Genomic DNA, 520,536 nt, shown 5'->3' on the forward strand with positions numbered 1-520,536 from the left:
TACAACCAAGCATTCTGCTAGCATTTCCTGCTGCTCTATTACATTGTCTGCCTACCTTTAAGTCATCAGAAAAAATCACCCCTAAATCCCTTTCCTCAGATGTTGAGGTTAGGACTCTATCAAATATTCTGTACTCTGCCCTTGAGCTTTATGAATATGTTTGAAGCTCTTATGCTGAGACTGGTGTCTATCCAGACATGCCCTACTGCGCATGCTCCTCCCCCTTGCACTGCATAACCATACCCACTACATAGCAGATCAGTTGGCAGTGACCACATGGACATGTTGCCATTAAAAAAAAAAAAAAAAAAAAAGCTGGACAATTGATAAACAACGAGTGTATGAAACCAATTCTATGGTTCTTTGCCCCTAGGCAATTTAGTTTACCTGGAAGAATTAAATAACTAAAGAAACAGAAGGGAGAGCCTAGATATAAATATGAGGCACGAATATAGGTGGACAAAAATGGGGGGTAACCCCTAAATGGTGGATTTATATGAATACAGAAAAGAAAAGAAAAAAACTACCATAAAGTGTCTCAACATTTTGGTAAATATAGTCACAATTGAATGAGCATAAAACATAACTTTTAATGGATATAGTAAAATGTAAAAATAGAAAAGATAAAAACAAAATAAAAAGCACAAAGCTACAAAATAATATGTCCTATAAACTAGTTGGGGTCAGTGGCGTACATACCAGGGTCGCAGGGGTCGCGGCTGCGACCGGGCCCGGCCCACCAGGGGGCCCGGGCGCCCCTGCGACCCGGTATGTAGCCACTGTGGCCAGCCTCGTCTCCTGGGGGGCCCGAGAGCCGGCCACCTCAGGCCCCCCGAGGCTGGCCCTGCTGTCACCCGGCTGGCTGGTCCTGCGGGCGCGCGAGGGAGCACTGTCCCCTGAGTGCTCCCTCTTCAGCTCCCTCGCGCACCGCACTGATACCGGAGCCGGAAGATGACGTCATCTTCCAGCTCCAGTATCAGTACGCGGCGCGCGAGGGAGCTGAAGAGGGAGCATGCAGGGGAGAGTGCTCCCTCGCGCGCCCGCAGGACCAGCCAGCCGGGTGACACCACTGGACCCCAGGGAATCCCCTCAGCTCTCCCACAGGTAAGGAGGCTAGGGGGATTAAATAATAAAAAAAAATACATGTGTGTGTGTGTGTGTGAGTGTATGTTAGTGAGTGTGTGTTAGTGTGTGTGTGTGTAAGTGTATGTTAGTGAGTGTGTGTTAGTGTGAGTGTATGTTAGTGTGTATGTTAGTGAGTGTGTGTTAGTGTGAGTGTATCTTAGTGTGAGTGTATGTTAGTGAGTGTAAGTGAGTGTTAGTGTGTGTGTGAGTGTGTTAGTGTATGTTAGTGAGTGTGTGTGTGTGTGTGTGAATGAGTGTATGTTAGTGAGTGTGTGTGTGTGCTAGTGTGTGTTAGTGTTAGAGTGTATGTGTGTGTGTTAGTGTTAGAGTGTGTGTGTTAGTGTTAGTGTGTGTGTTAGAGTGTGCATGTTAGTGTTAGAGTGTGTCTGTGTGCGTCTGTTAGTGAGTGTGTATGTATGTTTGTCACTGAGTGTGTATGTATGTCTGTCAGTTAATGTGTGCGTGTGTGTCTTAAGCACTTACCTTTCTCCAGCGCCGGACTCCCTTGGCGCTGGGGATCTCTCCGCCCCGATCCGCCTCTCAGCTCCGAATGCGCATGCGTGGCAAGAGCCACGCGCGCATTCAAACCGCCCATAGGAAAGCATTACTCAATGCTTTCCTATGGACGTTCAGCGTCTTCTCACTGTGATTTTCACAGTGAGAATCGCAGAAAATCCTCTAGCGGCTGTCAATGAGACAGCCACTAGAGGCTGGATTAACCCTCAGTGAAACATAGCAGTTTCTTTGAAACTGCTATGTTTTCAGCTGCAGGGTTAAAACTAGAGAGACCTGGCTGATGTGATCTGGGTGTCTGTAGTGGTCCTTTAAGTGTATGTGTTTATGCATGCACTGGTGTACATACCGTGGTCGCAGGGGTCGCAGCCCTGCGACCAGGTGCCCGCCGCCATGTGTTGCGGCCCCAGCCCGCGCAGATTAAGCGCGAGCGCGCGCGGGGGGTGCCCACGGATCAGTTTTCGCACCGGGGCCCCATGGGTTGTGTGTACGCCACTGGTTGGGGTATTAAACCTCAAATAGAACTAGTTTATAGGACATATTATTTTATAGCCTTGTGCTTTGTTTTGTTTTTATCTTTTCTATTTTTACATTTTAATATATCCATTAAAAGTTATTTTTTATGCTCATTCAATTGTGACTATATTTACCAAAATGTTGAGACACTTTATGGTAGTTTTTTTCTTTTCTTTTCTTTTCTTTTCTTTTCTTTTCTTTTCTGTATTCATATAAAACCTGGAAGAATTAATTTTGTAATTTCTCACTCTAGTAAATGCCAAGAGCATGCATTCACAGTAGTGATGTGATCTGATTATTTCTCCCATGAAAAAATAAAGAAATTAATGGAAGCAGGTGCCAGTAGGTCTCATACATCTGAGTGGCCGTACTGTGTCTATGCAAATATTTTACTCATTACAGATTGTAAGCATGTTGGAACAGGTCACTCAACTTTTTAGAGGAACACACTAACCACCGTAATAACAATAGCAGTTGCAGTGGTTATGGTGCCAGGATATCCTTGACACTGTTCAATGTTAAGATAGCAAATGACTTTAGCATGGCTTGACAACTTACCTGGGTCTCGCAAAGTGGAGGTGCCGCATCCACTGCAACAGGGGTCAAGTCCTGGGGAAAAAAGTGTGGGAACTCCTCCCCCCCCCCCAAAAAACCCCCCCCCCACTCCTATGCATATATAAACGCGTGCACACACATACACTCAAAGACACACACATGCACTCAGACACTCACAGACGTACACACATACTCAGACACTCACACAGTGGTGTATTTTAATTTTGAGCTGCCCTAGGCATGACTATACCTGAGCACCCCCTAATCTAAATGTACCACCCCTTCCTGTCAAGGGTGCACCGCTTCCTGATTAAGAACCCACCCCTTCCTCTTTAGACTCCACCTTTTCCTGCTCCTTTTAAAGAAATACTATAGTGCCAGGAAAACAAAGCTGTTTTCCTGGCACTATAATTCCCTATAGTGACCCCCTCCTCATGTCCTCCCCTCCCCCACTCGACACTGATGGGGGTTAAAATCCTATGGGTATTTAGCAGATGCTGGATGGTCCTTATGCACAGGGTGAGGACGTCCAGCATCAGTTAGGCGACTTTTGGTCACCTAACCACCCGAAAGTCCCTCTAGTGGCTGTCTGGTAGACAGCCACTAGAGGTGGAGTTACCTCTCAAGGTGATTATTGCAGTTTCTGAGAAACAGCAATAATTACACTTGCAGGTTTAAGGGGACTGGGACACTGCACCCAGACTACTTCAATGAGCTGAAGTTGTCTGGGTGCCTATAGTGTCCCTTTAAGCACACTCTCTGACAGACACCCACACTGGCAGATACACACTGACAGTAACACACACACACTCAGTGACAAACACACAGACGTCACTGATTTGACACACACACAATCACTAAAGAAGAAAGGACTACAGGCACTCCAAATTGAAACCGTATGCAGATTTATTAGGAAAAAATGCAACGCCAAGCAACGTTTCGACCAACAAAGGTCTTTTTCAAGCTTTGTTGGTCGAAACGTTGCTTGGCGTTGCATTTTTTCCTAATAAATCTGCATACGGTTTCAATTTGGAGTGCCTGTGGTCCTTTCTTCTTTCGTGTATAATTCTGGGATTGCTGGTCCTGATCCGGAGCACCCTTGGCCGCTGGGATTGAGTGCGGTTCCCACCATCTACTTTACACACACAATCACTGACAAACACTCTTTCATTGACAGAGAGACACACACAAACACACTGACAGAAACACACACTAAATGACAAAGACTCTCACTGATTTGACAGACACTTACAAACATACACTTACAGAAACACATACACACAAACATGCACTAACAGAAGCACATACACACACACACGTGCATACACTAACAGAAGCACATACACTCATACGCACACACACGTGCATACACTAACAGAAGCACATACACGCAAACATACACATGCATACACTAACAGAAGCACATACACTTCTACACACACACACTGACACAAACACACACATACACTAACAGACAAACTAACAGACATACACATACATAGACTAACAGACCTACACACACATACATACATAGACTAACAGACATACACACACACACATACATAGACTAACAGGACATACACACACACATACATACATACACTAACAGACATACACACATACACTAATGGACATAAACTAACAGACATACACATACATAGACTAACAGACATACACATACATAGACTAACAGACATACATACACATACATACACTAACAGACATAAACTAACAGACATACACACACATAGACTAACAGACATACACACACACACACATACTAACAGACATACACACACATACATAGACTAACAGACATACACATACATAGACTAACAGACATACACACAAATACATAGACTAACAGACATACACATACATAGACTAACAGACATACACATACATAGACTAACAGACATACACATACATAGACTAACAGACATACACATACATAGACTAACAGACATACACACACACATACATACACTAACAAACATACACTAGCAGACATACACATTATTATTATTATTAAAATAAACATTGCCCACCCAGCCTCCCTACCTTTTAGGAAAGCTGGCATGGATGGGTCCCTGGGGTCCAGTGGGGCTGCAGTGAGGCGGGCGGCTCTCTCTCCCTGTCACACCCGGCGAGGGAGCTGTGTCCTCTCTGCTCCCTCTCGCCGCGTGGGTTGTCTGCTGATGCAGGGAGCCGGAATAGGACGTCATATTCCGGCTCCCTGCATCAGAAAACGGCGCGCGGCGAGAGGGAGCAGAGAGGACACAGCTCCCTCGCCGCGTGTGACAGGGAGAGAGAGACGCCCGCCATAGCAGAGGGAACACAGGGCATTTGGGGGCGGCATTTTTTGCCGCCCCCTGAGTGCCTGCAGGGGGAACGGCGTTCCTCCTGTGACAAAAGTGCAGGAACGCCGTTCCCACGCATTCCTGCAGGACTCGAGCCCTGCACTGCAACCAGTCTTACTAAGCAGGAGAAGTGGGATGTCACTGCTGCCTTAGAGCAGAGCAGGACTGCAATCATTGGCTGAGGACGTCAGCTGAGCTCTCTCAGCCACAGAATAAGAACCTATGGCACTACTTTGTTCTACAGAGTATTGAGGCTTCTCCTATTGGGAAAAGAAAGGATGCAGTGTTACAGTGGTTATGGTGCTAGAACATTTCAATGACAAAGTGCTGTGCTAAAAGGTTTATGGGAGAAATAAACAGCTGTACTTTTCCTAGAGAACTCTTAGTGAAGTTGGTGAGAAAAGTTAGGGATGTGAGGGCCTCATACTTATAAAATTTATTCTTTCATCATTGGTACCGGATGTGGACCTTTAAAGAACCTCATTATAAAAACAGTATTATATTATTATTATTATTATAATTGTAGACATTTGTTCTCCAACAACAGCTTTATGCACATCGTGCGCATTCAAACTTTTTTTTATAGAAAAAATGTTTACGCAACTTATATATTTTTTACAAAACAAAATGTTGTATGAAATGTAGAGGATTATTTGCTAAAGATCCCAGTAGAATGGGTATCTAGAACATTGCAGAAGAGACTTATAAGGGATTTACAAACTTCATGAAAAGACTTAAATTCAACTTGCAGCTTTATAGCTTACTAGTAAGCAGATCAATGGCATCTCTGCCAAGTACACTGGGACGTCTGTTAAGCTGTAAGCTCATTAGGTAGAACGCCATATTACTGAAAAAAAAAAAATGGAAACAAAATATTGCCAGTTGAAATCCAAATGCGAATTGAGTACCACTAACTAAAGCGTGTTTAAGGATCTGATTCTGAAATAAGAAAATATCACATTTGTCTAGTATACGAGATGTCGCATGGGATGGGACCAGTAGGATGTTAGAAGGATCAAGGGATGTTAAAGGCAATTATAGGACAGGATGGTGCATTGCATCAACTTAACACATTATACCGAAACTATCTTCTTCCTTTACTATAAATCTTGCTTTGAGATATATTGAATTTTAGTTTGGGAACAATTGATTTGTTCTGAATCTAAGATATACAGCATCAAACTCATGGGAGGAAACTCATTCTCACGCTTGCATCTATAATTATATTATGGGTCATCCATCATGACATCATTCAAATATGGCTTCCTTTCCCCAAGCATCTCAGTGCTGCCATTTGTCACTAGACATAAAAAAAGACTAATTTGTCATAATCTGCTATTTACGCAACTCACTAAACCAGGGCTGCCCAAAAGATAGATCCCCAGAACTACAACCCCCATGATGCTTTGCATGCTTTAAGGTAAGCCTTTCAAATGGCAAAGCATCTTTTGGGCATCCCTGCTCTAACCTAATGTGTAAGCTAAATACTGCCTAGGTGTGTATATAGCCCTGTATGGCAGTCCTGGATTTTTGTTTTACTAGGTACTTATTGGTCATAGAGTTAAGGAAGAGAAAGGCTGCACTCAGGGCCGCCACCAGAAATTTTGGGGCCCCTGACAAAGCACAAGGTCTGGGCCCCCCGCCCCATCCCCCCGGCCCGCCCCACCCCCCCGGCCCACCCACGAGTCCGCCCACAGGACTCTTACCTAGTCCGCAGACAATGATGCAGGACTGAATGTGGTGTGTATAGTGGAATTAGAATGTGTGTAATGGATGTAGTGTTTGTGTGTATTAGATACTGTTTGTGCAGTGAATGCAGAGTGTGTGTTTGTGTAGCGGATGCAGTGTGTGTAGTGGATGTAGTGTGTTTGTCTAGTGGATGTAGTTTGTGTGTGTACTAGATGCAATGTGTTTAGTGGATGTAGTGTGTGTTTTAGACGCAGTGTCTCTGAATAGTGAATGCAGAATGTTTAAATGTGTGGTGGATGTAGTGTGTGTACTGTGAATACAGGATGTTTGTGTAGTGGATGCTGTGTGTATAGTTAATGCAGAGTGTGTGTCAGTGTAGTGAATGCAGAGTGTGTTTCAGTGTAGTGAATGCAGAGTGTGTGTTAGTGTAATAAATGCAGAGTGTGTGTGTCAGTGTAGTGAATGCAGAGTGTGTGTGTTAGTGTAGTGAATGCAGAGTGTGTGTGTTAGTGTAGTGGATGCAGAGTGTGTGTGTTAGTGTAGTGGATGCAGAGTGTGTGTGTTAGTGTAGTGGATGCAGAGTGTGTGTGTAAGTGTAGTGGATGCAGTGTGTGTGTGTTAGTGTAGTGGATGCAGTGTGTGTGTTAGTGTAATTAATGCAGTGGGTGTGTCGGTGTAGTGAATGCAGAGTGTGTGTCGGTGTAGTGAATGCAGAGTGTGTGTCAGTGTAGTGAATGCAGAGTGTGTCAGTGTAGTGAATGCAGTGTGTCAGTGTAGTGAATACAGTGTGTGTGTGTTAGTGTAGTGGATGCAGAGTGTGTGTTAGTGAAGTGAATGCAGTGTGTGTGTGTTAGTGTAGTGGATGCAGTGTGTGTAAGTGTAGTGAATACAGTGTGTTAGTGTAGTGGATGCCGTGTGTGTTAGTGAAGTGAATGGAATGTGTGTGTTAATGTAGTGGATGCAGTGTGTGTGTTAGTGTAGTGAATACAGTGTGTGTGTTAGTGTAGTGGATGCATAGTGTGTGTCAGTGTAGTGGATGCAGAGTGTGTGTCAGTGTAGTGGATGCAGAGTGTGTGTCAGTGTAGTGGATGCAGAGTGTGTGTTAGTGTAATGAATGCAGTGTGTGTGTTAGTGTAATGAATGCAGTGTGTGTGTTAGTGTAGTGAATGCAGTGTGTGTTAGTGTAGTGAATGCAGTGTGTGTTAGTGTAGTGAATGCAGTGTGTGTGTGTGTCAGTGCAATGAATGCAGAGTGTGTGTTAGTGTTGTGAATACAGTGTGTGTTAGTGTAATGAATGCAGTGTGTGTGTTAGTGTAATAAATGCAGTGTGTGTTAGTGTAATAAATGCAGTGTGTGTGTTAGTGTAATAAATGCAGTGTGTGTGTGTTAGTGTAATAAATGCAGTGTGTGTGTGTTAGTGTAATAAATGCAGTGTGTGTGTTAGTGTAATGAATGCAGTGTGTGTGTTAGTGTAATGAATGCAGTGTGTGTGTTAGTGTTGTGGATGCAGTGTGTGTGTGTTAGTGTAATGAATGCAGTGTGTGTGTTAGTGTTGTGGATGCAGTGTGTGTGTGTTAGTGTTGTGGATGCAGTGTGTGTGTGTTAGTGTAATTAATGCAGTGGGTGTGTTAGTGTAATGAATGCAGTGTGTGTGTTAGTGTAATGAATGCAGTGTGTGTGTTGTGTAGTGAATGCAGTGTGTGTGTTAGTGTAGTGGATGCAGAGTGTGTGTGTTAGTGTTGTGGATGCAGTGTGTGTGTTAGTGTAATTAATGCAGTGGGTGTGTTAGTGTAATGAATGCAGTGTGTGTGTTAGTGTAATGAATGCAGTGTGTGTGTTAGTGTAGTGAATGCAGTGTGTGTTAGTGTAGTGGATGCATAGTGTGTGTCAGTGTAGTGGATGCAGAGTGTGTGTTAGTGTAATGGATGCAGTGTGTGTGTTAGTGTAGTGAATGCAGTGTGTGTGTGTTAGTGTAGTGAATGCAGTGTGTGTGTTAGTGTAGTGAATGCAGTGTGTGTTAGTGTAGTGAATGCAGTGTGTGTTAGTGTAGTGAATGCAGTGTGTGTGTGTCAGTGCAATGAATGCAGAGTGTGTGTTAGTGTTGTGAATACAGTGTGTGTTAGTGTAATTAATGCAGTGTGTGTTAGTGTAATTAATGCAGTGTGTGTGTTAGTGTAATGAATACAGTGTGTGTGTTAGTGTAGTGAATACAGTGTGTGTGTTAGTGTAATGAATGCAGTGTGTGTTAGTGTAATGAATGCAGTGTGTGTGTTAGTGTAATGAATGCAGTGTGTGTGTTAGTGTAATGAATGCAGTGTGTGTGTTAGTGTAATTAATGCAGTGTGTGTGTTAGTGTAATTAATGCAGTGTGTGTTAGTGTAATTAATGCAGTGTGTGTGTTAGTGTAATTAATGCAGTGTGTGTGTTAGTGTAATTAATGTAGTGTGTGTGTTAGTGTAATTAATGCAGTGTGTGTTAGTGTAATGAATAGTGTGTGTGTTAGTGTAATTAATGCAGTGTGTGTGTTTGTGTAATAAATGCAGTGTGTGTTAGTGTAATTAATGCAGTGTGTGTTAGTGTAATGAATACAGTGTGTGTGTTAGTGTAATGAATACAGTGTGTGTGTTAGTGTAATGAATACAGTGTGTGTGTTAGTGTAATGAATACAGTGTGTGTGTGTGTTAGTGTGTTTATTAGTGTATGTATGTAATGTAATGAAAGGTATTCCCCCCCTCCCTGTTTCTTACCTTGTTCAGGGAGGGGGGAAGATCCTTTGATCCCTGGTGGTCCGGTCCGGTGGCATTCTGGGCCCCCCGGCTCCCTGTATTTGCAGAGGGGGCCCAGCGGACTGCAGGAGCACTTTCCAGCATTTCCCTGCGTCTAACTCCCGCGAGACGTGGTTTGCGCGTCGCGCGGAGCGTTGCCATGGTAACCCATGGCAACGCTCTACCGACAGCACATCTCGCGGGAGTTAGACGCAGGGAAATGCTGGAAAGTGCTCCTGCAGTCCGCTGGGCCCCCTCTGCAAATACAGGGAGCCGGGGGGCCCGCGGCTGCACATATATATAGCGATGATCGCTATATATATGTGCAGAGTGTAATTGTGGGGCCCTGGACTGCCAAAGCAGTCCGGGCCCCCCAGGACCGCCGGGCCCGTGACAACCGTCACGGTTGTCACCCCCTGATGGCGGCCCTGGCTGCACTCCAACTGGACAGATAGAGAGTTATGCCAGATAAATCCAGTGAAAGTTTGGTTAGCTCCCTTACGACAAGTATAAAAAGACTGCAGGTAATAGAGAACAGAAGTGGAGTTTCGGTAAATTGTTTTTTTTTTAATTGTTCCTGGCAGCTAATTAGGAAAAATGCAACACTCTGGATTGTTTATAAGTAAGTAGTTGTTTCCCTGTCTCGCCTCCCTCCCTTCAAGGATGGAAAAAGAGGGATATAAGAGGCAGAGGCCAGGGAAGTCTGGTCAGGTGGTGGTGCCAGCTCCACCAAGGGCTTGAACCCACTAACAATTTTATAGAAAGAACAAAAGAGGTCTCCCCTAAGGGAGATCTGCTGCTGGCAGATCTGGATTGTTGCTGCCCCAGAACAAAACTATTATCGTTTTGTATAATTCTGAAAAGATGATTAACAGCTACTTAGGGCTTTTTCCTGCAATAGTTTAATGGCGGCACCTGGCAGCTGTCTACATCTGTTTTGTAATATGGTATTGTTACCTGTGCCTATATTACATGTATAGATCACTTTTTCTCAAAGTGTATAATACATGGGACATATGGAGAGCAAAAAACGGGGCGCAAGAGTATACTGTATGGGTGGGACCAGTCTGATATGCTTCAGAGATGTTCTCTCTGTAATGGCACAAGATGAGCTAAAACCAGCTTGAGATCTGAGCGGGGACGCACCGAAGGGCAGGCTATTTCAGCTGCTGCCCGTTCTCAGTATACTTTTGCGCCCCGTTTTTTGCTCTCCATATATAGGACATATGCTTTCTTTCAAATCTTTGTGACACTTGTTTTTTCCCCAAAACAAAGACATTTAACAGACAATACGATTACACATGATAAAAGCGTGCATCACACACATTGTCCAGCAGGAGGCAGTTAAGCACTTAAAAAGGATTGTAGTAAAATAAGATTTGGGAGAAGACCTAATTCCCTATTGGAAATCAGTGTGTCCTTGATCAGAAAAAGATTGGTGGAAAATCAGTGCTACAGAACAGAACTTACAATCAGTGTATTTCATGATGAACACTGAGGTATTTACATTAGTCTTTGCTTTATGCTTTAGCAGCTGGGACTTTGGACACACTCTCCCTAGAGTTAGATTTAGATTTTATACAGAATATAACCATCTATTTAAATAACAGCATCTGTCAAATATTTTAAGGCTTAACAGTAATAGTGCATTATTATTTTTCCAAACATTTCTATTAGCGGAATCAGACCCATGAATAATACAGTATCACAGATTCCATTTTTCTTATTTACATAAAATAAACAAAATAGGAAAATGAAATAAAAACCATTAGGTCGGCTCGCAGGCCTATGATAGGTTATGCCAAAGGAAGCAATATACAAACAATGACGTTTGTGCAAAGATTCAAGGATTACGACAGTCCAATCATTCCAAAATTGGGAGCCCATGGGTGGGTGGAGGGCCGGCCGGCCGGCCAATATTATAAAACCAGTATGTAGAAGCATAGTATTCGAAACTGGAGTTGATATAGATCAAAGGGGAGAGGAAAGGGAAGAGTTTCAGTGCACAGCCTAGTTTTCACAGGAGGGGAGTTTATCCGAATAAAAATTGTTGTACAAACGATGGATTCAGTTCTAAAAAATGCAATATGCTGTTGGAGAGAGTGGTCCAGTGTTAGAATATAAAGGTTAGAAAATCACTGACCATAGAGGACCCTCTGTGTGTGATGGGGGTTAACGCTGTTAACAGTGGCGTACACACGATCCATGGGGCCCTGGTGCGAAAATGCATCCGTGGGGCCCCCACGCGCTTACTCTGCGCGGGCTGGGGCCGCAACACATGGCGGCGTGCACCTGGTCACAGGGCTGCGACTGCGGTATGTATGCCAGTGCATGCAGATACACATACACTTAAAGGACCACTATAGGCATTCCGATCACTTCAGCTCAATGAAGTGGTCTGGGTGCCAGGTTCCTCTAGTTTTAACCCTGCAGCTGAAAACAGCAGTTTCAGAGAAACTGCTATGTTTCACTGAGGGTTAATTCAGTCTCACTGACAGACACTAAAGGCGCTTCCGCGATTCTCACTGTGAGAATACGCTCTACGTCCATTGGAAAGCATTGATTAATGCTTTCCTATGGGTGGTTTGAATGCGCATGCGGCTCTTGCCGCGCATGTGCATTCAGAGCTAAAGGGCGGATCGGGGCAGAGAGATCCCCAGCACCAAGGGAGTCCGGTGCTGGAGAAAGGTAAGTGCTATAGGAGTTTTAACCACACATACACACACACTCTCACCAACAGACGCATACACACTAGCTAACAGACATACATTTACTGACAGACACACACTCCGTGACAGACACACATATACACTCATTTACAAAACATACTCTCACTGACAAACACACACACAAACACACACCTAACACACTCACTAACAGACACACACACACACTAACATTTTTTTTTTTTTTTTTATTTAATCCCCCAGCCTCCCTACCTTTGGGAGTGCTGAGGGGATTCCAGATTTCCCTGGGATTCAGTGGGATTTCTCCAATCTTGGCAAATTACACAGAAACAACGATACTGCAACAGGAAAAACAGATTGTGCAGTAAATGCTAATGGTGGATGATAAGACTAATATGTGCATTTGCTCAGCAAATTGTTTGTTAGGCTATTTTGTTTTGCAACTTAGCTAAAGTGCTCACTGTTGAGGACAAATCTAGAGGGCTAACTCTGAAGGTACACTTACCCATCAATATTTATACCTGGTTCATAACCACATGTCGGGAAAGTGTCACTACCTAATCAGCATGTTCATGCCAGCTATCGCTACCTATAATCTGCTTTCCACTATTAAGACTCTACTCCTATCCCACACTACAATATACAAATGGCAGCACCACAATGGCTTTCTGCAATATATTGGGATGGGGTGAGTGGGCCTACCAAATGACCTGTGTCATTTTTTAGGCTCAATAGGATCAAGTTTGCCAGAAAGGTGGAGATGGGCCTGGAGTAAAGGGGAATGACAGCCTTTTGTGAATGCACAACAGGCTGACAGACTTACTGGCTGTCCCCACTCAGGGCTGAGCATACACAGAGCACCTTTTTTAGAGCTCTGCACAAGGACTGAATACTCTGACAGCAAGTTGTACAGTGTTATGTTTATTGATGCATTCTTGCTACTGATGGGAGACCTACCCCTAGTGTACCCAGATGCAGGACACCAGGGAACTAACCCAGGATGGTAGGGCAGGACCTCAAAACCAAAATGGTCCAGCTGACCTCGGGACAGTTGGGAGTAGTTGCACTGGTGAAGTTCAAAGATGATGAGTGCTAGACTCTACCCCTGACGTTTACTCAACTACTAAACCAATGAGGTGTCATACCCTGTTCTATACCACTGACAAACATATTTGGAAAACGACAACCATTTTATATTAAACTGACTCCACCCCCTAGTGAGTTTACCCAATGACAACCCTATAAGACAGGGTGATAAGCGGGCCTGTTTCTTTAGGGGGCACTAGATCTGTTTGCCCAGTGTAAACTCAATAGATGCCAGAAATCCTATTTGAGGACACAAAGCATGTTTGAGGGTACTATATCCAGACTATGGAGAATTATTTCCCCCCAAAATACTCCACAATCTTGACGTATCTATTTGCTCAACTTTTCAGCGGCATCTCCAGCCACCAATAATGGAAGTGGAGTAAACTGCAGTACTAATCACGGCAGACATAGCATGCTTTAGTTCGCAAGTCCTTACTGTGTAAATAGCTATTTTTAAATAGGTAAATGTACCTGTAAAAATTTGTTAAATGTACATGGATTTAGCAGTGACCTGGTTCAATATCCATATGGTATTCCTCGAAAGACATGTTCTCACGTTCCATTTCTTCCTTGCTATTTCTTTTCTATTTGCGGCATCCTTTTGTACACACCAATTTTTCTGTTATTTTATATATATTGCAAAACCAATGAAAAAAGACTTGACTGGAAGACAAAGTACTGATTAAATACAATACAAAAGTGTAAACAGATCATAAATTTCACTAGCAGGTGCTGCAAAACAGAGACCCAACTGGCTCCAAATTCTTTAACAATCAATATCCTGGATTGCAGCACTCTGAATAAATACTTGCACTGTTCATTTCAGACTGAAATAGTAAAATCTCATGTTATTTAAATGGAAACTATAGTGGCAGGAAAACAAACTTGTTTTACTGGCACTATAGATTTCACCTCTGTCGCGGCGCTGAAGGGATTAATAAGCTCTTCCGTCACTAACCTGGCTCAGCTCCACCCATGCTCCTCCCCTGCCGGCTATGGGGAATATCTGACACTGGAGGTCCTCTTGCAGAGTGTGAGGACATCCAGTGTCAGATAACGGACCAAAGGTCCATTTCAATTCTGGAAGTCCCTCTAGTGGCTGTCTAGACAGCCACCAGAGGAAGAGTTAACCCTCAGAGGTAATTATTGCAGTTTATAAAAACTGCAATAATTACCACTGCAGGGTTAAGGGTGATGGAAGGGTGGTGGAAGTTTGCACCCAGACCACTTCAATGAGCTGAAGTGATCTGGGTGCCTACAGTGTCCCTTTAAAGGAACACTATAGTCACCTGAACAGCGACAGCTTAATCCCTGCAAGCATTTTCATGTATACAAAGCCTTTTCAGAGAAAAGGCAGTGTTTACAATGCTACCTAGGGACAACTCAAGTGGCAGTCATTCAGACGGCCACTAGAGGTGCTTCCTGTGTCAGAGCGTCTATGGGAAAGCATTGGATTTGCCGAGATCGTCAATTCTGATTAAATCAGTCAAGAGGGCGGAGCCAGCAACGGAGGACCAGCACAGCGCTGGAAATTTAGGTTTTATCCCTATGTAAAGGGGCAATACATGTTTGTGTTCCTGACCCTATAGTGATCCTTTATATTTGCAGAGAGATTTGGAATAGTGTGCAAGTTTCTTGGTTTTGTTCTATGTATTAGGGCTAATAAATACTATAACCATGTTTGATGCCCAAGAGTAGTGTGAATTAATTTTGTATGTATATAGCGTCATGTGACCGTGTTTTGTTCAGTCAGTGCAGCGGAAGCACCTCTAGTGGCGGTCATACTGAAAACTCTGGGTTAAGAGGACAGGGACACCCCACCCAGACCATTTCATTGAGATGAAGTGATCTGGGTGACTATAGTATTCCTTTAAGATAATTAAAGATAATTAGTATTGTACATATGTTACATTTGTAAAATTCTAAAATTAACTCTGACACCATTATCTGCAAGAAACCATAATTTATGTTCCCTTACTTAGCACGCACAATTCTATATTCTGAGAGCATTTACTGGATTTGTTTTACATATTTGAACAATTTTGTTCATGAATAATTAGGTTAATTAAAACAGCATTCATTACTTTTTACACTACAAAGTCATAAATATTGCAATATACTTTATTGTATTATTGATTCTTCATGTCAATGTACACAAAACTAGATTATTTAAAATAGATTGGACTTGACAGCTAGTTTTTGAACTCGATTTTATGGTCAACGATAGGCCTATAATTTATATCCTACTCCATTTTAATTTTAATCAGGCAGAATATAAAAATGTATCATATGGAACAGGGAAGATAGGTTATCACATCTGCAGCCAAAGTTAAAGGGACAGTGAAACGGTATTACACACACTCAAACACAACACTGCCTTTTCTTTTTCTTTTTTACATATTAGCATCAACTAAATACACCTGTTGGGCTAGAAACATCTGGAGTGCCGAAGGTTGCCTATGCCTGGGCTAGGAGATTCAGAAGGCATTAACTAAGATCAGACATTATGCAGAGTATTCATTTTATCTTGCATTCTAAGTCAAAGCATTCTTAAGTTGAAATAAGATGTAGAAATAAACAAAGGATTCAACAAAGAAAAACAAACAAACAAACAAGCCAAGAACCTTTATTTGTTATTTACAATTGCAAAACTTCAATTCATGCCCCAAACCATGCACCCGTTTACACAGATTATACATTTCAATACGCTTTTATAGAACCTTCTAAAATATTGATCTATTTTGTGCCATGTAAACTGGTAATGTTATTTAAAACGGTTTATAGAAACCAGAAAAAAAAAAGGTAAATGAATTTGGAATCTAAAGGATTTCATTTCTGAACATCAGTTTAAATTGAAGATGTATGCATGTTGTTTTAGTTAATATTGCTGACTTGCGTGTCTTGCTGCAGCATTAGTACCACTAGACATATTTGCCTCTTCAAAGTACATATTTAGAATAGAATTAAAATAACCAGAGAACTGGAAACATCTAGGGCCATGTGACAATAGCAAAGGTTTCTTTATATGCATTGTGCCAATATACAGTGTGCAGATTACACAATCTGGGCCCAAAAGAGCTTTATAAAAACTGCAGCTACCTTTAACGCAGGCTATGGCCATGAAACTAGGCTTACTAACAAAGGAATAGTGGCCACAAGAAATGAATGCTTTCTATAGCCCCCATCAATATAATATTAATCAAATGATTTACTCAGGGTAGAATCCCCACTAGTTAGAAGTTCTAACCCCCATTCCAAGAGGATTATAATTTCCCAGAAGCCTCTATAATGCAATATTGATGTTATCACTATAGCCGATCACACTTGAAATATTTAAAACACTCACTTGCCGTGAACAAAAACAGTTTAATTTAACCTTGAACAAACAATGAGGAGTTTTTTTTTATAGCTTGGAGTTGTACACACATTTTAAATTAATATGATATTCTGTAGTATTAAATACTATTCAGTTACAAGAAAACACAATGTTTTATTATTCATTGAAAACAGTCTCTGAAATAGTTATACAATTACGATTGCTATTTACTGCATATAGAGGACTGTGTGCTTGCAAACTGAAGTCAAAAAGCAAGACGGAATAAGACTATGTGCATTGAAGCGTTGGAAGTGGTTATTGCTACAGAGACTATTCAAGCATGCTAGCAGGCCAGTTTATATAGAAAAATACAATGCAACACTAGCCAGTGTTTAATTTTTGCAGATTATTCTCTTGGTATTACTACACCGATCATACTAGCCACAGATGTGTAATGACTAAACAGAGTACGTGGCCAACGGTGAGACTCAATAGCAGGGATGGAAATAAACCTTGAGTGGAGATTAACTGGAGATTTTATTTCTTATTTATTTTTTAACACAATCACTTAGTGATTAGTAACGGATTATGCAAATAAGGCAAACACTTATAATATGGGAAAAAAGACTGGACATGTCTCTGTTGTCACTGGGTGATTCTTAGCAATAGTACATATCAAGGTTTGAAGGTCATCAGACTATCAATGACAGGACTAATATATCAGCACACCAGTGATTGGGGTTTCCTGGTGTGAGTGCGTGAAGAGTACCATTAATCAATAAACTCTTATTTTAAACTCACTGTAACCATAACAGTATTTAAGTACAACATTCATATAAGCAGGCTTGATTTTAATGATGAGCACCAGGCCATAGGAAACCCTTGTTATGAAGTCTGCCTCTATACATTTATAGTGTGATACTGGTGTTGACTATTAACGACAATCTAACTACAACAGTATTGCCCCCGCTCTTTATATAGTGCGTGGGTTATTAAGGCTCCTGTCTCAGCCTTTTACACCGTCAACCTTAGAAAATCATTATAAACATTAACTGGCAACAAGCCAAAAAGCAGAGTAGCAAATAGATGGTTAGCTTCATTCCCGGTGCTATGTTTTTGTTTTTTTAATGGGCCCTAGATAATGAATTTGGAGATTGATATAGTGGTATGGCATTTTTATTTAATAGTCTGCATGTGGCCTCCTCGTTGCAGATTCGTTAATTGTCTAGTTTATGCTCATTGATGTGTGCGCATCATGATTGTTTTGGCATTGCAAAATCCCAGGCTGTCTCCTGAGCACATTTCCACATGGCTCTCATCAGCCGAGTGAATCCCATGTCTTTTGGCTTTTCCAGTCCTCTCATCAGGCGCTGCTTCATGATGGCAATGAACTCCTTATTGCTCAGCTCTCCGTTTCCTGTCAAAGAATAGCAGACAGATCATTTCAGGATGAGGAACAACAAGTCGGCTCATGCCAGTCAATGGCCAATACTTTATTACAAATTTGGGCAGACTGCTTCCTGATTTATGGTCAGTGAAAAGGAAAGCTTACTAGTACATGGGATGTTCTGTATATTTTTCTGCAGTTTCCACAAAGTGTGGAAATTAACCCACATGCTTGTATAAATCCATACCTCCCAAGTGTCCCTACTTATTTATTTATAAAAAATTTTACCTGGAAAGATACATTGAGATTTCTCTCGTTTTCAAGTATGTCCTGGGTCCACAAAACATTGCATTGTTACATTATGGTACAATAAAATACAAATTCAAAACAAATACAAAATACAAAAACAATATTAATACACAATATATACAAAATTTACCATAGAACAGGAAGGAAATATATAATCAACCATGACATGTGCATTCTGTTTTGAGGTATGTAGAGAGGGATCTCTTAAAGGACTCTAGGCTTGGGGAACATTTGAAAGTGTGCGGGAGGTCGTTCCATAATTGCAGCACTCTGTAGGAAAAGGAGGATCGGGCTGCTTTCTTTTTGTATTGAGGTAGACTAAATAAAGTGCTGGTACTGGATCGGAGGTTACAGGAGGTGGGAGCAGCCGGGGAGAGCATTCTGCTCAGGTAGGGTGTGAGCTTCCCAGAAAAGCTCTTAAACACAAGGCTGGAAAGATGAAGGGTGCGTCTGGATTCCAGCGACAACCAGTTTAGTTATTTTAGCATGTCACAATGGTGGGTCCTGTAATTACATTGTAGCACAAATCGGCAGAACAAGTTATACAATGTATTGAGTTTATTAAGGTGGGTTTGTGGTAAAGGTGCATATACTACATCCGCATAATCAATGATTGGCAACAGCATTTGGTTTACAATGTTTTCCTTTACTGTAGGGCTTAGGCAGGATTTGTTTCTGTACAGGGCACCTAGCTTTGGATCAAGTTTAGATGCAAGTTTTTTTACGTGGAGGCCAAAAGATAGATTGGGGTCTAACATCATACCCAAGTATTTGAAAGAGTGGACTGCGGTCGGTGTGCCTTAGGAAATACAATCCCTGCTTTGCACCCAAATCCCTCATTGCTCTTTTCAAAGAGCTCCACAATGTTGGCATAAATGAGTAATATATACACACACACACATATGTAAGTCCAAAAAGAACATGGATAGATATTCGCTGTATATAGTCTAACTAACGTTAGTTACCTTAAATAAGGATTATCAATTGTTGATATAAATTTCTGAGCTTATAAAAATGTGTATTTTTATCGCCATACACATCACTTCATCTTCTTCATGATACGCAGAATAAGGTCACGTGTACAGGAAAAACAGTAGATAGCAGAACGTATTACTGTACATAGCGTGCAGAGAACCAGAGATAGAAATATCAAATAACAGGCCAAGGTCAAGGGCAAAGGAGATACTCTAAATCGATAAGTCGAGGCAAGCCAAGATCAATAACCAGGAAGTACAGCACAGGAAAATTGCACTCTTGGATAACCAAACTGAAAACCATGACAAGGAACTGAACGATTTAAAGCTCAAGTATTTTTTAGACCTGGGGCGTTTCCTTGATAGCCACGTCCCTAAAATGTGATGTCATTAAGCAGGTGCAGCTTAATCATGTCATAAAAGGCTGCATTATCTGGTGTCCGAAACATATCTGAGCATGTGAAACATACATTGTGTGCATCTTTACAATCTCCTGACCTGTATTCCTAATGCTATAGTTTTCCTGTCCCTAGTTAGTTTTAGTGCACCCATTGTGCAAGTAAAATCTAAAATAAATAATTTTACTTACAGGGCACTGTTAGCATGGCTTGACATATTTACTTGAAAACGTATTTCCACTTTTTTTTTTTTAACTTTCCGTAGACCAGAGTTATATAATTCTTAAATGGAAGCTTGATACAAGAAGTGACGGGTATACTAGGTTCAAGATAGATCTCTCACAGTATGATGATAAAATCGTCTTAATTAGTTTAATTAGTTAATTGCATGCAGTAAATAAAAGCATGGATCAAATATGATTAGTGTCATTAAGCTGTCATTTAACCATTTTCTCCTGATAATCACAATCTCTGGAATGTTATTAAATTTAATTGATCAGTATAAAAATATAACAATTAGATTACCCTTGTAGCCGAGTAGGAAGTCTATGATAAAATAGCACAGCATAGGCCCCCTGGTTATCAGATTGAACAGGGAAATAGTCTCAGAAATCTGATCCCTGCATACCTGCCCATCTCTATAGCATATCATAACTAGTACTATTGTCTAGCTCTTGCCAGCACTCAACTTATTCTCAATCACAAAACAAAGGATATTTAAAATAGATTTTAAATAATTAACTTCCTTCAGATTACAGAAGCAGACTCTCTTAATACCTTCAGGATTTTGACAATGCATTGCTAATTTGAAATGCTCAGAAGTCATTAAGGATTATTAAAAACAAAACAAAAAAAGGTCAAAGAAAGGGAGCGGGCCTAAGTAGCATGGCGGCTGGATGCTTTCATATGATCTCAAAGCCAGCAAAACTATTATTACCTGCTCCTTGTACTAGAAGGGACTCTGAGGTCATGAAGTGGCCTAGTGTGACCAACGGAGGGGTGAGGCAGCCGATCGACCGTTCCGTGTAGCATTGAGCCCTAATGGTGTATTCTGTGGTCCTTCCCTCCCTGGACCTGTGGAGGTTATTCTGGTCCCCACTGGCTTGTTGAGCACACTGGTGTGGTCCTCTACTGCGGTACCTAAGCAAGCTCGGACTACAACTTAGTTAATCAATGTAGTGACGACGACCATTTCTCAGGGCCAACATCACATACAGCCCAGCAAGGAACATCCTGATTATTTTGAGCTGTCCCAGCAGCAACTGGACGAATTATTACTTTTGGGCGTCTCTGGAGGCATGTCAAGCAGCTCTATTAAATGAGACTTAGAAGGGAGACTATAGAGGAGGGCATTGGTTGGAAAGTGGGCTCCTTTGGGGCACCCATTCTAATCAAACACGTTTCCCCTGCTACAATCCCACCTGAGCTGAGGGTCAATAGGGGTGAGACCCCATCTCATCATCCACCGACAGGAGACTGACCAATGTCAGCGGCCACGCAACACCTGGACCTTCTGTTACTCTTCTTCAGGGAAGGACTTAGACTCTGAGTCCATGGCGCACAGATGTTTGCCTGCATATCGTCCCAGAGCTGGAGGGATGCACCACTTTGTACCCATCAGACTGCAACCTCTCACGCTCTCTGTATATATAACAGGTACTTTCCAAACTTTGGTATAGACTGAATACATATTGACAACTTGGATTGCATTGCAGCTATATTATGGGTCTCTATCATGGCCAACTGATGCCACTGTGTCTTAACTAAGCCCATCGGGTTCTTACAAGCTTGGAGTTTTTCGCATTACGGTGTACCACCCTCAAAGTGAGTTGGAACCTAGTGGCCATTAACAGTTTTCTTTGTTCAATTTTCAGTGACCAAACATGCTTTCCTTAAAAAGGTGCAACTCTACACACTCTTTCACAACAAGAGGGCATAGTCTTAAATTAGAGGGGCAAAGGTTTAAAAATAATATCTGGAAGTATTACTTTACTGAGAGGGTAGTGGATGCATGGAATAGCCTCCCAGCTGAAGTGGTAGAGGTTAACACAGTGAAGGAGTTTAAGCATACGTGGGATAGGCATAAGGCTATCCTAGATAAGATAAGGTCGGGAATAATGAAAGTATTTAGAAAATTGGGCAGACTAGATGGGGCGATTGGTTCTTATCTGCCGTCACATTCTATGTTTCTAAGCTGACTGCTTCTATCATAACCTGATTAAACTGACATACACTGATCTATGTTCCCCATAATGATATGCAGCTGGTAGCCAACATATTCCTAATGGTACCCAGGTGACTTTATGGGTCTATACTGATGTGTATGTTTACAATTCATATGTTATGTTCTATACTGTGCGTTAAAACAACATGGAGGTTGCACTTAAAATGTGTCTGAACATGCTTTTCTGAAAGATTGTACGCATATGCAAAGCTACAATAAAACATGTAAATAAAAAAATTTAAGAAAAAAGGTTAAAGAATACTGCAGTTGGGATTTGTACTATTATGTGGCCAGAGTCCCAGCATTATACTGAGCAAAGAAGAACAAATAATGTATTTAAACTGCATAATGATGCAGAACACCATAAGAGCTCATAACTAGCCCCGGACCACACAAACTATTTAAATTCATTTTGTTTTAAAATAAAACCAAATACAGTTTTGTTTTCTTTTTAAAACAAAAAAAATTGGCAGAACAAAGTTACAAATAAATCAGACAACGTCTAGACAGCTGGTAAAGCGTTACATGATGGTACATAGTGCCTTGAGGAATAACCTGCAGTGTTCTGTTAAGAACAAGCGCTATGAAAACCTCTTTAAGTATAATATCTGTAAGGCATTGATTAATTTCCCACATATGATCAGATGAATAGTCAGAAGGGTACTTCCAGAAAATGGCTGGCATGCCTAAGTAAATTACGGTTTTATTCTTATTAATGTGGAATCCCTTGGACATCTAGTTGTATCTAGAGGAGCAGTGCCAGGTCTGCAGGGTGCTGTCAGCCTCCGAATGTTAATCCAACTGCTGGGCATTAGATAATATCCTTCCATTCGCTTTGCTAACTTTGCATATATATATATATATATATATATATATGGCAAATGTACACATATAAACAAGGCTAGTTCTGTTTTGGAGGCCAATAGCTTCACACATAATATGAAGTGCCTTTTACTGGCCAGTGAACAGAGCTGATATCTTGTGAATATAGACAGAATTATATATAAATGCACCAAGCGTTGCCGATAAAGAGCATTATAGTTTAATGGTAAGTGCTGATTTCATGCAGAATGTAATGCTGATTTATGTTTATTCGAAAATGTTGTAGCTAAATAACACAATTGCCTTATATAACATGAAGTGGATGTACTTAACTCAACACTGACCAATGAGACTTATTGTTCTGAAAGTCAATCAGATATTACTAGAACACAGCATGGAACCAATAAGTTATTAGTACGGGTCAGCTCCCATGTCCCTGTATCAGAGCGAATAATAGGACTCATTCATTTGTTTGAGTGTCATTACATTGGCTATTGTTTTTTTTGTTATTTACCGATTTGTTCATCATGGACCTTTCTATTACTTGATAACGTCGTAAGCTGGGTTACTTAGTAAGATGACAAAAACAGAGTTAAAAAAAATTGACTGTTTGCCTAGAAAGCGATGTAAAATAATAACTGTGTTAAGAAGGCTAGACTTGTGAATACATCTAACCAAAAGATTGACTCAGTTAATTGAAAATCAAATTAGTAAGTCAGTAAAAGGTGCACAATAGCATTTAGTGATAGAAAAAACAAAAAAAAAAACACAACAACTGTGCTTAGGTGACTGAAGAATATCACTTGAGTCTATTTATAATTAATTGGTTGGGGGGGCAGAGCCTGACCAATGAGCAGTGCAGATGCAGGCAGCACGAGCTTCTGTCTAACTCGAGGATTTTGGGGTAATATCAGCGGCTCACTAGCCAAAATACTTACCGGGGTGCACTAACCACGTCAGGGGTGCACCACTGAATCGACTGACGCCTCACTCGAATCCGTTGAGGCCGGGATACTGGAACGCTGTGCTGTGGCCTACTAAAGTTAGAGATGGGGAGAGACGGCCGCTCTTCCCGACACTATACTCAACAAGCGCCTCCGTTGGACTCTTACACCCCCCTCCCCCCCCCATCTGGAAATGTTTCTTTAGCTCAGCTGTTTTGGTCTGAATTTTGTGAGATGAATGCCAACTCACAACAACTTCATTTTCGATTAATGTATTGCTAGGATTACATCTTGGGCTCCATCCTTGACAACATAGCCAGAGCTCATCATCTGTTGCTGTTCTGTGTAGCATGACAAATCTCTGCACAGGGACAAAAGTTTTTTGCATAATTTCACAATTAATTTTAGAACTGGCCGCATCAATATTTCACCCTATGGTTATTTTCTTTTAAGCAAGTTTGCCAGGCACTACGGCTTAACGATAAATACGCTGTCTCACAGAAAATTAGCACTATTGACCTTTAATTAGTCACCTTGTGTAGAAGATGCAGAAAGCTGTAGCGTAGAGAAATTTTTTTTTGCCGTCCTTTCATGTGTCTTACCTTTCTCTAATTTGCCAGTCTCTCTCTCTCTTCTCACACTATTTCTCACTGTCTCCCCTCTCCATAAACTTTTAGACTTCTGTCCACAAGCCTCTTTTTCCTTATCACATCCCAAAGTCTCTCTTTTTTTTTTTTTTATAAAAGTCATCTTCTGGACCAATTATTGCTATAAATATACCACTTCTGGTGCCTAATTCTTCAAAGACACGGAGTGCCCTTTAGTAGAGGGTACAGTTCCAGATACCATTCAGATATCCAAGAGCACCCAGGTGTAGCCAGTGCCATTATTTAATTCTGGGGTGGACAGTAACGTATGCAACACTAGTGATAATCACAGGGAGTATAAACCAGTTATATTAAAAACTACTAATCTTAAGGGACACTATAGTCACCTGAACAACTTTAGCTTAATGAAGCAGTTTTGGTGTATTGAACATGCCCCTGCAGCCTCACTGCTCAATCCTCTGCCATTTAGGAGTTAAATCCCTTTGTTTATGAACCCTAGTCACACCTCCCTGCATGTGACTTGCACAGCCTTCCATAAACACTTCCTGTAAAGAGAGCCCTATTTAGGCTTTCTTTATTGCAAGTTCTGTTTAATTAAGATTTTCTTATCCCCTGCTATGTTAATAGCTTGCTAGACCCTGCAAGAGCCTCCTGTATGTGATTAAAGTTCAATTTAGAGATTGAGATACAATTATTTAAGGTAAATTACATCTGTTGGAAAGTGAAACCAGTTTTTTTTTTCCATGCAGGCTCTGTCAATCATAGCCAGGGGAGGTGTGGCTAGGGCTGCATAAACAGAAACAAAGTGATTTAACTCCTAAATGACAGTGAATTGAGCAGTGAAATTGCAGGGGAATTATGTATACACTAAAACTGCTTTATTTAGCTAAATTAATTTAGGTGACTATAGTGTTCCTTTAAGTTTTTACCTGTATGCATTTTTCCAGGGGCTTCCCAAGAGTGATAATTGGGGAATGAGAAAATGGTAATGTGGCAGAGGATAAAATAAAATATAAAAGTTAAAGGGACATGCATCACTTGACAACTTTTTTTAAACCAAGAAAAACTTATCGTGACAGCCACCCCGTGAGAGCAAGGGTTTCCGCCGCTAGAGATGTTCTTTCCCCCTAGTGTGAATAGTGCTGAAGTATTCCCAAGCATAAATGCCAGCGGCACAGAAGCAGGTATAGCTGTTATAGCGGGTCCATACAAACACGAGACGAGGCTCTGTGTTGTGGGTAAAGCTGCACTGATTTTAAATTGGGACCACATGCAAGAGGTGCGGTTGGTCTCTTTCGGGAGTACAAAATCCAATAAAATAAATGAATAAACTGTTCGTGCGCACGTTCACCCAGTGTCTCTTGTTCGGGAGTTTGTTCCCACTGAACGCCGATTTCCTCAGACGAATAGAGCTGAACATAGGGGTGAGTGGAAGTCTCAGCGGTGTTTGTGCCATCGAGTGTCCGATAATAGTTCCATGCACTCGACGACCAAACACCGCTGGATGTGTTCGACATAACAAGATGGCCGCCGCCCCGTGTTCATCCATACAAAAGGCGGCCACCCAGTCGACCACTTAGAACGTTTAAGTGTTTGCGGTTTAGGAAGGTGTTATGGAGCTCAAGTGGGTCAACTAGCGGCACACGACAGTTCTGGGTGGTCTAGGTGTTCGATACTTAGTTCGGTATACGAACCAGATGAGGCAATCCGTTCGGTTAGGATCAGTCGAAAGAAAACGTAGTATTAAGGAACAGGGGGATCTGTTACACTTATAAAAACAAATATACAAGACAAAATAAAGGGAAAAAAAAAACTGGAAAAGTATATAATACACGTTTACAAACTTACAATAAACTTGGTCAATTTGTATTCTTGTCACACCTCTCAGCTAGGGGAGTTTATTTAGCCTCCACCCCAGTGGCGTACATACCAGGGTCGCAGGGGTCGCGGCTGCGACCGGGCCCGGCCTACCAGGGGGCCCGGCCGCCCCTGCGACCCTGTATGTACCCACTGGGCCAGCCTCTTCTCCTGGGGGGCCCTGAAGCCGGCCACCTCTGGGCCCCCCGAGGCTGGCCCTGCTTACACCCGGCGGGCAGTCAGGCTGGCCGGTACGCGAGGGAGCACTCTCCCCTAAGTGCTTCCTCTTCAGCTCCCTCGCGCACCGCACTGATACCGGAGCCGGAAGATGACGTCATCTTCCGGCGCCGGCATCCCTACGCAGCGCGCGAGGGAGCTGAAGAGGAAGCACTCAGGGGAGAGTGCTCCCTCGCGCACCGGCCAGCCTGACTGCCCGCCTAGGAGCCCAGCAGCACCACTGGACCCCAGGGAATCCCCTCAGCACTCAAAAAGGTAGGGAGGCTGGGGGGATTAAATTAAAAAAACAAAAAAACATGTGTAAGTGTGTGTGAGAGTTAGTGTGTGAGTGTTAGTGTGTGTGTGAGTGTTAGTGTGTGTGTGAGTGTTAGTGTGTGTGAGTGTTAGTGTGTGTGTGTGATAGTGTGTGTGTGTGATAGTGTGTGTGTGTGATAGTGTGTGTGTGTGAGTGTGTGTGTGTGTGTGTGTGAGTGTGTGTGTGAGTGTGTGTGTGAGACTGTGTTAGCATGTGTGAGTGTTAGTGTGAGTGTTAGTGTGTTTGAGTGAGTGTGTGTGTGTGAGTGTGTGTGAGAGTGTTGGTGTGTGTGAGTGTTAGTGTGTGTGTGAGTGTTAGTGTGTGTGTGAGTGTTAGTGTGTGTGTGAGTGTTAGTGTGTGTGTGAGTGTTAGTGTGTGTGTGAGTGTTAGTGTGTGAGTGTTAGTGTGTGAGTGTTAGTGTGTGAGTGTTAGTGTGTGTGTGTTAGTGTGTGTGTGTGTGTGTGTGAGTGTCAGTGTGTGTGTGAGTGTCAGTGTGTGTGTGAGTGACAGTGTGTGTGTGAGTGTCAGTGTGTGTGTGAGTGATAGTGTGAGTGATAGTGTGTGTGTGTGTGTGTGTCAGTGTGTGTGTGAGTGATAGTGTGTGTGAGTGTTAGTGTGTGTATGTTAGTGTGTGTGTGTGAGTGTGTGTGTGAGTGTGTGTGTGTGTGTGTGTGTGTGAGTGTGTGTGAGTGTGAGTGTGTGTGTGTGTGTTGGTGTGTGTGTTAGAGTGTGTGTGTCTGCTAGTGAGTGTCAGTGAGTGTGTTACTGTGTGTGGTTACTGAGTGTGTTTGTGTGTGTGTGTTAGTGAGTCTGTTTGATGTCTGTTAGTGAGTGTGTGTTTGTCAGTGAGAGTGTATGTTTTGTAAGTGAGTGTGTATGTATGTCTGCCGCTGAGTGTGTCTCTGTCAGTAAATGTGTGTGTCTGTATGCATTTGTTCGTGAGAGTGTGTGTGTGGGTCTTCAGCACTTACCTTTCTCCAGCGCCGGACTCCCATGGCGCTGGGGATCCCTCCGCCTCTCAGCTCCGAATGCGCATGCACGGTAAGAGCCGTGCACGCATTCAAACCGCCCATAGGAAAGCATTACTCAATGCTTTCCTATGGACGTTCAGTGTCTTATAATGGCGGAAGCGCCTCTAGCGGCTGTCAGTGAGACAGCCACTAGAGGCTGGATTAACCCTCAGTGAAACATAACAGTTTCTCTGAAACTGCTATGCTTTCAGCTGCAGGGTTAAAACTAGAGGGACTGGCATACATACCGCGGTCGCAGCCCTGCAACCCCTGCGACCAGGTGCCCGCCGCCATGTGTTGCTGCCCCGGCCCGCGCAGAGTAAGCGTGAGGGGGGGGGGGCCAACCGATCAATTTTCGCACCGGGGCCCCATGGGTCATGTGTACGCCACTGCTCCACCCTCTTATTTATCCAATAATCTAGTCCAGACTAATTCACTAATTCCTGTCAGAAACATGGCATCATTGTGTAGCAGCAACAAGCTCCTCATGCTCCCTGCACTGACTAAAATAGCAGGGAGTGCTGACACTGGAGCCTGCTTTGCATTAATATTACTGATTAGATTTACTCTCTACTTCAACTGTCAGGATGTTGCAAGGTTAAGTGATCTTCCAAATATACATGTGTGACTCCCCACTAACTGTACTAAATATATTTACATATATATTTACTAACATCACTAATATTTTGTTTTATACATGTACATATATTTGTCATTTTATTTTTATTCTAATTTACCTATTTTACTATTATTTCTGTTTTTATTTTCATTTGAATTATTTTTGTTAATTTTAATTTCATTTATTTTATTACTATGTTACTCCTTTTTTCTTACTATTTTACTCCTTTTTTCTTCCTTTTCATTATTTCTTTCAATTGTATATATTTAATATTGATATGATTTTATTTCATAACTGTTGTCATGTATGATATCAATCGCTAGATCTGAGATTTCCATGAGATCCAAGTTTTTTTCTTTGTTTCGTATTTGCTTTCTGAGATTAAATATAATAATGGTAAGATGGATAACTTGTCCTATATTTTGTTTTATTTTTGATCAATCCTATGGACTTTGGGACTATGTATAATGATGTTCTCCACTATGAGCCTGTGGAAAGCAAAGATTGCTGGAGATGACGTTGCGCAACTTCGATGAAACGCGCGATGCGCCGGAAAACAAGAAGAAATGTCATATGGACGCGACTATTTTCAGGAATCAGTCTAAAATCGAGGCTTGGATTAAAGAAAAGAGGAGATAGGTGATGCAGCCAAACCCCTCCCGCATAGTTGGCTGATGGCAGTCCCGCGGGCGGTAAGAACCGGGATATTTAATCTAAGACATGTCAGAAGGTACCAAGCACATATTGGAGCACACTGAGTTTGACATTTTGTCCCCGAGGAAGTCCAAATCATGGATGAAACACGTAGGGAGGACTTTTATTATTATTTATTCTGCGTTATTAATTGTTACTTTGTATGCTAGTGTTTTTTTTTTGTTTGTTTTTTTATCATCTTCACGATTTTCCTATTAATTGGGATCTTTAGTTGAGAGGATGACAAGCTATCATTGGTTTTAAATCTTGTAACTGCAATTAAAAGAAATGGAGTGATTTCATGTTTAAGATCTACTCTATGTGTCCCATTTTCATCCTCTGCATGTGATGCTGCTATTTGAGTTCAGAGGAAGAGAGAAGATTCAAAGAGATATAATTACATGCCTTCTATCAATAGATGTTTTGTGTGTGCAATACTTACCATATTCCCATTTTTATCTTGTGTCCACAGTGTTACACTATATCAGCTTTTATATTTGTAGATATTGTTTTACATGTGTGACTCAGTCAGGCATGCTCAATGCACTTTTCCAGCATTCCTAGGGATAAGACACTGATTGGCTAGATCCATGTCCATCCTGGAGTGGATGTGGAATGCATAAGAAAGAAGAAGCAGGTAAATATGAAAGAAAAATCCCATTTACCCGTTTTTTTTTTTTCAGCTAAAGCTTTTGAATGAGTCACCTGTCTCAAATTTTTGTCCCTTTAAATCCAATGACATAAGAACAGAGTGCTGGGGGCGTGGCTTGGCTGCTGATGGAGTAGAACGCAGACGGCAGGAGCTCCTAGGCCCCAACCCGCCAAAAACCCTATACACGCAGCAAAAATCACAGATTTCATGGGGAAAACTAAACGGGTGGCTACCCCCAGACCACCGCATACACCCGCAAACCAGCTACCGGGACCGATGGACGACTACTTGTCCACCCCGCACACCCTAGGGGGACCGTGAGACCAAGATGGCGCCCTCATCCCTGGGTTCAAGCAGCTGGACGGGCTCCACGCGGGGTTCCGCGAGAGGAGATGCACTCACACAAATGTCTGCGGACCTTGCAGCGATCTCCGCTAACATGCTTACCCGAGGTGACAAAACGGAACTAATAGCCGAGCTCAGATCCGTTATCCGTGAAGAGATAACGGCGGTGCGGAGGGACCTCGCGGTCTTGGAGCAACGGGTCGACGTCCTAGAGGAACACTGCCTGCAAACTACTCACCACATGCAGGCTGCAGATCTGGCAGCATCAAGACAGGGCAACATACTCCTCGACCTCCGGCGCCAGGTGGAAGACCTCGATAATAGAGGCCGCCGAAACAACATCCGGATAAGGGGCCTACCAGAATCCGAAGGGGAGTCACCCCGGGAACTCCTAACAGGCCTGTTCACCCATATACTGGGAGAAGCACCACCAATGGATTTCGGTCTGGAGAGAGCACATAGGGCGTTCAGGGCCCCACGGAGGGATGGCCTACCCAGGGATATTATATGTTGCCTACAGTGGTTTTAGCTCAAGGAAACCATTATGAGGGCGGCCAGGACACAACGCACCATCAGATACGAGTACGCCTAAATATCTTTATACCAAGATTTATAAACGCTTATCCTCGATGCCCGGAGAGCCCTGAAACCACTCACAAGCCTCATGCAAGAGAAGCGGATACCCTACAAATGGGGGTTCCCGTTCAGTTTGCAGGCCAAGGTGGACAACCAATGGCATGTGCTGAGATGGCCAAACAACATCCTCCGCTTCCTGCGGGCAGTAGGCCTCCCGACCATAACGATCCCGAATTGGATCCTGGACTGCCCACCAGCCCGACCCAACGGCCCCACCATTCCCGCCGAGAACCTCTCCGATGACACACCGGGTCCGCGCCAGAGGCGGGGTGGACCAGCCGGCCCCGAAGAATAAATCGAAGTCCAGTACGCACCGACCTCTGGCTGCGGGGCCCCAGACCCTGGATCCCTACGACGGCTGAAGTGAGGTTGTCGGCACGCAGCCCTCCCCCCGTAACGAAGGCCCTGGAGCTCCCCAGTGACACGAACTGTCCACGCTGGTATGTACTGCGCATCTGCCCCACACCTGATGCCCACAATTACACTCGGGAAATATACCCACTTGGGAGTTGAATGGACTTGCATGGGATCAATGCCAACATGGCGTAGGAACACTGGCTATCCCCCCCCCGTCTCTAACGTCACATGGGGCACAGCCAAAGCTTGGGTGGACGGGTCCACACTGGGGGTGGTAGAGACTCCCAGGTGACACAGGTCATCGCCATGACAGGGGGGCCACACACACAACAGTGAGGTATAGTACAGGCCGTGTGGGCCCAGAACCATCATGGGGAATGTTAGATATTTGGCAATTTTAAAGGAACCAGACAGAGGTAGCACATAGCCCAAGACCACACCTCACCCGAAGGCCCCAAAGCAGTAAGCAACAGGAGGCAGTACACTGGGGGGACCTGGAAAGGGGCAGTTAACGCTCGGGAAAAGCCCCACAGAAAAACATACTGATGCTGAACCGCCTACAATGCACGGACAAAGCACGCTAGAATGGCCGAGAACTGTGAAGTTACACCATATTAGGCCCGAGAGTCCCCTAAAGCCCACACCCAGTTTACACGTCTCCACCGTGAATAGGATGCCCCAAGCAGTTGGGTTACGAGGTGGGGGGAGGGAGGGGGAGCAAAGGGAATGGCTGCGCACCCGCTACACCCCTGGAGCCTTAAAGGTCCCCCGCCGCTGACCAGGTTGTTGGCGAGCGCGGAGACCATGTATGGGGTCCGGCGGCCGCGCACTAAGGGCAGCCAGAGAAATGGACAATCCACGGTGTATGGACATATGCGTTTTCACGAATGTTTATATTATGTTTCATGTTTTATGTTTAGAGTTGACCCCATGAGGGTGCTGCCCGACCAGACGGACCTGGCCCACAGACAAACCCAGGTGGTTAGAGGGGACTGGACAGCTTGTCCGGCACGCCTGCGACCTAGCAATAGCGACGAATAACCGAGACAACTGACGTACCACCAGGGAACCAAAGGACAGTGAACCTGGAACCAACCTGACGGAGGGTTCCCCCAGTCACAACTCCAGACAATCCCAACTAGGTAGCTCACCGATCACCCAGGACAAGAGTCCACCCACCCGGTTACGGTACTTCCCCACATCTAGGACTATATGCACTGGAAGCAACCACCAGCGGGTTGGGTGACCTGGGAGACAGTCACTGACAGACTATACAACCAGGCGACTGACACCAGCAGTGGCCTTCCTCGCACCTCACGCAACAGACCTAACTTGTATATACCGGTCGGAGTTCGGACGGTCTGCTGGCTAGCGACTGCCGAACACCACTCCCGACCGAGGTTCATAGTTGCATTCACCCTCCCCACTCCTACGCCCTCCCCCCCTCTCCGAACCCCTCAGCCCCCCCAACCCCTGACTGACCTTTCCCTCTCATACATCCACGTGGACCACGTGGACCCGGCGCAGCTATGGTCGAACAATGTCCGGGGCTTAAACCTCCCGGAGAAACGCGCCCAGCTGATTCGCCAACTTTGGGCGGAGAGGGTGTCAGTAGCGTTCTTGCAGGAGATGCATTTCGTGAGCCGAGCCCAGCCAGAACTCGAGAACAACCTTTTCCCTCAAGGGTACTACGCAAGTCACCCAGATGCCAAGAAAACGGGTGTCACGATCCTCTTCGCTCACTCAGTACCATACCAACACAAGGAAACGCTCGCAGACCCGGGCGGGAGATACATATTCCTTAAGGATACTATTGCGGACCACGCATACACATTCGCATATATAGCCCAAACCGAAAGCAACACACGTTCCTAGCCAAAACACTGTCCAAACTAGAACGGTTTAGGGATGGCCTCCTGATACTGGCAGGGGACCTGAACATACCACTAGACCCCCGCCTAGACTCCTCGAGGGGCACCAGTGCCATTCCGACACACTGCCTACACATGGCTAGTACGCATGGCTAGTACGCACCCCAAGGACCGGCTGACTCGAGAGGGCCGAACCGCTGCAGACAGCGGTGCGGCCACGGACCGCAGATCTGAGAGGCAATGGCATGGCCGCGGGGGGCTCACCAGTTAAGTTTAACCTGTGTAAATATGCTAGACTATTGTGCAACTGCGACAGCTTCTCGTTACTCTACTCTAAGCAGTTACCCTGTTATGCAGCGAGCTGTAAAAGCCAGGATTATAAGCACTAAACCAGAACCTGAGATGTTTAATATACGGTATGCTTAGTCTGTTACATGGTACACGTGAACATTACCGTTGGAGCATTCCCCAATTGCTGATGTGGTTCTTAATTACTATAAAATGAGGCTGCCTCTAACAGGAGATGTTGCATTGTGTTTTATGTTCCCAACCTGTATGGAAAATGTACATCCCCTCATCTTTATTCTGTATCCCATTTAAAAAATGCCTCAATAAAAGAAAGATTGTCCAAAAACAAAAAACAAAAAAAAGAACAGAGTGCTTTTTTGGGTGGCTTAGTAAAACGTGAGCCCTGATATAGATAAAAGGATTTTAGTAAGTTATAGTTAAGTGCATTTTTTTGCTAAAAACAAACAAACCACATATCTGTTAGTACTGACATTTAAACTAATATTTCATTTCAAATCCATCCATATTCATGTAAATGTATATTAAGAAATGGAAGCAGGGGTTTCAGCTCCTGCAATAAATGTAAAGCGTGTATGACACAAAGATTATTAAGAACAAAAATGTTTACAAGCTCAGTCACAGGGAGGGAGTTTAACATAAAATCAAATATGAATTGCAAAACGAAAAATGTGGTATATCTGTTACAATGCCCCTGTGGGAAGCAGTACGTGGGCCGAAGTTGTAGAAAATTAAAAGAACGTATTTTAGAACATAAAAAGAATTTAAAAAAAGAATTTTAAAAAACCTATATCCATTGCAATACATGGGCCAAATTTAGTTGGAAAGATTTTTATTTTATAGGTTTGAAAAAAATAGAGATGTATTGGAGAGGTGGGAATATAATGAAAAAGTTAGCACAGTGTGAGACATATTGGATAAACATGCTAAAAAGCCTCCAACCAACCAAAGGATAATTTATTTAACAAAAATAAATAAAAAAGTGACACTTCTGAAGAAACCTTTTGACAGGTGAAACGCGTCAAGTGGATTTTAAAAGACTTTATACATAGTACTTTTATCTTTTTTTTTAATTTATTTTTGTTCAATAAAATATCCTTATCCATATATAACATTTGGATTTGATTTCCTATTTTCTGGTTACCATCCTGCTCCTTGGTGGGGACTATACCACCTATGCTATACAAACTAGAGCAAGTTCTGCTCTAGTAAATGTGAGTACGGAATTTTACTATTTAATTTATTTATTTTATCAGTATATACTGCACTATCTGGATTTCTCTGTCTCTTCACATATTATCTACCTGAGGCGGCCAAGATATCTACTGATTCATACATATCCTTAGACTGGGATTGTTCCGTCCACGCGTACTAACGGCTGAGCTCTTAGTTAGCTCTGGGAAATGTGAGTGCGAATTATTTCAAGTATCCATTCACGTACCCACTGTATTTGATTTACTGCACTATTATTTTTTTATGTTCTATCTTTTGAGGTCAATTGTATAGAGACCACCACTACTACCATTGTGTACATATATTATTTATATACCTCTTCATATTTAGGGCGCGGTTTCCTTCTCTTTTCTCTATCCACGCTATTTCATTACAAGGTTGGGGTTCCTTGTATTGGTTACTGCTTCCTAACTATTATTAATTATATAGTGAGCGACTAATTATCTATTTTTACATTTAAAGATTTTTGAAGGCTCATTTTCTGATTTCAAAGTGTGAGTGACCCATTGGCACTACAATACTTACCTTATTGGGTTCCACAGTGTTGCACTATGTTCTAATATTTTTGGCTCTCCTAGCTGGATTCACCCTACATATTGTATTTGCATTGATTGAATATTTGAGGAGATATTCAGGTTACTCCATTGCTAGAAGGTAAGTTTAGTGTTTTTCTATGCACTTTAGCTCACTTAAGCCCTTTATTATCTCGAATTAGTGCAATTCTACTTATAAGCTCTTGAGAAAGACGACCTGTTTCGCCGAAACGCTCGTTGAGCGTTTACTCCTTGTGGATGATTTTAATCTAGGATTTCTGTGGCGTTTTTACCATATAGAGGACTAGAGATCAGCCTATTACTAATACTATGCAAGGGACTTCTTCCCCCAAATCTCCTATAGCACTATAGGTTTATTAGGTGCATCTGTACTACTAGCGCATCTCCTGGTTTACTGCATAGTTTACATGCTTTTTTCTCTAGTTTCTCTGTATTTTGGGTACTTGTCCTTTCACTTATAGATCGTGTATCTAAGGACTGTTTAGTTCCCAATTATTATTGTATCTAATTTGTTTGATCATTGGCACTGTAACAATATTTAGCAACTTTGCATTTATTCTTTAAGTTACTGCAGTGATTTACTATTTTAGATCTGTTAGAACCATTGATTCAATCCTTTTTTTATCTATGTTTGTCTTGAGTTTCTCCCTCATGAGGGATCATTAAAGAGTTTTTTGTTTTTTAGCTCTCTGCGTTCTACTTCTATATTAGACACTCGCAGAGGAGCTTGTTTCAGCTAGATACTAGGCCTTTTTGGGAGGCAGGTTGTTTCCACATCTGCCACCTATTAGTCCATTTTTTCTCTACTTATATGCACGTTATCTGATTTAAGCACTTTAAACTGTGTGATATTGTGAAATACATTTTTTTTGTATTTCAAATGTATATTACTAACAGAATATACTAATAATATTACTAATTGCAACATATATATTACATAGTTGAATTTAAATTTATTTTCTTTGAAAGGTAGAAAAAAGTACATTATTGTTTAGTAACATCTCTATGATGTTATCTAGACACCAGAGTGGTTAAAATGAATTCCCCTGAGTAGGAGAACCATGGCAATGAAATGCAATGAATAAACAGAAACTATTGTCATCAACACTTACCATCACAGTCGAACAGTGCAAAGACTACATCACAGACGTGATCCGAGAGTTCAACTTTCGCCACCGTCCTGGCAACTTGCTGCATTGTAACTAGGGACAAAACAACAAGGGACACAAGTCATAAATGAAATCCATTAAAAGGGAATTCCCACTGGCATATAGTGCCCATTAACGGCTCACAGAGTGAAATTGCCCTTGCGGCTATGACTCAGCTAACATCATTCTCTTTTCATTTCCTTTTATGTGAGTGCAATTTATTCAAGATGAAATTTGTATTTAAATTGGAATCATGTCCTCAGTTTGTTACCTGTTAAAAGTGACAATATCTTGGGCTATAATGTATAATGCCATCTATGAATGGAAACAGGATATATATTGAAATTCATGGTTTGTAAGCAGCTACATAATGCTGTAGGAAACACGCACAAAATATACAATAATGTGCCCTTTATTTTAAGAGGAAGATCATACTCTTAAATGCACTGGACACAGTGTGTGACATTATCTGTGCAATATTGTCCATAATAATGAACACTGTTCAGTACTGGGTCCACGATCTGGGGTAGTGCTAGTCCGTACATGTCCCAAAAGTACAAGATTAGTGGGAGTTACAATATTAGTTTGTACACAGAGTGGCGTTATCATTGTATGAGTAAAATATAATTAACGTAACTAATAGAAGAAACAGTAATACGCAGTACTATGGAGTAAGATGCATATATATATGACGGGAGCAGGCTACCGTACACGGGAGTCCCCCATATGTAGGTTATAACAGGAGCTACAGTGGGTGCTGACTTGACTCCTCAGTTCCTCGTATCTAAGTTGGTTTTGACCACAATCCTCACTGACTGCATGGCTGGCAGCCTCAATTTCTGCAGGAATGTCCCCCGGAGGAGGACAAGGTCAGTGCCGTGTCACTATGGCTACTACTAGAGATTCCTCTACTACCCAGCAGTATAGGACTGTGCGATCCTGGCAACCCTGGTCAGGACTGCAAATGGGGGGTCACTAAAGATTGTCACTGAGAAGCCATCAAAGTCTTTGTTTCCCAGGGCTCTTGAGCAGGCCATATTTGCAGTTCTCACTGCCACATCCACCATGATGTCCCTAGGAGCCTCAGCAGGAGGCGTTGCAACTTTGTTCACCCTATCGGTGAGGGTGCATCTCCCTCTTTTAGCCCTAGCGAGAGCATCAGCCTCTGGACAAATGGTAGGAGGGTTTCCCGGCCTACTGTCTATGGTATTCCTTGCAGGCAATTGTTCTTGTGTCTGTGGCAGGATTCCAGTATAGTCAATGTCCGTGTTAGCTGTTGGACTTGCTGTGCTAGTGCCTCCTCTTGGCCGGGGTGGTCTCTGTCACGCTCTCAATTCCACCGCAGTTATTTTCTGCTGTAGGACACCTATCTCTGTCTGTGTCTCTTGTAGGTCTGCCTATTCAGACCTTCCTCAGATTTGGTAACAGACTCTTTATGTCAACCTTTACGGACAGAGAGGAGTCTTTGTTTGATTCTGTCAGCTGGCAGACTCCACGGTGATATGTGAGCCCTAATCTTCGCCGGATCCCTCCGAGGAATCAGGCTCACTAAGTGCCTCAGGCACCATCGTTGAAGGCACATGTGATAGGGGCATCTTGAAACAGAGCCCAATATCAGACAGATATAAGCCTTCCTAGCTGTTTATATCAAGCAAACAGTTTTTCATCAAAGTTTATACTGTTATGAGGTAAGTGCCTCCACTGCATTATTCTGATTTGTCTCATAGCTTGAGGGAATAAAGAACTCACAATTACAGAAAGCAGAGTTTCAAAATTGAATGTAATTATACAAACATCGAATAAAGTAATAAAGATGGAAGCTCCTACTGACGTGGAGATAAAGTGGTTTTCTAATACATATATTTTTAGTTATTCTGCTGTGTAAATAAGCAGAAGGATATAAACTGTGTCTAACCATAAACTGCAGGGTTTGTATTTAATTTAATGATGGAAATTAAATTTTTCTTAGAAGAACTAAAATAAATTATAAAGTTACCTTTAATGAGGGCTTGCAAATATTGCATTTCATACAGGAAAAAAAAATAAGTGCATGCATTCATTGGGGGGCCTAACTACTAAATTGTGATTCTAAAAAAAATGATTTTAATTGTGGAGTGGTCCTTCAACTGATACTATTTAATTATACTGCAAATTACACAAACTATCAGTTTGTTTCTTTATATGAAACTGAGTTTTGTCATCATCGTAACTCAATATTTCTAGAGCAACAAGTTTTCACGATGTTAATTAATGATGATATTACGAACAGAAATCAACTTTCTGTTGACTTCTCTTTACTTCCGCAGCAGCTACAATGAATATGAAATACAATTATGGAGCTGGACAAGTATTTTTTTTTTTTTTTTTACAGAAATTGCAGTCTTATATTTTATATTTTGTTGGCAAGATAGCAGCTGTCAATGTGTAATCACAATTACACCATATCCGTTCTGTTCAATGTCACTTTTAATTTTATCAGAACACTCAAGTTTTGGCAATCACAGCCTGCAAAGAGGAATTATCAGAAACACTAAACTTAGGAATACATATAATTGGGTTATTGCACCCTCTCACCCCCCCCCCCCCCCCATATCTATTATTTAAAGTGGCTTACTCACCTTATTTCTCCCAGCACACCAGTCTCACCATGGCAGTCACTCTCCTCTGGCTGAGATAATTACTTCTGATGATCTAAGGTAATCCAACGCTACACCACAGAGTAGCTTTAGGGGGAGGGAGGAAAATTGGTTCACATGCACAGCAATTGCTCCAATCAGCATCTCCTCAAAGAGATGCGCTAACACTCAGCATGGAGATACCAAACATTGGTCCTGCAATCGCTTAGTCCTGCAATCTTTGCAGGACTGAAACCAGGAAGCCACTATAGATGGCATTAGGCAGCAAATTAAACACTATCTTTTCTCAGAAAAGGCAGTATCTACATTACTAAAACTGCAGGGACAGTCTTTGCCCCACAACCACTACATTAACCCCTTAAGGACCAAACTTCTGGAATAAAAGGGAATCATGACATGTCACACATGTCATGTGTCCTTAAGGGGCTGTTGTGGTCCCTTTATATCAGGGTTCTCCAAACTATGTATTTGTTCGTTTTTAAATTACCGAACTAGACCGACTGCAAGCCCTGATTCTCTGGATCTGTTTTGGGCATGGGACCATGCATGCGGTCGGTCAAATTACGACTTTAAGGAATTTCCTGAACCCCTAAACTGACTGGGGTGATTGGTCACCCATATCGGGGCTATACGGGGATGTAACTTTTGTGGAGTTTTACGTAGTTTTAAGGTGTTTGGGAAATGTGTGTTTTTTTGAGCTTGGAGATAATTGAGTTTAATACAGTGCTTGACCCAATTATCTCCCAGGCACAGGGGAGGGATTATCTTGATTTGTATGGGAGTGTCCTGGACCTAAGAGCCAATGTAATCGTGTATATTTTTACTGTTGTTAACTCTCAGGTCCAGGGGGGAATTCCCCTTGCATGGGGACCTGTATATAAGGCCAGTTGTGGCTGCCATTAAACATATTCCAGCTTGTACTCCCAGAACTATGTGTCATATAGTTACTGGGAGGGAAAAGTGCTATTCTTTAATCACTGTTCCAGTGTGGAGGATTCAATTGAGAAAGTCCTTGTAAGGATTAGAGCTCCCAGGACTGAGTGTCGTCCAGTGCCTGGGGTCCCTAGAGCGAATTCCCCATTCGGCTCCAGAAAGGAGCGGTTCCAGGACCCCAGGCAAGCCACGGCGACTGAGGGCTAGAGTGCTGAGGTTTGTACCCTGTTCTAGCTAGGAAGCGGTCCTTGGAAGAGGTACCCAGCCAGGGGTACAGGGAGCTCTGTTACAACACAGTCACCCTGTCACAGACACTAACAGTCAACCCCCACACCGAGCCACCATGCCAGTCACCCCCTAACCCCCTCAACACCCAGTCCCCGTCATCCTTCATACACACACAAACCTCCCAAGTGGAGGGGATAGCTCATTTTGGGGGGCCCAAATACCTCTCTCCCTCTTTTCTAGGAGCTCCATAATGTTGCTGTGCCTGAGTGAATAACAGCTCCACCGCAATAATACTCACAGCGATGTGTCGTTAAAGTACAATAAATTTGTTTAAACTTTTTAATTGCACAAACTGTTATTCAAATGTCCTTCCTTTTCCTCTTGGAATGTTTAAAGGATCACTATAGGGTCAGGAACACAAACATGCGTTCCCCTCATGCCTCCATAAATATAGTAAAAATCTTACTGTATTCAAGCCTGAAGCTGTAACTCTGCATGCTGTTAGACTCAGAAAAACAAGCTGCCTGCTGACATCATCAGAAGTGGTAGCCTGATCCAATCACAATGCTTCTCCATAGGATTGGCTGAGACTGACAAGGAGGCAGATCGGGGCAGAGCCAGCATGATTCAAATACAGCCCCGGCCAATCAGCATCTCCTCATAGAGATGAATTAAATCAATAAATCAATTAAGGAATGAGGAAAGTTCAGTGTCTGCATGCAGAGGGAGGAGATACTGAATGTTTGGATGCATTTTAGGCAGCCATGACCCAGGAATTATCTCTAACAGCCATCTGAGGAGTGGCCAGTGAAGTTATCACTAGGCTGTAATGTAAACACTGCATTTTCTCTGAAAAGACAGTGTTTACAGCAAAAAGCCTGAAGGTAATGATTCTACTCACCAGAACAAATTCAATAAGCTGTAGTTGTTCTGGTGACTATAGTGTCCCTTTAAAGGTATGCCCACAGTCACCCTCAGACCCAGGCACCACCAGACACTATCACACTCTCAATACAGCCTTGCTATCAACACAACGCATATATCAAGACCACAAGCAGTCCCCCATACAAACAACAAGTTACTCCCCCACACATATGCACACACAAATATAGATACACATGCTCACAAACACAGAGATACACAGACACAGGTATGCATTTCAGACACAGTCATGGATATGCATACACACGGATAAAAACTCACATGGTTACACACTGCTAGGCAAACACAAGACAGAAACACTGTCTGTTTCTGTCGTGTGTCTCTGTACATTAGTGTGTGTATCAGAATGTGTATATATGTGCGTGTATCAGTGTGTCAACATGGCTGCAGTGTGATGGTGATATGGGAAATGTCAATGTGGCAACATATACAATATACACGGGGATATAGGAGCACAACGAAGCACGGCTAATGTATAAATGAGAGGATGTTACATGTTTTTCATTTAAAAAAAAAATTCTTATATGTAACATTATTTGGTACAGAATTTTTGCATACTGAAATTAAAAATACATTTAAACACCCAAAATACTAATTTTCAAGGGTTCTGTTCTGTTGAAAACCACTTGGTAGTAATGGTTGATAGTAAAAAGCACTAAAAAACTATTTTCAAAGAGTGTTTTTCATCTAAATCATTGTTTGCTTGTGTATGCATGGCATGCCCTTTCCAACATGACAGTAAAAACTGACCATCACTCTGTTCCACTGATGGCTTCTCATATCATCTGAGACAAACTGAAACCCTCAAAGTTGAATACAACTGGGATATATGTTCCGTGTGACTGATGGTTCCAGAACAAAAGGTCTACTTTAATTAACAGGAAAGATCAATCCCCCCCCCCCCCCCCCCCCCAACACCTTTCTGACATGTTATACCAACTAGACATTAAAGCAAATAGAATTTGTAAAAGCCTGGCTACTGGGGTCAGCACAGCTGTAATAAATAAACATGATGTATCTTGAGGACTTTCCGGGGATTTGTAATCAAGTCGAAAAATTGGGCAAGGAAAAAAAGCAATACTTAGGTTACAACAGGGACTCAAAGCCAGTAATGCAATTATACCTCCGACATATGTCACCACTACTCTGCTAAACTAGAAACAGAATTCTTTGAGATCTATGTGGTTATTAGCAGAGAAGAAGAAGGCACACTAAGACCTTTGCTATGTTTTTGCAATTTTAACCTAAAGATAGCAGTTTTTACTTTGATAAAAAAAAAAATGTGAGAATTGGCTTCAAAATGCAGAGACTTGGTCATTTAGACTTTCCTTTAGGAGATCCTGAATTTTCAAGACACATGAAACCTCATATATTAAAGATCCACTACATGCAAACATATAGCAATTGTTTTCACCTTAAACAGTAGGATGTCTTATTAAAATATTATCAAATATTATCATGCCTCTGGCTCATAGCCAAAAATCTGCTCCTAGTAAGATTCTGAAAATGTGAAGGACCACAATTGATTTTCTGTCTTCATACTTCAAGAAGGGGCACTTCTAAGGACATATCACACTACACAGTGCTGCACCTAATACAAAAGAATGGATACTGAGAACCATAACTACAACAGACGTTAGTATGGTGTAAGGAGAGTCTGGATGCAGTCCTTTCATTTTCTTCTCCATAGCTAGTATTTGTTAACAGCACTGCTGCAGACTCAAACAGGGAAAAGGCTTTGGTGGCCAAGTAAGGCCAAATCTTGCGGCAGTTCCATTAAAAGCAGAAGAGTCCCCTCTCCCTCCCTGCAGCTTTGGCACCAAATAAATAAGGTTGAGATTTGTGAAATGAGAGAGCTAGGCATTGTACACCTCTAAGAGAGATCGTCAACTGTCTATTTTAGAAGCATTTTAGTTCTACTCCACTCTACATCAATAAATGATGGTGTCCAACATTTCTTCCTATTTATGTAGATGCCTGGGTGAGAAGAGAGTTCTTATTCATTAACAATTCATAAATGTGGGAATTCAGGGGGCAGGGCCTGACCGCAGAGCTGAGTAGACGCTAGCCTCAGCAGCTCCTGCTGAACGAGGCAGATAACGCAGAATATCGCTACTAAATTACTCGACACATAAGGGTCGCCAAGTGAGAGGGGACATCGAGGTGAACAAGATGACACCACCAAAGTCTGGAAATTGAACTCTGGTTAAACAGAATCTTCAACTCCTTTTGAGAGAAATTGGAGGCTCGCATGCAACCTACAGTACCAGAGACGCAGCCCGAAGACCTGCCACAGAGTTCACCACGCGTGGTCAAGCAGAGGGACGCAGAAACCCCCCCCAACTGAACACCCAAGAAAAGGCCAGCACCAGTGAGTGGCCATCTCGGAGCCATACGCACAGAGCCTCACAGAGGGCAGCGGCAGCCTAAAATCAGTCTCCAGGGCCCCGGGAGCGCCTCAGAAACAGAGCCAAAGACCACCTCACCTGTGGGCTGAGACCCAGCATGAGTCCTGGAGGGGCATGGCTCACCCGAACCGACTGGTGAGCCTGCAGGGAGTGAGGCACAATAAGGCGACAGCATCGGGTAGACCCTCCCGGAGCCGCAGCAACCCACAATCAGGCTATGAGGCACGTCAAGAATTGGGAACCGCAAGGAGGACTCTGTATACCCCACCAAGCTTAAATCCTCATGACACAGGGGACTCTATGTCCCCATACTCATGGGCTCACAAGCTTGATACAACGATCTGTACAATGCGAATACGCTCCGCCCCTGCAGGGCAAGGCTGATCCGAGAACCAGGCTTGGGACTCTACACCAGGCAAAGTGCCAACTGCTTCTTACCCTTATGTACTTAAGTTGAACACTCATAAGAGTTTATTATTTACTCCAGCGAATGTATTGTTATAACAGGGTTTAACTCACGCACCACTAGCCACTAGGCCTTGGAAGCAAGGCAACCTTCCTTGACTACTCAGGGAATCACCGGGGGGGCAAAACTCCACGTTCATTGATTAAATGCCAATCGTACCTATTCATATCTTACCTCACACTCACTCATCGCATGTCTACTCACACACTTCACTGCTCTGAGTCTTACCTTACAAGCATTTGCTCACATTCATACCCTACTCTCATACTGAACATGCACCTTTCTCCCAAACATGTGTTAGCACGAAAATAGTTTGTTTTTCTTAACATTATGATATATCTTGAGATACTAAATATCATTAAAATTTGCAAATTTTTCACATGCCATAGTTATGTTCTACTAGGACTGCGCTTGTTAATGCTGTTGTGGCTATACAGGCATCGTTGTACTTATCTGCACAACAAAAATTAAACATTTTAAAAATAAATAAATGTGGGAATCCACACAATTTCAGTGCTCAAATGTCCTGATTCTCTTCGAGCAGGGTTGCTTTAAAAAGATCAAATAAACGAAGACTAAAGTCAATATTTTATAATTCAATAACTCTGCAATTTAAAGCAAGCTGGGCGGCACCCGGCAATCTAATAAATTTAAGCTTGTGTGCAGGGACAAATAACTGTTTTTATAATATTATATATATATACACACACACACACACACACACACACACAGATGACACACACTGCCTGGCCAAAAAAAAAGTTGCCACCTGGATTTAACTAAGCAACATAGGTAAGAGCCTACTATTGGATAGTTGCTGCATGGGCGATTATCTTTCAGCTGGCAACAAGTTAGTTTACCCCAACTGATGTAATGGAGTAGCTTCTCATTTCTTAAACATCCCGTGAACATGGATGATATACAGATGTCCTCATGCACAAGGTAGCTTTGTAGCTCACAATATTCCTGTGTTCTAGAACGTTTATGACAACAGACAGAAGAAAAAGCCACCTGAACCCATCAGCAGCTACAGGTGCTGCACTGTTAACTGTCTGGCAGCAATACAACACAAACCAGGTGGAACTATTTAAACTATGTAACAGAGGCCCCTGCAACTGATTGTGTCCAGTTGAATGCAAAACAAAAATTGTAATCCAGGCACTCAATGATCTGTTCAGCATGTTTATTGGAACAAAGCACTTTGTTCTAACAAACCTGCTGAACTGATCCTTGAGTGCCTGGACTACAATTTTTGTTCAACCATCACAGGGGGGGGGGAGGGGAGAAATAGTTAACCCCAGGTCTGGTTGCAGAATTTTAATGTGTGCGGTATTGCTTTATTTTTTGTTTATAGAGTTGAATGCTAAAACATGCACAGGACCCTTTAACTTTAAGGGACCAAGCACTTCACAGGTCTCTTAAAGGAAAACTCCAGTGCCAGGAAAAAAATAAATCAGTTTTCCTGGCACTGCAGGTTCCCTCTCCCTCCCACCCCCCAATCCCCAGTTGCTGAAGGGGTGAAAACCCCTTCAGTCACTTACCTAAGGCAGCGACGATGTCCCTCGTCGCTGCCTCCTCCTTCGCGCCGCTCCTCCCTTCTGACTCCGTCGGCCGGTGGGCGAGACTGCATGCGCATTAGGTCTCCCCATGCGCATTAGGTCTCCCCATAGAAAAGCATTGAAAAAGATTTTAAATGCTTTCCTATGGGGAATTGAGCGACGCTGGAGGTTCTCACACAGCGTGAGGACGTCCAGCGACGCTCTAGCACAGATAATCTGTGCTATAATCCAGGAAGTTCCCTCTAGTGCAGGGGTTCTCAACCTTGTCCTCAAGGACCCCCTACCAGTCCAGGGTTTAGGGATTACCTGGGTGTGTCTAAGGTGTTTAGAAAAAGAAAAAAAAAACACCTTAGAGTCTAAGGTGTTTTTTCCCCCCTTTTCTAAACACCTTAGACACACCAGAGTAATCCCCAAATCCTGGACTGGTAGGGGGTCCTGAGGACTGGGTTGAGAACCCCTGCTCTAGTGGCTGTCTAGTAGACAGCCACTAGAGGTGGAGTTAACCCTGCAAGGTAATTATTGCAGTTTATAAAAAACTGCAATAATTACACTTGCAGGGTTAAGAGTAGTGGGAGTTGGCACCCAGACCACTCCAATGGGCAGAAGTGGTCTGGGTGCCTGGAGTGTCCCTTTAACGAAGTACGATGTCCTTTGATGTCCTGATATGTTCTTTAACCCCTTAAGCACCAAACATCTGGAATAAAAGGGAATCATGACATGTCACACATGTCATGTGTCCCTAAGGGGTTAAACAGGGCTGTTGAAGCAGTTTAAAACACTAGTATTAATTAAAATGCAGATTTATACCGCAATACTGCAATGTTGAAGTCAGATTTCATTATATAGCGCTAAACACATCCCAAATCGACAGTTAGACAATGCCACTTATTTTCAAATCTAATCTATTCGATCATGCTATACACAGTGACAATGTGCACCAAGATCCAGAATAGTATACATATTTAAATGATTTTTTTTTAACTATTGGGGATAACTGTTACAAATGGAGACAGATTTAGTGGCTTTGATAGTGAGGACGTTGCACTTGTTTAATGTTTATTCACGATGGAGACCAAATCAATGCTACCAAAAGCATTTTTCATTAATAAATGATGTACCCTACAAGTACAGATGGTAATATTTCAAAAGTTCTGATACACTCTGGGAATTGTCTAGAAGGTATATTAAGAATTAATATGAGTTTTGTGTGTAAACCTTTAAATGCTGATTTAAGCTTTCTTTTAGGGGATGTTCTGCTCCACTATGTAAACTTAAATGGTACGTTGGCTTTAGATGATGTATTTATGTTATTAATGTTTAATTTATTTAATTGTAAAAGCAGCCATATCTCTGCACAGAAAGGTAATAGCTGGGGACTAATAGCACTCAATATTTCTACAGAGATGTCAGCTCCAATAACTCACTGCTGTTTGTGCTACAAAGCAGAGAAACATTGAAAAATGACTGTATTAAATAAGCAATTGGCCCATTTAAGCTTTTCGAATTATGCCCAAACTTGTTCCATTAATATTCGACACTTGACAAACCACGATATTCATAGCATTTAATCAGAATCTCCTTTTGATGTATACAAATTAAGCATTTAAAGCATTAATATTTTCTATTAGCCATTTTATGATTCTGACTGAATGAAACCAACACTGATAGTAATCTGACTGTATTGATAGGGTGCTGGATTACAACTTAAATGGACACTATCGGCACACAGACCACTTTAGCTCATTGAAGTGGTCTGGGTGCAATGTCCCTGCCCCCCTTAGTCCTGAAGTAGAGGAGGGGGAGGCCAGATATAAATTTAGTGCTGGGAAAATAACTATGTATTCCTAGTACTACAGTATCCCGTTAACTTCTAGGTAATCCAAAATGCTAATGGCCACAAGCAAACCATGTAAGTTTAAACTCTAGAAATGGCAAGAACAATACTGGACAAAATAGCTCTAATAAAAAACTGTTAGAGCAGGTGCAACCTATTAGTTTCCTAGACGTACAGCAAGAAAATTTTAAGTCCGAATTCTAGGGCAGTGGTTTTTAACCAATTTTGGATGAAGTCATATTTAAATTAAAACTTCAACCCCCAAAAGTTTTTCAGTTACCAGGGCCATTTTAAATGAACACTATAGGGTCAAGAACCCAAACATGTATTCCTGACCCTATAGTGTTAAAACCACCATCTAGCCCCGCTGGGCTCCTCATGCCTCCATAAATATAGTAAAAATCTTACTGTATTCAAGCCTGAAGATGTAACTCTGCTTGCTGTTAGACTCAGAAAAACAAGCTGTCTGCTGACATCATCAGAAGTGGTAGCATGATCCAATCACAATGCTTCCCCATAGCATTGGCTGAGATGGACAAAGGGGCAGATCAGGGGCAGAGCCAGCACAATTCAAACACAGCCCTGGCCAATCAGCATCTCCTCATAGAGATGAATTGAATCAGTTTATCTCTATGAGGAAAGTTCAGTGTCTGCATGCAGAGGGAGGAGATACTGAATGTTTGGATGCATTTTAGGCCGCCATGACCCAGAAATTATCTCTAACAGCCATCTAAGGAGTGGCCAGTGAAGTTATCACTAGGCTGTAATGTAAACACTGCATTTTCTCTGTAAATACAGTGTTTACAGCAAAAAGCCTGACGGTAATGATTCTACTCACCAGAACAAATTCAATAAGCTGTAGTTGTTCTGGTGACTATAGTGTCCCTTTAAGGTGCTTTCGGGGAAGGATTGTCTATGTACCATCTTACCTTCAGAGGTTGTAACATTTTGCAACGGTTTAACCCCAAAGTTGGGCTCCCCAGCTTTCTTCCTCTCTTTGCTGCAATATCAAGGAAGGCTTAGCTGGGCAGCAGAGAACAGGCGGAGAGTACTCATTGATAAAAACAGTATGTACTATCTTGCTCCCATAATATCTTAAAGGGGCTTACATTGTTATGGGGTTGGGAATGTTCCTCTAACCCCTTCATGGTCATGTATACATGATTCCCAGGACATGTACCCATGTTTTATTCAAACAAATTTCGTCTGCAAATTCTACCTTTAATTGTCAGAGAGCTCACAGTGCAGCAGGCCCAAGGAGCCAAGACGCTGTGCGGCACGGAATGCTGAACTTCACCCTTATAGAACATCAACGGTGCTGGTGCATTGAGGAATTCAGTGCGGCAATTCTGTTATGTTGTGGCTTCTATTTTGGCCCACTCTCTTCCTCTATGCTCCGTAAAAGAAGTCAAGAGGGTTAGCCCTGCAGCATCCTGGACCGATGCTGAACTGTACAGGAAAAATGAAATCTCCCAGCGCTGCCACAAATGACTTGCACTCGCTGAAATTGAACACTAGCAGATATCTGAAGAAGTCCTACTGGGATCAGGCCAGCTCCGTGCAAAGGCATGTGCACCATAGGTTGCTGGCCCCTTCATTACTACTTGCTAAACCGACTTATTAGTTTTAATTAATTTCCCAAAGAAAATATCGGTCCAAAAAAAAAAAAAAAAATGGATTTGATCTATTAAAGCAAAATGCAATTTTCTGTGAAAATTATTGGATTAATCACATTGAAATATACAAACTCTTAATAAACCAGTTTTTATTTTTATTTCACATAGAAAAGGAGAAATATTTGTGTGCACCCAGGTAAACACTCATTCTCTCTTATTGAGCAGGTGAACCATTAGGAAGCTTCATAAATACCACCACAAGACCCTGCTCACCCTTGCAGAAGGGCAGCTCGGTTAGAGTTCATAATCCTCATTTGATGCGGCTTGAGGCTCATTGGTTGCAAATAACTGTTCTAAGGGGCAAGATTTCTAAAAAGATTTATAAAATGGGATTTGTATTTAGGATATAAAAAATACAGCTGTATAAATCTGAATGACATCTAGTTAAGGTTTTAGAAGCAAAGGCTTATGTTATTGAACCCTAATAACACTTTGTGCCATCTTGCTACCTTGTCTAACTTTGCACAGCTTTTTTCATGGAAAAGTGGTTCAGCCAAATCTTCACTTCCAAGATACTTTTTTGCAAATGTGTGAAATAGACTAAAGATCCTTTCTGGCTGATGGCTGTAGCCTAACGTGAATGTGCCAAATAGGATCATGTGCCACAAGCAGAGGCTCACGCTGTCTCTAATTATTTTACTTCCTCTTTTTTTACTGCACTGTGAAACATAAACCTGACAAGCAAAACCTAAAATACATAGCGTCTGCTCATTAGCATGGAGAAAGAGTGAGGGAACCTGTAAATAATTGCATAGAAGATTAGCAAGCAAAGAGATGTGCTAATATACATGTGTTGATAGTGAAACAGATTTATATTTTACAAATGTCAATCCTTAATATTAAAACAAATATCAAAATAAAAATATGCAAGTGCAGGTCTTAATGGGAAATTATCATAATTAATAACCAATAGCAGTTAATAGGTAACATGGTAAAAGATTAATATATCAATATTATTAGGGTAGCAAGATGCAAATATGGGATATATTGTCGCAGAGCCGTCTTTAACCCCTTAAGGACCAAACTTCTGGAATAAAAGGGAATCATGACATGTCACACATGTCATGTGTCCTTAAGGGGTTAAAGAAGGGCAAATGGGGCAACTGCCCCAGGCCCAGTTACTCCTGGGGGCCCAAAGCAGATGCACCATGGGCCCGCTGCCTGTAACAATAAGATTGCCGAGAGCGTGACTGCATGCCAGTGAGTGGGCGGCAGGGTTATTGAGGCCCAAGCAAATGCTTGCCCAGGGCCCAATTATTATCAAAGATAGCCCTGTATTGGGGAACAATCTGGGTATGTCTTGGAAACTTTGAATATGACAATGGATTGCTGTGTTTTTGGTTCAAGCTTAGTTTGAGATGGCCATTAAGGCACATGATCATGTGATCACTGCTCACGTGTGGGCCTGGGCATCCAGTTATTGAGACAGAGCAAACCGTTTTTTCTTTAATCTATGTTCCTTTTATGTGTGATCATACCCCCATCTTGGCCAAGACAAACACCTGCAATTTTTTGGTGGAATTCTATGGGAAACTGGGAAAATAACGTTAAAGATAATTTTTTTTTATTTTAAAGGGATAAGTGCCAGGAATAAAAAGCTGTATTCCTGGCACTATAGCTCCCTCTGCCTCCCCCCTCTCTCGCACCACTCCCTCCACCATCCCGCGACGCAAATGCCATGCATGCATTAGACCTCCACAGAGTAAAAAAAAAAAGCATTGAATCAATGCTTTCCTATGGGGTAAAATCTGATGCTGGATGTCCTTAATGCAGAGCGTGAGGACGTCCAGGGTCAGATAACAGACCAAAGATCCGTTAGGATCCAGGAAGCGCCTCCAGTGGCTGTCTGATAGACGGCCACTGGAAGCAGACTTAGTGCTGCAGTGTAAACATTGTAGTTTCTCTGGAACTGCAATATTTAACGTTGCAACACTAAGTGCAATAGGGACACTGTACTCAGACCACTTCAATGAGCTGACATAGTCTGGGTGCCTATAGTGTCACTTTAAGTAAAAAGGCAATTAACACTGTCCTGTATCAGCAGGGAGACTTTTCCCGAGAAAATTAAACCAAATATTTATGAAAGCACAATGAAAAATATATAACATACAGAAATGCATACAAACACACAGGAACTATTACCACTATTTCCAAGAATCTTTCTGACCCTGCTTTAAATTATCTCATGTTTGAATTTGCTTGGCTTCTTTCACCTCTGCTGAATCCAAGTCAACAATCCATATTGTGTTGTTTTATATTTTTAATAACAATATTTCAATACATTTACTGTTACTTCATCGATATATATATCTTTCCATGACCTGTACATCCATGGTCCAATCTATTGCTTTATTTTGATTGACATGACAGGTATTTTGGATTACTTTTCCCACGATGCCTTTCAGCTGGTTGGTCATCATGTAAAATTTATTTTACACATATACGCAGTTATTGCCCGTTAAAGGCTAGCAATAATGGTTCTGGAATCTAGATCACTAAAAGAGAACATGCCGGAAAACGTGAATGTTGGCATTTGGGCAATAAAAAAAAGAATTCTGTGCTCCCTAGATGTCGAGATTGCAGGAAAGCTTGCTAAAAGCAACTCTGCTTATTCTCCAGGGGGCACTGCTGTAATACGGATGGCACAGGGATGTTAAATTATATCAGGTTGGTGTCTGTATTAAACAGCACATGCTGAGAAGCATCAGCAAGGTGAGAACTGTGCTGTGTGTGTCACTGCTGCTGTGCATCAGCCCTATAAAACCACAAATGAAGGCTCAGCACAACTGATCCCCCCCCTCGTAATCCAGCCTGATCTGCCATTAGCTGTTGTGAACTTTCCTTTACTAGTTTAAGATTGTTTTAGCAGGGCCCTTTCTGTCACTTGTTCATATAAGTCAAATTTATCTTGCTGAATTTACATCCACTGTACAACGTGGTAGAATATGGCAGCACTATATTATAACTCTCAATAATAATCGTTCTGATGAACTCTTGAAAAATGGGTGTATTAATACCAAAAATATGGTTTTATTTCTAAACCTGCTCCCGAATAAGTGGGGAATTAATAATTAAACAGTGAAATGTGATGGACAATAGAACAGTAGAACAGGCCTTAGCAAGCTCAGTTGTTAGAGCTAAACAGTTTTAGATCAACCCCCACCTCCCCCATTGTTCCCTTTATTTTGCAGTCAATTCACAGTTTATAAGAAATCCTAGATCAGATCTACTTATTACTGCAAACAGTGAGCCATTTCAGCAGGTTTTCCAATTTGTTACATACTTTGAAGATTGAAGGTATTTTTCAAAACTAGAGAGGAGAAACCTTGTAGATAGAAAAATACGAATTCAGCACTTAAACAAAAAAAAAAAAACAATTGCAAAATTGAGATATGGAAGTAATTTAACTTTCTAAATTGTGGACGCTACCTTTTGTTTGACATGCATTTCCCGGCTACATATATTTCAGTTTTCGATGAGACACAATCAAGATTAAAGAGGAGTCACTCTATGATAAATATCTGCAGTCATTTGCAGATGCGGCCGCTATAAATATTAATAGATTTTTTTTCTTCAAAAGGATTTACCACGTACGTTGTCATCAATTGAGGTTTTGTTTGATCCTGGACGATAAAAGGGTTAATAGAACTGGATCCCTGCAGATTTTTATAGGCTGCAATTCTAATCATGCTTGTAGGACAGTCTGCAAGTCTGAGTGTATGGGATGTGACACATGCATACTAACAAACTATGCTAAGGTTATTTTAATTTGTGAGCTTGTTTAGTAGTGACTTGTGATGCGCAATCTGTATTAGGTGACCAAAAGTTTGGCATTCTAGCTAAAGACTAGAACATAATCCTTTCCCAGCCTTAAAGTGGCCCTATCACCCTATCATACACATGATCCGGTGCACTTGTTATAGAATTATTAAAGCCTTTATTAAATTTCTTTAATTAAATTTCTCATTAACTCCATTGTCTTCATAATATGACAGATTTTCCTAACAGCATTTAGAATATTAGAATGAGAATGTATTTTCTAGAAGGATATGACTAACACCGGAATTATCAAGTTCCTGTAATATGAAACAAAGTATACCATAGCTAGCTCATGAGAAACTGCTCTAATGAAATGTCCATTCACTAAAAAGCCTTGAACCTGACCTCGAATATAACATCACTAACCACTCAAAATGGCGCCTAAAGCCCCCCTCCCATCGAGTAAAGCCTCGTGCTAAGCAAGATGGCGCCTGAACCATCGTGTCCACACCCGTGTCCAAGATGACGCCACCTCTCGGTGGGAGGACACTTAGCCAGCCACTTAGTACTTGAGCCAATTAATGATATTGATGGGTGGATATTGACATAGCCACTTAACACTTAACCCAATTAATGATGTTTATTTGTTGTTATCTTGATATTCAATGATGATGTAATATTGCTCTTATAAGGGTCTGCGAGCCCGCTTTTTGATCAGATGCCATTAAATTTTCTCGAAGTTCTTTTAACCTGAACTCCGTGTGTCAGTGTGAATTTACTTCTGCGTATACGCAATTTAATCATCTCAGATTTGGACAGGAACAGATAGACATTCAAACATATTTGTTTGCTTAAAACAATCTACATCACACTCACTCATCCACTAATCCGCAACTTCAAAGCTCACAGATTATTTTTTTTAAACACCTAATCTAAGCAAAAATAATGGGGGATTAGTTACATTATATGATCATACATTACATAAACTGGCCACAACGTCAATGTATCCCATTTTTGGCAGGTCCTCATTTTTCCCCTGGTGGGTTAATCTCATAACAGCAGACATTAGGATGTTGGACTAGGACCTGACAAAGATTGGGTACATTGACGTTGTGGCAGGCTTATGCAATGTATGATCATATACTGTAACTAAACCCTCATTATTTTTGCCTAGATTAGGTGTTTAAAAAAATAAATGAAAAAACTGTGATCTTTGAAGTTGCTGTTTAGTGGATGAGTAAGCACGCTGGATCTTGTGTATTGTATGAATTGGCCCCAGTAGCACCCCATTTATGCATATTCAGATGAGTGGAGCCCCTATCATCCTATCATGTCCTGAAATGAAATATACTTACCCGGTGCTCTTCCCCACAAGCACTGCCATCTATCTTCAGCTCTGGGTACTTCATTTGCCAAGAGCCACGTCTGTGCTGTACTCTCAAATATTAACGAGAGTATGACCAGGGGCAGATCCAGAACCTGATCACTGGCGGGGCACTGGTAGATTATTTTAAGGAACACTCCAGGCATAATAACCACTACAACCCTCTGTAGTGGTTGTGGTCCAAGCAGTGATATGGTGCTCCTTCCAGAGAAAGTGGTCAAACCATTTAAGAACAGTTTGACAACTTACCTGGTGTGAGGATAAGGGCTGTTCTGGGGAGTGAGGAGCTATAATCGTGGTGTTAGGAGCCATAATGAGAGGTTAAAAGTATTATAGCACAACACAGCTTTGTCAGTCACCAAGATTGCATAGAGTATTAAGAAATCTTTATTTAAAACGTAAAATGTCCCATGGCGGCTTTGAACACCTGGCAAGCAATTTAGGGATTTTCTCTTTTGTTCCAAATCAAGCCTGCTTTGCCAGATCTGTGATAGTTGGGAGGTATTATTTAGAGCAAGCATGGGCACATCATCACTGTAGGTCGCTGCGGGTAATTCACAAATAAACCAGTTAAATCCTTGATTACATATCTCTGGAATGATTTTGACACCCATCTCAGGGATACCATAACAGCTACATGTACATCCTAAGCTCCTAAGGACATTCAGAATATGCGGAATAACACTATACCAGCCAAGCTTATAAAGCGCCGATAAGGCTCATATCTTGAACACTGATCACACAAAGGATCTCACACTCTCCCGCCCACTTACATTACAATCTGTCTGCAACAGCGTTATTTTTATTTGGCGAGCATCTATTTACATTTCGTTGCTGGGATTTTTATGGCTTTTCTGTTGTCCTCAAGCTGGCATTATTGTATCATATCTTATTAATACACTTGTGCTTTCCTCATAACTAATTGATTCATGCTTTTTCCTGATCCTCCCTCCCCATCCCTACACGTTGGCTGCTTACATATTACACAAGCGTTGCATAATTCAACATGCATTTTGTTTCTGTAGGCTTTTCCCCCCACAAGCTTTATGATGAAGAGAAATTCAAGGTGATGCGTTATATTTCACTAGCCGCAATAATCTAAAAAGACTTTGAATTTAAACCTATATTCATATAACAATATCAGAAGCACAAGCCAGTACAAGCTGAATATCTATAACAAAATTATTGCTTAAATCTATTATGTAAAAAAAATAAAAAATGACTCTGCTCTCATTTATATTATACACCTATCAAATATAAAAAATTAGATTCTGAATATACAATTCTCGCTGCAACAAAAAACATTTGTTTTGGTGATCCCTATCTAATTTTATTAAAAGCTAAGTGGGAGTCATCTTCAAAGTTTTATTTATTCCCACCTTAAAAACAAACCCTTCAAAATAGATCCAATATTCATACTGTCCTGGTTTATCTGCAACATGCATCATGGTTCGGGAACAGGACAACATTACAAAAATACAAAAAAAAAAAAAACGTTATTATTTGTTTTTTAATTTATAAGGTGCCACATTTTCCCTAAAATATATAGGACACAAATAAATTTAGAAAAGAAAAGACAAATTAAATACCCTCTGCAGAACAGACTTTTCTGCAATCATCTAATCCTTACAATGCCTAAAGGATTGTGTGTTACGCGCTATATGAAAACACAGGAGTGGTGACTTTTAAGTATGTTTGACTATAAATGTGCTTTACAGGCACATTTTCTTTCTCTCTAATGGAGTCGTTTTACTGCAGTATTTTCAGCCCTAAATTAAAAAGGTCTACTGTCAGCCAAGATGAGAGTTCCCTCGTTTCCCAGGAGTGTCCTGGGTAAGGATGCGTGGCAGAGATTCAACATGCATTGCAGTGACTTCATAATTTATGCTTTTAGCCGTACAGAGAGGAAGAAAAAAGTCCTATTTGTCTAGATATAGTTCAGGGCTTGGCAGTCAGCTGTGGGGGCAATTAAAGAGTCATTTCATAGATTCTCTCTGGCCAACGCAACACGTAACTTAGGTTCAATGGATATTTAACACCATTATATAGGCAAACTGCAGTAGTCAAGGTTCGCAGGTCAAAAGGGACTCCAGGGATACTACATAAAAAAATTGTAAAAAATATTTCACGCATATAAGATTTAAACATATTATGGCGCTGTTTATGTCATGCAGACATCTAAGTCTACTTTCATTTTGGGAAAACGTTAAGAGATTGTGCATATAAAAACATATATATATATATATAAGCACTTAGGCCATTAATGAAATGTTCTTTGGAAAAAAATACTACCTAGCTTTCATATTGTAATGCCACATGTTCATCGTATATCTGTAGAAAAAGTGTCCTCAATAAACCCACGCTAAGCTAGTTATAAAGAAAACAAGTACTGATTAGCTTTTCATCCTTCTAGGTATAGGGACACAATGATCAGAGACATATATGTCTATTCCACATACATGAAGCCACGTCATGCTCTGGTTTAATCCCTTAAGGACACATGACATGTCATGATTTCCTTTTATTCCAGAAGTTTGGTCCTTAACGGGTTAAGCTAAAGCCACTTCCTCTAGCAATGGGCAGATCGATAAAAACACAAGAGCATTTTAAGATGGTGCCAAGATGCCACTTCTAATGCTTGTAACATTATCGAGTACTCAGTGGAAGAAGCGGTCACTGTGTAATCACATGCGTGCACCCTCTATTATTTATTCCTTTGTGAGAACCAAATACTCTCGTTCTAATAAGTGATTAAGCACCTTATATTTTGAGAAGCAATGGCTGGGTAACGACATGGCAGAGCTTTAACACGCCCCATGCAATCAAAATTACATTTGAGTCTACTTGATCTGTACCCTGGGATACGTAATACTCTCTTAGCGAGTTACATGTCAAAGGGCGATCTCATTAAATGCCACAAATTAGGCTTACAGTGTTACAGCCACAAAATGAGTCTGCACTCATACGACTTTGAATTAGATCATCTCCATTTATCTTAACTGGGTTAAGTTTAAGATGATTATTTTCCTTTTATTCCCCCACCTCCCACAAATGTATTGCTACATTACATTACTGTATTAGACTCGAGTCTTAAGATATCCATGAATAGAAAAGAGTATTAAGACTTTCAGTATTCCAAATAAGTAGTATTTTCCTCAGCTCTCCCCGAGGTCTTCGATATTTATTTTATATAAGAGTTTGCAGTATAATTCTCTCCCTCATCCCACGGATTTATGAATCATTCTTGTTTGTGTACCGATAGAATCTGTGCTGGGTGACGCTGGTCTTTACATTACACGTTCGGATTTCCCAGGAGTCTCCCTCTGTCTTTGAAGCATGATTTTTTTTATCCTTGTGTATTTTAAACTATGAAAACAGTTTGTTGCTTGCACTGTACAATAACCTCTACAGACTCTTGCCTCTGTTTATACAGAATAGCAAAAAGGCTGTATAGAAAATATCAACAACAGAAATGCAAGGCTGCCCCAAAATGTATCAATCAGGACTACAAATAGTAAAAAGACAAGTAATAAAAAGACATATAAATAAAACTTATAAAGGTTGAACCCTCTACGCAATCAAAGGTCACCAGTTTTAAATCAAATAGAACCAATAAAAGTTACACCATAAGAGATTTTATCAGATGCAATACAACAAATGTAATTGTGGCGAAACCGACCTCGCCACGTGTCTTTGGAGGGGGCTGATTGCCCGCCTCTTGCCTTTGGACTATGGACCAGACTTTATGGGAATGTGATACCCCAGATAGCTATACCATGGAGCCTATTCATATAATGAAAGACTATGGGAAAGACTTTAGCTCCATGGCAATTGTACTGTGTGAATAGGATCTGCGCGCTATTCGGTAGTTTTGTGCGCTCAGATCCCAGCTCTCTGGGGATATGTGAAATGCCTGTGTGTTATGGATAAAAAGTAACTTTCTGTATTTTAAAGTGTTTTATGTCTTTCTGTAACCATGTGGTTAATGGAGTCTGCTTCTAGCCCTGGATAATTGGATTACTTTCCTCTTTGTCTCCAGGATAGAGGCCTATGTAAAACCTTTCTAAACTGGTTTGCCATGCGGCTAGTAAGGGACAAAAGATACTTTTAGTAACTTTTGAACCCCTGGTCGGATTCATGCCATTTTTTAATATGTTGTTCCCCTATGAATGAATGGATTGACTGTGGATATGTATTTGTATGTGAATGTGATGTATGGTTTTAAAGTTATGAAAGTTGTGTAAAAGTATATTTTACACTGTATGCATAATGGGATTATGTGTCACACTAAGGGGAGGGGATGTGTGGGAGGTAACATCTATGTCATTGGTTATTTTATGCCTCCCCCTGGGTGTGGCCTGTATGTGTGAGATGAAAATAAAAGCCGGGCTGGATGAGCCAGTCCAGAGTTCCTGTTTAACCCTCAAAGCGATGTGTCGTCTCGTTCTTTGGGGGAATTGGATTGTATGCTGACTGCCAGGAGTGTAAGCGGATGGTATGCTTTTCCTGTTCAGCTGATTCCAGAGTTCGTGTGGTTCCAGTCGGGAGAGTGGTGTTTGCAGTAGCTGCCTGTGCATCTGGAAAGGGGGATATCGCCTAAACTGGGTTTTATCCTCTTGTAAGTGAAACGGTCCGTTACAGTAATCTACCTATTGGAGTGCCCATGTGGCCTCCAATACGTAGGTATGACTACAAGGTGCCTAAAGACAAGATTAGGAGAACACTGCAGGAATATTAAAAACGGATCCCAAAACCATTCCGTATCTGAGCACTTTATTAAACATAACCAAGACCACAAAACTCCTTAAATGCATTGGAATCAAAAAATGTAAGGTTCCTTGGAGAGGTGGAAACATAAAAAATATTTTAGGCAGATCTGAAATGGAGTGGGTCTTTAACCTGCAGACCCCAGCTCCCCAAGGTCTAAATGCAGATTTCGATCTGTATAATTTCTTATAACCAATTGTCACAAGTGTTTTTATGTGTTTTTATGTGTTCATAAGCCTAATTTAAATAGTTATTTTAGCTTGTATATCTAAACAAGTCCTTCTAATGCCTTACTCCCCTCCTAGCTGCTATATGTTTTTTGGTCACATAATTTTAACTATTTATAATATGTCTCATGTATTTATTATATGCCTTTGCATTAACTGTATATACTGCTTTTGCTGTCATCTTGGGGCTATCCTATTCATAGTTGTTACCTATGGCATTATAGTCTAGGATACCCCCAATATGACCTCATTTTGCCAACCTTTGTAATGTTTTAATTTAAAACTAATTGTTACCTATATCTTTACAACCTATCTACAAGTATATACTTTAGAGGAATGGGTTAACTTCCTACCACATACTTTGATCTATCAAAAGACTGATACTTTCCCTTTAAATATTGTCCCTAACTCTACTTTTAACTATTTTCTTTATTTTTATTTTTACATATCATCACCATAGTTAATATGGCCACTACCATCTCTCTGCCCATTATTTTTAACATCCTCATTCAAGCTATTATATATGCTGCCTTTTTAACACAGAGCCCTGCCCCTTTATATATATACCGCCTATATGCTGATCTATTCAGCACTACCTGTCATATAAGCCAAAGTGCCAATCATAGGCACTAAGTCCGCCCCATCACGTGCGTACCGCCCACCAGAACGGCGACCGCACTTGCTGACTTAGTCAGCACTACATATCCCAAGCGGCAAAGTGCCGCGACCACTTCCGGTCCCCACAATGCCGCGAGCTATATCGCTCGCTTCACACTGCCACTAATGAAAGCGCCAGTCACGTGACTCGCACACTACATTTCCCAACATGCAATGCATGTTTCACGCGAGTCACGTGACGCGCTTAAATCCAATATTTCTAAGTCTATAGACCTCGTTTTTTTAACGATTTTAATGGCAAAAGACCTTGTATAATGCTACTTTTAATGTAAACCTTTTTATTTTCACTTACAATATATGTGATATATTACTCTGATTCTATTGGCCATTGACTAATGATGTTTTTTGGTGCCAATTTTTAACTGATTATGTACTTATATATACTCCTATCTGCCAGGTTTTTAATGTTATCCCATTTTGAAAAAGCCCTAGTGGCGAAACGCGTAAATGGTTTTATAAATTGTGTATTTTATATAATTAAAGATTTTTTTTGTCTAATATCTGTGCCAACTATCTTTTTACACACTATTTTATTTACTTTTACCTGGCATTTAATTGATTTTACCACGTGCTTACAAGCTTATCCTGAGGTGGGGATCATACAGTGGCCTGCACTACACTTGTAAGTACATTTTTATTTATTTAAACAACTTTTATACTGTGTTAAACAGAGCTCACTTTTAGTTGTTTTTATATATCCCTTTTCCTGAGAGTTGGACATCATTCCCTCCGGAGGACAATCATCCATATATCCCATAAGCAGGGATTGTTCCGCTGTACGCCTGTTATACCTGAGCTGGCTATAGCTCATAAAAATGTGAGTGGACTAGTTATATCTTTTTCTCACATATTGACCCATACACTCTATACGATTTGTCTTTTATCTTGTGTTTTCCATATCACGAGACCAACAGGACTACTTTAAACAGAGAAGAGACCCCTTCATCTAAAGCACCTTAAAAGACATTTATTGCCACAGTGCAACTTCTAAAAACTTTTTGGACTATTTTGTAACCTTTATACGTTTTATTTATATGTCTTTTTACTATTTGTAGTCCTCATTGATACATTTTGGCGCAGCCTTGCAGTTCTGTTGTTGTTTTCCATTCTTACCATAGAGGGTTAGAGGGTTACCCTCTGCCAGGCCGCTGCCTATCCACCTTTTTATTATTAGCGCTAACCTCCTTTCCTGTTTTTAAATTGTATAGAAAATATACAGGCAATGAGCTTTGTCTCCAGTATGTGAAATATTCCTCATACTCTATATATGATGGAAAGCAATCAATCATGTCCAGATTTATACATTAAAATGACTAGAAAAAAGGTAAACATAGTAAAGCATTTTTAGAAATAAAATCAAACAAAATTCTACCTGCAATAAAAAATGTAAGCATATGTCATTCTTAAAAGGTCAGTCTAAGCACCATTACTGCAAGGTGGAAATGTATTGGTAAATAAAGGGGAAAATAAAAGAGGGAACCCTAATAAAGATTAATTTGAGTTTGGGTTACGCCCTTTAATTGGAGGGAGTCCTGTATTACCATCTTTCACCATCTATTGTAGGTAGTGGTAGTTGACTCTATTACTGCAAAGTGCATTGTGTTTAGAGCACCCCAGGTGCACGCTCATTTTGGAGAGTGGCTTATAGTGGAAGGGCTGAATCGAATTGTATATAAATTCATTATAGCTGCTGTACAGCTACCATTATCCTATGATAGATCTTTGGGGATATTAGGGCAGAGATGGCCGAATGGTAGAACTTTAGATGGTGCATAACTGCAACTTCTATGATGCTTTGCCATTCTAAAGACCAACAAAGCATCACAGGAGTTGTAGTTAAAAACTCAGGATTTACATTTTTCCCACCTTTTGTTAAATGGTATAAGAATAGTCTCCGCAGACCAGACTGAGAACCTCTTGATCCAACACACAGGGGAAATCCTTCTTTATTCCAAAATGTCAATCCGATATATCCTTGGATCAACTCACAGTTACTACATATTTTAATGGGTTACACCAGTGCTACTCAACCCTCTCCTCGAGGCACACCTAACAGTCCAGGATTTAGGGATTCGCTGGGTGTGTCTACTCTAAGGTGTTTACAAAAAAACAACACCACAAAAAACACCTTACAGGTTCGTTTGTTTTTGAAGCACCTTTAAAAACACCTGGGTAATCCCTAAATCCTGGCCTGTTAGGTGTGCCTTGATTAAAACACACTTTGTGGGGTGGGCGAGGGGGGAGGGGTGGGAGCAACCTTCCTGGACTGGCACCCCCTTTTTAACCCCTTAAGGACAGAGCTTCAGAAGCTTGACTTACGCTTAATGACACAAGCAATTTTTGCATTTTCTTGCTGTTTGCGTTCAACTGCAATTTGCATCTCTCTCATTTATTGCACCGACACATATTATATACTGTTTTTTAAAGGACAGAAAGGGCTTTAATTTGATATAACATATAAATATATAAATGCTTACTTATTATAAAAAAAATACAGAAAAATGCCAAAAAAATGAAAAATATTGGTTTTTTTTTTACAGTTTTTGCAATCATAATGTGTGCATAATTAGTGCAGGTTAAGGAAAGTAATTACAAATAAATTCATTTATTTGTTCTGATTTACAGAATATATAATGTGTCTGGGATTTTAAGTTTTTTTTGGTAGTTACAGGTCACAAAGCACAAGGAGTAAAATAAAATTTTAATATGGAGCGATTTTAGAATTTGGTATGTTTGTCTTGTAAGCCTAATAGCCATAAAATAAAACAAAATTGCCACACAAAAGTATATATTTATATAAAGTAGACATCACAGGCTATTTACCTAAGGTTGTTTTGACACTTTCTACGTAGCCATTTTACCGCCAACCTCTGCTAAATATTGGAGTAAAATTGTGTTTTTGGGGGTGTGACGAAACCAACCTCGCCACTGGGCATTGGAGAAGCCTGTTTGCCCGCCTCCTACCTGCTGACTATGGCCCCTTGAAAATTGGTACGTTTAGAGAACTATATTTGGGCATATTGTATTTTATTGTGCGACTACTGGCCATTTAAAATCATCTATGAACAGATTGGGACTTTTGGGACTACTGTCCCTTTAAGACTATGAAGCATATTTCAGTGTACTGCCTGTAATATTGTATATGTATTTATGTGTTAAGTTTAACCTGGGTGATTTGTATGCAGTATTCATCTGATTGTTCGGTAGAATCACTCCATTCATTATATTGAGTGAAACTACCGAACAACCAGACCACCCAGGAATAAGTGTGCCTCCAATTACAGTTTGCAACAATGTTGCAAACGGGTAATTGGCAATCCAGGTAATGTATTCTTTGTCCTCTGGGTGGCCGCCATTCGGGAAACAAACACGTGGCGGCGGCCATCTTAAACTACCGAACAGCGGTGTTTTGCCGTCGAGTGTCTGGAACTAAAATCGGACACTTGACTAGGCAAACACCGCTGAGACCTCCATACTTCCAGAAATTCGGATAGAAACTACCGAATGACCCGCCGTTCGGTAGAAAGAACCCCACAAACAAGGGAATTCATTCAAACCCTCTCCAGGCTCTATAACACAGGAAATTCGCCTGTTTTCATTCCCTTGTTTGTGACCGACCGCAGGGCCAAAATGCATGGAACTGTTTTCGGATACTTTACCCATGCGGTCGGTCAAATCTTTTGAACCCCATATCTCACGAACCGTTCATCCGAATAACTTGAATTTTGAATATGTTGTCCCCCTGAATAAGGGCTATCCAGCGATGCTGGATTTAAAGGTGTACCCCCTGGTTTTGGGGTACATCCAGAACTTGGTTAAAAATGTGTACTATATAATTGGGTTTACTGTTATCTGAGGGGAGGGGATGTGTGGGCTGAACCATGTATGTGATTGGTTGTTTTATGCCTCCCCCTGGGTGTGGCCTGTAAGTGTACAACTGTAATAAAAACCAGACTGGGTGTGCTAGCACCTCAGATCATCTTGTACCTTCATGAAGTTTCGGCTCATGTTTGGGGGGATTGGAGAACTACACTCTGGGGATTGCTATAATCACTATACTCCCCAGGGTATTATCGCTGAGCTCTGCTAAGAGCTTGTTCCTGTTCCTGCTCTCTGGAATTCGGAGAGGTCCATCTACTGGAAGCTAGACCCTGGTCTTGGGTCCAGAGTGGGTAGCGTGGCGAGACCCCAACCAAGCTGCGGCCGTTCGTGGGAGTCTACAGTGGTTATGGTGTCTGGTGGAGTGCTTGGAGACCTCGGAAAGCACTAGGAGCATCCGTCAGCGGAGGGTACCCGGTCGGGGTGCCAGCGGTTCCGTTACAGTGGTGGCAGCGGTGGGATGGCGTCCTAGTGCGAGGTAAAGCAGCTCAGAGACACAGTTCGTTTGGAGTTACAATTGAGGGCAACGTTCGTATTTGTACAGCGGCCCTGTTCACAACAGAATGGAGAGAGTTAGCACCTGGGCAGCGCTCACCTACGAGCAGGCGTTCCTTCGGGAAATGCGATGGCGACTGGCGTATTTTAGCAAGGATGTCCCGGACAGCGTTGTCCGGATACTTGAGGCTCACGTGGCCGAGGATCTGCAATACCAAGCAGAACGAGCGGGATGGGGGACACCCAAGCCACAGCGGCAGTGTGAGTCCCAGAGAGCAGAAGGTGTCGTCCTTCCTCTCCAGCGGCAGTGTGTACCCCAGGGAGCAGAAGGTGCCGTCCTTCCTCCCCAGCGGCAGTGTGTAACCCAGGGAGCAGAAGGTGCCGTCCTTCCTCCCCAGCGGCAGTGTGAGTCCCAGAGAGCAGAAGGTGTCGTCCTTCCTCTCCAGCGGCAGTGTGTACCCCAGGGAGCAGAAGGTGCCGTCCTTCCTCCCCAGCGGCAGTGTGTATCCCAGGGAGCAGAAGGTGTCGTCCTTCCTCCCCAGCGGCAGTGTGTATCCCAGGGAGCAGAAGGTGTCGTCCTTCCTCCCCAGCGGCAGTGTGTATCCCAGGGAGCAGAAGGTGTCGTCCTTTCTCCCCAGCGGCAGTGTGTGTCCCAGGGAGCTGAAGGTGCCCTCCTTCCTCCCCAGCGGCAGTGGGTACCCCAGGGAGCAGAAGGTGCCGTCCTTCCTCCCCAGCGGCAGATCATTAATGTGCAGGGAATTGGGAGCCCAGTCTCCATTCCCCAGCGGCAGAGTGTTCTACCGGGAGAGGAGCCTGTTACCCCCTCTCCCCAGCGACAGCTTAGTGTACCAGGGGGAGACTGTAAGCCCCACAACTGTGCAGATGGGACCGTGGTCTCTGCACCTACAGCACAGCGTGTTCTAATGGGAGAGGAGCTGGTTACCACCTCTCCCCAGCGGCAGCTTAATGTACCAGGGGGAGACTGTAAGCCCTACAACTGTGCAGATGGGACTACGGTCTCTGCACCTACAGCACAGGGTGTAAGGACAGTCAGTCCTGTCCTCCAGCAACAAGGCTGCTTAGCCAAAGGGGAGACAGTCGGTCTCCCCCTCCAACAGCGGAACTATGTATCCAAAGGGGAGACAATCGGTCTCCAACAGCAGAGCTGCGCAGCTAAAGGTGAGACAGTCGGTCTCCAGCAACCAGGCTCCAACCAGACTACTCCCGTGGTAGTGCTGGCACCAGGGCAGAGTACCGCTGACCTCTGCCCACTCAGCAACCCACCAAAACAGCCTACCAGTCCCCCACACAGCCGTGGTGAGGCATCTAGACCTGGACAAGTTTTTTCCTTACTCAGGTGTAATCACCATTTATTGTGGGTGGGCTGTACTGCTGTTCCTGTTTTGTGGGTGGGCTGCTGGACTAACAAGGGCACTGACCGGCAAGAGGTCAGGTACCCTGTTAGTCTGTTTGGAAAAGGGGAGAAATGTGACGAAACCAACCTCGCCACTGGGCATTGGAGAAGCCTGTTTGCCCGCCTCCTACCTGCTGACTATGGCCCCTTGAAAATTGGTACGTTTAGAGAACTATATTTGGGCATATTGTATTTTATTGTGCGACTACTGGCCATTTAAAATCATCTATGAACAGATTGGGACTTTTGGGACTACTGTCCCTTTAAGACTATGAAGCATATTTCAGTGTACTGCCTGTAATATTGTATATGTATTTATGTGTTAAGTTTAACCTGGGTGATTTGTATGCAGTATTCATCTGATTGTTCGGTAGAATCACTCCATTCATTATATTGAGTGAAACTACCGAACAACCAGACCACCCAGGAATAAGTGTGCCTCCAATTACAGTTTGCAACAATGTTGCAAACGGGTAATTGGCAATCCAGGTAATGTATTCTTTGTCCTCTGGGTGGCCGCCATTCGGGAAACAAACACGTGGCGGCGGCCATCTTAAACTACCGAACAGCGGTGTTTTGCCGTCGAGTGTCTGGAACTAAAATCGGACACTTGACTAGGCAAACACCGCTGAGACCTCCATACTTCCAGAAATTCGGATAGAAACTACCGAATGACCCGCCGTTCGGTAGAAAGAACCCCACAAACAAGGGAATTCATTCAAACCCTCTCCAGGCTCTATAACACAGGAAATTCGCCTGTTTTCATTCCCTTGTTTGTGACCGACCGCAGGGCCAAAATGCATGGAACTGTTTTCGGATACTTTACCCATGCGGTCGGTCAAATCTTTTGAACCCCATATCTCACGAACCGTTCATCCGAATAACTTGAATTTTGAATATGTTGTCCCCCTGAATAAGGGCTATCCAGCGATGCTGGATTTAAAGGTGTACCCCCTGGTTTTGGGGTACATCCAGAACTTGGTTAAAAATGTGTACTATATAATTGGGTTTACTGTTATCTGAGGGGAGGGGATGTGTGGGCTGAACCATGTATGTGATTGGTTGTTTTATGCCTCCCCCTGGGTGTGGCCTGTAAGTGTACAACTGTAATAAAAACCAGACTGGGTGTGCTAGCACCTCAGATCATCTTGTACCTTCATGAAGTTTCGGCTCATGTTTGGGGGGGATTGGAGAACTACACTCTGGGGATTGCTATAATCACTATACTCCCCAGGGTATTATCGCTGAGCTCTGCTAAGAGCTTGTTCCTGTTCCTGCTCTCTGGAATTCGGAGAGGTCCATCTACTGGAAGCTAGACCCTGGTCTTGGGTCCAGAGTGGGTAGCGTGGCGAGACCCCAACCAAGCTGCGGCCGTTCGTGGGAGTCTACAGTGGTTATGGTGTCTGATGGAGTGCTTGGAGACCTCGGAAAGCACTAGGAGCATCCGTCAGCGGAGGGTACCCGGTCGGGGTGCCAGCGGTTCCGTTACAGGGGGGTTTTCGCACACAAACGTATAACAAAGAACTTCTCATGTGTATTTTGTAAAGTTGTTGTGTGCTATTCCTGTACAAAGTTTTATTATGTGTTCAGTTACTTCTGCTGAGTACAACGGTACCCCCATTGTATGTCTTTGGCACTATTTTGTGAAGCTACAGTGCCATATAGGAGACCTGTCCTTTTCAGTATTCACAGTAGAATTTTGAGAGACGGATATAATGAGCCTATGTTTCCATTTGGGGTATTATAACAGTTTGACTGTTCAAAAACCCCCACAAAGGCCTACCATTTGTAAAAGTAGACACTCCAGGGTATCTCATAAGGTGCATATTGTGCCTTAACATGCCCCCATTTTTTTACCATTACATGCCAAAGTATGTGGTAAAAAATAATTGTGTGCATTTTTTACATACGGATTGCATTTTTGCTGGGCATTTTGTATATTTCATATGTGCCACTAAGTTCAAACCCCCCAAATTATGCTCAGCTAAGTCTTCTGAGTAAAAGGACACCCCCATTGTATGTCTATGGCACTATTTCGTGAAGCTACAGTGCCATACAGGAGACCTGTCCTTTTCAGTATTCACAGTTGAATTTTGAGAGACGGATTTAATGAGCCTATGCTTCCATTTGGGGTATTATAACAGTTTGACTGTTCAAAAAAAAAAAACCACAAAGGCCTACCATTTGTAAAAGTAGACACTCCAGGGTATATCATAAGGTGCATATTGTGCCTTAGCATGCCCCCATTTATTCACCAATATATGCCAAAGTATGTGGTAAAAAATAATTTTGTGCATTTTTTGACATACGGATTGCATTTTTGCTGGGCATTTTGTATATTTCATATGTGCCACTAAGTTCAAAACCTTCAAATTATGCTCAGCTAAGTCTTCTGAGTAAAAAGACATCCCCAATGAATGTCTTTGGCACTATTTTGTGAAGCTACAGTGGCATATTGGAGACCAAGCCATATCAGTTTTTACAGAACTTTGAATTTTGACGCTGGACCTATGTGCAATTTCCAAGCATCTTCGTAAGTTTTAAATTCAAACTACCCCACAAAGGCCTACCATTTCTTAAAGTAGACACCCCAGGGTATTTCAAAAGGCATATTTTGAACCTTAGCGTGGGATCATTTTCCGCTAGCTTGTACCAGGTGTAGTGGTAATAAGTGTTTTTTCTGCCTTTTTGACACACAAAGTGAGTTTGCACAGTATATTTTGCAAACCTTATGTGTACCACCACTCTATAATACTTTATATGTTGCTCAGCTATGTCGGCTGAGTACAAAAATACCCCCGTATGTACCTTTGCCAGGTATATGTGGACATCGGAGGGGCACATTTGGGACACAGCCATTCCATTTTTTTTCAAACTTTACATTTTTACGCTGTGCCCATGTCCCATTTTAGAGTATTTTACCAGGCTATATAATCCAAATACCCCATAAAGCCATACCATTTCTTAAAGAAGACATCCCAGGGTATTTCAAAAGGCATATTTTGAAAATTAGTGTGGGATAATTTTTCCGCTAGCTTGTACCAGGTGTAGTGCTAATAAGTGTTTTTTCTGCCTTTTTGACACACAAAGTGAGTTTGCACAGTATATTTTGCAAACATTTTGTGTACCACCACTCTATAATACTTTATATGTTGCTCAGCTATGTCGGCTGAGTACAAAAATACCCCCGTATGTACCTTTGCCAGGTATATGTGGACATCGGAGGGGCACATTTGGGACACAGCCATTCCATTTTTTTCAAACTTTAAATTTTTACGCTGTGCCCATGTCCCATTTTAGAGTATTTTACCAGGCTATATAATCCAAATACCCCATAAAGCCATACCATTTCTTAAAGAAGACATCCCAGGGTATTTCAAAAGGCATATTTTGAACCTTAGCGTGGGATCATTTTTCCGCTAGCTTGTACCAGGTGTAGTGGTAATGAGCGTTATTAAATGTATTTTTTTACTTTTTAAAACTTTTTTTACTTTTTAAAACTATTTTTTAAACTTTTGTTTTGCTTATTCATTTTTTTAAAGTTTCCTAAACTTTCGTAAAACTTTTTTTTACAGATTTAACATTTTTCTAAGCTTTTTCTTTTACCGTTAACCCCTAACTAGCAGTAAGCAGCACTAACAGTAAATTCCCCATTTTCCCATAACTCCCACCCACCCCAGCTAGCAAAATATTTAATTATACAATATTTAAATTAGTTAATTAAATTAATTTAACCCCTGAGGGTTAAAAAATAAATAAAAGTTAATCGTCAGGGGTTAAAAAAAAATTAGATCACAGTATAATACTGTGATCTGTATTTTGATCACTGTAGGCAGTGATAGATTGGCAGGCAAGGGGTTAATTTTTATTTGGACTGGGTAAAGGGTTTATTTTTTTTTTATTTTTTACTTAAACGTTATTAAAACTTTTTTTTAACTTAATTTTTTAACTTTTTAAAGCTTATTTTAAAACTTTTTTTAACGTTAACCCCTAGTTAGCCTAACACTAAATCCCCCAATTCCCCACTAACTTCCACCCTCCCCAGCTAGCTAAATTTATAATTTTAAAATATTTAAATTAATTAATAAAATAAATTTAACCCCTGAGGGTTAAAAAAAAAAAGAATTAACCCTCAGGGGTTAAAAAAAAAATCAGATCATATTAAAATGTAATCCCTGCCAATTGATCACTGTAGTCAGTGATCAATTGGCAGGGAAGGGGTTAATTTTTTATTAATATGGGTAAAGGGGGGGTGGGATTTTAATTTAACTTTTTTTTTTAACACCAGGGGGCAGGATCACTGCAGATCCGTCTCCCTGCACTTCACACTGAACCCGGAAGTGCAGGGAGGCGGAGGTGAGTATAGAGAGCACATGTGCCCGCTCTGGCATGCTGTCAGAGCGGGCACATGTACTCTGACAGCCCGATCCGGTGCTCCCGGTCTGCCTCTAATGCAGAGGCAGACCGGAGCACCATTAACCCCACGATCGCCGCGATTGCGGCGATCTGGGGTTAATTTTACCGCGTGACGGACGAGGTCCGTCACCCGTCGTTAAGGGCATCCCCAGGATGACGGACCTCGTCCGTCACCCGTCGTGAAGGGGTTAAAAAGGAAGAAAACTATATGAGAAAATTCACCTCAGATCCTGCACTGAGGCCAAGTTCTCCTGCATCTGGATCTTCTGCTATGACATCACTCCCTCTCACTCTAAGGGGAAAGACAACAGGAAGGATGGGCCAAGGGCGGCAGCATGTGGGGGAGGGGGGTCGTCCTGCAATTGATTGTGCGTCAGCAGCCTGCTAGTAAAGCTGATGACAGAGATTTTTGATGCACAGCTATACCAACATCCAGCCAGGAACTTTTGCACACATTATGCATGTCCAATTCCTTTGTCTGATAAACACAACCCTGCTGAAACCCAAACGTAAACTGGAGAGAAAGAAAGGAAATCTGGAGTTGTGTCTATCCCAGCATGTCCTGCATGGTTACTACACAAGTTTGTTAAGGACAAACTGTACATTGTGCACAGCCAGCCTAAAGGTCACTTTCAGCATACAACATCTCTTAATCCCTCTCCTGGATTGGAGAGAAGACTAGAAAGGGGTTCTGACAAATTGTACCCATTTGTAATCATTGTGTAATATAGAATTGTATAATGAAAAATTAAATATTTTCAGCTGTTCATCTGAAGAGACAAGTAAACTAAGCCTGACATTGTCTATTGTGACAAACGCCTGTTGTAAATTTAATTACCTTTATCGAGTGAAGCTCCTGCCATGTGGTAAAAGCTCAGAGCGGTGTCCACATCATTTATATTCTTTAGGAAAGTAAAGAAGTTTTCAACTTCTTCAAATGTCAGCCCCTGAAACACAAGTACAAAAATAAATGTCTTACTATGCGCAGTTAAGAAAGCGATATAACTTTAAAAATGACAAAGTCCTTTAAAAGATGACAACACTAAAAGGGATAGCATGAAACAAAGTGTAGAAAGCTTTTAACTTCAAGGGACACTATGTGCTTCAACTCGTTGAAGTTGTTATAGTGACCAGTGTCCCCAGGCACTGTCCTTTTGTTCTGTATTAAATGAGAGGCCCTAACCGCAGACCCTCTAAGAAAGTCAGTCAGCACCAAGGAGACTCCATGCACAATAACCAATTCAAGGAGATAAATGTTTATAGTGCCTATAATGTCCCTTTATGTAAGCCATTAGCTGAACTATAAAACCCTTGCTGTACTTCCTGGTGAAATAAACCACCATGTTATAGGAAAAACACTGCAGATTAGAAGACAGGTAGAGAAGGGGGGCTGTGGCGTCACATGCCAATGTGGTGTAATAATCAGGAATTTAGTATTTTGATATGGGGAATGTAGCACAGAAAATACATGATTAAAATGTAGAATGGAGTAAAACTTTTTTATTTTATTTAAAAAGTAAACAAAACAGAGTATGCAAAAATAGTTAGTTAGGTCGAACATTTCAAAATGCATTACATAGGTATTTGTGCGTGGAACGCACTTAAATGCATAAAACCAAAATGTAAGCTATTGAATATAATGACAGTAATGTACAACAGAGACTTGGCAATGAACATTAGAAAGCCATGTGCTCCAGACCTACTAAACCATCCATATTGCACAGAGTGCTTTATAGGCTATTTAATTTTTAATCATGAGTCCGGGTCACTTATCAGAACAATGCTTAACATCCGGGCCATGGTCAATGTATTTGGTAAGCCAATTTCCTCTTCTACGTTTTTAATGAGATTGCAGGAGATAGGAAAACAGGTCCAAAATCTATCATGTGAAGAAAACAGTGACTACATCCAGTAGGTATTATTTTGTGGAATGACTGTCTAAAATCCAACCTATTACTCATTCTGCCTATGAAGAAAAGTTTAGCATTAATCTATATTAGTGTTTATGTATACATAAGACATTTGAAGAAAGCATTGTTTATTTAAAAGACAAGTAAATATTACTGGAGAGTATGGTCTAAAAGGAAATCTTCACGCACTAGCTGCATTTGTTTTCCAGCAGACTTCATTGAACATAAAAGAACAAACGTCACTAAACAAACTTGCTTTTAATTTTCATAAAATAGTCTTTAGCAGAAGTCAGTGCTGATGTTCGTTTTTCTTTTCAATTTATTTTAAAGCTTTAGTAAATTATATCATAATCCAGTTCAGGCAAGGCAAACTTTGCAAATGATTAGAATTTTCTCTATACTGACTGACAGGTGAGAAGAACAAAGCTTATAACAGTCTATCACAATTGCCATTGCTGGTATGAATTGGTACGGCTAGAAGTGTTATCTCTTCCTTAGCCATATCTCCAGTATGGTCTGCACCGTGGGCGGCCTGGCTCCCTCATTCAGTATTATACTGCTTGAAAATGAATGGTTCAAAACTGAATGGAAAGACTATGCCAGGTGACTAGGCATTAGAAACAATTCAATGAGTAGAAATGGTTATAGTTCCTAGACTCTAGGAACCCATTAAGAGGGACCCTTTAAGTGTGCAAAAACTTTTTATGCAACAACTTATGTGCGCCACAGAACTTGCATCTGCTGCTAAGGTATTGAGGGTAACAAACCACACAGAGCTTGAACCTCTGCTATCCTAATATTTAAAAATGGATATATTATCAGCATATTATCGGTCCCTAGAATGGCTCGGCATAATGCAGAGCCTATAGTAGCCGAAAATTATGGAGTCAAAAGCAAGCCAAGGTCAAGGGAACCAGACGTACATAAGGAGGAGTCTAGGAGTACACAGATCAGAACAGTCAAAAAAGCCGGTCGGTATACCAGAGAAACACACTGGAAAAAGAACATTGAGGCAGTTTATATACATATCTATTAATTTTACATAATTAAGCGATTTTACTAATTACAATCTGAGGGACCTGCATGACAACCAAAGCAGAAAGTCCAGATAATTTAACTTGCAAGCCCTATTTTTAACACTTTTACGTTCCAAACAACATAAAATCTGGCGGAGCCTAGCATCCATCCTGAACGGTCGCATCTCCCCTGAGCTCCGACAAACTCGGCCTGAAATAAGCAATAAATCCGGCAGAAATCTGCGAAAGCAACCCTACGGGACCCCCGATCACACACGACATCATGGGGCGCAAAACTAAGAAGCAAAAAGCAGAAAAACCTAACTTAGGCATGAACATTGGGGATTTATGGCGGCAGGCACATGGAGCAGCACAAGCCAAGATGGCGTCTTACCCCGACGACAGCTCCGACTTCTCGGAAGATCACACCCTGGAGTCCGGAGACTACCTCCTACAAGATCCTCCACGACCAACAGTGACCCCAGCGCCACCCCCGATTAAAAACGACTCATCGCCGGTAACCAAGGCCGACATGCAAGAGCTGCTGGCGGGCCTACGGCGAGACATACATGCGGACGTGGCCGCACTCCGGGCCGACCTTCAAGGCTTGACAGGCCGCATGGGAGTCCTGGAAACAGACTCCCACAACGTCAAACAACAGACAACTCACTTACAATCTGAGTTAAGGTCCTTGCGGGATCAACATACCGCCCTGGAACGGAAAGTCATGTCCATGGAGAACGCAAAGAGATCCATGAACCTCAAGATCAGAGGAGTGGTGGAGACAGTGCCGGACGCGGAATTACCGCATTTCGTGAGACTCCTCCTGTGCTCACTATTACCCCCGAAACAGGCAAAACTATTAACACTAGAGAGCATGTTCCAAATACCCAAATCCCAGAAAGCTCCTAACGAAGCTCCCAGGGATCTGATAGTCTGCTTCCAGACCAAACAGGACAAAGCGGCGGTAATGGCTGCCTTACGGGGACACTCTCCTTACACATTTGAATCCTCTTCCCTCACTTTTTATGCAGACTTAACCGGGGAAACGCTAAAGTGGCATAGGTCGTTGCAACCCCTTACAACGCTACTTCGCTCACGCACCATCACCTACCGGTGGGGAGCAGCTCAAGCTTTGATTATCACCCACGAGGGGGCCTCATACCCGGTCCATAAACTGGAGGACGCGGCTGCACTTCTAGGGAACCTGGGCCTCCCACCCGACTCTATCCTCAAAGCCGTGCACCAAACGACGAACACACAGCACAACTGGGACCCAGGGAATGTCACAGCCTTCGTACCCCGGAGAAACCAGGAGATCGCCTACGCCACGGTCACAACATAAGGACGGAGAGACACCAGCTACCTGCTGCTCAACACAGAACGCAACCCATTTTTCATAAGGACACGCTCAGGGCAGTCACTGCACAACCTGAGAGGTACTGATTGAACCATACTTACCAGATGATATCCTCAAAAGTGGCGGCGCTCCGTCTAAACCTCACCGCACCTATTGCCAATTGACACGGACACTACATACCCCACGTTATGGTTATACTTTATTGTACTTTGAAACACTTAACTCATTAATTGTTGGGACATAATGTTGTGTGCAATGCAGGCCCTACTGACAGGCAACCTGATGCTGGACTATCGGACCATACCATCCATGCTCCAACGCCATCCTGCCTAACGTTCAGACACGAAGTAACCTCTGTCTCTCTAGTGGTACTACATTGCTTTTTATGTTAACTGTAACATTGCTTTTTATGTTAACTGTACTTTTATTCTTTACCTTATTTTGTTTTATTTTTACATTATTCGGATGACAGCCAACTGTATGCATGCAAGCGACTTTACAAGCCCCTTCTGCCGGCTCCTCTAAGAGATCACAGCCCCTCTATAGCATCACTCGAGATCACATATCCAGTAGCTAAACATATCCATGTACAACCTAGTTTAAACCCGTGCATACTACACGGATCCCTCATCATATACGGTGCCCCTACTTGAATCCCTAGAGCCAAGCATACCACAAAGCGTAGCTTAATAGGCATAATATATAAATTTTTGTATTCTACACACGTTGTTTTTCTGAACAGATCGCTACTCGCATACTTACTGCATGTAACCTACTATGATACAATAGATCGTTTTCGAGCTTGCGCAAGCTATCAGCTCTCCATATGTGTTTCCCATCATAGGACAAGCTTGGTCTTAACCTGTATTATATTTAAAAATTGTGTACTGTTATCTATATGCCATGTTACTAATTGTTGTTGACTGGTCTCCTGCAGCTGCTGTGGCGTAGTAGACCTGAATGTACTTTTCTCATACACGAACAAAAATAAAGAATTAAAAAAAAAAAAAAAAAAAACCTGGACATGGGATTACTGTTGCACTCACAAGACATTGCTGAACACAAACATAAGTGTTTTAGAGCAGTAAAATGTATAATGCTGAAAAATGCAAAAAACTAATATGAACGCTAAACTGGCCAGGGTTTGTGACTAAGTGGCTATTAAAAAAGACTGACCATACCCTGGATTGTCTACATTTACAAATGGCATGCCATGATGGGGTTAAATTTAATTCCTGGGCTGCCATATGCTCTCAAAGGCAGCATAGGTCAAGCAAACCATTCTGGCAAATTACAATGTGCAAAAATAGAAAGCCCTATATTGACCCTGTAAGTTTTCAAAAAACCCCATAAAACCTGTAAATGGGCACCATGCTTTAATATGGACGTTTCATGGACAACACGCTTTCACGATCATCAAAGGTGCCACGGCATTTTGTCTCCTCATGTGCATGGTTCGCTACACATGTATTGACTCATGAATCTGTCCACGTTGTTATACATATGTCACTGTATTTTATGTCATTGGTGTTTAACCTTGTTATAAATAAAGAATTAAAAAAAAAAAAAAACCTGTACATGGGGGGTACTGTTGTACTTGGAGACATTGCTAAATACAAATATGTTTATTCTATTGCAGTAAAAGTTAACTGTATTATGACATTCAGAGTTAAAATGTCATGCAGAACTAAGTAACAACATTTCTTAATTTCTCACACTTTTTTAGATTTTATTCATATTAAATTATGTTTCATATATAAATATTTGATGTGAAATGAAAGCCCTGTTTCACCTCAACAAAATGATTTACAATAAGTGTGGGTGCACTTAATACGCAAGAGGTAAATTATGGTTGAACAGACTTATAGCACAAATTCCACGTTTTGTTTTGATTAGAACTTGTAAAATTGCCTCTGTCCATAAGGGGTTAAGATGTAATTTGCTGAATCTTTATGTAAATTTAAAAGAAAACAAAACATCTCATGAAAAATGACTGACATAAGTTACAGGTGATTGTTTAATGTTTTATTCAATAATGTAAAGTGGCAATTCCCCTTCAATAATTATCTAAATTCCCAAGGTGACTAGCTAAATATTTATGAGGAAGGTACAAAAATTATAACCATTCTTAGCTTTATGGGCTAGAAGTGCAATATTTATTTGCGCAAGATCTACCTAGAGCAGAATATGTGACTGGCATCATTTACTAAACATGTATCTGTATCTCTCTGTACTGCCATCAGTCAGTGTGGCAGATCCACACTCCGTTTATTAGAAGTTATTTAGGTTCAATCTTTGAACCCTCTCTCCAAGCTGAAATGGATTTTAATTCTATCCACATCTGCCGTTTCTCTATCCTTGTAAAAAAAAAAAAAAAAGGATTTCAGTTCAATCGATAAAAGCAACAAACAGAAAATGTTCTGTGTCCCAGCTACAACATGTATGTGACACCTAAACAATTAATCACACTTCCCATTTACTACACTAATATCCGTGTTTGTGTTATATTTAGGAGCCTTCATCTTTAAGCATGTTTCAGTGCAGGTATTAATCATTTTCCATTCACATTTTAAACTGGGAATACAATTTACAGAGCCAAGGCAAAAATTAGACAAATAAGCAAGAACAATAAATAGTAAGGTGTATTGATTTACTTACCCACAATAGTTACATCAAGAGACTATATATCAACCTGAACCTTGACCTATATCTACTTGACATAGCCTTGTATCACTTGATATGGTGGTTCACAAACTTTTTTTCACTTTTGTACCCCTTGGCAGCCCATTTCCATACTAGGTCAGGATTATAAAAACCAAAAACACTTTTGCTACCTGCAGCACCCCTCCCCCCCGTGTGTCTGTGTGTGTGTATTCAGCAGTCTGTGTGTGTGTATCGGCGGGCTGTGTGTGTGTATTCAGCAGACTGTGTGTATGTATTCAGCGGTCTGTGTGTATTCAGGTTTAACTGCCGTGTTGGCACTTTGAGGAAAACAAAGTTGGTATGTATAATGTATCGCGGTTTGGGCACTCGGGCTCAATAAGGTTTCGTCATCAATCCCCTATAGTGTTCATTTAATAAATGTTACTGCACCATATAAACCCGGTTTCCTTTGTGTTTTTTAGGTGTTACCTACTTCACTCTATCCCTTAACTAAATACTCGTAATTAAATTATGGCAAGCCACATCATACAATAAGCTATTTATTTATATCTACCGTATTTGTTTCAGGAAAAATATATTTATATCTATCTATATAATAAATAGACATTACATGAAAGCTTCACAGTATTTCAAATGTAATAAAGCAATAGTCCATAACAATTATTTAAAAATATATAATAAATACAAATCCAACATAATAAACCAGTCCGCAACAGTGACTGTCATATTTCTTTCTTGATGGGTAAAAAAAAACAATAAAATGGACGGTGACACATTAATGCATGCACAAGGAAAAATAATGGTCTACCCTTTGTGCAAATTGTAATTGGGCTCCCACAGTACTGGCAATCAATGCTAAAATAAGATTTACACCCACATGTAGCATGATTCATTAACACTACAATAATGTACGTATTTTTTCATACATCTTTCATTCAGTTTTATTTCAGATAGAAAACATTTAGTGCAATTGTAAGCAGTCACTTTTTCAGCCCAGAGCTCTCTGAAACTCAAAAAGCAACTTTCACCTTTTGAAGAAATTAACTAACTGTGCAGGACAGGAATAGCTGTAAAGTATGCAGAAAAAAAATCCCACTGAAAAACGCCAGAATATGAGCTAATGCAACAGAGAAACTGCCTTGTTAAATAACAGTGAAGGCTTGTGTCCCTGGATGAGTGACATATAATTTCTGAGGAACAGAAAGATCACATCGTGAAGGAACATTAAATGGCTTGACATGAGTGCACGGTAATAAAGGAAGATCCTTAGCATAAAGCCATGGTGCCAGGAATGTGTTTTGGTAGTCAGTACTATGGAAAAAGAAAATGATGTGCCCAAAAGGTTTCGCATTTTATTTCATACTCTTTAGACTTAAAAGTCACAGCAGAGGTTTCAGCTCAGGTGGGCCAGGCTGTCTAAGGCAAAAATATGAAAGAAAATCAAAGTGAAATATGTGGGACACCATGATCAGGACGTGCCTACACTATTTTTTTAATTTTTTTTTATCATAAAGGAAATGGTGTCAAAAGCTATTTTTGCACAATGTTTCTATTTGAACGTTATACGTTCTATTTTTCCAGTAATACAAATCTACTCTGTTTAAAGCGGCACTGTCATCACTCCCCCTGCGAATTGAGTATTTTATAAACATAAAATCTTTACGAAATACGCATGTTGACTGTGTTGCCATTTTATTTAAATTCAAACTCAGTCAAAGGATATACTGAGATTAAGTAGGGACTTTCTTTCACTTCTTAAAACTGGGTGGAGCTACTGCTCCCCCAGCCGACAGGAAATGGGATCTGTTTATGGACGATACGGAGGTCTCACAGGATCTTCCATAGACTTCAATGCTGCACTCTTGCTACAGCTGTGATATCAGCTCCTGACGCTAGCTGATGACCAGTCGAAAGATGATGGCAGCAGTCGCGAGGGACAAGTTCAGATAAGTTAAACCCACCTTTTCCTGGACTCATGATCACCGGACCCCCAGTGGCGATGTTACTGTTGGGGATCTTTGCAAATTCTGCAGAATCCCCAGACGGTGACAATTCCACTTTGGGGATAAAATATCTACTTCCTGTACATTTTGAGATTATGCGTTAGAACTTCTAAAATATGTTCGGTAACGTGAAGGGGGTACAAAAAAACGGTTTTAAAATATAGATTTTTTTTTCTCATTGCATACATGGTAGTCACTTATTTTGTAAGCCCGTTCTTTCTGAAAATCGTTTGAAAGGATTACTATATATTTTCTTACAATGTAAAAATGTTACTGTAATATACATATAGACTGTCGACACTATGGCATGCTTTTGTAATAACCTGTACGCATCCACAGGTAGGTTTTCTTACAGAATTTGTTTCTAGACTTTTCACTAGTAGCTATTTCCATTGATTAATTCTGCTTGGAGGGTCAAGCTTGAGATTTATAAAAGCCTTCTCTGCATAATTCATCTAATCAAATCACCAAAGCTGCCGTTTTTCCAGTCTTTTATTCGATAAAGCAAATAGGTGGTTACTAACACCTAGTTACAGGGAAATTACAAATGGAAATTGGAAAGACGCATTCGTGGAAATCTGAGGTTTGGGCACTGGAATGGCAAGTGATGAATGGAAAGTTGGATTGTGTTCCGATGCAATACAAGGTATTAAGATCACAAGCTCATATATTGTCTCAAAGGATTCCTAGGAGCAATACAAGGTATTTATATCACAAGCTCTAATACAACAAAATAGGTGGAGCAGTGTATAGAAAATGTTATGAATACTTCCCTCTCTTCAATATTACAGCCAAAACAATGAAACTGAAACAGAAACAGAGGGAGATACAATAGTGTAAATCTGATAAAATGGAGGTAGGTCACTGTATCTTTAAATAGCACACTCACAAAAGTAGAGCCATAAGATAACCTGGCTCTGGTCTGGATGGCGATAGGATACTTAAGGGAGATCCAAATCCCACTCCAGCGGATGAGAAGGATAATACAGGAACAATTAATGCTTCTAAAAAAGATAATTTATTCCAGAAATAAAAGAACAGCATAAAACAAAGTCCATATAGTCACCAAAGTCACCAATATCACAAGCTCACCTATTTCAAAAGATTCCTAGGAGGTGAAAAGCAAACCAGGCCATCTTTCCTTGACCTATACATTTATCTGCAGTCCCCCCCCGTATGAATATGGGCCTTGTTCATCAAGGTAACCACCAGCCTGAATGGTAATTTGATTCACAGCCTGTTGGGAATACTGCATTTCCCAAGTTATAGTGAAACATGGAGAAAGGATTCACCAGGTGGCTCTTAGCAACAGAACCTTTAGTTCCTATTTCATATGCGCATTAACACAGGACGTGACAATCCTAGCTGTAATGAATCCAGCAAACTATGGTAAAAGTAAAACATTGTAAAATGAGTTACTATAGCTTACTCTCAACTGAACTGGGAATACAGAACCAGCTCACAGCTTTAAAGAAACACGCCAAGCACCATAACCACTACAAGGGAAATTCTGTCACCATATCCAATAGACAGATGTCTGTGGTGCTTGGATTGTTTCTTTAAAGAAACAACCTCATTACCAAAGTACTACTTTATTTTGATGTGGCAAAAAAGAAAAGAAAATCAATTAATTTTTTTTTTCAATTTTCAATAACAATGAACGAAACAAATGTGAGTTTCTGCTTTCATAGATCAGCTAGGGTCTACTACTTCCAGTTTGAGGTTGTGAAAACTCACATTTGGTGTAATAACCATACAAGTTGCTATGTATAACACAAAAAAAGGTTATTGAAGGATTTGCTTAATTTTATTGCTCATTACTGGTTTAATAGTATTCGGACCAGCTACATACCTCACACCTTGAAAAATGTAAACCCATATTCCCCAACAGCAGTGCAAAGTGCAAAGAAAATCTGAAAATCATTTGATTCTGCAGGAAAATGAGAGATACCGTAATTCAAGGAGGATCAGAATGATAATTCCCCCCCCCCCCAATTTAAACTTTATCATCGCCAAAACAGGAAGTATGTTACACGGGACAATAAAACAAAAGGCATGTAAAATCGCATGTAAGAAGCATTTAAAGAAAGAACGGTAGTAACCATAGTAACAACGGTGTTGTCTATATCTGGAGTGTAAATACCAGTAGAAGAAAGAAGGTCCAAGCACTCCAATGCTCTATAAGCACATTTATTGGAACAGGGTGAACTCCGCAATGTTTCGACTCACAAATGGGTCTTTGTCAAGCTGTGGGTCGAAATGTTGCAGTTTTCACCTTATTCCAATAAATGTGCCTTTAAAGCATTGGAGTGCCGGGACCTTTTTTCTTCAACTGGTATTTTTTTTTGCTGGGCTGATGCTGGCCCATGGTCTAGCACCCATATTTAGCTCATGTGAATTGAGTCTATATCTGGAGTGTAGCGCTTCCCTCTGCTGCACCCCAACTTAATATAAAAGTAAGGAAGATGCAAAACATATCATTTTAAAAAAGGATACATTTTATAGGTATGTATTTTTTGTGGGTAAGACTGCCACTCAAGTTAGCCAAGGTTAAGGGTGAATATGCTACTAAAATGTAGATCCTCTAGAAGAGGTCAGAGTTTTTCCATTTTTTTTGTTTTTTTTTGTTACACACGGTAGATTGCAAAGATCTCATTATATGTGCAGGAAATGTTGCCTACAACAGAAAGAAAACGCCACTAGAGCACTGCAACTCTAATTTCAATTTTATTTATGTATTATCAGTAGCTTCAGGATTTGAAGTACATTTTCACATTAAGCAGATTATATGTACATAAACAGTATGAGAACTTACTTGTCTGACCCCAGGGTGCAGTACTGCAAGACACTATTTTTCGCTGTAAATTCTACATTAGAAATAGGTAGTCAGATTGGCTGAAGCTGCTACATATTTTACTGAAAGATTTCCATAAAATAGCACTTCGCTTTTTTAAATATTTCTTAATTTAAAGGGTTAATCTAACCACCATGACCACTTCTGCTTTTTTTTTTTTTTATTCTTTAAATTTGTTGTGCGTAAGCTTATAACAATCGCCTGAGAGGTACCCCAAAGGCAATCCTCCAGCGCATTAAAACAGTCAAACATAGAGGTACATAATAAAACAAGCACATTTTTAAAGTTATAAACAATCTGGAATTACGTTGCTTAGGTATTGTTAGGATATGACAGAACTTTGTTAGAAGGTTGACCATCAGATTTACCAACTTGTTAATGTTTGTACATGCTTAGACATTTCTATAGTAAGTTAAAAGTTAAACTGGCTTAAACTTGTGTTGTTGTAGGTTCGCTATAATAAGCAATATAATAAGTGCTTCAGTTGTTCTCGCTAACATCGCAGAAGGTTATATCACAGTAGGACAAACAGAGAGCGCGTTTACTCTACGCTGTTCTTTATAAGCACTATGCTTGGTTACACATAAACACATAGTAGTATTTTAGGCATTCTCGCTAACATTGCAGCAGGTTGTATCTCAGTGGAACAGATAAAAATCCCTTTTACTCTGAGCTGTACTTTATGAACACTGCGCTTGGTTATATATAAATCGCTTGCTTAGCGCCGACAGGTGAGAGGCTTGCATTGCACTACCCAGGAAATGCATATTTAAATAACAACCAAACAAAACAGCAGGAGGAGAGAGTGCGCAATAAAAGGCTGCCAAAAAATATATATGACTAAGTGGGGAGACCAGAAAATAATAGTGAAAAAAGTAAAATAATGTTCCGAGGTACACATTACTGGCATATATACAGCATGGGGTAGTCTGGTGTAATGGCTACGAGTTTGGGAGCTCAGATCAACCTATGCCAGTCACCATCACAGCTGAGTCTCGCAATGGGAGGTATAGTGGCGGGCCAGCAAGTGTGGCGGTAGCCATATAACGTGTGGGGGTTTCCCCCGGTACCATCAGCCCTTTGAGAGTTCCAGTGCTAGACTCCTTCGGTGCCTTCTTCTTGTATAGCTTGTGCTGGGTGCTGTAGGCAGTGATCGCAGGTAGATTTCCGCGGGTTTTCAGAGTTTCGCGGCGTTTAGCAGAAGTCCTGCAGTGCAAAGGTGTGCTTCGCTGGGTAGGAGACTCTGATGCCTTTGAGTAATATGCAGGTCTGTCATGCTTGCTGGTCCCACTCTGGTGTTCGTGGGAACAAGGGCCTGCGCCCGAGGAACATAATGCGGCTTCCCGCCTTGCTGCGCTATGGCGTTTTTGTCGTCGGGTGGCCGCTTTGGAGGTTTGAGGCGGGTATCCACACAGGTGGCGGCGGGTTGCAGGGCGAATCCATGCTGCCACTTCCCTGATTGCTAGCTTGAAGGACCGTCCCAGAGTACAGCGCAGTGTCCAGAGGCTTGCGCAGATATTTTCAAAGAACTCTGAGGTATGCTTGGGTGGCTGGATGTGTGTGTTCGTCGTTGGCCATGTCGCCATCTTGGGTGGGCCACGACAGTTAAGTTTGGCTGGATGCTTCGTCGCTTGTCCAGTGGAGCCTCTAGGCAGTATCCTGGGGGGAGATTGGTGCCCCGAGCCGACCGACTGAGTCCACTTCGAGGCCGGGGATCGGCCTTCTCCCCTACCTCGTGTGTTGCTGCGGGGGTCGCGCAGGTCCGGTGCCGGTTGGGATCGTGAGTTGCAGGCTTGTTTCGCTCCGGGGGGCAGTGAGGGTGTCCCCCAGGCTGAGATGCAGGGTTTGGCTTCGTTTGGGGTCTTGTTTGGCCCATTTGCGGAATTATTAGTATTCCCTCTGGAGGAGCTCTGGCTCTACACGGCCATCTTGGTCGGCTGTCAGGCCCCGCCCACGAGCACTTCTGCTTTTAAAGTGGTCATGATAGTAGAAATCTCTATGTGCAGCATTTCAGCCTGAAACGCCACCAATACAGAGAAATGTAGAAATGTTGTCCCTGACACGTTACTTTAATTAAATAAATAATTCTAGCAAACCAGGATAAAAAGAAGAAGCCTAAATTAACCAGCACTATTATAAAGGTAGCCAACATCTGTACCATCTCAAGTATTCTTACACTGCCATCGTCTGCTTTTTCTGATCTTTCCCAGTTTTGTTACTATGTTTCTGCTTGGATACTTTTTTTACACTTCTTTTAAATCTTTGTAATCAAATGCATTCAACTGTTACAATGTACCATATAGAAATCTGGCTGGTCTGACTTCTCGAAGGAACACTCCAGGAGCCTAAACCAGGGGTGTCCAAACTTTTTTTCAAAGAGCGCCAGATTTGATGAAGTGAACATGCGTGAGGGCCAACCATTTTGCCTGACATTCTTTGAACCATTAAAATTGAATGCAAATTAACTAGTTTATGCAAAGTTTACTGCAAACGGCATACTTTTCATTTAATATTTTTATTCTGCCTCAGATCTCTTTATTCAGTCTCTCCTCTCCTCTCTTTATTCAGTCTCTCCTCTCCTCTCTTTATTCAGTCTCTCCTCTCCTCTCTTTATTCAGTCTCTCCTCTCCTCTCTTTATTCAGTCTCTCCTCTCCTCTCTTTATTCAGTCTCTCCTCTCCTCTCTTTATTCAGTCTCTCCTCTCCTCTCTTTATTCAGTCTCTCCTCTCCTCTCTTTATTCAGTCTCTCCTCTCCTCTCTTTATTCAATCTCTCCTCTCTTTATTCAGTCTCTCCTCTCCTCTCTTTATTCAATCTCTCCTCTCCTCTCTTTATTCAGTCTCTCCTCTCCTCTCTTTATTCAGTCCCTTTCCTCTTTATTCAGTCCCTTCCCTCTTTATTCAGTCCCTTCCCTCTTTATTCAGTCCATTCTCTTTTTCTGCCCCAGCAGGGAGACGACCCAAATCTCGCGAATCCTGTGACGTCCTAGAGATTGCGACAATGCAGACCAAGGTCACTGCACGTCCCTCTGCATTTATCGCAGGACCGCAGCGTTCAAAGATCCAGAGATCCCAGGGGTCCTGAGCGGTTCTCGGGGATTCACTGGGGGCCACAACAGATAGATTTACCAAATTAACTGTGGGGCCGTATTAAACCGAAATTTGAGGCCTGTGGGCCGGACTTTGGACATGACTGGCCTAAACTATACAGGTGATACTAGAAAAATTAGAATATCATGCAAAAGTTAATTTATTTTAGTAATGCAACATAAAAGGGGAAAATAATATATGAGATAGACACATTACATGCAAAGCAAGATAGTTCAAGCCGTGATTTGTCATAAGTGCGATGATTATGGCTTACAGCTCATGAAAACCCCAAATCCACAATCTCAGTAAATTAGAATATTGCATGCAATCAATAAAACAATATTGGACCTCTGAAAAGTATAAGCATGCATATGGATTCAGTACTTGGTTTGGGCCCCTTTTGCAGCAATTACTGCCTCAATGCGGCGTGGCATGAAAGCTATCAGCCTGTGGCACTGCTGAGGCGTTATGGAAGACCAGGATGCTTCAATAGCGGCCTTCAGCTCTTCTGCATTGTTCGGTCTCATGTCTCATCTTTTTCTTGGCAATGCCCCATAGATTCTCTATGGGGTTCAGGTCAGGCGAGTTTGCTGGCCAATCAAGCACACTGGTCATTGAACCAGGCCTTGGTGCTTTTGGCAGTATGGGCAGGTGCCAAGTCCTGCTGGAAAATGAAGTCAGCATCCCCATAAAGCTAGTCTGCGGAAGGAAGCATGAAGTGCTCCAAAATCTCCTGGTAGACGGCTGCGTTGACCCTGGACTTAATGAAGCACAGTGGACCAACACCAGCAGATGACATGGCTCCTCAAATCAACACAGACTGTGGAAACTTCACACTGGACTTCAAGCATCTTGCAGTATGTGCCTCTCCATTCTTCCTCCAGATTCTGGGTCCTTGGTTTCCAAATGAGATGCAAAAGTCGCTCTCATCAGAAAAGAGGACTTTGGACCACTGAGCAACAGACCAGGTCTGTTTTTGTTTAGCCCAGGTAAGACGCTTCTGACGTTGTTTGTTGTTCAGGAGTGGCTTGACAAGAGGAATACGACATCTGAAGCCCATGTCCAGGATCCGTCTGTGTGTGTGGTGGCTCTTGATGCACTGACTCCAGCCTCAGTCCACTCCTTGTGAAAATCCCCAACACTTTTGAATGGCCTTTTCCTGACAATCCTCTCAAGGCTGCGGTCATCCCTGCTGCTTGCGCACCTTTTTCTTCCTCACTTTTCCCTTCCACATAACTTTCTATTAATGTGCTTTGATACAGCACTTTGGGAAACTTCCTTCGCAATTACCTTTTGAGGATCTCCCTCCTTATGGAGGGTGTCAATGATGGTTTTCTGCACAACTGTCAGGTCAGCAGTCTTCCCCATGATTGTGATTCCTACTGAACCAGACTGAGAGACCATTTAAAGGCTCAGAAACCCTTTGGCTTACTTAGCTGATTAGAGTTGGACACTTTGAGTGCACCTTTTCACAATATTCTAATTTACTGAGATGGTGGATTTGGGGTTTTCATGAGCTGTAAACCATAATCATCGCACTTATGACAAATCACGGCTTGAACTATCTTGCTTTGCATGTAATGTGTCTATCTCATTGAACTTTTGCACAATATTCTAATTTTTTGAGAATCACCTGTATGTGGAATAAAAGAAATAGAAAAGGAGGCTGGGTATGTCCATATAACAATCCTGATTTGAAGCCACATATTAAAAAATAAAGAATTTCATAATTTAAAGGGGTACTGGTGGTGGTGATGGGGAAGAAGAACTGCTCTCTCAAATTAATAGGGATGTACCATCTGGGTAATTTGTTAATTATTAGAGATTTTAATCAGATTTTAGTACAGTTAAAGTTAAGGGAATCTATAGTCCCAAGAATAACAATTGTCATGTCGGGACTGTAAGTCCCTTCTATCCACCTCACCCTTTTGGTATCAAATAAAATAAAAACATTATTCAACCTCCAATCTGACTCAGGTGATGTCAGCTTACAAGCTGTCATAACCCCGAATATCCTCCAATACATTGCTATCAGCTGCCTTTGATTCTCAGACCAAGTTTTACTTGGTCTGGAGGAGTAAGGGTCTAAGGCAATCCTTACAACAAATTGACCTAAAGGAACTATTCAATGGCAAAAGCACATAGAATAAATGGAAGTTTTGTTAAAACAAATTATACAAAGTATATTTCTCAATACATACCTTTGGGAAACATATAAAAGTAGTAAGGGGTCAGTCAAGTAATAAACAATAATAAAAGGGCATTCAAAACATTTAAATTTGATGGGCATAACAAAAGGACTTGCAAAAGGACAAATAGATGGGCTAAACCCAAAAATGAAAAGCTATAAGCCAAACAGAGCAAAACCAAACCTAATTCGGTTTTAAGTACATTAATGCCAAAAGGTTAAGAGTTAAAATGTTGAACCATTAGATTCTGAAATTGGTGTGTTAATCAAGGAGGATCGAAACAAGGCAGAAATTCTAAAAATATATTTTTCTTCGGTATATAGCAAAGAAGAATCTATGGATGTAGATTTGCAAATCCCTGTTGCAAAAGCATTACAGCAAATGGTTGTTTGGTTAACACAGAATAAAGTGCTACAGCAATTAAATAAGATTAATGCAATTAAAGTCCCAGGTCCAGATGATATTCATCCACGAGTACTTAGGGGGTTTATAGCCGAAATAACCATTCAACTGTTTGTAATCATTCAGATTTCTTTTCTTAGGAATCGTATCAGAGGACTGGAGAAAAGAAGATGTGAGGCCTTTATTTAAAAAGGATTGAAAAGCTCAATTTGTGAACTACAGACCTGTAAGCATAACAGCTTTGGTTGGGATATGATTTGAAGGGCAATAAAGGGATAATATTCAAGAATTAATTTTGAACAACAATTTCATGAGTAGAAAAGTTTTAAAGACAGACCATGCCAAGGTAACTGACTCCCACAGCCTGCATTAAAAAAATGGATTTCTATTTCATTAGATGTTAACTTTTATATTTCCTGCTCTGTAAATTAAACTTTAATCTCACACACTCACTCTAAAAACCAATGTTCTATCCAAAAACAATGTTCTATCCAAAAACAAGATTTTTCAGCTTAAGTTTAGTTGAAAAATCTTCTTTTTGGATAGAACATTGGCTTATAGATAGAGTGAAGAGGGAAGTTGTAAATGTAAAATGTTAAAAATTGGACAAAAGTGGTAAGTGGAGGGTGACTGGGTGCTGGTGATAGGTTGAGAGCGTCAGCTGCAGGTTGCACTTTTCTCATGCAGTTTCAACAAGGGAAGCTAGTGATAGCAAGTGAATCTATCCTGTAGAGAGAACCCACTGCATGTGTATCTAATCTACGCTGTTTCAAAGCCTTACTTTTACTGAGGCCTGGACTGGCCATTGGGCAAATGCCCAGTCGGCTACAATTGCAAAGGGCTGAGACTGGCAGGGAAGATCAAAATATCTCCCCTGCCGGCCAATGCAGGGCTGGCACTATCAAAGCACTGGCCTGCTGTGTGCCATGATTGGCCCGGTTGGGAGGTTAAAGATCTCCCTTAGAGGCCCAAGGCATTTTGCTGTGGCCGCCAGTGAGGGAGGAAGAGGAGGACCAAAATAACTTACACAAAATAACTTACAGCTCTACTGGGTCCATCCTCATGTGAGGTGCACCCCTCACACACATTAGATCTAGTGTGTGCATGTGGATTCTCTATACATGCACACACTTGAACCCTTATACACACTCTGGGTTCTCCACACACACAAGATCACCTACACTCAATAGGCACACACTGCAGCACCTAAACACACATTACATTTCAGACATACACAATCTGAATACCCTACGCACACACTAGATCCCCTGTATGCAAACACACTACATTCCTTAAATACCACTCTTTACAACCCCTACAAACGCACATATAGTATAGCTATAGAATGCACACACTCGCTACATCCCCTGTACACACTATGCCCCCTATACACAATCTCACTCTCTACAGCACCTACCCACACACAATACAACACAACCGAAAGCAGATCTATTTACACAAAACACCACACTACAGATATTTCACTCTACATATGCAATCTTCTGATATCCCACTTACGGACACCAGGCACAACTCACAAGCAAACACAGTGCAATCATGTTAATAAATTTGCTTGTGCTGTGCAAAACAAATACACTGCCTTTTTCTCATGCGAGAGCTCTTCAGCAGAGCTCTGCACATTGAACAAACATGTTCACTTTGAGAGGTGGCGTGTTTGTCATCAATGGTGAAAAAACACCCTCTCTCTGGCCCCGCACCCTTGCTCAGTGGGCCATTGTGATGCAAAAATGCCTGGGCTGAATTTTTCTCCCAGGCTGGCCCTGCTGTAAGTGATGCTGTCCATAATTACATCCAGGATGAACTCCATATGTTATTTTGTGTTGACTTCCTTTAACAGAATCTACATAAAATATGAATACATAAAGAACATGTTGCCATCTGTTCGAATTTTTGAGTCCCTTAGTTTACATGTATCGTTGGACAAGAAAATAAATTGTATCCACTATTTAACAAGATGTCAGCAAAATTCAAACAAGGTACGCTATAAAGGACTTTTTCTTTAACCCTTCTCTTTACTGTCATGTACATAATAGAAAAAAATAGAATTATAATTATTTATATAGCCCCAACATACTCTGCAACACTGAACAAAATATAAACAAAACAAACACAAAATTCTAACAAAACATGATTGACCTACTGTAACAGTAGGTGAAGAGGGCCCTGCCCAAACTACCGGTAGCTTACAATCTAAAATGAACGGAAATTACAGGAATATCTAAAATATTCAACATTACTGTCATTGATAAATCAACGTAGGGGCTACAACTCCCCCCTTCTGCCACCCCTTTCACCGCTGGCCTCTACACGCTCTCCGCCTTGAATAGGTAATTGCCCCCCGAACCCACCACAGGAAAGATGGATATACAGGGTGCAACTGACTCCCCCCCCCCACCCTCCCCACCTTCGGACGTAGTGACGGGTTAGGACGGCGGACCAGTCGAAGACTGACCCACTGACCGATGCACTGGCCACACTTTTCTCTAGCGAGATATCGCAAATAGGTGTACGCGTACAAATACAGTCGCCAGAGACGGACTGACAGGTTGTCCACATAGGACGTACCCTACATCACACTCCATGACATAGCCAAAGGGTTGACTACGAGACCATCCGCAAAACCATACCCCCCCAGATAAACTTGAGGGCTCACACCAAACTTGATGGTACGGAGTGCAGGGTTTATGACCGACACAAGTAGCTGTTAGGGGCTGACTCGGGACTCACTTAAGTCCCCCCCCTCCCGGCGCACTCCCTATAATTGCATCCACAGGGATTACAAATAGTACCACGGGTCATGCTGGCCCAGCCGATGTGTACTCGATAGTCGCCCGATACCAGACCTCGACTGGTTCAGTCCCGGAATATAGGTCCGACAGGCTACCTTACCTCGTGAGGTATCCGTTGTGTAAGGGTGGAAGTCAAATCCATCACTATAGCCCCCCTCCCCCCTCCCCCTCCCCTCATCATGCAAAAGGGGCCAATGGGAGTGCTGTTTCAGCACATTGGGTAGACGATCTGACATGAGCGGCCAACACGTTTACTTAGTTGCACTGCTAGACCTTCAAAGGTCTTAAAACCCAGTTGCTGTGCATTAAAGGTTTCCTGACTACTCTCGGTCAATGGATTTTAATTGAGACCATAGTAGTTCCCTTGCCAAAACACGGCGGGTAAGATAATAGCCACCCATGGGAAGGGCAGAGTATGACTGCGGGTCACTAGACAGCCAACATGATACCAGGCAGCCCTGTCGGTAATTCAGTGGGTCTCCACGCGAAGACTAGCCACACTTCTGCACCACCCAATTTCAAAATGTATGATCTCCCACACATAGAAGCGGATAATTTATTCGAACGCACACTCATAGTGCCTACTTGTATTTTCCCAGGGTTAGACTGTGAACATCCATGTACTGCTCTTAGGGGAGGAGAGGTGGGAGGGGGGGGGGGGGGGGGGGAGGTAGGGCTGCATGTGCAGAAACAAAAGTGATTTAATTCATAAATACCAGAGAATTTAGCAGTGAGACTTCAGAGGTATGATCGATACATATAAATTGCTTCAGTAAGCTGTTATGGTGACTATAGTGTCTCTATAGCGTGCCATAGCCCCATTGAACAAAATAGACTATTTTATACCCTAGGCCACTGCACATAGGCTCTCTGAACCCAGAAACCCCTGGGACAGATTCCTTGTGCCGCAATGTGCAGTAGTTTGGACAGTAACTTCTTAATCTCCCATTGGATTTCTCTGTGCCCCAGTCTGCTTGTGAAGATTACATTTTTATTATTGAAGTCTCCACTTTATAAACACGTATGGGATGGTTCTATATAAAGCTGTAGAGTCTATGTGCAAACAGATGTCAGAAACATGCCCTTGTAAGCGCGAGCGACCCGGAACACAAAATAAAATGCCATAATTAGCCCTGTTGTAATTATTAGATCCAGGTTATGAAGTCTAATGCAGAACTGAATATACCGTAGTTAAAAGATATCAAGTATCTCCATTAATCTGCCAGTTATTCCCAAAATGTACCTCACCAGAGAGAATGATTATCACAACATTTAGCACATGCTTTCTTCCCTGCAGTTCATCCTCTAAAATATCAAGTCATTCTAACAAATTTCACTAGGTGGCAAATCCTGTTTACGTTTTGTCAGTTTTGCCAAGAAAGCAATGTTTTTTTTTATTGAAAAGGCATCTCTAATGCACAACACAAAGTTCTCCTCTATGTAACCTTGGCTTTTATACTGTGTATTATAGCTTCCTATCATTGCAAATGGCATTTTACTTAATCTTTCATTTAAAGTCAGTAGAAAGAACATTTTACAGTATGTGTATATACACAATATCTTCTTTGGGAGGGGGGATAAGTGCATCATTTAAGTTATGATTCATGCTATAAATTATTTAATTTTATTTACTTGCGAAAACATATGGTAGAATTTGAACTATTAACCTGTCAAGCAACCTTCAGATCAGATCATACTTTTACCAACATTTTGTGTTCTTGTAAAATGCATAACCTCCCCCCTTGCCCCCCCATTAAACAACAAAACATTTCTAGTGATGCCTATAGCTGCATTGACATGTCAAAACTGTGTGTGTGACAATATGAACACCTCTTATGTACCTCTTATGAACTCTCAATGCATCTTTCCTGGTAAAATATTTTTGGAAGTGGCTTTATAGTCTAAAGAACTACCGGTATATCGTTTTGAATTTTTTTTAACATATAATCTTTATTTGATTAATGTTTATAGCATTGTGTTTCCAGAAAAAATTATCCTAAGGGACTTGTGACCTCCTGATAGGTTAACATTGTTAAATAAAAATAAGCCAATGAAAAGCAGCAGCATGGATTAAACCACGGGGAACATAAGAACATGATTCTACAGACAGCTCACTATGAGACTAACATGGTACTCGTCAGGTTTTACTCATAATGCTCACCTCTCCGTCCTTAAAGCGTTTCTTCAGCTGCTTTAACATTAAAGTGAGTTTCTTGGATTGCACGCCACTGTAAGCCAATAGCATGCTTCCAAACTGCCGCTCCGTAATCCGTCCGTCCACGGGATCATGGCGCTCAAACTGTGAAGGAATATACTCAGTGTTAAAACGGAATCATCTAATATAAAAAGTACATACAAACAGAGTTGTGGTGGGGGGAAAAGGGTGGATGAAAACCCCTTCCACCTGGAGTAAGATGATAGTGAATACATTGCTAAACACAAATACACACACCAGTTAAGCCATAAGATTTGCTTGTCCCAAATAAATCTCACTTGAGCAGTGCTCTTACTACTGCAAGGGATTCTGGGTAGGTGTATGCAAATGAGCTCAACAAAGAACCACATTTTTGCCTCATAATTCCACTTTATACATGGATTCCTTTGAGTATGTGTCTGCTTTATACAACAGCTTTGCAACACAACTCAGGAAGAGGAGCAAAGCCAGTGCAATGTATACTAAACAACCACTAGAGGGGGTTATAAAAACATACTGTTGTAAATAAATACAGTAATTATCATAATGTTTGTAAGGTTAATAATCAATATTATAATCCCAATTATTTTCTTTACTGTTTAACACAAGGATGTATACACTTTAAGAAATAATGCTGACTGTTTGCTTACAGTAGGTTTGGGTTATAAACATTGCTAAAAAATAAATAAAAAAAAATAAAAAAAAACATGAGGCAAAATATGTTTTAGGTCAGTGAGCAAACTCAACTCTAAATGTGGTAATGCGGTGTACCAGTACCAATAGGTAATTTCCCCCCAAATTAAACAGTCTTAGTGCAATAAGAAAAGGATCTTTAAGGACTTTGTTAATATAGAAGAAAATTAATATCTTTTAATAGGACAATATACATTATATTATCCATTAAGACAAAGTGATGGGAAGACTTGCAATTTTTTTGCAACATTATTAAGATGTATTAAAAAAACAAAAAAAAAACATATCCCAAAAACATTATACATGGTGAGTCAAAGACATGTAGTATGATGAAGGGTTACTTCAAGAAGCATGATCAGTTCAGTGATGTGGAGTGATCATGGTTCCTGAAGAATGTACATCATGAAACGCTGCACATATAGAGATGGACCCCTTATTCTGCTTGTAGTGTAACTCCTGCTACGTGGGCATCATTAACAAGTCCATAACAAAATTAAGGTCTGGCTAATATCAATTCAGCAAAGCACAAACACACGCCGCATGTATATGTGTGTGTGTGTGTATATATATATATATATATATATATATATATACACATATACACACACACACACATATACATATACATGCGGCGTGTTTGTGCTTTAGGGTGCACACCCTAATGCAATAGGCTGCGCACGCCTATATATATATATATATATATATATATATATATCACACATCACACTAACAGCACCCTCACACACAGCACCCTTACGCGCACACACACACACAGCAGTGCGTGTGTGTGTATATATGTATATGTGTGTGTATATATATATATACACACACATATACATATATACACACACACGCACTGCTGTGTGTGTGTGTGTGCGCGTAAGGGTGCTGTGTGTGAGGGTGCTGTTAGTGTGATGTGTGTGGTGCCTGGGTTAGAGTCTCAGTCCCTTTGGGGTCAGCCGATGCCTTGACGGGGCTGGGTGAGTACCCCCTGCGGTAGGTGGTGCAGCTGGTGCGATCTCCTCGGCGTGTGGGTGCTGAGATCCCCTGGGCTGTTCTGAATTGCTGTGGGTGCTGGGTGTAGCTTCACCTGCCTTGTTTGGGGTGGTCTTGTGCTTGTCTTCGGCGGTTCCCTCCGCTTCCCTGCCTTGCCTGGGTGATGCCGGTGTTTGACCCCCCGCCGCCTTCCAGCATCTGCTTTTTTGAGTTGTGCATCCTGCCTCTGTCGGTACGGGTTAGTGTCACCCTTTTGCTGCGTCTGCCGTTGGGGTTGCGCTGCTGTTTTTCCCCGTCTGACGTCTTGTGGGGTACCCTGTGGCGAAGTCTGGGGGATCTTTTCAGGCTCTGGGCCCCTCATGTGGGCTTCTAGGGTCTCCCAGAAAGCAGTGAATATACTGTTTAGTCGCATCTCAGTTTCCCGCCATGTGTTAGACGTGTCGTCTGTGCGGGAGGCTTCCGCCATCTTGGAGATCGCAGGGACGGTAGATTTTGGGCTCCACGGAGCCGGTATTGGCCCATTGCTTTGCCCGGGAGTCAGTTGGCGGTGGACCGGGATGACCCCCACCGGTCCAGGGGGGGGACGGGGACGAGGGCTTGCAGTCAGCTTTTCGGCATGGCCTTGCTGCTGGAGAGCGGCCGCCTCCCCTGCGCCTGCCACGCTTGTAGGCCTCATTGTGTGCTGTGCTCGGTTTATCGCTTGAGAGGTACCGATCTCTGTACCTTGGTGTCCTCTCTCGAGTGGTAGCTTTGGGGTTCACTTTTAAGTGCCTGTATGGCAGTTAATTTTAGCGTTAAGTGCACGGTTTAGTAGGAGCTGCTGAGATGAGTGTCTGCACAGCTCTGCGGTTAGGCCCCGCCCCCGTAACCCTTTATTTTTGGATAACATGTCTAACCGAAAAGTATTCAACTTATTTTGTTGGTGATTTTATTTTTAATGTTTCCTGAGTGTTGACTCTGTAGCAGCTCCGTATCAGCTTGAGTATCTCTGTTAGTCTACCTCGTATAACTTCCAGAATGATCATAGTCCATTTAGCGGTTTCCCTAAATATCAGCTTGATGATAAGTAAAGGAAGAACTCTTTATTGCACAGAAACAAATCATTTACACAGACTCCATGTATATTCAACCTGCAGAGAGTAATTATGGTAACAAAAGAGAAACCCTTCTTGGTGCCATCATCAGGTCTGGAGTTAACATTATCAGGTCTGGTGCGAATACAATGTCCCATCTGCTGAGGTCTTTCCAGACAGGGTGCTTAACAAACGGAGCCCCAAAACCCCTCTTTCCCAACACAGACCCCCCACAAGCAACAAATCCCCAAACAGCTTATCGGTGTCAAAAAACTGCCTCAATTTCACATATGGTGTCCTATCACCACCCTGCTAAAGTTTTGACCAGCAGCGACTAACTTCTTAATTGGTGTACAGTTCCATGTAGCCAGCTAAGACCTCTGCATCGCACCCTGGGCGCTATTGTAGGCTGCATCTGCTGGGTATGGGAGGTGCGAAGAGGGAGAGGGCAGACTTCAGCAATGGTGAGTATAGTCTTTTTAGTGTTTTTCAGGGTGTTCTGTCACTGGGTCCATTGTCTGTAATCCCATTAACAAGAAGCTTCCGTTACAGACGCAATCTCTGTATTTCAAAGAAATGCTTATGTTCTATTGCAAGAAGTCCTGAATTTAAATTAATCTGCTCTGGCATCACTGAACCTGTAATAATGCAGTATTTTGGCATATGTGTTTTACAGGAAACACTCAATAGTATCAAGCTTAAAAATCATGCAGCTTTACTTCTATATCATATTATACAGGTTGCTTTCCCATCTGCAGATTTTCACATATAAATGATAAATACCTGTCCAAAACAGACTTGAATATCACTGATAACACAGTGCTGTTTTATATCATAATTAAATCCCATGGGCTATGCATACAAAGCAAACCAACTCAAAACCAGTTTCATAGATTAATGCAGACTGTAGAAGTAAGCCTACAGAGTAAATGGCTTTAAAAATAAATAAATTAAATTTTTTTTTTTTTGCAAAATAATTTGTATTAATGGTTTTAATGAGTAGCAAGATTCTGTCTAATATCTAGATAACTGACCTGATAAAATAACTGCATGGATAGACCCCTATTATAAAACACAGAAAAAAAAACCTATCAATTTCAATAAATATAAGAAGACTTGGTTTTCCAGAACAATGCTCTGTGTAGTTAACTCAATAAACTGAGGTTCCGTTACCAATCACAGCAAGTTTACGCAAATTCTATGGTCACATGAAATAAGGGGCGATGGGTATCTCTTGCTGAGATATCTCAACGCCGTATATCACTTATTCTTATAGAGTGCTCTGCAGAAAGGAGCTATTAATCAAACTCTTGTTGTCAGCTCAATACTCGTTGCATCGGCACGCTGAACCCTGGCTAATGCTGAATTTTCATTTAGTTTCAAAGTGAAGTCTTAGCTAAGGTTTGCTCTTGCCTCACAATCACAGATAAAATGTCACATACAATTTTACTTGGTTTATCTGCATGTTACTCAAAATGTCAGGGGATGTGTGCCTTGAGATTTTATTCTATAACGTGGACACGAGCCCCGTAATGAAACACTTTATTTAATTCTGCGAAAATCCCTTATAATTATTTTTCCATTCGCTCCTTTAGGCTTTTGCTCTCTACCATACTCTGGTTGTACAAGATCCAGTGTGACTGCACGCCAAATCAAGATAATGCAATATTCTGGTTTGTTCAAAACCATACAACAGAAAAAAAAAAAAAAAAGATAACTAAAAGATATGGATGATATTACACTCAAGATGTGATATTAATACATCACAGTCAGAGGATCCTTGTGTTCATCAATCATTAACACCCTATGTTAAAAGATGCAAGAGACCACAGCAAATACCTTTGTGCAAAACAACCGTGTTAACATTTAATAACACACCATTTTGTAAACGGTGTATATAAACTAGAAAAAAAAAAATCTAGAAAATGCATCCAATATCAAGAACTTATAAATGTAATAAAAGGGTTTTTAAATTGTGAAACTACAATTTTAATTGGTTCAGATGACAAGCAATTTGCATCCCTGACTGTATCATTAGATTACAAAGCACACTGGCTGCAATTTGAAGAATAGCGTGGGATAGGCATAAGGTTTACGAGAATGAAAGTACCGTATTTAGAAAACTGGGCAGACTAGATGGGCTGAATGGCTCTTATCTGCTGACACATTACATCTTTCTATGGTAATAGTAAGTTTTCTTTTCCTGCATACCTTTGCTTGTCCAACTGAAGTTATTTAGCAATCATGGGGTGCAGTTCTTACAATGAAAGCTAATGGAAGGTTTCTTTTGAGATTGTTCCACTTTCATAACTTTGCCCCAGAATTGGTCTCTTACGTAACCTCTAAAGAACAGTTTTAGTTTTTTCTAAACATATCCGCCTCAAACACTATGGAAAAAAAAACAGGCTAGTGATAGATTATTTGCAATCGAGCATTGGTAAAAAAAAAAAAAAAAAAAAAAAAAAAAATTAAGTAAAATGACCTTTTCAGAAAAAGTGGCACAAAAAAATAATTATGAAATGATCAGGAATTAATAAAGGTAATTTCACATTTTTGAAACTGGAAAGAATCTACAACTCTTATTTGTTTAGCTCATGTGTCATTGATAATACCTGGCACTTACTAATCATGGGAGTCCCTGACAAAACCATTGACTGCAACCCTCACAAAAACACAGAAGCAAAGTCCTAAACATGTCCACCCACTCAGAAAGATTAAAGGACCACTATAATGCCAGGAAAACAAATTTGTTTTTCTGGATAGGGTCTTTAGGTCCCCCCACCCTCAGGGTCCCACTCCCGCCGGGCTCTAGGGGGAGGAAGGGGTTAAACACTTACCTTTCTCCAGCGCCATGCTTCCTCGGCGCTGGGGACTCTCCTCCCTCTTCCGACGTCATCCGCCGAATGCGCATTCTCAATGCTTTCCTATGGACGGCAGTGTCTTCTCACTGTGAAAATCCCAGTGAGAAGTGCGGAAGCACCTCTAGCGGCTGTCAATGAGACAGCCACTAGAGGGTGGGTAAAACCCTAATGTAAACATAGCAGTTTCTCGGAAACTGCTATGTTTACAGCAAAAAGGGTTAAACCTAGCTTGACCTGGCACCGAGACCACTTCATTAAGCTGAAGTGGTCTGGGTGCCTAAAGTGGTCCTTTAATACTCCCAGACACACACACAGATAGGCAAATAAGCACTTCAGACGCACACAGACAGACACACAGATCCACACTTCAGACGCATAATTTAACCACCTACCTTTTGTACACAGAAAGGTAGCTTCCCTGATATTTACCATCTTTCCCCGAAAACAAGACCGGGTCTTATATTCATTTTTCGGGGGATGTCTTATGTCTTATTTCAGGGGAAAAGGTAGCAGGCAGGTGCTAGAAAGCAGGTCTATGTTCGCAAGAATTCCCCCGAACATAGACCAGTTTACTAGGGCATGGAATCCCGCAAATCTATGTAGGAGAAACTTCCCTGAAGATCAATTGGCTTACTAGCGTATGGAATCCCACAAATTTATGTTCGGGAATAATCCCCCAAACATAGATTAGCGAACTAGCGACTAGGGCTATTTTCGGGGTAGGGCTTATATAACAAGCATCCCCTGAAAATAATCTTGGGCTTAGTTTCGAGGGATGTCTTCTTTTCGGGGAAACAGGATAGTGGAGAATGGACTGTAACAGTGAGGGCTCTCTTTGTACTTAGTTGAATAATACTTAAGCTGTTAATTTGATTTGACACTACATACTCCCAATACTGCTACATACAAATGCAAAGGGAACTCTCCAAGCTCCTACAGTCAGCTCCTCTAAAGCTATTCAATGCAATATGGTTAGGGACACTCTTCTCCATCTCCAACTGGATCACATAATGTTATACCGTGTCCCCCCCTGCTTAATCACTGATCACCACTGCTGATAACACTGTCCCTGATACAGGGGAAGAGTTATGAAATTCTAAAAAAATATTGTATTTCAGTTATAGTTTTATGAATAAAATATGGTTGTTTAATAAAAATCATTTAATCATTATTTTAGGAAGAAAAAAATAACTCAAGAGATGGCTGATGTTTAGTGCTTGGAACAAACAAGAAAATCTACTAACAGGATTACTAAGGATGTACTCATTGCTAGAACTCGTGCTGTCTAATCTTTATCAGCGGATGGACTGACAACAAATGCATCTTTTACTTGATCCTATTAATCTAATTTTTCGGTATAAATTGTGCCATAAAAAAATAAAATGCAATATCTGTATTTCACAAGCATACACTCACTTCTAATGCTATCTTTTTATAGTATGTAATCATCCCTCAGACTTATTCCTATTACCCAGGAGCACCGAGCTCTCTTGGCTCATGTTACTCAATTCACACAATAAAAAGGAAAAAAAAATGCCAATTGTAAAAAAATGTTAAAATGGCACCCAGGGGGATTTAGAAACCCAGCCTGGGCACAGTAACATCATAAAGTATCAAGCAGTTTTTGCAGACACAACCTTAGAGACTCAGATTCCGCTTCTAGATAAAGGATGGTCTACCAGGGATTCAAACATTTATCTATTAGTGTTCCAAGGGCTTACTGAAAAATACACACAACAAAACACAAAGGAACTGGTTGTTTTATTTTCTGTAATATTTATTTATTTTTTTTACATTAAGAAAAAAGCCCAAAACAACTAAATGTACAAATATATTAGATAGCTGTGGGTAATCCATAAAAAAGGCTGAAAATGGGCCTGTTTTTCAAGAATATGGTTTATTTTTGTGCTTTTACATGCAAATAGTATACATACACGCATGCAGGGCCGGCGCGTCCATAAGGCGGCACAGGCGGCCGCCTTAGGGCGCACCGGCTCTGGGGGCGCAAGATTTCGGTGACCGGCAGGAGGGGAGCGCTCCCTCCTGCCAGGTCACCTTCTGGACCCCCGGCGGGCGGCAGCAGTTCTAATGAGAGGCGGCGAGGGAGCTCTAACCTGTCTGCTCTGCTCCCTCGCGCGCTGTGTGCTGATTCTGTGGGAGCCGGAATATGACGTCATATTCCGGCTCCAGGCGTCAGCAGACAGCCCGCGGGGGAGCAGAGCAGACAGGTTAGAGCTCCCTCGCCGCCTCTCATTAGAACTGCTGCCGCTCGCTGCATTGAAGCCCCACTGGACCCCAGGGACACATCCACACCAGCTCTCTCCAGGTAGGGAGGCTGGGTGGATATTTATTATTAATTTGTGTGTGTCTGAAAGTGTATGTGTGAGTGTGTGTGTGTGTGTCTGAAAGTGTATGTGTGAGTGTGTGTTTGTCTGAGTGTGTGTGTATGTGTGAGTGTGTGTTTGTCTGAGTGTGTGTGTATGTGTTTGTGTGTGTGTGTGATCCTATTAATCTAATTATTAATCTAATTTTTCGGTATAAATTGTGCCATAAAAAAATAAAATGCAATATCTGTATTTCACAAGCATACACTCACTTCTAATGCTATCTTTTTATAGTATGTAATCATCCCTCAGACTTATTCCTATTACCCAGGAGCACCGAGCTCTCTTGGCTCATGTTACTCAATTCACACAATAAAAAGGAAAAAAAAAAATGCCAATTGTAAAAAAATGTTAAAATGGCACCCAGGGGGATTTAGAAACCCAGCCTGGGCACAGTAACATCATAAAGTATCAAGCAGTTTTTGCAGACACAACCTTAGAGACTCAGATTCCGCTTCTAGATAAAGGATGGTCTACCAGGGATTCAAACATTTATCTATTAGTGTTCCAAGGGCTTACTGAAAAATACACACAACAAAACACAAAGGAACTGGTTGTTTTATTTTCTGTAATATTTATTTATTTTTTTTACATTAAGAAAAAAGCCCAAAACAACTAAATGTACAAATATATTAGATAGCTGTGGGTAATCCATAAAAAAGGCTGAAAATGGGCCTGTTTTTCAAGAATATGGTTTATTTTTGTGCTTTTACATGCAAATAGTATACATACACGCATGCAGGGCCGGCGCGTCCATAAGGCGGCACAGGCGGCCGCCTTAGGGCGCACCGGCTCTGGGGGCGCAAGATTTCGGTGACCGGCAGGAGGGGAGCGCTCCCTCCTGCCAGGTCACCTTCTGGACCCCCGGCGGGCGGCAGCAGTTCTAATGAGAGGCGGCGAGGGAGCTCTAACCTGTCTGCTCTGCTCCCTCGCGCGCTGTGTGCTGATTCTGTGGGAGCCGGAATATGACGTCATATTCCGGCTCCAGGCGTCAGCAGACAGCCCGCGGGGGAGCAGAGCAGACAGGTTAGAGCTCCCTCGCCGCCTCTCATTAGAACTGCTGCCGCTCGCTGCACTGAAGCCCCACTGGACCCCAGGGACACATCCACACCAGCTCTCTCCAGGTAGGGAGGCTGGGTGGATATTTATTATTAATTTGTGTGTGTCTGAAAGTGTATGTGTGAGTGTGTGTGTGTGTGTCTGAAAGTGTATGTGTGAGTGTGTGTGTGTGTGTCTGAAAGTGTATGTGTGAGTGTGTGTTTGTCTGAGTGTGTGTGTATGTGTGAGTGTGTGTTTGTCTGAGTGTGTGTGTATGTGTTTGTGTGTGTGTGTGATCCTATTAATCTAATTATTAATCTAATTTTTCGGTATAAATTGTGCCATAAAAAAATAAAATGCAATATCTGTATTTCACAAGCATACACTCACTTCTAATGCTATCTTTTTATAGTATGTAATCATCCCTCAGACTTATTCCTATTACCCAGGAGCACCGAGCTCTCTTGGCTCATGTTACTCAATTCACACAATAAAAAGGAAAAAAAAAATGCCAATTGTAAAAAAATGTTAAAATGGCACCCAGGGGGATTTAGAAACCCAGCCTGGGCACAGTAACATCATAAAGTATCAAGCAGTTTTTGCAGACACAACCTTAGAGACTCAGATTCCGCTTCTAGATAAAGGATGGTCTACCAGGGATTCAAACATTTATCTATTAGTGTTCCAAGGGCTTACTGAAAAATACACACAACAAAACACAAAGGAACTGGTTGTTTTATTTTCTGTAATATTTATTTATTTTTTTTACATTAAGAAAAAAGCCCAAAACAACTAAATGTACAAATATATTAGATAGCTGTGGGTAATCCATAAAAAAGGCTGAAAATGGGCCTGTTTTTCAAGAATATGGTTTATTTTTGTGCTTTTACATGCAAATAGTATACATACACGCATCCGCATGCACACATATAGCACATGAATCCATATGTAGCAGTTATGGAACATTGCCTTAAATTGTCATTCTAAGTACCATGAAAATTTGGCATGATTGTGAAGGTAATGGTGCATAAAGCAGCCTGCTCCGACTTTCAGTTCTGAGGCCTGCCTTGGAATTACTGGGATTTGTAAAAACTGCCCTTCAGAACTGTCAGAATTCTCAGTTTCACCTTGGCTCTGTATTTTTTCCAGCTTTTCCATGCACACACCACACATGTTCGTATGCACGGTCGTGACTCTGGGGATCACTGCACGTAGCGTGAACCAAGTTATATGCAAATTGATGGCAGGCGACACTTTTGTGAAAACACATTACTGCAAAGTGCAATATGTACAATAAAGCAAAAAGGAATTTATTGCGCATATACATAATTTTATTGTATACATGACCAGCATAGAATATATTTTACGTTTATTACTAATGCATGAAGAAATCATTGCCATGCATGTAAAAATATTGCCAACTATAAATATACTTTTATTGTTAACAGAAGACAATTAAATAGCAAGACATAAATTTTAAGCAATGGATAAATGAGTTTATCAAACTCTCCCAGGTTGCCTAATATGTCAATGCTGATTGCTTTACAAATCGTGCCTGCATGTAATCCATAAGTATGTAGATAGTGAAAGGAGTTTTGTTGCAACAGCATATTCAATATGAACTAAAAATATGACATCTTTTCAATGCTAGCATAACCCTAAAATGCAGAGCCAGGTAGAGCCAGGACAGAACTGTGTACTAGTCCTTAGAATGGCCAGGGTGGCACAGAGTACAGATAGGCAAAATGTCAAAGTGCCTTAAAATAATTGGTACAAGAATGATGAGTGGTATGCGTGTAGGTACAGGAGTGTTTCTGCACGTCAATATTTATGTATTATGTGTGGCATTAAAATGGTCACTGGAAAGGAGCAAGAAGCTTACGTGCCCAAGTAACCCCGGGATGATCAAGATATCGTGACACATCTAAGGAATGAACCACAGAACATTAGCGTTAATATGACACATGGATGAGGAGTTCTTAACGCCTGTCTCCCGGGAAGTGTAGTTTCAGGTGCTAGGCAGGCATTTTATTTGGTCTTTTATCCCTGCCATGTGCAAGCAGTAGGGCTGCCCTTGGGGAGAACAGGGTCCAAGCTGGAAACGTGTGGTCTACACCTCCGGCGGATGCAGACCTCGGTAATCACTCCCTTGTGGTCTAGTGCTCACGGATGAGTCAAAGTTCTGCCGCCAGGATTCTAAGCATGCTCTCTAACACACTGAGTGACAGACCACAAGAGTTCGATTACTCACGCTCGTAGACCCCACGCTTCCACACCGAATCACCAGGGATTTAAACTGCCAATGGATCACCAGGGACAATTAACACCTTCCCTTCAGCACACACATTACACACAACCAGCAACCATCACATACACACATCAACCACAGCCAGCAAAAATCGCACACACATTATACAGTCAGCAAACAACAGACCACACCTATATTACACACAGTATCACATACACTATGGAAGGAATAAGTGGGAGAGGATATGGGGGAGCAGAGAGTGAGACAATCAGGGTTGTTCACTAAACTGAGTTTTTACAAATTAAATGGAAAAACAGACGCCAAAAGTTATGAATAATGCGGAGTTGGAGACTTGCTCCAAGTCAGCTTTTTTGTCTCAGTTTTTCCATTTGAATTTTATGTGTGAAAACGATGTGTTTAGTGATGTCCAGAGCTCTAGGCAGGTGCCCCAACCTGAAACTATTTTATGTGACAGGATAAGTGAATTGTCATGATGGACAAGCAGATTGTGCTACTGCTTTAGTCCTTTGGACAAGTATATTTAAAATAAATAAATACATAATTTAATATATATATATATATATATATATATATATATATCCATCCCAACATCCAAGATGAGGGGAATTTATTTCTCTAAAAAAGGGGTAGTCAACCTTTTATATCTTTGTTGATGGTAAAATTTCCTTACCGCCCACTAGTGCCACAATAACTAATTTTATAGCGCAAGTGCAATTTAATTATTATTATTTTTTTTTGAGAGGAGGGTTTTTAAAAAATAAAAATAAAATGTACTTAAATGTATCTATTTTTTCATTTTTTTTATGTGTGTCTGTGAGGTGCTGTGTGTGTGTGTGTGTGACGGGTGCAGTGTGTGTGTGAGAAGAGTGCTGTATGTGTGTAAGGGGTGCTGTGTGTGAAGGGTGTAGTGTGTGTGAGGTGGCATTGTGTGTGGGGTACAGTGTGTGTGTGTGTGTGTTTATGTGTGAGGGGTACAGGGTGTGTGAAGGCTGTGGTGTGTGTGAGGAGGGCAGTGTGTGTGGAGTGTAGTGTGTGTGTGTGAAGGCAGTCTGTGTGTGTGTGTGTGTGTGATGGGTGTAGTGTGTGTGTGAAAGGGCAGTCTATGTGGGGGCAGTATAAGTTTGTGTGTGAAGGGTGCATAGGGTCTATGCTGTGTGTAGGTGGGTGAGATGTGAAAATCTATTTTAATGTCTTCACCTCCCTTACTTTTTTCCAGGGAGGGGTGACATAATGCTGCAAGCCCTGGTGGTCTAGTGGTGGCATATTCACTTTAGCGTGCAGCTCCTCTGTCTGCAGGCTGACTCTCCTGTCCCCCTGTGAGCAGAGCACTGTACCGGAGCGTTGCCATGAACACAGAACACAGAGCCTGCCAGGTCCTTCCCTCCCTCTGCTTAGATTTCCTCACCAGCCCGACAGGGCTTACAGTAAGGCTGGCTCTGCATGGGCAGGCCGGCCTTGGTCCACGGTCATCGAGGCCCACTGGGCGTTTTCTGCAGAGCCCACCACCGCCCACCTGAAATCCCAAACCGCCCAGTAGGGACCAGGTTGACTACCCATGCAGTCTAAACCATGATCGTCATTGTAATTTCAGACTTTTTTTTTTTTACTTTGAACCCCATTTTATGGAATATAGGGAAATTTGGAAGCTGAACTACTTGTGGCCGGCATGTGCCATTGCAGTACTAGTTCATAAACACATGATTTATTAAAAATAGCTCTAAATTTGATTCTAGATATGGCATTTCTGTGTGAAGTCTGTTGATATGGCATCTGATTTTTGGTACCCTGAACTCTTGAGCTTGTTGACTGTAGAATATTGCATATCCTATGCACACATTCACATTAGATATGGGTGTCTGTATTGAGTATAGTTAAGAGAAGGTATCAATAAGTCACATAGCTTTATTTGTCTGAGAATTCTGAAACGTGGTTCTGAACCACTAGAAACCATATGAATGTTCTTATTTGATTTAACTACAGAAAGACAGGCTTTGTCACATATATCCTTTATTTAACTGGAGTCTTGGAGGTAGGTTTTACCGTCTCTGATTTTTTTGACAAAATACTATCTCTCCCTTCGTGAGTCCAGCAAATTAACTGGGTGCAGTGTCTCTATTGCCCTTAGTCCTGCAAGGTAAAACATTTTAGTTTTAGAGAAACTGCAATGTTTACATTGCAGCACTAACTCAGACTCTAGTGGCTGTCTACCAGTCAGCCACTAGAGGCAATTCCTGCTTGCTAGGCGACTAACCGATTTTGGAAGCCTTCACTCACTCTGCATGAGGACATCCAGCGTCACAGAAATACTAATAGGAAATAAATTATTTGAATTCCTACGAGGCGGGCCTAATGCACTCGCAGCGCATGCACATTAGGGTCCTCGTCGGTTGACGTTGGAGGGCCGATCCAGCACCGAGGGACATCGGCGCCTGGATCGGGTAAGTAAATAAAGGGTTTTTAGCCCTCTATTGGCAGGAGGCACGAGGGAGCTATAGTGTTAGGAATACAGGTTTGTATTCCTAACACTATCACCCCTTTAATTATTAACTACAGCACATTCCTATCCTTTTTTCCACAAGTCTCACTCTGAGGGTCTCTGGAGGTCTCAGACTCTGACCAAGAATAGTCTTGTTTTCTCTTCTGTAGGCCTTTGACCTATTTCTAGTAAGGATTAATATAAAGTATAGCAGTATAACATGGAAAGATGTAACACTTGCTTATGCTTTGTTTCACTGGACACAATGAAATCAATCAAGATTAACCCAACTGAACGTTTTGTCACACAGCATTATTTGTATCTAACAAGACACACTATGGTAAATCCTTTGTTTTTGTGTGTACCTTTTCAAGGTTAAGAAGCTTGTTTTCACATTCTGCTGCAAGCACAAGCTACAAGCCTATAAATACAGTTTGCTTACACGTAATAAACTGAAGTTGTGATTCAGGAGCACACTGAACAATGTCTGAGTTACTGTTTCCTAAAGAACTCGAGGGTATGACAATCGAGTCTGAATGAGGAATATATTCAGCAGCAAATGGTTAAGTCTCCGCGGGTCAATAATAAAAGGCCCAACATTTGCCATAATCCAGAGCTAAGTCTAGGGTAAGCAGTTCTGGAGATTTCCATGACCTGGCATATTGGATCTACAGGCTGCAGTACTAAAACATCGGAGATGAATTGTTAATGTGTTATCCAATAAATAGGGCAACAGATTAAAAAGGAGAGCCATCAATGGTGTGGACTTGAGAAAGGAAGCCTATCTTGGACCATAGATGAATTATCTTTGTGCAGGTCCACCAGGTATTAAGCTTAGTACCTGCTATGGCAGAATCCCTTTTCTCAGTAATCTACAAAAATGTAATATGTCTTTCTGTCCTTTTGTTTTCTACCAGCACTCTAGGAATCCCCTGCTTTAGCAGTTCAGGCAAAAGCAATTTGGTTTTATATATTTGCAGCTAGTTTTTTTCCAGTAAAAAAAAAAAGTCATTAAGACTGGAATATTCTGCTTGATTTACTCAAAAGCAAAATGTGAGCAAACAAGATGCAAGTTTTTACCTCAGGTGGAAGAATGAACTTGTACAAGGTGTGCAAATGTCATTAAGAGATGATAACACACAAGATGGATTCTCAGCAGTTATGAATCCAAATGTCCTATTTGCATTCTTGAAGGAATTATTAGTCTTGCAACACAAGCAGAATACATATAATATTCATTCTAACACTATGCCAAGTCCCACTTTTTCTCAAATGTAAAAAATAAACACAATAACCAATATACAAACATAAAGAATATAATAAGATGACCTTTTTGAGCAACACAGACAAGAAGCACCTCTAGTGGCTGTCTGCTACATTAAAAAGTCTGCAGGGACAAGCTATAGACACCAGTTCAACTACATTAAGCTGTAGTTGTTCTGGTGACTATAGTGTCCCTTTAATGTTATCCCTAACTTCTTGTTTCAAAATGCATGACTGCATTCATTTGTACTGAATCTTATCTGCCACTTGCCTGTCCAGTCCTCTATTGAGAAGTTGGTGACAAATATATTACTAAAGTATTGGTCCGTACGAGCGGCAGCAGACTGCAGCACAACGATGATAGAAAGGAAACAATTCTAGCCTCTAACAGTTTTCTTCTTAATGAGCAATTAGAGAGGTTATGTATAATGAGGATTTGAAAGTGCATGTAAGGGCAACAAACTGTTCTACAGCTATTTTATAATCCAAACCAAAGAAACACATCGTTATAAATGCAGAATTTCTTTTAGCTTATATTGACCATAAAAGAGTAAACAAAAGAAACATTTAATTCCTAAAATGAGGAGAATTAACAAACACAAGGTTTTTCACTAAAGTGAAAGTTGAACAACTTTTTTTTTTTTTTTTTAAATCAGCAATTTTGGCCCTAACGGAACACTACAGTAAATGGCATTTGTGCATTCCTAATGCTAAAGTCTTGGTGACCGGCCAGGATGGTTAAAATGTAACTAGATCAAGTTAAAGGATCACTATAGTGTCAGGAAAACAAACTTGCTTTCCTGACACTATATAACCCTTAGGTTCCCCCCCACCCTCAGGGCCCCCCTCTCGCTGGACTGAAGGGGTTAAAACCCCTTCAGCTACTTACTTTAATACAGCGCCGGGCTCCCTCTGCGCTGGTGACCTCTCCTCCCACTCCGACGTCAGCTCCGGAGTGGAGCGGAATGCGCATGCCCGGCCAGAGCCGCGCACGCATTTAAAACGCCCATAGGAAAGCATTTCTCAATGCTTTCCTATGGATGTTCTGCACGCTGAATGCGTTTTTTCGCATTCAGCGTCGCAGAAGCGCCTCTGGCAGCTGTCAGGAAGACAGCCACTAGAGGCTGGATTAACCCTTCAATGTTTCTCTGAAACTTTCTCTGTTTACATTTGAAGGGTTAAAACCTGGGGGACCTGGCACCCAGACCACTTCATTGAGCTGAAGAGGTCTGGGTGACTATAGTGGTCCTTTAATTTACTTTGAATCCCACACCACACTGCTCTGCTTGCGGTTGATCCTGCCGCCTTGGAGGATATCGAGATTGACAATCTCAGCGAATCCAATTCTTTCCTATAGGAAAGCATTGGGAAGCTAGCGCGCAAGCATGACAAAACACCACGCAGCGCCAATCAGATGGTCTCTCTGTACACCAAATACATTTTCTGAAGACTATGGTTCTGGGGTTCACTAGGGGCACACTAATTAACATCACAAATAAACCACAAGTTGAAACAATTATTGCTACTGATAGTTTTGGTTGGATGTAGAGGTACCAGGCTCTCAAATAACTTTAAAATACCAAGTAAAATGGCCACCAATTCCAGACTATGGGCCTGCAGCTCTTTCCTTTACTGTCTTTGGGTTGGAAGAGAACATGTAAACATGGTGTGTTAAAGACAAGTCCCTTAGAACATATATTAAGAGCTAGGGTATGCCCAGTATACATAATACCATTACATAAAATATCATGACCTCTCAAAGATTCCTCTGGAGGCATGGATTTGCTCTATTTTTGGGAAAAGCGGTTTCTAATGATGATGTTCTCTATTTTTAAGGGATGCAGACATTTTTTTTTATTTAAAGGAACACTATAGTCACCTAAATTACTTTAGCTAAATAAAGCAGTTTTAGTGTATAGATCATTCCCCTGCAATTTCACTGCTCAATTCACTGTCATTTAGGAGTTAAATCACTTTGTTTCTGTTCATGCAGCCCTAGCCACACCTCCACTGGCTATGATTGACAGAGCCTGCATGAAAAAAAAAAACTGGTTTCACTTTCAAACAGATGTAATTTACCTTAAATAATTGTATCTCAATCTCTAAATTTAACTTTAACCCCTTAAGGACACATGACATGTGTGACATGTCATGATTCCCTTTTATTCCAGAAGTTTGGTCCTTAAGGGGTTAAGCACATACAGGAGGCTTTTGCAGGGTCTAGCAAACTTTACATAGCAGGGGATAAGAAAATCTTAATTAAACAAGAACTTGCAATAACGAAAGCCTAAATAGGGCTCTCTTTACAGGAAGTGTTTATGGAGGGCTGTGCAAGTCACATGCAGGGAGGTGTGACTAGGGTTCATAAACAAAGGGATTTAACTCCTAAATGGCAGAGGATTGAGCAGTGAGGCTGCAGGGGCATGTTCTATACACCAAAACTGCTTCATTAAGCTGAAGTTGTTCAGGTGACTATAGTGTCCCTTTAAGGGACACTATAGTCACCTGAACAACTTCAGCTTAATGAGGTTGTTCAGGTGAGAATTATAGCTCCCTGCAGCCTTTCTCATGTAAACACTGTATTTTCTGAGAAAATATGGTGTTTACATTGAAAGCTAGGAACTTGCAGTCACTCAGAGTGAACCAGAGGGACTTTGGAGTTGATAGAGGCATAATATGCCTCCATCCACTCAGATCTGCTGTGCACAGCATCCTGTGATTCAGTATCTCCTCCCTCTGCATGCAGACACTGAACTTTCCTCATAGAGATTCATTGATTCAATTCATCTCTATGATGAGATGCTGATTGGCCAGGGCTGTGTTTGAATCATGCTGGCTCTGCCCCTGATCTGCCTCTTTGTCAGTCTCAGCCAATCCTATGGGGAAGCACTGTGATTGGATCAGGCTACCACTTATGATGAGGTCAGCAGACTTCTTGGTTTCTTCTAGGCAAACAGCGTGCTGTATTCAAGCTTCTGGCTTGAATACAGTAAGATTTTTACTATATTTATGGAGGCATGAGGGTCCCAGGGGGGCTAGATGGCCGTGTATACAGATATATATATATACACAGATATGTTTATATATATATATATATGATGCATCCCAGATTCCCAAATCAAACAACCGATTCTGTTACTTCCTGCTTGTTTAAATCAGTAGAGCTAAACTAAAAGAGGCTGCACTGGGAAGTCTGTAATAGGACAGCAACAGAAAGTCTGCTCTGGGTTAGAGAAGGCGACTTGCAAAAGCATCAGACAAGAGATCTGCAGCTTTTGTAACCATAATGTAACCAAATTTAAGATATACACCCAAATAAAATAAAAAATGCATAATTAAAAGCAAGCATGTTTTAATTAGAGGTATAGCTACAAAACAAAGATCTGTATTTGTTTTGTACTGAAATGGTACAATGTTATGCTATATACTCTGTAATTACAGATAGAAGCAGTGCTCAGTAATTCTTATTAGGACGTTACAGTTTCTATCACATCCTGAAAGCAGGTAAATCTCCTTTCTCACTAAGCGAACCCCAAAACCTAGGTCAACCCTAGTCCTAGTCCTAACCCGTAATCTCTCTGCACACTTCTAGTCAATGCTAATATAAACTTTTTGTAATCGGTAATGTGCTTTACTGCAGTGCCAGTTCAGATTCTAAACATTTAAACCTCTCCTCTTTGATGCCAACATTTAATTGTGTTTTTCCAGATTACACTTCTTTGTATGCACCGTAACAAAGCGTATCATTGGATGCAGCAATTCAAAAACTGTGTCCTTTGGGAAGAGATATTAACACCATAACATCTTTATTTCCAGGTGTCCTTGCGGGGTATAACTAGAAGACTTTTTCCATGAGTGTAAAACCTGCATTATAAAGGAGTTATGTTTTGCAAACATGCGTGTCTGGCTTGCTGTCCCGTCACCGAGCAAATGAGGTGGGTATGAGTTGTGCAAATAGAAATATTAAACTAGCATTGGGTAAAGGGGAAGCAATGGATGCGGCTACTGAAATATCCAATTACTGATATTAGGTAATCAGAGTTTCATTCTGGAGATAGGAAGAATAAAATAGGCAGGTGTGGGAGAGATGTTATAGAACGTTAATGTCAATTCCAAATATTTGTGTCCTCTATGAATTCAGATTCTCCAAAGATTTAGGTATTCATGTATGACATTCATACATATTCAAAAGGTATGTCTCAATAACTCATTAGCTCTGCCTGTAATACTGTTAAGGAAAAAATGCCACATGGGACAATAAAATCAATTTGCTTTTAACAGCAATAAAAAAACAATGTGACACGGCCGTGGAACAGAACAATCCCAGGTCTTGTGCATCTTCATCACTGTAAAGTTATTTAATGATTATTAATAAAAGCAAACTAATCTCAGTCCTTGGATTGATTTTTTACACAGTGCATATTAAAAGCTGCCGTGTTTACACTGACCGTTTTGTTGAAAGTTAGGGGGACACATTGGTGGCAAGGTTCCAAGTTGCCCTGTTTGTGTGGGACACCAGGCAGAGTTTGTACAGGTTGACCAGCAATAAATGGAATTCATAAATCGATTAATCACTGCAATTATCTGCTGTATGGTCCCCATAAAGATTCATTGACTCAATGCATCTCTATGGGAAGATACTAATTGCAACAGCTCAGCGATTGCTACCTATTTGCACTACCCCTTAATGCATCCTCATGGGGAAGCACTGGATTTACTGAGATCATCAGTAACCATCTCAGCCAAGGGAGGAAGGGCAGCAGTCTCAGCAAGACCGACACAATGGAGGACTAAAGAGAAGTTATAAAGCTTTCATTTTTAGTTCTGAAGCAATCTTCCCTTTGGCAGAAGGTTTTGAGTGTACTCTGAGCACAGGTTTTGAGGTGCAGGACTTCTAATGACGACCTTGTGTCGTGTTCCATGGGAATTATTTCCAGGTGTCCCCAGATGTGGGAACCAGAAAGCAAAACTGACGGCGAGACAGGACCTAAAATTCAGGACTAATGGAATATATATTTCTTGAGGTTTTAACCAAGGTTTGGAAACTCGCCACTACCATGACTGCATCATAACAGCAGTGAATGCATGGGGAACAGAATTTGTACATTCACGTCAATGAAATGTTTCCAATATTATAATAGGTTAGTTATTACACAGTTAGATAGCACATGCAGCAGTTTTGCCAGGTAGAATAAAAACAGAATATCTCCATAAGATATGGACGACACTGTATAATGAACAATTTACTATCTATTCCTCAGAGACATGTAGCCTCGATCAATAACCAATCAATTCTTTATATAATGGGAATGAAGTACGGTAAGCAATTTACACTTCAATTTAACATTGTTGAATAAGCTTTTCGAATGATTTCATATTTTTGGATAAATATTTAAAATCATTTAGGACTATGAAAAATATTTAAATGTTATATGTTGATATATATATATATATATATATATATATATATATATATATATATATATATATATATATATATATATATATATATATATATATATATATATATATATATATATATATATATATATATATATATATATATATATACAGGGGCGGGCTGGGAAGGGGGGCAGGGAGGCAATTGCCCCCCAGGCCGCTCTAAACCCAGGGCCGTCTGCATCCAGCAAAAATTTGAAAAATCTGAATCCCCTGCCTCTGGCTGAGGACTCAAATTTTTCAACTTATCTCTCTCCCTGCAGTCAGTGAGGTCGGCTGGCCTCTCCTGATGATGTCCGGAGTAGGGGGCATGACTTTCACTGCTCTTCTCCCAGGACCACTGGGGAGTCTGGGAGAAGAGCAAAGGAAGTCACACCCCCTCCTCCTGGGGAGTCTGGGAGAAGAGCAAAGGAAGTCACGCCCCATCATCAGGAGAGGCCGGCCGACTCCACTGACTGCTGGCTGCTGTATGCTGGTTGCTGCTCCTGCTCCTGCCCACCCCTCCCTGGCCTATGGTAAGACTCAGGGAGCGGGGAAATACACGTTAGCCTGTTTTTTATTCCCCTCCTCAGCCCCTGTCCCCCCTCATCAGCCCTGTCCCCTCAGTCATTCCCTGTCATCCTTCCTCAGCCCTGTCCCCTTAGTCAGGCTCTGTCCCCTCCTCAGCTCCTGTCCCCTACCTCAGCCCCTGTCACCCTTCCTCAGTCCTGTCCCCTTAGTAAGCCCCTGCCCCCCTCCTCAGCCCTGTCCCCTTAGTCAGCCCCTGTCCCTTTAGTCAGCCCCTGTCCCCTACCTTAGCCCATGTCCCCTTAGTCAGCCCCTGTCCCCTTAGTCAGCACCTGTCCTCCCTCCTGTCCCCTGTCCCCTCCTCAGCCTCTGTCCCATTACCTTTCTTCAGCCCTGTCCCCTTCCTCAGCCCCCGCCCCCTTCCTCAACCCCTGCCCCCTTCCTCAGCAACTGTCCTCTTTTGCCCCTCCCCTGTCCCTTTCCTCAGCCCCTATACCCTTATTTAGCCCCTATCCCCTTCTTCAGCCACTATGCCCCTTCCGCAGCCCCTGCCCCCCTCTCAGCCCCTAGCCCACCCTTTCCCTGCTCCTTTCCCCCTCTCAGCTCCTGTCCCCTTCCTCAGCCCCATGCCCCCCACTACAGCCCCATAACTACAGCTCCTCTCCCCCAATTGCAACCCATATCACCCACACCACAGCCCCTTTCCCAAATTGTAGCCTTCAACCTACTTCAGCCTCTATCCCCCCCCCCAACATTTCCTAAACCCCCAATTACAGTGTATACCCTCCACTACAGCCCCTGTCCCCTCACTACAGCCCTGTCTCTTTACTCAGCCCCTGTCTACTAGTTTTAAAAGTGTAAAGTTTGGGTGTATGTGTGTGTATGAGTATGTCTGTGTGTGTCAGTATGTCTGTGTGTGTGCGCGCCAGTATGTCTGTGTGTGTGTGCCCCAGTATGTCTGTCTTAGTCAGTATGCCTGTAACAGTGTGTCTTTCTGTGTGTGGTCTGTGTGCCTGTCAGTGAGTGTGTGTTTTTAGTGTGTGCCAAATCAGCAAGTGTGTGTGTGCCTGTCATTGAGTGTCTGTTTAGGTGACTGGTGTTTTTACTCTCCTCTTGGTGCAATGGGCCACTTGACTGGATTTGCCCCCCAGGCCTAACGCTGCCAGCCCTCCCCTGTATATATATATATATATATATATATATATATATATATATATATATATATATATATATTTTTTTTTTTTAATTCTTTATTTTTCGTGTGCTTAAAGTAACAAACAGGCATGCAATGCCACGACAGCAGTTGCAAGCGGTAACAAAACAGTACATAGCGTGGCATGTAAAACAGCACATTTTTATATTATAGTGTGAAAACTTGCTTTAAATCAATAGTATTTAGTTAGAGGGTAACTATGCTAAGAGTAAGGTAAGTATGCTAGCAATCTTAATCACTTATGATAATGAGCTTTCAACATTATTAGTAAATTTCTATGAAACACAGGTTAAGAACCTTTTGGCATGAAAGTATCAGTAGTGCTAGCAGGTTTGCTGATCTGGCAGTTGGCGATTTGGCATGAGTAGAAATAGTATGCTACAGCGCTGTAGGGGAAGACCTAAGGTGGAATGAGAGTATCTATGTTCTCAGGTGCCAGCGCAGCTCTTGGGGTGCCACAGCTAGGCTTGTTACAGCAGGCAGTTGGTGGGCATAGCTAAGGGGTAAGGAATTTACCGCTAAGAGGGAGGGCCCCCATCTTGGAGTCTTCAGGAAGGTGTACCCTTATCATTAGCTAGGAGAGGTGGTCAAAACAGATTAAAGTTAAGCATAACTCAGGAGCATAGGGGTATAAAAGCATCACTAGATGTCATTAGAAACATTAAATTTGCCATAACTACAGTCAGAGTCGATATGAGGCAAGGGGTGGGTGACTCTTCTATGGCTTCCAGGGTGCCAGTCAGCCCACGCCTGCGGGAGGCATACCACAGTCCCGTTCCGGTGCCTTTGTGGCGGCGGGATTCCCCTGCGTCATCTGGTAAGTTTGCAGCAGGTTCTGGGCTTCGAGCCTTTGAGGATATTCCGCTTACGGTGTCCCAGTTCTGGGTTGTCGTAGATTTCCGTTGCTGACTAGGAGCAATGTGGGTGGCTGTATACCTCGGCTCCTCTTGGTTGTCAGGCTGGTGGTGGTGCTGGGATCCGAGGCTTTCGGTAGGTTCCTGGTTTGTTGTCGGTGCCTGTTTGCTTGCGGCTCTTACTGGTTGATGGGGGTTTAAGTGGTCCGTTCGAGGGGGGGCTGTAGTGTTGTTGCTTGGGCTCCACAAGTCAGAGTTGGGTGTTTGATGCCCCTTTGTCTGTTCTGTTTAGCTGCCCGGCCCTCTGGACGGTCAGATATCTGGGTAGCCGGCGCTGCTTCCCGCTCGTACTTGTGCAGGTGAGTGTGTGGCTTGGTTCCAAGCTCAGCCTCTGGGTCTGTCGGGAACAGAAGGCCCTCTAGCTTCTCCCAGAAAATCTGGTAGGTCCTGTTCAGCCGATGCTCGACCTCTGGAAGCTCGCTTTGAGAGCTAGGGAAGCATGCCCCCTCCGCCATTTTGAGTGCCTTGTCATCGCTTGTGGCAGTCCCCTGTGTCACCGCGACATTCTTGCCGGGCTGTCTCAGGGTCTCCCAAGGGTGGACCGGGATAACCCCCACCGGTCCATAAGGGAGGGAACGGGGGTCTGGTCTCCGCCTGTCGGCCGCCAGTGCCAGCAGGGGAGCGGCCGTCTCCCTCACGCCGGCCACATGTGTAGGCCTCACAGGAAGGGCCGGAGTAGTAAGCCGGGGTCGTCGCTTAAGTGGCATCGTTGTGTGCCCCTGGGCTTCACCTGTCTTCTGGGGTCCTTTTTAAACCGATCAGATCCCGTCTTGGCTTTCTAAATCGGTTTATTTAGTGCCGCAGAGCAGGAGCCATACGAGTTTGCATCCTCTGCTCTCAGCGGTCAGGCCCCGCCCCCGATATATATTTTTTAAAGATATCTTTTGATATTTTATTATCAAACAATGTTGAACAATTTATACAGCAATATCAAATCATTTGGAAACCTTATCTAACAATATTAAAGGATCACTATAGGGTCAGTAACACAAACATGTATTCCTGACCCTATAGTGTTAAAAGCACCATCTAGCCCCCACCCTCGCCCCTGGGCCCCTCATGCCTTCATAAATATAGCAAAATCTTACTGTATTCAAGCCTGAAGCTGTAACTCTGCATGCTGTTTGCCGCAGAAAAACAATATGTCTGCTGACATCATCAGAAGTGGTAGCATGATCCAATCACAATGCTTCCCCATAGCATTGGCTGAGATGGACAACGATACAGATCGGGGCAGAACCAGCACAATTCCAACACAGCCCTGGCCAATCAGCATCTCCTCATAGAGATGAATTGAATCAATGAATCTCTATGAGAAAAGTTCAGTGTCTGCATGCAGAGGGAGGAGATACTGAATGTTTGCATGCATTTTAGGCAGCCATGACCCAGGAAGGATCTCTAACAGCTATCTGAGGAGTGGCCAGTGCAGTTATCACTAGGCTGTAATGTAAACACTGCAGAAAAGCAAAAAGCCTGAAGGTAATGATTCTACTCACCAGAACAAATTCAACAAGCTGTAGTTGTTCTGGTGACTATAGTGTCCCTTTAACACACTTGTCAATGTGGTGCCCTATACCAGGGGTAGGCAACCTTTTAGCAGCACTGTGCCGATATAGGAGTGTGATGTCCCGTAGCGTGCCGGTCCTATTTTTTTAAATTGAAGTGTGTATGCTGCCGTATTCTGCTTGTGTTACTTTTACTGTGATTGCTTTGTATTGTTGTATTTGTGCGTATAGGAGCTATTATATTGTATATGTTCATTAGTACTTTATGGTATCGTTTATGATACCTATGAATGTGGGCTGTGTATGAGGGCTGCTTGTGAAATTGGTTGTGAATGGATATGTCACATTGTGTGTTTGGTAGTGTATTGTATGTGAGAGGCTGCATGTGGGGTTGTGTACATGTATGTGGATTGTTAGTGGGTTACGTTTGTGCAGATTGTGTGTATGTTTGTGGGCTGTTCGTATTATTTGTATGAGGGGAGGGTTATTGTGCATTTCTGTGTATATCTAGCAGTGTGGGTGGCTTCCCTGGGTTCCAGTGGGGACCAGGCTGGCTAGGTACAGGTCAATGACAGGAGCTACAAACAACACAAAAACTTCGGGATACGGCTGAGAATGATTCTAAAAGGAACATAGAAAAATATACAAAATAGTGAAGTACAATTAACACATCTTATGCGCTATATATGAATGCACTCACAGAATTATGTAGAATATATCGCTCATAGGGTGCCTCCCCCGATAGATATGGGGGGCTGGTGGACAGGAGCTGCAACAGCAGCTGCAGGCTGCTCTACTACAGATCCGAGATCACTTCCTCTACGTGTTGCAATACATAAATTGAGGATTGTCCTTCACCACCTTTTCGTATTAGCAGATATCTGAAGTTTTACTGGGACTCCTAAAAGGCCAGAGCCTGTTTGGCTCTAGCAGCTTTGAGTGCCGTGCAGAGACACATTGAGTGCCGTGCATGGCACTAGTGCCGTAGGTTGCCTACCCCTGCCCTATACTGTGTATGTTTCTTGATTATACAGAACTTGCTTTGTGGGCTATTCCCATTCTGCCAAACCTTTATAGTTGGCCTACAAAGTCATGCAGGTAGCATTATACGGTCACCTGCCATGGACTGTGCCATGTTGAAAGACTGGGCTCTACAGTAATGAATATTAAACTGTCATTGCAACTCACAGGCCTCACCTCACACATTTCCAGAACCAACAATACCCCAGCTCTGCATTTAACATCCTGCAGCAAATCCCAAACCTCACAGGCCTCACCTCACACATTTCCAGAACCAACAATACCCCAGCTCTGCATTTAACATCCTGCAGCAAATCCCACAACTCACAGGCACTGGCGGAAGCTTGGAAGATACTTCACCTCATTTATTCTTGCATTGCTACCATATTATCATGTGTTACTATAGAATTGTTACCATTTTTACCTGTAGTTTACCACTGTAATTTTCTGTGCATGCAGGTTTTGTTACTAATATTTTAGGTGATAGAATTTGGTTGCTAAACTTTTCATTTGTATACAACACATGGCTACTCTCCCCTTCTCCCCCTCTTTCCTATGCTCCTCTTGGATGTAAATACCTTCATATAACTATTCCATCTCCATCTCTGTTCTTCAGGCCTCACCTCACACATTTCCAGATCCAACAATACTCTAGCTCTGCATTTTTCCTCAGCACTACCCACTCACCCCGGTTCCCCCTAAATATATAGAATGCTCCTCCAGCTGTTTGAGATTCTCACTCAATTACCTCTTCATTTTCTTTACAATTTACTAATAGCGGCAACTCTCTGTGAACTACTTCTAGCCATCCCTTTCACATTTCCCCTGCTACCTCTTGTCTCAATCCCCACTGTCCTTTACATTGTAAGCTCATGGGCAATCTAACTAAGCACTTTGTATAAAAGAGCTTCAATGGCTAGATATCAGCTTACGGGCAGGGCCCTCTCTACCTTTTGTATTTGTCTGTGTATATTGTACGTCCTCCACTAATTGTACAGCGCTGCAGATTTTGTTGGCGCTTTATAAAGCCAGAAGTAAATAAACAAATTGCTTGTCTTGGGAAATTCCATGGTTATGCCCTTGACTTAAAACAGCGGTCAGCCATGAATGTGGCTTAAAAGGCAAAAGAGAATACTGCCATAAAAATGAAGGCTGCATGGAGGTTCTAGGTACAATGACCAAGAAGGCATTTAGGGTTTGACATTTGTGAGATGTTTGTGTGTGCCTCTGCTAACTGAAGAGGCACACTTACCCTGTCAATGCTCGGAACAAGCTATTTAGCTAAGAGTGACACATGGTAAAATATGACATGTAACTTACAAAGCACAACTGGAAGTTTACCGTTCAGACTCCACTGAGAAAATACATTTTGCTTGTCTTGAGCAAAGGTTATTTTTAACTTTTGGTGACACTTTGAACATCTCGGCGACAAGCAGTGAGCAATTCATTGCAGTGCATATAAAATACATTCAAAAGGCTACAAAAATACAAACCAAACAAAACAATTCCCAAAACTTGTAATCACAGTTTTCTTGCAATAAAGTGGTTTAAAAACAAAACAAAACACAAGTACAATGGATTACTGAGGAGCACGTTGTGAGAAATTAAATACATAATAAAAAGAAACAAATACACACACGTGGAGATGATTTTTATGAAAAGGAAAATGTAATAGTTTTATGAAAATTAGAGAGTACATTTATAAGGCAATAAACATACTGAACAGACGAATTTATGAATTTTTTTTTTTTTTTATTAAAAACCAAGTAACTCTTTTCATATGTGCCATTTACTTTACAAGCAGTTGGAACTACAGTAAGACCCTGCAGCTCGGATGTAACTGTTCATTACTGTGTTCTTTATCTTTGATAATCGGTGGGCATCATTGATGCCTCTGCCTCATCCTATGCATAGTGACCATTTACTTTACAGAGTGAAATGTTAACACTAGAAGTGACAAGTATGACACAAAACACTTGTATCAATGGCTTTCCAGATATGGTCTCTTTGTGCCAGGCTCGAGATAAATCGTATCCTTTGATACACATTCGTTCAACTGGCTGCAAAAGGCATACACCGAGGAGCCATCTGCTCATATTAGAACAAAAACGCCTTACAGTAATCATATCCAAAAGATTAGCAGTCCTACATTGTCCAAACTGAAAAAGGAAACAGATGTCTGAATGTCCACCTGGCTTTTATAAGAAGTATAGTCTTAAATTAGAGGGGCAAAGGCTTCAAAATAATATCAGGAAGTATTACTTTACTGAGATGCTAGTGGATGCATGAAATAGCAGCTGAAGTGGTAGAGGTTAACACAGTGAGGGAGTTTAAGCATGCGTGGGATAGGCATAAGGCTATCCTAGATATAAGATAAGGCCAGGAACTAATAAAAGTATTTAGAAAATTAGGCAGACTAAATGGGCCGAATGGTTTTTATCTGCCGTCACATTCTATGTTTCTATAAAAAAATACATCGTACAACACATATAAAAGTCCAAAGTCTGTTAGAAGTCTCAAACATCTTTCTACCGATGGTATTTAGGTAAACACAGTTACCCTGACATGTCGGATGTCTGCTGGAGATGCCAAGCAGCCCGAGGAACCATGATACATATCTGGTGGCACTGCCCGAAGCTCACTCGATACTGGCTGCGAGTGTCTGATCTGGCAACCCAATGCACAAACATACGACTACCCCAACTACCGGAAACGTTCCTACTGCTTTTACTCCCGAATATCCCACAAAAAAGCCATAGGTACCTACTGTACCACATCATTATTGCAGCCCTCGCAGTCATCAGCAGGCAGTGTAAACAGACATTTAGCCCCCATATCGAACAATGTAGATTGAAACTACTAAACACTATGAGACTATGGCGCGTAAATCAAGACCGACGGCCACCTACTGGCCCACAGCATGGGAATGCTGGGACAACATGAACCTGAACAGAAACAAACATAACACACGGAAACCAAAACCTCCTTGACTGGAGACATAACTGTACATGAAATGAGGACACCTTTACAACACCTCCCAACATACACTGCACCCGCACCCCCCACCTCTTGGCTGCCCCCCCCCCTTCCATCACCACCTTCCTTGACCTAACCGCCCACACCCCGCAATAAACCGAACAGCAGGAGCAGTACACTGTCTCAATGTCACTTCGAGACACACACCCCTACACCCGACATTCAGAAAAATAGAAAGAATGCGGGCACCGGGTAGTGCATGATCGTAGGTCACGCTTTTAAACAACCGTTAATGTATGTAAAATGTGAATTACCAACAAATTGTATGCATCGAAATGTTACTGACCTGAAACTTGTACGTATTGATCTTCAATGCTACCTCCCCTTCCCCCCCTTTTTTCTTCTGTACCCCCCCACCCCCACGACTGAAGTTGAAGAAAAAAAAAAAAATTTGTCAAATTCAAAAAAAAAAAAAAGTCTCAAACATCTTTGCGTGTTTTACATGTTAGCAAAAAAAAATTATCTACTGAATGTGCTTCAAAATTACTTCTACTATATAATCCAAACAGGATTGAAATTCCATGCGGAGTCAGGTGATGTTCTAGTAATGAAACTCCAACTCCAAAGAATCTTGTTACTATGCTTTCACCGTCTGGCTCCAGCGTGTCTGAAATGGCAATACAATGCACTGTTCTGCACCTAGCCTCTTGTCTTGACCACAGCTAAGTCATGGCTTCTTAAAATATACTCTACGTCTATGCCAAAGAATTATTACAGTTTTATTCTGCTTTTGTAAGTGCTCAAAGTATTAAAAAAAACAAAAAAAAACTCTAACACAGATGATAACCAGTGGAGATTTGTTAGTTTATTTTTTTTTTTTAAAGTCACACTTACCCATGTTCCACAAAAACAACTGTGCAGTATTCATCAAACTATGTAGTTACACATTCAACGAATGCGCTGCAGCAAGACCTCTGCACAGTCCCCCAAAAATCCATGTAAAAAAATGGCATAATGTTCCACCATAATAATCAATGATGATGAGATTTTTATCTTAATATGAAAACATTTTAGTTTATCAAGACTTGCCTTACTTTTCATGTAAACGCTCATTTTATAAAACAAGACTGGTGGTGTACGCCATTTTTTGAAATCCATAAAATGCAGAGGCTTGAGCACAACAGGGTAACTGCATTAAGAATAATAACATTTCAGTGGAAACGGACTGACCTCTAGCTTTAGAACATCATGCTGAAGCTTTCTCTGAAACTCTAGAAAGTTCTTGATCGTTAGTTTCCCCTTCAGATCAGCACCAAAGAAATAGGTGGTGAGAGCAGAACTGAAGCCAGTCTTTAGAGTATTTCCAGTGGTGGAACGATCTCTGTGACGCATTCCCATACTAGTTTGAGACCGGATGATGCTCTGAACCTAAAAAATACAAATGCAGATATACATATCAAATGAGAGACAGCATAATTGACTATGTACGCCGTTTGTTTTGCTTGCTATATATACTTTCAAACTCGCTCTCTGATGCTGCACGTTTTGGTGCAAGTGCATTAGGTTTTCGTACTATTTGGACATATTCATCAAACAAAACTTAACCTGAATGCACGGCTGTTAAATTTATTACGATGAGTAATTTCTTTGTGGGTGATTTAATTCATATGAAAATATCCATTACTCCTTACTATGAACATCACAATGTAATTCAAGTCTTGTTTAAAACACAACAACTGAATGTACAGGATCAAGATTTCAAGTGACGTCTGTGTGAATGAATAATGATATCCATGCCTTTGATGTGGTTTCAGAGTTGATGTTGCCTTCATGCAAGAAGATATGCAATATTTAATATTGGATTCAGTCACTTTTGCTTTTGTTATTAACATTTTTATCAAAGAACTCTCTCTATTGGGAAACGGGCACCTACCTACAATAGCATACTAAACTAGCTATGATCAAAAAAAATGTATGTATTCCAAGGAGAGTCGCACTCAAGGTATTAGAATCCAAGAAAATAAGAGCAAGCAAGTACTCCCAATATATTGGTTTCTACACAAACTAGTGTAGGACCAGAGAGAGTGCCTTTTTTTTTTACCCAGGTCTAGGACTGGTGAGGGAGCCAATTCCGAGAAATATACATTCACAAGGTATTAACCTGAGAAATAGAAAAACCATATGGGTCAGAAGGGGCATACGTACAAGGCAAAAGGGCAAACCACCACGAATGGGGACATAATACAATTTCAGCTTATCTGATGCATGTCTTTTTCAGCTATGTACAGGGCCGTCTTTAAGGAGGGGCAAAAGGGGCAGCTGCCCCGGGCCCAGTTACTCCTGGGGGCCCTAAGGCAGCTGCCCCATGGGCCCCCTGCAGCACCTGAGGTAATCAGGGGCCACAGCCCTTTAATACTGCTCTGGACCTGGCCCCTGTAATATGGGGGTGGCTGACTACATACTCACAGCCATAGACATTCTATGTGTATGCTCACAGCTAGCCCCCTCACACACTGCCCTGTGATCCCTTTTCTTCTCCGTGGCATGCTGGGAGGAAGGTCAGATCACTTCCTCCTCAGTGCCGCTGGGGAGGAGGCACACACCACATGGAGGAGAGTGCAAGCATTGTGAGGGAGAGGGACTGAGAAAGCTGATGGCAGACTCCCATCAGCCTGGGCCAGCAAGCTCTCACTGGACCCCAGGGAAGCCACCTTTCTGTACCCAAAAGGTAAGGAGACAGGAGGGTGGCTAAATATTGTTTGTTTTTTTGTTTTGCTTATTTCTGATATCAGTTGAAGTGTTGGTGTTTGTAATGTAACACACTGGGTATAACTGCATGTTAAAAATCCTAGAAGAACCTGACAGTTCCCTATTAAATATAAATTTAAAAAGTATTTATTTTAACATATTATTGCATCAAGTGTTATCAAAGGCTGTACACCATTTCCAAATGTCACTTTTGACAAATTCTGGACCAGGGTATGAAAGAACAGAGTTGAGACATTATATTGGCCAAGGTTGCTGGGAGTTGCTGTCCAAGAGCTGCTAGAAGGCAGAGATTAAAATATGTAAATGTACACATATATGTGTGTGTGTATCTGGCTGTGTTTATGTCCTTGTGTGTATCTGGCTGTGTTTGTCTGTGTGTCAGTGTTTCTGTGTGTATGTATACCTGTGTATGTGTACTTGTGTGTCAGTGTGTATGTGTACCTGTGTGTGTTTGTGTGTGTGTGTCTGTATGTGTCGGTGTGTGTAAGTGTGCATCTGAGTGTGTGGTAATGCATACATCCCAGCATTTTAATGCCAATACAAATACACTCCTATATTCCATCTCTAGCACTGTACACATATACACCCCTGCATTTATACCTTTATGTATGAGTGTATCTGAGTGTGTGTGTACATACCTGTGTCCGTGTGTGTGTGTGTGTGTGTGTGTGTGTGTGTATATCTCTGTGTGTGGATGTGCCAGTGTGTGTGTGTGTGTATCAAAGTGCTTGTATCTGTTTGTCAAAGTGTTTGTATCTGTTTGTATCTGAGTGTGTGTGTATGAATGTGCCAGTATGTGTCAAGGTGTGAGCATGTGTCAGTGTGCTTATGTGTGTATCTGCGTGTTAATGTGTATGTGTATATGTGTTATAGAAATCACACAACATGCAAACAGACACCTGCAAACACAAACATTACATACAAACACACCAGTTTGCTGAAACACCAATACTACACACGAATGTACATATGCATTTAAAACACAACTCTACATCCAAACACCCCCTTGCATGCAAATACAAACATTACATACAAACACATTCCTGTAATAAAACGCTAAAATTATATACAAACACCAACTCTACACACAAAAGTACACCTGCATTTAAAAGCCAACACTACAGACAATCACACATCCCTGCATTCAAATGCAAACACTACACACAAGTACACCACTGCATTCCAATGGTAACAGTACATACAAATACACCCCTACATGAACACATACACTCTATACAATAACATGCTGACATTCAATTGCACAAACACTGCTCAAAAATACAACCCTGCAAGGATAGTATATCACCAGCTGGCATAGCATCGCAGGAGTTGTATGACAGATGGGGATCTATCTTTTCTTTACTCTTGTGCTACAGGGCAGGCCTGAATTTTTGTTTGCACCAAGGCACTCTCTACATTAGTTTCGCCTCTAGGTTGGGGTGGAGGGAGTGATTGCATGCCCAGGGGGCCCAAGCAGATGCTTGCCCAGGGTCCAATCAATATTAAAGACGGCCGTGGCTATGTAACTATGTGACCATAGAGATATCTTTGTCAGAAGCTTAAGGAAGCATGACCTCTAATGGCCATTGGAGCAACTAAATAACCTCCATTTGTTTAAATATACATAGGGATTTGAGAAAAGAGTGCAGGTAACTTTTTTTTCTCTGTTTTTTACTGTATGTATTGGGGCGGATGTGTACTAAGGTCGTTGCTGCCGTTCAAGAGTAGTGGGAGTTTGAGCGCAGGACTTTTTTTGTATTCACTTTTGTATCACACAGCTATGTTACAATGCTGCCGCCCATCCCATGTGTTCCCTATTAAGGGTTAATAAGCATGTAGGGGTGTATATAAAAAATACCCCTCTCTGTCTTATTGTCTTTGCCAGAAGCTCAGGGGAGCAAGGTAAATGGTTAGTGTAAGACCCACCTAAGAAATTTTCCTTGACATGGTAGGTGGGAATTTCCCTCTAATGGCAATTGGAGTAACTTAACCTTCATTTGTTTAAATATACGTAGGGATTTGGGAAAGAGTGCGGGTAACTTTTTTCCCTTTGGTTTTTACTGTATGTATTGGGGCTGAGGTGTACTATGGTCGTTGCTGCCGCCCAAGAGTAGTGGGAGTTTGAGCACAGGACCCTAGAAGCCTAATTAAGTGTTCTTGCATAGCAAGACCACTTCATGTTATCTCACATATATATTATTATTATTATAGCCAAATTTGCCACCCTAACTCCTCCCACAGTTTTTACACTACATAGACAAAAATATACCAAAACGTGCAGATTGTTCCCGATTGGTGTGCTATTACTTTGTGGAACCTTTCGCCGAATGGTTCACGGAATATCGTCGTTCTTGTGGCGAAATTGGTTCCATAGGAATGAATGGCAAAATGTTCAAAACTAGAGAGGGAGCTGGCAAAAGCTGAAAAATCAGGACATGATTTCTAAACTGCCACCACTCCCTCATTTTCAAGCCCACCTACACAAATCTTATATCAAAATGTTCAGCTATCCCTGCTGCCACTAAAAATGTCCACGACTAAGCCATAGTACTGATAGTTTTCACAATATGACCATTTGTTTGCAACTCACGCCGTCCATTGACATTCATTGAAACTTCACTCTAGCCAGCTCAAATTTGAAGGGCAATTTCTAAACTGTGACTGTGCCTTCATTTTTAGTACTTCAGAGACATACTATGCATCAGAATGTAGGACTAGGTCTTGTGATTCTCGCAATATAAAGCTCTTCTCTGTAGGATTTATAGTTTTTAAAATACGACAGTTTGAAGATGGCACACGCAAAAATACTCTGACCTGTGCCAGGTGGAGCAGCACGTGATGTCATAGACAGGGCCTTTTGTACACCTGCTAATGTTTTTATAAATGTATGTTTTAAAAGTAACTGTGAAGCACTTTGGGCAACAACGTTGCAATTAAATGTGCTATATAAATAAATAATAAGTTACTCTGCCCACTCCAGTTCTAGACTACTCGTGGAGGCAAGAACACTTCACACAATTTCCCCAGAAATTGTAGCTTTTCTAGTTTATACTATTCCCCAAATCCACAAGAGTGAGACACCACCACCACCAGAATGCGTACTCGTTCGCGCTTATTTTCTTGGATTAGAATACCCCTAGTGCGATTCTCTGTGGAATATATACATCATATTTTTTTAGTAAATATTATTTTTAACACCAATTTTTCATTATGGCTAGTTTAGTTTGCTATTCTAGATATTTTTCCAGTTTGAAAAGAATGGTTGTGGCATACATTTGGTGTCTATTAAAACTATATTGTTCCTTACATATTTAGTATATCTTTAAGAGCCCAGGAAGATTATTGGGCGACATAGGTAGTATTTATAATTATACTGCACTATAATTTATAATCAAGGGAAGGCTCTTCAATTAGTGATTTTTCCATTCTACATATGGATCACATATGCTATTTAGATATACTGTATTTTTGGATATTTTGTAGGTTACCAAGTGGTAATATAGTTCTAGATTTACAAGTGGTTCTATGCACTATAGATTTTGTGCCATGATGAGTCCGTGATCCCACTTCTAAAACCATGTAGATTTGCACAAGCAATAAATGGAGTGATCAGATAAACTTTGTGATGAACGGATTTATTTTTTTGTAAATCGTTCATGAACTGATTTATTGTCATGACTTGCAGTGAGCCAAACTGTCTGATTTCTCCTTTCCTAACTCCTGTCTCTGCTCCCATGTCCCCATGCATCTATGTATATGTGCAACACGCACATTCTACAAATAGGGCTCAAAACCTATTTTGTTTGTGATAATGTTGTGTATTATGAAATAGAGAATTACGTCACAGGGAAAGAGAACAGCCTGGGATTCATCAATATGGGACTGAACCACCGAAAGAACGGTTGTATATGCACAGCCCTTCTTGCACCATTTGAAGACCAAAGTCACCGCACAGTAACCTAACAATCATCTGCCACAATCAGGACCCTTGAGAGATGCACAGAGAATTGCACTTATACATGCATAACTGCATTCAGAATGCTGACGGGTTGAATTTTCTCCAAAGCTAGTTTACAAAGATACATAGAACATTATAAAGGATAATACATCCAATCTTCTGAGAGTAATGATTCTGATAATTCGAGAGAGACCGACTCTAGGCATACACAAGGGCTTTCATACATTCCATCCTAGGTCTGCATTCAGAGGGTCAAACCTACACCCACTTCATCACTCCCTCTGGCAATTCCTCCACACCATTGTTCTTTGTGCACATTAATAATAAAGAGTATAATTATGGATCAGAAAAACAACATGAGTATTTACATAGTAATTAGAGACCTTTCAGTGCGCTAATGGATTTCTCTGGCATGCTGCGGGGTTTTTTTCTCTGTTCTCTTGTTGTTTTATTTACTAAACTAATTACCTTCACTTTCTACAAATCACACTCACCTTTTTGTTAATGAAGTCTATGGAGGTTACCAATTTTTAACAATTAGGGAAAAAAGCTGCACAGAAATTCGGTTTTACCCCCACGCTTTATACAGTATTGGAAAAAAGCTTGCAGGTGTTTGGACCGTTCTCAAAAAAAAAAAAAAGTGAAAAACATATTTTACCCACAAGACCTAGTAAAATCAATTTTCCAGCCATTTTTGACAGCATTTCTTCTCTCTTGATACGTGCAAAAATGGTTTTAAGCAATTAATAAATAAAATTCCTGGTAATTGTCGAACAAATTGATTCCAAATATTACATTTGCTCACAAACGAACCAATTTTTTTTTATTGATATGTTAAACAGTTATCATGAATTTTATTCAGATGATTGCTTAAAACTAATTTCGGCACGCATTTAGACTATCCTCTACTTCTCTCTGCACTACTTTAATTGTAATCACTTTCATATTCAGGCCCAAGCACAAAATAAAGGAAAATTTTGCGAATGAAAAGTTAAATCTCCATTACTTATACAGAAATCCTAGTTTTTCATACTCCTTTAAGGGAACTTGCTGTGTTTGTCCTTCAGCTCTGACATCTCATTAATCGGCATGCAAAACAACTCATTTCTGTTTTTAGGAGGGTGTCAGCCACTTATTATCTCTCTAACTCCAAACGCAGCACTAAACCATCCATTTGTTGTGCTCCTACCACCAGTCAATTAGGGCAACCATAACCACTTTTGAGTCATTATAACAGTACCAAATTTGCCCAACTAGAGCCATATGAAAGATGGTTTGGAATACAGCCATCACATGAATGGAATTGCTGTGAAGTGCTGAATTTCATGTCACGTGAAATATAGCTCTCACTGACTATAATATGAGGATGCTGATTACTGAATACCCTACTGTTAAAAAAGAAATCTAGTTTACGGACTATAGGCTTTGATTACTGTCTTTGTCTGTTCTGTCCCATTGGATCTTTTGAGACTTTAAACCTTTGTGCCAGCTCTGACCTAAGGGACTTGCTAACTTCTGTCACAGCATCTATGCTAGTCCTCACTGTCTAGAAGTGGGTCTTGTACCAATTCCAAATCATTGTCATAGTATTATCCTGCCTTCTTGCAAAGTGTTTGTACAGGTGAGTATATATTGGGTCTGAGATTGCCAAGCAGATCTTCCACATATATAATAAAGTTATTAGAAAACAATATTGCTCTCACAAGTCTATAAATATGGTGGGACAAATTGAGCAAAAAAACATAGTTGGAACATTAAATGAATATAAATTGATGGCATAGATTATGCACAAATAATCACAAACTTTCTACAATATTTAATTTTAGCGTAGTCCCTATCAAGCAAGCAATCTATCCATGCTGATTATGTAGGAAAAATAATATGCAGAACCCGTATCTATAGATAACGGTGAGGATGCCTTGTGGCCATAAAATAAGTCAGTGATGAAAGAAATAATAGATTGGGAATTAAATGAAGAGATCGGAAGCAGGATAGAGTTATAATTACAATGAAACAGGTTTTGTTTCTAAGGCTCAGTAATTGGGAAAGTGACATTTTGCAGGTTAACAGCAATCTTGTGAAACCCTGCTTCAAAGTGTAATATGCTCAGATATAGCTGAATATATTCAAAACCCTACCTGAAGGGTAGCAAAAGTTCATTATTGTTATAAGGGAAACATACGTTATGAAACACAAAAATTAAAGATTAACGATTAGACATAGCACATCCAACTATAAATAGTATACTAAAATATAAATATATCAATATTTTATAACTTTATTTAATAATCAATCAATCCAACTATGGGCATGATGAGATAGAGGGAAAAAAATGAGTAAAAAAATAAAAGGAGGATTTAAAATTTTCCAAGCTGCTAAAAAAACCAAAACCTACATGATTGATAAAAATGGAGGAATCATTAAAAAACAAAAATTATAAACCACCCAAGGTGTAGAATATTTACAATAAAAAAATGAAAAGGTAATTATCCTTCCCAGTTAGGGATAACAAAGGATTCCTCTTAATCCTCAAATAAAAACATACTAAGATATACCTAAAAATACAAAAATGGAGAAAAGAACTCATAGGGTAATAAAGTTAAACACATTTAAAATCTCCAAAGTTTAATGGTTACACTCACAAGATTTCAAATAATTAGAGCTCATCAATGTATTAAAGATTCCAGGGAACTACGCATTTGTCAAAGACCCATGTACCGTATATACTCGAGTATAAGCCGAGTTTTTTAGCACATTTTTTGTGCTAAAAAACCCCACTTCGGCTTATACTCGAGTCAATAGTCTGTATTATGGCAATTTGCATTGCCATAATACAGACTGGGGAAGAGGGGGGCTGGCAGAGCTGTAACTTACCTTTCCTGCAGCTCCTGTCAGCTCTCTCCTCCTCCGCGCCGTCCGTTCAGCACCTCGGTCAGCTCCCAGTGTAAATGGCTCTCGCGAGACTTACAATGGGAGCTGACAGAGGGAGCTGCACGGATGGCGCGGAGGAGGAGAGAGCTGACAGGAGCTGCAGGAAAGGTAAGTTACAGCTCTGCCAGCCCCCCTCTTCCCCCCCTGAACTACCAATGCCACTGGACCACCAGGGAAGGAGAGCCCCCCTCCCTGCTATGTATCAAGCAGGGAGGGGGGCCGAAAATTTGTTTTTATAATAATAAAAAAAAAAATTAAATAATAAATAATAATACTAAAATAATAATAATTAAATTAAATAAAAAAATAATAAATAATAAAAAAAAAATTAAATAATAAAAAAAATTAAAAAAACATTGCCCACCCCCCACCAAGGCTCTGCAACACACACACACACGCTGCACTCATACACACACGCTGCACTCATACACACACGCTGCACTCATTATTAACACACTGTAAATAAATATTCAATTAATATATTTTTTTTAGGATCTAATTTTATTTAGAAATTTACCAGTAGCTGCTGCATTTCTCACCCTAGTCTTATACTCGAGTCAATAAGTTTTCCCAGTTTTTTGGGGTAAAATTAGGGGCCTCGGCTTATATTCGGGTCGGCTTATACTCGAGTATATACGGTAAAAAGAAAATTTAAAAGAATATAGTGCAACACTGATATAAAATATCAAACACCCTTTAAATGGTTACACATCCAGAAAAAATGTAGATTAAAAACCCATCAATAAAATCCTGTGGTCCCCAGTTAGAAGTCTAAGTTACTAGACAAAACGCGTAGGGCTAGTGTTTGATTATGATTTTTTTTACTTTCATGTATGTTGTTTTACATTGTCCACGGCACCTGTGAGGACTCCAGCACCTTCTATTACAAGGACCAGGACTGGGGACCACAGGATTTTACCGATGGGCTTTTAATCTATTTTTTTTTCCTTTAAGTGTAACCATTAAAGCGTGTTTGATATTTTATATCAGTGTTGCACTATATTCTTTTCAGTTTTCTTTTTGCATGGGTCTTCCAAACATTTGACAGATGCCGAGTTCCACGGAATCTTCAATACATTGATGAGCTCTAAATATTCGAAATCCTGTGAGTGTAACCTTGAACTTTGGAGATTTAAAAAAAAAAAATGTTTTTAACTTTATTACCCTATGAGTTCTTTTCCCAGTTTTTGTATTTTTTAGGTATATCTTAGTATTGTTGTAAATATGGAGGAATCAGCAATGCCATATGATTGTATTCCAAGTAAAAAATCCCATGCAATCACTGTGATATGTTTAAGCAGCTTTATTGGATACCGCAATGTGTCGACCTGGGTACAGGTCGAAACGTTGCGGTATCCATTAAAGCTGCTTAAACGTATCACATAAGTGCCTGGGATGTTTTACTTGACACGTTCTATGGGGTATGCTGACCCATACTCCGCTAGCATCCTTTATTAATGATTGAGTGCAACCCTCTTTTCTCTTTTGGTATATGACTGTATTCCATTATTCTAGCTGAGAGCGTTACTTTCCACTGCACCTTTATGACAGGTGTGCCCAATTCTAACAGGGTTATTCACTAAACTGAGAGTTCAATGTGCATTTCAAATTTAAGGTAAAAAACTGTACTGCCGAACTGTAAAAAAAAAAAAAAAAAAGTCAGCTATGCGTCTTTCAGTTTGGCTACTCTGGCCTAATATTTTAAATTCACTTCAAATTCTCACTTTAGTAAATAACCCTGTAAATTTTCATTGACTCTAATCCCCCCCTCCCTAAATATAAACACTTGCTAATCCTAAATCCAAATAAACATCCAGTAGGGGTTACAGTAGGGGTTTTAGTTTAATGAGAATACAGTCATAGGATAGTCACCTATTAATAGGTAAATTTATTATAGGGTTACTCTAACCATTTTGAGTTGGGCAGCCTTTCTTGTGTAATATGCCCTATTGGGCACTATGGAGAAGCCGCTCCCCTCCTCCCCCCCTTGATTAGCAGTATAACCTGCAAAATAAAGATTTTACCCACCTGGAATCCAGTGCCGGATTCCAGGAGCCATTACTGGTGAAGCCTGTGATTGGACCATTTTGCCGGCTCAGAGAACATGCACGTGTTCCTAGCCAGCGTGGGGAGAGAGTGGAGAGGAGGGAGGGTTTTAAAAGAAAAAAAACTCTCAAAAACAAAAAAATTTACAAACAATGTGCAATCGAGGGAGGCGGAAGGGAATGCAATGTGGGAAGGTGGATTTAAGTGGAGAGCAATCTTCCCCTTGTAGGCGCTCTGGCTGATTTTTACATCTGTCCGCAGCATGTGTGAGCGCCGACGACAGACATGTTTTATACACATAATTGTATTGGGCTGCCAATGTCGTGTATTGATGATGCAACTAGCCTCCAGCACACAATTATAAATATCTCAGTATGTGCAGTCTTTCAAGTTGAAACACTGGACATACTGACACCTACCACCATAACTACTTCAAAACACTAAAGTGGTCATAGTGGTTGGAGTAACCTATTAACTCTACTTTTCAAACTAAAAGTTTTTTTTTGCTTTTCATTAGTGAATCATTTTCACTTTACCAACAGCTTACAGATACTGATGTGCTAAAATGTATAGCTATTACAAAGGTTTGCAACCAGGAAACGGTACAGCACAACTTGTAGTATAACAAGAAAAACGTACCTGCTCAAACTCTTCCATGTCGACTTCACCATCTCCGTTCAGGTCAAACATTTTGAAAGCAATCTCAAAATTCCTTTGAGGAGCTACAGAACAAAAATAGAAATACAGATTATAATTGGCATTTTATTTACTTTGCTGACATTGATGATAACATCCCAAACAACCTGTTTAATGATCCTTAGAGCTGCATGAAAACAACCCTTTTGTTTAGCGCTTTCCAGTGTTTTTAATCCACATCTCTCTCAGTCAATGGTTCCCAACTTGCAGCCCTGAAGGGGAACAGGATGCATCTCAAGAAGCTCTAGAAACATTGCTAAAAATTATTTTGACTTGAGTATCAAACTATTCATTTTCAATATTCGCTGTCTGAATAATTCAACAGGGCCCTTTAGAATGCACACCAAACCCACTCATTCACAATGCAGAACATGCTGCAATAGCTGTGCAGATGTCCCCACAGGCCATGACTGCCCTGCATGGCTCCAGCGAACGTAGGATGGATGGGTGGATCATGACTATAACAAGGTTGGGGACAGCAGGAAGAGGAGCCACTGAGGGACTAATTTAAATAAACTGTACTGGTTGGAAAAAAAAGGCAAAGTGGTTTTTAGCCCTGTTCCAACCTTGTGTGTAATATTTCATTAAAGTGGCTCTGTCACATCAAACTTACATTTATCATATTGCTTCCTAATCTCTTCCTCTTTTTTTCTGTAGTTTGTTTGTATGTATAGGTGTTGTACTGTTTCTGTACAGGGGGTATAAAGTGTGTATAAGGGTGAAGCAGTGATGGAATAAAAAAAAAAGAAATAAAAATAAAAGTTTTGTATGTTGGGGTTTGCGGTGTGTGTATGTATGTGTGTGCTGTGTGTGTGTGGGAATGCAATGTAAATGGAGGGGTGCACTGTGTGTTTAGAGAGTAGGATAGGGGCTTTAATATTTTTATTTTTATTTGAATAATTATTGAAAAACAGTATTTTTCCCATGTAGGTCATTCATAGCCCTGGTGGGGCTGTCTATTCACCGGGTGTAATAAGGGGTGCCAGGAAGTCTATGCCTGCCCATAACCTTTATATCTCTCTTTGAGACCAAGCACTTACTTACTGTCAGAGCGTTGCCACGGATTACAATGACACTAAGTGCTGGAGTCATTGCAGGGCAGGCATAGATCTCCCCGCTACTCTCCCTCCAGGCATTATGGCCAACCCACCCCTGAAATGAAACTTTGCTGGGCTTGTAATGGAGATCTTTGATCTTTCCACTGGCCCATTAAGGGATGTTTTCCCCCAGAGGGAATGGCGCATCTGCTGGGGAAAAGAAGCAGGAACTCCCTTCTCAAGCGTCCCTGCAGGACTTGAGTCCTGATCCTCTAGCAGGATTCAAATGCAGTCATTCTGACAGTACAAACAGGAGAGTAAAACTCCATTTCTATCAGATAGACTCATAGAGATCATCTGATGGATGTAGTGAGGCACGTTGCTGTGCATGCACACTAAGCCACACAATGCTTTCTCAAGGGAAAACATGGAGGCGGGTTAGTCATGAAGAGCGCTCCTCAGAGATGGAGAAATCGTAAGTGAAATACTATGTGGAGGGGTGGAGTTACCTAAATGGATAAAGGACACTACAGCATTAGAAGTACACCTTTGTATTACTAACACTATGGTGTTCCTTTAACTATGTAATGACAACCAAGAAAAAAATAAAATGGAAAAAATGATTGTGAATATTAATTGCAATTTTAACAACCAGGCCACACAAAAATTACAACAACCTAAATGGCCATTCACAATATGAAAAACACAGGTATCTGTGCCTAAACAGGCTGTTTTATAAAGGCTATAAAAAAAAAATGAAAAATATATGTATAAATCCCATTTACGTTAATAATGCTTTTTTCCCTGAGATTGTATAACTTCTAAAAACATGTATTACAATGTTATACTATCTTGTGCTAGCCAAACTGCTAGCAAATAGCAAGAGGTAGAGACTGCATACATTAAACAGACAGGCATACACAACATACCCAGGAATGTCTAGCATACACCTATATTGTTGGATGCAGCACAGGGCACGTGGGGACCAGGTGGCTATGCATATTGCAGTTTATTTTCAGGACACATAGTAGGAGGAGAATGACAGTGTCAGGAATATTCTTGGCTTGGCTAGCAGCGTGGGGCTTTATCATATCAAACATCTGTCTTCACTATTGATAAAAAGGACGGTCATAAATATGACATTATTAATTGGCAGTTTATTGTCCTCTTATAGTCATTTTGTACTTAAAGGGATACTATAGTGCCTGGAATACAAAGCTGTATCGCTCCCAATGTCTCCCCCCTTTGGATCAAAAGCAGCAACAAGGTTGTGCGAAAACCTTACCTTGATGGGAAAGTCTATTATCTAAATCTACAATTCTTTGTACAAATATTATATTACACATAGATGTGGCATGGTGCTTGATGCTGATCGGCACTTTCAGAAATGATAGTGTACATACGTTTTTTTTCTTTGTTTTTAATTGCATGATTTTGCTATTACATGACGAAAAGTCATGATTTTATTAAAGACACGGAGGCGAGTATTGCATATCCCTTTCTTTACTGTTGACAAATAGCAGCAAAGGAAACATACAGAATGAAAAAAGAATGAACATGTGATAACGTAGGCCCCTCCCCCTCAGGTCCCAGTATAACAGGCAGCACTTCCCTTCCATTTCCCTCTTTCTGCAGATGCGACCAAAGAACAATGTCCATAACTAGAGTAATGCGAGAATAAAGTCCCAAGGTAATAACAGAAAAAACCGAGGAGGTATAACATCACAAACTGGGAAGTGTGGCCGTAGAATTCATAGGACCGATGGAGGACAGCGGGAGGAGACCAATAAACCGGACCCTTGCTAGACGTCTTGCCAGATTAAGCTGTGGAGACATAAAGGACAGGAGCCAACAGGTTAAAGTCGATACTTGTAACTAGTACAAGGTTACGCCAGTGAGAACAAAGACCCTTGTATATACAATCCCACAAAACAATCAATGTTAACATATCCAGTAATATTGAAAACAACAAGTATAAGGACGGCCCCACTTACCGTCCCAAACTATAACATGTGGTGTATCGTGGTATGAGTAATATGGGTGGGGAGATATATACTTACCAGCGTGAGAGTAACAAAAGGGTGGGGCAATACTCGCCTCCGTGTCTTTAATAAAATCATGACTTTTCGTCATGTAATAGCAAAATCATGCAATTTTATAACAAGACACGGAGGCTCATATTGCAAGTTTAAAGCTGATCCATTATTACAGCGAATGTGTGTGGGGCCGGCCGAAAGTAGAATTCTCGGAAGGTAGATTCCCTAGACCAATCAGCTGTTCTCATAATGTCTTCTAGGCGGGCGCCCGCAGACATCATAGAAGAGGCCGAAGCCCCTCGTACTGAGTGGGCGCCGAACACTGTAGTGTCAATGCCCGCTTGGGCCAGCAGCCATTTCACCCAGCGTGATAAGGTAGTGCTGGAAACTGGGTGAAAAGGGGGGCGGAAAGATAAGAACAACTGACGGGAGGCAGTAGATCGGTGTGGTTCGGTGCGAGATTCGTATTCACGAAGGCAGGTCACTGGGCATAGCGAAGGAGAGGCAGGGAAACTAGGGTAGGATACCGCCTTGATGGAAGTCTTAGTGCGTCTGCTGATGTTAAAAGTTACCCCGTCCGGGGTGTATGACTTGGCATCGACATCCAGTGCACTGACATCCGAGACTCTCTTGCATGAGATGAGACAGAGCAGGCACACCAATTTGGCCGACAGCTGTTTGAGGGAGAGTCCTGCGTTAGCGGGCCAGGATGAGAGGAAAGTCAATACAACTGAAACATCCCAGGTCGTGGAGTAGCGGGGCCTGGGTGGCCTTGAAAATCTAGAGCCCTTGACGAGTCGGCACACTAGAGGGTGTTGTCCCGCGGGGCGGCCCTCGAAGCCTTGGTGAATCGCCGAGATAGCGGAACGGTAAAGGTTAATGGTCCTGTAAGCCTTACCGGCTTCGAAGAGAGACGTCAGGAACTGCAGGATCGTTGTTACAGGGGCCGAAACGGGATCCTCGTTCCGAGCCATGCACCAGCTAGCCCAAGCTCGCCAAGCTGACCCATATGCCCGTCTAGTGCCGGGAGCCCATGCTGCCGCCAATAAGAGTCTAGTTGCGTCCGAAACTCCTTGGATTTCCCAGGGTCCCCGGAGATTCGCCACGCCAGAAGTGGGAGAGAGCCCTCCAGCCGGAGGGGATGATAGCGACCCGTCGGGTCTTGTAGCAGGTCGTGGCGATCCGGCAGGAGTCGAGGGTAGTCCAACGTCATCTCGAGCATTTGGGGAAACCAAGACTGCGTCTCCCAGAATGGGGTGACCATGACTAGCTCCGCCCGGTGTTTGCGGGTCTGCAGGAGTGAGCGAGGGATCATGGAAAATGGGGGAAAGGCATAGAGGAGGCCTCCCTTCCACTCTTGTAGGAAGGCATCCACTGCCTCCGCCATTGGGTCCGGCCTCCAGCTGAAGAAGCGTGGGAGTTGAGTATTGAGCCGGGAGGCGAAAAGGTCTATGGTAAATGGCCCCCAAAGAGATGATATGTTGGAGAACACCTTCCTGGCTAATCTCCAGTCGCTGGTGTCTGAAAGATAACGTGAACCCCAGTCCGCTTGGACGTTGTGCAGGCCAGGTAAGTACTCTGCGTAGACCATCAGGTTCCGTTCCAGGCAGAATCCCCAAAAATCTTTCGCCAACCTGGCCAGGACCGCCGACTGTGTACCACCCAGGTGGTTGACATATCTCACCGCCGAAACATTGTCCATGCGGAGCCGAATACATGATAGGGCACGGTCCTTGGCGAAGCTGCGGATGGCGAAGGAGCCTGCCAGAAGCTCCAGGGCATTGATATGTAGTCGGGTTTCGGACTCCGACCACCGGCCCCCAGTTGAGATGCCCTCGCAGTGGGCTCCCCAACCGTGTAGACTCGCATCCGAGTCTATCGTGAATTCCGGCGTTAAGCCGAAGATGGCTTTGCCATTCCACGCAGACAGGTTGAGAATCCACCATCGCAACTCGTCTTTCGTCTCGTTGTCCAGGGAGACTAGGTCTGCGTAGGATGCCCCGGCTCTTAGGTGAGCGATTTTTAGGCGCTGTAGCGCTCGGTAGTGGAGTGGGCCTGGGAACACGGCCTGGATTGAAGAGGCCAGTAGGCCTATGAGGCGTGCCAATTGGCGTAAGGTGAGCTGGGGTCGGATAAGGGCCCTGCGCAATTCTTTGCGGATGGAACGAATCTTGGATATCGGGAGACTCAGCGTCGCTGCCCCCGAATCCACTTGGAAACCTAGGAATTCCAAGCGGGTGGCGGGGGTCAGGCATGACTTCTCCCAGTTGATTATGAAACCTAAGCGTGACAGGAGGTTTATGGCTAGTCGTAGGTGTGAGAGGAGGGTGGAGCGCTCCTGAGCCATGAGTAGAATATCGTCTAGGTAGACGATTAGTCGAACACCTCGACTGCGTAGCCAGGCCATAACGGGCCGTAGAAGTTTTGTGAAACACCACGGGGCTGAGGATAGGCCAAAGGGCAGACAGGTGAATCGCCATATTTCGTGTCGCCAGTAAAAGCGTAGGAGGTCCCGAGAGGCCTCCGCTATTGGCACTGTCAGGTACGCGTCTTTTAGGTCTAGTTTCGCTAGCCAGTCTCCGTGGAGGAGGAGATCCCTTAGCAGGTGAATACCCTCCATCTTGAAATGGCGGTACCTGACTACGGCATTGAGGGGGCGCAAATTTATGACTGGCCTCGATTGGCCGCCTTTCTTTTCCACTAGGAAGATATTGCTTATTACGCCCGCAGGGCTGGGGGGTGCTAGTTCGATAGCCCCTTTGAACTGGAGGGATGAAAGTTCTTCGTCGATCCGACCGCGATCCTGGATGGAAAAGCGGATCGGTCGAGGAGGGGGAATGTGTGTAGGGCGGCAGGTGAGTTCTATATGGAAGCCCTGAATAGTGGCCAGTACCCATGGATCTGAAGTGATTTGTGACCAGGCTGGGAAAAAATGTTGGAGTCTGCCCCCTATGTAACCCGGAGAAGAAATGTGTGGTAGAAGGCAACTCACCGTATGGTCGTCTGGAGTTTGGGTTACTCCGAAGGCCTCTGGATCGCCATTGACGTCCACGGGATGGAAAAAACATGGGGCGGGAGGTCTCCTGGTATTGGTGATACTGTTGAAAGGAGCCTCTTCCCGTGCCACGGGATTGGGGATAGTTGCGGCCGGACAGACGGCTCCTGCTTCTGCCGGCCCTGGTAGAGACCCGCCCCTGGAATACTCGCCTCATGGAGGCCTGGGCCTTGTCTAGAGCCGTGAATGCCCCCACAAAACGCCCCAAGTCTTTGATGAAGGAGTCTCCGAAGAGGAGTCCTTGGGCGTCTTTGCCCGCCTCCGTAAGGGCGAGGTTGGTTAGTTTTGGCTCAATTTTGAACAATATGGCTTTACGCCTTTCAATAGACAGGGAGGTATTTACGCTCCCAGCAATACAAATTGCTCTCTGGACCCAACCTCTAAGGTCTTCAGGGTCGACCATGCGGTTCTCCGCTCTGGCGTCTTCCGCCAAGTCAAATAATTTGGCCAAAGGCCCGAATATGTCCAGGTGCTTGTCCTGGCAGGACTTCAAAGCGGACTCTAGTCCTTTACGGGGGTTCCAGCCCAGTTTAGTGAGGAACTGGGTCATTTTTGGATCAACCTCTGGGGTGTCACACACCTTGTTAGGCACCAGAGGCCTAGGACACTCCGCCCTCAATTTGTTGCGGGCCGCCTTGCTTAAGGGTTTTCTGACCCAATTTTCCAGATATGTGGCAACGTGGTCGGCTGGGAGCCACTCCGCCGACCTCGGATGATGCAGGTCATCCGGGTCGAAGAGTGGGACCCCCGAAGGATCCACGAGGGATGGCCCCGCAGCCGCAGGGTTCCTGGTCCCCGTCTCGCCTCCGGGCATCTCTGCCTGAGCAGAGGAAAGGAGGTCGAGAGCGCCATCGGCGGAATCCGCATCAGAGTCGGAATCTGACTCGTTCATAGCCTCCTCATTTGACCCGATTTCTGAGTCGGTGCCGCTCTCAATCTGTGCTCTAGCACATTTCCAAAGCCGCGCCCGTTCTGCCTGGCGCGGAAAGGCTCTTTTGCGTGGATGGGACACGCTTTCTGGGGCGACCGAAGGTACGCCAGTCATGGTGTTTCTGGAGGCAGAGGAGTGTTTAGATTTACGGGCAGCCTTTTTGAAGTCCCCTTTAGATACCTCTCCCTGGGGTGTCGAGGTGCCCGAGAGTTGCTCGTCTGAAGGACGGGGCAAGAGGGCTTGTGAAATGGTGTGGGAGAGGGTGGAGGACATAGACCCCATAGCAGCCATAATGGCGTCTGTCACCGAGCGCTGTAGCGCCAGAAACTGTGGTCCATCGGGTTGGGTAGTCCCATCCGCCATAGAAGGCGAAATATCTGAGGTGACAGGGGCCTCAGTTCTGATTGCTGGGGAATCCGACTCCCCAGAGTGAGCGGACCCAGTAGATAGTCTGGGTTTAGGCATGATCAAGGACGTATGGGTTAGTCACCCAAACAAACTAAGCAAAGGAAAAAACGCTCTCACCAGGGCCCAGACCAGCGACACACTAAGAGGTAGGGACAGAATGACAGAAAATGGCCGCCGGGAATCTCGCGGGATTCGCGGCACCCGCAAGCTACGCGGAGGAATAATGAAACAAGAAGAAGTGCGCAGAGAGGCGCTCGAGCAGAAGAAACAGACAAGGTTACATAAGCAGGGGAGGTCTGGGCCCTGAGGCTAGTGTATAACGACACAATTACTAACCTTCGAAATAAAAGACTAAATAAATACAAATTAAATAAAAATCCATTAAATTATCAATGAATAGTATATAAGAGAAAATATGGTATGTACTTATCTTTGTGTCAGAGCAGCAAAGAAAAAGGGAAATGGAAGGGAAGTGCTGCCTGTTATACTGGGACCTGAGGGGGAGGGGCCTACGTTATCACATGTTCATTCTTTTTTCATTCTGTATGTTTCCTTTGCTGCTATTTGTCAACAGTAAAGAAAGGGATATGCAATATGAGCCTCCGTGTCTTGTTATAAAATTCAGAATCAATAATACAAATTTCAACTAGAGAAACTAAGAGAATACCACAAAGAAATGATGCTTCTTTCTTTCAAGCACAGCTAATTAAAACAGTTGATTACAAACTAAATCATCTCAAGTCATAACTGGGATTTAACTTGGTCATGTCAAGCTGTACAGAGAAAAATCAACATTTTAAGCTTTGCAATGAGAAATCCCAATGTGCTTTACATACCAATTAAAACAGCAATTATTTTTTCCATTTTTCGCAAAGAGATGGGTTAATCAAAGGGCAGAAAAAAAAAACGTCACAATACTGAATTGTTCAAACTAAATCACTAAGCCAATCTCTGACACACTGAGGTAGTGTTTGTTTTATTACAATTGTCATAAAAGATAATATTTTTGTTAAAGCTGAGGGAAAGTAAGACATAAGAGTACAAAGAGCACAGAACACAGATATACAATTCAAGGACCGTTTTGGGGTTCGGACAGTTAATTTTCACGTTTACCTGATTATTTCATTTTCAGGTGACATTTTATTCCATAAACTAAGCAGCATTAATGCTTGTGTCAAGTCTGTCTGAATACTAAAGTCCTGAAGACAGATAAGAGTCCCATGGTTGAACAAGAGATAAAGATAATCCACATATCCTCGACTTGGACCCTCAAATGGAAATTTGGACAATAGGGAAGTTCAGAAAAGTGAGAACTTGCTTATCTGGTGTGTCACATATCCTAAATTCTATACAATCATATACAGCTGTTTATATTGTAACTCTCAAAGCAGAGTTACACATTATATATATATATATATATATATATATATACACACACACACACACACACTATGTGTGTTTTGAATGCATGTTTTTTGTATGCAGTATGTGTTGAATGTTGGTGTTTGAATGCAGGCGTTCCACACACACTGATACACAGACACACATACACAGTTTGTGGTATTGTAAATTATACCTATAAATGTTGGATTTTTATGGAGAATATGTGGATGATAGGGCACATAGTTTGTTTGGTGTTGTGTGTATGTGTGGGTCTGCTTATGTTGTTGTGTGCATGTATGTGGATTTCCAGTGGTGTTGTGTTTGTGGGGACTGTGTGTGTTTGTGGACTGTTTGCATTAATTGTGTGGTGGGTGGGCTTCTTCTGCAGCTCTGTGTATATTAAGCAGTGTTGGAGATTTCTCTGAGGTCTACTATAACCAGAATGGCAAGGTACAGGTCAATAGCAGCTGTGATTGCATCTGTGGGCTGTTCTACTCCAGTGTGGATTCTTGTTCACAAGTGCCGGGAGGAAGTGATCCGAGATCACTTCCTCCAAGTGCTGCAATGAATAAATGTGGACTGTCCTTCACCACCTGCAGTCACCACCCTCCTTGCCTTAGCAGATATGTGAAGTCCCCCTGTTTGGCTCTGGCAGTCTTGAGTGCCATGCAAACCCACCTCAAGTGCCATGCATAGCACACATGCCATAGGTTGCTGATCCCTGCCCTATACAACCAAGCATTCTGCTATCATTTCCTGCTGCTCTATTATATGGTCTGCCTACCTTTAAGTCATCAGAAATAATCACCCCTAAATCCCTTTACTCAGATGTTGAGGTTAGGACTCTATCAAATATTCTGTACTCTTCCCTTGGGTTTTTACACCCAAGATGCATTATCTTGAACTTATCCACATTAAATGTCAGCTGCCACAACTCTGACCATTTTTCTAATTTATTTAAATAATTTGCCATTTGACTTATTTCTCCTGGAACATCAACCCTGTTGCAAATCTTTGTATCATTAGCAAAAATACATACCTTACTATCGGGATCTTCTGCAGTATCAGTAATAAACATATTGAAGATAATGGGTCCAAGTACAGATACCTGAGGTAACCCATTGGTAACAAGACCTTGTTTTGACTATACTCCATTGACTACAACCCTCTGTTGCCTGTCACTCAGCTACTGCCTAACCAATGTGCGACAGTGTCAAAATCCTTACTGAAATCTAGGTAAGCAATGTCTACTGCACCATCTTGATCTATTATTTTAGCTACCCAATCAAAAAAACGCAGAGTAAACCCATGTTATCTCTGATCTTAAAATCCATCTGATTTTAGGTGTTCACTGTGATTGAATCCCATACGGTTGAGGGCCAGCAGCCTCTAGAATGCATTCATGTACGTAAGCAAATATATTGTGTTTGTCCAACTAATTACTCAATAGATTTGTTTTTTAAACATTTACTGTCCAGTGTAAGCATTATAAATGTAAGTAGTCGCAGAGGTCCTCTGGAACCATGGTTACCAGAATCAGCTGGTTACCATCATTTTTCTAAGACAGTCAGTTAGGTAGTCTGCTAAAGTCCATTGTAACATTTGTTGTCAACAGTGACCCAAGATCAAGGCGTATACCTATATATGTCCAGAAGATCTGAGAACAAGTACCTACATTGTACCCTTCCCCATATGAGTAAACCACTAAGTATATTTGAGGATAGACTGTCGCCAGAAAAAGTGTACCAAGCATGTTGTGAAATTTTTATATTGGGATGATGGGGGAAGTCTTGTGATGGAGTAAAAAGACAATTTGCTAGACAATTTATTGACAAATATATGAATCTTCTTCCAACACAGAGTAATCTGGTGCCATTCCCATCATAGATGAAAAAATGGACCAGGTGACCATCTCACATTTGATCTATAACTTGGATTATCCCTTTGCCTTGCTCGCAATGGATCAGTGATGTTCTATGTTGCATATTGTATACCACTGAGTTGGGGTCAGAGCCCTATCTGAAAAATATCTAGTCCGTCTAGCAAAGAAAGAAGGTGTAAGAATTCCTCTTTAGTGCATGGACACTCTTATCTCAACAACAAAGAGTCTGTGTCCACGCGCATTACATCATAAAGGTTGGCTGTGATTGGCAACATCTTAAAGTTATGAACGTTCTAGATTATCTGACTAGGAGTATATGTTGTTGTAGTTGTCTCTTTTTGTGTATTCTGATGTTTTGGTTCACTATGTCTATTTCGCTAACTTTACCCAGATTAAACAACTCACTAAATATACCTCTACACCTCATCATGCGCTGTAGAATTTAGGAATGGTGTCCTGTCCCAATTGTAAATAGACACTTCTTATCTGAGGTCCACCAGGTCCCCTGCTTCCCCTTCACCCCAAAAAAAAGCCAGAAACTCTCTCTGCTGAGCCCGGTGATGGAGGACTTAGAAGATTGATGCTCTCTGCAGGGCCATGCACAGTAGAACCAACAGAAGCTTCTGCTTAGGAGAACCCATCTTTCCTTCTGGAGAGATGGATGCAGGGAGAAAGTACTCCGCAAAGCACAGGCAAGAAGTCAAGCATTCTAAAATAGTTTGACTATTTACAATGCAGGGAAGGGGTCACCAGGGAAATCCTGGCATCAAACCGTTACAGAACTTTGTGGTGGTTATGGTGCTTGGATGTTCCTTTAACCCCTTAAGGACACATGACATGTGTGACATGTCATGATTCCCTTTTATTCCAGAAGTTTGGTCCTTAGGGGGTTAAAGAAACACTGCAACCCCTACAGCATTTGGAGTTAACAAAGTATTCCCTCCTTACTTTGTAAGTATGCTGGAGCACAAAGCGGAAATCAATGCATTATATATTTTATGATCAATAGCTGACACAGATATAAATATCCTAGTATTAGTAAAAGCCAATGTCCATTTATTCAGACATTGCTTAATATGTGATGTAATTTGTCTTTGACACTATCACTCATTGGCATCTTCAGCAAGTTAAAGTGATTAAGGGGTCTGGAGTGTCACTTTATAACACTGGCTACTTTTGCAAGCACTGCATATTAACTGTGCTTTCTATACAGTATCAGTAACAGACTGCTCCAGGTTTATTTGCAGAGACAGTCAATCTTAGTATAGTGTATGTGAAAAGATTTCAAGTGTGCCATGTTTCTGGGCCACTGTGTTAACTTGCCTCCGAGCTTACACTTGCCACCCTGCTCTAGCCATCCGTATTATGTTATTTTATTTGGGTAAAGTGACACAAAAATGATTATCGAAATAAATATTTGGCAGACACTATTTTTTCATGCTTATAAAGATTTGGAGACTGTCCTTCAGCATTTTTCAACTACAAAATACATTAGCTTGATATGTTTAGCATCTGGCCTGATTTCAGACAGCTTGCCACTGAATACTTTCCAAATTCTGCAAGGAATATAGGGCTTTGAAACGAGGAAGTCCAATTAACAGCCAGATAGCGGCAGCCACAGAAGCAGGTTTGGGACAAGACAGGATGAAGCTATAATTTGGACACATTCCCTGTTTCATCTATTGGCAGCTGAATCAAGAAAGTGTTAACGGACACAGCAGGTGCTGTTTTTATTTATTTATTATACAATTATGTTGTCCAAAAAAAAACTCCAAAAAACTATAAAAGCAGCTGTCCTTCAGATTCCTTGGTACTCAAGCATTATAATACAAAACTAAAAAGAAAGCATTTGTATAACCATAATGGCAAGATACAATATACACGTAATGTTGCACACTTCATAAATGGTGTTTCTCGAATTGGAACATTACAATTGAATAACAAAACAAAAATGAAATTTGATGGGCAAATAATTACAATAGATTATTTAAAGGAACACCTTTCTGGCGGAGATCGCCAATCAAAAATCCAAGCCAATCCAATGCTTCCCAGTAGGGAAGCACTGGGAGGCTTCAGTGCATATGCAGCAAATCACTGCACTGTGCCAATCAACATCTACTCATAGAGATGCATTGCATCACTGCATTCCTACAGGGAGCATTCATGGTCTTCAAGCAGAGCGGAGATGCAGACTGTAGGTTCTATAAAGATTGCAGGATGTCGCCCTCATCGTCTGCTTGATAACCACTAGAGGTCAGTTTAGGCAGCAGTGTAAGGACGGTCTTTTTGTCATGTGAGCCACATCCACTATCTGCCGGTGGTACAGCCCATGGAGAGGTTTGTCTTGCCATGGAATCTCCTTTTTTTCTGCATCCTCTATCTGTTGTGTCAGGCATCCCCTTAGCAGTTCATTTTTGGTAGCCATCTTCGTGATGTACTTGTGGATGCTATGTGTTTCATCCAGGACTGTGGCCTTCACACTCATCAGGCTGGATCTCGTGTGGAATCCAACATTCATAGAGAGTAGTTTCCAGGTCTTGACATCCATGGTGACCAGTTCTTCTCTTGGCCACAGTTTTACTCCAGCTGGGTACCTAATGACCGGTAGGGCATATATTTTGATTGCTTGAATCTAGTTCTTGCCATTGAGCTGAAACTTCAGGACTCTTTGGAGGGACTTGGATGTTGCTTTCTTTGGGTGTATGAGTATATAGAGAGGGGAGATAGCTTGCATATACATTATATTCAAAACCCACAGACAGAAATACTCTGTTACAGGTGTACAGTTTCCATCCAAATGCCTTGAAGTGCTCATTACCATATTCACAATATGGTTATTCTATTATATTTATTACATTATTTTCTGAGTACTTTTTCATAGTAACACTGCCAAAATGTTAATTACTTAGTCTTAACTTATCAATTGGACTATTACGGCTTGCCGTGATTTATTTAAAAAAAAATGTCATGCTTTGGTAACTTTGTTTTATTTATGTGTAGATTTTGTGGCAATGTTTATATGTTGCTATGGCAATGGCCCCAGGCCGCGTCATAGTACGCAACGCCACGTGGTTGCGGACCTACGTCGGCGTAACCGCGGCAGTCCTGGTCCGGGCGTTCTAGGAGTCGGTTGCATAACAGATGGGGGTAAGTAAGTGTGTTTTCTAAGCTATATACTTTGGGGGGGTTTGTATGCACATTTGTCCTGATGAAAGCTTGAGGAAATCAAGCTGAAACGTTGACATTATTTTAAAATAAGGTAATAAAAGTTAAGTCTTATATCAAGTCCCTGAAGTGCTATCCTTATATATCTTTTTGTATTTTGGCTGGACAAGCACCTGGCAATACAGTAGTTTTGGTGGAGTGCAGGATTTATATACATATACATATACATATATATATATATATACATATACATACGAAATATGAAGTATGCAAGGATACCTCTTATTGGACGAAAATAATAATTAAATGACAAGCTTTTAAGAGCTTTCCTCTCTTCTTAAGGTCTGAAGCAACACTGATCAATCTGATGGAGTTTAACGCGTAAAACAACAGATGTTAGAAAAGGGGGGGCGGAAGGGTATACACACACACATATATGTTAAAGATCTCATGAAAGGACTGAAAGGTCAAATTGTTTTGCTATATTAAAATTCGATTTTTGGATGACACGCTCATATATAGAATTAAATAGCATAGTATAAAATTGACATCTATATTTTTAAGAAATGAATTGTGCGGACATTCCACATTTTTCCCCCCACCTAAATGTAGCAAACAAGCCAAATAATCTTTTTAATAATGTATACATTCACAATAAACAAGGGTATGTAGATACTTACTAGAAAGTACCGTGGTAAGGAAAATGTAATCCGAGAAAGAAATCAGTCCGCATTCCCCAAGTGTGAAAAAAATACTGCCCTCGTCTGCAAACTTTTCCCTTTCTTGAGAAATTTTCTGTTCATCATAAAATGAAGATAAACAATGTGTTAAACAGAGCAATGTGAAACATTTTCTTTTTTTTAAAAAATATATAATATTTCTCTTAGCTTTTAAACATTGTTGATTAGTAATTTGTAGGATTCTTTTTATTTGAGGAATTTACATGGTAGGGAAACAATGAGGTAAGAGAGCTGTAAAGTCAGTGGCTGACATTTTGTACAAATGTCCGATATATCAAAAGAACAAAAAAACAGCACATTGTGTCTGCTGGCTATGCTCTTAAATTTTATACATGGGGGTTGGAGGGGTCTTTTTCTGGAGTGCAAGCAACAGATAACTGCAATGATCCAGCATATGTCTACTAGGTTTATAAGTGGTTTTATTATCCACTGGAGAGTGTTGATTACATCTGTAACTACAACAGATTAATTTGATTAATAACCATATACAATTCCAATTATCTAAAATGATAAAGTGTACAGAGCAGAGGAAAAATAAATCCAAAATGTTTAAAAGGCTGAAAGAGGTTTTAACTAGAATAGAGAAAAGAATACAGAACAAAAAACAAACAAACAAACAAAAATGCATTCACTGTATAGATAAACCACACTTCATGTACAAGAAGGGAGGCTTATCAGAGAAATAATAATGATATTGCAAACAAATAAAAATATAAATATTTCATGCATTTGCCAGAGCAGAGTACATCACAAGCACTGTCAGTAGTAGAGCACAAGAACATCACCACATCAGGGTCCAGTCATCAGACTGTCCCCACTGGTTACCTCGGTCTAGCGAAGATCCAATCATATACAAGATAAAGGAAAGAAAATTGGTTACACAATGACACAGAGCAGAGAGATAAATACGAATTATTGATATATGAATCCGAGATCTACAACTGCAAGGATGCAGCTGTGCTGGCCAGATGGCTCCCTCTTGTAAGGGACAACCATTTTATTTACAGCTAAATTGAATGATGTTATTCTAACGCAGACAATGAATTAGCAGTTTCACCTGTTGGTACGTTATGTACATCAGGCTTAATGAACCCCCGGGCGTATCATAAGATATATGTTATATACTTAGAGAAGAACTTTATCAATAGTACTATGATAAGAACTATGATAAGAAATAAGAAATTGAACGAACAAATAATATTAGTTCACTAATTGTGGTGCTACTATGAAGGGAAATGGCTTTAGAACAATGGATATGAGTCAAGGGCAGTAGAAATTTGCACAGACACACACAGTGAGTAATAAACCTTATGAGCCCTAAGAGAAGGAAGAACAGTGGAAATGTCACAATGCAAAAAAATAAACACAAAATAGGTGATTTTGGATGGGCGTTTGTTGACCATTTGAGTGTCCATGGATCGACAAAGCCCTGGGCTTCATTGAATATCAACAACAGTTATTTACTTAGTGGAATGAAATGTGAACTGCACTAAAATAGTCAAAACTGTTAAATAGAGAAGTTTAAGAGTTTTTCCAACATCTATTTTGGCCTAAGTTTTGCAAATTCCTTTTTTAATTCACCACATTACTAAGGAAACCCCAATGTTAAACCAATGTTAAATTGATTGCAGGCTGATTTTTTTAAACTACCTCTTCAGGTTTATTTTCCCGGCCCAGAACATAAAACATGCACACTTGTAGTAAATGTACCCAATATGCTGAGCATTCCCACAGAAATTTTAATGCATGTCAAATATTGGCTAATACAGCCTTTTTAAACAAACGAGCAGAAAATAAATCTGTAAATCCTTACATATTTAAAGAAACACTCTAGGCCAGGGGCGGGCAACTCCAGATGTGGAATATATCTTCCATAATGCAATTACAGCCATAATGCTTGCCAAGCATTTAGGGATATGTAGTCCACAATAGCTCAATTAAGTAGTTAGGGTGGCTTTAGTCCCTTAGCAGTGTGTTACTTTATAGCGTTAGACCCTTTTTTGAACAGGGCAAGACTAAAGAAGTGTCCAAAGCAGATATTTGCTGCCTCTGCTCCTGTGCAAGGGTTAACATGGGAGACTATCGCTGGATACCCATGGCAAGTAAAGGTTCAAAATGTATTAATGTGGGCTTGCGACGGGTCGCTAGTGTCAGGCTCAGAGCGTCACTTTGCTACTCGAGCTGATGTTCCACATTAACCTGAGCACAGGCTGAGAGACAGCAATCCAGCACCCAAGGACATGATTTAACAATAAAAGATAAGATGGCTTTAGGGGACTCCAGGTGCCATAACCACTTGCCTGAGATTATGTCCAGATAGTCAAAATTATTGCAATGTCTTAATTAAGACATGCCTTTTATCACATAATACAAAAATTAGGAGAAAATAGTGGATTTAAATAACCATAAAAAAAACTAAATCCAATTGTGACAAAGTCACCTTCATTGTCTTTATACAAACATAAAAGATAAAGACCACAAAATAACTTTTTATTGTGTAAATTACACATCTGAAAGAAATGTGGCTAACCACATGCAGACATTAAACTGTATTCATTCATGTGGTGTCATTTTTTTATATGACACGTACATTTTAATACCTACAGTTTTTATACGGAGCAATGCATTCAGCAAATGTTGTCTATGGAAAAGTGATACTAGCAAAGTTCAAAAATTCTAACAGAAAATTACACAAGAAACATAAGTTGTTACAGCAGCAAATTTGAAGTAGCTGATACTTCTCTGTCCAGACTTACCGGTATCTTAAAAATAATAAATTGCTGCTTTTGGAATGTCATGTTACTGGACATTGAGTTTACCAGAAATGGGTATTCATATACACTAGATTTACTGAAAGATAGTTCAGGAGAGTTTGATATCACTTTACTGGAGATAGGAGCAGGCAGTTGGTATTCGATACACTCACTACAGACACAATTATTTGACAGAAAACAACCGATGAGAGACTGGTGACCCTTATGATAGGGCTTTATGGTAGCAGAACTCACATTGACCATTAACTGCTAATGAACAACAGGAACTTTGTGTTCCGTTTGAAAACTGGAGGTGTGAAGTATGATATAGCATTACAAGAACGCCTCTCAGACAGGTTGCGATCATTAAGGAAAAAGTAAGGTCAGATGACAAAAATCTTGTTCAGGCTATAAATCTAAGATGAAATCTGTCTCCATCCTTCAACTTTCACACAGCAAAAAATTACTCTTATTTCTAACCAATATCTAGCTATGAAGAATTTCTATCTGCTAGAAACAGAACAGACCATTAACGAGGGTTACAGGTTCATTGCTAAAATTTCAAATAACACTACAAAGTAAACATCCTTCCCAACGTGCACAGACTGGTGTCAAAATAAGATAACAATGTAACTGAGAACAGTATAGATAATATAATAAGGGCATCTATGATGTAACTAGTAGTCATGTCTCTAGTAGAGTACCAAGGAGCATGCTACATCTTCACCAGAAGAACAGGTGTGACAGCTAGTCTCCAGGTCCAACTAATATTTCATAGGTGCCAAGATGTAGTGAGAAGAAGAAGGGGTATATTGAGGAAAATAAAGACAGACCTAGGACTTCTATTACTATGGGCTAACCAAATAGAGAGGTGCTTGTTTCAAACTGTACATTGATTCAGGGAGGTAATTTCTCAGTGGGGTGATTTCGTTTAAATGGTAGGCTAAATAAAATAATTACCTGCATGTTTTGTCACTGTGGGCATCATTGTGTTTTCCAGCTCAGACCTCAAGGAACACCAGCGGTTCAATATTTGAAGACACAGAAATCCTGGGCTGTTGGTGTGTATCAAATGCTGAGTTGGGAACTATTTATCTAAGACAGTGGTTCCCAACCCAGTCCTCAAGTACCCCCTACCAGTCCAGGATTTAGTGATTACCCTGTTGTGTCTAACGTGTTCTTTTCTTCTTTCTAAAAACACCTTAGACACAACTGGTTAATCCCTAAATCCTGGAATGTTAGGAGGTACTTGAGGACTGAGTTGGGAACCACTGATATAGGACATAATTATGTCAAAGACATGGGACCTGTTTCCATTCTTGTTGGCAAAAAGCATTGTGAATACCAGAAGCTGGTACATGTTTGCAGCTACTAAATACCATGTTTCATTGGTACACCTGTATTTTTAACATCTACATGCTGCTTGCATTTACTTCCACTGATACCAACCACCACTTAGAGCTTACCATTTAGCAAAATGGATAAAAATGTGTCTTTTCCAATTAATTAGCATAGCAACCGGGACACTTCAAAAGTTTTGCTCCGCACATACACACTTCACATGTGATCATCTAAAAACAGCTTCTGAAAGCTGAAGATATCTTGTCTGCAGCCTTTGCAAGCTCCCCTCTTCTTCGTCAGCCCAGATTTTCTGTTACTGTCCAATCAAAGATTTCCCATTGCAGCTCAATGACAAGTCTTTGCAAGGCACATGCTCTCGGCAATTGCTGCCTCTTACGTTTAGCTCCGCTGAGCTAAAGAACCAGGAAGCACAAGGACCAGTTGTCTGGCAGAAAGGTAATTTTTTTAAATGTGCCAAATTTATTTTGAAATCTCATTATAAAGTGAAAAAAAGAGGACATACTCTTCACACATAAAGCACTTCTGCAAGTTAAGGTAATTTAGGTGTCAACTTGACTTATCAACTGTACACCAATCTGGAATAGCTATAAATTTGAGTGAGTTAGCAACTGCATCTGACCTCTTGGTAACTTTCACTATCTAGCATTGAAACCTGGTATTACTTAACTTTTTCACATTGCCCATACAGAATAATAGAAGATATGAAATGCTAACAGCAGCCGCTAATAACTTGAGTCGTTAACTTTATTGACAGACATCTTAAACATTACTAGACTGTCGGTAAAAGCAATATATGTTTTCTATTCAGTCACTTTTAAAGAAGAGCAAATGGTCTATACTCAATGAGTTCGTGGACATATTCTACCTAAGCCACTGCATTAAAGTGTTCCGAGATTAAAAAAAATCCCTTCATATGCAAGACTGCTGAAAAGGATAAAAAGGATAAAAAATAATAAAATGCATGTATAAAGGGATAGGATACTTCATTATAACAGTCTGCACATGTAATTTTCTTTTCAACGCTGGCTTACTCGTCATTATTGCCAGTGACAGCAGATGCATGCGGGGAACTTTTTTAACATTATAAATCTTAAGTGGCGGTTTCTTCAGACACTCTCATTGCGTAAATCAGTGTATATTTTGTTAAATTATACATTATCTGACATAAAATATCTCATTCACGGGGGCGGAGCCTAGCTGCTAAGCAGAGTGGACGTGCCTAAACTCAGCTCCTGCAATTTCTGCCTGATTTGGGGGAAAATACCCCGTAAACCTGGCACGGACCCACTCTAAAGAAGCATAATTGAACGGGGATTCTCGGGGTGCACCTCTGGACACCCTAATCGACGACCTACCCCCCCGAGACCCCAAGTTGCGGTGACCGAGGCCTACAGAATGGCTGGCAAGGGGGAGACGGCCGCTCTCCTTTCCTCCTACCTGCTCCACGACCACCTCGACGCTCAATCATCCTACCCCCCCCCCCCCCGGTGGGGGTCATCCCGGTCCTCGCCGCGAACCCAGACCGAGCCTCTACACAGCGTGAGGGCATCGGGTCCGGCGACACATGGCCCATCAAACATGGCGGCGGAATATTTGCAGCAACTGCAAACTCAGCCTGCAGCTCCTGAGCAGGGCCCCAACTATGGCACAGACCTTGGGCAGCGTCTGGATGCCCTGTTCCATAACTTCTGGGAGAAGCTCCAGCAACGCGCACAGCGCGCCGAGGCAAAACGCAGGGAGAACTATGGGCAGCCGGGCGAGAGGGGAACTCCCTTGGGCGCAGCACCGGACCAAAAGTTGACACTCACCTACCCCAGCCCACCCGGGCGGAAGGCCAAGAGGGCTACAACCCACAAGTGTCGGCCACATGGGCGAAAACACAAGCGGCAGCCAACATGCGGACCTCCCGCCACCCTCAAGAGGGGGAGACACTCGGGCAAAATATGCCACCGAGTCTCGGGCCAGAAGACGCAGGCCTACTCACCAGCCTGGGGCAGGAGGGACACCCCCACCCCCGCCGGAGCGGCAGCACCTCGGTACTCCCCTGAACGATACCACATTCAGCGACGCCCAGGAATCGGATGACAAGCCTGGATGGGGATGCAGTTGCAGTTTGGTGACGGAGCTTTACTCAGTGGGACTAAACTACTAAACAGATGCATGAGCTTGCTTCTACCTATTGGGACTTTATGTAATGTATTGCCACACTATACACTAGCTCCCATCACCACCACTATACAACATATTAGCATCCTACTGTAATGAATGTGCTCCTATCTAGAAATGCACACATGCTTACTGCTCTTAGAACACTCATTTCTCCTGAGTCATGTTACTATTTTTCTACTACGCTACTCAGAGCTTTATGTTGCTATGCTTTAATACTCGGTAGCTCTATACTCTTACGCCTTACTCCACGGCAATAGACATATACCACCCTGCCATGTTTAACCTTTAACCGTTTAATCTTGTAACCTACCTTCCATATGCAACAGCTTAGAACAACCCCTAGATAAGCAATGGAATTCTATTTAAAACTTTGCAGTTTACACTCACGTCTAACTATTGTCAAGCTCAACCAATCTTATATATGAAAATGTGCCTGTTATTCTAATGTCCCGCATGTTAAGCGGAGTGAATGCTTGGGGACTGCTCTCGGGGCACCTCATGCCTGCCTGTAACCCTTTATGTGCACTACAAAAATAAAGAATTAAAAAAATATATATATCTCATTCAAATCCAGATCAAAGTACAAGATCAGTTTATTTTATAGTTTAGTTTGTTCTTTTACAGCCAGTATTATGTTTATCCCTTTGTAACAGAATCCAGATGTATATGTGATATTGTTTTTACATATATATATATATAGTTAATACAATGCTAAACAAAAATCTGCACACCAGTTAAGCCATAGGACTTGCTTTTCCCACAGAAATCCCAAATCTGCAGTGATGTTACAACCGCACAGGATTCTGGGTGGGCATATGCAAATTAGTTTAACAAAGAATCACATTTTTGCCTCATTCCATTTTAAACATGGATTCCTTTTAATTTGTGTTTGCAGTATACAACTGCTTGGAACACAATTTAGGATAAGATGCAAAACCAGTGAACCACTCATGGACAGCTGTTTTGTTGTTAATGCAACTCATCAGCATGAGGTTGGCTACTGGTTTGCATATATATATATATATATATATATATATATAAAAATGAACTTAAAAGTGGCACTGTCTTTTTGTGACCTTGCAAATAAAAGTGACCTAAACTCCTTGTAAAGTCAATTACTTAAAACTGCAGTGGGACAGCTGTTAAAAAGCAGAGGGAATTAGGATATCACCTGGCCTTACAGGTTTTTCCTGAACTGTTTCTAAATGCCACAGAATTCTAAAGAATAAACAATAAAGCTTCTGGTAGACAGAACACTGTGCAAATCAAGTGCGTCTCTTTTAACAAAAAAAATAAAACAATAAACCATCCATAGATTTATACTGCTCCTAAAATACATATCCAAATAAACCCCAAATAAGCTGGAGTTGCCGGGATAAGAACAGAAGAAAAGAAAAAAACAATTTGCTAATAAAACACATTCTTGTAACTGTAGAATTTACATATTTAGAAGGAAAGGGTTATTATTCTGTAAAGAAATGCTAAATTTTAATGACATTTTATATAAACAAAGTTGGACAAATGAACAGCTACACACAGGGGTTGTGGAAGGTTGTTTATGCCTATGATCATCAGAAACCATCATTCAAGCAGACTGAACTAACAAGGGATTCAGCAAATGCTATAAACAATGGCTACACGTGTAAGGCAATCTGATCCAATCAGTTTCATTATAGCTCATGCCATTTATTGTAAGCCAAGACAAACCCTTATAACAAAGGAACTGATCATCAGAGTTTGAATTAGATTACAGACCCAGATAGACGGCTTTCCCAGTCATTTAAAAAGAGCTCTATCCAAGTACTGAGAAATAAGAAGGAAATAATACATTTCAAAATAACACCATAGGCAGGGGGAAAATCACAATGTTTATATTATTATTAGATTAAGATAATTTCATGTTTCTACATATCTGACTTTCTTTAAGCTTTTCTGGCAATATTTAAGGTTTCTTGCATCAAACACATCCAGGGGGGTTTACAGACATTAGTAATTGCCTATGACTCAGTGAAAAGTGATGGTTTGTGAATTTGCAGCAGCTGCACAAATCAGTTAATCGCAAGTAACTATTGGCATGCTTGATTTGCATTGGCTAGCCAAATAACAGACCCATCTCCTTTTCCCCCCATTTACTATAAGACATGTTTCCACTACTTTTCTGTCACTGTCCTGCTCACCTGACATTGGTCAAGAGGATAATGATTCATTGTCCTGCTCTTCTTTAATTGGCCAAGGACGGTAAAGGGGTCATTATTCTACCTATATTAACCAACAGACCAATGATCAATGCCCTTAATTTGTCTTGCATTAGCTTGAATACAACATTCTAATCAAAATAAACCATATGTAAGGGTGTCAAACTAGTTCCCGATCATTCTGATCAAATACAATTATTTAAAAAGCTATTAAGTCTGCAGTCCACAGAAATGGAGTCTACGTTAGCAATCTTCGCTCTTAAAAAAACTCCTTGCTGTGGACCCAAGATTAAGGAGTACTATGCAAGCTCGCACTGCATCCTGATCTACAGTTTTACTTTGAGATACCTAAAGTGTCTGTTTTTATTATTGTTATTATTTTTAAAGTGGCATTTAGTGCTATCATTTCAGATCATAAGGACAAATTTTTTGTTAGAACTCAGGAGTCTCACAAACGACTATACCTACTGATCTTTTGTTTTGTTCATAATGTGTATACAACAAAACAATACACAATGGTGTAATAATATCACCATGCAATCAACAGACACTTTTGCTCCCAAATCAACTGAGACACCCTGCCCAGTTCCACCCATTTTTGACCCACTTCCATTAACTTGGCAACCTGACTTTCCAGGAAGTAAATGACGTAACATTTTTACATCTCAAAAATAGCCTCACTTTCTAGTCTGTAGGCCAAACCAAGGCCCTTCTCTGGTTCTGTTTCAGCATACCTATAGTGATAGTTTGACAACATTCTTTAAGTTACATGCAGAACTTTACAATGGATAGATTAAATATTGGAGCTTTATAGATACATAATATATTTGAAACAGAACCCAATGTTAATATACCAAATAAAATCATTACCTTTTAAAGACTAACAGGTTGTGCCCATCATTGCACAGAGTTAAATAACTGTAAGCCTTTAAACTCTTAGAGGCACTTGGTATAATTTCGATTCAATGTCTTGATCAACTATAGTGCTTGACATTATCAAATTAGTTTTATGTTTATAATATGCCACAGTGGTTGTCTGATGAAGCCTTATGGTCATTATACACTGGCAAAAATAGGTATGTGAATTGGTCATAAAATGTCATCTCACCTTAATCAAAGTCACAAGTATAGACAGACACAATGTGCCAACGCTAACAACACACAAACTATTATAATCTTTCATGCCTTAATAAACACATCCCATTATACAGTCACAGTGCTGTAGGAAAGTAAGTGAACACTTAGACTTAAAAGCAAGTTGATCTTCCTTTGGCAGCAATAACCTGCACAACGTTCAGGAGGAATTTTGGACCACTCTTTCTTACAGAACTGCCTCAACTCAGCCATATTATTAGGATGCAAGATGTGAGTGACTGTCAAGTTAAGATCTGGACCCTGGCTGGGTTACTTTTGGAAGCCATTCTGTAGTGGATTTACTTCAATGTTTAGAATCATTGTCCTGCTGCATCACACAAATACTACCAAGCTTCAGCTGGTGCACAGCCACCATTATATTAACCTTTAGGATATTTTGATAACCCTAAGGTATTCATTTTTCCTTGAAACAGCCCCAAATTATTATGCTTCCTCTGCTGTACTTAATTGTTGGGATGAGGTTTTCATGTTTTTACACCATATTGTTTCATGTTCTTCTCAGACAACTCAACCTTAGTTTCATCAGTCCACAGTAGCATTATGGAGTGTCAAGGTGGTCTTTGGCAAACTTCAAGCATGCAGCAATATTTATTTATTTTCTCAATGCTGCCCTGCCGAGGACACCATGCCTGTTCAGTGTTATCCTTACAGTAGACTCATGAACAGAGATGTTAACCAGTCTCAATGATGTATTCAAGCCTTTAGCTGTCACTCTAAGGTTCTTTATTACCTTATTGAGAATTGTGCTGTGTGCCCTTTGAGTCAACCATTTCTAGGGAAAGTAGTCACAGTAGTAAATCGTCTCATTTATAAACAAGCTGTCAGAGTGGACAGATGAATATCTAAGCTCTTTGAGGTAACCAACTTACTCTTTCAGGCTTTAAGCGACACAACAATACTTGATGGCAGGTTTTCTGAGAGCTCTTTCTTTTCAAAATAGCTATTTCTAGTGAATAGAAATCTAAAAATGTTTGAGTGCTTTTTATAAATCAAAGTAACTCGAACCAACACCTTAAATCTTGTTTCATTAATGGGACCCAGGGTTGCATACTCTAGTTAGGTTTTTTTTGAACTAATTATCCTAAGGTTCACATACTTTTCCTAACTTATAATGTGAATAATTGCATTATATAGTCAATATGTAAAAGTACAATATAATACTTCTGAATAAGTTAGTAGAAATATTGGTTGGTGTGATCCAGTAAATGTGATAACATGGATTTTGTTTAGGGATTTGATACAGTTCCACACAAATGGTTACTATAAAAAAAATCAAATCAGTTGGCTTCAATGAAAAATCATGTTCTTTGATCCAACTCTGGCTTAAAGATAGAGTGCAGAGAGTAGTTGTACATGGAAAACTTTCAAATTGGAGAAAAGTGGTAAGTGGAGTGTCTCAGGTTTTTTTTTCCTGGGTCCACTTCACTTATATCTATTTATTAATTATCTTTAAGTGTGCAATGAAAGCCATTTGTCGGTATTTGCAGATGACCCAAAATTAAGTAAAATGATACAGTCTGAACATGAGGTAACTTCTCTACAGAGGGGTTTTGATAAATTGGCAGATGAGATTCGATATAGATAAATGCATTGTTTAAGGGATTAATGTACTTTTTTTTGCCCATGAATGTTAGCATCAGAAGTTTAAATCTCAATGATGCTTGTATCCCGAGTTGTTTACCTGCACTTTGCACATAGCATGCTGAAAGATACTATTTCTAGAGAAGAGGTTTATACAAAATATTAATGCAGGTAATGCATAATCGAAAAACTGAAAAAAAAATTAAAGTTCTTTTTGCAGTCAAGCACAGTCAGCACACCTGCATGAAAAATGAGTTAGGAAGTTTTGCATATGATTTGGAAAACGTTTTTTTAGGTTTTAAATGAAATACAATGGCTTAGTGCCCTCATCACCTGTAGTGTATTTATTTATTGTTTGTCAGAGCAAGATCTTTTAATCATTAATCTTCTATCCCTGGACAGAAAATTATAATGTGTGCTTTTGTTCGAATAGTTCCTATCCTAAAAATGTTTTTAATGCCAACGTCTAATACAATATTATATAAGAATGTAGCTAAAAGCATAACATAGTAACATGAAAATAAACAGTGGAATAATAGATTATTAAATCCAAAGAAAGTAACATGGGGAATGGAGAACATCAGTTCTTACATGTGGAAACGAGCATTTACTTTTTACAAATCACAAAGAAATGAAAAAAAAAAATCCAACAGTACATCATTAATCATATGAAATGTTTATGTAATGCATTCAACTAAGATGCAGAGATCTCAGTAACAGGTTACTCGGGTAATGGAAAACAACGCTAGCTGTCATATTGGTATTTAGGGACATATTAATTCATGTGACTATGATTTATGCATGCTTGCATTCAACATGCAACTCAAGGGAATATAATGTTTTTTTTAAAAAAAAAAAAGCTCATCTTAAAGCAGGACTATAAGCTACCAGTCCACAATGTATGTGCATATTTAAAGAGAATATTTATACCAACATTTAATATTATTTAGGAGGTTGTATTTTAATTTAGAGTGATCATACATAATTAGATCATTCTGTCCTTATTCATAGATTTAAGTAATATAAAGCATATTTGAAATACTTTTTTTTTTCTACTATACAAAACTACAATTCAATTTAGTGAATTTAATGCATCAATTTATCTGGGGCAAGTGATGATTCTTAAAGATGAAATCTATAGTAATGAAGTGCAGTACAAAGGGTCAATGAGCCTTTGCTAATGCTAGAATCATAGCAACATAGTATACACACCATATGCAAGTGCACAAAATGAAATAAAAAAAAAAAAAAAACAGCTGTCAGGCAAATCTCTGATAGAGTCCTGTGTGAATTGAGAGGTTGCTACCTTCAATCTTTTTTTTTTTTTAGTTATTAGGATAAAGAGAAACGGTGCTATCAAATACTATCTTGTGGAGCATAAAACAGACATTGGCAAGGCAAGGTACATCTGGTTCTACCCACTGACTGGTAACTTTTATACCCCATTTGGCAGCAGAAAGAAATTAACTGGATGTTCCAAGCCATTATAATTATGTTATTTATTCACATGATGTGCAAAACAAAACTGTTTTTCTTGTACTGGTCTGATAAACCATAAACAACTCAATTTCATATTTTTGGTAAGGCTTTATTTTCAAATAATTAAATGTTTCTGGATAAACTTTTAAAATGATTCAATATTATATATATATATATATATATATATATATATATATATATATATATATATATATATATATTTATTAATACATTAAAAATATAATTGTAAAAATTTATTCAAAAATATAAGTTGAAACGCTTATCCTTAAATATTAAATCTAAGTTTCTAAGCATTCAAGGATCAATTGGGGATGACAAGTAATTGAGAATGATTATTTTTTAACACTTTTTGTTTCCTAATCCTTAGATCACTTTTTTTTTGTAGCTACTTTCAGCAGTATGCAAATGCATAAATTCTGTATGCACCTTTTAAGCATTTAAATTCTATTCTTAATGGCAAGACCATAAAACAGATGTCCAATTCTTTTTGATAACAGTGCATAGAGTAAAAACTCTTAATGTAGGTGATAGTATTACATTCGCAGCATGATGTGCATAACAATCTGATGTCTCAATATTCTAAAAAGAAAATCAAAGTGTATTTTTTCAGGAAAAACAAACAAGCAAATGCTTTTTATCATCATTAGAAATATTACCATAAAAAATACCTACAAATTAAATTCCAAAAACAACCGACATGCTTAAAAAAGTTTTTTACCCTTACTTTATATTGAAAACAAATTAGGGTAGATCAACCTAAACATACAACTCTATATACCATTATCATAAACCTGAAATATTGGTAAGAAACCACTAAACATAGAAATAATAACTGAATTGCACCACCTATTTCTCCAAATTTTCCAGCTGTGCTGTTTTTGCCTGAATTTTGTAATTCCAATTTATTGCAATTCACTGTAAAGTGCGTAATCTTTGATCTTGTGAGTATTTAGCATACAGTATGTGTGAAATCAAATGTCATTTAACAAAGTAATACATAATATCTACAAAGGAGACACATCTATCTGACGTTAAAATACCAGTACATATTTCAAAAGTAGCTTGTTAATTAAAACACTTAGTTAAAAGTCCCGAAGGTGCCCCCATGAAAGTCCAGTTAGAAAAGAAAGACATAGAACTGACACATTTTGTAAAAAAATATTTTATCTTGAGCAGAGAAGCTAATATTTAATTAAATCATTCCAGCATTTCCCATGCAAACATACACAGTTGATTTATCAGGTCAGGCAATGTTGCATCATACAATAAGCTTGAAATAAAGTTTATCTTAAGCAGTTACTGGTAGATTCACAAATCTAAGCAATTGTCCCCAAGATTGTATCTGGAAAATTAAAAAATGTGGTTGTACTATTATAAAAAAACAAATAATATTAATTTTTTTATTGTTTTTGTTTAATTTCAAACTGACAATTTGGAGTCAGCATGATTAGTGCATATTGGTCAATTAACAATACCCAATTTGAAAGTAACTGCTGAAGACTTCATTCATTCCATTTGTTAATATCTCATCCCTTTCCAGTCCTGATAATTTTTTCTAACATTACAAATATTGGGACATAACATTAATTCAGAAACTCCAATAACCCAACATGCAAGTAATCATTTCTTCTATTAAAAAAAATATTATTTTTTTTTAAATTCACAATTATTAACTTATGACCAATTACAAGTAAAATAAAATAAAATAAAAAACTGGAAATTGAGTAGAAATTGTTCTTAAGACCTCTAAGTACAACTGTACTGTTCAAAGATTATTACTCAATCTTCATTCCAAATAATCTCAGCACAAACCTAATATTCTTTTTTTTTTTTCTGGGATGGGTCGGAGAGCAAGCATCATGACAATTAATGACACCTGCATGGGTTATGCTGCAACGAGGTCTTGTTGCGCACACATGTTTCTAGCAGCAGAAAGGTGCATCCACAAAGTATTTAATCCCACCTCAGAGAGATTGTGCTGCAGTCTGAGCCCTTCCAAACTCTTGAAATGAGTGTGTGCAGTTGGCAACTGAGGCAAAAGCTGAGCACAGCCCCATTCACAAAACTCAACAGACTTATAAGTGATGGGGTATGGCTCATACCAATTTATTAAACAGTCCACTTGACAGATTAAACATTACATAACTCACCATTTACGCTCTGTTTGGTAATATGGTAGCTTAATCTTTGCAAGTTAACTTTGAGCCAACCTTTATGTAGTTTGGTTTCTTTTGGACCAGTTTCAAATTTCAGAAATATAAGTATGTATGAGAACTCTGAGATCGGGCAAAAGCTTATAAAAACTCAGTAGCTTGGCCTTCGGCTACTCCCTAATTCAGGTCTCAAAATAGTTTTTGCTCACTTGTGACATAACAGTGAGAGCCAGGTCCAAGGCATATCAGACTAATCCCACCCATAAGGGCGATCCAGAACCGAAATGTTGGCAAGTTCTCTGCAAGGTGTAGCTGATACCCTTCTAGGCACAGTGAGCACAGGATCCACATCTGGATTACCCTTTAAGCTTCTATATAGTCTTAGAGCTCATTTTTGATGATCTGAAACATTCCAATTCTGATACATCTAAATTAGATGTTAATTGTGCTTGACTGCAACTTCCATGATGAATAACAAATCTTAGGTTGCTATTTGTGAGCTATTATTCACATAAAGTCCGTAATCACCTGAAGCCACCTAATGGGGTAATGGTGTTACTAATACAAGCATCCAATGTTTAAAGCATCCTAATGGATTAGCATTACACCAGACACACAAGGACATTGGGGCACATTGCTGAGTAACCTATGAAAAGTAATTCAAGCTAAATCAGGGAGTCTTCTAATGAGGTCAGATGAAACGTTGCATATACCGAGGATGATATGTGGGACCAAAGGTGGAGGGAAGAGTGCTTTACTTATGAGAAAGCAAATATTTCATAGAATGAACCTTCATCAATTTCTAACCATTAAACCAGGTAGTTTCCCCAAAATTATTACATTCTGGTCTAACTCATACTTTTTGGTGGATTATATGGATCCTTGCAGTTATATCTATGTATTCAGGATTCTCTTTTACACCTTTAATCCAGTGAAAGGAAATGGTGAAGTTTTGGTGGCAGCTGCACCTGAGAAGGAAGTTCTTTGTAGTGATTGCTATTAGTACTGCCACGTTTAGTATTGTTACTGCCACTTTTGAGTTGCTTTTATCTCTTTACAAATCTCATCACTGTCAGGCCAATTTAGTCTAGTCTAATTTACATCCTATGCGTGAATAATTTGCTGGCTAGATTAATTTTCAGTTAACCGAAAAGTTATCTTAATGACAACAGTTTTATATTTTTGTGTCTGAGATGATCTATAAATATATTTGTATTTGTGTGTCTTTATATCTATCCACAAACACTGAGCAATGATAGAATGAATGAAATTAAGACACTGTTTTCCAAGAAAGCCGCATGTTCAGTTATACCAATGTTACCCAGACCAGCACTAGCGCCACCAGCTTAATTTCATTGTGGGCCAACTCAATCTCTTCCACTACTTAATGTTAACATCTAAATGTTCCTACATCATTCTCTAGGTGAATTCAATACCCAGTGCAATTTCATTCAGTAATCACCATAGAAATAATTCCTTCTTGCATATTCTTTCAGCATTAGTGGTCCTGTGCCTTCATGCTCACACTCTACTTATGTCAAAAAGGCAGACGAGCAATATATCTACAAAGTTCACCCACACGCCCCTTTACTTATCAATGATCCTGTACAACAAATTCTAAGAGTTCTCCCAAGACTGGAAAGGGAAATTTACATCACAGTCCTTGCAGCAATGTTTGTAGTTATCCATCACCATGAGACTAGTTCGGCTTGTAATTCAAGGCAAGCATTCTATTTCAATTAATATAAAGCAAGCTATCCAAGACCCCAGGCAGAAGGAGATAGGCATGCACAGAATAAATCCTGCTGAAAAACAGAAATATATTAGGTATGTATGGAAGCAGAGACATACATGGTTCAACCTACAGAGTTGCTTTTTCTTGCATTAAAACTTATGTAACCAGATTAACTCCACGCAATGCTATACGAAGATTGCTAAACTTATCTTGCCATTATTTTTTTTTCCCCATTGTGAATATGTTCAAATGGTATACTCTAGTTCTCTTTTGCTATGAATTTTTAAATTGGATAGTTATAGCGAAGATGTGCAATGCACGTATATTCTTCATCTTTATAATTGTTGCAATGATTGACCCAAGAGCAGAAGAAAAATGTAGAGATAAACGATATAGAAATTCTGGGTGACTTTGCAGAAATAAAAAAAAAAAAAAAAAAGCTTATGAATCTCTATAAAAGAGCAATCATGAATCTCTAAACAGATGCAGAATGTGAGGCCAGCCTGAATTTTTTGGGACGATGGTACTTTTTACTTAGCGGAGAAATCTATGCTTTGTAAACAAGGCTGACTTCAAACTAAGGTTCCAGTAAACTATGCTCTGGAGAGATTGCACTTAGTAAAAGAGTATTTGATTTATAGTCCTCGAGGTTGAATAAAAATTCTATATAAAAATATTTAAAATTTTTAAATATGTACATTTACTTTCTATTAATATGTTTATATTAACTTTATATTAGGTTTGTATTAAGATGCTAATGTTTAATATTTACATTATTTTCTTTCCATTATAATTAGACATTATAGCTTATCACATAGTTATTTTTTTAAAACTCATTAACAAACTTTTTCATATTCATTTTAAAAAGTCCTTAAATAAGTACTAAGAGTTCTAATTCTAGTATTTTTTGGTTTGATTTGATAAAGTGGTCTGCAGGAAAATAACTGAACAGAGCAAAAAAAAAAAAAAAAAAAAAAACAGAACTGACAAAGCGATTAAGTGATCGTTTTAAACAATGATATCAGTTGTAGAGTCATTTTAAGGTAGATATACACTGATATCATGCTATAGGTCAATAAAGTAATATACAGTTCCCTTGACAACATCACCCCAGATGCTTGGAAACGCAATTCATTTGAAATTATCCATATTAAATGATTATGTCTGAAACTCATGTATACGTGCTGTTGTGGCAAAATGCTAAACTAGACAGGCAAAGGATCCTGGGGAGGAATATTAAAATTATGACCATCAGAAAAAGTTTCTATCATTTTCTAAATGTCGCTATCCATCTTCTCCTAAACTGTAGGCTTATCTAATGATTATTTCAGCAAGAATCAACTCTGTAGGTGGAGTACATGCAGTCTGCCTCTCTTTAATGATGCACCGTAGAGTGGTTTCAGAAGCAAAATCCATTACGTAGCACATGCTATTTTTGTCAGTACCTGCCAAAAATCCTGAAGAGAAGAGGGTAGGGTGTGGGGAAGAGTTAGAGAGAAGATAGAGAAACCAGGTTCTAGGGTTAAACAGAATGGTAAGAGCAAGGACACAATTTTTAAACATAAAACATAAATATGGAAAAAGTTAAAAAGGAAAGTCAGATAATCATACATTTGTTATACTGAATACAATTGCAACACATCACAAGGCAAACAAAGAAGACTTTAAAAGAATGTCCAACAAGGTTTGCAAATACAGAATAAAATCTCTAATAAGTAATGAATAGTGTAACATTTTTTTGCTACTTACTTACTGTTCATAAGTATACAAGAACAAAATATAATAAAACAATCTGAGTAATTTTTAAATTTGTTTTTTTCTTCACAAATTGAAAACCAGTGTAAATCTTGTTTCAATCAGATTAGCCTTTTGACCTTCCAGCATTCGCTTACATTAAGATTTACTGTAGTCCATGCTTTTATCCTCAAAATATTCCCTTAGGCATCCCAGTCTTCTTATACAATTTCATTATTTACTATTGCAACTGTCTAATCATTCTGTTATTGAAACATTGGTATTTTCGTGACTGTAGATTTCTGACATTTGTGATACACTGACTGCTTTTAATTAAAATTATTTATGTTAAAGTAATTTTTAAACATCAATAGGGATTAAAACTATCTATGGACATTGTATTGTACTGCATGGATGGAGAGGAGAGAAAACCAATTATACTTTTTTATAAATGTTATATAACCCATACCACTCATATCGTTCTCTGTGGTTTTTATAAGACATATTGTCATTTAGTTTGGTTTGATTTGATTTACATTATTTCTACAAATTTAGGTCTAGAAACGGTTTCTATACATACATTTGTAGAAATAATGTAACCTTTTGTCACAATTGTCAAGCGTAGAAAAATAAATAAGACAAAGTAGTTTCTTACTTTAACTTCTGTTTTAAAGAGAAATAGAGTAGAAATTAGGGATAGACCGATTATCGGTTTAACCGATATTATCGGCCGATATTCGGTATTTTCGGCAATATCGGTATCGGCCAAGATAGCTACCGATATTGCCGATAATACCTCCTAGGACCGCCAGGCTCATTACAAGCCTGGCGGTCCTGGGGGGCCGGCAGCAAGCGCTGACTTACATTGCCAGCAGCTCCTGCAGTTCCATGTCTAAATCTCGCGAGACCCGCGGCGGCAGAGCATTTCCATGGCAACGCTCCGCGCGGCACTTACACTGGGGAGCTGGAGAAGCTGCTGGCAAGGTAAGTCAGTGCTTGCTGCCGGCCCCCCCAGGACTTAACAAGCCACCGGCCCCCCAGGGAATACTATATCCCTCCTCCCTGGTAATAAGCAGGGAGGGGGACTAAAAGAAACAAAAAAAACAGTTTCAATATAAAATAAAAAAATAATTAACATAAACCCCCCCCCCCCCATTTTACACAAATTACTACACTACACACACATTACATACATACACACTACACAAACACACACACTGCATTAAATACATACACACACACTACACACACACACACACTACACAAACACACACTGCATTACATACATACACACTACACAAACACACACTACATGACATACATACACACTACACAAACACACACTGCATTACACACACACACACACACTACACACACACACACTGCGTTACATACATACACACTACACAAACACACACAGCATTACATACATACACACTACACAAACACACACAGCATTACATACATACACACTACACAAACACACACTACATGACATACATACACACTACACAAACACACACTGCATTACATACATAAATACACACTACACAAACACACACTGCTTTACATACATCCACACTACACAAACACACACACAAACTGCACTACATACATCCACACTACACAAACACACACACTACATTACATACATACATCCACACTACACAAACACACACACACACTACATTACATACATACATACACACTACACAAACACACACACACACTACATTACATACATACACACTACACAAACACACACACTACATTACATACATACACACTACACAAACACACACACACACACTACATTACATACATACACACTACACAAACACACACTACATTACATACATACATACATACACACTACACAAACACACACTACATTACATACATAAATACACACTACACAAACACACACTACATTACATACATACACACTACACAAACACACACTACATTACATACATACACACTACACAAACACACACACACACACACTACATTACATACACACTACACAACACACACACTGCATTACATACACTACACAAACACACACTGCATTACATACACACACACTGCATTCACTATACACGCACTACACAAACACACACACACTGCATTCACTTTACCCACACTACACACACTACACAAACACACACTCTGCATTCACTATACACACTACACAAACACACACTCTGCATTCACTATACACACTACACAAACACACACTCTGCATTCACTATACACACACACACACTGCATTCACTATACACACACACACTGCATTCACTATACACACACACTGCATTCACTATACACACACACTGCATTCACTATATATAAACACTAAACAAACACACACTGCATTCACTATACACACTACACAAATACACACTGCATTCACTATACACACTACACAAATACACACTGCATCCACTACACACACAGCTCCCCTGTCTAAATACACTTCATCCACTACATGTGGCATGTATATTTTGCTCATTTACCGTTAGAAATAGTTTATTTTTTCAAAATGGTAAATGTACAGAATATCGGCAAGTTATCGGCTATCGGCGTGAAAGTTCACAGATTATCGGTATCGGCTCTAAAAAATCAATATCGGTCGATCCCTAGTAGAAATGAAGAAAATATGAACAGATTGGAAAAGAGGAAGAGAAGAGGAAACAACAGGAGAAAGGTATGTTTGAGGTCACAGAGTCAATTTAAGCAGACAGGAGCATAGCACCTAGACTACTTGATTGAGAAAGTGGTCTGGTTGCCAATAGTGTCTAATTAAATTAAATATTCTATGAGACAACTTTTGTAATAAATAAAGAAGGAAAGATAGAAGGCAGAATACATTTTTTACTTGATAGGACAAATATATAAGGATACATTATACAAGAAAATAACTTAAAATATAAATGCTCTAAGCCCTAAAAGAAGCAGATAGTAAAATAATGAAACATGTTATGTAAGGAAAAAAAAACAACAAAAAGCACAGCTACTTTCAGAGAACAAAAAAATAAATAAAAAAACAACTCCGCTATTGATTTTCATGAATATCACCTGTTACAGTTAAGCACTTACTTCAGTAAGTGAAATGGCAACAAGTAAGTCCAATAGTCATTTGAATGGAATAGATTTTATACCCTTTGCCTCCATCTCAAGTTTTCAAGCAAACCCTGAAAGAGCCAGTGGGCTAGGACGGATTGTAGAGATCCCAATTTGATGTCACCTCCCATTTGTCCAATTTAAAGGTACATTTATAGAAATACCTTCGGGTCCCTATCTCTTGTTGAACACTTGGTACAAATATAACAATTTCAAATGCGGAATTGTTAAAATTATTCATTAACAGAGATTCCTCACAAGACCAATCTGATTTAAAATAACAGACTTCCCAGTTCTCTGTCAAACGGCTTACGGTACACGTTTGGACTTTAAAAAAAAATGTTTTATAGGGGATACCCTCAGCATTCTAAACATATATTATTATTTATAAAGAACCAACAAATTCCGCAGCGCTGAACAATGGGCGGACGAACATACATACAATTGTTACCAGACATAACAGGGACACTATATTCATCAAAACAACTATAACACTATATTCATCAAAACAACTTTAGCTGTGACTGACACAGCCTGCATGAAAACAAAATGGTTTAATTGTCAATCAGATGTAACTTGCTTTATAAGTTTTTATCTCCTGCTCTGCAAATTTAACTTTTATTACATACAGGGGGATCCTGCAGGGTCTAGCAAGCTATTAACAGAGCAGGAGATAAGAAATGTGAAATGAAATAGAATTTGTAATAAATGAAGTGTAAACATCTAGATGTGTGTAGGTATAAGTAGTTTTGTTTTTTTTTAACTCAGTAACATGTTGATATATGGTATGTATTTTTTTTTTTTATAACAGAATTAATGCTTATTCAAAATATTTAATGACCTTTATTACTATTTGTAAAAATAAAAAAATAAAAGCCAGAACTTAAAATTAATGTAAAATACTTGGCATGGAAAAATAAAATAAAAAAAGAGCAAATGCAACTTGGTTCTCTTGTGCTATGCCTGTGCCCTCCAATACATGGGCACATAGCAAAAAAACAAAACAAAACAAGGAATGCAAAGGCACAATGTCAAAGTAGATTTAAGATTGATAATGGTGCACACACAGGATCAATAGCATTTCAGATTCCCTGCAGCTTCAGGAAGATAGATAGCTGGCTGTCAAGAAAGCACAGCAGACCTGGCCAAAGAAGATGGTAGGCACAAACACCTTATTGGAAAAGCAATTAGTACATACAGCATTGATTATAAATATAGCAGGCTTTGCACCACTGCAAGCTACACAACAGAATTAATAATATGTTTTACATCTCTTAGTTTCATACATATATTTAAGGCAATATACCTATATTAGTAATTATACTTTCATCAATGAGCACGATGAGGAACAGAGCATTAGGCTTTGAAGGAATCTTCTTAGGCTGAAATGGTCAACTAGTTGAAGTACAAGTAGATATCAGGGACCAGGAAAAGCGTACGCTGGTGGTGGGCAGTGGAATAAGGAGGAGGATACGATGAGGTGAGAAGTCGAGAAGATAGTGGACAAGGCATAAAACAAAGTAATGAGATTAATAAAGAGTTACTACAACCATCATAACCACTACAACCCGCTGTAGTGACCCTGTTCTCCACCAGGCTCTGATATTCCCTGGTGGACTAGTGATGCTATTTTGACTTCTACAGAGTTGCAGAAGCCATCACTATTCATTGGCCAAGAGTGTCAGTAACGAAGGTTGCACAGAACTGACATCAGCCAGCCCAGAACTCTTATTCCAGGCTGGCAGATGACACCCCTAAGATTCTGCTGGTGGTACAGCTATACCTCCAGAAGCTGAGGGGTTAAACTCTGAATGTGCAACATTTTAAAGCAAAATATTGCACATAGAGACTCCAGGCACCATGACCACTTTGAATCAGTTAAGTGGTCATGGTGCTTGGAATAACCCTTTAAAGAAACACTCCACACATCCGAGAAGTCTCTGGCCATTTCCCAGCACAGACAAAAATCCATGCTGGGATAAATGGGCAAAGGCTACAGACAAGGTAAGTAGGGGTAAGGAAGGATTCTGAACTAGTATAGGTCAAAGAAGACATTTGTGAATGCATAGGTTTTGAGGAGTCTAACGGCAGTTACATTAATGTGAGGATGGCTTTTTGCTCCAGTACTACTATGAAAGAGAAAGAGCAGCACCACACACCAGAAGATGTGAAGATACAGTGAGATATGAAAGGTTGCAGATTTAACGTAATTTATTTTAAATACGGTCTTGGTAGCCTGAGAAGCAGTGCCGTCTTCAAACTAAAAGGAAGATATAAGCAGGTGGCAATATGCTGAAGATAACGACAGCAGTATTAGAAAAGAATGCCATCAATCAAGCTGTATAAAATATGATGAGGTGGCTAAAGAATTTTAAGACGGGAAGGTGATAACACAACAGAACAAGATTTGTATCAAAGAGGAGAGAGGATGGAGATGGTCATGGGATAAAATGACAAATTAGTTAATTTCGCAAGTTATTTTGATTAAGGGACTTCATTTTAGTATGCAAAATGACAACAAAATCCTAATATGCAGTAGTATACTAAAGAAGCTGCTGGTGAATTTATTCTAAGGGGCAGGGTTAAGAGGGCCTCCCACTCTTAGGAGGTGCGAGGAACAGCAACAGCCAACACATCCTCAAACAGCCACAGATTTGGGAACTGAACACGTTTCATGCCACTACTGAATGTTTTCTGAAAATAAACTGGGAGAGAGGGGGAGATGGAGCTTGGGGGGGAGAGAGAGGGAGATGGAGCTTGGGGGGGAGAGAGAGGGAGATGGAGCTTGGGGGGGAGAGAGAGGGAGATGGAGCTTGGGGGGGAGAGAGAGGGAGATGGAGCTTGGGGGGAGAGAGAGGGAGATGGAGCTTGGGGGGGAGAGAGAGGGAGATGGAGCTTGGGGGGGAGAGAGAGGGAGATGGAGCGTGGGGAGGGAGAGGGAGGGAGATGGAGCGTGGGGAGGGAGAGGGAGATGGAGCGGGGAGAGAGGGGAAGATGGAGCGGGGGAGAGAGGGGAAGATGGAGCGGGGGAGAGAGGGGAAGATGGAGCGGGGGAGAGAGGGGAAGATGGAGCGGGGGAGAGAGGGGAAGATGGAGCGGGGGAGAGAGGGGAAGATGGAGCGGGGGAGAGAGGGGAAGATGGAGCGGGGGAGAGAGGGGAAGATGGAGCGGGGGAGAGAGGGGAAGATGGAGCGGGGGAGAGAGGGGAAGATGGAGCGGGGGAGAGAGGGGAAGATGGAGCTGGGGGAGAGAGGGAGATGGAGCTTGGGGGAGAGAGAGGGAGATGGAGCTTGGGGGGGAGAGAGGGATATGGAGCTTGGGGGAGAGAGGGAGATGGAGCTTGGGGGGAGAGAGGGAGATGGAGCTTGGTGGGAGATGGAGCTTGGTGGGAGATGGAGCTTGGTGGGAGATGGAGCTTGGTGGGAGATGGAGCTTGGTGGGAGATGGAGCTTGGTGGGAGATGGAGCTTGGTGGGAGATGGAGCTTGGTGGGAGATGGAGCTTGGTGGGAGATGGAGCTTGGTGGGAGATGGAGCTTGGGGGAGATGGAGCTTGGGGGGAGATGGAGCTTGGGGGGAGATGGAGCTTGGGGGGAGATGGAGCTTGGGGGGAGATGGAGCTTGGGGGGAGAAGGAGCTTGGGGGGAATGAGGGAGATGGAGCTTGGGGGTGAGAGAGGGAAATGGAGCTGGGGGAGAGAGAGGAAGATGGAGCTGGGGGAGAGAGGAAGATGGAGCGGGGGGAGAGAGGAAGATGGAGCGGGGGGAGAGAGGAAGATGGAGCGGGGGGAGAGAGAGGAAGATGGAGCGGGGGAGAGAGAGGAAGATGGAGCGGGGGGAGAGAGAGGAAGATGGAGCGGGGGAGAGAGGAAGATGGAGCGGGGGAGAGAGAGAGGAAGATGGAGCGGGGGAGAGAGAGGAAGATGGAGCGGGGGAGAGAGAGGAAGATGGAGCGGGGGAGAGAGAGGAAGATGGAGCGGGGGAGAGAGAGGAAGATGGAGCGGGGGAGAGAGAGGAAGATGGAGCGGGGGAGAGAGAGGAAGATGGAGCGGGGGAGAGAGAGGAAGATGGAGCGGGGGAGAGAGAGGAAGATGGAGCGGGGGAGAGAGAGCAAGATGGAGCGGGGGAGAGAGAGCAAGATGGAGCGGGGGAGAGAGAGCAAGATGGAGCGGGGGAGAGAGAGCAAGATGGAGCGGGGGAGAGAGAGCAAGATGGAGCGGGGGAGAGAGAGCAAGATGGAGCGGGGAAGAGAGAGGAAGATGGAGCGGGGAAGAGAGAGGAAGATGGAGCGGGGGGGAGAGAGAGGAAGATGGAGCGGGGGGAGAGAGGAAGATGGAGCGGGGGGGAGAGAGAGGAAGATGGAGCGGGGGTGAGAGAGAGGAAGATGGAGGGGGGGAGAGAGAGATGGAGCTGAGAGGGAGATGGACCTTGGGGGGGAATGAGGGAGATGGAGCTTGGGGGTGAGAGAGGGAAATGGAGCTTGGGGGTGAGAGAGGGAGATGGAGCTTGGGGGAGATGGAGCTTGGGGTGGAGAGAGGGAGATGGAGCTTGGGGGGGAGAGAGGGAGATGGAGCTTGGGGGAGAGAGGGAGATGGAGCTTGGGGGGAGAGAGGGAGATGGAGCTTGGGGGGAGAGAGGAGATGGAGCTTGGGGGGAGAGAGGGAGATGGAGCTTGGGGGGAGAGAGGGAGATGGAGCTTGGGGGGCAGAGAGAGAGATGGAGCTGGGGGGGCAGAGAGGGAGATGGAGCTGGGGGGGCAGAGAGGGAGATGGAGCTTGGGGGCAGAGAGGGAGATGGAGCTTGGGGGCAGAGAGGGAGATGGAGCTTGGGGGGGCAGAGAGGGAGATGGAGCTTGGGGGGGCAGAGAGGGAGATGGAGCTTGGGGGGCAGAGAGGGAGATGGAGCTTGGGGGGGCAGAGAGGGAGATGGAGCTTGGGGGGGCAGAGAGGGAGATGGAGCTTGGGGGGGCAGAGAGGGAGATGGAGCTTGGGGGGGCAGAGAGGGAGATGGAGCTTGGGGGGGCAGAGAGGGAGATGGAGCTTGGGGGGGCAGAGAGGGAGATGGAGCTTGGGGGGCAGAGAGGGAGATGGAGCTTGGGGGTCAGAGAGGGAGATGGAGCTTGGGGGGCAGAGAGGGAGATGGAGCTTGGGGGGCAGAGAGGGAGATGGAGCTTGGGGGCAGAGAGGGAGATGGAGCTTGGGGGGCAGAGAGGGAGATGGAGCTTGGGGGGCAGAGAGGGAGATGGAGCTTGGGGGGCAGAGAGGGAGATGGAGCTTGGGGGGCAGAGAGGGAGATGGAGCTTGGGGGGCAGAGAGGGAGATGGAGCTTGGGGGGCAGAGAGGGAGATGGAGTTTAATGGAAAGTTTTCAATAACTTAATTTAATGGATTTCTGAATGTATGCATATAAAACGCATGTATATTAATATACTTGTATTAAAACATAAGTACAATAGTGCATATGAAGTACTAGTTGTACAATATTTACACAAATAATATATTACACACTACAGCCCCTATACCCACACTCACTACATCCCAGCAGCTCTAAGAGATGCTGGTGAAATTTGGGTTCAGGCCATGAACTGTGTAAGGGCCTAAAACTTTCTGACTACAGCCCTGAGTACAGGTGGAAAAGCGTGCATCAGTGTTGAACTCTCACACATGCATGGATATCTCGCGATGAGCAAGATAATGCCTTATTCCCACAGTCGTTGTTAGTGGGGTTAGGGTAAGTGACAAAATTTGCCGGCAGTAGCTCATCTTATTTACTGTCATCTAATTTACCAGTCACTAATTTGTATTATGAGATCTCATGACTGCATTGCAATATTCTCTCTCTCTCACCCAGGCCACCCTTTACAAACCACACAATTTCCCCTAACTTTTTTCACTTTAACCTTTTTCTTTTTATTGCATTAAAGTATTTATTCTTTTTCATTGAAATCAAGATGCTTATGACAGTAATAAAATAAAACCATTAATGAGAACAGTGTATTATTTGTTGTTTGTTTTGTTGCTTCTAACATAACTTGTTTGATTAACAGAAATTAGCAAGAAATCTGCAAGCAAAGGTTTATAGGTGTTGGAATCCACTGGCAAATATAAAGCCACATCCAACTGCACAAGAGTTAAAATTCTTCTGCCATAATTGGCAAGTAGAGCACCTACAACTGTCTAAAAATCTCTGAATTCTATTTGGACTTTACTGGTTTGTGGCAATAAAACTTTTTACACAAAGTTCATGGCAGGAATGAGACATAAATAGCAGCAAGTATCGTTACTGGTGTAGAATACACATTGATGGGGGAAATGCTGCTCACATTACTAATGGGAAACAGGAGGTAGTCCTGCTAACTCAGGGGAGGAGAAGCTTGTACATGCTAATGAGAACTGCAGAAGACTAAGCAAAAGTTCAAGGACAATCTCTGCATGGCACTGCAGTAGGAGATGTGGGTTAGAGATTTAACGCGCAAGTTTGCTTCAAAGTATTTCGAAACAGTGAAAGATCAATGGAATCTAGCATGGAAGCAACACTCAAATTAAAATTAAAGGGATTCTAGATCCAAACTTGATCTCAAAATGTAAAAATTGCATTACAGTTTATGCTTCATTTCATCGCTTCCTTTATCTCAGATTGTTCATGACAATATGATAACAATAACTTAGAATTACGGTATGTTTCCAAGCAAAGAATTGCAGACAATAAAGAAGCCACGGGCACTAAGCACTGTGGCATATATGTATTGTGGCAATGAAGGAGTTGATCTGTTTTGTCTAGAATTTGACTGTGAGGAATGTTAAATCTTGTGGCAGTTGGTCAGTCAGACAGGTATCTGGGCAGAATTGATGACAGCTTTTTATAGGGGCTGGAGCTGGCATGGGATTGGTTGAAAGTTGCAAGCAGAAAAAGAGCGGGAAACTGAAACAGTATAAAAAGAAGCAGCACATGTTTAATCCTGTCAGTGTGGACGGAACCCCACTCTCCTCCCCCTTACTTTTATTTAATTGCAGTGTCGTGGTGTTATGAAGCATCCCCAGGGTCAAGTACTGGGGAAGGATATGGTGGTAAATGGTTTTAAATAAAATGCAGTCAGGTTAGTTATGACTGACTGGCTATTTGGTGGAAATAAAATTAAAAAATGTGAAAGTTGGTGAACCATATGTTTTATGGTTATGGTTACGGTTACCAAGTTATGGTTGTATGCCCCTTGAGCTTTGAATAAACACCACGGCCAAGCCCATTCAAAAGTAATTAAACGTTGCCTGTGGTTATTGCGTGGTCTCGTTTTATTTATATGAATATTGCCTACCATACATATTTAATGTATCCATCTTTTTCAAAGCTTATTCTGCTATACGAATAAAGGTCTACGTGCTTTAAGAGATTGCTGAGCAAATATTTATTAGAAGGTTAGCATATGACAGCTGCTCAGTGTAAACATTTAATGGTATGTTAAATAATGATTATGCATTCAATATAGAGGAAACCTCCACACGCTTGGCATAACAATGAAGCCACATAGGCATAAATACTTCTGAAATAATTTCGTTTAAAACAACACTATATATATATTGCTTATTAGACTTGCTTTTGAGAACCTCAACTATAATATTAAACAAGTTACATAACAGATCACTAGCATATCAATAAAAACGAATTTAATAGTGGGTCATTGTTAAAGAGCACATTTTTAGGGAATAAAATGCTAAAACTGGGATAATCAATTGACTGCAGTCTAACATTTTAATTCTGCTATTTAGAAGTTAAATCTGAACCTTCATGTGACTCCCTACACTCTCTTCATACATATTTCCCGTAAAGAGAGACTATGTTTAAATTTCCCTTTTTGCATAGTCAGTTTAATTTACAATTTCTTATCTCTTGCTGTGTTAAAAGCCTGCTAAATCTTAAAGGAGCCTCCTGTGTGTGATTAAGTTCAATTAACAGAGCAGGAGATAGAAACTTCTAAGTTACACACACTGTGCTGTCACATCTGATTGAACACAAAATCACTTGTCTAGCCACTAGCTGTGATTCACACAGCCAGCATGAGAAATGTGACCAGGGCTGCATAATCAGAAACAAACGCGACTTAACGTGACATTCTACTGACCCAATACAAGATAAATACAAATCCCTGCTTTGTAGATATACCCCCAATGAAAACACGCATGCATTTAATGATGCATTTTTTCATTGGGGGCATATCTAAAAACAGCTTGCAAGAGCTACAGATCTCTTGTCTGCAGCCTTTACAAGCCCTTCCCTTCTAACCTCACCCAAATTTTCTGTGCTGTCCATTCATAAACTTCCCAATGCAGCTCAATAAAAATTCTTTGCAAGGCAGATGCTCTGGACAACTACCAGCCTCTTGAGTTTAGCTCATCTGAGCTAAACAACCAGTAAGTAACAGGAACTGTTGTCTGTTTGAAAGCCAAACCATTTTAATTTATACAAGTGTCAATTTTTATTTGAAATCTGCACTATTTGCAAAATGAGGCACACTCTTTACGCAAAGCTTTTTAGCAAGCTAAATTTGCTTTAGGGGTCTGGAGTGTCCCTTTAACTCTTCAAGGGCAGATAAATGAGCAATGAGACTACAGACACGATCTATAAATCAAAACTACTTCATGAATCTAAAGTTGTTTTGGTGCTTAATTTATCCCTTTATAGGTCACAATCTGTGGCATAGTTGTGCAGAATTTTAGATGGTGCATTCAGACAGATCCTCTCCTAGTTCACATATGTTAACCCCTTAAGGACCAAACGTCTGGAATAAAAGGGGATCATGACGTGTCACACATGTCATGTGTCCTTAAGGGGTTAAAGGGACACTATAGTCACCTGAACAACTTTAGCTTAATGAAGCAGTTTCGGTGTATAGAACATGCCCCTGCAGCCTCACTGCTCAATCCTCTGCCATTTAGGAGTTAAATCCCTTTGTTTATGAACCCTAGTCACACCTCCCTGCATGTGACTTGCACAGCTTTCCATAAACACTTCCTGTAAAGAGAGCCCTATTTAGGCTTTCTTTATTGCAAGTTCTGTTTAATTAAGATTTTCTTATCCCCTGCTATGTTAATAGCTTGCTAGACCCTGCAAGAGCCTCCCGTATGAGATTAAAGTTCAATTTAGAGATTGAGATACAATTATTTAAGGTAAATTACATCTGTTTGAAAGTGAAACCAGTTTTTTTTCATGCAGGCTCTGTCAATCATAGCCAGGGGAGGTGTGGCTAGGGCTGCATAAACAGACAAGGTGATTTAAATCCTAAATAGTGAATTGAGCAGAGGAATTGCAGAGGAATGATCTATACACTAAAACGGCTTCATTTAGCTAAAGTAATTTAGGGGACTATAGTGTTCCTTTAATATGAACCTATTGCACAATCTAACCTCTTAAATATCACATCTAAATAGATGCAGATCAGACCAAATAAATACTAGGGTTAGTCGCAATTAACAGGATTATACAAAAATCAGAGTGCTATCTACACTCAATTCCTCAGTTGTTTTGTGTCTAATACACAGGCTTACCTATTCGTTCTGCTGCCTAGTCACTACTCGAACTTTCCGATTTCTGGTTTCATGACCATCTGATTGTTTCCCCCATTTGTAGAAGTTGATTCTGACCACTGAATTTGATTGGCATAACTTAAATACTCCACTGCATCAAGAAGCAGTCTCTGCTGTGATTTAGTCTGTGAAGTCACTGTTCATTTGTACCTGTCACAGTAGTTTAGCATAACCATGCTTTGATATATCCATATCAAAAGAATAGCTACACATAGGAGTATATCCATTTCAAAAGCATGTCTTTCTTTTGATCTACATAATCATTCCTGCAGATATTTGCAAGAGCCACAAACTAATTTGATTTTAATTAGTACCAGATAAAGATCTAGACCTTGATAGACGGGCATAGTTCATGCCTTGGTGCTCTAGAAAACAGATCCATATGCCTCGTAAGGGACCTGTGTGGGCTCTTTTATAAGTTTACAGTAAAAAAACAAACAAAACGTTTTATTGATTTATTCATATTACGAATTTAGAGGTTGTGCCTGAGACATTGTCCCAGTCACTAGCATTTAAATTAGAATGGCCTCTGGCACTAGTGCAAACACACTTAAAACTACAGAAGAGGGTGCGCAGGTAAGCTGTCAAACTGGACTAAAATAATTTGACTGCTTACCGCGGGACAGCGCCTGGCTCACTTACCCCCCCCCCCCCAGGCAAGATATAGTGGTTAGGGTGCTTTGATTGTGTCAATCCAATCCTGGCTCCCCAACCTCCAAGGCAAGATGTAGTGGTTAGGGTGCCTGGATTGTTTCTTTAAGCTCCCTTTTATATTTTCACTACCAAAAGCCACATTGGTTTTTGCACCTTCCACTCCCCTTTTTCATCTCCAACAGATATTCCATCCAAGTGCACAGTACACATATTTAATAATTTTTCTATGCACCATAGACTGCAGTTTTGTACACGTTTTAGTCTATATGATGTCTGATGTTTTTCCAAATACTCTAGTGCTATTTGACAACTGGATGTATTCTAATATTTCATTCACCTCCTAAAACTGCCACTTCCTTTCCCTTATTCCCTTTCAGGTATAATTTGTGATTTTGATGATCTGCAGAAAAATGTATAAATATAAATGTACATATACCCTTATCATACACCAACATAAAACTATTTAATCAATAGAATCTAGTTTAGATGCCACCAACCTTTAGCACTACAAATTATAATAAGCAGTGGGCATCTCCTAAATGGATAAATCTACTGTAAGCGTTGAGAATAGTACCAAATTTGGAAAATGTTCCTTCTGGATGTATTTTTAAAATATTTTATTCTATTTTAAGAGTCAATACAGACTGTTTCTTTTTTTTTTTTTTGCTGCAGTGGCAAAATAAAGCGAAGCGTTTGTTTTGTTTATTAAGAGACAGGGTACTTTGCTAATGTCTGAAGATGAGAAATTAAGTTACCCCATTCAATGTAGAAGTCACTGTTGGCTTTGAATGTGAGCAAAGTATAAATCAATACAAACCACAAAGTGGGTAAGTTTTTTATTTAATTAGCCATTTAGCAAGCTGTATAGTCTCTTAAGGCAACAGCTTGAGACACAATGGGTTTGCAGTCACTAATGGCATAATAATACATAATATTTATACTACATGAAATTCAAATATGTAAAGGCTAATTGAGTTTACCTCCATAATGAACCCAGTTGCCCAAACAGTATACGGTAGCTATATTTGAATTAGTGCACATGAGAGTGATACTTGTGCTGTAACAATATTGAGTTTATTCTATATCTATACAAGAGTGTAACTCATCAACCTGGATCCTACAAGGATGTTCCCTGTTAAATACTTGTATATCTAAAAGGAAAAATTAATAAATGAATGAATAATAATAATAACAATAATATATATATATAATTCAAGTAACAAGGGCTTGCACTCCTGGTTAAATTCTTAATGCCCGGTGCAGGTCTGGCAAAATCATATAGATATAGTAGAAAAGACCGCACTCCAAGGTCTTTTTGATAGTTTTTAAATAAAATTTAACTTTTATTTAATCCATATAAAAGTCAACGTTTCAGCCTTCACATGGAGCTTTCATCAGGAGAAGATTTTTTTTTCAAAACTATCACAAAGACCTTGGTGTGCGGTCCTTTCTATTATATCTATATATAATTCAAAAGGTGTTGTTTCCAGACATAGAAATCCAGATCTTACCCAAGATTATCGGATGGGTAAACTGGAGCAAGTATGAATCAAATCCTAGATGCCATTTTAAAGAAGGTAGATTTGAATATCTGGTAAGCAGGTTTATAACTTTTAAAGGAACAATATAGTGTTAGGAATACAAAGCTGTATTCCCAACACTATAGTGTCCTTCTGCCTCCCCTGCCACGAAAGGGTTAAATAATCCTTTGAACACTTAACTGATTTTAGTGCTGATGTCCTTCAGCTGGGTCGGGCTTCTTCTCTGTCGACATCAGACGGTGGCAGGGGACATAATGTGTTTGTGTGGTGACTGCTGCGTGCTTAAGGCCTTCCTCATAGGAAAGCACTGATTGAATGCATTCCTACAGGGTTTTTCCAAAACACTCATGCTAAGCATGAGATTGTCCAGCATTGTTTTGCGGAGTCAAACCTTGTGAAACTGCAGGAAACTTCCCTCGTCTAATATACAGCCACTAGAGGCAGTCTTAACACTGCAATCTAAACATTGCAATTTCTCTAATACTGCAAGGTTAAGGGCATAGGGACACTGCACCCAAAACACTTTAATGAGATGAAGTAGTTTGGGTACCTATAGAGTCTCTCTAATCTATACGTTTGCTGACATGTATGTTGATGTTATATGAGAAATATGTAACTTTTTGACTGGTCATAGTTTACACCCACCCTAAAGCAGATATTGGTCTTAAAGGACCACTCTAGGCACCCATACCACTTCAGCTTAATGAAGTGGTCTGGGTGCCAGGTCCTTCTAGGGTTAACCCATTTTTTCATAAACATAGCAGTTTCAGAGAAACTGCTATGTTTGTGAATGGGTTAAGCCTTCCCCTATTTCCTCTAGTGGCTGTCTCATTGACAGCCGCTAGAGGCGCTTGCGTGATTCTCACTGTGATTTTCACAGTGAGAGCACGCAAGCGTCCATAGGAAAGCATTATGAATGCTTTCCTATGTGACCGGCTGAATGCGCGCGCAGCTCGTGCCGCGCGTGCGCATTCAGCCGACGGGGAGGAGAAGAGGCGGATCGGAGGAGGAGAGCTCTCCGCCCACCGCTGGAAAAAGGCAAGTTTTAAACACTTTCCCCTTCCCAGAGCCGGGCAGGAGTGGGTCCCTGAGGGTGGGGGCACCCTCAGGGCACTCTAGTGCCAGGAAAACGAGTATGTTTTCCTGGCACTAGAGTGGTCCTTTAATAACGCAATATGAAATAAAAGTAAAAACATAGAACGAGTGGAGAGGGAGGGAAGGGAGGGAATTAAAAGGTCAGGGTATTTCCAATGGCAGATATTTTGTGTTAAGATAGAAATTAAAAATGTATACTGTACATCATCATTAAAACAGAGGTGACTCCATTTTGTAACAGAATACAAAAAAGACAGACATGTTTTTCTCTTTAACTCTATTCATTCAAGCAAAGTGAGAGTTAAGACTCTCTACAAGAAGGCGGATTGAAAAGAAAAAGAAACAGCCCAGAAACACACGATCAATTTATATCTTTTCATATTTACTTTTTAAATATTAAGGATCTGATCAAGAGATTCATTGTATTATAGAAGGTAAAAGAAAGGGCAGATGTGTCAAAATCTATTTTTTATGGCCCAAAAAGTAGACGGTCTGCTAAAAAGAACTAAGCATAAAGCTGACACACCTAACTTTCTGTATCTCTTCCATCTAACTCTGGGACAGTGAAAAATCTAACACTTGTCTCTCCAGCTTAAAACTTTCCTACTTCCCACAATTCTCTATACTCATACTTGCATTCACCATTTTCTGGAATATCGCCAAGCGAATGAAATTCTACCAAGAAGCTGGTAATTATGTTGATCATATTTAATTTAATTTAATTGATTTTAATAAAAACAGAAATATACCTGGATAAAAGCCGGATCTGGTTTCTAACGTAGAAATCATAATCAGGCAAGAAATATATGGTTATAGAATTCCATTCCTGCAGGTGGAATAAATAAACAATATATTTACTGGTAATGTGCCAAGTTTAGCATTCCAAGTTTTTTTTCCCAGAGATATTGACTATCTGAATTTAGGGATAGTAATCTTTAGTCAGAAAGGTGAATCTGCTGCAAATGTAAAATCTGGTAAAAATTAGTCTTATTGGTCATTGGATGAGAAGAAATGGTTAACTGATCTGGTATGAGAAAGATCATAGTGTCAATTGCAATAAAAAACGTTATTTTGTCTGTGAGAATTGTAGTCAACAATAAGTGAGTTAACTCAGTGTGAGTGAAACTAACAGCGATTTTATTGCTGTAAGCTGTGCTGTGGAAAGTTCTGTGTTACGATTGCATAGCCGATTTCAAAGAGAGTGTCCTGTCGTAAATCTGTTGACATTTTCATCTAGGTGGATATGTTATTGAACTATCTGAAACTGTGTTAAACTGCCATATTGTATACTTATGTTATACCTAAATATTTACTGATTATTGTCACACGTTACAATTTATTTTTAAATTATATTTTTATACTTTGTTTGTGATTAATGTGTGAAATATAGATCCTCTAATAAAACATACTCCAGGGTCTAAAAGAGTTAAAAATTGTGGGTAACTCTTAGCTTTAAATTAATTAAGGGAAACAGTACGATTATATAAAAAAAACAGAACAAAAATTTATAGAACAAAAATTATTAAGTAAATGTTAGTTAATTTTTATAAAAATATTATTTTTAATATTTATCACCCCATATATATCCTCACAAAACACAAGAGAAAACTAAATAAAATAATCATGTAGAACAAGAAATAAAATACTTACTGCTAGTATGGACTGAAGAGATAAACAATGTGATATTATCAAACAAATGGAAACCTTAAAGGGAAACTCCAGTGCCAGGAAAACAATCCATTTTCCTGGCACTGCAGGTTCCCTCTCCTTCCCACCCCCCAATCCCCAGTTGCTGAAAGGGTGAAAACCCCTTCAGTAACTTACCAAAGGCAGCAACGATGTCCCATGTCACTGCTTCTTCCTCCGCCGCCGCTCCTCCTAGTGATTGCGTCGGCCGGTGGGCGAGACTGATCCCCGCCCACCGGCCGGGGAGACCTAATGATTGCCGCGCATGCGCATTAGCGCTCCCCATAGGAAAGCATTGGAAATGCATTTCAATGCTTTCCTATGAGGAAATGAGCAACGCTGGGGGTCCTCACACAGTGTGAGGACGTCCAGCGGCGCTCTAGCACAGGTTTCCTGTGCTATGATCCAGGAAGTGCCCTCTAGTGGCTGTCTAGTAGCCACTAGAGGTGGAGTTAACCCTGCAAGGTAATTATTGCAGTTTATAAAAAAACTGCAATAATTACAGTTGCAGGGTTAAGAGTAGTGGGAGTTGGCACCCAGACCACTCTAATGGGCAGAAGTGGTCTGGGTGTCTGGAGTGTCCCTTTAACATATACAAACTTTGACGTGATGTAACTTCAGTAACACATGAGCTAATGAAGTATAAAATGTCCTTTGCGCACGATAATAATGTAGTGCATAAGGAAATAAGTGTATAAAATGTAGAATGAATATAACAGAATGCAAACTATTTTTCATATACATACGTGTGTGTTTGTGTATGTACCTAAAGCAGATATAAATTATATACACCTGGTTTAAATAGGGTTTATTAGGGGAAAAAAAAACATTACATACCGTATTTATCGGCGTATAACACGCACTTTTTTCCCCTGAAAATAGGGGAAAAATCGTGGGTGCGTGTTATACGCCGATATCCCATAATTACTTACCTGTCCTGAAGCGTGGGCCGGCTTCACAGCGCGCACCGCGGTACAGGAACTTTAATTTAAGGTTCCGGTTTCCGGCGGGACTGAAAGGAAGTGTGCACAATAGTGTGCACACTTCCTTTCAGTCCCGCCGGAAACCGGAACATGAAATTAAAGTTCCTGTTCCGCGGTGCACGCTGTGAAGCCGGCCCACGCTTCAGGACAGGTAAGTAATTATGGGAGGGGAGGAAAGTACACTATGGGAGGGGAGGGGAGGGGGAGGAAAGTACACTATGGGAGGGGAGGGGGAGGAAAGTACACTATGGGAGGGGAGGGGGAGGAAAGTACACTATGGGAGGGGAGGGGGAGGAAAGTACACTATGGGAGGGGAGGGGGAGGAAAGTACACTATGGGAGGGGAGGAGGGGAAGTACACTATGGGAGGGGAGGAGGGGAAGTACACTATGGGAGGGGAGGAGGAGGAAAGTACACTATGGGAGGGGAGGGGGAGGAAAGTACACTATGGGAGGGGAGGGGGGAGAATACTATGGGAGGGGAGAGGGGAGAATACTATGGGAGGGGAAGGGGGGAGAATACTATGGGAGGGGAGGGGAGGGGGGGAGAATACTATGGGAGGGGAGGGAGGAGAATACTATGGGAGGAGGGGGGGAATACTATGGGAGGAGGGGGGGAATACTATGGGAGGAGGGGGGGAATACTATGGGAGGAGGGGGGGAATACTATGGGAGGAGGGGGGAATACTATGGGAGGGGGGAGAATACTATGGAAAGGGGGGAGAATACTATGGAAAGGGGGGACACTATGGGATGAGGGGGGGGAATACTATGGGATGAGGGGGGGGAATACTATGGGATGAGGGGGGAAATTTCCTGGAATTTCTTTCTAAAAATGAGGTGCGTGTTATACGCCTGTGCGTGTTATACGCCGATAAATACGGTACTATCACACATTGTATGCAACATTATAGGACATATGCAAAGGGTAGAAAGCTGTGTAAGATATAAGCAAATGGTGCGTGGAGTTACCAATAGCAGCTAACCTCAGAGTTCATGAGTCTGACATTTGGCGTGTTGCATGAGCAATAATTTCTAGGCCATAAAAAGCTATTTTTATAGCGTTCACATGGATATTTAAGTTTTGCCAATTTAAAAAATGCATCATATTGCTATGTTGTTTTGAGGTCTAACATGATTTCCAAATACAATGCTGCAATAACAGAGCATGTTGCCAGCTCTGTGTTGCATTTTCCTGTACAGCCATCTTGGTATGCTGTGATTCTTGATAGAGACCCACTGGAAGGCAAACAATGCATGTTTTAGTCCATTCTCAGTATTCTCTTGTACTATGCTTTGGTTTGTTTGCAAATACCCAGGGCAAGGGTAGGCAACCTTTGGCACTTCGCCCCTGATGCTTCTCCTTGGCTGACATCAGAATTGATCTCAGCCAATCCAATTCTTTCCCATAAATTGGTTGAGATTGTTAAGGAGGTGGGATGGGGGCAGGGCCAAATGCCAGCCAGGCCAATCAGCATCTCCTCCTAGAGATGCATTGAATCAATGCATCTCAATGAGGACAGTTCACTATGCAGCACTGCCCCAGGAAGCACCTCCAGTGGCCACCTGAGGAGTGGCCACTATAAATGTCCCTATGCTTTAATGTAAACACTGCCTTTTCTCTGAAAAGACCGTGTTTGCATGAAAATGCCTGCAGGGACTATCTATACTCACCAAAACAACTACAATGAGCTGTAGTTGTTCTGGCGAGTACAGTGTCCCTCTATACCTCAATACTTTTCTCTTTTAATATTCAAATAGTGGAGCACAAAGTTCACTTTAATCAGTTGTATGTAAAAATAAAAATGGTGAACATACAAACAACCTTTTTTTTATCACACATTGAAAATGGAAAACCACAACAGAAACTATCAAAAGGAAATGGAGGTGTATAAACTAAAATAATTAATAAATGGGTTTTGTTTAAAAATTCAATTAATTAATACGTATGTTTTTAATAGCTTAATATAAATAAAAGAAAGGCATCAGCACTCTTGGTGATAAAAAGGTAAGATGGATGCTGAGTAAGAATTCTTCAATCAACAGATTTATTTCACAAAGTAGATAAAATCGCTGATCCGAGTATGTGCACCACTTGGATCTGTGATTTTACCTACTTTGTGAAATAAAGTCTGTGGATTGAAAAGAAAATCTTACTCAGCATCTATCTCACCTTCATCACATTACAAGTGCCAGGTGTCTCTCTCCGTTCTTTGCACTTACTCCTTTGCATGTTAAATTAGTGTGCGCTTGTCATGGAATTAAGACATTGTGGCACTTAGCAGGCAATAACAATTTTTGTATGCATGCACGGTAGCAGAAATGCAAATATATACTTAACCTTTTATTTCTAGAAGAACACTTCCAGTTTACATCTCTGTAGATGAGATTATAATGTGGTTGATTGTATATTAAATTGGACAGTGAACAAGTATGTATTACCCCATCAAAATTCAGATGGGGGAGCACACATTGCATCACACATTTTCTTTTCCAAATTGCTTGAAAACAAGTTGACAAAAAAAACAGAGAGCATGTATCCAAGATCTCTTTGTACCACAATCGTTACAATAACACAATAAGTGTTTAAAATGTTCATAGAAGCACTCTGAACAGTAACACTCTGCAAGAAAAACTAGGGATAGGGTAGGGATGTTGTAGCAGGGATCTCTGTTTAAATGTCTATGTTCTCTTTGTGTAAATGTGTACCAGTGTCCTCTGTGGGTAAATGTCTGTGTGTGTCAAAATCATGTGTGTGTCAGTGTCCTCTGTGTGTAACTATTATGTGTATATTATATTTTCATTTTGTGACGTTTATACTTCAGATTAATAGTTCATATACTCCTCTTTACATACACAACATGTCATATTTACTTTTAAAATATTCTCTATTACCTTTAATCAGGCTAGTTTTCCAATATGGAATTAACTTAATTATCGATATCTAGATGTTTCATTTGAAATTTAAATCAACTTTCTCGAGGCAGAGGTACCTGGGAAATGTATTTTTCTAGATCTGTATGGGTACTTTTATGTAAAAGGTAGAGAAACACTGTACTATTATACACATATAACGTAACCAAATGAAAACAGAAAACAATCGGTTAGGGCATGTAGGTTTAGAGTTTGTCAACAGTTTCATATAAAACACAATCCGTTTATACAAACACACCAAAGATAGCAGGTGTTTAGTTATCGGTATTATTTCAACTACAATGGTTTTCCTTGTTGATAGACGGAATTTACACTGTGTTCTACCGTAGAAACAAAATTGCAAATGTTCAGTATTTAATGTATCACCATCAAGTTAATGCAACGGCAGTATGCTAACGATAAGCAGTTTTTAAACGGTTACCCTGAACACCATGGTCACTTGAGTGATTTAAAGTGGACATAGGGCTTGGAATTTGCAAATGCAGCATTTCAGTAAGAAACACCAAACATACAGAGATATATGATTTTGTATGTCGCCTACGGTAGTCTCATAGCAGCAGGCTGTAGGGAGAACATGGCCTCAAAGTGGGATCAATGGTAAGCTTTTGCTTTTCCTTCTATTTTTTTTTGGGGGGGGGGGGGGGGGGAGGGAGGGGGCTTGCCAACAAACTTGCACCAACCAAAAAACAGTGTTTAATTAGAACACATTTTGTTTGGAGTAACTCTTTACTATACTGGATATGGCAATAGTCCTTTTTCCTAAGAGATCTATTCAGACCAAATCAGTAATAAAAAAATAATATTATAATAATAGTATGATGAAAAAAAAAAAGTGAAATTAAATTCTACAAGGTAAAAAAACCTTAACAAAAAAAAACTGTTTAACATAAAAAGTAAGGATAATTCTAATGTTCAACGTTTTGCAGTAAATTAAACACCACAGTGGCAATTCCTTGAAAAATTAGATAAATATGTCTCTCTAGTGGTCTATATTATGTCTGACAAGTAAAGAAAAAATTTAAGTCAACTCACCTTTCCATCATAGCGCTTTATGATAAACTGGTCGAGGCCCAAATCTGCCAAAAAAAGAACATTTGTTAAAAATTGCAAGTGTATTTGCTACATGTTCAAAAAGGGAATAAAACATGAAGCAAAATGCTAACATTTTCAGGCACTGAATCAAACCTCCAAAAGCATTGAGACATGTAACAGATTTGTGACATTTTCTCTCTAAAGCAAAACTGAAGTCGGGATTAAATTCAGAGGTCTGTCATCCATTTGAATCCACAGGTAATAATACACAACTAGAGTATTATACACTGCATGAAATAACAGCTATACAACCACCTCACACAAGGAAAGGTCAACATATTCCTTTAAATGAATTATCTATAATCTTTGCAACACACTTCCCAAGTGTCCACAAATAAGAGTGACAGTCCTTATTTGAGCCCAGATACTTTGGTCCTTTCTGTCTATCCTAATGTCTGTTTTTTCATAAATAGAATTTTGTTGGAGTGTGTGAATGTGTAACAAAGGTCCACAGAAATAAAACTTGCAATAATGGCTTCAAATTAATATTTTTGGATAAGCTATTCAATTTATGTAATAATTTTGAAATAGACATTTAAAATATTAAAATATCAAAAACATTGTATACAAAATCTAAAATAAACCATAAATTAAAATATTTTCAAAATATTAAATCAACTGAATAGTTACACAAAAACATGAAATCAACGCCAATGTGTCTTTAAGCGTATCAATAAAACTGTCACCCGCTTTCCCTCCACGCACCCTGATCCTCTCCTGCAACGGTCATCAAAACAAAACACTAAGACCCCAGTGAAAATTAACCGAACACCCTACTCTTTTCCACCCTACCCTTACCTTTTGTGTCACTATAACTGAGCAGGGCCCTCAATCCATCTGTTCCTGTGTGTCCAGCTTGTCTGGTTACAAATATGTGTCGGTTAGTCCACCTACTATAAAGCGCTGCAGAATTTGTTTGAGCTTTATAAATAAATAATAATAATAATAATAAAAAACAAGATCCATTGTTCTTGTTCTAAACTTTATTTTAGTTACATAAATTAGCATTGGTAAAGCACCTAATATATCTCAGCAGTCTGCCACACTCCCACCTCTAAAATTAAAGTGTCGCTCTTTTTCAGTTTGCAATGCTGGGAGGTATGCCACAATACATTAAATATAACTCGGGCTTCAGTCGCATTCATGTTTAAAACATCTGAAAATTCATATTGGTTTATAAAAATGTCCATCCTTAGAAACATAACTGAGAATCCAACGGGGGCAAGGAAATAATGCAACAAAAAAGAAAACACACCTGGGCACATTTGGCATCTCGCTGAGATGCGTCCTCAATGACTGCGGCGGAAACATCTCTTTGAGACACAAAACATGTTCAGATTTGTTTTTGTCCTTTTTATTGCTGCATTACCCCCTTTTAGATGAGAGAAATTGTTCTAACACGGAATAAAGTACATGTTTTTAACATGAATACCAACTGGGACGCAATTTACATTAGAAGTATTGTGTAGATTATAAAGCATTGTACGTGGAATCACAGTGTGGGGGCAAACCTCTTTAGAATTGCATTAGGCATTTGCAGTGAGTTGGTAAGGGAAATATATTAGATAGATATGGTTGGGAAGTTAATAAACTTCTTTAATTATACATATTTAGTTCTGATAAAAAGCAGAAACTTTCTAAATATTCACTTTTCACCATTACAATAAAAGCAGGGATAACACAATATTTATTCTGGATGAACAACTCTACGCTGGAATCAGGAGTGTGATTTCATCAAAGCATCTGTTGAATCATTACTTTCCCATAATATCAGCTACGTAGTGAAATGGAAAAAAAGGGCCCATCCAAATCCATCTGCCACCGCGACATAAATCATTTAATTGGCATATTTATAGCGGCTGGGTTGTACACTCAACAGCACTGCGATTATCTCATACATGGTTGCCTTACAGCTGTATACCATGGTTTCATTCAGCACAGAGGCTGGAAGCAATTTAGGGCTTTATTTGCCAACATTCCCTGCCGTCAGGAAGATTTTAAGTGACAGCATAAAAATGTTATATAAAGTTTTTGTTTTTACTTATGTACATTACATTTTTGATTGCTTGTTATCCAAACATGACAAATGTCTGCTTTCACTACTGATGAAAAGAAAAGAAAAAAATACTCCGTAGGTAAAAACATCTCTCAATTTAATTCAAATTTATTTAATTCTGCAGTGCTGTAAAACACGCCAGCATGAGATAAACAAAGAGTTTGCGCTCTACATATCATTTAAAGACACCACTATATTATACAGTAAGTAAACAATGTATCTGTGTGATGTAATGACCAGAGCTGAGAGAGGCCAAGATTTTGGATGAAAAGTTATGGTAAGGTCATTTTATCAGTTAAGGGCCCATATATCTGGTTAATCTATAATCAGGGTTTTAAAAAAATGAGAAATATCAAAGAAAACATCAAATTTTATATAATAATTTTTTTCCATGCTATTAAGAACTTCTTAATGGCCATCACGCAGGGTATAGAAGTGCTACACTAATATGATATCTCTCTAGGCACCGTGAGCAAGGGGTCCACGTCTGGATTACCCTTTAAACTTATGGAGAACAAAAAACTGGGCGCAAAAGAATACGGAGAAAAGGCAGCAGCTGAAATAGCCTGCCCTTCGGCACAAGATGAGCTTAAACCAGCTTGAGATCTGAGCGGGGACCCACCGAAGGGCAGACTATTTCAGCTGCTGCCTGTTCTCAGTATTCTCTTGCGCCCTGTTTTTTGCTCTCCACAAGTTTAAGGGGTAATCCAGACGTGGACCCCTTGCTCACGATGCCTAGAGAGATATCAGCTATGCCTCACTGATGATGCCTAACAAGGCTGAAACGATCGTCTGGGTTTGCTGTGTCTCGCGTGCAGAGGGAACTTGCTGGCATTTCGGATCTGGACTGCCCGCAGGCCCGGACTGGCCATCGGGCAAACCGGGCAAATGCCCGGTGGGCCACGATGGCCACGGGCCGAGGCCAGGGAGATCTACCTGGTCTATGCAGGGCCGGCGCTATCCGAGCGCCGGCCCCGCTGTGTTCCATGAAGGGCCGGTGGGGAGATCAAGGATCTCCCTCACCGGCCCACATGCTGTCAAATGCGGCCGCCGGCGGGGAGAGAGGGAGGGAGCCAGCCAGTCTGGAGAAAGGACCCGGCGGAGCTCTAACTTGCAGGACCACCAGGGATGGATGTCAGCAGCCCCCCTTCCAGGCTACGGGTAAGAAGGGAAGGGGGGGTGGGGAGAGGGGGGTATAATCAATTTATTTTTATAATAAAACTTTGAAAAAAAAAGACATCAATATTGGCATTTACCTGCCTCCCCCAACACAGCACCCTAACGCACATCACCCTCATACAGCACCCTAACACACATCACCCTCATACAGCACCCTAACACACATCACCCTCATACAGCACCTTAACACACATCACCCTCATACAGCACCTTAACACACATCACCCTCATACAGCACCCTAACACACATCACCCTCATATAGCACCTTAACACACATCACCCTCATACAGCGCCTTAACACACATCGCCCTCATACAGCACCCTAACACACATCACCCTCATACATCACCCTAACACACATCACCCTCATACATCACCTTAACACACATCACCTCATACATCACCTTAACACACATCATCCTCATTCAGCACCCTAACACACATCACCCTCATACAGCACCCTAACACACATCACCCTAACACACACAGTGCCCTAACACATCACCCTAACACACACAGCGCCCTAACACAGCACGCTAATGCACACACCACCCTAACACACACAGCGCCCTAACACACAGCACCCTCACTCACACACACACACAGAACCTTCACACAGCACCCTAAAACACACACACACACACATCACCCTCACACAGCATCCTAACACACACAGCACACACACACACTGCACACCTCACACACACAAAGCAGCCCCAAACACGCTGCACCAAGCACACACACAAAGCAGCCCCCAAACACGCTGCACCCCGCACACACACACACAATACTACACACCACACATATATGTATATATACTACAGAACCCCTCACACACATACTGCACCCCTAAACACATTAAATTCCAGACAAACACTAGATTCCTACCCAACTCTACAGATATACGCACACTAGATCTCTATATACACTCTGAATCCTCTACACACGCGCACACACTCACTAGATCTCCTATACACGCTCCTGAGTCCTTCAAACACACACTAGATCTCCTACACACAGACGCTGCACCACCTACACACACTACATTTCTGACATACACACTCTGGATCCCCCATGCACAAACTAGATTCTATTTAAGCAAACACATAGTGTCTCCATAAATGGGATACAGTGAGTATCCCAATTATGGAAACCACTGAGACAAGTTTCAAGCAAACACAACGCAAGCATGTTATTAAATTTGCTTGCACTGTGCAGAAAAAATACAGGGCCCTTTTCTCATGCCCTGGAAGAGCATTGAACCAACATGCTCACTGAAATGGGGCATGCTTGTCATTGGGGATGACAAAACACACCCTATCTGGCCCGCCCCCTTTTCAGTGGGCCGCTGTGAACCAAAAATGCCCGGGCTGAATTTTTTTCCCAGTCCGGGCCTGACTGCCCGTATGGGTGGGATCAGTCTGATATGTTTCAGAGATGTTCTCTCTGTAATGGCACAAGATGAGCTAAAACCAGCTTGAGATCTGAGCGGGGACCCACCGAAGGGCAGGCTATTTCAGCTGCTGCCTGTTCTCAGTATTCTCTTGCGCCCTGTTTTTTGCTCTCCACAATTGATATTAAACCATGTAATACATATATAAAATAAAAAACATTTTTTTTTTTCAATGATCAATTAACAAATGCAGTAAGTGTGATCACCCTCTGCCTTCAGAACAGCATCGATTCTTCTAGATATTCTAGAAGCCCAACATTTTTTAAATGAACTTGGCAGATAGATTGATTCAAACATTCTTCTGTGGATTCAGGCAGTATCTGTGTCTTCTGTTTTGGCATGTAATCACAGATATACTCGATGATGTTAAGATCAGGGCTCCGTGAAGGCAATACCATAGATTCAAGTACTCTTTACACTGAGAGAAAGTGCTAATGACTCTGGCTGTGTGTTTGAGTTGCCTCCCTGATAGTACTGTGTGATAGATACGTATCTATGTACTATACTTCTTGGTACTGAGGAAACCATTTATTCTCACCAAGGAATTGATTTAGTATTACTGGATTAACTTTTAAAATAATGTAAAATGTTGAAAAAAATAAATAATATTGTAATTTTAAAATATATTAATATATATTTTTATATTATAAAAAAAATTAAAAAAATTAAAGTTTGGATTGCAAAGGACAGTAAGCATGATGTGTCTTCCATCTGTAGTTGCTATCCACTGCATTTATGGTCCTTTACTTTGCTGGTTTCTTTGTGCTTCTTTGGAAATGCTTGGACAGCACATACAGAAACTCAGGCCTTCCTTGAAATGTCTGCCTGGGAGATACATTGCTCATGTAGCATAACGATCTTGTGTTTTGTTGCTGTGCTCAGTTTTGCCATGGTTTGTGGCTTCTGACATTAAACTGTCTTCAGCAGCCTTCTTGTTAGCAGACTTTGGCTGTTCCGCACTCTATTTTATACTTCCTGCACAGCTATTTCTGTTTCACTTAATAACTGTGTTTCAATCTACATATAAAAAAATTGACTATCATTAGCACCTCTTTGGTACCTGACTGTATGCCTAAAAAATCCTTAACTTTGTGCAAATGTACCTTGCCTAGAAGAATGAATGCGGTTTTAAAAGGCAAAGAATGAGCACGCACAATATTGATTTGAAGTATACTTTTTCAATTGATAAAATGAACTATTAACCTTTTGTATTTGCACAGTAGTGTGTCAGTATGTGTATATTATATATTAAGGTATTAGCTTCTTGTATAATTAAAGTTTGGTTTCACAGAAAGCACCATCTTTGCTTGCCAACTCTGTTCCAGTAATACATCATTTTTATAGTAGTTTTATAAAGGGATTAAAGTGTTACTCCAAGCAACATGATCACTTCACTGATTTAAAGTGGTCATGGTGCCTGGAGTCTGCATCACAATTAAATGCTGCGCATTTATCCCCTCGGCTGCCGGAGGAGCAACTCCACCTCCGGAAGCATCAGTGGGTGGTCATAGGCCGCCCTAAACAAGAGATGTGGGCTGGCTAATATCAATTCTGTGCATATGTCTATTCAGTAAATTGCATTCATTGGCAGAGAGTGGTCATTGGCGGATTGAATAGCAACAGCACCCGGCTTCTGCAGCCATGCCGAAACCACATGTCATTGCAACCAGGGGGGGGGGGGGACGGACGGACTATTTTGCAACTGTTTCCTCCCCTCCTTTGCTGCCCGTACCTCTCTCAAAGAGTAGAGATCTACTCTATATTTTTGTATTGCTTAAGTTTGTCTTTCAGTGTTTTATGGTACATTATTTGGTACTGTGCTACTTAGGAGCAGTATTGGCATTTTTGAAAGGCATTGAGTACTGTAATATAAGATCATTGGTTTTCTGGGTTTTTTTTAAATCACTTTCTCACAAAATCAATATAGTAAAGCAGAATAACTTGTGAAGGTCAATCTTTCAGGTTTCTAGATTTTCTACATTCTTCTTGATACATTTTCAATCAACAAATTCAGAAATTGTATTCAAGTTCAATCTTTTTTTATTCTTAGACCATAGAGGTAATATATGTTCCAAGATCAGACATCTATCTTTAGATTCCCCTTACAATTGATCTTCTATACCAGGCTTAGACAACACATTTTGCATCTTGTATAAATGGTATAAAACGTGCCTCTCAGAACTGATGGATTATTGGAAATCCTATTCCCACACTCTGTGTTATTTAGTGTTTAGTGTTATTTAACAATTTGATGGAGCTAATTCGTGGTACTTTTCTTCTCAAAACAATATTCCTAAAACTTGTTTGTACTAAATCTAGTCAGCAGCGTGTGACATACTAAACAAAAAAAATCCACATACGTAATTTACTCTGCCATACCATGAAATCTCCTTACAGCTGAATTGTTTTAATGTTTTATTCATGGATTTAATATTATCCAGGAAATGAACCTCAACTATTCTATTTATGTGTGATGGAATGATTATACCAAGTCTTTCCCACATTCGATTTGTAATTTGAGATTTTGCTATAATCCAAGATCTCATTTTTAACAAATTGTAAAGAGTTTACCGGGTCTAATGAAGAAATAAAAACATTGTCCACATATAGACAAACGTTAAATTAAAGTTAATGAAGGTCCTACTTTCACTAATTTCCTCTTACACAAAAAAAACTAAAATATGTATTTACTTTTAAGATCGAACATATTTAATAAAAGTAAATACACTGAACAAAATTATAAACGCAACACTTGTTTTTGCCCCCATTTTTCATGAGCTGAACTCAAAGATCTGAGACTTTTTCTATGTACACAGAAGGCCTATTTCTCTCGAATATTGTTCACAAATCTGTCTACATCTGTGTTAGTGAGCACTTCTCCTTTGCCGACATAATCCATCCACCTCACAGGTGTGGCATATCAAGATGCTGATTAGAGAGCATGATTATTGCACAGGTATGCCTTAGGCTGGCCACAATTAAATGCCACTCTAAAATGGGCAGTTTTATCACACAGCACAATGCCACAGATGTTGCAAGTTTTGAGGGAGCGTGCAATTGGCATGCTGACTGCAGGAATGTCCACCACAGCTGTTGCCCGTGAATTGAATGTTCATTTCTATACCGTAAGACGTCTCCAAAGGCGTTTCAGAGAATTTGACAGTACATCCAACCGGCCTCACAACCGCAGACCACGTGCAACCACACCAGCCCAAGACCTCCACATCCAGCATCTTTACCTCCAAGATCGTCTGAGATCAGCCACCCAGACAGCTGTTGCAACAATCGGTTTGCATAACCAAAGAATTTCTGTACAAACTGTCAGACACCATCTCAGGGAAGCTCATCTGCATGCTCGTTGTCCTCATCGGGGTCTCGACATGACTGCAGTTCGTCGTAACCGCCTTGAGTGGGCAAATGCTCACATTCGATGGTATCTGGCACTTTGGAGAGGTGTTCTCCTTACGGATGAATCCCTGTTTCCACTGTATAGGGCAGATGGCATACAGCGTGTATGGCGTCGTGTGGGTGAGCGGTTGTGGATCGAGTGGCCCATGGTAGCAGTAGGGTTATGGTATGGACAGGCTCCTCCCCCCCTGGATCCTCCCAATACAGTAAAACTGCACATTTTAGAGTGGCCTTTTATTGTGGCCATTCTAAGGCACACCTTTGCAATAATCATGCTGTTATAATTAGTATCTTGATATTCCACACCTGTGAGGTGGATGGATTATGTCGGCAAAGGAGTAGTGCTCACTAACACAGATGTAGACAGATTTGTGAACAATATTTGAGATAAATAGGCCTTTTGTGTACATAGAAAACGTCTTAGATCTTTGAGTTCAGCTCATGAAAAATGGAGGCAAAAACAAAAAAGTGTTGCATTTATAATTTTGTTCAGTGTATTTACTTATATTAAATATGTTCGATCTTAAAAGTAAATACATATTTTAGTTGTTTTTGTGTAAGAGGAAATTAGTGAAAGTAGGACCTTCATGAACTTGAATTTAACATTTATCTATATGTGGACAATGTTCTTATTTCTTATTTTATATTTTATTTTTTATTTTATGGGGGCAAAAACAAAAGTGTTACATTTATAATTTTGTTCAGTGTATATCTAATATTCAAAACAAAAACGTGAAAATGGTTTAAGTTCTATCCATATGGCATTGAACTATAAAAGTACAGATCGTCCTGGAATTCCAACCAGGCACCCATCTATGTCCATGAGCTTTATTAACTTAATTTTGAGCATAATCTTTCATTTTAAATATAACTTCAATCGGGGATAGCTGGGTATCTTTAATCTAGCCAAGAGCTTGCAGGTAGCAAGAGAGATCTTATTAAATAGTTTCTTTTGGTGCTTACTAAATTCATCTAATGGATGAAAGCCAATGGGTCTCAGTTAACTTGTCTACAGAACACGTCAGTCAGCACGTTATGCATTTGTGTCCCGAACCGAGCAATTTTAGGGCATTTCCACCACATATGAAGATAGTCCAATCTAAAGGAGTTATGCAAATCCAGTGATGGTTCACTAGCTTGGTGTTCCAGCATAGCAATATTTATACAAATGTTCCTGAACACAGACTGGGAGGGGGACCTCCCAAATGTTCTTCCATATTGAGATTTCTCTCGTTTTCAAATATACTCCTAGGTAATAACCCGTTTTAAGAGGGTTATCATGTACACAGTGATTCAAACACTAGTTGGGTAGATGCCGTTATCCTACTGTATTTATTTATTTAACAGTGTCTCTTACAGCGACACCAAATATGAAAATGTATATAAGCTGATGATGCTAAATTCCAAAGTATATACACAGGGCAAATTAAAATGCTATGCAGACATTTCAAAAAACTAATTGTTTTATTATTTACAAGTCATATTTCATCTGTCACTAAAACTGTCAAGAGTGCTTCACTGGCGTTCAGAAAAGAACACCAGCAACATTTAACAGGCTTGTCATTTATGAAAAGCAACACTTTTGGCTTTCTGTAAACACATAAGTCAGAAACTATAAGTCTTGTCTTAAATAACTCTGATTTTCTAAAATAACATTGACTAGGGGAGTTTAACCAGTGTGCAGTGAGTTGTGAGGAGATAATCAAAAGACATTTTTTTCTAAGAACTTCTCTCACTCTAGTAGTCACCTCAAAAGTTTCCCCACTTCCTCTTTCACAACTTCCAAAAAATGTAAAAGGGCCAAACAGGATTAGGTGTGTGGCCAGAGTGCGTGGCTGCACTGCAGCATTTTACGATCTCTTAAAACTATGTTGAGTAACTGATAATTTAATTTGTAAGATCAAATTTATTTACACAGACAAGCATACTTTATTATTGTTTAAAGGATCACTATAGTGTCAGGAAAACAAACTCGTTTTCCTGACACTATATAACCCTTAGGTCCCCCCCCCACCCTCAAAGTCCCCCTCCCGCTGGGCTGAAGGGGTTAAAACCCCTTCAGCCCCTTACTTTTATCCAGCGTCGGGCTTCCTCGGCGGTGGTGACCTCTCCTCCCCCGCCGTCGTCAGCTTCCGAGTGGAGCGTAACGCGCGGCAAGAGACGCGCACGCTTTTCAAACAGTCCATAGGAAAGCATTCAGCATCCAGCATCACAGAAGCTCCTCTACCGGCTGTCAGGAAGACAGCCACTAGAGGCTGGATTAAGCCTGCAATGTAAACATAGCAGCTTTTTCTGAAACTGCTATGTTTACGTCTGAAGGGTTAAAACCTGGGGGACCTGGCACTCAAACCACGTCATTGAGCTGAAGTGGTCTGGGTGACTATAGTGTCCCTTTAAAGTTTTAATGTGGTAAAATGCTGTTGTACTGAGATACAAAACAAAAAAGAATAACAAAAATGAATCAGGCCAAGAAATGGGACTGTCCATCCTACATATGTTAGATATATGCAGAGGAAGATTTCTGCTCGATACTTATTCAGATGTATTCTTGCAAATCAGGCACATAGAATGTCCATTTAAATAGCGAGAACAAGTCTAATATACCCAGCAAACCACAGTACGTAAGTGCATGCATCTAAAATGATAACTATTTTACAAACTTATTGTCAAAGAAATCAACTGCAGATTACTAAAACATAAAATATATCAATATTGTGCAGAGAACACTAGGTGGCTCCCTTGCAGAGCTGTTTCATTAACAACTTATTGGGTAGTGCCCAAGAAGTAGCAAATGACAGAGTGGGTGGCAAATTGAAGAGGCACAGACCTACATTGCGAAACATGACAATGCTTTGCAAACTGGTCAAACCAAGAACTGGTTACCAATTATTAACTTTCCACCCTTTCAGAAGCATAGCAAGTGCTGGGTGTGAAAACATCTGCTAGTCGGGATGACACATTTATTATTGAACAACAAGTGCTTCGTACAGTTCAACAACATGGCTAAAGAGCAGGGACAAAAAAAACCTACTGATTTATGGTAGCACTTTCTCACCTAACAGAATGCAGTATGTCATATGCAGTATTATCTTTTAAAGGTGATAAACCAAAATGGGAAATGTACACAATAATCCAGAGTGCTCAAAAATACCTTACATACCCCAAGGACCACATACTAAGACTTCACAGAGGACTGAATTGCTTGACTGATGAAAATATCCTTACTGGCACCTAGACAAAACTTTTCTGATTAGAGAGATTTCTGTGCTTCTCATTTCTACATGCCACCTTGAGCCCATTCTCTCGCATCTTACTCAATCACTCTCAACTGCGACAGTCGCATCTTTGACTAAATTTTGAATCTCTCTCTTTCCTCTGGCATTTTTCCATCATCCTTGAACACGTTGTGGCCATACTAAAAAAAAAAAAATTGAAAAAAACCTTCTCTTGACCCTGATGCTTTGAATAGCTATCATCTTATCTCTTTCCTTCCCTTTGTCTCCAAGCTGCTTGAAAGGCTTGTTCATACTCCGCTTTCGCACTCCAAACTCTAGTTTCTTACTCGACCAGCTACAGTCTGGCTTTTGCTCCCAAAATTCCAAATAGACTGCCCTAACAAATGTGACTAATGACTTGGTGACATCCAAAGGCTATTTTTCTCTCATTATTCTTCTTGATCTTTCTCTCACTTTTGAACAGATGAGAACCTGCTTCTCCCTCTCAACCTTGGCAACACTGCTCTTTTTTGGTTCTATTTTTATCTCTCTGACCGCTCCTTTAATGTCTCCACTTCTCTGGTTCCTACTCCCCTCTTGTGCCTCTGTGTTGGTTTCAATTAAGATGCAGTTCTTATGCTTACATCTCCTCTCTCATTAGCAGATATGCTTCAGCCCAGGATCTTCACTTCGCCAATTACCAGTTACTGTCCTGTTCTCACACACATCCCAGACATTCAACAGCAGGACTTCTCCACAGTTGCCCCCATTTTATTGAATGCCCTCCCACAAGACATCAGACATTTCCCGACTCTGCAGCCCCTCAAAAAAAAAAAAAAAAAAAAAAAATAGAAAAAAATGTGCTAACTCTTCAACCCCTATGACCTTCCGATGTTGTCTCCATCCACTGTGCTCTCTCTTTCCAAACATCCCTCCAATCCTCGGGTACATTCTAATCACTTTCACAATATTTTTCAAACATACCAGCCAGCACCAAAAACTAGGTAGAGGCAGAATCCTCCTTTATGTCAGATTAAAGAGACACTATAGGCATCCAGACCACTTCTCAATGGAGTGGTCGGGTGCTATGTCCCTGCAAAAGAAAATACTGCCTTTCTGCAGGAACGCCAACTGTACATTGCAGGGTTAAAATACCGCCGTAATTGTCATAGAGATAATTTGTTTGACACAACACAGCATTTTGCCGTGGATTCACGGAAAAGCATTAGATTGGCTGAGATTATCAACACAGATTATCTCAGTAAAAGAGATGGGGCCAGCCACAGAGAGCACCGTGGCAAGGAAGGAAAGGTAAGTAAATCAACTTTGTTTACACCATAATGGTAAGGAAGAAGGTTGACTATCTAAACAGTGAAGGGGTGGACTGCATAAATAGTATAGTGTTAGGAATATAGGTTTTTATTCCTAATGCCATAGCGTTCCTTTATCCCCTTAAGGACCAAGCTTCTGGAATAAAAGGGAATCATGACATGTCACACATGTCATGTGTCCTTAAGGGGTTAAGAAAGTGCAGCTACGGATCTATTTAGGAAATAATGTGCCAGTACAAAAGGAACACATCCATGTGCTATGTGTGTACTATAAGAAAGCACCTCAGAAGCAGCACAAAATGTAGTTCCTACGAGATGCAGAACATGTTTTCCGCTGCTAGGAGCACAGCCAGAAAGGATGGATTCAGAGTGATTGACAAATGGCTCTCCTGTTTGCTTGTCTTTGCAGCTGATGTTTGGGATAATGGTTATATTTCTGCCCAAGGTAAACTCTATAGGGCTTCACCTGTCACTCTGTACTCCTTTGTCTGAAGAAAGTAGCAGCTGGTATGTTTGATTATACTCTCAAAGGCTTGCACACTATTTAGTATTGAACATACTGAATTGCTCTAGAAATTGCTTTCATCTTCTGCTCCAGGTCTGCTGTTATTCCTCTTTACGGAGTGAATAATAAACTTAAATAAGGCCTCTAACCTTTTTTTTTTTTTTTTTTTACACAAACACTACCCTACAATATATATCGACAGAAGGTTAAATGGCGCAAAAGGAGGAAAATATATATGTATAGCGAGCATACACAATATAAATAGAAACAAATAGCTGCAACTCACTGGGAGTCCTGGTGAGATCTCCTAAGTGCTAAATAGGTAATAAGGAATGGTGAGTGCGCTTACAATAAATAAAATACAGTGTTTATCACACTTAAAAAATCTGAAGGGCATATAACACGTTGGATTAAAATGCAATAATACCAAAGTGCTATAGTGCTTTAAGAGATTTACAAAATATGTGAAGTGCCAAAGTGCATATATGTGCAGACAAGGGATGTCCAATATAAATAAAAAAAAAGGACTGATATACTTGCAGAGCTTCTGGAACAAAAAATACACGGCTCTGTAATACAAATAATACAACACCTAGTGCAATATGTTTGTACAGTGCAGAATTAACAATAAATAAATAAGTACCGTATATACTCGAGTATAAGCCGACCCGAATATAAGCCGAGGCCCCTAATTTTACCCCAAAAAACTGGGAAAACTTATTGACTCGAGTATAAGACTAGGGTGGGAAATGCAGCAGCTACTGGTAAATTTCTAAATAAAATTAGATCCTAAAAAAAATATATCAATTGAATATTTATTTACAGTGTGTGAGTATGAATACAGCGTGTGCGTATGAGTGCAGCGTGTGCGTATGAGTGCAGCGTGTGCGTATGAGTGCAGCGTGTGCGTATGAGTGCAGCGTGTGCGTATGAGTGCAGCGTGTGCGTATGAGTGCAGCGTGTGCGTATGAGTGCAGCGTGTGCGTATGAGTGCAGCGTGTGCGTATGAGTGCAGCGTGTGCGTATGAGTGCAGCGTGTGCGTATGAGTGCAGCGTGTGCGTATGAGTGCAGCGTGTGCGTATGAGTGCAGCGTGTGTATGAGTGCAGCGTGTGTATGAGTGCAGCGTGTGTATGAGTGCAGCGTGTGTATGAGTGCAGCGTGTGTATGAGTGCAGCGTGTGTATGAGTGCAGCGTGTGTATGAGTGCAGTGTGTGTATGAGTGCAGTGTGTGTATGAGTGCAGAGTGTGTATGAGTGCAGAGTGTGTATGAGTGCAGAGTGTGTATGAGTGCAGAGTGTGTATGAGTGCAGAGTGTGTATGAGTGCAGAGTGTGTATGAGTGCAGAGTGTGTATGAGTGCAGAGTGTGTATGAGTGCAGTGTGTGTATGAGTGCAGTGTGTGTATGAGTGCAGTGTGTGTATGAGTGCAGTGTGTGTATGAGTGCAGTGTGTGTATGAGTGCAGTGTGTGTATGAGTGCAGTGTGTGTATGAGTGCAGTGTGTATGAGTGCAGTGTGTATGAGTGCAGTGTGTATGAATGCAGTGTGTGTGTGTGTGTGTGTTGCAGAGCCTTGGTGGGGGGTGGGCAATTTTATTTATTTTTCTAATTATTTTAAATTTTTTTTATATTATTATTTCTAATTATTTTTTTATTTAATTTCATTATTTTTGATATTATTATTATTATAGTTTTTTTTTCGTCCCCCCTCCCTGCTTGATATATGGCAGGGAGGGGGGCTCTCCTTCCCTGGTGGTCCAGCATTGGCAGTTCAGTGGGGGCTGTGGGGGCTGTGAGAGAGCGTTACTTACCTCTCTTGCAGCTCCTGTCAGCTCTCTCCTCCTCCGCGACGTCCGGTCAGCTCTTCTGTCAGCTCACACTGTAAGTCTCGCGAGAGCCGCGGCTCTCGCGAGATTTACACTGGGAGCTGACCGAGGTGCTGAACGGACCGGCGGAGGAGGAGAGAGCTGACAGGAGCTGCAGGAGAGGTAAGTAACGCTCTCTCACAGCCCCCACAGCCCCAGTCTGTATTATGGCAATGCAAATTGCCATAATACAGACTATTGACTCGAGTATAAGCCGAGTTGGGGTTTTTCAGCACAAAAAATGTGCTGAAAAACTCGGCTTATACTCGAGTATATACGGTATCTCACTCACAATGGTGGAGTGGTTGAAGTACCACCCCAAAATATTATTTATTTATTGTTAATTCTGCACTGTACAAACATATTGCACTAGGTGTTGTATTATTTGTATTACAGAGCCGTGTATTTTTTGTTCCAGAAGCTCTGCAAGTATATCAGTCCTTTTTTTTTTTATTTATATTGGATATCCCTTGTCTGCACATATATGCACTTTGGCACTTCACATATTTTGTAAATCTCTTAAAGCACTATAGCACTTTGGTATTATTGCATTTTAATCAAACGTGTTATATGCCCTTCAGATTTTTTAAGTGTGATAAACACTGTATTTTATTTATTGTAAGCGCACTCACCATTCCTTATTAACTACCCTACAATAGTCTATTTAAGCTAGCAATAATTTCTTAATTACCAATTATAATTAAACTTTTATCAGCAGTATATGCTTCTATTTTAATAGTTGCTTAGCATTAATTATTCTTAAAGCTTGGCCTCAGAAATTGGTTAGGATCCCAATTGGCTCAAGAGAATGATAATGTCATTTTTTTCCTTCTTCATCAAGAGTTGACAAATGTTTTTAGAATCATTGTTGTTTTCAAGAATACAGCATCATCCCAAAATTAAACTATACTATAAATGGTAAACATTTTTTTAAAACTATTTTTTAGGAATGGTGGCTCCCCAATTATGAATTCATCATGTTCTGAATGTAAATAAAGGGGAGCTAAAAAGTATCTGAATGCACACTTTATTCTGGTGAGTCAGCCATTATGCAAAAACAGATAAATTGACATTTTTGGAAACTATTAAACAGCAGCAAAAGTGCCAAAGTTTGGCTATAACCAATAGATACACTTACTTTCTGGCTGCTTTTCATTTGGAGTTATGGACCTCACAAAATCCTGGGGTGTCATGAAAACTTCTGATTCTCCAGACTCATGTATCACTTTCAGAGTTGCGAAGTATCTGAAGATTTTGTCAGGAGTAGAATAAGCACGGATTCTGTTCTCATACTCCATCACCTGAAAAAAATAACAAGGAAGATGCTCTGTATGACATTATATTTAAATCCCTTTACTGAGGCCCAGCAAATTATTTCTTGGGAAAAGGCATTTCTTGAACTAGTGCACATTTTTAAAAACCTAAAGGAACACTCCAAGCCCCATAACTACTATAACACGGAAGGCTTAGCTCATAGGCTGAAAGTGATCAGCTGAAGTTATCAGGCAATGAGTTATAACTGCAGTGCAGGGCTTAGGTTAGGGCAGGGCTGGCACCACAGTTAGGCGAACTAGGCCTTCTCCTAGGGCGCCGGCCTGCTGGGGGCACCCACTGGTATTTTTCCTGGTGGGCTCCCCGTGTCCTGGGCCACAGCGCTGGGCGAACGGCTATAGAGCCAATCCCCCCCCCCAGCGCCAGGCCGATCCTCCAGGCACCTGAAAGAGGGGGCACTGAGAGTAACGAGCCCTGTCACAGGGGGCCCAGGAGTGGCCATGTGGCCACATCAGGGCGCCCCCGAAGCGGTGCTTTTAAGGAATGTCAGAGCAGGCACCTGCTTACTATGATGGCAGGTGCCTGCTCTGCTGAGAAATGCCAGAGAAGAGGAGGACAGGAAGCAGGTGGCTGTATGTGTGTATTAGGCCTAACTGAAAACCATATGGCAAAATTTAGGCAAAAATAACTGATCTAGAAGAATCCTACAATTCAGCTACAGTCACAGTTCAGCAGTTTTTGCTTAAACTTTGCAATTTGGTTTTCAACTGCCTGCAATTAAGAGTTTAGTGAATAAACCTCTGTGAGATTGTCTTTGCTTTCATGAGGGCGCGGCAAAATGGATCTTTGCCTAGAGCGGCAGAACTCCTTGCACCGGCAGAAATCCTTGCAATCTCCAGTAGGAGATTCTGGTGGGCAGCGGCACCAGACAGACCCAGGTAAGAAATCAAACCATTGTAAAACAAGCACTCCTGGCACCATAACCATTACAGTGTCAATTGTAGGCATTTCAGAATGCAGAGTATTGTACAGGCAAAAATATTACAGAAAGCACACAGTAACGGTATAGATATATACGTTGCCTGGTGTGCAGATCTGTGTTTAGCAATGTATTGACTATCCACTGACTTCAGGTTGAAGGGGTTTTCAAACACAATTTTTCCCTACCATAACTTTCTTGGTCTATGCTCCGCAAGTAATGCCAAGCCTCAATAGCAAGCCAGCAACCAACCTCATAATGGTGAGTTGAATTGACAACGAAACAGCTGTCCATGAGTGTTCACTGGCTTTGTATCTCTTCCCGAGTTGTGTTTCAAAGCTGTTGTATACAGCAAACAAACTCCAAGTAATCCATGTTTAAAATTGAGTGAGGCAAAAATTCTATTTTTTTTGTTGAACTAATTTGCTTATGTCCACCCAGAATCCCTTGCAGTAGTAATAGCACTGCAAATTTGAGTTTTCTGTGGGAAAATCAAGTCTTATGGCCTGACTGGTGTGCAAATCTGTGTCTAACAACGTATTGACTATAAATCCACGCACACACAGATAGGAATCAAAAACTCCACAACAAAACTCCACATTATCGGAGATAAAATCAGAATGTAAAAACAAAATGTGACAATAGTCGAGTTGGAGAATTTTTTTTCAGATCATCTTTTCTGCCTCAGTTTTTTCCATTCAAATTTAACTCAAATTAGTAGTTTAATGAATAATGCTGTCACTGTCCAGGTCTGCAGGCAGGATCCCCAATCTGAAATTATTGTGTATGTCAGGACAAGCAAGATGTCCTGATGGACTAGTAGACTGGGCTACAGCCCATCCATTGTACAAGTAGATTAAAAAAAAAAAAAAAGAAAGAAAAAAAAATCCCTGCAGGTCACATATTCCATTGTAAAAGGAAACCTTGTACCTGTTTCTCCTCCTTCACTTGCTATGTTCAATGACAGAAATGGGAGAGTTTATTTAAAGGACTAAGTAAGATACCCCTTTCATACTGTTTCATTATAGCCCATTATGGACATTGTTAACTAGGGTTGGTGTTGATCATATTGTTCTTTGATATTCAGATTAATTTCTGTAATCTTATTTTGAGTTCCCTCCTGGTTATATTAAAGGGACACTTAATGAAGTGGTCTAGGTACCATGTTACACTTGTTTTAACCCTGCAACTAAAAACACTGCACAGGGCCGGCCCGTCCATAGACTGCGGTGGAGCCATGGCTCCAGGCGGCACTCTGACAGGGGCGGCATTCTGCATGTCATCATCTAACACAGGATTTCCCAACCTGTAGCGGCGGTGCAGCTGCACCGCACAGGTTGAGAACCTGTGTGAAGGTCCCCTTAGGGCCACCCGATGGATATATGCAATAAGGGGCCCGGTCATGCACTACAGCACTTCTACAGTGCGACCAGGCCCCTTTTATCTCACTTCCTCCCAGCTCACACAGAGCCAGCAACACGGGAGGAGGGAGCCGCAAGGATGGGGTCGGACAAGGAGAGCAGGCCCCCAACTCCCAGCAGCCACAGCAAGCAGAAGGTAAGAAACTGCTGGGTGGCTACATTTTTAAAGTTTGTATGTGTGTAATGTGTGCATAGTGTGTGTATCTTGTATGGGTAGTGTGTATATCTGTATGTGTGTAGTGTGCATCTGTGTGTTTGTATGTGTGTGTATCTGTAGGTGTGTAATGTGTGCATCTGTGTCAGTGTCTAAAAGGTGTATTTGTGTCAGTGTGTATGTCTGTGTATCTGCAGGCGCAACAGTGTGTGCGTACATCTGTATGTATGTCATTATCTGCATGTGTGTCAGTGTTTGATACATATACTGCCACACATGCAGATACATAGACAAACAGATACAATCACTGACACATACAAATACACACAGATAGAAACACTGACACACATGCATTTAACACACACACAGTGTATAGGTAAGTGTATTGGCAGCAGTGCACACACACACACGCTACATCCCCAGCACATACACAGACACACTACATCCCCAGCACACACACACACACACATATTACATCCCCAGCACACACACACACACACATATTACATCCCCAGCACACACACACATACACATACTACTTTTTGGGCACTGAGTGGCAAACTAAATGGCTACTTAACACTATACTAGGAATGCATATTTGTATAGAGTTCCTTTAATATGACCGATTGACTGACTGATGAAGGACTTATAGGGAGCCAATGTGTTGGCCTCACAAACACATATTTAATAAATACGGTGGATAAGTAAACATATTAAAAATAATCTAAAGTGACAGTTTCCCTTTAATTATTTATTGTGTACTACATTTTCTATTAGTGAACAGTAACGGTTTTAATCATTTACATAATCTAATTAAATAAGCCAGAAAAATGTATTAATATAATCAAAACCATTCAAAATAAATCTCGTAGCACAGCAGGGCATTTCACAGAAGCTCATGATTAGAGGCGTGCTGCAAAAGCAATGTATTAACAGACAAATCATACTGAGATACACTCAATTGATTAATTAGTAAAGTCAGAAACTTAAAAAAAAAAAAAAGCAATCTTTAAATGTCTTGGCTTTTATAAAATAGCGCAAAACCTTATAAATGCTAATGAAATCCTTATGCTAAAACCGTTTCAACAGGATTTAAAAAAAACTTTTTAATGGGACTATCCCTAAAAACCTACTTTTCTATCCAGGTACCTAGAATTTCTATGTATGTCTGCATCAGACAACTCCACAGCAATAAACATTGGAGTAATGTAGCTTTAAACTACAGACATCATGCTTTTTTTTTACCAATAAATTAGCTGGTAGAAACATAAAAGAACTTTAAATAATGTTTAAGTTAAAGCATAAGGAAGCATAATGGAGCAACCAAAAAAAAAAAATGAATACAAATGACTAAAGCACTTTAGCTTGCTGAAGTGCTTTATGTGTGAAAAGTGTGTCCTCTTTTTAATTTTACCTAAAGTGCAGATTTAAAAAAAATGTCATTTATAAACCTAATTACATACCCCTGGCGGTTTTGTTACTTCCTGGTTTGTTTAGTTCAGAGGAGCTAAACTCAAGAGGCAGCAAGTGCACAGAGCACCTGCCTTGTAAAGACTTGACTGAGCTGCATTTGGAAGTTTGTTATTAAACAGCCACAGAAAGTATTGGCTGGGAAAAAAAGGACATGATTTGCAGAGACTACAGACTGCAGCATTTGAAAGCTGTTTTTAGAAATATCCAAAAGAAAAATGCAGCAATAAATGCATGGTTTCTTCATCGGAATATCTACAAATCGTTGAAAACAATATTACAAATTTAAAATATTCCATTGATGTGTTAAGTCACAAATTGCTATAGGACATCACTAGACAGGTGTCATTTTTGTACACAAAAAAAACCCCCTAACTATAAATAAAAGTATTTAACACCCCCCTCCCCCCAATTACATGAGAAATGAAGAACAGAACAGGCGGGGTACATGTGAGAAGTGTAAGATCACACAGCATTTCCAGTTTAGGGTCAGTTAAAAGGCATGGTATTTGCAGATTGCAATGTTAAAAGTATATCAACAGATAGAAACATATGTAAAAGAGTTACTCCAAGCATCATAACCACAGGAGTTTCTATGACAAAGGCCAACAGGTCTGAAACTCATTAGGAGTTTAGATTTTTCATCTTTTGTTTTCCACCCACCTGTGCTGTGGCATATGGCATGTTTAATAAACCTTTTACTTTTTTCATGGTGAGTGCTTATTTGGCATCTCTCTGGATATTTTTTCTGCTATGGGAGTCACAGCCAGGGGAGGTGTGGCTAGGACTGCATAAACAGAAACAAAAGTAAAATAAATACTAAATTTCAGAGAATAGAGCAGTGAAATTGCAGGGGCATAATTTATACACCAAAAGTGCTTTTTTAAGCTAAAGTTGGTTTGGTGGTTAGAGTATGCCTTTAAATTTGTATATATTCAGCATCTGTCATCAGCCAACCCCAACAATACTATTTTTCAATTTACACATAGCATGCTCCAGAATTGACTTTATTCGAATAGCTGAACAATATTTAGCACATATGATCTATGCCACTACTGAATGCAATGACTTCCTCGTTACCATTCATGTGCCTTTCTTTCCCCGTTTTTAAACCTCGTGCCCATTAACGAAGATTGAATGAGTCGACTTTATTGGACGCCAAGGATATTGACTTCACCAAAACCCCTGGCCCTGAGTTTCTCTTTAGGATATTAGAAAATATTTGGTGACATCCTCATGCTCAATCTGGCAAAAAGACTCAACTCTCTTTTGCAAGAAGGGGTTTTCCCTGGAGATAGTCTCACTGCCAATATCACACAAAGAGATTAAAGATCCCAGTATGTGTGCTAGCTACAGCCCCATCTCCTTCATAAATACAGTTTACTAAATTCTTGGACCCAAGCATTAGGCAGGTTTTTCCAAATCAAGAGGGCTTTTTACCAGGTAGAGAGGCGAAGGACAACACAATTCTTAAAATTGTGAAATTAAATTAGACAGCCTTTTCTTCTTTTGTCTACCGACGCAGAGAAGGCTTTTGCAGGTGGACTGTCCTACAACTAATTCTGCAGCATATGTTCCCAACATACATAACCGCAATAACATGCTCTACACTCTCCCCAATGCTCAGGTCATGGTGAATTGAGTGCTTTCCAATCCATTCAGAATTTCAAACGGAACATGCCAAGGTTGTATGTTGTCCCTCCTCTCTACAGCCTTTTCCGGTGGCGGTGATATTACATTATGGTATATCAGGCTTCTCATTTTAAGGATCACGATATAAGGTAGGTGCTTAAAAGGATAATCTTATCATCATGGTTAAGAACCTCCAAGAATTACAAAGTATGCATTCATGAATTTGGCCTATGGTCCAATTTTAAATTGAAGCCTGACAAGTCCAAAATCTTTAGCATTACCTTCACTGAGTCCCTATTGCCCCCTGTACTAGGACAGTTTTCCTTCACCTGGTGTAGTTAAATATTTTAGGTATCTGATTACTAGAGAACTTTTGTAAATCAAGAAAACTTTTTGCCCCATATGCATGTCCTACAGCCTACAGTCACACACATTTCTTGCAAACATACTAAATTACGCCCTGCCCTTCCAATTTTCACCTACAGGATTACGCAAGGGCCACTCCATTCCTGCAACAGTCTACCCTCTACCACCCATCATCAGACTCTGCAATGGTCTTCACAAGTTTAAGAAGTCCCTTTACAATCAAAAAAGTCTCTGGGTGATTTCCATTCCTTAAAGCAGTGTGCCCCTATCTCCACAATCCGCACTTTTTGACTCTACTGCCTCCTCTTGATTATAAAGCTCATTTGAACAGGATCCTCTATGACCTTGTTTCCAGTTAATGTTTGTGATAGTATGTCTCTTATTTGCTGTAATATCCCCAGATTAATAGAACAAAACACTGTAGAAGTTGCTGGAGCTATATAAATGCCAAGAGTAATAATAATAATATGGGAGTTTATCCATTATGCACAGAAGATGATTAAGGACAAAGGAGGTTCATAACACAAAACGTATTATCTACTTCCTATACATATATATTTTGCATATGTCCATCAGAAATACAAAGAGGAATGCTGGTAAGTTATTAAATGGCTAAAGAAAGATTCTGGTAACTACAGTGATGCTTAGAACTGCAGAGTGATTTGTGACAGGTACTGGGCTAGTAGCTCTAGACAGCATTTATGTTAATGGATGCTTCCAAAGAATGGCATTATTCAAAATTACATGATTTAAAAAAAAAAATATATATATATTAATAATATTAATAAATGGGGATTTCTGTTTGTTTGCATATTTGAGTTTGAATTTCTTTTGTCTATTAATTATTTTGAAAATAACCCCCCCCCCCCCCTCCCAAAATAAAAAAAATAAATAAAAAAAAAACCAACCCACAGTTCAGGCCATGCCAAAAAGGCCACATAGAAGCCACTATACCTTGCGATCTCTAAAGCCAGTTCGTGGCTTCTTCTTTTTTCCATCTGATTGTTGTTCTTCATCACTTGACTCCACAGCATGATCCTCAAGATCCCCCTCATCTTTCGTCTCCTTCTCCTTCTGACTAGGCTCCTCCCTAAAGTCGTGCTTTACTGAAGACTGCCCGTTTGCATAGGCTCTGTGTACAAAACAAAAAAATAAAAATGAAAAAAATATTTATGATAAACACATATATATTTTATATAACATTCTATCTTAAATAGAACCTTTGACATGAACAAGTTACATGTGTCATGAAAGCATCCCATAACTAGTGTCAGGGGTGACTCAAATTAATCTTTTTTTTTTTTTTAAGCATTTTTGTTATATTGCTTTGGCTTCCTGACACTCCTCTATGCCTGGCATCTTCTTAGAAAAAAATAAATAAATAATAACCTGAATAGTTTAATTAGGGTGATAACACGAGTTTATAAAGCCATATATTATTTTTATGAATAACAAAGCCAACATGTATTACAGAACGGATAATGGGTAAACAAAACTAAATTAAAAAGTTCAAGCAAATAAATTCAAATAATAGGAAACATAAGGGCACTGCTCAAACAAGCTTACCATCTAGAGCACACTCGATCTTAATCTGCTTGGACCTGATTTCATACATGGCATTAACACAGAGACTCATTCATCAATTTTAAAATTACATAAGTGGTCCATTTAATTGTAATGCGATATATAACAAAATTAAATCTCCATAACACTTTTGCCTCTATCCAATGTGAAAGAGTTATTCAAAGGACCACTAGAGTCACCCAGACCACTTCAACTCAATAAAATGGTCTGGGTAAAGCTGTCCTGTTATTTTAACCCTGCAAAGTAAAAATCACTGCCGTTTTGTAGAGCCGGCTATGTTTGCACACACCTCTAGTGGCTATCTTCCTAACAGCCATTAGAGATGCTTTCCCCACAACTGAAGAGAAACATTTGATTGGAGGAGAGTGGCGTTTTGCAGTGCATGCCCATTTCCAAACGCATGCTTCTCTAGGAGAAGCATTGGATTAGGCGATATTGCTAGTGACATCAGCTTGGATGCTGACATCAACGGCGGAGAAGCTGAAGGCTGCGGCTGAGAAGTCTCATCGCTGGAAACGAGGCAAGTAAACTTTAACCTAAATTTCACAGCGCACAAGAAATGGACAGTGTTCACGTCGCTATAAGAGAACAATTGTTATTTTCAGGACTTCGATTTAAAAAGAGGCACTATACAATTTATTGTAGGCAGTTGCCTGGGGTGTGTTGAATAAAATGTGCTTATTCCAACCTCTGGGGGCCCACTGAAATATCAAGGGAACTCTGTTATGGGTCCTGACCCAGGTTTTCACAGGCCACCGATCTAGAAGAAGAAGGGTATCATTTAATTATAAATCATGATTGTCTACAGAAATATAGACAGATATAGAGTAAATGGTTTTAACAGGGTTAAAAAGACTTAGGTAGTACAATATTTACTATATAACAGAGTGTACTGGACTAATGAATGAAGAAGAATTACATAGTAAATGGATATGTTTCCAAATAAATGTGGTTTCTGGAAAATTAATAATTCAAAGTAAGTGAAAATAAACATGTATATACCTATATATAAAAAAAATCCTAATATTCTCTAATGATAAAAATAGCTGAATGTAAATAGAAAAAAAAAATATCAAATATAGGCCTCGATTTAATATTTTTGGGTAAGCTTTTAAAATATATTTTTTTAAAATATAAAAATGAAAAAAAATATATCACATATACATGTGATTATTGCCTATATTTTCAAATGAGTAAAGGAATTAACACCCATTAATGATGTGGTCGTGTTGGCCAGGAAACAATGTAGAGGTTTATTTGTAGATACACAGACACATAGACACACACATCGATACACACGCACTGAGACACATATAGATACACATGGACACATTTTGACATACAAACAGATAGATACAGACGCACATACAGGTACACAGCTACACATACCAACAAATAGAAAGATACACACACACACAGATATATACACAAATAGACACAGTTTTAGCCACCCTCCTGTTTCCTACCTTTGGGTTGCAGGAAGGTGGCTTCCCTGGTGTCCATTTAGCTGACTGAGGCTGTTGGGAGTCAGAGGCTCTCCCAATCCCCTCTGCATTCTTCCCACGAGGTTCTGTGTTCTCTGGAAGGAAGTGACCGACCAGCACTTTCTCCCAGTGCTGACTATATCACAGGGGCCTGAAACCATTTTTGCCATTGGGTGGCCATAAGTGCATGGGCCACCCAATGGGCACCCTGAGCGTGCAGGCCCCGGTGCTCTTACCTCAATGGTTTTTTTTGTCCGATAATGGACGCTGGACATCCTCACTCTACATGAACACATCCAGTATAAGCTATTTCCCCATAGGAAAGCATTGATTCAATAACATCGGAGGAGGTGGAGCCAGACCCAGCTCCGAGGGACAACGGCGCTGGGATCAGGTAAGAATTATAAAGGGTTTTTTATTCACCTGGTAGGGGGAGGCAGATGGAGCTATAGTATCCGTAAATTTAGGCAAGATTGACTTTGCAAAACGTACTAATAGAGTAGGCCTATAAAGCAGAGGTCATCAACCTGGTCTCTAATGCCGACTAGTGGGAGATTCAGGCTTTCAGGTGGGCGGTGGTGGGTTCTACCTAAAATGCCCAGTGGGTCGAGATGTGCAGGCCGGCAGGGGAGATCCTTTCAGATCAGGGAAGATCCCATGCAGAGCCAGCCTTGCTGTGAGCCGTCTCTGGCCGGTGAGGAGATCAAACCTCTACCTCACTGGACAGTTGGCACTTAGTTCCAGCAGAGGGAGGTAAGGGCCTGGTAGGCTCGGTGTTCCTCCCGTGAGCAGGCTAGTCGATACAGTGCTGTGCTTGCGGGAGGACAGGCGAATCAGCATGCAGCCGGAGGAACTGCAAATTTAAAGTGCCACAACTGGACCACCAGGGCTTGACAAAGGTAAGAAGAAGGGAGGGGGAAACATTAAGCTGGATTTGAACATCTCACAAACCTACACACAACATAGACCCTACGCACCCCTCACACACATACACACAAAGCACCCGTCACACACACACACAAAATAGAAAAAAAAATCTATAAATTAAAGTACATTTCTAAAAAAAAAAAAAAAATTGCACTTGCGCTAAACAATCGATTTACTGCGGCACCCGTGGGCGTTAAGGAAATTTTACCATCAACAACATCATCAACAAGATACAAAAGCAGGCGGTAGGTATTAAAAGGTTGACTACCCCTGCTTTAGAGGCTTACATCATGCTTTATGCATTCAGGATGTGGCTGATGCTGGTACGCAATGAAGTGGTCTGGGTGCAATTGCCTTTTTGCAGACAGAACAATGTTTACTAGAATGGTTAAACAAGCCTCTAGTGGTTATCATACTGACAGCCACTAGAGTTGCTTCAGTCGCAAAGACTGAGAAATTGTAGATCACAGGAAAGCATTGGATTCCATGGTTGAAAAGAGGTATGGTTGCGCGTGCTGTTCTCAAAGTGCATACGCATTGGGTCCCCAATGCTCTTCTAAGAGGAATGAGTAGTATTGGATTTCACCAGCCATGGAGCAAGAAACACCTCCTCAATGAGTTTGAATGAGGCAGGGAAGTCAGCAACACTGATGGAGTCTCAGTGCTGAAAAAGGTAAGCATAAACCCTTTTAAAACATTTTTTATGCAAGCAGGGTTGAGGGTGCTGATTATAACTAGGGACACTGACACTATAGTGTTAGGAATACAGGGTTGTATCCCTAACAGTATAGCATTCCTTAACAAATTTGGTTAGCTTTGATGGGTCTGACAATGCTCTATAAATCTTTTTGTAAAGTGTAAACGAACAGAGTACAGTGGAGCAGATAAAATAAGTGTCATTCCCAGATAATTAGGTAAGTATGATAATGGCAGTCTGATTTCTGTATGGCTTGATAGGAAACGGGAAAGGGACAAAACAAAATTGGTCGAATGTCTTAGAACAAAATATACTGTATTCAAAAATGAAAACCATTTTGAAATAGGTTGTAGCACTTTAATAACAAAATCTGTGGAAATCCTTGGATAAAGCATCATGAAGAGAATCACTGCTCAGCGACACCATTTTTCCATCCTTCATTTCCATGTTTAAATCAATGTGAATTTAAATAAAATAGTTTCAGACCCTGCTTCATAGGGAGCTGTTCTGCATTCCTAGGTGGAACCAGTTGCTTTGTATTTAAGGATGAGAACCTATTCAGGACCACTGAAGTGGATCAGGTAAGAAAAAAGGCTTGCTTTATTCTATTACACTTGTTATAGGAAGACCACCAGGCTTCGAATATTGTGCATCCATCATTCTACAAACCATCTGTTGATGAAAAATGTAGGATACAACATAAAAGACATGTAAGATAGCCAACGCACTGCTTTACGGAATATTTGTATACGATCAAAAAATCGCTGTCAATATTTAGAGAATACTATTTTCATCTCACTGAGCTGCAGAAGCTTCTAAGGGTAATAACGATGGTGTTTGCAACTATAAGTAAACATTATAATTTTAAGGACTTGTTTCTTCTGAAGGGCATTTGGGTTTCTTCCCAATACTGGAGAGCAATTACAGTAAAACCTGTAGAATGAAATATGCTGGAAACAATTGCATGAGCAAGGAGGCATGAAAGGTTAAGTGACTTAGAGGAAAGTTGGCAGTAAGCTCTATAAAGTGGCTTTCCATGTCTTGTAGCCAGTGTTATGTTTAACTGTTCAGGTGCTTGACAACTTGGAGAGAATTGCAAATATTGAGAGGGTCTGCAAACATAGATATTAGGAGGACTATAAAGTAGGACAGCATGCATGAGGTGAGAAGTATTTGTTTCAGCTTGGTTGGTAATTCTTTTATATTTGGAATACGGACAATGTGCTGACTCCTTGCCGCATTCTATAAGAGCCAGAAGTGCTCTGCTATGTAAGCCATGAGTTGGTCCTGCATGGCAGGATTTAGCTCGGGAGAGCGAACAGAGCTTACCAATGTAAAAGACACCTAGCACAGCAAGTCATATGTTTTGGAGTATATTAAAGGGACACTAAGCACAAAAACATATTTATGAAGTGGTGCTGGTGTATAGATCACACTCCAGATGTCTCACTGCTCAGTTCTCTGCTGTTTTGGAGTTATATCACTTTGTTCATTAAGTCCTACCCACACCTCCCTTTCCTGTGTCTTAAACACTTGCCACTTCTCAGATGGCTAAAGAAGTGCTTCCTGGAGAAGTGCAGCTCTGATACTCAGGGTCTCCACACTTTGCATGGATACACTGAACTTTCCTCAGAGATACATTGACTTAATACATCTCTATTAAGAGATGCGGTTTGGCCAGGGTGGTGTTTGGCCCCGCCTCCTTGGTGAAGATCATCAGAATTGACAATCTCAGCCAATCCAATGCTTTTCTATAGGAACTTCTGATGATGTCAGCCAAGGAGGCAGATCAGGGGGTAGCCAGCACCAACTGAGTGAAATAAAGGTAACATTTTAATATATTATGGCGGCCCAGGTAAGGTTTTTAACACTATAACATCAGGAACACCAAAACTGCTTAATAAAGTTAAAGTTGTTTAACTGCTCAGGGAACAAGTAAAACTGTGTAGTAAGAGCAGAGTGAAAACTTGAAATTCTTAATTGCAGAGAACCGAGCAAAATGACTGCAGGGCAATGATTTATACTCAAAAACTACTTAATTGAACTAATGTTGCTTTGGAGCTTAGAGAGTGATGAGAAATGTTAGAAACATAAGTCAATCAGTTAAGTTTGTTTTTAGAAACACAAGATATGCAAAGTTATTTTGACAGCTGCAAGTTATTATATCTTTTTAAAAAAAAATTAAGTAAAACTTTCTCAGACCCTCAATGGATATGAAATGGCTGCAAGACAACTGTAGATAAACAACGTTCTTTATAGAAGAAAAAAAAAAAAAGTAATATCTTTTATCGATGGCATTTCTTAACAGCTCTTCAATACATCAAATCAGCAAAAATGTTTAGAGGGGAATCTTTCTTTCAAAGAGGTAGACAAAATAAGAAAACAAAACCTGAACATTGAGTTAGTAGCAAGAAGACTATAAAAGCTGAGCTGGTCTTAAAGCTCCTGACCTTTTAAGCTGACATTTATCTAAGTGGTCCAGGGAACAAGCTTTGACTGTAGAAAATGCCTGCAAGATCACAATAAAAATATCCACTTCTATTACAAAAATATACCATACAGTATTGCAGTGTGTTTATTTTATTTTACAGAAATATTTTATCTTTCAATTAAAACAGATAAATCCTCTAACTTCATATGACTTCGCTTTTGATCTGTTAACGAGCTAAGCCAAGTAAACACCTCTAGTGGAATCAGTGGGCAGGGGTTAAATATACCTGCATTCTAAGGAAAGATCTTGCCTTTTAATTGAGTCTTGCTGTGGATGAGATCTATTGGGCTTTTGTGCGTTTATCTGTAAATAGTATTTTGTTGCTTTAGTTTATGTGCCATTTACTTCTATGTTACCCTGTTTTGTATGCTTTGTTGGTTGTTTAAGTTATACAGACCAAAGTGATTATATTTTGTTTATTAAAGGGACACTACAGTCACAAGAATAACTACAGCTTAATTTAATGGTACTGGAGTCCATAGCATGTCTCTGCAGGCAGTGTTTACATTACTGCCTAGTAACACCTCTACTGGAAGTCACTCAAACAGCCACTAGAGGTGCTTTCTGTGTCAGTGCTACACAGTGTGCAGTAGTTACATTCAGCATCTCCACGATCTACGTGGAGACGCTGAACATTCCTTATAAAGATGTACCGCTGTGAGGAGATGCTAATTGGCATAGTTCAGCATTTTGCCGTGCATGTGCAATAACCTCCCAATGCTTTCCTATGGGAAAGCATAGGATTGGCTGAGATTATCAAGATAGAGCCAGCCATGGCAAAACCGACCCGCGTGGGAGAAAAGGCTCTGACAGTGGGCTGGGAACCTTAATAGTGGGTTTAAAACTATACAGTGTCAGGAATACATGTTTGTGTTCCTGCCATTATAGTGTTCCTTTAGTATTATTTTAATACAATAGCCTCCAGTTATTGACAAATTGATTTCAAGAATTGTGAAAAAATTCAGGTGATTCCTTAGCACTCTAAAGCCACCCGCTCAATTGGATATGCCATATTTATGAAGTTCACATGTCATGAGAGACTGGGAAGGCTGAGGTATAGGGTTTAAACTTTGTTAACGCTTTAAGCCAGGCATACTTGCCAATAGCCCATTAAGTCAATGCTGCAGCGCTAAAAAGGGGTTTAGGAACACCCACAGCCTCCTGGCTTAATAAACACTAGAAAGAGGTGTAGTGATTATAGTGCTAGGAATGTCCAATTACACCAAAGTAAAATGGGTCCACTGAAGCTAATGAAGATTGCTGAACACCTTCTATTTGACACTTCTACTGTTATTGTTGCTCACTGATATCACGGCAGACTAATGATGTCTATGTAAAAGTGCCCAAAGTAATACTGGTTGCCATACACAGTACAGCTTTTTGTAAACACATTACTCTATTTATGGTACAACTAGGGACTGCTCATGGTAAATATTGCTGGTTGTATAGATAACACTGTATAATGCAGGAATGACAGTGGGTAATGCTTAATATTAAAGGAACACCATAGCGTCAGAAATACAAATGTGTACTCCTTACCCAATAGTGTTAAAAACACTATTTACGTGGCTGCCCCACCCACCCTCCCCCTTAAAAAGGTAATACACTTACCTTTATTCCAGCCCTGCGCAGGTCCCAAGCTGCTGGCTCCTCCCCCGATCTGCCTCTATGGCTGAGATAATCAGAATTGCCGTTCTCAGCCAATTCCAATGATGTCAGACAAGGAGGCGATCGGGGGCAGAGCCACCCCAATAAGCATCTTCTCATAAAGTGAAGTAGAGAGAGAAGCTAATAGAGCCAAATCAGATACACTCGAAGGGTGGGGGATAACCCCAAATGTAAAGTAGAAGGACAAAAAAAATAGTGTATCTAGGGAATAATGTAAAATAAATGTACCTATGGATTTATCTAGAAATAAACAAGACAGACTATCCTACAAGGTAGACCTACTAAATAGAATGGAAATTAATATGAAAAATAAAATTTTATTAAATACGTAATATCAATGATAAAAAAAAACAATTTTTTTTTTAAGAATAAACACCAAATGTGAAACTATTAATAGGTCCTACAAGGACCCGTGATCAATCATAAAAATGGTCTAAGTATGAGAACAAAATATCTGCATAAATAGAGATGGTCAATGGATCCCTACATGGAAAATGCATGGTGTTAATTCTTAAAAAAAATTTGTTTTTTTTTATCATTGATATTACGTATTTAATAAAATGTTATTATTTTTCATATTAATTTCCATTCTATTTAGTAGTTCTACCTTGTAGGATAGTCTGTCTTGTTTATTTCTAGATAAATCCATAGGTACATTTATTTTACATTATTCCCTAGATACACTATTTTTTGTCCTTCTATCTTCTCATAAAGATTCATTGATTCAAAGATGCAGAATTTAGCACCTCCATGCAGATCGTGAAGATGCTGACTCAGGAAGCACCTCTAGTGGCCGTTTGAGTGACATAGCCACTGGAGGTGTTCCTAGGGAGTAATGTAAACACTGCATTTTCTCTAAATAGGCAATGTCTACATGAAAATGCCTGCAGGGACAGACTATAGACACCGTAACAACTACATGAGCTATAGCTGTTCTGATGACTATAGTGCCCCTTTAAGATTAATTTAAAACTAGTTACATTTTTCATTTTATGCAAGGTTATGGCTGCTCTGTCGTGATTTTTATTTATTGTTTTCAGGAATGTTTGACCTTTATTAGCATAAAAGGAATGTTTTGGTACATTTTGTGTTTTTATGAGACTCGGGAACAGAGTGAGATAACGTTTATAAAAATATAAAACACAAAGGCAAGGTTTAATAAATCAGCTTGGTAAAACAATTTTTGTCTTGCATTAAACAACTATAAAAAAAAAATTATTTAGTCTACGGTTTTAGAACAACAAGTTAATTCTAATAGAGCAACTCGTGTCAATGTTTTTTATCTTTTAATATTAGACACCAAATATAGTTAACCTATTTACTAAGAATAATATATAAATATGCCATTACTGAATGTAATAAAGAAAAAAAATGAAAAAATATTCAGTGAAGCAAAGAATAGACTAAGGTTATTGTAAGAATAAAAGATCATTCTTTAAGACTTGCACAGACTTTGGGGGCTATAGCAACAGCAGCTATAGCCATTTGCAATCAGTTTGAGAATCTGGCACATATTAGACCATGGGTGACCTCAGAAAGAAATATGTTCATTCAAATCAAAATTCTGCAACGTAATACTTCTGAAATAAAGTTCAGCTGAATGCTACCAGAAATAGACATTTCAGAAACAGCAGATCCAAATAAACCATTAAAAACAAAACTGACACTTTTTGACATGTAATAGTGCCTGTATATATTATTTTGCTCACGTATAAATAAAGTCATAAATAAACAGATTTTATAAAACCACACAGGTAAATAATACTAATATGTAACATGTTAAATCATTGGACATTGAAAGGGAAGGCTCAAATTACGTGTAATCTTGGGTGGGATAAGAAATGGTTCAGACCTCTTAAAGGAACACTAGTGTAGGAATCGGCGTTTAGGTTCCCGACCATCCTATCCATAGAGATTAAAGGTGATTTTACTCAGTTTTTCCCATTCCGTTCACGCTGCAGTTGGCCCCACCTCCGTCACGAAGGTCATCGATCCCAATGGAAAGCACTGGGAGGCTAATGTGCATGCGCGGCAAAAAGCCACACTGTGCCAATCAGCATCTCCTCATGGAGATGCATTTAATCAATGCATCTCTATGGGAAGCATTCAGCGTCAGAACATCAATGCTGCACACATAAATATAACTACTTTTAATGTAAGACTGCTCCTTTAACCAGTTATATAGGTGATATTCCTCTCTGCTCTTGCCGATGGATTCAGTACACGTCAGTGATTACATCAATTTGGAATAAAGAAGATTTTTTTTGTATATTGCAAATTAGGAACAAGTAATTTTGGCATTGAAAACTTATATTTTCTTCCATTTAATTTATTCAATAAAATTAAAAACAGAGTGCATTCCTTGCCAATTCAACATCAAAGTACTGTACTAATGTTAAACAATCATGTTAATGCAGTCCTGACAAAGGGACCATTATAGTTCAGATGAACGAACAAAAATAATTGTAATGTGGAAGAACAAGTGATGAAATGGATCAATATTTTATTTCTGAAGCATTTGACTTCTACTGGCAGCATTCACCCTGGCACACATCCATGAATGAATGGAAGAGAGAGTCTATGGAAAAGCAAAACTAGGACCAGCAACATGCAGAGCATGACAACTGTCGCAATTAAAGACCACTTCTACTGCTTCCTGAAAGGAACTCCAGGTTGGATTGGATTCATTCTTCTATCTTTAAAGGATTAAATTAAATAAAAAATGTAAAATAAAAAAAAATAAAAAAAATGTAAATTACAAAAATGCCAAATCCAAAGAGCAGGAAGGGCTCTTTAATTAGTTAGATTATAATCAGAAAACAAAGCTTGATTATCTTTGTAAATATAATGCGTGGCCATCACTGCAATCCACCAATCAAAACCTTCTCGACAGGAGAAATGATGCGGTATGATTGTACACTTGTGACGTTCAATCCCTATATACAATCATACCGCATAATATAGGATGTCAAGCGACTAAAAATATTTTAACCAAAGAAAAAAGGATCTCAGAGATACAAATAGATTTTATATTAGCATGTATAAATATTATTTTAAAAAACAATTATTTTTGGTTCCTTGATTCCTTTTATCTCCAAAAAAGAGGGAACGCTATGGGTACCAGGTTTGCCCCTAGCTATGCCAACCTATTCATGGCAGACTGGGAGTCTACAGCTATTTATGACGGAGACAATCTAAGGGCAAACCTGGTCTCATATTTTAGATATATCGATGATCTTTTTTTTTAAATTTGGGATGGACCCGAAGATAGTCTTATTTCTTTTATTAATGGTCTTAATAACAATGATAGAGGCATAATTTTAGCTCATGAATTCAGCAAAGTACAAATTATTTTTTTAGATTTAAATATATTTGTTAAAAATGGGCAGATACATACGAAAACCTTTTTTTAAAAAGTCTGTGTGAATACAGCAATTGATAGAAAAAGCTGTCACTATAAACCTTGGCTCGACAGTGCTCCAAAAAGCCAATGTTTATGTCTACGTAGAAACTGTACCGAATTAGACGATTTTAATGAACAAGCAGATATCTTAAAAGATAAATTTATTGAAAAAAATTACTCAGAGAGCAATTTATTAGAAAATATTAATGCGATCAAACATAAAAATAGGGATGAACTTTTAATATATAAAACAAAAACCAATAATGAATCTATATCCCTTCCTATAACTTTTAATCATAATAATAAAAGTAGTGAAATTAAAAAGATCAAAAAACACTGGCATATTTTAAAACATGACGATAAACTTAATAAAATTATCCCCGAAAAGCCAAATAGTTTTTAGAGGAGCTCCTAATTTTAAATCAATTTTAACTACAAATTTTACCAAAACTATTGCACACAAAAATCCAGTATCCTTCTTTCCCCAAACTAAAGGGTTCTATAAATGTAAAACATGCATTGTATGTAAGACTACAGATTCCACATTACCATCCAAGCTGACTCAATTTGCCTCAAATAGGACTAGAACTGTGTACAATATCAAAGAGTTCATAAGTTGTAATACTAAAAATTTAATTTATCTGCTCGAATGCCCATGTGGCTTCCAGTACGTTGGAATGACCACAAGGTGTCTAAAAATTAGGTTTAACGAACATTGCAGAAACATCAAAAATGGATACTTAAATCACACAGTATCCAAACATTTTATTAACCATAATAAAGACCCCAAAATGTTAAAATGTATGGGTATAGGGGGGGTCGGGGCCGGACCGCCAACGGGATCAGACGTGCCCTGTCTGAGCTCCCGCTTTGGAGGACCGAAAATCGGCGCAAACTGGAGGCAAACTCTCTCTAACAACCTGCAACGGAGACTGAACTGAGCCCCAGACCCTGGGGTACGAGGAGATACCCCTCAAGACCCTATCTGGCACCTACAGTAACCCGACGAAGGCCCGAGGCGTGTTGGAGCTTGAGCCAGGTAGAGACGGCCGCTCTCCTGGGTCTCCGGTTGGTGTCCGGCCTCCTCCCCCCCCTCTGGACCGGGGGGGGGGGTCATCCCGGTCTACATCAACATCAGCAACTCCTATCACGCTAAGCTAGGCGGCAAACAATCACCCTGCTGGGGAAAACTCACCGGCAGCACCCTCCCAAGATGGCCGCCGCACGTCAGCCACATGTGCGAAGTACCCACAGACTGGAACTTGAACACAGAGGAAACCATCCAGCGACATCTGAGCACCACAATAACCTGCTCCAGGGATGTGTCAGCTCACTACTCTACGCTAAACTAAGTGAGATTCTCCTGGATCCCATTCATGCAGGGGCTCTGTGGAAGCTCAGACATGCAGTCCTGAAACCCGCGTTCAAGATGGCGGAGACCATGTGCGCAGGGCCTGCAATCCAGAGCACAGGACGATCGGCAGCCACCACCTGAGCTTGCTCACGGGTAATGGACGACAGAACCAGCCTGTACATCAGACCTGCCTATCTCCCAGCGGTTCCTGCGAACCTTGATCAACAAGAAGCACTTGAGACCCCACAGAGCCTCCTGCAACGCAACAAGCCTGCTCACCGACTTGCAGAACAGGACAAAGAGCCCAATCATGGCCCACCGGAGAAAGAACCCCGAAGGGATACCGACCTTGCCACACGGATGACTCCAACACCGAGAGACTCACACACAGCACCAGCAGCTCAGTAGAGCAGGCATCGGGTGAGCACTGATTAATCCAAGCACCGGAGGGGGCTCCTGAGCAGCAGAACAGTGTTGTAATACCCTACTGACTCTCTCTACCTAATCCCTTCTGCAGTTAGTTATTAGTTAACAGATTACAGCTAAAGCAATGTTTTATGCCGTACAAACGTTAACTTTGATTTCACTTTTGTTTTGTACAGTTTACACTGAGCTCTGATGTACTGATATACTAATTTAGCTAGCTTAGCTCCATAAAAGGGCCACTCCTGATAACTTGGCAAACAGTGTACAATTATGCTCATATGTCTCATGTGTACATCCCAACTAGTCAAGCATTGTCTACCTGTACCTACTTACCTCTGAGCGGGGTGAAATCATACTATGTTTAATAATTTAAGCTTGTCGTCCCACTCGTGACTCATCACAATAGAAGTAAGACGCAAACAAGTACTTACTATGTTTCTCAGATTTACAATGTTCCTAGCGTGCTATATTTACCTACAAAAATGTGCAGTTTATCTTTGCCGTGACCATGTATGCCGTTGAAATGCCTGTAACCGATATTGTGGCGCTACAGTCTACTCTGTTTTGTAACCTAATGCACAAGAAAAATAAAGAATTAAAAAAAAAATGTATTGGTATAAAAAAAATGTACTCTACCCTGGAGAGGGGGAGATATCAACAACGTTCTAGGAAGAATTGAAATGGAATGGGTCTACAAGTTACAGACCCTTTCACCCTATGTTCTAAATGCAGACTTTGATCTGTATAATGTTTTATGAAATTGTATATTTTTAATATCACTGGTTACAAAATTTTCTATTTTTATTTTATTCTGCATCTGAATACTCTATTTCACTCATTTTGTATTGCATAAAATTATATGATTCTGCTTTTTATGCATTTTACATTTATTACTAACAGTGTCCAATATATTATACATCTTATAACATAAATGTGTTTGTCTTTTATATATTATTACTCCCTCCTTAGTGTCGCAATAATTAGAGCACATTTTGTCACACTATGCATTAACACCGACGGCAACTTTCGCCGTCAGGTATTTTGGCCACTTTAGTCATCCGTTATTGTGTTCCCTCTATGTGGCAGCAGCTCGCTACTAATACTCAGAGCGAGCCGCTTGCCGGTCGCCGCCCCCTCCCGTGTGCGCACGCTGACCGGCATAACTACAAGCCCCAAGGGGCTCTGCTTTACAATCATGCCGGCAGCGTGTCGTCTCACAGGGAGGGGTTATATTTATCCACCAATCGTGTGCCGCTTCCACCAACTACAATTCCCATAAAACCTAGGTCCAGTCATGTGACATTAAATACATTTATATTATTCAAAATAAGCTTCGTTTTTGGTATAATTTTATATTAATCTGTTTGTATTAGTCTATTCTACAAATATGTAACCCTGTTTTTCTATTTTAACAAGTTTTTAACAATGTTTTAATTTATGTGTTTGATTGGTTGATCCATTTTTTGGCGCCAATTTTAACATTTACATTTTCTTACATATAATGTTTCTTGCCAGGTATATTGCTATACTACCATTTTGAGAAAGCCTTATAGGTGAAACGCGTTAATGGTTTTAAATTGTGTGTTTTAACAATAAAAGTGATTTTGGGTACCTTTTTTATAGGACCAACTCCTACTTTATTGCACTCTACATACACCTTTTATTTACTTATTATTCCTGGCATTTTTATTTTATTTTATTTTATCCTGAGTCAAGAAATCCTAGGTGGGGATTATTCCACCAGCGCTGTATTAATAGAGCAGTATTTCCTGCTCTATACTTGTAAGTATATTTTAATTTATTTATTTTAATATACTTTTCTTATTGAGATCACTATCGCTGTTTTTATATAATTTGGAGTACCAAGGTTGGATTGACGGACGCATTCTTCCAGTATATCCTGTAGCGGGGATCATATCGCTAAACGCCCTTTATTCTAGAGCTGGTTCAAGCTCCTTCAAATGTGAGTGTATTATCCTATTTTCTTTTATTTATTTTACTCTTGGATCCGCAATACTTCACTATTGGCAGTTTGTCGTGTTTCCTATTTTGTCTCCACATATACGGATTATTTTACAACCCGGACGGATCAACTCCTGAGGACTGTACAGATATCCCATCCAGTTATATCAGTGAGACGTTTTATTTATATTTTTTGATTGAATACTTTTACCACTCCAAAGGACTCTTTATTTATTCTACACAGACTTATCCAGAGACTTATTTTGCTGTTACCATTTTATTGTGACCCTTTGGTCTGGTTTGTATTGGTATTCACCACGGTGTTTTAGCTTTTAGCGCAGCCCTTACCCACCTTTCCTCCATTTTTAGCTGCAGAGTTATGCTTCTGCTCCCCTGATCATGTGCGGTTGGGGTCTTTGGTTCATGCCGATGTACATTGACCCTCCGAGGGTGAGAGGGGAACTTTCCCCTGCTGGGTCTTGGCCCAGGAGGATAGTAGTGCGCTTTAGGGTCTGGTCTCCTGCCGGGCCGCGGCCCATGGGCTTTGCGTCGTGGGTCAGGGTGACAGTCGGAGGCGGCTTCAGGTCTCGCTGTGCATTGCTGAATTCGGAGCCAGAATTGTGCCCAGATGTTAACAAGGGACTTTGTGAGTCGGTCCTCCTGGCAGGCTGGAAGCTTCCCATTGGCGGCCATCTTAATGCACTATGTCCCGGGAGGTATCTCTGAGGGAATCACCACAGGTAACAAAGGTGAGTGTGCCAGCCCTTCAGTGGAGACTGGGATGACCCCAGCCAGACCAAAGGGGGGGGGGGATAGAAAGGGAGGAGTACAGTGGGTCTACACTTTTGACCTGTGATTGAGGAGAGCAGCCGTCCATCCCCATCCCGGTCTTGTGTAGGCCGCAGCCGTGCCCGAACATACTGCTACCGGCTGTCTGCAGATTCGGCTCAAAAGAATAGTCACGGGGGCGCACAAGTTGGTACAGGTTGTGTCCATTTAAAGAAAACAGCGTTTGTCAGGTAAAACAGGCTTATTTTTCGATAAGTTCCCGGAGCTCAGTTAAGATGCATCCAGCCAGCTCTGCAGTCAGGCTCCGCCTTTCTAAATATAGTAAAATCTTACCTTTATTACAGTCTGCTGGTGCTGGCTCTGCCCCTGATCTGACATCAGAAATGATAATCCCAGCCAATCCAATGCTTTCCCATAGGAAAGCATTGGATTGGCTGAGATTGTCAATTCTGATGGTCTCAGCCAAGGAGGTAGACTGAGGCAGAGCCAAACTCCGCCCTGGCCAATCGGCATCTTCTCATATATATATTGAATCAATGTATCTCTATAAGAAAGTTCAGTATCTCCATGCAAAGAGTGTAGTAGCCATCTGAGGGTTGGCCACTGGAGGTGTCTCTAGGGCCTAGGCTGTAATGTAAACACAGCCATTTTCTCTGAAAAGACAGTGTTTACTACAAAAAGCCTGCGACTGAATATACTCACCAGAACAAATACAAAAAAAGCTGTAGTTGTTCTGGTGACTATAGTGTCCCTTTAATTATTTAAAACCAATATTTTAAGTTTTTCATTAGGATATTTTATACTGAGAACCATTTACCCAGTCTGACTTCATTCCTATGCAAATGTAAATCATTTTTCTGGTGAAAAAAAAAAAAAACCGTTTACTGACCTATAAATGTCCTCCTTTAACACTGTAGTTCTGGCCTGTTACAGGGAGGCTAATTTAGATGACGGCTTGTAAAATGCAAAAATCTTGCACAAATTGCACATCTGCAGTGGTGCTGGGGAGTAATTGAGAAGTAATATACACCCACACACATCTAATGAATGACAAAAGTTAGAAAGCTTTGAGGCATGACTTTTTAAATAGATGAATATGTGATACCTAAAATTTGATTCATTTCTGCATTGAAATGATTTTACAATTATATCCAGTTAATAGAAATGTGCAGTTTAACCTACATTTTCAAATCCCAATGTTGTCACTATGCTCTGTCTGGGCCCCTTGGTAAAAGGAAATAAAATTAAAAACAAGAATGTGCACTTATGATTTTTCCATGCCTTTTTGTGCAAAGAGGTCCCCGCTTTCGCAGTTAGTTGCCAACACCAATCCAGTTATAAGCCCACACCACATCAGCATATGTAACTTGAGGAACCTCAATCTGCCTGCCTAAAAAGAAGCTAGAGTAGTGGCAAGTGACAAAACTGTGAATGGAGTGGTCAGTAAGCTGAAACCAGCATTCTGTCTGCCATCAGCTTTAGGAAGCAGTTCAATGTTAATTGGAACAACTTCAAAGTGTTTTTCATTTAGATTTTTATTAGGCAAGAAGCCAAAACATACACATATGATAAGTATGGACCTGTAAGAGGTCCCAACCGACCAGCATGGCGATCGCCTCTTCCTCTGAGAGCCATGAGCGTCAACTGTGTGGGTCTCTTGTGGGGCCGGCGTCCTGACAGCATAAAGGCCACTGTCCGCTTGCAGGGCATGTCCTTCTATAAAAATTAAAGTGTCCTCCCTCCCGGTCACTTCTGGTCCTGTAGGAACCACGTCATTCAAGAAACCTTATTCTCCAACTTTTTAGGGTTGGAGAAGTGATATGGTCTAATCAGTGCGCACATAAGCATATTTAAAGGCACATTACATCTTTATCATTGTCCTGTTGTGATCTCTTTCTAACTGATTTTTTTGTTTATATTCTTGTTTCTTGATATACTGGTTTGACCTTGGTTTGTTTCTGGATCTTCTGAGTACTTCTGTAACCTCGGCCTGGATAGTTTTTACAGTTTTCTAATTCTGTCACGGTTTTCTACGTCAGTGAACGTGACCTGGCTAATTATTCCATTTATCTGGCATGTATACCGACTTTGATTTCACTTTTATACTTAAAGCACGGCCACTCTAAGGTCCGGTAATATCTCCTGTCAATTCTTGTCCTAAGCTCTGGGTTTCTGGGTTTAATCACCTTGACAAGACAATTGCAAGAAGTCTGCCAACAATAGCGTATTTAGTCCATGTTTTCATAATAGCACTTGCTATTTTAGCTGTTCCTTTATGTGAGACTTTTCTAGTTCAGCGAGCTTTCAAAACTTAAGAATCGAGGACACTGTGGGTAGAAGTATTTTGTATACTACTACAATTTTATATGACTAGCGTTCTACATTCTGTATCCCTTACGGACATTGAGCAACTGGCCAATAGCCACGAGGTTAGCTGGAGAGTTACACTATTATTATTCTTTTAAATAATTGATTGATCGGATCCAAAAAAAAATCTATGTTGTCATCATCTCATCAGTCAAAGTAGACCTGTCATCCTAAAAGCAGGATGTCAAAGTTCTATTTCATTCACACTTTACATGTGCATAGATTAAAGATCACATTTTATTTATTTATTTGGAGTCACTCTTACATACAGATCAATTCCAAAATGGGATTACAAGTCATTATGGAAATATATACCACATTAACCAGAACTTGACTGCTATCCGCTTATTCAGCAGTTACACTAATTTTTATTTGATGCGACAATCTGACTGATGGCTAAATTAAACATTCCATAAATTCCTACTGGACAAGAACTTGAGACAAGAACATAAAAGGTTTTTGATCAAGGAGACTTGCCTGTCTAAGTGCTTGAGTTTTACATAATTAGAAATTATATATTTGAACACATAATGTATGTTGTGCCATTTCAGATAACATAAGAAAATTTAGTGACCAATTATCAGCCCCTTTCTTTTGAAAAGAATGCAATCGGGGCAGGGGTGGGCGGCCTGGTTGGTCAGGAAGATCGGGTGGAGGGTCTCAACAATCCGGTATTGTTCCAAGCAACCTAGATAGGCCTATAGGTCTATAGGTCTGTGTTCACACACTTCTTTTATGCGCAGCTCTGCCAATTGTCTTCACTTCTCCTTGCTTGCCCATTTTTTCTTATCCACACCTCCCTATGTGGTATGCATGAACTTAAAAAGGTCTTATGTGAGTTTCTCTCAAAAAGGCAGAATTTTTGATGTTCCAGGTGTTTGCATTTACAGATGTGAGATAATGATATTAATATGCAAGACATTCCATTTCACATAATTATGAAATAATAAAATGGAGCCATGGTGTCACTGTAGTGGTCTCTTTAACAGTCGACCGCTGCATCATTTTCCACTCGCATACAGTAATACTGATTCAGAACGCACTTCCTGCTCCTGATTATGACGCCACCAACACTCAAAACAATGACAGAAAGTTGCCTATGTCATTTTTGCAATGTAGATGTCACACATACTGGTGTTACAAGAATGACACTGACAAATGGAAGTTTGGGTTTTTTTTGGACCTATTTAAACCCCTCCTATTGACCTGACCTTTGCCATTCTTCTGCATGAAGTGATATTGTTATCCTGACACTTGGCACCCAAATATATTAACATGATTTTTTAAACTGAATTTTAAAAGAAAATGCTCTTATTTCATATGTGACATTCCTTCAAATAAAAGAATTATACATGCACACTCACGAATTTACAAAACTAGCCTAAAAAAAAAAAAAAAAAAAAAAAGGAAGAGGGATCGAGAAGCGAAATTCTCATAATGCTGTATTATGCATTCTGTAATTTTGTGTATTTATATCCTCAGGCAAGATCTCTCATATCTTATATCAGATTTTTGCTAGCTAAGGGGACATGCATAAGTCAGTAAAAATATTTTCCTGGGAGCTCTCACTTCTTGAAGGTTCTGAATAAAACAAGCCCTGGAAAAATGATGCACATAATGTAAGTAACTTAATGGCCATCTAGCTGATAAGGGAGTAATAGAAGTGTAAAAGGGCACCTGGCTTTTTACTGCATATTCATGAAAGGTAAAATTTGTGTACACGTTTTTGAGTGGTTTCCTGAAGGCTCTGCCAATAAATCCCCTAGTGCTTGATAGTTATTCTGTTAAATTTCCAAAAGCTACATGTACCAAATGCATGGTTTAACAGTGATTTCATTCAGTTACATATAATCATATTTTATTTGCTATCATTACTCTCTTTTTAGTTCAGGAGCTAAGTTACAGTGTGACATATGAGCAGCACACAAGCACATTGTACCAGGAACATTGGTTCATTCGCTATGGTGTAGCCAATGAAAGATATTTTTAGACATATATAGGAAAATAGTAACTTGTTGCCATAGACTCAATGGATATATCAGAATAAATTTGGTGGTTTAATTTTCTATGTCAATCCAATTTTATCAACGAACACAAGATAATTTTTTTTAAACAATAAATATTTAATTCATTGCATCACACGAACGCTTATGTGTCAGCTTTGCCAGAAACACACTTTATTTTTTTTCTTGGATAAATAAAAAAAAATATATAAGAAAATACAGTCTTCATGGATAGATTATAAAAGGAAGAGAACGTTATAGCTTGATGTGACTTTGATACTAAATATATATATATATATATATATATATATATATATATATATATATATATATATATATATATATATATATATATATATATATATATATATATATATACACACTGTAAATCAAACATTTAAATCCCTGCCCATGATTTATAGAGTGTTGTGTAGATTGTCCGAGAAAAATAGTAGCCCAACCGGTGCACGCATGACGTCAGTTTTGACCCCACTGCATTAACAGCAAAATGCACATGCCTTAATGTCCCCTAGATGGGTTGGTTCCGCATAAATTGGGCAAAAACAAGGGCCCCAAGTGGATGTGTAATGCTGGTATTGGTGTGTTAGAGAGTAGCATGTCTCTTCAAGGTTTCTTATGGTTTCTACTTTTTGTATCCACTTTCTTATTGTGGGTGTGTGTGGTTGTTTCTAGAGAGCTGGGATGAGCGGATTTGCTGCTGTGAGTAGGTGAACTAGCAGGGTTTTTTCATATTTGTATGGGGAGGAGGAATATGTATGTGTCAGGGTGTAGTGGGATATGCTTCTGTAACACCTCAAAAATCATGCCAGCGATCCGCGTCCAAAATCTGTGGATCTCTGGGTATGTCCACCAGATGTGTGTTGTTGTACCTTTCGGTTGGTGGCACCTCCAGCAGTGATCTGGTACTGTGGGAAAGAGAGCGTGTAATTTCGATGGAGTGTAATGCCATCTGGCAATTCTTTTGTAATTGCTTTCTTGCATTATTGTATTCCTAGTGGATTTGTGTATTTGTCTGAAGATTTGTTTCCATTTGTCTCTAGGTATTTCTATGTTTAGTTCCTTTTCCCAGGTTGTAGTGTAGGCCAGTAAATGGTGTGGGTGTGTCGTTTGAATTATGGTGTACATCACAGAGATTAGTTTCCTTTTCAGGTCTTGTTTAGAACAGTGTTGTTCAAACTCTGTTTGTGTTCGTGCAGTACTGTGTGCTAGTGGGCCGGAGTGAACAAAGTGTACTATTTGGTGGTATTGGAATTTTTGAATCGCCGTCTGTGTTCCTATGAGGTCCTGTATTGGTTTTACTTTTTGTTCCTCAGTAGTTTCCAGTATTTCCCCCTAATGTGAGATATGCTGCTTTCTGGAAGTGTTTTAGTTCTTTTCCGTCTGCCCCTGGTTGAAAGAGAGGGTTATGTGAAATCGGGTAAAGGGGAGAAGGGTATGGCGATATCTGTGTATGTGTTCTCAGGGTCGCCCAGGTGCGTAAAGTGGGCGTGATTGTTGGATGTGGACCTGATATCATAAGTGATTGTCCTACTTTGTGCCATGGGATTGTGTAGATGGGAGCCCTGAAGAAAGTCGTTTTGATTGATACCCATTGTTTCGTGGTGTGTGGGAGTGACCAATCATATATTCTAGTTAGGTGTATTGCTTTGTGATATTTCTCCATATCGGGCAGGCCTAGGCCTTCATCATCTTTCGGTCTAGTAAGGAGTGTGTATGATAATCGTGGGTTTTTGTGTGCCCAGATGAAGGTCGTGAGTGTCTTTCAGACTGAGTTGAACCATGTCTTTGGTATGGATATGGGGAGAACTTGCAGCAGATATAGGGAAAACATTCATTTTGAGAATGCTCAGCCTGCAGAACCATCCAAATTGTGGTTTATTCCATGTAGTGAGGTCTGAGTGTATGCTTTTCATAAGGTCTGGGAAATTTCTCTTAAACAGATGGGATGTGTCCTTGGTGATGTAAACTCCCAGGTATTTTATGTTATGTGGGGCCCATGCAAACTGGTATTCCTGTTTTAGTTCTGTCGCCATACTTGTCGGTATGTGTATGGGGAGGATTTCGCATTTACTGAGATTTGCTTTGAAGTTGGATATGGCACTATAGTGTTCATTTCTTCCATTAGCTGTTGTAAAGTGTTCGGTGGGTTTGAGAGGGAAAAAAGCATGTCATCAGAAAATGCTGCTATTTTGTGCTCCTCTTTCCCCACTATCATTCCTGCTATGTTGGTGTTGTCCCTGATCCCCTGTAAGAATGGCTCTAGGATGAGTACGAAGAGGAGGGGGAGAGCGAACTCTGTTCTTTTCTCTAGCAGGCTTTTATAAATTAGTATGGTGTTTGTGTGTTTGTGTCTTTCCTCCAGTTCCCTGATTTCTTTGGTTAGGCGTGTTACCTGTGCTTCTTGTTGTTTTTTGTGTTGGGATGCAATTTGTATAATGGTTCCTCTGATGGTGCTTTTTTGGGCTTCCCAGATTATTGGGTATGGGGTGTCAGGATTTACATTAGTTTCGAAATATTGGGTTAAACTTTCCTCAGTTTGCGGTGGTATGATTTGGCCATTCAACAATGTGTCATTCAGTTTCCATTGTGTCCTGGTTGGATGTAGGATCGGTACGGTTATCGTCAGTGAGAGTGGGGCATGATCTGACCATGTGATAGGGGCGTATTCGCATGTTTTGACAAGGTTTAGGAATCTGTGTGTGGTAAATAGCATGTCAACTCTGGAATATGTTCCTGAGGAGTGTGAGTAGAAAGAGTTTCTGCAGCCTGTGTGTGTGACCCGCCAGGTGTCGTATAGTTTATATTTATCTAGGATTTTCTATATTTGATTTCTCGTTGAAGTCTGGTACGACTGGGCCTGCGAGGTGGTGTCTAGTTTCCCATCTAATGAGATGTTAAGATCCCCTCCCAGGATTAAGAACCCCTCTGTAAACGTTTCTAATTTGTGTAATATGTTACGTATGGTGGCTGCTTGTTTCCTATTTGGGAGGTATATATTGGCCATGGTTGTGGGTGTGTTGCCTATCTGTCCCTTAAGAAAGCGAAATCTACCCCCGTCGTCCGCATAATGGTCTTTATACGTGAATGGGAGTTGAGGTGACAGAAGTATCGCTACCCCTCTCGATTTTGTAATTACTGAAATAACCTTTGGTGTAAAATCGTGATCTGAGAGTGGGAGCTGCGTCCTTGCGAAAATGTGTTTCCTGAACAAATATTATGTCAGCTTTCTGCCGGTGGTAGTCTGCGAGTGCTAGATGATGTTTTTCGGGTGTGTTGAGACCCCTGGCGTTATGTGTCATAATAGAGATGGTGGCCAATGTCGTTTTGGGGTAAATGGATGGAGGTATAGATGTCGGATGTGGGGTTTGGGGCCTACTTTAGTCCGTTCCCTGTAAGCTTTATCGTCTCTGTGTTCGATGTTCAAAATACACAATATAATGCAGGTACATGCAATACTCAATAATGCGTAAACAATATTTTTCTTAAAGGTGGGGGTAGGGGGATAGGGATAAGGGAAAGAAAAAACTGACCAGCAATCAATACACGTTTGGTTGTTGTCGCCAATTAGTCAACTATTTAAAGGTTGTGTTGTTTTGTACTGTAGCGGAGTGTCTAAAACTTTCACGTTCTGAGTCTGGTCACTCTGGGGTGACCGTAAAAACTGGTGTCTGCCCCTGAGATATCCCTGAGTCTGCAGTGGGCTATAATGAATTGGCACCGTTCTTCGTGTGGGGTGGAGCGTGGGTATGTCAAGTAGGTTATATATTGGGTTTTGTGAGCATTGGTGGGCTCACAGAGCAAAACCGTCTGGAAACTCGTGGTAGCTTCGTGGAGGTTTGCGTTTCTTAGTGTCAATTGGGGGGGGGGGGGATACGTGGAGAACTTATTTTGTCTTGGTTGGGTAGGAGTTGGTTGGTTACATGTCTCAACCCCTGGTCTGTCTCAGTCCGGTCTTACCTATATCCTTTACTTTTCGTTGTTAGTTTAGGTCGTATACTTTGTTGTTAACATTAAATGTTGGTTGTTTCCCTGCTGTCCGTTCAGTAGGAGGTGGAGGTCTCCTCTATGTTTATCGTAGCATGTCACATTTTGTAATTACTTTTAAGTTGTCATTTAAATACATATAAGTTGACATTTAAATACATATACATACGACCTGAGGTCTGTTTTTGATTGTATGCGTCTTTACACATGGGTGTTCGGATATGGTTCTAGTTGGGGTTGTGGTGTTATTAAGTGTCCAGTTTTGGGGAGATATATCATTAAGGATGGTCAGTCTGGTATTGTCCGGGTTTGAGACAGTCCTGCGGGGGAGAAAGTCCTTAGCTGTTGTAGGTGTCACTCAGTTTTCTAAGGTGTTGCTCCGTTCCTTGTCCTCCCAATGTCTGTTTCCGGTTGGGGTCATTCTTTGTCTTTTCGCCGGGGACCTCCATCTTGTCCTTTGCTGTGCTGATGTATACGTCAGAGCTGGGTCTGGTCCATTCCAGTCCATAATGGGTGATTCTGTTAAGTTGAGTGCTTTGGTGAATGGAGCGATATCCTGATGTGTTGCAATTGAGTATGTGGTTCCGCGGGTGTTTACAATGAGGGCGACCCATTACGTGCACGCAGTTGTTCAGTAATGGGTCTTAAGGCCCTCCTTGCTTGTAAGGTGTGCCAGGAGAGGTCCTGGTAGATTTGAATTTCCTGACCCTGGAATAGCATTGGGGCTGAAGTTGCCCTAAGTTGTTTCAAAATATCTTCAAGTGCATAGTAGTGTATGCGGCATATAATATCTCTTGGGGATTCACCTGTCGTGGATTTGTGTCTCAGGGAGCGGTGGGCTCTATCTAGGACCACAGGAGTGTCTGTTTTGCGGTTTAGTATGAGGTTGAATAATGTGGTCAGTGTGGTATATAGATTTTCCACCTCCTCCTCAGGTATTCCCCTGATCCGCAGATTGTTTCTTCTACCTCTATTATCGATGTCATCTAGGGAGCGTTGCATAGTGGAGAGATGCCTCTCTTGTGCCTGTACTTTCGCTGATAGAGTAAGTATTTGGGTTTGGTGGGACCCCCTCATCCTTTAACTCTTGCTACCTGCTGCATCTCAGTGCTGAGGCCGTCCATTTTGTTTTGAAAGGTGGTTTGGCAGGTTTCTCAGCATTTCTTTTATATCCATGTCCATCGTGCAGTGAGAATTCACCGATGTAGTGGGGCTTGGCGGATCTGAGTCCACTATCGTCGCCAATATTGCTTTCCCCATGTTCTGACACGCGGTCCGAGTATTCTTTAAACAGACGTGTTACCGTGCCCGTTTTTCCGGCCGTTGCCTTGCCCGGGTGTTGGGAAGGGGTTTGGGATTTTTTGTGGTTCCCCATGATTATTGTAATCCTCCGATTTCTGCGGTTTTCTCTGTGTTTGTCCGGGAGCTCAGTTACTGTGCTGCCATTCAGTTCGGCAGTCGGCCACGCCCCAAGAAGCAGGATTTGTGATCTAATAACTTGGGTTTTTAAAAGATAGATTTTCACACATCTATAGCTTTTGAATTAAAAGGACACTATTGTCACTAAAAACTTTTGCTTAATGAAGTTCTCAACTGCTCAATTCACTGTCGTTTAGGAGTTAAATCACTTGTTTCTGTTTATGCAGCCCTAGCCACATCTTACCTGGCTGTGACTGACACAGCCTGCATGAAAAAATGGTTTCATTTTCAATCATATGTAGCTTACTTTAAAAGTTTGTATCTCCTGTTCTGTGAATTTAACTTTAATTACATACAGGAGGCTCCTGCATGGTCTAGCAAGCTATTAACAGAGCAGGAGATATCTAATTCTAAATTAAACAGAATTGAAATAAAGGAAGTGTAAACATTAGATGACTCTTTACAGGAAGTATATAGGCAGGCTGTGTAAGTTACATGCATGGAGGTGTGGCTAGGGCTGCATAAACAAAGTGATTTAATTCCTAAATGGCAGTAAATTGAGCTGTGAGACTGCAGGGGCATGATCAATACACAAAATCTGCTTCATTAAGCTAAAGTTGATTTGGTGACTATAGAATCGCTTTAATTAAGGACCAAACTTCTGGAATAAAAGGGAATCATGACATGTCGCACATGTAATGTGTCCTTAAGGGGTTAAATTATGACGTCTGTAACATGCTACACAATTTTTGGTGAGTAAAATAAAATATATTTTCTGTGTGAGAGTTGAATTAACATCTTAGCTCATATTTTTACCTTTTCCACAGCAATCCAGCACTTGCGGATACCGCAGTTGCACCAACAAATGCTGCTAGCATGAGCCTCCGTCTGCTCCTTGCCGAATTTGAAGATCCATGGTATCGACGAGAAACAGCTGCCAGTCCAGCCACAGCTGGTATGAAACGAAGTCGGAACATCCTACAAAAAAAGGAAGAGAACTTGATAGCTTGATGTGACTTTGATACTAAGTTCCATGGGGATTAGTGTTAAATGACACGTCTACTTAACCATAAACTCACATGTAAACATTTGGCCCATCAGATTAAGGTCTGCAGGCTTGTTTTATTGGTGGACAGGGGGGTTCTTCCTGACCTCCTGTTGGTCGTGATATTGGGGTTTTTTTTTGTATGTTTAAAAAAAAAACACAGTATACATTTCAAATTGTGCTAAAGATAGATTTTCGAAAAATGAATATTTTGTGCTGAAATTACTCTAGATGACGACAAAGAACTAATTAAAAATAAAGCATGTACAAGAAAGCTTGACCCCTTCCTAGAATGCACAAACCTTCCTCAGTCAGAGCCATACAGTAGCTTCAAATGGCTTTAAAGGGACATACAAATGCTGGGTACAACAAACAGCATAAAGCACAGAGAAGAATATGAAGTTACTCTGTATACTCCTACGTTCTGAATGAAAGACTCATACAAATATCTCCTCTAGAGAGAAAAAAATCTATTACTAGTAGTAAGAAAAAGAATGATAAACAATGGCGTAGACAATTCAATATTAAAACACTTGCACTAGAAATTCAATGACATAACTTTCTAAACAGCAATGACAAGGAGTCTAATAATTTCCCAAATATATTGCATGTTTTATATGTAGAAATGATTGTAGAAACAAGGATACGGTTCCCATATTGACATTAAAGGTATCAAATGCCTTTTCTGTCTATCTTTAACATTTCACATATTCCAGAATGAGCCGACTAAGTCCTGAGAGAGAATGTTATTCGATTAAAGATTCAAGTCATGCTAGAAGAGAGAGAGAACGCTAAAATAACATTTACATGCAAGGGCTCCAACAAGACACATTTACAAGTCTCCCCAAAAAAGGAGTTGCCGTGTAATGGACAGCTTTTGGGAATCACAGCTGCGTCCCTGTCCTGCCTTGCTCATTCCTTAGCGAACGTATATTTTGTTTTGATGAGCACAGCCAGAGCTCTTCCCTTGCTTGTCAATGTCATTCCCACCCTCCTGGAATCTCCTTTACACTTCAATCTGGTAATTTAATACATTGGCAGAATTATTTGCTGGCAGCAGCGACTTGGTTGAGTTTCCTGCAATGCAGTAAAGCACACATCTCAGCCTAACACCAAGGAACTAGGGAGAGCTATTGTCGCTAACAAACGTGAATGCTTTAATCTTTATATAGAATAAGTCTACGTCCCACAGGTGCAAATCCTGCCACAATGAGGCCAGATCTTAATGTTCTGGTTTTATCTATGTAAATAGTAAATTGATAGTAGAAATGGAAAGAAAAAAAGCAATATTTAAAAATTACATTTTAAGAATGTAAAATGTTTCATTATAAAAGGTAAAAGTCAGTAGGTTATCAGCTTCAGTTTGACTCTTCTATCTTTCCCCCAAAAGAAGACTGGGTATTTTATTAATTTTTCCAGCGAAAAACACACTAGGGCTTGTTTTCGGGGGAGGTGTTATTTCAGGGAAAAACGTGTGCTAGAAAGCAGGTATATGTTCGGGGGATAGACCAGTTCACTATCCATAGAATCCATGTTCAACATAGAATAACTTACTCGCTAATAGAATAGAAAAGGTTTTCACATTTGGTGTGACTTGATGATAAGCGTTTATTACGCCATTACTCTGGATTAAGACTCAAAACTAGCAGATGCTCTGTTTTTTTTTCTAAAGAAGTCCATTACACCTCCCAAAGATAATGAAAACGGTATCACATGGTTACATAATCTTAAAACAGACAGTCTAAGCTTAGCACAACTTGAGCTTACTTTCATCGCTGAGAGTGACTTACAGTGACAGCATTCTGTAGCCATAAAACAGTCCACCAGGGCTGTCAATCAATTTGTCCACACTATCCATGCTGTGTATACATAGTTCAGGCACAACAGGGAAGGAGGGAGGCGAGACACTGGCTGCACATGTGTTCAGACCATGGCTCTGCCAACAGCAAAAGACAGCTTGGTTTATGACACAATGTATAAACGGACAGCAGCTGTGGAGTGACTGCTAGCAATGTGTAATGCAGTCCCAATTACCATGTGATAATTTGAACTGCAGGTGGGGAATAAGATACCTGCAACTGCAGACTGACCACATAAACATAGCACCAATGGACACTATCAGGGTTATTTAGAAAAATTAGAAATTGTTGGGTATTCACAGTAAATTCCACATTTAAAAGGGACACTGTGGGCACTGTAATGGCTTCTTCCCATTGAAGTGGTTATAGTGTCTTAAGCCCCCTAGCGTCATCATTTTATTCAGCATTAAACAGGTTTTTTTTTGTTGTGTTTTTTTTTTTTTTTTAAATACTAAAGGGATCAGTTGAGAAACCAACATTTGACACAGTGGCATGAGGCATGATATATAATGCCATCAACTACTATAGTCGGAAAGCCGAATTTCATTAAAGCTAGCTTCGTATATATCCAATTTAATCTATCAAATGCTTTTTCAGCATCTAAAGCGAATAGTACTCCACGATGTTGTAAGCAATTAATCAAGTTCATATTCTTACAAGTAATATGAGATCCTTGGTGGGAAAGGACAAATACCAATGTCATAATGTATAATAGTAAGCAATATATCAGCCAATTGGTTTGCAATGATTTTAGCATATAGTAAGGTGTCTGAATTATGAAGGGAGATGGATCTTAAATTGGGACATGTTGTGGGCTTCTTCCCAGGCTTGGGAAATGTAATTATATGCGCTTGATGCATGTCTGATGGTGAAACGATTCTGCTATAACTAGACGAAAATATCCAGGGAATCAGAGCCAACGGTCGGTCTCTCTTTCTGGAGTACAAAAGTACATAAATCATATGAACGAGCCTTTTAAAGTGCATTGGGCAAAGTATATTGCAGGGCCCATAGTCTTGAGGCAGATGGCTGGCAAGCAGGCCCCTCCAAGAGCCCATGGCGAGGTTCAGTTCGTCACACACTGCACATAGAGAGAATAATTTATTTGGTGTTGGAGACTGCCAATAGTGGCACGCACCTCCCACGCCATGCCACCCATGCACTCCCCTCAGACCACCCGGCGAGTGGGAGTGACTTCAGCCATGGTGGATTGGGATGCACTGAGAAATTAGCCATTGTGCTGAATAAGGGGTATGTTTTGGCTTTATTACTTTTTTTTGTAGGGGGAGACTTCCACAACGCTAACCAAAACCAGTGAATTGTGAAAATAGTTTGTTTTCCTGACACTATAGTGATCCTTTAACTTCCCTATAATTCTTACTTTAGTAAATAACCCAGTAACAAACTATCATTTTGCAGTTTTTTTACTCCATTTACGAACAACACATTGAAAAAAAAAAGTGGGGTAAATTTTTACTTAACTCAAACTCTTACTTAGAAAACATAAGGGTAACAAACTGGATTTTACAAACAGACTATCACTCAGTGCACCATTTGCCTTTGGTGTGGAGAAGGGTGGGGGGTTCGTACTATTTATACAGCCCATACCAAATTAATCCTGCATGAACATGATTATTTTATGGAGAGCCTCTTAATGTACTAAAAAGGAAATCTATTCCCTGCAGAACCATGGAAAATTACATTCCGATTCACAAGATCTCAGAAAAATGTCAATCAATTCTATCAAGATCTAAAAAATATCCTGGTATGTTCCTAACAGCTAAAGACTTGTGTTGCTTTATTTCCAGGTCCTGACCACTCCACTGAACACAATATGTTATGTGCCAGGCGATTTGTGGATTTACAATACTAACCTGCAATAAAAAGTACTTATTTCCAGGGGCCTCTTCTAAACTTGTATGAAATATTACAAGGACCTAAGAGACAAGCCATTGCAGCTTTTATATGAAGCTTTTACATGAAACCACGGTATTCTTTTAGCTTTCTTGTACTGAAATAAAATCTTCTTTTAAAATACTTTTATTGGTCTGTAAAACAAATATATGTATCCAAAATAGATGGCTGCACACCGGTCTTAAAATACAAATGCTTTATTGAATAAAATTAAAAACCGATCACGACTTGCTCGTTTTTAATTTTATTCAATAAAGCATTTGTATTTTAAGACCGGTGAGCCGCCATCTATTTTGGATTTGTATGATTGGAGCCCAGGCTATTACTTGCACCCAGCAGTGAAAGAGTTAATGTGTGAGGGCAGGGGATTTTTTCCTTTTTATATATTGAAGAAAAAAAAAAACTTATTCTAGAAATATATATATTTTGCATGTCCATTTAAGAATGACTACACCATTGCAAGGCCAATATTGTGTTTAACCCCTTAAGGACCAAACTTCTGTCACACATGTCATGTGTCCTAAAGGGGTTAAGGAACCGATGAAGCAACCAGCTAATATTTAAACCAATGCAATGATGTTGGTTACACCTCAAATTGAGAAAGTGACCGCTTCAACAAAGAATTAACAAAACACATTTTCTGTTCAACTGCATCACAACAGCCTTGTGTAAAAATAAGGATTATGCAAAAACTCCTCTTTGAGACATCTGCAACATTGTATCAATTATAAAAATTAATCAAACAAAATAGTCACATTTTGGTATTAAAAAGTTGCAGTTGAAGACAGAATATTTATCTTCCACCAATGTAACATATTCAGTGAATGAAGCTCCTCTAACAGAGAACCTAGTCCAATTTATGACCATATGCACATGTACTTTAACCCCTTAAGGACCAAACTTCTGGAATAAAATGGAATTATGACATGTCACACATGTCATGTGTCCTTAAGGGGTTAAAATGGAACTGTCACTTTTCCATCCCTATATTTAACAAATATATATATATATATATACACACAAGTAATGCATGCAAAATAAAACGGTTAATCAAAATAAATAAATGTGTTGAAATAGACAGCTCTTTGTACCGCAACTGGGCACCTCCACCTTAGCCGTAAGTCAGCATAGAGAAAACAGGAGAAATTAAACAACTTTTCTATTTCTACTTTTCATTAGCAAGGTTTGCCTTGACTTTGGTTTGTCTGAACTGGTTTATGAAATCATTTGTTAAATCATAAATTTAAAAGAAAACAGAGCATCTCACAAAATAAAGGTTACCACAAGCTAGGTCATTTTCAAATTTTTATTCAATCCGGTAAGTTCAAGAGACATAGCAGTTCCCCCTTAAAGAATACCATATTGTCTGGAATGCAAACCTATATATCTCACACTATAGTGTAGTAATTGCTGTTTAACTCTCTGGCCCCTTCTCCGCCAATCAGAATCTCCACATAGAGATGCATTGAATCAATGCATCTCTATGGGGAAAGTTCAGCGCCTCCATGCAGTGCGTAAAGACGCGGTATACCAGTGCTGCACTCTGTGCAGCACTGACACTGGAAGCAAATATAGTGGCAGTTGAGTGACTGCCAATAGAGGTGTTCCAAGGCAGCAATGTAAACACTGCCTTTTCTGAAAAATACAGTATCTACATTGCAGAGACAGGCTATATAGACAACAGAACAGCTACATTAAGCTATACTAATTTTGGTGACTATAGTGTTCCTTTAAAACACACTTTAAAATGAATCCCGTTGACACATAGGTGCTGAACACACGCTGCATGATCACCTTGTCTAACACGTGGACATTTTTAATTAGGATATTAAGAAGAAAGATGAATTTACTTTGATTTGAAGGGATACTATATAGTCACCCAGACCACTTCAGCTCAATTAAGTGGTCTGGATGCCAGGTCCCTCGGGTTTTAACCCTCCAGATGCAAACATTGCAGTTTCAGAGAAACTGCTATGTTTACATTTGGGGTTAATCCAGCCTCTAGTGGCTGTCTTCCGGACAGCCACTAGAGGCGCATCTGCGACGCTGGAGGCATATTATGAAAAATGAAAAATGCTTTCCTATGGACACTTTGAATTCGCGTGCACATGCGGCTCCGCTGACATCGGACGGGGGAGCTGACGTCACCAGCGCCAGGTTCTGGAATAAGGTAAGCTGCTGAAGGGGTTTAAACCCCTTCAGCGCCACGGGAGGGAGTCCCTGAGGATGGGGGACACCCTCAGGGCACTATAGTGGCAGGAAAACCTCTTTGTTTTCCTGACACTATAGTGATCCTTTAATATACCACAGGAGAGAAAAAAAAAAAAACACGCGCACGCACACACACTATGCTCAACTGTTCATTTAACACTTAAACAATTATCAATGGATGCCAACATTTCTTCTATAAATTGTAGCAGACACAATAGAGGTAAACAGTTCACCTTGCAATTTAACAAGGCCATTTTAGTTGCTTAACAGCCTAGATTTGTGGCAAGGGTACTCAAGCTCAAGTGAAAATATTATTTTGCCGTACTGCATGTCTATCCTTGTTAAACGCGTGCTGACAGAGTTGATATTTCATGGCATATGCCGAGTAATGAGAATATCAACATTCAGTTCAGGTATGAAATGAGTGGACTTTCTCCACAAAGAGAGTCCTCCTGCTGGAAAAGGTTAATGGGAACTGTGAGGGATTTCCCTAATGGGTACATTAAGTGAAATGGTTCTCTGTAGATGTGAGTTGGTTATTATCTATGTGACTTCATTTAGCATAAATGACATCCTTTGCTACAGGCACCTGCACACATATCAGCCTTGCATGTCCTAGATTGATGTTACTGCAGCATTTTAATGAGAGAAAAGAGCAATTTTATCTGACTTGCTTACGGTTATGTCTGAAAGGTAGATATATCCTCTATTTATACACAGTCATCCTTGCACTGTATCTGGCAAATGTATAATACCATCCGAAAAAGTTGGAAAATAATATTTTGACAGGCATAATCTAAATGCAGATGTTGAAATGAAAGGCTTCAGAACAACAACAAAAGAAAAACATAACATAACGGGAAAAAGGCTTGATAACTTAAATAATCGGATTAATCATCTATTAATTAGTGCTCTTGTCTCCAAATTATAACCAACAGTAAACCTATAGTACATATAAATAACTTGGCCAAGAGGGGCGGGGCCTGGGCTTCATGGCGGCTGGACGTGCTTCGTGTGAGCTCCGAGCTCAATCCTCCCATGCAGCCTGATTACCTGCACTCCAGCCAGCCCGGACCCTCACAAACGCCAGAAGCAAGTCTCACCCACCCCAAGAACCAGTCAAATTGCCCTGGGTCTGCCGCCCGCGGGTGCACGGAGCGCCTGTCGAGGGTGACGGGAGTGAGGCCTAGCAGTATCGCCGGACGGGTGAGGCGGCCGATCCCCCGCTCTGTGCGACCTAGTGCCCTCCCAAGCTTGCAACACAGCCCTGTTCCCCCCCTCTGGACCGGCGGGGGTTATCCCGGTCCGCACTAGCCTGCACCACGCATCAAGCAACAACCTCATTCTGACTCGCTGAGACACTGCCCCAGCAGAACTCCACAAAATGGCGGCCAGACTAGCCCTGAACGGCGCCAACTCCCAGCAACCTGAGCCGGAGCCTCTAAACTCGGCTCAGATCACCCACAGGAGGCTGGATGAAATCTTCACCCACTTCTGGGCCAGGTTGGAGGCACGACTAAACGCACCAAAGCTCCAACACCAGGAGGACGACCGGGAGGCTGAGGGCCGGATGGTGAGTGGGCCCCCTCCGATCACCCAAGTCCCCAAACCACACAAACCTCCCCACAAGAGATCACCTAGGCCGAGGGCCACCAGGGGCAGAATCCCGCGGCACCGTCCACACAGGCGGAGGACCCTGCGCAACAAGCGGCCACCTACCACCATAACCTCCTGCCTACCCCCCAGAGGGTCCCCAAGTCCGTGGCATGAAGATGCCGGCCTATCAACCGGCCTGGGGCTGGAGGGATACCCATCAGAGCCGCCAGAACGCTACAGCCACCCTCGTCCTCCACACACAGGGCTCACGCTTCCCATCCTTGGGAATAGGCTGAACTCTAGCTCGCTGCCTAAAGCTGAAACGCCATTATGGGACTAAGCGCGAACAACAGTCACCACTGCTGATCCCTGACACAGAGAACATAATGTAGTATACTCATGTTTTTTGCCTCTAACGTGAACTCTACATATATCTTGCATATGACTAGTTTACCTGACCCACCTGCACTAGCCAGCCTAAATAACTAGCGCAATGTAATCTCTTTTATACTTCACCAGCATGATACGTTGATTAAGCTCAGTTTTTTTTTTTTTTATTATTATATACTCTAATCTCTTATTTTTTGTTTGTAATGCGCTACGAAGATATACACTTAAACGACCAGCCAGCTCCATATCTTAAGCGCAATTAACATTGTTCTATGCATGCCTAGCTTAGCCTGCCATAACATGAAAACGAGGTTTAATAGCTTGATACTCTCATTTATTCTAAACAGTCGTAAATATGGTATAAGCGTCAAAGTTTGACCTACTCGGGTATGCAATACCATAGCTATGACGTAACATTTCACGCGATCTTAAACGCGACTAAACCACTCACAAGCTTGTCTAGCATAACGTTTGTAACCTTACCTAATATTGTTAAACAGCCAGTTATTTTCATTTTAAAACAAAAATGTGCAAACCTCTCATGCCACTGCTAATCCTATGTTTAACCATTCAAACACGCTGTTGTGGCGTATGTTTATGCTTTGTAATCACCTGCACGTCAAAAATAAAGAATTAAAAAAAATAAATAAATAAATAACTTGGCCAAATGGCATTCAACATACAGAAACCATTCATCCAATAAGGGGTACGGATCAGAGTCAGCCTTAGGTGTGTGCGATATAGAAATAAAAACAAACAATATAATAGACGCCGCCTCTAATATCATCAACACACCGGTTCAACTCCCAAATCGCCATATTAAACATAAAATGGTGTGGTGTGTATATAGCATGCAATAAAAGTTTGTAATCCTCTATTGTTATTGTAGTGAGGAAACACTTTACGCTTACATGAATAAGCAGTCTTCAGTGTTATATCAATCCAATGATGATATGACAGATGTCAGCAGAAAGTATTCTTCTGTCAACTTGATTCACTTATAAATCATAAAGACAAACATAGTGTAAAATCATTTGCCATGGGTATAAAGAATCGAATAATCAAAGCACTCACAAACACACAGCCACCAAAGTGGCTGAAGAAGTACATAAATAGGTCCCGAAGACCAACTTAAATGGCGAGGGTAATGTCCCCGAGGTTCCTCTCCAACATGCTTCAGGTCCAGATCCTTGCAAAAACTTTAGTTTCTCCCTGGTGTGTTCCCAAACCAAAATTCAGGAGCTCAGTGTCCGACCGGTTTCGTCAGCTGCACCAATGAACCAGGACACATCTCCGGTGACCACCGCAGTTCTGAAGGAACTTCTGTCCGACCTACAGAGGAAAATGCTCATTGACATCAGAGCAGACCTACAAGGCCTGAGAGGCCGGATTGGGGATCTTGAGATTACCTCCAACATCTGCACACAACAGATAGCCACGCTTCAGCAGTAAGTGAAAAAGCTGCAGCAACAGCAGGAATCTTTTTACTGGCGTCTTGCAATGCTAGAAGATCTCGGATGTAGACATAATATGAAAATAAGAGGCATATCAGAGAACATTCCTGTGTCAGAAATAGCTCACCTCTTGCGGCGCCTAATGATGGCCCTACTTCCCTCAAAGCAGGCAAAAGCGGTGGGGATAGACGGCCACTTCAGGGTACCAAAATTGCCAAGAGCTCCGACAGAGGTACCAAGAGACCTTGTGGTGCGATTTCAACACAACAGAGACAAAGAAAGCGGCAATGATGGCTGCAGTGAAGAGAAGCTCCCCCTACAACTTTGAGACAATTATATGATATCTCTACACTGATATATCGGGAGGCAGGCTGGCATGGAGATGCACCCTCCAACCATTTACCTCCCTCCTTCGGAAAAACAGAATCCAAAACCGCTGGAACATATCCTGCACACTTCAGGTACTCTGAGACGACGACAAGCACATAGTCGCATATCTACAAGAGGCAGCAGCACTAATACCAGCTTTGGGACTTTTCCGGGATTCTGTCACACACTGGGCCACAGGCCTCAGCGAAAATGTAGCAGAGATGGAATCCAGAGACAGTACCCGAGTTTGACAGCGACAGTTTCCCGTGACAACCCTCCAAGGCCACATATGCTGTGATCCAACATGAACAGCTCTGTGTATAATGTCTAGTTTAAATTGTTTAAGTTTATTGTTTTACTAATGGACTCACACAATGTTTAGTATAAATTACACACACCTTTCCAGCTCGGATGGCCTAAACCCCTCCCCCCACTCCTGCCTACTAGACACCCATAGCTGATATTCCCCTGGGCTATGGCTAACTAGGTGTAAACTCTCATTATTTGCAGCAGGACAGTGTAGGTAGAACGGGCAAGCCCAGCGCAAGTATCCCATGACAGGCAGCTACCCTTCACTAGCGAACCAGACTATGTAAAACCAGAATACAGTGATGCGTCTTACTACCTACGACAAACCTCACAAAACACCTTTCCCAAAGGGGGGCCGCCACCTCACTTATCGTAGTAACCTTACCTATGATCATGCTTTACCCCCACTAAGCATTACCTCACATTCATACTAACCCTCACAATAGGGATCCACCAGGTACGTTACGCTTGTTGTACATGTATATAAAAAACAATGTGCAACCATTCATACTAATCCTAGCTTGTATGTTTATATGTACGCTGTTGTGGCGTTTTCTGCTGATCTGTACCTACCTGCACCAAAAAAAAAAAAAAAAAAAAATTAAACAAAAATGAATTTAAATGCTTCGGAGAAAAGAGACGGGTGTTAAAATTGGACGATTTGATGTTTACATAATAAGTAGCAATAAAACAGATTATTAGAAAAGGAATTAGCACTAGATAAAACGTAAGGCATATTAAAATAAAAATAGTATTTAAAAAAATAAACAGTTTAGATGGAATAAATACATTAATAAGACATCTCGAGATATATGCTAATAATCACCTTAAAAGTAAATGATGTGAAATAATTTACACCAAATGATTTAAAAAGGGATAAACACATAAATATACATGTTAGACATCTCAAGGTATGTGGTGTACAACACCTATGGTGGTATCTTCTATAGCTTATGTCTCAATCTATGTGATTTTACTTTCTTACTTGAACTGGTAAATGAAAAATAGATCATTAAAAAACAAAAAGAGCTATAAATGTTATACTCTCTTAAAAATGGCAAACTTCAAAATCTGAATTAAAGCCATGCGGAATTAACTTTTTCAAGTTGAATATCAACTTAATTTCTTCTATGCCTAGTTTTTTCACAGAATTGCCTCCTCTCCAGTTCTTTTTTACCTCTTTCATTGCACAAAAGAGCAGGCCTTCTGGGTTTTGATGGTGTATTTGTTTAAAATGAACGGGATGAACACTATGTTTTTCTACCCCTTTTTTTAATATTCCTGATATGTTCAGCAATTCTGAGCGGTCTAATAGTTCTACCTACATACAGTAGGTTGAATGGACAACTCAGGATATATATGACCCCTTTGGAGTGGCACGTTAGGTGATCTTTGATAATATATAGTTGTTTAGTGACATTACTTATATCTACTAAATGTCTAACGCTTTTAGTTTCCCCAGATGGGAGACAGGAGCCACATCAAAAAAATGCCGTGAGGTTCTATAAAAAATGGTCGTTTTTTTTGTGCTTAAACAACTCTTAACTAAAATATTTGTAAACTTATTTGCTCCGCTGCAGGTGATTTTTGGTGCAGGGGGTAACATTTTATTTAAAATAGGGTAATCTCTTAGTAAATGGGAATGTTTCTTGATTGCTTGGTATAGTTGTCTATTCCGTCTATTGTAGTTGCAGATAAAAAGGTACTTCTCCTGTTTTGAGAGATTCTCTCCTTTATTTATACTTTAGGAGGTTCCCCGTGGTTGTTTCCCTACTTCTATAAAATCCCTCTCTAATGCGGTTTCTTCATATCCAGGCTTGCTCTACATAATCTGAATCCTCCATGCAATTTCATCGAATTCTAAGGAATTGTCCCCTGGGGGCATTGGTGAGCCATGGTTTGTGGTGGCAACTTGTTTTTTCAATATTGCTGATGGCATCTACGGGTTTAAAATAATTATTTGTTGTTATTTTAGAGTCCCGGATGCGGATGTTGAGATCTAAAAAAATAAATTTCAACTGAACTGCAGACGCTGGTTAGATGTATTTCCCATTCATGGAAATTAAAATATTGAATTAAATCGTGAAGTTCTTTCGAAGTTCCGGTCCATAAAAAAAATATGTCGTCTATGAAACGGCAATAGGACACCAAGTTCGCAACCCAATCGTGACCCTGCATGACGAGTATCTCTTCCCAATAGGCCATGAAATGGTTAGCATAACTTGGGGGAAAATGCGTGCCAATTGCTGTGCCACATATTTGTAGATAAAAACGGTTTTCGAAGAAAAAAAAAAAGTTATCAGCTAAAATGAGTAAAATTCCCTCTAAAATAAAAGCAATCTGCTCTTTCTTAAAATTAGATTTAGTTAAAAAGTATTTAACTGCCTCCATTCCTTTGTGTGGAATGATGCTGTAAAGGGAAGTAACATCACATGTTACCATTGTGTATCTCTCTTTCCACTGTACTTCTTCTAAAATTTGTAGTACACTAATCGTATCTTTGAGGTAGGTTGGGTTTTTGGTTACTACAGGTTGTAACAGATTATCAATGTATTCAGATACTCTTGTTGAAATCAAATCCATCCCTGAGAGATATATATACCACCTTAAAAGTAAATGATATGAAATATAATTTACACTGAATTATTTAGAAGGAACACTGTGTGTGTGTGTGTGTGTGTGTGTGTGTGTGTGTGTGTGTGTGTGTGTGTGTGTGTGTGTGTGTGTGTGTGTGTGTGTGTGTGTGTGTGTGTGTGTGTGTGTGTGTGTGTGTGTGTGTGTGTGTGTGTGTGTGTGTGTGTGTGTGTAAAAACAGGAGCACTCACTTGGATTTTCAAAAGTGTATTTAAAGCATCAACACGAATCTAGATCAACGTTTCGACCCTTCAGGGTCTTTATCAAGATATATATATTTGAGATGTGTTTATTCCTTCTAAATAATTCAGTGTAAATTATATTTCATATAATTTACTTTTAAGGTGGTTATTAGCATAAGATGTCTTATTAATGTATTTATTCCCTCCAAACTGTTTGACCAAATTATGTCATATACTAATAATTGTAATATGCCTTACGTTTTATTAATTGCTTTTCTAAAAATCTGTTTTATTGCTACTTATAATTTACACATCAAAAGGTCCAATTTTAACACCCTTCTCTTTTCTCCTAAACATTCAAATTTTTAACATATTGTTTACTAATTTACTAATTTTTATTGCATGCTAAATACACTACACCATTTTGTGTTTTTTGTTGTGCGACCTGTATAATTCTATGTAGAAATGTGGGAGTAGTGCCTCAGTGTTCTCAAGTGGTATATGGAACGAAGCAAAGATGGGAGAATGGAGGAGTATATAGTGTAGTATTTTCCACTATTTAAAAAAAAAAAAATGCACTTACAGGCAGTTGGAGCAATAAAGAGCTCCATTGTCAGGCGCTTGATCAGTACAGGTCCCGCATATGGATTCTAGCCATATAACTCGCCTTGTAATGGCTGTGGAGGAGCCACTGATTCACTACAAAAATATTGCAGAATTGTCTGTATGACTGGCCAGTGTGTAGGATTGTGCTAAACCAGCCTCCAACCGCCCTACATGAATCGTGGAGAAAATCGCCCCTTTTTTAACATGGGGGTCTATGACTGGAGCAGAGATGCCCCTTACCTGGAGCATGGGGAGGTCCCACCTCATAAAATTTGTAGTTGCTCTGTTATTAAATTGGTTGATATTTTTTTTTGTTGCTGACTTCATAAGCTGCTAGAAATAATATATTTTCTACAGAGATTCTATTTCCCCCATGTGTGCCTTTAAGTAATTTAAGTATAATTTTAATATTTCATGCCTGCACATTATTTTAGCCAACGGTGTTCTCCATCCATAATGGGTATATTTGATGAGCTATGTTATGTTGTGGAGACAGATGCCATGTCTATGTATATAGGCATAGCATCTGTCTATAAACATAGGCAAATGTCTATATATAAAGTAAGGTCACATCCTCTCAAGGATAGCTTTAACCAGTACTTAGATGCTACCAATTACTGTGGATTACTGTATTTATTATGACCCGCAAAAAAAAAAAAAAAAAAAAAAAAAAAAAACAAGAAAAAAGAAAACTGACCATGTAGTGTAGTATATCCATATAATGTAAGTAACAGTGCTTGAGGTCTTTTCCACATACTGATATACACATGGACAGCAGTGTAGGTATATTACAATTGTTAAATGGCATGATATAACATTTTTAATATCCTATGGTCTATTTGTAATTGTGGATTTAAATTGTTTCATAATTTTCTTATCTATTTTTGGTATATGCATTTGGTATTGCTACATGCAATACACATATCACCATAAAAATATTTTTTTCACTTTGAATTAAGTATCCTTTTCACATGAGTAAATGAAGCTGCCAGGGGCTGAAGATGTAGAATAAGAAAGATATGAAAACGTAAATCCCATTTCAAATCTCCATAACCACAACAGCTTTTTGAAGTTGCAGTTAGTAGTTGACACTTGTCAGCCAATCTTGAACATTCCATTAATTTTAAGAATACTAAGAGTTTCCCAGAATTTGGGCTCATTAGGGATATTGGATGAGTAGGAGAAACATGGATTTGGCTACTTTCAAATGGTTAGCATAGATATGAAAGAGCCACTAATAAGCGGGTAGTTACATACCATACATATATTTGAACACTCAGGAGGAAGCATAGATTCTATGTGTGATGTGATGGTTAGAATTGAGCGAACCCGGACTGTAAAGTTCGGGTTTGTACTGAAAATTAAGTTTTTTGGACCCCGGAACCGAACACGGACATATCAGTGTATGTTCGGGTTGGAGTTCGGTGATTTAATGGCGCGTTTTGAAAGGCTGCAAGGCAGCCAATCAACAAGCGTTTGACTCATGTGCCTTTAGAAGCCATCACAGCCATGCCTACTAATGGAATGGCTGTGATTGGCCAGTGCAGCATGTGACCCAGCCTCTATATACAAGCTGGAGTCACATAGCGCCGCACGCACATGAGCTCTTATTAGTGTAGGGAGAGGATGCTGCCGCTTTCAGGGACAGATTATGAAAGAATTCTGCAAACTAATACATTAGTGGGGTGCACTTCATATCTGAGAGTCAAATAGAAGCGTCAAATACTGTGGTTAAATCGGAGTTTTAAAAAGTCAATTTTTTTGGGTGCTACATAGTGCATTTGGGGTGTGCACGTCATATCTGAGAGTCAAATAGAAGCGTCAAATACTGCTGTGCCATTGCAGTTTTCGAAATTCAAATATTTTTGGTGCTAAAGAGTACATTAGTGGGGTGCACTTCATATCTGAGCGTCAAATTCTGCGGTTACAGCGCAATTGTAAGCATTCTTATTTTCTGGGTGCTAATCTGCTGAATAGTAAATTTGGGGCCTGCACTTCATATCCGAGAGTCAAATAGACCCGTCAAATATTGTGCTTACATTGCAGTTGTAAAAATTCTAATTCTTTAGGTGCTAAAAAGTCAATTTGGTGCCTGCACTTCATATCTGAGAGTCAAATAGAACCGTCAAATAGTGCTGTGAAATAGCAGTTTTAAACATTCACATTTTTTGGCTGCTAAATAGTACATTTGCGGCCTGCGGTGCACTTCATATCTGAGAGTCAATTAGAAGCGTCAAATACTGCGGTTACAGCGCAAATGTAAACACTCTTATTTTCTGGGTGCTAATCTGCTAAACACAGGCGTGCGCACGGGGTGTGCCGGGTGTGCCTGGGCACACCCTAATCCCCGCGGCACGCCTATATATTGATCCGAGCGCCGGCTCTGCTCTAAGCCTCCCTCCCCACCGACCCACAGGCAGAGAGGGAGGCAGGAGAGGACCAGGGGAGCTCTTGCCAGCAGCTCCGCTGGGATCCTCTCGCGAGATCAGGCTAGAGGTCACTCTCCACTGGACCATCAGGGAAGGCAGCAGCAGAAATGATCCCCCCTCCCAGGCATAATGTAAGATGGGAGGGGGGGATATAAAGCAATCTGCCCCACCTTCACTGGACCCCCAGGGAAGGCAGCAAGGAAGGAAATATCCCCCCTCCCTACATAATGTAAGAAGGGAGGGGGGATATTTACTAAATAGCCCCCACACAATACACACAATCCCCCAAACATACAGCGCCCCCCCCCCCCCCCCCCCCCCCACAGCACTCACATACAGCATCTACACACACAGCACCCTTACACACACACACAGCCCCCTCACACATTGTTGAAAGACCCTATTTCAGGTTATGTCTAAAATTTCACAAAGTGGACCCTCCAACTCCCAACTCTCTAAGCCACCTGTAAGGCAATCGAGTCTAAACCTCTCAGCAGTAAAAAAACGTTGGCGGCCGAACTCTCAGCCGGCTATCTATTAATACATCTAGAAATCATCTAAGCTAGGTAGTTTAACTGGAGAAATAAAGTCTAATAAATAATGTCTTTCCCCTGTCAAAACTCCACCACCCACTAGCTAGTAAATTAGCGTCCCGACGCGCGTTTCGCCGAAACTCTGCTCTTCCAGGCTGCTCCTGCTTCCTCTTCTGCTGCTGTCTCGGCCTCTTCCTCCACCTCTGGAGTGACAGTAGCACCTGCCACCCCGCAAACAGAGGATGTGGCAGCAATGCCACCACGTCCGCCACCATCCCATGGAAGCGTTCAGCTGTCCATCTCCCAAACACCGGAGAGAAATAAGAAGTATCCCCCTAGCCACACGCGATCCTTGGCCCTGAATGCCAGCATTTCAAAATTCCTGGCCTTTGAAATGCTGTCATTCTGTCTGGTGGAGACGGACAGTTTTAAAAACCTGATGGCGGTGGCTGTCCCACAGTACGTGGTTCCCAGCCGCCACTACTTTACCAGGCAAGCCATCCCTTCCCTGCACAACCAATTGGCGGACAAAATCAGGTGTGCACTGCGCAACTCCATCTGTGGAGAGGTCCACATAACCACAGATACGTGGACCAGTAAGCATGGGCAAGGGCGCTATATCTCCCTAACGGCACACTGGGCAAATGTAGTGGCTGCTGGGCCTGAGATGGATAGCAGTTTAGCGCATGTCCTTCCGCCACCGAGGATTGAAGGGCATTTCTCTTTGCCTCCTGTTGCCGCCTCCTCCTCCTACTCCGCTTCCTCCTCCTCTACCACCACCACCACCTCATCCAGGCAGCGCAACACCTTCACCACCAACTTCAGCACAGCCAGGGGGAAACGACAGCAGGCTGTTTTAAAGCTCATATGTTTGGGGGGAAAAACCCCCACGCAGGAGCTGTGGACGGGCATGGAACAACAGACCGATGAGTGGTTGTTGCCACTGAGCCTCAAGCCCGGCCTAGTGGTGTGCGATAATGGACGAAATCTCGTAGCAGCTATGGGCCTAGCCGGTTTGACACACATCCCTTGCCTGGCGCATGTGCCGAATTTGGTGGTGCAGAAATTCCTGAAAAAACTACCCAGATATATCAGAGCTGCTGCAGAAAGTGCGGGCCGTCTGTGACGCGCTTTTGGCGTTCTCACCCTAAATAAAAAATAAAAAAAACAGTGTTGGCTACCTCCTCCTCCTCCACCGCTTCCACCTACACCACCACGGTCACTGCCTATGGGTCACTTAGTATAAATGATGTACACAATAGCAGAAGCTTGTGAAGGCCTTTTCTACATGCATCAGGAGTTGAGCTCAGTTCTAACAATGAAAGAGAATACCCTGCACTCCAACCCTCTCTGAAATGGATAATTCTGGTGATCCTCCTTACAGCCAATGCTTTAGATTTTGATTTATGTTCTTCCAAAGCCAAAATCAAAGATTCCATCTGGTGCTATTTTATGGCTCAGCTGAATTTTGAATTTTTAGGTATTTTATGTTATTTTAAGTGAGTTCCCTATTCACATTTGTTTGCAGGGCACTTGTCCTACTCTTACCCCCATTTTACTTCCTTTTGCAGCCCTCTAGCCCTTTCCAGGACTTTTTTAGAGGCATTTTTGTGCCCAAAAGTTCGGGTCCCGATTGACTTCAATGGAGTTCGGGGTCAAGTTCGATCCCGAACCCGGATTGTTTTTTCAAAGTTCAGCCAAACCCGCCGTACACCCGAACATCCAGGTGTCCACTCAACTCTAGTGAGGGAGGTTATAGTTAACATTTACAAATCAATGCAGTCATAGGTCAAAAGACAGAAGGGAGAATGAGACATGACAGCTGTTTGCACCATAACCTATGCAACTAGCACACATAAAACTCTCTCATTAAGCATTACTAAGATGACAACATTATTCTAATAAAATTTAAATGACTGTATCTATAAAAAGTATACGAACAGCCAAAACAAAACTTTACATAAAGGGTTATTCCAAGCACCGTAGCCAGTACAGCCAGCTGTAGTGGTTATGATTCTAGGTGTACCCTGACCCCATTTCCCGGTAATGGGGCAAACAGTTTTGCAATGGTTTGCCCTCTTATCTGGGTTCCTGCCTGATGTCGACTGCAATCATGTGGCCAGTGACAACAACCGGCTTCTATAGCTCTGTAAGTTGATACCGCTGATCATTCAATGGCTGAGAGCGTCAGCTGACCACTCTATGCCAAAGAATGCAATTATGTGCAAAGAAATGTGACATTAGCCAGCCCAGTACTCTTGCTAAATACAGACTAATCACATGGCCAGAGATGAAGTTACACCTCTGGAAGCAGAGAGGTTAAATTCTGTATGTGCAATGTTCCAAAGCGAAACACTGCTCATAAATACTTCAGGCACCATAACCACTTTAAATCGCTTAAGTGGTCATGGTACTTTAAATAACAGTCTAATACAGAGTATAAACACGATCTCCATTGTATCACTGACTCTTCCCAAAAAGGCATGTCCACCCGAATTACCAGTCAGCCAGGCCAACCTACTAAAGGGGTAATTCTGCATGGAGCTCTGTTTCAGTACTCTCTGCAGGGTCCTATTGCCCTGAAAATTAAGCAAATGGGATGCTACCACTATGCTAGTTGTGTAGTGTTACGTGGTGTCACGTTTTTGGAGAACTAAATTGAGATGGCTAGACAGAATTCGAAAATCATGATTGTCCTGCCAAAAACGGAGCAGTTGGGAGGTCTGCAATTTAGCTTTCAATGCACTATAATCTGGTGACTAGTGAATAAATCTAGATATGTTTACAGATCAGCTATAACGAAATGTGCCAATCCCTGAAGAAGACCCAAATAATCCTGTAGGGCTTTATTTAATAGTAAAGACTGTGTATGCACCATAACTACTTTGCTAAACAGCTAATAGGTCTGTTTATAAACTAGCGGCAGTATGACACAGTATGACTGCTACCAGTTTACAATCCAGTTCCAATCATCATGATGATGATTGAAACAGTGGGTGGGGGATAGACTACACATGCTATAAACCTCATCAAGCCAAATATTTATATAAGAAGATTAGTCCTCAAGGACAAGAATGAGCCATTATTTCACTTGATTTCATTTTAACGTCTTATCTTCATAATGAAATTAAAAACAAAATATATCATTTTTTATCTAGACAATCCAACAGTGAACTAAAAGCACAAATGCTAAATTAAGGTTAATAACTGGTGATATTGGACAATTCCCCAACTGACCTACAATTACAATGTTGCTCTTTAAGCCTGAATTTTACAAATCAATGTTCAGTACACGGTTTATCATGTGTGACATACTTAACATGGCGCTTAGTAATAGCAATATGCTCCAGGAGTCCTGCTTTTATTTTCCCTATTTAATTTATATAATAATGTTTCTTTTCAAAACCAATGCTGACATTTCAAAGGATGCAACATTTTCCTTGTACAGATATGAAGGAATTGCGCAACAGCCAGTTCTGTGTGTGGGTGTATACACACACACACACACACACACACACACATACATATATATATATATATAATAATAATAATAATAATAATAATAAATTATTATTATTATTATTATTATTATTATTTTAAACATTTACAGCAAGCTGGCTGAACACGAAGTAAAAGAAGTCAAGAAAACATAAAGCACCAATGTTTGGCTGTCCCAAAGTAATTGAGGTGAATGACATGCCATGAAGGTAAGGCTGGCAGTGAGGTTACTGGGCACTGCTGTACTTTAATCATCAATAGGACACACTGGTGGGTGCATCTGCCAATAGTGCACACCCTTGCCAGGCTTCGCCCATACCTAGGCACTGACATACACACACACAGCCGCGGTTGCCATCACTATACCTGAACTCACGTCTCCCAGCCTGGGCGTCTTCCTGGTCTCGCAGTCCAACTACGATTAGCTTTGAGGGAATACTCCGACCGGAACTAAACTACCCGTCTCAGTTCCCTCTCTTCTTGCCCGAGCCGCTCGCTGTTACACTCCAGAGACGTCTATTGGAAGGAATGGTAACTACAACTCCCGGCAACCTCTGCGTCTGTTCTTAAAACTTTATTGGCTAAAAGCTATTGTAAACATTGCTAGTGCGTCATTTGGCTGAAGCTATTGTAAACATTGTTAATACATCAGATAAATAAAATTGCATTAATATCCGTGAGGCCACCTATATAGTCCTTGCAAGTTATTGTATTGACTTCATTTGTAATTAGTTTTTTTCTAATTTTAATTATTTTTAATTGGCTTTAGTATATTTTTAATTAAAGTTGAACGACTGAACCTTGGTGCTCAAATATTGTGCATGTGATCTAGCAATCTATCTTGTCCAGGTTTTCATCTTGCAAGCTGATATATTTGTTTTTACTGGTGTTTCAAATGTTTCTTGAAAAGTCTAGAAATCACTTTGAAGGCGATGAGGCATATGTTTGTTACTTGTAAAGGAAACCGACACGTTTCTGTAAATGAAACCATTTAAGAAAGCATTGGAAATTACATATAAGTTATGCTGAACTTTATGATGCGCTCCATTTTATTTCTGAATGTACACTAGTGGACAAATGTTTGGGGTGACTTGGAGATTTCCTAATATTCTGTGAAAACATACATGACAAGGTTAGAAAATAACAAATTTTAAGGAAAATACTAATTGCGTACTTTAAACCTTGCTTTTGTCAAACAGTCCTCCATGTGCGGCAATTACAGCCTTGCAGACTTCTGGTATTATAGTTGTCTATTTGCTGAGGTTAAATGAGACGATTTCATAGAATGTGACGGCAGATAAGAACTATTCGGCCCATGCTTATTCCATTCCATTATTCCATGATTTCTGAAGCACCTCCCACAAGATGGATTGTCGTACCTATCATCAAGCTACTCCCACAACAGCGCAATAAGTGGCTGTGCTGGTCACTCCATTAAACAAACACTGTAGGCACTTTAACAACCTCAAGTCACGCCTCCAATCCCTCTACATATAAGAGCAAGGTATCTTACTTCCCCCCTCTCATACCGTGATGTCATCTCACATGTGCAGTGCCCATGATCAGCCATAGAGAATCATTGAATACAGGGCATACACAAGTGCTGAGCATGCCCATAATGTCCCCAAAGTTTCTCTGTGAGGAGCATTGATTTGACTGTCATCCCGGAGACTCGAGGAGGAAGTTGTGGCAGAGTCGAATGAGATTCGACACTGAAGAAAAGGCAGTGTTTTGTGGAAACGTGGGACAGACGTGGCGGGGGAGTGCAAAGTAAGCAGTGTGGGCCTGACACCATGTTGGTGTAAAGCACTCCTACGGTATCTTTTCATTTGGTCTCCATCTTATGAATGTTTTTTTGTGATCCGTACACCTTGAACTTACATTTATCTGTCCATAACACTTTCTTGCTCTATCCAATGTCAGTGGGCTTTTCCCTTTTTAATCTTTTCCCTTTTTAATCTTCTTTTTATTGGTTAATTTTAGATATGGATTTTTCTTTGCAACTCTGCCTAGAAGGGCAGCATCCTAAGGTAACCTCTTCACTGTTGACATTGATGCTGGTGTTTTATTTATAGTTTAATGTTTCTATTAATTTCTATTCTGGTTATAGCCAGTTTGTACTGTTCTTTGAAGGGATAAGTACACAGTGTTGTGCGAAATCTTCAGTTTCCTGGCAATTTCTTGCATGGCATATACTTAATTTCTTAGAACAAAAATAGACGGATGAGTTTCAGAAGAAAGTTCACTACACTATTGTGTTACTCTACCTATCTGAATATCTGGCTCCCGCAAAACAAAAACAAAAAAGTTTTATTTACCTTTACTCCGCTGGTGTGCTGTACCCCTGCCTTCCCCTCGATCCTGGTGATCCAATGCTTTCCCATCATGGGGTACATCAACTGAAAATAAACAGCAACATAGAGGTTCAATTAAAATGAAAATTATTTTCTTTTATTCCAGACTTTTAGATTTAAAAATAGAATCAGCAAGTGACTGCAAACAACATATCCCATAAGGCTACTGTACTCTGACTGAGTACCTCCGCCGAGTCCGCATCCTGGAGCACCTGGAGACCGTGGCGGAACTAATGTAGAGAGGGCTCTGGTGCAAGAACATTTTTTGGGTCCCTCTCTAGCACAAGAATGGTGAAAAGACCAAGCAGACAGCCAACAGGTCCAAAGACTCTGTTACTGGGATCCCCAAATATCAAACCATCACTTACAGTTCCAGAAGGAATTAACACACACTACTTTAATTTAAACAAGTAGTAACCTTTGCTGACTTGTCCTTAAATATGTGGTGAAAAACATGAAACTATAAACAAACAAACATAACTTGATAAATAAACAAGATAATGCTACATCAAATATATAATTCAATCACAACGTTCCAAACTATGAAAAAACCAATGCAACCGGTCTTTTTTTTTGCACTTTTCTAATTTGCATATTGTATGTGATACAAATTAATGCATTTTCCAGTTTCACCAACAGTGGGCAATGGAGAGTCATAACAAGTCTGGAGAAATACCCTTTTAAAACAGGGATATTCCAACCTCGCAACAATGGCAAGCCCGAACGAGGGGGTAAAGCAGTCTGAATGTCCCCGATGTACCTGCCTCCCCAAAACAGAACCCCATTCCAGGCCAGGACCCATAGTCAGTGGGAAGGAGGCTGACCTGCAGTCCTTTCCAAGTACCACAGTAGTGGAGGATTCCGCTACAGTTACTGTCCACGCGTTTTGTGCTATTGCTGTTTAACAAGAAATCATAGTGTCTTCTTTACACAGACTGATTTCTTATTGTGATTTTAAAGACTCATAACCGAGTGTATTATTGCTGTGTAGCTCTGGTATACACTTAGACACACCAGCAATGAGGAGCTCCTAGAAAAAAGGGGCATAGGACCATAGGACTATATTGGGCCCCAAATAGGGATTGTCCCTCCAAAATAGGGGCAATTGGGAAGTACAGTGTCCCTTTAAAGGTTTAGCAACTGACATCAGTTTTAGCAAAGCCATGCACACAATGCATTAGAGCATTAAAAGATTGCAGGTTATGTATAAACATTAAGGCACTTACATTTTTAATTTTTTTTTTTTAATGTTCTATTCATATTAATGCTTATTTACTCTATTTATGCCAAAATATTTACTGAACGTTTTCCTCTTAACTCTCTTTCCAAAAAATTCCACCACCAATAGCTATTTTCTGTGACAATGTCTCTTTTCTGTGACATATATAGAGGTATATATGCAGCAGTGTAGGTTTCTACATTTTCATTTCTCAGACTCCCAAACACACATTTGTACAATTTAAGCCACAAATAAAAAATAATAATAAAAAGTCTAAATAATCCTGGGAAGCGACAGTTCAAATAAATCAGAGATTTAACATTTGGAATAATACTGACTGGCTGAATAAAAGCAATGATCTTCTGTTTTTACACACACAGAGTCATAGCTGGAGGACCAATATGATGGATTGGGTAGTGTACTTGTATTTTTATAAAACAAAATATGCACAGGGAATAAGTTGCGGAATATGAATTTTGCATTTGAAACAGAACTGTCACTAAAATGCTGGGAGTGATCCCTGGTGCAACACTTCTAAGAAAAGCCCCCATAAGTGTGAACACAATTACCACAGCGCTTTTCCGTAGAAGAGTGCACTTGTTTGAAGACTTGTTTGATAGTAAAATTGCATCAGTGGCAGATGGGCTACTGCCTCCATCTTGTTTGCATATCTTTCAATGTAGGGAAGTGTGCAAGCACGATATGTATTTGTAAGTGTATAGCATACCTCCCAAGTGTCCCTATTTAGGAGGGACAGTCCCTACTTTGGGCCAAAATTCTTCTATCCCTCTTTTCTGTTCTAATGTCCCTCTTTTCTAGGTGCTCCATATTGGTGGTCTTTCTGGGTGTATAACAGAACTCCACAGCAATAAAGCACACAGTAACGTATCTTTAACCCCTTAAGGACCAAACTTTTGGAATAAAAGGGAATCATGACATGTCACACGTCATGTGTCCTGAAGGGGTTAAACAACAATAAATACATTTAGAAGTCAGTTTGTGTAATTAAGATACTTTGTTCTTGTTCAAATAACATTTTAGTTGTATACATTGTTATTAGTAATTCACCTAATATTTCGCAGAACATCCCCGCCCTGGGCCACAACCCCAATTACACTCCTAAATTGAAAGTGTCCTTTTCAAATGTTAGGTGGTGTGGTATGATATAGTAATATTTGTACTATTTGAAGTAGGTTAAAATAGTAAGTAAATTGTATTAGTAGTAGATTAAATATTAGGTTGATTTTCTTAGATTTCCGTTAAGTCCCAACTCCCATAAGTAATAAACTAGTATGAAATGTGTGGTCTATTAATGGATTATTATCTATTTTTTTTTTTTACTAAAATCTGAATAATTCCACAGTGCTGAAAGGGAATAACAAAATGATGTTAGACTGGATAAAATAAAATAATGATGCTGTTCATCTTCAGTTCCCTGCCTGCAAGCTACAATTTACAGTCTAAATTGAATGTATAAACTCACACTGACCTCAATTCCTGAGCTGCACAATACAAATTTCATATTTAAAGAAACATTTTAGTGTTAGGATTACAAAACTGAATTCCTTACACTGTAGTGTCCCTCTGCCTAGTGCCCACTTCCTCCCCAGTGATCTCCCCACGTTCATGAAAGGTTTCTTTCACTGAACCTCGGCCCACTGTCGCTCAGTGCTGGGTCACAATACTCCTCTGCCAACGTCAGTTGATGGGGGGGACTAATGCGCATGGGCGTTGAGCACCGTGTGTGCATTAGACCTTTCCCATGGGAAACCATTGACGCAATGCTTTCGTATGGGGTTTTGCTTGACGCTGGATGTGACATCCTGCATAGGTAGCCTGATTGGAGCCAGTTAGAGCATCTATCAGTAAGCCAGACATGTATGAAACAGGCTTACACACCACCTACCGTTCCTGGGGGAAAAAAACGAAATTTGCAAATATTGCATACCTCCCAACTCTGGGATATATGCGATAGAACAGGGTGGGCAAGCCTCGAGGGAGGGTGAGCTAGTGATGCAATTTACGTTGCTGGTGGAATACAAAATGAGTGGGCCTACCTATAAAAGGAGCAATCGTGTCACCCAGAAAAGATGTGTGTCGGCCTGGCATGAATGCTTACCGCCCACTTCACCATCACGATTACACTAATAAGCAGCAAGTATATTCAGCCCATAGAGTCGCGACCTAGGGTTTTTTGGTAACATCTTTATACTTGTGAGCTAGTGGTTGGTGATTGTGGCTTTTAGTATTGGTCTTGTAATTGTACTGTTTTACAATCATGAATTTTATATGAATTGTTATTAATAAATTTGTAATTTTTTTACACTATATTCTTTTTGTCACAGTGATTAGCGCCCTCAATAGGGGAGACTGATACTCTCCCCTCCTCTATTTTCTAATGAATGCTTACCAGACTGACCGACAGGATTGCAGCCAGGCCTATTCAGTGCAAACCAATCAGAGAGTGCTGCTGAAATGCTGTCTGCATCGTTCCAGTGCCCTCAGCGTGGCGCGAGCACGTCTATAGAGAGTAACCATTACTCTGTGCTGACTTTCCTGATACAGAACACCAGGGGACAAAATCAGGATGGTGGGGCAGGACCCCTAAATCAGGGCTGTCCCATCTAAGTCACGTTGGAAGGACTGTAACTTATTTACTGCATTCTTTAGTTTGCATAAAAATAAATCCATTGCTTGCCTTTTATCCTTAATCTCCTGTTTTTTGTCTAAGGTCTTTTTTTTACCAGAAATTCCCACCACTCTCACTTCAAGTTATTACAGGGGAACTGTAAGCACCATGACGTTACAGAATGCCTGTTTAAATGGTTTCCAGTAAAGTAGTTAAGTATACTGGTAAGACCACACATTGAATATGCTGTGCAATTTTGGGCACCTGTTCTAAAGAAGGATATTATGGCACTAGAAAAGTGCAGAGGCGGGCTACAAAATTAATAAAAGGAATGGAACATATCAGCTATGAAGAAAGGTTAACAAATTTAAACCTATTTAGTTTAGAACAATGTTGCCTGAGAGAGGATATGATAACATTATACAAATATATTCGAGGCCAATACAAACCATTGTGTGGAAATCTATTCACAAACCGGACTTTACATAGGACACGAGGTCATGCGTTTAGACTAGAAGAAAGAAGATTTCGTCTAAGGCAAAGGAAAGGTTTTTTTACTGTAAGAACAATCAGGATGTGGAATTCTCTGCCTGAAGAAGTGGTTTTATCAGAGTCCATACAGATGTTCAAAGAGCTACTAGATGCATACTTGCAAAAACAGAATATTCAAGGATATAATCTTTCAATGTAGGGTAATAACTGCTTGATCCAAGGATAAATCTGACAGCCATTCTGGGGTCAAGAATGAATTTTTTTCCTAGCTTGTTGCAAAATTGGAAGTGCTTCAAACTGTTTTTTTTTTTTGCCTTCTTTTGGATCAACAGCAAAAAACATATGTGAGGAAGGCTGAACTTGATGGACGCAAGTCTCTTTTCAGCTATGTAACTATGTAACTATGTAACTATACTACGTATATGATTTTTTTTATCATCTATAAGATAGGATGTAGCATTTCAGTCACAATTATTTGGTTTAATTAAAGAGATAGAACAGCTAGAAGATTTAATAGCTCAGAGGAATAGAAAGTTTACTAAGGTTGAACATAACATTAATAAGCAAAATATATCCTTCTTCACGCTTAATGGAATTAAATGCAGCTTGAATTAATCTGATGTGATAGTAAGGTGTTTTACATATATTTTGTAAACTTTGTACAATCATAAGGAATCTATTATACATCACAGACATACGACTCATATGACACGATGCATATCTATCACCATGATCTACCTATTGAATGACTCTCTATATTACCCAGTCCTTGATAAACAGGGAGGGATTATTCTTTCGTAACCAATATGCCAGAAAACAGTTCAGACTCACTGAAGGGAATCACACTCTTGGCCAAACAAAAGTCATCTATCAAATCAAACCTTTATTCCATCCTCCATATGACACACATTCCCAAGAGAGCACAGGGCACCATGGAGCAGGGGGCGCCATGCGTCCTGGGCCGGACTGGCCTACCAGGATAACAGGAAATTTCCCGGTAGACCGCCTGCCCTGGGGCCGCTTTGTGCTTTGGCTGTGATCAGCCGCAAGATAGGAAAGATTGACTTTCCTATTTGCGCGGTAGATCGCGTGCTAGGGGGGAGGAGGCAGTGTATTAAATTGGGGTTAGAGCAATGTATTAAATTGGGGGGAGGGGGCGCAGCATATTCAATTGGGGAAGGGCGTTGTGTAATACATTGGGGGATGGAGGAGAGCAATGTATTAAATTGCGGGGAGGGAGCCGTGTATTACATTAGGGGGAGGGGGAAGAGCAATGTATTAAATTGGGGGGAGTAAGGGGGAGGGTAGTGTATTAAATTGGGGGGAGGTCAGTGTATTTAATTGGGGGAATGAGGGGGAGGGCAGTGTATTACATTGGAGGAGGGCAGTGTATTTAATTGGGGGAATGGGGGAGAGCAGTATATTAAATTGGGAGGAGGAAGGGGGAGGGCAGTGTAATAAATTGGGGGGTAAGGCAGGTTTTAAAATTGAGGGGAGTGGGGGCAGTGTATTTATGGGAGGGGGCTGTGTATTAAATTGGGGAGAGGGAGCGTAGGCAGTATTTTCAATTGGGGGAGTGGGCAGTGTATTAAATTGGGAGGAAGGGCAGTGTATTAAATTGGTGGAAGGAAGTGGGGGCAGTGTATTGAATTTGGGGAAAGGGAAGGGTGGAGGGGGCAGTGTATTAGAGTGGAGGGATGGGGGTGGGGGCAGTGTATTCATTTGTATGCTGTTGGGCTGGTATGCAATTATTTTCAGGGCGGGAGGGATGGGATGAGTGGGCAGTGTATTAGAGTGTATTTAGAGTGGAGGGATGGGGGAGTGGGCAGTGTATTAAATTGGGAGGAAGGGCAGTGTATTAAATTGGTGGAAGGAAGTGGGGTCAGTGTATTGTATTAGAGTGGAGGGATGGGGGTGGGGGCAGTGTATTCATTTGTATGCTGTTGGGCTGGTATGCAATTATTTTCAGGGCTGGTTTTCATTCTAGTCTGGCCATGCATGCGGCCAACACAGCTCACACATGGCCGGGTGACAGGAGTGCAGGGGGGTGCTAGAGCAGGTACCTGGGTGGAGGATTTCATTATTCTCCACCCGGGTCTATGAAAAAAAAAAGCAACTCGGCAGCGGTTGGAGCTTACTGGGGAGCGGGGCTTAACAGGAGGCAGAGCTACAAAGGCAGCAGAGGCAGGTTTAAAGCCTATCAGAAGCCCCTGGTAACTGCTGCACATGAAGTGGGAAGCAAGAAGGAGTCCCTGCTTCCCCACCAACTTGACTACAGGCGCTGCACTGCCTCCACTACCCCCTTCCAGCCATAATGGAAAGAGGTAATTGTCTTTGTGCCTGTCTGTTTGTGTGCCTGCCTGTCTGTGTGCCTACCTGCCTGTCTGTCTGTGTGCCTGCCTGTCTGTGTGCCTGCCTGTCTGTGTGCCTGTCCGTCTGTGTGCCTGTCCGTCTGTGTGCCTGTCCGTCTGTGTGCCTGCCTGTCTGTGTGCCTACCTGTCTGTGTGCCTGCCTGTCTCTCTGTGTGACTGTCAGTCATTCCAAGAGGAAAAAGAGGGGGAAAATCAGTCAAAGAAAGACAGGAGAGAAAGGAAAGAAAAAGATTAGAAGACAGAGAGCTCAATGGAGACCTTAGTAAGATGGGAATATATAATTTTAGTGAAACAATAATAACTAGAGAACAAGTTAAGATCCTCAAAAAAGGGTTAAAAGCCAACATATCAATCCTTTTGATTTATATGTAGATTTGAATAAATTTAAAAGAAATCTCTGCCTTAAAAAATTCTTTATAAAAAACCCTATGGAAAGACAGATACATATGGAAAACGAATTTAAACATACGAACCTCAAAAAGAAATCAAATTTTTTTCCTAAACAGATGATAAGTGATAAAATGATTACGTTTGAGACCATGGTCCTGAATGAGTGCAAAAAACTAGATCTTAAAGTAAAATTCCAGGATAATTTGAATATACAGGAAAGAAAAGCTCTTAGGGAATTGAAAAATAGAGAAGAGCTGGTTATAAAGCCAGCGGACAAAGGGAGGGGGGGGGGTATAGTCATTATGACTAAAGAATCCTACAACAAAGAAGCCGTAAGAATTCTGACAGAAGGAGTGACCTATAGAAAGTTGGTAGTTAATCCAAGTCTGGAGATTCAGGATAAATTTAGGGATTTCTTGAAAAGGGGATTGGATGCAGGAATATTGAGTCAGAAAGAATTCAATTTTATAACTATCATACATCCAAAGGTTCCAGTTTTTTATTTTCTACCCAAAGTGCACAAGAGTACCACGAACCCCCCAGGTAGGCCAATAGTGGCTGGGATAGATGCAATATCCAGTAGACTTTCGCACTATATAGATCTACAACTACAACCCATGGTACAAAATACGAGATCATATATAAAAGACACCATAGCAGTATTAAATATGCTCAAAAACTGCGTATGGGAGGAAAATTTTTAGCTAGTAACATGTGACGTTGCGTCACTTTATAGTAATATACCCCATGAGTATGGATGTCGAGCAGTAGCCCATTTTTTAAACAATAATTCAGATTTTCTGGAGACTCAAACGGAGTATATCATGGAAGGCATTAGACTAATCCTAGAGAATAACTATTTTTGGTATGGGGAGAATTTTTTCTGCAAATGAATGGGACGGCCATGGGGACTAAGTTCGCCCCCAGCTATGCCAATCTGTTTATGGCATATTGGGAACAGCATTTTATATATGCAGGGCATAGCTGGGGGGCGAGCTTGGTTACCTATGGCCGTTATATTGATGATATTTTCTTTATTTGGAAAGGAGGAGTCCAACTTTTAGAAGAATTTTTAACTTTTCTGAATTTTAATACATGGGGATAAGCCTTACAAGCACTTGGAGTGATAGAGAAATATCTTTTTTGGATCTAACTATTTTTATAGAGGAAGGAAATATTAAAACCAAAAACCACTTTAAAGCAGTAGATGCTAATAGTTGTATTGAAAGGGCAAGTTGTCATTTTACTCCTTGGCTAGAGAAGGCCCCTAGAGGGCAATTTTTACGCATTAGGAGGAATTGTACGGATTTGGAGAACTATAATAATCAGTCAATGAAAACTAAACAGGACTTTTTAGAAAAGGGATATGAAGCTACTAAATTAGAAGAAGCAAGAGTACAGGTTAGGGACACAGATCGTAATAACCTTTTGAAATACAAGGACCGTATTCAACATAATATGGACGGAGTGCCATTTATTTGCAATTTCAGCACTGAAAATTATAAAATTAGGAATATTGTAAAAAGGTTTTGGCCTATTCTTCGCCTGAATCCATTATTAGAAAATATACTACCGCCACAACCTAAATTTATCCATAGAGGTGTAAGAAATTTACGAAGTATGCTTACATCTAGTTTTATTAAAGAGAAGAAAAATAAGGGTACATTTTTTCAGCAAGAAAAAGTTTTTTTTTGGTTGTGGACAATGCTTGGGGTACAGAAGAACAGGAAATAAAAAAAGAAAAATCACACAATTCATGAGTAAGGAGAAAAAAGAATATGAAATTAGAGATGTGATTACATGCCATACAAACAATGTTATTTATGTTAAGCAATGCCCCTGCGGATTAAATTACGTGGGAAAAACCACTCGGCCACTCCATGTCAGAATCGAGGAACATAGTAGGAATATAATAAAGGGGGGAGAGAATCATAGTGTACCCCTACATTACAAGATTCATCATAATCAATCTCCGTTAGGGAGTCAGTTTTTAGGATTAAGTAGAGTGGATAAAGATTGGAGGGGGGAGACTTTAACCAGAAACTCAGCAAAGAAGAGATGAAATGGATCTTCAAATTAAATAGTCTTGTTCCCTATGGTCTGAATTCGGAATTTGAAATTTGCCATTTCTTGAATTAATTTTCAAAATATTCCGTATAACATTTAATATTTTTTATATATTTTTTATTTGCATTTTTTATTTTCTATTTTATTTTTATGTTTCATCTTACTCTTGTGATCTGTCCCTTTTAATAAATAAGTAGGAGAAGCTATAGATGTACATAGATATTAATAATATATATATAAATAGATATATAATAAAGATTAATTGATTAAAATAATTGCTTTAGAAACCAATTCTCAAATACCTAGCAATTACATAGAGAAAAGAAAAAAAGAGTGTATTGACACAAAACAGATACATTTGTATAAAGAATGTATCCCTATTTATTTATTGATTTTATGTTGCAAAGATAGAGATGATTATTTCTGTAAGAAGTTATTTTGTGTACAACCAGGATCAGAAGAAATAACCCACTGTGATTAAATAGATATTCAAATGTTAAACGGAGATTACGTTTAATAGAGGAATATGGGATTAATCTGCTTCATATGAATGATATATATTTCTGATTAGCAGAAATACGAGTATAACACATTGGATAATGATGTTTTTTTAAGGTTGGAATTGAGACATATAGTCTTTTTATTACCAATTACTTTCCGATTTTATGGTTTAAATTGTGACATACAGCTTTCTCATAATACAATATTAATATATGTTATGATCAAAATGTGGAATATAGCGTTTTTTTCAATATATTTATAAGAGTTAGATTTGTTTGTCATGAAGACTATCTATGTTATTGTTTTCCTAATCTTAAATTATCCTTTTATACCCCGATTATATTATGGACACAAACAAACATTTGATAAGGGAGACTGAGGTTGAGGAGACCGCAGGACTCATAGAGTTAAAATTTTAATGACGTCATATGCGGAAGTGAACCGCAATGAGAGGGAGGCTTGGAATGCATTCGGTGCCGGCGGAGAAAGAAGGAGTATCAGCGCGCCAAAAGACAGCTGAACGCCGTGCTCAAAATTATGGACAAGGTATAATAGCAGGACTCCTGATGCAAGGAGGATTGTATTGTGATTTTTACCTAGCTGAGGAAGCCGACAGAATTTTTGGCGAAACGCGTCCTGGGGACTTCAATACCATCACCTTTATGCCCTTTCTTGAATATAATTCTTTTTTTTTTTTTTTATTCTTTATTTTTTTTGTGCATAGATATAGATAACATTTAGTTTAGCAATGCCATAACAGTGATTTCCATAGTTTTCAGATACATAGATTTACAGATGCATGGCTTGAGAGACTGTGCACATTTTTTAAGGTTAAAGACGAGTAACAGTAGCGTGTTGCAAGTCAGTGTGTGTGCTTGCGTGTTAATTTAGCGTAGCCATTGACTTTGCTATGAGAAATAGAAATATGATGGAAAACCACGTAGATATATCGGTTATCTAGCGCTTCTGTTTGTGTAGTAGGGAGGGTTACAGCGCTATGTGAGGAATAGTGTAGTTAGTCTACGTGTTCATGCTTAGATAGTAGTGTAGGGCTTAGTGAGTGTGCAGGCTGTGCAGCTAGCGTTAAGTAGATAGTTGTTACCGTGGACAAGCCTACAGCAGGCAAGAGTATACTATATAGATTGTGGATGGAGGCTTTCGGGCGGTGGAGCCCGTAAGAGGTTATGGTGTGTCAAGTAGGAGAGTACATGTAGGAGAGTACAGGGCGACCAGCCTAATATGTTGGTAGTACAGGCAATATATATATACAGGTTGTGAGATTATGAGGTCATCCAGGTCCTAGTCATCTGCGATGTCTCTTTAACAAGAGTCCTAGGTAGGGCGTTCTTGGCTTGCGGGGAATCAGGCTGGTCTCTCAGATTATGTCCTTTGGTGTTCCTCTGGTTCCTTTGAGTTGATCGCTGTTCGCCTAGTACACAGTCCATAGAATAATCGTTGTGAGGACCGCTGGTTCAGGCCAGCTGCTGTGAGGATGTATACGACTGTGTAAGGTCCTGCAAGTGAGGTGGGTGGGTGAGAACACAAGAAGGGCTGCAGATGTTTTCTGAGAGGTCTGGATCAATGGTCTTGAGTGGTGTCCCAAGCGCAGCTGCCACCTGTGTAGCCCTTGTCATATGTGCCTCTGTGGTGACATAGTTTGCCTGGAGTGAGTCTCTGGGGGGTTTGAGCCTGTTTATAGGCAGTACCCCAGGTTTGGGATGTTAAGATAGTGTGGCCTCTCTGGTCTCTGCAGTGATTTCAGGAGTTACTCTGTGTAGTAGCTGAGCTTCCCCTTTCTCATTTGAGAGGCGTTGCGCTGCTTGGCTGGCTTGATGTCAGTTTAGGCTAAGGCCACTCTCCGTGCCGAGGTCTTCCCAGTGGGGGTAGGTGGTCGACTCACCCTGGAATTGCTTTGTAGTTGCGTGCCTCCTCTCCCCTCCTATGCATCCACTGCTCCGCCGCTGTATAGAGCCGCCCGTGGCTCTGGTGTGTGGAACAGCTTGTCGGTAGGAGGTAATGTGGTGTGGGTTGCCGCCATCTTGGGTGTGAGAAGCATTGTGATATTATCCCGCTCCTGTCTCCCCACGGGCCCGCTTGTGTGGTGACAGGCTTGTTGGGTGCCCTGGTGGACCGTGGTAACCCCCATCGGTCCAGGGGGGGGGGGAGAGGTCTGCGTCTGCAGGACTTCGGGGCTGGATGACCGGCCGTGTCCTCCGCCCCGCTTCAACTGCAAGGTCGCAGGTCGGACCTGCCTCAGGTAGTGCGTCCGGAGGCTCCATGCTTTCCCAAACTGGTCCAGCCGTGGGTTCGGTGGAGTGAGTAGGTGTGTTGCCCGTATGGCTTGTTTTAATTGCTGTCCGGATGGCTTAAAGTTTGCCTCTGTGCAGGAGCACCGGTTTCATGCGACTTCTCCGCATGGCGGTCAAGCTCCGCCCCCTATAATTCTTTTTAATTGTTTTTACAGTATAAGTGTTTTTATTTATTCTAAATTGGCCATTAGAATTTTAAATTCATAATACTTGAATAAATTTTGATTTTTTATATTGGGCTATTGGTTCCTGCTATATGGGTGTGTAGTCCTTAACTACACAACGCGCTGTTAAAGAGCCTATAAGAGTGGCTCCACACTTGTGAGTATAATACATATAATTTTTATACCAATACGGATTCCAGACTATATTGCACTATATATATTTCTGCTTGAGCTCTAGCCACAACGTGAGATATGTTTTTCGGATACAAGAAGGGGAAAGGTCGCCTTTACGGACCTGAGAGCCTATATCCCTGAGCTTGGCTGTAAGCTCAGTAATATGTGAGTGGTTCCTTATATAGAGTTATAATTGTAATAATTTTATTTGCAGTTTTGCACTATGAGCATTTAATCTCTCTTACAGAATAAGATTCCTATACCATTGACTCAGTGAATTTTGCTGGAAAGTGACAACTAAAGAGTTTGAACATACTACAAATTGTATGTAGCGCTACACCTTTTGCTATGTTTGTGATTCTGTGATTAGTGTATGAGGAAAGATTACACATGGTGTTATAGCAGCTATTATAAAGTTCATCACAGCTTATTTTGTGGAAATTTAACTTACATAGAGCGCCAGTATATTTTTATTTTTATCTGTGACTGCCGGTCTGTCTGCCTTTCTGTGTGCCTGCCTGTCTCTGTGTGTGCCTGTCTGTCTGCCTGCCTTTCTGTGTGCCTGCCTGTCTGTCTGCCTGTCCATCTGTGTGCCTGCCTGTCTGTCTGTCTGTGTGCCTGCCTGTAAGTCTGTGTGCCTTCCTTCCTGTCTGCATGCCTGCCTGTCGGTCTGTGTGCCTGCCTGCCTGACTGTCTGTGTGGCTGCCTGATTGTGTGTGGCTGTCTGCCTGTGTCTGACTGTCTGCTTGTGTGTGACTGTATGCCTGTGTGTGACTCTCTGCCTGTACCTGTGTGTGACTGTCTGCCTGTTACTGAGTGTGTGTATGTGTGTGCCTGTCTACCTGTTCCTGTGTGCGTGAGTGTCTGCCTGTTACTGAGTGTGTGTGACTGTCTGCCTGTAACTGTGTGTAAGGGGGTTCAGGGATTTTTTAGAAGAGGGCAGGGGTTTTGTATTAGGACAGGGGTCTTGTATAAAGGGGACTGAGCAGGGGATTTGTGGAATAGGAATGCAGGGGTTTTGTAGAAGGGGGAACTACAGGGGTTTGTAGAAGGGGGGCAGTACAGGGTTTTTTTTAGGAAAGGGGCCGGACATGGGTTTTGTAGAAGGGGCTGACAGGGGTTTTACAAAGTTTACAAATTTGTGCAATACGTAATTTTTTTTAAAACAATAATCATTTTGCAGGTGTTTTTTTTTCTGGAGGGGGATGGGGTGCCAACACAGGATCCATCCCTGGTGTCAAATGCTCTAGGTACGCATCTTGTAATGATTAATGCATTTTAGACTTACTGCCCTTAATCATAATGCTAGAAAGATCTCATAAGGATAAATACTCATCTGGAAAATCCACCTGCTAGTTTAGTTAAAGGCATACCAACAAAAAAAACTAAAGTGATAAGGTGATGCCATTTCCTCAGATATCAGACCTAAAACAAAGCAAAAAAAAACAACAACTGTATTTCAGTGTTGCATCAGTATTGATAATATTCCCAAAGTCCAGATTTGTACTAGGTGTTCCATAGACTCTGTGCTCAATTCTCCTAGAAAAGGACAATTATGAGAGAAAAGAGGGATATTGGGGTCCAAAATGGGCACTGTCCCTCCTAAATAGGGACTCTTTGGAGATATACTAAAGGAAAATGTCAATTGTATTCTGATGAAAATGGATGGGAAGTTAGGTATATATTACAGCTCTATTACTTACTCTGCTAATACAGGACTAAACCTTATTCTGTTTTTGGTAGAGAGTTTAAACCATTGTCAATAAATCTGAGCTGACCCATATCTCATCGAAGGAACCATGGGCGTCCGCATGGTCCCATCCCCCGGATTTTTCAGCTTGTTTTGCTATTTTTCGTGTGAGATTGAAAATACAGTGCAATACCAGCGCCAGCCAGTAGGTGGCGAGTGAGAGATGGTGGGCAGCCTACAGAGCAGGTAAGTGAGGGGTGGTGGGCTGCCTACAGATCAGGTAAGTGAGGCATGGCGGGGGTAGAGAACCTATAGATCAGGGAAGTGAGGCATGGGGGGGCAACCTATAGATCAGGGAAGTGAGGCATGGGGGGCAGCCTTTAGATCATGGAAGTGAGGCATGGGAGGCAGCCTATAGATCAGGGAAGTGAGGCATAGGGGGGCAGCCTATAGATCAGGGAAGTGAGGCATACGGGGCAGCCTACAGATCAGGGAAGTGAGGCATGGGGGGCAGCCTATAGGTCAGGGAAGTGAGGCATATGGGGGCAGCCTACAGATCAGGTAAGTAAGGCATGGGGGCAGCCTACAGACCAGGGAAGTGAGGGATGGGGGGCAGCCTACAGATCAGGTAAGTGAGGGAGTGGGGAGGAGAGAAACAGCCTTTAGATCAGGTAAGTGAGGGAGTGGAGAGGAGAGAGACAGCCTATAGATCAGGTAAGTGAGGGATGGGGGATACAGCCTATAGATCAGCTAAGTGAGAGATGGGGGGTGCATCATACAGACCAGGTAAGTGTGAGATAGTGGGGGGAGACAGCCTATAGATCAGGTAAGTGAGGGATGGGGGAGACAGCCTACAGGAAGTGTCAGCAAGGAGCAGGAAGGTAAAGTAAGAGAAGGAGCAGAAAGGAGAAGGAACGGAAATGAGCAGGAAGGGACATCAAGGAGCAGAAAGGGGCAGCAAGGAGCTGGAAGGGACAGCAAAGAGCACAAAGGTAGAGTAGGAGAAGGAGCACAAAGGAAGAAATGAGCAGGAAGGTGCAGCAAGGAGCAGGAAGGGGCAACAAGAAGCAGGAATGATCTGCAAGGAACAGGAAGTGTCAGCAAGGAGAAGGAAGGGTCAACAAGGAGCTGGAAGGTAAAGCTGCACAAATGTAAAGTAGAAGAAGCAGAAAGGGTCAGCAAGGAGCTGGAAAGGGCAGCAAGGAGCAGAAAGGGACAGAAGGCGCACAAAGGTAAAGTAGGAGAAGGAACAGAAATGAGTAGGAAGGGACATCAAGGAGCAGAAAGGGTCAGCAATGAGCTGGAAGGGGCAGAAGGAGCACAAACGTACAGAAGAAGAAGGAGCAGAAATTAGCAGGAAGGGTCAGCAAGGAGCAGGAAGGGTTTGCAAGGAGCAGGTAGGGTCTGCAAGGAGAAGGAAGGGACAGAAGGAGCACAAAGGTAAAGGAGCAGAAAGAATCAGAAGGAGCGCAAAGGTAAAGTAGGAGAAGGAGCAGAAAATGGTAGCAAGGAGCAGAAAGGGACAGCAAGGAGCACAAAGGTAAAGTAGGAGAAGGAGCAGAAAGGGATCAGAAAGAGAAAGGAGCAGAAGGGCACAAAATAAGCAGAAAGTAGCAGAAAGGTAAAGGAGCCAAGGAGGAGAGAAGACAATGTCAGAAGAAAAAGAAGACTGTGTCAAATGAAGGAGAAGAAAAGGAGATTGGAGCAGGAAGGACAAGTGAAGTGAACCCTCCACTTTATTCTGGACAGCACATAATAAGGCTTTGGTACCTGGGCCTGGCAGGGAAACTTTGACCTTCTCATCTACCCAGGTAAAAAAAAAAATATCAGTGTAATGTGTTCAATTTTATTTACTGAGCGTTAGGAAGCACAGAGTGCTGCTGGGTAGGGGTGTCGCTGATTGGCTAGAGCGGTCAGCTGGCACTCTTAGCCAATCAGTAGGCACTCTTAGCCATTCATAAAAAAAGTAAAACCTTTTTATGAACTGGGAACCAGCGATTGGCTTAGAGCATCAACTGACCACTCTAGCCAATCTGCAGCACCCATGCCTGACGTCAATCTGCACTTCCTGACACTTCGTTTCAGAAGCCGAATACCACTGAGCGACCTGGAGATCTGGAGCTGGAGGAAGCCTTTGGGGTTAAACCATTTGAGAGTGGTTTAATCCCTTAAAGGAAAGAGAGCACCCAGGGGCTTCCTGGCATCATAGCATTTTCATTAAGATTAAGTTCTTATGGTGACCAGAATGTTAATTTGCTTAATGGAACACTATAGTGTCAGGAATACAAACATGTATTCCTCACATCATAGTTGTGAAAACGCTATTCACCCTGGCTTTATGTGACAATGACTATGCCCCTTCCCTTTCATGACACTGTCAAAAAGGGACCAAGCACATAGGCGTGCGCACGTGGTGTGCCGGGTGTGCCTGGGTACACCCTAATCCCCGTGGCATGCCTATGGATTGAGACCGGCAGGGGAGATCTCAGGATCTCCCCTGTTGGCTCATGCAGAGCCGGCGCTATCCGAGCGCCGACTCTGCTCTAAGCCTCCATTTGACGGTGGGGAGATCATAGATCTACCTCACCGGCAGGGCCGTCTTTAACATTGATTGGACCCTGGGCATGCATTTGTTTGGGCCCCCTGGATCCTGCCCCCCCCCTCCCACACTTTCACTCTCTGGCATGCAATCACGCCCTCCACCCCAACAGAGTGGCAGAACTAATGTAAAGAGGGCCCTGGTGCAAGACATTGTTTTGAGCCTCCCCTCTAGCGCAAGAGCAGAGAAAAGATAGATCCTCATCTGTTGTACAATTCCCACGATGCTATGCCAGCTGGGGATCTACCATTTGGCCATTCTTGCAGGGCTGTATTTGTGAGCAGTGTTTGTGCATTTGAATGTGAGCATGTTGTTGTATACAGTATGTGTGTGCATGTAGGGTGTAGTATTGGTGTTTAGGTGTAGGGATGTGTTTCTATATACTTTTTGAGTTTGAATTCAGGGGTGTGTTTGTATGTAATGTTTGCAGCGGGGTTTGATTGCCGTGATATATGACATGCATTCGCAGATATACATACACATTAGCACACTGATACATGCACACATCTGGACACATGCACACACTGACAAAGACTGGCGTATACACACACAGACACATACATAAATACACTTGCACACACAGAGATAAAAACACTGGCACATCCACACACAGAGATACACACTTACACACACTGACACAGATATGTACACATACAAACACAGGTACACATGCAGTGGTGTATTTGTGTGCAGTGTTGGTGAAGGAATGCTGGAATGTATGCATTGTCACACAGATGCACACTTACACAAACACTGAGATACACACAGGAACACAGATACACATGCAGTGGTGTATTTGTGTGCATTGTTAATGTTGGAATGCAGGGATGTATTTGTGTGCAATGTTAGAGGGGATGTATGCATTGCCACACGCAGATACACATAAACACTGACACAAACACAGTGAGATACACACACCCACAGTGAGATATACACACACACACAGTCAGATACACACACACACACACACACACACAGTCAGACACACACATACACACATACAGTCATACACACACACACACACACAGTCAAATACACACAGAAAACACTGAGATACATACACACACAGTGAGATAAACACACACACAGTCAGACACACAGTCAGACACACACACAGTCAGATATACACACACACAGTCAGATACACACAGTCAGATACACACACACACAGTCAGATACACACACACACACAGTCAGATACACACACAGTCAGATACACACACACACACACACACACACACAAACACAGTCAGATACACACACACACACACACACAGTCAGATACACACACACAGTCAGATACACACACACACAGTCAGATACACACACACAGTCAGATACACACACACATATCATTTTACATAGTTTAGCCACCCTCCTTACCTTTACAGAAGTGTGGCTTCCCTGGAGTCCAGTGGGAGCTGGATGGCTGAGATTGATGGGAGTCTTCTTCTTGGTCTGTACCTTCTATCTTGGTCACCTTCTCTCCATGTATGCATGCTCCTCCCCAGCGGCACTCAGTTAATTGGGAGGAAGTGACCTCACAACACTTCCTCCCAGCAGGCAGAAAGACAGAGGCCCGGCCTGCTCCTCCCCAGCGGCACTCAGTTAATTGGGAGGAAGTGACCTCACAACACTTCCTCCCAGCAGGCAGGAAGACAGAGGCCCGGTTTCGAGCTCTCTTAAAGGGCCGGGGGCCTCTGATTACCTCACCTGCTGAAGCCCACTGGAATATTTCTTAGTATCTCGGTGGGCTGTTCAGACCTGGCTGCAGGCAGGGGGCCCACAGGGCAGCTGCTTTGGGCCCCCCAGGAGCAACAGGGCCCGGGGCAGCTGCCCCGTTTGCCCCTTGTTAAAGACGGCCCTGCTCACCGGCCCACAGCAGCATGGAGGGAGGCAGGAGATGACCCGGGGAGCTCTAGTCAGCAGCTCCGCCAGGTTGCTCTCGCGAGATCTGAGCGTTGCCGCGGCAACGCTCAGATCTCGCGAGAGTGAACTCTAGGCCCGCAGGCTAGAGTTCACTCTCCACTGGACCACCAGGGATGGCATCAGCACGGTCCCCCCTCCCTACATAAGGTAAGAAGGAAGGGGGGATATTAAATAATCTGCCCCCACATCCACCCCCACAATCACCCAAACATACAGCACACACACACACACAGAGCACCTACACACATACAGCACACAAACAGCACCTACACACATACAGCACCCTCACACACACAGCACCCACACACATATGGCACACACACACACATACAGCACATAACAGCACCCTCACAAACACACACAGCACCCTTACAAACACATGACACCCACACACAGCACACAAACAGCACCCTCACACACACACAGCACCCTCACACAGCACACTAACAGGACCCTAACAAACACACACACAGCACACTACCAGTACCCTCACACACAAATAGCACCTTCACAAACACCCTCACCCACATAGCACACTACCAGCACCCTCACACACACATCACACTAACAACACCCTCACACACAGCACCCTTACACACACACACACACACACACACACACACACACACAGAGAGAGCACACACACAGCACTCTCACACCACCCTCACACACACACACTGCAGTGTATGTGTGTGTGTATATATATATATATATATGTATATATATATATATATACATACATACATACATATACACGCGGTGTGTGTTTGTGCTTTAGGGTGCACACCCTAATGCAATAGGCTGCGCACGCCTATGACCAAGCATGAATGTCATTACAATTATGCCCCCCACTGGAATAATTCCTGTGGACGCCCATGGAAAAAAAAGATATTCTATGACTAAAGGTACCAATATAATGAGCAGACATATCAAAAGAAACCAAAATGTTTGCCTTGCTGATTATTATATTGGTTTATTTTCCCATTTCTATGCTTTTGTAGTATTTCTCTCATTTGCTATTTGCCCTTTTTAATGCTTATCTGAGTAAATGTCACATGATTTGTAAGCCACACGAATAGAACTGATATGTATAAATTCACGTAATTAGGATGCATGGCTATTTTGCATACTTGAGGGGTATAAATAGATACTTTATTTTATTTTATTCATGATTAATGCAGACTGGACATATGTTTAGATACCGTGCTTTTACCTTCTGTGGATTCCCGCTCCTCTGTTGGATTTTGACTATTGGAGAATAGGTTTGTGGTCTCCTGGGGAAGGTGCGCTGGAGATACACTTGTGCTGTGGTTTGCTATTGTCTGTGAATGTCATTTTAAAGAAACACTCCCAGCAACAAAACCACTACAGGAAGGCCCTTACATTGGGGGGATAGCAGGGCAAAATTGGCACTATAACCACTACAGCATATTGTAGTGGTTATGGTGCTTAAGTGTTCCTTTAAGGAAAATACTATTTCATCTCCACATTGTCCTTAAGTGTACGCTGCGGTCTGCCATCTGTGCCCAGGCACTAATGCAGGGCTAAATTGTCCTCCCTGTTTGTCTGTGGGTACAATTTGCTTGAGTTTTGGTTAGTTTGATCTTTTTTTTTTATTATTAGAAAAAACAGGACTATCTCTGGATACACCTTGTTATTATTACAACAAAATAGTTAAAGGGACACTACTACTACAGTTTAATGTAGTTGTTCTGGTGACTTTAGTCAGTCCCTGCAGGCTATTTGCAGTAAACACTGTGTTTTCAGAGAAACGGCAGGGCTAACATTACAGCCTAGGAACACCTCCTAGGTACACTCCTCAGAGGTGCTCCCTGGGGTAGTGCTGCACAGTCTGCAGCACTGACATTCATTGTCTCCACCCTTTGCATAGAGACAATGAACTTTCCTCATAAAAATGCATTGATTTAATGCATCTCTATGAGGAGATGCTGTTAATCCAGGGCAGTGTTTGCCCCCATCCTCCCACCCTCCCCTCCACCTGCTTGGCAATTTCAGCCAATTTAATGCCTAATCTCTGATGATGTCAGCCAAGGGGCAGAGCCAGCATCAGTAGACTGGAATAAATGTTAGATTTTACAGTATATATGGAGGACAAAGGGGGCAGCGGGTACTGGGAGGCTAGACAGTTTTTTTTTAATCACTATATGGTCAGGAATACATGTTTGTGTTCCTAACCCTATAGTGTTCTTTTAATTTTCAAAAACCTGTATTTTTTCATGCAAAGTTCCAAAATGGAAACAGTATATCAAATATATCTAAAATATTTTTTTTTAAATGCACGAAAATGAAGACACCCTTAGTAGATCGGCACATCTAGGCTGGTATCCAGTCAGGAGTATATTTTGTATACCTACCTAATTGGGAACTTCTCATCTTCCTGATTTGTATATGCATACTAAAATTGATCTCCACCAACATATTAAGTAACCATAACTATTATAAATATAAACTATGTCCATAACAGAGAGTAGCAAGGCATGGATCGGTGTGATCATGTAACCACTGCCAATCAGCGCGTCCAAACTACGTGCATCCCCAGACAGTCTCTTACCACGCTGCAGATGCCACTCCGGTCTGCCTCCCATGCTACCTAATTTCTTTGTGGCGTTTGGGTAGATGCCGTCCGCTTCTTGCCAGATGCCTTTTATAGCTCAGCCCCCTCTGTTAAAGTTAGTGACACAAACGTGCTTGTGTTACCGAATTACGCATGCGCACGTTTTGCGTCACAGGACGGTACTGACCAATCTCTGACCTTTGGGTTTCTTGTTTTGCTCTCTGACTTTTCTGACCTTGGCTTGTCATTGACTATTCATCTTTCTATTATCCTTTACCTTTTGGCCTGTCCTATCATATATGTCTCATTCTGTATCCCTGACCTTGCCTCTTCTCAGGCTATTCTAATTTGACACTAAGTCAGGCCACTCTAATGCCCGATAATACATATTTTTTCACCAGCGTTTATTTTACCTTGTGTCACTATTTAGACACTTTGTGTTGGGTCATAGTAAATCCTGACAGATAGCTACTGAAAGGAAGTCTGCATTTTACTAGACGTAGTATTATCTGAGAGTGATCGCCTCCAAATGTGTGTTGACAAGGCCTGGCTCTCATTTTGCCAACTCATCCTTCTAAAATATGCAACAAGACAAGTGAGGACCAACTCTCTGCATATTGCATTACGTGTTTAAATAAATGGGACTGTGTGACAGTAACTTGGTTTAGCTTCAAAAGAAAAATGTTTGCTGACCTGGTGTCTCACTAATATATTGCTTAGTATAAAAAAAAGCACACACTGCAGCCTCAGAACAGGTTTTGACAAATAGGCTTTATTATTATTCAGTAAAGCAGTACAAGTATCACATCGTCACACTGGTAATAAACGGCTCTCCAATTACTAGCACTAATGATATAAAAATATTTTTGTTACAAGCTAATGCAGGTTAAGTACCCTTATTTGGATGTTCTGCTAAAAAAATACATAAAATATCCACAGGAGTGAATGAAGTAAATGCATGCATTTCTCATACTGGTAAACGTCAAGGCTAGCTGAGATACTAGTGGAGGTAATCTATCCTGTCCCAAATGAGAAGAAGGTTTAGGTGATGCATTCAATATAGTGGATTCAAAGATTTTCTTACCACTCTTTGAACGTTTTAGTAGATGCATAGTGTGCACGGGGTGTGCCGGGTGTGCCTGGGCACACCCTAATCACACCTCCGTGCTGCACTGCCTCTGGGCAAACTGACATGTCGGGTCCTCGACCCGACACAGGAGGGGGCCCGGCGGCGTGGCCACAATGCAGCCAGGTACGAGGCCCCTCCTGTCAGTCTGCCCTGACAGGGATCCAGCCTCAGTCTGCAGCTCCGCCGGGAGTGAGCTGCAGACTGAGGTGTCTCGCGGCAATGCTCTGACTGGAGATTGCGAGACTCACCATGTGGTCTGCAGTTCACTCCCGGCGGATCTGCAGACTGAAGAGAGAGAGCGCCCACTGGACCACCAGGGAAGGTATTTAAACCCCCTTTCTACTTACTGCCCCCCACCCCACTAACCCCTGTCACTCTCCCCCTCCTTAACCCCTGTCACTGCCCATCCACTCCCCTACCCTCTGTCACTGCCCCTCCACCCCCATATCCCCTGTCGCCCACACAGTGCACCACTCACAATCATACACACTGTACCCCACACACACTGCATCCCTCACAATCACACACAACTGTACCCCTCACAATTACACACACTGTACCCCTTACAATTACACACACTGTACCCTTCACAATCACACACACTGCACCCTTCACAATTACACCACACTGTACCTTTCACAATTACACACACACACACTGTACCCCTCGCAATCACACACACTGCACCCCTTACACGCTGCACCGCTCACAATCACACACACTGCACCTATGTATATTTGTATTTGTATATATATGTATGTGTGTGTATGTGTATATAAAAATACATATACATGCGGCGTTTTTGTGCTTTAGGATGCACACCCTAATGCAACAGGCTGCGCACGCCTATGAGTAGATGACAGGAGTCCAGGAGATGTTCACTTGATGCACAAAACATGCAGAGATTAATGTTTCTTCTTCTTGCTTTTTCTTCAGGGGTTAGAGGACTCCTAGAAATGCCTAATTACATAGGTTCAGATGACTGGGTTGTTTTTTTCATTAGGTTTATAAGGATTCATGGGTCTTTTCCAAATAGATGGTTTGGTTGCTTTTTCAACTCTTCTTTCTCTGATTCTCCTGTCAATGGAGACGGAAAGTTTTATGAGGTCGTCCAATGTGGGTGGAAGTTCGGTGCGTGAGAGTTCGTCTTTAACAGCATCAGAGAGACCTAAACGATTGATTTTTTTAAATAATATCTTTCCATTGAGTCTCCAAAGCCCATATTTTAAACTCTGCTATATAATCTTCCACAGGACGTTTACCTTGAGCAAGACTCATGACTGTCATATCTGCAGTGGCTTGTTTGTTAGGATCTTTGTATCAAAGGGCCATGGCCTCAAAGAATTCAGTGAGGGAATTGTGTATGGGATTGATGTTTTCCAGGAAGATATGTGCCTATACCGTAGGAAGGAAATAACGGTGTAAACTTTAACCTTGTTAGTGGGACATGATCTTGGTTTTAAAGCAAAGAGTAAATTGCATGAATTATAGAATTCCCGGTATTTGGTGCGATCACCAGAAAACAGCTTCAAATTATTAATGATGACGAGCAGAGGCAGAGGGTTGGGTTGTAACAACCTGGTTTTGAATTTCCCTTATGTAATAAAGGAGCCTTTCATTAGCATTCTGTAGTTCCTGCAATCCTTGTGTTAACATCTCAACTCTCTGGGTTAATGAAGTTATCTGTGAGTTAAGTTCAGCTGGTTCCATTATTGGGCTCAGTCAATATGTAATACTTAGAAAGTAAAGTTTGTTGGAACTCAATTGCAGATTAAAAACAAAAATGTGCTGCCACTTTAAGAAAACAAAATAGGTGATTTATTGATTAGACCTAGATAGTTTAGAACAGCTTTCTGCCGAAATTCAATTTGAAAGGATAACTCCAGAGGAATTATGCAGATGCTTATTTGAATACTTTAATCGATGTTCCAATAAGGAATCTATGCAGTGTTTAAGCAAGATGAAAAATGGAGTTGTGCAGAATATATTTAGGATGCAATATAAATAAATGTATAAATGGAAGCACAGTGAACTGACTTAAAAATTGGCTGAGATCACCCCTTGGAAGGATTGAACTGAATGAATTAAACAAAGTAACAATTCCTTGTAGAACAAAATAATTTAGCTGGTTGGAGGCGGTTGGAGAATAGTCAGAGTCCATTCCGTGCCCAGGGAGTATAGAGTTCAGCAAGGTCGGTTTGGAAGTTCAGAGGTTCAGTGCACAGCTTGATATCACAGGGAGCTCAGACGGCACTTGGTAACAAATTGTAACAAATTTTATAACATGACAGGAGGCTTCGTATTTGCTTAAGTCTCTCTTTACTAGAACTCCACAGCAGCACAGAAAAGCAACCAATCAGAAAAAAAGTTAGGTACTATAAAACTCCCCTCCCCATGCTTCATTTCCTCTTTCTTTGCTGCTCCGCAGACAGTACAGGTCAGAGTACCACTGCCTCCTGCTTATAGTGGGTGGCTTTGGGTTTTAGTATGACTTATTTATGATTTATAGCTATTGTGTTTTTACTTATGATATATACTACCTTTAACTCATGTGGGATTTAATTATGATTTAAATTAATCATGTTTTTCTTATGATTTAGATTGCCCTTATTTAGATTATTTGGGATTTATTTATGATTTAGATTAATCATTTTTTACTTCTGATTTTTATTTCCCATGTTTTTCTCTGTGATGTCTTCTATTGTCGTGGTGGTTTTATGGGGGGTCCTGGGGGGGGGGGTACCATATGTCAGCGTGCCTTCCCATTGCTCCCCCCCCCCTTCCCCACCCCGGCTAGCCCACTATCTCTTCCCCGGCAGTTTTCCTGCCCTTTTCGCTTGCGGGTTGCAGGTGCTCAGGTGGCTAGCCGTCTGGCTGCCTCCCCGGATTCCCCGAGCGGCAAGGTGAAACTCCCGGCGCCGGAGGTACTCGCGGTCGGGCGCGAGTACCGGCGGCCGGATCTGCTCGCACACGTGGCCGCCTCCCCACAACTGGCCCGTGCTGCGAGCTGCGTGCGTCCGACCGGCTAGTTGAGGGGGTGCTTACTCATGGCCCCCTCCCCCACCCGCAGAGGTCTGATGGCGGGGTTGTTGTCCCGCTGGCTTTCTGGCTCTGTAGCATGGCACCTACAGAGCCAGTTACTGGTGTAGCTCTAGCAATATGTTTCTGTTAGTGTACTTGCCCCTGAGCCTACTAGGTACTTGCCCCTGAGCCTACCAGGTTTCCAGTGCCACCCAATACTAATCCCATGACATCACTGACCCTCACTGCAGGGAGGGATAAGTCACGGACAAAGGGGGGAAAGGGTGCTATGCATGCTAATAAAATATGTATTCTATGCATGCATTTCATATTATTAGCTCTCGTTACAGGCTGTTATTGATGCTGCTGGAAGTGGAGTTCCAGCTCAGGCGGCAAAATTAAATATCTCTGTGTGTGCTGAGTTTGAAGCATTACACATACAGAATCCAAGCAATGTGACAACTTCAAAGCACTGAAGTTGTCATGGTGCTTAGAGATCCTTTAATGTGAGTACCTCCAAGGAGGCAGAATGGCAAAAAGCCCAGAAACTGATAACTATGGCAAAATAACAGACCATCGTCAGGATGGCTAAAAAAATCAAGTGTCAGAAAGAACAGAATAGGTAGTGGTACAAGCAAATACAAACTCAGAACATGTTTAAAGGGACACTGTAGTCACTATAACCATTTCAGATCTCTGACACTGTCCCTCCATTCAGTGTTCAACCATGTTTAAGGCAGTTTACACCAAATAAATAAGGGTCCTTGGCCCAGTCATTTAAGAAGTAAATCTATGCCCGGTAAGATAGAGAATGTATGTAGTTATATTAATGTAGACAGTGTTACATTTTTGGCTGTAGTTGAAGATATTATTAGAGCACATTTTTGGGAAACCATAACGTACTGCCATGCATTTCAAAAACTGTAGCCAGACCCTACCAATTCCAATGTCTTGTCCTGTCATTCCAGATTTTTACCCTTGGTGTCCCACAGTTAGGAAAACTAGGAACTGTCCCCAGCAAACACAGCACAAGTACATAATTGGACATGCTAGCTCTGTGCTGAGGGCACTAGGTCCATCCAGATAATGCTTCACAGTCTGACCTGAGTTAGGACTACCAGGAAGGCTGTCAGTCAGCCTGGCATGCATTCACTCTTTTGTGCTCAAGCAGGCCAAACACTCCTCTGGCACTGCGAGCAGGAGGGAAGGTGGAGTGGCTGACTTGCTCTGCAGACAGACAGCCACTCTGCGATCTTGTGGCCGTGGGAGAGAAGACCATAATCAGACAGGAAATATATTTTTCTGTCTTTCGGCTGGTCGCAGCCACAGCACAAAGCAGCCCCAGGGCAGGTGCGCTGCAAATATATTCATTGTGGGCCGCAAGTTCGACATGCTTGCTGTAATCCAACCAAATCCACAGAGGATACCTACATATGCCTATGGTGCATTTCATTGCTTGTCTTTTTCCATATATTCTTTTCATTTCCAAAATGGACTCAGAACAGAATGAAGTGGATTTTATATTGTATAGTGTAAGATATTATCTGTGCAAGTCTTTAGTAATTTGTTTTTGTTTCATTATGTAATTGAGAAAGGTTTGCTATAGGACATATTGACTATTATACTTCTTTGGAAGTTCTATGAACCTCATTTGTTCGATGTACAGCTTTTGTGTATAACCAGTTAATCAGTAATATCATAATGCCCCCTCGTGATTCAGCCCTACCTGTACACAGCTGCTGTAAAAGAGAAATGTAGTTGAAGAAAAAAATATTCTGACATGTCTTGCTCGTAAAGGAATTAATGGATGTAAAATGTCATCTTCACATTTGAATAATTAAAGTGTGCCTCGTTATTAAGTGCTAATCCCAGCTGTGTGTGTGCACTCCAACCGAAGGAGTGAAAGCTGAATGTGAAAAGTAGGATTACCAATTCATTCACCGTACGGTACAAGAGCAAACAGCTGAGCTCAGTCTACTTCAACATTTTGTCTCTTAGCTCACCCCTCTCCGTAATGTAGAATGGTCTGTATCTGCCAACTTAATTTAGAAAGCAAGGAACCGATTAAATATTAAAATGTTTCCAAAAGCTAAAAGAACAAAAAGATGCTTTTTTTACTCTGTGCAAAGTGTCCATCTAACTGTCAGGTAGGTGGGGCAATGGATAATGGAATTATGAACACTTAAAAATTCTGCATTAATGTCTTTTGCACACACATAGTGAGTTGGTCTATGATGCCAAGGAACTTAGACCTCTAACACGGACTGCTTGGGTTGTGAGCAAAATAAAGCACCAATCCAATAAAGTACTATCACTGTCAGTCTTTGGGCGAATTGGGTATCATGATAAGCTAATATCTGCGTCCCACACATTTTAAGATTCTATGATGTTGCTCTCAATATGATCTGTCACGCAAGTTACAAAAAAACAAGCAAAACAGCTCAGATGATAAAGAAAAGGAAAGACATAAGCAATTTACAATTTGTTACACAGGGTGAAAATAGACATGTGTTCATCAAGTTCAGCCATTCTCACATCTGTTTTTGCTGTTGATCCAAAAGAAGACAAACTAAATAGTATGAAATTTTTAAAGTATGAAATTTGCAACAAACTAGGAAAAATGCCCTTATTGGCCCCAAGAATGGCAGCCAGACCTCTCTGTGGATCAAGACGCTAATACTCCACAAATTAAAAATAATATCTGTGGGGGGCCGTGTCCTGGACTCTGACGTGAGCGGTCACATGAACGAGCGGCTCCACAACACAGAGGCCTAAAGTGAGTCAAATTGAGCAATACTGACTGACCCGAGATCATTTAGCCGATATGTCGCAGTCCAAGGCCAAATGGAACATGGAGAAAATGGAAAAGGCTCCGTTTATTGCCCCACGAGCCAAGCACGGCAGGTCTGGAGCGTTACACAAGGTGACCCAATATGGCGCGATGCAGACCTCGATAGCCCTCAGCAGTCCCCAGCGCCGGACCTCCCACTAACCTAGGGCTTGATGCAGCAAATGCTGGATAAGATGTCAAACAAACTCTTCCAAACACTGCAGACCTCGATGGGCACCCTGAAAAAAGAACTTCATGATCTGAGCACACGTACCTCGAGCATGGAGGACAAGATGACAGAATATGCAGAGGCCCATACTGATCTCACCACAAAAATTAAGAATTTGACAAACCGAATGGAGAATAAGAAGGTGAAAAAGGGCAGACATGGAGGACCGTGCCCGGAGGAATTACCTCCGCCTCAGGGGGGTTCCTGAAAGCGTGAGTGCTACTGATCTCACAGCCTTTGTTACAGGCCTTTTACGCACACTGGCACCCGACTTGCCTACAAACACACTGTTGCTTAATTGAGCACCCAGAACAGTGAAACCGAGATTCTTGCCCCACTACACCCAGAGCGCCTACTGCAGGATTGGGGCCTTGAAGCACCAGCACCAACCAAGACTTTCACCTCAATGGAAAAAAATGAGGCGACGCTGAATGGACTGATTTCACGCCATGCTGACCAACTTCGGCGGCATTCATGACACCAATTTGAGAGCAAGTATCACTTTTGGGTCACAGTTAAAGCAGATTAAGAGCTAATAGCATTTAATGTATACCATGTCTCAGCTACTCTGACAGCCCAATAAGGTCAATATTATTAGATGAGTGCAGGGAGTATTCCCTAGTTAGATTATCTTTATAAACAAACAAAAAAAATGACTTCACAAAAAATAAAACCAAATAGTCTTATCCACCACCAGTCTTACATGTTATAGAGTTAACTGGGTATATTGTTTGAACTAACCAATGAGGCAACACCACTGCATAGCATTCTCCCTTAGCCTCTACGGAGGACATACCACACATCTTTAACTCGATGCGCCTTTTTTTTTTTTATAAATTCTTTATTTTTGAGATTTCAAGACTTTTTCAACTTTGTGGGGTACAGAAAGGAAAAAGGGGTTGCAACATGTTACAAGCAGAATGGTTAATTTTTTTGGTTTTAACATTTCACTGTTTACATTTGTTTTTCAGTTGTCAACCAGGTTACTAGTGATGGGAGTGAGCGCAGGACTTCTCTTTTTGTATTTGTATTTACTTTGTATCACACATGTGTTCCCTATTAAGGGTTAATAAGTATATAGGGGTGTATGTTAAAAATACCCCTCTCTGTCTCATTAGAGATATCTTTGCCAGAAGCTCAAGGAAGCAGGCTGAAGGGTCAGTGTTAGGACCCGCTTAGAGGGAGTCTGCCTTGACGTTGGCAGGCGGGCATTCCCTCCAATGGCCATTGGAGCAACTAAATGACCTCCATTTGTCTAAATATACATAGGGATTAAGGAGAGAGCGCAGGTGACTTTTTCTTTTCTCAGGTTACTTTCGTTGCTCGGGGTCTGGGAAAACCGGGTGGGTAGTATGGTTGGGGGTATCTCCTCCGTTTGGTTTGGCCACCATTTTCCCTGTGCTTAGCTACTGTTTTGTGGGCGTTAGACTATGGTATTGTTGTGGTGGACTCAGTCATGTCCCACGTCTTGTTCGTGGGCTCTATGAGGTGTCGTGATCCTACTCTGTATTTTGCGTTGTGATGTCTCGGTCCTCTGGGGATGTGGTGGTGCATCCGGAGTCGGGGGTTTAGAACTTAGAGATTGTTCTTGTGTCTTTATGTTGTTTTGTGGTGTTTGGTTGAACTCGTGGAGTTCTCCTGAGTCAGGTCAGGTGGTTGTTTGTAGTTGTTATGTTTGCGTGTTTATGTGGGTGGTTTCTGTTAGTAGTGGTGTTTGGGTGTGTGGTGTGGGTGGGCGTGGGAAAGGGGTGGAATGTGGAAGGGAGGGGGGCAGTCCGTCTCACCCCCCCCCCCTGCCGCACACGTCCTCCTACAATGCCATCCAGGGGTCCCAGATCTTATGAAAAGATCTGGTGTTCTCGTGTACTAGTGCGGACAGTTCGTCCATCTCCATAGCCTCCTTAATCGTTCTCTGAGCCCCCGGGGCCGCTGGGATTTCTGGGCTGCCCCAGTGGGTAGCTATTGTTCTACGTGTTGCTAAGGCCACCTTTGCTACTAGCTTATTTTGTGCTCGGGTCAGGTTTTCATGGGGCCTGGACAGCAGCCAGATCCATGGGTCTAGGGGGACGTCAGTTTGAAATGCTCTCGAGGTGGTAGAGGCCATGTCTTTCCATATTTGGGCCAAATGTCGACATTCCCACCACATATGAACGTATGTTCCCTTTTCGCCACACCCTTTCCAGCATCTGTCCGAGTCTGTACGTTTCATTTGTTTGAGTCTCAAGGGGGTAAGGTACCACCTGAGCAGGGTTTTATACGCCTGCTCCTTGTGATTAACACATATGGTCACTGTCGCTATTGCTTCCCATATGTCCGCCCAGTCCGAGGGGTCCCCTGGGGGACCAAGATCCCTTTCCCAGGCCTTTATGTAGGAGAAGGCGTCAGGTGGGGTTTTAAGTGTCATGAGGTTGTAAAGATTGGATATCTGGCCCTTGTGTATTGGGTTGTTCAGGCAGCCCCTTTTGAATGCTGTTGGTTTCATCACCGCCGCTGCGGCTATGCTGGGGGTTGACAAGAAGCTTCGGAGCTGGAGATATCAGAAGTGATCGAACGTGTTATATGGTGTGTCATTCGGCAGGTCTGGGAAGGGAATGAGGCGGTCATTACTGTAAAAATGACAGATCCTAGTGAGTTCATTGTCCTCATAACGGGTGAAGTGTTGAGGCGTCATTCCCGGGGTGAATTGAGGGTTTCTCAGTATAGGCATAAGGGGTGAGGGCGTGTTTATGAGGTTGTACTTGTCGGTCACCCTGTTCCAGATGTGAATGGCTGTCGTGAGGGCTGGTGTCGTATTTGGCTGCTGTGGTCTGTGTGGTTTTGGTATCCATAGGTAAAGTGTCGGCAGGTCCCGTCCGAATAGGTCATGCTCCAGGTCCACCCACCGTTTTACCCCTGGAGGGGCATGCATGGTTTGGATTTGTGCAATTTGGGATGCTTGGTGGTAGTCCCAGAAATTCGGCAGGCCTAATCCCCCTTTTTTGTGTGGGATATACAGGGTAATTCGTTTTATTCTAGCTCTTTTTCCTGCCTAAATGAATTTATCGATGTGCATTTGGAGATTTTTGAAGTCTGCTCGTGAGAGTGGGATGGGGAGGGTCTGGAATAGATATAGAAAACGTGTAAGTAAGTTCATTTTGATCGCTGCCAGTCTTCCCAGCCATGAGATGGATAATTTTTGCCATGTTTGCAGGTCTCTCAGGGCCTGGTCGATTAGTGGGGGGTAGTTTAGTCTGTATGTGGAGTGTAGGTCCGCGGGTAGGTCGATTCCTAGGTAATGAATACCATGTGTTTGGAAGCGGAATTGGTAGGTTTGTTGCAGTTGTGTTCGTGCGTGGGGTGGGATCTGTATTGTCAGGGCTTCTGTTTTCTCTATATTGAGTTTATATCCTGAGATTTTTGCGTATTCGTCTAACAAGTCTAGCAGAGGGGGTAGTGACGTCGCTGGGTCGGTCAAAGTTAGAAGCAAGTCGTCCGCATATGCCGCCACTTTGTATTCCTCCCGTCTTATTTTTATGCCTTGTATAGCCGGTGTATTGCGGATCTTTTGTAATAGGGGTTCGAGGGAGAGGGCAAAGAGGAGGGGGGACAGGGGACATCCCAGCCGAGTGCCGTTATGTATTTGGAATGGGGTTTGGTGAGCGTTTGGTATTAGTAGCCGTGCTGTTGGGGTGGTGTAGAGGGTGTGGATTGCTTGTAGTAGAGCCCTGGGGAAGCCGAACCTCGTCAGGGCAGCGAACAAGTATGGCCAGAGGATCCTGTCAAATGTATTTTCGGCGTCTAGGGATAGTAATAGCGTTGGGATCCGTCTGTGGGTAGCTGTCCATATTAGGTCGTAGGTGCGTCTCGTGTTGTCGTAGGCTTGTCTATTGGGTATAAAGCCCACTTGGTCCGGGTGGATCAGTTTTGGGAGGAAGTGCTAAAGTCTGTTTGGTAATAATTTAACGTCTACATTTAGGAGTGAAATGGGGCGATAGTGTCCCGGGTCATGTAGGGATTTGTTCGGTTTTGGTATTAGGCTAATATTAGTTTGGAGCATTTCCGCTGGGAGCGGTTCTCCTTTGAGGATCGATGTGAATAGCTCGCTATGGTGTGGCAGTAAGGTTGCGGAGTACGTTTTATAGTATAGTCCCGAGTAGCCGTCGGGGCCCGGGCATTTGTTGGGTTGGAGAGCCTTAATCGTCTCTGCCACCTCCTCTATTGTAACGTCTGCTGCTAGTGATTCTCTTGCTTCGTCAGTGAAGTGCGGTAGAGGTATGCTTTGCAAATAGCATGCTATGGCTTCCTCTGTGGCATTTGCGTTGTGTCGAGATTGGGGGTCATGGTCGTATAGGGTGGTATAGAATTGGGTGAAGGTTTCTGCTATCTGTTCGGGTAGGTTTTGTGTTTGTCCCTCCGGGGATTTAATCGAGGCTAACCGGTTATGTTGAATTTTCTTTTTCAGTCTGTTGGCCAACAGGGAGTCTACTTTATGAGATTTCTCATAAAACATCTGCCTTGTCGATAGCAGTGCTTTTTAGGAGTCTTGGGCCATGAATTCATGGATGGCTTGTTTGTGTACCTGTATCTGTTGTAAGTCGGGGGTGGGGTTTTGTTTGTGGGGAGGTCAGGAACATGTCGATGCGTGATAGGACTTATGTGGGTGGGAAAAGAATGTAAAATCCATTGTCAGTGGGTGTTGTGTTTTCCACATGTCCACTAGGTTTGTGTTTGTTAAGAAAGAGTGGAATAGTTTGTCTGTTTTTACCTCGGGTGGGGAGTAGCTGTCCCCGGTGTTGCGTTCTGCGTCATTAGATGGGGATGTCACCGCGTTAAAGTCTCCCCCCATCACCTTGTGGTGGGAGGGGAATAGAGCCAGGTGGGCCTGCAGGGCTGTCCAGAAATGTGCATTCGGTACCGTTGGGGCGTATACCGACGAGATTGCATATTTATTCGGGCCTAGGTGTCCCGTTACAGTAAGGAACCGACCCTGAGGGTCTGAGGCTGCGTTAGTGAATTGTATGGGACATGTTTTGCGAATGAGGATGGCTACCCCGTTATGTTTCCCTTGGGGTGAGTTTGCCTGGTGGCTCTCTGTGTAATGTCTGTTACATAGTGGGAAGGGCCTGCATTGCTCAAAGTGAATCTCCTGTAGAAGGAGGACGTCTGCCTTAGTTCTGGTGGCCCATCTGAGGACTCGGTGCCTCTTGTGCGGTTTGTTCAGGCCCTTGCAATTTATCGAGACACAAGTTTCGGTTGGCATTGTGTCACTGTTACTAGGCGTGCGGGGTGGGGGGGCGGGGAGGGGGGTTAGGGTCGGGTCTGCGCTGGGGGGAGGGGTCTGCGCTGGGGGGAGTGTAACTAAAAGGGCTTGGTCTTACGAGGTGCGTGCCAAGCCTGGTGGGCGGATGGGTAGTGTAGGGGTTGTGGATATGGTTCGATTCACCCTTGTGAGGGGTGGATCTCGTGTGGTGTGTGTGAGGGGTGAGAAGAGTGTCAGGGTGGCGGTCCGGTGCCCGGAACCCAGACACAATGTCCAGGCGGCGGTGCATGTATCGGGACCCAATATGCCTGATGTTAAGTGGGAGTCTTCAGCGTGGAGGTGGCTTAGCAGGGTCTGGTGCAGGTGTTGAGCACCAGCGTTTGTGCAATCACATACCAAGACCCTGAATCAGCTTCAGCGGATACCAGGAACTAGGAGCATGGAAATTAGCAGACCTCCCAGGAGCTGAATAGGGAGGCTCTGCAGCAAGATTGTATCCAGTACTAGAAACAAGGCAAGACTAGAGATAGGCACCAAACATGAAAACAAGACAGAACTAGTAGAACCCAGAACCAGAGAAGGATAGTAAGCTAAACCCAGAACATATACACAAGACATGAGGAAAACATGAACATAACTTGGGCAAGACTGGACAGGACTGTACATGGACTGGGTATACAAACTAAAACAAGACAAGTTAACATAGGCAAAACAAGAGGAGAAATAACTAAGTACAACATATGAAAATCATGGGGATTTAGTCACACTATATGATCATACATTGCATAATCCTGCCAACAACGCCAATGTACCCCATATCTGGCAGGACCAACACTGCCTAATGTATGCTGAAACAACCAAAAGACATATATAGCACTTACCTGCAAGAAAGGGCAGAAGCCTTGAGGAGCTGCCTGCAGGAACACTGAAACAGAATGAATGATGGAAAACAAACGGGTGTGGCAACATAAAACAAACATTTAAATGAAACCTGGAGACTGGTAATCCCAGGGATGGATTACAGGAATGAACCCAGAAATCCCACCATAAAAAAAACCAGACATAGAATAGAAAACCAAAAACCAAGAAAAACTAAACAAGAATTGTAACAAGAGTACTGGATACCAGAAGCCATTGCCAGACATCTTCACAGAACAGAGTAGGACGTGACATTACTCCCCTCTTAAGGAGTGAACTCCGGACGCTCCAAACAGCTCCCAGGCAGAGACCAGGAATGGTGAGCGGATCCTGCAACGAAGTCCTCTTGACTTCCTCGGAGGCACGGATCCCCCACCGGAAAGGCCTCCTGCATAAGAACCACCAGCATCGAATGGAGATCACCGCCAGGGAAGGAGCAGGAAACAGGAAACAAGCATCACAAGGGGACACCTGAGGCGACCACCGTACCGCTCAGCAGATCGACCTCCTCCACGACAAAAATAAGGAAGCCATCTCTAGCAGACTGGTCCAAACACAGGATCCCTTGCATGCAGAATTCTCAGACAGGACTTAAGCAGAACAAGATGTCACCTGCAGAGACCACCGAACTGCTTAGCAGATTGACCCCCTCCAAAACAGAAATCAGACAGACTGAACAGTGAGGAAGTCATCTCCAGCAGACTGGTCCAGATACAGGTACTCTTGTATGCTGCATAATCCAGGCAGGACAGGATACAGACAGAACAGATCAGGAAAGCTGCAGGGTCCACTCCACGAAGTCCATTGTGCCTATGGCCATATGTCTGAAAATGCCTGATGTTCAGAGTAGGTCATGACCTAACACCCCTCTTAAGGAGCGAACTCCAGATGCCCCAAACAGCTCCCAGGCAGAGACCAGGAATGGCGAGCGGATCCTGCAACGAAGTCCTCTTGACTTCCACAAAGGCAAGGATCCCCCGCAGGACGAAAGACTTCCTGCATAGGAACCACCCGAAAAGGAGCACATCTACGAAACAGGATGAATGATGGAAAACAAACGGGTGTGGCAACATAAAACAAACATTTAAATGAAACCTGGAGACTGGGAATCCCAGAGATGGATTACAGGAATGAACCCATAAATCCCAGCATAAAGAAAACCAGACATAGAATAGAAAACCAAAAACCAAGAAAAACTAAACAAGAATTGTAACAAGAGTACTGGATACCAGAAGCCATTGCCAGACATCTTCACAGAACAGAGCAGGACGTGACAAAGAGAAGAGGAGGGATGGTCACGTCCACTTCTCCTCCCCCCCGTGATGTGTTACCTTGTGTACCTGGCGTTTTGTCCGCTGTACCTCGGTTCTCTGTCGAGGGCTTGTGGGGTCACAGCCTGGGCGTGCCGGTAACTATATACGTGGAAACAAGAAAGGGTAAAGAGAAAAAAATAATAATAATACCCGACACGTTTAGAATGACTGTATAGATGTGCAGAGTTTCTCTCAAAGGAAGGAAGTACTCCCCTGCCTCCTCAGGTGTTGTCTAGTGGTCTCCTGTCTTTTGCTCTGTCCGTGCGGAAGGGGGTTCCCGTTTGGGGGGGTGGGCGGGTATCCTCCGTTGACCAAAATGGGGCCTATCGTTGCCTAATCTGTCGTCAGGGGGGTCCCCGGTGGGGTGCAGTGCCTCCTTACCTGGTCCCGGGGGGGCTATTGAACCTCATCATCCGTCTCCCCGAAAGGCCCTATTGAACCTTCAGATAATTAACTCTCCCATCCTCCCGGGGTGCTTGCTTGGGTCCCGGCTTATCTCAGGGAAGAAGAGATTACAGGGAGGGAGGGGGAGAAGAAGAGATTACAGGGAGGGAGAGGGAGAAGAAGAGAAGATTACAGGGGGAGAAGAAGAGATTACAGGGAGGGAGTGTTAGGGCTACTTGGGGTGATTTGGGTTGGAACTCAACTGCAGCTTGTAAACTCCCTAATTACAATAGTAAAGAAATGGAGAATCCTTAAGTATCAATACTGTAGCTTTAAGAAAAGAGAGAATCACTGGTAACTTGATTCAACCGAAGTTTTAATAAGAGTTAAACTTAAATGAATTGCATTTAGGCAATAATCCAATAATAAGAATTGCAAGTAATTCAACAACACAAAGTTCAGTATTAAGTATTTCTTCAGAGATGCATTAAGTAACATTATTCATGAGAGTTCATGAGAATAATCTTCAATAGGAACAATAATCAATTAGCTGAGAATAGTTGCAAAGCAAGAACAGTTCATAGTGAATAAGCATGATGGGAGTTGTCCTTCATGAGATTAGTAACTTGTAGCAATGAATATATTTGCAGAGCAAGAAACAGTTCATAGTGAATAAGCATGATGGGAGTTGTCCTTCATGAGATTAGTAACTTGTAGCAATGAATATATTTGCAGAGCAAGAAACAGTTCATAGTGAATAAGCATGATGGGAGTTGTCCTTCATGAGATTAGTAACTTGTAGCAATGAATATATTTGCAATGCAAGAAACAGTTCATAGAATAAATGATTTTGTAATCAATTAGCTGAAAGATATACTTAAGGTTTATATGGGTAGTCCTCCAATAGTCCAGACATATTGTCCACTTGTAAAGTAGCAAAGTTTCCCTTTCTCCAGTAATCCTTTATGGCTTGCAGCAATCCTTGCATTTGCTCAAAGGCTGGAAGGGTTTGTCTGGTGCAGGTTTCCCAGTAGCTGAGCCTATGGAGCTCCACAGAGGCAACTCACACGTTAGCTCAAACAATCAATCACCAAGCACCCTCCCTCTGGCCCAGTCTCCCTAAATACTGTCAGAGCTGTGTCAGAGGGGGGTGGAGTCAGGCTTCTCACTGCTGAGAACTTAAGCCTGAAGTGTTACTCCATGACAGGGAGGGGGAGAAGAAGAAGAGATTACAGGGAGGGAGGGGGGAGAAGAGAAGATTACGAGGAGGGGAGAAGAAGAGATTACAGGGAGGGGGAGAAGAAGAGAAGATTACAGGGAGGGGGGGGAGAAGAAGAGAAGATTACAGGGGGGAGAAGAGGAGAAGAAGAGGAGAACGGGGGAGGAGAACACAGGGAGGGGGGGTTGAGGAGAACGTAGGGGAGGGAGAGACCACTAAAGGAGGGATGGGGTGGTGGAGAGACCACTAGGGGAGGGGGGTGAGGAGAGACCGCTAAGGGAGGGTGGGGGAGAGCAGAGACCACTAATGGAAAGGGGGGGAGAGGAGAGACCACTATTGGAAAGGGGGGGCAGAGGAGAGCAGAGACAACTAAGGGGGAGACGAGAGACCACTAATGGAAAGTCGGGGAGAAAAGCAGACCACTAAGGGAGGTGGGGGAGAGGAGAGTAGAGACCACTAAGAGACAGGGGAGGAGAGGAGAGACCACTAAGGGGCAGGGGAGATCTCTAAGGGACGGAAGGGAGAGCTCCATAGGACAGGGGGCAGGACAGGGAGCTCTTTCACACTACGCACACACACACAATGCATCCCTATACATACTCAGAAACACACAATGCATCCTTACACACACAGAAACACAACATGCTTCCCTTACACACAGAGAAACACACAATGCATCCATTTTACACACACACACACACACACACAATGCAACCCTTACACATAAAGACAATGCATCCTTTGCACACACATGCAAACACACATTGCTTCTCTTACACACACACAGAAACACAATGCTTCTTACACACACTCAACGCACCCCTTTCAGACACACACACTGCATCCCTTACACACAGTGGCGTACATACCAGGGTCGCAGGGGTCGCTGCTGCGACCGGGCCCGGCCCACCAGGGGGCCCGGCCGCCCTGCGACCCGGTATGTACCCACTGTGGCCAGCCTCTTCCCCTGGGGGGCCCAGGAGCCCAGAGGCTGGCCGTGGTATGACCGGGCTGGCGGGCGCACGAGGGAGCACTTTCCCCTGAGTGCTCCCTCTTCAGCTCCCTCGCGCACCGCACTGATACCGGAGCCGGAAGATTACGTCATCTTCCGGCTCCGGTATCAGTACGCGGCGCGCGAGGGAGCTGAAGAGGGAGCACTCAGGGGAAAGTGCTCCCTCGTGCGCCCGCCAGCCAGTTAACCCGCCCAGCAGCACCACCACCACTGGACCCCAGGGAATCCCCTCAGCACTTCTAAAGGTAGGGAGGCTGAGGGGATTCAATAAAAAAAAAAAAGTGAGTGTGAGTGTTAGTGAGTGTGTGTGTTAGTGAGTGTGTGTGAGTGAGTGTGTGTTAGTGAGTGAGTGTGTGTTAGTGAGTGTGTGTGGGTTAGTGAGTGTGTGTGAGTGTTAGTGAGTGTGTGTGAGTGTTAGTGAGTGTGTGTGTGTTAGTGTGTGTGTGTGTTAGTGTGTGTGTGTGTTAGTGTGTGTGTGTGTGTTAGTGAGTGTGGGTTAGTGAGTGTGTGTGAGTGAGTGTGTGTGAGTGAGTGTGTGTGGGTTAGTGAGTGTGTGTGAGTGTTAGTGAGTGTGTGTGAGTGTTAGTGAGTGTGAGTGTGTGTGAGTGTGTGTGTGTTAGTGAGTGTGTGTTAGTGAGTGTGTGTGTGAGTGTGTGTGTGTTAGTGAGTGTGTGTGTGTGTGTTAGTGAGTGTGTGTGTGTTAGTGAGTGTGTGTGTTAGTGAGTGTGTATGTGTTAGTGAGTGTGTGTGAGTGAGTGTGTGTTAGTGAGTGTGTGTTAGTGAGTGTGTGTGTTAGTGAGTGTGTGTGTTAGTGTGTCAGTGAGTGTGTTACTGTGTGTCGTTTAGTGAGTGTGTGTTTTGTGAGTGAGTGAGTGTGTATGTCTGTCACTGAGTGTGTGTGTCTGTTAGCTAGTGTGTATGCGTCTGTTCATGAGTGTGTATGTCTTAAGCACTTACCTTTCTCCAGCGCCGGACACCCTTGGCGCTGGGGATCTCTCCGCCACTCAGCTCCGAATGCGCATGCAAACCGCCCATAGGAAAGCATTACTCAATGCTTTCCTATGGACGTTCAGCGTCTTCTCACTGTGATTTTCACAGTGAGAATCGCAGAAGCTCCTCTAGCGGCTGTTAATGAGACAGCCACTAGAGGCTGGATTAACCCTCAGTGAAACATAGCAGTTTTTCTGAAACTGCTATGTTTTCAGCTGCAGGGTTAAAACTAGAAGGACCTGGCACCCAGACCACTTAATTGAGTTGATGTGATCTGGGTGTCCGTAGTGGTCCTTTAAGTGTATGTCTATCTGCATGCACTGGCGTACATACCGCGGTCGCAGGGGTCGCAGCCCTGTGACCCCTCTGACCAGGTGCCCACCGCCAGTTCGCGCAGAGTAAGCGCGCGGGGGGGAGGGAGGGGGCCCACGGATCAGTTTTCGCACCGGGGCCCCATGGGTTGTGTGTACGCCACTGCTTACACACACATGCAAACACACATTTCTTCTCTTACACACTTACAGAAACACAATGCATCTCTTACACACACTCAACGCACCCCTTACAGACACACATACTGCATCCCTTACATACACAGAAACACACTTTGCATCCCTTATGCATACAAACACAGATTCACACAATGCATCCCTTATACACAACGAGAAACACACAATACATCCCTTATACACAAACACACACTGCTTTCTATCCCTTAAACATAGAAAACATATCAAACTATATTAATAACATCACCTTACTAGCAGAGTCACAACAGACGAGCCTCTCCAGCCTCATAACTGAAACCGAATTAGCTAGAGCCATCAATGCATTGCCATCTGGCAAGTCCCCAGGCTCAGATCGGCTAGATAACTTATATAATAAAACATTTCAGTCCACTTTAACCACGCGTTTACACCAAGCTTTTACAGAGGCCATTGCAAAAAATACCCTCCATAGGGATATTGTCCTAGCATACATTGTAACACTACCCAAACCCGGTAAACCGCCCACGGTCCCCCAAAATTTTAGGCCAATTTCTCTCCTTAATATGGACGTGAAGATATTTGCTAAAGTATATGCAACCCGGCTGAGTAAGCTACTCCCAACCATCATACATAACGACCAAGTGGGATTTGTGGCTGACCGGCAGGGTACAGAAAATACACGCACACAAAGTGCTTCACACCCTTAAAGAGAGAACAGGGCTGAGTGTCTCGTTAGATGTGGAGAAGGCCTTTGACCGCCTACACTGGGGATTCCTGGAGGCCGTCCTACTCAAATATGGGGAGCCTGGGGGTTTTGTGTCAGCGGTGAAGGCCTTATACTGCTCACCCATGGCCCAGGACCCATTTGTGATCACTAACGGGACAAGACAGGGGTGCCCACTATGTCATGGCGCTGGAGCCTTTGGCACAGACCATAAGGGAGGACCCATCCGTTCATGGGGTGACCATAGGCGAAAAAGAATACAAAACCAATCTATTTGCGGATGATATTCTGGTCACCCTCACGTAACTCCACATATATTGCTTCCCAATTTCTTAAAACTCATAAAAGATTACGGACTACATTCCTATTACAGACTGAACATTGCGAAAACGCAAGCCATGGGGATGGGAATACCAACGGACACACTGACTAATCTACAAGTTACTTTCTCACTTGACTGGAAACAAAACTTTATCTCATTCCTAGGTATAAAATTGTAAAAAAAATCCCACAAATTTACTGAAACACAACTACATACCGCTATTACAAGACATAACTGATACGCTTAAGACATGGGAAAACAAATTCCTCTCGTGGCTGGGCAGACTGGCGGCAGTAATAAAGATCCATATTGCCCAAATTTCAATACCTGCTGCGAGCATTGCAAATACGTCTCCCTAAAACTTACTTGACTAAGCTCCAGTCCACAATCACACGTTTTATCTGGAATAACCGAAAAATCAGGGTCGCTACGTCAATCCTACACAAACCCGTCACCGATGGGGGACTGAGTGTTCCCAACATTACGTTGTATTATAAAGCAGCTCTCCTATCTAGTGACCTCCCACAATATCGAAAACCCACCACAATGGGTGAAAATGGAGTCACACCGATGGTGTCCGCTGGGCATGAGGTATCTTTTCTGGATCCCAAAGCCCATGCGTCCGCACATGCCATAACCTCTACAAACTACTGGAAAACTCCTGCACACATGGGACGACTTTACACAATGTACCGAAAATACGGGCAAATGGGCCCCGGCCTCCCCACTCTACTGCATAAGGAGCATTAACGATTCCTTTGATTGCAGACCATGGACAGAGGGAGGGTGTGCAGAGATATCCCACTTATTTGACAAAACTAAAATGCTGGACTTCCCTGTACTGCAGGAAAAGTTCAACCTGCCCCCCAATGCCATATTCCTGTGCCTTTAACTGAAATCATTACTCACACATAACCTCCAACGGGAGGAGACACCAAAGATATCACAGTTGGAGAAGTTGTGTACATCCCCTAAAATGCCCCAAAAACTATTCTCCCTGATATATAATCAGCTAAACCATGGGTCGTCAACCTGGTCCCTACCGCCCACTAGTGGGCGTTTCAGGATTCCAGGTGGGCGGTAGGGGGATAGTGCGGGCAGGCGAGTGCGAGCCGGCGGTACCCGTGCGACTGGGTACCACCGTGACCATTTGCGGCTCCAGCCCGCGCGGTAAACCGCCGGGGCCGCCTTCCAAAGTGTCCATCGGGTGGCCCATGCTGTCAGGGCCACCCGATGAATGCGGATTGTAAGGGGGCCCGGTCAGCGCTGGGCGCTTTAACAGCGCGACCGGGCCCCCTGTGATGACATCAGAGCTGGGAGGAAGTGATTCCCCGGTCACTCCTCCCAGCTAAAACTGAGAGCCGCGCGGGAGGAAGACCAGGGAGTCAGAGTGGGAACTCTGACTCCCATCCACCTGAGCCACCACTGGACCCCAGGGAAAGTCACCCTCCTGCACCTTAAAGGTAGGAAACAGGAGGGTGACTTAAATATAATGTGTGTGTATGTCTTGTGTGTGTGTGTCTTTGTATGTATGTCGTGTGTGTGTGTGTGTGTGTCTGTATATATGTGTCTATGTATGTCTTATGTGTGTGTCTGCATGTGTGTGTGTCTATGTATGTCTTATGTGTGTGTGTCTATGTATGTCTTATGTGTGTGTGTGTCTATGTATGTATGTGTGCATGTATGTGTGCCTGTCTGTTTGTATGTATGTGTCTTATGTATGTGCCTGTCTGTGTGCCTTTGTGTGTGTGCCTTGTGTGTGTGTGTGCCTTGTGTGTGTGTGTGCCTTGTGTGTGTGTGTGTGTGCCTTGTGTGTGTGCGTGTGCCTTGTGTGTGCATGTGCCTTGTGTGTGTGTGTGCCTTGTGTGTGTGTCTTATGTGTGTGCGTGTCTTATGTGTGTGTCTATGTATGTATGCATGTATGTGTGCATGTATGTGTGCATGTATGTGTGCATGTATGTGCCTGTGTGTGTGCCTTGTTTGTGTGTGTGTGTGTGTGCGTGCGTCATGTGTGTGTGTCAGTCTGTTATAGTGGACTATAGTAAGTGGGCTACCTAGCTCAGCCTTCCTACTGGGCATTGCTATAAGGAAGGTTAAAAAATAGAAAAAAGGGGGAAAAAAGGTGGGGAGGGGAATTGAACCAGATATCAAATATTTAGTCTTGCAGCATCCACCTCAAGGAGCTCATTAATCACTAGTAAAGGTAATTTCAATTTACTTTGTTTTCTCATTAAACTTTATAAAGTTAAAAACCTTATAAACCTGCATTAAGTAGAAATAAAAAGATAAATGTACGTACATTTATTTTTTAAAAAACACCCTCCTTTCTAAAAAATATTCTGCATTTGCGCGAAAACTGGTGGGCGGTAAGGAATTTTTTTCAACCAAAAAGATGCATTAGTGGGCGGTAGGTAGAAAAAGGTTGACTACCACTGAGCTAAACAAACCAACCACATTAGTACATGACTGACCCATACATGACAGCTTGGCACACTGACCTAGGTAGAACCTTTGACAAAGAACAATGGAGTAGAGATTTCATAGCCCACAAGGGCCAGTCCGGCCCTGCCTTAAACTACTCAATCTTCTGCTGCTTTTCTTGAAAATAAAAAATCAGTGAAGCTATTAGCAAAATAGCTAGACAAAACCCAACCCCACGCATGGGCATCAAGAGGGGGGACTTGCACCCCCCCCCCACTGGATTTTGTACCAGTAAGCTTGTCTGTGCATGTCAGTGAGATTGTCTGTCAGTGAGCCTATTTATGTGTATCAGTGAGCTTGTGTTTTGATGTCAATGAGTTTGGAACTTAATGAGATTGTCTGTGTGCTTGTGTCAGTGAGATTGTCTGTGTCTGCATGTGAGTATGCTTACTGTATAATTACCGTATATACTCGAGTATAAGCCGACCCGAATATAAGCCGAGGCCCCTAATTTTACCCCAAAAAACTGGGAAAACTTATTGACTCGAGTATAAGACTAGGGTGAGAAATGCAGCAGCTACTGGTAAATCTCTAAATAAAATTAGATCCTAAAAAAAAATATATTAATTGAATATTTATTTACAGTGTGTGTATATAATGAATGCAGTGTGTTTATATGAGTGCAGTGTGTGTATAAGAGTGCAGTGTGTGTGTAAGAGTGCAGTGTGTTTATATGAGTGCAGTGTGTGTGTATGAGTGCAGTGTGTGTGTATGAGTGCAGTGTGTGTGTATGAGTGCAGTGTGTGTGTAAGAGTGCAGTGTGTGTGTAAGAGTGCAGTGTGTATGAGTGCAGTGTGTATGAGTGCAGTGTGTGTGTATGAGTGCAGTGTGTGTACATAGGCGTGTGCACGGGGTGTGCCGGGTGTGCCTGGGCACACCCTAATCATACCTCCGTGCTGCACTACCTTTAAGCAGACTAACATGTCGGGTCCTCGGTCTATGACCGAGGACCCGACACAGGAGGAGGCCGGCGGCGTGCACACAATGCCGCCGGGTGAGAGGCCCCTCCTGTCCGTCTGCCCTGATCCTCAGTCTGCAGCTCCGCCGGGAGTGAGCTGCAGACTGAAGTATCTCGCGATCTCCAGCCTGTCAGAGCGTTGCCACGGCAACGCTCTGCCTGGAGATCGCGAGACTCACCATGTGGTCTGCAGCTCACTCCCGGCGGAGCTGCAGACTGAAGAGAGAGGGCGCCCACTGGACCACCAGGGCAGGTATTTAAACCCCCCTCTGCCCCCTGTCACTCACTGCCCCCCCACCCTGCCTCTGCACCCATACCCCCTAACCCCTGTCCCTAGCCCTCTAACCCCCTAACCCCTGTCACTCACTGCCCCCCACCCCCCCAACCCCTGTCCCTACCCCTCTAACCCCTGCCACTACCCCTCTAACCCCTGTCCCTAACCCCTGTCACTACCCCCCAACCCCTGTCACTACCCCTCTAACCCCTGTCACTACCTCCTTAACCCCTTTCACTACCCTTCTAACCCCTGTCACTACCCCTCTACCTCCCTAACCCCTGTCACTACCCCCCTAACCCCTGTCACTACCCCTCTAACCCCCTAACCCCTGTCACTACCCCCTAACCCCTGTCACTACCCCCTAACCCCCTAACCCCTGTCACTACCCCCCTAACCCCTGTCACTACCCCCTAACCCCCGTCACTACCCCCTAACCCCATCACTACCCCCTCTAACCCCATCACTACCCCCTTAACCCCTGTCACTACCCCCCCAACCCCTGTCACTACCCCCCCAACCCCTGTCACTACCCCCCCAACCCCTGTCACTAACACTCTAACCCCCTAACCCCTGTCACTACCCCCTAACCCCTGTCACTACCCCCCTAACTCCTGTCACTACCCCCTAACACCTGTCACTACCCCCTAACACCTGTCACTACCCCCTAACTCCTGTCACTACCCCCCTAACTCCTGTCACTACCCCCCTAACTCCTGTCACTACCCCCTAACCCCTGTCACTTTCCCTCTACCCCCCTAACCCATGTCACTGCCTCTCCACCCCCAACCCCTGTCACTGCCCCTCTACCCCCCTAACTCCTGTCTCTACCCCCCAACCCCTGTCACTACCCCTCTACCCCAACCCCGTTCACTGCCCCACTACCCCCTAACCCCTGTCACTACCCCCAACCCCTGTCACTACCCCTCTACCCCCCAACCCCTGTCACACCACTCTACCCCCCTAACCCCTGTCACTGCCCCTTTACCCCCCTGACCCATGTCACTGCCTCTCCAACCCCCTTAACCCCTGTTACTGCCCATCCACTCTCCCACCCCCTGTCACTGCCCCTCTACCCCAACCCCTGTCATTACCCCTCTATCCCCAACCCCTGTCATTACCCCTCTATCCCCCTAACCCGTCACTACTCCTCTACCACCCCTAACCCCTGTTACTACCCCCTAACCCCTGTCACTAACTGTCTACCCCCGCTACCTCCTGTCACTGCCCCTCCACCCCCCCACCTCCTGTCCCTCTACCCCCCAACCCCTGTTGCTGCCCCTCCACCCTCCTAACCCCTGTCGCCCACACAGTGCACCCCTCACAATCATACACACTGTACCCCACACACACTGAATCCCTAACAATTACACAAACTGTACCCCTTACAATTACATACACTGTACCCCTCACAATCACACACACTGCACCCTTCACAATTACACCACGCTGTACCCCTCGCAATCACACACACTGCACCCCTTACACGCTGCACCGCTCACAATCACACACACTGCACAGCTCAGCTCACAATCACACATACACTGCACCTACGTATACTTGTATTTGTGTGTGTGTATGTATATATATATATATATAATGTGTGTGTGTATATAAAAATACATATACACGCGGCGTGTGTGTTTGTGCTTTAGGGTGCACACCCTAATGCAACAGGCTGCGCACGCCTATGTGTGTGTATGAGTGCAGTGTGTGTGTATGAGTGCAGTGTGTGTATGAGTGCAGTGTGTGTGTATGAGTGCAGTGGGTATGAATGCAGTGTGTGTATGAGTGCAGTGTGTGTGTGTGTGATGCAGTGTGTATGAATGCAGTGTGTATGAATGCAGTGTGTGTGTATGAGTGCAGTGTGTGTGTATGAGTGCAGTGTGTGTGTGTGTGATGCAGTGTGTATGAATGCAGTGTGTGTGTATGAGTGCAGTGTGTGTGTGTGTGTGTGTGATTCAGTGTGTATGAATGCAGTGTGTGTGTATGAGTGCAGTGTGTGTGTGATGCAGTGTGTATGAATGCAGTGTGTGTATAATATGAATGCAGTGTGTGTATGAGTGCAGTGTGTATGAATGCAGTGTGTGTGTGTGTGTGATACAGAGCCTTGGTGGGGGTGGGCATTTTTATTATTTTTGTATTATTTTATTTTAATAGTTTTTTTTCTTATATTAATTATTATTATTTTATTATTTATTTTTATTATTATTATTATTATTTTTATTATTTTTTTCGTCCCCCCTCCCTGCTTGATACATGGCAGGGAGGGGGGCTCTCACTCCCTGGTGGTCCAGTGGCATTGGCAGTTCAGTGGGGGGGGGGGAGGGCTGGCAGGAAGCACTTACCTCTCCTGCAGCTCCTGTCAGCTCCCTTCTCCTCCGCGCCGGTCCATGCAGCTCTTCTGTCAGCTCACAGTGTAAGTCTCGCGAGAGCCGCACTATGACCCCGCGGCTCTCGCGAGACTTACACTGGGAGCTGACAGAGGTGCTGAAAGGACCAGCGCGGAGGAGAAGGGAGCTGACAGGAGCTGCAGGAGAGGTAAGTGCTTCCTGCCTGCCCCCTGTCTGTATTATGGCAATGTAAATTGCCATAATACAGACAGTGACTCGAGTATAAGCCGAGTTGGGGTTTTTCAGCACAAAAAATGTACTGAAAAACTCTGCTTATACTCGAGTATATACGGTACATTTTTTACACTGACAGAACCAAGATTTTGAATTAGAAAAAGAAGCATACCAATAACACAAGTACGTACATACGTACATACATACATACATATACACACATATATACACACACACACACTACATGCAACAGTGACTTATGGGGCTGGCATACAATTTTTTCCAGGGCTGCTTTGTAACTCCAGTTCAACCCTGCAGAAAAGGTCCGCGCATCGATGTCATTACAATTATTGCACCCCCCCCGATCTGGAAAAATTCCTGCAGATGCCCATGACCCCACCATCTATTCTTTATTATTTCAGGATGACATTCTTCTTAAAATGATAGGTCAGGATTTTTCAAAATATTATAAATTTTTTTATAAAGAAATAATTCTTTATAAAGAGTACACAAGTGTCGAACTACAAACTTTAGCATTTTGCATATCTCTCAAAATTCCCTTCCACTGCATTCCCCATCCGACTCCATAGATTTCAATTCCTGTTCACCTGTACAAGAGACTGACCTAGTTCCTTGAATCTAACTCTCTGCTTGACCTGTTTCAGTCTGGATTCTGCATTTGAAGCAAAAAAAGATGGTGTGGTGTGCTATAATAACATATGGGAAGATAACCAATAAAATGGTATACATATACTGGTTATAAGTCTCCCAAAATATACTGGTAGTACACCAGTTAGAAAGTAGTAATTACAGATTTTAATCACTTAAAATTATAAGCATAAAACAAAACATTGTAAAACAGTTTGGTACAATAATAAAAGATAAGATAATGATTGCACTCACAATCGATCCGCCACTAAAAGTGTCCAGAAAGGCACATTAATACATCAAAAGACCTGCCACAAGTGGACTTGAAGATGTTCTGAGTCAGCTCCCAAGGTTCCGGATCCCATGGAGTAGTGAAGGAGTGAGTTATGGATGAAGATGCTTCAAATGGAGTGAGTGTGAGGTAGTAGAGGTTCCAAATGTGTCCGACCGGTTTAGTCCTCAGGACTTTTTCAAGGTAGAGCTTGTATGCAGTCCACGCCATTCAGACTTATAAACCCCACCAATCAGTGTGCACCTGGGTTCCCTACGTGGGTTGAACCCAATCAGGTGTTAATGGAATCAGACTCCCACCGAAAAAATGGCCGCCGTGATTATCTATGGAGACCATTTAGGTAGCCATTAGGTTACGTCTTCTGGATATAAAATCCAGTGACTAGCCCTGGAATTCATTTCACGGACAGGCCATCAGGTAGGGAAAAAACAACATTAAAATCAGCATATCAATAACATCAAAATCAGTCACCGGTATCTACACAGGCGCCGTTCGTAGACACCAAAAAGATGGCCGCTCAGATGTACAGTGGCGACAACACGAAAGCTTAGAAAAATATATATAGAAATGTTTTGTATGTCTCTCTAGCAGACTTAATCCCAATGAGCGAAATGGAAAACATGTGAAGGAGAGGGCTCACTGCCCAAAAAACAATCATAAAGAATATAAGATATATATAAATGATGAGAATTACTCCAAACTATCGGTGTCTATGACTGTTTACAATATAGATTACACATCCAATACTCATCAAAAGATAAATATCGGACTAACTCATTGTAGACTCATTATAACATTACCAATTGATATAATGTGGATGTGGATTAATTGCACAAAATATTGATGCCCCAGCAATAATCAATTAAAAAGAATAACACCAAAAATATAATAATGGAGAAAAAAAAGGGAGACAAAATAAATAATGAAAAAAATAGAAAAAAAAAAGATGAATATCCCCATAAGGACTTCAAATACATTCTATGCGAAAAATGCATCTAAGGTAAAATAAACAATAAAAAATAGTCCCCCTCATGCCTGTAAAAATGTTTTAAAAGGTTAGTAAAAGTTATTAAACAGTTTTTAAATTAAATAAAAATACTTAGATTATATATATATATATATATATATATATGATCTAAGTACTTTTATATACACATACATACATAATTAATAAAAGTGTATTTTAATATTAATATATATTATTGTTAAAATACACTTAGAATGATGTTAATTATATATATATATATATGTATACATATATATATATATATATAAAATAAAAATAATCAAATAAATTTTAAAAAATAAAAAAAAAATACAAATGAAAAAGTCATAAAAATATATTTTAAAAAAATGATATACCGGTTTTAATTTGTTCTAACTGTATTTTGATATTAATATACATATATATAAAATTCAAAATACATTTAGAATGAGGTAATAAATACATATATGTATCTATATATATCTACATATATATATATACATATATATATATATATATATATACATATATAAATTTGTAAATTCTACAAATATATTTATATAATATTTTTACATAATTAAGTCATTTTATTAATTACAATCTGAGGGACCTACCCGACAACCCAGGTATAAAGTCCAGAGAATTTGGCTCGCAAGCCCTATATTTAGCCCTGTCATTTTCCTAGAAGCCATAAAACCTGTAAACGGGGGGCACTGTTTTACCCTGGAGACTATGCTGAACACAAATATTAGTGTTTAAAAACAATAAAACGTACCACAACAATGATATCATCAGTAAAAATGCAGTTTTTTGCATTTTTTCACACACAAACTGTACTTTCACTGATGATATAATTGTTGTGATACATTTTACTATTTTTAAGCACTAATATTTGTGTTCAGCAAAGTCTCCCAAGTATAACAGTACCCCCCAAGTACCCCGCAATTACAGGTTCTGATCTTTTTCCCACATGGCCATAAAAAGATTGGCATAGCTGGGTGCAAACTGGTGCCCATGGTTGTACCACAAATCTGAAGATAAAACTTATTTTCAAATAAAAAATAGTTATTAGTAAGAATAAAATTAATGCAATCCGAAATAAAATAATTTTGTCTTTCGTCCATATTTTCATCTTGTTCTGGTACCTTCCTAATAGCGGACAAACCTTTGTGGTGGTCAATGGCCGTGTACAACAACGACACGTCGACCGTGACCCAGACATAGCTGCTTTTCCATTGTATATCCTTAACAATACTAAGAATTTGTACTGTGTCTTTTATGTAAGATCTAGTTTTGGGTACATAGTTTTGTAAAAAATAGTCGATATAGTGGGACAAATTAACCTTAAGGCTGCCAATGCCACTTACGATGGGTCTGCCTGGTGGTTTTATTAGGGATTTATGGACTTTGGGTAAATAGTAAAAAGTGGCCAGTCTAGGGTGAGGATTACATAAAAATTGAAATTGATTTGAACTTAAAATATCCTGATCCTTCCCATCATTTAATAAATGTAGAAGTCTAATGGTATATTCTACAGTGGGATCATTAGGTAATAAGCGGTACGTAGAGTTGTCTCCAAGGAGCCTCATGGCCTCTGTTATGTAATCTTCACGGTCCAATATGACTACTGCACCACCCTTATTGGCATACTTGAAGACAACATTAAGTCTATCGCATAATTGTTTAAAAACCAATCGCGCTCTATTGTTCAAATTATTATTGGGACATTTCTTCGATTCAATAGTTTCAAATTCTTTAAGAAGCATTTTGCTGAAGACCTGCAAATGTTCTCATCTATCTTGAACTGGGTATAACTTGGACTTAGGTTTAAAATTGGTGTGTAAAAATGGATCCTTATCAGGTCCAACATCCATAACATGGATGGGTCTTTTTAAAAAAATGTCTCTTCATGGTTAATTTTCTTAAATATTTTTGAGCCTCCATGAATTGATTAAAACCATCTGGATTCGAACTTGGTTCAAATTTAAATCCTCTAGCTAAAATATTCAATTCCTTTGTGTCAAAATGGGCCTAGGATGAATTTATGATATCTCCCTGCGTGGTCTCACCGATCTCTGATGTTCTTGACAATTGAGATCTAATATCTCTCCATCCTCCTCCACCTCTGGTTGATCCATTCCTCTTCTCCTTTTGAGAGGGACTGGAGTGCTATGAAGCGGTTGGAGTGATAGAGAGATCCCTTGGTCTGACTGGGTCTGGTAGATGTAGGGCGGTGGTTGGTGTTTCTTTTGTCTAAAAAATCCCTATTGAGTTGATGGGAGGTATCCACCCCTCTCCTCCAAATGGGGGAAGGGGATCAATACTCTCTATTCTTTTCATCTTCATATTTCCTTTTGCATGTATTATTTTTGGGGGATTGAAAGCCTGGTGTGAATGATGTTCTAGGTCTATTCCTATTGAAATAATGGCGGGATCTATTGGTATGTCCTGCTCTGTGTAAAGGACATCTCTTAGCTTGATTCTGCATTTGTCTGGATTCTGCACTCTCATTCTGTAGAAACAGCTCTGACCAAACTATCCAATGACCTAATTGTTGCAAAATCCAGTGGTCACTACTCCCTTCCATTTCTCATTGACCTCTCTATTGTTTTTGACACTGTTAAAGGACCACTATAGTGCCAGGAAAACAAACTTGTTTCTCTTAAACTGCTATGTTTACAGCAGGCAGGGTTAATCCTAGATGGACCTCGCACCCAGACCACTTCATTAAGCTGAAGTGGTCTGGGTGCCTATAGTGGTCCTTTAATCATCAACTTATTATTCTCATCCTTCACAACCTTGGTGTACAAGACTCTGGTCTTTCCAGATTCTCCTCTTACCTCTCCCAGTGTTCTTTCAGTGTCTCCTTTTCTGGTTCTTCTCCTCCATAACCGCTCTTTGTTGGATTCCCTAAGGTTCTCTTCTCAGTCCCCCAATGTTCTCAATCTTTACTGCCTTCCTTGGTAAATTTATCAGTTTCTTTGGCTTATAATATCACTTCTATGCCGATGAAATACAAATCTATCTGCCCTCTCCTGATCTTTCTCAATCCCTCTTGAATCATGTCTCTCTCTGTCTCTCTGCTATTTCTAACTTGATGGTAGCTCACTTTCTTAAACTAAATCTCTACAAAACAGAACTTCTCGTCTTTCCTCCTGTAAACATTAGTACTACCTTGTCTATCTCCCTCTAAGTCAACCATCAGCTCTACCTCACAGACTCACTGCCTTTGCGATTTCTTTGATTCCAACCTCCCCTTCATCTCTCACATCCAGTATATTGCCAAAACCTGTCACTTTCATCTTAAACATATGGCTCACATTCGCTTCTTACCTAAAACTGGATGCAGCTTAGGTGCTCAACAATGATACTATCATCTCTCACCTTGAGTACCGCAACATACTTCTCACTGGTTTTACACACTCCCAGCTCACTCCAGTACATTTGCACATCTATGAGGACGTATTGTATATTTTATACTCTATATTATCTAATTACAGACCAGATAAATTCCAAAAGATTTCTTAAGAATTTGGACTTTGGTGGGGAGTGAGGAGTCACAGACTAAGCAAATAGCATTAAATGGAAGGCACAAAAGAACTACTGAAAGTACAAAAGGAACTTGAGAGGCACAGCATGGCTTATTGGGATTATGATTTAGGAAGATAAGTGTCTCAGTACTCGTGGGTACTCTTTCTCCCATGTCACTTTTATATAACCACACAGCATGAGGCTACATCTTGCATCATTCTAGTGTCATTTCTGATGCAAGATCCTACCATTGTGCTCAAGGCTTGAGTCCTGCAGGAACGCGTGGGAACGGCGTTCCTGCACTTTTTTCACGTTCTGTTAGTGTATGCATGTGTATGTTTGTGAGTGTCTGTCAAATCAGTGAGAGTCTGTTTGTCATTTAGTGTGTGTCTGTCAGTGTGTTTGTGTGTGTATCTCTGTCAATGAATGAGTGTGTTTCAGTGAATGTGTGTGTCAAATCAGTGACGTCTGTGTGTTTGTCATTGAGTGTGTGTGTTACTCTCAGTATCTGCCAGTGTGTGTCAGTGAATGCGCTTGTGCCTGTCAGAGAGTGTGCTTAAAGGGACACTATACGCACCCAGACAACTTCAGCTCATTGAAGTGGTCTGGGTGCAGTGTCCCAGTCCCCCTAAACCTGCAAGTGTAATTATTGCAGTTTCTCAGAAACTGCAATAATTACCTTGAGGGGTAACTCCACCTCTAGTGGCTGTTCGACTAGGGGGACTTTTGGGTGGTTAGGTGACCAAAAGTCGCCTAACTGATGCTGGACGTTCTCACCCTGTGCATGAGGACATCCAGCATCTGCTAAATACCCATATGATTTTAACCCCTTCAGTGTTGAGTGGGGGAGGGGAGAACATGAGGGAGGGGGGCACTATAGGGAATTATAGTGCCAGAAAAACAGCTTGGTTCTCCTGGTACTATAGTATTTCTTTAAAAGGAACAGGAAAAGGTGGAGTCTTAAGAGGAAGGGGTGGGTTTTTAATCAGGAAGAGGTGCGCCCTTGACAGGAAGGGGTGGTAAATTTAGATTAGGGGGGTGCTCAGGTTTAGTCATGCCCAGGGCAGCACAAAATTAAAATACACCACTGTGTGAGTGTCTGAGTATGTGTGTGCATCGGTGAGTGTCTGAGTGTATGTGTGTGTCTGTGAGTGTATGTGTGTGTCTGTGTGCACCTGTCAGTGTGTGTGCACGCGTTTATATATATGCATACAATTCCCCCAGGACTTGACCCCTGATTGTGCTTTATTTTATGTTGAGTCTTGCCTGCGCACCTATTCAACTAGTCGCAATTATGACACAACCTGAGGTTGTGCCTCTTACTATTTAAACTCTCACCACAGACACAACTTTGGCCTCTTACATTTTCTGTTCTGGTGTGTTTTCTTTCTGATTTTTCATTTGGTATCTGACCCAGATAGTCATTGATTACTCAGACAAAACCTTATTTTAAAAAAAGCAGAAAGACTCAGTCAAGTACGACGGTCAAGCCGGGTCAAAAACCCCCCAAAGGATTGCAATGATGAGGAGAGGCATACTCAAAACCCGAAAATTTACAAACTACAAAAAAAAACAACACAAAAATAAGCAGTACCAAGTTAAATTGGGGTTTAAATAGGTCAACCATTTATTGTGCTCCAATACCATGTGCATAATGGTATCACTGAGTAAGCAAATGACAAATATCGAACAGAATAAAAAGATCTGATAAAAAATGTAGAACCGTAGCATCCAGTTTCTGTATTGATGTGTGATCTCAGGAGTGATTGTGCAGTCCAGGATCTCAGATAGACTTGGGAGAAGAGTACCGTTGTTGGAAAGATCCTTAATGCAGACACGCAAATCAGGTATTGTTACACTTATACATTTATTTAATACATGTAGACACTTATAGATAGGCTTTGGTAGTTGACCTAATGCAAGAAAAACATAAGACAATGTTACTCTGTATTGTTTGTCCACTGTCTGCTGCTAGAAGCATTATGAAGCAATAGATCTCTTGGATTACCCATGCACACAGATTGAGGCTGTTCTCTCAGCACATCCAGGCAGGATCATGCTGTTGGCGTTACTTCAATGTCACAGAACAAAAGATGCACGTTTTGTCAATATCACATAGAAATACATTCAGTAAATAAACAACGGATGGATTCTGGAGTGGGACAAGTAGCATGTTCTTTTTCTCTAAGTTCTGGGTGCACATGGAAGTTTGATTAAGATGTTAGCGCCATTTGTATCTATGTGAATGTATGTTTAACCCCTTAAGGACACATGACATGTGTGACATGTCATGATTCCCTTTTATTCCAGAAGTTTGGTCCTTAAGGGGTTAATATGGCCAATTAAATGCAAACGCATAAAGCATTAACTTACTGAATTGCTCACGTTTAATAAGATTTTCAGTAAACGGCACGAAGCTGCAATGCAGAAAGTAGCTCCTGAGAGCAGCAGATCTATACCTTAATTAACAGCAAGGCAGTGGAGCGCAGTTTATTGATAAATTCAAAGAGAACACGCAATGAGCAAAGAGATATTTATCTTCAAATGGAAAACCAGCAGAAGACAAATGGAAATGTTTTCTGGTAAATCAATGAAAGAGAGCAGAATTCAGATTTCTTTATTTTGCGTTTCTTCATTTCAAGTATGTCCCTGAGTCCTCTCAATGCCAGATCATGGGACGGAAAACGTGTCAAAATGCCTTTTGATTTCGAGATGTTATTTGGGGAGTGGAGGAATTCACTCTTTAATGGAATGATCAATGGAGGCAATTCATTTGTGTAAAGCAGAAATGTTAAAGGGACATTACTAGTACTTTATTTATTTAAACAGTGTTTTATCAGTAAGAATGTATCAAGTTTTATATTGCTTTAAAGTATGTCCTGTGACAATACAAATGTGGTTCCAGAGGTAAAAGGTTCTGTATGAGAAGACTATATAACCTGCTCTTTTGTTGTGACAAGGAATAGTGTGTGAATCGTTTGTGGAGCACTGTGGGATCAGGAGTGAGTACGCTGTTGCAGCAGAAAGGGGGTTTACCAAATTAGTTTTAAACAGACAAAAAGGATAATTAGCATGTCTGAATTCAAGTGTTATCCAGTTTAGAACTTTCGACATACCATAATGATGTGCATTGAAACAACAATTCAGAATAAGCAATATGGTCATAGTATATGTATATATGAAAAATAGAGACCTTTATTGAAGAAGATACAAGATACATTGTTCATAGGACAATGATGCCTCAGTCTCCTTCAAAGTAGGCACCTTGAGACCTCACACAGTTCTCACAGCTTCTCTCCATTGTTCAAAACACTCTGTAAAATCTTTTGTTGGAATCGCCATCAGCTGCCTCATTATATTTACCTGAATCTCATTGACAATCTGAAATCTCTTCCCTTTCAAATGGAATTTTAGTTTTGTTGAAAATTTTTCAACAGACTCTATCTAGACCATCTTTGAAGCTTAACGAAAAATGTTATGCAGATTCGTTGCCCTACCCACTCAGTCATTTTGAATGTGACGTCCACACAGTACAGATGCTCACTCAACAGCGTCTAGCGCCCCACGGCGTCCTGTCCACTCTCCTTGGTTCCAGGTTACATTGATGTTGCGCAAACTGTTCTTTTTATAATTAACAATGGCTGTATATTTTCCGGACAGTGTGCGTGTGCGTGTGCGTTTCCGTCCCAAACATAAACTGAAAATCTACCAGGATCAAAGGCAAAATACAAAAAAAGAAAACCAAAACAAGTAGCAAAAAGTACACATTTTGGACGTAGATCAGTCCTTACTCATATGCATGCTTGTGTGATGTAAAATAAGGAAAGAACATCCTCCCAAAAAAGGAGGACCTTATTACCTTCAATATAGTAACAAGGGAATGTTGACAAGAGGGTATATTACCCACGTTGTTCAGCAATCATGATATTTTTCAAGGGGTATAAAATGTTGGTCCATTTTGCGAATCTTAATCTTCAAAAGTTTATCTGCACTGACTAAAGATGCGGGTAGGAACCTAAATGGAAGACACAAAGTACAATATCGGCAAAATTTAAGCAAACAAAACAAATATTACTGATATTATTGAAATTAAAAGGAAACTCTACTGCCCAAATAGAAAATAAATAAAAATCACTGTTTAGTAAATATACCACAAATGAAAACATGCATACATTTAATTATGTATTTTTTCCAATGGTGACATATCTAGATTCAGTTTGCAAAACTGCAGTTCTCTTGTCTGCTGCCTTTGCAAGTTCTCTCCTTGTAACCCCGTCTAGACTTTCTGTGCCTGTCCAATCACAATCTTCCAAATACAACTCAATGAGAAGTCTTTGTAAGTCAGGTGCTCTAGGCAATTGCTGCCTCTTGAGGTCAGCGTCATTGAGCTAACGAAACCAGAAAGTAACGTTACCTGTTGTCTGTTTGAAAGCCAAGAGGGTGTAACCAGGTTAATTTATAGAAGTGTCAATTTCTATTTATATCTGCAATTTTGCAAAATGAAAAAAATAGGAGACAGTCTTTACACAAAGTTTTTCAGTAAGTTAAAGTTGTTTAAAAGTCTAGAGTGGAGGGGGCAGAGCCAAGCTACCATGCTGAGAGGTCGCACAGGAGAAGAGCTCCGTGCCAAAACTGCTCATAATCAGATGAAAACGGGGCAAAAACCTATCTAATCGTGGATTAAACAACCTGGAGAAAGAAACATAGAAACATAGAAACATAGAATGTGACGGCAGATAAGAACCATTCGGCCCATCTAGTCTGCCCAGTTTTCTAAATACTTTCATTATATCAGGATCGGGACAGGGATCCAACACGCAGAGTACAAACAGTAGCCAGATACGTATACCGGACCTTAGAATGGCCGGACTAACGTAAGTAGTACAGTATAGAATGGTCAAAGACAAGCCGAGGTCGAGGGTAACAGAAGACAGGTAAGCGAGAGACAAGCCGAATCAAGGGTAACAGAGATAAGCAGAGTAAGGTAAACAAGCCGGGTCAAAACCAAAAGGGAGAATAGAATACACAAGCACTGAGTGACTAGAACAAGCTAGAACCACGACAGGGCAATGAGCTAATGAAAGAAGCTCTGTTAAATACCCTGTTCAGAGCAGTAACCACACCTCCGAGACGTCCTGATTGGTCCTGCAGCAATTGACTGACAGGTCGATCCGGGGGAGTGTCCTGATGATGACTTCCTGCCTAGATGGTGTAAAAGGCAGTCACTCCCTCGCGGCCGGCCTTGCATGACCGGATAGACCGCGGGGAAGGGAGTCATCAGACCGTCTGGATGGTGGAACAGCTAAGTCTCTACCTCTTTTGGAGGTAGAGACCACAGGTACCCTGACAGTACCCCCCCTCTCAGATACGCCCACCGGGCGGAATGAACCGGGACGAGATGGGAAGCGAGAGTGATACGCCCTGCGGAGACGGGGAGCATGAACATCCTCCTGAGGTACCCAACTCCTCTCCTCAGGACCATATCCCTTCCAATCAACCAGATATTGTACTCTCCCCCGGGAGATTCGAGAATCAATAACAGAGTTGACCTCATACTCCTCCTGACCCTCCACCTGAACGGAGCGAGGAGGGGCTATTGTGGAGGAAAATCTGTTACATATGAGTGGTTTCAGCAATGAAACGTGAAACGAGTTCGGAATGCGTAAGGTATTAGGAAGAGCTAAACGATACGCAACCGGATTGATACGGGTCAGCACCCTGTCGGGTCTAATATAACGAGGAGCGAACTTCATGGAGGGCACTTTTAAACGGATGTTCCTCGTGCTCAGCCATACCCTATCACCTGGAACAAAGACCGGAGCCGCCCTTCTACGTTTATCAGCGTGTTTCTTGACCAACATAGAGTTGTGCACAAGGATTTGTCGAGTTTGATCCCACAACTTCCTCAAATTGGCAACATGAACATCAACCGACGGCACCCCCTGGGAAGGGGAATCCGAAGGAAGAATAGACGGATGAAAACCATAATTCATGAAGAAGGGGCTTGAATGAGTAGAATCGCAAACGAGATTGTTGTGTGCAAACTCCGCCCAAGGAATCAAACCGACCCAATCATCCTGGTGTTCAGAAACAAAGCATCGTAAATATTGTTCAATTTTCTGGTTGGTACGTTCAGCAGCTCCGTTAGACTGAGGATGATAGGCAGAAGAAAAGTTTAATTTAATACCAAGTTGAGAGCAGAAGGACCTCCAAAAGCGGGAAACAAATTGGGAGCCTCTGTCCGATACAATTTGAGAGGGTATCCCATGTAGGCGAAAAATCTCCTTAGCGAATATCTCTGCCAATTCGGGAGAAGACGGGAGTTTAGGCAGGGGAATGAAGTGTGCCATCTTAGTAAACCTGTCAACCACGGTGAGGATAACAGTCTGTCTTTTAGAGATAGGTAGATCGACAATAAAGTCCATGGCCAAACAGGACCATGGTTTTTCTGGAACCTCCAAGGGTTGCAGGAATCCACATGGAAGCGTATGGGGTTGTTTGGTTTTAGTACCAACTTCACATGCAGCGATGAACTCCTCAATATCCCTCCGTAAAGCAGGCCACCAGAAGTCCTTAGAGATCAACGCGTAAGTTTTGCGAAAATCAGGATGTCCCGCCATCTTGCTATTATGTAAACACTGTAAAAGTTCCAGTTGAAGAGCAGGAGGAACGAAATGACGGCCCGCAGGAGTCTGTTTAGGTGCTAGATGTTGCAACTTAATGATCTCGGCCAGTAATGGAGAATGAATCCTGAGATTCGTATTAGCAATGATATTGCATTTCGGAACTATAGAAGAAAGAACTGGTTCAGGTACAGTAGAAGGTTCATATTGGCGAGATAATGCATCGGCTTTAGAGTTTTTAGAACCAGGTCTGTAAGTCAGTACATAATTGAAGTGAGTCAGGAATAAGGACCAACGAGCTTGTCTAGAGGATAAGCGCTTAGCCTCCCCAATATAGGACAAGTTTTTGTGGTCCGTCAAAATCGTAATAGGGTGTAGGGTCCCCTCCAACAAATGTCTCCACTCCTTTAAGGCTTTAATGACTGCTAACAGTTCCCTTTCCCCGATGTCATATCTGCTCTCAGGCCCAGAAAATTTCTTAGAATAGAAACCACAAGGGTGTAACGGTTTATCCACCCCTAACCTTTGAGACAGAACAGCCCCAACTGCTGTCTCAGAGGCATCGACCTCGAGCAAGAAAGGCAGAGTCGTATCAGGATGGACTAGAATGGGAGCCGAGGCAAAAAGTTCCTTGAGAGTCTTGAAAGCACCCAGAGCTTCCTTAGACCAGAACTTAGTATCAGCCCCTTGTTTGGTCATATTGGTAATAGGCGCAATGATAGAGGAGTATCCTTTAATGAAGCGCCTATAGTAGTTGGAAAAACCAATAAACCTTTGGATAGCCTTGAGTCCTTTGGGCAAGGGCCAGTCTAAAATAGATTGAAGTTTTACAGGATCCATTTTAAAACCCTCCCCAGAAATCACGTATCCAAGAAAGTCTACCTGAGACTGATCAAAACTGCACTTCTCCAATTTGCAATATAGACCATGTTGCAGCAGCTTGTGTAATACCTTTCTGACCTGTCTATGGTGAGTCTCAATCTCCTTAGAGTGTATTAGTATGTCGTCCAGGTAAACAATAACACAATCATGCTGAAACTCCCTAAGTACCTCATTAATCAAATCTTTAAAAATACTGCAGGAGCATTGCATAGTCCAAATGGCATAACAGTGTATTCGTAATGGCCATACCGGGTATTGAATGCCGTCATCCACTCGTGACCTTGCTGGATTCTCACCAAATTGTAAGCCCCTCTGAGATCTAACTTAGTGAAGATTTTGGAGCCCTTAAGACGATCAAATAACTCGGTAATCAGTGGGATAGGATAGGCATTTCTGACAGTTATTTTATTCAAGCCTCGGTAATCGATACAAGGTCTCAGCGTGCCATCCTTCTTCTTAATGAAAAAGAACCCAGCCCCGGCCGGAGAAGAAGACCTCCTGATGAATCCCTTTTCTAAATTCTCCCGAATATACTCCTCTAGAACCGAGTTTTCCTGAACAGACAAAGGATATACATGGCCCCTCGGAGGCATAGTGCCGGGTAGAAGCTTAATCTTACAGTCAAATGACCTGTGTGGAGGCAAAGAATCTGCATTCTTCTTGTCAAACACTGCCCTTAAGTCTAGGTAAAGGTCTGGTATTTGTCTTTCTGTGGACTGAGTAGGATTCTCCGGTATGTTAATATTAGCTAATGGAGAAACCTTGCACAAACACCGATCCTGGCAGCCCTGGCCCCACGAGAGTATCTCTCCTAACTCCCAATCGATAATAGGGTTATGTTTTTTCAACCATGGGTACCCCAGAACTATGGGAACGGAAGGAGACGAAATGAGCAGAAGAGATAAATTCTCCACGTGTAGGATACCCACATTTAAATTAATGGGTATGGTCTCACGAAAGATAACAGGGTCTAGTAGTGGTCTACCATCTATGGCCTCAACGGCCAAAGGTGTCTCCCTTAGCTGGGATGGGAAATTGTTCTTACTAGCAAAGGCTTGGTCGATAAAATTCTCAGCAGCACCGGAATCTATCAATGCCATAGCCCTTACTACTTCCTTCCCCCAAGTTAAGGAAACTGGTAGCAGAAGCCTGTGATCTTTATAATCAGGAGTAGAGGACAAAATAGAAACACCCAAGGCCTGTCCTCTAGAGAGACTTAGGTGCGAGCGTTTCCCGGGCGGTTAGAACAGTTCGAGAGTAAATGACCCTTGGCTCCACAATACATACACAAACCCTCTCTTCTCCTGTGCTGTCTTTCCTCCTCAGAGAGGCGGGTATACCCTATCTGCATAGGTTCAGTAAGCAAAGATATCGTGGAGTCAGGACTTGGAACAGCGGGAGCTAACCTAAAAGAAGGTCTCTGGTTCCTCTCTCGAGTGTTCTGTCTCTCTCTTAGACGTTCATCTATACGAGAGATGAACGAAATTAAATCCTCTAAATTCTCAGGGAGTTCTCTGGTAGCAACCTCATCAAGGATTACATCAGATAGGCCATTCAAAAATACATCCATATACGCCTGCTCATTCCACTTGATTTCTGCCGCCAGAGACCTGAACTCTAGTGCATAATCCACCAGTGTTTGGTTCTCCTGTCTCAGGCGCAACAATAATCTGGCTGCATTAACCTTTCTACCTGGAGGGTCAAATGTTCTTCTAAAAGCAGCTACAAATGCGTTATAGTTATAAACTAATGGATTATCGTTCTCCCATAGTGGGTTGGCCCATCTCAGAGCTTTCTCAATGAGTAGGGTGATAATAAATCCTACTTTTGCCCTATCTGTAGGATAAGAGCGAGGTTGCAATTCAAAGTGGATACTAATTTGGTTTAAAAAAACACGACACTTCTCAGGAGCCCCACCATAGCGTACTGGGGGGGTGTAATGTGAGAAGAAGCACCCACTGTGGCTACCTCTAGACCTGAACTGACATGAGAAACAGGGGTATTACGTATCTCCTCTGGTGGGTTATTGGCACAAGCTAATAGAGCCTGTAGCGCAAGCGCCATCTGATCCATTGTGTGATCAATGGCTTCAAAGCTAGGATCAGGAGCAGCCAGCTGACTGTTTGTACTTGCAGGATCCATTGGCCCTGTCGTAATGTCAGGATCGGGACAGGGATCCAACACGCAGAGTACAAACAGTAGCCAGATACGTATACCGGACCTTAGAATGGCCGGACTAACATAAGTAGTACAGTATAGAATGGTCAAAGACAAGCCGAGGTCGAGGGTAACAGAAGACAGGTAAGCGAGAGACAAGCCGAATCAAGGGTAACAGAGATAAGCAGAGTAAGGTAAACAAGCCGGGTCAAAACCAAAAGGGATAATAGAATACACAAGCACTGAGTGACTAGAACAAGCTAGAACCACGACAGGGCAATGAGCTAATGAAAGAAGCTCTGTTAAATACCCTGTTCAGAGCAGTAACCACGCCTCCAAGGCGTCCTGATTGGTCCTGCAGCCATTGACTGACAGGTTGTTCCGGGGGAGTGTCCTGATGACTACTTCCTGCCTAGATGCTGTAAAAGGCAGTCACTCCCTCGCGGCCGGCCTAGCATGACCGGATAGACCGCGGGGAAGGGAGCCATCAGACCGTCTGGATGGAGGAACAGCTAAGTCTCTACCTCTTTCGGAGGTAGAGACCACAGGTACCCTGACAGTACCCCCCCTCTCAGATACGCCCACCGGGCGGAATGAACCGGGACGAGATGGGAAGCGAGAGTGATACGCCCTGCGGAGACGGGGAGCATGAACATCCTCCTGAGGTACCCAACTCCTCTCCTCAGGACCATATCCCTTCCAATCAACCAGATATTGTACTCTCCCCCGGGAGATTCGAGAATTAATAATAGAGTTAACCTCATACTCCTCCTGACCCTCCACCTGAACGGGGCGAGGAGGGGCTATTGTGGAGGAAAATCTGTTACATATGAGTGGTTTCAGCAATGAAACGTGAAACGAGTTCGGGATGCGTAAGGTATTAGGAAGAGCTAAACGATACGCAACTGGATTGATACGGGTCAGCACCCTGTAGGGTCCAATATAACGAGGAGCGAACTTCATGGAGGGCACTTTTAAACGGATGTTCCTCGTGCTCAGCCATACCCTATCACCTGGAACAAAGACCGGAGCCGCCCTTCTACGTTTATCAGCGTGTTTCTTGACCAACATAGAGTTGTGCACAAGGATTTGTCGAGTTTGATCCCACAACTTCCTCAAATTGGCAACATGAACATCAACCGACGGCACCCCCTGGGAAGGGGAATCCGAAGGAAGAATAGACGGATGAAAACCATAATTCATGAAGAAGGGGCTTGAATGAGTAGAATCGCAAACGAGATTGTTGTGTGCAAACTCCGCCCAAGGAATCAAACCGACCCAATCATCCTGGTGTTCAGAAACAAAGCATCGTAAATATTGTTCAATTTTCTGGTTGGTACGTTCAGCAGCTCCGTTAGACTGAGGATGATAGGCAGAAGAAAAGTTTAATTTAATACCAAGTTGAGAGCAGAAGGACCTCCAAAAGCGGGAAACAAATTGGGAGCCTCTGTCCGATACAATTTGAGAGGGTATCCCATGTAGGCGAAAAATCTCCTTAGCGAATATCTCTGCCAATTCGGGAGAAGACGGGAGTTTAGGCAGGGGAATGAAGTGTGCCATCTTAGTAAACCTGTCAACCACGGTGAGGATAACAGTCTGTCTTTTAGAGATAGGTAGATCGACAATAAAGTCCATGGCCAAACAGGACCATGGTTTTTCTGGAACCTCCAAGGGTTGCAGGAATCCACATGGAAGCGTATGGGGTTGTTTGGTTTTAGTACCAACTTCACATGCAGCGATGAACTCCTCAATATCCCTCCGTAAAGCAGGCCACCAGAAGTCCTTAGAGATCAACGCGTAAGTTTTGCGAAAACCAGGATGTCCCGCCATCTTGCTATTATGTAAACACTGTAAAAGTTCCAGTTGAAGAGCAGGAGGAACGAAATGACGGCCCGCAGGAGTCTGTTTAGGTGCTAGATGTTGCAACTTAAAGACTACAACGGTGCCTGCCCCATATTACCGGAGAGGCACAAACAATCATGGCGGACACCTCGTGTAACCCCCTGAACAACCATCAGCACCTCTCCCTAGAAGAAAGGTTGGATCGCTTGTTTGCAGCCTTCTGGGCTAAAATCTACTACCAGGGAGGCACTGGAGTGAAAACCCCACCAGCGGCAACCCAGGGACAGGCCAAGCAAAGACGCGCGGCTCCTGGCCGCGGTAATAACAAAGTTAAAAAGGCGGGAAGGAGAAGGCGGGTGACCCGATACAAACCCGGTAGCCGCAAACCAAGACCAGAGGTGAGGCGTCGTACCCACCAGCAGGGACTACCCCTAAGTAATTTCATCTCCCTCCGGACGACCTGTACTCACCACGTGGAGTACCCTCACAAGAGACCGCAGAAACTTACTCCAGCACCACACCATACACCCACAGCACCATGGGGAATGCATGTCCAAGAGGCTGTACCGTCCTGCACGCCGGCGTTCAAAGCGGCTTCCAGGTGCTACAGGATCCAACGCATTACAGCCAACGCCGCAAAACATATGGCTGTGCGGCTGCACACCCCACAGAGCTCTACCGGAGCTACCTCCCGACGCAGAGACATCATGCCCAGGGGCAACAAAGATGGGACTCCCAAAGGCAGCAACTGGGACTTACCAAGTCTGGGTATCGGCTGAAGCCCCCACCATACTGCTGCACAGGAGCATACTTAGCCTGCAATGTCACCAACTGCTACAACAGCTGAACACCCAGACTGACAACAAATGCATGACTCATGCCTATTATGCTCCTGTGCCAACATTAACCCTTACTCGTAATGTTCTTTTTTTTTTTTTTTATAACAATTCCTTTCCAGCGGTATATCACCTAGTTGCTCATATTTCTTGTTGCATTAATTTAAGCGGAATGGCCTTCTATTTCGTTGGATTACGTTCCTTTCAGTAAACACCTATTTGCAGGGGTCATAGACCTGGTCAGCTCTAGAAGCAGCATGATAGCACTTTGGTTTAGCTAACTAGGAGACAACACTCGATACTGCAATCAGGGCCTAGATATGCTACCACAGCATGTAGACCATAAAGACCACAAGGCTAATCAGAATTTAGACTACTAAATAATGTGACATATAACTGTAACAGATCGCCTGGCACCCCGACTGGGTACCTCCGTTGAAGGATGCTCCTAGCGCTCCTGAGGACTTCAAGCACTGCAGCAGACACCACAACCACCGACTCTGAGAAGCATAGAAATCCTCTCTAGCATATGAATGCTGTATACAGCCGAATAGGAAAAACCATACGATAGGTTTACACTCCTAGCAGTCAAACTGGAACAGCATCCAACGAATCCTTCCCCCCCAATAACGAGACGACACATCACTTTGAGGGTAAAACAGGAACTCTGGACTGGCTCATCCAGCCTGGCTTTTATTACACTTGTACACTTACAGGCCACACCCAGGGGGAGGCATAAAATAACCAATCACATACATGGTACAACCCACACATCCCCTCCCCTCAGATAACCAGTTAACATAATTATACAGCCAGGAAAACTACAGTTTTTATACATGTGCTATAACTTTAAATCCATACATCCAATCTTCCTAAACTACATATTTGGAATCAGCACACTTTAAACATAAACCCTTCCAAAAATCAGCCAAATCCCCCCAGTGGATCAAAAGTTAGCTGGAGGTCCCTTTATTACCGACCGCAAGCACATTTTCCTGCCCAAAACAGTTCCATAGATTTGGGCTGTGCGGTCGGTCAATTTCATGCCGAAAAACGACTAAGTCCCATTTCGAACGGGACTTAGTCTCTGGAGCTGCAAGTTCAGTATGGAAGAAGGTAAGGGTCAGCGGTGTTCGGTAAAATGTGTAGCCGATTTCAGTTCCACAGAATCTTTAGCATACACCGCTGACCGCGTTCGACTGAACAAAGATGGCCGCCGCCACGTGCAATTAACCTGCAGTAACCTCACAGCCTGGGAGGTAAATTGCCTGCATACTTTAGCTTCTGGGTGGTCCGCCTGTGTGGTACTTGGTTCAGTAAGCCCTATTTACTGAACCAAGTGGGGGAAAGCCAGGGGCAAGTTATTTTACAGGTCTGGGGACATAGTCTTAAAGGGACATTGTTCACCAAAGTTACAAGATGTCCCCAGACGGTTCTTAAAGGGCCATACACACCAAATAAAAGTCCATACGTTTTCAGGGGCCATAGTCTTAAAAGGTATTGTTACCCAAAGTCTCAATATGTCCCCAGACAGTTCTTAAAGGGCCAGCAGCAGTACAATAAAATACAATATGCCCCAAATAATCCAGGGGCCATAATCAGCAGGTAGGAGGCGGGCAAACAGGCTTCTCCAGGGTCCAGTGGCGAGGTTGGTTTCGTCACAATAACCTTACTCTATACTGTGTCCACGGTGATATGATTAATACTCTTTATACATGTTTTACGCTTAGTAACCATCTTGTCAATCTAGTCAGCCTGAAGCATGCATCTCCTCTATTTACGTTACAGTTATGTATGGTTAAGTTTCCTACCTATTGACGGAGACAGCCCAGTATGTGATATTCTGCCTGGTGATACCTTTATTTCTTTAATATTACTCTTGGTTAAGCTAGAGACCTTTCAAACATGAATGTCCGTATGTAATAAGCTACACTAACAAACCCTAGGGCACAGACACCCATCCAAAGCAGCGAGCATGATATAATATTTAGACTTAGCATAAGGGTACAAAAAACGTATAACCTGAAACCTATGTTGATTCTGCTACACACAGATCATACCTACAACTAGTTCAGTTAAAAAATGTACAACCTTTCTATGCCATGTTATGTATTGAATATACCTAAGCGATTTTAATCAATACTATGTATAACTTTACCTAAAAAAGGTGCTAGATCCACCACCTGCCTCTTTACTTAACCTGTTTACTTCTTTGTCACTCCTCTGAAAACTCTTCCCAGACATGTGTAACTTACTAACTCACTTAAACTAAACGAGAGCATAAACTGTTAACATATAGATCTCATTAACTAAAAAATGTGTGCTGTTTTACATATGCCATGATGATGTCTTTCTCTACTGTCATTATTGTACTTGCCCATGCTGTCGTGGCTGTGCAAGCTCTTTTGTTATAACATGCACAACAAAAATAAAGAATTAAAAAAAAAAAGTCTAGAGTGACCCTTTAAATTATAATAATATAGAACAAAGAAATATGAATAAATATCAAGATCCTATGAATAAGGGCCACAAGTGGCACAAAACACGTCAGGTGTTTCTAGGGTACATTTTTATTATACCTTTTTTTTCTTGGTATCTGCATTTCTTTTTTCATGCTGTATTTTGATTAATTTATTTAAAATGTATTTTGCTTCTTGGAAATATTGTCCATATAGATTTACCTTTATCCAAAGGAGTCCTCTCCACTTTCAGGGTTGTTCAGGTAAACGTTGCTTTTTTGAATCCATGGTGGCCCTGCCTTAGGCAATGTTTATATATAAAAATATGAAAAGAGTGTGGTGGAATCAAAAGCAGACCTAAGACATACACTAATTATATTTAGGGGGAGTCTGAAGAGGAGTAAAATTGAAAGGCTGAAATTAAATAGCTGGAGAGCAGGCACAGAGGACCAGTGACTTGAAAGGCACTAAGAAAAAGGGATATGTGGTGACCAAGAGGAACTGAAGGATATAGGAAGTCTGAAAAAGAAAATAGCATGATTTGGCAGAGAGATCACAAGTCAATTCGGATTCACAGCAGAGATGGAGGTTATACGAATGTACAACAAATGTACTAATAATAACAAAACAAACTCACATTGTATAGTGTGTAATACTCCCAGACCTGATACATGTGGACCAGACAGGCTTCATCCCGGGTAGGGAGGCTAGGGATAGTACATTGCGGCTTTATTTTTCACTGCATGATACACTGGCACCTCATGTGTCTCATAACACTACATTTAGAGTCCATAGTAACAATAGAATCACTCAAACTGGCCATATCTCTAGAGTCAATGTTCTAATAATCACATAGATCCTACAGAAATTGTTCATGTTTTGTTTTGTTAACTGTGCTGTATACATCCATTAAGTTACTGTCTATGGACCCTACAGTGCCTCTGTAGAAGTCCATGACTACAGACGCAGCTAACCTTCATGTCCACCTGTCTGCAGCAACACATCCAGTCACAACAGCGGTCCAGCTCCAAATAATGTGGTAGACAAAAAGGGTCGGCCTCCCCTGTAAATCTTGATCATGCACGTGGTATTCCTTCTCTTCTTCTTTTGAGACATGTACGTGGAGACCATCTAAAAAGTGAGTCCTGTTGGGAATGCAAAGTAAATGTAAAATTTAAGGCCAGAATAACCAAAGTAGAAACATCTTTCTTTTTGTTCAAGTCACCTATGCTTCTTGTTTGTCGATTTTGACCTTAAATTGGAATTCACTTTGAGTTCTCTTTCAGTTCTGATTATTCTCACGTTAATGAATAAGCCAGATTTTTGCTGAAACTGTTTTCTTTATAAAAATATTTGAGTCCAAGATGACCCTGCATTAGGCAATGTTTATATATAAAAATATGAGTAATAAAAGTAATTACTCTCATGGGGATGTAAACATTTAACATCAATATTTTCTGATGCATGAATAAAGTGGAACTGATCTGGTGACTGGGTAAAATTCTATTAATCCATTGTCTTTTTCCGCTCTGTTAAGTATTGGTTTCAAGTGATTGGCTCTAGAATAAAGTATAGACATCCGTGTCTCATTTTCATTATAGATTATCAATATATCAATTATCTTAAAGTAGCAGTAAAGATTTGACCTCTCGTTATAACCCTGTCAATGAATGAATCTTGGTTACCTACCCCCTCTCCTTGCCATTTATCCTAAATCTTTCATCACTGTTGTAAATTGGTTCAGTATTAGAACCAGACAAACTTAAAACATTCTTCACACTAAGCATTTTTTCCCACTCGTCAACTGTTGTGTTTGAATGTCCATTGCAGCCTCAGTTTCACATTCTCAGCTTGCAGGAATAGAACCGAGTGTTGTCTTCTGCTATTGTAACTCATTCCGTTCAAGGTTTCATGTGCTACGTATTTAGAGATGCTCTTCTTCTAAGCACTGTGTTAGCATGTGGCTGTTTCTGCTCCTGTCACATTCTTGTCAGCTTGGACTAATGTAGCCATTCTCGTCTCTTTTATCAACAAGACATTTTGCCCACGGTTATACTGCTCACTGGGTGTTCTTTCCTTTTCACTCCTTTCTCAGTCTGTTTGTTGTACATGAGAATTTCAGGAGATCAGCAGTTCCTGAAATTCTCAAACGACCATGTCTGGCACCAACAAAAATGTTATGGTCAAAGAGCACATTTCGTCTCCGTTTTGATGTTTGTTTTTGTGGCAAATATCTATATAGTTATGTAACGCTGAAATGCAAACCAGTATAATCAAACTGATATATTGGATAAGCTTATTGTCTGGTAATAGAATGGTTAATAGAGAAAGGTGCTAGCTCAGCAGTTTACTTACTCATTAAGGACCTTGGACATATCAGGTACGTCAGACAAAAAACGGTCGTTAACAACTTTCGTTAATTTTGAAAAAAAATGGTTTGGAAATAGCAAAGTGCTACTTGTACTTATTGCCCATAATTTGCAAAAAATAGCTAAGAACATGTTAACATTTAGTATTTCTAAACGCAGGACAAAATTTAGAAACTATTTAGCACAGGTGTTTTTTGGCGGTTGTAGATGCGTTACAGATTTTGGGGGTCAGAAAGTTAGAAAAGGTGTGTTTTGTAAAATTTTTACATTATATTTTATATTTTTTTTATAGTGTATTATATGATGGAAATAATGGCATCTTTAGAAAGACCATTTAATGGCGAGAAAAACGGTATATAATATGTGTGGGTACAGTAAATGAGAAGGAGGAAAATTACAGCTAAACACAAACACCGCAGAAATGTAAAAAGAGTCCTTAGCGGTAAGAATATTAAAACGGTCTGGTCACTAAAGGGTTAAATTGCTTGTATACTTTGTAAGGAACTGTTGCTGTTAGTAACTAAGATTTTCAAGGTCAACAGATGCTATGGCTCCCCCTTCTTGCAAGATAAGCACTAACAAAGGGTATTTGTATTATATTGTGAGAAATGGTAGAAATGGTAGAAAGAGGGCGGTGGGGGGGGGGGGGGGGAGGGGGGTATTCCTTTGTTTAAAAACTGATGCTTTGTAAAATTTCTGATAATATGTAAAATTTCAAGCTCTCTGTCCCAGAACCCAGACAGTTTGGACTGTTTCTCTCTCTTTATTGCAATAAAGCCTATACTTCCAGTATTCCAGCCTCTTTCATAGGGGATTGGCTATTTGGCCAAGGGTTTGAAGCTTTTTAACTTGTCACCATGCTTTTATGCATTGTTTTCTTGCCACGTAATTGGCTGATTAGATATTTGCAATAACAAGTAGATGTATAAGTGTACCTAATTAAGTGGCCACTGAAAGTACATGTTGGATCCTACTGTTTCTCTGACCAACTGCTGCTCAACCTAACTTGTTTGTGGCTGCTGTTTCACACACAGTATTCACTTTTGTATGTTTTATGATTTTTCCATTTCTTTAGTATGGAGTCTCAACACTGTTTCGTAGATAAGATGGTATGAGACAAAAAAAACTGACATGGAGCACCATTGTATATCTTCACATTTTACTGGCTGCATGGTTACTCTCTGGTCATGTGATTTATCATGGACATTGTGTTGCCATGTGATTTGTCATGTGACCTGGAATTGATCATGTGAGCATTTTATAATTTCCTTTATTGGGGGTATTTATTGAGAGCACTCTGTTGCATTAGCTTGAGAGAGACCATTGCTGTTGCCCACACTGGGCACCTGAATAAAGGGACACTACTTGTAAACGGAAGTGCTGGTATTTATTTTAATACTTTGCTGTTTAGTAGCTAGCTCTCCTAATCTGGTACCCTGATTTAGGATTGCCCTATTTAGGATACCAAACTACGGCGCTACTTTGCATACATAGGTAAATGGCACATAAGACTGTGTGTGTGTATGAGCAAATAATTGTGCATGCATGGATATAATGACAGTGTATTTGACTGTGTGCATGTATGGGCAAATGACTGTGTGACTGTGCACGCGTGAGCAAATAACAGTGTTTGTGACAGTGTGCGTGCAGCAGTAAATAAATGTTTTTATGACTATGTGCATGTATGAGTAAATGACATTGTGCCCTACTAAACAGCGCTCTAGTTTGGTATCCAAAGTAGGACAATCCCATATCAGGGTACCACACTAGGAGAGCTCTCTACTGAACGGAGTTGCTCAAGGAGTGCAGCAATTAAGGGAAGTAATGTCCAAATTATAGGTGGTTCATTTTTTTTTTGTAGAACAAGCTGAATGTTTAAACATATTGAGGGATCACGAGACAGTCAAAATATTTACAGGCAGAAAAGGGGCATAGATTTTCATCAAATTTACTCCCCTGTAAGTGTGTAGTGTAATCATGTATAAAAGAATCCACCATTAAAATGTCAGTCATATTCCAATAGTGCCTTAACCCCTTAAGGACCAAACTTCTGGAATAAAAGGGAATCATGACATGTCACACATGTCATGTGTCCTTAAGGGGTTAAAGCAGTTTTAAATCTATCAGCTTAAACTGGATAATTTACCGAGACCTCCTCTCTATAATTCTCATCACATCAAGCCACTCTCTTTGTCTCTGTGTCTCATGCTAAACCATAAATAACACTTGCTCCACTGTAAGACACATTCAGGAACATTCTGAAAAATCAGTGTTTCTTAGCCTAGCAGGCACAGCTCTGACAAAATAAAGCTGATTTTAATTTTAATGAGAACGCTGACATCCCATAGTTCAGGGCTATTAATCAGGTCAGAGATACATTATTTCTCAGTAACAGAGGTCAGCTAGCAGATAGAACTTTGTTTAAAAATGCACACAAACTGCACAGTGGCATTTACTGAAAGTATATACATAATTGCTTTTGTACTAACAGGTTTAAAATGCTTGTCCTTCCCTTCTGGTAATTTACGAATTGGGTCTACGTGATCACTTTTTATACTGCAGTGGTCCAGCCTCTGATAAAATTCAGGATCTACGGTGCTGTCAATGTGATTCTCACTCACCCTTTAAAGAGTCTATATAATACGATCACCCCCACCTGCACCCCTGTTAAGTATATTTTGTCTATATTGTAAATCCTGCAGATTGCAGTAGCTGTATTTTTCTGCATATTGATTTACTGAATTTGGCTCTATTCAGTATCTTTTTTAGTATGAAAATAAATAAAATACAAGGGTAATGAGATGCCATAGGATATTTAATATGCTACAATATTTGATATGCTACAGAAATGTGATTTATTAACCAGCAAAAAATAAATCAAAACCCTCTAAAATTTACCAAGGCTGAGCTGGGTGGTTTTCGGGGGATTTGAACCCAGGAGTGTTAATATAATTTTACATTATTAAAGCAATTAATATATTTTTACATTATTACCGGTAAATCAATCTTGTGATGATGATTTGCTTCTAAAAATCCTAGGCGCTGGCTGACGCTTTGTAGGCTTACAAGTGTACTGGACTACCTTCTGACCTCTAGCAGGCATGTTAAGATCTCCGGAAAAATACAAACAGTATGTATGTATATGGTACCTCCAAATAAGTACCAATAGTATCAGAATAAACTTATACTTATCTCATATAGTAATAACAGCCTCTCAAGGTCGTGGCCCAGTTCCCGACCTTTTACAACATATATAGACACAAAAAAGGGGATGAGATACGGCTGTATAAAATCTAAAACAGGAACAGAAACAAAAAAAGAAACATAGTGTGATACAGCAAAGTGAGGGACAATGCGCTAATACAGTGTTGCACTCACGAGATCCAGGTGAATAAATCGCCAAAATGAGAGCCTGCCCAAATTGATTTGGGTGGCTATGCGTCTCCACTCTCCACTGGAACTCCAAGCGGACCAAAGATGGAATGAGACTTCAATAGAGGTAGGTTTGATGGATATGCAGATTTATTAATTATAAAAAGGCTATCAATTGGTAGCCGTATTTTAAATAAAGTAAAAACAAAGTAAAGACAAAAACAAGGTCCTACGCGTTTCGTTCCTATACAAAGGAACTTCCTCAGGGACCAAAATACAATTCCATAAAATCAGTCAGTACAAAAATTGCATACAACCTTATCCCCCCAATAAGTCTCTATAAATAGGCCTAAGCCTTCAGTTCATTGGTAGATCCAGTGGGAGTTACCCTTGATTGTTGACCCGGTTCAGATGTGGAGTATCCATCCGGTTGGTTCTGGTGTGGAGAAGGTGTTCCGACGGATAATTCTGGCGCCAGCCGATGAAACCGGAAACCGGAAGTAACATTCCGTTTGTACTTCCGCGTTCCATTGCCCTATGCGTTCCAACTCATAAACGAAAAACAGTTAGATAGGTCGCCATCTAGAGGTCTCCCAGAATATAACAATTATGATATTACTGCACAGTGTGATCTATTTATAGCAGGCGGACTTCTTTTAACAGAGGATAATAGTAATCTGGATAATTAGATTTAAATGGTACAGTACTTTCAAAACAATATATTTTCAATCTCCTACCCTCCTGTTGCAATTCAATATTGAGAGTTCTCAATTTGTCCTTTATCAGTACAGTACATCTGAGAAAACAATCTGATTCCGTTTATTTTATCGGTATTATGGAACCCTCTAAAATGATATTGATATGAGACTAAACTGATCCATCACATAAATCATCTTATAGTTTCATTGTGTGAAGAAAATGATAATAATAATAATACATAGTGATGTCATATTTAATAGACAATTGGCAATTTAGTAGATGCTGATCATAATTCCTATTATACTAATCAAAAAAATATTAAAGAGTGTATTTACAAAATATATACACCTGTGAAAACACCTTAATATGAGCATTATCATCAAATACATTTAGGTGTCAACCCATAATGTGTGAATTTATTTAGTGTTATATATCTATATATTTAATGTATTGGAGGAGTTTGAATCATAATCTCCATATTACAAAGTGCTCCTAGTGGTGTATCCTAAAGATCGAGTAATATCTTATATTAATACTTTCTGTGAATCTGTTCCTTAAATTGTAATAGTGTGAATTTATCTCACAGGATACAAATCTCTTAGCCCTTAAATAAAGGAGGGCAAGAAAAATTGTAGACCCAAAGAAAAAAAGAGAAAAAAGGAGGAAAAAATGAGGGAAAAGGGAGAAAATCCCTCCCATCAAGGCACCGTCGTAGGATGACCCAAAAGCTGAGACCAGATTTAATCCAGGAAACATATGAGATCTATGTCATGATTAAGTCCTTTGGGGTGAAGAGTCTGTAGTTTATGAATCCAAAAGGTTTCACGTTGTGATAGTTTTTTGAGTCTATCTCCTCCCCTCCAGTAAGGTGATACTCTCTCAATTCCCACACACTTAAAATTGGAAAAAGAAAAGTGGGGACATGTATTACAGTGGGTAGGTACAGAGTGAGTCTCAAGCTTCTTTTTTATATTATTAAGATGTTCCATGAATCTGATCTTGAGAACCCTCGTGGTACGACCCACATATTGCTTGCCACACGGACACTGCAGTAAATAAACTACAAAGTCCGTGTGGCAACCAATATCACTTTTGATGTTAAACTCTTCTCCCGTGCTGTAGCTACAGAAAAGGTTTGTTCTGGGTACAAGGCTGGTGGTACAAGCCTTGCACATGTGACATCCCCTAAAGAATCCCGATGTCTCAGGAGCTTTTTGGTTTTTAAGTTTGAGGGCATAGCTGGGGGCTAACATGTTTTTGAAGTTCCTATTCTTTTTATAAATGACTGTGGGTAATTGTGGTAAGGTGGTCCCCAATACTGGATCCTGTAATAGGATCGGCCAATGTTGTTGTAGGCATCTTTTAATTTTGTTGTAATCGGTATTGTATTGGGTTAGGAAAGCTAATGAAAATTTTTTCTCATCCTTAGGCATATCGATCTGGGGCTTGTCCCCTAGTAGCTTGTTTCTATTGACTTGTTTGGCTAACCGGATCTCTCTCTCCAGAGTATTCTTTTTGTAGCCTTTCTCTATTAGTTTATTTTTGACATGTGTAGATTGAATGTTAAAGTCCTGGCTGTCGGAGCAATTGCGCCTTAAGCGTGTGAATTGGCTTCTCGCAATGCCCCTAAGCCAGGGTTTATGATGGCAACTTTGCCGATGAACAAACCCATTCCCGTCAGTGGGTTTGAAAAAGCACTTGGTTTAGATCTCTCCCTTATCGAGGAACAAGGTGAGGTCCAAAAAATGGATCACATCTTTGTTCCAGACAGGGGACAGTACCAAGTTGTAAGTATTGGAATTAAGAAAATTAACAAAATCCTGAAATAAAGAAGAGGAACCTCGCCAAATGATAATTACGTCATCTATATACCGCCGCCAGAGCACCAGGTTCTCCCTCCAGTCATGACCCGACCACACGTACAGATCTTCCCAACGTCTCATGTAGGTGTTGGCATAACTGGGGGCGAACCTGGTGCCCATGGCGGTCCCCGTGGTTTGTAAATAAAATTCACCATTAAAATAAAAGTAATTGTGCTTTAAAATAAAATTAACCGCACTCAAAAGAAATTGCTGGAGATTAGGTGCTAGATTGGTGTCCTGTGTCATGAAGTGATTTAATGCCTCCACTCCCAATTCGTGATTAATCACTGTGTAAAGCGAGGTCACGTCCAGCGTGGCCCAGCTGTACTCAGCATGCCACTCAATGGACTCCAATTCCTGCAAAAAAGATTTGGTGTCCTTAATATAGGACAATGCTCCTTGAGCATATTTTTGCAAGAAGGAGTCCGCAAACGCTGACAGGTTTGCCGTGAGTGAATTCACACCGCTGATTATTGGGCGACCTGGGGGGTTGGGTAATCTTTTGTGTGTCTTGGGAAGAAAATAAAAAATAGGAATAACTGGATTTTTTCTGAACAGAAAATCAAAATTCTTTTGTGAAATGACGTCTTTATTCATGGCTTCCTCTAAAAGATTCTTTAGTTTATGGTTGAAAAGTAAAGTGGGATCACTATTTAGGATAACATATGTTGTTTTGTCTCCCAAAATATTGGAGGCTTCCTCCAGATAGTAGTCAGTAGTCATAAGAACGATCCCCCCCCCTTTATCAGCCTCTTTTATTACAATGTCATCTCTTTCCATTAGGTTTTTTAGAACTCTATTTTCCCTATGTGTGAGGTTATGATCACGTGGTTTATGCCTGGTTGTAAGAGTATGAAACTCCTTTTCAACCATATGTTCAAATGTCTCCAGATAGGGTCCTTTACTGGGGACTGGAAAAAAGTGTGATTTTGGTTTGAATTTCTGATGGATAGTGATCTCATCATTCGTACCCACTTCGGTGCCTGGATGGGAAGGATTTAACAAAAAATGCCTTTTGACCGTCAAAGAACGTATGTATTTCTTGAGGTCAATATATAAATTAAAATCATTAGCTGCCTGATTGGGAGCGAACTTCATTCCCTTTGAAAGTAGATTAATTTCCTCATTGGACAATGGTATATCCGTCAAATTAAAAATACCTTTTTCTTTTTCCCTATCTTTTTGTTTGAGATTATGGGATTTTGGGGAAATTTCACTTAGTCCTCCGTTCGTACCCTTTTTGAAGGAGTCTCTAGTTGGAGAGCGGAGAACCTGTTGGGATGTTCCCATGTGTTTGTCCTGGGTTGGAAATAGTTCGTAATGGTCTTTTCTTTGGGACCTTTTAAACGTCCCTGAAAATTTTGTTCCCTTTCATTGGGCTGTGGATGGTTACCCCAATGATTAGTGAAATTTCTAGTGTTCTGTATACGAGATTTGGTAATATCATTTCTTTCAGGAGATGTTCTCCCAGATAGCTGACGTGAGGGTTTTTCCCTGGGGGGTGTTCTGAACCTTCTGTTAGTGGTTCCCTGATGTGAGGGGTTAGGGCCTTTGGAGCCAATGTGTGCTCCTGTTGGTGTACTAGACCTTCCCCTATTAAAGGGGGCTCTGGGTCTAATACTTCTATTTACGGTGGAACGTGTTTGTTTCCGAGCTAATCGATTTAAGGTGGAAAACATGCCAGATCTCTTGTCTTCCTTATCCCTCATATATTTTTTATTTTTAGTATCGGTTATGCGTTCATCCAACTTTTTGACATTATTTTGTAAATACTCCTCCCTTTCTTTATACTCTCTGCTTTCAGGATCTATAGATGGATTAGTTTCAAGGAGAATTAATTCATTTTCCAATTTTTGTTGGGATTCTCTAGAATGTTTAATGATTAATTGGATAAGTTGGAATGAGCAATTAGTAAGAATTTCATCCCACTCTTGTAAAAATAGGGGATCATCCAGCCCAAAGGCAGGTGTCTTGTCTAGTCTAAGACCACGTGGTATTAGACCTTCCTTTAAATAATTGTCTAAAAAGGCAACCTCCCACCATTTTTTTGTTTCCATACTCAGTAATTTTTCCTTTTTTCTGAAATACTCATCTAGCCCTTTAAAGGGCTGGGGTTTTTCCCACTCCTGGAATAATGCCTCAAACTTTTTTTTCCTATTTTGATGCAGGTTTGATAAAAAATTAACATTAGTGGCCATTTCACAGGAGATATCTCTATGCTAAAACTGGGTCAAATGCAGAAAAATACAAACAGTATGTATGTATATGGTACCTCCAAATAAGTACCAATAGTATCAGAATAAACTTATACTTATCTCATATAGTAATAACAGCCTCTCAAGGTCGTGGCCCAGTTCCCGACCTTTTACAACATATATAGACACAAAAAAGGGGATGAGATACGGCTGTATAAAATCTAAAACAGGAACAGAAACAAAAAAAGAAACATAGTGTGATACAGCAAAGTGAGGGACAATGCGCTAATACAGTGTTGCACTCACGAGATCCAGGTGAATAAATCGCCAAAATGAGAGCCTGCCCAAATTGATTTGGGTGGCTATGCGTCTCCACTCTCCACTGGAACTCCAAGCGGACCAAAGATGGAATGAGACTTCAATAGAGGTAGGTTTGATGGATATGCAGATTTATTAATTATAAAAAGGCTATCAATTGGTAGCCGTATTTTAAATAAAGTAAAAACAAAGTAAAGACAAAAACAAGGTCCTACGCGTTTCGTTCCTATACAAAGGAACTTCCTCAGGGACCAAAATACAATTCCATAAAATCAGTCAGTACAAAAATTGCATACAACCTTATCCCCCCAATAAGTCTCTATAAATAGGCCTAAGCCTTCAGTTCATTGGTAGATCCAGTGGGAGTTACCCTTGATTGTTGACCCGGTTCAGATGTGGAGTATCCATCCGGTTGGTTCTGGTGTGGAGAAGGTGTTCCGACGGATAATTCTGGCGCCAGCCGATGAAACCGGAAACCGGAAGTAACATTCCGTTTGTACTTCCGCGTTCCATTGCCCTATGCGTTCCAACTCATAAACGAAAAACAGTTAGATAGGTCGCCATCTAGAGGTCTCCCAGAATATAACAATTATGATATTACTGCACAGTGTGATCTATTTATAGCAGGCGGACTTCTTTTAACAGAGGATAATAGTAATCTGGATAATTAGATTTAAATGGTACAGTACTTTCAAAACAATATATTTTCAATCTCCTACCCTCCTGTTGCAATTCAATATTGAGAGTTCTCAATTTGTCCTTTATCAGTACAGTACATCTGAGAAAACAATCTGATTCCGTTTATTTTATCGGTATTATGGAACCCTCTAAAATGATATTGATATGAGACTAAACTGATCCATCACATAAATCATCTTATAGTTTCATTGTGTGAAGAAAATGATAATAATAATAATACATAGTGATGTCATATTTAATAGACAATTGGCAATTTAGTAGATGCTGATCATAATTCCTATTATACTAATCAAAAAAATATTAAAGAGTGTATTTACAAAATATATACACCTGTGAAAACACCTTAATATGAGCATTATCATCAAATACATTTAGGTGTCAACCCATAATGTGTGAATTTATTTAGTGTTATATATCTATATATTTAATGTATTGGAGGAGTTTGAATCATAATCTCCATATTACAAAGTGCTCCTAGTGGTGTATCCTAAAGATCGAGTAATATCTTATATTAATACTTTCTGTGAATCTGTTCCTTAAATTGTAATAGTGTGAATTTATCTCACAGGATACAAATCTCTTAGCCCTTAAATAAAGGAGGGCAAGAAAAATTGTAGACCCAAAGAAAAAAAGAGAAAAAAGGAGGAAAAAATGAGGGAAAAGGGAGAAAATCCCTCCCATCAAGGCACCGTCGTAGGATGACCCAAAAGCTGAGACCAGATTTAATCCAGGAAACATATGAGATCTATGTCATGATTAAGTCCTTTGGGGTGAAGAGTCTGTAGTTTATGAATCCAAAAGGTTTCACGTTGTGATAGTTTTTTGAGTCTATCTCCTCCCCTCCAGTAAGGTGATACTCTCTCAATTCCCACACACTTAAAATTGGAAAAAGAAAAGTGGGGACATGTATTACAGTGGGTAGGTACAGAGTGAGTCTCAAGCTTCTTTTTTATATTATTAAGATGTTCCATGAATCTGATCTTGAGAACCCTCGTGGTACGACCCACATATTGCTTGCCACACGGACACTGCAGTAAATAAACTACAAAGTCCGTGTGGCAACCAATATCACTTTTGATGTTAAACTCTTCTCCCGTGCTGTAGCTACAGAAAAGGTTTGTTCTGGGTACAAGGCTGGTGGTACAAGCCTTGCACATGTGACATCCCCTAAAGAATCCCGATGTCTCAGGAGCTTTTTGGTTTTTAAGTTTGAGGGCATAGCTGGGGGCTAACATGTTTTTGAAGTTCCTATTCTTTTTATAAATGACTGTGGGTAATTGTGGTAAGGTGGTCCCCAATACTGGATCCTGTAATAGGATCGGCCAATGTTGTTGTAGGCATCTTTTAATTTTGTTGTAATCGGTATTGTATTGGGTTAGGAAAGCTAATGAAAATTTTTTCTCATCCTTAGGCATATCGATCTGGGGCTTGTCCCCTAGTAGCTTGTTTCTATTGACTTGTTTGGCTAACCGGATCTCTCTCTCCAGAGTATTCTTTTTGTAGCCTTTCTCTATTAGTTTATTTTTGACATGTGTAGATTGAATGTTAAAGTCCTGGCTGTCGGAGCAATTGCGCCTTAAGCGTGTGAATTGGCTTCTCGCAATGCCCCTAAGCCAGGGTTTATGATGGCAACTTTGCCGATGAACAAACCCATTCCCGTCAGTGGGTTTGAAAAAGCACTTGGTTTTCAAAGTGATATTGGTTGCCACACGGACTTTGTAGTTTATTTACTGCAGTGTCCGTGTGGCAAGCAATATGTGGGTCGTACCACGAGGGTTCTCAAGATCAGATTCATGGAACATCTTAATAATATAAAAAAGAAGCTTGAGACTCACTCTGTACCTACCCACTGTAATACATGTCCCCACTTTTCTTTTTCCAATTTTAAGTGTGTGGGAATTGAGAGAGTATCACCTTACTGGAGGGGAGGAGATAGACTCAAAAAACTATCACAACGTGAAACCTTTTGGATTCATAAACTACAGACTCTTCACCCCAAAGGACTTAATCATGACATAGATCTCATATGTTTCCTGGATTAAATCTGGTCTCAGCTTTTGGGTCATCCTACGACGGTGCCTTGATGGGAGGGATTTTCTCCCTTTTCCCTCATTTTTTCCTCCTTTTTTCTCTTTTTTTCTTTGGGTCTACAATTTTTCTTGCCCTCCTTTATTTAAGGGCTAAGAGATTTGTATCCTGTGAGATAAATTCACACTATTACAATTTAAGGAACAGATTCACAGAAAGTATTAATATAAGATATTACTCGATCTTTAGGATACACCACTAGGAGCACTTTGTAATATGGAGATTATGATTCAAACTCCTCCAATACATTAAATATATAGATATATAACACTAAATAAATTCACACATTATGGGTTGACACCTAAATGTATTTGATGATAATGCTCATATTAAGGTGTTTTCACAGGTGTATATATTTTGTAAATACACTCTTTAATATTTTTTTGATTAGTATAATAGGAATTATGATCAGCATCTACTAAATTGCCAATTGTCTATTAAATATGACATCACTATGTATTATTATTATTATCATTTTCTTCACACAATGAAACTATAAGATGATTTATGTGATGGATCAGTTTAGTCTCATATCAATATCATTTTAGAGGGTTCCATAATACCGATAAAATAAACGGAATCAGATTGTTTTCTCAGATGTACTGTACTGATAAAGGACAAATTGAGAACTCTCAATATTGAATTGCAACAGGAGGGTAGGAGATTGAAAATATATTGTTTTGAAAGTACTGTACCATTTAAATCTAATTATCCAGATTACTATTATCCTCTGTTAAAAGAAGTCCGCCTGCTATAAATAGATCACACTGTGCAGTAATATCATAATTGTTATATTCTGGGAGACCTCTAGATGGCGACCTATCTAACTGTTTTTCGTTTATGAGTTGGAACGCATAGGGCAATGGAACGCGGAAGTACAAACGGAATGTTACTTCCGGTTTCCGGTTTCATCGGCTGGCGCCAGAATTATCCGTCGGAACACCTTCTCCACACCAGAACCAACCGGATGGATACTCCACATCTGAACCGGGTCAACAATCAAGGGTAACTCCCACTGGATCTACCAATGAACTGAAGGCTTAGGCCTATTTATAGAGACTTATTGGGGGGATAAGGTTGTATGCAATTTTTGTACTGACTGATTTTATGGAATTGTATTTTGGTCCCTGAGGAAGTTCCTTTGTATAGGAACGAAACGCGTAGGACCTTGTTTTTGTCTTTACTTTGTTTTTACTTTATTTAAAATACGGCTACCAATTGATAGCCTTTTTATAATTAATAAATCTGCATATCCATCAAACCTACCTCTATTGAAGTCTCATTCCATCTTTGGTCCGCTTGGAGTTCCAGTGGAGAGTGGAGACGCATAGCCACCCAAATCAATTTGGGCAGGCTCTCATTTTGGCGATTTATTCACCTGGATCTCGTGAGTGCAACACTGTATTAGCGCATTGTCCCTCACTTTGCTGTATCACACTATGTTTCTTTTTTTGTTTCTGTTCCTGTTTTAGATTTTATACAGCCGTATCTCATCCCCTTTTTTGTGTCTATATATGTTAAGATCTCCAGCAGCTTTAATTGTCTGCTTATTTTATGAATTTATTTCATTTCAAGACATCCCCACACTTTATGTGGTTAAAGGAACACAAACATGTTCCTGATAATAGAGTGGTAAAATAACTATTTAGGTTACCAACCAACTCTCTTTTCAGTAAAAAAATTCCTGGCTCCCCCCTCCCGCCCGCGCCACCCCCACCCAACCCTTCCCCCGCCACCCCCACCCAACCCTTCCCCCGCCTTCTAAATACACACACACATTCGCTGACAGATACGCATACACTAGCTAACAGAAACACACACTAGCTAACAGACACACACACTTGCTAACAGACACACACACACACACACACTAACAGACACACTAACAGAAATACATACACGCTAACAGACACACACACTAACAGACATACATACACACACACTAACAGACACACACACACACTAACAGACACACACACACTCACATATTTAACACATACATACACACACTAACAGACATACACACACACATATTTAACACATATTTGTTTTTTGAATGTAACCCCCCCAGCCTCCTTACCTTTGGAAATGCTGGGGGGGGGGGGTAGTTCTCTTCCTCCCTGGTGGTCCAGTGGCTGCTGGGCGGGCGGCATTGGCGGGCGGGCGGCTGGCGAGGGAGCACTTCCCCTGAGCTGTCTGCTCAGCTCCCTCGCGCGTCGCAGAGTGAGGCTGGGAGCCGGAATATGATGTCATCTTCCGGCTCCCAGCCTCACTCTGCGGCGCGCGAGGGAGCTGAGCAGACAGCTCAGAGGAAGTGCTCCCTCGCCAGCCGCCCACCAGCGCCGCCCGACCGCCCAGCAGCCCGCCGGCATGTCTGTTAGCCACAAGGCTAACAAGACATTTGCCTTGGGCATTTGGGGGCGGCTTTTTTTGCCGCCCCCTGGAAAATGCCGCCCAAGGCAAATGCCTTGTTTGCCTCGCGGCTAAAACGTCCCTGTTCCAGACTTTGGTAATTCCCTATATAGTGTATATGAAGTTTCTACTAATCTATTGATCTAGCTTGTTCCTGTTGCAGTTCTTATCAATGTGACTTCTCCATATCCTGATTTGTTTCTATAGTTTATGTACACATCCCAGATCCTGCTTTGTCATTGTACTTACCTTGCTGTGCCTTCCAGCATTTCCTGGAGAATTCACCACTTCTGCTTATTACCTTCCCAGTCTTTTGCTGTAACCTGGGTTATATTCATCTGAGCATATAGCTATCTCCAGAACTGGACTCAGTGTATTTTGAAAGCTGCAGTCTATATTAGCTTTAGCATGTGAGTAGTTAAAATAATAAAAAAAGAAAATGCTTACCCTTACCAAAAAATAAACGAATGAGATTTAGATAGCCCAGAAAACAAAATTAAATTATTGAAAGGAATAAACTTCCATGCTTTAATCTCAGAGCGAGGACATTTCCAAAAGAGCAAGAGGAGCTGTAATAGATTGGAAAACGAGGACTAATTAACCCACTGCAGAGATCAGTGTGCAATATGGAAAGGAATCGAAAAATTCAATATTAATCTTCAAAACTAGCAGAGAAAATAATAGCAATCTATTTAAATTTGGGATTTTGTCTGAAAAGCCAGGCCAGTAGTACACAACCAGTGAGCAATAGCTTGAGGGGAGTAATGGTAAACAATACAACAGAAATGGCAATGCTTTATGTAGTTAGGGAAGAATGAGATATACTTAACCACATCGGTTCTGGGTGAGTTAGGGGAAGAACCCCCCGTTTCTCCTAATCTAATAATCAATGGTCAAGATTGAATGAAAATTCCAGGCACCATAACCACTACAGCCAACTATACTAGTTAAGATGTAGAAGTGCCCTGGTGCCATCACAGTGTAATTTATCACGGTTTTAGTTATGATTTTACAACTTACTTGGAACCACTGAAAAGTGAACTGTATCCACGGCTTGAGTCTAGCAGGATCCTGTGGGAATGTTCCTGTGCATACTTTTATGTCAACTGGAGGGGGCTCTATGTGTGCCCTGCAAGGATGCAACCCTCACAAGCTCCCACTTACGGTGTCCAAGCGATGCCATGGTAACATAGGCGTGCGCAGCCTATTGCATTAGGGTGTGCACCCTAAAGCACAAACACACGCTGCATGTATATGTATATATATATATATATATATATACATATATACACACACACATATATACATACACTGCTGTGTGTGTGTGTGTGTGTGTGTGTGTGTGCTGTTAGTGTGCTGTGTGAGGGTGGTGTGTGTAAGGGTGCTGCTGTGTGTGTGTATGTGTGAGGGTGCTGGTAGTGTGCTATGTGGGTGAGGGTGTTTGTGTGTGTGTGTGTGTGTGTGTGTGAGGGTGTTTGTGTGTGTGTGTGTTAGGGTCCTGTTAGTGTGCTGTGTGAGGGTGCTGTGTGTGTGATGGTGCTGTTTGTGTGATGTGTGTGGGTGTCGTGTATTTCTGAGGGTGCTGTTTGTGTGTGTGTGTTTGCGAGGGTGTTGTTAGTGTGCTGTGTGTGAGGGTGTTGTGTGTTTGTAAAGGTGCTGTGTGTGTTTGTGAGGGTGCGGTTAGTGTACTGTGTGTGAGGGTGCTGTATGTGTGAGGGTGCTGTGTGTGCTGTTTGTGTGAGAGTGCTGTATGTCTGTAGGTGCTTTTTGTGTGTGGGTGCTGTATGTGTGTGTGTGTCCTGTATGTTTGGACAGATTGTGGAGGTGGGGGCAGATTAGTAAATATCCCCCCTCCCTTCTTACCTTATGTAGGGAGGGGGATACTTGCTGCCATGTGCCATCCCTGGTGGTCCAGTGGAGAGTGAACTCTAGCCTGCGGGGCTAGAGTTAACTCTCGTGAGATCTGAGCGTTGCCGCGGCAACGCTCAGATCTCGCGAGAGGAACCTGGCGGAGCTGCTGTCTAGAGCTCCCCGGGTCCTCTCCTGCCTCCCTTCATGCTGCTGTGGGCCGGTGAGGTAGATCTTTGATCTCCCCGCCGGCCCATGGAGGCTTAGAGCAGAGCCGACACTCAGCGCTGGTTCTGCGTGAGCCGACAGGGTAGAATAAAGTCCTGGGGAATAAAGTGTGGGAACCAAGATTCCCACCCCCCCAAAAAATAATATACACTCCAGTGTGTGTATGTATATGTGTGTGTGTGTGTGTGTGTGTATATATATATATAAATATATATATATATATACACTCACAGGCACACACACACTCATACATTCATAGACACACACATTCACAGACACACTCATACATTCACAGACACACATTCACATACACTGACACACATACACATTCACAGACACACATTCACAGACACACATACACATTCACAGACACACATTCACAGACACACATACACACATACACACACACACATTCACAGACACACACACACACACATTCACAGACACACACACACACACATTCACACACACATTCACAGACACACACACACACACACACAGACACACACACATACACAGTCAAAGACACACACACACACACACACAAACACAGTCACAGACACACACACACATTCACACACACACAAATGATTATTTTTTTAATTAAAAAAATGTCCACCCAGCCTCCCTACCTGGAGTGCTGGCGTGGACTTGTCCCTGGGGTCCAGTGGGTCGGGCGGCTCTCTCAATATCAGCCGCGGCGAGGGAGCTGTGAGCTCTCTGCTCCCTCTCGCCGCGCGGGCTGTCTGCTGTAGCTGGGAGCCGGAATATGACGTCATATTCCGGCTCCCAGCATCAGCAAGCAGCGCGCGGCGAGAGGGAGCAGAAAGCTCACAGCTCCCTCGCCGCGGCTGATATTGAGAGAGCCGACCGGGGGGGGTCCATCACCTCTTGCCCCCCCCTCCCATCCATGACAGGGGGGACATGGGGGGAGGAAGGGGGGCGCTGAGTGCCAGCAGGAACGGCGTTCCTGCACAAAAAAAGTGCAGGAACTCCGTTCCTGCAGGACTCAATCCATAGGCGTGCCGCGGGGATTAGGGTGTGCCCAGGCACACCCGGCACACCCCGTGCGCATGCCTATGCATGGTAACCTGCTACAACACTCTGACCGTAAGTAAGTGCTGGGGCTCCAAGAGAGATAGCAGGGCAGGCATAGACCTCCAGGTTCCCCACCCTGCAGCTAGAGGAGAGGCAGGCTGCTAGACCACCTGGGACCAGAATGCCTCTCACCCCCCTCCCCCCCCACCGCAAGGTAAGAACACGGAGGTGGAGAAAACATTGATAAAAAAAATCTTATAAAAATAAAATATTAAAGACCCTATCCTTGCTTGCCACACACAGGGCACCCCTCCACACATACAGTTCACCACCCATACACACACAGTTCACCCCCACACTCAGTACACTTCGTACAAACAGTATATCACACACACACATACAGTACACACACAGAGTACACCCCCAAACATAGTACAATCCCCAAACATACACAGTGCAACCTCACTCACAGTATACCCAAACAAAGACAGTACAAACACAGTACATTTTCTCCACACACAGTTCATTAACAGACACTTAATTCCCTGTAAACACACAATTGTACCTCCTCAATACACACACATTGTACCCAGGGCCGGATTAACATAGGGGCTGATGGAGCTGCAGCTCCAGGCCCATGGAATAGGCCCATTGTGTAAAAAAAAAAATACTTTTTTTTTTACAGACTACTCTTAGGTTTACCACCTGACTGGTATTTTAAGGCACAGCTGGTATTTAAGACTGCCTGGCAGTAATACCAGCAATAGAAATGCAAATATTTTTCTCCGTATAAACAGAGATTACTCTTCAATACCAGCACCGGCCAGTAAGGGTCACTGTGTGTGGAGAGAGGCAGGGATAGGAAGTTACAGCATCTCCCTGCCTCTCTCTACTCACTGATTCACGGGGGAGCAGCTACACAGCACAGAGAGTCCAGACAGCAGCTCCCAGCCTGCAGAGACAGACTACAGCTCAGGTAAGTGTGGGATGGGGGGAAAGGCAGCAGGGAGACATGGGGACACATGTCTCTCAATGTCCCCATGTCTCCCAGTGTCCCCATGACTCCCAGCCAGTGTCTGTGTCCCCATGTCTCCCAGTGTCCCTATGTCTCCCAGCCAGTGTCTCAGTGTCCCCATGTCTCCCAGTGTCTGTGTCCCTATGTCTCTGTGTCCTTAGTGTCCCCATGTCTCCCAGTGTCCCCAAATGTCTCAGTGTCCCCATGTCTCCCAGTGACCCCATGTCTATGTCCACAAGTGCCCCATGTCTCCCAGTGTCCCCAAGTGTCTGTATCCCCATGCCTCCCAGCCAGTGTCCCTAGTGTTTGTGTCCCTATGTCTCTCAGTGTCCCTAGTGTCTTAGTTTCCCCAAATGTCTGTGTCACCATGGCTCCCAGTGTCCCCTAGTCTCCCAGTATCTGTGTCCCCATGTATTTTTGTCCCCATGTCTCTCAATGTCCCCATAACTCCCAGCCAGTGTCCCCATGTCTCCCAGTGTCTGTGTCCCCATGTCTCTATGTCCTTAGTGTCCCCATGTCTCCCAGTGTTCCCAAATGTCTCAGTGTCCCCATGTCTATGTCCACAAGTGCCCCATGTCTCCCAGTGTCCCCAAGTGTCTGTGTCCCCATGTCTCTGTGTCCCCATGCCTCTCAATGTCCCCATGCCTCTGTGTCCCCATGTCTCCCAGCTAGTGTCTCAGTGTCCCCATGTCTTCCAGTGTCCCTATGCCTCCCAGCCAGTGTCCATAGTGTCTGTGTCCCCATGTCTCCTAGTGTCTGTGTCCCCATGTCTGTGTCCCTAGTGTCTGTCTCCTCATTTCTCCTAGTGTCCCCAAATGTCTGTGTCCTCATGTCTCCCAGTGTCCCCAGGTCTGTATTCACAAGTGCCCCCATGTCTCTCAGTGTCCCCATGTCTATCAGTGTCCCCTAGTATCCTAGTGACACGGGACATACTGAGACATGGGAACACTGGGAGAAATAGGGGACACACACACTGGGAGACTAGGGGACTGGGCGACATGGGGACATTGACACTGTTCTGGTCACAGTTCTGGTCACGTGATTCGCGTCAGTGGTGCACCCTTTTACCTTGCCCATGGACACTGCGAGATTAGCATAGAGTATGTGTTTTCTTATAGCTGCATCCTTTGAGTTTCCCTCCAACACCAACTCCATCAGATACATGACTCTTGAGAGGTATGACTGTTTTAGTGTTTTTGGTCGATACGTTTTTGTAAATAGGCCCCATCATAATTGTCAGCACCAGGCCCACTGGGCTCTTAATCTGGCCCTGATTGTACCTCCTATACTCAAACTCTACAGCCCCTAAACATAAACACAAAATGCAACCCCAATAAATATACACATACGCTGCAGCTCCTAGATACACACACAAACTATAGCTCTTAGATACACACACAAGCCATGTGAGCCCCAATACACATACACTCACACTACAACAGATATGCGTGCACATATTCTAGAGGCCCCTTACACACACACTACACCACAAACAGTCCCTTTTACAAACACACCAGTCCTGTCCAATTTTATATGATGTCCCACTTATGAGGACACCAGAGACAAGACACCAAAATGTCATTAAATTTGCTTGAGCTGCGCAAAACAAACACATGGCATTTTCCTAGCCTGAGAGCATTTGTAGTTTAGCCAACAGCTTCTATAAGCAGGAAGCTGATAACTGGACTATATGTCCCAGAAAGTAGCCATCTGTTGCAAGGTGTTCTTTAGAAAAGTACATACCTAGACCCAATAATGGCAAACAAGAAAAGACTGGACTGTCCAGTGACCACAATGGCAGTTAAAAATTTACTTTTAATTTATCAAAGATTAAGGAGAGCTAGAGAGATACCTAGCTCTAAAAAATATATATAGCACTACATTAACCAAAACAGAGAAGAAAAGGGAGACATATAGGGTACAGAGAGAAAATATACATATAAATACAAGACTAGTATAATCTCAGCTACACTAATAGATGGAAACAGAGAGGCTTAAAGGACCACTACAGTGCCAGGAAAACATACTCGTTTTCCTAGCACTATAAGTGCCCTGAGGGTGCCCCCAGCTGGGCTCTGGAGAGAGGAGGGGGATAAAATCTTACCTTTCTCCAGCGCCGGGCGGGAGCTTTCCTCCTCCTCTCCTTTTTCCTCGCAACGTCATCGGCTGAATGCGCATGCGTTGCAGGAGCCGCGCGCGCATTCAGCCGGTCTCATAGAAAAGCATTATCAATGCTTTCCTATGGATGCTGGCGTCTTCTCACTGTGATTTTCACAGTGAGAAGCACGCAAGCGACCTCTAGCGGCTGTCAATGGCTCTAGAGGCTGGATTAACCCTCAGTATAAACATAGCAAACTGCTATGTTTATATAAAAAAAAAAGGGTTGATCCTACATGGACCAGGCACCCAGACCACTTCATTAAGCTGAAGTGGTCTAGGTGCCTATAGTGGTCCTTTAACTCTTATATCCTGCTGCAAAGTGTGCGCTTACTGCTAAAATAGGAAGTGAAACATAGTAACGGTTTCACTGAAACATTAGTTATGAAGACAAAGTATCGAGTTAGTTTGTCTACCCCTTGAAGAGCCGCTTACAGGCGAAACGCGTGTCGGGGCTCCTATTTGTAGCCGTACTTTCCAGTTTCTTTAGACCAGCTAGCTCGATTAGTCTCTGTTTGACTTATTAGATTAGAGGGACTAGCAAATCTGTTACTACAAATTTAGGTCTTTCCAGCTTCAGAAAGCTTAGCAAACTGTGAATCCGCTATTAGAGATTTAGGCTTTGGCAGCATTATCAGCTTAGCCATAGTTAGGGAATGACGGATATTCCTTCCTTAAACTTAGCCTAATCAGATATTAATTACGAGCTACATAAATCATTTTTAGTCCAGGGCAGATCAGCAAATTACTCTGACAGGGCAACTTTTTTGCTGTCTTTACCTAGTTATCTGTATTACCCTGGGTTATTATTTTATCTTATCATTTTTCAGGTTATGTGTTCAGGTCTGGCAGCAGACTGTGATGCACCTTAAAGGCACCGTTTAGACATTAAGTGCCGTTTTGGCATCAGTTTGAGACAGGCTCTGCACTATCAGTCTCAGTCAGATCATTACCAGATATTTAGACAGATACGCTATTTAGATGCATACACTACTGTGCTCTGGCTTTGCGTAAATTCTAAAATTCGCTAGTATTCGTTTTATATTATTCTATTCTAGTCAGTCGAACTCACTCTGTGAACTCTTTATTTAGTTACTGACATCTTTAATAATTTGACATCTTAGTCTTTCTGATAGACGAACTAACTCGATACTTTCACTGAAACATTAGTTATGAATACAAACAGTTTCTATGTTTCACTTCCTATTTTAGCAGTAAGAGCACACTTTCCAGCAGGATATAAGAGTTAAGCCTCTCTGTTTCCATCTATTAGTGTAGCTGAGACTATTCTAGTCTTGTATTTATATGTATATTTTCTCTCGGTACCCTATATGTCTCCCCTTTCTTCTCTGTTTTGGTTAATGTAGTGCTATATATACACATTTTTTAGAGCTAGGTATCTCGCTAGCTATCCTTAATCTTTGATAAATTAAAAGTCAATTTTTAACTACCATTGTGGTCACTGGACAGTCCAGTCTTTTCTTGTTTGCCATTTAGTTCTAAGGGTTATCCCCTATTATCTCTGTCCAGCAGGCTTTCTAATTGCTTCATTAAACCCCTCTTTTTTGTAGACCCAATAATGGCTTTGTTGAGATGGGGGCTGGAATGTTCCTTTAATGTAATTATTTTACACACTATGAATTGGGTTCTGATTAATTAAAAAACAAATTGCTGTATTTTAATACAAACAAGCAGAGATAATAAATAGTTGTAGACTCATGCTATTTTCCAAAATTGGTTATGGGGGCCAAAACAGATTCTATTTAAATGTTTACTAAAGAGACCATTGAACATTAAGCATAAAAAATCAATTTCCATTACCAATCAAATTAACACGATGTCCCTCAATAAGACGGCACACATGCTAACAAAACTGAAGATGAAAACATACACACAAGGAAACAGAGCGGGAAAACACCTAGCAGCACTCCTCCGGCAGAGACAGGCAATTTCCAAGATCCCGTATCTGATGGCCAACACAGGAGGAAAAATCCACAACCCACAAAATATAAACGACGAAATGGCGAACTACTATCAATACCTATACAATTTAAACGCTGATACTACCTTGCACCAACCCACTGATAGGGAAATTACCGAATTTCTTCAGCAAACGACACTGCCTACACTAACCTCAACACACAAACAAGCCCTAGAACACCCAGTGTCAACACAAGAAATAATGGATGCGATACAGGCACTACCCCCGGGAAAATCCCTTGGCCCAGATGGACTAACCAACACATATTATAAAAAATTTGCTCCCATTCTAGCCCCATACTTAACCAAACTGACCAACCACACGCTCAAATTGGGAACGCTACCAACAAAGATGCTAATGGCGCATGTCGCCACCCTACCAAAACCAGGGAAACCCCCAAACAGAAGCCAAAATCTTAGACCTATCTTCCTCCTAAATACTGACATCAAACTTATGGCTAAAATTTTTGCGAATAGATTGTCATCCATAATCCCCACGCTAATCTGTGGGGACCAAGTGGGGTTTGTTAGCGGCAGACAAGGGGCAGATGGCACAAGAAAGGTACTAGACCTCTTTTATGGAATGTGCGAAGGCAGGGCCCCGAGTGTCCTACTCTCACTAGATGCTGAAAAAGCATTTGGCAGGCTCCACTCGCCATTCCTACGAAAATTTGAGTTCCCACCCAACTTCTTTACACTCATCAGCGCGCTTTACTCCTCCTCTACAGCACGAGTAACAAATGGAGGCTTCATATCCAAACCCTTCACCATTTCTAATGGTTTTCCCCAGGGATGTCCACTCTCCCCAATACTCAACATTTTGGCGCTTGAACCTCTGACCCAAATGATCCGAGACGACCCGAACATACACGGGACACATATAAAGGGACAAACCTATAAAATGACACTATTTGCGGACGACATTCTGCTGTCACTGGAGAAATCACATATATCCCTGCCACACTTTCACAAAATATTAACCCAGCATAGCAGATGTTCTTACTACAAATTAAATCTAGCAAAAACACAGGCCCTAAGTAAAAATATCCCATCCCACGACTTGAACACCCTGAAAACAAAATTTCACTACAAATGGAGACAAGATCACATAAAATTCCTAGGGGTTAATTTCACACCTACCCCCGCCACTATATTTAAAGCAAACTACACAAAGCTCCTAGGTGAAATTAGATCCATCATGCAGAGTTGGAAGGGGAAATATATTTCATGGATGGGAAGAATCGCTTCGGTAAAGATGGTGATACTGCCAAAGATACAATACCTCTTTAGAACTCTCCCACTCATGCTCCCAACAAAATATCTTTCAGAATTACAAGAACAAATCAACACCTATGTATGAGAAAACGCAAAACCCAGAGTAGCACGAACCACTATGCAAAGACTATTCATTCATGGCGCGATGGGAATGCCTGATGTGAGAGGATATTACCGAACAGCTCAGATTAGCCCTTTGCTAACAACGTTTGAACACAAAGATACAATGGCCTGGGCCGAAATAGAGACTTCAACTACAAAGTATGGAACAGGCATGGCGTGCACATCTTGTCACAACTCCTGACAAACACCCAACTACCTTATCTCCAAGGGGAGTTCCAGCTACCCGCAACAGCTACCTTCTCATATAGGCAACTGCAAGCATGGTAGCATGGTTCAATATGCAAACAAAGCAACTTGCGACACCCTCCCCATGGCCACCCCTACTTGAAGTGGAAGAGATTTGCCTGAAAATTAAGCTTGTGAAAAAATTAATCTCCTTGATCTACGCCTCGGAACATGGAAAGCTTACACAACTCCCCCCCCCCCCCCTTAAAGCAGTGTGGGGAAAAGACATAAAACACCCACTCTCAGAAGAGCAATGGCAGAGCATTTTCAGAGCACATAAACAACTTACCCTCTGCAGCACCCATGTAGAACTTGTGAAGAAATGACTATATTATTAGATATTTTGTTGCATAGTTCTTGCCTTTTTGTGTACTTTTCATTCGGCAGATGGGACTGCCGAACAGAGACCACCCCTGGCTCACTTAACTTCAAAGCCGGCATCACTTTCACCCTCTATGTGTGCGGTCAGCGTTCGTACTGTCGAACGCCACGTGGCAGAGAAAACCGCGGCCATCTTGTTTTCGCCAAACAAAGGCAGCGGGACTTGGTCGTCGAGTGTCTGGAACTAAAATCGGACACTCGACTTCCCAATCACCGGTCCCCATCATGCGAACGCTGGAACTAGTGATACCGATTAGCTAGGAGAGCGCTAATCGGTACAAATACGCACACGAATGAGGGGAACAATCGCTGCTAGGAGCCAGGGGAATTCATTCGGTACTTTTATGCATTTCTTCCCTTTTTCTGAAGTGACCGGCAAAACCACACGAACCTCTGGAACTATTTTGGGCAGTCCGCCCCCAGTGGACCGGTCACAAAGGACTTCCATACTTTTTGCGAACCCCTGAACCGATCCGGGTGAAATTTGGATATGTTGGTCACCCGGATCGGGGCTATCAGGGGATATAGCATTTGTGGGGATACCCCAGGTATAAAGGGGTGTTCCAGAAATTGGGGAAAATAGTGAATTTTCAGCCTGGAGATAATTAGGTTGTTACTATATCAGACCTGATTATCTCCAGGACTAGGGGAGGGAACTGCCTGTTTGTATTGGGTGTGTTTTATATTTTTACTGTTCGGGATTGGATAAATGTTACTCCTCCCTGTGGGATGTCCCCTTGCATGGGGACCTGCATAAAAAGCCATGTGTGTGAATAAAAGTTAGTTCTACTTGTATCCTGAACCTGGACTCTGACTGTTATTTGGAATTCGTATGCTGTAACAAGGGAATTATCTTATGCAGCTGTTTTATTCCGTAAGGATTTCGGTTCCTGTAACTATCACAGCAAGCTCGCACTACCTTAGACTCTGACCTTTCGGGAGGAAACTACCGAACGCGGTTTGTCTAAACTTGGTTTCCTTACAGAACTCTCCCGTAAAATACTCTATAGGTGGTACCTGGTACCCACACGCCTAAAACACAGCTTCCCTAGCACCACAGACATATGCTGGAGATGCCAAACAGACAGAGGCACTATGATTCACACCTGGTGGCACTGCCCAAGGCTTACAATATATTGGCAGGAAGTGGCGAAACTAGCAGCTCAATGTTCCAAAATACACCTCCCACTCATGCCTGAAACCTTTCTCCTCCTCCTACTACCACCCAAATTACATAAAAGCCACAGATATCTCTTATACCACATCATCATAGCAGCCCAACCAATAAGCAGTAATGAAATATGACTGTGTGCACAATGTTGCATTGCAGAAGTGTACCAATATTCGATGGAGAGGCACTTTGTCATCCCTGAACGGCATTGTGTCTCGCTCTAAACCATCCCAAAACCCTTTTGTGAAGGAAATGACATGTACGTACTGACATTCATAAACACATCAAATATACATATTTATATTCACACATATTTACATTCATGTACACACATTCATATATACACACGGACACATATACACAGACACACTTAGATATACATATACAAAGACTCATACACAAACACATGGACATATATACACACAAATAGACTCACACACACACATACATAGACTCATATACACACACATTCATATACGCATACAGACGTATACATTCATATACACACAGCCTGCAATACAGACAGACTCCAACACACACAGACTCATACACACATATATCTTACACACACAGACTCATACACACACATTCATATACATACACATACACACACAGACTCATACACACATTCACATAGATGCGCACACACAGATCCATATACACACAGACATACATACACATTTATATATACACACGGATTCAAACACTCATGCTTACATCCATACACACATTTTTTTTTGTCTCTGGGGTCCTCCCAGCCTCCCTTTTCTTACATTTAAAGGGAGCTAAAGTGGAACTTCATTCCTTATGTCTAGAGGGGAGTGGCTGGGGTAAATTGCTGCACTGATTGCACGGCTCCTGCCAGTAGGTAGGTGCCAGCACTGGCATCAGGCGGGTGCTCTGTGCACCACCTCTGCCATCTGTCACCCAGGGCATATTTCCCACTCTGTTAGTATGCCACACCTACATTGCAAACTATAAAAAAGATACAGAGTAAGAAAAATGGAGGTAAAAGGAGAGGAGAAGGGAAGGATGGAACTGGAAAGCCAAGGCACACCAAAAACCAAACCCAGCCAGGAACCGTTGTGGGAAAGGGAAATGTGGGCCCCAAACCAACTATCAGGGCAGACACATGAAAAAAAACAGTTACATTTAAACTAAATCTGAATGACAATTACTTATTGATATACTATTTTATATGGGAATCTATTTTTTTTTTTGTGAGAATTTTAATTTTTGTCGAAGTGCAAAAGGTTTGGGATACAGAAAAAAAGATCAGGGGTTGGAACAGCAGTTTTGTGCAGTGTTTATTCAATAGGAGAATATCATCAACGCATTATATTATAAACATATTAGACAGTTTTTTTTTAATCGAGTCTACAGGCTTGTACATCATGAATATAACATTATTGGGTTGAATTGTGGATTGCTCCATTTCCTGTGCACTGTGATACATACATTTAGATTTGCATATGTCTGTCTTATTGATTATGCCCTCTTGGGTTTTGGCACGGTTAAGGGGCATTTTAGGTGGTGGAACTGTCCTGTGTGGTGGTGTCTGATTTAGCCTTTGCATGGCTGCGGTAAGCCTTCTTGCGGCTTGTAGAGCAATTGGTCGTACACTAGGGGGCATAGTTCTTTGCTCCGGGGGCTGCTCGTGCTCTCTTTATGTTGTGCTGCTCTAATGAGGGAAAATTATTTTTGGTAGGGGTAAACAGGGGGAGCAGAGGGGGGGGCTAGGAGACGTGGTGTGCGGGTGCTAGGTTGCTTTTTTTTTCTTAGTCGTAGTGTAGTGAGAAATTTGTGGTCCAGTCATGGAGCTTATAGTTTTCTATGTGCGTGGCGTTAGGAACTAGTGCTTATGTGGTCCTGGTTTGTGTTTGTACCATAATTCCCAGGTTGTGGACCAGTAAGAGGCTTTCGGCCCTGTCCGCCTTGCCATGCGTTCGTAATGTTTGGTTGTGTCAATAGCTTTGATACATTGGTCTATTGTGGGTGGGATTGTTTGTTTCCATCTTCTGCTTATAGTTGCCAGGGCTGCTATGATGATGTGGTATAAGAGATATCTGTGGCTTTTATGTAATTTGGGTGGTAGTAGGAGGAGGAGAAAGGTTTCAGGCATGAGTGGGAGGTGTATTTTGGAACATTGAGCTGCTAGTTTCGCCACTTCCTGCCAATATATTGTAAGCCTTGGGCAGTGCCACCAGGTGTGAATCATAGTGCCTCTGTCTGTTTGGCATCTCCAGCATATGTCTGTGGTGCTAGGGAAGCTGTGTTTTAGGCGTGTGGGTACCAGGTACCACCTATAGAGTATTTTACGGGAGAGTTCTGTAAGGAAACCAAGTTTAGACAAACCGCGTTCGGTAGTTTCCTCCCGAAAGGTCAGAGTCTAAGGTAGTGCGAGCTTGCTGTGATAGTTACAGGAACCGAAATCCTTACGGAATAAAACAGCTGCATAAGATAATTCCCTTGTTACAGCATACGAATTCCAAATAACAGTCAGAGTCCAGGTTCAGGATACAAGTAGAACTAACTTTTATTCACACACATGGCTTTTTATGCAGGTCCCCATGCAAGGGGACATCCCACAGGGAGGAGTAACATTTATCCAATCCCGAACAGTAAAAATATAAAACACACCCAATACAAACAGGCAGTTCCCTCCCCTAGTCCTGGAGATAATCAGGTCTGATATAGTAACAACCTAATTATCTCCAGGCTGAAAATTCACTATTTTCCCCAATTTCTGGAACACCCCTTTATACCTGGGGTATCCCCACAAATGCTATATCCCCTGATAGCCCCGATCCGGGTGACCAACATATCCAAATTTCACCCGGATCGGTTCAGGGGTTCGCAAAAAGTATGGAAGTCCTTTGTGACCGGTCCACTGGGGGCGGACTGCCCAAAATAGTTCCAGAGGTTCGTGTGGTTTTGCCGGTCACTTCAGAAAAAGGGAAGAAATGCATAAAAGTACCGAATGAATTCCCCTGGCTCCTAGCAGCGATTGTTCCCCTCATTCGTGTGCGTATTTGTACCGATTAGCGCTCTCCTAGCTAATCGGTATCACTAGTTCCAGCGTTCGCATGATGGGGACCGGTGATTGGGAAGTCGAGTGTCCGATTTTAGTTCCAGACACTCGACGACCAAGTCCCGCTGCCTTTGTTTGGCGAAAACAAGATGGCCGCGGTTTTCTCTGCCACGTGGCGTTCGACAGTACGAACGCTGACCGCACACATAGAGGGTGAAAGTGATGCCGGCTTTGAAGTTAAGTGAGCCAGGGGTGGTCTCTGTTCGGCAGTCCCATCTGCCGAATGAAAAGTACACAAAAAGGCAAGAACTATGCAACAAAATATCTAATAATATAGTCATTTCTTCACACTGCTCCCCTATAAGTCCATAGGTCGGCATACCCGCCTAGACCCTGTCGGGTTGGCTTGGGGATGTCCGAGAAAAGTAGCGGTTTAGGAGTCCAGTTCGGTCTGGCGTGACAGGCCATCCGCATTACCATTTTGTTTTCCGGGCCGGTACTGCATAGTAAAATTATAAGGTTGAAGGGCTAGGCTCCACCGTAATAGCCTGGGATTGTCTCCAGCTACCCGGTTAAGCCATACCAGGGGGTTGTGGTCCGTCATAAGGGTAAATGCCCGCCCATACAAATAGGGCTGTAGCTTCTTGAGGGCCCACACGAGGGCCAAGCATTCTTTTTCTACGGTGGCATAGCTGACTTCTCGGGGTAACAGTTTACGGCTGAGGTATGCCACCGGGTGTTCCATGCCGTCTGTGCCCACTTGGCTTAGCACGGCGCCCAGTCCGAACATGGAGGCATCTGTGTGTACAAGAAATTGTTTAGTGTAGTCGGGTGCTGCCAACACAGGAGCCTCACTCAATGCCGCTTTAAGCTTCTGGAAAGCGTCCGTGCACTCTGGGGTCCAGGAAACCTGTTTGGGGAGGGCCTTTTTGGTAAGGTCGGTGAGGGGTTTGGCCAGGGCGCTGTACTCTGGGACAAACTTTCTATAATAACCGGCCGTCCCTAAGAAAGCTAGTACCTGGGTTTTGGTCCTAGGTTGGGGCCAGTTCGCTATGGCCTCTACCTTCGCTGGCTCTGGACGCTGTCTACCGGAGCCCACCCTGTGGCCGAGATACTGTACCTCGGCCAGACCTACGTGACATTTGTCGGGTTTTAACGTGAGCCCTGCGAGGTGGATTCGTTGGAGTACCCTGGACACATGGCCCAGATGATCTCCCCATGTGCGGCTGTAGACGGCAATATCGTCTAGATACGCGCATGCGAAGTCCTGAAACCCCTCCAGGAGCCTATCGGCCATCCTCTGAAAGGTAGCCGGGGCATTCTTCATCCCAAAGGGCATAACCTTGAATTGGTATAGCCCGAAAGGGGTGACGAATGCCGACTTGGGGATGGCCGCAGGCTCCAAGGGGATCTGCCAATAACCTTTGCACAGGTCCAGGGTAGTCAAGTAGTTCCCCCCCGCCATACGGTCTAAGAGCTCATCTATTCTGGGCATGGGGTAGGCGTCTGTTATGGTACGATCGTTAAGCCTCCGATAGTCTACACAGAAGCGCGTGGTACCGTCGCGCTTCGGTACTAGTACTACCGGGGAGGCCCAAGGACTTTGCGAGGGTTCTATTACCCCTAACTGTAACATATCCCTTAGCTCGGTGAGCATACTCTCACGCACTGCTTCCGGGATCCGATATGGTTGTTGCCGCAGTGGCGTCTCTCCCTGGGTTTCCACGCGGTGTACCGCAGCGGAGGTATAGCCTGGGGTGGCTGAAAACATCTCTTGGTATCTCTGCAGCAGTTGCGTGGCCTCACCTTTCTCCAGGGGGTTTAAATTTTGACCCAAGCTTACTTGGTCAATAGTACAGGGAGCGGTGTCTAGTAAATCGGGGAGGGGTAGTCCCTCACTATCTTCTGTGGCGGGCGCACACACGGCGCCCACATCCTCTGTTCTCTCAAAGTATGGTTTGAGCATATTCACATGGAAGGCTTTGGTCAGCCTTTCATCTGAGCATTTGCTCACGATGTAGGTGGTCTCGCTAACCCGTTCTACCACCTTAAATGGTCCCTGCCATGCGGCTTGTAGCTTATCCTTTTTAACTGGCTTCAAAGCTAACACCTTCTGCCCTAATTCTAGTACTCTATCTTGGGCTCCCCTATCGTACCATTTCCTCTGGTCCTCCTGGGCCGTCTGCAGGTTCTCCCGAACCGATGCGGTGAGCGCCCGCAGACGGTCCCGGAACTCCAGAACATACTGGACGATAGGGACTCCCCCCTCGTCTGTATTGCCCTCCCAGTGCTCCCGTACGAGCTCCAGTGGGCCCCGAACTTTTCTCCCATACAGGAGTTCGAAGGGGGAAAACCCAGTGGAGGCCTGGGGCACCTCACGGTAGGCAAACAGAAGGTGGGGGAGGAATTTTTCCCAGTTCTTGTGGGACTCCGTAAATGTTTTTAGCATCTGTTTTAGAGTGCCATTGAAACGTTCACAGAGCCCGTTAGTCTGGGGATGGTACGGGGCGCTGAACAGGGGTTTCACTCCACAGCTCTGCCACAATTGTTGTGTCAGGGTAGCCGTGAACTGAGTTCCCCGATCGGATAGGATCTCTTGTGGGAAACCTACTCGGGTGAAAATCTGAATAAGGGCTTCGGCCACGGTCTCGGCCTCTATATTGGTGAGGGCGACTGCCTCCGGGTACCGAGTGGCGTAGTCGACCACGGTTAGTATGAACTTTTTGCCCGACTGGCTGGGTCGGCTGAGGGGTCCTATTAAATCTACCGCTACTCGGTGAAAGGGCTGTTCTATAATAGGCAATGGGTGAAGTTTGGCCTTCCGAAGGTCTCCCCTTTTTCCCACCCTTTGGCAGACGTCGCACGTCCTGCAGTAATACTTGAGGTCCTGGGTGACCCTGGGCCAGAAGAAGGTTTGGGTTAACCGGTCTCTTGTCTTTTTAACCCCTAAATGTCCTGCTAGGGGAATGTCATGACTGAGTTTTAACAACTCAGCCCGGAATTTACGGGGTACAATTAATTGTCTTTTGATGACCTGGGTGGCCCCCTGTCCCACCCCCTCGGTCACTCTATACAGTAACCCCTTATACCACTCAAATTTTTCGTGCGGGTTGTTCCCTGGGGTAACGGCCGCTGCCTTCCTATAACCCTCTAATGTGGGGTCGGTACGCTGCTCTTGTTCAAACCCCTGGGGGGTATCCCAGAAAGGAAAGGTAGGATCGGGTAAGGGGGGTATTTCGACTCTTACCTGGTTTTCCTCAGAGTGCAGCGGAGCTTCCAGTCTGGCTTGAGCTCGGGTGGTAACTGGGTATGCCTCGGCAGGGGGGTCTCGGGCCAGTTGAGAGGTCAAGCATCCTACATCATTCCCCAACAAAACCTCGGCGGGTAGTTCTTGCATAATCCCCACCTCCAGCTGTTTGGACCCGGAACCCCAATCAACAAGGATATTAGCGGTGGGCAGTTTGTGAATAGCGCCCCCAGCCACCCTCACAGCGACTGTGCGTCCGGTGCGAGCTTGCGCTCTGATCGTGTGAGGTTGCACCACAGTCAAAGTAGCCCCAGAGTCTCTCAGAGCCCGGGCCCCCACGCCATCTACGGTAATCCATTGGCGGTGGTGGTCCCGGTTGTCACCCCCAGCTTGAACTGGGTTGACCTCGTGTAATACACTCCACTGTTCTTCCTGGTTAGGAACACCGGTTGTGCCTTCCTGTTGCACACAATGAGCAGCTGCCCTGGGTTGTTGTGGGGGTTGCCTTTCCCAGCTTCCCCGGTTTAAGCGAGGGCACTGATTCTTGTAATGCCCTGGTTGCTTGCAATAATGGCACACTGCAGGAGGACGTGGTGTGTTTGCTGGGTTCGGTGAAGGGTTATTCATGGAGGGTCTAGGAGGGGTAGGGGTTGTTGGAGCCTGGTAGTTAGGCTTAAAAGGTGGTCTGCTCACCCCTTGCTCCTTCCTCCTATTATCTTGATACTCATCCGCTAGCCTGGCGGCTTCCTCCACAGTTTTTGGTTTTCTATCTTTAACCCAGTCTTTTATGTCCTCTGCAGAGTGATTAAAAAATTGCTCCAGTAACATAAGTTGCAAAGCATCCTCCAGAGTGGTTGCTTGGCAGCCCTTCATCCAATTGCGGGCCGCCCGTTGTAGCCGAAAAGCCCATTCCGTATGGGAATCTCTCCCAGTCTTCCTCAGCTCTCTAAATTTTTTCCGGTATGCCTCCGGAGTTACAGCATATCTGGCCAACAAAATGTCTTTTACTTTTTCATAATTATGTATGTCCCCCTCAGGTACTGCTCGCAGCGCCTCGGCTGCTCTACCGGACAATTTACTGCTAATGACTGCAGCCCATTTTGTGGAGTCTAATCCCTCCAGCGCACATTGACGTTCAAAGTCTTGCAAGTAACTGTCAATTTCCATCTCATTGTCATTAAACGATTTAAAGGCTGCATAATTTACCTTCTTTGGTATCTCCCCAGTACTTCCCGGGGAGTGTAGTAAATCTCCTTGTGCCGGCCTATCCCGGTCCTCTCGTTCTTTTTGCGCTTGTCTGGCTTGTGCCATGACCTGCAAAAGCGCCTCTGTAGTTGGGTTGGGTCCCAATAGACTGACCATCCATCGGATGTCCTTTTGCATCACGGTTTCTTCCTCTTGATCCATCTCCGTATTACTGGTATTATCGCTCTGTATTAATTCCGCAATTAACGTGGCTTTTGTCTTGTTACTTGCCACTCTGCCTCGAGCTTCCAGTAAATCTTTTAGTGTGGTTCTTTTAAGTAGCTGGTACTGCTGAGCCATTCATTCCCTTGCTTGGTTTGTAACGTCCATTCGGGATTCGAATCCCTCCGCTTGCCACCAGTTGTAAGGAAACCAAGTTTAGACAAACCGCGTTCGGTAGTTTCCTCCCGAAAGGTCAGAGTCTAAGGTAGTGCGAGCTTGCTGTGATAGTTACAGGAACCGAAATCCTTACGGAATAAAACAGCTGCATAAGATAATTCCCTTGTTACAGCATACGAATTCCAAATAACAGTCAGAGTCCAGGTTCAGGATACAAGTAGAACTAACTTTTATTCACACACATGGCTTTTTATGCAGGTCCCCATGCAAGGGGACATCCCACAGGGAGGAGTAACATTTATCCAATCCCGAACAGTAAAAATATAAAACACACCCAATACAAACAGGCAGTTCCCTCCCCTAGTCCTGGAGATAATCAGGTCTGATATAGTAACAACCTAATTATCTCCAGGCTGAAAATTCACTATTTTCCCCAATTTCTGGAACACCCCTTTATACCTGGGGTATCCCCACAAATGCTATATCCCCTGATAGCCCCGATCCGGGTGACCAACATATCCAAATTTCACCCGGATCGGTTCAGGGGTTCGCAAAAAGTATGGAAGTCCTTTGTGACCGGTCCACTGGGGGCGGACTGCCCAAAATAGTTCCAGAGGTTCGTGTGGTTTTGCCGGTCACTTCAGAAAAAGGGAAGAAATGCATAAAAGTACCGAATGAATTCCCCTGGCTCCTAGCAGCGATTGTTCCCCTCATTCGTGTGCGTATTTGTACCGATTAGCGCTCTCCTAGCTAATCGGTATCACTAGTTCCAGCGTTCGCATGATGGGGACCGGTGATTGGGAAGTCGAGTGTCCGATTTTAGTTCCAGACACTCGACGACCAAGTCCCGCTGCCTTTGTTTGGCGAAAACAAGATGGCCGCGGTTTTCTCTGCCACGTGGCGTTCGACAGTACGAACGCTGACCGCACACATAGAGGGTGAAAGTGATGCCGGCTTTGAAGTTAAGTGAGCCAGGGGTGGTCTCTGTTCGGCAGTCCCATCTGCCGAATGAAAAGTACACAAAAAGGCAAGAACTATGCAACAAAATATCTAATAATATAGTCATTTCTTCACAATCAGTACTACTCGCTTATAACTATTTTGCTACAAAGAGGTTACATTAAGAAATAAACGTCTGATAAACCCTATACCTGCAGCACAATACCCATTACAGACTACCGACCTGAACACATCCTTCTATTATGCTGTTCTTTTTGTCCTTGAGATATTATCTGACATTTCCAGCTCAACTTGCATGTGTTTCAAATGCCCTTTGTGGTGTTTACCAAACTACCGAGTTCAACTTAGACAACCTCGTCCATTTATTCTAGTCTGCAGTTGAGAAAAGCAGATATTAAAACATATCTTTCAGTGATATAAAAATAAAATAAAATATAAAAACGATTTTCTCTCTGTTCAGACTTCCAATAAAACAAAATTGAAGTAATCCAACTGCATATGAGATGGAGATTCATTGTATCATTAAAACTAATCTCGGCTCGGAGATCCGCATTAAAATAAGGATGCCGTTAAACTAGAAGTATTACACGGCAGATTATACTATCTTTTTCAATAGGGTTCTTCTTTTATGAAATGACATTGACTGCTGTCCAAATTTTACCGATCACAATTTGTCTTTTAATGCATTCATGGACTGAGGCTTTATTTACTTTAAAGGGACACTATAGTCACCTGAACAACTACAGCTTAATGTATTTGTTCAGGTGAGATCTATAGCTCCCTGCAGGCAATCTAATGTAAACACTGTATTTTCAGTGAAAATACAGTGTTTACATTGATTGATAGGAATACCTCCAGTGGCCGTCACTCAGACGGCCACCAGAGGGACTTCCTATCATGCAGGGCCCTAAAAAGGCCCTGTACACGTCAGACGTATTAAAATACGTCTGATGTGTGCAGGAGAGAGAAGGCACTGTGTGCGCGCCTTCTCTCTCCAGCCTGTCAGCAGAGGAGGGGGGCGGGCAAAGACCGCAAGCTGAGCTGTCAGTCATGAATGCCGCCCTCTGAAGTATGTGCACATGTGTGGCGAAGCCGCGCATGCGCACAAGGGAGCAATGATGCTTACAAATGGAAGCATCTGATTGCTACCTGCTCGCGCCCGCCTATATCGTCATTTTGATGAAATAGGGGGCGCAGCTTCACGAGGCTCCCGGTGCTGGAACCAGGTGAGTAAATTCGGCTGCCTGGAGAGTCCTGTTGCTCTCTCTTGTATATTAGGGTTCTTGTAACCCAATCCGTTCTTTAAAATATATCAATTTATCCTTAATTTTGTGCTGACAGGCTAGTTATGGAGCATGCTGATTAATTCATTTATTTTCTGTATTAAATCTAGTTTAATAAACTAAATAAAATAAATTATTCAGCAGGTGGATAAAGAATTACTTGCTAATTAAATAATTCATAAAGTTTAGGGACACTAAACTTTGCACCTTGACCACCATAATAAGCAGACATGGTGACCCAGATCATCTGCTCATGGAAGTGTTCTGAGTGCAATGTAGCTGTACCACTTAGTCTAGCAATGTAAATGCAATGTATTCCTGACCCTATTGTGTGCCTTAAATATAGCTTTTACCAAATATAGTACACTTTAGCTGAATTAAAGGATTTTAGCAAACCAATATTAACTGCCGCAATCTCTTTTTAATTAATAACCCTCTTAAAACATTTATTTAACCCCTTAAGGACGGAGGCAATTGTACAAGTTCTGATCAAAATAAAACCTAGAATTTGATTATCCCAGATTCTCTCTCCTGACTGAATCCGCAGGGGAGCAGCACATGCAGCCAGCAACTCCCAGACTGCAGAGACAGCCTACAGATCAGGTAAGTGAAAGATGGGGGGGGGGGGGCAGCCTAAAAATCAGGTAAGTGAGGGAGGGGGCAGCCTATAGATCAGGGAAGTGAGGCATAGGGGGGGCAGCAGCCTATAGATCAGGGAAGTGAAGCATGGGGGGGCAGCAGCCTATAGATCAGGTAAGTGAGGCATGAGGGGGGGGGCAGCAGCCTATAGATCAGGGAAGTGAGGCATGGGGGGCAGCAGCCTATAGATCAGGGAAGTGAGGCATGGGGGGCAGCTTATAGATCAGGGAAGTGAGGCATGGGAGGGCAACCTATAGATCAGGGAAGTGAGGCATGGGGGGCAGCCTATAGATCAGGGAAGTGAGGCATGGGGGGCAGCCTATAGATCAGGGAAGTGAGGCATGGGGGGGCAGCCTATAGATCAGGGAAGTGAGGCATGGGGGGCAGCCTATAGATCAGGGAAGTGAGGCATGGGGGCAGCCTATAGATCAGGGAAGTGAGGCATGGGGGGCAGCCTATAGATCAGGGAAGTGAGGCATGGGGGGCAGCCTATAGATCAGGGAAGTGAGGCATGGGGGGGCAGCCTATAGATCAGGGACGTGAGGCATGGGGGGCAGCCTATAGATCAGGGAAGTGAGGCATGGGGGGCAGCCTACAGATCAGGGAAGTGAGGGATGGGGGAAGCCTACAGATCAGGTAAGTGAGGGAGTGGGGAGGGGAGAGACAGCCCATAGATCAGGTAAGTGAGGCATGGGGGGAGAGAGATAGCCTATAGATCAGGTAAGTGAGGGATGGGGGGGGGGGAGAGACAGCCTATAGATCAGGTAAGTGAAAGATGGGGGTTGCAGCATACAGATCAGGTAAGTGAGAGATGGGGGGATACAGCCTAAAGATCAGGTAAGTGAGGGATGGGGGAGGCAGCCTATAGATCAGGTAAGTGAGGGATGGGGGGGGGGGAGAGACAGCCTATAGATCAGGTAAGTGAAAGATGGGGGTTGCAGCATACAGATCAGGTAAGTGAGAGATGGGGGGATACAGCCTAAAGATCAGGTAAGTGAGGGATGGGGGAGGCAGCCTATAGATCAGGTAAGTGTGGGATGGGGGAGACAGCCTACAGGAAGGGCCAGCAAGAAGCAGGACGGTAAAGTAAGAGAAGGAGCAGAAAGGAGAAGGAACAGAAATTACCAGGAAGGGGCAGCAAGGAGCTGGAAGGGACAGCAAGGAGCACAAAGGTAAAGTAGGAGAAGGAGCACAAAGGAACAGAAATGAGCAGGAAGGGGCAGGAAGGAGCAGGAAGGGTCTGCAAGGAGCAGGAAGGGTCTGCAAGGAGCAGGAAGGGTCTGCAATTAAAAGGAAGGGTCAGCAAGAAGCTGGAAGGTAAAGCAGCACAAATGTAAAGTAGAAGGAGCAGAAAGGGTCAGCAAGGAGCTGGAAAGGGCAGCAAGGAGCAGGAAGGGACATACGGAGCACAAAGGTAAAGTAGGAGAAGGAACAGAAATGAACAGAAAGGAGCAGCAATGAGCTGGAAGGGGCAGAAGGAGCAGAAATTAGCAGGAATGGACAGCAAGGAGCAGGAAGGGTCTGCAAGGAGAAGGAAGGGACAAAAGGAGCACAAAGGCAAAGGAGCAGAAAGAATAAGAAGGAGCACTAAGGTAAAGTTGGAGAAGGAGCAGAAAATGGTAGCAAGGAGCAGAAAGGGACAGGAAGGAGCACTAAGGTAACGTAGGAGAAGGAGCAGAAAGGGTCTGCAAGGAGCAGAAAAAGAAAGGAGCATAAGGGAGCAAAATAAGCAGAAAGTAGCAGAAAGGTAAAGGAGCCAAAGAGGAGAGAAGGCAATGTCAGAAGAAAAAGAAGACTGTGTCAAATGAAGGAGAAGTAAAGGAGATTGTAGCAGGAAGGACAAGTGAAGTGAACCCTCCACTTTATTCTGGACACCACATCAGAAGGCTTTGGTACCTGGGCCTGGCAGGGAAACTTTGGACCTTCTCATCTCCCCAGGTAAAAAAAAAAAAAAAAAAAATATCAGTGTTAATGTGTTCACTTTTATTTACTGAGTGTCAGGAAGCACAGAGTGCTGCTGGGTACGGGGGTCGCTGATTAGCTAGAGCGGTCAGCTGGCACTCTAAGCCGATCAGTAGCTCCCCATTCATAAAAAAGTAAAACATTTTTATGAACAGGGAAACAGCAATTGGCTTAGAGCGTCAACTGACCACTCTAGCCAATCTGCAGCACCCATGCCTGATGTCAATCTGCCCTTCTTGACACTCCGTTTCAGAAGACGAGCGACCTGGAGCTGGAAGAAGCCTTTGGGGTTAAACCATTTGAGAGTGGTTTAACCCCTTAAAGGAAAGAGCACTCAGGGGCTTCCTGGCATCATAGCATTTTCATTTAGATGAAGTTGTTATAGTGACCAGAATGTTCCTTTAATTTGCTTAAAGGAACACTATAGTGTCAGGAATGCAAACATGTATTCCTGACACCATAGTTGTGAAAACACTATTCACCCTAGCTTTATGTGATAATTACTATGCCCCTTCCCTTTCATGACACTGTCAAAGCACATTTTTTGTGCTGAAAACCCCCCACTCGACTTATACTCGAGCCAATGTCTGTATAATGGCAACTTACATTGCCATAATACAGACAAAGACTGCCGGGCTCATTACAAGCCCGGCGGTCCTGGTTGGGGCTGGTAGCGAGCTGTAACTTACCTTTCCTGCAGCTCCTGTCAGCTCCCTTCTCCTCAGTTCCGGTCAGCTCCCTTCTCCTCAGTTCCTGTCAGCTCCCTTCTCCTCAGTTCCTGTCAGCTCCCTTCTCCTCAGTTCCTGTCAGCTCCCTTCTCCTCAGTTCCTGTCAGCTCCCTTCTCCTCAGTTCCTGTCAGCTCCCTTCTCCTCAGTTCCTGTCAGCTCCCTTCTCCTCAGTTCCGGTCAGCTCCCTTCTCCTCAGTTCCGGTCAGCTCCCTTCTCCTCAGTTCCGGTCAGCTCCCTTCTCCTCAGTTCCGGTCAGCTCCCTTCTCCTCAGTTCCGGTCAGCTCCCTTCTCCTCAGTTCCGGTCAGCTCCCTTCTCCTCAGTTCCGGTAAGCTCCCTTCTCCTCCACTGTAAATCTCGCGAGAGCCACGGGGGTCAGACAACGCTCCGCGTGGCAGTCACACGGCGAGACTTACAGTGGAGGAGAAGGGAGCTGACACGAGCTGCAGGAAAGGTAAGTTACAGTTTCCTGCCAGCTCCCCTCCTACACAGCCCATTTACTGGACCACCAGGGAATGAGAGCCCCCATCCCTGGCCAGCTAACAAGCAGGGAGGGGGGACGAAAATTAATAACATAATTTAAATAATACAAAATAAAATAAAAATATTAATAATATTAAAAAAATAATAATCATAATTTTAAAAAATAATAAAAATGCCCACCCCCCACCAAGGCTCTACATCCCGTACACACACGCACACGCTGCATTCATACACACACACACACACACACACTGCATTCATACACATACTGCATTATATACACACACTGTAAATAAATATTCAATTAATATAATTTTTTGGGGATCTAATTTTATTTAGAAATTTACCAGTAGTACCACCCTAGTCTTATACTCGAGTCAATACGTTTTCCCAGTTTTTTTGGGTAAAATTAGGGGTCTCGACTTATATTCTGGTCGACTTATACTCGAGTATATACGGTATTCTTGGATACGTTAAGTCCAGCCATTCTAAGGCCCGGTTAGACGGTACCCTTAGTTCTAGGGTGTGATACTATTACTATGTCATTATACTATTCTGTGTGGTGGATCAATATAATCCTGACAGATCACAGTAGAAATTGTGTGCATCGCCACGCTTGAAAGCAGTGGGACACTGTTGTATTTGTATGGAATAAAAATAAAACAGCAAATAGTGCTCACTGATATAAAATCAAACTTGAAAATAAATAAAATAAGAGGTACTCACAAGAGAGGAGCAAAACTGTTTTTTTTTGCTCAATGCCAATCGCATAGGTGGTATAATCACCACCAAGGATATAGCTGGAGTTTTCCTCTTGATAAAATATTCTTTAAAAACTCCCACGCATGTATTTTAATGTATTTTCTACACAAAGCATTAAAAACAAGAAGCCAACTTAAGACTGTAGCGTCCCTTAAAGAGTGTGATCTTCATCTTGACTTTGGGTGAAAAAAAAAATCATTCAGGCACTTGCTGTTCCATCTGATTAGAAATGCTGGGCCAGATAAAGGATAATGCTGTTCTCACGTTCACGTATTGTCGTAGAACTTGCAGACCTGCAGTTTTAGATACACAACCTTTTAGTCTCCATTTAACCCAATTATTTGAAAATTACAGCGATCAGAGAAAGACACTGTAATAGCACATTCAGTAAAGATTCAGTGTGATGCTGAGGTAAGCAATTAAACTAAAGAGATTTTATAGTACTTGAAAAGCAGAATGGAGTAACATTCTCAGAGTCTTCGAAGAATCCTATGGAAATTCAGAGTGCTAAACACCTCTTACACAAATATTATGAGTGGAAATGGGGGAGCTAAAACACAACAACAGCAGGTTTTTGGCACCGTTCTACAACCAAGAGCCGACTACACAGCAATCCTTAAATTACACCCTATCTGTGTTCATTAGTAAAGTGGATGTTTTATTAAAATGCTATTAATTTAAATAACCTGCAGTAAATGTTTTCTGTTTTCTCTAAAACTCCCCTAAAGAACCAGATGCAGCCGCTCAGTATGAATAAGATTACATTGTGATGCTATGCCAGGCAATATCAGAGCGAAGTGATGGCAAATCTCTACTTATAATTACAAGGCTTTAAATAGCATTACATATTGGTTCTGCAAATTAGAATCCTGTTACTTGTGTTTGGAGTGCTCAGTTCCTGCAAGCAAGAGAAGATAATGGGGGAGATTTATCAAAGGGTTCTGTTCTAAAATGTGGTGCAAAAATGTAAAAGCGGAAAAGTACCCAATGGATGGGCCTGCTCTTTCTACTGGTCTACATGGTGACCCACTTTCAGTACTGTATATTCACTTTTTAATACAGTGCCCATTATAAATCGCCACCATTTTGTCACTCAATGCAGGTAGTAGGTGTCCCATAAAGATAAGACACCTTGGTAATGGCAATAAGAAATGTCCATCAGTGAACGATACTCAGTCAGCTTGAAATATTTTTCACAGCTCTGCTGTGCTGTGCTGTGACTTGGCATCCTGTCGTGTATGAGTTTGCGAGTCACTGCTGAAAACTAGTATTATTTAGTATTTAGTATTTTTTCTTTTTTTTGTGTTTACTATATCAATTAGGGTTACCCCCTGTGTACTAGTACAACCCGGTGACTTTTCTTTTTGTAGACTTCAGGTTACCAACCGGAACCGGAGTCTACTTATACACTGCTGAAAACTAAGTTATTGATAATAGGAAGGAAGAGGCAAGATGCTTTTGAACAAAAGTTATCTTCAAAATGCAAAGTTCCTCCAAGATGAATAACAAAGAGCTGCTGATGCAGCCGTAGCCCCAAGTCCCTTGTGGAGACTTAGACTGTCTTTCAACAGTTTGTTTAATTTAGAATTTGCCTTCTGCTCTTTTACTAGCCTCCTAGAGCATGCAGGACTCTAAGGTATGTTGTTAAAGTTCAGTTAATAGAGCAGCATATAAAAACCTCTAAAGTGGACTATCAAAGCGACTACTCTCACTAATGTGCTCTGCTGAAGCCTGGAGCACAGTCCCAGATGGTACAGTTTGGATCCCCAACTGTGTTTATACTCTGCCAAAACATCAAGCACTAGTTAGGATGGGAATGATGCTGGGGAGAGGCGAACTATCTCACTGCGCCCCGATCTGGTGTTTGGCTTAGCAGCTCTCCTACTCCCCCCCTTTTAGGCCGGTGGAGGATATCCCCATCCCCACTTCTACACCGCACTACCTTACTTTAACTCCAAGTTGCAATGAGTCCTGTGGAATTTCCAAGATGGTGCCCGACAAGCTACACTCACTCTACTCTCAAAGGCTGGATGAAATTTTCCAGCAGTTCTGGGCATGAAGCCAAAGAACTGTCCAGTGGTAAATCTAATGTGTTATTGGTTACTTTATAAAATTTCAAAGGAAAATCTGGCTATTTGTTGCTGTATCCATGTTTTCCATATTTGATGGACACCCACTCTCTTCTTTAGTTGACAAATGGTTAAAAAAAGTACTCCGTAAATGCAACTGAAGCATTCACTGGGCTGATTGTGACTAAACGCCATCACTGAATGCCATGCCCACATGTACCCACCCGCTTGTCCAGTCACATTGGACCCCCAAGGACTTGGACTGCGGACTCTGTGAGGCTCCCAACCGACTTGTTGCAGGCCCATCGTGGGTCTGGCCACATGTCTGTCTGTTTCTATGGGGGAGATATGTGATGGATGGCCTGATTTGTTTGGCGCGGGACACAAGCTTACGGCGCCATCCTCCCTCCCCCTTCAGCTTCTTGGGATTGAAACCCCTGTTGTTTTGTGTTGGATACCCCATGTAGGGGTCTGTGTCTGTAAAAAACATGTGTTACAAAATAAACGGTGTCAGTCCTGTTGGACCCCTCATCTAGCTTCAACTGATGTTTAGGGAAGGGATTGCTGAACCACTGAATTGACTTGTAAGCTGTACTTTGATTCCTAGGAACGTAGGAATAAGCATCTGAACTGCGAGCTATAATCACAAAATACCTAGCAGTTCAGAAGGAACCACATGAACGGGTAATGGAATACAAGCGTTCAGTACACTTACCTCTCACTTACCACTTCTCTGTTCATAGCAGAAGTGATGCTTTTGATGCACTCATACATGCTTGGGTAACTGCACACAAATGCTGTACAAGAGCAAATGCTCAGGCATTCTTTCAGTAGTGCCATACATGCGTAAGCACTAGGACTCAGTCTTTTACATTCCAATATCACTTCCTCTCTCCACATCCTACAATCAATCGCTTACATCCCTTCCTCCCATCATATCACTCCCATCTATTCCTTACCTTGCCCATATTCCTATCAACGGCCACATTACTTCCACCCTCTTATTTTTTGTTTTTTAGCAAGAGAGATTTTTCTCTCTACTGCACCTCTGTGAATATCACTCCATATATTTCACATGGACACAAGACACAGCTACCCACAGCCAAAACACACACATTATTTACTCCTTAGAGCTATGTCTTTTTTTCCTATTTCAGCTCCTCATTAGCTGGACAAAAGAGGTAAACAAAATATTGAGCTAATTCATGGCTAGGGGACAGTCACTAAATTAGTTTATTGACAGATAAAGTAAGAAGTGAGCAATAGAGGTTAAAAGAGCAGGCGCAATAAGAAAATAAATCTAAATGCATATAATTATATATTTAAGAAATATATAAATATAGTTTATTTTTTACTGCTCCTGCTGTTTTGACCTGTATTGGTTATTTTTTCTCTCACTTGATCTGTAAACCAAATGGTGGAAAAATGTTCCTATCAGTGTGCTGCAAAAAAAAAGTTCTCTGTTAAGTCATATTCTCAGTAATTGACGGTGTGCGGCACAGGACATTGATAAATGAGTCCCTGAATCGGTACCTCACTGCACAGCAATACCTCATTTACAATCCACAAAGATATAACTCTGTCACAATTTGATATTTTTGTCACACGTGCTTTGCCTCAAGATTCAGAGGTGGCAATCAGAGGCATCAACAATCCTGTTACTGGTACAAGATGTAACCAATTTGCTGGAGTCTGGGGGTGCACGGTCCTACATCACTACAAAACGGTCCACCCACCATTTAGCAAAGATGCTCGTTCCCCAGCAGCCTGCAGTCCAGCCTCCAGTTAAGATATAGTGGAACTGGGGCTATGCTTCTGCCTCACACCATGCCTATTCACACCAATGATTGGGGCAATGACTGACTCAGCGTTTAGTTCAGCCACTACCATTTGATAAACAGAGACTGAACTGCCAGGGATCAAACATCTCCACCACACAGTAAGGGCAGCATTTAGCAGTCATGTGAGACCAGGCACTGATGGATTTCATGTACCATAACCACTTCAGTCACTTATGATGCCTACAGTATCTCTTTAAGAATAAATGATCTGCTGATCCATATCAGATGTGCACAGTTAATAAAAGGAACTAAAGTGCTTTTTAGAGGAGTAGTCTCAAAAATGGTCACAATCAAGGTACAAACATATTTAAACATGCCAGAGGTTAGGGTTACAAACATATAATTCAATGGAATTCCAAAACCTGGAAATCTGGATCAATGCATAGCACTCAGAAATACAATAGGAAGCAAATTATATCATAGACAGTGATAAAAAACAAAATGTCATTTCCCCCCCCCCCCCTTAAAGGTTTCCAATGTAGTTTAGCAGTAGCACGTAGTTTCCTGCATGAATGAAGCAACTCAGCAGGCTTATAGCAGCCTTGGCAAGCCTCTACAGTAGGTTTACATAATGTCCATGAATAAATCTGCTCATGGATACTCAAGTATATATAGAAAGCTGTGAAGAATCCCATAACCTAGCTCACATGTGACACCAAAGGGTGGCATGGAACTGTTAATTAAATGAATAGAAACAAGGCACACCTGGCAACATAACTTATACAAATAGCATAGGTTGCCATGGGGCTTTATACACACGTTCATGGCTCCAGCTTGTGCTGACGGTTTAAAGAGATATAACAGTGCTAGATCCCTGTTTTTAGATATTTCCAAATGGCTTAGAACTCATTTAGGTCCTTATCTCTGGGAACAGAAATTGTGAAGATCTTGAATATAGCATTATCATGTCAGTTTGACGTTATTTTCGTATTGTTCAATCTAAAGGCTTCAAATAGAGATACGATTCAGTAATATGTACAATTCTGACGAGAAGAATCAGTGTTACATTACTCCAGGTCATGTGAGATATTCAACGTTAACAAAGGAAGAAAATTGCATGTGACACAAATATTCTAAAACGAGTCTGGGGAAACTCCACAACACTGAAGCGATAATCTCCAACTTATAATTATCTTTAAAACAAGTTATTCTAGAAACATTAGCACAGTCTTCACCTACTTCAGCACACAACTGTGTGTTTTTTTTTTTTCATTTAATAGTAAGTCATGGTGAATTGACCTCTAATTCAGGCCAAGATATCCAAGCTTGGGACAATGGCACATATTTCAATTTATATTTTTGAAGTCATGCTGGCAAAGCATTGTTTGAGTTGTAATTCTACAGGTAGGGTTTACCTTTTGGCAATCCATGGCGTACGCATTCATTATTCTGTTGGATATATAGTGAGAGCTGAAGGAACAGAGAAAAAAAGTACGTCTCCTTAAAGGACCACTAAAGTCACCCAGGCCACTAAATCTACGGGTCCGGGTGCTGTGATCGTGCAGGTTTAATCCTGCAATGCATTGTCGTTTTCTAGAAACTGCAATGTTTACATTGCAGGGTTCAACACCCCTCCAGTGGCTGTTAAACTGACAGCCACTAGTGGCACTTCCTGCTGCAGAAACCGTAAAGCAAACTGTAAGTAAAACTTGGTCACATGACTGCAGCCCCCATTGAACAAATGCTTTCCTGTGGGGAAATTTGATGAGAGCACAGCTCTCATCGCGCATGCGCATCACATCCTCAATGTCGTGCCTCTTCTCTGATGTCACAGGAGGAAGACAGGTAAGCAGCACTGAGGAAGCTGGAGGGTGCTAGAAAAAGATAAGAAAAACTATATTTAAAAAATATATTTTTATGCCAGATGGCAGGGGGAACCACCAGTCCTAGGGAACGGAACACTAAAGCGTTCAGGATATACATTTGTATTTCTAATGTTTTAGTGTTCCTTTAAGTCATCAGTGCTAATTGAATCCAGCTGCATTCATTAGCTTACACAACTTTATGGCTGGAGTTGCTTTGATTACTGAAGAGCTGATCCATAAGGTGCTATCCAGCAGCGAAATGCCTTTAAAGTAATCAGTGGAAATAATTCAGCATTACAATCGCAGTGCTGTACTCCGTAGTCCTTCATGTGCAATCTCGTTATCATAATGTAAGTCTTGTAAACAATGTTAATAGTGACCGTGGTATCAAAGTACTGTGCAAAGGTTGTCATTTAACTTCCCAGAGAAAAGCTGACAAAGTGGCATCGCAAATAAACCTGGCATGTGCACAGACGTTATTCGGCATGTGCAAAATTATAAATAAAACACAGACACCGCTTATTCTGTTGGAGTACAACGTCCACAGCTTTATTAATTATAAAATATTTAAATTAACAATTTAGGGTCATTGTCAACAGTAATAACTCCGTTCCTCTCGATCCCAAATACCCCTGACAATGACCCTACCAAAACAATACAAACATAACAATTGATACATAACGAATAATACCTGGCCTACCAAAGAGGCCCCCAACATTTGTTTACCTGCAGGGGTGTACCCAGACACCCCTACACCCCTAGGTTCGTCGCCACCTACGGGCTAGAACCTACCAAACACTTTAACTTCCGTCCTACTCCAGCCTAGAACTTGGCATAACACATTCATAACCCCCAAATAGCCAGTTTACCCAAGCCCTATTTCCGCCACAGCACATGGCTTGACCCCTTAAGCTCCTGTGCGACCCCCACCACACATAAATAGGGCCTGCGCAATCCCCTCTTGCAAGCCTAAGTTGAATAAGTCGCAACCTACATCAGAAAGGTGAACACCGTCCGACCTAAAGTAACCAGGTAACATCTCCTCCAGTTCCCTGTGTCGTACCACTACGCCCCCCACTCTCCGAACAAAACAAGCCATGATCTTATTGATCTTACCCCTGGATCGTGCGACCGCAGCCGTGTCCCTGGCGTGTCTCCACCTGCACCGAGGCACCATCTCCGACCACACCACTGTCACGCCAGGGACCAGGTCCCGCAGCCGATCCACATCCCGCTTCATCTGCCTTACCAAGCCGCGCAGCGGCACCAAACCCAGGTCATTACCCCCGCCGTGGATCACCACCACGTCTGGCAATGCCCGTCCCGTCACCTTGCGAAAAAGTTCCCCACTGATGCTCCGCCAGTCAAAGCCCCGATAACCAAACCAGTATATCTCCACTTGCTCCAAAGGAAAGCCCAGCTGTATCCCATTCTTTCGAACTGCAGCTCTCTTCTGAGCCCAATAGACGTAAGAATGACCAATTATCCATGCCGTCCAACCTAGGAGAGACAAAAAACAAAGGTAAGCATCACCCCTGCAGCCCGGCTGCACCCCCACATTGTTATGTTCACACCAACCTGTCTGGGCGTACATACGGGCGAAACCGCATTGATTCCCAACGACCGATACGCTTGATCCGCTCGTTCCCCAAACCCAGCCGTGCGGCTTCCGTGGCCGCCCCAATGCGGAAGGAGTGCGTTCCGAATTGCAAGGGATCTAGCCCCATCCCCTTTAACCCCAACCGAAAAATCTTAGTAAATTGGAAGCGCGGCAGCGCTGAACCATCCGCATGCACTAAGAAGCAACCCTTGACTTCCGGCCTTAACTCCAGGAACCTGGCCCCCGCAGGCCACTGGGCACACACCCGATCCCGGCAACGCACCCAGCGTAACCGCACAACCTTTCCCAAAGACATCCGTCTTGGAACGGGCCAACCGTATCTGCACCCTGTCCGAACACACCGCTACGTCCTCCAATCTCAGTCATCCATTACCCGCCTTGCTTGCACTGACCAATTCCCCAATCCTAAAAGCCCCGAAAAAGGCCCACACAAACGCCGTTGAAAACAGAGCCACCTCGTGCCCAGAAGAACATATGTCTGGTAACCGCTCCACCAAACCCTGTAGAACCTGAAAGGAAACCGGCCTCCTCTCATCCCGAACCTTCTTACCTTTTCGAAAGCCCCGCACCGCCTGTCTTACCAGGAAATGTTTCGTCACATCCACCCAACCATTGAATTTAAAGAGAAACGCCAGGGCCGCGAGGTGCCTATCCACCATGGAGGGGGAGGAATGCTCAGCAAACAAACGGCACAGAATCCATAACAATACCTCCAACCGGCTAGATGCAGAGACATCCGAGCCTAACAGAAGCACAGTCTCATCCCAAACCCGGCAAACCTTAGCGTAAGAAGACCATGTGCCCGGGGCCAGCGAATGTTTTATGTACTCCCCAAGCAGGATGTCGCGAGCTGCCACATCTCCTCCGGGCAAGCGTGTCCCGTGTCCTGCGCCTCCGGTGCCGCCTCCCGAAAACGTTCCCACTGAAAACGAGACAACGCGTCAGCCACAACGTTTTCCAAACCCGGAATATGCTTAGCCCTGAACACAATGTTAAATGACATGCATAACAACACCAACTGTCTCAGCAATCGAACAACCGGCAACGAGGACGCAGACAAGCCATTAATGGCCTGCACCACTGCCATATTATCCGAGTAAAATACTACCTTCTTGTTAGAAAGGTCCCCACCCCACAATGTCACCGCAACTACCACCGGAAAGAACTCCAGGAATGCCAGGTTCCTAATCAGCGGGCTCGACCTCCAAGCCACCGGCCACTCCTCCGTGCACCACCGACCCGCGAAAAAGGCCCCAAACCCTACGCTACCCGAAGCGTCCGTGAACAGTCTCAAATCCTCCGAGGACCCCACCGGCACCCGGAAAAATACCCGACCATTAAAATCCCGCAGAAAGCGCGCCCACACCCTTAAGTCAGCCCTCATCTCTGCTGAAACTCTCACGTAGTGCGACGGCCGCTTCACCCCGCTCGTTGCGTGAGCCAGCAGCCGGCAAAAAACTCTCCCCATGGGAATCACCCGACAAGCGAAGTTAAGGCTCCCTATCAACGACTGCAAACCCCTCAACGTCACCTTCCTCGCCTTCGCCACCGCATCCACCGATTCCCGCAGGGCGTGCAGTTTGTCAAGCGGCAACCTGCACTCCCCTCGCACTGAGTCAATTTCCAGCCCTAGGAAACTGAGGCACGTTACCGGCCCCACCGTTTTATCTGCCGCCAACGGCACCCCAAACTTATGTGCTACCCACTGGAACACTTTCAGTATCTGTCCACAACGCCCCGTCCCCGCCGGGCCGACACACAAGAAGTCGTCCAGGTAGTGTACCACCGCACCCCCGGCAGACTCCTTCCGGACCACCCACTCCAGGAACGTGCTGAACTTTTCAAAATATGCGCAAGATATAGCGCAACCCATAGGCAAACAGAGATCCACAAAGAACTCCCCGTCGAAGTAGCAACCAAGTAAATGATGACAATCCGGGTGAATGGGAAGCAATCTAAACGCCGCCTCCACATCCACCTTAGCCATCAATGCCCCGCGCCCCGCCCTCCGCACCAACTCGACAGCATTGTCAAATGATGTATAAGAGACTGAGCACAAGGTCGCGTCGATATCATCATTCCCCGACGCCCCAGCCGGGTACGATAAGTGATGTATCAAATGGAACTTACCCACTTCCTTCTTAGGGACCACCCCTAGCGGTGACACCCGCAAACCCGGCATGGGCGAAGCCGCAAACGGGCCTGCCATCCTCCCCAAACTCACCTCCTTCTGCAATTTCTCCCTAACCACCCCCGGATGAGCCAGCACCGATTTGAGATTCCCGCAAAGCACACCCGGACCCCTGTCCTGGAACGGAATCACGAAACCGTTCGTGAACCCGTCCCACAAAAAACTGGCTACTTCCCGGTTAGCGTATTGCCTTAGCCACGGCAACATCGCGTCTACCTTCACCGGAGATGCCCCCCGCCGCAGAAACGGGGGGCTGCCGCGCCAGTGCCCCCCCCTCCAGTGCCAGCTTTCCCTTTCTTGAAGCATCTGGAGAGGCCATGATTGCCGCCACAGCCGGAGCACTCATGTTTGAATTTACAGGACGCTCCCCACTTGCACTGCCCCTCATTGAAGAGCCAGCACAAACCCTTCTTCTGTCCCGCCGACGCGCCACCACTTGGGCCCGCGCCGGCTGTCCCGAGAAAGGGAGCACTCTTTTGGGCCATCATCAACCTCATCCACAAAGGCAGGTCCATCTGGTCCCACCGCATGGCCGGATTCGCCGCTAGGCGCTGCCTAAACTGCTCATCATACCTCCATCAAGCGAGTCCCCCGTAGGTCCTGTATGCATCCCCAATGCCGTCCAGATAGCAAAAAAGCTGTGAGCATTGTTTCCCCGATCACGCTCGCCAGTATGCAGAAGGCACGCAGCCAGTTACCGAATGTCTTAGGTATCTTACGATACTTACGCCTTTTCTCCTCTTCCTCCTTTTTTGCGTCCTTCTTGTCTTCCTCTTTCAAATCTAAAAACTCCTCTAAGGGAAGAAGAGAAAATATTTTGACAAATTCCCCCTTACCTATCCTCTCCTTAACTTCAGCCTTCAAATGACAGCCCAATGGTCCCGCGAAGGTCACGTGTACGTTCTGTCTAGCCGCCTCCGAAATATCACCGCGGTCCTCCAAAGCACCCGCACAGTCGACCTTCCCAGTATCCGCATCCGCGGCGCCCCCTCTCACGCCCCCCGCCGGTGTCGCCACGGGACCCCCTAAGTCGCTATCCGCTGCCCACACCTTCCCGAAGTGCCCAGGGGACCCAGCCTCCCCCGACCATGACCCCAAAAGTGATTGCAAGCATCCTAACAAGCTCCCAGAATGAGGTGTAGATGTCAACTCACCACCCACTCCCCGGACCTCGGATGGCCGCGGGGGTATCGTCCTTTCGACCGCCTCGACTGGCTCCGAAGCGTCCAGGGGACGTCGTTTCCTGCCCGCCCTGCTGCGATCCATTCTTGTAGGCGACACACTTCGTGACCTGTAATGAGAAGGTGACCTGGGTAGTCTGTTCATATTGAGCCTCACCCGTCCGTCACATTTGTCTCCTGTCCCGTCAAGACCAGACCCCGTCCCCCGCTTGGCCTGAGACCCACGGTCGCCCCTAGTCCCGCTCCGCCTGGAAACAACACTGTCCTTCGACCCTGACTCGCTGCGCCGGTACCTCCTCCATCCGTCCCTAGTGGTGGACCTCCTCCTCCTATCCCTACTCCTCGAAGGACTCCTGTCCTTGGACCTGCCTCGCTCCGAAGATCGTCCTGAGCTGCCATATCCATCCCTCCCGCTGCCTGGCGTGGCTCTATCTGCCCCCTCGTGGGGCCTGCCCTGCGCCGTTAAACCTGGGAGCGACCTGAGAAGGCCTCCCGCGCATCACACCCCCGGGGTTCCCCGTCTGCATGGCCCCTCCTCTGGCTCCGACTATCCCGCCTTGCGCTGTCCTTCCCGGTCACCATCTCCCTTACTCTCCTTCCAACACTCCGCTCCTGGCTGTAGTCCCTCTGCACCTCTGACCTGCCGCTGGGCTGGGGCACACTCCCACTCCTCTGGCTCCCTTCATCCCCGGAATCCACTGCTGAGGACCTAACCCCTGACAGGGCTGACTTGCTTGTCGAGCTGCCCGCCTGGACCCCACCACCTCCATGTGAGCCCGCTGTCACGGTGCTCCCCGATCCCCTGACACCCCCCTGCCCCTCAGTGTTGCCCCCAGGGGGCGACTCACCGGGACGCTGGGACACCAGCACTGCTCCTCCTCCGATCCTCTGCTCAGCCTCCTTGCCCTGGGCTCCAGCAACAGCCAGGGGTGTGCTTTCTTCCGCCCGTCGGCAGAGGGCGCTCTGGGCTAGAGGCCCCTTCCCGGCCTTCCGTCGCACCTGACCGGCACCGTGACGACCAGGCAGCACCAGCCGCTGTTCCGAGCCTCCCCGGCTTCCAGACCCACCAGCCACCTCGTTCTCCATGACTGCAGGGCTCTTCTTCCTCTGCGCCGCCGGCACCGCACCCGGACTGAGCCGCTGGGGCGGTTTCGCCCGCCTGACAGGCCTCTTCTCCGCCGCACCGACGGGGGGAGCAGACGTGCTCGGAACCCCCAGCTGCTCCTGTAACCATCCGAAGCCTCTCTCCTGCACCAACGATCGGACTCCAGACAGGATTTCTTCGGCGGACGCCATGACCTGCAGCAAAAGAAAAGAAGAAGAGCTACTCTGACCTGTAACAATTCACAGGTAAGGGCAGCTCAGATTAAGATGGCCTCAACCTAAAATGGCCGCTATTTAAACTACCCCTCTCCTCCCCACACTAGCTAGGCCCACCCCCTGACCTCCAATTCACCTGCCAACTTTCTGGCCCTGTCAAGGCCCACTCCCCCCCTGCGTTGCTCCGTGGGCTACAATACTATCTTTTGATGGCATATATCTCCCAAGTATCCCTTTTTAGGGGATATTCTCTCTTTCTTGCTAAAATTCTTCTGCTGGTCTTTTCAAAGCTTTAGAAGAGGGTTCTCTAAACTCTGGCCTCCAGGTGTTGTTGAACTTCTAATCCCATGATTTTTGGGCTATTTATTTCATTCAAAGAATCATGGGAGTTGTAATCTGGAGGCCCAGAGTTTGGAGAACCCTACTTTAGAATATACATTTGTATTTAATCTGCGGTATGTTAAAACATTACATTGTTTAAATAAAGGACAGTTGGTCCTGTTCAAAGTTGTGTTTGGACCATTCATAATTCAGGATTCTGTACTATTAGTGGCCCATCCTTCTCACTTTAGAGCATCTAATATTGCATTTTCATTATACCAATAAAACCTAAACCCTAATCCTACCTTTAACCCCTTAAGGACACATGACATGTGTGACATGTCATGATTCCCTTTTATTCCAAAAGTTTGGTCCTTAAGGGGTTAAAACCTCTCCATCCCCAATAAGACTACCTCTAACACTAGCCTCCTTATGGGTGTCTGTAGCTCACATGTAGTCAGCCAGGGCTATACATGTCGTACCCTGCTGCAAAATGAGCCCAGTGCTCTAAAACCTTATAACTCTGCATCAATTGATATGCAGAGAGTGTTAAAATCTATTGTTTTAATAAGCGAATACCCTACCATCACCACATGCCATCTATACACTAAACATCATAAAGTCACCGAAAAACTCCCAAAATTGTTCCACCCATTCTCACATTATAATGATCTTCAACAAGTAACTATTAAGGCTCACACAAGCTTATATCTAAATTTCAATATCCTGTAAGAAAATAGGAATAGAGGATGATAGCTCATTACAGGGCTTTAGAGTGTCTTGGCTTAATGCTGTACCGATAACCTGCAAATAGATAGAATAATCAGAGACAAGCAAAGGTCACGGAAAATTGAAGCACACAGAATCAATAGAAAGCAAGATCTGGAACAGAGTGAGAGAATAAATGCAATAGAAGTTCGATCTTAATATAGAAAGTTTCTATAATATAAAGAAGGTTAATGGTTTAAATTCTTTCACAGTTTGGGTCAATGTGGCTTTGCCAGAAAGAACAAGCGTGCAGGTTTGTCTGGAATTAGGGACTCCTGAATTGATGTGAACTGAAATAGCTGTAAGGTTGATTAGTGTAGAAGTGATTGGCATTGGACATGCTATCTGAACAGTGAGGGATCCAGACCTGGTAGTGTGTAACTCCACATGGCATGGCCCTTACTATTTAGATTTATGTCACTTAAAGGCATACTACAGGCATTAAAACAATGTTATTATAATTAAGCAGTTTTAATGCATATATCATGCCCCTGCTGTTTCACTGCTCAATTCTCTGCAATGAAGGAGTTAAATCACTTTTGTTTATGTTTATGCAACCCTAGCCACACTTCCCCTGACTGTGACTCCCACTTCATTTTCAATCAGGTGCTAACTTGCTTTAGAGATTTTTAGGAGATAGGAAATTCCTAATTAAACAGAATGTGCAATAAAAGAAGTTTAAACATTGGATCTCTCTTTACAGTAAGAGTTAAGGAAGTCACATGCAGGGAGATGTGACTAGGACTACATAAACAAAGTGATATAACTCCTAAATGGCAGAGAATTGAACAATGAGAACTGCAGGGACATGATCTATACACTAAATCTGCTTCATTAAGATAAAGTTATTTTGATGCCTATAGTGTCCCTTTAAATTTAGAATATACTTTTGAATTGCCTTTGATTTCCAAACGGTTCTCAGTTTAGTGAAGAACCCTGCTAGTCTCAGATGTTCAGACTATGCTTGGAATTTATCAATTATAAAGCCACTTGGACAGTCTAATACACAAACATTTTTTGCTCCACTGCGTTTCTTATCTTTAACTTCTTTCGCCTTTTTACTTGTATTGTAAAATGACTGCCTTTACCTAATGTTCACTAAATAGATGACAACATTTAATTTTTGTTAGTCATTTATTTCAAAAACGAAAATATAATGAATAGATAATATTAAAACCACTAAGTAACAATAGAAATACAATAATAACTAATTTATCTGCCTCAATATATATATACATATAATAAGAATTTCCTAAAACAGGCAATCTGCATTTTAATTCTCCCAGAGATTAATTCATTAACTTCCAATTCCTTCTACAGGAACAAGCATATTAAACTAGGATTTTATTAAAATCATGAACTATGCAATTCCTTACTTTGCCTAGGACATAAATATTTATACTTCATCATTTGTCTTATAACATACATATTAAACTAAATGTATTTAACTGGAACATGGTATCTTGGAGATTTCAGCGAAATAGTGCGTCTAGATAGGAAGAATACCTCTCTCTCAAATTATAAAAATAATGACTAGACAAAAACCTGAATAGCCATGCAATTGCTTAGGAAAAAAGATTATGTTCCTTAGCTGTACAGTAGCATATTCATTTATGGTAACAAAAATTCTCTCTAAATGTTATGTAATAAGTAGCTGGTAATACTCTTTTACCTGGTGTGACCTTCATTTATCCTTCAGTTTGAGCTGTAACGGAACACTCCACTGAAAACAATTGTATTATTTAAATATTTAGTTAATATATCCCCAAAGAAAACAGTCATGTATTGTTTTCTGCATGTAATGTTCCTTTGCGTGTATATGAAAAAAACTGCTTGCAAAAGATGCAGATCTGCTGTCTGCAGCCTTTGTAGGCACTCCCCTCTTTCCCCATGATAGACTGTCTGTGCCGGGCAATTCACCAATCAGAGGCTTCTCATTGATTATGTTATTCCTATGCTTTCCAAAGAGCTGTTGTGCAGCTCATTAAGAAGGTGGAAAGGCTGGAAGGTGCTCGCCCAGCACTCCTTCCACTTCAGTTCGCTCTAGAGCTAACAGAAGCAGAATAAAGGCAGACAAAAAGTGATAGACAGGGAGGTTTTTCTTCCCCTAATTATAATGTACCAGTTTCTGTTGAAATCAACAATTTTATAAAGTGTCACAAATATGACAGACAAATAAAAACATTTTTAGCAAGCTGAAGTGCCTTACATGTCTGGAGTGTTCCTTCAAGTCAATACAGCTGGTACCCTTATGGTATTCCCACAGAAGTAGCATGCAGCCGCTGACTGCTCATGTTAGTGTGCCCTGGTAGATTCACTGGTCAGAACGAGTCTTCGTAAGGAAGCTAATAAATAGTATTAAAGCTGTTTATTTAAATTTAGTCCCAATATTCCGTGACAGAACTACTCAATACTGTATATCATTGGACATATACCGTAGTTAGGATTCTGAGAACCACCTCACCTAGAAGCTATCATGTTTTCTGCAGATGCACCTTAAGAGCTGTGCCTCACCACCATTTAGGATACTGGACCCTCGCTGCAAGCGTAGAACAGGTTGTTTAGTTACCTTTACCTGCCAGTGTCCTCCGTAAAGCTCTGCCACTTTGGCTGAGACTATTGGGAATGATAATCTCAGTCAATTTAATCCACTGCAGTAAAGCATTTGGAGGCTAGTGCACATGCTACTCAGTGGTGTATTTTGGATTTGTGCTGCCCTAGGCATGACTAAATTCGGGCACCCCTAAAATCTAAATTTGCCCCCCCCCCCCCAATTTGTGTTAAGGCCATTTTTTTGACTGACAGACACATGCCCTCATTGATACATGCACTGATATACACTCACTGACAGATACAGTCATTGGCATACACTGTTTACCCAACACACACTTTCACTGACAGACACACACTGACACACCCACTCACTGACAGGCACACACTCTCAGATACACATACAATGATATACACACACTGACACACACTCACTCTCACTCACAGACACACACTGACAGCTACACTCACTCACGCACTCACTCACAGTAAGGTGGACAGCCCCAGAACATGAGGCATTTGTCTGGGAGCTTGGGTGGCATTTTTTGGCGACCCCACCTGAAAGTGCCGCCCTAGGCAAATGCCTTGTTTGCCTTGTGGTAAATACATCCCTGATGCTACTACATATAAACCTTTACTAACAGCCACTACGGGTAGGTTAACCCTGCAATGAAAAAACTATTGTTCCTGCAGAAAGGCCATGTTTTCAGCTACATCATTAAAACGAGAGGTACGTCTCCCCCATATAGTGCGCCATGAAAAACTCATACACTTCAGGACAGCATTACAACCATAAAGTCAGTGTGTATGAAGTCAGGGGCACTCTTTGAATTGGCTTTGGCACACTGGTTGAAAATTGCAATGATGAACGAACCTCTTACTATCCAGTAATCTCAGTCTAAGGCATCTCATCTAAAAAAGGGACAACATCAACTGTCACAGTCATCCTCAGCCAATTTTCTGGAGGGCCAAGGCAACATCCTCAATCTCTGAGATAAGTAGACATGATGAGAGTGATACTAATTTCCACAGCCATACAATGACAGAGTTAGCACAAAACTGTTAGTATGTCAATGGGCAAGACATTTTTACATTAACAATAACAGATTTTTTTTTATTTTTATTTTATTTAGTTTTCAATGATTGTAAAAATAAGTTCTATGGAAGCAAAACAATATTCTGGCATAACAGAACATAACAATAAAGTTGTGTTATCCCATTAAACAGAATAATGCAGAATGCTTGTGTGGTAATACAATTGGAATTCCAGTCCTTATAAAGCAGCCATGTCATGGATATTCTAAGGAAACACAGATGTATTAGCATCAGATATGCAGAATGTTCAGCGAGCTGTTTCAGTTCACGAAAATATAAACATTTCTATAGCAATTGTATAATGGGAATTGCTCTGAAATTATTGCTGCTAGAGAATAACCTTTATAACAGTATAAATAGAGATACAAACAGCATGATGGAGAAACAGAAATAGAGCAGATTTCTTGGTAAATTGTAACATAAATTCAGCTTTTGGACCAAATTCTATTCCCTGCGATTTAGAGAATTTTGTCTCTTTTGCTATTCTATTCAGGGCCGGTGCAAAGATTTCTGCCACTCCAGGCAAAGATCAATTTTGTCGCCACCTATGTCACTCCCTCACTGACAGACACACACACACAGACACTAACTGACATAAATACACTCACTCACTGACAGACACACACACACACACACTGACAGTCTGTAACAGTCACCTGGGGACTTATGGAACAGTTTACCAGGAGTTGGAGCCCAGTTGCAGGAGATGGCACAGGGAGGAGGCAAAAACCAAAACACAGTACAGATTAAGGGGAAATCCAAAGGCAGGGTCAGACGAGAAGCAGAAGTCAGGGCTGGCAGCAGAGTAACGTAGTCGGCAAAGCAGGCAGAGGTCAGAGTCCAGGAAATCAGTGAGTAACGTAGCAAAGATCCGTCAGGAAACACCAAACAGGCAAAATGACCAGATACTAGGTTTCAGGCAGGGCTGGCTTTTACAGCCTGCTAATTAGGTGCAGCTGACGATAATTGGAAAAGGGCTGCAGGTGGATGAGTGCTGCTTAATCCAGGCAAGGGGTCAGGAAGCAGAAAAATGCAAACAGAAACTGAAGCCCCCTGGTGGATGTCATGGCAGAGAACCCAGCCAGGTCTCTTAGAGGGGCGGCCACGCCTTGCTGTCTGCAGGGCTCGGGCTGTGCCCTGACACAGTCAAACACACAGACAGTCACTGACAGACATAAACTCACTCATTGCCAGACACACACTCACAGTCAAACACTCACCTCCCTGGAGTCCAGTGTGGGGCAGCCCGCTGTTTAGTATGCGGGCACCGTAATGACGTCATAGTCTGGCTCCCGGCATCACAGATAAACACATTGACATATACATACAGAGATGCATACCCTGACACACAGATACAACCACACCCACAAATGCACACATCCTGACACATGCACACAGCCTGACACAAAGATACACAGATGCTAAACAAATATACACCTTGACACACAGATGCATGCACACACATACACAAACCTTGACACAGATATCTGATATTCACATACATTTCATAATTTTAATTTTTGCAGCCACCTTCCTGTTACTCTACCTTTTGTATTCATGAGGGTGGCTTGCTTGGGTGAAGTCAATGGGCTACTGGCTGAGGTCGATGGTCTTGCTCCACTCCAAGAAACACAAAGAAGTGTGCAGCGCAAGGAATAAATGAGACACTCTTATAGGTGTATATCACATCCCTTAATACATGCAGTGCAATGTACAATATATTGATGTGAAGTGATGAAGTAAAACAAATATATATACCCCAATGGAGATATCAGCATAGATATTCTTAAATAATGAAACAAAAGAAAGATACTCTCATAGGGCAATATTGCAGTAATCTCTTATATGGGGTCTAATAGTTTTCTGTGGTCCAACTCACATTTCTCTGAGCCTGTTATAATGAACTGGCTCAGGTAATACAGCTTTGTGTAATATGATGGTACAGCTTCAGATGGTGCAGTGGATCCACATGTATTCAGGACTTGATCCTCAAAGGTAAAAAGCATAGGAAGGGCAACGCCAGTAAGGTAAAATAGTAAACATTTATTTGAAGAAAAAATATAAAATCTTACATTTAGGCTACTGGAGTGCCATATAGTAGTTAAGAATACAATGCGTTTCAACAATACAAATTCGTCTTCCTCAGGTGCATAAAATAATCTAACAACATACTGGCTATTTAAATCATTATTGTCGGGGGCGGGGCCTGACCTCGGAGCAGAGCAGCCGCATGGTTCCACAGCTCCTGCTCCTGAGGGTGATTTTTACCCATCAACCGACTGAAATACGCTCCCACGAGCACAAAACCGGCTACCGGGAGCCAGGTGACGGCATAAGCTACCGACTCATACCAAACTAGGCTGATTCCTTGCTGACCCATGCCACGCGGCCCCTGCGGCCTACAAGCCTGATCAGCGCGGGCGGGAGAGGCGGGCTAAAGCACCTGGCAGCCAGACGGCAGGAACTCCACAGACTTACCGGTCTCCCGAGACAATACCCTGCCAGCTCTACACGCTGGGTCGAACTATGACTCCAACTCTCATGACTCTTAACAAGTGGCCAACACACAGAGTATTGGTTGCCCCCTAGCCACCACAGGGTTGCCCCCTACAGAGTTGTCTATAATACCCAATGTTTTCCCCTACCTAGAGTAACTAATGGCAATCCATGTACCACCTTATCTAACCTACCTGCTTAGCCTAGTCTGCTACCTATGTTATATTGCTATTTGTCTCATCTAACTCCTGACAGCCAGGTCTACCATGCCGTCCATGGCAAGCGCACAGGTTGTAGCTCTCTTTACAGCTTCATAGTTCTCGTATAACAAGCGCTGCCTCTTATTCGCCTTACCAATGTATGACTAGCCGCATGCACCTGATATGCTTGCAGGACCGATATTCTATGTTATTTACTTATAAGCTACTTAACTCATGTTTAAATGCCTCATGTTATTATAAAATGTGCGATGCTACCCAATATGCCACAATACCACTAATAATTGTTGTTACTAAGCTTGTGGACGCTGTTGTGGCTAGACAAGCCTGTATTGTTGATTCAAGCACAATAAAAATAAAGAATTAAAAATAAAATAAATCATTATTGTCGCCAAGAATGGATGGTTAAGACCCGCCCTTCTAGTCCCATTGACCAATTCCATGATGATTAGTCTTTTGACGAGCAAATCTCGGCACTCGCGAGATCGCGGAATGTCACTTCCGGGTTCGTTCTATGCGTTCCAGGGGCCATTTCTATTATGTTCATGCATTCCACTTCATGCCGTCTTCTGTGTATCAGACTTATTTTTCAGGCGGTCTTATTTCCATCGGTCAATTATCATTGTATAATTAAAGAAACAGTAATTGAATATATCTTTTTTGTATTCTAATATATTCAATTACTGTTTCTTTAATTATACAACGATATTGCAAATTAATTTTGTTTTCAAATTATGCTACAACTACAGCCAGGGAGCTCACAATGCAGAGGCACAGGAAGCCGTGATACTGCAAGCTTCTGAACAATGAATGCAGAGACCAACTCTCTGTATTCAGCACTGCACGCCCACCTTTCAATATAACGACTGCTCCTTACACACACAAAATGCAACCCTATTATTTTTTCACTTTGGATGGTAGTGGGGCCTCATGTTTGAGTTTTGCCTAAGGCCTCATAAAGTCTAGAGCCGCCTCTGACTGTCAGTGAGTATACGCCAGTGTATGTGTACCAGTGAAAGTATAAGGAGGCCCTTCTTTGATTCTTGCACTGGGCCCTGTGATTGCTTGCTAGTTATGTCCTTGGGTGCAACCTCTCTGCCAGGTCTTAAAGCATAGAATTTAGCAGGACTAATCGTACAGGGCTAATCGTACAGCAGGACTAATCGTACAGGACTAATCGTACAGATATCTTTAGCAAAAATATAATATACGGTAGTTTAAATAGAGTTTATCTATTTAAATATATAAATAATTGAGAATACAACAAAAATAGGAAATGGGAAGCAATAACTTTTTGTCTTTTTAAAATATTGTATTAAATCTATATCTATCTATCTATATATAAATATATAAATTAATTTAGACATACAAAAACATACAAAATAATCCATTAACATATATTAGAGCAGAGTATATAGAATTACATTAATATATGCTTGTAATATAAAGTATTAGTATAGCATACCCTTCCTGATTGTACAGGTAATCTCTCAGTCTATGTCACCTCCAGAGTTGGTCAATAAGTCTCTGTCCAGCATTGGTCGAGCAGGTATATATATAGTATAGCATTTCTAATTACTACTGGTAATTTATGGGATAATTATAAGTCTTAGGGTTAAAAGTAGTTCACATATGAAATTAAAGGAAAAACAGCCTTATCAGTCTATTGTCATGACCTAGACATTTTTTATTTATATGTGGACTAGAAGTAAAATTGTCATAGGCAAGGCTTTGACTTGTTGTTGCATTAATCTAGGACAAGGTGGCGTAAACATATTATGCACTGAATTTGGGTAAGAGGTTATTCATTAAAAAAACATTCTGCAGTTTAAAGAAATACTATTTAGCAATGTTTATTATACCTACAATTGCCTATCACAGTACCGTAGTGCTCCCAAGATGCACTATTGGGCTCATGTTAGCGGGAGTCGGCATGAAGAACTGAGCAAGATGAGTGTGACAGGGAATCTTAGCGCTAACTGCGCAAACAACCGTGCATCATACATGACATTTCAGCTGTCAGTCACATTGAATAACCAGTGAATAACCTTAAGATAGCTGGTCACCATCTAGGTCAGTGATGGCGAACCCCCCCCCACACACACACACAGCACCCCTGCCCTCCACACACAGCATCCCTACCCCCCCACACACAGCACTCCTACGCCCCCCACACACAGCACTCCTACCCCCCCCCACACACACAGCACCCCAACCCCCCCACACACAGCACCCTTAACCCCCCCACACACAGCACCCCTACCCCCCACACACAGCACCCCTACCCCCCACAGCACATCACCCCTACCCCCACACAGCACAGCACCCCTACCCCCACACAGCACATCACCCCTACCTCCCCACACACACAGCACCCCTCACACACACACACACACACACACAGCACCCCACACACACACACAGCACCCCTCACACACACACAGCACCCCCTCCCACACACAGAGCAACCCTCAGACACACAGCACCCCACACACACACACAAACACATGCACTGCACCCCTCAATGCAGTATGTGTGTGTGTATTCAGCAGTCTGTGCGTGCATGTATTCAGCAGTCTGTGTATTCAGCAGTCTCTGTGTGTGTGTATGTATTCAGCAGTCTGTGTGTACTCAGCAGTGTGTGTATTCAGTGGACTGTGTGTGTGTGTATGTATTCAGCAGTCTGTGTGTATTTATTCAGCAGTCTGTATGTGTATTCAGCAGACTGTGTGTGTGTATTCAGCAGTCTGTCTGTGTATGTATTCAGCAGACTGTATGTATGTATTCAGCAGTCTGTGTGTGTATGTATTGCATTTGTTGGAGATACTAATAAATATAAGCTCAATTTTATCTATTTCTATCATTATTTAAAATATGTATCATTGAACTCTCTGTTGTTGTGTTCTTTTAAAACAAAAAGTTGTTAATTAGTTCAGACAACTGTACGAGTTGTTTTTTTCTAAACTTAAACCTCAGTATTCAGGTTTAATTGCCGTGTTGGCACTTTGAGGAAAAAAAAGTTGGCATGTATTGCGGTTTGGGCACTCGGGCTCAAAAAGGATCGCCATCACTGATTTAGGTAGAAACTTGATTACTATTTTGTAGTCGAAAACACTTATTTAGAAAACGTACCTTCATTTGGATCAACAGCAGTAGCATGAAGTTATAAAAGGTTAAACTTGAACAAGCTTCAGCGTTATTCTACCTGTATTGCCATGTTATACTTTATACATTATTACAGTTATACATTATATGTTACATTCATAGTCTGTTTACTTTCATTTTCTTGTCTTATGTAATAACATTTATTTATTAACAAATAACTCTCTTTTTGTAAGTACAAAAAGAGCTGATCTCCTTTAAAAATTGCAATGTAATAATTGTGCACAATATGCTAAAATTATGTATGCAATTATTGCATATGCATAAGTGGGAGTTGCATTTTACATTTAACGTTCAGATGGCTTCAAACAATTGGTTGCTTAGCACCAACAACACACATGGGGCTTCAGTAGGTGTAATGCAAATAGTAATTCATAATAGCAAGGTCCATAAAAACAAAAGTGTTCATTTACACCTAACCATTTCAGCCCTTGAACACAAACCTCAAGTGTATTGTCCATATACTCAAGCTTGTACTTAAAGGCACAGGATTCCAGTAAACATAAATAATGGCAACACGAAAGGAAAGGTAATAAATCTGGTCTGGTTGAAATGTATGTAGGAATAAATGTGGAAATATTGGAAATAACAAAGACAGATAAGAGACATGTAGCAACGTATTGAAAAATAAAGAAAACCTTTATTAACTAATCTGAGTATTGCACATTCAAGGTTTTATTTAGTATAGCAAAACACTTTATCTTAATATCGAGTAATGTGTGAAACCTGATGCCACCACTGCTCCTCCTGTGTTTGGTTTCAATGGCAAATAAAACCCCAAAAGATGCAGGAGATCTATTTCCTGCCTCTTTGAAATGGACTCATTCGGGGTTATTATCCTTGTAACTTGTATTCGTGATCATTTCATGTTTTAAATGTCTGATTAAGTCTAACTTTTTTATATTTTACGTCAGGCGTGCGCAACTCGTGTACTTTAAGTCACTGGTGGCCCACGAAACCCTTAAATGTGGCCCGCAAGCCCAGCATCTTTTTAATATATACTAATAGCATGGTGTAGTAACTTTTTATTAATGATCCGAGTTGGCATACCCAGATAAGCTCAGTTATTGAGCCAGTGTGCGTAGAAATCATTTTTGTTATATCATTCAATTAGGGGTGGTGAATACACTCCGCAATATGTGGCTGCAATATCTCTAGTCTGAGATATTGCAGAAGAGATTTCAAGATTCCTGCACAGAAGTAAGGACCTTGCACTTGGTAACTAACCCCTTCTCATGAATGGAATGAAGACTCCAGGGAACCTCCAGTTGGGAATCATTGACCTTTGATGTGACTCAGACCGGAAAATCAATTTCAATAAAGTTTCTCTTTTTTTTTTTAACCAAAATGTATGTATAAAAGGGAAAATGTGTCTAATTAAGAATGCACATGGCCAGGACATACTTGAAAATGAGTGAAATCTCGTAAAATTCTGGTAAAATATTTTATAAATAAATAAATATTATTCTCCCTCTTTGGAAGCAGGTACTTATGAGAACAAATGTTTTCTAGAATGAAGCACTCCAAGTCCAAATTTAAGGCAAAAATAAATGATTGTCATCTGGAGGATTGCTTCCAATTAGCTGCCATAGAGCTGGGTCCTAACATTGAATTATTCGTAAAAAAAAAAGAAGATTCAGTTTTCTAATTAACCGAATCTTACATTTCCTTACATTGCTATTGTATTGTATGTAAGAACTGTCTGTTGTGTTGTTCAAGATGTGTACCAAAGTTTCCAAGTGGCTCTTGACCTCCAAAAGGTTGAGCACCCCTGTCTTACACTCTGGGCGCAGGCTTCTAATTAAACATAAAAAGTAATTGAATACATTGTTTACTGAAGAGTAAAACTATTATTGTCTACTTACATATTATGGTGACCTTGAAAATGAATTTTGCAGATGTCACACCGACAATATGTAGAAGTCCAACTCTGTGATCCTTTGACAAATTGACTGGTTAAAATTCCTCTCACTTTACTTACTCTACTGCATTCTGTAGGGTGCCAGTCATACCTCTGTCTCTGAGACATCTTAATCATGCCACCACATGCCACATGCATTGAGGTGAAGTGGGCAGATGGGCCACAACCAGTTGGCTTTACTCACATAGCTTCCATTTCCAATGTGTGCGTGTTGAGCTTCTTGCAGTCACCTCTTGCGTGCACCTCTTCATTGTAGCAACACTGGTCTCAAACTGTGTATTGCTTTACAAAAAATTTGAAATATTCCACAGCTTTAGGTTTGTGGAGTGTCCCTTTAAGTATAAAGATATACTATAGGCTCCAAAACAATTTAGCTTAATCAAGCAGTTTTGATGTACAGATACACCCAAACTGCTTCATTAAGCTAAGGTTGTTTGGGGGCCTATAGTGTCCCTTTAATGTATTTACTGTTCTCTCTTTGTTATAAAAATAATGGTGATATTCTACATATGTTAATACACATTGTAAACAATATTCAAACAAGAGTTTGCTTTCTTCACTTACTCCTCACATCAGGTGTTTTTGTAAATTCGTATCCATATGCTGCTAGTCTGTTAAACCTCCTATTTAACATTTCACAGGGCTCGCGGATATGTTTGTTTGCAATACAATGAATTTATAGCAGACCTGTCAACAGAAAAATGTTAAATTTATCAAGAGAACAAAAAAAAAAAAAAAAATGTCTACATATTGTGTTAAGTAAAAAAAATTTAAAAAAAAGAACACGACAGCCATTTAACAAATAGGAGGGTGTCAGGAGGAGGTTGGAAAGATTTATTATGTTATCTAGTGAACATTTTGTTATAGTCGGTATTCCATATGTCAAGTGAGAAGGCTTCACCTAGCACTCTATTTATCATCACATAAACTGCTTGCTAGGTTTCCTATACCCTTGGGCTCTGCCATCAAATGCACACCAGGGACCCAGCTGTGCTCCTCTCTGTAAGACTGTGGGTAGATCCATATATGTCATTGAGCCTATATGTGTGGTATTACGCAAAGTAGATGGTGGGAACCGCACTCAATCCCAGCGGCCAAGGGTGCTCCGGATCAGGACCAGCAATCCCAGAATTATACACGAAAGAAGAAAGGACCACAGGCACTCCAAATTGAAACCGTATGCAGATTTATTAGGAAAAAATGCAACGCCAAGCAACGTTTCGACCAACAAAGGTCTTTTTCAAGTGATATAAGATGTGGTATGACACATCTTATATCACTCTTCTCTATGAAGTAACCGATTGGCTAATTAAGGTTAATAGAACATTATCCCTTTCATTCACAGTTCCCTCATTTTTGTTCCCGTGTTTTACAAATTTCACTTCAGTTTTCATATTTTTTTTATAATTAAGGCTATTAGCCTGTGATGTTGCACATGTTTATTTAAATATTAGAAAACCAGGAAACTACAATCCCGTAAGAACTATATAGAATTCAAGGTGGTGCATATTGTGTTAAGTTGCAATTAATACATTTATTGTCTCTCTTGCATTTTATAACTCACCCCCCCCCCCCCCCCCACCACCCTTCTTTACTGTTTGTATTCGAAGAAGTGAATTTGTGAACTGGTGCTGAAATGTAACTTGGAGTAGATTTGTCTAACTTGATAGGCTAGTATCTGTAGAATAAATTTGCCAATGTTTCCCATGTGTCTATGACTCAAGCGATGGGCCACCACTGGTGCAAATATCAGCTTCTGCAAGGGAGTGTAATTTCCACTAAACTGTATATCCTGGAGCTGAGATTAAGAAAGATTATACAACACTGAATCCCTCAAACTGTGCGTTATGTACAGTAATACACGGAGGACGTTACCTGCCAAGCGAAAGGATTTTATAACATGATCATATATAGCAGGACTTTCTTAATAGGCTCCTAATATAGATGTGGCTGAGAAAGAAGATGCTGCCTATCCGGTTTTCAGCAGAGCTTGACACTGTGCCATACCCAAAACTTGAAAGGTTGTTCTTGTGTCAAGATTCTATCGTTTTCAGGTGTTCCTACACTTGTAGCTCATGCAGATACCAAGCAACGCTATATTTAACAGCAGTTACACCCATGACATGTAAAACTGGTTTGTCCAGTGCAGGCAGCATAAAATCCTAGCACCGCACCACACAATGACATGTCTCTAAAATACAATTTTTAGAGGTTGCCTTTTGTCCAGGGTTTATTTCAGCATTGCCTTTTGATACCCTTTGGTTGTTTTCAATTAGTAGATGATAACCAGTATGTTTTCAAGCTATTATCTTAAAGCTAATACTGCTTGATACATTGATTGCAATAATAATCGTGATAATAAAGCAGTAATAATAGTAAAATGTAAATAAATGGACAGACAATACTTACTTCTACCTGTGGCCAAAGGAACACTATAGAGTCAGCAATACAAATGTGTATTCCTGGCCATGTAGTGTTAAAAACATAGTTTAGATGGCTGCCTCCCTCCTCCCCTCCACCTCCCCTTCACCTCCCCTTATCCCTTCTTAAAAAGGCTTTTTGACCTCCAATCTGCCTCCTTGGCTGAGATCATCAGAATTCATAATCTCAACCAATCCAATGCTTTTCCCATGGTAAAAACGCTACACTGCACCAATCAGCATCTCCTTATAGAGATGCATTGAATAAATGCATCTTTCTGGTTGACATTCAGCACCTCCAGGCAGGATGTGGAGATGCTGAACGTCAGTGCTGCACATTGCCAAGGGACTGCCACTGAAGGTGTCCCCATAGGCAGTAATGCACACACTGCCTTTTCTCTGAAAAGGTAGTGTTTACATAAAAAAGCCTTCAGAGACATACTATACTCGCCAGAACAACTACATTAAGCTGTAGTGGTTCTAGTAACTATAGTGTCCCTTGAAAGAAATTCTAAAGTATCTAATACATTCGAACATCTGACATTTACCATTTGCAAAGTAATGTGTTGGGTCCATCTCTGTCACTTAAAGGGTTAAAAACATTTACAGATACAAACAATGCATTCTTGCTAGAAGGGTTAAAACCAGAGGTGCTAAATTAAAGACCTAGTAAATGAGCAAGAAGGAAGAAAATAAATTTTAACTTGATTGCTTCATTTGCCAAAACTTCCCTGCAGTGAACAAGTCTATAATTAGGCTATGCAATAATTAAATCAAGGTCAGAATTGCCATTAAGCCATAGAGGCACAGTCCTAGGTGTATAGAGACCCTGGCTAGCAGCTTCCGCTGCAAAGTAAAGCAGAACATCTAGCAAATAAATACATAGGTTAATTGGAATGTAGAACTTCCAATTCGTTTTGAAAGTATTTGCATCTTGTTCATTTGACACCAACATAAGAACGCAAGAGAATCAAGCTGAATCCACTGTAATAGAAATAAAAAGAGATTATTTTTTAATTTGATCAAAGAGTACATTATAAAACATGGGGCAGAGGTAAGCTGTCAAACTGTGCTAAAATGGTGTGACATCTTAATGTCTATAAACACTACAGCGGGCTGCAGTGGTTATGGTGCTTGAATTGTTTCTTTAATCACCATAGAAGATGATTACTTAGCACATTTTTTTTATAAATATATTCTGTGCGTAAAAAGATAGTGTGAAAGAGAATACAGAGAACGGACAAAAGCGCTAGAAGCTTGCCTTCCGGTGATTCTCAAGCTGGTTTTAGCTCATCTTGTGCATGAGAGATACAGCAACCCCAGAGGATCGTTTCAGCTTTGTTAGGCAACGTCAGTGAGGTATAGCCAATACCCCTCTGGTACAGTGAGCAAGGGGTATACGTTTGCATTACCATTTTATTCATGTCTGTGTATATATAAATTTTAAAATATACAGTACATAAATACAGTAAACTATTTTAATAATTACGTTGACTGATATTAGCATTAATGCCTCTCTAGGTAGGGGTGGATTGGCTGCCTTTGCCTCAGGGTAAATGATAGGGTAAATAGACTTTTAATATGATTTGTTTCAAAATTGTTAAATATAAAAAAAAAAAAATATCATATATAAAAAAAAAAAATCAATCTATGAAAAATATCAAAATATTAAAATATGTAAATGATCAGGCGATTCTGGGTGGACCTAGAAATAAAACAACAATATAAACAAAACATTACATTTAATGTTGTTTATCTTGCCAATCCAAGAGATCGTCATGATGTCCCAAGTCTCCAAGTCCCTCTTGACGGCATTACTAATGGGCGTGTAGTTAGGGGGTTTAAGAATAAGTTCTTTGGATTGACAGTGAGCAGAATCCCTAAGTAACTGAAAGATACTTTCTTAATTTGCAGCCCAAAACTGGAGTTAACAAGCCCCATGTCAGCAGCCAAAGGGCATAGCAATTGATTTGTCAAAGATACCTTGTACATGAAGAGAGCACTGAAGCTGTTTAGAAGTACAAATAGAATGGATAGGAATTTTAATGGGTCAACAATAGAGATGTCGCGAACATAAAATTTTCCGTTTGCGAATGGTGAACGCGAATTTCCGCAAATGTTCGCGAACGGGCGAACCGGGCGAACCGGGCGAACCGCCATAGACTTCAATAGGCAGGCAAATTTTAAAACCCACAGGGACTCTTTCTGGCCACAATAGTAATGGAAAAGTTGTTTCAAGGGGACTAACACCTGGACTGTGGCATGCCGGAGGGGGATCCATGGCAAAACTCCCATGGAAAATTACATAGTTTATGCAGAGTCTGGTTTTAATTCATAAAGGGCATAAATCACCTAACATTCCTAAATTGTTTGGAATAACGTGCTTTAAAACATCAGGTATGATGTTGTATCAATCAGGTAGTGTAAGGGTTACGCCCGCTTCACAGTGACAGACCAAACTCCCCGTTTAACGCACCGCAAACAACCGCAAACAGTCCATTTGCACAACCGCAAACTCCCCATTTGCACAAGGTTGGATACCAAGCTAGCCATGTCCAGTTCCTTGTCCTCACTGATGTCATTGAAGGTCTCTTCCTCCACCCAGCCACGTACAACACCAAGGGTCCCCGAAAGGTGACAACAAGCCCCCTGGGACGCCTGCTGTGTTTGGTCTTCCACCTCCTCAAAGCCACCTTCCTCCTCTGACTCCTCTTCTTCAGACTCCTCTCTCTGCATTGCCTCTCTCTGCGATACTATTCCTATCAGTTTAATCCCTGTTACGTCCCCTATCAGGGGACGTGTATATGGCATCGATTTTAGGAACCGGGAGATGGAAAAAGATGCTTGGTCGGTCCTCCTACTTCAAATTTGGGGCACTGCGCGTGCAATCTAATGTGCCACCAGATAGGAGTGGTGTGTTAAGTAGTACTATTCTTATCAGTTTAATCCCTGTTACGTCCCCTATCAAGGGACGTGTATATGGCATCGATTTTAGGAACCGGGAGATGGAAAAAGATGCTTGGTTGGTCCTCCTATTTCAAACTTGCGGCACTGCACGTGTAATCCAATGTGCCACCAGATAGGAGTGGTGTGTTAAGTAGTACTATTCTTATCAGTTTAATCCCTGTTACGTCCCCCTACTTCAAATTTTATAGGGGACGTGTATATGGCATCGATTTTAGGAACAGGGAGATGGAAAAAGATGCTTGGTTGGTCCTCCTACTTCAGATTTGGGGCACTGCGCGTGTAATCTAATGTGCCACCAGATAGGAGTGGTGTGTTAAGTAGTACTATTCTTATCAGTTTAATCCCTGTTACGTCCCCTATCAGGGGACGTGTATATGGCATTGATTTTAGGAACTGGGAGATGGAAAAAGATGCTTGGTTAGTCCTCCTACTTCAAATTTGGGGCACTGCGCGTGTAATCTAACGTGCCACCAGATAGGAGTGGTGTGTTAAGTAGTACTATTCTTATCACTTTAATCCCTGTTACGTCCGCTATCAGGGGACGTGTATATGGCATAGATTTTAGGAACCGGGCGATGGAAAAAGATGCTTGGTCGGTCCTCCTACTTCAAATTTGGGGCACTGCGCGTGCAATCTAATGTGCCACCAGATAGGAGTGGTGTGTTAAGTAGTACTATTCTTATCAGTTTAATCCCTGTTACGCCCCCCTCATCAGGCCTTTTTTAGTCAAATGTATCGCCCACTGTCAGTCCCTTCGGGATCCATCCCTGATTCATCTTAATAAAGGTGAGGTAATCTAGACTTTTTTGACCTAGGCGACTTCTCTTCTCAGTGACAATACCTCCTGCTGCACTGAAGGTCCTTTCTGACAGGACACGTGAAGCAGGGCAGGCCAGACGTTCTATCGCAAATTGGGATAGCTCAGGCCACAGGTCAAGCCTGCACACCCAGTAGTCAAGAAGTTCATCGCTCCTCAGAGTGTCGAAATCTGCAGTTAAGGCGAGTCGTTCTCTGAGGGTGGACCCCGAAGGGCTGTGGCGATGCGTAGGACTTAAAAAGCTCCGCATGTCCTCCATCAACAACATATCTGTAAAGCGTCCTGTCCTTGCCGGCGTGGTCGTGGGAGGAGGAGGATTACTTTCACCTCTTCCCCTGTTAGCTTCCCGTTGTGCTGTGACATCACCCTTACGCTGTGTAAAGTATACTTTTTAATTTATTTTGGAACTGCTGCATCCTTTCCGACTTGCGGTAATTCGGTAACATTTCAGGCACTTTCTGCTTATACCGGGGGTCTAGTAGAGTGGACACCCAGTACAGGTCGTTCTCCTTCAGCCTTTTTATACGAGGGTCCCTCAACAGGCACGACAGCATGAAAGACCCAATTTGCACAAGGTTGGATGCCGAGCTACTCATGTCCCGTTCCTCGTCTTCAGTGATCTCACTGAAGGTATGTTCTTACCCCAGCCATGTACAACACCACGGGTACCAGATAGGTGACAACGAGCACCCTGGGATGCCTGTTGTGGTTGGTCTTCCTCCTCCTCCTCAAAGCCACATTCCTCCTCTGACTCCTCTTCCTCACAATCCTCTTCCAGCATTGCCGCAGGTCCAGCAAGCGATGCTGATAAGGCTGTTTCTGGTGGTGATGGTGACCACAACTCTTCCTCTTCCTCTTCATGCTCATCTACGGCCTGATCCAGCACTCTTCACAGGGCACGCTCCAGGAAGAAAACAAATGGTATGATGTCGCTGATGGTGCCTTCGGTGCGACTGACTAGGTTTGTCACCTCCTCAAAAGGACGCATTAGCCTACAGGCATTGCGCATGAGCGTCCAGTAACGTGGCAAAAAAATTCCCGGCTCCACAGAGGCTGTCCTAGCACCCCGGTTATAAAAATAGTCGTTAACGGCTTTTTCTTGTTGGAGCAGGCGGTCGAACATTAGGAGTGTTGAATTCCAACGTGTCGGGCTGTCGCAAATCAAGCGCCTCACTGGCATGTTGTTTCGCCACTGGATATCTGAAAAGTGCGCCATGGCCGTGTAGGAACGCCTGAAATGGCCACACACCTTCCTGGTCTGCTTCAGGACGTCCTGTAAGCCTGGGTACTTATGCAAAAAGCGTTGTACGATCAGATTACACACATGTGCCATGCACGGCACATGTGTCAACTTGCCCAAATTCAATGCCGCCAACAAATTTCTTCCATTGTCACAAACCACTTTGCCGATCTCCAGTTGGTACGGAGTCAGCCACTGATCCACCTGTGCGTTGTGACTCTCTGCTTTCAGGCAAGTCAACCCTAAGACGACGTGACACTGCCGTATCCGGGATGTGGAATAGTACCTGGGGAACTGGGGGGGTGCCGTTGATGTGGAGCAAGACGCAGCAGCAGAAGAGGACTCAACCGAGGAGGTTATGGAAGAGGATGGAGTAGGAGCAGTAGAGGAGGTGGCAGCAGGCCTGCCTGCAAGTCGTGGCGGTGTCACCAACTCCTCTGCAGAGCCACGCATTCCATGCTTGGCAGCCGTCAGCAGGTTTACCCAATGCGCAGTGTAGGTGATAGTCCTGCCCTGACCATGCTTTGCAGACCAGGTATCAGTGGTCAGATGGACCCTTGCCCCAACACTGTGTGCAAGACATGCCATTACTTCCTTTTGCACAATCGAGTACAGGTTGGGGATTGCCTTTTGTGCAAAGAAATTTCGGCCGGGTACCTTCCACTGCGGTGTCCCAATAGCTACAAATTTTTGGAACGCCTCAGACTCCACCAGCTTGTATGGTAAAAGCTGGCGGGCTAAGAGTTCAGAGAAGCCAGCTGTCAGATGCCGGGCAAGGGGGTGACTTTGTGACATTGGCTTCTTACGCTCAAACATGTCCTTGACAGACTCCTGACTGTGGGCAGATGAGCAGGAACTGCTCAAGGCGAGAGACGGAGTGGCGGATGGTTGAGAGGGGGCAAGGAGGACAGCAGTGGTTGACGTGGCTGAAGATGCTGGACCAGGAGGAGGATGGCGGCTTTGAGTTTGTGTGCTGCTTGTACTCATGTGTTGATCCCATAGGTGTTTGTGATGTGTGATCATGTACCTTCGCAAAGCAATTGTACCTAGGTGGGTGTTGGACTTCCCACGACTCAGTTTCTTTGGGCACAGGTCGCAAATGGCATCGCTGTTGTCAGAGGCAGACACACAAAAAAAATGCCACACTGCTGAGCTCTGCAATGACGGCATTCTGGTGGTAGCAACAGCATGCGTTGATTGGCATGCTGTCTGGCTGACCCCGGGTGCCGATGCATGCTGTCTGACTGTGCCACTAGCTCCTTGCAATGATCTCCCCCTGCTTCCAACTCGTCTACTCCTCCTCTCTGTCTCCCCATCTGAACTTTCCCCCTGTTCTTCTTCTCTTCTAGCGGGCACCCACGTGACATCCACGGACGCATTGTCATCATCAACCGCTTCACTTGTATCTGACAACTCGGCAAAGGAAGCAGCAGCGGGTACAACATCATCATCATCACACCGTACGTCCATGTATGTAATGCTGCCTGACTGAGACATATCCCTGTTATCTACATCCTCTGGCAATAATAGTTGCGCATCACTCATTTCTTCCAACTGATGTGTAAATGACTCCTCTGACAGATCAAGTGAAGCGGCTGTGGTGCTAGTGTTGGTGGTGGCGGCAGGCGGGCGAGTGGTAAATTGAGAGGTGCCCGAAGCTAAGCTGGAGGAGGATGGTGCGTCAAGGTTCCGAGCGGAAGCTGTAGAAGATTGGGTGTCCTGTGTTAGCCAGTCAACTATGTCCTCAGAACTTGAGTTGAGGGTACGTGGCCTCTAAACACTGGGCATTATTCTAGGGCCAAAGGGAATCACAGCACCACGACCAGGACGGCCCCTGCAGGGTGGCCTGCCTCTGCTGCCTGGCATTTTTTTTTCGATTAGTGGTACTATGCATGCAAGCTACTGTGACAACAGATATGAGTGGCACTGTGCACGGGCAGAAGTTGGCAGAGTAGACGCTGTAGGCCTGACACACACGCTTGCAGACAACTAACTGCTCTTCAATCTATTACAGTGAAAAATTATTTTTTTAAATGTATACTACTGTTACACCAGATATGAGTTGCACTGGTGTGACACTGTGCCCTGGCAGGCCCTGAAATGCACACGTGTGAAGGAAATTGACTGCTATTATATTACAGTCAAAAAAGTTTAGTTTTTTTTAAAATACAAGCTATTGTGACACTAGATATGAGTGGTGGCACTGTGCAAGTGGGCACACTATACGCTGTGAGCCTGACGCACACGCTGGCAGGCAGGCAACCGCAATTAGATTACACAAAAAAAAGCAGACTGATGTTCTAGCCCTAAAAAGGGCTTTTTGGAGTGCTGTCCTTACAGCAGAGATCAGATGAGTCCTTCAGGACTGTAGTGGACACTGAATACACTAGCCTCAGGGCCGGATTAACATAAGGGCTAATGGAGCTGCAGCTCCAGGCCCAGGCCCATAGACTAGGCCCATTGATTTATTTGAGGCTGCCTAGCTGGTTCCAATATTGCAGTGATACTGGCAATACAAATGCTGGTACTTTTCTCAGTATAAACAAGAGATTACTCTGCAATACCAGCACTGGCCAGTTGGGGTCGCTGTATGTGGAGACAACTGGTGCAGCAACAGAGAGTCCAGACAGCAACACCCACCCTGCAGAGACAGCCTACAGCTCAGCAAAGTAAGGAATGGGGGGGAAAGACTGCAAGGAGACATGCATTGAGGTACTAAGGGACACTGGGAGACATTGACTAGCCTAGCTATCGATTTCCCTATTAAATCAGCAGCAGTTACACTGTCCCTCCTCTCACTAAGAATTCAGCTTCCGAATGAATCTAAAATGGATGCTGTCCAGGAGTTGGGAGGGTCTGGGAGGGAGGGTCTGCTCCTGATTGGCTGGAATGTGTCAGCTGACTGTGAGGTACAGGGTCAAAGTTTACTCAATGATGACGAATAGGGGGCGGACCGAACATCGCATATGTTCGCCCGCCGTGGCGAACGCGAACAAGCTATGTTCACCAGGAACTATTCGCCAGCGAACTATTCGGGACTGTCAGGCCTTAAGCCTCCCGATGTCTCCTCATACTTCCGGGTTTGACGGAGCTTAGCCACACCCCCATTGCCGCGGTCTGCTATTTAATGCGACCGCACCAGCTGATAGACGCTGGATTATTGAAACGCGTACCGCGCCAAACTCACCGGCTCACATACCTCGCTGAGACGACCACTCGCTACTAGACCGGACTGAAGGAATATTCAAGTCCCCATCATCTCTCCTCATCACAGACAACTACCAGCACTCTCGGCAACCATTCACTGAAGCAACCGCCTCTGAGGAGAGCTGGGGACACAATCCCTCTACTTCTATAAGTTAAGTAACTTACAGTCTCTGAGTTAAGAGCTAACAATGCTAAAGATTTATTTCAACTTACTAAAGTCTGCTATCAAGTTGTCCAGCAATCCTGCTACAGCTTTCCTCAAATCAAGTATTATTCAAGTTCAGCTGTACCTGTCTTGCTACAGATAATCTTATTTCTGCATACTAAAGTCTGCTATCAAGTTGTCCAGCAATCCTGCTACAGCTTTCCTCAAATCAAGTATTATTCAAGTTCAGCTGTACCTGTCTTGCTACAGACAATCTTATTTCTGCATACTAAAGTCTGCTATCAAGTTGTCCAGCAATCCTGCTACAGCTTTCCTCAAATCAAGTATTATTCAAGTTCAGCTGTACCTGTCTTGCTACAGATAATCTTATTTCTTCATACTAAAGTCTGCTATCAAGTTGTCCAGCAATCCTGCTACAGCTTTCCTCAAATCAAGTATTATTCAAGTTCAGCTGTACCTGTCTTGCTACAGATAATCTTATTTCTTCATACTAAAGTCTGCTGTTAAGTTGTTCAGCAAGCCTGCTACAGCATCCCTCAAAACAAGTACTATTTAAGTTTTGCTGCACCATTCTTGCTACTGATAATTCCAATGTATTTAATCTCTTATAATTTGAACTGTTAACAAGAATAACGGACTCTAATGAATTCTGAACCTTGTCAATGCTAAATGAAACAAACCGTTTATTATTTAAAGAAACAGTAATTGTAATTCTGGAACTGAAGTCTCAGTTCCATCTAAGTGTCTTAATAAAAGATCAAAGTCCTAAGAAATCTGCAGTTGTGTTCCACATCATTTACTGTGAACGTGACAGGGACATCTCTATATATGAGTGCTTGTTACACTCTATGACAATTCTTTAACCCCTTAAGGACACACGACATGTGTGACATGTCATAATTCCCTTTTATTCCAGAAGTTTGGTCCTTAAGGGGTTAAAAAATGACATTCCCTTGCTGCTTTATTACTTTTTTTGCCATGTTCCATCCATCAATGTATGACTGCGGCCTTTTCAAGGTTATTCACTAAAGTGAGACTTACTGTGAATGCACAGCGAATTTCAAATGTAAGGCCAATATAGCTAAATTGAAAACGGAATAACCTGGAAATTTTTTCTAAATTAGCTATTTTAGCCTAAATCATGAATTCATTCTGAACTTCTGGCAATTCTCACCTTCTTTTCTGGTATCGATGATGTGGGCCATTATCGTAGTATGTTGCATCATTGGTTTATCTTTGGTTGCAAGTTAACACTATATCTCAATAATATTTATATATGTTAAAATGTATAAATATCTACGTCACATTTCAGTATTACTGTAGTGTCCTATAGATTTCTGAGCTGCAAATTGTAAGTTGTTTACTTTTAGATTTCTTTGATGTCATCCTTAAATTTGTACCTTGACTAAAATGAAATGCCTTTGTGAGTCATAATCTTAAAAAGTCTTTATGCCTTAAAGAGACACTCTGGCCACAACTGGCTTGGAAATGAAAAGGAGGACTTACAAAGGCAGCAAAAAATGGATCTCCAGCTTTTTAAAGCTTTTTTTAGCTATACCGTAATGAAAACATGCATAATTAAATGCATATACCAAAAAAATGGGGAGTATCTGCTAAACCAATAGAAAACGAGGAGACATAGCATATAACTGTGTGGATAATGTGCCACAAATGTAATTAAATGCATGCAAGTTACCATGTGCTATATCAACCAATCAGTGATTTGTATGTATTTATTTTTATGTTTACGCAGTGTTGTGTTCCTTTATTTTTGTCCTCTTTATAGTTTTTGTTTTATTTTTTTTATTGCTATTCTTCATTGTGATCTGAAAAAGACAAGCACTAAATCTTGATGGCAAAAAATTGATTGTCCTTCGTAGACCAGTTATATTAAAAGGGACACTCTAGGCACTAATTCCACTACAAATTAATGAAGTAGCTTTGGTACATGTCTCTCTTTTCTGGAAATTTAACAGAATGTTTTTTATGAGAACACAGCCTCTATAGACAATTCCCCCCTATTAAACAAGTTTTAAATAAATATATGTATTTTTAATGTCGACATATTCCTTTAATACCTGTATCAGGGTTGTAAAATCATGCCTGATGTTGTGGTGAAGACTAATCGTGAAATCTACAATAGTGCAGCAATCCTGGAGTCCATAAATCATTCATGCTATATAGAAGTTATGCTTCGTTCAGTTTCAATTACACGGGCAAGCCAGAGGTTCTGAATCCCACAATGCACTGTAATGATTTGATCTCTATGTAATATGGAATATATGAAACCTTAATTTTCGTTCTAAACTTCTAAAGCATGTTCGCACTAAGTTTTTAAATGATACGGAAGCCCTGAATTTACATATTACTAAAAGGACTACATGTCTACTTGTGAATTGGGGGGAGTTGATAAAATTAGAAATCGTAAGGAAATCAAAATAATATCAGTAAAGCCAAGCAGTGTAGGGCAAGATAAAGATTAAAAATGAGGATGGCTTGTAACGATTACAGAAAGAGGGTAAACTGGTCCCCCAAAAACTGAAATGCATTATTCCAGCAATCTAACTGAACTGAAAGTCTAATGTCCCAGTCCCCTTTAAAAATATGTTCGATTTGTTGCCATGAATTTATGTTTCAAATAAAAACGTTGAACATTTTCTTTTATGAATATGGTTCATTTGTTCTCTCGTTACTAAAAAAAAAGCTATTCTTACGTATTTTGGAGAACGACGTTTAGCAAAAAAACCAAAAACAATAAACCGTTATAATAAATAACATGCATTAAAACACAGTAAGTCTATAGTTACTTCTGCTTAAGGTTAACAAAATAGTTAACTTTGGGACAATTATTATTATAGTTTACAGTGCCAATTTCAGAATCTTAATACAATTGCTAAATCATGTTTTAGTAAGTAGAAGGGGAGGCACACCAAGCTAATTATGGCAACAGAATAATTAGTATTTAAATCGCTAACATTTTCTGCTGCATAATTGCACTTAATCAGTGTGTTTTGAGATTACTGTCTCATGAATAAAAGCCACCACTTTAAAACACGATTTTCTTTTCTTTCTTTTTCATATTTTACTGCTGTAGTCTACTCTTTTTTAAATTGTTACTAAAAAGGCAATGCAGGACACCAACTGTAAATTGAACGTAAATGAAAGGGATACTATACGCATCATAACCCCTACAGTTTATTGTGTTTATGGTACTCTAAATCTTCGAGTAGCATCCCTTATTTTCTTATCAAAATCATTTTATAGTGATATATGAGACTTGTACAGAAAATAAATAAATTAAGGCCTGTGCATACCTCCAGAGTGGGCGGTAACCCCTGTTGTAGACAATAAACAAAAAGCCAAAGAGTAGGATGCAGCAACCAATAAATAGGATGGAATACTGTACGAATTAAACAATATCTGTAAAAAGACTTAACTTTTAATAAGTAATAAGAATAATGAAAGGAATGTTTATCTACTAAACAACTACTTGTAGATGTGTTACCGTGTTTAACCATTATTACAGGCTAACAACTCAAGTATCTCAGTCACCAGATTTTTTTCTTTGGAACCTAAATTATTATAGATATTGGTGGAACAGGCTTAGCTGTTTTTAACAATTGATGTTTTGTATTTTTGTATATATTTTTTGTTAGTTTTGGTACTTTTTCATTATTAATATAGTGTACATAGTACTAGGTGTTCAGTGTTTGTAGTATACTCTTGACACAGTCCTATTTTGGACTTTTTATTCTTATTACTTATTAAAAGTTAAGTCTTTTTACAGATATTGTTTCATTCAGACAGTATTCCATCTTATTTATTAGTTGCTAGATCCTCCTCTTTCGCCTTTTGTTTATAATTTTTTTGTGATTTATCAAAAAACCACCCACACACAGCACATCCCCCTTATATCGGCGGCGGCGCTCATAATGCAGAAACTACATTTCAGCGTGATTAGGTGCAAATCCATCCAACCTGAATGGCAATGGCTAAGAGTTCATAGCTTATCCAACCACAGCAGGAACATTAAGCAATGTGTTTTATTTACATAAAACATCTTTAAATAGAAAGTCTAATTCTAGCGTTACACCCCCACCTCCTCCACCCTAAGATAACATAAAGCATTGACCCCTTTCTATTGAACATGCTACCTTGTCATGTCAGACTATTGCAGTGGTTCCCAACCCAGTCCTCAAGCCCCCCATAACAGTCCAGGATTTAGGGATTACCCAGTTGTGTCTATAGTGCTTTTAGAAAAAGAAAAATAAACACTTTAGACACAACAGGGTAATCTCTAAATCCTGGACTGGTAGGGGCTACTTGAGGATTGGGTTGGGAACCCCTGGACTATTGCCTATTTACCAGTCCTAAAACATAATAAAAGGGAATCTATACTGTTAGGAATACACTATAATGCCATCTGGTCCCCCGCTCCCTCAGGGCTGGATCAGTGCTCTTAATGTGCATGCTATGCAAGCAGAGCTGAGGGTGTCCATCATTGTTTAAGGAACTCAGCGTCCGCTAGAATCCAGGAGGTGCTCTAGTGGCTGTCTGGTAAACATTGCAATTTCTCAAAACACAGGGGCATTGCATCTAGACCACTTCAATAAGCTGAAGTGGTCTGGGTGCCTATACTGTCCATTTAAATGTCCACTTCTGTAGGGAAGCATATCAATTCTAAATAACTAATTCTTGACAAAGCCCGGTAACTGCTGGCGAAATGCGTGGATACGTCAGTGGCCTTACCTTTGCAGCATTGAGGAAGAGACAGTGGTCACCAGCTCCAACGTTTCTCCAGATGGGGATCACTTATCTTTGAATCCAGATATCTAACCAGCACCGAGTGAATGGAGCGGTAATACAGACTAACCACTATACACTCAGGCTTATTTGTGGCTCTTGGAGACAAGTACCACAACATTTTAATGTAAGAGTTCCTATTGGGGAAGGGGGGGAGTTATACGTGTATTAAATAAATACAGTTTTGCACTATATTGCTTCTTTTGTAGGCATGTGCATGAGGAAAATTTTCGGTTCGGCATTCCAAAATTTGGGACTTTCGCAATTCGGGACTTCGGCAATTCGGCACTTCAGCACTTCGGAACTTTGACACTTCGGAAATTCGGCAACTTCGGCACTTCTCTTTAGCTGCTTAGTAGATAACTCCCTAATTCCCACGGTATTAGGGAGTTATCTATCAAAAGGCTGAAAGACCTAAATTGGTCTTTCAGCCAAATGTACTAATACTAAGTAAAAATTACTTAGTATTAGTAAATTTTGCCCCTACTCGCTATAGGGGCATGTCTAGTAAACAGTGAGCAGCCTGTGGCCCTATAGGTTTTAATTTTTTTAAACAGTTTAATAGACATGCCCCTACTCGTGGTATAGCGAGTAGGGGCATAATTTACTAATACTAAGTAATCTTTACTTAGTGTTAGTAAAATTGGCTGAAAGACCAATTTAGGTCTTTCAGCCTTTTAGTAGATAGCTCCCTAATACCGTGGGAATTAGGGAGTTATCTACTTATTCATTCCTGTCATTACTTTGACTGGCCAAGTAACTTACATTTTATATGAATGTGTGTTACTTGATTGTTGTAAGTGTTGCAAATGCTTACAGTTGAATCCTGGCTATGTTTGTATACTTTTTATTTAAAATTGTATACAATGTAACATTCTTCTTTCACTGGGTAAGTATATTAGTACTTAGGCAATACTGTACTTCGGCACTTCGGCAATTTGACACTTCGGAACTTCGGAATCTTTGGAACTTCGGCACTTCGACACTTCAGAAATTCGGTAATTTCGGAACTTCGGGACCTCGGCAATTCGGACATTCGGAAGTACCCGAATGTCCGAATTGCCCGAAATTCATCCGAATTCATATTCGGACCGAAACAAATTGCACATGTCTATTCTTTTTTATCTTTTAAGGAAAGTGGATACATCCCTCACTTGATAACTAGGATACAAGCAACACTGGCCTTGGATATTTTAAAACATTGCCAGTTATCCTACCCTAATATCCCAAAACTCTACATTTGGAACATTTTTAATGAACATTTGATCATTTGTTTTGATATTTGTGTGCATTAATATTGGACACCTTTGATTATATTTATAATTTAGGGGTTTATCCACTAAGCATTAGCACTCACTTCTTGATTAAAGCATATCAATTTGCCAAGTAATTCATATTCATATTGCATTGTACCCCTTTCTCACTCTTTTTGTACAATGTACATCTTGATTTCCCACTTAAACCTTTTTCATCTTCTTACCCTCCAGCTACTTACTAGGTGCCAATAAATGTATAATATTTTATGCAGTTAGATTACCAGGTATATAATAAATATCTAACAAGCACTTTGAATATTTCACAATTTACTGTTTGTGTAACTATATCACCATTCTCTTTAGGCTGTAATTTCTGTGCACGAACCACGTCACCTCTTCCTGTTTGCCTACATTTGTCATCACTTGCGAGTGTTATCTTTCCCCGGTTTAGGGAATGTCAGAAATTTCATTACAATAATCATTATAAAATTGAATTAAAATTGTTCACACTGTCATCCATCTGGGTATGTAATCTAGATGCTGTTAAGGTTCTGTCAGTTTTTCAAATGACATTGGAGACATTTCCCTTTTTTTTCTACTATATTTAATCAATTATGTTACCTTGAGAATATAAAATTTTACGCAGGTACCTAGAAATACTACAAGGTGATCCTTGATTTTTTTATTGGAGCCATCGATCGACGTAATTTAAACATCAGCAGTGACTTTTATTGGAATGCTAGTAACAAACACATACATTCTGCCTTGCTGCAGCCTTACGTCCTTAATGCAGGGAAGAGATGGTGGAATCTATATTATAGGTACAGAAAGAAAATCTCAATCTCAATTAATAAACGTCTTCACAGAAATACAACAAAGCAGGAGTTAACGTGTGAGTGTCCTTGACGGCAAGAACTATAAATTCAAGTGCATGCAGGTTCTGCACCATATAAAAAAGCTCACTGGTGTGCATGGGCAGGGCTCAAAATGTCCTATGATATCAGACAAGCCACCGCAATATGTTTAATCAGTAAAGAACCCGTTTGTGGCTTCTTCTACTGCATGTATCAATTTGTCTATTTACTAAATTGAGAAGTGTTGAGAATTCCAAATGTATTCAAAGTGAATGTCAAATTTAAGCCCAAAGTAGTTGAATTGGAAAAGTTCTCTAAGTCAGTTATATTTCCAGTTTTGCTGTTTTGGTCTGCGATGTGACGATCACTTTGAATTTACCTTGGATTCCTCACAATTCTCACTTTAGTATAATCTTGCAATTGTGGGAGCACGTGAACAGTTAGTGAAGTTCCGTCTCCCGGGAATGAGTGCTAGTGAGTGCATGCGAATGACAGGTGTATTTGTGTAGAGTGCTAGTGTGTGAATTCAGTGATGTGTTTTTATAGAGTGCCATTGTGTGCATGCATATTTGTGTGAAGTTTGAAGTTTTAGTGTGCATGTATAGGTGTGTTAGTGCACTATGTTTCCAATTCACATCTGATCATTCTTATCTCTCTCCAGCCACTCCCTCACACGTGGTCCTCTCCTTCTTTCCTTAATTATGACCTCTGGCCATAACCCTCCCTTTCTCCAATTGTTCCCCTCTTTCTTGCTCCCCTTTTCTTCACTTGTTCCCTCTTCTTTCTTCCCATCCCTCACTTGTCCCACTGCTCACACAATTCTTCATTTCTTCTCTCCCCCGTAGGCAGCCAGGTTTATGATGCTCATGTCATCTCCGCATGCTCTCCTGCAGTTTCTTCTGTGGCCTGCGGTGGAGAGAGGACCTGCCACCGCAAGGGGTGGCCAAGAAGGTGAAAGAGCTGTTCTCCTTCTCCCCCTGAGCACTCCTCTTTACCATCAACAGGGCCAGCCAGTCCATGGGGCCAAGTCTCCAGGCGGCACTTTTGCAGGAACAGCATTTTCCTAGGCTGCTTATCACCCCCGCCCCCCCCCCCCCATTGTGTGCCGCTAAAGGGGGCAGATGCCCCCTAAATTATTTCTTACCTCCCTGCGTGTCCCCATGCCCAATGGGTAATTTACCTGGGCTTCCCTTAGATCGAGGGGGGGGGGGCTCTCAGCAGCTTTACTGGCTGTCTAGAGCGCCACCACAAGAAAACATGCTGGCCAGGATGAAGTACAAGGCTCGTTGCCGGGTGGAAGCAGTAATTACACTGCTCATGTACCGTCCGCCCGGTAGGATGTGGAAAGACGGCATGATTCCAGAAGAGCAGAGTACCGAGAGGGAGCAGCTTCCATGTGCAGTGCTATGCAGGTTTTTAAGTAAGTGTTCATCTACTGAGACTTAACATGGAGTGAAGGTTAGATCATAAATTCCTACAGTAAAATAAATTATTCTCCAAACATCCTGTTATAAGTAATTGATGTACTACTAAGAATTTCATTTTTCCATCATGTTTTCCTAAAATAGATTTAAGAATACATACAGAATTTCATGTATTAGTTGAAACAGATATCCTGTCCATTTTGTTAAAGTGCAATACTATAAAGACAATACTCACCCAACACGTAAGTCACAACTAGTCTTACAACAACACTAGACACGACACTAAAACTACAAAGTTTAATTGCTCGTCTTTAATATAAAAATAAGTGCAATGTCTACTTTGATTTACTGTCTCAACGCTATGTGTTGCAAATACTGTTTTGATACCTTGCAATCTACCAAAAATGGCATTTACATCCTTTTATGCACTGCAAAAATAAAGAATTTCAAAAATAAATGTATTAAAAAGCTGCTCCCCTGAGCCCCTCTCATACCCCTATCCTACCCTGCAAAGGTTCTCTCACACTACAGCCCACCCTTCACAATCACACACACTGTACCTCACACACACTGCACCCCTCACAATCACACACTGTGCCCCTCACAATAACACACACTGTACCTCACACACACTGCACGCCTCACAATCACACACACTGTACGCCACACACACTGCACCCCTCACAATCACACATACTGCACCTAACACATACTGAGCCCCTCACACACACACATTGGACCCCTCACAATCACACAAACACTCTACTCCTCACACACATACACTGCACCCCTCACACACATACACTACATTCCTCAAGCATGCACACTGCACCCTACATTACAGCTCCTAACCCTCCACTACTGCCCCTACCCTGATAACAGGCCCTATCCCAGTTTGACTACTTACTCTGTGAAGGCATCACGGCACTTCTGGCGCCATACCCACTTCATAGGGCGGTAGCGGTTATTGTGACTGAATTGTGCCTTTAAAAAATCTACTAGTGCCCCTCCTGAGATTAGGTTCTGGATCCGCCCCTGATGATGGCAAGTAAGAAGCAGAAGATTTAGTGCTGATTATTATAGTGGCTCGTAACACAATTAATGGATATTCTGTCCGGCAAGATGACTTTCTGACTATAAAGAACATTAAGGGACAGTATTGTTCGTTATCACAAAACTAAACCACTTCATCTGTACATTTCAGTATTTTATGGCACAGAGTTCAAAAATACATGCTCCACTATCCTCTTAATGATTGTGCCGCCCCTGCCGTGCGCCTAGAATAGGTACTTTTTCCAATGGGCTGCTTTGATTGCTTCCAACCCCCACCTGTGAGTGTAAGTGATGGCTGCTTGCTGTGTTAGTATGTATTAGGCAGTGTTTGCGTGTACTAGGCAGTGTGAGGCTGTGTGTGTGTGTGTGTGTGAGGCTGTGTGTATGTGTATGAGGCTGTGTGTATGTGTATGAGGCTGTGTGTGTCTGTGTACTAGGTGGTGTGTATGTGAGGCTGTGTGTGTATACTAGGTTGTGTGTGTGTACTAGGCAGTGTGTATGTGTGTGAGGTTGTGTGTGTGTGTACTAGGCAGTGTGTATGTGTGTGAGGCTGTGTGTGTGTATGTTTGTCAGGCTGTGTGTGTGTGTGTGTACTAGGCAATGTGTATGTGTGTGAGGCTGTGTGTGTGCACTAGGCAGTGTGTATGTGTGTGAGGCTAAGTGTATGTGTGTACTAGGCAGTGTGTGTGAGTGAGGCTAAGTGTGTGTGTCTATTAGGCAGTGTGTATGTGTGTGAGGCTATGTGTGTTAAACATCCCCAACTCATGGATGGGCCATGTAGGTCGATTTATGGGTGGGCATTGTAGGTGTATGCCCCCTGGGGGCCCAGACCTTGAGCTGTGTAAGGGGCCCTAAAAAAACGGAGCTGCTTCCTGTTCGTTAATTGTTGTGAGCACTGTTAAAAAAAGTCTCCAGAGAGCCTCTTCTACACCAGACCTGTGGAGCCAGACTGAGCCCATCATCAGCCTCTTGTCCTCATCTGGTGGTAAGTAGGCAATCCAATATATTATTAGTGGCACTAATCTCTAATTTACCTCACATTAAATGGATACTATAGTCACCAGAAGCACTACAGCATAATGTAGTGGTTCTGGTGTCTATAGCCTGTGCCTGTAGGCTTTTTAATGTAAACACACTGTCTTTTCAGATAAGACACTTTGTGAAGACTGGCGTTGGCCCATATGGCAGAGCATATGGGCGGGGCATTGTGATGTCACATGGTGGGCTGGACATATGGGGGGGGGGGGCAAAAAATTTTTTGCCTAGGGCGGCAAAAATCCTTGCACCGGCCCTGTAAGTAGGGGCACAATGGGGAAAGAGAGAAGGGCACATAAAAGGGCCTAACATAATGAATGTGGGGCGTGGTTTGGTGGGCGTAGTTTTGGTTGGGGGGGGGGGCAGCATTTCATCCTTCGACCCAGGCAGCACAATGTCTTGGGCCGGCTCCGACCACCAATTATACAGGGACCAGCAGTGCCACCCCACTCACGTGTGCTGCCTCCACGCCATGACCTTATGGGAAATCCAGCCATGCTCCTCCTGTTTACAGAGCCCCTTTATTAAACACCCTACTGTACTGTTCTTCTCATTTTCCAATAGCTTTAAATGCAAAGTCAGTGACCTCTTATTATTACATGATACGGACAATCATGCATTTTACAAATGGAAATGAAAGATAGGAGGCTTTTCTTGTTCTTTAATAACTATAGGCTTGACCTGTTAAATGTGTCTCTTTTCTCTTTTTTTATTGTGTTAAAATATGTTCAGAACTGTCCTTCCTGTGCTCACTGTGTTACATAAAGCATAGATGTACACTGTGTGCTTCTTTGTTACAGAAATTGCATGCCCGTATAAAAGAATATTTTAAAGTCTGATTGAATAACAAAGTGAAACATAAGCTAGAGGTTCCTTAGTCCCATAAATCCCTCTTTATCAACATCAGCCATTGTTAAAGCGTATTCCACGGCTTATGTCTGTGGGATATACTTACTATGCAGATCTGCCCATCTCAAGAACATGACAATCATAATATTAAACAATGCTGCCATGCTGAAGATAAGACCATCTCTCACCATTCACTATTCACCAAAGACACCCAGCTATATAACAAGTATACTGTATATTGTATAACAGATATCAACTTGCTCCGTTTATTCACTGAATTGGAGTGATGTGTGAACCAGGTTGCAGAAGTAAGGCAAAAATAGCTAATTTGGAAACATTCTTCAGCTACAAATCTATGTGTAGTAAATAAACCTAGATTGTGAAAATGCAGTGAAGTATACTAAGCAGAAAACAAACATACAAAATTCTAAGTATATGTACTAAGTATATGTAAGGCCTATATGAAGACTAGTGTCAAAATGAAAGTAGAACAATTATAAAAAATATTACATGTTGATAAGCAATAGTATATGTTAATATAGGCGAATTGTGATCTTTCCAGTTATCTGTCCTCCACTCTTTCTCTCGCAATGCAACGCAATCATCTGAACTCCTCCCACGTCACCAAAACTCCTCCGTCCCTCTAGATCCCTGTGTCTGAAAAGACTGCTCAGTGAGGTCCTGCAAAGTAAATATAGTTTCTATCATACTCAACTTGTAATTAGGGGCTTCACTGCAGCATTGGGACATGGGACATTTACGGTTAAGCCAGGACTTAAAATTAGGATTAGAAACTAATTTAGCCTCTCTCAATTCGTATTCTAACCCTAGAAGTAAGGTTAAAATTGATTTTTTTTTCCTAAGTATCAGTAATCTGCAAATGAAAAATCACTCCCTAAATCTAACCCTAATTTTAACCCTCACTTTAGCTCTAAATATCTAATGTTTCAGTGCTTCAGCGAAGCCTCGAACGATTCCTCAAAGAAAACTGATTGAGACAATAACTTTCCTTAATTTGCATGGCATTACTGTGCAGGACCTTTTCAGATACAGGGATCCCGATTGAGGAGGAATTCTGATGACGATGGAGGAGGAGTTCCGATGACAAGGGAGGAGGAGTTCTGATGACGAGGTAGGAGGAGTTCCGATGATGAGGGAGGAGGCGTTCCGGTGACTGCCAAGCTGTGACGGGAATAATTAAGTGCAAATAACAGGAAAGATCCTCTAATTGTATCAGGGTTAAGGTTTCATTGGTCATATAATTTTAATTTAACATATATAATGGTTTCAGATAGAAGTGGTTAATTAATATGTTTCCTAGAGGCTGGGGTGCTGTGTTTCTGGAGTGCTGTAAAGCCTGACTGTTTAGGACACTGTCAGTACCCAGGTTGCACTGTTTCCTAATAAAAAAAATTCAGTGGCACTGGCATCACCAAGACAGACAGGATGATGAAATTATATAAATGCAAATATCTTTTAAAATGAAGTGCGATGGTCATTACAGCTTTCCTAACAACATATAAAAAGTCATTTGTTTTTCTTGTTAGTTCCCCTGGAAACAAATTTACATTTTTAATTTTAATTTGGTTTTGCGTTCACTGTCCTTGTAAAAACAGACACGGGAGATGAAAATAAACCATTCAAAACACAGAAATTAAATATGCACCTCAATGTGCTTATCAGTTTGATTAGATTAATGTACCACTTGACTCATATGACAAGAAGCTTCCAATTATATAAGGGAGAAAAACCACAGACACATGATCAACCCAGCTAACGTTCTCAGTTTTAAAGTGACACTTCATTTACCATAACTATTAGCTAGGCTAATTGTAATGGTTATGATGCCTGTCTTCTTACACATATTTGCTTAAAAAAAAATTCAGATTTTTTTTATCACCCAGCTATTAGATTGCTCCTGTTTCATCAGATAACAAAAGGAATTTATAATTTCACTTTTGTAGCCTGAAATTTCTGTACAATCCTCGAATGTGACTGAAAGTGCATGCCATATAACTCCTGGAATCTGATCAGACACCAAAAAACAGAATAAGAGGGTTACACTGTTGTTGTATGACGGAGCAAGTGCAGAAGATGCAGGAAGTTTAAAGGTGAGTATCTTTTTTAATTTGTATTACTTTTTAGCATATTTTTAATGCATTCTTAATATAATGCATTCACAATAAGTGTCTCTTCCATCCAGGGATGTTCCTTTAAGTGACCAATCTGTATTGGCACTAATATGTTAAACTTGACCATATCAACCAAACTTAGGTCCCCTGAGGTTATAGCTCCGCTGTCTGATCCATGTACATTCCGGTCACAGCTCTCCTCAGATTCCCTGTTATTTTTTCCCATGGTGTAAGTCACAAAGCAAATAAACCAAAGATCCAAAAACGTCATTACATTCCTCTTTCTTCAAATATCTTCTTTATATTTAGCTTTTCATTTTTGTCGGCCATCATTTTTCAAATTGAAAACCTAATCTGATGATGTACTGTTTATACACTCAAGTACACTGTACGATGAATAAAAAAAAAATGCAATTATTGAAAGAGTTTTAATATTTTCACAAATGGTCAACTCTCACCTCATAGATCATTGAGGTTTTATTCACTAACAGCTTCCAATATTTAGACCAAAACAGAATTTTTTTATAGAATTGATTAAATCAAAATAAAAAAGCAAATAGCTACTTAACATCAACTTATTTTTTATAAAAATTTTCTAGTGTAAGATATTTTTTGTGAAATACCTGAAGAGTTTATATTCTACAAAACTAATCCCCTTTACCCATTATTCCACATAACAGCAATGACAATATTTATTGCTATTAAGACTTAAAGGGACACTGTAGGCACTGTAACGGCTTCATCTCTTTGAAGTTGTTATAGTGTCTGGAGCCCCCTGATGCCATTCTTCCATTCAGTGTTAAAATGTTTCAATACTAAATGACAGTCCCCAGCAACCCATCCCCTGTGTGCTGCTTAGGCTAATGAGAAAGGTGGTGATTGGTTGAGAGTGTCAGCTGACTACATTCAGCCTATCACAGGCACTGTTACTGGTATTATTATGATTATTAGCATTATTTATACTATGGTATGGTGTTACCATGGCTGCAGGGAAATGTGTAATCTCTGCTTGAGCCAAACCTCGAGTGAGGCTGTGGGTAGCCAGGGACTCTCATTCAGTGTTAAACTGCCTAAGAATGGTTTAAAACTGAATGAAGGGACAGTTCCAGAGGACTATAACCAATTCAATGCTATGAAATTATAGTGCCTAGAATGTCCCTTTAATTAAATATTTTCAACTGATTTATACGAAAATTATTATAATAGTATTAAATCAAGTCTGTATGCTAAGCGCTTAAAATACTGTGGTGCATTACCATAAATATTTAAATTCAAGAGGCTTGCATGTATTTGATTATCCGTATACTATCTCAGAATAACATCCAAGATTAAACCTACTTTTTGTTGACAAGAGAACTAATGTTCACATTCTATACCAGTCATCCAATGCGCCTGCAAACAATGACATGTTTACCCACGACAACTGGCATACAGAGAAGGGGTCTAAAGATATCCGTAAATACGGTAGGTATTAGTATAAGTAGGCCATTAGTAATGTATTGCTGGGTCTCACCATGGCCATACTTAATATGATATCTAGAGAAAGACAGAATGACAAATCTAGCACAAAAGCAATGTGCCCAACAGAGCTACATAGAAAACAGACAGAGAGGGTAAAATGTCTAAACCCAAAAGTCAAAGTTGTGCCATGAACATAGACAGTATTGCCACAAATGTGACGTTTTTAGTAGTATTATGGTGTATATTTTGACATTTATATGCAATTTATGCATTTTCTCTTATACAAGCCTATTAACATTAAGGGTGGTCAGTTAGGATATATATTTTGTGATATTTTGTTTAGACTTACAAGTCACTGTGTAGTGGATCTACCACAAAATGTGGATAAACTCACATCAGACTAATTAACACTAAAGAAAAAGGAGAAGACTTCATGGTATATAAGACGGTCCTTCCTACACCACTCTATTATCTTTTTGTTTTTGTAAATATATTTTTATTGATATTTTCAATTATTCAATTTGTCCAGTAACTTTAAATGAACTTCAGTTTGGACACGCAGGTCCCTTTAAAGTAAAAGAGAAACAGTCATTTTAAAGGAATGACGTTCAGCCAAACCTACAGTGGTGACGCGCAGGTCACTGTATAGCTAGTGTTGTATTCACATGTCGGACTCGCAGGTCCCGTAGCAGTAAGATAGTCGGGTATTACCCCCTAGTGAGTGCAAAGGTGCCAGGGTGAGCCCGTAGGCCCCCCTGTACTCAGTTTTGAGAACCGTAGCTTGGTATGTTGAACGTGTACGTGTGTAACATAGGTTCAAGTTTCCCCTCGCGGGAAAGTGAGCATTTACGAGATGACCTCGTAGATCTCCTCTTATTTTGTTACTGGCGTATGCCTTGTTTTTGTCAACTTGTGTGTAGTGTTGGGGGGGGGGAGGGGTCCGGGTTGTGGTGTCTGGGGAGGTGGGGGGTGCGTCTTTGTCTGTGTCATGTCTGTCTAGTTCATCTCTTAATTTGTCGGTCTATGCGGCCTCGTCTCTGCGTCCTCTACGCGTCGTATTGGAGTCTGTTTGTGAATTCTGCCTTGGCAGTGGACAGTATCCAGTGGGTCCATATTTCCATATACCTGTCTGGGGAGTTGGATGTGGTCATGATGAGTTCCTCTATGGCTCTGAGTTCCTCCATTTGGGTGAACCAGGCTGTCAGCGGGGGTGTTATTGTTTGCTTCCAGAATTGAGGGATCACTTGTTTGGCAACATTTAAGATTCTAATGGTTAGTGAGTGTTTGTATCGGGTTCTAGGCAACTTTGTATGATGGAGGAGCATGTGTTCAGGGAGGAAGGGGGGTGGCGTGTCTGAGAAGGTTTTGAGAAAGCTGTGTATGCCCCGCCAGAAGGGCTGTATGGCCTCGCATTCCCACCAGAGGTGGAGCACGGTGCCGGCCTGCCTATTACACCTCCAGCAGAGGTCCGTGTGTTCCGGGGCTATGGCATGTAGTATGATCGGGGTGCGGTACCAGTTCGTTAACAATTTAAATGCCGTTTCTTGCGTCCTGCTGAAGACTGAGCAGTGATGCGTTAAATAGCATATCTTCTCCCAGTCCCCAATGTTTGTTCCCATCTCCCCATGAATTTAGGTTTCTCCGTTGGGGTTTCCCTCTGTAGCATGGAGTAAATGAGTGAGAAATAGGAGGTCGTCGGCGTACGCCGCGACTTTGTGTTGCATGTCTCCATTTCCAATACCCCTGATAGCTGCTTCGTGTCGTATGTGTGTCAGAAAGGGCTCAAGTGTCAGCACAAAGAGCAGGGGGGATAGAGGGCATCCCTGCCTCGTGCCGTTGTTAATGGGGAAGTCACTTGTCAGGGCTCCGTTTACTATGACGTGGGCGGTGGGCCTGTCGTACAGTGCCTCAACCCATCTCCGGAAATGCGGTACTAGCCCGGTGTGTGTCAGTGTGTGTCCGTGGACAGCAGCAGAACGCCTTCGTCTCCGCAGTTACGTCTGTGCATGAGAGTCAGCGCCCTGATCGTGTTGTCTCTAGCTTCCCGTCCCATGACGAAACCCACTTGGTCCGGGTGTATTAGTGTGTTTGGAGGCGTGTGGCCAATATTTTCGCTAACAGTTTGACATCGCAGTTGATGAGCGAGATGGGCCTATAGTTCCCACAATGTTCCATGTCTTTTCCCTCCTTCGGGATGAGTGCGATGTGTGCTGTTAGTGATTGTTTTGGCAGGTGATGTCCTTCCCTCAGTGCGTTCAGTGCGTCTAGGAGAGGGGGGTATAAGTGTTCCGCGAACGTTTTGTAGTACTTTAGTGGTAGCCCATCTGGGCCAGGGCTTTTACCCTGTTTTGTCGCTTTAATGGCTTGAACCAGTTCCTCTATTGAGATTGGTTCGTCTAGACTGTCTGCGGTTTCCCCGTCTATGGACGGGAGGGGGTGGTTTGTTAGGTAGGCTTGTATTTTCTCCCGCAGACCTTCTTTCGCCTTGTCTAGGTGGGGCCGGGGGATAGCATACAGGTTTGCGTAGTAGTCCCGCTTTATGTCTAGGATTTTAGAGGGTAAGTGATGTAGGGTGCCCTGCGCGTCTCTCATTTTGTCAATGTATGTCCTTTAGAACCACAATAAAACAAGTGAAAAAAGGTTTTTTGGTTTTGGTTTGAATGTATGTCCTTTGTCTTTGTTTGGCTAGCATTCTGGCCAGCAGCTTACCACTTTTATTGCAGTGGAGTAAAAAGAAGGCTCTATGGTGTTTTCTGTGTAGGAGGCTCGTCAGTTCCCGTCTTAGATGTAGTAGTGTCGCCTGGTGCGTTGCGTGTTGTGTGTTTTTGTTGAGTGTTTCCACCCTTTGTATTTCCGTCACTAGTTCTGTCAGGCGACTGTCGGTCTGCTTTTTAAGGATGGAGCCCTGGCGGATGAAGTGTCCTCGCATTACACTTTTGTGTGCCTCCCATCTAATGGTCGGTGAGGTGTGTTCGGCAGTGTTTGTCTCAAAGTATTCTTTGAGTGTTTCCTTGGCCTCGGTCGTTAAGTCGGGTCTGGTTATGAGATATTCGTTCAGCCTCCATTTGTTGAGCCGGGGTTTGTATAGGGGGGACGAGAGTGTCAGGAGTACCGGCGCATGGTCTGACCATGTCGCTACCCCATGTTCTGCATCGTGTGAGGTAAAGAGGTAGTCCAGTCTAGTGTAAGTGTTGTGTGCGTGTGAGAAGAAGGTGTAGTCCCTCTCATCCGGGTGGTAGGCCCTCCAGCAGTCTATTAGCTTGTGGCGAGTCAGAAGGGTTTTGATTGAGTTCAGGTTTTGTGTCGGGACCCACGAGCGTCCGGCGGAGGTGTCCCACCGCGGATTGAGTGCTACGTTAAGGTCTCCCCCCACAATGAAGATTCCCTCCGTGAAGGGTCGTAGTTTTCCTAAGTGTGTGTGCCAGGAATCTGTATTGTCGGGTGTTCGGGCGTAGACGTTGTATATATGCGAATGTATAGACCTGTCCTGCTATTGTGCCCTTGAGGAAAAGGAATCTACCCTCCCTGTCCGTCATCTGTCCTGTTTCTACAAAAGGTATCTTTTTGTTAACTAGGATGGCCGTGCCTCTTGATCCCCCTGCGTGGTAGTCACTGTAGTATCCCGTAGGGTAGTGGTGGTTAGTCAATTTGGGCCTGGACCCGTCCTTGAAGTGTGTCTCTTGGATTAAGACTATCGAGGCTCGTTTGGCATGGAAGTCTCTCAGTGCTCCTGAGCGCTTCTCTGGTTTATTGAGGCCTCTGGCGTTTACGAAGAGAACAGTGAGACAGTCCGGCACTAGTGCCCTCGTGTCCATGTGCGGGGGTGGCCACGTAATTCGTTCTTTAAGTCACGGTCTGGTCTGTGGTTCGTAGACTGTCTGGGTCCGTGGGTTATAGGTCGGATGGGGATTGTAGGAGGGGGGGGGTAGGGGAGTTATGGAGTGTGTGTGTACGTGTCCTCATCACTATATGGTGACGGTGAGGTTTCAGCGACGGGGAGCGATTTAGCCAGCGGCCACCTGTGGTCCGCGGCTTCTGCTCGCCTTTCGTAGGTCGCTGTGCCCTTTGGGGCCATAGAAGAAAGCCAAGGGACTCCGGGTGGAACCAGTCCTCCCCGTGTCTGCGTGCGTGTCGGTGGTAGATGTGTACCTGTGTTGCGTGTCTCGGTCCGTGTAGTTCCCCTGTCGGCTCTGTCTGTTAGGTTCGGGTCATTATTAACATCCTCATCGGTGAAGGTCATGTTTGTTGGGCTCCGGGTCGTAGGTCATGCTGCCGTCTCGAGTGCCTGTCGTGTGCATATGTATAGATGAATTGGATAACAGAACTATTATGCATTAAAACTTAACAAATCTTTCTGAACATTAAACTGCGATCCTGTCAATATTTTGCAGTTACGTGCATCATAACTCGAATATATTCATGACTGTGCACCTAGCCATCATTCCTACTCTCTCCCCTCTCTGGCTTCTGTGCCCTAGCCACAATACGGGTCCCTCCTCTCCTCAAGGGGGGGGGGGGGTCCACTCCTTCTCCTTCCAGCCCTCCTCTCATGTACCCCTGGTCTGTGCGTGGAGCGAGTGTGAGCGAGCCTGGGGGGCTCCATCTTACCCAATGGGTCTCTGGCTAGTGTATCTGCGGGTCGGTAGCCCTGGACTCCCTCCCAGCGCGCCCACCTCTGTGCCTCCCCCTCCCGCTCGTTGTCCATGTGTGAGTAGGTCCCCCCGGTGGGGCTTGCCCCCTGCTCGGTTGGGTCATCACAGGGCAGCCAGGGCCCCAGCGGCCCAGTCCTAAGTGAGCGCCGGTGCGATCCCCTCCCATGCCCTTCGGTCCCTCCACCCCTCGGTGTCAGTTGCGGTGTGCGCGCCAAGGGTTGGGTCGGTGCCTCCTGGGGTCGGTCCCTGCTTGGTGGGTTTTAACCCTGGGTGTAAGCAAGCTCTAGCGAGCCCCCCTCCTCTCCGAGGCACCAGCCTAAGGCACTTTACTGTGTTAGCCTGACCTTTTTTATAGGGATGGTGGTACACTGCCGTACTCGGGGGAAGGCAGCCTCGCCTGTGGGAAAGGCTCGTCCCTTTCTAGTATCAATACTGTGAGGTGCCTCATTGTAGTGTCTAGCTGGACAGTTGGCTTCCCCTACTATCTGCCTGTGATACCTTCCCCTATCATTAATCCTCGTGTGCATCCCCGGTGCCTCTTCCCCTCTGGGTGTGTTAGCTAGGTGGGTCCCCTCCCGTGCTAGCCCACCCCCCTTCTCATAGCCTGTTGCAATATATGGAAGCAGTCCTGTTCCCCCAAATGTCCATGAGGGGGCTGATACCCCTATTGGAGAGCGAGTCCCGGTTGGTGGTACTTGCGGTTATGTGCTGCAGCTGCTGACGTTAGTCCTTTTTGTCACCGTCCCCGAGGGCCAGGTGGCTTGTTGTCGGGTCCCTCTGCTTCTGTGGCGGGAGCCCCTGGTTCAGCGGAGGTGTCGCGTAGAAGGCAAGGGGGTCCGGCCATGTAATGGTGATGGGTGGGAGTTGCAGTTCCGTGGCAAGGTCGCTCAGGTCCTCCAGGTGTCAGACTGTGAAGAGCCCCTTCGTTGTGATGGCCTGTAGCCCGGTCGGGATGGTCCACTGATACCTGATTCTGTTGGTTTGAAGAATTCTCGTGAGGGGCCTCATCGCCCGTCGGTACGCCAGGGTAGCCGGTGAGAGATCAGAATGTAGTTGTATTTCCACGCCATTCAGCATCACCCTTTCTGTGCTTCGCGCCTTCTGGAGGATGTCTTCCTTTAGGCGGTAGCTGGCCAGGCAGCAAATAGTGTCCCTTGGGGGAGCCTCTGGTGGGCCCCTTGGCCTCAATGCACGGTGAGCTCTTACAAACTCGATTGCGGTGGTCGCTGGGCGGCCCAGGATCTTGTTAAACAGTTCTTTGAGGGTGTCTGTTATCGGTGTGGTTTGATCTAGGTCTTCCGGGATGCCACTCACCCTTATGTTTTGGCGCCTGCCTCGGTTGTCCAGGTCTGCCATGTGCAGGGCCATTTGTCTAATTTGCGTTGTGTGGTGGTAGATCGCGTCAATATTTGCAGACTGGGCGGAGGACAGGTGGTCGGTGTCAGCTTCCAGCTGGGGAACTTTGGTGTGGAGGCCCTGGATGTCTTCCCGGAGGAAATGCAGTTCTGCTGTGATGGAGGCTCGTAGCTCTTAGTTAGCCTCTTTCAGGTCTTGCCTTGTCGGTAGGGCCAAGATCAATTGTACCCAGTCCAGTTGGGGGTTCGGGGAAGTCTGGGCCCGCATCGTCTGACGGCCGCCTTGTGGCGATGCTGGGCGGGAAACGACGGCGGCCTCCGAGGCAGTGCAGGCCTGTGCGGCCGTGTCTGTGGGAGTCACTAGGAATTGCCGTAGCGAAGCGGCAGCTGTGCCCTTCGGCGTGTCCGTTGGCTTGGTTGTGTGCGATGCCCGGTGGGTTTTACCCATATTTGCCTAATGTTCAGGTGCCGTGATGAGGGTTTGTGCTGAGCCTGTTGGGGAGCTCCGGGTTTATGCCGCCATCTATCTCGCACAACACATTCTTGTTTTGTTTCTGTTTTATGGTACTATGGTACTATTTGTTTTGAGAATAAAAGATTATTTACCTGCACCTTCCTGCATACCGACATCCCATGGAATTGAAGCATCCCTAGTTACCACAATTTTGTGAGACCCCGACGAGGAAGGGAGTTTGCATATAGAATTCTGCTATCTGTCACATAGAGTGATTGCTTTATATGGTTATATTGAGCATCTAACCACAGTGTATATAAACAAATGATCATGTATGTTTTGTACTATATTGTGTATTCTGTCTTTTTTTTCATGTACTGTACAATTTTTAGAGTACTATTGTTAAGTATCACTATATGTCAATGAGCGCACCCATATTATCTCTTTCTATATTGTTTACCTTACTGTTTAGAGAGATACACAGTTCTTTAGGGAATTCCTTATTCAGCTGCTTGTTTGTTTATTTATTTTCATTTATATTTTTTCACGTTGAGCGCCTATTTTCACATCTGTTTTTTTTTTTTTTTGCCTTAAGAATGAAACTTGCCAGGGGGGCGTGGCCGGACCGCCAGACTGAACGGACGCAAAATGGAGTAGCTCCTGCAAAAGCCTCCAGTTTTAGCCTCAAAACAACAGCTTTAAGCTTACCTGACACCTGGCTGCTGAACCCCGAAGTGAGAGGCCACCCTGGTCCTGAGGAGAGGCTTGCCGAGAGGTTTTAGTCCCTTGGAGGGGCGATCCAAGTCTCATGATGCGGACCGCTCGGGCGGTGAGCGGGGTGAACGGCCGCTGCCCAGCTATCCTGCCCACCAGCGGTAAAGCAGACACCCGGGTCTAGGCGGGTCCGGCCCTGTTTCCCCCCCCTCTGGGCCGGCGGGGGTGATCCCGGTCCCCACCCTGTGACCCATCGGACCACCATAACGCTGGCGCTCGGAGAGGTGTCAGAGAAGGCCCAGCGCACAAGCCGCTTCTAAAATGGCGGAGACCTCGTGGCAGGCGACCCTGACGACAGCAGGGAGCACTCACCTCTCCGGTGGACCCATGAACAGCCTAATGACCCAGACAGAGCAGGAACCGGCAGCAAAGGAAAAAAAGCCCAAGCGCAGACCTAGGGAAGAACTAGCACGTTATGACAACTTACCTACCAAACCACGCTGCACTCAGTGAGGGAGCAGAAACACACAGCCTGACCACTAATGGTAACCATGATTCCTGGAACCTTACCCAGTCTGAGACAAGCGTTGGACCGTTCCACACATAAAGGGACTGTGAACAATGCAGTGACTGCCAAGCTTCATGCATCAACAGTCATGCTGCTCAAAGGCTGGTCTCCTGACTGGCAAACACCGACCCTCACCTGGCTGACATGGGACTCGCCTGGGGGGGGATGCTTCACAGGCTAAACATAAATGCTAGGGCTGTTTCTTAGAGCTGCACATGTTTTCTCGCCTGGATGACTCAGGACTCACATGGGGTGGTAATTTTTCGCATTGAAGCACAATCTCCATAGTTGACGCTGCATTTATGTTTTATGTTTCTCTTTTTACCAAGCGTCAAAAGCTTGTTTACTTTATGATTTCCAATATGCAACTTACATATTATACTATGAGCAAACGAATACTCAAATATGTCACTCGAATGCCCAGCCTTAAATGCTCATTATACACTACTGTTGTCGCATAGCCTTTGATTTTCATGTCACATATAGAGATCATATAAATAATATAAAAAAGTGCCTGAATAACACCTGCCATAACATGTAACACCAATGTTCACCTAATCTACCGGATGTCGCTGTTGTGGCACACGCCGGCTGTTTGTTCATTCCGTGCACAACCAAAATAAAGAATTAAAAAAAAAAAAAAAAATGAAACTTGCCAGATGGTCAAAGTACACACCAAGGTCTATGAGTATGGCAACCAGGAAACAAAATGGATAAGACGAGTAATGGTCTACAGAAAGACGAATAATCTTACTCAAGCAGAGTTTCTATACTAAAAGGACAAGATACCACATTATGTGCTTGTGAGAGTGCAGAAAACACAACAGGACACATAAAAGAGCTTTGTGTGACTCCAAGTATATCCTGAGGTGGGGATCATACCACCCACGCTGACACCATAGTGCAGTTTGCCTGCACGCCACTTGTGAGTACCATTTTACTTATGTTTATAGCATTTTTATTTTACTGAGAGCACTATTAGTGGTCTTTTACTTTTTCCTCTCCTGAGTGTTGGACATCACCCCTCTGGAGGACTACTATCACACATCCTTTAAGCGGGAATTATACCACTGCACGCTCTTCACACCGGAGCTGGATATAGCTCTTTCAAATGTGAGTTGAACTTACTTATCCATTTATTTTATCTTCACTTGTCAGTACATATTGCACCATTGGCTTTTTCCATTCTTGTTTTACATACGAGCAAGGAGGCTGAACAACTTAAGCAATTGAGGACACTACACCCAAAATCCAGCACTCCCATAAAGACATTTACCTCTGTGTGAGACTTTGTTTTTGGCTTTTATTTCATCTTTTGGTGATTTTATTAGAACTTTAGTCCCACTGAGTTAGTGAGACTATACTAATTATATTGTCTTAGGACTATTGTATATACGATTATTACTACTTTTATTATTAATACCTAACTCTTGGCGCAGCCCTTCTTCTGTTTTTTTGTGTCACAACCTTCTTCCATTGCTCCATAGTCCAGATCTGACACTAACATGCCCATTAAAAGTGCTTTTGGCAGTGGACAGGGTTCATCATATGCATTCTGAACGGTCTGCAGATATGCAGTCCTATGTGCTGAAAACTATAAAGCACTGTGTGTTTTGACACTTTTCTATTATGGCCAGAAATATGAGCTACAGTAGCTTGCCAGTGTGATTGGACCAGATGGACTATTCTTCACTCTCCTGTGTAATAATGAGACTTGGGCACCCATGAACCTGACACTGGTTCACCAGTTGTTCTTCCTTGTGTCACTTTTGGTAGGTATTAACCACTGCATACCAGGAGCACCCCACAAGACTAACCGCTTTGGAAATGCTCTGATCCCGTCGTCTAGCCATCACTCTTTGGCTCTTGTCAAAGTCGCTCAGATATTTTCAGTTGCCCATTTTTCCTGCTCTCAACACATGAAATTGAAGAGCTGACTTTTTCACTAAATTACCTGAAATCACAAGTTAAACGTGACACTTCAGGCAAAACTTTACTTGTTAGGATGAGTAGACCTGCAGGAAATGCAATGTCATCAAAACCACATGTGACTGGATAGATATACTGACTGTGAATGTGTTGGCAACGTGTTCAATTTTTTTATAATATGACAGTAGTAATTAATATTAATAATATTTGGATCCAACTGCAATTTGATCCTTATGATAATAACAATCAATTTAAAGCATTTATATGAAAATGTAATGCCTAATAGGCAGACGAGAATTTGACCTAGAAAAAACCCTTTGATCACAGTATAAAGTGCTAGGATATTCTAATTTTAATGTTCTGTATCATCGTTTTCTGGCATTACCTGTGCTTTAAAATAAATTGCGGTATAAAAATATAATTCAAAAGCAGCACTTAATGCAGCATTTAATGTCATCTTTTTATACAGATGAATCAAGTCCAATTGTACCAGAACATACAAAAAAAATATAACAAAAGATGATTATTATTATAATAAATTTGTAAAAAGTATTACTGTCATGGTGGGTTTTACTTTGATTTGCAAACAAAAGAAAACCTTTATGGAAACCTCATGGAAAATGAGCAGAATATAAGCATAGAAACCCATGCTTAGAGTGACCGGGCTTAAAGCACTATCTATAATAAGGAGAAATAGTGTTCGTGTTGTGAAAAGGATAGTGAATATAGGTCAAGGGATACTACTCTACGAACACTACAGGGACCTTCATCATTGGTATTTTAGTCACATAGTTGCCTATTGGGCCAGAACGTTCACCTCAAGGTTTGGATTGACTGGTGGGGATGCCAAAAGAATAGATGGCAATTTAGGTGATTGTTAGCATGGGTGTGAGTTATGGCATAAATAGCTCAGAAGAAATACATGAGCAGACTTGATAGACTCTTGAGAATAAACCCCAATAATCTTACTTTTTTTGTGTAATACTTTTTATTGAATTTTCAAGTATACAATACAGTCTATATAACTGAACATTGACAATGCATGTGATACATTCCTTTCAACATTTTAGGATATTATTTCACATATATTTGAAACTTAAACATAGAGAAATTTGTGTACTTAAATTAGTAATGGATTTCATGGAGGAGAACATCACAGTTCTAAAGTGGCGTACATCATCGACATACTAATGAAGTGATTCATTACATTATCTAAATATTGAGCTACTTTAATGCTTAGCTGCTTACTGCCAGAATGTCAGATTCTTGCAGCTACTCCATTAATGGGTTAGGTTCAGTTAGCATATGCTATTAATTTTAACAAACTGGTGGGGAAGGGGAAGGGTAAAGGGTTGAGGGGGAGGGGGGAGGGAAGGGAATTTAAGACCGGACTTGTTAGGGAATTAACTTTACTCTGGGTTTCCCTGAGTGTACATTCTATTGGGCTGGTTTTCTCCACATATCCCACTTTTCCCATGCTATTTGCCAGAATGGGTTTCCTGTTTTCATCTGCCGTGCGGCTATTTCATATGACTTAGTAGTCTCTACCAAGTCCAGACACTTATCAATGTCCGGGGAGCTTGCTGTAAGCCACAATCTACCTATGGACATGAGAGCAACAATAATGATATGGTACATGAGATATAGATCTATTTTCTTTAAGCCCTGAGGCAATGCTAATAACAGGTAAGTTTCTGGTGTGAATGGTATATTCTTGCCAGTGAGACCTTCAATGGCTCTCGAAATATTCTCCCAAAAAGGCTTCAGATTGGGGCATGTCCACCATATGTGGAGCATCGTGCCTAGCTCATTGAGGCACCTCCAGCAGAGTTTTGACTTCCCCCTGTCATATTTGTGTAGTGTAGTCGGTACTACGTACCAGCGATATAACACTTTTCTGCTTGTTTCTACGTGGGATGCATTCAATGTTAGCTGTTTGTGAGCTAATATAATTTTTGACCAATCTTCGTTTGATATATCAGCCTGTAACTCTTGTTCCCAAGCACGTACAAATTGTAGAGTCTTAGGTGGTGTACTAGTACTAAGCATTTTGTATAGAAGAGACAATAGTTGTTGTGGTTGTTTATTAGTGACACATACTTTCTCTAATAATGATATGGTATCACCTTGGCTGCGTGTCTTATCTACAGTAACATGTTTCTGCACCCACGAGTGTAGTTGTAAATAAGCGTAGTATGCTTTATGGGGCAAGTTAAACGTTTTGGAAAGTGAATCATATGTAAGCAAGTGACCTCCCGGCATTAATTGGGACAGGCATTTAATCCCATGGCTTTGCCATAGTCCATGATCAAATCCCGGTATAAGAATGTGTAATGCTTGGATTTGTAGTGCTGGAGAGAAGTAGGCAGCTGGATAGTGTTTTGTAATATATTTGTCCCAGACGGCCAATGTAGCCGTTGTGGTTGGGCTGGCATTCCTATATTTTGGCCTTTTGTCTTTGGGAATCCAGGCCAGTGTGGACATCGCTATGCCGCCCACCTGTGCCATTTCGATCTGGTGCCATGGTGGTATTGTGACGTGGTGGAAGGTCGCTACGAGCGTACTCGTGAGAGCTGCCGTGTAGTATCTCCTAATCTCTGGTGCCCCCATCCCCCCTTCTTTGAAGGGTTTGTACATAGTAGCTGCAGCTACTCTAGAGCGCTTTCCTCCCCAGATATAGCTATTTAGTAAGCGTTGGGTGTCAATAAAAAAGTTTTTTGGTATATGGATTTGAAGCGTCCTGAATAAGTATTGCAGCTTGGGTAAGATCATCATCTTTATTGCTGCTATCCTACCCATCCAGGAGACATATTTGCCCTTCCAGCTGCATAGCTGTTGCTTAATATTATTGAATAATGGTAGGTAGTTCGCTTTATATAACTGCCCTGTCGAGGGTGTGAGATGTATTCCTAAGAACGTCAAGTGGTCTCGTCTCCAGTCAAATGTGTGTCTTTTTTGTAGGCTAGCAATTTGGGTAGCTGAGAGATTAAGTCCCATAGCTTGGGTTTTGCTAACGTTAAGTTTATAATAGGAGCAGTTCCCAAACTTTGTTAGTATATTTTGTAATTGTGGCAGTGACGTGTCTGGATGTGATACGGTCAACATTACATCGTCGGCAAACAGGGTAATCTTGTGCATTTTCCCCCCTATGGTTATCCCTTCAATGTCGGTGGAGTCTCTTATATGCTGAGCTAGCGGTTCCAATGCCATGATATATAACAGTGGGGACAATGGGCATCCTTGCCTAGATCCATTTGATACCTGAAATGTTTTGGAAGTAAAACCCCCATTAGCTATTTTTGCTGATGGGTTATCATATAGCGCCGATATTAGCCTAATTAAACTCTCTGGGAAAGCGAATTTCTGTAGTACTGCCGTCAGGTATCCCCAGTGTAGCCTGTCAAACGCTTTCTCAGCATCTAATGACAGCGCCACACTAGGTACCCCGGACAACTGGATACTGTGGAGGATGTTGACCAGTTTCCTGGTTCCATCTGAGCCTAATCGGCCCCGTACAAACCCCACTTGGTCGTCTTGGATTAGCTTGGGTAGAAGTGTTCCTAATCTGTTGGCGTATATTTTGGCTAATATTTTTAGATCCGTGTTTAGGAGCGATATAGGTCTTAAGTTTTGGCTTCTGTGTGGTGGTTTCCCAGGTTTAGGGAGAGTAGTGATATGCGCCAACAACATTTCTTGCGGTATTTTACCCGTCTGGATGATCGTGTTGTAAAGTTTCTCTAGTATAGGGGTTAGTGCGTGAGAGAAGCTTTTGTAATAGGCGTTAGTAAACCCATCTGGGCCTGGGGATTTCCCTTTCGGGAGTGCATTAATTGTAGTTGCTATTTCAGTTTGGGTAATGGGTTCTTCTAATAGAGATCTATCTTTTTGTGTGAGTTGTGGTGTGTGTACGCCTTCCAGGAAGGAGTCAATGTCCGAGGCAGTTGGCTGGTGCATATGTTCATCTTTTTTTAGGTTATACAATGTATCATAATAATCGGCTAGTAGGTTATTAATATCACAGGGGTTGTATACTTTATTTCCTTGTTGATTAAGTAAAAACGGTATTTTGGAATTTTGTCTTTTTTGCCGCAAGAGAGTTGCTAAAGCCTTCCCCGCCCTGTTTCCTGGGTATATGTTCGGAGCTGAAGTCTGTGGGTAATAGTGGCTGATGTGTGGAGGTGGATATCATTCAATTGCTTTTTAATTTGGTCTATATTTTGTTGGGTAGCCGTGGATGGGTTCGACGTCTGTGTAAGTGTTTCGTTTCTAAGCTGTCTCACAAGGGAGACATAACTTGCCTTTGCCTGTTTATGTAGGTAGGACGCCTGGCTAATCAGGAGGCCACGAATGAATGCTTTGTGCGTTAACCACGCCGTAGCCGAGGAGACGTCTGGTGTGTCATTTATAGCAAAAAATGCGTTAATCTCCTCTGTGAGTTTAGCTGTGAAATTAGGGTCTTGCAGGAGGGCTTCATTCATACGCCACTGGGATGTTGCGCGTGATTGAAATTTATCTAGTAGTGTTAGCGTGACAGGTGCGTGATCAGACCAAACTATATTACCTACGTCACTTTGTAAGGCCGTCGGTAGTAGGTCCCCTGATACGAATATAAAATCAATTCTAGTGTACGTTTTATGTACTGAGGAGTAATAGGTAAACTCCCGATCATTCGGATGGTGTGTTCTCCACACATCATATAAGTTATATTCCATAAGGAGTTTTGCTAAGGCCGTAGCTTGTTTGCATAGTGATTTACATCGTAATGGACCCGCTGTCTGTGTGGAGTCCAGTTTAGGCTGTAGAATGTGGTTTAAATCACCACATAAAATTGCGGAGGAGGGGTATGTAGTGGGGATTTTGTGTAAGACTTTCTGGAGGAAACTCCTCTGATCAGTGTTTGGGCCATATATCCCCACCAAAGTATGTAAAGCATTGTTAATACTACAGTGCAGTATTAGGTATCGGCCTTGCGTGTCTTTTTTGAGGCTCAAAAGTTCAAATGTGACCGAAGCATGGATAAGGAAGGATACCCCCCTAGATTTTGAGGAATAGGTGGAGTGGTATTGTATTGGATAATCTTTGCCTGCAAATGCAGGAACCTTATTATGTACAAAATGAGTCTCCTGTATGCACAGTATATCAGTTTTAGTGTGCTTTGCCTCATCTATAAGGAGTCTCCTTTTATGTGGCGTATTCAGACCTCGTGTGTTAATAGACATTATTTTCACCATTTATGAATAAGCAGTAAGCTCTGCTGCAGAAGGGTCTAATATTGGGATACCTCTACCTCCATGTGGAGGGGAGGTCTGTTGCACCTCGTGTAACGACCATTTAGGCAGATAATATTGAGGTACTTGGCAAAGTAGTACTGCAAGCTTGGAGTGGTAATGGGATAGATTGGGTGTGAGATTTGTCCCTGTATGGGTTTTTTGCCGGTCTATGGCATCTTGGGGTGGGGTGAATAAACTAGGGGAAAAACTTAGAACTATGTACAGGATGTCTCGCGCGGAGACAGTAAGTGGTGTTACCACTAACGAGGGATGGAAGAAATAGTTTTCTACCATAAACGTGGCTATTAGGCGCCTATAGGTACCTTGATAGGTGCATCCACTGTATGTGGGGTGTACCGTATGATTTGGCTTATTCACCTCACGGTTCACTGGGTTTTGGGTACTTCCGTCCGAGTTAGGGCCTACCCCTCGCCCCTTTCCAGAGGCCTGTGACTAGTTAACTGCCCCCGGTCACCTGAGGAGACTAATCATTGGTGATATGGGGATGATTCGCCATAGTGTGGGGTTACCTTGTCATGCATTACACCATCTTAACCTAACACATGAGTGAGCTGCTAGTTTACACAACACAACATAACCGACTATCGCTCCTGTCGCTAGCATCCCCCCCTATTCTTCAATCGCCCTACATAACAGATCCCAATACAACTTCGGGGAGCCTGGATTGCAGGTCCCCGTTACCTCGGGGTCACTCGCGACCCAAGTGAGCCCCAACAGTTGGGTTATGTCCTTTAACAGTTGTCTCAAGCTCAGTCTGTTTGGCGGGCCGCTCACTCTGCAGGTTGCATGCTCCCAGCACCCGAGCAAGTGTGGGTTCAGGCCCCTCGCCCTCCGAAGGTTTGTGTTCTTTGAAGGCAGTGTCGGGTCAGAACGAGGGGTATTCCTCCACTACGGGCAGAAGGCCAGACCCGGCTCCCCCGCAATGCCCACTGCACTGCGTACGCTTCGTCACAGGGACGGCGGGAGAACCCGGTCCAGCCTCCCCCGGCCGCCGAGACCCCCCTGAGGAATCCCGCGCCCGGGATGATCTAAGCTTGTCGCTGGAAGCCAAAGAATATCTAAAAAAATAAAAAGTCACATTGTCCACATGAAGTTGTTTAGTCCTTGTTGGGAGGCAATAAACGTTCGTAGACCAGGCCGTCAACTGGTGTCAGATTAGCGCTTAGGTTTGTCCCAGTCCCGTTTTAGTGTACCTGCTTGACTCGTAGAGTTGGTTGCTGGTTCTATCGGTATATTCCATGCGAGTAGTTTCGTTGTGCCTTCGGTAGGGGTGTTCATCACCGTCGTGCTGCCATCTTTAGTAACAATCAGTTTAGTGGGAAAACCCCAGCGGTATCAGATGCCTCGCGACCGCAATGTGTTAGTGACTTGGGAGAACTCCCTCCGTTTTTTGAGGGTAGCGGCTGACAAGTCTGCATAGATTTTGACATCGGGGTAATCAGTTGGGGTTTTTTCCCGCATTCTGCTGCTTCTGAGTACATGTTCCTTAATGTGGAAATAGTGTGCCCAAAGTAGTATGTCTCTGGGTGTCGCCTGTGGGAGATGTCGGGGTTTCGGAATACGATGCACTCTGTCTACCAGTAGCATGTCTGCCGGTATTTCTGGAACATAAGCGTGCAGTAGATTCCTCACGTAGGCCTGCAGTTCGTCGGTGGCAATATCTTCGGGGACTCCTCTTAATCGGAGGTTATTCCGGCATGACCTATCCTCTAGGTCTGCTATCTTATCCTCCAATTTGGTAATTTCTGTCGCCATGCGTTCCACATTCGTGGCCAAATCATTGTGCGCGGTAGCAAACTCGTCACACTTGTCTTCCATGTGCGACGTCTGCTTGCCGAGTTCTTGTATGTCCTTGCGCATGGAGTCCGCCGTGTGCTGCCATGTGGTGATGAGCTTAGTGGAGAGTATCTCCAGGGCTGCCGTTAGGTCTGCTTTCGTTATTGGTGACTTATCTGGTGACTGTAACGGGTTAGTGACCTGATCGCCATCCTCCATTTCAGGATCCGTGGGGTCCGTCGAAGCCTGTGCCGCCAGAGACACATGAGCGCTTTTCTGGCTGAAAAAATTGAGCTTGTCCGGTTTCGCCGAGCTCCTCTTACTCTTGTGATGCGACATCGTTGATTAATTTCAGTGGATGCTGCTTATTTCGTTAGGATTGCATTGGATTAGGCGCCCTGTTGTTGGAGCAAAGGGTTCATGCGTCCATCTTGCTCCGTGGTTAGCCACCATAATCTTACTTTTTGAGAAGCTGTTGCTCCTAGGATTTTAATAACTTATAATGCCCATGATGTGTGACTTGTTTCTCAGCCTGTTTTTCTTTTACTACATGTGTAATTTTAATCTTTTTCATTCAAAATTGTATTCACAAATGCCCTGCAATGTCAATGCTGTTGGAGCATCACAAGAAAGCCTGTTTTCTTCGTGCACATTATAAATAAAAAATGGAACAAAACCCCATAACCCCCAAAAGTACAAAAGATATGTTTTCATCATTGGGATTCTAGCATGATTCTAGAACTTCATGGAAAGTGAGGTTCTTCCATCTTGGTGGGGGAAGTCAAGAGGATAAAAGCTGGTCATCTGAATATGGCAAGCTGGGAGAGTGCCTTTATATTTAATTGCATGATCACTCAGCAAGACTTAAAGGGACACTATAGTCACCAGAACAATTACAGCTTATTGTATTTGTTCTGGTGATTAGAAACATTACCTTCGGGATTTTTGCAGTAAACACTGTCTTTTCAGAGAAAATGCAGTGTTTAAATTACAGCCTAGTGATAACTCCACTGGCCACTCCTCACTCCACTGGCTGCCAGAGTTGCTTCCTGAATGGAGACACTGAACTTTCCTCATAGATATGCATTGATTCAATGCATCTGTATGAGGAGATGCTGATTGGCCAGTGCTGGCTCTGCCCCTGATCTGACAGTCTCAGCCAATCCTATGGTAAAGCATTGTGATTGGCTCAGAGAACCATTTTTTGATGATGTCAGCTAAGCAGGCAGATCAGGGGCAGATGCAGCAGCTGCAGACATGAATAAAAGTAAGATTTTACTATATTTAGGGAGGCAAAGGGGGCCTAGATGGTGGTTTTAACACTATAGGGTTAGGAATACATTTTTGTGTTCCTGACCTTATAGTGTTTCTTTAAAGTGAATAGACCAGCCAGAGACCTCAGTGGATTCTTGGTTGGGAAGAGCAAACAAACCAAGAAGTATTCCTGCCGTGCTTCTTGTAAAGGGGAACAGTTACTTCCAATAACTTTTACTAGTACACTTACATTCCTTTATAATTAATAAATATGTATGCCTTTATTCTGCAACTGGTACCTCCATGTCAATCATTGTTATATAAGCTCTGTCTTGTCAGCATAGAGGAAGCATGCAGGAAAGAGGAGAAATTCTAAAAAATTCTATTTTTTTCCTCCAGGTTTTGCCCTGGTTTTTCTTCCTTATCTGAACTGGATCATGACATAATTTGCTAAATCTGTCACATACCTATAATATAATGTTTAATATAAATATATATTTAAATAAAATAGAGGTCCTCATGAAAAAAAGGTTAACGCAAATTATATGTGATTTTCAATGTTTTATTCATTGGTATAAAATTTCAGAGTGGTGACAGTTTACCTTAAGCAGTTAATGATTCATACTGCAGTAAAACCCCTGGGGACCTACATTATTAACTGTTAGGCCTTTAGTGGCTAAGACAAGGTATATGAAGTGCTAGCTTTCAAGACTACTTAGGGCTCCCCTTCAGGTTGCATCAGATTAGATAAATATGGACACAGAATATAAAATACAAACATTAAATGTAGATATCAATCAAAAGTCCCAAATATCAGAAAGTTTTTATTTTTAATTATAATTCCATAAATTATCATATCAGCGGGTCTATAACTTACACACTCTTTAACCAAATAATTTCAGGCTTGCTGAATAATATATTTGCAACATTAAAGAGTTACACCAACCCTCATGGAGGTGGGAGTGGGTGCTTTCCAGTATAAAATGCCCTATTGGGCACTATTGAGAAGGTCCCTGCTCCAAACTTGTAAAATAAATTTTAAAAAATAAAGAGTTTTACTTATCTGGAATCCAGTGCCGGGCAAAGCTCCCGGTACTGATATCTGCGTCCCCTCTGACGTCACAGGGATCACTTGAACATAATCACAGGCTTCTCTATTGGCCCGTTTCGCTGGGTCAGAGTGCATACACACTCTGAGCCATGCAGGAAGTGGCTGAGTAAAGAGGTACGGAGGGCTTTTACTGGGCTGCCAATGTCACATGTGCTGGGTGTGCAATTAGTGCCAATCACACAAATAAAAACAACTCTGGATGTACAGTGTATCAAGCAGAAACACTGTACATACAGACTCCTACCACCATGATCACTTCAAATCACTAAAGTGGCCATGGTTGTTGGAGTAACCCTTTACTGGAACACTAAGAAAACACAACAAATATCCTCCAGCCCCTACACCAATTGCAGAGATCCAGAGCTAAAGAGTTCCACATTTGCAGTAGAGATAGGAATGGGAGCTGGTAGGAAGCTGGTAGGCTGGGCGCTGAAGGTAACAAAGGGAGTGCACGCTCATGGCGCATAACAACTAAAATAATCTATCATTGGGATTGTTTGTTTAGTTATTTTCTAGGATATATTTTCCTTCCCGAAGTCAGCCCTCTTTCAACCTTTTCACTGCTTTAATCTAAGCTGTATTTATCTGATTAGCATGCATTTAACTCACCTAGTATTATGTCCTAGTCCTAGTGTGATGTAATAATTACTGAGTCTTTATATATGATAGATAATTACTGGTGTGGTATGGCTTCCTGTAAGCAGCAGAATCCTAGAATGTATTCACAGACTACATGAGCTCTGAGAGAATAAAACATTACTTACTTAGTAACATGTTAACTTAATTCTAATCACTTCTTGTCTGATGCTTATAAAAGTTAGTATATTCGCACGCAATAAACACATTTCAGTTCTGTTTGCTGCTGCTGTTCAGGCTCCAATTCAGGGATAAGGACAGAAACGATTAAAATAAATAAATACATTGCTAGTCAAAATATCTTCATTCCTGCAGTCTGGAAACCCTCAAGCGACACTATTTCAAGGTCTGCTGACCACCACAACTCAATTGGTTGTTGAGAGTATGGCTTCAGAACTAATGGTGCTACAGAAGGCTAGGTTCTGTGGCATTTCTGTTGTGTCCTTCAAAAATAAAATACCGTATATACTCGAGTATAAGCCGACCCGAATATAAGCCGAGGCCCCTAATTTTACCCCCAAAAACTGGGAAAACTTATTGACTCGAGTATAAGACTAGGGTGGGTAATGCAGCAGCTACTGGTAAATTTCTAAATAAAATTAGATCCTAAAAAAATTATATTAATTGAATTTTTATTTACAGTGTGTGTATATGATGAATGCAGTGTGTGTGTGTGAATGCAGTGTGTGTGTATATGAATGAAGTGTGTGTATATGAATGAAGTGTGTGTGTATGAGTGCAGTGTGTGTGTATGAGTGCAGTGTGTATGAGTGCAGTGTGTATGAGTGCAGTGTGTGTGTATGAGTGCAGTGTGTGTGTATGAATGCAGTGTGTGTGTATGAGTGCAGTGTGTGTATGAGTGCAGTGTGTGTATGAGTGCAGTGTGTGTGTGTGTGAATGCAGTGTGTATGTGTATGAGTGCAGTGTGTGTATGAGTGCAGTGTGTGTGTATGAGTGCAGTGTGTGTATGAATGCAGTGTGTGTGTGAGTGCAGTGTGTATATGAGTGCAGTGTGTGTGAATGCAGTGTGTGTGTGTGAATGCAGTGTGTGTGTGAATGCAGTGTGTGTATGAATTCAGTGTGTGTATGAATTCAGTGTGTGTGTGTGTATGAGTGCAGTGTGTATATGAGTGCAGTGTTTATATGAGTGCAGGGTGTGTGCGTGAATGCAGTGTGTGTGTGTATGAGTGCAGTGTGTTTATATGAGTGCAGTGTGTGTGTGATGCAGAGTGTGATGCAGAGCCTTGGTGGGGGGTGGGCATTTTTATTATTATTTTTTAATTATAATAATTGTAATTTTTTGTTATATTAATTTTTTTATTATTATTTTTTATTATTTTTTAATATTATTATTTTTAATATTTTATTTTATTATTATTATTGTTTTTTTTTCGTCCCCCCTCCCTGCTTGATACATGGCAGGGAGGGGGCTCTCACTCCCTGGTGGTCCAGTGGCATTGGCAGTTCAGTGGGGGGGGGGGGAGAGGGACTGTCAGAGAGCACTTACCTTTCCTGCAGCTCCTGTCAGCTCCCTTCTTCTCCGCGCCGGTCCGTGCAGCTCCTCTGTCAGCTCACACTGTAAGTCTCGCGAGAGCCGCACTATGAACCCGCGGCTCTCGCGAGACTTACACTGGGAGCTGACAGAGGTGCTGAACGGACTGCCGCGGAGGAGAAGGGAGCTGACAGAAGCTGCAGGAGAGGTAAGTAACTGCACACAGCCCCCAGTCTGTATTATGGCAATGTAAATTGCCATAATACAGACATTGACTCGAGTATAAGCCGAGTTGGGGTTTTTCAGCACAAAAAATGTGCTGAAAAACTCGGCTTATACTCGAGTATATACGGTAATAAACCTGATACACAGAATAATCTTCACTTGGATGTCATAAAACTACTATAAATTTCACAAAACAGAACTGTGTCTGAATAACTGGCTCCCTTAAAACACATTCTCTTAGACCCTATCAGTGGCATACACAAAATCCATGGGGCCCCGGTGCGAAACTGATCCACCCCCCCAACAGACACATACATACAGACACACATACATACACACACACATACACACAGACACACACATACACACAGACACATACATATACAGACAGACACAGACAGACAGACAGACACATACATACAGACACATACATACAGACAGACACATATACATACAGAGACACACACAGACACACATACATACAGACAGACACACACATACATACATACAGAGACAGACACACACACAGACACATACATACACACACACACACACACAGATACATACACACACAGACACACAAACACATACATACAAACAAAAACACACATATACAAAACGTTTAAGTCACCCTTCTGTTTCCTACCTTTTAGGTGCAGGAGGGTGACTTTCCCTGGTGTCCACTGGTGGCTCAGGCTGGTGGGAGTCAGAGTTCCCACTCATACAGACAGACACATATACATACAGAGACACACACAGACGACATACAGACAGACACACATACATACAGACAGACACACACATACATACATACATACAGAGACAGACACACACACACACACACACAGACACATACATACACACACACACACACACACACAGATACATACACACACAGACACACAAACACATACATACAAACAAAAACACACATATACAAAATGTTTAAGTCACCCTTCTGTTTCCTACCTTTTAGGTGCAGGAGGGTGACTTTCCCTGGTGTCCACTGGTGGCTCAGGCTGGTGGGAGTCAGAGTTCCCACTCTGACTCCCTCTCCTTCCTCCCGCACGGGCTCTCTCTGATACCTGGGAGGAGTGACCGGGGAAGTCACTTCTTCCCAGCTGTGATGTCATCACAGGGGGCCCAGTCGCGCTGTTAAAGCGCCACAGCGCTGACCGCGGCCCTTAGAAATTCATCTCTATCGGGTGGCCCTAACAGCATGGGCCACCCGATGGGCCCCTTGAACGTGCGGCCCCGGCGGTTTGCTACACAGGCCAGGCCCGCAACACTGTAAAGCGCTGCGGAATTTGTGGGCGCTATATAAATAATAATATAATAAATAATAACATAATAATAACCTACCTGTTGGGCAGCCCTGCTCTACGTGCATCATTATCTATGAAACACTGCACTATTGGGATTAACCCCTCTTAACCAATGGGGTGCATATGCTTAGCTATGGAACAAGAGTTCTGGGTGACTATTGTGAATCCTGTGTAAATTTGGTGTCTGATGTCCAGCACAGAATTCTGGCGCCAGACAGGAAATTGCAGCACAGCCCTGCCTCTGTGCTGTTCCTGTCCTCTCCTCAGCCAGACCTCCAAGAAGTGGAGAGACATTAAACGAGGATGGTCCGACTGCAGGGAGAACTTGACCTCAGTGCTGGAGCTGAGGTAAGTTTTAGCTATGGGACCTGGATAGGAAGAGTCTCTCTGACCAAAACACAGTTTTATGGTTGGAGTAACCCTTTATTGAGTACATGATCCTGTATGAAAGTAGTGTTAAGAATGAGGCTTCAAAAATTAATCCATCTTCACCCATGGAGGGCTCCGCGCAGACTGAGCTCTGCAGGGCGGGGGAAGGCCACAGGGACTTCACCTACCCACACAAAGATGGCGGCGCCCTGAATATAGATCGGGGCAGAAAATACAGCTTAATAAATAGGTAATCTGGGGGGCTTAGGGGCATTTGGGGGTGACTAAGGGGTCAATTGGATGTAGTGGAGGAGGGAGGGGGGTTAAAAATAACGGGATTCGGCATGACAGTGCAGCTTTAAATTCAAAGATGTTCTTAAATTATCTAAATGTAGATATATATACTCACGCACTGCTTAATATAACATATTCACTATGATGTAAGCTTAAGCCTGTTTAAATTCAAAGATGTTCTTAAATTGTCTAAGCCTGTCTAAACACTTCCAAGTTGTTGAATCTGACTGACAAACCTCATAATAATTTAACATATAAAATGTGCACGTATTAACATATACCCTATTGTTACAATTGTTACTTGAAAAGCATGAGGAATGCCGTTATACCTCCATGCACTACAAAAATAAAGAATAAAAAAAAAATAATAATGTACGCAGCTTCCGAATGAATCTAAAATGGATGCTGTCCAGGATATGGGAGAGTCTGGGAGGGAGGGTCTGCTGCTGATTGGCTGGAATGTGTCTGCTGACTGTGAGGTATAGGGTCAAAGTTTACTCAATGATGACGAATAGGGGGCGGACCGAACATCGCATATGTTCGCCATCCATGCCGAATGCGAACACGCTATGTTCACCAGGAACTATTCGCCAGCGAACTGTTCGGGACATCTCTAATAAAGACCTGCCCAGAGTAACTTTCCAGACCCATAGAGCACTGAAACCAGTCCCTGGCCACCTGTCTGCATGCAATATCCCTTACAGGTGGCACTTTACAATTGCAGTACCAGCCAGAAGTGGCCCCACACTAGCACGCATTCATAACAAAGCTGACGTGCCTACCTTTCTAGCAAATTTTAATCTACTGCCAACTGTGTTTCAAAACGCTGTCTAAATTTTCAATCTTTGACAATGTCAATTACCTCCAATGGGCCTACCCCTACCGCAGTGAGGCGAAGACTCCCCACCACGGGCGAACCATTCCATGCTGCCAGAGAAATAGTGGAACCCCCAACATGCTCAACCCACAGATGCGGCTACAAGGCTCTTTTAGATTAAAACTTACCAGCACATCTGAGGTGTACCTGATTACCCAATAATTTTTTTTCTTTTCCTTTTTTTCCTCCCCATATACAAGACTACCTACTGTTGGATCTGAGGTGCAGGGAGGGCTTTTTGCTTTCTTTTGGGAAGATCCAGCAGAACACCTGCAGATAGAATGTGGCGGAACCAACCTCGCCACTGTCCACTGGAGACGCCTGCTCCCTTTAGACTATGGTCCTGCATTTTAAACTTTTATTTTACCTGCAGAAAGGTTTATTTGTGCCTTTCTGCGGACTGTTAAGGCCATGCTACCCCAGATAGCTATGCCATGGAGCCCAGCCGTATACTGAAAGACTGTATGAAAGACTTTAGCTCCATGGCGATTGAACAGGATGTATGTGATCAGAGCACCATCCCTTAATAATGTGTGCTCATATCTAAGCTATCTGGGGATATGTGGAATGTATATGTTTTATGTACTAAATGTACCAGTATGTATTTGTATGTCTTTTATTGTCCTATGTATGCCATGTGTGTAATGGAGTTTGCCTCTGTCCTTGGAGATATTTGGATTCCTTCCCAATTATCTCCAGGCCAGAGGGGAGGGATTGTCTTTTTGTGCTGGGTGTGTTTTACGGTTCTCCTGTAAATGATTGGTTGTACTGTGCCCCACCCTGTGGGATGTCCCCTGTCATGTGGACTTGCATAAAAGCCAGTGTGTGGCCATTACAGTAGAGTTCCTGCTTAACCCTCAAAGTGAAGTGTTGTCTCATTCTTGGAGGAATTTGACTGTATGCCGATTGCCAGGAGTGTAAGCTGTTTGTATTGCTTTTCCTGTTCGGCTGCTTCCAGGGTTCGTGTGTCTCTTGTTCGGGAGTTGGTGAATCAGTGCAGTTTGCAGTTCGGGAGATTGGTGATTGCAGTAGCTGCTGGTCTATCTGGAAAGGGGATTATCGCCTAAACGGGTTTTATCCTCTTGTGAGCGAAACGGTCCGCAACATAGAACTCCTACAAGATTATTGTAATTAGTTACATATAAAATTGATATTACAATAAGAAAAAACGCAGAAGAACAGAAGGACAACATGTATTTCACTAACAAAAAACAAAAGCCCTTTTATGCTAAGATGCGGCATCTCTTAGAGTCTTTTCGAGAAGGAATATTGATTGTTGGTGGCAATTTTAATCTTACCCTGGATCTGAGAGTATACACATTATCTGGACACTCCCCCATATTGAACAAACAGCAGCTCAGAGACTGTTGGAGTCCAAAAGAAATGGGATTATTTAAAAGTTGCACTACTGAAGGCAACAGAAAATTGCATTAGGCTTGTCAGTAAAAGCAAAAAATTCAAGAAACCACTGTGGTACTCCGCAGATGTAGCCAAAATAGTAAAAAACAAAAAGTTGGCATTTAGTAATTATAAAAAAAACCAGAGTGAGGAAGACAGAATGACCTATAAGATTAGGCAAAAAGAGGCTAAGCAAGTTATAAGAGCTTCCAAATCACACACAGAAGAGAAAATAGCACAGTCAGTAAAAAAGGGGGACAAAACTTTTTTAGATACATAAATGAGAAAAGAAAAGTAAAACAAGGATTAGTTAGATTAAAAACAAAAGAAGGAAGGTATGTAGATGAGGATAAAGGTCTAGCTGACTGCCTCAATGAATATTTTTGTTCGGTATTTACAGATGAAAATGAAGGAAAGGGACCTCAGTTAAGAAAAAGGATAAATGAGTCATTTATTACACGTGAGTTTACAGAGGAAGATGTTCTATTTCAACTGTCAAAAGTAAAGACAAATAAGTCAATGGGACCTGATGGAATACACCCAAAGCTATTAAAAGAGCTTAGTGGTGTACTAGCAAAACCATTAACAGATTTATTTAACCAATCATTGATAACAGGAGTAGTCCCAGAAGATTGGAAGTTAGCGAATGTTGTGCCCATTCACAAGAAAGGTAATAGGGAGGAGTCGGGCAACTATAGGCCAGTAAGCCTTACTTCAGTAGTGGGGAAAGTGATGGAAACCATGTTAAAGGATAGGATTGTTGAACATCTAAAAACACATGGATTTCAAGATCAGAGACAACATGGGTTTACCTCAGGGAGATCATGCCAAACTAATCTTATTGATTTTTTTGATTGGGTAACTAAAATTATAGATCAGGGTGGTGCAGTAGACATTGCTTACCTAGATTTCAGTAAGGCTTTTGACACTGTTGCACATAGAAGGCTTATCAATAAACTACAATCTTTGAGTTTGGATTCCAATATTGTTGAATGGGTAAGGCAGTGGCTGAGTGACAGGCAACAGAGGGTTGTAGTCAATGGAGTATATTCGAAGCTTGGGCTTGTCACCAGTGGGGTACCTCAGGGATCTTACTTGGACCCATTCTCTTTAATATTTTTATTAGTGATATTGCAGAAGGTCTTGATGGTAAGGTGTGTCTCTTTGCGGATGATACTAAGATATGTAACAGGGTTGATGTTCCAGGAGGGATAAGCCAAATGGCTAATGATTTAGGTAAACTAGAAAAATGGTCAGAGTTGTGGCAACTGACATTTAATGTGGATAAGTGCAAGATAATGCATCTTGGACGTAAAAACCCAAGGGCAGAGTACAGAATATTTGATAGAGTCCTAACCTCAACATCTGAGGAAAGGGATTTAGGGGTGATTATTTCTGATGACTTAAAGGTAGGCAGACAATGTAATAGAGCAGCAGGAAATGCTAGCAGAATGCTTGGTTGTATAGGGAGAGGTATTAGCAGTAGAAAGAGGGAAGTGCTCATGCCATTGTACAGAACACTGGTGACACAGTACTGGAGACCATATCTTCAGAAGGATATTGATACCTTAGAGAGAGTTCAAAGAAGGGCTACTAAACTGGTTCATGGATTGCAGGATAAAACTTACCAGGAAAGGTTAAAGCATCTTAACATGTATAGCATGGATGAAAGATGAGACAGGGGGGATATGATAGAAACATTTAAATACATAAAGGGAATCAACACAGTAAAGGAGGAGACTATATTTAAAAGAAGAAAAACTACCACAACAAGAGGACATAGTCTTAAATTAGAGGGACAAAGGTTTAAAAATAATATCAGGAAGTATTACTTTACTGAGAGGGTAGTGGATGCATGGAATAGCCTTCCAGCAGAAGTGGTAGAGGTTAACACAGTAAAGGAGTTTAAGCATGCGCAGGGGCGGACTGACCACTCGGGCAGATCGGTCATGGACCGAGGGCCCGAGGCAGTCAGGGGCCCGGCTGCCTTAACAGTCATACTCTCTCTGGCTTGGGAGTTCAGAGATCTCCCCAGCCAGAGAGGCACAATTAACATGATATGTGTTCCCCCTCACCTACTGAGACCTGGCAGCAATCCTGCTCTTGCCAGGTCTCCTCCATCCTCTCTGCGCGGAGCTCCGTGTGAGGGGAGGAGGCGGAGCCCAGGAGAGGGGAAGTGACATCACTTCCTGCCTCCTCCTCTCCTCTCCTCCTGCAGAATATACTGAGTGAGCAGCCTGTTAGAGTCAGCAGGTATGTAAATCAACCATCTCCACCTCAGCACCCATCTCCTTCAGCCCCATGCCCCCTCCACCCACCTCAGCACCCACTTCATCTCCCATGCCCCCTCCACCCACCTCAGCAGCCACTTCATCTTTCATGCCCCCTCCACCCACCTCAGCACCCACTTCATCTTCCATGCCCCCTCCACTCACCTCAGCACCCACTTCATCTCCCATGCCCCCTCCACCCACCTCAGTACCCACCTCATCTCCCATGCCCCCTCCACCTCAGCCCCATGCCCCCTCCACCCACCTCAGAACCCACTTCATCTCCCATGCCCCCTCCACCTCAGCCCCATGCCCCCTCCACCCACCTCAGTACCCACCTCATCTCCCATGCCCCCCCCACCTCAGCCCCATGCCCCCTCCACCCACCTCAGCACCCACTTCATCTCCCATGCCCCCTCCACCTCAGCTCCATGCCCCCTCCACCCACCTCAGAACCCACTTCATCTCCAATGCCCCCTCCATCTCAGCCCCATGCCCCCTCCACCCACCTCAGCACCCACTTCATCTCCCATGCCCCCTCCACCTCAGCCCCATACCCCCTCCACCAACCTCAGCACCCACTTCATCTCCCATGCCCCCTCCACCTCAGCCCCATGCCCCCTCCACCCACCTCAGCACCCACTTCATCTCCCATGCCCCCTCCACCCACCTCAGCACCCACTTCATCTTCCATGCCCCCTCCACCCACCTCAGCACCCACTTCATCTTCCATGCCCCCTCCACCCACCTCAGCACCCACTTCATATCTCATGCCACTCCACCTCAGCCCCATGCCCCCTCCACCCACCTTAGCACCCACTTCATCTCCCATGCCCCCTCCACCCACCTCAGCATCCACTTCATCTCCCATGCCCCCTCCACCCACCTCAGCACCCACTTTATCTCCCATGCCCCCTCCACCTCAGCCCCCATGCCCCCTCCACCCACCTCATCTTCCATGCCGCCTCCACCTCAGCACCCATCTCCCCCTTAACTCACATCAGTGCCCACTTCATCTCCCATGCCCCCCCTCCACCCACCTCAGCACCCACTTCATCTCCCATGCCCCCTCCACCTCAGCACCCACTTCATCTCCCATGCCCCTCTCCAACTCAGCACCCATCTCCTTTAGCCCCATGCCTCCCTCCACCCACTTCAGCACCCATCTCCTGCTTCACTCACCTCATCTCATCTCCCATGCCCCCCATCTACCCCAGCACCCACTTCATCTCCAATGCCACCCTCCACCTCAGCACCCACCTCAGCCCCATGCCCCGCTACACCTCAGCACCCATCTCCCTTAGGTCCCACCTGGGCCCCATGCCCACCTCAGCACCCATCTCCCCCATCACCCACCTCAGCCCTAATGCCCCGTTTACCCATCTCAACCCCTATCCATCCCTACACCCATCACAGCCCTCACTGCACCCACTACAGCCCCTATACCTTCCTGCACCCATTATACCACCTATCACTCTTCCATTCTCTACAGGCACTATCTCCCCATGCACCTACTACGGTCCCTATGCCCCATTGCACCTACTAGAGCCCATATCCCCACACGCACACACTGCAGCTACTATCCACAAGCCTTAAAGGGACACTCCAGGCACCCAGACCACTTCTGCCCATTGGAGTGGTCTGGTTGCCAACTCCCACTACCCATAACCCTGCAAGTGTAATTATTGCAGTTTTCATAATCTGCAATATTTACCTTGAAGGGTTAAGTCCTCAGCCACTAGAGGACACTTCCGTGTTCATAGAACACGAAAAGTGTGCTATAACATAGCTGGACGTCCTCACGCTATGTGAGGACCTCCAGCGTTTCTGAAATCCCCATTTGAAAGCATTCAATGCTATCCTATGGGGAGGTCTAATGTGCGTGCGCGGCATGCGCATTAGGTCTCCCCGGCCGCGTGGGCAGATCCTGACCAGGAGCCGAGGGACATTGACGCTGGATACAGGTAAGTCACTGAAGGGGTTTTAACCCCTTCAGCAACATGGGATTGGGGGTGGGAGGGAGAGGGGACCTGCAGTGCCAGGAAATCGGTTTGCTTTCTTGGCACTGGAGAGTCCCTTTAATATCTATTATCCATACAAACACACATTACAGCCCTAGTAAACCCCAGACGCCTACTACAGCCCCTACCACACACACTGCAACACAACCAGCTGTCTCAACTCACATACTGCACTGCAAACAGTCTCACTTAAATCACCAGAAGCCTCACTGTATGCACACAATCCCACAAGCAGCATCCCCACACATGGAAAACAACATGCAGCCTCCCTACACAAAGCCTCCCTACAGTTATCACAAGCAGCATTCCTACTATTGCAATACTGCATACAGCCTCCTTACACACTCACACACACACACCATAATTACAACCATCTATATAGCACAAACATATTCTGCAGTGCAGTACAATAGGTAAAAGGCAAAAAAATGTACACAACACACTGAACCCCACAAGTCGCCTACAAACGTTTGCAGGCTACTTGTATGGACTTGTATGACTGAAAACAAATGTGGGGGATGCTGCTTGTGATGTCACCAGCAAACACAGGGGAAAAAAACTTTGCACCAGAAGGGGGCCCTTGGTCTCCTATTGCCCGAGGGCCCTGTGAGTTGTCAGTCCGCCCCTGAGCATGCGTGGGATAGGCATAAGGCTATCCTAACTATAAGATAAGGCCAGGGACTAATGAAAGTATTTAGAAAACTGGGCAGACTAGATGGGCCGAATGGTTCTTATCTGCCGTCACATTCTATGAATCCCACCTGCAAAGATTTCACCTTCTTCTCCTCTCCACATAATTGATACTCATTGACCAGTGATAATGACCATTATGTCTTCTCTCTCCAGGCCAAAGGCTTTTAATTGGTGACTGAATGAATCTCCCTTAGATGACGCCTTACTCGTGGCAGACATCAAAACTCGCCTTACTCAATACTTCCAAGAAAATTTACCACCTGATGCTCCCTCTCCGGTAATCTGAGAGGCCCACATATTTGACTTGCTGAAATTTTATCAAGCATGCATCAACCTGTAAAAAACAATGTAATGAGAGATTCCTCTCACTCCTAAACCAAATCAAGAAGCTGCCCATAAAGACACCCTGGCTGAAGCAGATTTCCAATGTCTGACTTCCCTCTACTCGTAACTGTACTCTCTGACCTTTCAATTGGTCCAAATGTTTTCTTATGAGTTTGGCAACAAAAGCTGTAAAACGTTAACAAGGGCACTTATATCAGTAAGATTCATTCAGAACAGACACTGTTCTGCAACATCTATAGTCGATGCCTTTAACCCCTTAAGGACACACGACGTGTGTGACATGTCATGATTCCCTTTTATTCCAGAAGTTTGGTCCTTAAGGGGTTAAGGACTACTAAACATCCCTCTACAATATCAACACAAATGGAAGCTTCATGAAGGCATTGAACCCTTCATACAAAAAACATGCTCATACATGTACACACTGCTACACTTATTGTTACACCAGTGTCTTCACATCTGGCAACCCCCCAAAAACTCTTTACACGTGTGCTGCGGTGGATAATTGAATCTTGCGTCAAATATTTCAATAATCAAAGGATTATAGTGTTTATAGGTATTGAGTTGTGAGTATAGTGCACACAATAAATGTTACAAAACTCATAGATAAATTGTGATTCATTAACAGCATGAATCATGGTGAATTGAGAACTTTGAGCTTCCACGATATTGATCAGAAATGATGACGTGTATAATTCCATTCAGTTAACTCCTACATTGCTAGATACGAACTAAAAACATAATTATGCGTATGCTAATGTATAAATAAGTGTATATCCGTTGCTGTGTGACAAATGCGTGGATCTTCATGTTATTTGGATGCAGTGTTAGAATTGAAATTTACATTTATAGAATGCACAATGCCAAGGTGTACTAATCGTTAAACTGTGACACTTCTCATAAATCTCACATCTCTATGGCTTTAAAGGCTTGAACACACCTTTGCTGTAGACATACAAAGACATCAATGCAATAAACATTTTTGGATAATACTTATCTTATCTCACAGAACTCATTGTGCTCTCTGTAGGCTGGTGTCTCATAGTGTCAGTCTGATAGTACAGGAGGGAAATTTGAGATCTAATGCTATAAAGTATGTATTCTATTATTTTTCTTTAATGTTAAGGTTTTTTTACAGAATGTACCAATGCCAAATAGATTGCACATCTACCTTGTGGATATACTATTATACAATGTTCTCAGTGCTGTTAAAGGGAGACTGTCACTTTCATGAATTTTTACAATTATGCTTACATGTTCCTATACATAGGCATGTGCACAGAGCGTGCCAGGTGGGCCTGGGCACACCCTAATCCCCATGGCCCACGGATGGATCGAGGCCGGCAGGGGAGATCACAGGATCTCCCCTGTTGGTCCATACAGAGCTGGCGCTATCTGAGCGCCGGCCCTGCTGTGTCTCCATGGGCCGGTGGGCCGTGGGCAACGCTCACATCTCGTGACAGTGAACTGCAGGCTAGAGTTCACTCACCACTAGGACCACCAGGAATGGCAGCAAGGATCCCCCCACCCAGGAAAAAGGTATTTCCTAATCTGTCTCCCCCACCCCCACACACAATCACTCCAAACAAATTCACACACGCAGCACCCTCACACACACAGCACCCGCACACTAGCAGCACCCTCACACACACACACAGCACACTAACAGCACCCTCACGCACACAGCACACTAACAGAACCCGTACACACACACACAGCACACTAACAGCAGCCACACACACACACAGCACACTAACAGTACCCTCACATACACAGCACACTAACAGCACCCTCACACACAGCACCGCCACACACAGCACACTAACAGCATCCTCACACACACACACACAGCACCGCCACACACACACACAGCACACTAACAGCACCCTCACACACACAGCACTATCACACACACACAGCACCCTCACACACACACACACACACACACAGCACCCTCAGACACACACAGCACCCTCACACACAAACAAAGCACCCTCACAACACACTACCAACACCCTCATATTGCATATTTTATGTAATATTTCAACATAATTAAGTAATTTCACTGATTACAATTTGAGGGACCTGACTGACAACCAAGGCAGAAAGTCCAGAAAATGTTATTTGCTAGCACTATATCTAGCCTCGTAACTTTTTAAGACACCCTAAAACCTGTACATGGTGGGTACTGTTTTACTCTGAGACTTTGTTAAATACATATATTAGTACTTAAAACAGTAAATCGTATCACAACGATGATATTGTCAGTGAAAGTGAAGTTTTTTACATTTTTCAAACACGAATGGCACTCACACTGACAATATAATTGTTGTGATACGTTTTACTGTTTTTTTTTTAATTCTTTATTTGTGTGGTTTTGCATTAACATGGGTAAGAAGGGAGGGGTTACAGAAAAAAAAGGGTGGAGGGGGGTAAGGGTAGTCTGATGCAATTTACAAAGTTGGTGTTAGTACCATCGCAGGGTACTTTATCAGGCAAAATTGTACAGTTACATAGGAGCCTGCAGTGTTTCTTGGACTTCCTATGCACCAGATCTGGATCTGACAGACAAACTGTGGACTGATAAAGGAATGAATTGCTTCCTTAAAGTGCCTCTTTCACCTTTTGGTGTCTTTGCATGTTTTGAAAAACCATGGAATTCAGGGGTAGGCAGGTTTTACTAACCTTAAGCGGTCCTTTGCAGCCACCTCCATCAGCATCCAATGAATCGTCTTCACTTCCTGGCACTTCATTTGCCATGAGTCCAAGTCAGTGCTAGCACTGAGGTCTACAGATGATCCCATGGGAACCTCCATAGACAATGCCTTTTTCCCCCGCAGTCGTTTCTAGTGATGGCTGGGGGAACTGACAAACCTTTTGTCAAGATTTGTCTGTGTAGGAAATATAGTCCCTACATCTACTATGTATTTTAGGAGAAATATGAGAGGAAAGAAGAAAAGAAGAAGAAGATGAGAGTGAGGAAGAAAAGAGGAATTGATGTAGGTACGGCATGTAGGGTGTGACAGAGACACTTTAACAGAAGAAGAGTTTAGCGTTACTTACCTTGTCCGGGGGCCGGCCGAGGTCCTCTGTTCCCGGCGCGCTCAGAGCGCCGATGACGGCGGGTGCTGACCGCAGAATGCGGCCACGTGTCCCGCCTAGCTTTGAGAGCGCGCCGCGCGTCACGCGCACGCTCTTAAAGGGGAAGTGGGAGCCGAAAACCAAAACGGTCTCCCATTGGCCCCTGTCACCCCACACTCCCCATACTCTCACATATTGGGGGCGTGGATATGACAGGGGCCAATCAAGAATAAGTTGAAGGTATTTAAACTTACCTCTCCCTTTACTCCCTTTAGCGCTTGTTGTGTTCAGTTGTGTTCCTTCGTATTGACCTTGGCTTTGTTTCTGACTACGTTATCTATTTATCCTTATCTGTTCTGTTTGCCGGCTTACTGTTTACTGTGTACCAGACCCCGGCTAGTCCTAGTTTTCGCTGTCTCTTTGTGCCCTTGACCTCAGATCGTTCCTGACTCTGTCCTCTCTCATATACGTCGAGTCCGGACATTCTAAGGTCCGGTAGACGTATCTCTTCTTTGTGTTGTCTTTTGTCGAGTTGAATCCTGCGAGTTGCGGTATATTTTCGTTACATTACGATAGAACCATGGACCCCACAGATTTGGCTCAGCAAATGGCTTCTCATGAGGCAAGGTTTGTAGAGCAGGATCACCGTATGGATCAGATAGCTCAGGCTCTCCAGACGCTCTTGTCTAGAACTATTCCTGCACCCACACCTAACCCTCCTACACCTCTTCTTCCCGAAGTATCCAATTTACCTAATACTTCGCCCCATTTAACACCCCCTCCCAGGTATGGAGGGGAAGCTAAGACATGCAGAGGTTTCATTAATCAAATAGAATTCCACTTTGAGATGAATCCATGTTCCTTTCCCACTGATAGGTCTAAAGTGGGGTTTTTGATGCATCAACTTACTGACAAAGCACTTGAGTGGGCAAATCCTATTTGGGAGGCCAATGGACCTATGGTGCATAATTTCAATAGTTTTCTTACGGCTTTTTGTAGAACTTTTGACACAACGAAAAGGTCAAAGAATGCCGCAAGAGCATTAATGAGAATTAAACAGGGTTTTAGGTCTGTGGCTGATTATGCCATTCAGTTTCGTACCCTTGCTTCACAGTTAGATTGGACCAATAATGGGTTAACTACTGCGTTCATGGAAGGTTTATCTGACACTATATTGGATGAGGTAGCAGCAAGGGAACTTCCTATTGCATTTGAGGACCTTATTGATTACCTCATTGATATAGATAATAGGATTCGTGACAGGCTCTATATACTAAGAACAGGAATAGACGTTTTGTTACACCTATTAACCCCAGAATTGATAAATCTGAGAGTGTTAAAGTATCTGAGGAGGAACCCATGCAATCAGGGGTTGCCAAACTCTCTGATACTGAAAAATTACTTAGGAGAAGGGACGGACTCTGTCTATACTGTGGTAGGAGAGACCATATGGTAAAGGAATGTCCTTTGCTTCTGGAAAACTCTTGCACCTAAGACCTTATAGGGGACTGGCCTTGGGTGTGATATCCAAGTCTCCTAAATTGCCTCCTAATCGTTTGCTTCTCCCTGTTTCTCTTCATATGGGAGAGAGTTGTATAGCTAAAAGCATACTAGCCTTGGTTGATTCTGGGGCTGCTGAGAACTTCATAGACTCTGGGTTTGTTACGAAAAACAACATTCCCATCAGAGAGAGGGAGATACCCTTGGCCATTGAGGCCATAGATGGTAGACCTTTAAGTACTCCAGTCGTTACCCATGAAACTGTACCATTATTCATGTACACAGGGGTTTTACACTTTGAGACCGTTCAGTTCCAGGTTATCACCTCTCCCTCTTCTCATATCGTGTTAGGGTACCCATGGTTATGTTCTCACAATCCCATTTTGACTTGGAGTTGGGACAATTAAAATCATGGAGCAAAGCCTGCCACGAATCTTGTATGATTAAAGTCACCTCTTTAAATACTATTAATGTTCCTACTACTCCTCATTTGTCTACTGTTATACCTCCTCAGTACTTGTTTCTCAAGACTGTATTCGATAAAAGGGAAGCTGATAAATTACCGCCTCACAGACCCTATGATTGTGCTATCGATTTATTGCCTGGCACTATACCTCCAAAGGGCAGGGTGTACCCTTTATCTATTCAAGAAAACCGTATCATGGAGGAGTATGTTAAGGAATCACTAGAAAAGGGGTTCATTAGGAGATCCTCTTCTCCGGCTGGAGCGGGGTTTTTCTTCGTATCTAAGAAAGAAGGTGATTTAAGACCGTGTATCGATTATAGAGGTCTAAACAAAATCACTATCAAAAGTGCGTACCCTATACCTTTAATTACAGAATTGTTTGACAGGCTGAAACATGCTACTGTATTCACAAAATTGGACCCTAGAGGTGCATACAATTTAATACGTATTAAGAAAGGCCACGAATGGAAGACTGCATTCAACACTAGATCCGGTCATTACGAGTATACTGTTTGGTCTTTGCAATGCCCCAGCAATATTTCAAGAATTCATTAATGACGTCTTAAGAGACTTTATTCACACATTTGTAATTGTATACTTGGACGACATACTAATATATTCTACAGATTTACACACTCATCACAGACATGTTACAACGGTCCTGAAGACCCTTCTTGCTAATGGTCTTTATTGTAAACTAGAAAAATGTTTATTTGACCAATCCGAAGTCCAGTTTTTGGGGTATTTGATTTCCGCCAAAGGTTTTCGTATGGATCCCCAGAAGCTTTCTGCTGTCATAGAGTGGCCCCTACCACAAGGTTTGAAAGCAATTCAGCGTTTTCCTGGTTTCTCTAACTATTATAGACGCTTTATTAAGGGTTTTTCTTCTATTGTAGCGCCTATCACCCGTATGACAAAAAAGAGTGGTAATACTCGTGTCTGGTCTCCCGAGGCACTTCAGGCTTTCGACTTTCTTAAAACTACATTCACCTCTGCACCTATTTTACAGCATCCTATCCCCTCACTGCCATATATTCTTGAAGTTTATGCTTCTGATATCGGGTAGGTGCTGTTTTGTCCCAAAGAGAATCGCCTGAAAAGCCATTGCATCCTTGTGGCTTCTTTTCTAGACAAATGTCCAAAGCTGAAAAGAATTATGATGTGGGTAATCGTGAACTATCTTAGCTCTTAAAGAATGGAGACACTTGTTAGAAGGAACTAAGGATCATATCCTCATTTTTACGGATCACAAGAACCTATCCTACCTTGGGGAAGTTAAAAGATTATCTTCTAGACAGGCTAGGTGGTCATTGTTTTTGTCCCGTTTCAATTATATTATCACCTATAGACCAGGTGATCGTAACATTAAAGCAGACGCTCTGTCCAGATAGTTTGAAACTGCTGACAAACAGGAGATTGATGTTACTCCTGTCATTCCCCCAGACAGAATAATAGCTACCACTATTTTGTCTATTTCTTCATCCCTCTTGCAGGCCATACAGGCGAAACAAAGCATGGCACCTAACGAGAGGCCTATTGATAAATTGTTCGTTGATGTTCCCGAGAGGTGGGAGATTCTGTCGTTATATCATGATACTAAGACTGCTGGACATCCTGGTATTTCCAAAATTATGTCAGCTGTTTCTCGGTATTTTTGGTGGGATTCCTTACGCAAGGATGTCACTGACTATATAGGTGCTTGTGCTACTTGTGCATGTATGAAATCTTCTCGTAGAGTTCCTTGTGGGCTTTTGCATTCGTTACCCGTTCCCGAGAAACCTTGGTCTAACCTATCCATGGATTTTATTGTTGAATTACTCCCTTCGAATGGCTACACAGTTATCCTGATGATAGTAGATCGGTTTTCCAAAATGGCTCACTTTGTGCCTCTTCACAAGTTGCCCACATCCAGGGAACTAGCTAGTATCTTCGCTAGAGAGGTATTCCGGGTGCATGGTATTCCCGTATCTATTGTGTCCGATAGGGGTAGCCAATTTATTTCCAGGTTCTGGAAAGCCTTTTGTTCAGAAATGGGTATTTCTCTCTCATTTTCTTCCGCTTATCATCCCCAGTCTAAGTGAGCTGCAGAACGTGCCAACCAGTCTCTGGAGCAGTACCTTCGTTGTTTTGTGTCCCACCATCAGAACAATTGGTCTGACCTTCTTCCTTGGGCTGAGTTTGCTGGGAATAACGCCACTCATGATTCTTCCGGCAGAAGCCCTTTTTACGTTGTCTATGGCCAGCATCCCGTTCTTCCGGCTGCATTCTCCTCACAGGGCATACCAGTTCTGGATGAGCATTTGGCTGGTTTGCGTAATACTTGGGAGCAGGTTCAGCGTTTTTTGGTGGATTCTGCTGCTCGCCAGAAGGCTCAGGCTGACAAGCAATCGCAGAGCGGCTCCTTCTTATGTTGTGGGGGACAGGGTTTTGCTTTCCACGCGGAATATTCGCCTACGGGTGCCTTCTTTGAAATTGGCTCCCCGCTTCATTGGTACTTATCGTATTCTACATAAGGTTAATCCTGTTTTGTATGCCTTGGGTCTGCCTAAGAATCTGCGTATTCCTAATGTCTTTCACACCTCATTGTTGAAGCCTTACGTATGCAACCGCTATACCCGGCATACTCCTCCTCCCCCTCCTGTCTCTGTGGAGGGTCATGATGAATTAGAAGTTTCTGCTGTTCTTGACTCTTGTTTCCTTAGGGGTCGACTTCAGTACTTGGTACATTGAAAGGGTTATGGGCCTGAGGAGCGCAGTTGGATTTCAGCTGATGCTGTTCATGCTCCCCGCCTTGTGCGTTCTTTCCATTCTCGTTTTCCTGCCAGACCTGGCCCTACCCGCCCGGAGGGCGTGTCCTCGGGGGGGGGGGTACTGTAGCGTTACTTACCTTTTTTCCGTGAGCCGGCCGAGGTCCTCTGTTCCCGGCGCGCTCAAAGCGCCGATGACGGTGGGCGCTGACCGCGGAATGCAGCCACGTGTCCCACCTAGCTTTGAGAGCGCGCCGCGCGTCACGTGCACGCTCTTAAAGGGGAAGTGGAAGCCGTAAACCAAAACGGTCTCCCATTGGCCCCTGTCACCCCACACTCCCCATACTCTCACATATTGGGGGCGTGGATATGACAGGGGCCAATCAAGAATAAGTTGAAGGTATTTAAACTTACCTCTCCCTTTACTCCCTGCCCTATCGTGGTTTCTGTTTCAGTTCCCTTTAGTGCTTGTTGTGTTCAGTTGTATTCCTTCGTATTGACCTTGGCTTTGTTTCTGACTACGTTATCTCTTTATCCTTATCTGTTCTGTTTGCCGGCTTGCTGTTTACTGTGTACCAGACCCCGGCTAGTCCTAGTTTTCGCTGTCTCTTTATGCCCTTGACCTCGGATTGTTCCTGACTCTGTCTCCTCTCATCTACGTCAAGTCCGGCCATTCTAAGGTCCGGTTGTCGAGTTGAATCCTGCGAGTTGGGGTATATTTTCGTTACAAGGGGGAACCAAATTTTATATAGACTTTCCCAAGTTATCAGCACATATTAGGATCATAGTCAAGGATCCAGTGGAATCTTGACTACACATAGATTTATCCTGCATTTCACGGACAACTGTCATCAAATTTTCAGTTCTCAGATTTTTAAAAAGGTTTATAACATTTAATAAAAACGTTATCATATTATAATTTTTTTTTTTTAGAATATTCCACTTTTCATCTGGCTGAACAGCAATTTGAGTCAGACTGTGACAGTTATCTGACCCTACAAACTACCGTAGTTTGCCTGGATTGCTCTGTGTGAAATTGCAGCAGTGGGCAAGTTAATTTCAGCGGAAGTGGATCATTATAAAATTATAATTACAATTATTTATATAAACAGTACAGTCTGGCCCATATACAAAAGTAAAACATTCTGGAGGGAAAAATATATACAACCTTGCAAATAAATATTATTACGTTTCATCAAATGTTATAATGATTTAAAAAACAAAGTAAACATTTGATTTCAGTTGACCTTTAAGTCTAACTGAGGACAATGACCTAATACTCTGTGGTTAGTAGATAACACTTTATCGGAGACTTGCCTGAAGCTTTATATTTCTACAGTGAGGGGAAAAAGTATTTGATCCCCTGCTGATTTTGAATGTTTGCCCACTGACAGAAATGATCAGTCATTAATTTTAATGGTAGGAGTATTTTTACAGTGAGAGACAGAATTAAAAAAAGAATCCAGAAAAATGCATGTCAAAAAAGTTATAAAATTGGTCAATGAGGTCAATGAGTGAAATAAGTATTTTACCCCTTCGACTTGGTGGCAAAACCCTTGTTTGCAATCACAGAACTCAGACATTTCTTGCAGTTGGTAATCAGGTTTGCACCCATCTCAGGAGGGATTTTGTCCCACTTCTCTTTGCAGATCCACTCCAAGTCATTAAGGTTTCGAGGCTGACATTTTCGAACCTTCAGCTCCCTCCACAGATTTTGTATGGGATTAAGGTCTGGAGATTGGCTAGGCCACTCCAGGACCTTAATGTGCTTCTTCTTGAGCCACTCCTTTGTTGCCTTGGCTGTGTGTTTTGGATCATTGTCATGCTGTAATACCGATCCAGGACCCATTTTCAATGCCCTGGCTAAGAGAAGGAGGTTCTCACCCAAGATTTGACGGTACATGGCCCCATCCATCGTCCCTTTGCTGCGGTGCAGTTGTCCTGTCCCCTTAGCAGAAAAACACCCCAAAGCATTATGTTTCCACCTTCATTTTTGACGGTGGGGTGGTGTTCTTGGGGTCATAGACAGCATTCTTCCTTCTCCAAACACTGCGAGTTGAGTTGATGCCAAAGAGCTTGAATTTGGTCTTATCTGACCACAACGCTTTCACCCAGTTCTCCTCTGATCATTCAGATGCTCATTGGCAAACTTCAGACGGTCCTGTACATGTGTTTTCTCCAGCAGGGGGACCTTGCGGGTGCTGCAGCATTTTAGTCCTTCACGGCGCAGTAGGTTACCAATTGTTTTCTTGGTGACTATGATCCCAGCTTCCTTGAGATCATTAACAAAATCCTCCCATGTAGTTATGGCTTATTCCTTACCGTTCTCATGATCATTGAAACTCCACAAGGTGAGATCTTGCATGGGGCACCAGACCGAGGGAGACTGACAGTTATTATGTGTTTCTTCCATTTGCGAATAATCGCACCAACTGTTGTCACCTTCTCACCAAGCTGCTTGGTGTTGGTCTTGTAGCCCATTTCAGCCTTGTGTAGGTCTACAATCTTGTCCCTGACATCCTTGGACAGCTCTTTGGTCTTGGTCATGGTGGAGAGTTTGGAATCTGATTGATTGATTGCTTCTGTGGACATGTGTCTTTTATACAGGTAAAGAGTTGAGATTATGAGCACTTCCTTTTTGGTGCTGTGGATGTAATCTGGTGCTGTGTTTGCTGTCTGGTACTGTAGATGCAGTCTAGTGCTGTGAATGAAATCTGGTGCTGTGGGCACATTCTGGTAAAGCTGTAAATGTCGCCTGGTGCTGTGGCAACTGCTGTGCGTGCTACCTAGTGCTGTGTCAATAGCGTTGTGTGCAGTTTGGTGCTGTGGCAAGTGAAATCTGGTACTGTGAGGGCAATCTGGTGCTCTAGTAGTTGTTGTGCATGTCACCTGTTGCAGTGGCCAAATGTAACACAAAATGCAAATTCTACTTTATTTTTTTAATTCTTCATTTTCTTGTGCATAAGATAACATACAAGCTTGCTGAGCCACAACAGCAGATGCAAGCAATTCAATAACAATCAATGACATGGCAGATAAAATAGCACATTTTATATTTGTTAGAAATAACAGGCTAGGAATGCTGGAGTAAATGATAGTAGAGTAGCTAGGCTATATATGCATGTTTCAATAGTAGTTATGCTGAGAACTTAAGGCATGTTGCATAGTATTTTACTATGTGAAAGGTAACATTGGTTGATTAGGTAAGTTGATTGTACTCACTTAAATTGTGAGTGGTAAACATAAAAAGGTAGAAGGATAAGAAAAATAATAAACCCCCTGAGGCCCCCCAGGCAGGAGTCCCTCACCAAACAAGCCAGGAGATAAAATAACATCTCCCCAAGTTTGTGCTGTGGCTTAAGGTGTTTTGTCAGGACACCCGGCTAGAGAACTAGAACTTGCTTGTAGCAAACGGTCACTGGGCAGTGTCGCCAGGCCGCATGTCTTCGCGGATATGACTTTCCGGCTCTTGTCCGCTCATGGGCCACTTCACCGGTTCACTGTGAGGTCTGAGGGCTTGCAAGTCACTTTATTCTCTTGTTTTGGAGCCGTGTGAGGTTGAGAAATGCCTTAGTAGCCATGAGTAGTGAGGAGCTCCATCAAGGCATGTGTTCCCTCCATGACAGTCAGGCCCAGCCCCCAAATTCTGCCTTTTTTATTTATGATTTACTTATAGTGCCTTGATCATGTGTGTATGACTAATGTGGTGCATTAGAATTTGCAACACTTAAATCAGACAATTGCAACTTGATTCGTCTATTAAGCTTTTGCATCAGGTTTCCCAACCCTTTTCATGCTTGCACTTTATGTGATAATGACTGTGCCCTTCCCCTTCATGACACTGTCAAAAAGGGGAGAGCATGGATTTCATTACAATTAATCTTCCCCCCTCACCCCTCGGAAAAATTCCTGCAGACCCCAATGGTTGTATACTAGATTTACAAGAGCCTGGCGTTGTTGCACATAAGTTGCGAGCGCCACAATCACATCCAATGATTTCCTATGAGCTTCCGCATCACTTGACCAAGTACTACCCAGTCAGTGCCACGGAAGCACCACTAGTGGCAGTCAGGAAGGAACTTCATTTCTTTATTTATAACTATATCATTTTACATGGAGATAGCTACAGAGAATGAGGGCAGGTGCAGCAGGTAACTCACAAACAGCAAAACTGTCTCAAACTAGCTTACTTTATTCATTGTAATCATTATATTTCTATTCTAAACATATAATTTTAAAATCTTTAATAGCAGCATGCCATTGGCCATTCTTTATGTTGACATATTCCAAAGACAGGCCCAGACTTGATCAAATAGCAGAGCAGATATACAATGTTCTCTATGAACTGTCAGGCATGTGTTGACGTCAGTGCTAGAAGTGGGAATCATTTTTTCTTTTTTAGTTCAAGCAATTAAAAAATATAATTTCTTTTTAACCTTTTTAATGCCAGAGGGTGACCCCACACATTTGAAAACAATGCATTGATCCCATCCATTGGCACACAAAGGTTTAACACCCTGGAACTATTTAACTTAGAAACATTTTAATGTTGATTTTTTTTTATTTTTTTATTATTTTAGTCATGTGCTGGTAGAAACATGATCTTTGGCCCATCTTTCCCTAGGGCAAATGGCATTAAGCTGTTTAAACCCTGTAGTACAATTATAAAACGTGCTTTGGTATCTTATCTTTTCCTTATTTTTTACCATTGTGCTTGGAGAAAACAGACTGTGAATTAAACATTTATATATACACAGGGTAATTCGCTAAAGTGAGACTTTGAAGTAAATTCAAAGTGAGAATAACTACAGCCTAATGTTGTGGTTCTGTCCATGCAGATTTTTCAATGTAAACACTGCCTTTTCAGAAAAAAGGCAGCGTTTACATTGCTGCCTATTAACACCTCTTGTAGCAGTCATTCAGACGGCTACTAGAGGTGCTTCCGATGTCAGTGCAGCTACGCTCATTGTCTCCACGCTCTGCATGGAGACACGGAATGTTTAGAGATGCGTGATTCAATGCATTTCTAGGAGGAGATGCTAATTGGCACAGCACAGCATTTTGACACACATGCGCAATAGCCTCCCAATGCAAGTTTGATGATCTCAGCCGTAGAGGCAGGTCCACCCACAAGGAGACCAGTGCGGCAATAGAGAAGAGGTAAGTAAAATATCTTTGAACTCCATTCTGAGGGGGGCGGGGACCTAAACCTAAACAGATACTCCAGCACTATAGTGTTTGGAATACACTGTAGTGTTCCTTTAAAGTATAGCTTACAGTTCACTTAGAGCTGACTTAGAGGTTATTTCCATTACAGCTACGTTTGCCTTAAATGTAAAATTCACTTTGAATTTTCACTTTAGTGAACAACCCTCAATATAGTTTTAGGAGAGAATAGTATCTAGAAAAGACTAACAGAACTCTAATGAATAGGCGTAGATTGCAAGTTCCCGGAATTGCTGAGAAAATACAGGAAAAGGATTGTCGCTTATCTATTTTACTTGTGTTGTGTTGTGTTTCTTTGAAATGTTCCTAACTGAACTGGTTCTATGAGTGGATTAGTGAGACACACGCTTATGCATTTGCTTTCAGGCATGCATACAGTATTAATATACAAATAAACCTTTTATTTCTCCTTTAAAACAGCCAAGGCCTTCACATCTGTATTCATGTATGTATGTAATGTATATATGTATGCATTTCCATGACTCCCAACCGTCCCAAATTCATCAGGACTGTCACGATTTTTAGGTCCTGTTCTGCCATCCCGCCTTAATTCCCTGGTGTCTCACTTTTGGGATCACCAGGGAACTGACCCCACATATATAGCACTACTGCATCATTACACGCACTTGTGATTCGATTATGGCACTAGCACCCTGTGGGGAGCCCAGAAACAGTGCTCCCTGCATATCCTGCCCTCAATGGACCTGCATGATGGATATGCTGCCTGGTGTGAATGCCAAACCTGCCATTAACTCGCACCCTTGGGGTGGGTCTAGTGACGCAATTGCATCACTGACCCATCCCCTTTACCTCCCTCCCACCGGCAGCCGATTTGCAGGATCCCGGAGTTGGGAGATATGCATTTCTATGACTGCTAGGCAACCAGCTCGATCACAATGGCCTCTTCACCTTATTGTGGCAATGCGTATCTGCCGCGTGATTATCTATATACCATGGTTATCTAAGATCCAGTGACATATATTATCCAACTTAATAGGAAATCACTGAAGGGAATTCAGGAGTAGAGGCAGGAACAGTGGAGGGCTAGCGACAGTTGCAAGGCATTTGCCTTCCCCTCTCCCCGGCCACAAGTATAGAGCAGTTTGTGGGCTGCCTCCAGTTTATAACTATATTGTTGTACTATTATTGTATTCCAGTTATTGCACTATTAGTATAAAACATTTAATGTAAAACTAAGAAAGGGAGTAGAGTGTGATGTAATGTGTCATGGTGGGCAGTTTGTTTGTAAAATATAGCCACCTCTCTGAGTATTTAATTAAATGAGTATTTTAAAGAATTTTTTTTGAGAACTGACAATGGAATTGCAAACATTAGAGCAATATAACCATGCCGTAAAATATCTGGGTTGGGGAGAAGTCTAGGTTGGCTGTTTGTGTCTAAAATGTACAATCCCCCTTGTTAATTCTGCATAATTCTCTGCTTTGAAAAACCTTTCCTGTACATACATATATATGTTATCACCTGCTGTTATAACTTGCTTAGCAACCATCCTACGCCCTGCACTCTTCCCGCATTAGAGCAGGGTGTGTCTGTGTAAATCATGTTTGCCACTTTTGTTTGTACAATTGACTAGATTTCTAGTAACACAGGCCAAGACACTTAACCTGAATAGATAAACATTTCAGTGACAAACAGGTGAATCATGCAAACTCTTAACAAAGGACCAAACCAAAAAAAAACAAAAAAAACATGCAAATCTCAGTATTTGTATTGTTTTCCATATTTTGTCTAAGTGATGATCCCATGGGCACCTATGCATAAGTGGAAAAAGTGGGCACTACCCCACCCCTGGAAATTCACCCTAATGTATTCTAGAACTATATTTCCGTACATAGGCATTGATTCAAGATTATCTGCAAAATCCATTTAACCCCTTAAGGACACATGACATGTCTGACACGTCATGATTCCATTTTATTCCAGAAGTTTGGTCCTTAAGGGGTTAAAAGATATCAATTTGATTCAGCTGACATATTTTTTTTATCAGATTCCAGGTGAATTTAAATTTCTATCAGCTCCATAAAACTCTTCTGATAAATGTGCTTCGGAAGCATCTTTAGCCTGGAGGCCCTTAAAATTTTGGGAGGGCGATGGTCTGTACACCCCAGCTTGTATATTTAATCAGAGCCTCCACCCCCTGCCCGGGTGAGGTCTCCCTGGTTTATTCAAAACTTCAAATATTGTATGTGCTCTCCAAATACATAAATGAAATGGGAGGAAGTAGATAAAATGTATAAAAAATATAAACCTTTAATAATAAAAATCAGTCTAATAAGAATAGTTCCTGACCGGATAGTGTGTCTAGAGGGCCTTTTTGTTATTTGCCAGCTTTTTATTTTATATTATATATTTCTTATTTCTTTTTTTTTTTTTTTTTTTTACTATTGCAACATTTAGTAGGTCTGCCCCTCCACCTCCCTTTTTTGCTGGATAAACCTCTCACTTTATGCTGCTACATGCTGCTTCATTTTACTTGAAACGGTAGCAAGGTTTTCTTCCCATTTTTGGGGGGTGGTTTATGTAACTTATCTTGTGGGTAGAATTTAGATTTTTTGATACATTGTATACTGTGATTTATGTCTGATTTATTTAGAGCTATATTATTCCTGAATAGATCTACATTGATTGTGGAGATCTATTTCTTGAGCTGTTTCACACTTATATATACTATTTTGTTTTTTCCTCCTAGATATATTATTAGTAAAGACCCCACGCACTTTTGGGGAAATAGGAGGACATGTTTAGTGGGCATGCCCTATACTTGCGGCAGTGGTGTATTTAGGATTTGTGCTAAGCAGGACGGTGCTCGGGCACCCACCCCTAATTTAAAATGTCCCCACCCCTTCCTGTTAAGGTTGTACTTTGACTGACAGACAATCACTCACTGACAGATGTACACTCACTGATAGATGCATACAATCATTGGCAAACACACACTCTCAAAGACACTGACAAACAATGACATACACACACACTCACTGATTTGACACATTGATAGACAGACACACACTATTACTCGGACACTCACTGACAGACTCACACTCACTGATAGACTCACTGACAGATGCACACTCTCACTGAAAAATGCACATTCACTTACAGACACAGACACACACACACACACACACACTCACTTAGACACACACACTTACAGACACACACACTTACAGACACACACACTTACAGACACACACACTCACTTAGACACACACACATTCACTTAGACACACACACATTCACTTAGACACACACACACTTACAAACATGCACACTTAGAGACACACACACATTCTCTCACAGGCACACACACATTTAGACACACACACACATTCACTCACAGACACTCACACACATTTCCACCAACTCAGAGAGCTGGAGTGGATTACTTACCTGCGGTCCAGTGGGGCTGCTGCGCGGGCAGGCAGGGAGCGGACAGGCTGAGTAGGTGGCGAGGGATCTCTGATTTTCCAGCTCAGCTCCCTCGTGCGCCACTTAGTGATGCCGGGAGCTGGAGTGACGTCATATTTCGACTCCCAGCTTCATTAAGCGGCGTGCATGCTAACCTGAGCTCTTCTTGCTCAGCTCCCTCGCTACCTGCCACCCGCCTCGAGGGGGTTCAAAAGTGGGCAGCTCTTGAGCCTCCCAGGACACGAGGCAAACAAGGGATCTGCCTGGGCATTTGGGGGTGGCTTTTTTTGCATTGTTTGCCTCACGGAAGATACATCACTGGCTTGCGGCATGGCGAGTGGTGGTATGGGGTATGGGGGAGGTTTTAAACGTATCTTTTACTACCTTGTACTAGTATGGTGGTCATATTTAGGGGGTGGGAGATCTAGCATGATGAATGTGGCAGTGGGGATTATTTAGTAGTGAGTGAATGATGGTCCAGTAGTAGAGTGTATTATTCAGTGGGGATTGATTCTGTGCAAGAGATGATCCAGTGATGGTGGTGAGAGGATGATCAAATATGATTGGTTGAGGTAGAGTAATATTTTCCAGTGACCATGTGATCTAGTAGGCAGCTGAGAGTGATCCAGTAGGAAGTAATGAATTGAGGAAATTAGGTCATTCAGTGGAAAAGGGGGTGTGAGAATTGTGGGTTAATCGGTGGACTAATTTATTATGAGTTATTGTAAGTAGGTGAAGGGTTTGATGTATGTAAAAATGTGGAGAAGTAAAGAGAAACATTTGGTATGAAAGATATGGTATGTGGAATGTGATCACAACTCCCATCAAGCTTATCTGCCCCATGACTGATTTTGCAGCTCGCAGCAGCTGAGGTGCCAGATATTGAATGTTCCTTTTATAGCTATTACTGCAGGTCCTATGGCCTACATCTTCCATAAAGTTCATTCATTGTTTTTCTGAGTTTAAAGGAATTTCAAGACTGTAGAAAATGGATGAGCCGGGTCAGGCAACACCTGTCCTTATGACAGCTGCCGGATACATGTCAACATGTTCAACTAGTCTTGAATAGACATGACAGCAGTTGCAATCTGCAGCAGCAACAGGAAATACCCTTAAGATCTGACCTTTAAAAACAATAAAACCAAAACAGACAGCAATAAACTTTATTGCAATACAAAAAGAATCCCACATATAGATGTCAATAAATGGCTCCAAAACCTATTAATGACATTCCCTATCACGTTAACCACAGGAAAACTATGCAGACCAGATCCCTTAATGATTGATAGAAAGGAGATATCGTTTGATACCATTTATTGACCACACTATATTGTCTATTTAATAATGAATGCATTTAATTTCGCATTTTAATATAAATACTTTCAATCAAATGATATAGTTGTGCCTGGAGATCCGGGGATGTACCTTCAGATATGAAAAATTAAGTGAGACAGACACACCGTGGCAGGCTATTACTCACGGTGTTCAATAAAATTATTTAATTTCTTCATCTACTGTGGAGGTGGTGGTGACCCTGGGTGTGTTGTCCATCATCCATTATTTTGGCATGGACTATAGAGGTCTAACTACGATTTGATGATTTGCTAAGCTATAATTCTGAAGACCCCAATTAAATCACAATTATAGTTCCTAAAAACAAAGTTATAGACGGTATACAAATGTGTACAATATACGTGTGATCAACCGGATATTAAATGCTGCTAAACATAAAAAGACAGAAATGCAGCATACGTATGTGCTTCAGACCTTAAGCAAACTAACTCATAAACACTTTCGAAGATAGTGCATTATAATTGAGAGCTAAACAGGTATTCTTCAATTGCAAAGTGATCAATTTTTTAACCCGCTATTTTTATTGACCCCACAAGATATTATAGAAACATAGAATGTGACGGCAGATAAGAACCATTCGGCCCATCTAGTCTGCCCAATTTTTTTTAAAATACTTTCATTAGTCCCTGGCCTTATCTTATAGTTAGGATAGCCTTATGTATATCCCAAGCATGCTTAAACTCCTTTACTGTGTTAACCTCTACCACTTCAGCTGGAAGCCTGGCAGTGTTTGACCTGGGAACAAGTACAAATGAATGGCCTTTTATTCTCACATCAATGCATGCAATGTATGGGTATGACAGATGGAGGCTGCTGGAATTGCGAGGCGTGACATCATATATATTTTGCAACCTGAATTAGCATGACCTGTACAGAGTGTAAATAGCATTCAAACAGACTCTGTTTTCCATGACTCGATTCTCATTAATGACAACTAGTGTGTGTTATGAATGTCATGACCACTGCCTTACATCACCCTACAGTCACTTAAAGACACGTCTAGGAACATCACACATATTCATTATAGTCTTGCAGCCACCTTGGAAGCATACCAGTAGGCCTAGAAAAAAGGCTTGGAAAGCATTGAGTGCACAAGCCATCCTCAGAAAACAGTTTAATGCTCAACATTGGGATGGCACCATGGGACTACAGGCACCAGAACCACTTTAAGTAGATGAGGTGGTTATGGTGCCTAGAGTGTCCCTTTAACTTAGCTAAATGTTCATAATTTCTTACATTGTGCACACGTTCTACTGCTTTGTGTCATATTTGCATTATAGTTAAATAATCGTTATTAATATCTTAATAAATTAAGCTGCCATATGTTTGTTTTCCTCACAGACTCAGAACACAGAATGTTTGAAAAGGACATACAATAAATATAAACTGTAAATATGTAAATACAGAGTTTAGGCAATTAATAATAACGTGTTCTCTCAGAGACATTTATTGAGCTGAGCTGGGAATATATACTAATTTAGAGATATGTGAATATGTATGTTTATGGTTGCTGTGTTTAATATAATAAAAAGTAGCTGTTTCTTATCTCGTTACAATATAAATGGCAAAATATGGAGTATTCGGAGTGGCCAAAGATCAAGCCCTAAGCAGGAGTTTCTGGATCTACTGGAAGCAGGAGGCAGGGAGGAGCACCCAGTGGTCTCCAAGCGTGTAGGAAAACCATTTGAAAAATGTAAAAAATAAAAGGTGTCTGCCGCTACCCCAAATATTGGATGGGAAGGGGGGGTAATTTTTGATAAAAACTAATGAGAATGAGTATACAAAATATCACAAACACAGCAGGAAACAAATAGCAGCCATGGCAGTATATGTGCTCAGTGCCGGCACCAATGTTCCTCCAATTCTAAAAATTCTTACAAAATAGCAATACCGTACTCAAATTAACTTAATGGAATGAAAAAGGAGATATCTGGAAAATGAGTATTCTTGTAGTGCAGATTTATTACAATATTACGAACAGGGCTTGCCGACCATAATAAATAGCAGTGATCGGAATTGTAGCCAACACATCTCTGCACTGGGCATCAAAAAAAAGGGGGAAGGGAACAAAAAACACAAAAACTTAATAAAACTGGAAACTGAACCCGTTCCATGTCACTACTGGACGCTAAAGCTTTCAGTAGTAAGGTTTCTTTTAGTTTGCTTCCTTTGTTCCCTCACCCCTCTTTTTTCTGATTATTATCAGAAAGTCTGCAAGCAGGCACAAAATAAACGTTAACAAGGTCAGGGCATTACAGACGTACACAGAAACGAGAAACAACCCAAGATCAGGGTTACAGTGATCAAGAATGGTCAGACAAGCCTAGGTCAGAAAACAGGATAATAAGTAGTATGTAACACACTCTCGGGTAAACAGAAACTATGACAGGACAAGGAAATAAGGACAACAAGTAGAGCCATAAAGCCACAAGTGTGTACACATCATCAAAAAGCGCCACCAAGACTGACATTATAAAAAGAGACCAATAGGAGGGTTCCATGGTATATATGATGTCATAACGAGGCATCAGGATGCTTGTGATACCTTATCTCTTACCTACCCAGATTCCCTCACAATCCTGCTTCATCTTTTATGCAAGACCTTTAAGAGATCAGGTTCTTCTGTACCTTTATCTTACTTTGTGTATGTTATAGTATATGTATTTTTTCCAACTTTCAACTTGTCTATAACCAGGTTATATCTTACAGAGCTACGGAATGTGAATATGCTCTATAATAAAATAAATAATAAACCTGTTTGGAAATGTATTCTGACCTCACCTGCGGCACATGCTACAACAAAACATTTTTCTTGTTATGAACGTCAACAAATCAGGACTAAGCTTGGCATTGCTGATGTCTGTAAACTACATTTCCCATGATATTTAGCTAGGGGACGGGGCTTTGCTGTAGTATAAATAATTTCAAAACAAGGTCACGGAAACAATGCAGGCATTTGTCCCTATTTTACATTCAAATTGCGCACCCAGCCTACAGATTAATATTTTGTTAAAGCAGAAATTATCTTGTATTTATATGGGTTCATGTTCAACGGAATTCTCCTTAACGGTATGGCCTTTTGCATGTAACACCCTTAGTAAACAGGACTCGAGCATACCTTGGAACACAAAGAATTGGCAGGGTTGATGCAATGTCACTATAAGGTCAAATCTCACCCTGGTTCTGTTTAATGCAGCATTGTGGAATTACTCAACTGAAAATGTGACTTGTCACAAATAATAATTAAATCCCCCTTCTAGTTTGGCACTGCTCTCTCCTGGCGCTTTTTTTCTGATAGTAAAGATTTAATACCTATAAAATGATTACATATTGAACCATGCTTCTCTCTTAATTATGTTTTTTTCTCCCCTACAATTTCCCAGCAAATGTGTGTGCACACACACACACACACTCTCTCTCTGTCTCTCTCTATCAAAGAACATTATAAATATATAGTATGACAAATCTTTATTTTTTATGTGATGTACAGAAGGTCATGTCTGAAGTTGGAATGAACCGTATGTATCCGGATTTAGTATTATGGATAGAGGCCTGGGGCAGTATTAATAGTGTAGTAAATGTATTTATTTGTATACAGTTGCAAGAAAAAGTATGTGAACCCTTTGGAATAATATGGATTTCTGCACAAATTGGTCATAAAATGTGATCTGATCATCATCTAAGTCACAACAATAGACAATCACAGTCTGCTTAAACTAATAACACACAAAGAATGAAATGTTGCCATGTTTTCTATTGAACACACCATGTAAACATTCACAGTGCAGGTGGGAAAAGTATGTGAACCCCTAGACTAATGACATCTCCAAGAACTAATTGGAGTGAGATGTTAGCCAACTGGAGTCCAATCAATGAGATGAGATTGGAGGTGTTGGTTACAGCTGCCCTGCCCTATAAAAAACACACACCAGTTCTGGGTTTGCTTTTCACAAGAAGCATTGTCTGATGTGAATGATGCCTCGCACAAAAGAGCTCTCAGAAGACCTACAAGCCTTGCTGTTCATCAGTCCACGGTAAGACCAAAGTTGAGTTGTTTGGAAGAAACACACAACACTATGTGTGGCGAAAAAAAGGCACAGCACACCAGCATCGAAACCTGAGCCCAACTATGAAGTATGGTGGTGAGGGCATCACGGTTTGGGCCTGCTTTGCTTTGTCAGGGCCTGGACGGATTGCTATCATCGAAGGAAAAATGAATTCCCAAGTTTATCAAGACATTTTGCAGGAGAACTTAAGGCCATCTGTCTACCAGCTGAAGCTCAACAGAAGATGGGTGTTGCAACAGGACAATGACCCAAAGCATAGAAGTAAATCAACAGAATGGCCTAAACAGAAGAAAATACGCCTTCTGAAGTGGCCCAGTCAGAGTCCTGACCTCAACCCGAGTGAGATGCTGTGGCATGACCTCAAGAAAGCGATTCACACCAGACATCCCAAGAATATTGCTGAACTGAAACAGTTCTGTAAAGAGGAATGGTCAAGAATTACTCCTGACCGTTGTGCACGTCTGATCTGCAACTACAGGAAACGTTTGGTTGAAGTTATTGCTGCCAAAGGAGGTTTAACCAGTTATTAAATCCAAGGGTTCACATACTTTTTCCACCTGCACTGTGAATGTTTACATGGTGTGTTCAATAAAAACATGGCAACATTTCATTCTTTGTGTGTTATTAGTTTAAGCAGACTGTGATTGTCTATTGGTGTGACTTAGATGATTTCATGACCAATTTGTGCAGAAATCCATATCATTCAAAAGGGTTCACATACTGTTTCTTGCAACTGTATTTTGGATGCACAAAGTGTGCAGTCTCTTATTCATTAATAAACAGTGGCTCAATGATCCATTCTTTAGGTAAGGATTAGATTAACACCACACTTGGTGGTATATTCACCACTAATAGTCCAGAATAGAGTTATCATATTATTAATTTAATGAGCACTTTAAAAGTCCATATAGATAGACACAGACATGGATGCATGTCCATATACAAACTTCTAATTTTAGTGGTGGTACTAACCTAATTTATACTTTAAAGGGACACTATGGTGACCAGAACAACTACAGATTAATGTAGTTGTTCTGGTGAGTATAATCATTGCCTTCAGGCATTTTCATGCAAACACTGCCTTTCCAGAGAAAAGGCAGTGTTTACATTGCCCCTAGAGATACCTCCAAGTGGCCACTCCTCAGATGGCCACTGGAGGTACTTCCTGGCTCAGTGCTGCACAGTAGGCTGCACTGCCGTTCAGCTGGAGACACTGAATTTTCCTCAGAGATGCATTGATTCAAAACGGCATTTGGCCCCGACCGCATGCCGATTTTATACTATTTCAGTACTCTAATTAAATGTATCAGAAACATACTACAAATAAATGTGTTTCTAGGATGTGAAGTAAAATGTATTCAGATTTTAGACTTCACCAATGGGATCATAAAAAGAATACTTGTCATTTAATCTACAAATTGAATCATATTGAACAATATACACATGCACACAACTTTACAGTTTTAATTAGTTTTTTTGAGGATTTTTCAGGAGGGAATCTGCAAATTGTTCCATTTGTAGCACAGAAGGAATATATTCCATTATATACCAGGGTTCAGCAACCTATGGTATGTGCAGAGCTGGACTGGGAACAGAAAGCAGCCCTGGAAATAAAAATGATTCAAGCTCTATTATTAATTGTGTCACACAGTGTGTTTATATTTTTATATTTATGTTTCTGTGAGCTGTTATATTGTTTCTTACCTGCAGGACTTGTCATCGGCAAACCGGGCAAATGCCAGATGAGCCGCGATGGCCATGAGCTGCGATGGCCATGAGCCGAGGCCGACAAGGAAGATCAAGAGATCTCCCCTGCCGACCCATACAGAGCCCGTGCTTTCGGAGCGCCGGCCCTGCTGTATGCCTTCATGGGCTGGTGGGGAGATCAAAGATCTCCCTCACCGGTCCACAGGCACTTTACAAGACAACCTGCGCAGGAGGAAGGGAGAGCACGGAGGACCCGGAAGCTATTAGCTCATAGCTCCACCGGGTTCCTCTCATGAGAGTGAACTACAGGAGTTGTGAGCTCACTCACCACTATGGCCACCATATATTTCCCACCGGACCACCAGGGCTGGCAGCAATGTCTCCCCTCCCAGGCAAAGGTAAGAAGGGAGGGGGGATATAAGCTATATATATATATATATATATATTTTTTTTTATAAATACATATATATACATATATATATATATATATATATATATTACTACCCCCACTGCACCCCAAACACACACATTCAATCTAACTGCCCCCCCACACACACTCTAACTGCACCCCCCACACAAACACACACACTGCACCCCAAGCACACACACTCACTCTAACTGCACACCCCTCCCACACACACACTCTAACTGCACCTCCCCCACACACACACATTCTAACTGCACCTCCCCCAGACACACACATTCTAACTGCAGCCCCCTAAACACTCTAACTCCACCCCCCACACACACACACTCTTTGCACCCCTCACACACAAACACTGCACCCCAAACACACACACACACACACACACTCTCTAACTGCACCCCCCACACACACATTGCAACCCAAACACGCACACTCTAACTGCACCCCTCACACGCACACTGCACCCCAAACACACACAATGCTCTCCAAACACACATACCCTAACTGTACCCCACACACTGCACCCCAAACACACACACTCTTCCCCCCCTACACACACACACACACACACACTGCACCCCTCACAGACTCACTGACCACAAAGCTTAATATATATATATATTTATTTATTTTTTAAATATAAATACATATATATATATTATATATTTTTTATACTACTCTAATCTTCCCCCTACTGCACCCCAAACACACACATTCACTCTAACTGCACCCCCTCACACACACACTTTAACTGCTCCCCCACACAAACACACCCACTGCCTCACAAGCACACACTCCCACACACACACTCTAACTGCACCTCCCCCCACACACAGTCTAACTGCACCCCTCACACACACACTGCGCCCCTCACAGACTCACTGACCCTAAACACACACACTCTAACTGCACCCTTCACACATACACACTGCACCCTATACACACATACTGCATCTTCACACACACACACTGCATCCCTCACACACACACTGCACCCTTCACACACACACACACTGAACACCTCACATACACACACACAATGACTACACCCTTCACACACACATTGCACTTTTCACACACACTGCCACACTGCACCCTTTACACACACACACTACACTACATTTCTGGCATACACACTCGGAATCCACTGAGCACACACTAGATCACCTGTAAGCAAACACATACATTATAAATAACACTCTTTACAACCCCTAGACATATTACATCACCTACAAATACATAATATAGCCCCAATGCACACTCTTGCTACATATATATATGCACCCTATATACACACTATATGCACCATATACATACACACTCTTTTTTTCACTCTCTACAGCACCTACCCACACATATTACAACAGAACTAAAACCACCCTATTTACACAAACACCACAATCGTCTCACTCTACACACACGCAATCACACAAGCAGGCTCCAAACACATGCACAATACCCTTTTCTGTAGACATGTGCAAATCGTTTTGTACCGAATGTGAATTCGGACGAATTTCTGGCAATTTGGACATTCGGATACTTCCGAATGTCAGAATAGTTAAATTGCCGAAGTGCCGGATTTCGGAAGTGCCGAACCGAACAGTACCAAACTGCCGAAGCGCCGAATGTCCGAATAGCCGAAGTTCCGAATTTGCCAAACCGAACTGGCGAAGTCCCGAAGCTCCAAAGCACCAAATGTCCAAATAGCCGAAGTGCTGAATTTCAGATTTGCTGAATAACCGAAAAAGCACAGAATTGCCGAAGTACTAATATACCCAGTGGAAGAATGAAGAATGTTACACTGTATACCAGTTTAAATAAAAAGTATACACACATAGCCAGGATTCAGCTGTAAGCATTTGCAACACTTACAACAATCAAGTACCACGTTCATATAAAATATAAGTTACTTAGCGAGTCAATGGATGGGAATAAGTAAGTAGATAACTCCATAATTCCCACGGTATTAGGGAGCTATCTACCAAAGGGCTGAAAGACCTAAATTGGTCTTTCAGCCTGTGGCTGCTCACTGTAAAAAAAAAAAAAAAAAAAACAAGTGTCCCCTCTCCCGAGCCCTCACCCGTGCCACGCGAGTGGGGGCTTTTAAACTGAAGGGTGACCTATTGCACCCCTTGGCCCCACCCCTGAGCGACGGATGGGGGCCCTGGATGATAATGGGGGAAAACAATCATTTGTCCCCGGCCCCTACCTGAGCGGCGGGTGGAGACCCTAAATCAGAATAAGGGGTGGGACCTATTGTCCTCCCCCCATCCCCCTTCCCTGAGTGTCAGATGGGGGCCCTAAATTATAAAAACAGGGGGGAACCTATTTCTCCCCCCCCCAGCCCCCACCCCACCACTGAGCAGCAAGTGGGGGCCCTAAATCAGAATAAGGGGGGGAACCTATTGTCCAACCCCCACCCCTGAGCGGCGGGTGGGGGCCCTAAATCAGAATAAGGGGGGGACTTATTGTCCTCCCCCTGGCCCCACCCCTGAGCGGCGGGTGGGGGCCCTATATAAAAATTTACCCCCCCAGGTGACTAGGGGTCCCCAAATAAAACTTACCATTTGATGTCTTTTTTTTCTAAAATCTTCTTTTTTCAGCCCCAAAAAAGAGACGAAAAAATAAACCCGACCTGTCACAGCACTCTGATTGGTTGGCTTGAAATCCAACCAATCAGAGTGCCCTATGTCATTTTACACAGCGTGGGAAAGTTCGTTGGAATTTTCCCAAGCTTTGTAATTTCACTCATAACGCTCTGATTGGTTGCTTTCAATCAACCAGAGTGTTGTTATGAGTCAAATTACACCCCTCCACTGCAGGGGTTGGCTCCTGTCAGACTGGTCATGCAGAACAGTGAAGGAGCTTTCCAGGAGAGACTTTCGGTGTTCTCTCACTCCTCCCTGCTGCAGCCAGGTGCCACCTTTGGCTTTGTACCGGCCCCTGGCTGCCTTACTGCGGCCACATAGTTAACTGTCTGCTCCAGACCCAATGAAAAGTCTGAGGAGGGAAAATGGAAATATGTGCAATGTGCTGCACTACCAGCCCCAAATGCAGCAGCCCACCGGAAAACTTCTCGGTATCCTGGTGGGCCAGTCCTGCCGTGGGTATACGTGTCATACATGGGAAGCAAGTTGCCTTTACATGACAAGAGAAGCTTCCAGACCAAAATAGAGAGATCTGAGGATCACACCCAGACCACTTCATTAAAACAATAGTGTCCATTTAATAATCAGTGCTACGAAGAAAATATAATAATTAGATGCAAAGGCTAGAGGCAATGGGGGGGGGAGTATAATAAGATACAATTATCATAAGGAAGACTGAGAAAAAAAAAAACTTGACAGAGGTGCTTTAAATCTTCAAAGATATAACCAGATAGTAAGCTCACCATTGCAATACAGTGCATAAAAACAAAGGCTAATTACCCTTTTTACGATATTGTAGAAAACATAATAAATACAAAAAGATGTATCTACAAAAAATATAAAAAGACAAGGACCAAATAGGGTAGTAGTGTTGTACAGTGAGGGGGGAAAGTATTTGAACCCCTGCTGATTTTGAATGTTTGTCCACTGACAAAGAAATGATCTGTCTATAATTATTATTTTTTTTTTACATTCTTTATTTATTTAATTTTCTTAACGGACAGCTAACATCAAATATGCGTTATAGCTTTGTACATATTTGTAGGAACAACATATAGCAATTAAACATTCGTTTTTTAGCTGTGGACACAGACAGTTACACGATTGCTAAGCTGCTAGAATAGAATCATGTTTCCCTGAGAATTAACAGAGAGTGATGTCTGCTTTGGCACGTTTGGAGGCGTATTCATATTTTTGTGTACACCGTTGGGGAAGTAGGAGGGGTGTAAACTCGAGCAGCAATTGAGCTGTCTCATGTGCTGATTGTGTGGGTTGCCTTTTGTTTGCAACTTTGGGCCTCCATGTCTGGCTATATTGTAGTCTAGTTTTACCAGGTTTTGTTTGTAGCTCTGTTACCTAGGTCGTTTTCCTTCTCAGTTTTCTATTTTTGGTGTTGCGCCACTTTGACTCTCTGCTTGCCTTGTGTCTGTCCCCCATAAGTACGTGTGTCGGTTGTGTCCCTTGTGCGTGTGGCTGGGTTTTAGGTGTATGCTATTTATATGGCTGAATTTAGTTGTGGTTTCTGACTGGCCTTCTTGGGTTGTGCAAGATGCCTGGTCAGATTTACGTCTGGTTTAGATGAGTCTTGGTCTCCGCCGGGTCAGTGTGTCTTTAGTTGGCTTTTTCACTGTTTGTATTCTCGTCGTGTCTCTACGTGAGTTCGCTGGGCTCTATCCCTAGTGTGGCAGGGAGTGTCCAGTTAGGTGATATAGAATTGTGACCAACGTGTTTCATTTAGCGCAAATCATGGGGTTGTCTGTGTTGTGGTTGCCTGAGTTAGTTGTCTTCCCCAGTAGGTCGGGGGTCCAGGTCCTATTTCAAGTCGTGTTTTGTCCTGTCTGTTACTGTTCCCTCTCTGGTTCAGGAGAGTCTTTTTGAGTACAATGTTTAGTTGAGTTCTTTCTTGTGAGCCTCCTCCTGTCTATCTTCCCTTGTGTACTATTGTTAGGTGTCTATTCTAGCTTGGGTTAAATCAAGTTTTTACAGTGTCTTTTGTTTGTATGTCTCTGACGTATGTCCGTGGGTCCTGGGGGAGGGGGTGGGGAAGGGGAGGGTGTCCAGTCGTGTGGGTTTATACAAGTGTGTTGGTTCTTGTGGGTGTATGTCCTCCTGTCGGGTGGGCTTGTGCCGCCGCGGTAGCGTCCCCGTTCCCCCCCTGTGCCAGCACCTGCTGCTCTCTTAGATATGTAGTCCATCCATTGGAACCACGTCAGAGCACATTTGTCTGAGTGTCCCTGTAGGGAGGCCGTCATCATTTCCATGTTGTAAATCGTTTCTACCCTGTCAATCCATTGTTGGAAAGAGGGTACTATCGGGCTTTTCCACATTGTTGGTATGGGCGTTTTCGCTGCCGTAAGCAGGTGTACGATAATGCCTCTTTTGTATGCTTTCAGGGGTATGTGGGTATGGTTTAGCAGCATCGGTAGCGGCTGGAAGGGGACTTCTGTTCCTGTGATTTCTTTGATCGTTCGATGAATCAGCTGCCAATATGGTACGATGTGCGAGCATTTCCACCAAATGTGTATTCCTGTGCCTTCCTCAATGCCGCAACGCCAACATTCACCTGGGATCGAGTCGTGTACGTGCCGTAAGACATCCGGTGTCCTGTACCAGTGAGTCAATATTTTATAGTTGAAATTTGGTGCTTAGGGGCCCCTTGTGTGTCAATTGGAAGATTTTTTCCCATTCATTGTCTGTGAGTACCACGTCCGTGTCCCTTTCCCACCGCTCCGTGAAACCTAATGGTCTTTTGTCTCTGTTGTTCTGGAGCATGGCATATAAGGTCGATACTCCATGCGTAAGGTGTAGCCTATCCGCGCAGAGTTTTTCTAGGTGCAGCAATGGGCGATGTAGGTGATCCCTGCCTTTCACAGTGGTGACGTACGCTTTTACCTGATGGTACCGGAATTCGTCTAGTCTGCTCGGTCTGCGGTCTTGTAGCAACTCTGCCAGAGTCTTTAGATTCGGTCCGCCACACCATTGGCTTATGTGTACCCAATCCGTAGCCCCAAGGTTCCTCAGGTCGGCTGGGCCAAGCCCACCTGCTAGTTTCGGGTTGTTAGTTATGGGTGTGAGCGGGTTGGGGGATGTTGTGAGTTTCTTGGCGTAGCGCACTCTGCACCAGACCCTCAGTGTGGCATCTATCATTGGGTTGTCTGTGCGCATGTCCCCATGTGTTGCTTCTCCTAGCCATAGCAGGGCGGGGATCTTCTCTTGTGCCTGTTGTAGTTCCAGGTTAACCCATTGTTTAGTATTTGGGCTGGCGTGCCAGTCGACCAATCGATGAAGATGTGTTGCTTGATAGTACGTGATGATCAGCAAAAGCATATGTGAGGAAGGCTGAACTTGATGGACGCAAGTCTCTTTTCAGCTATGTAACTATGTAACTATGTAACTATGATCGATGGCAGTCCCACGCCTCCCTCGGTCTTTGGTCATTCTAGGGTTGATCTCCGCTGGCGTGCCGGTTTCTGGTTCCAAACGAACTGCCCGATGGCAATCGATACCGATTGAAAGAACCCGCTTGGGATGGTCGTGGGTAGCGTTTGGAAAAAGTATAAGATACGACGCATGACATTCATTTTGATTGCGTTTATTCGACCGAACCATGAGATGTATTGAGTCGTCCACCATTTTATGTCTTGTTGCAGAGTAGCTAAAAGGGGCGCAAAGTTCAGTTGGTATATGTGTGCCGTATCTTTTGGTAGGCAGATGCCAAGGAAGTGCAGTTTGGTTGTGCATATTCTGAATAGGTACTGTGTTCGGATGTGTTGCTGGAGTACCGCGTCCCTTGTGAGCGGCATCGCCTCCAATTTATCCAGGTTGAGGTTTAGGTTGGATACCTCGTTCTAGTTTCGGAATGCCTCCAGGAGGTTCGGTGTCGATATCCTGGGTTGTTCTAGGAAGAATAGCATATCTTCGGCGTATGCTGTCACTCGATGCTCCTTCCCGCCTATGCGATGTCTTGTGATCCCTCCATTTTGCCTGACAGCCTCGAGAAAGGGTTCGAGAGTAAGGGCGAATAGAAGGGGGGACAGGGGGCATCCCTGTCGTGTGCCGTTGCATATGTTAAACGAGTCAGTCAGCGCTCCGTTGACCCGTATGCGTGCCGATGGTGTGGTGTACAGCGCAGCCACCCAGGTTCGCAGTTGCGGTCCAAACCCCATATGTCTTAAGGTCTCTGCCATAAAGGTCCAGTCCACCCGGTCGAATGCCTTTTCGGCGTCGGTGGATAGCAACACCATGTCCCGTTTGCTGGCCTTTGTTGCTTGAATGATGTTAAGGGCTCGGATGGTGTTGTCCCTCTCTTCCCTCCCAGGTATGAACCCGACCTGGTCTGAGTGTACCAGGTCTGGGAGTGTCCATGCAACTCTGGTGGTCATGGCCTTGGCAAAGAGTTTTAAATCTGCGTTTAGCAACGAGATTGGCCGGTAGCTGGCGCAGTTTGTTGGGTCTTTGCCTTCTTTCGGTATGATCGTGACCGTCGCTCTCAGGGTGTCTTTGTGAAAGCGGCCTCCGTCCTGTATGGAATTGATTCTCGTCAGGAATCTGGGTAGTAGAATGTCCTTGAATGTTCGTATGTACATGACAGGGAGTCCATCTGGTGATCTGTCTATAATTTTAATTAGAAAAATGCATGTCAAAAAAGTTATAAATTGATTTGCATGTCAATGAGTGAAATAAGAATTTGATCCCCTATCAGCAAGATTTCTGGCTCCCCGGTGTCTTTCATCCAGGTAACGAGCTGAGATTTGGAGCACTCTCTTAAAGGGAGTGCTCCTCATCTAAGCTTGTTATCTATATAAAAGACACCTGTCCACAGAATCAATCCATCAATCAATCAGATTCCAAACTCTCCACCATGACCAAGACCAAAGAGCTGTCCAAGGATGTCAGGGACAAGATTGTAGACCTACACAAGGCTGGAATGGGCTAAAAGACCATCGCCAAGCAGCTTGGTGAGAAGGTGACAACAGTTGGTGCGATTATTCGCAAATGGAAGAAACACAAAATTACTGTCAGTATCCCTCGGTCTGGTGCTCCATGCAAGATCTCACATCGGAGTTTCAATGATCATGAGAACGGTGAGGAACTACATGGGAGGAACTTGTTAATGATCTCAAGGCAACTGGGACCATAGTCACCAAGAAAACAATTGGTAACACACCACGCCGTTAAGGACAGAAATCCTGCAGCGCCCGCAAGGTCCCCTTGCTCAAGAAAGCACATGTACAGGCTTTCAGAGGAGAACTGGGTGAAAGTGTTGTGGTCAGATAAGACCAAAATCAAGCTCTTTGGCATCAACTAAACTCGCCGTGTTTGGAGGAGGAGGAATGCTGCCTATGACCCCAAGAACACCATACCCACCGTCAAACATGGAGGTAGAAACATTATGCATTGGGGGTGTGTTTCTGATAAGTGGAAAGGACAACTGCACTGCATCAAAGGGACGATGGACGGAGCCATGTACCATCAAATCTTGGGTAAGAACCTCCTTCCCTCAGCCAGGGCATTGAAAATGGGTTGTGGATGGGTATTCCAGCATTACCCAAAGCACACAGCCAAGGCAACAAAGGAGTGTCTCAAGAAGAAGCACATTAAGGTCCTGGAGTGGCCTAGCCAATCTCCAGACCTTAATTCCATTGAAAATCTGTAGAGGGAGCTGAAGGTTCGAGTTGCCAAACGTCAACCTCGAAACCTTAACGACTTGGTGGCCAACTACACGAAACGTCTGACTCTGATTGCCAACAAGGGTTTTGCCACCAAGTACTAAGTCGAAAGGTTAAATACTTATTTCACACATTCACATGCAAATCAATTTATAACTTTTTGTACATGTGTTTTTCTGGATTTTTTATTTTTTTTTGTTATTCTGTCTCTCACTGTTTAAATACACCTACCAGTGGGCAAACGTTCAAAATCAGCAGGGGATCAAATACTTTTTTCCGTCACTGTAAGTGTGTACAATAAAGCAGTTTGTTTTGTATTTTTCAGTGGTGCACTGTGCTTTTCTGCTGTTTTTCTTACATGTACTCCTGAGAACATAGAAGAGCTTTTACTAATAAAGTTATCATCATTTAAGATGAGTCTGTATTTTCTGTACACTTGTGAGTTTAACATTGAATCTCACTTACCAAGTGTACTTTTCATACTACCCTATTTGGTCCTTGTCTTTTTATATTTTTTGTAGATACCTTTTTTTGAATTGCTGTAAATCCTGAGCAGAGACACTGCAAGGATATGATCTATATAGCATAACCACTTCATTAAACTAAAGTTGTTTCGGAGCTTAGAGCGTTACTTTCAGATGACTATTTACAACCATCTACAGAAGGTATGTTCAGTCTGTGGCATGAAAATACATTCTATGGAGCTTTGAACTTCAAAGTATCAGGATTAAATTCCAGTGTTCTGCTACAAGAGTTGGTGCCAAATAAGAAGAATTAACTTTATGATTCTAGTCATAAGAACTTTAGTAACCTTCAAAGGGTTGTCACAACACACAGGACAGGTCTGCCCTGCCCAAGTGCAAAAAAATAAAAATAAAAATGTTTTTGGGGCGGAGCCTGGCAGGCAAGCGAGCAGGACGTGCTCTGTTGGAGCTCCCGCCGATCGGTACACTCACGGCCCAAAATCTGAGGGTGACACGCAACAGGACCCACACACTGCATCTCAGCAGCCTTGGGACACCAGCACGTACCTGCAGATACCCGATATGTCACTCACAATGCCGGAGAACCGAGATGACGGCCTGGGGCCTACGAGGTTAGGCGGGCTGGGAAGGCGGCCGCTCCCAGCTCCCAACTTCGGACAACAGGCAAGCACCAAATCCTCCCCCCCCCCCCTACAGACCGGGGGGGACATCCCGGTCCCCGCCACATGGAGCTGGCCCTGCTGCACGCCTGCAGTCGGAGCCGACAGCCGAAACCAGCAGGCAGGAGGTGAGGGCCTCCAAAATGGCGGACACTAGCGACAGTCGAACTCGAGGCAATCAGCAGCAGCCTGCAAAACCCATTCCTACCTCTAACGCAAAGATGAAGGTGAAACAAAGTGGGGCAGCAAATCCATACACCCTGTCAACAATGGCCACACAGCCTAAGCCTAAACGCATGGGCCCACCCAAGATGGCGGCTCAGACGCGGCCCGCGAAGGGGAGAACCCGTATCAAGCCGCCTATACGCACTCTGGAGTTCTTTGACCGGCTTGGTGCGAGCCTCTGGTCGGCACTCCACATTAAAGGCCAGGCCTTCAAGATGCTATTGCAACAAGCGGCAGCGTGGATACGCCCTACAACCCGCCACCGCTTAAACAGACACCCGCCAGCGGCTCCCAGGACGGCTACCCGACGGTGGCTACGCCAGGCAACCAAACGGCAGGGACAAGCAATGCATCACCCGGGCGCTAGCTCAAGCTTGCACACACACCAGGAGGAGACCATCCTTCATGCCAGAACCACTTCTCGCCCAGGGACATCTGCGACCGGCAAAGTGGCGTTATACCGCATGGGTGAACTCCCAGACCCCCACACCCGAGAGAACAAGATGGCTGAGCCGACATCCCACACAAGCTACTCACAAGCTCTAAAAACCGGCGTCCAACCAGGCTTCCAGCTTCCCTTCCACGGCACAGATGCACACAAGAGAGCAGCATCCATGATCGACGACGCCAAGGCCCCATGGGACTTATCAGTATGTGATCTGCCAGAGCCAACCACAGGTGTAGGCTGACACCCACTGACTCTCGATGCCGCATGGCGGCCTGGACTGCTGACATGATACCACATCTACGCAGCCCTTGCGGACTATGTCCCTCCAACTCTTTATTTTTCTTTTTCATGCCGTGACCTCCTTGTGACAAGCGAATGTTAGAAATGTTGATAGTGGTTTTTACAGCGTATAATGTAATGCTAAACACACACCTTACTGTTAAACCTATACCGTTCCACTTACTTATACAGCTATTTGCATGTAAGGAATAACCGTATTACAGCAACCTCATCTATGGTTAGCCAGCAACGCAGGCTGCATAACTAACTGTACATAGCTTCTGACCCAACCGATAGATAATAGGCAGCGGGCGATTACTAGCGGAAGGTTTAACATATGCTGGAAACTATTTCTCGTGTTTGTATCTGTTATATCACCTGTGGCCTGTTATTTTACTTTTTATTCCCTATCTACTAAGCGGTTTAATGAAGGCATTTTGTGGCCCGTCTCCCTAGCAATACCAATCCACGTAGGCTGCCTAAACTACCCTCTGCAGGACTTCTTAGCCTGCGAAACTCAATTACTAGCATACATTGCATATTTAAGCTCATACTAATCTATTCAGAAAGTTATGCCAGATGCAGCCAACCACTAACATAACTAACAAATATATTACGTAGTAACATCAGCTTGGACGACTAGCCTGCACTGTTCTCTATTACCATTGTAACCTGTATTACACTACTTCAGTTTTTTCAATATATTAACAGTCAGCCTTGATAGAACTCTGTGTTGAACGTTAAAAAATTTAAAAATGTGCAAAGTTTTTCCACTGCCTACTTGATGTAAACATGTGTTCAACTCTACATACCCTGACTATTGTGGCACGGTGTGCTATGTGTGAATTTCCATGCACAAATAAAATAAAGAATTAAAAAAAAAAAAAAAAAAAAAAAATGTTTAACTCACTTATCATCGCCATGGCCAAGTGCTCCCCCAAGTGCTCCCCTCAGCTCCTCTCAGCCCTATCCATCACAGTTCACGGAGGGAATGCTTAAGGGAGAACGGGGAAGTCACTAATGAGGGGTTGTGCCACCAAAGGCTTTCTTAACATGCTGTGTGTACTGGCATCAGACTCCAATCTTGCCCAGAAATTATATTGGTCCACCCAGAACTCTTGTGCTGAGCTGGCTAATGACTGCCCATGAAGCTGCCGGGGGTCAGGTTACACCTCCGGCAGCAGCATTTCATAATCATGGCTACTTCAAATCACTGACGTGGTCATGGTGTGTGGAGTAATCCTTTAAGCTTTATTGTGCTTGGTACAACATATTTTGGAGGTGATTGTCCTGAGAACTGACCACAGTCCATTCATGTTTGTGAGGTGTAAGTTGGGAGGAGGGTCATCATCAGAATAATATTTAGATAGATCATGAGGAAAAGAGGTATTTAGACATGTAAATTTAGAGGATGGAAAAATTTATTAATTAGTGATTTGGGATTCTACATCAAAACATCTTGAGAGAGCATCAGCTTTAGGGTTCTTATTACCAGGTCTATAAGTAATATGGAAATTGAACATTTCAAGAAAGAGAGCCCATCTGGCTAGTTTTGAATTAAGCCTTTTAGCTTTTTAAGAACTTCTAATTTTTAGGGTCTGTGGATGTAAGCTTCAGTCTATACGTTGAATGGGTCAACTGAATTAGATGTACAATGTAGCAATTAACAGGCAGCACATAAGAACTTCTAAAGTAAACACACTTTGCTGTAAGATCAAAGTGCACATATACCCTGCATGAGCACCACTGCATTCACATGGTTATTCACTAACGTGAGAATTGCAGGGAGTTCAAAGTGAATATTCAATTCAAAATAGCCAAACAGGAAACATTCTTTATGTCACCTGTTCATCCAGCTCAGCTTCTTTGACCTTAAATTTAAAATTCACTTTTAGTTCCCACCAATGCTCACTTTGGTGAAGGAGCCTTTAAGACATCACCATAAAAGTTGCTACACCTATATAAAACTTATACAAAGGCTTTAAAAATGGCAGCCTCCATCTCAGGGTAAATTCATTTCATGGCACTACTCCTTTAAAAATATTTTAACAAAGAGTCATCAAATAAAAATGAGTGCATCATCTAAGGACAATAAAAAAAAAAAAACTAGTAAATCTGCTGTCTTAATAAACATTCTATGTCAACACTAAACTTTTACTAGCACGTGTGAATGTATTATTAAATACAGGTACATACACTTATTTGCTCTGCTTGGTTTTAATTCTGGGTCAGTTAGTTTTGGCTTCCAGTGAAGATGTGATTCTCTGCAGTAGAGCATGGCTCTTCCCTCTCTGTTCTGTACAGTTAGACACATTTAGATTGTGTCCATTGAGATTTGCCTACAACTGTCGTAAATATTACAGTCTGCACAGGGACTAGCCTAAGGGAGTAGATGATCACCTAACAACATCTGCCATTGAGATATAGTGCTATCACTTCAGTGTGGAATGGAACATGAAAAATTGAAGGTTCTGTGTTAAAAAAACAAAAAACTGAACAAAACAGGAAATTGAGAAATGAGAAGTAACTACATACGAGAAGAGAACAGAATCATTTTCTTTAAGTTATCAACAAAACTAAAATAGTCTATATTAGTAAATAATGCAATATGTATTCTGTATTTCCAGAAAGGATTGATCTGGTTGCACAATACTTACATGATATCAGACTCTGTGACTGAGATGGATCCAAAAAAGCTGTCCTCTTTACTCGATTGGCCATAACCTGTTGAGCTAAAAATTATCTGATGGCGTGTCTGAATATTAATATAACTGGATATTAAAGGGACACTATAGGCACCCAGACGGCTTCATCTCATAGATGTGATCTGGGTGCACTACCCCTGTCCCTTTAACCCTGCAATGTAAAACATTGCTGGTTTAGAGACACTGCAATGTTTACATTGCAGGGTTAAGACCTCTTCTGTGGCTGTCTACCAGACAGCCTCTAGAGGCGCTTCCTGCTGTTTCACGGAGTTTAACTCTACTGTGCATTAGGACATTCAGCATGTTCAAACCACCCATAAGAAAGCATTGAATCAATGCTTTACTATAGGGAAGGCCTAATGAGCGCGCATGCACATTAGGTTTCCCCTCTGTGCTGAAGTCGTAGACAGAGCCAGCACTGAGGGACCTCTGTGCCGGAATAAGGTAAGTATTATGTGGGTTTTTAACCCTTTCTGTGCAAGGATTGGGAGGCAGAGGGAGGACTTTAGTGTTTGGAATTCAGCTTTGTATTCCTAACACTAATGTGTTCCTTTAGCCATGGACTTTGTAAAGTTGTAGCACCCATATCCACACTTTACGACTTGCTTTATGTACCCTGATACCGGCACATTCTGATACACATCCTTGTCCCTTTACCCTTGAGATTGACACCGCTGAAATAGGGGATGAGATTGTGCTGTTTTAGAAGGCATCTCTCTGAGTATATTTTCCCTTACTGTGATTTTGTTTAACAATATATTCACATCCCCAAAATTTTACTAAAATGTGAGCAATTGTGAGTTGCTGGCAATCATCCGAGCCATGGGTCATGGAGAGAATTTTAGGGTTTGAATAACTCCATTATCATATTAATTGATTACAAAAATGTATAATATCTTATACCCAGTAGGTGAGTTTGGCTCATTTCCTGCCTTTTTTGTTGTTGTATATATTATTCTTTTTACAACGTGGATCCAAAACATCAAGGTAGGAGACCTCTCTCATCAGTTTGCTGCCTATAATGTTACTAGATCATTTCCTAAACCCATTATATGCAAAGGCAGCATATTAGCTTCAATTAAGGAAAATTGTTTCATACTTACCGTAATTTTCTTTTCCTGATCATTATTCATGGCAGCATTTACTCATGGGTTAGCTCCTCCCCTCACAGCAGAAAGGACAGGAAACAGAACTTTGAAACTGGTATAAATAGATCCTCCCCCTTCCCATCAGGCAGTCTTTGTAACTAGCTTCACAACTCTTATAGTATATGGGTGGGAACGTAATGCTGCCATGAATAATGATCAGGAAAAGAAAATTACGGTAAGTATGAAACAATTTTCCTTATTCCTGATCAATCATGGCAGCATTTACTCATGGGGATTACCCAAGCAGTATACATATCGAGGGAGGGACAGAGTTCAAAACAGCTAATAGCTATAAAAACCATTATTGAGCTGCATAAACCTTAGAAGACTTTAAAAAAAAAAAAAAAGCCAAACAAGCAATCAATAGGATATTGCCAAAAAATCTGCTCAGAAAAGTCAATTTACCCTAAAGACTGCAAGGTCAGCAACCTCCTGGCATTCAAATGTCTGAAATATCCTGAATAAACATAGAGCCAAATAGGTTTTAAGGCCATGATAGCCTAGTCTAGAGAACCTCCATGAAACCCAGACACGGTCTAGAAATTATAGATCTATTATGTCAACAAGAAAGGATAATGTCCTTCTCTGATATAAATTTAAAACCAAATGGATGGCATCATCAAATCAGAACCTTGACAAACCGTTAACTTCCAGAAATCATACTGGAACAATCAGACACTGTTGGATGAGAATAGTCACACCATGCTATTTAACGTGGGAGAATTACACTACTTTCTGGATGTTTTTATCAAAGGCAATTCACATTGCGTCCTCTTGCCTAGTGAACTACTTACCTGTAGATACAGGAAACAAATCAATATCTGCCTGTCAGAAAGAGGCAGAGCCTAGTAGAGAAATAAGAGCCGGTTATGAAAAACACTGCAACAATGAATATAAATTGCAAAATCAGACTCACAACAATACTACACACCGTGGATGAATTGATACAGTAATGATCAGTTACAGGAGAGGTATAAACCAATAACATTACTAGGCAAAGGCAAAAAGAATCATATACAGATTAGTTGAGGAAAAAAGGAATATCGGTATGAACCGTAGAATTTGTGGTAACTACTAAATTATAAGTAGGCAATGTAGGCCAACCACATCAGTACCTACATTCAAAGATAAACATATTGTTGTAAATAGTAGAGATTATGCCAAAGAGCATAATCAAATTTATTAGAGACTGTTGTGCAACCTGAGTAGGAGATATGCAATAGGCACATGATACATTGTGGCAAAAGACATAATAAGCAGGATAGTAGAAGATATTCAGTTATCCTTATGAGAACCAACAATCGCACACTTACTCTTACCTTATCTTCAGATAGTGATGAAGTACTTATGGCAGAGCCTGTGGTGATAATAAGCGGTTGGTTTTATCTGCAAGATATCAACACCAAACCAAGCATATAATCCACAAGTATTAAATCAATGCAATGTTAGAAGTGACCATAACTTATACCGATCTAGGTACAGAGACCATGTAAAAATCAGTCAAATGTTTGTCATCAGCAAGCTGCATTACCTTATAATATGCAGGATGAATCAACCACTTAAAGTCACACATTGGTTGCAAATTCCAGATATAAAGGACACCTAGAAGAATCCCCATGGATATCAGAAGAGAGGTCCATAATGGAACTACGTGTTCAGGGATTTCCTCTATTGTTCTGGTAGCAGGTGAATTTTATCTGAAATAGTAAGCCTGGTAGAATGGTCTAGGAACTGGAAAGACCTTCCAATGTCAATTAAAATACTTGCAATACTCAGTATCAAAGTCCCCTGGAGCATATGAGCCTAAAAGAATACATTTTATTGCAGAAAGGAAATTATAATGTTCCCCTTCACAACAGGGGAATCTGTGAGAAAATTCTGAACATTAACTCCTTAAGAATCAAAGGCATGCCACCCCTGACATATACTTAAGGGATTGCCAAACATTCAGGTCCCCAAGTAATAAAGGAGAATACTGAATAAAATGTATAAACCAGACCAGGAGAATTTTTCAGAGTAGGTGAAAGAAAAGGCCAATATTAACAGCTTTTAAATTAGATTTAAGAAAGAAAAGAAATATACCAGAGAAAACAGTCAGGTAATTGTTTCAGAGTTACCTACTTATGAGATCAATTAATAGCCCAATTTGTGCTCTTGCAACCAGCATGATCTACTAAGCTGTGCAACAGTAATCAGCATATATCTAAAGGTTAACCCTGCCACCAAACTTAACAAAAAAAAAATCCTATCTTGATCAGAGAGGAGATGATACCTGGCAATAGAAACACTTTTGTAGAATGGTCTCATGTATACATAGGTGTGTACACAAAAAAAAACCCAAACCACATTAATAATGTTAAACATTACCACGCTCCATTTTGGAAATCAGATCTCCTTCTCTCCTGGAAGAGGCACTCAGACAGGTTCAGAAACACCTGCAATCTGTCTGAAGTGGTAAACTGTGTTAATTGCATATCCTGAAACACCTGTGGGAGAGGGAATCTAATACAAAACCAAAAGCAGTATGTTCCCTTATTTACTTCATTTAAAAACTGAAATGGAAAATCCACAGTAGGCAATAGTTACTTACCCAGTACAATTGTTTTTGCTAGAATTGGGCTGTATTATATCTCCGCTCAAAACAGACCTTAGATCATTTGTATTGTTAGATCTACCAAGGCTGTGTATACATTGGTTATATATTAATACCAACCTGCATACAGAATATAGGAATCACATACATTGTGGATGTTTCTAACAGCACCTTATGGATAGAGATTTCGTCACATATACTGAGTCTGAATAAACAGTAATCATACATAGCCTACCTCTGCTATATACAGTGACACTATGCCTGCACACATAGTAAGATTATATGAGTGAGCTAAATTGAGGCTGTGTATAAAAGAGCTTCATGCACATATTATTCCTCACACATATACTGAGGTTGTGATTGTGACTAACAACCACACATAGAACTTGTATTAGATTGGATTCATATAGAGGATGTGTCTCATTCACCTATATTGTGTTTCCACTAATACATCAAGCATATAGTGAACAGATACACTGAAGCAATGTCTCTAACTTACACATAAAGCACGTAGAGTACATATACTGAGGCTGTGTATTCACAGCAACACAGAGCATATAGAGAACACAAACTGAGGCAGAGTCTTCAGATCAACTCATACATACACAACATAGTGGATACATATACTGAGGCTGTGTCCTCATAGAATTCATACATAGAGCCTATAGTGGATACCTATACTGAGGTGATGTCCTCTTAACTCATACATACAGCATATAGTGGATACTTATACTGAGGCAGTGTTCACACAGTAACTCTTACATAGAGCATATAGCGGACACATATACTGAGGCCGTGTCCTCATAGTAACTCATACATAGAGCATATACTGGACACACACACTGAGGCAGAGTCTTCAGACCAATTCATACATAAAGCATATACTGGACACACACTGAGGCAGAGTCTTCAGACCAATTCATACATAAAGCACATATTGGAAACATAATGATGCTGTAACAGAAACCAGTTCGTGTACAGATACTGAGACCGAGTGGTCTCCTGTGCAGTATATTCTTCCACTGTCTGCAAAAGCCTGCTTCTTTGCAATAATGCACAGATAACAGCAATCAATGCCACATGCCTTGATAGAAACAAGTGTGTGTATGGACTTAGATTTTTAAAACCGGTCATATATATGTGTGTACTTCAATCAGTTATCCAGGAAAGTTCTTACCTTGGATATTTCTCTGTCTTCAGGACTGAGAAATTCCAGCAGACTTTATACAGCTAGGATATCCATTATCAGCACTCTTTTTTCACAATGCCTCATTGCATTATCAGCACTCTTTTGCACCAAGCATTCTTTCATGTATAAACTTACCTAAATGCTCACCACACAAACCTCCTAAATGTGACCTATTTGTTAGAAGGAAGCCTAATGTAAGCAGCTGGGAGGGACTGAAAGAACAGAGACCCAGGTGCCTATACTAGTTTTAATCTAAATTGCTAATGCACTTACCTGAACAGTTGCAGGCCTGTGTTTCAGTGGCAAAATGGGGATTTGAACAACTGACAGCCTAAACTGTTTAAACTATAGGCTTCCATCTGTACCCCATAAGCCTTTCATCATCACCAGTGGAAAAAGGTTTAACCAAACCCCAGACAAGGTGGAATACATAGAATATGTATACCCAGGTAGTCACCTTATGGAAGTGCTGTATATTGGATCTTCAGGGATAAAGGCTTAGACTCGGCTGGCCTTATGTATGCAGTGGACCGCTGTCATCCCCTCAGGGAGAGAGATAGGTTAGACTCCTGATACTCAAGGAGGTACCCAGGCTGGCAACTCTTACCGATGTGCTGTTTGCTGGGTCTTCAGGGATAAAGGCTTAGACTCGGCTGGGCCTCATGTATGCAGTGGACTACTGTCATCACGTCAGAGAGAGATAGGACAGACCCCTGGTTGCTGAAGTAGGAACCCAGGCTGGCAACCTTTACGGATGTGCTGTTTGCTGGGTCCTCAGGGATAAGAGGCTGAACCCTGGCCTGGCTTCATGTAGGCAGTATATCACATTCATCCCCTGAGGGGGTACCCAAGCTGGCCTGTTGCTGGGTCTTCAGGGATAAGAGGCTGAACCCTGGCATGCAGTGGACCATTTTCATCCCCTGAGGGAGAGGTTGGGTCCGACCCCCGGTCACTAAAGGGGGTACCCAGTCTAGCCACTTTTACAATAGTGCGTTGCTGGGTCTTCAGGGCTTAGAGGCTGAACCCCGGCAGGGCTTCAAAAATATTGCCTGGTGAGCATAAAAGAAAAAACTAGGCCTGCATAAGCAGACTCCTTCCAAACTGCTGTGAAGGACAGGAAAAAAGACTGCCTGATGGGAAGGGGGAGGATCTATTTATACCAGTTTCAAAGTTCTGTTTCCTGTCCTTTCTGCTGTGAGGGGAGGAGCTAACCCATGAGTAAATGCTGCCATGATTGATCAGGAAAAGTATTGCACGACATTCTCATCTTGCTCAACCTAAATTTAACAAGCTTAAGTAAAGTCAAATTCTAACTGTCCACCAAGAAAGTTGTTTATCCCTCAATGCATATCCTTTTTTTTGTATTTTATTGGAGTTTGAAAACTCAAAATACAACATTGTCATAGCATGAGAATAATAATATCAATTTCTCTGTAACATCACTTAATTAACGTCTAGTACTGTATGGACCCTTCCCATTAAATGAGTTTTTGCTCGGGGTTATCTTGGGTCAGTAGTACTGGAGACAATCCATACTATTTGGTCTTTCTACAGAAGCCTTTAAGCTGTGCCCACAGTAAGATAAAATGAAATAAAATAAATTAGAGTAAGATGAAATAATATCCAGGGATTCTGAGGCGGTTAACTCTTAGGGTAAGCGCTCTCTGTCGGTTCACTTGTTCGCGTATTCTTGCGGCCACCGGAGGCTGTGATAGTTTCTCAGGATGAGTGCTGCGCCAATCTGCTTAAGTGCGGGGTTGTCTTTTCGGCATAGCCAGCAAGTGCTAGCTCTTTTTTGGCCCTTGATTGCACTGTGGGTGTCATTGCTTCTGGTCGCTGTCTCCTCTGGGTTCTCCCTTTTCCACCTCATGCAGGCTCAGCTGTCGGAGGAATTGCTCCTGGTCGTCTGTAGAGGTCAGGGTGTCACCCCACCGGTATCTAATTGCAGCTTTGCTTAGATTGTTGGCCATTGGTGCCAGTTGTCTCCATTCTACCAGGGCAGAGACCGGGAGCTGCATGCTACCTAATTCTCCGGAGCGAGGCATGATCACGGATTGGGTTGCCATATCTTTCGTGACCGTTATAATGTCTCTTGGTGATACCGCTGGCACCGTTGCGGTTTTGCGGATCCTGAACGCTGATATTATCATGCCGGGCTCAGTGTTCCCCTGATTCACATTCCAGTGATTAGGCGGGATATTTGCGTCAACAGGGCTTTGCCTCCGATGGTCTCTGGTATGCCTCGGATGCGGATATTCCGCCTCCTATGCTGGGCCTCCAGCATCGTGACAGTCTGCATGAGCTTCTGGACCTGTGAGTGGAGGTCCTGCACAGCGTCTCTGCAGAGCTGTTGTTGGATGTCTCTTGCGCTCTCTCTGGCTTCCACCTCAGTGAGCCTCTTCTGGATGTCCTTCACCTCCTTCCTTGTGTTCCGCAGGTCTGCCCTTCACACTTCCCGCATTTCTTCTAAGAGGTCTCTAATGTCCCTCTTCCTTACGGGGGATGAATCTTCCTCAGATTCAGAAGCCTGATATTGGGCCCCATCTTCTGCCAGAGGTAAGGTAGGGCTGTCTTTGTCCTCGTGTGAGTCGTTAGAGGCTTGCTCCTTGCTGGGTGCCTCGGGCGCCATCTTGGCAGGTGCCGGCAGAGTAGGCCTCGCAAAGGAGAGCTGGTTATCTGGTGTTTTAGGTGGCTCTGGAAGGCGGTATTTCTTATTTTTTCGCTCCATTACAGTCTCTGTGTGGGGAGCTCGTTTACTGCCGGTTGAGGGACCCGTTTTCTGTTTTTTTGTCTCTTTTTTTTTTTTGTCTCCGACCTGGAGCTTCACAGAAACGTGTCTGTCTGGTTAGACAGCTGACCACGACCCCCACAATGTATATCCTTTAATACATCATCTATATGTGTTCAAGTCTTCTGGGCATCTAAGATGGTAAGAAGAGAGTGCTATTATATTGTGCTTATTCTGTCGCCTATCTTGAGAAAGGACAAAAGAGTATGAAGTAGAAAACATGCTCACACGAGGATCCTAAGGTGTGAGCAACCTTTCCTCACACTTACGAAACCATGGATGATCTCCAGTCCCTGGTGTGGCATATACAACTATTTATTGCCAAACATTCAGATAATTGGCTTGACTTGTTGCCCTGGGCAGACTTGCCCCACAACAACATGGTGTACATTCATATTTATTCTCAGGTCTATAATTTGTAACTAATTAATTTAGTGTGAGATGATGCAGCTTCTCCGGGGTGAAAATATTGGTCCCAGGTTCAGTGCCAATCACACAATTAATCAAATAACATAACGTAAATTAGCAAAACCAAAAACACTATCAGCAACACGAGCTGGGTCAATCTTTTTTTTTTTTTTTTTATAAATTCTTTATTTTTGAGTGCATAAGGAAAAATAACAGTTGCAAATGCGTGTGCCATGCCCCAATAGCATGTACCCGCGATATAGTAATAAACATCAATGTAGTAAGGCATGACAAGGGAGTACAATGCACATTTTTTATATATAATGACGTGAAGACTGTTTTTAAACTTAGATAGTTGTGAGGTGAGAGATGAGAATGCAACAAACAATATACTATGCTAGTTGGCCAGCATTACATACTGATTGCACATTTTAAAGTAGGAGATTGGTTAGTCCAAGCTGTCTATGCAGTAAGAAACCATATGCGAGATTAGCGTACTAGATTAAGCTGTGTTCCTACAATTTTTTTCACATTAGATACTGTTAACCAGATAATTAACTATGGTATAGTTAAGACATCGCGGGATTAGCTGTCTTGACCCAATGGCGTGTAGGCAGATGAGTCGTCGATGCCTGTATTGTCTTAACAGCTTTAACAAGCGCAAACATAATCAACACAATTTTACAGTGTTATGGCAGGAGTGAGCATTTTTAGTAAGTTAGTAATGCTAGACATAGCAGATGATCAACAAGCAAATTACAGTTTGCGAGCATGTGATGTGTAGCTGTGATGTATGCAAAGCATATGAGCGATTAGCATTCTGTCAAATAACTAAACATAAGATAAACATAAAATAAGACCCCCCACTCGTCCCCCCAAGTAATCAAGGTAGGTTAAACGTATGTGAATGTTCAACTAAAGTACTTAGAGATACTAGGCAATAGGCACCTTGCCTGTCTTAGAGTCCCCAGCTTGATTCTCAAGTCAGCCAATGCCTTGCAGGGGCTGTGTGTATCCACACTGTGCAGGGTGAGGCATCCAGCTCTGTAGCCCATGGATTGAGATGCGTATGGACCTTGTGCCGTGTGGACGTGATCTTGGTGGGGCATATTGAGTCAGTCTTGTGGTTGCGTGGCCTGTCTCCCGGACCGATCGTGGGATGCCACTGCCACAGGAGGATCTGCCTGTGGCTGTCGCTTCATGGGGCCTAGCGTCCCGCCGTTTCTCCAGCTTGTTCGAGCCCACTTTGCCCCTCTGGAGCTTGTGTCGCATCTCCACTCGCAGGTGAGGTAGCCTTGGGCGCCCTCTCCTGGGTTTTCCCAGGTCTCTGGGTGCCGCCCCTGGTCTGCTGCTGCACTCTGTGGGGCTCCAGAAGCATGACCCCAAGATGGCTCTTTGTTGGTGCTTGCCTCTTGTGAGTTTATTTTCAGAGGGGGTTAGTGCTACCCTCCGCTTGACTGCCTGATGTAGGTTCTGTGGCAGGTCTGTAGGCAGATTTTCCGGCACTGGAGGTTGCATGCAGGCCTCCAGTTTCTCCCAAAAGGAGGCAAAGATTTTATTTAACCGGCGCTCCGTTTCCAGCACTGCATGGGTCAGTAGCGTGGGAGGCATCCGCCATTTTGTTGGCCTTCTGGGTCAATCTTTTTGATGACTGAATAATAAAAATCACAATTCAAAGAATTTTTGGTATTGCAGATGTACATTTTCTAATTTGTGAATGGTACACTTCCGCTGTGGCAAGCAGGAGCACAGGGTGCAAGCCACTGTAGATTTTCAAATCTTACTACTTTGTGAACTGTTCAGGATAATGACCGGACAAGAGAGTTATGCCTTGTGATGAGGTCCGTGTCTGGCAGTGAGTCAGTATACTGTTGGGCTTACTGGCCACCCAGCTCCCAAAATATTTTCGTTAATGCTAAGACTTAAATAACACCCAAAATAATATATGAGATATAATGTCACAGAGGACCCCATAGACCTGGTTACTCTGACCTTGAGGATACAAAGCCACCCGCACACCCGGAGGGGGGGGTGAACCACACCACTCCCACATGCATGACATTCATGGTAACCCAAGACACACATGATAGCTAGGGATAACGCTCATAATGTAAAAGCTCGGCCATGGACTGAGCACCCACACACACGTGTCTATACCCACTTCTCAAATACACCACGAGGTACTCGAGTAATACTAGCTGAGGCAACCTTTGCCCAGTGAAGTCCATGGCATCACCCCCAGGACAAACACCCACATTGTAAAGGAGCGAGGAGCCAGGAGGACTATAATAAAATACCAGACCTCCTGTTTTCCCAAACTTGGTGCTTGGTCTTCTATCACTCTGTAAATAGTTTCCTATAGTAGAAAAAACAGCCCCTGCCCTCCAGAGACCTCTTTTCCCCTCTCCCCTTCTCCTATTTTTCCCCCCCCTCTGCTTCAGGGGGTTGGCCCCAGGGCACCCTCGCCATGACCTCGAGCTTCACCTGTTCTTCCATGCGACTATGGTCCAACAATGTGCGCGTACTCAACACCCCAGAGCGACAATCACACCTCCTGAGAGCACTATGGTCGGCCAGGGCTTCACTGGCCTTTCTCCAGGAGACACACTTCCGCGACGCAGAACAACCCATGCTCAGAGGCACAAGATTCCCGGGATAGCAATACTGTTCTCCAAATTAACTCCATTCCAGTGCACAGGGATGCAGACAGACCCACTCGGCCGATACCGGTTTCTAAAATGGACAATTGCAGATCAACCATACACATTCGCGTGTGTCTATGCGCCAAATGTAAGACAACACCGATTTCTTGCCAGAGTATTGTTGTCCCTCGAGAAAGCCTGTGAAGGCCTCCTCCTGATGGCTGGGGATGTCAGCTTTGCACTAGACCCAAAGATCGACACATCCAGAGGCCACAGCACATTTCCCCAAACAGCCTCCGTCTAGCCAAGAAAGCAATACAAGAAGCCGGACAACCGGACACCTGGTGAGTTCTACATGCGGATGACCGGGATTACTCCTACTACTTCCCGTACACCGAAGCTACAGCAGGCTGGACTATATACTGATGGCATGGGAATACCTCCACCTACTCCAAGACAGTTCCATTCTACCTTTGGGCTGGTCCGACCATGCACCGATCCTGACACATCTGCACTCCCCACACACAAGAGGCAGACGCTAGAACTCACGTCCAAAATACACATACTGGAACAGCAACACAAGGACAACCAAACGGAAAACATCTACAGGGAACTTCTTGAGGCCCGCACTGCTTGAGGCCCTCACTGTGCGAAAATTCAAATGTTTTTTCTATGAGCACTCCAACAAATGTAGTCGACTTCTAGCTGGGATGCTACGCAAACAAATACGGATGCAGCAGATTACCTACAAGAGGCAAGACCATCTCTCAGCTCCCGGAAAAGATCACAGAGGAGTTTCATCAGTTCTACTCGGACCTCTATCAACTCCCCACGGGAGATGTGCAAGATGGATGCTCACGACACCAGAACTTGATAAAGGAATATCTACAAACCCATGTCTCCAACTCCCTGAGGCAAGAAGCAGTGGAAGACATGGAGAATCCCATATCGCTTGAAGAACTCCGCGCAGCCCTCAAAATGTCTAAAAGAAACAAAGCCCCAGGCCCAGACGGGCTCCCCACTTCATACTTTAAAATGTTTGAAGACGTGCTGCTTCCCCGCCTGTTGAAGGGCCTGAACTCGGTCCTGGAGGGAGGACGATTCCCTAAAGACACGCTCAGCGCCACCATCGTGATCATTCATAAGGAAGGGAAAGACCTGTCACACTGGGCTACCTACCGCCTGATCTCCCTCCTCAACACGGACTTGAAGCTCTTCACTAAGGTCCTGGCACTGAGGAGCGGGAGGGTGCTCCCACAGATTATCTACCCAGACCAGGTGGGGTTTGTACCCGGTAGAGAAGCCAAGGAAAACACCATAATAGCACTAAACAAGCCAAGAAGACAAATCAGCTATATCTCCTCTTCTCGGCCAACGCAGAAAAGGCCTTTGCTCGGGTGAATTGGGAATTCATGCTACGCACCCTGGCGCACCCTTGGCTTTGGATCACATATGCGGACATGGATCTCCTCCCTCTACACGGACCCCAGTGCACGAATAAGGATCAACAGGGTGCTCTCCTGACCTTTTACAATCCGCAATGGGACACGCCAGGGGTGGCCGATGTCCCCCCTCCTGTTTGCCCTCTCTCTTGAACCTTTTCTGGAGGCGGTCAGACGGGATGGGGCCATAGCAGGGTTCACAAGCCAACGTACAGTGCACAAAGTTGCGGCGTATGCCAATTACCTGCTCTTCTTCTTTAAGGATCCTCTGGTCTCCCTCTCAAACCTCCTACGAACCTTCGACACATATGGACGTCTCGCAAACCCCAAATTGAATCTGGACAAGTGCAAAGCCCTACCGCTCACGATACCGCAGACGGAGGTAGCAACACTAAATTCAGAATACTGATTTAAATGGTGCACCCGTCAGATAAAATACCTGGGTATTTGCTTGACCATGGACCTTACACAGCTCTACGCCGAAAACTTCACACCCATGCTATGGATGCTACAGATGGACCTGAGGATATGGGAAGGTCTCTACATCTCTTGGTTTGGCCAGATTAACGCCATTAAGATGAACTTGCTGCCCAGACTGTTTTACCTATTTCAAATCATTCCAATTGCCATCCCGAGAGCCTTTTCCCAGTCCTTCAGCTCACTCCTGACGCAATTCGTGTGGAAGGCTAAAGTCCCTAGGATAAAATTATCGCACCTGACCATGCCGAGATGCCTTCAGATGTATTATCGGGCAACACACCTCTTGCGACTTACAGATTGGCATGCAAAAGACACACAAAAATTATGGATAGCGGTGGAGAAAGCCCAAATGAATGGCGCCATCCCTGCCCAACCATGGATGAACGATCGGCTAAAGAATCCTGCTGCTCGTGACCACCGCCTCATCAGCGCAACCCTCAAAGTATGGTGCTCAATTAGACGAACATTACAACTATCGTCTACCCCCTCCCCCATGACACCAATTGCTCATAATCCAGAGGTTTGTGTGGGGGCCTAATGCCCCCTATATTTGAAGGGGTTAATGAGCACAGACTGAGTATATTTTCGTCAATGGACAGACGGCTTAGTTCTCAAACCCATCAATACGCTTATTGTGGAGGGAACCCCAACTGGACTCCAGACATACCGCTACCAACACTAGATTTAGTGTTAACAAATGGAGATTTGGTATCAGATATTACTGTAGGTGAAAGTTTAGGATCCAGTGATCATCAGTCAGTGTGGTTTAATATAAGAACAGTGACTGAGTCACACCACACAAAAACAAAAGTTTTAGACTTTAGAAAAACAGACTTTTCCAAAATTAGAATATGTGTAAAGGAGTCATTATCAGACTGGAGCAATTTAAATGGAGTCCAAAAGAGTTGCACTACTGAAGGCAACAGAAAATTGCATTAGGCTTGTCAGTAAAAGCAAAAAATTCAAGAAACCACTGTGGTACTCCACAGATGTAGCCAAAATAGTAAAAAACAAAAAGTTAGCATTTAGTAATTATAAAAAAAAACCAGAGTGAGGAAGACAGAATGACCTATAAGATTAGGCAGAAAGAGGCTAAGCAAGTTATAAGAGCTTCCAAATCACACACAGAAGAGAAAATAGCACAGTCAGTAAAAAAGGGGGACAAAACCTTTTTTAGATACATAAATGAGAAAAGAAAAGTAAAACAAGGATTAGTTAGATTAAAAACAAAAGAAGGAAGGTATGTAGATGAGGATAAAGGTCTAGCTGACTGCCTCAATGAATATTTTTGTTCGGTATTTACAGATGAAAATGAAGGAAAGGGACCTCAGTTAAGAAAAAGGATAAATGAGTCATTTATTACACGTGAGTTTACAGAGGAAGAGGTTCTATTTCAACTGTCAAAAGTAAAGACAAATAAGTCAATGGGACCTGATGGAATACACTCAAAGCTATTAAAAGAGCTTAGTGGTGTACTAGCAAAACCATTAACAGATTTATTTAACCAATCATTGATAACAGGAGTAGTCCCAGAAGATTGGAAGTTAGCGAATGTTGTGCCCATTCACAAGAAAGGTAATAGGGAGGAGTCGGGCAACTATAGGCCAGTAAGCCTAACTTCAGTAGTGGGGAAAGTGATGGAAACCATGTTAAAGGATAGGATTGTTGAACATCTAAAAACACATGGATTTCAAGATCACAGACAACATGGGTTTACTTCAGGGAGATCATGCCAAACTAATCTTATTGATTTTTTTGATTGGGTAACTAAAATTATAGATCAGGGTGGTGCAGTAGACATTGCTTACCTAGATTTCAGTAAGGCTTTTGACACTGTTGCACATAGAAGGCTTATCAATAAACTACAATCTTTGAGTTTGGATTCCAATATTGTTGAATGGGTAAGGCAGTGGCTGAGTGACAGGCAACAGAGGGTTGTAGTCAATGGAGTATATTCGAAGCTTGGGCTTGTCACCAGTGGGGTACCTCAGGGATCTGTACTTGGACCCATTCTCTTTAATATTTTTATTAGTGATATTGCAGAAGGTCTTGATGGTAAGGTGTGTCTTTTTGCGGATGATACTAAGATATGTAACAGGGTTGATGTTCCAGGAGGGATAAGCCAAATGGAAAATGATTTAGGTAAACTAGAAAAATGGTCAGAGTTGTGGCAACTGACATTTAATGTGGATAAGTGCAAGATAATGCATCTTGGACGTAAAAACCCAAGGGCAGAGTACAGAATATTTGATAGAGTCCTAACCTCAACATCTGAGGAAAGGGATTTAGGGGTGATTATTTCTGATGACTTAAAGGTAGGCAGACAATGTAATAGAGCAGCAGGAAATGCTAGCAGAATGCTTGGTTGTATAGGGAGAGGTATTAGCAGTAGAAAGAGGGAAGTGCTCATGCCATTGTACAGAACACTGGTGAGACCTCACTTGGAGTACTGTACACAGTACTGGAGACCCTATCTTCAGAAGGATATTGATACATTAGAGAGAGTTCAAAGAAGGGCTACTAAACTGGTTCATGGATTGCAGGATAAAACTTACCAGGAAAGGTTAAAGGATCTTAACATGTATAGCATGGAGGAAAGACGAGACAGGGGGGATATGATAGAAACATTTAAATACATAAAGGGAATCAACACAGTAAAGGAGGAGACTATATTTAAAAGAAGAAAAACTACCACAACAAGAGGACATAGTCTTAAATTAGAGGGACAAAGGTTTAAAAATAATATCAGGAAGTATTACTTTACTGAGAGGGTAGTGGATGCATGGAATAGCCTTCCAGCTGAAGTGGTAGAGGTTAACACAGTAAAGGAGTTTAAGCATGCGTGGGATAGGCATAAGGCTATCCTAACTATAAGATAAGGCCAGGGACTAATGAAAGTATTTAGAAAACTGGGCAGACTAGATGGGCCGAATGGTTCTTATCTGCCGTCACATTCTATGTTTCTATGTTTCTATGTTTACCATCAAATAATGCAACATTTCAGCTCCCTACCAAGCGCACATCTTCTACACAGATAGCCCATGGCATTCAAGGCCCTCTGTATTGCACTTAAGCCACGGCAACACACTCCTCTACACACACCTCCTAACAGCCACCAATCCAGCCCCAATGGCCTATATGTCGGCATAGGAAACGGACACAGGGGTAACACTGACAGACAACCAATGGAAAAAGATACACGAACTAGCCCACCACAGAACAGATGACACTAAACTACAGGAACTCAACGTGTGTTGGAGATGCGAGCATGCACTTGGAAACACCCTACACCTCTGGTGGTACCCTGATCAAGGATATTAAGTTTCAACCACTATCGATGCTGCTCCACCACACAAAGATCCCATCCCCACCTACAAGAAAAGCCTGACAAGGCACCTTATAAACGCTGTCAAAGCACTCATACCCGCAAAGTGGGGGAAACTGGAAGCACCCACGATGAAAGAATGGATGGACAGAGTAGAGTCAATACACAGCATGGAAAGCCTCACTGCAGACGTAAGGGGTAACCCAGAACGATGCACAGCTCTGATCCATTAAGGGAGGAGAGGAGAGGAGAGGCATCGTGCCTTGGAGGAACCGGGGGGTGCTCCAGGGGAGCGAGTGGACCCATGTTTCCGCTTGCAGGGGGATGCGTGGGGAACTGCCCCGGGACACGCCCAGGGAGAAGCCCTCTCCCCCCCCCTTTTTTCCCTCTCCTTCCTCTCTCTCCTCTTACTTTCCTCTCTTTCTTCTTTCCTCCCCTCCCACCCCCGTCTTACCAAAGACGCACTCACAGCGTGCGGATGCCACTCCAACGAAGGGCGCTCTGCGGACTAATCTAGCTAGAACCAGGCACAGGGTGTGGCCAAATAAAACCTACCCATCCCTCCGAAATATGTTGCTCCACTAACATGGAGAGGACATCCCGACGATCACCACAAGTATACAAATTAGAGCCACTGTAAGACAATGATCGTCCGGCCACAAACACCGACACCCATGCCACTACATGGCCATCAGATCTAGTGACACACCTGATCCACTGACGTAGCTGAACACCTGACACACGGTCAATTATGCTAATAGGTGGAAGCCCATGCGGTGTGAATGTTACACACAAAATTAGCAATATTCTTGAAACTCTGCATAAAACCAGGGGCGGACTGACCGGTCGGGCACTTCGGACATGGTCCGAGGGCCCGGCCGGGAGGGGGGCCCGCCATCAGGGGGCCCGCCGCCCCTTTAAATGCTGCAGCCGCCTGAGCACTCTCTTAAGAGCCTCAGGCGGCTGCAGCTTCTCACCTCCCCTCCCCTGTAGCGTGGCCGAGCTGCTCTCCAGTCCACGGTGCCCGGCCGGAGTGATTGGAAGGTGCACACTGAGTGAGCACCTTCGTATCACTCCGGCCGGGCACCGCGGACCGCACAGCAGCTCGGCCACGTTACAGGGGAGGGGAGGTGAGAAGAAAGAGGGAGGGAGGAGGGGGGTGAGAAGAAAGAGGGAGGGGGGTGAGAAGAAAGAGGGAGAGGGGTGAGAAGAAAGAGGGAGGGGGGTGAGAAGAAAGAGGGAGGGGGTGAGAAGAAAGAGGGAGGGGGTGAGAAGAAAGAGGGGGGGTGAAAAGAAAGAGGGAGGGGGTGAGAAGAAAGAGGGAGGGGGGTGAGAAGAAAGAGGGAGGAGGGGGTGAGAAGAAAGAGGGAGGGGGTGAGAAGAAAGAGGGAGGGGGGTGAGAAGAAAGAGGGAGGGGGTGAGAAGAAAGAGGGGGGTGAGAAGAAAGAGGGGGGGTGAGAAGAAAGAGGGAGGGGGTGAGAAGAAAGAGGGGGGTGAGAAGAAAGAGGGGGTGAGAAGAAAGAGGGGGTAAGAAGAAAGAGGGAGGAGGGGGGTAAGAAGAAAGAAGGAGGGGGTAAGAAGAAAGAGGGAGGGGGGTAAGAAGAAAGAGGGAGGGGGTAAGAAGAGAAAGGGAGGGAGGTAAGAAGAGAGAGGGAGGGGGGTAAGAAGAGAGAGGGAGGGGGGGTAAGAAGAGAGAGGGAGGGGAGGTAAGAAGAGAGAGGGAGGGGGGTAAGAAGAGAGAGGAAGGGGGGTAAAAAGAGAGGGAGGGGGAGTAAGGAGAGAGAGGGGGTAAGAAGAGAGATGGGGGGAGTAAGAAGGGGGGAAGAAGAGGGGGAAGAGTAAGGAGGGGAGGGGGAAGTAAAAAGAGGAAGGGGGAGTAAGAAGAGGGGGAGGGGGGAGTAAGAAGAGGGGGGAGGGAAGAGTAAGAAGAGGGGGGAGGGAAGAGTAAGAAGAGGGGGGAGGGGGGTAAGAAGAGGGGGCGTGGGGTAAGAATAGGGGGGAGTAAGAAGAGGGGGGAGTAAGAATAGGGGGGTAAGAAGAGAGGGAGGGGGGAGTAAAAAGAGGAAGGGGGGAGTAAGAAGAGGGAGAGGGGGAAGTAAGAAGAGGGGGGAGTAAGAAGAGGGGGGAGGGGGGTAAGAAGAGGGGGTAAGAAGAGGGGGAGGGGGGAGTAAAAAGAGGAAGAGGGGAGTAAAAAGAGGAAGGGGGAGTAAGAAGAGGGGGGAGGGGGTAAGAAGAGGGGGGAGGGGAGTAAGAAGAGGGGGGAGTAAGAAGAGGGAGGAGTAAGAAGAGGTGGGAGTAAGAAGAGAGTGAGGGGGGAGTAAGAAGAGGGAGGGGGTAAGAAGAGGGGGAGGGGGGAGTAAAAAGAGGAAGAGGGGAGTAAAAAGAGGAGGGGGGAGTAAGAAGAGGGGGAGGGGGTAAGAAGAGGGGGAGGGGGGAGTAAGAAGAGGGGGGAGTAAGAAGAGGGAGGAGTAAGAAGAGGTGGGAGTAAGAAGAGAGTGAGGGGGGAGTAAGAAGAGGGGGGGAGTAAGAAGGGGGGTAAGAAGAGGGGGAGGGGGAGTAAGAGGAGGGCAGATTGTGTAGGGTGTGGCTGGAGGCGGTGCATGGAGGCGGGACATGGGTGGTGCTTGCTGCGGAGTATGGGTGGGGCCTGTAAGGGGGCCCTTGATTTATTTTGCCCGGGGGCCCTGATGGTTCTCAGTCCGCCCCTGCATAAACCCATACTATTATGTTGCGTGATTCTCTAGCCCACCTGGAAAACCCACCTTTGATGTTTCATCACATCGTATGTTATACATTTCATCTGATTTGTTCATAAGGTTCGACAACACTAATCCTGCATTAGCACCAAAACCTTGTTTTGTCTGCCTGTCATGACTATTTTGATGCGATAGAAAAATAAAGATTGTCAAAAAAACACAAAAAAACTCCAGTTATTTAATGGTGCATAGGGATTTGGGATAGTGTGCAAGTAACTTTTTTCATTGGTTTTTATTGCATGTATTGGGCTCATGTGTACTATAGTCATTGCTGCCACCCAGGGCTTAATTCTGTATGTTTCTAATGCTACAAGTTTTACTCATCCGCATGGGAATCTCGTTCTTGTTAGACACAGCACCCTGATCCTGAAACTCAATATGCAGTTAATCTGATCTATACATGTGCAACTGGTGGCTTCGGTATACAGTAAATGTGTGAAAGAATTCCATGCTGATTGCCAGACCTATCACAGGAAGGCCGTGAGACATGTCTAATGCTGATTGTGGGGCTCAAATTTACAACTAACTCGGGCGTGGCTTGACCGCCGAAAGTGATGGCCGCTTAGGCAGAGAGCTCTGCACCCCGAACGGTCCAAAAACCACGCCAGACGCAAAACACCCGCTCACCAACACCCGAAATTGCTAGCAGAGCAACAGAGAAGGTTCCGGAGATGGCCCAGCATAAAAAATCTGGAAACAAAAGGAGAGACGGTACTCCGTCTGTAGCCGACCTCCTCACAACGCCCAGGCCGCAAGCGCACAAAGATGGCGGCGGCCACGCGAGCGCGGATTCCCCGAGCTCCCCGGGCACCAGGGACCTGAATGCCCCGACGCAGCAGGCCACCATCTCGGACATAATGCGGTCACTAGCAGAGGTAAAACACTTTTTAGCAGGGGAGATCGAAAGGTCGGCAAGAGAAGTGAAGGCCGAAATACAGGCTGTGGGCAGTGGCGTACATACCGGGGTCGCAGGGGTCGCGGCTGCGACCGGGCCCGGCCCACCAGGGGGCCCGGCCGCCCTGCGACCCAGGTATGTACCCACAGGGCCAGCCTCTTCTCCTGGGGGGCCCAAGAGCCGGCCACCTCAGGGCCCCCCAAGGCTGGCCCTGCTGTCACCAGGCTGGCGGGCGCGCGAGGGAGCACTTTCCCCTGGGTGCTCCCTCTTCAGCTCCCTCGCGCACCGCACTGAAACCGGAGCCGGAAGATGACGTCATCTTCCGGCTCCGGCATCAGTACGCGGCGCGCGAGGGAGCTGAAGAGGGAGCACCCAGGGGAAAGTGCTCCCTCGCGCGCCAGCAGGACAAGCCAGCCGGGTGACACCACTGGACCCCAGGGAATCCCCTCAGCTCTCCCACAGGTAAGGAGGCTGGGGGGATTAAATAAAAAAAACAACAAAAAAATAAACATGTGTGTGTGTTTGAGTGTATGTTAGTGAGTGTATGTTAGTGTGAGTGTATGTTAGTGTGAGTGTATGTTAGTGTGAGTGTATGTTAGTGTGAGTGTATGTTAGTGTGAGTGTGTTAGTGTGAGTGTGTTAGTGTGAGTGTATGTTAGTGAGTGTGTTTTAGATTGAGTGTATGTTAGTGTGAGTGTATCTTAGTGTGAGTGTATCTTAGTGTGAGTGTATGTTAGTGAGTGTGTGAGTGTGTTAGTGTGTGAGTGTGTTAGTGTATGTTAGTGAGTGTATGTTAGTGTGTGTGTGTGTGTGTGTGTTAGTGAGTGTGTGTGTGTTAGTGTTAGAGGGTGTGTGTGAGCATGTGTTAGAGTGTGTGTGTCTTAGTGTTAGAGTGTGTGTTAGTATTAGAGAGTGTGTGTTAGTGTTAGTGTGTGTGTTAGTGTTAGTGTGTGTGTGTTAGTGTGTGTGTGTGTTAGAGTGTGCGTGTGTTAGAGTGTGCGTGTTAGAGTGTGTGTCTGTGTGCGTCTGTTAGTGAGTGTGTATGTATGTTTGTCACTGAGTGTGTGTCTGTCAGTTAATGTGTGCGTGTGTGTCTTAAGCACTTACCTTTCTCCAGCGCCGGGCTCCCTTGGCGCTGGGGATCTCTCCGCCCCGAACCGCCTCTCAGCTCCAAATGCGCATTCGTGGCAAGAGCCACGCGCGCATTCAAACCGCCCATAGGAAAGCATTTCCTATGGACGTTCAGCGTCTTCTCACTGTGATTTTCACAGTGAGAATCGCAGAAAATCCTCTAGCGGCTGTCAATGAGACAGCCTCTAGAGGCTGGATTAACCCTCAGTGAAACATAGCAGTTTCTCTGAAACTGCTGTTTTCAGCTGCAGGGTTAAAACTAGAGAGACCTGGCACCCAGACCACTTCATTGAGCTGATGTGATCTGGGTGTCTGTAGTGGTCCTTTAAGTGTATGTGTTTATGCATGCACTGGCGTACATACCGTGGTCGCAGGGGTCGCAGCCCTGCGACCAGGTGCCCGCCGCCATGTGTTGCGGACCCAGCCCGCGCAGAGTAAGCGCGCGCGCGGGGGGGGCCCACGGATCAGTTTTCGCACCGGGGCCCCATGGGTTGTGTGTACGCCACTGGCTGTGGGGCAACGTACTGAAGCCCTGGAATGGCGGATGGACCAGGTAATAACAGCCCACAATGAGACCGCCACTACCACCAACACTCTGCTGTCCAGAGTAGCTGAACTGGAGGCAGAAATTGAGGATGCTTCCAACAGGTCGAGAAGAAACAACCTGAGGATAAAGGGCCTGTCTGAAAGAATTAAAGACACAGACATCCAGAAGGTACTCACAGACATGTTCAAAACGCAGCTGCCAGCTATCCCTGATCATATGTGGGTGATAGACAGGGCGCACAGGGCACTTAGGACCAGGGGACCCCGCAATGGCCCACCCAGGGATGTGATAATGAGGTGGCACTTCTTCTCCACCAAAGAAGCCATCATCAAAAGTACCAGACACCACACATATACCCTAGACGGCACCGCACTCCACTTATATCAAGACATAGCACCAGCAACACTTGCCAGGCGCAGAGAGTGGAAGCCTATAGCGGATCTTGTCAGAGCCAAGGGCCTGAATTTTGCCTGGGGACACCCCTTCAAAATGCTTGTGTTTAACGGGCCAAGGCCAGCCGTACTACTGCCCTCGGCGGACCCCAGGGCCTTCCTGAGGGACTTAGGAATTGAGGTCCCGGCAGACTTCCATCTCCCCCAGAGGGGTATCCAGGCGCTAGGACTCTTACCCAGGGAAGGCGAAGCACTGGATGGTATTGCACCTTAATGGACACTAACAGACCCCTTCCCATCACATCGCCCCCATTGCACAACCAGCAGACCGTAACCCCCCATATTACTCCCCAACCCAGCAACATAACCAAAGCTGATCCACACAGTATAAGTAACCAGAGACTTTTAGAAGACCACCAGCTACCCAAGCAACCCCACCATGAACCACAAAGTAAAATAACCATACAGGCCGGAGCCAGATTATGGCATGCTCCACCATTGATAGCATATATCAACTTTACCCAAACGAAAATGGACATAAGACTGGTCACAAAGATGCCCTTTTTTTTGTTGCAAAAATTGTTTGAAAACCGGAAGAAAAGAAAAAATTGGAAAGAGAAAGAAAAGGGGAAAAGGGAAAGAGAAGGAAAGAGACAATTTCCTAATAACACCTCTCACCAGAACTCTCCGACAAATACCCAAGAAAGAACCGCCTAAGGAAGAGACCGACCGCCACAGATCGACGACTCAAGGTGAAAGGAATCTGCCTATGCCTAATACGAACCGAGGCACTCAAGTGCGGTACATTGATCGCAATGAAGCACGAGACTATACAGGCAGGACCGACAAAAGGACCGAAAGGACTACCTGACCGTATACTCCTTGACGAACATGGCCCCTACCGGAGTATAAAACGGACTATTATATCCGCCTCGCATCCAACTAGACACGCAAGTTTCACCCTGTGTTGTGTATTTATGTTTACATCTATATTGATGGGGAGGGAGGGGGCAGCTCAGGCAAGTGGTAGGGTCAGTGGGCCCAGGGAAAGGAACAACCAGCCACTCACCCCCACCCAACCCACACCAGAAACCGTACACTATCATGCCTAAGTAGATATAGACACCCACCATAGAGGGGCATGGGAACCGGCGGGGCCCGAGCGCAACCGACATAATACTGTGCGGAGGAACCATTCCCTCATTATTCGAGACAAGCTAGTATGCTCGGGATTGAGGGTCTGCTGGGTAGCCAACGGCAGGAATTCCACATATAAGGTACCTTTATGCAAACCACTTAGTAGGGGCGAACAGGGACCGGCAGATTAGGCAGCCCCCATAGAAAAGATAAGGGGTGAATGCTCTGTATTTTGTATTTCTTTTTTTTTTCTCGCTTTCGCTATTAACCTGATTTTGTTAAACTTACTGATTTAATAACTGTTGCACATAATGTTGTTTATAAATGTTACACGTGACGAGAAACACACGGACGACCTGACTCACGTACGCAGGCGTGACCAAAGAATGGGTGACGAATAATTGTACTATATGGACCGACACCGGGGTGCTCGGCGATTGATTGCCCCCTCCGCGCTAACACAAGGTACCGCGGGGCGGGTAGTCACCCCCCGAGACACCCGGCACTATTTGATAAGACCGGGGTGCTTCCCCGGAAACAGTAGTTTTCACCAACTACCTCCCCCCTCCCTCCTCAAGCTACCTTCCCCTACTTCCCCCCCCCCCATCCTCTCACTTTCCCACCCCCCACCCCCTTTCCGGCCCGATCCCCTACCGGACCCGAGACTGGTGGACCCAACGGGTAACACCCAGGGAACAGCAGGGCTCGGGGGGGCGCTCGACGGGCGGAGCATAGTCTTGCAGCACTAGTGATACATAGTAACTTCAAAGGTTCCACAACATGACGACGCTAAAATTCACCTCCCTAAACGTAAACGGGTTAAACACATCGACCAAAAGACGCTTGCTAATGAGGGAACTGAAACGACAAAAAACGGACATAGCTTTCGTACAAGAAACACACCTCCTGCGCTCAGCCCGGATCCAGTTGAAGGACCACATATACACCAGGGTATACTCCTCCAGGGCCCTAGTTAAAAAGAACGGGGTAGAAATCCTCCTACACAAAAATTGCCCCTTTATAGTACAGTCGACAAGCGCAGACACATCGGGAAGATATGTCATCGTCTCAGGGACAATACATGCTACCACATACCACCTTATTAATATTTACGCACCTAACCAACCAGACCCAGGCTTCTGGGACCAAATACACGCTCTAATTCAGGCCCTATCGCATGGTATCATAATCCTAGGGGGTGACATGAACGCTGCTCACTGCCCAACGGTGGACCGTAGCACCCCTACCGGAGGACAGAGGGCGCAAAGCACGAGGGGACAGGACAAACTCTTAACACAATTTATACAGCAGGCAACACTATTTGACCCCTGGAGGCTGCGGAATCCGGGTGTAAAAGACTACACATTCTTCTCGGCCGCACACTCCACATATTCTCGCATTGACATGTTCCTGGTGAACCAAACCGGGATCCCATGGGTGCAGACTGCACGTATTAACCTTATCACATGGTCGGACCACGCCGACATAGAACTGACCCTCAGGATTCCAGGACCTAAACCACCTTGGAAATGGCGACTTAACAGCACACTATTAAAAGACCCAGAGACAGAGACACTCCTTCGGGACGAAATCCTGACATACTTTAGAGAGAACGACCACCCAGAACTAACCCAATCCACGATATGGGCCGCACATAAGGCGGTACTGAGAGGTACCCTCATAAAAATTGCTACCCGCCGGAAGAAACAGAGAGCTGAAACCCTCTTCGGGCTCCAAAAGGCGCTGAGGGGGGCAGAAGCCAAACACAAACATGACCCCACATCTCAGGGGCTACAAGACCTCAGGGAACTCCGACACAAAATTAGGTCAATAGCAGTAGAGGATCTGGGGAAAGACTTAGTTCGCAAAAAACGCTTCTACTATGAACGCTCCAATAAGATGGACACCTTGCTAGCTAGGGCACTGAACCCCAAACCCAACTACCATACCATTTCGGCCATTAAAAATAAACAGGGCCAAATAACCCAACACCCAGGGGCGTATTAGCCGCGAGGCAAACAAGGCATTTGCCTTGGGCGGCATTTTCCAGGGGGCGGCAAAAAAAGCCGCCCCCAAATGCCCAAGGCAAATGTCTTGTTAGCCTTGCGGCTAACAGACATGCCGGCGGGTTGCACTGCCTGGCGATCGATCGGGCGGGCGGGCGGCCGGCGAGGGAGCACTTCCCCTGAGCTGTCTGCTCAGCTCCCTCGCCGGCCGCAGAGTGAGGCTGGGAGGCGGAGCCGGAATATGACGTCATATTCCGACTCCCAGCCTCACTCTGCGGCCGGCGAGGGAGCTGAGCAGACAGCTCAGGGGAAGTGCTCCCTCGCCGGCCGGCCGCCCGCCCGGCAGTGCCGCCCGATCGCCCAGCAGCCACTGGACCACCAGGGAGGAAGAGACACCCCCCCTCCCCAGCATTCCCAAAGGTAAGGAGGCTGGGGGGGGGGGAGTTAAATTAAAAAAAAATGTGTTAAAAAAAATGTGTTAAACATAAATTAAAAATAAATGTGTTAAAAATAAATTAAAAAAAAAAGTGTTAAATTTTTTTTAAAAAAAAATGTGTTAAAAATTAATTTTCAAAACATGTGTTAATGTGGGTGGGTGAGTGTGTCTGTGTCTGTTAGTGTGTGTGTCTGTTAGTGTGTGTCTGTGTCTGTTAGTGTGTGTGTGTCAGTGTGTGTGTCTGTTAGTGTTTGTGTCTGTTAGACACACACACACACACACACTAACAGACACACACACACTAACAGACACAAACACTAACAGACACACACACTAACAGACAGACACACACACACACACTGTTAGTGTGTGTCTGTCTGTTAGTGTGTGTGTCTGTTAGTGTTTGTGTCTGTTAGTGTGTGTGTGTCTGTTAGTGTGTGTGTCTGTGTCTGTTAGTGTGTGTTTGCCTGTGGGTGTGTGTGTATGTTAGTGAGTGTGTGTGTCTGCTAGTTTGTGTCTGCTAGTGAGTGAGTGTGTGTCTGTTAGTGTGTGTCTGTTAGTGAGTGTGTTTGTCTGTTACAGAGTGTGAGTGTGTCCGTTAGTGTGTGTGTATTTCTGTTAGCGAGTGTGTGTTTCTGTTAGCTAGTGTATGCATATCTGTCAGTGAATGTGTGTGTGTGTATTTAGAATGCGGGGCGGGGGGAAAGGTTGGGTGGGGGTGGCGCGGGGGGGGGGGGGGCACCTGAGTTTTGTCCTGCCTAGGGCAGCACAAAACCAGGATACACCACTGCCAACACCCAACGGAGATTAATCAGATATTCACAGAATTCTTTGCACACACTTACAACCATTCCCCAACACTCAACAGCGACAATAAGGACCACACAATAGAAGTAGCAGACTACGTAGCGGGGACGAACATGCCGAGACTGGCCCCGGAAGCTCTAAACACCTTAGGGAAACCAATAGACGAGGAGGAAATCAATAAGGCGATCACAGACCCTAAGGGCAACAAGGCCCCGGGACCAGACGGCTTTGACGGCTCATACTATAAGGTCTTTAGGGATGTATTGACGCCCAGCCTCGTGAAAATGTACGCAGAGTGGATGGAGGGTGGGTGCCCTAATTCAGATATGCTCACGGCCGATATAGCACTTATACCTAAACCAGGGAGAGACCCAACTGAACCCTCCAACTACAGACCCATTTCCCTGATTAACTTCGACGTTAAGATTTTTGCGAAAATTTTAGCTACAAGACTTAACCAACTCCTGGGCACGCTGGTCCACCCGGACCAGGTCGGTTTTGTACCAACAAGGCAATTGTACGAAAACACCAGGAGGGGGGCAGACATCATATGGTGGGCGGTGAGGTCTCGAACGCCTTCTCTGATCCTTTCCCTGGACGCGGAGAAGGCGTTCGACAGAGTGCAATGGCACTACCTATTTACACTACTCGAACGACTGCAGATGCCAGAAGCCTTTATAAGGGGCATCAAAGCCCTTTATACCCAACCGAGGGCGCAGACCAAAGTGCCGGGTGCGATCCCGACCCCGTTCACGACAACCAACGGCACAAGACAGGGCTGCCCCCTCTCCCCCCTACTTTTCGTCCTCTCGTTAGAGCCTCTCCTGCAGAGGATAAGAGAGGACGAGAACATCTCGGGTGTACAGGTAGGAGGTGAAGAGTTCAAAGTCTCCGCATATGCGGATGACGTCCTGGTCACACTAACCAAACCTGCTCAATCGCTGCCCCGACTGGTGACAATACTGGAAGAATATGGCAGCGTCTCAGGCTACAAAATCAATCTAGACAAAACGGTAGCCATGCCAATAGAAATGGACAAGGCAGGGATGGACAACATAAAAAACACCTACCCCCTCAAACTTACACGATCAGATTTCAAATACCTTGGGGTAAAACTCACGGCAGACCCAGAGAGGCTATACAGCGCCAATTACACGCCCACCATCCAGGCGCTCTGCAGGGACCTAGAAAAATGGCATGAGAGGCCCATATCGTGGATTGGTAGGATGCATGCAGTCAAAATGACTCTGCTTCCACGTATATTGTTCCTATTTCAAGCCCTTCCAACTAAAGTCACAAAGCAAAACCTACAAACACTACAAACACACATAGACAACTTCATCTGGGCACAAAAAAGACACAGGATAGCTCGACAGACTTTATACCGACCTAAAGCGAGGGGAGGGCTGGGACTCCCGAACCTCTACCATTATTACCTCGCAGCCCAACTGGCCCAGATAATAGCATGGCATACACCGGAGGGCGCACATAGATGGGTCGACCTTGAGACAAAACTAATGCACACTGACCTCCCTCAATTTTGGATTTGGGTGCCTAAACAAGACCGACCATCATTGCATACATCTTGCCCAGCGATCCTTAACTCCGTTAGGATGGGAATGCCCTGAGGTGACTAAATTTTGGAAAAGAATCCAATCACTGCTACAAGAGGTCCTCATACGACACATAGACCTAGATCCCTGGGCGATCCTCCTATCCAGACCAAATGACTGCCTTTCTAAAAAAGAACAACAACTACTAAACAAACTTACACTGGCGGCTAGAAGGGCACTGGCACAAAAGTGGCTACAGCCCACGGTCCCCACTGACAATGACGTGATAGTTAAAATCAAAGATACTTATCTAATGGACAAACTGACTGCCCAAATAAGACATACGGAAAAATCATTCCAAGAAATCTGGCAACCATGGGAAATTTACACCAATGAATAATTCCAAAATACCGTATATACTCGAGTATAAGCCGAGTTTTTCAGCCCATTTTTTGGGCTGAAAAACCCCAACTCGGCTTATACTCGAGTCAAGGTCTGTATTATGGCAATTTGCATTGCCATAATACAGACCGGGGGAGAGGGGGGCTGGCAGAGCTGTACTTACCTGTTCTGCAGCTCCTGTCAGCTCTCTCCTCCTCCGCGCCGTCCGTTCAGCACCTCGGTCAGCTCCCAGTGTAAGTCTCGCGAGAGCCGCGGCTCTCGCGAGACTTACAGTGTGAGCTGATAGAAGGAGCTGCACGGACGGCGCAGAGGAGGAGAGAGCTGACAGGAGCTGCAGAACAGGTAAGTACAGCTCTGCCAGCCCCCCTCTCCCCCCCACTGAACTGCCACTGGACCACCAGGGAAGGAGAGCCCCCCTCCCTGCCATGTATCAAGCAGGGAGGGGGGGCGAAAAATAAATATAAATAAAATAAGAAATAATAATTAAAAAAAAAATAATAATAATAAAAAAAATAATAATAAAAAAAAAGGGGGTATAAGGACCACTGTGGGAGGGGGGAGGGTATAAGGACCACTATGGGAGGGAGGGGGTGGGATAAGGACCACTATGGGAGGGAGGGGGGGGTATAAGGACCGCTATGGGAGGGAGGGGGGGGATAAGGACCACTATGGGAAGGAGGGGGGGGATAAGGACCGCTATGGGAGGGAGGGGGGGGATAAGGACCGCTATGGGAGGGAGGGGGGGGATAAGGACCACTATGGGAGGGAGGGGGGGTATAAGGACCGCTATGGGAGGGAGGGGGGGGATAAGGACCGCTATGGGAGGGAGGGGGGGGATAAGGACCACTATGGGAGGGAGGGGGGGATAAGGACCACTATGGGAGGGAAGGGGGGGATAAGGACCACTATGGGAGGGAGGGGGGGATAAGGACCACTATGGGAGGAAGGGAGGGGGGGGATAAGGACCACTATGGGAGGGAGGGGGATAAGGACCACTATGGGAGGGAGGGGGGGATAAGGACCACTAGGGGAGGGAGGGGGGGATAAGGACCACTAGGGGAGGGGAGGGGAAAGTAAGGACCACTAGGGGAGGGGAGGGGGAAGTAAGGACCACTAGGGGAGGGGTGAGTCAGGACCACTGGGGGAGGGGGGTGAAGGAACACGGGGGTGGGGAGGTAAGGACCACTGAGGGAGGAGGAGGGGAGGTCAGGACATATGGGGGGGCAAATATCCTTGCACCGGCCCTGCACACACTGCATTCATACACTGCATTCATACACACACTGCACTCATACACACACACTGCACTCACACACACTGCATTCATACACACACACACTGCACTCATACACACACTGCACTCATACACACGCTGCACTCATACACACGCTGCACTCATACACACACTGCACTCATACACACACGCTGCACTCATACACACACACGCTGCACTCATACGCACACACTGCATTCATTATACACACACTGTAAATAAATATTCAATTAATATATTTTTTTTAGGATCTAATTTTATTTAGAAATTTACCAGTAGCTGCTGCATTTCCCACCCTAGTCTTATACTCGAGTCAATAAGTTTTCCCAGTTTTTTGGGGAAAAATTAGGGGCCTCGGCTTATATTCGGGTCGGCTTATACTCGAGTATATACGGTAACTGAGAATCGCGAGCTACGGCTCGGCGTGCTTCTGCCCAACGAGCAAAATACCTCCACCTCCTATAACTACCCCCCCCCCCTCAACCGTAACTCACACCCTACCCTACCCCCTACCTGAACGACCGCTCAGTACCTCAGCTGGCTTGACATACCAGACTAGCAAGACAGCCTCGACTGGGTAGAATAGGACGCTAAGATGTAAAAGGCGAGAGGCAACTGTGTTACTGTAACGAGAACCACCTCGTAAACGCAGAAACTCCTCGCCCACCAACAGAATCCCAGACCCATATAATGTTAACTGGTAAATATGCTGTGAAATGTAGTACTGAACTTCCATGACCATGTCAATAGTCATATATTTTTTTCTTTTATTGTATGTTTAAATTTGATACTTGGGCCACCAACGCCCGGATAACAGAAAAACCAGCGCCGAACGGCACAATCCTTTATATTTATATGTGACAGCACGATATACATCTTGTTAAAACACTGTATAATATGTCTATAAAAGGCCCCTGCGTGGGCCATCTACTGTATTTTTTGATGCCGTTACGGATGCTGGAACAAAAATAAAGAAATTAAAAAAAAAAAATTACAACTAACTCAACAAACTTGAGAATAATAAAAAAAAAATGACTAACAATTACTGAATTAAATATCAAATATGCCCCAACTTTAGTAAAACTTTGTTTTTGCATGCCTTCACTTATTGCTAATCTTGGACACTTAAAATGGATGCACTCTGATGGCATCTGAAGTTTGCAAATGGTTGTCCCACGGTAAGATGTCAACTCGTTTAAAAAACTTACCTGTGTCCTGCCAGGTGCCCATGCTTCATCAGGTCTTCTCCAGCAGGGCAAGCTGTAGATTAAAGTACAAAGACGTGCTCATTTGCTGAGAGCAGTTAGTGGACCCTCTCAGTCAAAGCGGTCTTGCATGGACCTGCTTTGTTCCTTAGCCTACATGGATTTGCCCACTAAAGAATATTGAATACAGCACCACCATTCAGCAGGAATTAGATATGTTATTATAATATCTGTTCGACATCTTACCATGGGATTACGCCAGCGCTCTCTTGATACCATAACCACTACAGTTTTCCTTTAACCCCTTAAGGACACATGACATGTGTGAAATGTCATGATCTCCTTTTATTCCAGAAGTTTGGTCCTTAAGCACTATGAAATATGTTGGCGCTATATAAATTATGATACAAATTTAAAAAAGTGTTAAAAATACGTATTATGTCAATGCCTGTATATTTTTTTTAATACTGATTGCTATATAGGAAAACACTTTTGCGTTTTAATGTTTAATTTCTATTTATGTTGCCGTTAATTATTTATTTCAGCATTTATGTTGCTGTTAATTATTTATTTCAGTAAAGTCTCTCTCACTTCTTATTTGCTTATATATGCTTGTTGTCATTTGCTGACAGGTTTTTGTTTGCTCATTGCAGAGCAGTCGTCCCTTATAAATAAAATAATAGGTTTTCTCTGTGGGCTTATGGGCTTTGCAGA

General features: G+C 42.4%; 1 protein-coding gene across 1 annotated transcript; it reads right to left on the bottom strand.

Annotated features, from left to right (window-relative positions):
- Nucleotides 1–16,663: 16,663 nt before the first annotated feature.
- Nucleotides 16,664–259,404, bottom strand: MICU1 (mitochondrial calcium uptake 1). The gene is made up of 12 exons (XM_063434676.1): nucleotides 259,271–259,404; nucleotides 238,692–238,853; nucleotides 212,251–212,428; nucleotides 205,141–205,303; nucleotides 188,931–188,974; nucleotides 147,911–148,025; nucleotides 133,277–133,359; nucleotides 122,164–122,361; nucleotides 92,253–92,390; nucleotides 70,634–70,742; nucleotides 36,059–36,148; nucleotides 16,664–18,032 (listed from the first exon to the last, which is right to left on the bottom strand). The coding sequence occupies exons 2-12, from the start codon at nucleotides 238,850–238,852 to the stop codon at nucleotides 17,869–17,871; spliced, it is 1,443 nt and encodes a 480-aa protein (XP_063290746.1). The 5' UTR covers nucleotide 238,853; nucleotides 259,271–259,404; the 3' UTR covers nucleotides 16,664–17,868.
- Nucleotides 259,405–520,536: the final 261,132 nt, after the last annotated feature.

Source organism: Pelobates fuscus, chromosome 10 (assembly GCF_036172605.1).
Source record: "Pelobates fuscus isolate aPelFus1 chromosome 10, aPelFus1.pri, whole genome shotgun sequence".
NCBI classification, from domain to species: Eukaryota; Metazoa; Chordata; class Amphibia; order Anura; family Pelobatidae; genus Pelobates; species Pelobates fuscus.

What these genes read in the sequence shown, in the direction of transcription:
- MICU1 (XM_063434676.1), bottom strand. Translation starts at nt 238,852, where the DNA reads ATGTTCCGACTTCGTTTCATACCAGCTGTGGCTGGACTGGCAGCTGTT. An exon ending in AGGAGCTTCACTCGATAAAG is followed by an intron (nt 36,149 to 70,633) that starts GTAATTAAATTT and finishes TTTTGTCCCTAG; the next exon opens with TTACAATGCAGCAAGTTGCC. An exon ending in TGCACTGTTCGACTGTGATG is followed by an intron (nt 18,033 to 36,058) that starts GTAAGTGTTGAT and finishes ATTCTTTGACAG; the next exon opens with GAAACGGAGAGCTGAGCAAT.